This window comes from Leptodactylus fuscus, chromosome 5 (assembly GCF_031893055.1).
Source record: "Leptodactylus fuscus isolate aLepFus1 chromosome 5, aLepFus1.hap2, whole genome shotgun sequence".
NCBI lineage: Eukaryota > Metazoa > Chordata > Amphibia > Anura > Leptodactylidae > Leptodactylus > Leptodactylus fuscus.
The window spans coordinates 90,962,405-91,498,600 of record NC_134269.1 but is presented as its reverse complement, the minus strand read 5'-3'; the positions used below and the strand labels follow the sequence as shown (position 1 = coordinate 91,498,600).

The 536,196-nt window shown below is 41.3% G+C and overlaps 4 protein-coding genes and 1 long non-coding RNA gene across 10 annotated transcripts; 2 read left to right on the top strand and 3 right to left on the bottom strand.

Moving 5' to 3' along the window:
• Nucleotides 1-15,972: 15,972 nt before the first annotated feature.
• On the top strand, nt 15,973-62,419 carry SIN3A (SIN3 transcription regulator family member A). 5 transcript variants are annotated; one of them, XM_075273676.1, is made up of 21 exons: nt 15,973-16,125; nt 29,493-29,706; nt 31,973-32,149; nt 32,299-32,405; nt 33,035-33,314; nt 35,998-36,264; nt 40,722-40,874; nt 41,093-41,251; nt 41,407-41,496; nt 41,776-41,894; nt 43,125-43,335; nt 46,320-46,436; nt 47,624-47,862; nt 48,058-48,241; nt 49,752-50,334; nt 51,171-51,340; nt 52,072-52,245; nt 53,167-53,259; nt 60,052-60,146; nt 60,442-60,640; nt 61,590-62,418. In XM_075273676.1, exons 2-21 carry the CDS (start codon nt 29,527-29,529, stop codon nt 61,818-61,820), a joined length of 3,828 nt encoding a protein of 1,275 aa, XP_075129777.1. In that variant the 5' UTR covers nt 15,973-16,125; nt 29,493-29,526; the 3' UTR covers nt 61,821-62,418. The 5 variants fall into 5 exon arrangements, with proteins under 5 accessions (XP_075129777.1, XP_075129778.1, XP_075129776.1 ...); XM_075273677.1 differs by having other exon boundaries at nt 29,475-29,706; XM_075273675.1 differs by lacking the exon at nt 15,973-16,125 and adding an exon at nt 16,503-17,542 and having other exon boundaries at nt 29,495-29,706; nt 41,410-41,496; nt 61,590-62,419.
• Nucleotides 62,420-76,888: 14,469 nt separating this feature from the next.
• Nucleotides 76,889-95,435, bottom strand: ANXA2 (annexin A2). Its single transcript, XM_075273629.1, has 13 exons — nt 95,346-95,435; nt 88,583-88,641; nt 88,206-88,308; nt 85,136-85,230; nt 84,419-84,532; nt 83,239-83,329; nt 79,865-79,944; nt 79,645-79,704; nt 78,969-79,062; nt 78,732-78,827; nt 78,539-78,597; nt 77,730-77,852; nt 76,889-77,101 (listed from the first exon to the last, which is right to left on the bottom strand). Exons 2-13 carry the CDS (start codon nt 88,628-88,630, stop codon nt 77,042-77,044), a joined length of 1,023 nt encoding a protein of 340 aa, XP_075129730.1. The 5' UTR covers nt 88,631-88,641; nt 95,346-95,435; the 3' UTR covers nt 76,889-77,041.
• A 22,913-nt stretch (nt 95,436-118,348) lies between these two features.
• On the bottom strand, nt 118,349-179,539 carry ICE2 (interactor of little elongation complex ELL subunit 2). The gene is made up of 16 exons (XM_075273685.1): nt 179,457-179,539; nt 174,483-174,587; nt 163,060-163,318; nt 161,508-161,627; nt 160,813-160,947; nt 157,612-157,728; nt 154,945-155,104; nt 153,092-153,246; nt 149,496-149,724; nt 148,308-148,772; nt 143,100-143,269; nt 142,051-142,180; nt 135,578-135,662; nt 133,675-133,725; nt 131,842-132,097; nt 118,349-120,377 (listed from the first exon to the last, which is right to left on the bottom strand). The coding sequence occupies exons 1-16, from the start codon at nt 179,489-179,491 to the stop codon at nt 120,210-120,212; spliced, it is 2,640 nt and encodes an 879-aa protein (XP_075129786.1). The 5' UTR covers nt 179,492-179,539; the 3' UTR covers nt 118,349-120,209.
• An 18,457-nt stretch (nt 179,540-197,996) lies between these two features.
• Nucleotides 197,997-511,761, bottom strand: LOC142203168 (nuclear receptor ROR-alpha). 2 transcript variants are annotated; one of them, XM_075273700.1, is made up of 11 exons: nt 511,491-511,761; nt 312,166-312,195; nt 214,179-214,264; nt 207,827-207,968; nt 205,764-206,159; nt 205,254-205,375; nt 202,588-202,720; nt 201,981-202,088; nt 200,699-200,809; nt 199,849-199,961; nt 197,997-198,772 (listed from the first exon to the last, which is right to left on the bottom strand). In XM_075273700.1, the coding sequence occupies exons 1-11, from the start codon at nt 511,645-511,647 to the stop codon at nt 198,608-198,610; spliced, it is 1,563 nt and encodes a 520-aa protein (XP_075129801.1). In that variant the 5' UTR covers nt 511,648-511,761; the 3' UTR covers nt 197,997-198,607. The 2 variants fall into 2 exon arrangements, with proteins under 2 accessions (XP_075129801.1, XP_075129802.1); XM_075273701.1 differs by lacking the exons at nt 312,166-312,195; nt 511,491-511,761 and adding an exon at nt 242,466-242,569.
• Nucleotides 285,486-286,382, top strand: LOC142204909 (uncharacterized). Its single transcript, XR_012716161.1, has 3 exons — nt 285,486-285,557; nt 285,816-285,858; nt 286,344-286,382. It is a non-coding gene; the product is annotated as an uncharacterized LOC142204909 (long non-coding RNA).
• Nucleotides 511,762-536,196: the final 24,435 nt, after the last annotated feature.

Sequence of the window (536,196 nt, the reverse complement as noted above, 5' to 3'; positions counted from 1 at the left end):
AAACATATAACAATCTTCTCAGCTAAAGTACCATTCCACACTGTGAATTAACTACAAATATATCACATACATGAAAATATAAATGTATTTTACTTCTATATTGTAGTGCTATCAGACCAGTCTAATAGACAAGGCTGTGAAATGTAAAATTCTGAGGCCTAGCCTATATAAAGTAGTGAAGGTGATGGAGACAGGATTTTCTGAATGTGATGAAAGTGACTTCTGATAAAATGACTTGCACTGTTCTGTTTCCAGTGTAGGACAGATTGAAGTGTAGAAGTTATACGTGTATATAAATGTACAGACATTGAATTTTGTTTCCGATTCTATCTATGTGAAATGTAGATGGAAACACAAGTGTATGTGAACTCCTCAACTGGAAGTGGATGATTATAGGGCACAACAATCATTTTCATCATTAAAATACCTGAATAAAAAACTAAAATATAACAGGGGCACATTTACTATTCCTGTTGAAGATTTACAAAGTGCAAACACAGACTAGACAGTTTTTATGTCAGAGTATGCATCTCAGAGACTGATGCTGGATGACAGGTTTGGAGCTTAGTCTTAAGTTTATACCACAGTCAGCCTCCTTTGTTCCGGAATTTTGGCACAGACTGGGACAGAATTACAAAACTGTGTGAAAGAAAACCTGTTTGTTGCCTTTAGTGACCAATTACATTTTAATTTTTATAAGAAATGAGAGCTCTTTTATCATTATTTACTACTAGCAGTACCTGCGACTTCGTCCGCGGAACCCTGACCCTCTGCGCGACCCACCTGTAGCGCCGCGCAGGCTTCTTCCTTTGCCTTGTGTCCACAGCGGCTCCCTTCTCATTTCCCCCCTGGCGCCCGCCAACTCCCTTTTTTCCTACCCACTCCCTCATGTGCTCGCTTCTTTCTCCTACCCTGAGCCCCTTTTCCACCCTAGCCCCGTGTCCCCTTCACTAGGAGCTAGGCCCGAGAGGGCAATAGGGAGTTTGTGGCTTGCTATGCTAAAAAGTGTGTGGGATTGCAGAGCTGGTGGTATGAGTTGTGGTTTTGTGGGGGTCCTGGCAAAAACGTATGTCTGCGATTGTGACGAAAAGTAGCCTATCGTTCAATCCTGCCTAGGAACTATGTTTGTTGAAAATTTGAGCCAAAACGGTTGAGCGGTTTTTGCATGATTGAGGAACAAACATCCAAATATCTAAACATCCAAACATACAAACATCCAAACACACATACTTTCACATTTAGGATGGGCAGCAGAGGGAGTTTTTCTTTCAGATAGTTTCATAAATCTGCCCCCTATAGTTGCAACTTTTTGGTTAGTAAATTCCCCAAGTGTGTTCAGTTCACCATAAAAGAATATTTGTTTCTTGGTAAAGGAAAATTTTGCCTCAACAAAGTAATATATTTAGTATATGAAAAGGTATTTTCTAATTTATATACATTACTTACTATAGTGAAATCCCTGCATGTTTATAGTGTGAGCTACGTACTGTATTTTCTGGATGTATCTTTACTACTGTAAATGATTGTATTCTATATGGAATTACAGCCCTGGAGTGTCTTTTCTCAGAATTCTGTGTCATTTCTTTGTGGTTTCTCCTGAAAATGTATGAATAAATTGACATTTCAGCAGCATCATCGCACATAGGGTGTGTGCCTACACAGTCAGACTGTCATCTCCCTTTCAACGGTATTAAGATATGAAATATGTAGTAGAATGCCCCTTTGCCAAAAGGAATAGTAACTCCCATTTGGCAATTTATTTTTATACATCCAGGATGAATAACCAAGGAAAGACGCAAAAAGCAGAGTTCTAAGAAAACTCCAAAACTGTTATTAAATAAGGAATACAAGTCTTTGCTAAACCAGTGTCAGTAAAGGTAACAGGTTCTCTTTAAGATGTGCTGTGGCTTAAGACTCCTACTCTATTTGTATATTGTACTGCCAGCTTCTCTATACCTCAGTCCATTGTACTACCAGGTCTGTCATGCTGATGGCTTCTAAGTGACAATTACAATGGTGCCAGTTTCTTCATGTTTACTGTTGTGCTGTACAGACATAATGAACAAATAAAGTAGCAACAAACATTCCTCATATAATGCTTTTGGCTGCAGTCACATAGTGGAGATGGCACAACTTATCATATACCAACATAGCAAAGCAGAGTTATGTAAAACCTGACCACACTTTCTTAGATTGCTGACTCTTGCCAAAGTTAGTCTACAAAATGCAATGAATATATAAAAAAAAACAAAAACCTTGAGAGTCTTCAGTAGATGATACCTTTTTTAATGGCTAACTCATAATGATGACAAATTATAACGTTTCGAAGCTCCCGGCTTCTTCTTCAGATATAACTAAAAACAATTTCTCAGGTCAGTGATTTCTGTAGGATGCCATGAACCCATGTGAAAGGTTCATTCCATTCTCCAGAGTGTTAAATAGGGTCATACACTTGTACTCATAAATCCGTCTGTTCTTCTTGGATTTAAAATTCCCTCTTAAAATCAAAATTTTCATGTCATTGGTGATATTATGATCTTCGTTGCAGAAATGTTTTGACACAGGAAGGTCCATTCTTTGTTCTCTAATTGTATGGCGATGTACATTCATTCTCATTCTGAGTTTCTGACCGATCTCTCCAACATACAGATTTTCAGTGGAACATTTGGTGCATATTATTAACCCCTTCCCGACATGCGCCGTAATAGTCCAGCGCATGTCAGGTCTGTAACTATGGCGACCGCCATAGCCGCTGGGTGTCTACTGCTTTAAGCAGTAGACAACCGGCTCTAATGCCTCCGATCGGTCCCCGGACCGATCGGAGGCATTAACCCCTCCGGCGCCGCGGTCAAAGGCGCCGGAGGCGCCATTTTCCCGGCGGCGCATGGGCGCCGCTATTTTGGCCGGGATCGCTGGCTCCTGGAGCATGCTCCAGGGCTGACGTCCCGTTGCCATGACAGCCGGGAGCCTTGTACAGGCTCCCAGGCTTGTCTGCAAATCCTCTCTTTTGCAGGCTGGTCTATGCAGCCTGCAAAAGAAAGGATGCTTTTTTGCAATGCATTGCAATGCATTAGAATTGTAATGCATTGCATTAGTGATCAGACCCCTGGGGTTCAACACCCCTAGGGGGTCTAATAAATGCAAAAAAAAAAAATATATATATAAAAAAAATATAAAAAGAATTAAAAGTTCAAATCACCCCCCTTTCCCTAGAACACATATAAAAGTAGTTAAAAACTGTGAAACATATACATGTTAGGTATCCCCGCGTCCGAAATCGCCCGCTCTACAAATCTATAAAAATATTTTTCCTCTTCGGTAAACGCCGTAGCGGGAAAAATAGTCGAAAGTGCCAAACCGCCGTTTTTTCACTGTTTTGATTCTGATAAAAATTTGAATAAAAAGTGATCAAAGCAATAACATTTCCCGAAAATGGTAGAACTAAAAAGTACACCCGACCCCGCAAAAAAAAGACGCCCTATACATCCCCGTACACTTACGTATAAAAAAGTTACGGCCGTCGGAATATGGCGACTTTTAGAAAAAAAATTTTTTAACACAGTTTTGGAATTTTTTTAGGGGTCAAAATGTAAATAAAACCATATGAATTTGGTATCCCTGGAACTGTACCGAAACACACAATATAGGGGACATGTCATTTTGGCTGCACAGTGAACGCCGTAAAACCAAAGCCCGTAAGAAAGTCGCAGAATTTTTTTCCTGCTTCCCAGTACATTATATAGAATAATTAATGGTAGCATCATGAAGAAAAATTTATCCCGCAAAAATTAAGACCTCATATGGCTCTGGGAGCGGAGAAATAAAAAAGTTATGGGGTTTAGAAGGAGGGGAGTCAAAAACGAAAAACGAAAATCAAAAAATGCCATCGGCGGGAAGGGGTTAAATACACTAAAATCCCAGGTACGTTCACCTGTAACACACCTAATGTAGTGTATTTAATAATATGCACCATAAGTTCCACTGAAAATCTGTATGTTGGAGAGACTCAGAATGAGAATGAGCGCACATCACCATACAATTAGAGAACAAAGAATGGACCTTCCTGTGTCAAAACATTTCTGCAACGAAGATCATAATATCACCAATGACATGGAAATTTTGATTTTAAGAGGTAATTTTAAATCCAAGAAGAACAGACAGATTTATGAGTACAAGTGCATGACCCTATCTAACACTCTTGAGAATGGAATGAACCTTTCACATGGGTTCATGGCATCCTACAGAAATCACTGACGTGAGACAGCCATAAAGCCACTATGAACTGATAAAAACCTGGGAACTGGGGATGTGTTTACGTGTACATACCAATAAGCCTCTCCCCCCCCCCCTCCTAAAATTCTATCCGTAAGTGTCCTGTTGTACATAAACATGCAGCCTTCAGAAATTGTTTTTAGATATATCTGAAGAAGAAGCCGGGAGCTTCGAAACGTTGTAATCTGTCATCATTATGAGATAGCCATTAAAAAAGGTATCATTTGCTGAAGAGTTTGCTCAAGTTTTTTTTTTTTTTTGTTTTTTTTTAATATTTCCTACCCACTGGCTAACACGGTACAAAAACAACATTTTCCTTATACAAAATGCAATGAGTGAACCTGAGAGTATCTACCCATGTGGACAAAATTATTGGTAACTCTTGTTTAATGAAAGATAAACCCACAATGGTCACAGAAATAACTTGAATCTGACAAAAGTAATAATAAGCAAAAATTCTAAAAAAATTAATAAAAGTCAGACATAGCTTTTCACTTCAACATATATATATATATATATATATATATATATATATATATATATACACTCATCGGCCACTTTATTAGGTACACCATGCTAGTAACGGGTTGGACCCCCTTTTGCCTTCAGAACTGCCTCAATTCTTCATGGCATAGATTCAACAAGGTGCTGGAAGCATTCCTCAGAGGTTTTGGTCCATATTGACATGATGGCATCACACAGTTGCCGCAGATTTGTCGGCTGCACATCCATGATGCGAATCTCCCATTCCAGCACATCCCAAAGATGCTCTATTGGATTGAGATCTGGTGACTGTGGAGGCCATTGGAGTACAGTGAACTCATTGTCATGTTCAAGAAACCAGTCTGAGATGATTCCAGCTTTATGACATGGCGCATTATCCTGCTGAAAGTAGCCATCAGATGTTGGGTACATTGTGGTCATAAAGGGATGGACATGGTCAGCAACAATACTCAGGTAGGCTTTGGTGTTGTAACGATGCTCAATTGGTACCAAGGGGCCCAAAGAGTGTCAAGAAAATATTCCCCACACCATGACACCACCACCACCAGCCTGAACCTTTGATACAAGGCAGGATGGATTCATGCTTTCATGTTGTTGACGCCAAATTCTGACCCTACCATCCGAATGTCGCAGCAGAAATCGAGACTCATCAGACCAGGCAACGTTTTTCCAATCTTCAATTGTCCAATTTCGATGAGCTTGTGCAAATTGTAGCCTCAGTTTCCTGTTCTTAGCTGAAAGGAGTGGCACCCGGTGTGGTCTTCTGCTGCTGTAGCCCATCTGCCTCAAAGTTCGACGTACTGTGCGTTCAGAGATGCTCTTCTGGCTACCTTGGTTGTAACGGGTGGCTATTTGAGTCACTGTTGCCTTTCTATCAGCTCGAACCAGTCTGGCCATTCTCCTCTGACCTCTGGCATCAACAACGCATTTCCGCCCACAGAACTGCCGCTCACTGGATGTTTTTTCTTTTTCGGACCATTCTCTGTAAACCCTAGAGATGGTTGTGCGTGAAAATCCCAGTAGATCAGCAGTTTCTGAAATACTCAGACCAGCCCTTCTGGCACCAACAACCATGCCACGTTCAAAGGCACTCAAATCACCTTTCTTCCCCATACTGATGCTCGGTTTGAACTGCAGGAGATTGTCTTGACCATGTCTACATGCCTAAATGCACTGAGTTGCCGCCATGTGATTGGCTGATTAGAAATTAAGTGTTAACGAGCAGTTGGACAGGTGTACCTAATAAAGTGGCCGGTGAGTGTATGTATATATATATATATATATATATATATATATGTTTAAATAAAAGTCATGAAATGCTGGTTCCCTCCTTAACTTAATATTTAGTTGCACCACCTTTTGAGGCAATTGCTGCAATCAAAAGATTCCTGTAACATTCAATGAGACTTCTGCACCTTTCTACAGGTATATGGGCCCACTCCTCATGAGCAAACTGCTCCAGTTGTCTCGGGATTGAAGTGCGCCTTTTCCAGCATGTTTCAGCTCCTTCCAAAGATGCTCAATAGGATTTAGGTCAGGGCTCATAGAGGGCCACTTCAGAATAGTCCAATGTTTTCCTCCTAGCCATTCTTCGGTGTGTTTAGCTGTGTGTTTTGGGTCATTATCCTGTTGCAAGATCCATGACCTGCAACTGAGACCAAGCTTTCTGACACTGGGCAGCACATTTCTCTCTAGAATCCCTTGATAGTCTTGAGATTTCATTGTACCCTGCACAGATTCAAGACACCCTGTGCCAGCAATAGCAAGGCATCCCCAGAACATAACAGAGCCTCCTCCATGTGTCATAGTAGGGACAGTGTTCTTTTCAAGATATGCTTCATTTTTACGTCCGTGAACAGAGAGCTGAAGTGCGTTGCCAAAAAGTTGGATTTTTTTTTGTTTCATCTGTTCATAGGACATTCTCCCAGAAGCTTTGTGGCTTGTCAACTTGTAGTTTGGTTATTATTACTTTTGTCAGATTCAAGTTATTTCTGTGACCATTGTGTGTTTTTCTTTCATTAAATGAGGGGAACGAACAATTTTGTCCACATGTGTATATCTTATAAAACACAGAGATTAGCTTTGTGATAATTCAGTATCTGCAAAGAGATGCATCCATTTGAGGGTTGGGTACCTGGTGCTATTAGAAAGCACAGTAGTATTCCAAGTTTTCCATAACAGCTGTAGCTCATCTAGATTGGACTTATTGCCCTTGCTTTGCAGCATTACCTTCACTATAAATGACAATAAGAGGTGCAATATAAAGTTCCTGGTCCGAAGGCAAAATTTGAACCAGTTCCTCCAACTATAAGGTGTCTTTTCCTCATAGTAGGAAGAGACACCTTATGGATTCCCTTTGGTTCCTGGGCCCAGATGCAACTACATCCTCTGCAACCTCTCAACTAATGCCCTTGATGACCATGCTGCACCTTTCCTTATGGTATGCACCATGCTGGAGTGTATTACACCCACATCTAATAACATGGACCTTCACATTCCTACATAATTCAGCGAAGAGCATTTTAGTAGAAAAGGTTGGTGGCCAACACACTGAAACATGGGCCAAACGTCTTACATCTGTGTAAAAGCCAGCAAGATAAAGGAATGACAGCCCATAATTGACATTTCCTGCTCTATATTCTTAAATCTTACCAGTAAGTATACAGTTTAGTTTACATTGACCTAGTAGGATGTTTACTGTCAATAATACGCATAAACATACTTTTCTATCACTGTTTTAAATAATAAAATCTTATATTTTCAAAAATTAAAGAAATACTACAGAATATTATGAGACAGACATGGAAGGCGTTGTAATATGAGTCGCAAGGGGGTCAGGGAGGTATCGGTTCTTGTTTTATATGTTATTCTAATCCTGTACAGACAATGCCTTTAGTGCGAGTAATGGAGGTATTCTAAACGTGTGGCTGAACATTGCGTGGGCTCGCCTGCTATATCACTGCAATCCGTCTTCTTTAGGACAGCATAGAGGGATACAAGGAGGACAGAGTGTGGAGGGTTTTAGGGTTGTCGGGGGGGGGGGGTGGTACATGAGAGGTGATGATGTAATCCTGTAGTCCACATGAAGGGGAGGATGACTTCTTGATTACATTTGAGATGACGCTGTGCACTGGCGAAGATATGTGATCACATGGGCTCAAAATGTATGGATACAATCGAGCTGGAATAAAACACATTACACCACCAAAATATTGCTGACGAGTTAACGTTATGTCCAAAAAGTGCTACTTTAACCGTCTTCTGATTTTTGTTTTATGGTGAATCATTTCACATTGTATGTGGTTTGTACCAGATTTTGCATAATAATAAAATGATCTCTAAAGAAAATGCTTAAGAAATATTTAGCTGGTACTTCCACCAGACAAAAACCCATTGACAGTGAACACATTAGTGTTAGTATACATATATCCTCCATATTTCACTAGTGCCCGAAGTGAAATCAGAATGAATCAATTCCAGCATATTCATTTTATCAGTCTTATGTTTTCTTGCACAATGTAAGAGTTTGTTTAGTTTTATGTTTAGTAAAAATAGCTGTGCAGTATTCCTGAATCTTTAGAACTAAGTACTGTATGTTATTATGCAATGATACCTGTGAATCGCAAGGCTCCGAGAATGCTCTTGATTTCGGCTATGCAATATTACGTCAGTCTGTTGAAACTGACAAGTCTACTTTTGTTATTTCATCCTTTGAAAAATTGTTGTCGCCTTTCTTCCAAAAAGTAGATTTTTTATATTGTGCCTATATTATCTTCATTGAAATTAATTTTTTATTTGTTTAGTATATAGTGTTTATTGAGTCATTATAATAAAAGTGTATCTGGCTAATATTTTAACATATGTTTAGTTATGGTTTGGCAACTTTGAGTTTGAAATCTTCTGGGTTATATGGTTGGCACACAAGGAACTGTTACTACAACACTTTGGTTTTAACGTAATAGCAGTTATTGGTCATGCACAGTTTTTCTCAAGATATTTGGATATTTTTCCTTTTTTTAAAAAAATGTAGATTGTGAGCCCCATATAGGGATCACAATGTACATTTTTTTTGTTTCCTATCAGTATGTCTTTTTTTTTCTCATAAATTCTTTAATTTTGAACCAATAAAAAGGTGAACAAAAAAACCCCCCACAATACAGGTAACAATATAGGAACCAAAAACTGAGTCCCCAAACAAATTAAAAACAATATGAGGGATGGAACCCATCCCAAGACTGAGATATTAAGGTAAATCTAGTACAAAGGGGGGAAGGAAGAAAAAAGAAGAAGAGAAAAAAACAAAAAAACACAGGGGGTAGGAACAGGACCGAAGGTATTGCACAGCCCATCAGGGTATGACTGCGAGCCCTGGAAAAGAATCTAGGGGGTCCAGGCTTCCATGAAGACCTCTCGGGCATCTCGGAGGGAAGCTGTGAGGTCCTCCATGTTCTGGATATCCTCCACCTTGCGGATCCAGTGGGAAAGAGAAGGAGGATGCAGGCCCTTGCAGTGTTACCAAAGTGCCACAAGGAGGACTTGTGGTAGGTACGAAGTGGAAGCTCCGAAAGGTGGAGCAGATAGAAAGCCGGTGTGAAGGGAAGGGAGGACTGGAAAATCCGGCCGAGTAGTCTGTGAACACCATCCCAAAAATCTCTCAACACTGGGCAACTCCAGAAGATATGCAAGAGTGTTTTTGCCTCCAGACCACAGCACCAACAAGCAGAAGAAGAAGACGAGAAGGACCTGTGCAACTTGGATGGAACAAGGTACCACCTGGTCAACAGTTTGTAACCCGCTTCCTGGTATTTACTAGTATCCGAGCTCTTGTGAGCGAACTTGAGGATCCTGGAGCACTGCGAGTCCGAAAAGGATAAGGCCAGGTCCGACTCCCACTTAGCCAAATAGGAGGGAAGACCAAGAGGAGGTAGAATTCAGAAAGAGAATGCCTGACTAGACCAGAGCAGGTCTTCTCGAAACTGGTGAGAGGCTTATCATAACCACCTGAGTCAGGAAGTGAAGAGAGAAAATGGGAGAGCTGTAGAGCTCGCCATGGGCCCAATGAAGGAAGATTCGGGTTTGAGAGGCGCTCACTATGAGAATGCCAACTGCCTCCAATCCGAAAATGCATGGCCCTCTGTCTGCCCACGTCACGCCACTGCCTAAACGGACCAGGCGAGAGACCCGGGAAGAGCAGCTGACAGACCCGAAGTGTTGGGCCAATGGTAGGATGAGATCTCAGGGATTCTGGGAGGTCAGAGTCCATCCAGGGGAGGCAAACTCCAAAGAGATCCACAGTTTGAAGGGGGAGTGGCGGCACCCAGTATGTCTGTACAATGGGAGGAAATCCATGCAAACACAGGGAGAACATACTAACTCCTTGCAGATAATGTTCCTGGCAGGATTCAAACCCAGGACTCCAGCGCTAACCACTGAGCCACCGTGTTGCCCCGATGTTTGGATATTTTTCACCACTGATGGTGCTAGAGATGATACAGCAAAAGTCTAAGGGAAAGGCAGACTGATCACCACATATAGACGCTGTCAGACATCTTCCCCCCTTGTATGCCCAGCATTAGATGGACAAACCATACACATTTTACGTGTTTGTTAGTAGTTACACATGCAGAAAAGTCTATTTTCTACATCTTATCACATGTCTGGGGTTGAGCGTTATTTTGCTGGTAGAACATACAAAACAGTATAGAGGAGCCACTGCCACAAAAAGGATATATTAAAAAGAAATAAAGTGTAGCCAGAATATACTTTTCTATACTATTTGTATACCTCAAACTCCCTCCCTCCATTTCAATTGTTTGATCTATATAAAAAAAAAAAAACTGTGTAAATTTCTGCTTTAAAACAGATCCTTCCCCTTGTTGAGATCTAAGGGTGACTCTCATAGGTCATAGAGATAAGTTGAAGGTTAAAAGGGTTGTCCAGGCAAAAAATGGACAACCTGTTTAATCTTTAAATGAGCTGTGGGCAGTGAAAAAAAAATCATACCTTTCCACGTTGCTCCAGTGCCTACGAGCATGGTACAGTCTTCTTGGTTCAGCATTAATGTGTGGCGAAATTCCCAGCCACATATGACTGCTGAGGCCTAAGCAAAGGGCAGGCGATGTGACATCACGGGTCCCTTCCTGTGGCCTGCTAAACCACTGATTGGTAGAAGGGATCCGTAACGTCACAGCCAATGAACAATTTCAGAAGATGCCGGAGCAGAAGGACCGGACCGTGCTGGGAGAACACTGGAGCACTGGGGACAGGTGAGTATGATAGTATTAAAAAAAATTTTCACCTCCCCCAGCCTATAAAAAAAATAATTCTATGCCTGTACAACCTCTTTAATATTTATGGATTCCCATGTGTTGAACTTAAAGAGGACCATTTATCACCTCTAAGTCCAGCTCTTTACATCATTTAACACAGGGGTAGGGAACCTTGGCTCTTCAGCTGCTCTGAAACTACAGCTCCCAACATGCTCCATTCACTTCCATGGGAGTTCCAAGAACAGTAGAGCAAGTATGCATGCTGGGAGTTGTAGTTTTGCAACAGCTGGAGAGCCAAGGTTCCCTACCCCTGATTTAATAGACACTACTTCACGGATTCTGGCAGTGTTTTTTTTTTTTTTTCTCTAACCCCCACCACTCCCAAACAATCAATACTGTAAAATTTGCTGCCCGATATGCTATTTAGGGTCTGTACTGTCAGGAGGAGGCAGATAAGGAGTGTGATTCTGAGCACTGACGCTGCCCTTGTGACATTACAGAGCACCCAAACTAACTGTGCTTGTTGATCTGGAATGGTGGGGGCTAGAGAGAAAATTCCAACTGTGCAACAATTATTGGAATGATGCCTATTAACAAATGCTAAGAACATGAAAAGTTGCAGGTGGTGAAAGGTCTTCTTTACGTAGTACTCTATCCCAAGTACTGACAAAAATACTGAATGACAAAAAACTTTAAGCAATGCAGAGGATACATCACCAATATACCATGTACTGCTAAATATGTTTTATTTGTACAGAGTAGATGGTAAATTCATAATTATACGTGCAGCCATCTTTAGTATTCAGAGATATACTTCACAACAGCCATATGGATACAGTAGCCTGTGAAATGGAAATACTCATTGACCTCTATGGAGAGTGTTCTAGGCATGCTCTATGACCTATGCAGAGGTTATAGCAGGGGTAGGGAACCTTCGGCTCTCCAGCTGCTGTGAAACTACAACTCTCAACATGCTCCATTCACTTCCATGAGAGTTCCAAGAACAGCAGAGCAAGTGTGCATGCTGGGAGTTGTAGTTTTGCAACAGCTGGAGAGCCATACGTTCCCTACCCCTGGGTTATAGTGAAGGGAAGAGGGCTGTATCCATAGTCTCTTGCTTATTGTATTATCCCACATTCCTCCACATTGAAATTTAAACATAAAAATCATAGAAATGATTGATGGGCATATTAATGATATGCAAGTTTTAAAAAAAGGAAACAAAATATTCAAAACATTTTTATTCAATTTTGAGTATGGGCAATAAACACAAAGAAATAACTTTGTTCTCCATGGCATGCTATAAATGAGGTTATTAATGGTTCTCTGAAGTATGTTATGCCATGCTGACTGCACTTGGGCACACAATTCAGCAAGATTGGCTGCTGGTGGTTCCTTTTGTAACTGCCAACAATTGATATCCCAGATGTGCTCAGAGACATGCCCAGAGATTCTGCAGGCAACGTCATTGGCAGTGCAGTTTGGCATTGTCCTGTTGAATAACAACTCCTGGCACTCTTTTGAGAAATGTCCGTACCACTGGTTCCACATCCGGTTCAATGCAATGCTAAGCTGTTAGTGTACCTGAAATAAAGAGTAGAGGGGTCCGACTACTGTACATTATGCCACTCTCAGAATAATCCCAGAAGTATGACCAGTGTGACGTTCCTTTGTGAAGACCTCGGTATGACATGGTCCATGTGGAAGCCAATCTCCGGCTATCTCAACAAAGACACAGCTGCCTCTTGCTGTGCACCATGATAGCTTTTGACAAGCAGTGGCATGAGGTCAATGCAACTCCTGTAGCTGGACATCTGACTTCTAGTCCAATGTTATGAAAATACCCTCTGATGGATTGTGTCTAGGGGTTCACTCTCCATGAGGCAACCTGAGGCGATGGCCTCAGGTGGCACCTCATTGATTGAAATGTGGGGCAGCATTTTTTTTTTTTAAATTGACAACTACTTATTGTGTAATTGCAATAGGTCGTGGGCAATAATTTTTACTCACCTTTCAACGCTCCTGCCCAGGTCTCCTTCCGCTGCGTCCATTAGGAGGTGCTGCACTTACGTCACAACAGCTTTTCTGAAACACAGCCATATTTATTCATTGGAAGAATTTCTCTGACCTAAGTGGTGACAATTTTTTCTTTCTATGTATAATGTATTGGTATATAGATATTCAATATCCCTTCAGCGCCAGAAGGGTGGGCCTTAATGCTCAGTGTCATCATTGGGTGGTAAGGAACGTTCCCCCGGTACAATGATATGGATGAGTACTGTAAGAGGGGGTTTCCTTATCACCCAACGATGACGCTAGTCAGTAAAGCCCACCCTTCTGACAGTGGAGAGATATAGGTCCCAAAACTAACTGCACCGATATCTCCAGCAGTGGGGCTTGCACCATTGGCAGCTTTCTAGCTAAATGTAATACTGCAGATGCTAGAGGACATCAAAGGTCCTCTTTAAATATGATTTAGAGAAAAACTACATTTGTGCAACATTCTTACAGGCTTTGTTTTTACGGCATTCATTGTGTAGCCAAAATGACATGTCACCTTTATTCTATGAGACAGTATGATTATAGCAATATCATTTGTGTGTGTGTATATATATATATATATATATATATATATTTACGTTTTACCTCTTAAAAAAGATAAATCCAAAGCTTTGCAAAAATAAAAAAAAGTTTGCATAATGCATCTTAATTGCAGGACTAGATGTACTTTTTATTTGTACCATTTTGGGGGAAGTCTATTGTTTTGATCTTTTTATATAAATTTTTATGTGAGGTGAAACAGTGTAGCAGTCCCAAAATTATCACGGGACACCAAGAGCTGCGGCATCTCAGGAACACTCTCTTGACCTTCTGCATCACCAGCCAATACAGACAGACTGTGAACTCAACAATTAAATGGTATATTCCTTACTGATTTGGGGGGAATAAAGATGCAAATATAAATTACTATTCCCAATGTCGCTCTATTCATATACCTACCGCAACTCACTAGACTATATAGAAACAATCCCTCAATATTCATGGGATTATTTAGTGGACAAAAAGATGCCATAGTCTCCAAGTAAGCGAATAATATTTAGACCATGCACCAAAACACACCAAATGGAGGGACACACAAAGTTATATATTATCCTAAAACCTCAACACAATTCACCTCGTCCACCTTCCCACTTATTTGTCCTCTTCTAATTCACCCTACAAGTTTATTCAAACATTTTCGTAAGATATATTACACTGTGGTTAGGGGCACCTGTAGTTTCATAACAGTCATCTTACTCTAGCACTACCTTAATATATGACTCGGATCTGTTCACTGTCTCTTCCTTAGTCTTTGGACGACCCAGACCTTTTCCCATGATATAAACACCCAGTGGTTTTGAATTTCTTCACCCAACACGAAATGCAGTTTCTATGTAGACCACATTTACCAAATCTATTACAAAAGTTTCACTGTATTGGCACAATAGACTCCATTCTTGCAAATTCCAACATAGGACAAGCTTTCCCTTGCTTCACTGTATAGACATTTCATCTTTGGTCAGCTTTGTCTAATTTTATGCCACTTTTTTGACACACAATGTCAGATCGAAAGTCTGCACCTCTGACTAAGTCAGAGAACCTTGGTCTAAATACAGTTTACTGCCATTATGAATGTGGAGTGAACCCCTTTAGACTGGGAAGACATGGGGTGAGTTTGCAGCATGACAGCCATGGGGGAATTGCTGGCAACTCACCTGTTGCAAGCTACATTAGTAGTATAGTGGATGAGATTGACACTCCCCACTGCAAGACTGCGGCCAGGAGGAGCTGTATGGAGTAAACATAGTAGCAATGATGAGGAAAGTAAAGTACAGCACTAAAGATTGTGTAGAGAATACACATGCGCAGACTCCACTTTTTTTCAACTACTCCTGGTTGCAACCTAGAAAAAAATGGAGGTCTTGGGACTCCCTACTTAGTCCCATGGGTGTCCCAGTGGTCAGACCCCACACATATAACACTTGAATAGTTGATAACTTATTCCTGGAATCTCCCTTTAAGACTTTTACAGAAGAGAAGGTTACTTCTTGGATATCATGCTCAGCACAATGTGGAAGTTTTTGGCGGCCCCTGTACTTCTGGCCATACATGGTAACTATGACCTATATGGCCCAGGCACACTTTCATGGCCGACAAGAACTCTAGTGTTTCCCTTCCTTACCACTTATAAGTATCCAAGTCCCTCCTGGTGACTGCTGGGGCGGTCACTGTCTGGCAGCTCTCCCTGCCATGTTGTGGGGGGGGGGGGAATATAATACAGGGGAGGGTCTGCTCCTCCTGCACTATATGCACAGTCCTGGTGCCCCAGTAGGCTTGGGGTGCACATACGGCTTGGGCATGTAACCCCCGGCTATGGCTGAGCCCTCCCCTCTGTAGCTCCGTCAGTTCTGTTGTCTCCTCCTCCAGTGTCCCCAGAAGCACATCAGGCACAGTCAGCAGCCGGCACGGCTACAGTCACTATGTGGCAGACGAGCTCGGTGCCATACTCAGCGCCTTATACTAGAGCCCCACATTGCACCTGCCCGGCCCCACCACCACAACAACCCTTCTGTTCCCCCAGCCTGCGCTCCTTTCTTATAGCAGGTAAACACCACCCGGAGGCGTGTCTCTCAGGGAGGGGGCGTGTTCTCCGCCGTTCCTCTTCTTCTTGGTAACATTCCACGCCCAGTTCTCCTGGTGACAACCACTAGCCTTAGAAGGGGGCGGTCCATGCTACATGATTGACGCGCAGTGTTGGGCGGGGCTTCTCTTTTCATTCCATTGACGGCCATTTTCCGCTTGCGCCTGCCTCCGGCACGGGGGCGGGGCTTCTTTTGCTGCCTACGCCCACAGCCGCTGAGCGCTTTGTCTCGATAACGTATTGGTTTATGCTTGTGATGGGCGTTTGTAGGTAGCCAATCAGGTGTCGCGCACGGTGGCGCCCTGTGCTGGGTGTCGGAGGCGGGATTTCCCCCGTGACAGAGAGAAACGGGTGGACGTTTACCGGAGACCGGAACCGAGCGGATAATCGTAGCGTGAGGTGAGACAGATTGTGCGGGCCGGTATACAAAGGGGGAGGGGAAGTGAAGGGCGGGTCCAGGACGCGCGGAGAGCTCTGGGCATACTCATGGGGTCTGCAAGGTGGCAAATGCACGGGTGGTAGTGGTGAAGGCGCCGGGGAAGAGGCGCGGGAGACTTGGCCATGCCGGGGTCTGATAGCTGAGGGGACACGACGGCGGACAGCGCGGTGTGAAATGTATTGAAAAAAGGGGGCGGGCGGCGATGATGCTGCTGGCTGCGACGGTGGAGGGGAGCTGAGGCTCACATACTGCCGAGGCCGGGGGACAGCTGCCTGTGCCGGGCCACTTCCGCGGTCCGCACCGTACAGCGGGTGAGCCGGTATTACGGACAGCCCAGTACGTGGTGCAGCACATGGACCGGAGCCGGTGGGTGAGGAGCCCTCCATATGGCGGACACTGGATCCGAGCTGTATGGAGGACATCCCAGCTGTGAGAGCCGCCTCATCCAGCAGCCCGACGTGTCTGTCTAGTAATGCCCTACATAGGGCGCCACATGTACACCCCGCTTGTCATAGTCCGGACCATCCCCCATCGTGCGCCCCGGTGCTGCCAGTGACAGTACATTACTAGCAGTGTATACAGGGACCAGTAAACACTGCCCAGGAGAGCAGTCTTCTGCCCTCGCTTTACGGCAGTATGCACGACCAGGTGGCTTGTAGCATACAGCTGCGCTATGGGAACATTCTCCACCGGGTGACTTAGCACGTTTACTGGATGCCCATATCGGGGAGATCTCCCCACTGAGCCGGTGACCCTCAAGTCACCCTGATGTGCTCGCACAGCGCCCAGAGCCGTCCGATAAGCGGGCATATGACGTTATGTACAAGCCTCTGTAGCTGACATCCAGCCCCGGAGACCTCTGCTAGTATGTGTGCTGGGAGACCGTGCTCTCTCCGTGCAGCCGCGCGGCTACCATAGCCACCACTGCTACTCGCAGGCCTGGGCTCCCTTTTTTACCATGTAAACACGACATAAGGAGGCGTGGCTAGTAAAAGGGGCGTGGTACTTTGAGCTTCTCTCGTACACTGTTGCGGTCCATGCCCAGCTCTGTGCATGGCAACCAATAGCTATGAAAAGGGGCGTGGTCTGGTTCCTGATTGACGTAGGACGGTGGGCGGGATATTCCTTTTCATTCCATTGACGGCCATTTTCCGTTCGCGCTTGCCCGGTAGTGCATGAGTTGGGGGCGTGGTCTGTGTCTCCGCCTTTATTACCTCCCTAGTGGTTTCATCCATGCAGTCGACTGGTTATAGTTTATGATAGACGGTAATCTTTGTCCAATCGGCTTTCGCGGCCAGTTAGAGGGTTCGGAGGTGGGATTTCCCCCTGTGACAGAGAAGAACGGGTGGACGCTTACCGGAGACCAGAACAGAGCGGGTAATCTTGGTGTTAGGTATAATAGATGTAGGCTGAGGTAGTGCTGGCTGTTCATGCACGTGGCGATGCTAGCTGCCTTGGATTATGAGAGAGAGTAGAGGAATCGGTTCTGACCTGTTCCTTGTTGGGGATCGGGCGATGCTGTGTGGGATCGTAGGGCTTGTGTTGGGCTGGGTGATGCTGATTGTGTTGCCGGTACAGTGTGCCGCCTCTCTGCTCTCTAGGGATAGCAGTGTTGTTGCCGGGCTGGTTTGTGCATGGTGGCTTGCTACATGTCCTGGGAAGGGTGTTATGTCCTGACCTCACATAGGGCACACAGCAAGATCTGATCACATAGAGATGCTTCAGGGATCCCTGGTTGTGGATGCTTCAGCTTCATCCACTTGATGCACCTTAAGAGTTAAGGAAATAGGTGCTGAGAAGTGCTGCCAGTCCCTGCACCATACCTGTAGTGTGAGGAGTGTCTGAGCACCGTGCACACCTGAAAGTTTAGCTCTAAGGAGTTCCCAATAAAAGTCCTTGACTTGTTGTTCAGCAGTCTGTATAAACTTTTACCTGTCAGCTTTAGGCCCGGTTCACATGTGCATCCAGGGAGTCCCCGAACGGAAACCTATACGCATTGAGAAGCGGTTACCTTAGGAAACCACACAGACCCCATAGACTATAATGGGATCTGCATGTTTTTCATGGAAACCACACAGACCCCATTATAGTCTATGGGGACTGCAGGTTTCCCAGGTAACAGCTTTTTAATGCGTATAGGTTTCCATTTTGAGGGTCCCCCAAGCATACTGTCCGAATGCAGATGTGAATGGGGCCTTAGACTGGGTCTAGACCTGCTGGAATTCCCACAGATCCATTGCATTTTACTGTTCAATACGTGTGGATGGGTTTCTTAAAACCACACCAAACTAGGAGTCTAAATCCAAGTTATATTGGACTTCACATGTAATGGACGTCTTTTACTGCAGAGTAGTTGTGGATTTGTGTCAGTATTTATCCACCACGTCTTGCTGTATTTACACACATTCATGACAGAAATTTCTGTGATGGTAACATTAATCTGTAGAAAATCATGTGCTTTTCCCAAACCAACCTCTTCAGATGAGAGGAATTAATTTTCAGTCACAGAGGTTTCTGCTGGAATGTCTTGCACGTGTGAATTCTGCCCAGTGCTGTAGTGCCTCACCACTCTTTACCACTGTATACTTGACCAATCTTCTATAAAGCTTATAACCTGTGTAGGCGCCATATTTATTGCCTATATGTCTCTTGTAGGAGTGCTGAAAGGGAAATGTATTATCCAATGGCCAGTAAAATGAGTAGGCCACCAATGCGTTTTATGGAAGAGCCAACTCTGCAGAGGGAGATTTGCTCTGGATATTGGACATCCTTAGAGAGAATATTAACAGCATGAGAATACCGGTTGTCTAGTTGACTAATATTTGGAGGGCCTTAGCTCATGGCTAGAACAAATAGACTGTCCCAGTTATTGCTGCGACACCATCATCAGCATTGGGTTAGGGGTATCCAGACTGAGAGAGCATTGGAGATCCAAGTGTATAGCATGTCAGTTATACCTACAGAAGTGCTCTTATTTTCCATATAGATATAATTGGGGGAGAAGGCCCACTTTCTGTGAAAAATGTTGCGGGAAAAAAACCATGATGTGTTTCTGCAGCATTTTCTGTAGCACTTCGCTATGGTGGGGCCTTAGTTTTAGGCTAAGGCCCCACAGGGTGTTCCACAGCAAAAAAGTGCTGCCGGAAAGACAGTGGCGGCAACACATCAAGGTTATTCCTGCAGCACTTTAGACAGAAAGTTTGCAGAAGTTTCCTCTATGGACTTTCTCTTTCAGTTATGCCTGTGGGGAAACTGCTGGTGTTTCCATAGGTATAATTGACATGCTGCGATGTCCAAAACTTCATGTGTCTTTGAAATCGTGGCGTGTCTGCAGCGCAGTTTTTACTGCAAAGTGGGTATGGGATTCGCTAGAATCCCATCCACTTTGCCCTTATTGTAAAATGCAGCGATTTTTCCCAAGGGATCTCTGCCGTAGTCAAATTGTGGCATTTACGCCACGTGGGGTCCTGGCCTTTAGCTAAATCCCCATGTTGCAGAAATGCATCTTTTTTTGTTGTTGTTGTGGTTTGTTTGAGCCAAAGCCAGGAGCAAAAGGTAGAAGCATAAGAGTATGCTATATATTTCCCATTCGTTTGTAGCGATTTTTGGCTTTGGCTCAAAAAAGCTGCAAAATCTGCAACAAAAAAAAGCTCTCATCTCAGCCTTAAAGGGGTTGTCCCATCACAAGGATCCTATCTATACTGCTGGTTAATGTGGATGTAAGACGTTTCCTAAATACATTGCTTCAGCAAAACTGATTTGTTTGTCCAATATATTACTTTATTCAATTCTTTGTGGCCACAGCCCTGACTTAGCTGCTCATGAGTCAAGTGATGTATCTGCTGCTCTCAGGGGGGAGGGAGGAGGGGCTAAGTGCACGGGAGCAAGCCTGTGTATCTAGCTATTCCTGTGCCTACACCACATGACCTAGCTTACTGTTAGCAGATAGGGGAGAGGAGCTGCTTGCATTTCTTCTGTTCTCCCAGTTATCAGGCTAGCTAATTCAATTGTGTTCATTATGGCAGAGACAGGCAGTCTCTGTATGTAACACAGAATGGAGTTGCTGCTGCCTGTACTTCATAGTCCAATATGGGTGGGCGGAGCTACACATGAATTTGGGGGCGGAGCTAAATGGCAGGTTGCGTGTGAAACCCCGCCTACCAAATGATGCAAGAAACCAGGAAGAAAGAAGATTTTACAGCAGTAAAGACTGATGAGTATATGAGGTGGGAATACCCCTTTAAGCCAGGGCCCCACGTGACTTAAATAAAACTGCGTCATTTTATAGTCCCTGCAAAGTGGATGAGACTATCGAATCCTGTCCATACATTGCAGAAAAGCAGAATTTTCAAAAATCGGTCACGCTTTGTAAGTCGCACCATGTCAATTATACCTATAGAAATGCCGGCTCTTTCCCTATAGGTATAATGGAAACCTCTGTGGACTTTCTGTGAATAGCGCTGCAGTAAAAACTGTGATGTGTTGCTTCTGTGTTTTGGTTTTTTTTTTTTGTTTTTTGTTTTTTTTTTTGCTGCAGCCCACTACATGGGACCTTCGCCCGAGGCCCCATGTTGCGGAAACCCAGTTTTTTTGTTGTTGTTGGAGATTTTGCTGTGGTGGTTTGAGTCAAAGCCAGGATTGTATTGAGCAGAAGGTAGAGGTATAAGAACTTCCTATATATTTCCCATTCCTTTTGTAGCCACTCTTGGCTTTGGCTAAAAAAAAACTGGCAAAATCTGAAACAAAAAAAACTGTTTCTGCAACATTTGGCCTTGACCTCAAGGAGTTTTCTAGGACAACTAAAATCACAGCCTATCCTTAGTGTTAGTCTTACTTTAGGGGGGTAACACACTGTGTACCTGTGATGTGGCTATAGCTGCATCCTGTCCCAGGCCGCCGGTGTTTCTCTTATATAATATTACAAGGTGTGGTTTAGCTGCTACCAACACAGCCTATATTGATATGCAGGTAAAAGTAATAGTCACTGTCTTACACAGAAGTGAAACGCCAGGGACAGGATGCAGCTATACCTACATCCCAAGTACAAGGTATTAGGGTGGTAAAACACTGTGTATCAGTTACCTTTATTATCATCCACTACCAAAAGGTCAAAGCTATATCTGAAACAATATTGTAGATCGGTGTCATGTAAGTGAATAAGCTGTAATATTAGACACGATCACCACCAGTCGTTTAGAGCTGCTGTCTGTCTGGGGTAAATGATGCTAGACCCTCAACAATATGGCCTATCCTAAGCAGTCCCAAAGATCAGGAACCTCCAGCTTACACTCAAAGTACAGTACAAGTATTTTTGTGATATTTCTATGAATGATGCTGCTGCTGTCATCTGTGACGCAAGCACTGAGGTGAACAGGAAAGCACCTGTGCAATGGTGCCATCATTTCTATAAGTCATGTGGGGATATATGTATTCTTGGTTTGGTACCAGCTACAGGAAACTTCTTCCTTTTTGATAGACTTTCCTTCAGAATCATTACCTACTACACCTGGAAACCAGGAGCTGCAACTGGATAAGGCTCACTGTAACCATTTAAATCTGCTATTTCTCTGCTCAAGTAGAAAAGCAAAAGAGTGGATGTTCTGTCCACCGATTTGACATTAGCAGAGATGACTGGTCACTCTACATGTGGAAAGGGAGAAAAGGAAATTTATTTCACATGTATAATAGTGCAGGTACGATAGACGTGCAGTATGACCTCTAGAATTCTTGGTGAAGCTGTTAGCAGCTCTTCCCTTGTGTTTATAGCACATTGTAGAACGAACAATGAACTAGGGTCAGAAAGGTGATAAGGAAAGTGCTCAAAGGCTTTTTTTTTTTTTTTTTTTTACCTAGAGGGAAAATGCCGATAGTTTTGGAAATCGCTACGTGTCCGAGCGTGTATTTTAATACAAAGTGGGGATAGGATTTGCTAGAATGCCATCCACTCTACTGTGACTGTAAAATGCTGCGTTTTTCTTCATGGCGTTTCTGCGACAGGAAAACCGCGACATTCACACCATGTGTTAAATATACCTGTCACATCATTTGTTTGGCAATTTGGGTTAAGCTGTCTGTGAGTCTGTACACATAAGAGGAATAACACTATATCTACTTATGATGTGACCTATAGCAGTGATGGCAAACTTTTTAGAGACCTGCCCAAACTACAACCCAAAACCCACTAAATTATCACAAAGTGCCAACACGTCAATTTAACCTTAATACTGTGCGGATCCACAATTGTGGACAGTTGCAGACCCGCAAAATACAGTCGTGTAAATGGGACTTTACAGAGCTTTCAATTATGCAAACAATCTTGTACTGAAAGGTAAAGGTCTCTGCATTTGGTACTTTAGAACAATTAAAGGGATCCTATCATTTAAACACTTTTTTTTTTCTAGTTGACACGTTGGAATAGCCTTAAGAAAGACTATTCGTCTCCTACCTTTATCAGTCGCCTCCGGCCCGCCATTCGGTAGAAATACCGGTTTTTACCAATATGCAAATGAGTTCTTTTGCAGCACTGGGGTCGTCCCCAATGCTGCCAGAGAACTCTCTCCAGCAACGCCTCCATATTCAACAGCAACCGCGTCTTCTTCTGGCTGGGGTCACCCTCCGCTATTGCGCGCATGCTCAGTACGCTACTGTAGTTCTCCATAGAACTACAGGAGCGTACTGTGCATGTGCGCAAGAGCAGAGTGTGACCCCAGCCGGAAGATGAAGCGGTTGCTGTTGAAGATGGAGGCGTAGCTGGAGAGAGTTCTCTGGCAGCAATGGGGCCTGTCCCCAGTGCTGTGAAAGAACTCATTTGCATACCGGTGAAAGCCGGTATTTCTACTGAATGGTGGGCCGGAGGCGACTGATAAAGGTAGGAGACAAATAGCCTTTCTTAAGGCTATTTCAATGTGTCAGCTAGAAAAAAAAGTGTTTAAATGATAGGATCCCTTTAAAGAGGACCTGTCGTGGTTTGGGGCACAGGCAGTTCTATATACTGCTGGAAAGCCAACAGTACGCTGAATGCAGCGCACTGTCAGCTTTCCCGATCTGTGCCCCGGGTAAAGAGATTTCGGTCCCGGTACCGTAGCTCTTTACAGTCAGAAGGGCGTTCCTGACAATCTGTCAAGAACGTCCTTCTCCACAGCAGCGCCTATCCCGCTGTACAGTGTGAGTGGAGAGGAACGCCCCCTTCCTCTGCTCACAGTGCTTGTCAATAGACAAGTATTAGGAGGGAAGGGGGGGGCGTTCCTCCCCGCTCATACAGTACAGCGCTATAGGCGCTGCTTTGAAGAAGACCGTTCCTGACTGACTGTCAGGAACGCCCTTCTGACTGTAAAGATCTATGGTACCGGGACCGAGAGCTCTTTACCCGGGGCACAGATCGGGAAAGCTGACAGTGCGCTGAATTCAGCGCACTGTCGGATTTTCAGCAGTATATAGAACTGCCTGTGCCCCAAACCATGAAAGGTCCTCTTTAATGTTCACTATTTACATAGCACAGGTCCTGTTTTATAGTGACCCTATAATGTGATTACAGCCTGTACTAATATCATGACTACTATAAAATCATATATCATATAAATAGCGAAGGGGCTCCCAGACAGTACAATCCGTCCCACAGTGCATTTGCACATACAGCTGAAAGAAGTGATCGCTCACTAACGGGGAATTCCTCGTTAGTGAGCGATCAGAGCAATGGCACGCCCTCTCTGGCACATGTGCTATAGATTTGCCATCACGGACCTATAGGGTACAAATCAAATTGCAGAATATATGTGTAGTTTCAAGTTCTATCTGTGTTGGGGAAGACCAGCTACCATACACTGCGCACAGAGAGAAGAGGAGAATCAGTACTTTAATTGTATCTCTCTCACTCAGGAATAGCCGCAGGACATACATAGAGAAGCAAATAATGTACTTTGGCTGTGATAAGCTCCTATTTAGCTGAAGCATCGGCTAGCCATCCATTTACATAGATATCATTGTGGGCTTTATGTGACTTATGACTAAGATATATGATGAGCAGAAATAGTAGTATTCCTCATGAATACAGCTTATCCTGAAAAATCAGAAGGCACAATTAATACACTTAAAGGCTGGGACCCCACGTTGTGAGAACGCAGTTGGTTGATCGTGTTGGAAATACTGTGGCAAAAAAAAACCCCACTGTTCACCTTACCTGCAAAATGGATAGGATTCTGGCTAATCCCACCCACACATTGCAGAAAAAATCACAGCACGCCAGTTAAACATACGGAAATGCTGGTGTTTTGTGACTAAGTATAATAGGGACAGAAAGTCTGCAGAGGAAAACTCTGGACATTTTGTAAAAAAAAAAATGCTGTGGAAGAAACGCTTTGCGTTTCCACAGCCTTCTTTTTTTTTTTTTTTCTGCGACTCACTATGTGGGGCCTTAGCTAAAATGTTTTATTATTTTACGTCATCAAAATTTTTTAGTGTATTATGTGTCTGTGGTATATAGCTGTCATTACAGGGTTGGCATCCACTACTGGATGGATATTGGATGGCAGACTATGCTCCATTCCTTTCATTGGGACCATTGGAGTTAGCTTTGCTCTGATTGGAAAACCCCTTTTAAATTAACTGATTTACATTTAAAAAATTAAGAAAAAATTAGTAAACAAATTTAGTAAATTTTCCTCAGTTTTTTTTTTTTTCAATTTGAACTACGTTTATTTAAAATAGTACAAAAGCAACATTGGTTGCACAAGAACATTGCTTATACCTGTGGGATAGGCCAAGGCCTACATCAAGTTAACTTCATAATAAAATGGCTATAATAGCAGCTGAAACTGAGCCATGGTGCCATGACCCACTGAAATTTATAGAAGTCATGGCTTCCTTCCTCCGGCCTCACACAGATCCGTCTACACAAAGGCTGCAGGACGAATCTGTAAGAAGAAAAGTCATAAAGTGTCAAGGCAGAATTACACCACAGCCCCCATGGAGTATTCTCTTAATAAACTGTTTGGTTGTAGGGAAGAATTGAGCTCACCAGTTTCCTCCATATGGACAAAAGAAGGTGGAGGAGCCATCCATCTTAAAGAAGACCTTTCATCACTTGGGATACATGCGGTTTTATATACTGCTAGAAAGCCGACAGTGTGCTGAATTCTGTGCACTGTCGGCTTTCACGATCTGTGCCCCCGGTGAAGAGCTATCGGTGCCGGTACTGTAGTTCTTCACCGTCAGAAGGGTGTTTCTTACAGTCTGCCAGGAACACCCTTCCTCACAGCTGCGCCTATAGCGCTGTACTGTGAGAGCAGGGAGGAATGGCTCCCCCAGTACTCGTCTATGGACGAGTACTGTGAGGAGAAAGAGGAGGCGTTCCTCACCACTCACAGTACAGCGCTATAGGCGCTACTGTCAGGAGGGGCGATCCTGACTGACTGTCAGGAACGCCCTTATGACAGTCAAGAGCTACTGTACAGGCACCGATAGCGCTTCACTGGGGGCACAGATCGTGAAAGCCGACTGCACTAAATTCAGCGCACTGTCTGCTTTCTAGGCAGTATATAAAACCGCATGTGCCCCAAGTGATGAAAGGACCTCTTTAAAGGGAGTCTGTCAGCACCAAAACATGTTAATAAATCAGCCCTAGTACCTTAAAGTACTCAGGATCAGTGCTATAGTTTGTAGAATGGCTGCTTGATTTTGACAAATAAAGATAACGGCTTTGAATTCCTATATAAGTAAGTTAAGAGTGCATTGTGGTTGTTTTGTGGGTCAGCTGAGCATTGCAGGGAGATCTTCCTCTTGGCCAATACTCCTTTCAGCTACACTGATGTAATCAGAGCAAGAAGATGATCTTGGTGCGATACACAGCCGACCCACAACATACCCTCAATACACTCTTAGCTTTTATAAGAGTAAAAAGCAGTTTTGTCTTATGTCAAAATCAAGCAGCCATTTTACAAACAAACTATAGCTCTGAGCGCTGTAAGGTACTAGCGCTGGTTTGGTGCTAACAAACGAGGACCTTTCATGTCCTCAGGCACATGCAGTTTTAGATACCGCTAGAACGTGCACTGTCGGCTTTCCTGTTATGTGCCCCGTCGGCTTTCCTGTTATGTGTCCCGGGGCTGGAGATATTCTTGCCATTATAACCGCAATAATCTCAGCCCACTGTCAGAAGGGTATTCCTGACAGTCTAGCTGGGCTGTGAGGAATGCCTTCCCTGACAGTACTCGTCCATCCATGCACTGTCAAAGGGGACGTTCCCTACTGCACAGGAATGACACTAAGCTGTGAGGAACGGCTCCCCCCTTAAGACCCATGTTGCTGATGTTTTTTTTTTTGTTTTTTTTTGGGGGGGGGGGGGTTTGGTGCAATTTATATTTCTTTTTTTTTTTTCTGCAGTATTTTGAGCCAAAATGAAGAGTGGTTTGAAGGAAAGGGAAATATTAAGGAAGTTTTTATACTTCTACCTTCTGTTAAATCCAATCCTGGATTTGGCTACTACAGCAAAATCTGCACAAAAAAGGCAGCTTTTCATCAACGTGGAGCCTCAGCCTAATGCTGGCTTTGTACAAGTGGATTCAATCCATGACCTACAGACCAGATGTTGGGACTGAACATTGAGTGAGCGGACCTGGAACCTGGCATCATATTGATATAATGCTAGAAGTCCCTGTTTCCTCACTACTATACTGTATTGTACTGTAATCATGTTAAGAGTAACCTCATATATCACTATGATGCGGGAAGTCTGGGTCCCAGCTCAGTTTTTGGTCCATATCTCATCAAAATTATTAAGATTTTTTTTTTTTTTTTTGGCTGCATATCACTTTCATAGTATGTTCTTTGTAATAAATTTGGTGTAGACTACTCCAGTAGGATTTAAAAAATAATAATTTTTTTCAGACTGAAAAGAAATGACAGTGGTTTTTATAAATGTGGGCCTTCTACTTCATCTAACACTTGAGCGCATGTGTCTGTTGTATTAAATGCACACTATGAATAAAAACTGCCTCTGGTAATAAGGGCTGCAGTGTAGTTTACCACATTTTTTGTTGAATGTATTAAGTGCATAAAGATAAGTAAACTTGTATTATATCTCATAGCCTCTACCAGCACACAGATTTGTCTAGGCTAGATGTGTATTGCATTCTGTATGCTCTTCTGTTTCTCAACCTCAGGTATGGCGAAACATTACTTTCCTCTGGGAAAGTAAACAGAAGGATTTCACACTTCCTACAGTGTGTATTTACCAAAGTGTCACTGAATTAATGTGTGAAGATTTGTGGCGAAGTGCAATACTGCATTTGTTTAGTGTTCGAGAAATCCACAAATTGCAAGTAGTCGACCAAACCTCTACACAAAGCCTCCACCCCAAAAAAGCTCATTACCAGAACTAAATAGAACAATCATTTCTAGTCAGAATACTGTTACACATCTAGGTCTCGGGGCAATGACCGAGCAAGTGTAGCAGCAACTACATACTTCCAAAGTCCCCCCTCACCTATAGCACATGATATGCTCATAAGATTTAGGGCTAGTTCACATGGAGTGTTTTGGCAGCGGATTTTGATGTGGAATCCGCCTCAAAATCCGCTGCCAAAAATAGCTCCCATTGACTTCAATGGGAGCCGCTAGCTTCTTTTTTCTGCTAACTAGTAGCGTAAAATAGAAGCGAGCTGCCCTATCTTGCCACGGATTCCACGGGGCTCCGGCCCATTCATTTGGACCTAATCTGAAGCGGAATGCCGCGACAGGATGCAGCCGCGACAGAATGTGTACATATGGAATTCATGTAACTACGTGTGAACTAGCCCTTATAGTTCAGACTGCAAAATCAAAATATGTAAATGGTTGTTTATTAACCACTTCCGGACCGCCCATAGAGTATAAACGTCCGGGAAGTGGTTGCCTAGTTCTGACAGGAACAATCAGATCGTCCAATCAGATCACAGCAGCTGCACGGAGATCGTGCAGCTACTGAAGCTGGGAGCCGGCTGTAACTTCAGCCAGAGCTCCCAGAGAGATGGCAGGGAAGGTTTATTCCCTTCCCTGCCTTCTCGATCGCTGTGTATACAGCACTCAGTGAGCACTGTATACACTGCTATGGGCGCAGCCATGATGCGGCCGCCCTGTGACCCGGCGGTCACGTGATCCGCCGGTCACGTGATCCACCGGGCTCAGTGTCTTATAAGAGCTGCTGGGTCCTACAGGACCCAGATCAGCTCTGTAAGTCTAAAGAACAGTGTGCAGGAGGCTGGATTCCTCCTGCAACTGAGGCTAAATGTAGCAGCCTCAGTTATAGGGGAAATCAGCCTCCAGTAGAAAAAAAAAATGATCAGATATCCCCAAAGGTCTCTTAAGACCTTATGGGGACACAATCTGGAAAAAGAAAAAAAATGAAAAGAAAATAATTTTAAAAAGAAAGAAAATAATACACTAATAAAACGCTGTTATTAAAGGTTATAGCCCCACCCCCGACAACACTATACAAAATAAAAATTACTGTAATGGAGAGGAAAAACTATTTTATGAAGTTTTTTAGTAGTGCTTTGTGTTATTAAATAAAAAATAAATAAAGTGAAAACTAGACACAATTTCCCTCCTATTATGTTTATATTTTCCCGGATATAAAAAAAATTAAAACACATTCGAAAATAAAAACAACATAGAAATAAAGCCCTATGTGTCCCCGAAAAAAGAAGCAAAAATTAGTTGAATGAGACATACGGGGAAAATGTTACAGCCCTCAAAACTGCGCATACAAAAAACCCTGAAAATGTGTCTGGTCCTGGACCACAAATTAGCCCGGTACTGAAGTGGTTAAAGGGGCTCTATCATTGGAAAAAGTCATTTTTAACTAATCACATCCTTGCATAGCCATTAAAATGTCTATTCCACACCTACCTTTAGTATGTAAATTGCCTCTGTAGTGTTTGAATAAGGCCGTTTTTATGCATATGCTAATTAGCCACGGAGCACAGGAAGTTGTCAGCCAGCTCTCCTCTCCCTGCTGTGTATGAGAGCAGGGAGGAGGTGTCAGCAGCAGCAGCCTGTGCTTTAGATACAGAAGACCGTGCACAGAAAGACTAATTAGCATATGAATAAAAACAGACTTATTCAAAATCTACTGAGGTGCTTTATATACAAAAGGTAGGTGTGGAATAGCCTTTCTAAAGGCTATGCAAGTATGTGATTAGTTAAAAATGACTTTTTCCAATGATGTAGCCCCTTTAAGAGCATCAAATTAGCCAAGGTTTAAGGGAGATATGATTATTGGGATTAACAATAGTTGCATGTCATTCGTGTTCAGCTACCTGTATGTCTCTTACAGTGACTATTATCTCTTCAGAGGGACATCACTGGCACCCGACTATGTTTTCAGGATGAAGCGAAGACTGGATGACCCAGAGCCAGCACCCTATCCACCACAGCCACGGCGCATCACTGAACCATTTGCCCATCAACACCGTGTTCTTGCTCCGGCCCCTCCTGCTTATGAATCGCAGTCTGATGCCATGCAGCCCGCAACGGGCATCCAGTACTCTGTGACACCTGGATATCAGGTAACGCATAATTCTGTATTCATTAGTATGAATGCGCAGCCTAAATATCACAGTTGTCCAATCTATATCTCATGTTTTTGCTAGACAGTTCTCAGGAACCCATTCTCAGAGGCTTTTACCACTAACACTTACTTCAGAGCCGCTATTTAAAGCAACCTTTTAAGAGGCAACCTTAGGGGCCATACATGTCACATTTCTAGCATCTATTTTTTTGTCTTTTTTTTTTTTTTTTTGAGTAAGCTCACAACCATAAACAGAAGTACTTAGCCCACTGAAGAGAAATAAAGTATATGCAGCCCTGCTCCTGAAGCATATAACAAATCCTACCAAAAAAAATGGACCACAAAAAAAAAAATAAAAAAAAAAAATACACAGATCTGTAGAACCGTCAAACACATATCTCCTAGTCAAAGGCTTGCTTTGGTGAAATAACTGTCGGGTGCCTGCCAAGCAGCAGTTCATGATGTGATGAGTATTAGTGTTGAGCGAGTAGTATTCGATCAAATACCTCACCGGCATAGGCATGCGTATAATCCGCCGAACACCAAGGGGTTAAACGCTTCGAATATTCGGCCGATTACACGCATGCCTATGCCAGCGAGGTATTCGATCGAATACTACTTGCTCAACACTAATGAGTATGTAATAGGATTTGGGACAAATTTATGAAGACTTGTTTTTATTGTCAGTCTTCATAACCCCTGAACTGGAGTGTGAGCCTCATTTATGAAGAGGCGAAAACCTTCACACATATTTGCCACGTTCCCGTTTTGTGAAAGTGGAAAAGTAAGGTGCAGAAATGGAGTCTTTTTTTCTTCTTCTTTTTTTTGCACAAAATTCTGATTTGCTCAAAAAATTACCACTTATTTCTATGGGACACGTAGCACCATGGGTTTAGACCTGGCCACTAGGAGACAGACACTAGGGAAATGAAAAGCTAACTGTCTCTCACTGATCTTTTCTGTTGTTCGGACTAGAGATGAGCGAGTACTGTTCGGATCAGCCGATCCAAACAGCACGCTCGCATAGAAATGAATGGACGTAGCCGGCACGTGGGGGGTTAAGCGGCCGGCCGCCGTCAAAGCGCAAGTACCAGGTGTATCCATTCATTTCTATGGAGTGTGCTGTTCGGATCGGCTGATCCGAACAGTACTCGCTCATCTCTAGTTCGGACGCTTTGTTAGTTCTCCCTGAGGACCCTTGCAAAGGCCTGCCTGCTTCCATCTTCCAATAGGTTTGGTCTGAGATTCAGGAGACCTACCAGTTTAAGGGTAGGGCTCTCCGCTTCCATGTAACGGCTCTCTCCAGTTGTTGTATCTCCTCGGGCTGTCAGCATTTTTCTTCTGCTTCTCAAGTCTGTAAGGCTCTCACTGGTCCTCCATCTACTTTCTATGATTTTCACCAGATCCATTCTGTGGACTCTGCCAATGCCAGTTTGAGTTGTAAGTTTTTGCAAGCGGTCTAGCGCTAAAGGTTTGCATGGTCGTGTGTTGTTCCCACCCTCTGGGACTGCTTTAGGACATCCCATGGTGCTATCCCCTTCCCAGTGAAAAAAATGGTATTTTTGTACTTGCCGTAAAATCCTTTTCTCATTGTATTCACTGGGGGACACAGATCCCACCTTTGTTTTTCACCTGCCCGACCTATGTTGGTTCCATGTTTCATTGTGTCTCTCTCCTACTGCTATGATACAAACTGATTCATGCATAGTGCTGTAGCAGGGTATAGCCTGGAGGTGGAGCAGACAGCTTTTTATTCTCCTTCAAGTGGCCAGGTCTATACTCATGGTGCTGTGTCTCACAGTGAATACAACGAGAAAAGGATTTTATAGTGAGTACAAAAATCCAATTTTTTTTTTTTTTATGCCTTGCATACCTGGCTTACAAGGCACAATAAATCTGCCCCACTGACTTTGTTTGCCACCTGTCTAATGCACTACAGCAGTATTATGCATAAAGGAGTCAATCAAATATTCTATAAACCATTTATTATTATATACCATGTAATATTGCTGCTCTTGATTATTGTTTTTTGTTACCATTGGATTTATTTTATCCATCATCAGATCAGTACATTTCGTTTTAATGATATGATAATAAAGACTATTTATATTTTGACATTCTGCGGCCATTTATGTGCTGCATTATTTCTTTGTAAAATTGTTCTTTAAACTTTTAAGGGATAGCCAGCCATTTGCATCAATTACATGGAGTTTCTAAACTTTTCTCCTCATCCGTTTTAATGTTTGTTGTTAATTTCTTCTCAGGTTTCAACAGTGCCTCAAAGTTCTGGCAGCCATGGACAAGCAGCTCTTGCAGCAGTACATGGAGCTCATCATCACAGCAACCCAGTGCCAGGCCATGGGGGTCCTGGGGTTCAAAGCCATCCACATACAACCCCACCAGCTGCACCTGCTCAGGGTCAGCAGTTCCAGAGACTAAAGGTACAAGGAGTTAAAATAGTTACATCATCCACTGAATCTTCTTGATTCCTTTACATTGTATGTGAATTCTTCCCATAGTATATGCTTTATTTGCAACCTTCAGTGGACCTGAAATAGCAGATAAAAGTGTAATTTTAATTTTCTTTCAGGTGGAAGATGCACTTTCTTACCTGGATCAGGTTAAACTGCAATTTGGCAGCCAGCCCCAGGTTTACAATGATTTCCTTGACATTATGAAGGAGTTCAAATCTCAGAGGTAATTTGTTCACCAAACTGCCGTGTTCACTTGCATCATTTTTCAAGGCCATAGTATAAAGCAAGAACCTGCTTTAGGCTAAGGTGTCACGTAGACAAATGCAGGAAAAAAATAAGCAGCGGAAACGCGTCACTTTTTTTTTTTCCATTGAGTTTTTGCAGATTTTTCCTCTGAAGACTTTCTGCCCATATTATATCTATGGAAAACACCAGCATTTCCACAGGTATTATTGACATCCTGCAATTTTCAATAAAGCAGGTGTCTGAAAATACAGCTTTTCTGCTGCAGATTTTTTTTTTTAAAGTGTGGATGGGATTAGCCAGAAACCCATCCACTTTGCATGTACTGTAAAATACTGCATTTTCACAACGTGGAGCCTCAGCCTTATACTTATTTCTACTGCTCTTGCTCTGAATAGTAAGTTGATCACCTCATAACTACTATTAAGTCTGTTTTGTAATTTCCATGTATAATGTGACATTACAGTAGAAATTAAACACATTGTGGATCTCTTCAGGGTGCCACATTTTACAGTTGTAAGGTGTTCAACACTTCCATTATCCAACTGTATCTGAAAAATCTCTAAAGACTATATAGGCTTACTTTTTTTTTTCCCTCATTCTTTCCAGTATTGACACTCCAGGGGTCATCAGTCGGGTTTCCCAGCTGTTCAAAGGCCATCCAGACCTCATAATGGGTTTTAACACATTTTTGCCACCTGGGTATAAAATAGAGGTTCAGACAAATGACTTGGTAAATGTCACAACACCTGGCCAGGTACACCAGATTACAACCCATGGTCTTCAGCCCCCCGTCCCACAGGTTCCTCCGCCTTCACAACCATCCACACAGACTGCTCCTCCTCCAGTGCACCCAACTCCTCCACCAGCCCCAGCAAAAATTAATAAGGTAAGTGCAATATGTGACTTCTAACATATATTGGAAAATGGAGAGAAAAGGTGAATTACAGTGCTAAATTAAAGGCTAGAGTGTTAATGCTGCTCTTCAATTGAGAAATTTCACCTTAAATAATCCGATCATTCTGTGAGACCACTGACCTGTTGTGCAGAACATCGCAGTCACTTCTATCTAGCGCTGTGTTGGAGTTTCACAATTTTTTCATATTTCTGTATGTATATGACATAATACAATGAGTCACATTTTGCTGCCAGGACAAGACTCACACTTAACAAAAGCAAATAAAACCAGAATTAAAAAAATAAAACAATAATATCCTAACCCACACTCTTATTCATGATATTTTGTATAAGGTATTGCAAAACTGGAGACTCGCTACTTATACTAAGGGGAAAAATATTTGCAAGATATATGTTTTTTCTTCTACCTCTTAGTGGAAATAAAGTCCTTCTCTAAATCCACAGAGGAGATTTGTACACCTAATATCTTAACCACATATACACAACCAGTTATTAAAATTTATGATGCTTTAATATGATCTCCTCATCTAAAGTCTATCCCTACTATTCTAGCTGCAGCATGCGTGTAACGCCATGATGTCGTTGGTGTCAGTGTATAACCAAGTATGTCTCCTGTGAAATTGTCTGTTTTCATATACTTTGTCATGTCATACATTGATTTCTGTGATACACTGTTAGTTTTACTTACCGTATATACTTGAACATAAGCCGACTTTTTCAGCACCGTTTTCATGCTGAAAAAGCTCTCCTCGGCTTATACACTAGTCAGGGTCCACAGAGCACAGAAAACTGGAAGGACCCGGAAGGGGGAGGTCCTTTAGTGCTACTGCTCTGTGATTGGCTTGTCATGAGGTCACGTGACTGTGATGTCATCAAAGGTCCTGTAGCCACTGGTATGTAACATCTGCAGATAAGGTTGAGTCTAAATCAGGGGTCTCAAACTTGCGGCCCTCGGGACGAAAGTTTGTGGCCCCCGCGCAGCTCCCTGCATGTCCTGCTATAGTCATCTTTCGGCCGCCACACAGACACTCCTCCAATAGTCAGGTGACGTCTGACGTCACACACAGGTCCTTGAGTCTTAAACTTCAGCAGTACTAGGTTTCCACTGATCACCTGACTATTGGAGGCGTGTCTTAGTGTGCTGGCCGAAAGATGAAGAGATGTAGTACTGAGAGGAATGTGAGGTGGAGTGTGTGTGTGCGTGCGCCAGTAACCTAAGGGCAGAGATGGAGGGGGGGACGTGAACCTGGGGTCACAGATGGAAGGGGGACATGAAAATGGGGGCAGATGAAGGGGGTATCTGAAATTGGGGCAGATGGAGGGGAATATGAAAATGGGGGCAGATGGATGGGACACAAAACTGGGGACATAAAATGGGGCAAATGAAGAGGGATATCAAACTGGGGGAGAAATGGTGGGAGGCGATGAAACTGAGGGTAGATGAAGGGGGGCACTTAAACTGGGGACAACTGGAGGGGGCATTAAACCGTGGGAGTAGCTGGAGGGGGACCTGTCTGCCTCTAGTTGTCCCCAGTTTATTGTCACTGTCCACCTGCCCCTACGGTTTAATGTCTGCTTCTAGCCTCCTGAGTTTAATGTCCCCCTCTAGTTGCCCCCAGTTTAATGTCCCACTTCAGCTGCCATTAATTTATTGCCCCCCTCCAACTACCCCCACTGTTTTATGTCCCCCTCCAGCTGCCCCAGTTTCATGTCCCCTCTAGTTTCCCCAGTTTAAACTGGGGCATCAGGAGAGGGACCTAATACTGTGGGGCAGTTGGAAGGGAACATTATAATGTGGGACATATAGTGTACGGGTGACTGTAGGAGGATTATACTGTGTGGGGGCACATGAAAAATGAATAAGAATAGGTGGAGTCATCATACAATTGGGCGGAGCTAAATTTACTGCGGCGAGCATAGCTTGTGGAAAACCTGATGCGGCCCAGACTCTACCTCCAACGGCCCCCGTGTAAATTGAGTTTGAGACCCTTGGTCTAAATCCTAGTAGCTCCGCCCACACCAGAGTCCGATCACATGGTCATGACGTCATCAGAGGGCCTTTAGCCCACTAGGATTTAGCATCTACCCTGCAGATGAGTGGCCAGGATACATTGTGTCTTATAGAAGATGTCTGTCTATGGAGGAGAGGAAACTACAGTAAAGTGACACACACAGGTACCTTCCTTTGGTTACTCTGCCTATTAATGTCAGGCATTTGGGGTTATTAATTTAGTTTCAGTAACTCCATGTGCCTCACATTAATAGTTAACCCCATCATGTCCCTCATATTAACCCCTGTGTGCCCCATATAAGGGTTACTAATATGTGAGACACATGAGGGTACTAATGAAGGACCTTAATTATGAAGATACCTAATTATTACCTCCATATGTCCCACATATCAGTAACTCTTATGTGAGGCACACAGGGGGTTTATGTGAGGAACATGATGGGTTTAACTGCTATGATCTTCATGGAGTTACTAAGCTGCAATGCACATAACCAGACTTTTTATCTGCAATGGTGGATTCCCCCCTCGAGCTTGGCTTATATTCGTGTCGGCTTATACTCAAGTATACACGGTATGTTCTACATATTTTTCAATTTTACACTTGATATTATTGTTTGCTTTTTTTTTTTTTTTATGTCCACAGCCGGTACCGTCACAGGCACATACACCAACAAATCAACAGAGCACACCAATTCAGTACCCATCTCCTCGTTCTCCACCAGCACAGCCCCATACACCTGGACCGTTGGCGCATGCCACCCCAACAGCTACTGCTGCTACTCCAACCATGCAAAATAACCAGCCAGTGGAATTCAATCATGCCATTAATTATGTGAACAAAATAAAGAACCGCTTCCAGGGCCAGCCTGATATTTACAAAGCCTTCCTTGAGATCCTGCACACCTACCAGGTCAGAATTTGCTGTTTGATTTTTCTCTAAAACGTTAAAGGGGTTGTTCAGGAATTGGAGAAATCTGTGTGGAGGCCTGGGAAGGGGTAAAATAAATAAATGATACTCATCTGTGGTCTGCTGCCAGTGCCAGTTTGGTCTTTTGCTGGTAAACCAATCTCATGTGACTCACCAGTTCCTTGCCAGTGACCATCCCTTGACCTTCACATGGGTCGCCTCAATTCTTCAAACCAGAAAGATTTATATCAATATATAGTAAAGTAGTGTACATTAGTGGTGTAGCAGGGCAGAGAAACTACTTCTCACTCCTAGTTCATGAAGCATATTCTGGTTTCTGAAGATATACATGCTACAAAATTTGTAGACGTTATTGCAGGTTATTTTATTATCTGCGCCTTTTTTAATACTCCGCTGAAAAGCCGCCATATTTAAATACCTGGCATCCACCATACTATTACGGTGTTTTTTAAAAGACTCCACTTTTTAATGCTGTCTGACCTGATGGGCTTTTTAAAGTGCCCAATTACTGGAGTATATTTATGCAAGTCAGCTTGAAAAGGATCTACATGTAGGCCACGCCCCCTTTTTCCCAACTAAAAGTAGTAGTGATGGCAGCATAACATCTGGGGGGGAAAAAAGTGCAAAGAGAAAAAGACCATAATAAAAAGTCTCCAATTTACGGCACCACTAGCTTAATAAATGTGACTCCTAAATGTCTTCTTAAAGTCATTGTAGTCCTCCCCCCTCCCTCACCTCCAGAATTACCTTCTCATTCCTTCGGTTTCTGCCTGACCACTAAAGTTTTGATCACTAGGTCTTTTATGTACTGTATTTAGATGCTGTGGTTGCCATTAATTGTAGCATCTAAGAGATTATCTTCAGTCTTAGCCCTTGTGGGCTGGTGTTGGCTGTATAGCACTGCCAGTACCTGTGCACTAGACTACATCTTATAGAAGTGTAAGTTCAGGGTACTGATAATATAATACTAAGGGGGCGTTCACACTACCGTCAGTGTCCGCTCCTAGTGTTTGCTCAAAATCTGGCACGGACATTAGGAGCGGACACTAGCTGTGTCCGTGACACCTGTCATTTATTCAAATGGACATCGGGTGCGTTCTTTTGCACTCCGTGCCCTTCCTTCCCTGTCCGCAAGTGAAGATGTCCGACTTCTCAAGCGGACTGAAGAACCCTGCATGTCGGGTTTCTCTGTCCGCTTGAGAAGTCGGACATCTTTACATGCAGACAGGGAAGGACGGGCACGGAGTGCAAAAGAACGCACCCGATGTCCATTTCAATAAATGACAGGTGTCACGGACACAGCTAGTGTCCGCTCCTAATGTCCGTGCCAGATTTTGAGCGGACACTACCTGTCGGACACCGACGGTAGTGTGAACGCTCCCTAAGTCACTAAAAAAAACTCTGAACTAAGTATTCGTATAGCTGATGTAGGTGGCCAAAGTCCAGATTCTGTGGATCTTCAAGACTGTTGCAGGGCCCTTGAGTCTCAACTGGCAAAACAAAAACTTGAAGAAAAATTGAAAATGTGCTAAAATGCACTTTGGGTTCTCTTACGTAGTACAATTCTCAGACCATAGCTCAGTATATCACATATCCAGCCATAACCATATATCAAATGTCTTTCCTTGATGTATTGCAATGGCTCTCATCGCAGTTTTCACTTCTCAGGAGCAGAATAGAAAATGTATAAATATATGAACTTGGAGTGAAGTTTAGAAAACAAGCCCCAGAACAAGACTTTCTATTCAGAGCATTGTATAATGTGCAGGGCAGAGTGGAGTTACTGACCTGTGAAATGTGTCAATGGGATGGGCCCCAAGTGAAAACTAATGGCAGACAGACAAGGGTTTAAAACCAGGAGGAAAAAAAAACTGAAAGCATATGCACCTGGACTCAGCAATAATATGCAGGTGGCTACATCATTGTTGCAGAGGAATTGGCATTGTAGTGATGTAGCTGACCACTGTTGTGGAATAGGAGACTGGGGAGCTGAAGCTAAGGCTGCGTTCAACACAGAGTTGTTTGGCTCAGGAATTTGGTCAGGAAACTGACTCAAATTCCTCCTCCTAAAAACGCCTCACCATAGGACTGTATGGTGAGGCTTTTTTTTGCAGGAGGAATTTGAATCTGTTTCCTGACCGAATTCCTGACCAAAAAAACTCTGTGTGAACGGATCACAAAGCGGCAAAGCCTAGGACACGAGTATTCTTTGTTTTGAATTGTTTTAACTCCATTTTGAACCACACATCAGCTTTGTCTGCAACTTCTGTGGGCGACCAGTGGCTCCTTTTTTTTTTTTTTTTAAATATAAGTCAATAGAGACACATTGCAACCATAACTTCTAGGCACAAAAAGTCCAAAATTGCATGGTGTTGTGTAGTAAGAGACAGACAGCAGGACATAGGGTGCATACTCATGTAGTGGTAGCTAATGGTGGCACAGTCACTTTTTCTACCATGTGACCATACCTCCATAGTATTCTTCTACACTGTGCAGAAGCATTCTGGCACTAGGGAACAGGTTAAAAGAAGCAATAATCAGTTACTGTTATTTAAAAGACCAGAGCAACATCCTATGTCCTCCTCTATCCCCTGCTTAGATCTGGAGCACCTTCTAAATACTTGCCAGACAGGAGTGCATGAGTTTCCAATGACCTCACGTGATTCCAGCTACTATTAACCTATTCAGTGCTATTAGGAAGCTGCACACTGGTGTTTTGAATGGCATTAATTGATTACAGTTATAATCAATTACTGTCATTAGAAACACTGGCATGTCGTGGATTTCAGAAACTGCTGAATTTCACCAGCATACCGTTATAGGTTGTACAGTTTGGGTCCAGAAAAAACCTGGATGCATTTTTAACTTCACTCCCACTCTGGGGCCACAAGTAAATTAAGAAAAAAATAACATGAAGCCATATACTAGGTATTGCAATGTCTGTATGGACCTGAACAATGCAACTGTGATGTTGTTTTACCCAAAATCTGAACAGAATAAAAAAAAAAAAAAATACCAGAAATTGTGGGATATTTTTTTCCTCCCATCTGTCTGCCACGGAAAAAAGTGTTATAAGGATAATGCCCGGTTCACACATGCTGATGTGTTCCGTGTGGAAGGAGTCCGCATGAGGACCCCTACGGACGGAATACAAGCACAACTGCAAGCGCTGCGCAGTTCAAGCACACGGGCCCCATAGATTATAATGGGGTCCGTGTGCTTGCCGCACACTGCCCGCATGAATGATTCATGCGGGCAGTGTGCTGCAAGCACACGGACCCCATTATAGTCTATGGGGCCCGTGTGCTTGAACTGCGCAGCGCTTGCAGTTGTGCTTGTATTCCGTCGGGAGGATCCTCATGCGGACTCCTTCCAGATGGAACACATCAGCATGTGTGAACCGGCCCTTAGGCTCTATGTAGCGTAACAGCAAAAAATGGTTTGGGAAAAAAAGCACAGTTTTGCATTTTTTTTTTAATTGTGTCTTCGCAATAAAATTCCTCTGCATACTTTCTGCCCTAATTATACTTATACAGAAAACCCTGGTATTTCCACATGTATAATTGCTGCAATTTTCAAGAACATTAGCAGTTTTGAAAATGCAGCTTTTCTGTTGCTGATTTTTTTTTTTCCTTTCTTTCTGCAGTGTGGCGCTTTGAAGGTACTATAAAAAGCAGCATTTTTTGCTTCGGTGTTTCCACAACAGGGGGCCCCGGCCTAAAAATTGGATTGTTCCTCAAAACAGTATCAATAAAAATTACCAGGTCTTCCCACCACAAAAAAAAAAAGAAAAAAAAAGTGTATCTAAAAATAACGGAATCCGCGTCAAAATCTGCTCAAAAAACTGCCTCCCATTGACTTCAATAGGTTCCTTTTTCCGCAAGCTTTTTTTTTCTTGCTCGCAGAAAAAAGAAGCGACATTCCCTTTCTAGCCGCGGATTCCGCAGTTGAGACGGCCGCGAGCATCTGCGGTGCGACACTCCCTTCCGACTAGGCCCATTCATTTAGGCCTAATCCGAAGCGGAATGCCGCTACTGGATGGCGGTGCATTGCACCGACATCCAGTCGCGGGAGGCGTTTTTTTGAACCAGGTTCCAAAAAACCCTGTTTGAATCCAGCCTTAGAAGAGGCTGGTTACTAAAGGGTTAAGGTAACTAAGAAGGGCAAAATCTAATCAATTAATTGCCCCACCCTAGTTTGGAGTAAATTTAAGCAGTAGTCATCTGTAGCACACACTGCTCTGTTAGGTGTTTTAAGAACTGGGTTCTCTTGTTCATACTGTTGTTATTCATTGCTTCCTTATGGATACCGGGGTCTTGACTGTGGGCACAATGAGTTGTCTCCCATTAATACAAATGGTAACCTGCTTATTTCTTTTTGTCATGGTTTTATATATGACTGTTACACCTGCAGTGGGTAACTTCTGCTTCCTTTTATAGAAGGAACAACGTAATGCCAAGGAAGCAGGGGGGAACTATACACCTGCCCTGACAGAGCAAGAAGTCTATGCCCAGGTCGCTCGGCTTTTTAAGAACCAGGAAGATCTCTTGTCAGAATTTGGTCAGTTCCTGCCTGATGCCAATAGCTCAGTGGTAAGTTGTCTTCAGATCATGGTTTGGAGTTTAATCTCACTGAGTGTAATATTGGTAGGTTGCATACTATATCTGTATGTATTGTTTGGAAAGTTTCAAGAAGGGTTCAAGTTGAGAACAGAATCTCGATTGTGGTGTCTATGTATCAGGCATTTCAGAACTGTTTAATGCGTTTACCTGTAATTTTTTTTTTTTTTTTTTTTTTTTTACTATTAAAGCTTCTTAGCAAAACCACAGCTGAAAAGGTGGAGTCTGTGAGGAATGACCATGGGGGCACTGTGAAAAAACCTCAGATGAACAATAAACAACAGAGGCCCAGCCAAAATGGTTGTCAAATACGTCGACATTCAGGACCTGGAGCCACGCCACCAGTTAAGGTGAAACTAAAGCTTCATTCAGATCAGCGAACCTTAAAATTTGTGTATCTTCTCTAGTTTTAAGACTTCTTATAACAAGCTGATGTTTGTATATAAGATTGGCATTTAAATTGTGTTGTGGCTCTTTGTAGCTGACTTTATTCTCTGTTTAATAGAAGAAACCGAAAATACTTATTCCAAAGGACCAGACCTTGGCTGATGCAAACAAACATGGAGCTGGGGCAGAGTCCCAATTCTTTGATAAGGTGACTATGGATGTGACATACTGTTACATTGTTATTTTATTTTTCCCTTACTTGGTATGTGTATAGTAAGTTATGGCTTCTGAAGGAATGTAGCTGTTATATCTATGAAAAATAATGGTAGTTATGCCATATGTAACATAGAAATGTCTCTTTTTTTTTTCTATGCTGGTTTCAGTATGGTAGTAAAACTGTGAAACATTACTGCAGACTATTTAATATACTTTCTTCAAATGAGTTTCACTTTTTTTTTTTTTTCTTTTATTTCCCTGCCTTTCATAGGTCCGTAAAGCTCTGAGAAGTGCAGAGGCGTATGACAACTTCTTACGATGTCTGGTCATCTTTAATCAGGAGGTCATCTCGCGGTCTGAACTAGTACAGTTGGTCTCTCCTTTTCTTGCGTGAGTCATTCTTTCACATAGTTTTCCATATAAACATAACTTTAATACTGCAATGTCTTAATTGACTTGCTACATATCAGCGTTTCTGCTGCATGTTTTTTTAATTTAAAGCGTAACTAAACTTTCAGACAACTTTTGACTTTTTTTTTTTTTTTTTATTCAAAAGTTTATTGAGCAGAAATAACACAAAATAAACAAGTACGTGAGCGTGAGCTACAAGTGAAAAGAGAGAGCTCAAGCAAGTACATACAGCAAAACGAAAAGCAATGTTGTATATCACATAATTCAGTATGAACTATAAGAAAGTTGCAAAGTTAAGCCTTTCATGACTGACTAAAAATAAAAATGAGGAAGGGAGGCTAGGGAAAGACAGAGGGGCAACAGGCAGGGAAGGGAAATCAGGGATTGGGAGTAACTTTTGACTCTTTGGCAGTATTTGTGTCCATTAATACACTTGTCATATATAATTTTTTTTTTTTTTTTTTTTTTTTTTTGTATCAACAAATTTTACTCTCTTCTCTGTGACCCTGCATTTTAGCACTCTTCCCATTGTTTCTCTATTGAGAGCGGTTTCTGGCTCACTAACTGTTAGTGTATGGACTTTTGGCTGTGTAAAGAGTAGGGGAGGGTCTATCTCAGACCTTCTAAAACTATACAAATTTGGTGTCATATGAAAGGATATTCTTTTCTTTCACATTACACAAATGTGTTATCTATATTTGTAGAGTTATTGTTGATTGAAAACAATAGGGAGTAGGATATTTATATTCAGCTGTAATATATATATATATATATATATATATATATATATATATATATATATATATATATATTCCTAATTCTGACTCTTCACCCAGTGATGTCTAAGGAAATTCTCTCCATTCCAATCTCCTCATATGACTCCAAAATTTAAGTTTGTAATGTTCTATAATGTCCGATATAATTGTTTGATCTGACCCTCCCCTACCTTCATTTTCTTTGTTTTACACAGTGCCGTACTCCATGCACAGTTACTGGGTAAGGGGCAGGAACAGCTTTGATACAACTGTGTTTTGGACTAGAAACTCTGTGCCGGATTCATCAGCCTGAATGCTATGCAGCAAGACTGACATTTAGTATTATAGTTATCTGATTCTAGAGTCCCTGCTATTCCATGAAATACTGCCCCCTACTGTAACCACTAGGATGTTCTTGTCCTTTAATCCTGTGAACAATTTTATTTCTCAACAGCAAGTTTCCTGAGTTGTTCACCTGGTTCAAGAACTTTTTGGGTTACAAGGAGTCTTCACATCTTGAAAGCTTCCCAAAAGAAAGGAATACAGAAGGCATTGCAATGGAAATTGATTATGCCTCATGTAAGCGCTTAGGTTCCAGTTACAGAGCACTGCCCAAAAGCTTCCAGCAGCCCAAATGCACAGGACGAACCCCACTTTGCAAAGAGGTAAATGGAGTACAGTGTGTGTGTGTGTGTGTGTGTATATAATGTGTATGTTTAAAAATAGTTGATTGCAAAAGTTCATGTTCAGTAAGCTTTGGAAATCTGTCCTGTGAACACTGGTCAGTGGAGGGGATTTGAGACAATATTTTAGTATTTGGATGACTTCATATGAGAAACTGCAGAAAATGTTGTTCAGTCACAGCACAGACTTCCATTATATTCTCCCACGTGGCAGGTTCTTTAATACAAAACGAAAAATGTAACAAAATTTAACAATTTGGATACTCAAAAGAAAACTAGGATCGTAAAAAATAAATACGAGAATGTTAAGCTTCTATATCACTGGCACCAAAGGTTGCTGAAAATCTAGAGTGTATTGGGGTAAACATAACTATGTCAGTAAACCTGGTGCTCTCACGCAAAGTCTCAGGGTTGGACACACATGGGATGAACATGCTGCAGAATTTCAGCAGCATATTTTCTTGAAAGCTAGAAAGGCAAAGCCCATCCTAAATCAATTGAATTGTATTTGGTTGGAAGATTCAGCCAAAACCTACAATAATATTTGACATACTACAGGCTTACATCTACAGTGCAGTTCAGTTTGTGCTTTGGGTATTAGTAACAGCATGTGAGTGAATTTGTGGAAATATCATCCACTTCTGCTGCTATACAGTGCTACAGGTTTGCTGCTGTTGACTTGCCTGCTGCGTGTTCTTCCTGTGTGCCCTTGGCTATTAGATCTTCAAATCAGCAAACCACCTGACTCCTGGGAATGGAAGAAGCGCAGCACAATTCGCTGCACATGTGAAGTGCAGGGGAAAAATAGGTGGATTCTGTGTGGTGTGTGTTTTTTGTTTTTTTTTTTTGTTTTGTTTTTTTTTTTCTCCTCCCCCTGGTTGGTGGCGGTGTCCAGTAGCCCAAGGATTTTTGCTGGAAGACAGTTCTGGCGTGCCATGATCATTAAAAGGACACTAAACCCTGAAAACAAGAATAAAAACAGAGCTGTAGGATGTAGTTCACCTCTAGCTATATATCTACAGGATAAACTGCAGCTCTGAGCAGTTCCCATTAAGTTTAATGATGTAGAGGAGTGTTATTGAGTGAAATAGAAGACTATGCAGTGTCAGAGTGTGAATTCTACCAGGAAGTGGGGAGGTTTTTAGTGTCCTTTTCATGGTTTTTATCTAATTTGTACAAGTCGCCCATTTTTGTCAGATTCCTGAAAGGCAAAACTACCTAGCTGTGTCATGACTTAAGTGAACAATTTAATTTTAATAGGTAGCTTTTTGCTTCATCAGCAGTCTGTTCAGCTTTCCTGTGATCCTGAACAGCACATCTGAAAGGAAATGGCACAATTATGTGACAAGTTGCATTCATCTAGATGAGTGTAGTATTCAGTATTCCTGATCACATTTCTCCACATGCTATTCCACCCAGCTTTCCCAGAATCCTAAAACCTAAATCAAACGAGCTTTGGTGTGATTTGTGAATAATTGTGTAAGGGGGTGGGGGGTGTTATATTTAGTATATATCAGTCCTTACTACTGCATTACTTGTTATGTTATCCACCTTATAAGCCTGAACAGGAAATTCTAGTATGCGGTGGAATGATTATAGCACAAGGGGGTTGATTTAGGCAGGTACATATATTATTCCTTGTTATAGCTTCACATGCTATGTTACCCAACTTTTCTAGAAGTCTGAAAAGCAAACATGGCATGCTCTGAATCAAGTACATTTATTTTATATTCTGACTTGTTTTATTATTCAGCAGTCCTGATTACAGCATTACCTAGTATGATACCCAGCTTTCCCAATACTCTTAAGAAGCAAATCTGGCATGGTTTACCATACTATTTAGTTCATTACATATAGCATCAGGATTACAGAGAAGGCTGGTATTATTGTTTGTCAGCTTTCCAAAGCTCCTGAAAGGCAAACTTGCATAATATTGCATTGATGAAAGATGGGAATTATTGAAGCATAACTATACATTTGCCTTTCAGCTGTTTAGGAAAGTTTGGGTGAAGTAGTATTGCTGGCACTAAGACCTGAGTGTATGCTACTGCTGGTACACCTGCTCATTAAAAAAAAAAGACATATGAGGATTGTTTTTGTTTGGACTCTGGGTTTAGTGTTAAGTAGGATGCTGGTATAGTCATAGTTAGATGTGCTGCTGATACTGTTAGGGTATGTCCACACAATCTTTGTGCAGGCTGAAAAAAAAAAAATGCCACTGGAAATGACCTCTTTGAGGAAAAAACTGTTACTGACTCCCATTGAAAAGAATGGGAGGGTTTGCTTTTTTTTTTTTTTTTGTTTTTTTTAAGGCAGATTTCTCCGAAATCGGCCTGCAAAAAAAAAAACTGTGAACATACCCTAACACTATCGATCTTTAGTCTTTTGTTTGCATATCTTTTTACATTGGACTGAGAGATCAAGTGAACCACGGGCAATGAAATACTGGGTGTGGGGTTAGTGGGTACAATAAAATGTAACTTGTAAGACAGCCAGCTTGAATCTACTGACTGGTTCTCTTTGTGAGATTGACAACCAACCTACACACGGTGTCCAGACAGCAGACTCCAATACGGTGCTTAATCCACTCTGTCTTCTGTATTTAGATGCTTCTTGAGGGGCTTGATTGACATGTTGGGGCGACAAAAGTAACTGGGTTCAGAACTCCGCAACGAGGGGGGGAGGGCAAGAAACAAAATTCAAAGTGCCCCAGAGCCTGTGCAGCAACACCTATAACTTGGTGCTGAAAACTGCACAGCCTTGGGGTGGTGAAAGGTCCTCTTTAACTCCACATCTATGATGGACAGAAAAAAGGGAATTGCACAGATAAATGATTAGTCATGTTACATTAATTATATGTTCCAAAAGACAGAAATTTATTTATTTTAGCTTGGGCTTTTAACACTAGTACTAATATATTACTATCCATTGTAAAGACCTAAAGTTATACCTAACTCATTCCACAGGTCCTAAATGATACATGGGTTTCCTTTCCCTCCTGGTCAGAAGATTCAACCTTTGTCAGTTCTAAAAAGACTCAGTATGAAGAACACATTTATCGTTGTGAAGATGAGCGGTTTGAGGTGAGTTGACTGCTATGGTTATCAGGGCTGGGGCAACTCTGGCTTCAAAATAAAATTATACATTTATAATTTTATATTGATATTGTATAATTGTCTAGCTTTTTGCTAGGACTGTGCAATTGATCACGCTAACATTCCACGTCAAAGACTTGTGATTGATCACAATCAAATTCTAGCAACCCCACTCCAGTCTGGTATAGTCTATGTAGGCCTTCTCCTCTCACAGCAAACTATGATCTAACCCTTTCTTCACTGTAGGCAATATTTAGATGGTAGGACAAGGTAGCCTGCATCAAATATCTTACTCGTCAACTCTGTCAGCCCACTGAACTTAAGTGTCTCTTTATTGTGTATGGCAACTTGTGTCCACTAACCAGAGACTTGCAAATTATAAATACAGCATGCAGAGAAAACTGCATAATCTAAGTTTTATAATGGCCAGAAATGGTTTGTTCTCATGTACATACCACAGCTTATCCTGAATAGTGAAATGACAGGTATGCTTTAGCCTAAAACCCCATGTCGCAGAGATGCAGTGTGGGTGTTTTTGGTTGGGGTTGTGTTTGTTTTTTGTTTGTTTTTTTCCAGGTTTGCTGTAGCTTTTTGAGCCAAAGTCAGGAGTGGCTTCAAAAGGAATGGGAGATATAAAGGAAGCACTTAGACGTTTTTCCTTCTGTTAACTGCACTCCAAAGGGTTACCTTTTAAATTTTCCATTCTTTTTCATGTCACTCCAGACTTGGCTAAAAGAAAATCACAGCAAAATCTGCAACAAAAAAAATGCTGAGTTTCTGTAGCCTTAAAGGGGTTTTATGATCACTGGAATTTCTTCAAAACCACTTATATCTGTAATAAAGGTTATTGATGATTGCGTTTTCTTAATTCTGAGATACTCTATTTATGTATCCTTTTACTTTCTATTTAACATCTGTACATGCTGTCATTTGCGGATATTTAGTTTGCTTGTCATCTTTACTTTATATTGTAGAAATTACATTTGTAAAATTTCAATTTTCAAAAATGTTAATCAAAACCATTTATATGATGATGTTGGGGCATATTGGCTATACTGTTTGTGTTAAAGTGCAGCAAATTGACTTTTAATCTTTATGCAACTGTTCTGTGGCCATGTCTACTGGAGCACCCGTTTTTTATCAAGCTTCAGTTATATTTCTTTGGTTTAATACAGCTGGATGTTGTGCTGGAGACCAATTTGGCCACAATCCGTGTTCTGGAGGCTATTCAGAAGAAGCTCTCTCGATTATCTGCAGAGGACCAGGCTAAGTTTCGTTTGGACAACACTTTAGGGGGAACATCAGAAGTTATCCACCGCAAGGCACTGCAAAGGATATATGCTGACAAGGCTGCTGATATAATAGATGGCTTGAAGAAAAACCCAGCTGTCGCCGTCCCTATTGTATTGAAAAGGTGTGTTATTTCAGACTACAGATTACACAGACATGTTCTGTGTGACATATATGTTACTGTTACACATTGCTTTTTGATGTATTGATTTTACGTAAGTTCTAGTCACTTGTCCTGGTTTGTTTTGGTGGGTTTTTTTTTTTTTTTTAAGCTGAGTCTTTTATAGTGCTTCCCCCCCCCCCCTTTTTCTTTATCCAGGCTGAAAATGAAGGAAGAGGAATGGAGGGAAGCCCAGCGAGGCTTCAATAAGATTTGGAGAGAACAGAATGAAAAGTACTACCTGAAATCACTAGACCATCAGGGTATAAACTACAAGCAAATAGACACAAAAGTCCTTCGCTCAAAGAGCCTTCTTAATGAGATTGAAAGCATCTATGATGAGGTTAGCATCTTGCAATCTCAGACTTGCCTAGCACCCTGTTTCCCTGAAAATAAGTGTCTTTTATTATATTTTGGTCCTAAAGATGTGCTTGGTCTTCTTTTCAGATAATGATAATGCTAATGTTTATCTGATTAAAGAGGACCTTTCATGGTTTGGGGCACAGGCAGTTCTATATACTGCTGGAAAGCCGACAGTACGCTGAATTCAGCGCACTGTCAGCTTTCCCGATCTGTGCCCCGGGTAAAGAGATTTCGGTCCCGGTACCGTAGCTCTTTACAGTCAGAAGGGGCGTTCCTGACAATCTGTCAAGAACGTCCTTCTCCACAACAGCGCCTATCCCGCTGTACAGTGTGAGTGGAGAGGTATGAGCGTTCCTCTCCGCTCATACAGTACAGCGCTATAGGCGCTACTTTGAAGAAGACCGTTCCTGACTGACTGTCAGGAACGCCCTTCTGACTGTAAAGGGCTGCGGTACCGGGACCGAGAGCTCTTTACCCGGGGCACAGATCGGGAAAGCTGACAGTGTGTTGAATTCAGATAAGTCCTGATCTGTGCCCGGGTGAAGAGCTAGCGGTCCCGCTACCGTAGCTCTTCACAGTTAGAAAGGCGTTTCTGACACTCTGACAGGACCGTCCTTCTGTACAAGCAGCGCCAATACTGCTGTGCTCCGAGACCGGGGAGGAACGCCCCCTCCTGATAATACTCGTCTATGGACGAGTACTGAGATTAGAGGGAGGGGGCGTTCCACCCCGCTCACACAGTACAGCGCTATTGGTGCTGCATGTACAGACGGATGTTCCTGACAGAGTGTCAAACGCCTTTCTGACTGTAAAGAGCTACAGTACCAGGCCCGCTATCTCTTCACCCGGGGCACAGTTCGGAAAAGCAGACAGTGCGCTGAATTCAGCGCACTGTTGGCTTTCCAGCAGTATATAGCACTGCCTGTGCCCCAAACCATGAAAGGTCCTCTTTAAATAAACAAGATGAGATGTTTGCTGTGCAAAGAACATAGGAAGCATTGCAGCCATTGCTGCCTCCAGGGGAAATGCTGTGTATGGTGGTCGGTGTGCACAGGAAAACCTGCCACTGTGTTGCTCTGCATCCACTGTCCCTGCTGCTGTGGGATGAGCTAGGAGAGTGGATATTCCTGCCGCGGAGGATGCTTAGTGTATGCACAGAAGGCCTCTCCCAGCTCATCCTACACCAGCAGGGACAGTGGCTACAGTACAGCGATGGCGGCAACAGGCTTTCCTGTGCACACTCGGAACACCGTACACAGCATTCCCTGGAGGCTGCTTACTTCTCACGGGTAAGAACTTAATTTAATTGGATAATGCTAATGTTTAGCGAGGGGGTGGGGGGTTGCAACAATGTGACGGTGTAAGCAATGATTGCTAGACCGCTAGGTCTTATTTTCAATGGAGGCCTTATTTATTAACATATAAGAAATTGCAATAGGTCTTATATTCGGAGGATGTCTTTTCATATAATATCTGTATATTTTACACAGAGACAAGAGCAAGCATCAGAAGACAATTCTGGTGTCCCCACAGGACCTCATCTCACACTGACATATGAGGACAAACAAATTTTGGAGGATGCTGCCTCTCTCATTATCCATCATGTGAAGCGACAGACTGGTATACAGAAAGAGGACAAGTACAAAATTAAACAAATAATTTACCATTTTATCCCAGACCTTCTTTTCTCCCAGCGAGGGGAGTTGTCTGATGTGGAAGAGGAGGAGGAGGAAGAGACTGCCGAAACAGAAGATGGGGTCAACAAGAAACACAATGGGGTGGGGGGAGGTGGGGCTAGTAGCCCACCAAAAACTAAGTTGATGTTTGCAAGCACTGCAGCACAGAAGTTCAGGGGTATGGACGATGCCTACAACTTATTTTATGTTAACAATAACTGGTACATTTTCCTGCGACTGCACCAGATACTTTGCTCTCGCCTCTTACGCATTTACAACCAAGCAGAAAAACAAGTGGAAGAAGAGCTGAGGGAAAGGGAGTGGGAAAGAGAAGTACTGGGCCTAAAGAGAGACAAGAACGATAGTCCTGCCATCCAGCTCCGGCTGAAAGAGCCAAGTAAGTGTATTTCTGAATATCTTGAGGGTTGTGGGATGTTGCATTTCTTTCACATGCTATTTCATTGAAATATTAAAAAAAAAAAAAAAAAGATAACTATAGAATTAGGACAGAGGGGCAAATGTACTAATACTGTTTGAAAGTTTCACAGTGCAAGCTTAGATTATATAGTCTTAAATTGTGCCAGATCTATTACAGTGATGGTCTAAGGAAAAATATCTTTGTACCGTGTTAGCCAGTGGATATGAAATCAGAAATTTTTGGAGAAGTCTTCAGTAGTTGATACCTTCATTAATAAAGGTATCAACTACTGAAGACCTCTCCAAGTGATGGTCTAGTCTAATTTAGCACCACCTATTTATTGACTTTATTATAAAAGAAAAAAGTAAAATGCCAAGATTGGTTGCCAAATCAAGTCCCATAATGTAAGCCATCTCACACACACATTTCCTGATACCATGTATGTTGTCAGATAAGTCATGAAGTGTAAAACACAATAAATGAAGGTGCAAAGGCGTGTATGCCTATATTATATATAGAGAATTTTTAAAAAAATTTTGAGCAATTGACACAACTCCGCTTTCCTCTTCATTATCTTTCACACAAAATACATTGATTCCACTGTATTAAATAATCTTTGGAAGCTTATACGTAGGGTTTAGCACAGGTTATCTGCTCATATCAAAGATAAAATGTATGAGCTTGTGCCATGTCTATTAAAGCTTATTCACTCATTTCTTTGTTTACCAGGCTGTATATAGTTTTTATAAATGCTGCTTATTTACTAGTTTCTTTTGTATTTTTGTACTTAAATGTCTGCTTTCTTTCTGCTGCAGTGGATATAGAGGCTGTGGATTATTATCCGGCATTCCTTGACATGGTTCGCAACCTGCTGGACGGGAATATGGATTCGAACCAATATGAAGACTCCCTGCGGGAGATGTTCACCATCCATGCCTTTATTGCTTTTACTATGGACAAGCTGATACAGAGCATAGTCAGGCAGGTGAGTTTTAGCCAGGTGTACCACACTACTTTGTGTTAACACTTCATTTATAATGTAAACTAATTTTTAAAGGATATTAGCCAGCTTCACTCCTTTGTAATGTAGGCTGTGGCTGCACACAGAACGGTCACTTAATGTAATTAAAGAATAAACTGTAAAATCAATCAGTGATGTCCCTGAATAACCTCTCACTAATGTGTTTCTAATATACTGGCACCTAGTGGCAAATATGTAAACTGCAGTATTTAATAAAATAAGACTGGGGGAGAAGTCTAGTGGGGTTTAATTACACATGGTTGACCGCTGCTCCATTCACTTATGTGACTGCTGGGCATCATAGTCTTGAAAGTCTCATAGAGAAAGAGGCTCTGGCTGAGCATGCAGGAGAGCTGCAGGCCTCCAATGATCTAACACTTAGACCCCATCTAAAGGATAAGAGGTTATATGTGTATATAGTGTGGGAAAATCACTTCAGGCCATGCATTTTAGATCAGTATTTCTCTAAAAGAGAAACGATCATTCGGTGGGTGTACAGTTTATTTATGAGTTTGTGTTGTTTTTCGACTGGTGGTTTGTTGGTCAGTGGAAAATAAACTTTTCGGGGGGAAATCGTGTTTAGAAATTTTCTCGAAACTTGTCATGGCAGCAGAAAATACTGTTAATATGTTGGTTCTGACTTTTTTTTTTTTTTTTTGTTTTTGTCCCCCCCCCCTCTCATTTTATATCCAAAGCTCCAGCACATAGTCAGTGATGAAATCTGCGTGCAAGTGACAGATCTCTACCTCTCTGAGAGCAGCTGCAATGCTACAGGGGGTCTCCTGACTACCCAAGCATCCCGCACCCTCGGTGAGGGCAACTACCAGCGAAAAGCTGAACAGCTGATGGCTGACGAGAACTGTTTCAAGGTGAGTTGCCTGTTACCCTGATATTACAAAGTATATTGGCAATATGGTAGAAACTTGTAGTTTTTGGGGGGTTTTTGTTTGGTTTTTTTTCTTTAAAATGAAAACTATTAGAGGTGGTATAAGAAAGAAACTATTTTTTTTAATCTGTTGCCGCCTGTGAGATATGATAGAGATGTATAGAATTTATTTTTTTTTTTTTTTCTTTCTTACCCCTTAAGCACATGTGTACCTATGAAGTATGGCTGCTCTTCTGTCCAATGTTTATAGCGTGTGTAGTATGATTAAATGCACTGTGTACCTGCTCACTTAAGAGAATAAGCACAACTTGTTCAGTATTCTGGTGCTAGAAATGGTGTATAGTGTGTATCACATTTCTGACTTATCCACAGCTTTAATAACAATACCTAGCAATATAGAAATAAAGAACACCTTTTAATTGTCAACCATGCAGTTAGTATACGTAATTTATTTCCTATAGCACAATAGGTTTGTGTTCAGTACTGAATTGATGTTGCATCATAAATGGCACACTACATCCTGGAGTAGTTGGTATGATAGTAGTGTGTAGAAGCTGTCCAGTAAACTGCATACTATGGTGTAGCCATGTGTACATCAGACGTTATCCCATTTTAATTTTACATGGCTACAGCTGACCAAAAAAATTTCACTAATAAAAATAGTATCTAGTCCTTCTAGAGCAGGATTTATGTTATAGATTATAAAAGATCTGCACTGGCAACACCTTTTACATATGGATGTGCGTATTAAACTTGCTCTGTACGAGTTACATGTGATGGTTAGGTGGTCTAGTTTTGTATTTTTAATGAAATGTAGTGATAAGATGTGTAAGTCACAGCTTATAACTAAATTTTATCAGTTATAAAATGTTTCATCCTCTTATCTTTTTATTTCCTTATACAGTTGATATTTTCCCAGAGTTGTGGACAGGTCCATTTAACAATTGAACTGCTGGACACTGAGGAAGAAAACTCAGATGACCCAGCGGAGACCGAGGTAAGCCCTACTCGTTCCTGAGGGGCTCTCGGTTACCGCCACCATAGGCATGACCCCGACCTCCAGGACCTATTGGGGAAAGGGTCACGGGGGGGATGTGTGAAAACACCTAGAAAATCGCCTTCTGAGATCAAATCACAGCCCACCCCGATCAAACAAAACCTGCAGTGTGTTGTACTATTTGACTTTTTTATATACTTGTACAGAATGTTACCAATCTTTGGTTTGTTACAGAATCCAGAGTATACTTTAAATTCCAAAATATATAAAAAAAAAAAAAAAAAAAAAAAATTTGGAGCCAGAATCAAAGTGTAATATAATAAACTTGTTTTAACGATCCAGGGTGACTTAGTGATTTGTTCTGTTTTTGTTTTTTCCGCTCTTTCTCCCATTGAATCTTCCATCATATCATTCTTCTTCACTTTCTTCCTGAATCACTAACCTCAGTAGCACTCTCCTTGTTTCTCTCCTATACTCATGAAGAAGAATAAAGCCCTGTTCTAGTATTATATAAACCAATGTTCAACGCCCTTTGACCGTAGTTTTGGGATGTTTCCTGAATTGAACTTTAAAGGCACTACCATTTTAGAAATCTGTGGTAAATCCACTGAAAATGTCATAAATGTCTTGATAGATCCAGGTCCTATAAGGGTCCTGTGGACCCTTTGATTCGTCTGTTGATGAGTCGCCGTTTATGGTGAAACAGACGTGCGTACACAGCGCTCTCCATTTGCTGCTTTGGGGTTTCTTAATACAGCCAAGCAAACGTATGCTTAATTCTACAGTAAAGGTAAATGGAGAGTCATGCATATGAAGCCATTTACCTCCATTTACAGCAGCTTTATCAGACAAAACAGAGGACCAGAGGAGGGACTTGCATATCTTATGGCATACCTGTAAGAATACCTCATTTAAACCATGCCCAGAGATGCCTTTGTTCCCATGCTATTGAATATTGACCATAGCTAAATTCTATATCAAGTATGATAGTTACTACAGTTGTTCTCAGATACTACTAGCAAACATTAGAGTCTTAAGCTGACAGTGGCAATTGTCTTATAGGACTTTAAAGCTTCTAATATCATACACGCTTATGTGTAAATGTGTCTGGAGGTCCTTACATACGGAGACACTTGAGATAAAGCAATGATCATGAGGGAAAGTATTGGATAGCATGACGTGGCAAATTACAATTGAATAATATATACCTAACTTCACATCCTTCTTAGCAATAAAACCACAGCTAGAAGGCGCATTGTAGCACAAACATTGTGCTATCGTGTGTTGTGGAAGGCTGGTTTTACCCAGGTAGTCAACTTCTACACTCTTTGTGGACATAAACTGACACAGCAAAACTCTTCCAATTTATGGTAAAACCACCAGAATGGAGAATTTTAGGATGTAGTTTGGTTGAATCATGGCTGCTCAACCTGAGACCGTGTTTCCCAGTTCTGATTAGGGCACAGACTTGCACTGATTTTCTGCAAAACTACAGGAAAGTCATGGAAGTTATAAACTGAATGCAGACAGTTCTGAACAAGCTGCAGGCAAGTGTTCTCAAAATGCTATGATCCAACTCTGTGATTTAAACAGGACTTGTCATCTTTCCTGACATGTCTGTTATACTAAATACTTGTGTATTTCATGTAACCATTCTGGAGCATTGTTTCTCATAACTAATGTGTTGAGCTTGTTCCTCTGTTAATCCCTCTGAATGTTTCTGATTAACTTGACATCTGACTTCTATCATTCCTATTGTCAGTGGGGCGTCTCCCTACACAGTCTGATACTGGCAGCACTGATGGGACAGAGCTAGACTGTGCAGGGACACACCCAGCTGGTAACCTTATACAGTTTTATTTTTATTTTTGGTAGGAGTAATTGGGGCATATTCAGATGGATGATTTATTATGCAAGTATTGGCGTATATTTTAAACATGTGGATTGTCCTCCATTCAATGCAAACGTGTAAACAGCATATCTGTAGCAGAAATCAAACAGTCTGCCGTAGGCTTCTTTCACAGGTTCTCTTTGAAATTGTTGAAAAATCTGCAATCTTAACATTATCCTTGAAATGGCACAACATAGACTTCCAAAAAGCTATTCTACGGGCTTAATTTATAATGATGAAATAACTAGAAATGGGTGTTTACTAAAAGATGTTGTCTCTCTATAGGCTAGATTCACACATGCCTTCCTTTAGGCTGAGGCCTCACACTGTGGAAATGCAGATTTATTTATTTATTTATTTATTTTTATTGCAGATTTTGCTGCCTTTTTTGAGCAAAAGTCAAGAGTGGCTACGAAAGGAATGGGAAATATATTGAAAGCTCTTATACTTCTCCCTTCTGCTCAATCCACTCATGGCATTGGCTCAAAAAACCGCAATAAAATCTGCAACAAAAAAAGCTGTTTCTGCAATGTGGGGCCTCAGCTTTAGGATGAAATGCATTCACCATTCAACCAAATGCAGGAGTCTATTCAAAAAGGAAAGTCTTAAAGAGAAGACTCAGCTGTATTTCCTGGCCCAACTGCAGCTTGTCTGAACTTACAGCATCATAGTGAATGTGTCTATTATCCCTTTTGTTCACATTATGCTGTCAGAACATGGCAGTAGAGCAGCAGTGGTTCTGGAACATGTGACTTTGGTGCATGAGTTTAGTTCATTGGAGCTGAGCTCTGGCTGTGAAATGTGGTCCTTGCATGGGCTGTGTAATGGCCTTGAGCCTACTCTTATGGATTCACTCGTGTATTTCACTGAAATGTCCACATGTGATTCTAACCTCAACTTTTTGGATCACCTCCTGGTTACATGTGTCAGCCTAATAGTCGTAGCCAATCTGTGGGCTGCAAAAGTGACGGAAAGCTGGTACTCTATTCTGTTTGAGTAGAGCATTACTTGATAGCTGCATGCAAAACTCCATACTAAAGCTGCTATGTACTCTGAATGTAGCGTTGTTACGCCCTGGAGCAAGCATTTTGACAGTTCAGAATTTTAGAACTGAAATATCCCTTTGAGGGCCATAGCCTAGTCCAGTGATGGCGAACCTATGGCACGCATGCCAGAGTGGGCATGCAGAGCCCTACATGCCGGCATGCGTGCGGTCACCCAAATCGCTCACCAACGGGAAATCCGGTACAGGATTCCCCGTTGATGAGCGATCGCTGCCTTCAGTTGTATGCGCAGATGCACATACAGCTGAAAGCCGTCAGTGTAGGCCGCGGATTGCGCGACCGCGGCCTATACTGACTGCAGACCTCTTCCCCAACGCGGGCACGATGACGTCATCAGCTCCCGCAGTGAAAAGGAGGTGGACGCCGGCGGCTCTTCATGGGTGAGTATGAGAGTGCGTGACTGTGTGTATGATACTGAAGAGCCTATAATATGGGGGGGGGGGGAGGGTATTAAAGAGCATATAATACTGGGATGGTCGTATTAGAAAGCTTAAAATACTTGGGAGGTGTACTAAAGAGTTTATCATACTGGGGGGTGTATTAAAGAGTATATAATACTGAGGGGATACATGAGGGAAAGGAGTGATTTAGAAGTTTTATTTTATTTTTTTAAAGCTTTATTTTTATTGCCCCTTCCCCCTAGGTGGCTTAAACCTGCAATCATTTGATTGCAAGTCCCATAGACAGCAATACAAGTCTACATTGTATTATGTCCTCATCACATGACCATGGACTGTAAATCACATGACCATGGTCAGAGTTTTATCCTCTAGAAGTAACAGAATGAATGACAGCAAGCAGAGATCTAGAAAACCGTGAGGAATTGATACAGAAAGTATATTGGAAAATTGTATATCTTTTTATTGTAAATGTTTGTCAATATTGGTCTGAAAGTGGCCAGCCCCTTTAGGGCTAGTTCACAATGGGGCAAAGGGGCGGATTTTGCCTCAAAATTTGCCCCTTTACTATGGAGCCTTTTGTGAACAGCCAGTTTTTTCGTTTTTTTTTTTTTTTTTCTGCTAGCAGAAAAAAGAAGCGACATGACTTTGCTTCAGGTGTTTTCCGCCTGAAAAAAGCAATAGAAGTGAATGGGAGGTGAAAAACGCGCATTTTTTTTCTGCACTTTTTTTTTTTTTTTGCAAAAAAAAAAAACGCGCAGAATAAAACGCGATGTGGTGTTTGTGGCCCATTCACTTTACAGAAGGGGAAAATAGCCTGGCGGTTTTGACAAAAAAAAAAGTGCAAAAACGCCAAAAAGTGCAGCAAGGTCCAAAAAACGCTTCCTAATTAGGAAGCCTTTTTTTTTTTTCATGACCAAAATGAGCCACACGTAATTTACGTGTGAATTAGTCCTTAAGGAAATCTTATGCATGCTTAATAATGAATACATTTTCGATCCACATAATGTGTATGCTGAGAGTTTTCACCACTTCCCTGCAGTCACTTTCCAAGGTGCTCATGACCATAATAAAACACGGGGGGAAAAAATCCATTAAAGGTTTTTTTGCATCGTTGAAATTCAGAAAATTCCACTTCCTGCAACGTCTCACTTGGATGTACTGTAAAGCAGCAAAATACAGGAGTCACTGAAAACTGGTCTACTTGCCTCTGGTACACCTCCCTTCCTGTTTGACACTAGTAGCTTTTAAGGTGTACCTGTCATGAGGTAGATGGACCCTAGATAGAGCTTCTATATCATGACCACAGTAAAGCCAATGGTTGCTGAGAAGACTCGCACTGCAATTCCTCCGTGTTTGAGTTGGCTGGATTTGCTGTATCGGCTGGCAGAAAAGGCGTCCGGTTAGGATTTGTTCACAAGATACAAATGTCAGCAGAAGAGTTTCACCAGTCATCCACACAATAGGATTACCTCTGAGAGAGTGTCTAGATTTTTGTGTAATATCTGAATAAAATAGGTGTTATTGGTTTCAGTGCAGAGACTCTTCATAATACAATTTATAACTTCACCATTTTATTGAAACCAGTAAAACTCCAAGCCGTTTCCTCCAGCCTTATGGCATCACATAACATTGTCACTTAACGCCTTCTAATTCATTGATATAAAGGATCGTAATTGATAACATGTAGGTCTGTAAAGGTACCGAACTAGATGCCCCCGCTACTATGATCTCCATGTGCCCCAATCTTAGGGAGGCAATGCATTTAATGTTTCATTCACTTTTACAATATGAAGTCTCCCTCATGAGATGTTCAAAACCAAACCAAGAGTGTGTCATTGTATGTGATGAACTGAGGTGGCGGTGAGTAGCAGGGGTCTGAAGTTCATGAGACAGTTTTCACTATATATTGTGCCTAGGGTTGGTTATATACTTCTGGTGTTAGTCAGAGCTTGTTTGACCAATCGCTCTCCCTCTCGGCACCCTCATAGGCACATATGCTCTGAAAACTGCTTCTATCATGGACCGAAAGGATACATTTTGGCATCCAACAGCCCCAATACACATTAGATGGTTTGACAAACTTTAATGTGTGTGTGTGGCCAGTCTTTAACATTGTGCATTATATAACTGGATGTAGCATTGTGTATGCTGTTTAAATCACTGAAAACAATATGGTGGTCAATGATACGCCTAAACAACTCCCCCTTTGCAAATATCAGGGTTTTTTTCCCCATATCGAAGATGGCTTAGGACTCTCTCACCTTCCCAGATGTTTTATCTTCAGTCATGATACATGTTAAATGTTCAGGCAATGATACTAGTAAAGAGCTGTCATATCATCAGACAAGGAAGCCTTGTTTACTATACACCATGTGAATTTGATCTAGCTCCATGTTACTGAGTGGCGGCTACCATGAAATCTTCAGAATAAGAAGCAGCACATTACCTGGAGTCACATGAGCACATCATATCCTTGGAATAGGAGCCAACGTGAAAAGATTTTGGAACCATTAAGTACATCCTGATGTTGTGCAAGGTGTTGTAAACTTTGAGATCCTTACATTTGACTACGTCTGTCACAGACTTAGGGTTGCAAGCCTCAACTTGACAATTGGTGTAGTGATCTCAGTTGTATATCTCTCATGAGGCTGCCATATTGGTTCATTAAAGAGAACATTGCACCACCTCTACCAACTCCTCTGTGCATCATTTAATGTGCGCCTCCACTATCCATGCATCTGGAATTTTGTTTTCTAGCCCCCACTCATCCCAAGCAACACCCAATATGATTATAAGGTCTCAGATGGGTGGTCCTAGGCTGGAGCAGACAGATGGACCACCCACCTTTACACCTATTTAGCATATGCAGAGAGAAAATTTCAGCTAATTTGGAATCAGAGCAGTGGCACCTACTGATAGAAAAGGTCCTCTCGACGGACCAGAGTCAGAAAGGGGCTTGAGTATGCACATGTGTTTAACTGTGCAGTGTCTAGAGTGGTGAATTTTATATATATATATATATATATATATATATATATATATATATATATATATAATTTTTATTTTTCTTAACCCATTAAAAAAAAAAAACTCTTAGTTGCTGTAACACAACCCAAAATCTGTTTTATAGTGGCACTGGAAACCTTGCTAGTACTTTTTTTTTTTTTTTCTCTCTCGATAAAATTGGGTTGTGATTTTGGTTAAAGAAACTGCAACGTATGGGTGTACTGCATTTTTTATTTTGAATGCTGTGATTTTCAAGCTGCACAAAAACACACAATTCAGACTGTCTGGTTTTCAAGCTAGTGTCAGCATCTTAGATTTCCTGCTGCTGCTCCACTGTGCACTTCTCCTCCTATTGTCTGCTTGCCTGTTATGGGTCTTGGCATTCGGGGCTCCGGGACTAATTCTGCACAAATTGTCTTCTTTCTTTAAGCGCTGGTCGGACTATGTGGAAAGATACATGAACTGTGACTCTACTTCCCCAGAGCTGAGAGAGCATCTCGCACAGAAACCTGTTTTCTTACCCAGGTGAGCTCATCATCTGATACCTGTGCCAGCGACACTATCCCTGGTTTTAGTCAATAACCACATTTGCCTTTTCCTGTAGGTTTTTTTCTTGTTTCAGTCTCTACCACCTCTGTTGGGAAGCTATTCCAGTATTCTTATCTTGACATTTAGTCTGACCGCTGAACTCTTGGGCTTTATCTTGTATGAGTTTTTTGCACCTGTTTTTAAGGGTGTGTTTTTCCTCACATGTGAAAATGGGATTTCAAACTTTATAGACTTGTAACGTCAACATTACTAGTCCTTTATTGTCACACAGGAACCTGCGCAGAATCCGGAAGTGCCAGAGAGGCCGCGAACAACAGGAGAAGGAAGGGAATGGGAAGCGGACGCTGGAGAATCTAGAGAGTCTGGACAAACTGCAGTGCAAATTCAAGCTGAACTCTTACAAGATGGTATACGTCATCAAATCTGAGGACTATATGTACCGTCGCACTGCCTTATTGAGGGCACAGCAGGTGTGTATGTATGTAGGCATGATCAGAGCAATGGAATTTTTATTTTTTGTCTTGAATTTTACTACACTCGAACACTAGTGTGAACCTAGCATTTCATACATACATGAAATAACGTGGGGACATATAATGCACTTGAATACCATCTAGAATCATTTGGAAAGTGACCAAGAAACACTAAACCTAGAAATGAATGGAGAGTGGGGACCTGATGATCTCCTTTCTGCAGGATTTTGTACTCCCATTATTTATTTATTTTCAATCATTATACACCTAGTTCCCCAGTATATATGATATAATTCAGCTAGTATTTCCTTTCACATCTGCACCCGCGCTTTAAGCAATCCTGCTGGGTTTCAGTCTTCTGCCCCGAGAAACTGGACAGGAGACGGAAACCCGGCAGTCAGGTTTCAAACCCATTCAAGTGAATGGGTTTGAAAAGTGAACGCCCCTGGACATTTTGTACCTGTCCGTGGCAAAACCGTTTTTTTTTTACCGGACACAGTCGACATGCAGGACTGTGTCCGGTTTAAAAACCCAGTTTCGCCTCGGACAGGTACAAAACGCTCACAGGCGCTCACTTTTCAAACCCATTCACTTGAATGGGTTTGAAAACTGACTGCCAGGTTTCCGGCCCCTGTCCAGTTTCTTGGGGCAGAAGACTGAAACCCAGCTGGATTGCCTAAAGGGCGCAGGTGTGAACCCGCCCATAGTCGTGTGACTTTTTTTGCATGTTAGAGAAACTTTTGTAGGGGTTCTTTAAGTCAGGCACATAATTGTAAGGCGAGACGGAATTGCTGATCTTGTGGGACACAAGGAAGTTTGTTTTAATATTTCATTTTCAGACTGAATGGTATTGAGTGAGAGGATATTTTTTAATGTTTTCTATATTTAGTGTTCCAGTCAGTCTTAAGATCTAACACTGAATCTGTTCCATCACGTTTCCTTTTAGTCCCATGAGCGAGTCAGCAAACGACTGCACCAGCGCTTCCAAACATGGCTGAGCAAGTGGAATTTGGAACATGTGAGCCGGGAGATGGCAGCTGATACCAGAAAGTGGCTGATGGGAGAGGGGGTGGAGGGTATGGTGCCCTGTGCCACCACCCGGGACTCGGAGACCCTACATTTTGTGGATATAAACAAGTACCGAGTAAAATATGGACCAGCTTTTAAAACCCCTTAAGAAGATGGGACATGAAATCATTCCTTTCTGGAGTGACTTGTTTGAAGCTTAAGATCTTTTGTCTAAACCAGCAGGATCATTTACAGAAGCATGGGTGGACCCTTTACCCTCACTTGGAGGGTTTATTAAGCTTTCGAGTTACCGCAAGCCCCTCTGGTAGAAAACTGGGTCTAGTGTTACCGAGAATCTCCTGCCAATCTCCCTACCAGTTAGTCTTAGCAGACCTACTCTCACCCGTGGTATGTAAATACAAGTGTAAATACCGTTAAAGGTTCTCCCATTCATCTCCTGCCCCATCCATTATTTTATAGCAAGCGCCGTCTTAGTTTAACCTTCTGTTATCTATCTTTGTAACATAGTGATTGGGGGGAACATCTGGAAACCACAACCTCCTTTATTACTGTTTCTACCAAAGGGAGTCTATTGAGAGTGTGGTTTATATATAGAGCTACTACAGTATACCTGTCAGATAACTGCCCCGAGACCCTCTGCTGTATCGCGTCAGTGTGAGTGTTATATTTTATCTTTTACTCTTCTGTCCTTTCTTCTGCCCCCTTTTTTTTAAACACTGTAAATAAAGAAAAAGTTTGGTATGACTGTTTTTGATGAGGGGAAAAAAAAATGCAATAACAATTTATTTTCTATTCTTAGTGTTTTGTACTTACAAAATAAGTGAAAAACATCTGCTATAGGGACACAAACATCAGAAAATTGCATATTTTAAAGAGATGTAGAATTATTTTTACTTTTTTGTTGCCTGGCAATATAAAGTGAATTATGAAATATTGCAGTTAATAAATTGACCAACAGATGTCGATTTAAGAAGCTACACCATGCAGACAGGAGCCAAGATGGTACATAAGATTGTGCTGTTTGGTTAATAGGGTTGATGAAGGTGTACGCCAGATACATACTGTACATATATACCAAAACCTACAAGTCTGTGACAGGACAGTAGGTGTTTATTATTGCTGTTAAAAAACTATATCTTTATTTTTCTATTCCCTGATTTCTAAATGAGGCTTTTTGGCAGACCAAATTGTACTAAATGGCACCAGTTAATATCCTGTGTTTGTACTGGGAAGATGGAAGAAAATTCAGGATGAGTCGGAATGGGGGCGAAAAAAAAACCAGGAGTTTTTACAAGGTTTACTGTATGATAAAAATGACACTCTAGCAATACAATACAGTAGCAATATTTGTGTGCGCGTATAATGTGTGTACATTGTATTTTTTGGACCATAAGGGCTAGTTTACACTGGGCACGGAATGGCAGATTTTGATCCTGATTGTGACACGGGAAGCTGTGTCAGAATAGGACCAAAATGCGCCTGTCGTGGCTTCCCGCTCAAGAGTAGGCTCAAATGAATGGGCCTAGGGCGGAGGGGGCTGCTGCGAGGTGAACCCTGGGGCTGAATCAGCCGTGGAATCTGCCTGAAGAAAGGGCAGCTCACTTCTTTTTTCCGTGAGCAGGAACAAACCGCTCACAGAAAAAAGTAAGCTAGCGGTTTAAATAAACCTCTGTTGGGAGGGGGCGAATTCTGACGTAGATTCAGTGCCAAAATCTGCCCCCTCTTGCCCATGTGAACGAGCCGTGAGATGCACCTAGGTTTTTGAGGATGTAAATGGGGGGAAAAAATATTTTGAAGCAAAAAAGTGTTAAACTATAAACCAGCTTTAGTAGTACTATTACTGTGACAGGCCTGGGGGCCTTCATTAGGCTTCCGGCTGTCACAGAAACAGGTCGACTTCTGTGATCTTGCCGTGCAGAAGCCGGCCTGCAACTTGAGAGGTACCCACCGGCCTGGCGGTAGTTTGGGGGGCTTACCAATAGTAATGCCCATGATTAGAGTGGACTCTGATCGCTGGAATTAGTTCTGGGTCTCCGGGTACCATTTTAAGGAACATATGATATTTAAAAAAATGTTTTCCCATTTTTTAGCAAGTAGCAAGAACCAATTTGGGCATTTTGGCTTTGTTCACCCTGTTACAACTCTTATCACATATAATAAATATTTTAGATTTTAAAGAGGACCTTTCATGGTCCGGGGCACAGGCAGTTCTATATACTGCTGGAAAGCCAACAGTGCACTGAATTCAGCGCACTGACGACTTTCCCGACATGTGCCCCGGGTAAAGAGCTATCGGTGCCGGTACCGTAGCGCTTTACAGTCAGAAGGGCGTTCCTGACAGTTGGGTACGTCCTTCTCCACAGCAGTGCCTATTGCACTGTACAGTGTGAGCGGGGAGGAACGCCCCCTCCCTCTGCTCACAGTGTTTGTCCGTAGACAAGTATTATCAGGAGGGGAGGGGGGCGTTCCTCCCCACTCACACTGTACAGCGCGATAGGTGTTGCTGTGCAGAAGGAAGTTCCTGACAGACTGTCAGGAACGTCCTTCTGACTGTAAAGAGCTACGGTACCAGGACTGAAAGCTCTTTACCCGAGGCACAGATCGGGAAAGCTGACAGTGCGCTGAATTCAGAGCACTGTTGGCTTTCCAGCAGTATATAGAACTGCCTGTGCCCAAACCCATGAAAGGTCCTCTTTAAAAGTACAGTCAATCATGTTTATATCATAGATTTGTGCTACATTACAGTCTATGGTAAAATCATTAGGCAGGGTTTACTACAAACCTATCATTGACAGGATTGGAAGCCTTCATAATGCTCCTGGCTGATGTGGAAACCAAACAGCTCCCTCAATCTCGCTGTGTAGGAGCCTTTCAGTTACTGTGAAAGTAATCGCTCAGATGCCATGGTACAGAATTTCAAAGGTTTAACCCCTTTCTGTCACAGCCATTATCAATATTAGTTTTACTCCTTCCAAAAGCAATAACCCAAATGAGAGTTTAATTTTTGTGGGTCAGATTGTACTCTTTGATGGTACAGTTTTACTCTGTACATTTAACTGGAAAGCTGTAAAAACAAATTCAGAATGGGGTGGAATTAGAGGAAAATAGCCTTTGCACAACTTTGTGGATTGGAATGATTACGGAGATGCCAAGTTGAAAAGAAGAAAAAAAAAATATTTTTTTTAATTTTCTTGGAGTTTCCATATTCTTACACCTGTAACTTTTTTTTTTCTTCCTTCAAACCTTTATGGGTGGCAAAACAATGTGTTCTGGTGGGAATTGGGGTGTGATTAGATCTTTTTAAAAAAAAAACAAAAAAAAACTTGTTTTTAGACTAAAGGTCTGATCACTAGTTTAGTACACTGCGTTGCTAACACATTGCAGTCTATTGAGAAATACTATGGTTTTTATTACAGGCGATGTAATGACAAGTCTGGGAGCCTTCAATAGCCTTCACAGTAACAGATTAACAACTCCAAATCTCACTCCTGGGGATGACAATCCACCCCAAAACCCGTTGTCACCAGGAAAATGGATCTTCAGTCATCTTTCACCAAGGCTTTATGAGTGTTCATGTGGGCACTGATGGCAGGCAATGCAGATGCTTCTCTGCTGTATGATACTGTAGAAACCTGGTGGATATGGCGGCAGCCTTATCTAAATACCCGACATCTGCTGTAATAGTATGGCGGGTGTCAGGAAAGGGTTAGAGAGACTCAATATCAAATCAGCCACATTGCCATTAGATAATCCCAGAAGTCTTTAGTCACTGTAATGCTCGATTTGTTCTTTGCACATTTCTAAGGATGGCATTTTTCAGAGAAATGGTGCATTTGTTGGCCTAAAGTTATGATGGCTGCTCCGCATTATGTCCTCTACATTGTACTGTGACTGGTTTGATATTGAGTTTCCTCGAGAGTGTGTTTAATGTCAAGTTAAAAAGAATCTGTGTCACAAAACTTTTACTTGCCGCTTACAAGCTAGAGCTAAGCAGTGACTTTGTCAGCGACTCTTACTTAAAGGTAGTCTATAGAGATGAGCGAGTACTATTAGAAACGGATTTTAAATATGTACAGTGTAGCTTCAGAGGCCTAAGTTACAGAGGAGGGGATGGAGCACAAGCATGAGAGGGGTGGTGGACAGGTATGATGATTGGGGGGTGCTTGTATGTGGAATTGCTTAAGGATGTGACTACTGATGAATTACTTTCTGGTATAATCTATAGACCTCCCAACATAACTGAGGAGCTAAGAGTTGTATAAGCAAACAGGTACAGGTGGGTACATGGGTCATGATTCTGCATTGTCTGCAAAGTGAAGAAAATTCATCAACTTATGTCAGGACAATTTTATAGCCCAGTCTTTAAAAGCTCCAACTAGGGAGTCACACGGTGGCTCAGTGGTTAGCACTGCAACCTTGCAGCACTGGGGTCCTGGTGTTCAAATCCCGCCAAGGGCAAAAAACCATCTACAAGGAGTTTGTATGTTCTTCTCGTGCTTGCATGGATTTCCATCCCATATTCAAAAAAAAAAAAGATCCAACTAGAAGGGATAATCTGCTGGATTCGGGCATTTCTAATCATTCAGAACTTGTGGGAAATGTCACTGTTGGTGGAAATCTTGATATTGGTGATCATAATCTAATCTGATTCTACCTTATTTGTAAAAAAAAAAAAAATTGGGGAAAGGTCAAAATCACTCAATTTTAAACAGGCCAAATTTTCCAGGTTAAGAGCTGCATTTCAGGGTCTAGACCAGGGGTAGGAAACCTTTGGCTCTCCAGCTGCGGTGAAACTACAACTCCCAGCATGCTCCATTCACTTCCATGGGAGTTCCCAGAACAGCAGAGCAAGTGTGCATGCTGGGAGTTGTAGTTTTGCAACAGCTGGAGAGCCATACGTTCCCTACCCCTGGTCTAGACTGAGCCACTGCTGTCAGATAGTGATACAGAAGGGAAGTAGGAGACCTTTAACCCTACATTAAATAAATAGCAAAATGCATACCGATAAATCAATCCCCAACCCAAATATGGCTTTACAGCTATGGTTAAGAGGCAATACGTAATGGAAAAATGGGCATTTGAAAAAATATATAGCTGAAGGTTCAGCTGTAGCCTCTGAGAAGTTACCACTAAAATACATAATCTTCGGTCCTTCATTGGACCAGAACAAATGACATGTGGGCATGAATATTAACATAGCATAAGGAAAGTAAAACAAACCCCCAAAATTCTGTGTAAATGTAAAATAAAAATCCCAAAACCTAGGTCAGCACAGGCAAAGGTGCAGTTTGTCACTATGAATATTTTGCTGTAAAAACTGTACTAAATATGCCTTCCCTGAAAAATTCATGTTGTGAATTTCTCTCCTCTGACTCCATGCCCTGTTCACAATGGCTGATTTTGAGTCTTACGGGAGTGTTTACAGTTTTTTGTGATGAGTTCTCACAAAATATGTGCAAGCTTTGATTTTTCTCAGTTTCTCAAAATTACCATTGATGTTTTGTGGCCCTGGTAGGCCGGATAGATGGCACCAACATGTAGCCCAGTTTAATGTGAGGTTAGACATTCATTACACTGCACAATCATATATATATACAGGCATATTTGTACAAAATCATGTGTAGACACTAGACATGCAGAATTATTTGAGCTGTAGGAGGAAACTCTAGTGTGCACTGGTAATAACAAAAGGATTACCAGCAAGTGTAACTGCCAATATACACTTTCAGAAAACTTGCTCTAGTGCCAAGGTTGGTTAGAGTGTTAAATATTAAAGGGAGTCTATCATTGCAAAAAGTTCTTTTTAGCCTGTGATTGTTCTGGCATCTCAGCAGCTTGCTGGGATGCCATATAATGAGCCTCTTGTTGGCGTTGATGATCCGCCTGCTCCAGCGTTTCAGCTGTTCCAAGATCCTCTTGACTCCTAGCTTGCTCAATCCTTCTCAGCTCTACTTGAGGAGAAGTGTGGTGACTTCTGGCTACCTTCATAGCATTTTTTGAGAATTTTGCTACAAATTAGAAATTGGGAAACTGCTAATTTGGATTTAAGGGGGTTTTCCCATCTCCGTGTGTCTCAGCACGCTGCCTGCAGTGTCTGCTTCTCACTTCCTGTATTTCTCTGCCCTCCTCCTTCTGCCTGAACAGGACACAGAACACTTATGCAGATCAGATAATATGCAGATGCTTGTACAGAATGGACTCAAGGATATCTGTGTGTTTACATAGAGAGATAACAGACCAGGCTTTATCAGTGCAATTAGCTGAACTGTCCTGCTGGCAAGAGCAGTTTAATACTAGTAGAATACATAAATTGATAACCGTAATAAAGCATTGTCATTTACTGGGATAAAAAGTATCCTATGTGTTAATCCAGGTTACAAAATATCTATGTGCCAAATTTCATCCAAATCTGTTCAGCCGTTTTTGCGTGATTGAGTAAGAAACTTACAAAATGTCACATTTATAATATTAGTAGGATGATACCATGTACTATTCTATACAATTAAAATATAAATAAAACCATATAAATTTGGTATCCCCAAAATCGTACCAAAACATAGAATATGGTTGACATGTTGTTTTGGTACGATTCTGGGGATACCAAATTTATATGGTTTTATTTACATTTTAATCCCTTAACAAAAATACTAAACTTTGCAAAAAAAAAAATGTTTTCTTTAAAGTAGCCACAATCTAACACCCATAACATTTTACGTATGTGGATGTTTAGGGCATGTTTTATTGCAGGGCCAGGTCTACTTTTTAGTTTACCATTTTGGGGAATGCTTTTATTCAAATTTCTATCAAGAGGCAAAACAGTGAAAAAAACGGCTGTTCAGCACATTTTTTTTCTTGCTATGGCGTACAGCATACCAGGAAAATAATCGCATAGGTTTGTAGAGCAGGTGTTTTCGGACATAGGGATACCTAATGTGTATCTGTTTGAGTATTTGAGTACTTTTATATTTGTTCTAGGGAAAAAGTGTGTGATTTGAATTTTTTATTTTTCTCCATTTATTAGACCCTCCGGGGGTCTTGATCTTGCATAGCAAATTATTAGCATTTGTATGGCATACAAAATAATGTCAAAAAAAGCCTGGGAGCCTTCAACAGGCTCCTGGCTGTCATGCCAACGTGACGCTGACCCCTGATCTCGCTCAGGATACTGGCGATCCCCAGCAGTATGGCACCTCGTCACTTTACATAGGGCACCTTTTTATGCGGGGCCAGGTGTACTTTTTAGTTAAACTATTTTGGAAATTTCTATTGCTTTGATCACTTTTAATTAAAAATTTTTATCAGAGGTGAAACCGCAAAAAACTTCAATCTGGCGTTCACTGTATGTGAAAAATATTTTTATAAGAAGTTTTTAAACCAGGTGTTTTCAGACACAGGGACATAATGTGTATGTGTTTCACAGTAATTTTTTAGTTTTAAATGTATTCTAGGGAGAGGGGTGGTTTGCTTTTAGTTTTTTTTTTTATGTAACTTGTTTTTATATATAAAATTTTTTGAAAAAAAAAATTCTTTACCATTTTATTAGCCCCCTAAGGGGCTTGAAATGCCAATTGAGTAATTGCAAGTCCCATAGACTGCAATATACTGAGATTCACTACATTACTATTGAGGCTGGTTATAGGTCTTTACAGACCTGGCTTATGTCATAATAGTATGTAAAGTTGGTAAGGGGTTAAATATGGTTCCTGGTCAAGAGCTGAGTGGGCACCCGCCCAGGAATCCACCTGTTGAAAAGGGTAGTCCATGGTGTCCCCTCCATGAGTCAGAGAGGAGAGCCATTGAATTTCAGCCACTCCAATTCTGGTGCCATAATATATATTCGCTGGCTGGCCACACACCCCTGCAAAAGCTGATCACCAGTAGTTTCTAGAAGTGAAGTCAAACTTCTTCATTTTCAGACAACCTGCACAAACTGAAAGCTTGAAAAGTCCATCAACCCCATGAAAAAGGAAGGGAATCCTTGGCTGAGTTTCTGCGCTTCTGCAGTGGATTTTCCCGCAGTTCATTTTAGATATGGCCTACTAGGTGGGGCCGTAGCCTTAATGAGGAATACTTTTTTGCTTTCCTGTCTTCCATGAAACTCAGCTTTTATTTTACCGTTAGGTAGCCATATGATGGCTTCATTTTTTTGATACAAGCTATATGTTTATTGGAACAATTTTGTAGTGAATAAAATACATTTAAAAACTTTTTTTTTTGGGTGGGAGGTGGTAGAAAGAAAATTATATTTAATTTTTGTTGAGTTATTTTTGTGTTTAATTTTTAAATAATTTACCAGGCAGTATAAGTAACATGTAACTGTATTCTGTGAGTCGGTACAATTACAGCGATACCCCATTTATAGTGGGTTCTTTAGAGAGATTTTCTACTTTTGCACAATAAAAAAAAAACAACCTTTCATGACATACATTTGTTTTTTTTTTTTCATCGCCATATTCCAACTTTTTAAATTTTTCTAATGATCAAACTGTAACGGCATATCTTTTGCAGGACAAATTGTAGTTCCCTGTCGTCCTCAACAGCGGCACAATGTGGGGTATTTCTGCCCCTGTGTGCTGGTAGGACAGGCGGATATTTAATTAGCCAATCAAATGCGTGGCAGGCCCTATAAGAGGGCACAAGAACCTCCCCTCTGCGTGTTTTTTTCTGTCCTGTGTGGACAGAGGACAGGTGGGAGGACTTGTGTCCTCTTAGAGAAGCTCAGCAGGATCACTCACCTCCTGAGCGGTTGTTTTCTTCTTGTCACCTTCTGTGCCAAACCTGTTGGTCAGCTACACGGGGAAAAACAAGGGCGCCAAAGCCGCCAAAGCTACAATATCCCGGTGGGTTACCGAGACTATTAGAGTCGCCTATACCGCCCAAGGGCTGTCGGCTCCATCTTTCCTTCATGCCCATTCAACCAGGGCAGTGTCCACTTCACGGGCAGAAAGAAGTGCTTTGTCTGTGGACCAAATATATGCAGCTGCCTCTTGGGCATCTGAATCCACCTTCATTCGGCATTACCGCCTGAAGGACCAAGTGGCAGATTCCACTGCCTTTGCCCAGACCAGTTTAAGTTCGGTCATGGGTTTGTCCCACCCATCTTGGGGACCTGCTTGCTATATCCCCACATTGTGCCGCTGTTGAGGACGACAGGGAACGAGTGATTATGAAGATAATCTTGTTTCCCTTAGTCCTAACAGCGGCACAAGATTTCCCACCCTGGGAATCATATCTTATGTATAAAACTGTATATAAATGTAATGGAGGTACTTTTGTATTTACACGCAGAGGGGAGGTTCTTGTGCCCTCTTATAGGGCCTGCCACGTATTTGATTGGCTAATTAAATATCCGCCTGTCCTACCAGCACACAGGGGCAGAAATACCCCACATTGTGCCGCTGTTAGGACTAAGGGAAACAAGATTATCTTCATAATCACTCGTTTTCAGTCACGCTTTTTGCTGCCCATTCAACTTTTTTAAACTTTTATTCCATGGCATTTACTGTTCAGGTAAAATAACATGAACTTTTTACTTTGTCATTTCAGACACAGCAATGCCAGTTATGCATGGTTTTTGTTTGTTTTTTAATTTTAACCTAATACTATATTAGGTGAAAATGGCAATATTTTGTTTTTGTTTTTTGGGGGGTTTTTTTTATAAACTTTCTTAGAAATACTGTCTAACATATTCTTAAGCATTTTTATTAACCCAATTAGGAGGCTTGATTGATTGATCGATCCTGTGTGTCCGTTTGGCACTAACATCCAATCTATTAGACTCAGTCTCTGGGTAATAATTAAATTAAAATAAATAATAAAAAAAGGGTTGAACTTGATTTTAGTAACTCATCACATAATCCCCATTTACCTTAACTTAGCCTCATGTGCTTCATATTAGGCACATTGGGGTTACTTTCTATTATAAGACACACCCAAGCAATGGCTGGAGGTAAATGGTATAGTGCAGGTAACTGGAACATATTTTACAATTTACTTTAAAAAAATAAAATAAAAGTACCTTTAGTTTTTAAAGGAGTTTCCAGGAAGTATTAAATCATTTACCTGTTTTTGATAGACCAGTGGGGTTTGTAAATGTCATGACCCCAGGAGCAAATGATCTGAGGCATATGTATCTCTATCATCTCTAGCTCTATCTCCATCTTCCCCATGAAAGTCCCAGGCCCATGCTGCACTGCATTAGGACCACCATTCCAGGCCCTTTTAAGATAATCCTTTAATAGTCCCATGGTGGGGAAATTTCAGCATGTTACAGCAGCATAGTAATACAGATACAGGATATTACACAGTAATATATTACAGAAGTAGACACACATATCATGAGAAGAGAAGATGTACTAGGAGTCCATAGCTAAGGAACAGAAGAAGAGAGAAGGAAGACTTCATAGTCATAATCGTTAGTTTTCTGTGCGGGGTGATCTTCGCTTGGTCTGATGTAGATTATACAGCCTGATCGTGGCTGGAAGGAAGGACTTGTGTTAGCAGCACTGTAAGTGACCGTCTGCTTCACCCCAAGTATGAGAAGGAGCGCTAAGTGCCATCAAGGTCTCATACATGGGGTGGGATTTGTTCGCCCTCATGGAGGTCACCACCTGTACTGGGTCCAGGGGGCTCCCCAGGACAGAGCTGGCCCTTCTGATCAGCCTGTCAAGTCTATTTCTGTCCCTGGTTGATATACTGCTCCCCCCGCAGGCCACACCGAAAAAGATAGCTGAAGCAACCACAGAGTTGAAGAAGGCCCTAAGAAATGGCCCCTGGACTCCGAAGGTCCTGACTATCTCAGTACATGTCCCTTGGATCTCCACCGGGGTCGGGGCACTTTTCCGTTTGCTAAAGTCCACCACCATCTCCTTGGTCTTCCCAGCATTAATCCTGAGGTGATTCTGCTGGCACCATCCAACAAAATCCCGGTTTAAGTCTCTGTATTCCCTATCGTCACCATCAGTGATAAGGACTACTATAGCAGAGTTATCAGAGTACTTCTGTAGGTAACAACTGGATGAGTTGTGTCTAAAGTCAGCAGTGTACAGTGTGAAGAGAAATGGGGCGTCCAGACTCCTCTGCCCCTCTACCTCACTCTGCCTTGGTGAAGAAAATTTAGCAGCAACCCCCAGACTCTCCCCATATGCTTCTCTGGGAGCTCAGGACTCTCAATCTCTGATAAATGGACTTGACAAGATGTCTGTTAAGTCGCTTTCCCCACATGCCCAGTTTCCTTGGTCAACTTCCGAAGAAACAGGAATTTCGGTCATTAGTTACAGAGGTTACAAAGATGTACCATGCTGAAATCTCTGCAGTATGGAAAGATTTCCAACACATTGCAACTTGAGTTGATGCCTTAGAAGAGGATCACGATGCAACGAGAGTGTACCTTTCCCAACTACAAACTATTGTTGCCTCCCAGTCCATACTGGTCAGAGACATTCACTGTTATCTTGAGGACATTAATAATCGAGGCACACACAATAACATTAGAATCAAAGGGCTCCCTGAGGCTACGTGTGAAAAAGACCTCCACACTGCACTTGAGGCCATCTTCAACCTTCTCCTGCATGAGCCCCCCTCTCACAAGATGAAACTGGATAGAGCACATAGGGCTTTGTGCCCCAAAGGCACAGGGACAACCCCTAGAGATATTATCTGCTGTGTACATGATTTACCACTGAAAGAGCCAATTATGACCTAGGCAAGATAGAAAAGAGACTTTGATTTTGATGATGCTAAACTCCATAAGGCGGTCATGTGAGCGAAATGTATAGCCTTTGTGACCCAGTTTAAAAAAGACAGAGGGATGCACCCTTAGCGATAAAATTCATCCCCTGCTGTCAAGGGGGAGATAACACTATGACTGCGGACCTGATTGATGTAGGCAATCACTCCTCAACCTCCGTCCTCCTCCTTAGCCTTGATGCAGAAAAGGCTTTTGATCATATTGGTTGGAGGCGTTCAAGGAGATTTTGGGGAAAATTGTTGTGAGTGATTCAAGCATTGCACTCCTCCAACACAGCTGTGGTAAAACTCCCACAATCCTCTTCCGTTTCCTTTCCCATTGAAAATGTGACCAATCAGGGCTGCCCATTCTCTCCCCTTATCTTTGTGCTTTGTATTGAGGGTCAGAGAAGGGATGTTAAAATTTGCTTATCTGCAGGTGCCGCTCTTTTAACCTTCACTAATCTTCATACCTCTTTACCTAATCTAATAGCCACCCTCTGAGACTTCAGCTGCCTAAATGGTATAAGGTCAATCCCACCAAGATAGAGGCCCTCCCCCTAAATATCATCCCCCACCAGTTATTACAGTGCAGTTATTACATAGCAGCTTTGACTTCCAATGGCAGGAATAGTCCCTTAAACATCTGTGGATTCACTTGTCCCCTTAAGGGGGCATGCACACGGAGTAACGCCGGGCGTGTATTACCGCCGTACACGCCGGCGTTACGGCAGACTGCCGAACACTTCCCATTCACTTCAATGGGAGCGCTCGTAACAGCGGCGTTTACGAGCGCTCCCATTGAAGTGAATGGGAAGTGTTCGGAAGTCTGCCGTAACGCCGGCGTGTACGGCTGTAATACACGCCCGGCCTTACTCCGTGTGAATGCCCCCTTATACTCCACATTCTATTCTGTGAATTGCCCAAGGCTTTTCCGTAACCCTAGGTTGTTGTTGGATAAGTGGCACCACTTACAAATCTCCCTGTTTGGGCAGATTGCTGCAGTCAAAATTACTCTACTCTAGAGATGAGCGAGTAGTATTCGATCGAATACCTCCCTGCCATAGGTATCTGTGTAAGTGGCCGAATACCAAGGGGTTAAACGCATCGAATATTCAATGCGCTTAACCCTTGGTGTTCAGTCACTTACACGGATACCTATGGTGGGGAGGTACTCGATCGAATACTACTCGCTCATCTCTACTATGCTCCTAAAGGGGTTTTTTTGTTGTTGTTTTTTTAACCCCCACCCAGTAGCAGTTCCTTGTTTGGACCTCCAAAGGACTATCTTCCAGTTTAGATGGGTACTCTGGTTTCCTCCCACACTCCAAAGACATGCTGATAGGGAATGCAGATTGTGAGCCCTATATTGAACAATGACTGACACTTTCTATAAAAGCTCTGTAGAATACAATGATGCTATACAAGTAAGCAATAAAATAAATAAATAATAAAATTCCAAGCGTCATCATATCCCTAGATCCGTCATACTGGTGGGAAGGGGGGGTTTATCAGCCCCACACCTTCTTCATTACTATTGGCCCACCCATCTGCAATGCATTTCCTTTTGGGCCACATCTCAGGCCTTTACAAAATGGGTGGAGATTGAGAAGCTGTGGCTTGTTCCCGTGCACCCTAATGCTTTCATGTGGGCTCGAGGTCCTCCATAACCCGCTTGAGTTGGAGGGATTGTCACCTTCCATGGTCCATGTTTGAACCAGGGTTGGCCTCTTAAGGGTTGACATTGTTAACCCCTTGACATTGGAGCTCAGGCCCCTTTGAGTACAACACTGCACCTCACTTTACTTTCTAACTATTCCACTCAAAGGGGTTGTCCCATCACAAGGATCCTATCTATATTGCTTGTTAATGTGAATGTAAGACTTTTCCTAAATACATTGCTTCAGCAAAACTGCTTTTTTTGTCCACTATATTACTTTATTCATTTTTTTGTGGCCACAGCCCTGACTTAGCTGCTCATGAGTCAAGTGATGTATCAGCCTGCTCTCAGGGGGGGAGGGAGGAGGGGCTAAGTGCACGGGAGCGAGCCTGGAGGGGGGGGTAGTTTACGCTTTGGGGGAAGGGACCGCCAATACAGGGTTAGACGCCGGCACAGGTGAAGCCAGCAACATCGCTATGCTTCTGCCCTGCATGAAGCCAGCAGCAGCAGAAGTGATGCTGTTATTCTGCTCCGCGGTCACATATGCAAAGCCAAGCGAGATGCCGCCGGCCCTGCATGCGCGCTCATAGACCAGTCTAGCCGTGTCGGGTCTGTATTCGCATTGTGAAGACTAGACTGGTCTATGAGCGCGCACGCAGGGCCGGCGGCATCTCGCCGCTTGGCTTTGCATGTGACCCGACCACCAATGACGCAACAAAGCCGGAAGACAGAAGATTTCACAGAAACGAAGACGGGTAAGTATGCGACGTGGGAATACCCCTTTAAGGTTTCATCTCCTACTGCTTTTCAAAAGCTGTGTCAGGCAGATACGTCCACAAAAGGCCGGATCACTTCGTACTATCACCTCATCGTCCCCTGGGGAGGCTTTTGGAAGAGGGATTTCCTGTGTTCAGTGGAAGATTATTTGGTCGCATGCAGCTAAATCCTCTACATCTCCAAACTGTGCCTCTTTAAACGTTAAACTCCTGATACATTGGTTCCATATGCCAGCTCTATTACACTTCCTAAATCCCAAGATACTTTCAGTCTGCTGGAGATGCAACTTGGCAGTGGGCAAACTCTACCATATATTCTGGGACAGTCTGCTGATAAAATGTTCCTGGGGTCAAGGACATAACCAATAACTTCTTCCTACAGGAAGTTCCCATTGACCCTTTCACCCAACTACTTGACCTCCCGCTGAGACAGATGGGTAAGAAATCCCCTAAACTCATTCTCTACCTCTGTATGGCATCCAAATCCTCATAGCTCTTCAGTGGAATTCTGCTAAAACTGTAAACTTCTTGATGATGTTCCTTTGTCCATGGTGCGCAACATAAAGATCTCTGGAGATGGACTTGGAGCCTTAAGATTGTGGAAAAATATCAACAATTTTGGTTCTGAAGTCCTCAGTTTTCATCTCTTTCTGTTCTCCATGCTTAATGTGGCACACACAGATCAAACATTGAGTCAAGTTTTCTCCTTTTTATCTGCTGTCAGGTGATTTTTATATTGCCCACACCTGTTACTTGCCACAGGTGAACTTGAACGAGCATCACCAGCTTGAAGCAAAGTTATTTACCCATGATTCACACAAAGGAAATAAACATGTGTATCAGAAATATATGTGTAATTGCAATAATTTTCTGGGAAAATTTCAGGAATACCAACACTTACAGCCATGACCGTATGTGGCACTTGCTTATTACAAAGGAATATATAAATGTAGTTCTAAAACTGGTATTTATGAAGTATTTGGACAGATCTAGTTTCTAAAATGGCACCAGTAATAAGCAAGCACATAAAAATAAAGACCACTGGAGACAAAGTACAGAAAAAAAATATATATTTAGACAGCAGAGTTGTATTGGTCATTACACTGGAAAGGAACAGGAGGCAACTCGGGATTACAGGCCACTGGAAGCTCTGTGCAGACTTGAGTAAGGACAAGCAGTAAGGCAGAAGGGAGGATTTGCAGGAGCTCAGTCATCACCACCACATAGGTTTAGCATGGCCCGCTGATAGTCTCCTCTTGTCTCTTGCTGCAATATAAAAAATAGAAATTAAATAAAAAAAATTAAAAAAACAGGATACTATGTGGTACATTAGGGCGAGTTTATTATACCTTGTCTGACACACCAGGCATAAAAAGCGGCATTTTGGGGGGGAAAAAATGTTAGTGACTTTTTTTTTTTGCCCTGTCCTTGCCATTTTCTGTAAAGGGGGGCACAGCAAGGGTGTGACATAAATACGAGTTCAGTCCATGCGTATTCCTTCCTGGCACCACAGTTATGAAAACTGGTATTTTTTACTTCAGTCTTCATAAATCACACCCATTTTATGCATTTACATTAGTCATGACAATATTTTAACTTATTTTTTCATAAAAAAACACTATTGGCAATTAGATTCCATATATTACTGCTCACTAAGCAGACCTGAAAAGCTTCATACTGTGATGTCAGCTGCTATCCAAGAATAAGTTTCCCATCCCATTACTGAATGTATACATGTTTCATTAAAAAAAAAAAAAAAAAAACCCCACAAAAGGTTAAATAAAAAATACAAAATGCATTTGCAACGTCTACTCACATGGAAATTTGTGCACCTCACCCAAAGCCATAAAGTCTAGCATTAAATAATATTGGACAGATGTGTCATCATACTTACACCAATGAAATAAGACAGAGATTTGCCATATTTCTTCTTGAACTCTGCTCTGATTTTCAGCATGTCAACTTCACTTCGGGCAACCATATTACGGATAAGCACCTTATCTTTTGTTCCCTTGCCCTGGTATTAAAATGAAAAAAGTTTTAGAACTGCTGTGTTTATTTACACCTTATCCCCCTCCCAAACAAAAATATGAAGAAACAGATGAATCATACTTGGTTAACGTGCAGAACTCTAGACCTAATGACACCCCTGACTAGTATGTGACTCAAGTTAATAAACTTTTGGGTAGAAATAAAGTAAAGAACGGAGTGGCATTACTGAATGATACACTACAATTACCCCACGTCAGTAGATTTGGGATAACTGCAAGTAAAAGTCACAGCAAAGTCAAAGTTTTCCTAGACACTTGTATATTCTAGAGTACAGTATAGTGCTCTTTATTGTTCTTTGTGCATGTTTGCCAAGTGAACATCTGGTTAGTCTAGTCATATACATGAGCTTGCAGATATCAGAAACGCTAATAAATTACACTGTAAGATTACGATAAGACCCTCATCGTGCCAGATTGCATTAGTATGATAACATATGTGGGATGCCACCATAGCCGAGGCTCAGGACACCATAGCATATTATCTGTTATATTGATAATGAATGAAACATAACAACATAACACTCTATGGTATAGTATAAACTATACTACCATAATATACTAGATATTCAGAAGAATGATATAAGTGTAAGGCTTCATGTAAGTTAAGGAGTTAGAAGTTTGTAAAAAAAAACAAAAAACATATTCATTTTACCTTCATGGAATCGTACAGCCTGTCAGCAAAATACAGTGGCTTGTTCTGAATACATTGCACTATAACAGAAAAACATCAAGGAATACATTAAACAATGCTGAGTAAAGCAATACCTTTACACATAGCAATAACATGTCAGGACACACATGCACAACACTGTGGCAAGAAGGTAAAGTAGATTTGAAACACTTACCCAGATTCAGGAAAGCATTCTCCAGGTCACCCTTCACTTCCTTCCTGATGCTCTCCTGCATATCATATGGACTGTAGCTCTTGTACCTGTCAAATACTGGAACATGGAAAACAATGTACATTTAGCATCCGGAACATCAGGAAGATTCAAAAAGATTCTTGTAAAAGTGGTCCAAGATTGGGCTTGTCTGCAATTAATATTAATAAAAGATATTAAAGTTGCATATGAACCTCATACCTTTCTGTAGGTGTGGAACGCTTCTTTCTGTCATGATTGTAATCCATTTGCCAACATCTGTTCCCTTCCTCTTTACTCCAGCCTCGTACAGCTCCTATGGAACATGGTGTGTGCTGTTAGACGCCATATGCTTCCAATGAAAACTATCTTGTTGTGGCCTCCGTTACATTAAAGCGTGGTAAGCACTATACAGTAAAAAGCTAAATAACATGAATGATGGGAATAAACATGACAAGCAGCTAGTGAGAAACCACAGAGGACACTGGTCACATACACTTGCTTTGTCTTTATGTATATTGTAAAATATGTGTAAATTCAGGCAGACATTGGCACACAGGGATAATGTTACAGGATTTCAACTGCTCTCCAAAAACTATTGTGAAGATTGTTATAAAGTGTATATAGAATATATCCATTCTATTATCCGCCCCTGCTACCTCTTGTGTCACCCCCTCTACCTCATAGATTGTAAGCTCTTGCGAGCAGGGCCATCAGTCCCATTGTGTGAAACGACTTTCTTTGTAATGTATCTCTCTGTCTGTATTTGAACCCTACAAATTGTACAGCGCTGCGGAATATGTTGGCGCTATATAAATAACATTTTTTATTATTATTATTATCATCCCTTTTGTTGAGTGTGAATAAAACAGACGTGTACAGGCATCCATCTACTTACTCGAGCGTCCTGGTCAATCTTTTCATAATCTACTACAGAGCTTTCCTCTTGTCTCCTGCCCTGCAGGAATAAAAAAGAAAAAAATGACCTGGGATTAAATAAGCCCCTATTTCTGTTCTTAGATGAAAAGCGTTATGAAACCATCATGTAATACAACCTTTGCTGAAGTTAACCACAGAAATGAACATGAACAAATGTTGAATTTGTCCTTTTTCCGTACCTTAGCAAGAGCAACCATTAGCTTTCGGAAATCTCCTGATGTGTCAGACACAATGTCTTTTTCTAATTCTGTCTTGTATACTGAGGAAAAAACAAAGTCATTCACTTAGTAAGAATCATAGGAAGCACTGGGCAAAAATAAATACAAAAACAACATTTTAACACTTTATGCTCTTAGGGACTGGATGTCAGTTGTATTTCCAATACCTGCTTATTAGAGATGAGCGAACACTAAAATGTTCGAGGTTCGAAATTCGATTCGAACAGCCGCTCACTGTTCGAGTGTTTGAACGGGTTTCGAACCCCATTATAGTCTATGGGGAACATATACTCGTTAAGGGGGAAACCCAAATCCGTGTCTGGAGGGTCACCAAGTCCACTATGACACCCCAGGAAATAATACCAACACCCTGGGATGACACTGGGACAGCAGGGGAAGCATGTCTGGGGGCATAAAAGTCACTTTATTTCATGGAAATCCCTGTCAGCTTGCGATTTTCGCAAGCTAACTTTTCCCCTTAGGAATGCATTGGACAGCGCTGATTGGCCAGAGTACGGAATTCGACCAATCAGCGCTGGCTCTGCTGGAGGAGGCGGAGTCTAAGATCGCTCCACACCAGTCTCCATTCAGGTCCGACCTTCCGACCTTAGACTCCGCCTCCTCCGGCAGAGCCAGCGCTGATTGGCTGAAGGCTGGCCAATGCATTCCTATGGGTATGCAGAGACTTAGCAGTGCTGAGCCAGTTCTGCTCAATTACACCGTGTGCCGGTCAGCCCATCTGATATAGCAGAGCCGAGTGTGCACACTCGGCTCTGCTACATCAGATGTAGCAGAGCCGAGGGTGCACTGGAACCCCTGTGCAAACTCAGCTCACGCTAATAGAATGCATTGGCCAGCGCTGATTGGCCAATGCATTCTATTAGCCCGATGAAGTAGAGCTGAATGTGTGTGCTTAGCTCAACTACTCCACCGGCGTAGTTGAGCTAAGCACACACATTCAGCTGTACTTCATCGGGCTAATAGAATGCATTGGCCAGCGCTGATTGGCCAGAGTACGGAATTCGACCAATCAGCGCTGGCTCTGCTGGAGGAGGCGGAGTCTAAGATCGCGCCACACCAGTCTCCATTCAGGTCCGACCTTAGACTCCGCCTCCTCCGGCAGAGCCAGCGCTGATTGGCCGAAGGCTGGCCAATGCATTCCTATGGAATGCAGAGACTTAGCAGTGCTGAGCCAGTTCTGCTCAACTACACCGTGTGCCGGTCAGCCCATCAGATGTAGCAGAGCCGAGGGTGCACTAGAACCCTTATGCACACTCTGCTCTGCTACATCAGATGTAGCAGAGCCGAGTGTGCATAAGGGTTCTAGTGCACCCTTGGCTCTGCTACATCTGATGTAGCAGAGCCGAGTGCGCCTAAGGGTTCTAGTGCACCCTCGGCTCTGCTACATCTGATGTAGCAGAGCCGAGTGTGCACACTCGGCTCTGCTATATCAGATGGGCTGACCGGCACACGGTGTAGTTGAGCAGAACTGGCTCAGCACTGCTAAGTCTCTGCATACCCATAGGAATGCATTGGCCAGCCTTCGGCCAATCAGCGCTGGCTCTGCCGGAGGAGGCGGAGTCTAAGGTCGGACCTGAATGGAGACTGGTGTGGAGCGATCTTAGACTCCGCCTCCTCCAGCAGAGCCAGCGCTGATTGGTCGAATTCCGTACTCTGGCCAATCAGCGCTGTCCAATGCATTCCTATGGTAAAAAGTTTATGTCACAAAAATCACAATTACACACCCGATAGAGCCCCAAAAAGTTATTTTTAATAACATTCCTTCCTAAATAAAGGTGATCCCTAGCTATCCCTGCCTGTACAGCTATCCCTGTCTCTTAGTCACAAAGTTCACATTCTCATATGACCCGGATTTGAAATCCACTATTCGTCTAAAATGGAGGTCACCTGATTTCGTCAGCCAATGACTTTTTCCGATTTTTTTCAATGCCTCCGGTGTCGTAGTTCCTGTCCCACCTCCCCTGCGCTGTTATTGGTGCAAAAAAAGCGCCAGGGAAGGTGGGAGGGGAATCAAATTTTTTTGGAGTTTGCCACGTGATGTTCGATTCGAATCGAACACATCGAACAGCCTGATATCCGATCGAACATGTGTTCGATAGAACACTGTTTGCTCATCTCTACTGCTTATGCCACGACCTGGACTTCTAGCATCCTACTCATGTACGATGCTAGGGGTGCCGGCTTTCCTGTAGATCTACTATCCCGTACTTTAATCATATTTTCTGTACAGGGACAGCAGAGACACAGGAAAGAAGGAACTGCTAGGATCAAAGATGACTTCTGTGCTGGGAGTCCAGGTCCCTGTTCAGAGTTCAGTCCAGGAAATACTCCATATCTTAGGAATTTAGAACAGTTTATGGCTTAAAGGGACTTCCCACAGTACACACTTATTCACAATATAAGGAAGACATTTCTGATAGCTTTGGGGCCTGCAGTAGAACAGGGACCTGCAACTTCCCATAAGTGCATGCATGGAGTGATAATGTGTATGCGTGGTCACTGATCCATTCACTTCTACGGACCTGCTAAATATCACTGTCCTGACAGAATACAGATGCGTATAGAGCAGTGGCCAGACTGCAGACAAGCAAATCCTGGTCTATTCCCATGGCAAACTGTGGGGAACTTGTGGGATCTCATAATCATCAAGAGAAAGTGGAAAGACCCTCAGTGTTCAAATATTCAAACCATATCCCGTGGATAAGTGTCTATAATGGAAAATCTAAATTAATACTCAGAGCTATTCTCCATTTCAGCATAAGTATATATCTACAGCAATGTAAATTACAGAATGTTGCAGCAGAATTTGAGGTGAGATCTGATGCAAATGTGCACATTTTGCTGTAAATTTCACCCTATCCATCACAAACAAAGAAATATTCACTGACAAGCTGTGGATATAAAGACTAAAGGTCAATTTGTGAGCAGAATCTGTGCAGATTTCTTCCATAGCATGAGTGAAGTTTCATTAAGTCTCACCCACTTTTTCAGAACTGTAAAAAGCTGCAGATTTAGTCTGCAAAATCTGAAAAGAAAAACGTGCAGTCTCTCCACCACTTAGAGGCAATATTAAAAAACTTATATCTGCTTGTTTTCACACCATAATACTCTGGACATGGAACTGCCAACACTGTACATTTACACCACCGTACCACTAGGAGGCTGCAATACCCCTACAATAACAGGAAGATTGTACAGTATATTACTGCATTGTGTAGAGGAATGTAAGCGCTTACAGAATGCACGTGACTACAGTCAGCCATCTGTCTGGGAAAACTATATGCAGATTTTACACTGATACCACAAATACCTACATTCTTTGTATGCTGCTTGGATTGCATGGAGTTCTTGATTGTCCCGTGAGCAAATAATTTCAATAAGAGTGTCTTCATCTGTACCAAGGCCCTGCAATGAGTATCAGACATTTCAGCCCAGTGCAAATAAGACATATGAGATTTATCATGTAATAATTATTGTACAGTCATTACATGTCCGCACTTTATCACCAATTAGTATAGCACTAAGATTATAGTACCGCTCTCTTATAACACTGTCCACAGACAAATACAAGATTGTCTTTTCAACCTTGTAGCCATCAAGGTGTCTAGACATGCTTGTGTATCATAAAGCACATATACCACCACAAAGCCATTCATTCCATCTTTTCATGTTTGCTGCTCCTCCCTATCAGTGCAAGATGGAAACCATGGTTATGTGCAGTTCTGAATACATGGTTAGCAAAAGTAATGAAACTAAATATTTCCATTGATTCATCCATTGTGAAGGGAAATAGATTAGTTTATGGCAGTGTCTCCCAGCCTTTTCAGGCTTTGGGCACCCCTACCAAATAATTTTACCAAAATACAAAAAAACTAGTTTTGATATGGTTGCAGGTGACAAGAGCATGCAAGACAGTTGGTCACATACCAGATAATAAAACTGTCTATTGAGGGAGAAGTTTCAGCAAATAGACAGTTAAGGTGAAGAATGCAAAGAAGTCAGTAGTGCATTGTACAATCTGTCAGTCATCTGACTACACCATAAGCTCACTAGAATGCTGGGAAACATCACAGTGCTAGACAAACAGAAAATGTTCACTCTGCAAATACAGCTTTTTATTATTTCTGCCAAAAATAATAATAAAAAAAAATTGCTAAAAACTCCTTAAGGGCAAAGCGGCAAGCCCAGGCCTATGCATTATCTGTATATCATATATCGGTTCATGCTCCAAATGCATACTGTTACAGAAGGTCTACTAACTCTTAATGACTTCAGTCCTTAAGCACGTGCATGTACCTCACAGAGGGAAATAGCACATTTTTTTTCCTACTGGAAACAATGATCAGAATGATCAACTACAGCCAGGCAGAACATTTTGCCAGTATATAAGAAATTATTATACAAGTGTTATTATACTATACTATAGCTTGTTCTAATCAGGCTCAACACTTTGATACTATTTAGATAAAAGGAACTAATGTCTACATGACTTGCCTTCATTGAGGATTTCAATTCTGAAGCATCATACTGAGGTGGTGTTTTCATCAGTCCAAGAATCAAAGTCTCAAGATGACCAGAAAGAGCACCTTTCAATGCGGATGGGAGGTCCTGCGGATGTGGAAAAAGAAATGCATAAAATAGTAAGTGTGCATAAAAATTATTTGATACTAATTCTCTATCATTTCAATATGGGATAAATGTCATTGGTGGGGAACTCCCTTTAATTGATTTAAAGAGTCTTATACAGTAGCTTGCAGAAGTATTCATACCCCTTGAACTTTTTCACATTTTGTCACCTTACAACCACAAACTTAAATGTATTTTATTGAGATTTTAAGTGATAGACCAACACAAAGTAGCAGATAATTGTGAAGTGGAATGTAAATTATACATGATTTCCAATATTTTAATCAAATAAAAATCTGAAAAGTGTAATGTGCAAAAGTATTCAGCCCCCCTATATTAATACTTTGTAGAGCTACCTTTCCCTGCAATTACAGCTGCAAGTCTTGTGGGGTATGTCTCTACCAGCTTTACACATCTAGAGACTGACATTTTTACACATTCTTCTTTGCAAAATAGCTCAAGTTCAGCCATATTGGATGGAGAGTGACTATGAACAACAATTTTCATGTCTTGCCACAGATGCTCAATGGGATTTAGGTCTGGATTTTGGGCCATTCTAACACATGAATACTTAATAACAGTTACCTTCTTGGTTCTCCTCTGATAGGCGAATGCTATGTCCTGCCTTTGTTCATTGCTGCGGTTTGTTAAAATGTTGATGATTGTTAGTTCATCGACACCTGAAATATATGGAATGGATAAAGGTATAGATAGAATGATAGACTGTCATTTCTGTTAAACTAAATACTTATATTCTACCATTACACGAAATAGCCATTCTGTTACATCTCCCCTTGTGCCGCTGCATTGTGCAGTTCCTCTGTTCCACCTCGTATTACAATCAGTGCTGACACTGTAGACTTTGACAGGGGGAGTTTTCCATTTTATTACTATTATTCAGGAGTAGAGATGAGCGAATATACTCGATCGAACACCTCGGCCGCAGGGAAGGTGGGAGGGGCAGTAAAAATCCGAAGCCCCGTAAGTGTTTTTGCACCAGGAGCTATGCGGTGGAGGTATTCGATCGAGTATATTCTCTCATCTCTATTCGGGAGGAATAACATAGGTATGGCACAACGGAAACTAAAAGATGCTCAGGAATTCTTAATTTATGAGATTTGGGGGGGGGGGGGTGGAGGGTGATCAAGTATTTACTACTACAGACATGTCAGAAAAGGTAACATGCCACTTTTAGGCTGAGGCCCCACATTGTGGAAATGCAGTGTTTTTTTGTTGCAGATTTTGCTGTGTTTTTTTGAGCCTAAGTCAGGAGTGGATTAAATAGAAGGGAAACTTCTAAGTGCAACATTTATATTTTCCCATTCCTTTTCAAGCCACTCCTGACTTTGGCTCCAAAAAAAAAAAAAAGCAGCATTTCTGCAATGTGGGTCCTTAGCCTTTTTTGTGGATGAGAGAAGACATAAATACATAAATCACCTCCTACTATCCTTTGAAATATTCACCACATCTAAAAATAAAATAGCGCTAGAGTGTCTTCATAAACAGTCTTTTGCTAGGCAGGCGACATGATTCTGCAGGTACGTTCACATTCCTCTTCATATCGTGCCACATCTCTCCATTTGCTTTGAAAATAGGCATTTAGCAGCATGTTTCTGCCATTCAGGCTGATACTTTAATGATATGGGACACATCTAAGCACAATACATCTGTACTAACCATTACCTCATCAGGAAATAGACTGGACATTACTGGCCTTACAGTGTGTCCGAAATTGAAAATAACAGGTCAGCCCACAGACCTCATAGGGTGAAAAACTAATGCATTTTATTTTTAGCCAGAAAAGTGTATGTGAATTATGCATAGTCAGTGCACTCACATGTCTCTGTACAAAGCAAATAAACACAATTATCCCAAGGCAAAAGGATTATTGATCGCAGCAAATCCAGGAACTGCTTCTAATTGGGTTTAACCGTGTAGTCATGTAAGCCAAGCAAGGACAATGGAGCCTGCAATGTAAGCTCTGAGGAGGGGAGGAAAGAAAAATATTTCACAGCCCATTGCTGGGCACACCTCTCCTATTCAAGAATGTTCCATTCCCAAAAAAAACAGCAAAAGTAAAAAGTGCAGCCAAGAGGAAATCTGTCCTGTTTCCTCCATTCCTGAACCTTGTTTAGATTCGCTCAGGTTATTCCTGGCACAGGTACAAAATATGAGTGCAATAAATTAGAAAGACAATTGGTTTTGGATATGGATCTCTTGTGGCTTTTAACAATTGTAACCATTTCCAATTATAGGGAGCACCTGGTATCCAGAGGAAGGAGGAGATGAACGTGGTGGCCGCAAGGTTCAATACACATAAATCATGGACTTTGGGCCAAAGGGAAAAGAGGAAGCTGCAAAGCTTAGAGATCTAGCAGTGATATTCAGTGAAGCATATAGGAATATTATTATTAATGTACATAAAGTGCCACCACATTGCCAAGGACCTTACAATCAAGATTGGTGACAAACACTCAATAAATGAATGATCGAACACACCAAGAGAATAGTGGATCCTGACTATAGGAGCTTACAGTCTAGATCACATAATGCAAGATGAGGACGGAATCATTAAAATGTTGAAACTTAGGTAGGAAACTAGGTAGAGTTTTATCACTGAACAGTCACCACCAGCCCATTCTGGAAATAATATGGGCAACGGTCTTCAGTTTTCTGTCTTCTATAGTACCAGACTGAAAGGTCTAGAGCCCACAAACCCTGTTTGCAGAAATAGCACACAGGTCTCCCAGCAGGAATTTTGAGCCCCCCTTCCTCCCCACTGTATAATATGCTACATGGTATGTAATGCTTCACAGTGGCTCCCACACAGTATAATATGCGCCACAATAGCCCCTGAACAGTATAATGCACCACAGTGACCCTGCACAGTATAAATACACAATTCATATTATACGCTACTATATGCCAGCAGGATTCCCCACCGCCCACTCTACGGAGGTGTCGGCAGCACCTCCTCTTTATGACGCATGCTAGCCAACATCTCTTTGAACCAACTCCAAGCCCCATTACTCTTACCTTTTCTTCCTAGCAGCTCCAGACCTCATCGCCTGACAGCACCTCTTCCTTGTGACGCGTGCCAGTGCAAGCAATGGAGTCCTGGGTCCAGAGCTGCCAGGAGGAACAGGCAAGTATAATGGGGCTGGTGGGCAGGTTCTTTTCAGTGATGCTGCAGGTGCAGATATTGATTAGACTGAGAACCTCAGAAGAAGTGCAGAAAATGTAATATATGTAGGTCACATATTTTACAGTAAAGAAAGTCTCCACTGCGGGCAAATCGCGGCGTTTCTGGTCCGTGGGGCCCCGGCCTTAACATGTATGCAGATTCATTGCACTTTAGGAGTAGTCACATCTGCCATAGCACCCATTTTTACATGTGGCTGTCACCCAGCACCCAACATCCTAAGATAATGGTTCACAGATCATAATATGTGTCTACACTCTAGGTGCACTGAAGGCCTATCAAACTTGATACTCCCATACACTATGGATTGATGGTAAATCGGTTGATCCTGACAAAATTGACATTTGTCTAAGATGAATTAGGAGCAGATAAACCTGTTTCTATATTTCCATAATAACTATTTTTTAACCATTTTGTTTGTCCAGGTAAAGTTTTCTTTTAAAAGGTACCAACCTTTTGTCTTAATGGCAGTTTCCAAGGCTGCGGCATCTTTCTCAGCATCAAAATTTGTAGAAGGCCTCACAGTGCCACAAGTTGGGTGACTGGAACTAGATTGCTGTAATAAATGGGAATTAGAAGTAGGATATATTATCTTTACACTTACAATATGTGTATATAAAAACATGCACACATTGTGAATGCAGAAACTAAAAATAGCATGTAGAGGTTATCTAAAACATGCAGAAAATAATATTGTGCAGAAGACCTAACAGAGTTTCTTTCCACTTTAAAAAAAAAAAAATATTATGGACTTATTCCTAAAGTGGAAATACCAGTATTTGATCTAACTCCATGTTCCACATTAACTCATCCCATATAAATTTACTTACATTTCCTTCCAATTTCAGCTTGCCTAGAATTTCATGGATGCACGCCATAGCTATGGACTCTGAAACACAAAGTAGAATAAACAGTTAATAAGGAAAAAGTACAATCCAATCAGATACAATACAATGATGTAACTTTAAGGGGGCATTCACAAGATGTAACGGGGCATTGGTTCTGAAACGTAAACCCGTGTCAGAATCAGCGCTGCAAAACAGAATCCCATTGTCTTCAATGGGTTCCGTTTAGCGTGCGTAACACATTGAAATCAATGGGCTAAAAAGCCTCCCATTGATTTCACATAGTGTGAATGCCCCCTAAGGCTCCGTTCCATAAACACGTGGGTGTTGTCTTACACATTGAAATCAATGGGAGGCTTTTTAACCCATTGAGTTCAATGTGTAGCGCGTGTAAGATGGCACCCATTGAAGTCAATGGGATTCTGTTTTACAGTGCTCACTCTGACACGTGTTTACCAGTCAGAATGAGCGGCGTGTTACTCCGTAGGAATGGAGCCTAAGACAGATATATTTGAGAATCACTATGCTGTAGATATAATCAAATAATAATGAGCTTTTTGGAGCAATAGCAATGCCCTCAATACTCCACACAGCTCATTTGAACAAAATGGGCCAAACGAAGATGTGAACCAGGCCTAAGGATCCATTCACACAGAGTTTTTCGCCAATGATTTTGGCGAGGAAAAAAATCTCATTCAGGAATTAGGAAATTAGCCAATTCCACATGGATTTTTGCCAATTCCACAGATTTTACGCCTCCCATTGACTGCGTTGGTTTTTGAAGGTGGAATCCGCCTGAAGGAAGCTTTTTTTCCACTGGCAGAAAAGAATCAGCTAGCTGAAAAAAAAAGTTAGCAGAACTCATAGAATTCTATGGATAGGTGTTTTTTCCACGTGGATTCTGACATGGATTCAGCGCCAAAATCCTCGCCAAAAAACTCAGTGTGAATGGACCCTAAAAGAAATGTAAGTAACTTGATTCAAGAATTTGACACATATCTTCAGGGTAAAGGTGCCCATATAACGTAGATCAGGGGTCCCCAACCGCGTACCGGTGGCGAGGAGACAGCAGCAGCTCCACAACACTGACGCTTGGTTGTTGCTCATCAGGATAAGGTGAGCAAAGTGCGGGGTTGAGCCGGGACCTGCTGTATGTCCGGGATTCTAGTACTATGCAGGACATGCAGCGGGTCTTGGCTCCACCCCGCACTCGCCTACCAAACTTTGGGCAACTACATTACACGTCACTTGTCCCTGTGACGTGTAATGTAGCTGTAATGAGGCTGTAGTGAAGTTAATAGCAGCATTAGGAGTGATATCCGTCATCAGTATCCATCTTCGTAACATTGTCTGTCATCAGTAGCCATTTTCATAACCTGCAGTGTCCGTCAGTTTGCACTTTCTCTTGTGTTTTCATATGTACATGATTCTAATCTACACCTCCATGCTTAACCCCGCCCCCACCGGGCCATAGAAAAATTGTCTTGCTGAAACTGGTCCCTGGTGGAAAAAAAGGTTGGGGACCACTGCCGTAGATACCTGTAGGCTGAACTCCTGTATGCCTGACAGTTATCCCCCTACCTGACTCCCCGTTATACACATTGGGCTCTGCTGAACACCCATGTATTCCTATCTGAGACAGAGAAATAAGCAGCTTCCAGACACTGGAGGGAATTCTTCTCACTTGTAAAACAAAAGGATGGGCCATGTTGGAATTTAACAAACCAAACCCTTCTTTATCCTAACAAGTGCTGTCATGGGAGTTGAGACACCACTATAAACAATAGAGGTGTGTTAGGTCTTGCCAAAATCAGCAGGTTCAGCCAACATTTATCTAATCTCATCTAAGGGTCGGTGCACACAGAGTTTTTTTGGCACTGATTTTGACACTGAATCCACCTGATTTTGAGGCGGATTCAGCATCAAAATCTGTGCCAAAAAGCTCTGTGTGCACTGACCCTAAAGGTTGCCAGAAGAACTGTGGTGTATAAAAGGGTCATAGCACAGGTATTGTGAGGTACATCAGAAGCCTCAAAGTGGACTTTATTTTGGAAGACTAGTCAGACCTGTCCCAGTGCTTATGCTTCTGTTATCTGTTATTGCCATAGGTATCACTTCACTTATACATCTGCCCACCTTTCCCAAACATGGACATAATAGGTAAGTTTCAACTGAAGTTTCTCCCCATATGTCGAAGGTCGATAGAATATTCTGTCCAGTTTCAACAAACAAGGACGCTTTACATAAGAAGATGCATCAGCGGAAAACTAGGATAATATGTGGCTGAAACATTGTAAGTCCTGACCCACCCCTCTACTGAAAACCTGCCTCTATCTTAGTAGACTAGATCCAGACATTAACATATCTACATGCATAGTCACTAACCACAATGTGGCAGATTTGCTATATGTTGCACATTTTGGAAAATCTAGTTTTAAATTAAATTTTGCAGACTCATTTAGCTTGGGTGCGGTTTTAAGGAAAATAGATGTGGCTTTGCAGAGAAAGGAGGCATGGCTTGAAGAGGGCATATCAACGCCTCTGCCAAATGTTTGGCTTCTTTAATAGCTGCTGCTCCACTGATTCTGGTGCAGTTGGAATTTTTCCTCTAGCCCCCACCATTCCTGAGCAATCAGTCCTCTTAGTTTTAGTCCAAATATGCTAATTAGGATCTCTATTGTCAAATGGGTGGTCTCAGACTACCAGCTGCTGCCCAGGATTGTCCAGCTGACTGCAGGTGGAGTTGGTGAAAGGTCCTGCTTAAATGCTACAAAATGCAACATGTTGTGCCACAAGTCTCCAGATGCAGCCAATGTATCATTCAGCATCAACCACTGTGAGAAATCTGGTACATTTGCAGCCTGCCTAAAGTTTATTATTAGTAGATGTGGGCCAATATCACTATTGTTTTCATTCATGACAAGGTTTCTCTGCCCTTAGTAATGATTGAAAGCTAACCACACACATTGTTTCACAATCCCGTAGTGTGTAGATTGTGATGTGTTCAGGCAAGTTACTGACAGGGTTAATGTTTGTACACGGTGTTTGATCATATGTGTGAACAACACGCTGAGTTTTACCTTGGGTGTGGTACAGTTATCACTATAGCCTGTTTTACCACATCCAAGCTGGACGAATGTGCTCTTCACTTCAGAGTATAGATGTGATGGAATACATTAGATGGAATATCCCCAGCAGCTTATGTTTAGATCAAGTATAGCTTGAATGATTCATGCGGGCAGTACGCGGCAAGCACATGGAGCCCATTATAGTCTATGGGGTCCGTGTGCTTTTACAGCACAGCGCTTGCAATTGCGTTTGTATTCTATTCGAAGAGATCTCCATGCGGACTCCTTCCGGACGGAATACAAAAGCAGATGTGAACAGGGCATTAGACCACAACAATACCTAAATCCTTCACCTGTTAGAGGATAGGTTCACACAGCAGAAAGTTAAGTAAAATTCCTCTTCATTTTCCGCCGTCGTGTAGCCGATGCAGGGCATAGACATTCCCTTGCTACTTACTGCTGCTGGTTAGGCCCAGATGAACAGGTAGTCTCAAAACACAAAATCTGCAGGACACTGGGAGTTAGATTTGGAGGTAGAAACCACCTCCAAATCCGCGGCAAATTCTTATATGTGAACATCCCCCCAGGTTTCTTTCACACAGCATATGCAGTTGTCATCTGCCATTGGTACTGGGAAAGCCCCTGGCAAGTAGTCTTATGTATCCAAAGTTTCCATTTAGCCACATCATAGTAACAAATGTCCATTTGTACACCTTTTTGCTATATGGAATAGTGTAATCTGTGGCAAATATATATATACACATATTTTTTACGATGGTCACTTTATCTCCGCAGTGGCATATGTCAGAGAGAAGCACCAGTGTCTCCAGCCATCTACCTATGATGGACATTGCAAAACACAGTTTGAAAAAGACCCGAGAAGGCTAAGGACCCACGGGACGTCCCGCAGCAAAAAAGCGCTGCGGGTAAAACCGCGGTGGTAATACATCGTGGAGCACTTTTCTCTCCACGTGATTCGTGCGGACACGACGTGGAAAACACATGGATCCCATTACACTCTATGGGAACTTTGTGGTTTCCATGCTCATTGCTTTTTAATGTGTTCGGTATTCCGTTTGGGGGTCCTGAATGGAATATTGAATGCAGATGTGAACCAGGCCTTAACGTTTTTATGCTCAGGAAACTGCTGTCAGAGGTGTCTGCGGGCAACTTATTCCCTCCTTGCCACTTCAATCACATACACAATCTGTCAAGCGTGCATGTGCATGGGAGTTTGGTGGAATAACTTTCAGTCGAAAGAGTGTCTGGTCACCAGTTAAGGTCAGCCTAAGACTGGGGCTCACAGAAAATGATCTTCAATGTAATAAGTAATGGAAGTCAATGAAAATCTCTGACCCTATGATAACTACTTTATCTCACAAATGATAACATTTATACATGTGTGTGATTTATCAAGTCTATGCTTATGCCATGACCTTATTCTTTAACATAAGACACTTCTCTAAGATATTTCAGTGTCTCAGGAGACTGCAGTCTGTAGGGCCTCATTCACCAGCAGACTATATAGGAGGGTCCCACAGCCTTAGTATTGCAGAGTTATTTGGCTTTTGGTAAAATCCTCCCACTCAGAAGAAGTCACAGCCTGCATCAGGCTCGGTGCCAGTTTTTACTCCACCCAAACCATAAATCATTCTGCCACACCTATCCTCCTAATCCACAGTGCCTTCTCTCTTTCTGCAAGGCCTGGCAAAGTCTGCTAGTTATAGAGGTCTAACAAAGGATCAGAAGACCTATCATTTCTAGATATGAACAAAGCAAACGCATGAGAACGTACTATGAACAACATTGTGATAAATGTTATACACAGGAGCTTAGCAGATGGATGAACGCTACAGACTCTTCAACTGACTATAACCTGCGCCAGAGTAATATACAGGCAAACGGAGGGGTGCATTTACATTATATATATATTTATATGTGTGTGTGTGTATTTAAATTCATTGATAAGCAACTACCAGTCCGGAGAACTAGTGTAACACAGTGTACATACTAGTGAATTATGAATTATGCCACGTGTTTTATCTTTGAGAGGTAGAAGTAAAACTGTTTTAGGCAAAGTTAACAACCCATTCTATAAGAAAGTGCGTCTTCGTAAATGGCATGTATGCAGATCACAATGCAAATATACAGATGCCGGCCATAACAACTGCCCCTCCCCATCCAATATCTACAGACTTGGGGACCCATGCACGGATAAGATGAGAGGGAATGAAGAGGCAAGGCCCATACCTAGGCAAATGCAGATAGGGGTGAAATGTCCAGGATACACCTAGGTAAACACTTCAGTCCCAAACAGGTTGGAATATTTAATATATAACCATGTTGCCCTTGTTGGGGGCAAATCCAAGAATGAATGACTTGTTGGCGCCTGGTACCTAAACTGCAGCTACGCCCCTGTTCGCATGGAACAAGTACCACCACCATTGCTATGACACTGCCAGGAGCTTATTGATCTTCTTACTGTTGGAAACAGCTAGAATCTGATAAAATGTCTCCAGTAATGTTCAATGTGCCATTATATAGCCCTGTACAAAGTACATAGTAAGGATAGAAAGTGAATGAAACCACTCCAGGAAACACAGAGAACCTCGGACAGGTACAGCTTGGGCTTGGACATTCCAGAAACTATATAAATCTAACAACCACAGGACTGTAGAATACTAAATGAATGAATGAATGAATGAATGAATGAATGAATGAATGAATGAATGAATGAATGAAGTTATAGAATGAATGAAGAAAACCTGGGTGTGGAAGGACCATTATGACAATCCCTAGTACTGTAAGCATTAGCTGACTCATGGCAGCCACCCTATGGCACATGATGGTTTACACTTCACCAAATCACATTAATAGCCTCTCAGATAAAGCTTATTACCAGAATATGATCCCTTACAAAAACAGTAAACAGTATAACTACTGCAGTGATCCATACTACAATATACGAAAACCAGTGATCCCTACTACAGTATACGACAACTGCAGAGATCCATGCTACTGTATACAACAACTGCAGTGATCCTTACTACCGTATAAGATAATCATAGTGAACCTTACTACTGTATATGACGACCACAGTGATCCCTATTACAGTATAGGACGACCACAGTGATCCCTATTACAGTATACGACGACTACAGTGATCCCTACTACAGTATAAGACAACTGTAGAGATTCATACTAAAGTATACAACTGCAGTGATCCCTACTACCGTATACGACGACCACAGTGATCCTTACTACCACCGTATAAGACAACCACAGCATGCAGGACAAGACCATCACATAGTCACAAAGTGGATCTAGCTATGGGACATAAAACAGCCATCCTAGGGGCAGGGATTTGCAGAACACTACAGAAGTGGCTGATAACAGTGAGCAGTAGCTTGCACGTATAAGCCCAGTAATGGATGTAAGTTTTAGGTCAATAACCCCTTTGAAGACTAAACCCATTGTCATTCCAGACCTAGTCTACATCACTACTCCATCCTGTGGTGACTTGCTGGGACTTGGATTCTGGTCTCTTTACAGCGCAGCTTTCTCTGTGTATCAGCAGCTGAACTATCCCTCCCAGCATGCCCCGGAGAGTATGGAGTAGTCTGACAAGCTGTGGAGTACTACAATGCCCAGCAGTTCTGTAGCTACGAGCAGAGGATTACCTGAGGCGGGCGCAGCAGGAGCAGGATGAGGCAGGAGCGGCCGCTGACTGGGATGGAGGAGCAGTGAGTGCTGTGTGTCACCCGGGCGTGGCATTTATCGGGCGGCCACGTAGAGTCTGCCCCAGCCCCTCACTACATCCTCTGGTATCCGCCCTGCTACTCCTCACACCTCCCACTACCCGCACAGCACCGCTAGCCGAGCGGCCACCTCCACCACACCTTGTGCCTCACAGTGTCTGTGTATGGAGGAGCTGCGGTGTCCCGTAACTACAGCATAGTACAGTCTGGCCAGTCACTCACTACATGGCACTAACATCGTCTGCAGCAATGGGGCTTATATAATATTATGTGGTGCCAGATATCTGTCTGCTGTACACAAGTCCAGTCTACAAGTCCAGATGTGCAAAATCTCAGGTTTGTGACACTTTAGACACTGGTTGGGACGATTGCCACAATTTTTGCGCCTCCCACAGAACTTTTGTGACAATTGTAAGATTCATTATGAAATCCACACCAGCTACGTATTCCTATGATACAACACCTAGACACAACCTTATGCCCCCACACTATGCGCTTGCAAAGGAAACAATACACTGTACACTTTGCATCACCAACAGTTATACAACATATCATCCATACATATACACAGCTATATACCATTACACAGGGGTTCCCAATGTCTACATAGGGTCTCCATGCATGGCCATCTACGGTCAGTCACCTAAGGTTGCCGAACAAAGGAGGTGGCCATATAGATAAGATGAATGTTGGTCCAACATACCACTTTTGACTAAACTGGCCAACCATCAGATAATGCGATCGCACTCAGTGTTACATCCAGAGCCTCATACTTGAACACAAAATCTGGCGCAATCCATATGGCGGATTTAGATATCATAGACCAGGGTCTGGGACCCACACCAGTCCTGAGCATCTATATATGGTGAATGACCTTAAACAAACAAAATCCCCCTTTATTTGGAGAAATTGTCAATCCATTATCTGGACCCCCACTTATAACACTTTCTTATGTGGCCCCTTGGCCCGTCCTGCTCTCCCAACCATGAAATGTAAAAATTACTGATCGCATCCTTACAATAAAAGTTGGCAATGACAGTTTGGTGGAGTAAGGTAGATATACTGCTGACCTGTGAAACATATTATGAAAAGGCACAACACTAAGCTTCCCGTTATGGTGACTCACATATAATGGCAGATATTGTAACAATGTTGGTTTTACCAGTGTTGACTTTCTGATTACTTATCGTCTGCAGACTGTAAACTATTTCATACAAGTTTATATTGCCTACATGGGTAGAATCTGCAAGGAAATCCATCTGCAACAAATTCTAGAAGACTTTCCATCTGTTTATTTGGACTTCCAGGACCAAGCAATTTTATTTTGTACTTTTTATTGGCAACATACAATTTTTTGTAATACCTTTTATTCATTTTCTTGGCATGGATGGAAATAAACTCCAATTTTGCCAATGTCTTTTGTAATTATTTTTATACCATTTAGGTTAGACAATATAGTTCCAGATTGAGTCTAGAAACTGATTCTAGATTCTGGTGATGCTCAATATATACTGTATATACAGCTTTCTTTGCATATTAGTACTTTTGGAAAATAAAATGTCCTATGAGGGGAAAAAATAAGATTGCCACATTCTTAGACCAATAACTATAATTTTTCCATCCACATAGCTGTATGATGGTTTATGTGTTTGTAGGATGAGTTGTCATTTTTATTTCCACCATTTTGGGGTACATAAAATTGACAAATTTTTATATGACTTTTGTTAATTTGTAATTTTTTTTTTTTTTTTATCAACCTTTATCTAACTTTTTCTTTTTTTTAAGTCCTACTAGGGGACTTGATGCTGCATTAAGGGGATTCAATCATTTGAATCCCATTTTTTATCCCTAACACGTAGGAATAGCCTTAAGAAAGGCTATACCTACCTTTAGATGTCTTCTCTGGGCCGCCATTCCGTAGATACCCTGGTTTTCTTCAGTATGTAAATGAGTTTTCTCGCAGCATTGGGGGTGGTCCCCAGTGCTCAAACAGCACCGGGGGCATCCCCAGTGCTGCAAGTAAAATCTCCAGCACCAACCTCTGTCTTCTTCTGGCACGCCTCCCCGAGATGCCGTTGTCTGTCAGCTTCCTCTGGATTTAAGATTCACGCATGCGCCGACTGAATCTCTTTAAAGGGGCTCTATCAGCAAAATCATGCTGCTAGAACCCCACATATGCGTGAATAGCCTTTAAAAAAGCTATTCAGGCACCGTAAAAGTTATATTAAACTACCCCCCAGTTTTAAAATAATACCCTAAAAAAGAATGTTATCTACTTACGCATCGTGCACGCTGGGCAGGCATTTAGTGTGCGCCGTCTTCTTCTTCCACGCCTCTTCTTCCTCCGATGTCCTCCGGCGCTCGCGGACTGACACTGATATAAAAAAATGGCCTGGGCGCCTGCGCAGTAGCCGTAGTAGAAGCCGCATGCTACTACGCATGCGCCCAGTCCATTTTTTTATATCAGTGTCCGCTCGCGAGCGCCGGAGGAGGACGGGACCCGAGGACATTGGAGGAAGAAGAGGCGTGGATGAAGAAGAAGACGGTGCACCCTGAATGCCCGCCCACAGTGCACGATCCGTAAGTAGATAACATTCTTTTTTAGGGTTTTATTTTAAAACGGGGGGGGGGGGGGGTAGTTTAATATAACATTTATGGTGCCTGAATAGCTTTTTTAAAGGCTATTCACGCATATGTGGGGCTCTATCAGCATGATTTTGCTGATAGAGCCCCTTTAACACAATTGCAAATATAATACTTTAGAATACTTCAACAGGCACTAACAAGCAGTCTGTTAGGTCGTGCCTATAGCAATTTATTCCTCCCTTGGTAAAGAACATGGAGTTTTCTTACAATCTGCACCCTAGTCTAGCCAGCGCCAAACTGGATTAGAGGAACAACTTGTTCAGTGAAAAATATAACTAGAAGTATTCATACTTTTTGAGGCTAGATCAGACCTGGGCAAAGCACGGCCCGCGGGCCATATCCGGCCCTCTGACTGATTCAGACTGGCCCGCACAGCTTGACTAGGGAGGCGTGTCTAGTGAGGCGTGTCTAGGGGGCGTGTCTTAGTGCTGGCAGGACACTGCAAGAAGATGGAAACGTGGTGTGTGTCATAAGGTACTGAGAGGCGAATGTGAGATGCAGGGTGGAGAGTGTGTATGTGTGTCTGTCTGTATGTGTGTGTCCGTGTGTGTCTGTCTGTATGTGTGTGTCTGTCTGTGCGTGTCTATATGTGTGAGTCTGTCTGTGTGTGTCTGTATGTGTCTGTATGTGTGTGTGTCTATATGTCCAGGGGCGTAACTACCATAGAGGCAGCGGAGGCGGCTGCCACAGGGCCCGGGCCATTAGGGGGCCTGGTGATAGCCACTACCGTTGCATTTTTTTTTTTTAATAGGCCGTTATGGGCCCCATTTACTTGCCGATCCTGGCAGGGCCGGGATCGGAAAGTGACACCACGGGCCCCACAAATACTATCATTATACTCGGGGGTCTGCAAAGTATAATGATCGGTGGACCGGGAAAGGTAAGGGAACGTAAAAACACTGTTACTTACCTCTCCACGATCCTGCTAGGCCTCCTTCATACTTGTCTGACGTCACATGAACCCGGCCTGCTTCCCGGGTCATGTGACGTCCGACGTCATTAAAGAAGGACAAGAGCGGCGGCCGACATCATAGGAGCCGGGGGACAGGTAAGCAACTGTTTTTTTTAAATGTTTTTATTCCCCCGGGTCTCCGATTTTTATACTCTGGGGTCTGAACACTAATGGGATGATACTGTGTGCAGGGGACACTATGGGGGATAATACTGTGTGCAGGGTCCACTATTGGGGATAATACTGTGGGCAGGGGCCACTATTGGGGATAATACTGTGGGCAGGGACCCACTATTGGGGATAATACTGTGGGCAGGGGCCACTATTGGGGATAATACTGTGGGCAGGGGCCCACTATTGGGGATAATACTGTGGGCAGGGGCCACTATTGAGGATAATACTGTGGGCAGGGGCCACTAAGGGACATAATACTGTGTGCAGGGCTTACTAGGGGACATAATAGAGTGCAGAGGAGGGGGTCGGTCGAGGTCTTCGGTGTCAGTTGGGGGGGGGGCATGTCAAAAGTTCGCCACGGGGCCCCTCCATTCCTAGTTACGCCACTGTATATGTGTCTGTATGTGTGTGTGTGTGTCTGTGTGTGTGTGTGTCTATATCTGTCTGTATGTGTCTGTCTGTCTGTGTGTTTCAGTAACCTAGGGGCAGAGATGGAAGGGGAATGTTATACTAGGGCAGAGATGGCAGATGGAGGGGAGGCATGAAACTGGGGGAGAGATGGAGGGGGGACATGAAATGGGGCAAATAAAGGGGGATATGAAACTGAGGGAGAAATGGAGGGGGCACATGAAACTGGGGGTAGATGAAGAGGACACTTAAACTGGGGGACATTAAACTGGAGACAACTGGAGGGAGCATTAAACCGTGGAGGAAGCTTGAGGGGGACCTGTCTGCCTCTAGTTGCCCCCAGTTTAATGTCACCCTCCAGCTACCCCTACGGTTTAATGTCTGCTTCTAGCTGCCCAAGTTTAATGTCCCCCTCTAGTTGCCCCCGTTTATTGTCCCACTTTATCTGCCATTAATTTATTGTTCCCCTCCAACTACCCCCACTGCTAATGTCCCCCTCCAGCTGCTCCAGTTTCATGTCCCCTCTAGTTTCCATCAGTTTAAACTGGGGCACCAGGAGAGGGACTTAATACTGTGGGGCAGTTGGAAGGGAACATTATAATGTGGGGGCATATAATGTACGGGTGACTGTAGGAGGATTATACTTTGTGGGGGTACATGGAAAGATGATTGGGAATGGGCGGAGTCAACATAGAATTGGGTGGGGCTAAAATTTCTGTGGCGCGGCCCTCTAGCATAGTTTCAATTTCTTATGCGGCCCCATGGGAAAATTAATTGCCCACCACTGGGCTAGATTCACATATGTGTCTGAGTCGACTCCACCGCAGATTTTGCCAAATATTGTCATAGAGAATATTCCTGCACAGAGGACTTGTCTCTTCTCCAGTTTCAGTATAAAATTGGCAGAAACCCGATGGACACCCATCAGAGCAGAAAAAAAGAATCCATTGAAGTCAATGGGAGGCTTTTTTTCAGCGTTGAATCTGAGGCGGATTTCACACCAAATTCAACATCTTTTTCCTCTATGTGAATCCACCCTTATAGTCTACTGTTTTAGGGGGTGGGCTCTCTGTCACTTGGGTCCCCCAGTGGACTTGAATTGAAGACAGACCAACACAAGTGTCCAGCTAGTCTAAACAATTCTGGTTTTGAAATGGTGAACTGGCAGTGGAAATTTTATTTTCTTGAAATTAAACATATTGTTTCATGAAGGCAGCGTCTTTCTGTGTACCATATATATTTATAAAGTTTGAGGCAGAAAGAGAGTGGTAATGGATGGTAATGGATTGGTGGGGTATCAACTTTTTTTTCTGTGGATTACATTGGATATACTGCTATATTCAAAGACGTTTCAACAGCTCCAAACATTTAAGACTGTATTTGTATCCATATCTAATGTTATATCAGGAGACCCATGATGAACAAAACAGATAGGACACAAGCTAATTTCTGTTTATATGATCGTATAAAAACAGGATCAGGATCCCACCCAATATGATATTTTCCTGCCCTCTGAAGAACCTCAGACCTACTGATCTTTGAACTGTGTTGTTATACAAGTGCCAAAGTGCTGAATTCCTCCATTGTTTCCAGATCTGTTTGTTCTCTGCCTGGGATAGCCCTAAAGCCTTTGTGTCTTCAGACTATAAGAATTTATCTTCAGAGATTTTGTGAGGACATAGTAAAAAAGCAGCTTTATGAGAATACGTAGCTATACATATTAGGCTTGTATTGGGCAAACCTGATGTTCATGTTTTCCATGAGACTGACTCACAACAGCAGACAGGAGATAGGAGGGGATAAGGATTGCACAGATGGATTTCTGGCATTGGCTTTCTCTCATCTTCTATTGCACCACTTTGCTGAGAATGCTTGAGTATAGGGGAGTCAAGCAAGATAGTTGTAGAAAACTAAAGTGTATGGCCTAAAGTGTTCCTCCCATTATAAAACCACTTTTCATAAATGAATAGTACATGTGAATATAAAAAACTTCATATTATATTTTATTAAGAAAATCTGTTTCCTTCTCCACTTATTAGACTGCTGCCCTCCTCCTTATCTTATTCTATGAGTCTGCTTGTTTACATATAAACCATATCTGCTTCCAGAACTCTTTGGAGAGGGGTTGGAGGAGGCTGTTAATTGTTTTACTGCCTCATTCTGTGGAGTGATAGCCTGTTATCTTGAAACATAGCAGTATAAAAAGTGCACAGAGTAGCAGAATGTCACAGCTGCAATTATTTGTAAGTGTTTTCCAGCAGCCTCCTCCTGCCCCCTACCCTCTCTATAGACTCATATGTAAAAAGCAGTTCAGCTTGACAAATGGAGTAGGAATATTTCTTAAATAACATGCATTACAATGTTTGTTATATGCGCATGTACTATGCATTCATGAAAAGTTGTTTTGTATTTGGAGGCAGTCTTTAATCTTTCCTAAATAAGGGAGCGTTCACACTACCATCAGTGTCCGATAGCTAGTGTCCACTGCTAATGTCTGTTCAAAATCTTGCGCGGACATTAGCATCGGACACTAGCTGTGTCCATGACATTTTGCATTGATTTAAATGAACATCGGGTGCGTTCTTTTACTGTCCGTGTCTGTCCTTAACTGTCCATTCCCAAAGATGTCCGACTTTTCAAGCGGACAGCAAAACCCGACCAGGGGTGAACCTACCCCTTTTGCCACCCGAGGCGAACTACAAAAAGCCGCCCCCCCCCCCCGGGAGCGAAGGGGGTGTGGCGGAGCGAAGGGGGCGGGGCTTAGCGCAGTTCGCAGGCAGAGAGCAGGCACGGAGAAGACCTGCTCTCTGCCTGAGCATGAGGGGAGGCTGCTGGAGCAACGCTGCTTCAGTGGCCTCCCCAAACCACCACTCGGCGCTAATCCAGTCCAGGACAGCTTGTCCTGGACTGGCTTAGATAATCAAAAATGCCGCCCTCCCTGAGGCCCTGGCATAGCGCCGCCTGAAGCGCTCGCTTCAGGTCACCTCATGGGAGGTGCGGCGCTGAACCCGTCATGTAGGTTTTTGCTGTCCATTTGAAAAGTCAGACATCTTTGGGAACGAACACTTAAGGACACCCACGGACGGTATAAGAAAGCACCCGATGTCCATTTAAATCAATGCAAAATGTCAGGGGCACAGCTAGTGTCCGATGCTAATGTCCGCACAAGATTTTGAACAGACATTAGCAGCAGACACTAGCTGTCGGACACCGACGGTAGTGTGAACGCTCCCTAAGCCATACTATTATGGCAGATGTCTGGTATTTAAATATGATGACCACCGGGTCTCTGCTGTAATGTGCAGTCACACTGATCACAGGTATTAACCTCCCGAATGTCTCAGTCAGACTTGACTCACCAGCCCCTGAAACAAGATTCATTGACATGACAGCCAAAAGCCCAGGCTTGCCAATCTATGTATTCTACTACTGGGTGCTCTAAGCAGCATGTAATAGAAGTACAACAACATTAAGATGCATTGCAAGACCCCCATGGGGTTTAGAAATAACATTTAAATAAATAAATAAATAAATAAATAAAACTAAAATTTCTAATCACCCCCCATTCCTTTCCCTACAACACATCAAAGGATTATGTAGATAATCTTGTTTCCCTTAGTCCTAACAGCGGCACAATGTGGGGGGTATTTCGTGCCCCTGTGTGCTGGTAGGACAGGCGGAATTTTAATTAGCCATGTATTAATTTCACATGGCTTGTTCCCTTTAAGAGGGCACAGATACCTCCCCCCTATGCGTAAATAACAAGTAATAATACATACATTCCAAAATAAACAACAATAGGGGGGGAATCCTTGTGCCGCTGTTAGGACTAAGGGAAACAAGATTATCTACATAATCCTTTGTTCCCTGTCGTCCCTACCAGCGGCACAATGTGGGGAAATAGCAAGTAATCCCCATAAGGGTGGGAGATTAAACACAAGCAGAATGTAATACAGTACGCCCGAAGGCAGTAGCTTCTGAGCCATACCGATCAAGTCGGTAGTGCTTCACAAAAGTCAATTCTGAAGACCAGGATGCTGCTGCACAAATCTGGTCCAAGGTGAGAGCCTTGACCTCTGCCCAAGAGGTCGATACTGCCCGCGTCGAATGGGCCCTTAGGACGGTCGGCGGAGGTAAGTTCTGACTCACAAACGCCAACTTGATTGCTTCCTTCACCCAGCGAGAGATGGTGGCCTTAGAAGCCTTGCGGCCTTTATGGCCCCCTACATAATTTATTAACAAGTTCTCAGATCTCCTGAAAGCGCGTGTGCGCTGAAGGTAAATCTGCAGGTTCCGGACTAAATCTAGGGTATGCCACTTCTCCTCCTCAGGGGAAGTGGGCACGGGAAAAAAGGTTGGCAAGCAAATGAGCTGACTCATCTTCGCCCTAGAAGAAACTTTCGGCCTGAATCCTGGCAGAAATCTCAACTGAACACGGTCTTCAAAGAAGGCAATGTAAGGAGATTCCGATGAGAGTGCTTGAAGCTCCCCTACCCTTTTTGCCGAGGTGATAGCGAGGAGAAAAGATACCTTATAGGTCAGCCACTTTAGATCCACCTCCTCCAGAGGTTCGAATGGAGCAACACAAAGTGCCGTTAGGACCTTGCTGAGGTCCCATTGGTGGACAGGAGCAGAAACTGCTGGTCTCAGCCTAGTTGCCCCTTTGATAAAGGTGCTCACTAAAGGATCCTGAGACAACCGCCTCCCCAGATAGGCGGACAAAGCGGCTACATGTACCTTCAGGGTAGAAGCTGCAAGCCCTCTGTCTAGGCCGTCCTGAAGGAAATCCAGGATCGCCCTCACAGGGGGATCGGAGGAGTCCACTTCGTGTTCCGTGCACCAAGCCTGGAAAATATTACCGATCCTACGGTAATTCTTATTGGTCGAGGTGGCTCTGGCGCTGGCTAAAGTCCTTAGGACGCCTTGAGACAGTCCTCTATTCCTTAATAGGGACTGGTCAACCTCCAGGCTGTCAGATTGAATCTCCTCAGATCGTGGTGTCTCAGCTCTCCTTGTGTCACCAGATCTGGGAGGGGGGGAAGCCTCCAATACCTGCCTTGACTCATCCACATGAGCTGGGCAAACCAAGTCCTTTTCGGCCAGAACGGGATTATGGCAATTCCCGAGACTTGGTCCTGTCTGATTTTCATCAATACCTTGGGTATGATGGAAACTGGAGGGAAGATGTATATCAGCCTGAACCTCCATGGGATGGACAGGGCATCCACTGCCAAGGCATTGTCCTCCTGGTACAGAGAGCAGAAGGTTTCCACCTTGGCGTTGAGTCGGGTTGCCATGAGGTCGACATCCAGAAGGCCCCATGTTTGGACAATCTGATGGAATATGTCTTGATTGAGAGACCATTCTCCTGATACAGGGATACCCCGACTCAACTGATCCGCTACTATGTTCAGGGAGCCCTTGATGTGAACAGCGGATAGGTGGGTCAGATTCTTCTCTGCCCACGTGAAGATCAAGTTCGCCTCTTTCAGTAGGGCTGGAACCCTGGTGCCGCCCTGTTTGTTCAAGTATATTACCGTCGTCATATTGTCTGACCGGACCTTGACTGCCTTCCCTTCGAGAAAGGGGGCGAAGTACTTCAGCGCCAGATAAACTGCTTTTAGCTCCTTCAGGTTGGAGGTTCCTACCTCTGGATTCCTCCACAGACCCTGGACAGTCCTGCCGTCCAGGTGGGCTCCCCATCCCGAATGGGACGCATCTGTTGTCAACAGGGTCCAACGAGGTTGAACCGAGGACCTTCCGTCTTTCAGGTGTCTCCACCATCTGAGGGAAAGACGGGTACCGGGAGAAAGGCAGATCTTCCTGTGCAGTCCCCGTGGAGATCCGTTCCAGGCTCTCAACACTTCCATCTGAAGGGGACGCAAGTGCCATAAAGCCCAAGGGACCGCCTTGGCTGAAGAAGACATCAGGCCTAGGACCCGCATGGCGGTGCGAATGGTGATCCATCGGGACCTGAGAAGGCCCCGAACCGAAGCTTCTATTTTTGCTCGCCTTGGACGAGATAGGAAAATCTGCATGCTCTGGGAATCCAGAACAAACCCCAGGAATTTCTTCCGGGTGGATGGCACTATATCTGACTTCTCCCAATTGATCAGCCAACCTAACTCCTGGAGGAAGGCGATGGCTATCTGGAGGTGGTGATGGAGAATTGAAGTAGACTGAGCTTTTATAAGCCAGTCGTCGAGGTAGGGAACCACGAAAAGGCCTTGAAGTCTGAGAGCGGCGGCAACTGGTGCGACCATCTTGGTGAATACATACGGAGCTGACGATATGCCGAATGGCAGAGCAGTGAACTGTAGGTGCTCTCTGTGACCAGCCATAAGAACGGCTATACGTAGATATTTCCTGTGTGGCGGGAAGATGGGGATATGTAAGTAGGCATCCTTTAGGTCCAGGGTGACCATGACCTCGTCGCGCAATAGGAAACTGGTTACTGAGTCTATGGACTCCATCCTGAAAGGTTTTTTCTTTATGAAGAGGTTGAGGAACCGAAGATCTATAATCATCCGCCACCCTCCTGTGGACTTTGGAACCAAGAACACGGGTGAATAAACTCCTTGACCCACTTCGGGAGGAGGGACCCTTTCCAGGGCCCCCTTTGAGAGATATTCTGCGACGGAAGCCTCCAGGCAGTCTTGTTGTAGGACTGGTAAGACCCGCGTAGTGATGAAACGATCCACCGGAGGATGGGAGAACTCTATTGCGTATCCTCGCTGAACAACTTGAAGGACCCATGGGTCCAGAATGTGAAGATGCCATGCCACAAGGAAATTCGAAAGGCGCCCTCTTACGGGAGAGCTGGTCACAGAGAGCGGCGTCTCCTCAAAACCCCTTCTTCTTAGGGTCCTCCTTGGGGATCCCGTGACCCGCCCCCTTCGGACGGTATCTGGGGCGTCTCTGGCTTCCCTGTTGAGGCCTGTATTGAGACGTGGAGCCTCGACCCCTAGAAGGGGGAGGCCTTCTTTCTCTGGTTGCTTGTGGTAGTGATCTCCCTCTACCATCAGCCAATCCCTCCATCAGATCGTCCAGCCCTTGGCCGAAAACCTTTCCAGGTTGAAAGGGGAGGGAACACAAAGAAAACTTGGAGGCGACATTAGCCCGCCAAGGTTTGAGCCACAAGGGCCTCCTGGCGGCGGTATTGAGGGCCATGGCCTTGGAAGCCAGCTTCACCTGCTGTCTTGCCGATTCTCTCAGGAAATCCGTAGCGAGACGGATCTCCCCCATGGATGCCAGGATGTCGTCCCTGTTAACCCTGGAGTCGATATCCCGTTCCAGGCGGTCCAGCCGGGCTTGAAGCTTATCAGCTACTTCCGTTGAGGCGATGCCCACCGTCACCTGGGCTGAAGCAGACGAATACGCCTTCTTGAGCGTTGAATCCACTCTCCTATCAAGCAAATCCTGAAGATTTGACCCGTCATCGATGGGCACGACAGTGCGACGGGAAAGCTTAGAGATGGCTAAATCCACCTTGGGTGGCGGACCCCAGCGATCCAGTTGGGAGGGATCAATCGGATATACTGCTTTGAAAGCTCTGGTGGTGACGTAAGCCTTCTCCGGCTGCTTCCATTCTTGTTCCATTAGGCTGGCCATGGAGGCGTCCACTTGGAAAACCCTCCGCTTCCCAGAGGTGGACGCAGAGGCTTCCCCCTCGCCAACCTGGTCCCACGACCGGATGGCCTTCAGCAGTTTATTAGTCTTCTCCCGATGGAAAATTGGTCTGCTGGTAGAGGAGGACTGATCGTCCGATGATATGGACACATCCTCCACCTGGAGGCGCTCCAGGGAGGGCAGTGAAGCAGAACGCCTTTCCACGCGCTGCTTCTTGGTGAGCTGAGCCAGTGAAGTACGGATATCCTTTAAAGAATCATCCTGCAAAAAACACAAGGATACTTAGAAGCCGGGGGGACCCTTCCCCTCTTTGCGGCAACCGTACTCACCATGTACTCCTTGACCCATGCTACCATATCACTGGTAACGGGTTCCTCCCGCAGAGGTCCCCTGCATTGCTGGCAGCGTGACCAGTCATAGCCTAAAGGCAAAACAATGACATTCAGGATACTCCCACCATTGGGAGAATTAGCAGACGAAAAAACCGCACCTACCATCAGGTAGTGGAACATCACAATCAATGCAAGCCAGGTGTCTCCTTTTAGAAGACCTCTTCCGTCTCACTTGATCCCCGGGAGGGGTAGAAGAGGAAGACATGACAAATAGAAACTAGTTTTCAGCGATACCTAAGCATGGAATATGAAACATCAGAGGAGTACATTCAAGGAACCATATGAGGAGACTCACCCAGCTTCTGCAGACCACTTACCAACCTTCAGCAGAGTTTGCAGTAGAATAAATGCAGTTTTGAAGCGGAAACCACAAGCCACAGCGCAGAAACCAGCTAGGGATTAGACTAGCAGGCAATGAGGGATGCAACCTGCCTCCTTTTACAGCCCCATATCCGGAAGGGGCGTGGCCTTAGTCAAAAGAGCTCCGTTCCTTTTGCCCTTCATAAGACTCCTAGCCCTTCAAGTCACGCTCCCCCCTTGAGCCAACTACTTTGGCACGTACCTTAAGCTCCTGAGGACCTCCAGTGTCCAACGCTGCTGTTCGCGTGGTCCCGGAGCGGCGAAAGCCAAAAACCGGAAGTTGCCGGTGTTACATTACCAAACGACCGGCCGGAACCCTCCTACGCAGAGGAAAGGTTCCGCGAAACCGGAAGTTCCCCTCATGGAGCCGCGCGAACACGCCGGCTGGCTGCGCGCGGCTCCGAAGCCCAGCAGGACTGGATGCCGGGGAAAGGTAGAAGGATCGCGTGAGGGAGGTGGGTAAAATAGGTAACCTTAATCTTACCTATTATCTTTGCAGGACCGACACAGATGTCCAAAGGGGCAGAGTGCATCATTGAAGACACCTGAACAGGTCTGAACAGGTAAGCACCTGAAACTTCTTCTTTACTCTTACTCTTTAGGAGGACACAGAGTCCTCCCCACCTGTCCGATCCTTTACACAGGACAGAAAAAAACGCACAGGGGGGAGGTATCTGTGCCCTCTTAAAGGGAACAAGCCATGTGAAATTAATACATGGCTAATTAAAATTCCGCCTGTCCTACCAGCACACAGGGGCACGAAATACCCCCCACATTGTGCCGCTGGTAGGGACGACAGGGAAATAAAATTAAATACATACACATTAGGTGTGCCAGTGTTTGAAAACAGTGTACAAACTTTTAAAAATATTTATCCCATATGGTTAAAAAAAATTCAAAAGAGCAGAACCACAGGTTTTTTTGCTGTTTTGTCTCTCATAAAATTTGTATAAATAGCAACCAAAACAATAGACATTTGCCAAAATAAAAAATACATCTAGCTCCACAAATATGCATCCTTGTACATGGAAATATCACAGAGAGTCACAAAGCTTTTCTCTGATTCAATGCCAGTCTGGATTTTTTTCCTAGTATCCTAGTATAGTGTGCAGAATACTACAATTAAGCCCCCATATGTCTCTGTCAACAGAAAAATAAAGAAGTTATGGATTTTGAAAGATAGGGAGTAAAACCAATGAACCAATGGAGAGATGATCATTTTTTTAAGGATATACAAATCACCCTGTCACAAGGTATAAAATGCTCCACAGTGGCCTCATGCACAGTAAGATACTCCTCAGTGCCCCTACTGATAATTGTGCACAGTAACCCCATACAAAATAATATTCCTCCCAGACCTCCGCAACCTTATATTGCTCCATAGTGGCCCCCACTGTCTAATGCTCCATAGAGGCTCACACAGTATTATATACTTCCAAGAGCTGCCTGCCCCCCCCCAGAGTATAATGCTCCACAGTGGCCCCATATAGTATAATATGCCCCCTCACAGTATAATGCTCCACAGTGGCCCCATATAGTATAATATGCCCCCTCACAGTATAATGCTCCACAGTGGCCCCATATAGTATAATATGCCCCCTCACAGTATAATGCTCCACAGTGGCCCCATATAGTATAATATGCCCCTTCACAGTATAGTGTATAGTGTAAAATGCCACCAAGAACGCCTCCACTATATAATGTTCCACGGTGGCCCCACACAGTGTACTATGGTCTCCAGTGCCTCCACTGTATAATGCTCCACAGTACGGCCGCACAGTGTAATACTTCAATGACTGCAAGCCTCAAGCTGCTTTGTAGAGATAGGTGAACCCAACAACGAGATTTGCTTTGATGAATATCCATGGCGTTTGGGCATCCGGTTAGTTTCAGTGCAATTATTGAGTGGAGGCCCAGGAGAATTGAGTAAAATTAACAAAGTTATACTCACCTTTTCTCACTTCTCCTGGGCATCCTCGCAGTGTCCAGCGTTTTCCCAGCATTCTCTTCTTGCCTTAAGTCTGATGTTATGTTCCCCAGGGTTATAACAACCCAGTGTCATTGCGTTGGCACACCCCATGTGACAGCTGAGGTCCAATCATAGGCACATGAAGAATCCCAAATGTTTCAGGTTTTTGTTAAGCCCGAAACTTTTGGAAAATCCCTATTAATTATTAAGTACTGCACATCAGTGTCAGTAAATACTAATAAAACTGAGAGAGAAGCCTCTTTCTAACTTTGCCATTAGTGTCTCAAAGTTCGGACAAAAGTGTCACAGGCAAGAAGCAGCAGCGCGACCCCTTCATTAATAATTATTGGCTCCTACATCGGTGAATACTAATGAAGAACCTCAGCCCGTACTCTGCTATACTGCAACAAGCAGATTTTGATTGGAACGGGGCCCAGAGATCCATCAAATATCACATTATGCCGGCCCCATTCCATTAGAGATGTGGCTGGACCCCTGACGACAGTACCACCACTACTGCCCTGATCACAGGAACATAACCACTCTAAAGCTGTGGTCATATACGACCACACCATGTGATGATTTGTTCTCGCTTTCACTTTTGGCCCAGGGGCTCCAAATGGTTCATGTATGACGAGATTGGGGAAGCCGTTCAGTTGCTACTTCTGCCCTAGCAAAATTAATTAGTTTTCCTATATGGTGAACGCCATTGTGGAAAAAAAATCTAAATCACTGGTTTTTTTTGCCATTTCACCAACCAGAAAAAAAGTGATCTGAATGTCACACATTCCTCCAACTGGTAGCAATGCTAAACCCGCAATAAAGAGACACCTTATACAGCTCTGTAAGTGGATAGATTAAAAAAAGTTATAGGTGCCACAATATGGTGACACAGGGATATAGGGAATATGTTCCGTTTTATGCATAGTGAATGTTTAAATAAAAAATAAAAAAATAAAAAAAAACTGAGAAAAATGGCAGTTACACTGTTTTCTAGTTTCACCCCATTCTGAATTTTTTTCTGCTTTCCAGTACATTGCAATATTAAATGGTACCATTAGGAAGTATATTGCTATTCAAAATAAATTCTGTATTCATACACCCTAAGGTTGGCCATAGTATGTATATATTCTGTATGGGAAGAGGGGTGTAAGCTTATCTTTCTGGAGAACAAAAGGATTAGGCATGTTGAAATCCAACATACCTGATTCGTCTTTCTCCTCAACATCTGTTAAGGTGAAATTATGTCACCCTTTACACATTAGGTAACTAGTAGAGATGAGCGAACAGTAAAATATTCAATATTTGTTTCGAATAGCTGCTCAATATTCGCCTATTCGAACGAATATCGAATCCCATTATAGTCTATGGGGAAAAATGCTTCGTTTCAGGGGATCCCACCATTCGACTCAGGAGAGTAACCAAGTTCACTATGACACCCCAGTAACTGATGCCAACACCCTGGAATGCAACTGGGACAGCAGGGGAAGCATGTCTGGGGGCATCTAACATGCCCAAGTCACTGTATTACGTCGGGATCCCTGTCAGATTGCGATATGCACGAGCTGACTTTTTCCCATAGGAATGCATTGACCAGCGTTGATTGGCCAGTGTACAGCATTCGGCCAATCAACGCTGGTTCTGCTGGAGGAGGCGGAGTCTAAGATCCGTCCACAGCAGTTTCCATTGTGGTCCGATCTCAGAAGTAGCAGTGCTGACACAGCACTGCTACACGGAGAAGCGGCAGAGCTCAGCACACACAGAGATGCAGCAGAGCTGAGTGTGCAGCATGTTCAAAGCACACTCAGCACTGCTACATCAGATGCAGCTGAGCTGAGTTTGCAGCATGGTTCAATGCACACTCAGCACTGCGGAGATGTAGTAATTCTGGCCGTGCGCTCAGCTTGTCTGCATCTTCGGAGTAGCCGAGCTGAGCGCACGGCCAGCACTGCTTCATCTCCGATGTAGCATCTTTGGAGTAGTCGAGCTGAGCGTGCGGCCAGCACTGCTACGTCGTCATAGGAATGCATTGACCAACGTTGATTGGCCAGTGTATAGCATTCGGCCAATCAACACTGTTAAACTCATCATTCGTCTAAAGTGGAGGTCACTTGATTTTGGCAGCCAATTTCCTTTTCCCAATTTTTTTTTGATGCCTCCGTTGTCATAGTTCCTGTTCCACCTCCCCTGCACAGTTATTGGTGCAAAAAACGCGCCAGGGAAGGTGGGAGGGGATACAAATTTTTTACTGCGTTTGCCTCGTGGTATTTGATTGTAATCGAATACCTTGAACGTTCTGATATTTGATCGAATATGTAATCGATCGAACAATGTTCGCTCATCTCTAGTAACCAGTAACACCCTCAGGTTCAGCTGACACAGATCTACTGTATATAGCCACCTTAAGGAGAAACAATAGAATTAGGACCAGTTAACTTAAAATTATGTAATCATTAATATATATTTATTATAAGACAGAGTTATGGACAGGTTTGCAGATCTCAAAAACAAAAATACCATATGCTAGCACACAGTAAGGAATTCAGCTAGAGCAAGGCGCAGCCTCTTCCTTCAGACATAAGTAGGATGAAGCAATACCTCTTAATTATTCATGTAAGGAGCCAAATCCAGGCAAAGCTGAGCTGTAACAAGGGGCTCCTCCACACCCATATAAACACTGCAAAACAGGGCAGCGGCTTTCTGTGTCTCCTGCAAATGAGCATTTTATTCTCCTGAGTAAAGACGGGTCAAGTTTTACAAAGTAGTTACCTGTTTTACAGGTTAATATGCACAGTATAAATGCATGTAAATGCATAATGTTTTACCTAACAGTAACAAGATTGGTTATACTTTGCTACACCTCCAGAAATGATTTTCATTTTATTGACTTTCCCTTTTTTTAACTTTTTCTTTTCTTGTATAAAGCTAAGGCCCCACGTAGCATCCTGCAGCAAAAAGCGCTGCGAGAAAAACCGCAGTGGCAATGCATCGCAGTTTTTCCTACAGTTCATTTTGTGATGAAGAGACAGATGTACAGCTCATTACAGTCACAGCACAGTAATCAGACATCGGCCCGGTAACGAGCCGTGCGCCTGTGTGTCCATCACATGACCATGGACTGTACATCACATGACCATGGGCTGTAAAGAAGTATCAATGAATGACAACAAGCAGAGATCTAGAAAATTGAGGAATTGACACAGAGAGTTTATTGGAAAATTGGACAACTTTTTATTATACAAATAATACCATTTGTCTCTCAATATTGGTCTGAAAGTGGCCAACCCCTTTAAGTGATTGCCTGTATTCAGTCTCCAAGCACTAGTACTGTGTTGTTCATGTATCAAGCAGAATTATGACGTCTATGCATAGGAAGTTGTTCTGGATCTTGTGTAGTAATGTTTTATCGATTGTAATATATCATTCTGCTCATCTATTTGGGGAGTCGGCATTATGGACATTTATACACTTAAATATTGTGCAGGTCCCCAGTGTTCAGTCATTAGAAAGGAATCCCCCGAGTCACCATATATCTGAGCTTAATTCTAGTCTGTATCATATAGCTGTACTGAGTAGCCATCCACTGGTCGCTCTTGTGTCCCAGCAGGCTGTCGTTACATAGCCTTCATTCACTGGAGGGAGAAATGGCCAGTCTGTGTGAGATTTCTCAGCATAAATATCTGCTTTGTGAGTCATAGGGATATTGAGGGGTGGGGCAGAGAATCCATGGAATTTGATCTGAAAACACACAACTCACCTCTGTACGAAAGCGTGTTTTATGGTGGAGAAAGATCTGGTAAGTATTCAGGGAATGTCAGATACACACTTAACCATTCAAAACACATGAGAATGCCTTATATGAAACTACCGACACTTTTCCTTCATTAGGTAGGGTTCACACAAGGAATTCTGTGTGTTTGTATTCATTTATAAAAAAAATCACAATAAAGCAGCATCAAAGGGGGCATGACCAGTCAAATGCTTTACTAAAACTTTGACAAATCTTTCCCTTAAAATTCTTCTTTCTCCTGAAACACACAATGAAGTCGCTGTATCAGACCTAAGAAGCTCGCTGATAGCTGAATAATCAAGGATCTCAAGCATTTGTCAAAACTTGGCCATGCCATGTTTCATCTAATTTGGAATTTCCTCTAGCTTGTGACATCTCCTTATTCGTTGGCCAGCCATGAACATTGGTTTTTTTTTTCACATCCCTATTATCATATCAAATCGAGGTCACTTTCACACAAATGTATTGTGCTACGTAGTTGGAAGCCAAAACCAAGTATAAAATATGAGTTTTTCTTGGTTTATGTTTCACTTTTATTTTGGAGTGTTCTCCCTCTTATAAACTAGTCTGTGACTAAGACCCTCCTCCTCAAAAATTGTGGACACTTGTCACTTTTTTCACTTCCGACATCTTATTTGGCACTTAAAGTGCCCATACATTTAGTTATCTGTCAGCTTACCTTCTCCCACCCATCCCATGCATATGGAAACTGAGTTTGTCCAAGTGTGCATGTGTTTTCACTGGAAAGATGGGAGAAATCTGCTGTCGGACACTTCTGGCAGGGAAACAAAGGATAAGACTTATCACGCTCCATCCTTCATTTGTCCGCCATCTTTTAGGATAATGTCAGGAGACTGCTATTCCCATTAGATAGTCAGTCACACCAAAATCAGCAGATTTTTCTTTTATGTGTCTGGTGACCTTTACAACCCCACAACAGCGTTGCCCAGGCATTCTTGGATGGAAACTTAGTTTATTACTTATATTGATTTTCTAATACATTGCAGACATGCCTTGCTGACTATATTTACTTCACGTGAATGTGCAAAACACCACTTATATCTATGTCTGAGTTTGGGTGATTCAGCTTATTCATGGCTTAAACACCTTTTCTAAGTTTTTCTTTTTTTATCTGCATGCAAAGCAGAAGGCCTTGACAAAGGTATGTGTGCGAAACAACCATAGGCTCTTTATTGCTCTGCATTGTGGCCAACATACAATAAAGAGAGCATATGAAGGAATGGGTGGGTGTTGTGGCTATGGGGGCTTTCGCACTACCGTGTCAGCAATGTCCGTAGCGATTGTCCATTACAAGATTTTAGTAACGGACACTAGCTGAACTGTTAGAAATCAGTTAAAATTTCCATTCATTTCAATGGGATTTTATCTTGTGTCCATTAGTGTCCGTTTACATCCAAACCATCAGAATTCCATTTTTTTTCAGTGGACAAAAAAATCCTACATGCAGGACTTTTGTGTCCGTTAGAAAATACCAGACAGCAAGTGTCTATTTTTTTTTTTTAACATTGAAGTCTATGGGCAATCGACTTATAACGGACAGTAACTAATAGCCATCGTTTACTGTCTGTCATTTTGTGCCCGTTTTTTCTGCGCATGCTCAGAAAGCAGAAACAAAACAAACAAAAAAAACCAGACAGACCGTCTTTTGTTGTTTCCCCATGTCAACTTGTATGTTTTTTATCTTTGTTAATTAATAAAATATTCTTCTATTTTTATTAGTATCTTTGTTTTGTCTCAATTTGGTTAAAATATAAAAAAACAGACACTAACTAACACTAAGGGCGGGTTCACATCTGCGCCCCGGTCTCCACTTTTAGGTTTCCGTCTTCTGTCGACAGGAGACGGAAACCTGGCAGACAGTGTCTGCCCGTGAGTGTTTTGTGGTCTCCGCGGTGAAAACCGTTTTTTTTTAATCGGACACAAAGTCCTGCATGTCCAACTTCGTGTCTGGTTAAAAAAACCCAAAACCACGGTTTCGCCATGGAGACCACAAAACGCTCACAGGCACTCACGGGCGGACACTTTCCAAACCCATTCAAATGAATGAGCTTGAAAAGTGACTGCCGGTTTCAGTCTCCTGTCCAGTTTCTCTGGCAGAAGACTGGGGCGCAGATGTGAACCCGCCCTAACTGATGCTAGTGTGTCCATTTTTTTTAAATTGATCCATTAAATGGATCGGTTAAAAAAACGGACACATTAACACCAGTTAGTGTCCGTGTTTTATTTTTTTTTTTTTAAACTTTCTTAACGGAATTCAGTGGTAGTGTGAACCCAGCCTATTTCTTTTTACTTGCAGCACATATACCTCATTACTGCTGTCCTTCATATTGCTTGGCTTTATCCACTTTCAGGATATGTTGCTGTAGTATATTACAGAGTTGTTTCCTCTGCATTGTATACAGATTGCTATGCTGGCAGCTCATACTCATTTACCTATTTTGTTATCTCATACTATTGTCAATGACCTTTTTGTTTATTATCTAGCTTGCTCTAATATCAGTTTTTATCTCCTATTACTCCTAACAACAATGTAATTCTTTAATGTTAATGGGGAAACCCTGTCTGTACCCTGAATGTAACTATTGAACCTAACTTTCCATAGCCAACCATTTTCAGACTGCAGACGATCACTGCAGATCTACCTCCACAAAGGCCCAATGACCTCCAGCAAAAGCTGCAGCCAGAGACAGAATTTCCCAGGAGCTGCCACTGATATAATACAAATATAAGAGCTGCTCTCCACTATGGGTAAGAGGTCAACATAGAGGATACAGGAAGGGATTGTCTTATTAAGACATCTGATTCCCAGGCTATCCACGTGTTGAGCTTGGATCAGATATGGCCTTCAGGCATGATACATTTACAATGGGAGGGGTGGCTATATGATTGACAGTCTCAACTCTGTGGCAAGAGTTAGGGTCAGAGAAAAGCCAATATTGCTTGTTACTGGCTTCAGCATTAGAGATGAGCGAACACTGTTTGGATCAGCCGATCCGAACAGCACGCACCCATAAAAATGAATGGAAGCACCTGTGACGCCGGCCGGCGGTAAAGTCAGCGTCACAGGTGCTTCCATTCATTTCTATGGGTGCGTGCTGTTCGGATCGGCTGATCCGAACAGTGTTCGCTCATCTCTATTCAGCATCACAAGGGAGGCAAGGCTCCCTCCTACCATAGGTTCCAGCTTTAAGGTAGTTGTAGGAAACACTCAAATAAGGCTAAAGGCCTTTGCAGATGACTTGCTTTTGGTGATATCATGAACGCAGGAATCCGTTTTCCCTTTTTATCTGCCCTTATCTGAAGATTTCATAAAATTTCAGTTTGCAGTCAATTATACTTACACTACATACAGTCTCAAATGGAAGATGGCGATCCTTGTTCCTATTTAAATTGGCAGATGGTGCTTTCAAATATTTAGGAGTAATGCTCTCTCGTGACCTGACTAGGCTGTATAGCTTGAACATTACCCCATTACGAAGATATTGCATTAGAAATAGAGTCAAAATGATGATTTTTTTTCCCCCTAAAACGCAGTATTACAAGTCCATGCTACCATTGCTAAAAAGCAGGGAGTATCTACATTCCATTAACAAAAGTGTCACTAAGTTCATCTAGCAAAATAAAAAAAACTTAGAATAGAATTATTAAAGTTATACAGATGCAAAAAGAAGGGTGGACTGAATATTCCCTGCACAGAGTATTATATATTTTGTACTAACAGTATTATGGCCTCGCAGCCCAGTATCATATAGTGATTGACTGGATAACAGATAACTCGGTGTACTCTGACCCTGCCATAGACCGCCACTTTTTGCGAACTATGAGCTTGGTCTCCTTCTTACACCCATTGACTCTTCCCAGGGAAATGAAATAATCCACTCTTGACTATGACTGATAAAATATAGAGAGGACTACAGCAAAATCTCCGTCTTATGCTCACAATGCCTTTAACTAATATATAATCCAAGTTTCCAGGAGGGCAGGGGTCTCACCCATTTAGACAGCGCTACAGCTTAGGAATCAGAAATTTAGAGAATTTAAAACAAAACAAGAAATTTAAGAGACATGTGCATATGAAATCCTGGACAGACATGACACAAATGGAGTTCTGAGTTTAACGTTATGCAAGCTCACCATTATATAGGATAAGTCAGGAGACTCCTGGAAGATGAACCCATAGCACACAACCTTGATAAATGCTTTTGCTGGAGAAGGGAGCCCTGTCATTCAGTTAAGATGTTATAGTCCATTCACAAATGGGATTGGAGGCAATCGCCCTTCTCTAGTAGCATAACCACATGGACTAGAGAGCAAGGAGGGCTTACTGATGGCTCATTCTATGATGGCCAATGTTCTAGAAGTGGCCACATACCTAGAATTGCAGTTCAAAACATTGCATAAAGGTTATTCCTTCCCCAAGAGACAGGCACTCATGGGGGGGTGGGGTGGGTGACGTCTATGTCTAACTACCTAAAATGTGGGGGTCTGGAGGTGGACTTATTACAATGTGTATGGAATTGCAAGGTCCTGAGGAGGTTTTGGAGGAAAGTGCAAGACTACATCCAAATAAAACTTCATATACAGTTTTGTTTCACACCTGAATGGGCTTTATTGGGCATATTTACACAGTCAGATACTCAAAGGATAACAAAATATCATAGCAAGGTCCAGAAAAACCATGTTACACACTTGGGCACACACATCCGGGGCACCCTTTATTATTTTGCTCCTTGGGAAAATAAATGTGGTATTCAATATGGATAGATTACATGCCACATGGAATAAAAACTTCATTGAAATGACTTCATTAGCCATAAAACTAGATTTACATGACATCTTTAGATTTACACACTCAACATCTCTGGAGACATTTACACTCTTAAGAGAGGTAGGCTGATCTCCATGGCAACACATTAACAAGAGGATGACACTCAAACTCATGTACATTATGGTTGTTTTATAGGTCATACATGGGATTATCTCATGCTGGAGCTGAACTACTGGGATACAAAAACTTGTACCATAACTACATGTAATATTGGAGGCCAGAATTATTTCTATAAAAACAAAAACAAACAAAAAATAATACAACCTATACATATTAAACAAGCCATCAAAGGGAATATACCAGGGGTCCTCAAACTGCGGCCCGCCAAGCACTTCTGTCTGGCCCTACCGACAACACCGGCAGGCGTGCATTTATAATGAAGCCCCTGGGGAGCCCAGGCCAGGCCATGGAGCGCACTTCACTTTATCTATTGGAGGGCACCGCTCCCGATGTCTGTGCAACCTGCTCTGCCTCCGGCCCACTGTTTTAAAAAGTTTGAGGACCCCTGGAATATACAGTATAAATCAAGAATTTAGTTCTGGAAAAACTACTATTGGCAAAAATTACATTGCCATTTAGGTCTGTTAGGAAGCAATCCAAACATACCTTTGACACCTCGGAATGAAGGTTCATTGTGGACAAAACCAAATGTACAAATTAGACTAAAAGTGAAATACTGCCATCTATATATGCCCATAAGTCTCCGACTACCGGACACTAAGGGGGTGTTGACACTCGCGTACCTGTGTGTCCTGTGTCATTCTGCCGAATTTCCGTCCTAAGCCCTGGAGAAACTGCATAGGGGACGGCTTCCCGGCGGTCAGTTTTACAGGAGGCTCCTGATGAAGCCTTTCTGGCAAAATGTGCGCCAGGCGTGTTAATCCTCTTTCTCAGCTGTGGTGTGCAGAGGTATCTCTCTTGGGTCTATCTATATTGACGTTATGTCTGTGGGTATGTATCAGATATTAACGTTATGATGTTGGAATGCGACATTTTGTCTGTTTGGCTGCATTTTTAGAACTATTTGGCCATAAATATATATATATATATATATATATATATATATATATATATATATATATATATATATATACACACACACATATATATATATATATATATATATATATACACACACATATATATATATATATATATATATATATACACGATGCTACCCAAATTATACTGTGGACATTACTAGGAATCACTTTTGCCCATCTGGTTTTAGGAGGGTGGTGGTATTTGTCCACCTTCCACAGTGTGTCTCTCCTTCGTCTTGTATGCTTTTTATTATTTTGTGATATTCAATAAATATTTTTTCATATTTTATAGTGCTTTTTGTTTGGTCTCAGTTTGTTAGTAGTTACTTATATTTTAGAAGGAATTTTAATAAAGACTTGATATAACCAGTTTGTACAAGACATTAGTCTATTGTAATCCAACAGGGCATCACATTTAAGACTTGTAATGAGAATTCATAAGGTATTATGTATATAGGACATCACAGAATTCCCATTATATTATTCCAAACATTTTAGAAGGTTATGGTCTCTTTGTACAGAAGATCTTGTGTAGCTCATGGGCAAGAAGTTGCATCCACTAAATACACCAGATTCACGTATTTTCTTGCAGCGCAGCTGCAGCTTTCTTGGCCTTCTGCTTTGCTTTCAGCCGATTTAGTCTGTTTCTCCCTTTCTTCTTTGATGGAGTAACATTAGATGCATTGGCAACTGGCAAATCTTTGGCCTTTTCTTGGCAAGGACCTTTTCTTGGTTGACCTGTCTGTAGAACACAATATAAAGAATACACAATTAGACATGGAATTGGTTGATTTTTAATAAAAGATGTAAATATGGTTATAATAATAATAATAACAATAATAAAAATAAACTAGTTACATTTTGCTCGTTTACACAGATACTTGCGTACAACCATCAATAGCAGCTATTTTGGTTCTTACAGTAGTCAGTCAATATACGGGTGTACATCTCTCCTGCTTCCAAGCCTCAAACCTCCAAACTTTCACATACAACCCAGTACACATATGAAAGCGGTGACACAATGTAATAGAGTTACATGTAGCTGTCCTTGTCTATTCACATTTAGAAACCATACAAGTTTCACAGTGCAAGCTCCAGTATACTTTTCAGATGTAGTGCAGTTGTGCCAAGACCGTTCAGGGAACACTACTCCTTATATTGGAGAATGAACTGAATTCTACACCCCATGGTCACCAGGGAAAGATGGCCTTATTTAAAGAGCCTCTATCTCAAGACATCCAATAACCTGCCCTAGACAATTAATTATTATTTTCACAGGATTTCTTGCCAAACCTCTCCAATCCTTCCTTCCAAGGGTGAACAGAACAAGATTGTTTGGCTCACACACAGCCTTGTCATGTTTATTGTCAACTTCATATTACAGTCTAGCTACAGTTTAGATTATTAACACTACATTAACCCGGGCAGATAGTATCAACAGTTATCCAGTAAGATATGCACTGATCAGCCATAACAGTGCCACATGGGATAAGGCTACAACCATAATCAGTACTGCAGCCAAAAGGGCCAATTATAGGGGAAAGCGAATAATCCGTTAAACTTTTTACCTACTTTAATGAAAGCATGACATGTGGTACTTTCCTATAAGAAATGACTAGTGAATTACATAAGCATTGAGTATCTCACGACACTTGCACTTGTTAATGGGGTGGAATATCTTATGCAGCAAGTGAACTGTCAGTTCCCAAAGTTGTTGAGTTAAAAACAAGAAAACGAATTCAGAGCAAGGATCTGGCTAAATAACTAAATTGTCATGGCTAGACAACTTTGGTCTGTGGAGAAACCTTGGGTCCTGGCATTCTTCTGAACATAACTTTGACATGGATCATCTACTTAAATATTGTTAAAGACCAAGTATACATCTTCCAACATGGCCTACTATACTACAGAAAAAGTTCAGGAATGGTTTGTGGAACATAACAAAATGTCACGTTGTTGGTCAAATATGTCAACGTCATGACGAGTAGCTGCTTTTGGATTTTCTTTGATTGTTTATATGAATGATCCCATGATCGATTTGTTGGCACATCATGGCCGTCTAAAATCTAATGTGTATGGGCAGATTTTGGCCTCCAATTCCTCAGATTTCAATTCCATCAGATATCTCAGGGATGTTCCGGAAATACAAGTTCAATCCATTGAGGCCCCACCTTATCATTTATAGTACTTAAGGGATCGGCTGCTAAAGTCTTGGTGCCAAATACCACAGAACGCCTTTAGTGTATGCTCTATAGGACTGACAATGCTGCAAAATTTTGGCGTAAAATTTTAGTGCAAAAAATCTGTAGTAAAGTGGGTCGGAATTTTTAGAAATCTTACCCCCATCCTGTAGAATAGAGGAGGTGGATAATGCAAGGAAGCTGACTTTGTGTTGTAGATTTTAGATCTATGGCATATCAATTGTATGCTGCAGATTTCAGCCTTTGCAATGTTGTGGCTAATCCGTATATTAAGTTCTATTTATCTGCTACATTTCATGACAAATAAAGGATTAAGAGAATAGTGACCACAGAGAGCATGTCATCGCTTACTTTTACAATGGAGAAATGCTGCAGTCTACAGGAAGGTCAGTGTTACCTGGGAAGAAATCTAATCCTATTACACACAAACACATGAGGCTGTGCCACTATTAACCCAGGTGTGTGAGAAGAAGAAAGGCTTCTTTATTCTGCAGCCAGAGATAGGCTGAAACTTGCAGAACTCACATTATGCGCTGCCCCACCTGACAAATCCTGCGCACACCTTCCCCTTGATATAGATAAGAAAAGAGGGGGAAGGAGAGCACAAAAGAGTAAAGTGAATCTCAATCCAAGGGCCTATTCTTTAGAAGACAAATTTAAACGACAGAGAAAATGGAAGACAAAGAAAAAAATAAATAAATTCCTATCTGAATCTCCTCCTTAGATTTGTAAGACTACTTGGTGCAGCCACGCTGCTCTCTGCAATAAGTAACAAAGAGCATTGGGGCAGATTTATTATACCTTGTACTGGCCTTCTCTGATGTACAAGGCATAAAAAGCCACAGTTGTTGAGCAAATCAGTTTTTGTACAAAAAAACCAAAAACACTGACTTTGACTTTTTTGCGCCATCCTTGCCACTTTCTTAAAAGGAGGTGGCCCTGGCACCACAGAAATGAAGACCACTCAATACACTGGTCCTTATAATTCACTTCCACTGTGCCCGCCCCGTGATTAAGTCCCACCTACTAAGTTATCTGATAAAATGTAAAAATGTTTTGCAAAGATCCCATGAATAGTGAGTGCACTGGGAAATATTAGGACTTCATATAACCCTTTTGGCCAGCTGCCAGGATTGCTGTTTTTAGGCCACCTTACCTACCACAAATATGGAATATTGTGGTATTGAAATTATCAAAAAGTTCTATGCATCCCAAAATCGGACAAATAGAACCTTGAACATTGAACTGTGGAATAAAAAAGTACAACACATCCTGCAACCTTCCCCCCCCCCCATAAGACTGTCTAAGAACTAGACACTTTTAAATACATCAACAATATTGTAAACTGTGCCAGATTTTCTAACTGAAAACATGACAATAAAAATTCTGGCGCACTTAACGAATAGTAGCGTGTCCTACACTGTTTAGGGGGCATTCACACTTGCGCCCATGTCCGCCCTGTGTCATTCTGCCAGGTTTCCGTCCTCAGCCTCGAGAAACTGGACAGGGGACGGCTTCCCGGCGGTCAGTTTTAAAACCCATTCATTTGAATGGGTTTTAAAAGAAAACTGCCGGTGTCCATCTGCAGCCTCTTTGCGGGGAAAATGTATTTTTTTGGCCGGATACAAAGTTGGACTTGCAGGACTCTGTGTTCGGGCAAAATAAATGGTTTCCCCAGGAAGCTGTCCCCTGTCCAGTTTCCTGGAGCTGAAGAGAGAAACCCGGCGGAATGACACAGGGCATACACGGGCGCACTACGGCTTCTTAACCTGTCCTAGTCTACAGCTAGAGATCCAAACACAAACATGAAGGAAGCTCAACTTGAAGATATTATCACATGGTTAGTGTCAGTAAATATACCTCTTATTTGACTTTAAGAACATAAGCGGCTGAAGGGTTGTGAAACTGGTTAGACGGCAGCTAAATGAATGAGACTACTACATACAATTTTTTTTAATTTTTTTTGGGTTAAGATTTTTTAGGAGGCGATTTTATTTGAAGGACACTAAAACAAGGTTCACACTGAAGGTTATGTTGCAGTTTGCGGTAGTGGAGTGAGAAAAAAAAAAACTATACCGGAAAGATTTATATCAAACAGGTCACACTGAAAATGCAATCTAATCTGCAGGCATCATGTTAAAGAACAGGAGGAGCTGAGCAAAATGAAATTTTATGGTGAAAGATTCAGTATAATTTGCATTATTTTATTTATTTCTAATTAAACTTCTCCTCATTCTCAGTTGTTCAGTGGGCGGTCCCAGGAATGAAAGGCAGCCATCTCTTTTAGGGTTAGTTCACACGGGAAGTGTATAGGTGGATTTTGGCACCGAGAATGACATGGGGAGCCGCATCACTCTCGGGTCAAAACCCGCCTGCCACGACAGTCGCGGCTTTCCCCTCCGGAGCAGGCTCAAATGAATGGGCCGACTCTGGAAGATGTTGCCGCGAGGCCGCGGAATCCGCCTCAAGAAAGGGCAGCCCGCTTCTTTTTTCTGTGAGCCGCTCACCGAATAAAGTAGCCTGGCGATCTCCATAGACCACCATTGGGAGGGGGGCATATTATGACGTGGATTACGCGCCATAATCTGCCCCCTCTGTGCCCGTGTGAACCAGCCCTAAGAACAATGATTCAGGGAAGGCTGTCAATCACTGACAGGCCCGGCCACTGGACTCCTTAATCCAGAATAAACAGATGTTTGAATTGAAAGAGAAAAACAAGCCATACAAAATTTTTCCTCATGAAACTGTGTATCAATCTGCTCAGATCCCACTGCCCTATAACATACTGACTACAGATTTGACTGCAATATTATGTGGAAGAATACCTTTAATAACTTCATGAAGCTTTTTTTGTTGCATACTGTGCTGCAAGTTTTTTGAGCCAAAGCCGAGAGTGGATTGAGCGGAAGTATAAACATATTATACTCCCCTCACCCCTCCTCCAGCAGAATCTGCAACAAAAAAAAAATCTGCATTTCCACAAATTGAGCCCTCAGCCTAAAGAGGTATTCCCATCTCTAGGATTCTATTTAAAGTTAAGAAGCTTAAAAGGAGTCCTGTCACCGGAACCATATGCAGTGGTCCTGTAACGGACTCAGTTACATGACCAGTGCTGACACAAATGCTCTCCTGCGGGGGCAACACGGTGGCTTAGTGGTTAGCACTGCAGCCTTGCAGCACTGTAGTCCCAGGTTTGAATCCTGCCAAGACAACATATGCAAGGAGTTTGTATGTTGTTCCCGTGTTTGCATGGATTTACTCCAAAGACATACTGATAGGGGAAAATGTACATTGTGAGCCTTATATGGGGCTCAATATAAAAAAAAAAAAAATTCTCTCCTGCACTCCAGTTGGAGCATCCAGCCTATGGAAACACTGCTCACTGGGCTCATACATAAACATTACCTGAGGATTGCCCCTCCATCCTTTTGGGACATGAAACAGGTTGGGAGAAGAAAATAAGGGAAGCTGATAATTTGATAAGAAGATACAGGGAGAGCTCTGTGGACTGGAGTTATTGTGGTACATAGGTGAGAGATAGGGTATAATTACACGAGCCCTTCATCTACAAGTCCCGTTGAGTCTTCAACATCTCTCAGTAGGTCCAGTAAGACCATTCCAATTTATCTAGAGCACGTTTTGTTGTGTGCACTTTATTTGGTGATGTTCTTTGACCGTCTTAAATATTTATTATTAGAATCTATATTATAAGTTACGTTTTATAATTCTTTTGGTCCACATACATACTCAATATCTCAAACTGGTCTGGGTTCCCCAACTATACACCTGCATGCAGAAAGTTAGACAACATGAATTATGACATCTACACTTTAAGGTTATGTACTTCCTTTGATTGATTTCTCAAGTTTTGGCCTGGCAGGATTCTAGGCTTCAAGCATCTATCTGGGATATCTCATGTTTCTCCCACACAAAGCAATTTGGCCTCTTGGCATTTAAATGTACTCGACTGTTTATAATTTAATTAACATCCTGGACCTAATTCACTATCTGCATCCAGTATGTGTATTGTATGTTTCACAAAACACAGAACTATACACAGTATAAAATAAAACTTGTACAGAACTTCATTATATAAATTGGGTTTATGGCTGCAAAGTACAATGGTATAGCCTGTGGACTAATACTGTTTAATGCCCCAGAACTTTACTGTTCAGATGTCATGAGACCCATAACACTCCATTATCAAAAGGGGTACATGACATATATGCGCTATGTCCATAAGCATCCTTAGAATTAATTTACAAGACTATTTCACATTTATTTTAATGGAAAGTCCAATATTAGAGTGTTCAGTGCTCATTTCTTCTACCTCTATTTATAGTAAACTGAATCTGTCATCAGGTTGATGAACTTTCTTTGTTCTAGAGTAGTCATAGGGATGCTGGTTTCAATGGTGTATATTTCATCGGTTAATTTGGTATAGTCTGGCTGTACAAACAGGTTATTCATTTTGCTCTATACACTGAACTTAGAATTCAGGAGCTGCAGACTTTCTGCTCTAGATCACTACCAACCAGCTACGGCCCCTATTGCTTGAGTTTTTTGAGTATTGCTCATATTTTGTCACACTACCTGCAGTTAGGGGCAGAGGCATGCCCTGTCAGGAAAAGAAACTAATACAATCCTGATTCATGAAAATTGAGCTGTAATACAGAATAAGAAAGGCATCTTTGGAAAGTGTAGAACTTACCCTATAAAGTACTGTTATTAGTTTTATACTAATGTACCTGCTGGTGGCCTCCCTTTAAGGCTTGCCTGTAACTTGCACAGTGGTCAATGTTTTCCTGTCTTAGGGCCCATGCACACAGAGTAAACGCGCGCTCATTTTTGCATAATACACATGTAACAAATGTCATTGAAGTCTGATTTTTACACGTGTATTCTTTACACGTGTGTTATGCAAAATGAGCGTGTGTTTACTCCGTGTGCACGGGCCTTTTAAACGAAGTATAGTTGCAGTTGAATTGTACGATATGTTGTTTTGCACTCTGTGTAGTGAATATGAAGGGTTTCTCAAAGTTGTGTCAATACAAAGATGGTACCAGGTACTCCGGACTTTTTGAGAAAGTGAAAAATAATAAGCTTAACAATCCGTGATAATAGTACCCGTGCTAGTACAGCAGTATAGAGTTCATATACAATCATATAGTGTGTGTGTGTATATATATATATATATATATATATACATACATACATACAGTGGGGCAAAAAAGTATTTAGTCAGTCACCAATAGTGCAAGTTCCACCACTTAAAAAGATGAGAGGTGTCTGTAATTTACATCACAGGTAGACCTCAACTATGAGAGACAAAATGAGAAAACAAATCCAGAAAATCACATTGTCTGATTTTGTAAGAATTTATTTGCAAATTATGGTGGAAAATAAGTATTTGGTCAGTAACAAAATTTCATCTCAATACTTTGTTATATATCCTTTGTTGGCAATGACAGAGGTCAAACGTTTTCTGTAAGTCTTCACAAGGTTGGCACACACTGTTGTTGGTATGTTGGCCCATTCCTCCATGCAGATCTCCTCTAGAGCAGTGATGTTTTGGGGCTGTCGCTTGGCAACACGGACTTTCAACTCCCTCCAAAGGTTTTCTATAGGGTTGAGATCTGGAGACTGGCTAGGCCACTCCAGGACCTTGAAATGCTTCTTACAAAGCCACTCCTTCGTTGCCCTGGCGGTGTGCTTTGGATCATTGTCATGTTGAAAGACCCAGCCACGTTTCATCTTCAATGCCCTTGCTGATGGAAGGAGGTTTGCACTCAAAATCTCACCATACATGGCCCCATTCATTCTTTCATGTACCCGGATCAGTCATCCTGGTCCCTTTGCAGAGAAACAGCCCCAAAGCATGATGTTTCCACCCCCATGCTTTACAGTAGGTATGGTGTTTGATGGATGCAACTCAGTATTCTTTTTCCTCCAAACACGAAAAGTTGTGTTTCTACCAAACAGTTCCAGTTTGGTTTCATCAGACCATAGGACATTCTCCCAATACTCTTCTGGATCATCCAAATGCTCTCTAGCAAACTTCAGACGGGCCCGGACATGTACTGGCTTAAGCAGTGGGACACGTCTGGCACTGCAGGATCTGAGTCCCTGGCGGCATAGTGTGTTACTGATGGTAGGCTTTGTTACATTGGTCCCAGCTCTCTGCAGTTCATTCACTAGGTCCCCCCGCGTGCTTCTGGGATTTTTGATCATCGTTTTTGTGATCATTTTGACCCTACGGGGTGAGATTTTGCGTGGAGCCCCAGATTGAGGGAGATTATCAGTGGTCTTGTATGTCTTCCATTTTCTAATTATTGCTCCCACAGTTGATTTCTTCAATCCAAGCTGGTTGCCTATTGCAGATTCAGTCTTCCCAGCCTGGTGCAGGGCTACAATTTTGTTTCTGGTGTCCTTTGACAGCACTTTGGTCTTCACCATAGTGGAGTTTGGAGTCTGACTGTTTGAGGGTGTGCACAGGTGTCTTTTTATACTGATAAGTTTAAACAGGTGCCATTACTACAGGTAATGAGTGGAGGAAAGAGGAGACTCTTAAAGAAGAAGTTACAGGTCTGTGAGAGCCAGAAATCTTGATTGTTTGTAGGTGACCAAATACTTATTTTCCACCATAATTTGCAAAAAAATTCTTACAAAATCAGACAATGTGATTTTCTAGATTTGTTTTCTCATTTTGTCTCTCATAGTTGAGATCTACCTGTGATGTAAATTACAGACGCCTCATCTTTTTAAGTGGTGGAACTTGCACTATTGGTGACTGACTAAATACTTTTTTGCCCCACTGTATCTCACATGAAGATATGATTCAGAAGACAGCACCACGTGCCGCACTATCTTACTACAGCTATCCATATCTATGTCACTGAATGTTGCCAACTATTACCTGGACTGTTGAATCCTGGCATGTCCTTTATATGCGTCTTCCACTTGTAGTATTCGAACTTGCAGAGGCCACAATGGGACATAATACTGTGTGCCGGGGCCACTATGGGACATAATACTGTGTGCAGAGGCCACAATGGGACATAATACTGTGTGCAGGGGCCACTATGGGGCATAATACTGTGTTCAAGGGCCACTATGGGGCATAATACTGTGTGCAGAGGCCACAATGGGGCCTAATACTGTATGCAGGAGCCACAATGGGGCATAATACAGATTTTTTTCCCCCAATTTAAGCACAGATAATCACCTATTGTTAACCACAAATTATTTTTCACTATTTCTTGCAGTTGCAGACCACAAGATCAAAGTACTCTAACGTAAACTGGAAGAAAAAGTGCTCATTTTACTATTTGCTGGTGTAACCCCCTTAAACGGCAATATAGCACATAAAATCTATTCTTCATAACTGGAGCTGAATAGAAAAAAGCATAGCAGGATAGTAACAAAAGGAAGAAAGTACAGTACACGGCTGTCTTGATACTATGCTACATTCTTTCCTCTTTTTATTTCTACTTAGCAACTCGTGGAAGGATCCTCCCAGAATAAAGGTCACGTCCAGATTACATAGGCAGGGGAATCCACTTCTTAAAGTTGTAGTGCTTTTAAGTTTGGAGAATACACAGAAAGCTTTATACTCTTCTTCTTGTTTAAGTAACAGAACATCACAGAAGGCAAGGCTCAGTGTTACAACATATTTTCCTTCTGGCAAAACATTGTAAGGGGATCCAGCACACATTTCGGTGCATTACGGAAAGTGTTTGGAAATTGGCAGAGTTCAGCAGTTCTTGCCTGCAACAATTATCCCAGAGGCTACCATAGTGTATGATCCAAGAATGACATCAAATTCCCTTCTCTGCAAATATTCAACTCCCTCCTCTGCCATGGGAGAGGCCTTCTGACATTTTCCAGAAACAATAAAACCATCCCTGTACTCACAGCTTCCCCACCATTCTCAATGCTCCTGCATTTACGTGTTGTCCTTGTTGCAATTTTTGTAATTTCAGCAAACCCCCTACATTTAATTTAAAAAAAAAAAACAGCAAAAGAGACAACAAAAAAAAAAAAAAACTAAAAAAAGGACAAATCACCTTAAAAGTTAGTCAACTACTATTAAAACCACTTTTATGGAACTTAAATATTACGAGTGGCTTAGTGAATATACCGTTTTTGTGTCAAAGTGCAATCTTACTGCCGAGAAATCAACTTGTAATCCATATACAAATGAGTTGTTCAGTGCGCCTTAGTGTGGCCACGTCCATTAGAGCACCCACTGACTTATTTAGTGCCAAACACTAAATTGACAGGATCAGATATGCACTGACTACAGCAGAAAACAGGTGCACAGACAGACAGAACCACCCCCAGGGTGCTCCAAACAGGGCATTGACTTAGCAGCAAGAGTTGCACTTTGACAAAGAAAAGGTAAGGGGCACAAACTGCCCCTACAACAGTATATAAGGCGGTTTAGAAGAAATTCTGGTTGTGGTAGATTTCCTTTAAGGGAAATGTATAGCAAAGAGTCAACATGAAATGAAGGGTTAATGACTGTTAGACTGATTTCTAGAATTATAACCAGATGTTCTGGGGAGTCAAAAATGTGACAGAACTAAACATTTTAGTGTCTTACTAAGAGATTAGACCTCAACTGCTTTCCAAATGCTCTGTACAGTAATATGGAGTTAGGGGGTCCGCAAGTTCTGACCTACCTCTATTATCCAGGGCAAAGAGCTGCTGCAAACTGTGTCTGTCTATATGTCTGGAGGGCTTCTTCGTAAATGTTACATAGGGATCAATACAACGCCACTGACATGCCATAAATTATTTAAGGAGCCTGTTTTAAAGAAGTCTGTTTTAGCAAACACTAGAATTATCCATGAAATAACAATTGTGGAATATATTTCCTTACAACTCTATGCAGTGCTGTTCCTCTGTTATTTCAGATATACAAATCCAACAGCACAAACAGGGCAGCTGATAATTAAAATCTCCTTGGATTATTGATTCAAGACAAAAAAAAAAAAAAAGACAGAAATCCCCAACATATAGAAAAAGGTTAAAATAAAACTTAACATTTAATTTGTCTGTTAAAATATCACAGCCTATAGGACAATTAAATACCATGTAAATCAGAACAGTCTTACCAGTTCCAGGGGTGGGTGGAATACAATCAATGTAGAGTTATAATTGCAATAAATCAACACAGGAGTCAAAATCCAAAGGCATCGGGGAAGTGAAAGACTAACCTTAAAATTGCTCTACCACCCCAAAAGATTGCCCTAACAAGGGCAGTACCGTTACATGCCCTGAACAATTCTATATACACCTCCGCCTGCCGCGTTTCGTCATCCAATAGCGGGTACTCATCAGGGAATATTGAAGCTTAAACTCAATTGTTACAAAAAGGTGCTATAACCCCAGATACAGGGGAGCTATCCCTCTCACAGTGGTGAAAGACCTCCACCCCAAGTTTATTCTATGACGTGCCCCCTGAGGCCATTTCATCAGGTTGCATTATGGAAAGCGCATCTCTGAGCATGTTGCTATATAATATATCCTATATACTGCCAGTGTAAGACTTTGTAAAGGCACCTGTCTTTTTCAGAGAAGAATGGTAATGCCCAGTTGTCAATTTATTCATTCATTTCAGAACACAGAGATAAAAAGAGATGCTGCAAAATTCTTATAACACAAAGAATACAAGACATTTCAGGAAAGGTGACTGTTGATCTCTAATCTGGGTCTCTGACGAGCAACAGGGATGTAATATGAAAACGCTATGACATTCACTTTCAATACTACTGGTAGGGTGTAAAACCTCATCTGTTTTACTCATATTTTACTATACTGTAATAAAAAAAATTATAGTCCGCTTTATTTCCTGTGCTCAGACACAGCAAGCATTTCCAGAAACATCAATGGCTGGAGCCCTCACCTCCTACTCTGTGGATAATGTCTGCCCCCTGTGTCAGGAATGTGCAGCTGGCTGGCAGCGCTATGAGCACAGGATTTTACTACTTCAAAACTTACTTTGTTTATTCCTGTGTCCTTCTCTGGGGCAGGTGGGAAAGTGCAAGGTGGACGGCCATGTTGAATGTGATACTTCAGCAAAAGATTGGGGTTCAAAGGCACCCAGGGAACAGAGAGTGAGGAAGGCACTTTAGGGGCATTACAGTGGGCATCATGCAGATTATAGACTCCTCTTTTGTGATCTGTGGTACTTTTATAAAGGTAGACAGAGGAGTCTCCAGATACATGACTTAGAAGGTAGGATCCATCTTGGACACTGCATTGGAAAAAAAAGCACAATTTAGAAAAAAATAACATACCGTATTTTTCGGACTATAAGACGCACTAAGGTTTTAGAGGAGGAAAATAGGGAAAAAAAAATTTTAATGAAAAAAAATTGGTGAAATATTTAATAACCTAATAATATAATATTTCACCAATGTAAATAGAACCGGGGGCTTTCGGACACAGGGATACCAAATGTGTATGTGTTTCACAGTAATGTTTTTGTTTTACATGTATTCTAGGGATATGGGGGTGATTTGAACATATCTATCTATCTATCTATCTATCTATCTATCTATCTATCTATCTATCTATTCTATCTAATCTCATCCATGGATGGAAAGAGACACCCTGCAGTGAAGCTATGCAAGAAGAAAAAAAGGGGCGGGCCAGACGGGTGAAGGAGGTGTGGTTTTCTAAGCAAACTTGAAAACACACCTCTTTCACCCATCTGGCTCGTCCCTCCTTCACTGCCTCTCAGATCTTGCTTCTGCAATGAAGCCACACAGGCAGGGGAGTAGGGGCGGGCCAGACGGGTGAAGGAGGCGTGGTTTCAAGCTTGCCGAGAAAACCACGCCTCCTCCTCTTGTTTGGCCCGCCCCTCCTTCCCTGTCTGTGTGGTTTCATTGCAGGAGCCAGATCTGAGAGGCAGTGAAGGAGGGACGAGCCAGACGGGAGAAGGAGGCGTGGTTTTCTCGGCAAGCTTGAAACCACGCTTCCTTCACCTGTCTGGCCCGCCCCTACTTCCCTGCCTCGCATATCTCGCTCCTGCAATTACGCGACACAGACAGGGAAGGAGGGGCAGAGCAGGCAGGCACCGTGCTGCTCTCCATTTGATTCTCATAGACAGGACACAGACGCTGCGCACGCTGTATTCGGACTATAAGACGCACACACATTTTCCTCCCATATTGGGAGGAAAAAAAGTGCGTCTTATAGTCCGAAAAATACGGTAATATGGTGTAGAACATTATAAGGACCAAAATAAAGAATTTTTAGAGCTTTCCTCAGTTTAGTAATAGGATACACATCTAAGTGACAATGCTGGTACTGGTGGCAGGTATACCTGGTCCCAGCAGAAGGTTCTGTATCTTACTGCTGACCCTGGTATTCTGCATTCTATGTAATATATGCATCAGGATTGAATCATTCGCCTAAGTATACCATAAAAGCTTTTCATCTATAACAGTGTTTGATCTATCTACTACAAGTGTGTAAATTAAACCTGATACATGGAGGCTAAACTTCCTGTATGACTAACCAGCTAAACTAGAAACCAGTCAAATACCTTGTTTGCACAGATACGTGTCTCATTCTGCCAAATGCTCATTTCCTCTACATATCTTGCAGTGATGGTTTACATTACAAATGTGCAATATGATAACTCAGATAAAATCAATAGGAGTGCTCAGCGAGGCTGCAATAAACTCTGTGATGGAATTTCAGTTAATGTCCTGCTCCTCGGCTTGTATTCTTCCATGCGGACAATTTACAAATACCTATTGGAAATCCAGTGTGACAGCTTAAAGGGCCCCTATATATATAGTGCCATTAACATCTGGTACTTACCCAGTAACCCACTTTAAGATATGACGAAGAGAGTTGAGGCAGTTTGCAGGCCTGTACAGAAATAAAACAGCACATCAGTACCCAGCACCCAAGAAAGATAGACAGCCATTACAACATCATAGAGGTGGAGGTGTTTCTAGGAAAACAAACAAAGACCCTTACTCGGCTTGGATAATTAAAGATAACATCAAAACCTCTCAATAAGATGGCAAAAGTAATTTTTCATTTTCGTTTTTTTACTTCAAGCTAATTTTAGGCTGGGGCCATACACTTTAGAAAATGTGCATTTTTTTGTTGTTGCAGAGTCAGGAGTGGATTTAGCAGAAGTGTACTCCGTCACACTCTTGCATACACTTTATTTGTAGTCATTCTTCTGTTTGCCCCCTTGTTTTATGAGAGAGAATAAAAAAAAAAATGCTGATAAAAATTATAAAATAGATTATAAAAAATAATTATATTCCCTATAACAGTGATGGCGAACCTTTTAGAGACCGAGTGCCCAAACTGCAACCCAAAACCCACAAAATTTTCGCGGAGTGCCAACACGACAATATAGACTTAATACTATGCGGATCCACAATTGCGGACAGTTACTGACCAAAAATTACAGTCATGTGGGGCTTTACAGAGCTTTCAATAATACAAACAACGTTGTACTGAAATGTAAAGGTCTCGGCATTTGGTACTTTGAACAATTAATTTTCACTATTTACATCGCACAGGATCTGTTTTATAGTTACCGTGTAATATTCTTACATCCTGTACTAATATCACGTCTGCTATAAAACAGATACTGTGTGATATAAATAGTGAGGGGACCCCAGACAGTATTATATGCTCTGTAGTGGGCCCACCACACAATATTATATTCTCCACAGTACCACAGTAGCCCCCCAGTGTTATATGCTCCGCAGTAGGTGTCCCCCCCCCCACAGGATTATATGCTCCACAGTGGCATCCACACACAGTATTGTGTGCTTATAAATAGCCCCCCCCCCAGTATTATATGCTCTTTAGTACACCCCCCAGTATTATAAGCCACCCCAGTATAAGCCCCCCCAGTATTATACACTCCCCCCAGTATTATAAGCCCCCTCAGTATTATACACTCCCCCCAGTATTATACACTCCCCCCAGTATTATACACCCCACCCAGTATTATAAGCCACCCCAGTATAAGCCCCCCCAGTATTATACACTCCCCCCAGTATTATAAGCCCCCTCAGTATTATACACTCCCCCCAGTATTATACACTCCCCCCCAGTATTATACACCCCACCCAGTATTCTAAGCCCCCCCAGTATTATACACTCCCCCCAGTATTATAAGCCCCCTCAGTATTATACACTCCCCCCAGTATTATACACTCCCCCCAGTATTATACACCCCACCCAGTATTATAAGCCCCCCCAGTATTATACACTCCCCCCAGTATCATACACCCCCCCCCCAGTATCATACACCCCACCAAGTATTATAAGCGCTCCCCCCAACATCATATACACAGTGAGCCACTCTCATACTCACCCCTGAAGAGCCGCCGGCATCCACCTTCTTGTCACTGGCGGGGCTGATGATGTCATCGCGCCCGCGTCGGGGCAGAGGTCAAACTCTGCAGCCAGTGTAGGCCGCGGTCGCGCGATCCGCGGCCTACCCTGACAGCTTTCAGCTGTATGTGCATTTGCACATACAACTGAAGGCAGTGATCGCTCATCAACGGGGAATCCTGTACCGGATTCCCTGTTGGTGAGCGATCCGGGCGACCGCACGCGTGCCAGCATGGAGGGCTCTGCGTGCCCTCCCTGGCACGCGTGCCATAGGTTCGCCATCACTGCCCTATAACAACAGTTGTGGATCACGTGGTGAAGCAGTGTCACACAGCAGTGGAATGATCAAACCTACTTGAAGGCATTAATGCTTTCCTTCAGACTTTCAACAGTGATTTCTTCTAGCATGAAGAACTTAGAAGTTACAGCATCGACATGTCCTGTAGGACAAAAGAAAATAAAGTAAGCAAAAACCATAGCACTCAAATATCCCCATTAATATGTCTGTGCAGCACAATGAGGAACAAAAGATGCTAAATACAATAACCATACCTTCCACAATCTGCCTAAATACATACTGTATACAATATAATCTCTGGACATTACCTCATTATTTTATTAACTGGGGGAAAACACCTCAAATCTGAACTTTCAATTCCAAACGTCAGGACTGCACAGAGCAACCAGGTCAGTGTCAGTTTTCTATGCAGGTTAGAAACTATCCTGCCATTGCTATACCCATCCATTTTCCCTGACGTCATCTGGCCTTTGCTCAACTTGTGATTAACAACCTAGCAATTTTTGACTCTCATGGTCTCTGGAATTGGGTTACAATCGTCCTCCATTTGCTAAAAGAATATGAGCAATGAAAAGAATAAAGCAAATGAAAAGACATTACAGAACTTCAATAATGTTTCCTATTCCTAAGGAAATAAATGCACTTACGTAAAATTACACTATATAGAACATAAAATCATCACAAAGAGAGAAAACATCATTATACAAACAAGATGGAAATTGTATCGCAGATAAAGCTTTATACAAAGTCATATAGCAAATTCAGGATATCCGGAAGGGCACTGTATCTGCTGAATAGAAGGTTACAAGACACTGTGGTTTTAGAGATAATAAAATAAAAGCTTTCAAAATTACAAGTTCAAAAGCTAAAAGTTTACAAGGGGTGACATTTACAGAGCATGTTCATTTTCCTTCTAGAAGTTACTGTATACTGGAGTCACTCCTACACAGCTGCTCGGATGACTCAGACTCCGGCTTCAGGAGGGGGAAGCATCTGTGCCAGATCCATTATGGTGAAGCACAATTGCAGACTCACAGCGTTCCTTTCATAATGGCTGCAGACATCAGTCTGCACATTCAGGGCAGTTCATCTTGAGACTTGTACAGAAGACTTTGTTACAGTCTGAAATGTCTACCATATCTTTTGCTGCGGTGCTTCTACTGCATTAGTCTTGTGTAGGTCTTAAATCACTGGACTGTGATAGTTACTATGGTATATTTGCAATAAAGTGCTCTTTAGCTGCATCAACAAGTTTTGGATCTGAACCAGAACCTTTGTTTAAACCAGAAAGACCGGTACAGATCAGAAATGTGTTATTTGTAACAGTTCCATGAAAATATTTTATTGCACCACAATATAAATCTCCACCAAAACAGGACAGAGGACCATGACCACAGTAGCCCTAACCATAGCATAACAAGGTATCCCATCTTTTGCACAACATTGGAAGGCGAGTGCATTTGTAAGGGCTATAAAGCATTCTCTATTCTATATCCTGCTGTGGATTTTATATACTGTGTACTAAATATATACAGAGCACCTAAAAAGCCACAGAAGTGTAATGTATGAATGAGCCACAAGGAGGGGCTTTACTATGGTAACCAGTAAACACAACATACATTACTTTCCAGAAGAGGAAATGTAGTAATGATACAGGATGAGTGAGCGGGTCTGACTCACACAGCTGCTTCAACAATAGCTCTACATGTACCAGGGCATTGGTGCTTGTAATATTCCTCTAATCTCTCACCCGTGTCTCTGTCACGTAGCATACAGAAGCTATGGGCTCCAAGCTGAGACACAATACACTGCCAAGATACACAGCAGCAACCACACCTACCTCCAAAAGTACTAGTCCAAGCAAATTCTGTAAACTAAATGAACTTCCTTATCCACGATTAAATATGTATACAAAACTCTCATCAAATACCCATTTACGGTATGTTGTTACTGTAACTCTTATCATTGTCTTGTTTATTCATTACTAGCCTCTGCCTGCGACTTCGTCTGCGGGTTGTTGGTGTGGCTGATGCGCCTTTATTCAGCAATTGCTGCCGTTGATGGTTTGCCTGCTCAGGCATCTCAGCAGCTCTCAAGCTGTCCTGCTGCTGAACTTGTTCTTTGCGCTGTGCCTGTGATTGTTCCAGTATCTCAGCAGCTCACTGAGATGCCATATAATGAGTGTGTTGTTCATCCACCTGCTCCGGCGTTTCAACAACTGTTAAGCTGGCCTGCCGCTGAACTCGTTTCTCGCACTGTGCCTGTGATTGTTCTGGCATTTCAGCAGCTCACGGAGACACCATATAATGAGTGTGTTGTTGGTGTTGATGATCCGCCTGCTCCGGCGTTTCGACAACGGTTAAGCTGGCCTGCCACTGAACCTCGCGCTGTGCCCGTGACTGTTCCGGTTTATCAGCAATTCGCTGGGAAGCCATATAATGAGCGTATTGTTGGCGTTGATGATCCGCATGCTCCGGCGTTTTGGCAGCTCTCAAGTTGGCGAGCCACTGAACTTGTTTCACACACTGTCCCCGTTATTGTTCCGGCATCTCAGCAGCTCGCTGGGATGCCATATAATGAGTGTGTTGTTGCCGTCGATGATCCCACTCAGGTCCGCTCGAGGAGAATTCTGTTGATTTCTGGCTACCTTCATAGCTCTTGCTGTTTGTGACAAATTAGATTTTCTTTTTCCCGACATGTTTAAAGTTGGCAAACTTGGATTAAAAGGGTTTGCCCATGTCAGTTTGTCAGCACTGCCTGGAGAAAATCAGATGATATGCAAATGCATGTACACAATCCACTGAGGGTTAGTCTGTGTTAGAGATAACAGCACTGGCTTTCTCAGAATCTGAGATAACAGAAGTGTAATAAGTATTCATAACAGCTGTGAAGCCATGTCATTTACCGGGATAACAAGTAGCCTATGTTTTAATCGAGGTTACAAACTATGTGCCAAATTTCATTCAAATCCATTCAGCCGTTTTTGCGTGACTGAGTAACAAACCCACAAACATAAAAACACACAAACTTTCAAATTTATAATATTAATAGGACTCTGCTAGATTTTACATAGAAACCCATTTTCTTCAATTTACATGGATCCCTCTACTTACAGCTCCAAGGCACAGCAACGGAGGCGCCATGTGTGAACTCATATGCTAATTTGGTTTTTGAGATTGTGGGAGAGAAATGTACGCATGCCAGACAAGAGCATCAAAATGGACCATGCCCTATTTTGGGCCTGGTATAATGATGACATTCAGGTGTATGAGTAGAGGAATCCAGTATCAAACAGGCGGAAGAAAATGTAACTTTTATTGCTTCATAATAAAATCATTACAGAATACCCGAGGGTAAATACAGATACAGGGTTTTGCAATGATGGGGGTTTTATAAGGAGAATACCCGAGGGTAAATACAGATACAGGGGTTTTGCAATGATGGGGGTTTTATAAGGAGCAGGTGTAGTATTCCCTGTATGCCATGAAGAAGGAACGATAAAAAGTTCTGAAACGCGTAGCTTTTTCTATGCTTTATCATCTGTATTTACCCTCGGGTATCCTGGAATGATTTTATTATGAAGCAATAAAGTAAAATTTTATTCCGCCTGGTTGACGCTGGATTCCTCTACTCATACACCTGAATGGTCATCGTTGGTTGAAGTCCACCTACATCCGAGCAGGAAGGATCTTAAGATAATGGGGTGAGCTGGATATTTTATACCGATTTTATATTGATGACATGCTCCTGATCTGGCCTGGCACCCACAAGGAATTACCCAAATTTTCTAATTTTTTTTTTTTTAATGTAGATTGTGAGCCCCATACAGGTGTTGATGATCCGCCTGCCCCATACAGGGCTCACAAAGTACATTTTTTCCCTATCAGTATGTCTTTGGAGTATGGGAGGCAAACACGGGAAGAACATACAAACTTCTTGCAAGTGTTGTCCTTGGCAGGATTTGAACCCAGGACTCAAGAGCTGCAAGGCTGTGGTGCTAGCCATTGAGCTACTTTGTTTCCCCAGAATTACCCAAATTTTCTGAACAGTGTAAAGAGGTTTTCCAGGCAGAAAATCTTTTTTTTTTTTTTAAAAAAAAGGTCTGTTAGTGCTAGTAATGGGTTAATAGGTACACCAATATACCTTTAGCAGTGATTGGAGTGATTTCTGTGTGTATCTGCGAGCTGCTGCATCCTCTGCATTTGTTTACATGTATAACTTCCTGATGTGCAGCTTCCTGTGTACCTTCCACACTAGTTCCCTCTCACTCAGCCACTCTCTCACTCCATTCCACCCCCCTCCCTGTCTCCCTACCTAAGCCATTCCAGCCACTACTAGCCCCTCCCCATTCCACTCATTACTAGCCCCACCCACCTTCCCTACGGTAGTCTCCCTAGCTAAGCTATCCCACCCATTACTAGCCCCTTCCACCCTCCCCCTGTTTCCCTACCTAAGCTATTCTGCCCACTACTAGCTCCTCCCTTGTCCCCCTAGCTAAGGAATTCCCCCAAATACAATAAGAGAGGAGGAGCTGTTACCGGACACGAGAATGCTATTAAGTATTGATGGGGATGGGGGGGGGGGGTAATGATGACGTTCCGTTTCGGAAGCGGTGAAACAGAAAGTCACCGGATTATCAGAAAGTGTCCCAGGGATATGGTTAATTAAAGATATAGTTTAGGGGTTAATTCTTATCCTGGACAACTCTTTTAAAGACAACTCTCATTATATAAATCTTATATATAAAGTTAATATCAGTTGCATTGAATTTCTTGATGTACTTTAAAAAAAAAAAAAAAAAAAAAAAAGTGGCTGCTTTTGACAGGGGAGTAACTAGCAAAGCCTGGGCCCTAGAGCAAATTTTTGACTTGAGTCCCTCCTCCCACGACATAGCATCCTCTTTCCCGGCCTCCACACAGTATAATGCCCCAATTACACAAACTATAATGTTGCAACACGTCCTTCAGACAGTATAATATCACACAGCAGCCCCTCCTCACAGTATAATGTCACATAGTGGCCTATCCTAAAAGTATATCACATAGTAGCCCGTGCACACAGTATAATGTCACATAGTGGCCCCTGCATACATTATAATGTCACACAGTGGCCCAGCCTCCGCTTTCCATTCTTTCTACCAGGGGGCCCCAGCGACATTATATGGGATGCACGCATCCCCCTGAAGGGCAGAAGGGGAAGTGAAGGCAGCAGTGAGCAGGAATGGGGTCGATAAGTAAATAGGGCGCATTACCATCTGGGATTACTCCTGCATGTAATGGCCTATTTTTTTTAATTTTTTTTTAAAAAGGCCCCGTGTCAGCTGCTATGGCGGTAATTACACCACTGGTTGTGGGGTTTTACAGACAGTTGTGTACCCTAAAAAACTTCTGTGAATTCATTAATGCATGCTACATCCTCATGTCCTCAACAGTGGATAAAAATCAGCCCATGGTCATATTTGATGACCATGACGAATAGTAATATATGGACCACTACGGAATTAGTACAGATCTAAAAGGCCTCCCCTACCTGGCCAAAAGAGGACCAGGAAAACTTGGGAAGGAGTCAGGCCTAATCACGGCCTAGTCCTGGCTAAAGCCGGGGACTAAATAAGGCGCATGCAGGATCACCCCTGTGGTGATCTTCCACATGGAAGTGGGGCCACTAGCACTCTCGCCACAGATGCGCCAATGGGAACTAGGTGACTGGCGAGGTTCTCAATAGAGGACTGTTCCTGCAGTGGGCCACGACTAATGTGGCGAATATTCTGACAACCCCCTGAACCTGTAAGAGAAAAGAAGTAAAAAAGCAGTGAACCTGCATGCGGTTTGTGTCTGTCTCCTACACACACAAGGCTAAAACTCACTATCATAGTGTCTGAGGAGAGGGTGTAGTCCAGGAGTAGAACCAACACTTTTTAATATTCCTAGTGTCAGCCTCCTAGTGGCCAGACCTATACCCATGTTGCTTTGTCCCTTAATTACATAAATGTATAACTTTTCATTGTACAAATATTGATATTTGTCTCTTGAAATAGGTCTGAAACTGGACAAATCCTTTAACAAAAATTACAGAAATAATTTGGCTTATACCATGTAAACCAGAAAAAAGCCACACTACTAACCTGGCTGCTGTGGCCCCTTCAAATAGTTGATCAGTGGAGACACTGAGAACTGGACCCACCCAGATCAGATAGTAGGATAAGACATTAATAATGCCATTTCGAGAACCCCTTGTCTGACTGCTCTCATGAAGAATCTGTTTCTTTCCAAGTTAGCAGATTCGATTTGCCTCACCTGTACTAAAGAGCTAGATAACCAGTTTGAAAGAATTGTCATTTATAATACCTGCTCCCCTTACAAGCCTGGTAATGGTCCCATCATTCCCTCCATGAGAATTACTCAGTAGCACATAGATTTTTCTTCATGCTGTATACTTAAGATATTTTAATACACAAAATATTATCATTTATTATCTCTAAGACTATCAATGTCATGGATAAGAAGTTGAAATGGGACATTTTAACTCACCAACATACAGCTCACATTGAGAGTGTATAAGGCTTTCAGTCCACAACCGACACCTCTCACTCTCGGTCAGTGCCTCCACGCCATAGCAAGTCTGGTAATCCACTTTGGTCAGCACAAAAACTGGTAATTGCTAATACAGAACAAAAATGGCAATTGAGTAAAAGACAGATACATAAGTAAAGCTATTTTATCAGTATTACTAGGGAAAAAAACTGCACACAGCTGTTCTCAATGCTCGCAGGACCGACCAACCATCTCATGTGTGTGCGGTTGTCATGACTTTCCCCTGACAACACATGTATGAAGAATGGTTTAAAGGGGTTGTCCAGCCTTGGGCAGTCAATGAAGGGTATGGCAGTTGCTGAGAGAATGAAGGATCAGGGTATGTTGGAAGTAGCCTAAGTGCCTCTCCCTACTGAAAACACATACACACTGTCCTTAGCATTCATGTGTATGGCACAAAGTAATTGTAAAAATGAATATATTTTAGTAGAGAAAAATGCCTCTTTTCTAATTTATCAGCTGCCTCTTGTCCACTGATCACTCCCTCTCCATTTACTGCTGATGATTTTCAGTGAAGACATGTCAGCATCTCACAGAAGGATGAGGTTACATATGAAGTTCATGGAAAACAGAGTAGGAGTAGGGCGAGGAGCTGCTGGATTGAGATCAAGGCAAGCAAACACACAAAGACGCTGAACGTGCCTCAAAGTCTCCTCCCACAGCTGAAATAATATCTACATTGCTCATAACTATTATATGATGTCCTCCATGCTGCTACGTATGAGATTGTTCTACAGATAGAGGAGATGTTGCCCTCCTTTATGTGTAGTGCATAGGATACGTCTTAGCAGCTTGTCTCCATCCATCAGCTCAAGGAAACCCAACAATAAGAAACTGGGCGGATGAAAATTCAGAATACAAATCATATAATGGTCAGATATAGTGAGTGTCATTACTGTTGTAAGTACAAGACAGCTCATTTTAAAAAGTCACCTGAAACACCAAAAAAGCCTGATTTTAAAGATGATCTGTAAAAACCAACCAACCTTTTTGACTTTTTTTTTTCCTGATCGAGTCTTTACCATTTGCACAGTACTCTTAACCAGCAGCAGTATATCATCCAGGCTAAAAAGTTTATATGCACAGTTTTCTTCAGGTTCCACAGTAAACTCTGCTGCATCCTCTTGTAAGGCCATGAGATCACTGGAAAGCAGGTCTATAAGAGAACACATTCAAGAATTTACTACTTTAGGTAAACTATCAATGTTGGACAAGATCAAATAAAGTTAATTAAAAAAAAAAAAAAAAAAAAAAAGGATCTCAAAGTCAGGAATAACGTCATTGAACAGGTGGGGTACCATTTGTAATTTGCATTTTTTAAATATCTGTATCCACTTTGCAAAAGACCTTTTGCAAATAGAAGCAGAGGCATTACGTGAAGCTCTTAGGCACTAATGCAAAGTCTGTACCAGGCCTCTGCACCCCTGCATGGCACTACAAATCCTCTGCAAAACCTTGAGCTGTAATATGACACCTATAGAGCTGGATTGTAACTACCTTTCTTGTGAACTTAATTTGTATTATAAATTGTAAAAATTATTAATAAAATCAGAATTTAAAACAAAACAAAACCTATAAAGCTGGATATCGGGTGGGGACCACTGGGAACATTATTACATATCCAATCACTCGCACGCTCGTGTCACCTCCACCCTAAAAACATCTCTGGAACCTTTCCTCACCAGAGATACACTAAAGACCCTTATTGTCTCTCTGATTCATTCTCGCCTTGACTACTGTAACTCCTTACTAATCGGTCTTCCCCTCACTAAACTCCCCCCTCTACAATCTATTCTGAATGCAGCGGCCAGGCTCATCTATCAGGCTAGACGCTACAGCGATGCCTCTGGTCTGTGCCAGTCGCTACATTGGCTGCCCATTCATTATAGAATAAAATATAAAGTTATCACCCTCATCCATAATGCCGCACCTCCATACATTTCCTCCCTCATCTCTGTCTACCGCCCAACCCGTACTCTCCGTTCACTCAATGACCTAAGACCTACATCCTCTATTATCAGAACCTCCCCCGCTCGTATACAAGACTTCTCCCGAGTTGTACCACTTCTCTGGAATGCTCTACCCTGGACAATCAGATTAACTCCCAATTTCTACAGCATCAAGAGTAAACTAAAGACACATCTTATCAGACAGGCCTATCACAATTCCTAATGTAAACCCTTCTGTACCGTCATTAGAATCCCTAAAATTAACTCTCCTCTGTTCCAGCTCCCCCATTACCCTATGTGATATGATGCCATATCTGGCTAACTTTATATGTCCAAGCACCATCTGCACATTAAAGGACACAACTGGTGACAGCTCATACAGTTTTATGTTTGTGTAATGACAGTAACCTCTATTACAAAATTGTCTGACCTCTGTATAAGCAATGCTACCTCCGATGCCGCCCCTGCTATCTCTTGTGTCACCCCCTCTACCTCATAGATTGTAAGCTCTTGTGAGCAGGGCCATCAGTCCCACTGTGCGAAGTGTCTATTTCTTTGTAATGTATCTTTCTTGTCTGTATTTCAACCCTACAAATTGTACAGTGCTGTGGAATATGTTGGCGCTATATAAATAAACTGTATTATTATTAATACTTGTCTGTGGAGATACTAATTATTTGTGGGTCACTTATCTGTGGGACATTATTGCTTGCCTGGAAGCCACATGTGGACATTACTACTTGTCTGGGGGCCCATGGAGGACATGATTGCTTGACTGGGGACCACTGGAGGACATTATTGCTTAAATGGGGACCACTGAAGGACGTTATTGCTTGCCTGGGGGATAATGGAGGACATTATTATGGACAATGTATTACATTATTATTTCTCTGAGGACCACTTGATGACATTGTTACTTGCCTAGGGGGCACTGAAGAACATTATTACTTGTCTGGAGGCCAGTGGAGGACATTACTATTTGTCTGGGAACTACTGGAGACCATTATTACATGCCACTGGGGGGTATAACTACTTGCCTGGGGGCCAGTAGGGAGCATTTTTAGGTGTTTGTGGTCTACTGGAAAGCATATACTGTGTGTTGGGGCACTGGGGAGAATGGTACTATGTGGGGCCTCTAAGGGAGCTTGGTTGTAGTAACAGGTAACTTTTTGTATGTGATGGATGGAAAATATAGGATGGTGCAGATGTGATGCAGTTACAATTTAAGTCAAACTTATGTTCCATCTGTAGTTTCAAAAACTGTTAAAAAAACAAACAGATCAAAACTGTATTTTTTTGCCTTTTGGTAAAAATTATTTGGAAGGGATGCCCCAAGCCTGAAAAGGTTGAGAAATACTAACATAGACTTACTATCAGAAATCAGAAGTGACCTTGCAGTCATATGTAGCATATGTCTATGTAGCATTTTCCACTTCTGGTAGTAAGGATAGCTATCACACTTTTGACATGTACTGATAAACATTTTGTAAAGTAAAAACCTACTTTATACAGGGATTACACACCCTGAATATTAAGTGCAACCCTAAACTGTATATATTTCCTAAAAGCAGACTAAAGTTGTTTTTATAGGGTCTGTACAGTCATGTCCACCTTCATGTAACTTTGTCACAAAAAAAATGCATTAAAGCACATGAAGTCATCAACAATAAAGTTCTGGAAAATTACTTTAAAGAGGACCTTCCACCACCTCCAACATGAAAAGCTCTTTGCATAAATTAATAGTTGCTGCATCACTGATTCTGGTACAGTTGGATTTTTTTTTCTGTAGCCCCCACCGTTCCTGAGCAATCAATGCTATAAGTTTTGGTGTCTGATATGCTATTTAGGCTCTGTACTATCAGAAGTGCGGTGTCATCCAGGAGCAGGCAAGGGTGCGATTCTGGTTGCTTCTGACTAGAACTCTGAGTCATGCCCCCCTGCCTGACACCGCCCTTCTGTCGTTACAGAGCTGAATTAGTACATCAGGCATGAAAATTAACTGCACTTGTTACTTGGGAATGGTGGGGGACTAGAAAATTCCAACTGTGCTGGAATCAGTGGAGGGAGGGCTGTTAACAGATGCTAAGAACTTGAACTGGTGGAGGTGGTGAAAGTTCTTTAAAGTTATAGCAAAACTGCAGAAATATGCCAACCAACTTTTGCATTCAAACATTAGGGCTTAAATAGGTATATGCTTTTCTATCCCCCTGGATTCCATGGAACATATCATACCCAGAGACCACTGTGAAGGATATACTGTGCACAGGCCACTGTGGAGCATATTATACTGTGTAGGGGCCTCTATGGAGCATTATACTGTGCAGAGGCCACTGTGAAATGGAAAAGGAATCTTAGACAGCCTTTAAAAGCTTTCCGCTGCAGCTTGCTTTAAAAACCTTTATTGTCTGAGAGTGGTGAGCTGCAACTTATTTGACATCACAATCCAGATGCTGGTAAATGACAGGGTTCTGATCTTAGATGACCATGTGCTCATCTTGTCACTCATTTTCTGTTACCCCCCCCCCCAAAAAAAAAAAAAAAAAACGCAAACAAACCCAAAAACAATACAGCGATGAGAGAATCTAGGTTTCTCCTCTTCTCACTGCAGCCTGTCAGACTCTCAAGATCTTGCAACAGAACATGACTTTATTGGTACCCATCCTCAGCGATCTGACTTATATGCCTGATGATCTGTGTTGCTAGTTTGCATATATGTAAAATCATACAAAATAGTAATAACTGCTGTTAAACTATGAGATACAGAAATTTCAACCCAGATCCTCAGCCAATGTGAAAAAAAGGAGTCTGGTGGAAGGTCAGATTTTGAATGAAATGTCCCAATCTAATATTTTAACAGTCATAATTACTTCTTTTGGGGATTCTACATATATACCTGATAATTTATGTTGACAATTTGCATACAAGCTTGATATCTATTGATATGTACCAACAAAGTTGTGTTCTATTGCAAGATCTTGGGAGTAAAGTGAACTATTACATATGAAGAGGCTTTGAGACGTTCTTCCCTAACACCTCCACTTACATGATAAGGGTGTGCTGGGAGTAACAGAAATTTGCATGTCTTTAGCTTAGGCTGTATAGCAGTTTGAGAGATTTTTTAAATTTCTTTTGAAACTAGAAATTTGGCTTTAAAGGGATCCTATCAGTCAGACACAATTTTTTTGTAGGTACCATGTCGGAATAGCCTTAAGAAAGGCTATTCGTCTCCTACCTTTCGCCTTCTCCGCGCCGCTGTTCGCCTACAATCCCGGTTCTTGTTGGTATTTAAATGAGTTCTTTCGCAGCACTGGGGGCAGGCCCCAGCGCTCAGACAGCACTGGGGGTGTCCCCAATGCTGCGAGAGAGCTCTCTCCAGCGCCGCCTCCTCTTCTTCAGCAGCGTCATCTTCAGCCTGTTCTTCCGGCGATGGCTTGTAACTTCTAGGCCCTGGGCAGAGCAGACTGCGCATGCCCACAGGCCACGAGAAAATGGCCGCTTGCACAGCATTGTAAGCGGCCATTTTCTCGTGGCCTGTGGGCATGCGCAGTCTGCTCTGCCCAAGGCCTAGAAGTTACAAGCCATCGCTGGAAGAAAAGGCTGAGGATGACGCTGCTGAAGAAGAGGAGGCGGCGCTGGAGAGAGCTGTCTGAGCGCTGGGGCCCGACCCAGTGCTGCAAAAGAACTCATATTTACATACCGACAAGAACCGGTATTGTAGGCGAACGGTGGCGCGGAGAAGACGACGAAAGGTAGGAGACGAATAGCCACAAAAGGTGTCTCTAGCAGCTATACAGCCTGAGATAGAGCCTGTAGTAACAGCAATAAGAGCATATGTATATGCAGTTTCCACTTTGATTGACTATGTATCAGACTATATAACAAAATAGTGATCCTAGTCTTATTTTACATCCAATATTCATAGATTTTTAGATCCTGAAATAGTCATTAGTAACAAGGACATGGCTTAAACGCCCTTGCCTACTGAAGTGCCTCCTTGACAGGATGTATGGGATATGTTCTTGGCAGGAAAAAGGTTAAAACTGTTTTACTATTGGTCTTTTGTGAATTTAAACTGGTCAATTATTCTTCCAATTACAACACAATAAGAACTAAAAATGTGAAATTTTTGTAGTTAATCACAAAATATCCATCACTGATGTTTTGCTCTGGATCCCTTTGAGGGTGACATGAGGGAATGGGACACTGGAGTGAACTGTGGAGTTCAGCTTTAATCATGACACTTACATTTAGTAGTATTGGAGGGACTACCTCCCACCATCCCCGGGGACTCCAGGCATGAACTTGAGAGAGTCTGCTGGTCATTGGGTGGATGTTGTGCTGACTGATTACTTGTCTGTTCCACTTTCTTTGTGCCTGCTTTTAGAAGTTGTGTTTGCATCTTCAAAATCTGACCCAATGGATCAACATCTTTAGTAATCTTCTTAGTAGATTTTTTCTGCCTAGGGGCCTTTGCAGTGTCATTCGCAGAAGGTGTGACTGCCACATTGCTGCACTTGTTCATTTTACAGTCAATATCAATCACAAGTTTGCCATCATCTGAGTCGCTATCAGAGCTGCTGGTGGATTGGATGACAGTAGAAGACAGAGCCCTTGTTCTCAACTGGTTCTTAGTGTTAATGCTTGTATCTGACTCACTTTCGTTGTTCAACTTCTTTTTCTTCACATTGTTGTCTTCATCTGAACTGAGACCTTTATAACGCAAAACATATCAGGCATTGCAAAAAGAAAAGCAGACTACATGTACATGAGAAGTGATCGGGTGTGGCGAAACAACCATAATAAATCCACCCCATTAAAGGTAATCTAAAGCTTCTGCAATTAAAATTCTTTATAAAGTAATAATATGCATTCTGAAACATGTCATTTAATAACAAAAATGTAAACAAATGCAGAAGATACCAGGTGCTCCCAGAAACACCTAGAAATCACCCAAAACACTTCTAAAAAGGTAAATGGGTGCATTTATTAACCCATTAATAGCACTAACACATTTTAAAAAATTGCCTGGAAAACCACTTTAAGAAAAATTTAGGTAGGTTTTATTTCTACTTTGTACCAAAATCCATATAGAATTTTCAAGAAATAAAAAAAAAAAAAAAAAAAAAAGAAAAAAAAGAAAAGAAAAAGATAAGGGAAAGTGGATGTCCTGGAGGCAGTGTAAAGGTAGCCTAAACGCTAGCTTATTTTGTAGTGTAAAATTACACTTGTAAATTTTGCTATCCCATTGACTTCAATGATATTTTACAGGCGTATTTTTAAATGTGTAAAAAAATATCATTGAAGTCAATGGGATAGCAAAATTTACAAGTGTAATTTTACACTACAAAATAAGCTAGCGTTTACTCAGTGTGAATGCACCCTTAAAGTGAGAGACTTGACAAGGTACACAGATATAAGAATCAGGTTTCTTACGAATGTTAGCTGGGTTTGACCTCTTGATGATCTGTTTTTCAATTTTCAATTTGTCTAGCAGAGAATTTTTAATGGAGCACGGCAATGACTCCGGAGACTCAGAATCAGATAAAGCTGGATTTGAGTTTGTATCCTTATCCACAGATCCAAAAGTTTCCAGTTCTGTCACATCGGTGTCAAAATCCTTAACCTGTTGTGGCAAACTCCTACCTGTGCTATGTTCATGAATCTGCAAGCGGAAAAAAAAAAGAAAAAAAAAGAGAAATGAAGGGGCAGTGACACATGGGTTAATATAAAATGAGGAACGCAAGCCATAGCTAACTAACTGACTTACAACAATAAAAATCAAAATAAAATAATGAGGGGAAAGGGGTAGAGATCATACCGACACTAGAAATGCTATAAAACATAATTCATTATATGCAATTAAATATGGTTTTAATAGAATCTTACTTAGAAGTCATAAGTCTGAAGTTACATGTTCAGTTTTAAGTGCACTTTTGAAGGGCTTGTCTGGGCACAGTAAGATACCCCGTATCCACAGGAAAGAGACAGCAACACATGGTTGCCCAAACAGATGCAAATATAGACAGTTTTTTAGCGCTGCGTTTCCGGCCCGTGGGGCCTTAGCCTTAAAGGGGTTGTCCCATCACAAGGGTCCTATCTATACTGCTTGTTAATGTGGATGTAAGACTTTTCCTAAATACACTGCTTCAGCAAAACTGCTTTGTTTGTCCACTATCTTACTTTATTCAATTCATTGTGGCCACAGCCCTGACTTAGCTGCTCATGAGTCAAGTGATGTATCTGCTGCTCTCAGGGGAGGGAGGAGCGCTAAGTGCACGGGAGCAAGCCTGTGTATCTAGCTATTCCTGTGTCTACACCACGTGACCTAGGTCCTGCTATCAGATAGGGGAGAGGAGCTGCTTTCATTTCTTCTGTTCTCCCAGTTATCAGGCTAGCTAATTCAATTGTGTTCATTATGGCAGAGACAGGCAGTCTCTGTATGTAACACAGAATGGAGTTGCTGCTGCCTGTACTTCATAGTCCAATATGGATGGGCGGAGCTACATGCCAATTTAGTGGCGGAGCTAAACGGCAGGTTGCATGTGAAACCCCGCCCACCAAATGATGCAAGAAACCAGGAAGAAAGAAGATTTTACAGCAGTAAAGACTGATGAGTATGTGAGGTGGGAATACCCCTTTAAACATACTTCCATTGCCTGTTGCAATGTCAGTTTTAGCCATTTTGCTTTAACAAATGAATTTGTGAATAACGCTTTAATGTCATAGTTTTTCTTTGTTAGAAAGTCTTTGTCCTAAAAATATGCCCCCTCTGCTGCTGAACAAGCCTGCTTCCTGTCATTGCATTCTGGCAACAACAGATACATGTATATCCTTACACAGCCAGACCCTTTGTCTTTAAAAGGCTAAAGCAGACACCCACAACTTCTAGCCTTGCTGGATTTATTTTATGCAAAAACTTTTTCTGGGGCTGAATAGATATATTCATGAAATACAGCCACATGTACAGTATACAGGACCCACAGAGCCAGATGTTTCCTTTACAAGGAGTGGAGCAGGACTAAATAACTGTACAATAAATGGGAAGTACCAGCTGTATCTTCATTGCACAATATATTGCATAACAAAATATATCCACTAAATCATCTTATTTGTGCTTAGTAAGTGTAAATTCAGAACAGTACTAAATGTAACTCTGTCTACTTTGAGAAAATTCAACCAACCCAAGCTTGGAAAGTCATATTCTCCCTCAAGAAAAAAATTGGACCCATAGTAAATACCAGCAGTGTGAACGATAACAACAATCAAGGCGTTGTCTTTAGGGTTGATTTTAAAATCCGATTTCCGATCATTTTTCATTCAAACCCGATCTCGGTCCCAATTCCAATCTCAATGCAAGTCAATGGGATTTTTTTATTAATCGGAGATCGGATTTTAAAAGCAATCCTATTCACTATACAGCATGGAATCTAAGAATTGTTAGAATCCACGCTGTGTAGTGAATAACTAAGTAGCCAGATGATTTTTTTTTAATCCTCTGGCTACTTAGTCCCCCCGTCATGTCTCCCCGCCCTGTACCCGCCCACACTCTCCTAACCTGGCAGGGAGGGGACAGCGAAGGGAGAAGAAGACTGCAGCTGGAGCAGCAGCGAGGCGAAGAGCAGCGGACCAGCCATCTCTGGAGGTAAGTAGCTACTAGAGATGTTACTTTAGCCTCCCATTAGAATGAATGGAGGCAGCCGGCGCACAGGGGGTTAAGGCTGTGTGCTGGCTGCTTCCATTCATTCCTATAGAACCGCAGCGGAGCCTTCACACTGAGTATACACTATATACTCAGTGTGAAGGCATTGTGGGAAATACTACCGATCTCAATCGCACCTAAAAAGATCGTGTTCGGAATGCCGATCGCGAAATTTTCTCGATTGCAGATCGGAATCCAATTTTTTCCGAACACGATCGCTCAACCCTAGTTGTCTTATGAAGGACACTTATTCCCTATTCAAAGGAGTCTGGGATCTGATGCTATGAAATTGCTAAGCAAAATCACGGATTCTGACTCAATTTTTTTTCCACAGCCCAATTCCTATTCCTTCATAAATGGATGACAACCTTTGTTGGTAACATTAAAAGATCCTTTGAGATTTTGATATTTGCGATACACTATAACTATCACATTAGTGGGATCTAACTCACAGTACCCTAAGAGATCAGGGGGCTGCAGCATTCTAGTAAATGCTATATACTCTTTATTGTTCACCAGGCCCTATTAATCAGCTGACTGGTGGGCACACTGGGAATCATACCACTACCAATTTCATACTGATGGACTAGCCTAAGGATAAATTTTATTGGTCATTACTTGTAAAACCAAGCATATAGAGGAACGTCTTCTTTAAAAAGAACACCGTGGGTCAATACACACTGACGAAAACCAATAGACAATGGTATGACTAGCACAGGGCCAGAGAAAAGATGCATGATAACGGAATTTCGTTTATAATCTAATATTTGATATTAATGACTAGCCTAAGGATAGATCATAAATATGAGATCATGGTGTTCCAACAAAAGATACTCCTCGGCTGTTCGCAACGGCCACTGGCCCTAAACTACACCCTAAACTACTCAGTGAACTTGGGGGAGTTGATGGGCAGTAATGCACTATAGCCTTTTACAGTGTAGGGGACGATCAGCGTCTGGCTCTGTACGCTGTGTATTTTCTATTTTAAGGATAGGTCATATCAAAAGCCCAGAAAATCCCTTTAAAATTTTAACACTACTTTAATTAGAGTCTAAAGAGTCTTCTGACCCAGCAACTAAACTTCTGGTAAGCTTTCATGCCCTCTTGTTTTATACTCAGATTAAGACTCTTACACTGTGCTTTATGTATTCTTCAGGCTATTCCTGGCATCAAAAACAAAATTTGTCAGTCGCAAGATTAGCATAAATTATTGAACATCAAAATAGTATTAACCCATGGCGCAATTATAAGGGATAGAAGGTGGCAAACATGTCTTATGATTTATGAACATGGTCCATAGCAATACAAATGCAGCAGAACATATACTTACATGGTCTAGTAAAACAACTTCCATAGGAATCATTGAATTTTTCACCATGAACGTGCCCAAAACAACCTCATGAAACATTTGGCTTCTCTCTCTTGTGCTCAGCTCTTTTTTGGGAAAAGGGGAATCCATGTATACTACTTTGTACGGTTTACCATCTGGCAGGAGAAACAGCAGTTACTTCAGAGACACAAGTGTTCCCACAAACAGGCCAACTGGTCAATCATAATAAACATGAAAATGAAAAATGTTTCCTAATATAATTTTATTTCCAAAAATAGAAGGAAAAGTAAAAAGATACTCAACGTGACATCCTTTCTTGTTCTATTCATTAAAGGACACTGCAGCATGGGTAGAGACCTGGCCACTAGGAGGCTGACACTAGGAATAGAAAAAGATGTCGGCTCCACCTCTGGGCTATACCCGCCCATGGACTGTATGCTAACCTGCCTGCGGCAGGAACATCAAAAACAAGAGTGGGATTTGTGTCCCCCAATGAATACGAGAAAAGGATATTATTGCGAGTACAAAAATCCCATTTTATCACTTATTTCATGGGAAACTGCACCATGATCTGTCCTAAAGCAATTCCATAGGATGGGAAGTATATGGCCATGTGAACAACTCCGCACACAGCTAGTTGCACAACCTTACGACCCAGGCTGGCATCAGCAGAGGAAGCCTAAAGTGGCAGCCTTTTAGACCTGAGCAGCAGAAGTCTGATGCTGAACAGCACAGGAGGCTTCAACAGCTCTGGTGAAATAAGCAGTCATTTGTAGAGGCGGTAGTTGGTCCTTGAGCCAATAGGTAGCAAACAGAATCCACCAGGAGATGGAAACCTTGGAAACAGTCAGGCCATTACAAGGGCCCTCAAGAAAACTGAACAGCGTCTCCAAACGACCAAAGGGGTCATTGAGAGGCAATTAGACTTGAAATGCCTGGACCACATACAAGCAATGAAGAGAACGCTAACTTGCATGTTTGGGATCTGGACAGAAAGATGGTAAGACAATGTCCTTGTTGCTGTGGAAGGAATAAGCCACATTAGGCAAAAAAGGTGGTGGCAGATGAAGGGGACTTGTCCTTGTAAGAAGAAGAAAAGGAGGCTTCCGGGACGGGGTAGAGACCTTAATTAATGGCCACCACAAAGGCAACCTTCCAGGACATAAGGCGGACAGGGATCTCATGCAGAGGATGGTAGGGAGAAAACACAGAGTGCCACTCCCTGCAGGAAAGTTGTCACTTGAGGCCGGAAGGAGAAAAGCCTTTTGGAAAGGATGGAAAGGGCAGAAATCTGTCCTTTAAGAAAAGAAAAAAACAGACTGGAGAAAAGACAGGATTATGGGGAAGAGAAAAGGAGTATGGATAAAAGTCATTACTCTCACACAGGTATGGTTCTGTGCAAAAATGACCACAGTGCCACACACTGTCATAGATTAGGCAAATTTTGAAAGTTATACTTTTTCTTTATGCCACCTTTGTTTTTCTAAGACTTTAGGATGGGCAATGATTATAAGATCAGTGGAGGATTGACACCTAGCACTCAACGTTTTGGTGAAACTAGTAGTTCCCAGCACAATGGCCAAGCAGCTCCATAAACTTGACTGTTAAGTGTCCATAGCTGCTGCCTGGGCACCAAGAAAAATTCATTATACAAGGGTATCGAGGTAAAAATAATAATGCCACCAAAAACTTCATAAATGACATTAAAAATGTAACGAAATAAAAAACTGAATCAAAAGAACAGAACTGTGCAGGCTTTATATCTATTTCTCACAACCAATTTCTTCTAACTGGCAATATGTACAATTTAATCACACAGCCCCCATTAAATACTGTACTTCAATACATCTTACCTATACCAGTAATAGTCTTTACACACAGAGGAATCTCCCACTGTTCACTGTAACCAGGACCATGGTTATTAAGGAGGGTAAACAAGGTCTGAGAAGTAAGCACGACTTGTGGACAATATTTAGGGGCCAGTTTGGAAATGTTTGGATCAGAGCTCACATTCTGTCAGGAATCAAGAGACACAACATAGGTCAGCAAGTAACAAGTGTTCTCTCACTAGTAAAAGTATACATATAACTCGTATGCTCATTCATCTTATTGAAGGGGGCTACTACACAAAGGTAATTGCTGCTGTCTCTTCAGTGTATACCTGGCATGGCGCTGTACACTGCATCATGGCCATGTCTGGTATTGCAGCTGTATCTGGTTCACGTGTGTGTGAATGAGATGTAGAAGAACGTGACTGGTAGATGAAACATCACTCACCCAGAAGAGGTCGCAGCACTAGCCTGACCGCTGTGCTGTCTTAAGTAAGCTGATCAGTAATAGTGCCAGGAAGTCAGCCCCTCGCCAATATAACACTGATGACCTATTCTAAGGATAGGTCATCAATATTAAAATCTCAGAAGATTCTTTTCAGTTATATTCACACTGTCAATAAATCACTGTAATTTTCTAGATTTCAAATGGTAGAACAGATAATTGGCTAATGTCTACGACTTTTGGAGGCCAGCTGGCTTAGGGAGTCTTACGAGCAACGCTTCCTGGGAAAAGTATATAAATTAGCCATCTATCAGTGGGGAGAAAACTGTCTTTCTAGCGCCACCTATGGCTAGCAACCCAGTAAGACAATGCCTAATAGAGTCTTGAAATAAGACTATGGATTTCAGCCAAACCAGTGTATGAAGAAGATTGACAATTAAACAAAGCTATCCAATTGTGCTGTCTTAAAAAATAATCACTATTGAAGTGGTACTGGTAAGTGTAACAGCTGCTCCCAAGAGCACCTAAAGTGTAACAGCTAGGGTTGAGCCGATCTTGACTTTTCAGGATCGATTTTAAAATCCGATTTCCGATCATTTTTCATTCGAACCCGATTTGGATCCCAATTCCGATCCCAATGCAAGTCAATGGGATTTTTTTATTAATCGGAGATTGGCTTTTAAAAGCAATCCTATTCACTATACAGCATGGAATCTAAGAATTGTTAGAATCCACGCTGTGTAGTGAATCACTAAGTAGCCACAGGATTTTTTTTTAATCCTCTGGCTACTTAGTCCCCCCTGGTGTCCACTTACCTCCAGAGATGGCTGCTCTGCTGTTCTTCGCCTCGCTGCCGGTCCAGCTGCAGTCTTCTTCTCCCTTCGCTGTCCCCTCCCTGCCAGGTTAGGAGAGTGTGGGCGGGTTAGGAGAGTGTGGGTGGGTACTGGGAGGGGAGACGTCACGTCTCCCTGCCCCGTACCCGCCCACACTATCCTAAGCCACAAGCCCCGCCTTCCTAGCTCTTTAAACACTAAGGAGGCGGGGCAGCGAGAACACCAGCGTGGAGCGGCAGCAAGAGGCAGAAAGAGAACACACTGGGCACCGGACCAGCCATCTCTGGAGGTAAGTAGCTACTACAGATGTTTAGTTTAGTCTCCCATTAGAATGAATGGAGGCAGCCAGCATGCAGGGGGTTAAGGCTGTGTGTTGGCTGCTTCCATTCATTCCTATGGACCTGCAGCGGAGCCTTCACACTGAGTATACATCGTACACGGGGGGGGGGGTAGAGCGGCCGGCCGCCGGCAAAGTTGGCGTGCTGGCCGCTTCCATTTATTTCTTTAGGAGCGTACTATTCGAAACGGCAGTTTCGAATAGTGTTCGCTCATCTCTAACTTTTATCTGTTTTGATTTCTGGCATCTACTGCATTTGTTTACTTGGTGTTAGCTTCCTGCTATGTAGTTTCCTGTGTACCTTGCACACTATCTTCCTGTCACTGCTCCCCACCCTCCTCTCTCACTCTGTTACAACCCCCTTCCTGTCTCCCTAGCTAAGTTATCCCGCCCACTAGCATCCACCCCTCCACCCTGTCTCCCTAGCTAAGTTATCCCGCCCACTACTAACCCCCCCCCCCCCCCCATCATCACATCATACTTACCTATCTTCTGCTCCAGGAGACGGCTCCTGCCTTCTCCTTCACTGTGTACAGGCTGGAGCCGATGCGCACACACTGAAAGTACCTGGAAGTAGAGTGCCATCTCTTCCGTGCATGTCTCACAAACATAGTGTCTCCAGCAAGCGCTTGAAGAGAGGAAGAGGAGAGGAGCCGTTCCCGGACAGGAAGGCTTGTAAGTATTGATAGGGTTGGAGTGTGTGGGGGGAAAGAGAGTAATGGTGACATTCCCTTGGATGGAATTTGTTACCCACATGATATGGGTAATAATTTTGGTTTTTTATATACAAGTAAATTAGAAGTTAGGTGGGGGAGGGAGTTTAGTTTAGGGGTTAATTTGTATTTTATCCCAGACAACCCCTTTAATCACTGGTTTTAGAAGTGGTTCCATATAGATAGACATTAAGCCAAAAAGCAAACTGGTGATAGTGAATATATGTTTATTGTTTATTATTCTGAGTATTTTAATTATGATGAATGTCCATAAGACCCCATACATGTAAGTACGGGGGTATAGTATATATAAACATACAAATGCAGCATAATACCAGTAAAGTAGAATAATCACTCACTCACCACATGCACATGATCCGCCTTCTTCATTGGAGGCATCATCTGAGACACCTTTTTATAGGAGATGGGCAGAGGAATAGCATCAGATGGAAAAATCATTTTCACAAATTTCAGAGACCCCTGGAAATATTAAAAGCAGTGTCCCATATTACAAGTTAAAAACAAATGCAGCTAATCATTTATATAAGGTTTTGACCACTTTATCTTTACCTTACCAAATGTACTGTGAAAGTAATGTAATGTAATGTCTTCATTTGTTAAGGAAAAATGTAAGTCCTCTACAGACTACACCATGCCCCAATTATGACCATTGATGGAGGGCCATGTGATCTCACATCCATCAGTGGTCTCTACTAAATTACATTGCACAGGGCTGATATAGGGAGGCTTAGGAAAGTGCAGGTCTTTCTACAGACATGGAAAAATGGTGCATTACCATGTTTGCATTGCCCCTGTTGTTCTAATATTTTCAAGGGCGTCAAAATTTACCATCTAGCAAAAAATATGACTATAAAGAGCTACTTTACTTGTGATTCTAATATTGTAGTTTATTTAGTGAAATGTCCATGTGGTTTGGTGTATGTAGGAGAAACACATTAGAGCTTGTACATCGAGTCACAAATCCAGTGTGCTAAAAACACGGCTCCCCCTAACACACCACTTCCAGGCAGCCAGACACACTCAATCACAATTTCAATTCTAAATGAACAGGTACCAAAACCCAGAAGAGGGGATCAGCCCATTATACTATTCTTTGCGGAAATTTTTTATAACCATCATATGTTGCTTTTTGACTGCTTTGCCGTTATTGTGTGTGTGTGTGTGTGTATATAGATAGATAGATAGATAGATAGATAGATAGATAGATGGATCACAATTTGCTTTTTTTATTTTTTATTTTTAAGTATGTCTTTGTAGAATGGGAGTAAATCCACGCAAACATGGGGAGAACATACAAACTCCTTGCAGATGTTGTTCCTGGCAGGATTCGAACCCAGGACTCCAGCGCTGCAAGGCTGCAGTGCTAACCACTGAGCCACCCTGACTTTTATTATTTTTCTTTGTTATCTCAGACATGTTAAAATGACCATGAACTTCAGGGATTCTACTACAGATACTACAATCAGTCCTTCTGTTCCATAGTACTGTATTCCCTCCTGCTTGTGTTTACATTCCTTACTTACATTCTCCATTCATTGACATTTGTGCTATCGCCGGTCTGACCTCTGATATCATTAAGCCCAATAAAACATCATAGTGCTCGGCATGGTGATGCCATCCTGCTTCACATATATTGATGCTGGCCTCATATGATAGCCACAGCATATGCTATACGCAATTCTTCTCTAGTTTATGTCGATTTGTGGTAAGTTTTTTCCTACTCCTGTCTCCACTCAATTGCTGTCTATTAGTTGGCCTCGGGATCATCAACATCCATCTTATATTAGCCCTGCAATTTGTAATTATTTAGCCAGTGACTGCCAACTAGTTTCAATATTATTAAAAATATTACCTTGTTTTATACTATGTGAATTATAACAGTGTTACATTTGTAGCATCCTTTGATACATGTTTGCTCTCTGGTACAGATTTAATGAATATGCTATAATATAATTTTGTTGATATTATACCTAATTATGAGCTTATATTTTCTATATATAAAATACACTCACCGGCCACTTTATTAGGTACACCATGCTAGTAACGGGTTGGACCCCCTTTTGCCTTCAGAACTGCCTCAATTCTTCGTGGCATAGATTCAACAAGGTGCTGGAAGCATTCCTCAGAGATTTTGGTCCATATTGACATGATGGCATCACACAGTTGCCGCAGATTTGTCGGCTGCATATCCATGATGCGAATCTCCCGTTCCACCACATCCCAAAGATGCTCTATTGGATTGAGATCTGGTGACTGTGGAGGCCATTGGAGTACAGTGAACTCATTGTCATGTTCAAGAAACCAGTCTGAGATGATTCCAGCTTTATGACATGGCATTGCATTATCCTGCTGAAAGTAGCCATCAGATGTTGGGTACATTGTGGTCATAAAGGGATGGACATGGTCAGCAACAATACTCAGGTAGGCTTTGGCATTCCAACGATGCTCAATTGGTACCAAGGGGCCCAAAGAGTGCCAAGAAAATATTCCCCACACCATGACACCACCACCACCAGCCTGAACCGTTGATACAAGGCAGGATGGATTCATGCTTTCATGTTGTTGACGCCAAATTCTGACCCTACCATCCGAATGTCGCAGCAGAAATCGAGACTCATCAGACCAGGCAACGTTTTTCCAATCTTCAATTGTCCAATTTTGATGAGCTTGTGCAAATTGTAGCCTCAGTTTCCTGTTCTTAGCTGAAAGGAGTGGCACCCGGTGTGGTCTTCTGCTGCTGTAGCCCATCTGCCTCAAAGTTCGACGTACTGTGCGTTCAGAGATGCTCTTCTGGCTACCTTGGTTGTAACGGGTGGCTATTTGAGTCACTGTTGCCTTTCTATCAGCTTGAACCAGTCTGGCCATTCTCCTCTGACCTCTGGCATCAACAACGCATTTCCGCCCACAGAACTTCCGCTCACTGGATGTTTTTTCTTTTTCGGACCATTCTCTGTAAACCCTAGAGATAGTTGTGCGTGAAAATCCCAGTAGATCAGCAGTTTCTGAAATACTCAGACCAGCCCTTCTGGCACCAACAACCATGCCACGTTCAAAGGCACTCAAATCACCTTTCTTCCCCATACTGATGCTCGGTTTGAACTGCAGGAGATTGTCTTGACCATGTCTACATGCCTAAATGCACTGAGTTGCCGCCATGTGATTGGTTGATTAGAAATTAAGTGTTAACGAGCAGTTGGACAGGTGTACCTAATAAAGTGGCCGGTGAGTGTATATTGTATGCATCTGGTCTAGTATGGTCCTATGACATCTATAATGTTACGATATACTTTTGTACAGGATTTGTGTATGCTCGCATTTAATTGCAACACAATTTTTTCATATTTTTCATAGCGAAAAAGGCTTCGGAAAGGCCGAAATGTCCTGTTTATGGTCGTTCTGTTTAATTCACAACACATAACAGTGCTCCAACATTAATCTCATATAATACAGTACATATGCATAAACTATGAATTCTCATATACACTTAGTTTGAGTATATATCTTGAACTTGTAAGTAGATAAAGGAGAAAACTTATTTTTTACCTTTTTAAGAAGGCATTTTTCCAGGTTAAAGGTCAAATCTGGGATAAACTTCCCCCCGAGAATGCTGGTGATCTCATAGACAGTATAAAATGGAGGGTAAATCTTAACATAAGTTTGATATGCCTTTATCATCTCCTAGAAGTAACAGAGAAAAAAAAATCATATATAACAGGATTGCATGCAATCATCAGGTTAGACACAACCACACACTGTCAACATCAATCTAATTTCTATGGGTCATTTAGCTGTCACACTTATGACCAGCTTCATCCAGCCCTGAGATTTCAGAAATATTCTCTGGGTTCGAACCATCTGACATTTCTCTTGCACCAAACTTTCCATCAACTGTATGACAAGGAACAAAAATACCACAAGGTGGCTTCGTAGTACTGTGACATTACTGGGTTTTTGAGCACAAGTGTAATTGGCCACATCATCTGAGTACCCCGAATTCCTCCAAGGCTATGTGAAAACACTTAATGGATGCGGAAGCCCTATAGATGTGAACGTGTCACGGAATGTATTTGGATGAAAGTCGTGTGCATGGACCCGAACAGCATGAAGATACATAATGCAGCACTCCAATGATGCTTTCCGAAGACACGTAAGAAGCTGAATGTGCAGATATATGAAAATTCACCCCGACTTACCATCATTGTATTCAAATATTGAAAATGTCAGTACAGGACACTAACCTGAATATAGAGCTCAGCATCTGCACAAAGCATATCATAGTCCTCAGCACAACTCCGGGCAGCATTCTGGAGAAATTTCTGGAACTCTGGAACCTCACTGCTTGCTTTAGATTTTAAGTACTAAATAAAATTAGGTTGTAAAGAAATTTATATCAAATTAAGATGTGACAAAAAATGTGCAAATCCTTACAAATGTAACACAAAAAGTAAGTCTGACATAGTTTGACACAAGGTGCACAAACACAGCAAACTAAAGTTATGATTTCAACTATAATGAATGTTTCTCAGGTGAAATACAACAATTGCTTTAGCCCACCAATGACACTGTGATCTAGACAGAAGCCGACCATACTTAAAATTACTATCCAATAGACTAACAAAAAGACCTTTTTTTCCTATGAAACAGGTTTCATTCATAAATGATCATTTCTTAAAAATAAAGTTCCAAAAACATTCCCAGAAAGACTGTTTGTAGCGATGAGTGAGTACTATTCGAAACTCCCGTTCCAAATAGCACCCACCCATAGGAATGAATGGATGCAGACGGCATGCAGGGGGTTAAGCGGCCGACCGCTGGCAAAGTCTGCGTCCCAGCCGCTTCCATTCATTCTATGGGTGTGTGCTATTCAAAACGTCCGTTTCGAATAGTACTCGCTCATCTCTAAATATTTGACCATAATCTAATGGCTAAATGACTGCAGAGCCAAAGTGGACTAAAACGTGCATGGCTACAAGTGCAAAATGATCTTTCACCACGGATCCTTGGATCACCTTCATCCATTGGATGTTCAACCATCAACCGACGTCTGTCGAATGTGTATGGCCACTTATAGTTCTTGAGTTCACTTGCACATATAACCACTCTATACAATTGTTGGTTGTCTTTACTCTTTTTTTTTTGTAGATTTGAGCCCCATATAGGTATCATAACGCACATGTTTTTTTTTGTTTTTTTTCCTATCAGTATTTCGTTGTAGAATGGGAGGAAATTCACGTAAACACGGGGAGAACATACAAACTCCTTGCAGATGTTGTTCCTGGCAGGATTCGAACCCAGGACTCCAGCGCAGCAAGGCTGCAGTGCTAACCACTGAGCCACCGTGTTGCCCCTGGCTGTCTTACTCTTTATGGACCAGAGGTCCATAAACCAAGATTGCATTCATCAATTTGATTAAAGTAACATAATAGTATTTTAACGATAAAAATAAAAGGATCATTATTGTTACAATTGTATAAGATGGCATAAAAGCAGCAAAGTGTCTGCAACCATATTTTAAAGATTTTGTTTTGCAAGAAATGAAAGAAAGCTATAGCAGTTTTCCCATGTTATTCCCAATATTTATAATAAAAGATACTGAATTTATCAACTATATTACAAAAATGTTTCCCATACCCCAACTAACACAAGAACAAAAAACCCAAACAATGGTTATGCTTTAATAATAAGAGAAAGCAAAATAGGAAAAACATGAACAAATATATAAAAACATTTTTAAAAATGTGCAAAAAAATTGACCTATGCACGATACAACTCATGTAGTTTTTCAATTACCTGGTAATGATTATATTCCTTCACTTGTCCAAAGGAGATATTGGGGTTCTTTTTATTGTGGAATTTGATCATCAGTCTAACGTAGGCATCCTGCTCAAATGGTGTAAGGGAGGAGAAGCGCGGGTAGGGCACGCGAGGCTCGGGAAAAGGCAGAATGTTCTTGGTAGAAGACAAGGCAGCAGGAGGTTGTTTGCCAGGGACAGGCACTTGGGAACCTGAATCCTCTGAATCTTTTTGTGTAGATTCTGTAGGAGCTGATCTGAGAGAATAAGGAAGCATAAAGATGTTTTACTGTACTCTAACATGTTTTTGTAGAGACCAATCCATTTATAGAGGGGATTATGAGGTTGAAATGCTCAGGAGAACAAACTATGGATATCACTAGGTAAACTAATTTCACATGTCCCACTTTCTCCAGACTGGAAGAACTAACTAAAATACCTTGTATATTGAGGTGGCACCCTATGGGCTAGTGGGTCGGCAAACCAGATTTGGTGAAACAACAGGACAATCTCCCTGTTTTGTTTTTAGATGCATTCACTGCTGTTTCCAACAAATACAGAAACGATACCTACATAATCATTCACCACTTGGGAAGCTTTAGAAAAGTTATCCTATGGTTTCTTAATTCAGCACACACAAGCAAAAAAGTCACTTAAACCATGGAGAGATGATAGGACATCAGCAGCACTTAGCACAAGGCGTTTCATAGCTGTCTCTCCACATAGGAGTGAATGTCGGTCAGGGAGACAGAAGCTGGCACATCATATTATCATGGTGGAAAAATAAGCTGACTCAGTGGTGAAGCAGTAGAAACAGATTGAATGCAAATAAATTCCAGTAATAGAAAAACTTTAGAAAATAATAACCTGATGGAAAAGTCAGCATACAGTCATTAATGTGGCTGCTATTGGTCAGTAACAAGTAGCAAGATGGAGGCACATTCCTTATTGACTGTGATCACCAAACACTCTGCGTACATATTATACAGGAAACTGTTTATTGCAAGGTCTAGTCCTCAAAGGTATTTCAAGAAGAAAGAGGTTTAAAGAGGACCTTTCACCACCTCTAATAAGTCCAACATTTTATATGATTTAAAAGCTGCTGCTCCACAGATTTCAGCACAGTTGTAATTTTTTTCTCTAGCATCCTCCATTCCTGAGCAATCAATGCTGTTAGTTTTGGCACCTTATATGCTATTTAGTCTCTGTGCTGTCAGGAGGACGGGGTCAGGCAGGAGCAGACAAGGGGTGTGATTCTGAGCTCTGACACTGGCTGTCTCTGATTGGAGCTCTGAGTTACACCCCCTGCCTGACACCACCCTTCAGACATTAGAGCTTAAACTAGCACATCAGGCACCAAAAATACCTGCATTCAGAACAGTGGGGGGAGCTAGAGGAAACGTTCCAAATGTGCCAGAATCAGTGGAGCAGTATCTATAAACAGATGTTATGAACTAGAATTGGGTGTCTGTCAGCATGAAAATAGGAAAACCAAACTAATGACAGTGCTTTGCAAGGTGCCTTGCAGCTCCACTTTCATGAAAATCAGGATTTTATTATTATGTAAATTAGCTTTAGGGGCATTTCTTCCCCTACCTGGGCTTCGCTCTGCTCTAGATATCTGCTTCTTACTGCAGACAAAGTGTGATAGAATGGGAGAAGTCACTTAAAGGGGTTGTCCCATCACAAGGATCCTATCTATACTGCTTGTTAATGTGAATGTAAGACTTTTCCTAAATACATTGCTTCAGCAAAACTGCTTTGTTTGTCCACTATATTACTTTATTCATTTTTTTTTTTTTTAAACATCCCTTGACTTATCTGGTCATAAGTCAAGTGATGTATCTGCTGCTCTCAGGGGGGAAGGGAGGAGGGGCTAAGTGCACGGGAGCGAGCCTGGAGGGGGGTAGTATACACTTTAGGAGGGGGAAGGGGCCACCAATACAAACCCGGCATCCGCTGTAATAGAGAGGCGGATGCCGGGGAGTGTAGACGCCGGCACAGGTGAAGCCAGCAGCGGCAGGAGCGATGCTGCTATTCCGGAGGGGAGGGGAGGCGGAGGGGCAGAGGAGCGGAATAGCAGCATCGATCCTGCCGCTGCTTGCTTCACCTGTGCCGGCGTCTACACTCCCCGGCATCCGCCTCTCTATTACCGCGGATGCCGGGTCTGTATTACATTGTGAAGGCTGTACGTCCGATGTCTAGCACATTGGCAGCGCACACGCAGGGCCAGCGGCATAGAAGCGACGACTTCTCGCCGTTGGCTTTGCATATGTAACTCCGCCCACCAATGACACAACAAAGCCGGAAGACAGAAGAATTTACTGTAGCGAAGACTGGCGAGTATGCGACGTGGGACAACCCCTTTAAGCAATAGGGGGACAGCTGGTTGTTAGAGACAATTATCTAGAGGAGAAAGTAAATCCCCAACAAGATAACAAATGTCCCCTTATGCCCTTTTCAGCTAATTTGCATAAGAATTACACCCCACTCAAGTTTGAATGGGGTGTTGAACTCACCCTTGATATATTTTGTCTTATAACTTGTTGCAAATCAGCAATAACCCATTATGACTGAACATGGTCTAACAGAGTTCTTTAGTTGAGTCAGGGCTCTCACAGGCAAGCGTTTTGTCTATGCATATCAGTGGCTCTATTCTGGATGTGCATCCTGCCTAGACTACAGGTCTACTGACCTAAACGCAAAACATTAAACAAAAATGAAGCTTTAGATTTGGGTCAGTGGATCAGAGTTAGGGTCTGAGTTGCACATACATAATATTGATGCTCATACGTGAAGACAATATGCTTATCATTTAGAGGACTAAAACGGCCATTATACGTGGCTGGTTTTGAACATCTGAACCCACAATTGGCAAATGTCCAGGCTCAGCTTGGCTTCACTGAAGGTCTCAACCTATCTGTTTATAAGAAGACTCCAGTCAATCAAGCCAAGTGGAAGAAGTCAGAGGGGAGACATGAATTTTTTTTTTCCCTAAGCCCTAGACCGGAAATATTTGTAGCAGACACGTTAAAGAAATGAACACAGGACAGTGAATTCTCTACACCAGATGCCACCAGTTTAGGGTGTTACAGGATTTTATTGAAACGTAGGTTTAATTACTATTTATTACAATAACACTGTTTGTGTAGTCATACATTTTTATGTATTTTATACGTGTGTAACGTTTATAGCTCAATTTGTTTATTTATGGATTTGTAACCTGTTGACACTTTCTTCACACACTTTGTAACTTGTGACACAAGGCTACCTTTCTGGCATTTCTAGCTAGTACGTGAGATATCTGTTTGCAAGTCTGGCACAAAAATATATATTGTTAGTACATTTTATAGTCTTAAATGGGTTGTCCAGGAGTACTGATACTGATGACTCTGGGTTCACACCAGTGCCCGATCTCCATTTCCAGGTTTCACACCAGAAGACGGAAACCTGGAAGACTGTGTCCGGCCGTGAGCGTCGGAGAGCATTTTGTGCTCTCTGCAGCGACACCGTTTTTTTTTTTTTAATCGGACACAAAGTCCTGCATGTCCGACTTTGTGTCCAGTTAAAAAAAATGGTTTCGCTGCGGAGAGCACAAAACGCTCACAGAAGCTCATAGCCGGACACTTTGCAAACCCATTCAAATGAATGGATTTGAAAAATGACTGCGGGTTTCCATCTCCTGTCCAGGTTTGGGCAAGAAACAGAAACCTACAAAACGGAGACCGGATGTGAACAAGCCCTGACCTATCAACGGGATAAGTCCTCAGTATCAGATCAGTTGGGGTTTGACACCTGGATTCTGACAGGTGTTTCAGCTAACGGAAGACATATACTAGGTATAAGGTAAAAATATTGTTCCAGCACTCCCTCTTATAGATAGGGTGCTTGTGAAGGACACTTGGTAGTCACTTCAGAAGTTACAGAATATTTCTATGCCAGGCTCCAAATGAACCCTTATAATATTCACTAATAAAGGTGGGATACACCGAAACATACTGAATATGTGCTATCTTGTATGATTTCTAAGCATTATACTGGGTTGATCCGGTGCTACACAACAATAAAATAAGCTTATCTTTAATTACACTGGGTATATGGTCAGAAGCAGCACTAGTCCTAGCCAAGTGAATGTGACCAGGCAGTTCCAGGCATTACCACTACATTGAACACAGTATACAGCTTCCAGTCCGAAGAGTGCAGCAGAGGTATCTGGAGTCTACCACCACCAATATAGTTTTTAAACCACTTATTTGCTACTGCAGGATTTGTTATTCACATAGTGAACAGACCTTTCTTGACTTAAAGTGCAATCAACATTTATTCCATACAGTCGGTACACTCAGGGGCCACTCCTGCTGAAGCATTCATTTTTAGAGATGAGCGAGTAGTATTCGAAACGGCAGTTTCGAATAGCACGCACCCATAGGAATGGAGCTGGCCGGCACGCAGACGGGCTGACATCCTGCGTCCATTCATTCCTATGGGTGCGTGCTATTCGAAACTGCCGTTTCGAATACTACTTGCTCATCTCTATTCATTTTTAGAGATGAGCGAGTACTGTTCGGATCAGCCGATCCGAACAGCACACTCACATAGAAATGAATGGACGTAGCCGGCATGCGGGGGGTTAAGCGGCCGGCCGCCATCAAAGCGGAAGTACCAGGTGCATCCATTCATTTCAATGCGTGCGTGCTGTTCGGATCGGCTGATCCGAACAGTACTCGCTCATTTCTATTCATTTTCTTTTGTGGCTGACACACTATTCTTAAAACATAAAGACAGATATGTCCCATGGAAAGTGATTTGTAGCAACCATAAAATAAGGTAAAAATGTGAGAAGAAATGGCCTGCCACGCTCCGGTACTACAAAATTACTTCTTTATTTAGTCCATTAAAAACAGATCCACATAGAAGACATCAGAAAAAGATAGAAAAGATACACATGGTGCTGTAAAAATCGCTTACGCGTTTCGGGGGTAAAAAGACCCCCTTAATCATAGCATACAACATATTCAGACTGGACTTCTTTATATAGTCTACTGACCAGTACCCAACTCATTGGGTTTACCTGATTAATCACATTAGTCACAGCTGCAATTGCGTTGTTAGTTTCTGTCTATAATAAAGTTGTGCTGTTCAAAAACATACATGGAGTTTAATAAATACTCGATTTATATCTTAAAAGAACCATAACATTCATGGAGTTTAACAAAGATTTATACCTTGAATCTTTAAATATGTAATAGATTTAAAGATTTGAAGAGTAAATACAACCTGAAAGAGGAAGCGGATAAATACTATTCAACATGTGAACAATTCAATATATTTTTCCGATTAAGAAAAGACTTTTCAATAACTAAACCGGAGGAAATAGCTCCCATATGGATAGAGATAGAAAATAAAGAAGCCAGATCAAAGCTACCTTATGGTTTTATGGTCGATCCATTGATTCTAAACGATAAGCTGCGCAGTCAGACCGGACACATGTATAAATCCATGAATGGATCTGTAACTCCGCCTCCCGGGTCACGTGGCACAAAAGAACCAATCGGCTGCTGTTAAATCAGTTAACATACTGATATAGCGAACGGGGTAAAACCCTCTGACATAGCGGAGTGATATTATAATGGTAAGTTAATATCTCCATCCATATGTGAGTTTGCCAGGAAAGAAAAGGGAGAACACATAGTATGTACATTAATAAATATATGAAAGATCAGTTCTAATGTTTAATCCTTGTGGGGTCCTGCTGTTAAACTTGTGAATGAACCATGCTTCCCTCTTGAACAATAGAGCCTTAGAGTCACCGCCCCTTGTGGATGTATTAACTTTCTCTATTCCAGAAAAACGCAGTGTCTGAATACTGCCGCCATGGTATATGGCGAAATGTCTAGAGACTCCGGACATGTTTGTATTGTCAACTTTATTGCCGTCTCTAATGTGTTCGACAATTCTTGTTTTTACATTACGAGATGTGCATCCAATGTAATCCAATTTGCATTGGATACATTTGACACAATAGACAACATTGGTGGTGTTGCAGTTAATATGGGTTTTGATTTTATGTAAAAAATTTCCTGAAAAGCTGGTTATCTCGTCTCCCTGAATACATAAACTACACACCTTGCACTTAGGGCTTTTACATCTAAAAAACCCAGATTTTAAAGTTTGTTCCGAATTTGATGGTAGATGACTTGGTGAGAGGATATTCCCCAAGGTAGTTGCTTTTTTTGGAACAAAACTAACACCGTTTTTAAGTAACCTTTTTGTGACGTCATCTATTTCAAGGATGGGTAGATTTTTCTTAATAATTGCAGTGATTTTATTAAACTGCGGGCTGTATTTGGTGGAAAAGACAATATTGTCTTTATTTCTTCTAGCATAGTTATCTGCCGAAATTGTTTTTGATAGGTTATTTGTTCCAGATAGCAGTGTATCTCTATCCCTTTTATTGGTTTTCTTAAGTGCTCGGTTGAGCATCCAAGTGGGGTATCCCCTATTTTTGAAACGTTCTATGGTTTCCCTGTTTATCTGATCATAGTCGCTCTGTCTACTACAAGATCTTTTGGTTCTTATCATCTCGCCTATTGGGATACTTTTTATAGTATGATTGGGGTGACAACTGTCAGCTTTGAGGATGGCATTACCCGCAGTTTTTTTCCTATGTAGTCGAGTAATTACTTCACCTGTTTCCACCGAGCCCACCAAAGTGATATCTAGAAAATCAATAGAAGAAAAATTATGTGCAAAAGTAAATTTTAAACCAAATGACTGTAAATGAAGAAAATTAATGAACTCTGGTATGGGCGCTACATCTCCGAGCCAAACGATGAGTATGTCATCGATGTAGCGCCCATACCAGAGCAAATGAGACAAAAAAGGATTGGAATTAGAAAAAATAAATTTCTCCTCCCAATAGGATAGGAGGAGATTAGCCAGCGACGGTGAAAAGGGGGCACCCATCGGTGCTCCCCGAACCTGCAAGTAATATGTGTCTTTAAACATAAAAAAATTGTGAGATAACAGATAAGATGTTACAGATAAAATAAATTCACAGGTGGGCTCGGTGAAAGTGCTATATTTATAAAGGTGAAAAGCAAGTGCCTCGAGAGCTGCAGAATGAACAATATTAGGATAAAGTGCACAGATGTCACAACATAACCAACTACAATTTTTGTCCCAGGTGAAGTCTTTAAAACTTCGTAATACCTCCCTGCTATCCTTGATAAACCCTGTGGTTCTCCCTACGAGGGGCTGTAAAATACCATCCAACCAAATTCCTAATTTTTCATTTAGTGAATTATTACTTGAGATGATAGGTCTCAAAGGGGGCGGTAGTATTTCTTTATGGAGCTTGGGAAGCCCATAAAGAACAGGGGTACTGGGTGTGGGATTAAACAAAAAATCTACTTCCAAGTTGTTAAATAAACCTAAAGATTCCCCCTCCTCCAATAAAGTTTTTAATTCCAAACTAAATTTGTCTGTTGGATTGAAAGTAAGTTGTTTATATGTAGTGACATCTGACAATATTTCAAAACAACCCTTCTCGTAGTCGCTACGATTAAGGACAACTGTTTTTCCCCCCTTATCTGCTCTTTTAATAATTACAGATTCCAGGTTTTTCAATTCATTTAGAGCTGTAATTTCCTTGGGGGTAAGGTTTTTTTTGTTTTTAGATTTACCTCTACTGGTTTCTTTTAAAGATTTGGAGGAAACCTCAAGCAGAGTAACAAGGAACACACATTACAACACGAGAAAAAAACATCTATAAGATCTTTCAATAATGAAAAAACGGAATCTTGTGTAGTAAATCTTTCCTCTATTGAACTGACCGAAGACCAACTAAGTGTATTAGAAAAAGGCCTCAACTTTGCACCATCAAAGGACTTTGATGTGTTCCAAACGATTTTGGATGTCAATAAATTTATACGCACGTTAACAATAAAAAAGCATTTTTTCTCTGTGAATTCTGATCAAAGTAGCAGCGGTGATGTAGTCAACGATTATGTTTTTTCTGATTGTAGTGCATTACCGCTATACCACAAGGTTAAGGAACACGTAGCCACACAAAATTTATTAGATTTAATGTATGATAATCTACCTCAGATAAAAACTACTGAGGATATCAAAGTGAAACGGACCAATATTGGCTTCTACCCCATTCAATCCAGGGGACAAAGCTATTTGTTGTTTCAACAAAAGGTGGAGGATGATTTAAAAACTTTAAAAGAAACCAGTAGAGGTAAATCTAAAAACAAAAAAAACCTTACCCCCAAGGAAATTACAGCTCTAAATGAATTGAAAAACCTGGAATCTGTAATTATTAAAAGAGCAGATAAGGGGGGAAAAACAGTTGTCCTTAATCGTAGCGACTACGAGAAGGGTTGTTTTGAAATATTGTCAGATGTCACTACATATAAACAACTTACTTTCAATCCAACAGACAAATTTAGTTTGGAATTAAAAACTTTATTGGAGGAGGGGGAATCTTTAGGTTTATTTAACAACTTGGAAGTAGATTTTTTGTTTAATCCCACACCCAGTACCCCTGTTCTTTATGGGCTTCCCAAGCTCCATAAAGAAATACTACCGCCCCCTTTGAGACCTATCATCTCAAGTAATAATTCACTAAATGAAAAATTAGGAATTTGGTTGGATGGTATTTTACAGCCCCTCGTAGGGAGAACCACAGGGTTTATCAAGGATAGCAGGGAGGTATTACGAAGTTTTAAAGACTTCACCTGGGACAAAAATTGTAGTTGGTTATGTTGTGACATCTGTGCACTTTATCCTAATATTGTTCATTCTGCAGCTCTCGAGGCACTTGCTTTTCACCTTTATAAATATAGCACTTTCACCGAGCCCACCTGTGAATTTATTTTATCTGTAACATCTTATCTGTTATCTCACAATTTTTTTATGTTTAAAGACACATATTACTTGCAGGTTCGGGGAGCACCGATGGGTGCCCCCTTTTCACCGTCGCTGGCTAATCTCCTCCTATCCTATTGGGAGGAGAAATTTATTTTTTCTAATTCCAATCCTTTTTTGTCTCATTTGCTCTGGTATGGGCGCTACATCGATGACATACTCATCGTTTGGCTCGGAGATGTAGCGCCCATACCAGAGTTCATTAATTTTCTTCATTTACAGTCATTTGGTTTAAAATTTACTTTTGCACATAATTTTTCTTCTATTGATTTTCTAGATATCACTTTGGTGGGCTCGGTGGAAACAGGTGAAGTAATTACTCGACTACATAGGAAAAAAACTGCGGGTAATGCCATCCTCAAAGCTGACAGTTGTCACCCCAATCATACTATAAAAAGTATCCCAATAGGCGAGATGATAAGAACCAAAAGATCTTGTAGTAGACAGAGCGACTATGATCAGATAAACAGGGAAACCATAGAACGTTTCAAAAATAGGGGATACCCCACTTGGATGCTCAACCGAGCACTTAAGAAAACCAATAAAAGGGATAGAGATACACTGCTATCTGGAACAAATAACCTATCAAAAACAATTTCGGCAGATAACTATGCTAGAAGAAATAAAGACAATATTGTCTTTTCCACCAAATACAGCCCGCAGTTTAATAAAATCACTGCAATTATTAAGAAAAATCTACCCATCCTTGAAATAGATGACGTCACAAAAAGGTTACTTAAAAACGGTGTTAGTTTTGTTCCAAAAAAAGCAACTACCTTGGGGAATATCCTCTCACCAAGTCATCTACCATCAAATTCGGAACAAACTTTAAAATCTGGGTTTTTTAGATGTAAAAGCCCTAAGTGCAAGGTGTGTAGTTTATGTATTCAGGGAGACGAGATAACCAGCTTTTCAGGAAATTTTTTACATAAAATCAAAACCCATATTAACTGCAACACCACCAATGTTGTCTATTGTGTCAAATGTATCCAATGCAAATTGGATTACATTGGATGCACATCTCGTAATGTAAAAACAAGAATTGTCGAACACATTAGAGACGGCAATAAAGTTGACAATACAAACATGTCCGGAGTCTCTAGACATTTCGCCATATACCATGGCGGCAGTATTCAGACACTGCGTTTTTCTGGAATAGAGAAAGTTAATACATCCACAAGGGGCGGTGACTCTAAGGCTCTATTGTTCAAGAGGGAAGCATGGTTCATTCACAAGTTTAACAGCAGGACCCCACAAGGATTAAACATTAGAACTGATCTTTCATATATTTATTAATGTACATACTATGTGTTCTCCCTTTTCTTTCCTGGCAAACTCACATATGGATGGAGATATTAACTTACCATTATAATATCACTCCGCTATGTCAGAGGGTTTTACCCCGTTCGCTATATCAGTATGTTAACTGATTTAACAGCAGCCGATTGGTTCTTTTGTGCCACGTGACCCGGGAGGCGGAGTTACAGATCCATTCATGGATTTATACATGTGTCCGGTCTGACTGCGCAGCTTATCGTTTAGAATCAATGGATCGACCATAAAACCATAAGGTAGCTTTGATCTGGCTTCTTTATTTTCTATCTCTATCCATATGGGAGCTATTTCCTCCGGTTTAGTTATTGAAAAGTCTTTTCTTAATCGGAAAAATATATTGAATTGTTCACATGTTGAATAGTATTTATCCGCTTCCTCTTTCAGGTTGTATTTACTCTTCAAATCTTTAAATCTATTACATATTTAAAGATTCAAGGTATAAATCTTTGTTAAACTCCATGAATGTTATGGTTCTTTTAAGATATAAATCGAGTATTTATTAAACTCCATGTATGTTTTTGAACAGCACAACTTTATTATAGACAGAAACTAACAACGCAATTGCAGCTGTGACTAATGTGATTAATCAGGTAAACCCAATGAGTTGGGTACTGGTCAGTAGACTATATAAAGAAGTCCAGTCTGAATATGTTGTATGCTATGATTAAGGGGGTCTTTTTACCCCCGAAACGCGTAAGCGATTTTTACAGCACCATGTGTATCTTTTCTATCTTTTTCTGATGTCTTCTATGTGGATCTGTTTTTAATGGACTAAATAAAGAAGTAATTTTGTAGTACCGGAGCGTGGCAGGCCATTTCTTCTCACATTTTTTCCATTGTGGACGTCCTCGTTGGTCCAGAGGCTGGTCTAGCACCCCGCAACACTACAACTTAGTGGTAAGAAGCAATCAATTTTTCTATTATAAAATAAGGTGTAGGCTACCTTTAAAGGCTTTCCCCACATTTGCAACCAGAGTTAGTCTAAAAACAAGTATGTAGTCTGTAGCTGAGAAATAGAAATGTTTGAAAACATGGATGTACCCTTTAGCTGAGACTTTACCAGGCTATAAAATGTCTAAAATTTTTAAGGCACAAAACAAGCAAAAAAAAATCCAAACATTTTCATTGAGTATAATTAGAAAAAAAAATTACTTGCTGGAGAGAAGCAACAATTCAGCCAGTGTTGGACCTAAGCAATGTTTCTCATAAGACTCATGCGTGAAGAAACAGCTTCTGCCATTGGTAGGCTCAATATCCCTGTGGAAACAAAAAAAAAAAAAAAAAAGACATTGAAAGTTGATGTGACAGGTGTTAGGGGAGCCAAGAGGACGTATCCAGACCAACCTGTAGAGGGCGAGAGCATAGGAAAGAACAGAAAAAACACAAGAACACAGGTTCTACCTAACCAGGACAGCGCACCATGAAGAGGTCCCTAAGTTAACACGGAGGTCAGAATTAGAAGTACATCTCCTATCATCTCATATAACACTTCCTAGCTAATCAATAAATGTATTAAGGCCTGTGCGAAAGGATGTGGCTGTATAAAAAGTCAACAGTCAATTACACCAGTAAGGCTGCCTTCACACAATGTAAACGCGAGCTAATTTTGTCAAAATACATGTGTAAAAATCAGACTCCCACTGACTTCAATGCCATTTTTACACGTGTATTTTGACAAAATCAGCTCGCGTTTACATCGTGTGAGGCAGCCTAACCCCAGAATTTTTGGAATTTTTTAGGGCAATCCTTACCTTTATAGACCATTTGGTTATTATATGGCAAAATAAAGTTGACTAGATTTCTCCATATTGACATGGAGGAAGGGCAGGGTGCCATCCAACACAATGCGATGGTCTTTCTAGCTAAAAATAAGGATTCCCACAAAAAGATATGAAAATGGTATGGACTCATTTCTTCATCTAGGACACTAAATATGCAGCTTTCAGGGGTGGATTGGACAGGAGGTGTACCTATTACATATGATGATAAATCCACAACCTCCATCTATAAATCTTTAGCTACAGGGCAGTCCCAAATCATGTGCCAAAGGTCAGAATACAAAGCAGAACATTGCAGGCACCCAGGATGTTGCAGACTTCCCATTTTATGTAGATATGCAGGGGTCAAATAGCTTTGGTGCAATATATAAACTTGAATCAATTTATTGTTATCGGATGGGGATTCATATTGTGCTGATTCCTGTGGTACTGAATATGTCTCATCAGTAAGAGTAGAATAAGGGTGCACCACTTCAGCAAAGCCGGTACATCTGAATAGGACATCCTGACCTGTATGAGATCTTGGGACTTAAGTACACCAATGAGCGGATAGGTAGAAATGCACACATCCAATGGAGAGAACTCTGTAGACATGGCATGCCTGATCTAAAGGAACCTAAAAAATTGTGCCTGCGGAATACTGAACAGTGTACTCAAGAAATCAAAAAAAGGGAACATGCCCTGATCATACATATGGCCCAAGGACATAACTCAAAACTGCTCCTAACTTCTTGCTTTTGGGAGAGCGTAAAGCTCAGACAAGCCATGGGTTATCCAACAAAGGGGATATAATAAGAACATCAATATAAGCTGTTATGTGCTTAGGCTGTAGCCAGACCTGGTCTACAAGTTTGGACCTCGATCTAATCTATCAATTAGGGTCATAGCTCTGGGAAGCATTCGAAAAGGGTCAGACATGAACAGAAGAAAATGGTCTGTATATAGATCAGATCTGTCCTAAGAATAATAGCAAGAGGCTCTATCACCAATGAAAAAAAGTAACAGAGATAATGGACAACCCTGGCGGATCACCCTATGTGAGAGGAGGTACAGAGACAATGCACCATTTATGGAAAGTGCTGCTCTAGGAGATCGGTATAGAGGTATAATCCATGCAATAAATAAATCCCCAAACCACTTTAGGACCTGGATATAGAAGAGCCATTCAACTGAGTCAAATGCCTTAGTGGCATCCAAAAAACAAGCAGCTAAGATCAGCTCCGATTTGTGATACAACCTGGACCCGGCTAAGGTTACCAGAGTGGACTTACAAGGCATTAAGTCCATTTGAACTGAGTGGATCAAATACTGGATTTGGGGCCACTAAATAACCAGCTAGGGTTTTAGGTCCCAAACATGGCAATATCAGTACCTGCCATACTTATCTACTGTCCTTCGCTTCAGAGGAGTCCTGGAAATAAACATAAAATAGGGACAGTGTTCTAACCCTCAGCTGCATAAAGAGATAACGTTGGTTTCACAAGAATCCCCTATTTTATTTTTTTGTGTAGCAGGTGTTTGGTGTACATTTATTGCAATTTACTTCATTACCTTATTTTACTTCTTTTTAGAAGAAAGCAAGCTCTAAAGTTCTCCCTAGTAACACTCTAACTAAGCTGTTGTCAGGGAGTTTGCATGTTCGGGCTGATTCATAAAGGCCAAAGTTTTCCATGCCATTGTTGATATTCCCAACTCCACTGGAGATTGCACATACCGTAATTTATAAGCGCACAGCTTGACATAAATGAGGTGCATCATTCGGGGTTTGTGCGCTTAAACAGAAATCTCCACCATCTCCTTACTGCAGCAAAACTGGTAATTATGATACATCTGGTGGGGCTGATGATCCTTCCCCTGCCACTCCCAATTGAGAAGTGTCATGACTCTGTGGTGCACAAACCATGACAACTCAGCCCTACTGTGTACTGCCATTAAATACGGATGTAGAAGCTAACAGTATTATCAGTATTATGCCACTTAGAACAGTGGTACTGGTGTCATATGAAAGCAGAGACTTGAAAAACAAATTTGATAGCTTCTATGCACATGACTGTGCGCTTGATTTGTTTTTATAGGTTTAGTGTTTTGTTTTTTTAGCATTAAAGTTTATTGAAATTTTTTAAGGAATTTTTACATAACAAAAAGGGAAAAAAAAGGGGAGGGGGAAGGGGAGCAAAGATAGAAGGGGCACAAATAGAACGAGTCTCTGAAATGGCAAGGATGAGTGAATTTCTGGTGGCATCCATAGGGGCAGCTGGGGAAAAGAAGGCAACAGAAGAGCTCTGGCGCAGCAGAGCCAATATACAAGAAGAACAGAAACTGCAGAACAATCCTGTTTAGTGTTTTTTTTAAAAGGGGCATTCGCATGTCAGGCAATACAAAGCGCTTTCTCTCAACCACAGGCCTGGGAGTTATGGAAAAAGTTGAATGTCACTAATCATACTTGCTTACCTAACTCCTGTTTACCTTCATGGGAGTTAGGGAAACGGCATAGCACAGTAAATTATTATTATTTATTTATATAGCACCAATAATTCCATGGTGCTTTACATTTGGGGGTTACATACAATTTGGGGGTTACATACAATACACAGAATATACAAGTAGATATAATACTAACAATGACCGACTGGCACAGTGGGGTAGAGGGCCCTGCCCGCGAGGGCTTACAATCTATGAGGGAAGGGGGGTAGAGACAGAAGGAGAGGGGGGGAGGCTGTGCAGATGGCAGTGCGGTGATAGTGTTATTGGAGGTTGTAGGCCTTCCTGAATAGGTGAGTCTTCAGGGCCTTCTTGAAGCCTGTGATTGTGGGGGTCAGTCTTATGTGTCTTGGTAAGGAGTTCCAGAGTATGGGGGATGCACAAGAGAAATCTTGGAGACGGTTGTGTGAGGAGTCAATGTGAGCAGAGCGGAGTAGGAGGTCATTGGAGGATCTGAGGTTACGTGTGGGCAGGTAGAGGGAGATGAGGTCAGAGATATATGGAGGGGACAGGTTGTGGATGGCTTTGTATGTTAGCGTTAGTAGCTTGAACTCAATTTGCTGGGCTATAGGTAGCCAGTGGAGGGACTGGCAGAGGGGAGCAAATTATGCTGTTTCATGACTTCTGGAAATAGTGTAGGTCACTGTGCTATGCCGTATGTATATCTCCCATTTACTTCAATGGGAGATACAGAAAAAGTGCTAAATTGCTGCATTCAGTTGTCCCCATAACTCCCAAGCACCTCAAGGTGGAGGAGACAGGGGTATTCCTATCTTAGCCATAAAAGTGTGAGGTGGGAATGCTCCCATGTAGTGAAACGCAGCTAAAAGAATATCTGCAGAAAAAGAGTTTTACTGCACTTTTTTTTCTTAGTTTTTGCAGCACATATTTTCCCTACTAAATACATAGAGTAAGTGCTCATTATTCTGCAGGTAAAACTAACATTCTAAATTTTTCAAAAGTACCGGTAAGCTTTTTTGAAAATACTGCAATGTGTGAATGTCAAACAAACTCTCATTCTTACAAACTCTTCATACTTTGCTGGTACACTAAAATAGTGTTTTGTTCCTCCGCTTTTCCACAGCAGCAGTTTCCAAATATGTCTCTGTTATTCACCTTTGAAGCCCCATTTTCATGTAAATAGCTTATTCCTATGCAAATGAGGGGAAAAGCGTCCTGTGTGTCTTAGCTTGCCTGAGCTTTGCTCTTTTGGTTTCTGCTCTAGATTCCCAAGCTTAGAACTTGCAATGAACTGGGGCTGAGCAATTATCCCACATGAATTTGCTTTACTCAATCATTTTCCATCCATGTCATTCTGTCTCACACAATCGTTGGCTATAAAATATGTCACTCACTACCTGTCAGGGTGGCCAATATGTGAATAACTTAGCCCAAAATTCACTGGCATGGGGTGACTACTAAATAAAGGGTGTGGTATGTAAAAAGGGAGTTTCCTAAAATAGTTGTTCATCATAATCTAAGTAAAATGTTCAATTACTTGTGATTTTATTGCTGGTCATAATCCACCAGCCTTACTATGAACTGTTATAAAACTCTGTTCACACTTGCATAACCTCTTCCCTCTTTCCCTCCATGACATAATAGCACTTTATGCTAGTAAAGAGAAAAAGGAGACAGTAACCATCAGAAGCCTACAGGGGTCCTTACGTAGGTGATAATGGAGCCTGTGCTATGACACATGCAGAATGACTGCCATTATGAGAGGATAGGGGGGATTTCTCTTCCTTGTACTGTCTGACCACAGTCCAGTCGATAACACCGCGCCTATAGTCTGTGCCCCGCACCATTAGTACTGACCCCCACATTCCCCCACGTGCCCCCTCCCCATATAGCCTTCAGCACTTACCACTTCAGCTCTCCAGGCGCCTCCATCCCCCCCATGATTGCGACTGCCACCGCACGTGCGGCTCACAACATCTACGTCATCAGCCCATAACAACCTGCAGCGCGCAGGCGCTGGGCTCGTGTCTTCTGTCTGAGGAGATCCAGCGCCATCTAGGGTTTACTGTGCTAACTGCAAGTGTAAGGAAAATTCCACTTCTCATGATGCTTGTCTTCGGTTTTACAACAGTGCCCAGTTTCTGATGTATAGTCTGTAAATTTTAGATATAGTCTAATATATTATAGACAGAATTCTCTTGGGAATACAAATAAGTTATTTTCTTTCAGAAAAAAAATTGTATTATTTTTCCAGATGTCAAAAAACAAACTAAATAAGAGTTTATAAGATTGGACTGGACGCTTCACAAGAAGCAATAAAACCTGTCATGTTGTGACCTGCTATAAGCTTGTCCATGCTTATTATGCTCTTAATTGACCAATACAATTATAAGTAGTCATACTGTGGAAGTGTCCTAAGGACAGATGGTTACTCTTCCTAGTCATGTAAGTGCATGGTGGCGGAAATAGCTGAGAAAAGCCCAAGTGACCATAATATAGAAGATCCATGAACTCTGGACTGCAAACAAAGGGCAAATAGACAGGGCAAGAAGCTAAAACACAGGGGAAAAAATCTATACGCACAATCGGTAATCAAACAAGCAGCCAGAAGTTGTTACAACTACATAGAGGACTCTATTCTAACATTGCAAGCAGTGAGATATGCAGAATGTTCAGTCCTTTGCACATAGCAAGCAGTGTCTGTAGGTTCTGAGGGGAATCAACTCCATGCATCATGCGAAGACAGAACAAAACCTCATCCTTTTCAGACCTCCGAGTATAATGATCGGAGGGGCCAGGGAAGGTGAGGGAACATAAAAAAAACACTATTACTTACCTCTTCTGTGCTCTGGCATCCTCCAAGCATCTTCTGGCCTATATGGTGATGTCACAGATGTCACGTGGGCCAGGCTAACCTAATTTTGCATCGTGACGCTGGCCTGGCTCACGTGATCTCTGGGTCAACATTGAAGATGTTCACACATTTTTCTGTATGGCCACGTTCCAAGCCGGTGGAATTCTAGGAGTCCGTGCGATAGAGTCCTACTAAAATTCATGTGAGTCTTCTCTTACTTGATCTATTTTTCTTTTTTGCATTGTTGGGCTGTGTTTTTCCTTTCCCATTTTTCCCTCTTTAATATTTATAACATTAAAGATGGCTGAAAGCAGCAGGGAGTGCACTGGAGACAGAGAGAGGTAAGTAACAGTGGTTTTTATGTTGGTTACCTCCTCTGAGCCTCCAATCATTATACTCTGGGGTCTTTTCATAATTGTGCATGGGTGGTCCACTATAGAACATAATACTGTGTGTAGGGGCCACTATGGGGCATAATACTGTGTACAGTGGGTCATAATACTGTGTGCAGGGGCCACTGTGGGGCCTAATATTGTGTGAAGGAGCCACATACTGTGTGCAGGGGTCACTGTGGGTCATAATACTGTGTGCAGGGGCTATTGTGGGGCCTAATACTGTGTGCAGGGGCTATTGTGGGGCCTAATACTGTGTGCAGGGGCTACTGTGGGGCATATTAGCGTGTGCAGGGGCCATGATGGGGCATTATACTTTTTTTTCTTTTTGTAGATTGTGAACCCCATAAAGGACTCACAATGTACATTTTTTCCTATCAGTATGTCTTTGTAGTATGGGAGGAAATCCACGCAAACACGGGGAGAACATACAAACTCCTTGCAGATGTTGTTCCTTGCAGGATTCGAACCCATGACTCCAGCGCTGCAAGGCTGCAATGCTAACCACTGAGCCACGGTGTTGCCCCTGATGGGGCATTATACTGTGTGGAGAGGACACTATGGGACATTATACTGTTTGAAAGGGCCAGTATGACACATTACACCGTCTGGAGGCCACTTTTAGACATAATAGTGCGACAATTTGTTGGGGAGCACAGCCTTTGCCACCACTGTTGCAGGGGGTGTGACTGGGTCTGAAGGGTTACGGGGCCTGCAGCCTCCTTTCCATTAGTTGCCAGCCCAAGGGAGGTGACTACCAATTAAAAAATAATACTTATACTCACCTGTCCTGGGCTCAGAATCCACTCTGGCGCTCTTCCAGCTGGTAAATTAGGTCACGTGCCCCAGACCTCACTGCTGGGGCCTGTGATTGGGCCCCTGCAGTCACATGGGGCATGCTGGCATCATGACCTCTGAGGCCCCAACACAGGCCCCAGCAATGACGTGTGAAGCGTGAGACCTCAGCTGATAGAAGAGGATGCTGCAGACAACACAATTGAGCGAGGATACCCAGGAGAGATGAGGCAACTGGCTGCGGCAGATAGGGAATGTACAAGCTGTATTAGGGACATATATCAGGGTACACCCCAGAGTTAGAGCTTACAAGGCAAAAGACACCAGAAGTGACCCTCCAATCATAGAAGCTACTGGAAAAGCTGATTTACAGAGGTTCTGGCTGTCAGACTTCTGAACATATAATATTAATAGCCTATCCTAAGGACACGCCATCAATATTAGAAAAGTGGATAAATCCTTTAAAGATGTTGTCCAGGAATTGGAGCAACCCTTGTGGCGAAAGGTCTAAATCTAAAATTAAAAATAAATAAAATAAACATACTCACCTGTCCCCAGCACTCCGTTTTCCACCACCAGTGTCCATTGACCAGTGTCAGTCTCTTGCTGGTGCCTTCTTGTTGGCAGTTCTGCACCTCATGGGACCACTGAGACCAATTAGGTACAGGATTTCCAGAAATGAGGCACCGCCATGAGACTGAACAGACACAGGCAGGGGACGACAGGGTGGTTTTTTTTATTTTTTTAATTTTTACACCTTCCTGGCAGCCACAGTGAGTGGTTGCTCCAATTTATGGACAACCTCTTTAAAGGGGTTGTCTGGGCCAAATTTTTATATGGCCACTTAACTAGTCCTCCCATACAGTGACCTCCTTACTGGTCTCCCATAGTGTATGTGGAACAGTGGTGGGGCCACTATATTGTGTGGGGGCAGTGAAGTGACAGGGGCTAACATCCTGGGGGCAGTGGTGAACCTAGCCTTTCTGCTGCCTGAGGTGGATGACAGAAAGGTGCCCCCCCCCCGCCGGACTGAATAGCGGGGGGCTGCTTGTCGTAACATCACAGTGGTGCAGTGCGTAACATTTTGGTGACTTACCGGAGACGTCCTTGACTAATCGCATTTCCCATCTTTTCCCTCTGGACCGCCATGACCACTTCTTCCAGCTGTGATTTGTCTCTGTAAAGTTTGCAACACAGACATCTTTGACTCCTCAGTTTTCCAGGCACCTGGCGCATATTGTCCTCACCTACACAAAGCCCCTTAAAGAGAACCTTTCATGGGTTGGGGCACCTGCTGTTTTATACACCGCTGGAAAGCTTTCACGATCTGTGCCACGTGTAAAAAGCTGTTGGTACCAGTACCGTAGCTCTTCACTGTCAGAAGGGCGTTCCGTCTGTCAGGAACATCCTTCCTCACAGCAGCACCTATAGCGCTGTACTGTGTGAGCGGGGAGGAACGTCCCCCCAGTACTCGTCTATGGACGAGTACTATCAGGAGGAGAAGGAGCTGTTCTCACCGCTCTCGCACTACAGCGCTATAGACAATGCCCCTAATAGTTCCTATATAAACCCCCCCTTGTATTAATGACATGCAGTATTGATATAAGGGCTTTTAGGGGCATTATTAATACGGGGGGGGGGGGGGGTATTTATACAAGAGCTATTGGGGGAATAATTAATACAAGGGGGAAGGGTTGGGATAAGGGGGGAGGGGGAGGGGGGCTTTTGAATGTCTGTCTGGCCCTTCCTTGACCTTGAGGACTGTTTTTTTTTCCCACCCACTTGCAATTCTTGCACTTTAATGGGAGCACTACAGTCTTTAGTTCTCCTATTAACCCCCTAGTGCAAGAATTAAAAGAGAGCAAGTTCTGTGGGGTTTTTTGCACCTCTGAACTAATTTAAAAAAAAAACAAAAACAGTATAGGAGAACCAGTGAACAGGCCACGGTATGGGGGTGAGTAGTGAAAGAGCCACTGTAGGGGGGTGGGGGGCAAGTGAGTTGGCCATTGTATGGGGGGGAATAGTGAATGGGCCACTGTATGGCCCATACAGCAGACCCTTCACTGGTTCCCTCCTATAGCAGTATTGGATGATTACTTACCTGACTGCTCCCTGATCCCACTACTTCTTGCTGAGGGCACGCTGTTGTGGTGTCATGAGCGCCCAGAGCAGAAAGAAGCAGGAGGTGCTAGAGAGCAGGTAGGTAAGTATTAGAGCTTAACGTTTAGGCCATAGGTTCAATGGGGCCTGTGGCCTACAAGCCTGTGGGTTGTAAAGCAGGAAGCCAGTGGCTTTTTAGTCTACTAGTAGCAGAACGGGGTCTACAGTGCCTTTTTTTCCTGATTTTGCGATCTTGTTATTAAAATAGGATTGCAAAACTGGGGAGAAACTGGCTGCATCGCTCACCTCTCCCCGCTCCTGCTTGCGGCTTCTCCTCTTCCTGCTTCAGCCTGGGCTCTGTGCGCTACACATTTTGTTTCAATTATGTAATGTGTGATGCATGGGAGGGCCCCCTGGTCAAGAGCTGGGAGAGCTAAGTGAATAGGGGCCATTACCGCACCTCCACTGCCTATTAAAAAAAGAAGTTGGGGTACAGTCGGCCTCCTATGGGCACAGGGCCCACCGGGGGGATTCACCAGTCCCCCAGTGGACCAGTCCGACCCTGAGTTTATGCCCACATGTATGACACTGTAGTACCGGGATAATGTACTTAATGTCATATGTGGGTATGAACTGATATTTGGTCACAGCCGGGCACAGAAGGGAAGGGGCGCTATTTGGCTTTTGATGCACAAATTTAGACAGTTTGTGTTTTGGACACCATGACACTTTTACAGAGCCCTGAAATGCCTTTAATGTGGAATCCCCTGACATGTGACCTCAATTTGCAAACTACACCCCTGAAGGAATTTATCCAGGGGTACAGTGAGCATATTTAACATATTTAATTTTTTTAGAAATGAATGCAGCTGATGGTGAAAGGTGAAATGGCAATGTTTCATCTTGTATCAGAGACAACTTCTTCAAAAGCTGTTGTGCCCAGGATACCCACTTAGCAGTTTTTGGAGTGTTTATCTCTGCTGTCACAAGCTGGACCCAACATATTGGGTACTGAAATGGCATATCTCTGGAACAATTGAAAATTTAACTTTTCACTATCAGCTGTGATTTAATTTTTTAAATTAAATTAATGCAATGCTCAAGGGTTAAAAATGCTCATTACATCACTTGATAAAACCCTTGAGGGGTGTAGTTTCCAAAGTGGGGTCACATGACTGTTGATTCCACTTTAATGGCCACTCGGCAGCTTTAAAAAAGTGGCATGACGTCCAAAAGCCAAAATAACAGTTGCCCAGACAGCAGTTTATACCCACATATGACATTGTTAAGTACATTATCCAGTGTAATACATGTGGGCATATACTGCTGTTTGGCACACAGAAGGGCGCAGATGTAAAGGAGCGATATGTGCTTTTGGAGTGCAGATCTAGATTGTTGGTTTATGGACACCATGTCATGTTTTCAGATACTCTAAAACTGTTCCTGTTAATGGGTTCACTTCTTGGGGAATTCCAATTTACTGGCACCTCCAAGGCTCTCCAAAAACAACATGGCATCCAGAAAATCCATCTAAATCTATTCTCCAAAAGCTAAAACGCGCAGTACTCAATCCCATCTGAGCCATGCCATCTGCACAAGCAGCAGTTTACACCCACATATGCAACTTTTTTGCATCCAGGATAGCTCATTTAATAGTTTTAAAAGTGCATCTCTGAGGGGCACAACATATTGGGTACCGAAATATCATATTTCTATAAAAATTTTAACTTTGTAGATTAATTTTTGAGAAGCAGTAATGAGCTCAAAATGATAATACCCCTTGAGAAATTCCTTGAGGGGTGTAGATTCTAAAATGGGGTCTTTTTTGAGGGGTTTCCATTGTACTGGTTCTTTAGGGGCTCTGCAAATGCAACATGGCACCTGAAAACTATTCCAGCCACAACTATTCCGCCTTTCAAAAGCCAAATAGCGCTCTTTCCATTCTGAGTCCCACCGTGTTCAGAAGATATTGTGTAATAAACTGTAGTGGTTTTTTTCTTCTTTAACCCCTTGTAAAAATGAAAAATTTGGGGCTAAATTGGGGGGGAAAAAAGTAATTTTTCATTTTTTACATCCCGATGCTAATAAAATCTTTAAACAGCTGTTTAGTCAAAATGATCATCATACCCTTTAATATATTCTATAAGGGGTGTAGTTTCCAAAATGGGGTTAATTTTGGAGGATTTCCATTTTACTGGTATTTTGCAAATATGACATGGCACCTGAAAACTATTCCAGTAAATAGATAGTAGTTAATGTGTATTTATGTATTTGGGTAGAATCACTCTCTGAAAAGCAGAGCATTTCACATTTTATAAATTGTAATTTTGAAAAAAATTTCCATCAAATTTCCTATATTTTTCTTAAATAAATAAATACAAATATATTGATCGGTGTTTACCACTAACATGAAGTACAATGTATCAAAAAAGTTTGAAAATCACTTGTGTAAGTTAAAGCATCTCAGAATTACTGCCATTTAAAGGGATTCTACCATCAAAAAACTTTTTTTTCTTGGTAACACGTCGGAATAGCCTTTAGAAAGGCTATTCCTCTCCTACCTTTGGAACTTGCTCTCCGCCGTGCCGTTCGTTCAAAATACCAGCTTATACCAGTATGCTAATTATTTCTCTCGCAGCGATGGGGGCGGGCCCCAGCGCAGGAAATGCGATGGGGGCGTCCCCATTGCTGCTCGAAAACCGACTCCAGCGCCGCCTCTGTCTTCTTCTGCATCCTCCCCTTCCTTCTTCAGCTTGACGTCGGACGCCTGCGCAGTATGCTATGTTCGGCAAACTTGCAGTATGGCCTCGGGCATGCGCAGTATGTTCGGTGAAGTTTGCCGAACAGAGCGTACTGCCCAGGCGTCCGACGTCAAGCCAAAGAAGGAAGGGGAGGATGCAGAAGAAAACAGAGGCGGCGATGGAGTCGGTTTTCGAGCAGCAATGGGGACGCCCCCATCGCTGCGAGAGAACTAATTAGCATACCGGTACAAACCGGTATTTCGAACGAACGGCGCGGCGGAGATCACTTCCAAAGGTAGGAGATGAATAGCCTGTAGGAGACTCTGTGTACATGAGGTCTTGTTCTGAAGTCTGTAGAATTACGCATGCAGATTGCAATTATACCACAGATAATCTATTGCAGTGAATAGACTGGATATACATGGTAAAGCAGATGCCAGTAATACTCGAGTATATGGGACTCCACTGGTGACTTGTAGAGTTCGCACAATTAAGCAGCAGCATGCGGTTTTCTGCATGTCCGATCCCATATCGAGGATTTGTCCAGATTTCTAGTAGAGGCAGAACAGCACATACTCTCTGCCCAGTGGAATTAGCTGGATAAACATTCATTCTTTGATTGCAGGAGGTGACCTTTGCCAGAAGAAAATTGTGCAAGTTACACAACTAGAGACTACAAACACTTCCTGTAGAAGCTGCTTGATGAGGTTAAAGGAGTTGTTTGGGTCTTATATATTGATGATCTATTCTTAGGTTAGGTCATCAATATGTGATCGGTGGGGGTCTGAAACTCAGGATTCCCAAAGATCACTAGGTTGAAGGGGCCAGAGAGTTTGGGTGAGTGGTGTGGCCTCTTCACTTAACACCAAAACAGTGCAGTACAGATTGTAGGGGTTGTGCTTGGTATTGAGGCTCAGCCCCATTCACTTGGAGAGAAAAGAGCTGCTTCTGTACCATGTGACTGTAAAAATTTGATGTCAGCTACACATAAAAGTGTCACAACCTCTTCAAACAAATGATGTGGTGTGGTGTGGTGTGGGACCCCCCCTCCCCCACTGATTATATATTGCTGACCTATCCTAATAATAGATTATCAATATGTAAGTCCTGAAAAACCCCTTCAACAAAATGCATGCCCATAACAATGGTATCATTAAGTAGCCTTTTTTCTTTTTTAAATTTTTAAAAGTGATCATATCTTGTGAAAGGGAGTCTGTATCCAGGGTGAAGGTTGTTAAACCAAAAACACAATTAGAAATGGCAGGCTCATCTGAATGTACCACTGTTTTCCCCATGAAAATTCATGAATCTGTTGCCAAGATATTCATTTATGTCACAATATACAAATGAACAGTCTGGAGCACCGAGGGCGGCTCCTTTGCTCTATAATGCTCCACAATGCTCTAATACGCTGACACAAACATGAGAGTATCAGGCTTAAAGGGGCTCTATCACTGGGAAAAGTCATTTTTAACTAAGCACATACATGCATAGTCTTTAGAAATGCTATTCCACACCTACCTTTTGTATGTAAATTGCCTCAGTGGTTTTTGAATGAGCCCACTTTTATTCATATGCTAATTAGCTTCCAGCCAGCACAGGAAGTTCCCATCAGCCTCCTTTCTGCTATTCTCTCCTGTGTGTGCGCAAGCAGGAAGTCATCAGCAGCAGCCTGTGCTGTATACATAGATAGGAAACAATAGGCTCTCCGCAGCAATGAGGGAGGGCCCCAGCGCTGAAAGGCCGATGAGCGCATCCCCATTGCTGCCCGAGAGCTCTTTCCTGCGCCGCCTCCTTCTTCTGCAGCAACTCCGCCTCTTCTGGCTTCTCTTGCTCTTGTAGTTCTATACAGGAGCATAGAGAGGCCACCCCAAAATGGCCGCCTCCTGTATTGAACTGCAAGAGCGGCTACCTCAAAATGGCCACCGGCCGGCTCCTGTATTGAACTGCAAGAGTGGCTACCCCAAAATGGCCGCCAGCCGGCTCCTGTATTGAACTGCAAGAGCGGCTACCCCAAAATGGCCGCCGGCTGGCTCCTGTATTGCACTGCAAGAGCGGCTACCCAGCGGCCATTTTTGGGTAGCCGCTCTTGCAGTTCAGCCGGCCGGCGGCCATTTTGGGGTAGCCTCTCTATGCTCCTGTATAGAACTACAAGAGCAAGAGAAGCCAGAAGAGGCGGAGTTGCTACAGAACAAGGAGGCGGCGCAGGAAAGAGCTCTCGGGCAGCAATGGGGATGTGCTCATCGGCCTTTCAGCGCTGGGGCCCTCCCTCATTGCTACAGAGAGCTCATTTGCATACCGGTTAAAACCGGTATTTCTACGGAACGGTGCGGTGGAGACCACGTCTAAAGGTAGGAGACAAATAGCCTTTCTTAAGGCTATTCCGACGTGGTAATTAGAAAAAAAAAAGTAGTTTAATGGTAGAATCCCTTTAAGGCTTAGTCCTACAGTACTCACTTCCATCTCCTCCCTTTACAACTCTATATTAGAAAAAAAATATTAGAATGGATGAAAGAGCGTATTGCTGCAGGTTCACACATTTCTTAGGTTGTTGGTGTCTAATACCAATTTATTTCTATTCTAAATAAAGGGTGTATACACACCAGTATTACACTGTGATATTAGTAAACTGCATATAGGCCATTGTAATGTTACATTTTTGGTCTGATATGCTGCAAACATTGTCTGTCCTGTTGGTGCAGTGGTTAGCACTGTAGCCTTGCAGTGTTGGAGTACAAGGTTCAAACTAAGGACAACATAAGTGTAGAGTTTGTATGTTCTTCCTGTGTTTGCATGGGTTTCCTCTAAAGACATACTGATGTAGATCGTGAGCCCTATATGAGACATTGATTGTCAATGTCTGTAAAGCACTATTGAATATGTTGTTGCTATACAAGAAGATAAAATAACAATTTTCAGAATATTCACAGAAAGAAGAGGCATGACAAAACAAGACAGACGCTCATGAGAATTAGCTCCTGATTAAATTTATTGCAGAATAATTTACAGTTTGATTGTATTTAGAGAAGAATACCCTGGACTCAGTGTCTGATACAGATACCAGCCAGATAGGTGCAGAGTTTTGTTATATATATATATTTATAAATATATATTTATGTATATATTTATATAGTCAGCCAAAAATGAACAGACCCAAAAAACTGGGATCTTAATTTTGATCACAAAATATGTACCATAAGCTAGCACCACACAAGAAAAACACAAAGAATTAACAGATCAGGCTCCGTCAAGCCTATAACAGAGAGTATACCTAAATGTCATTTAACAGCATATAGTGATATTAATACCCTCTTTATCTGCCATGAATGCCTGCAAAGGTTAGCAAACATCTTACAGAAAGCGAGTCAAACAAAGATATAGTGTCACTGAGTAGAAACATATAATGTGTAGATACAAAGAGCCTGTATATTGCCAGAGTACAGATTGCATGTATAGTCATTGGACTGTATGATTATTAGGCCTCTATTTCCAGCACACAAAAGTTTTGCTTTAACTTAATTAAAATATATGCGAAGATCTTTGCTATTCCGTATACTCTTTGTATGAAAAGTTGTATTTAATATTAGTCTAACTCTGTAATAGAAAAATTCCACAAACCTGGCCTAGCATTTGGTCAATTCACTCCTCGGTGGGTGGATTACAATTAGCTGTGCTATGGTCAGTAGTTCACTTAGTTTATGTAACTGCTTACACTAAAAATCAGGCAAAGAACACATTTTATTCAAGTATAAATTTATGTAATATGGTATTATGGAACAAGAAAAGTGCGTCACTTGTAGCTTGGTTGGTTTGGATTAGTCTCAAAGGGCAAGTTTCCTGTTTATCTTTGGGGTCCATCATCTGAGACCCCCACCGACTGCACTAATGAAGTGACTGAGGTGCACTTCTCAGTCTTGTGTGTCTGTAGTATATCTCTGAGATGTCCATGTCTCAAAGCTATGGTGCTCTTATTAAAATGTATGCAACTACAATGCACATTTCAATGAGAGCATCATAGACAGTGCAAAGAAGGATAAAACTATTGGAGTAATGCTGAAAAGATGCAATATTTGGTAGAGCTCAGCAGCCCCTTCCTTATTATGAAATGAGGGGTTCTCAGCTCAACTCCCAGTAATCAAGTCTTCCATCTCAAGGATGAAGCAGAAGATAATATGGATGAACCTATACTATAAGCACTTGGCCAGTCCCGTTATTTCATGATCTGAGAGGCTTTCCTATATGTTCTACAGATCCAGAAAAGTTAATGTTTGGATTTTCTAGAAATAAGTAACTCAATTTCCATAGTATTGATTCACAATTAGTGAATTAATTTAGTTTAAAAAAAAAAAAAAAAAAAAGATGGCCTAGTAACAAATGGCTAGACCCTGGTGAAACAGATCAGTGGCCACTTCTAAGGTAATGGCTAAAGATTCTTGGGTGATGAATTTGGCAATTAGTTTGGTTGTGTTTAACCATTACCATGTAGGAAACAGGCAATGATTTATCTTTTGCCAGCAGTATTGTTTCCTTAATATGTAATGGTTCAATAGTGTGAACACAACCCTAAGTGATCTAGAAATACTGTAGGCGCCAGAAACAGCGCATGCATTAAACCACAAGAGAGAGGGAACATCTCTGAAATACCATTGGGCCTGACATATAGAACTTTAGAATCTCTGACCCAGGTCAATAGAAATTCTACTGTAGTAGTATTGAGAATATTCAGGTGGTAGGAAACACGTTTCTCTTCCCTCATCATGCTACTAGTTCTTAGAAACTATAACATTTCCAGCAAGGTTTATTGGATAGCTTACATTTGGTCCTGAATACTGCTAGGGTAGAGAGGTTGACTCAAAATGTATAAAAAAAAATAATGTTTTGTGTACATTATTAAAGTTTAGCCTAAAAATGATCAATTACCATATTTGTCACCAATGCCTTAAACAATATTGTCTGTAATCATCTGTCCAGTTTCCGAAAAACAATATAAAAATAAAATACACTAGTTTTTCACAAGACTAAAACCATCTAAGACATAACAAAATTTCATATTGACACACAAAGCAGAAGAGATTTGAACATGCCAGTGTATTTTCAAGAGATAAAGACAATGTAGGTTTATTGGAGTCACTGACGGGTAATAGGTTCTAATGTAGGTTTATTGCTTCGACATTCAGTTATTTATGGCTGGATAACCTCTCAGAGTGGATTTCTTGTATCCGTATTTATATATTGATATACTTGTAGACAGAAAATGGGTCTCGATGCAGAAACAAGGAACAAAAAAAACCAAAAACAGAATAAACAGCTGAGCAATAAAATCAAACTATCTACAATGTTAACACTGCTATTTCTCAATGTGTTTCAGTGGCTTTATGTGAGGGTGCTACATTCCAGTCAGAACAGGGAGATTAAACCAAAGGGAATCTGTCACTGCCATATTGGAATCCTCTCTGCATGTTGCGTGTCTTATAAACTAAGCCAGAAATATTCAGATTGCTTCCACATTTGAGGGCAAGGTCTGAGCTATCACTACTGCAACCTGATCCTCAAGATTTAACTAAATATTGTACTCGACATTAAAAGTCATCTTCCAGGACTATAACATTTATGACCTATTCTTAGGATAAGTCATTAATATGTTGTCGGGGGGTCCGATTATTGGCACCCTCGCTGATCAGCGGTTTGAAGAAGTCATGGAGTTTGGGCAGTCACCACTTGCTCTTCTCAGGCCAGTGATATCACATCCATTGGTCATACAATATAGCTATGCTGAAGCTTAGTCCTGCTCAAATGAATGGGACTGAGCTGTAGCACCAATATATGACACTGTGCAGTGATCAGAACCCTTCAAACAGTTCATCGATAGGGGTGTTGGTTGTCAGGCCCCCACCACTCTGATATTAAAGATCTATATCATGTCAGTTCTGGAAATCCCCCTTTATGCCATCCACTTCAACCCTATAATCTTAGGAATTGAAGGGAGAGTCCAGCTCAAGGACCATCACAAATGTTATCTGATAATATATACATGACAGAGCAGACAATGGATCTGGATATATTATGACATTTTATGGAATATTTGATGCTGTTGTTACACTTGCTATGTAGCTAGTTTACCCTATTGATGTGCATGAACATCTGAGCAAAGATCAAGTTTAGACAACACTTCCATATGGCCTGAAAAAACAAAGGGAATAATAATAAAAAAAAATCTAAATCTTTAGGAAAATCTGCAGTTTTTTGATATTATAATAGCAGATTCCAGCCATACCAGAATTGAATAGCACTGTAACATGGATCTATAATAGCCAATCTGTAGGCTATCCAGGCATGATAGGAAATCCAATGACAAACAGCAATAGAAATAAAAGCATGTACACACATGCAGACAGATGCTTCTATGTTTGGATGATACAAGCTGAAAGTCTACAATCCTAAAAGGATGATAAAGAAAATTTCTATATAGCAAGTAAACATACAACATCAAATATTATGTAGTCTTTGTTGTCATCCAATGATGCAGAAAGAGTATTTGTAATTGTCATGTATTTGTTATCATATTTACCTAATAGAAGAGGCCAAATAACAGGTTGGGGGACTGCTAAAGATATTTCATGACTACAAGGTATTGCTAATGTAGAGCCGGCAGTTACCACACCGACTCCACCTTGTTTGCATTACCGTGCCCACCCAACATAACATGTATCCTACATACATTTATGTGAGGTTGAGCAGGTGCTGGGTAATATGACAATGGAGTCTGCTGATGTAACTTTATATTATACCATCAAAAGATCCCACAGCTTACAGAAGGATCTGTCCAGATAACAATTGTATGGGCAGCTTTACAGTGTATTTAAAACAATCCAAATAGCATCCCCTCTAAATATGTATTTACACTTCGGAATTTGATAGAGAATGCCCTATGGCACCAAATGACATAAATAATAGTAGTCTATGTAAAGCCAGCCACATAAAATCAAGAGCTATCATTACCGCCTATACACTATACATTAGCTATGGTGGACCAGGCTTCTAGTTTAGCTTGTTTCCTATAGTTTATGTAGCTCTGCAGATCATCTCTTTAGATAGAATCTAAACATTAGCTGAAACGAAATAGAAAATCTTTACATTGACACTGTCGAAGTGTACGCCTACATCCATCTGGACAACATCCAGGGTAGAACTTTCAACGGTGTAATGAAGGATAACCAACATTTTTCCCTTTACAAAAAAATAAGTTTAATTGCAGGATCACGACTGCCCTTTTCTGGCATCTTCTCCAATGTGACAGCCTAGCGAGATGGATGAGTAATTCCCTGAGGGAGCAAGGTGTATTTATATATTTTACATATTCTATATACATATTGCACATTAGAAGGAATGGGGAAAAGTGCAAACAAAATGGTACGTAATAAACAATTACAGAAAGAGTCATGGAATGTCCGAAAGCAAAAAAACAATTCATAAAACAGGGAATAATGCAAAATGTATATGCCACAATCCATAGCAAGGATGAGTAGACTCCTGAGTGGGCAGTATTCAAGTGCTCCGTCATCTCAGACCTTCACCTACAAAATGTAGGAGGCTACCCTTGTTCAAGGGATATTGCTTTAATACCTGTCATTGTTAAAGGTTCTGGCTGGATATTATACATGTGAAATCTTATTAAATATTTGTGTATTAACATATATAAAAACATATAACTGTAGTTGGGGATAATGGACGTTAAACAAGCAGTTTAGTTTCCCTCCATAATTCTGACACTCAGCTATTACAAGATGGCATAATGCTCTTCTCCCTAATGATATTCATTTAGGACAGTGGCCCAGTACCGTGGGCTTCACTATCACCAGTGAATACTACTAGTAAGAAACTATTTAGGCATATGTAAAATGGGTCGATAGAATTTTTCATATTATCAAGTGCCTGTAGAATGTCAGAGCTGGTATGGAAACTCTTGGTCACTATCGGTTTTCCTTGTGGAAAACCATCTGCTGTAGGGAATCTTACAGACAAGCTCCATTGGAAAAATGCAAATTACACTCTCACTCTCTATACTTTCACCCTATAAGTCAATGTTTGACCCATTAAAGAGCCCTGAAACATGACTAGGGATTTTACACAAACTGGAGATAGATATGGACAGCTGTTTTGGAGGTTTGCCCCTCACTAATACAGAACAGGGTAGTGTTTGGACATGTGAGATACCTATGATACAATTCTTGGGAATATTGGTTCTTCTTCCACATTGTGCAGAAAGCCTTACAAGACGATGCTTGTCTAACAAGTGAGCATAAAGGATATCTGTACATGCAGTTTTTATAATCTTATGTCCATACTATCTATATGCCTCCTGTGTGAACACTCTGCTAAACTGTCTAGATAAGATTCCATACCGGTATTCTTAAGTTTTGGCCACTAATCTTTACACTCAGTCCTTGTATTTATTGCGGCATATCCATCACAGCACATTAACCAAAACATTAACACTATTAGAACAAGATCTGAATACAGCTAAGTGACATTTTGGCTATGGCACATTTAAGAAACTTAAACATTTTTTTTTTTTGCTAGTTTTTTTTGCATTTTTTTTTTTACCAGAGACAGTTCTTGAAAATACAAATTTTAACTTTTGAATGTTTTTTTTCCTTATAAAATTTTTTTTACAATAATTGTTTAGTTTGTAACTTTTTTTCACATTACAAAAAAATCTGTTTATCATCATGACCGCTAAACAAATCACATTTTTATTGCAGGAATAGTTCAAGTGCCTTTAAATATTTATACAAGGGTTAAAAAAATAGACTTTTTTTTTAATTATTATGCTTTCTAAAGTGGTCCAGGCTTTGTATTAAATATTGTAATATTATCCCATCCCCACTTTAATTATACGCATCTTAACACTTAAAGCAGCCAGAACACACACACAGACACACAACTGCAAACTGGAAATGGACATTGCTGTTTGGGATTGTACAATCAATACTGAAGCCAACAGCCATTGCATCCAGTTAGTGTCACTGTGTCACAAAGCAAGGATACTAAACTAGGTGGTTATAATACCATAAGGGTGATAGCAAGGTTTGGACCCAAAAAAAATAGATGCTGGTGCACTGCTGTGGTCAAAATAAATGGTTTTCTTTAAATGAAAACCATGTTTTTCAGCTTCACATAATACATGCTTTGCTAAAATTTTACTGGGCTGTGACAGCGCATATAAAAAGTTCTCCTAACTGCAGCACAGACAGTGTAAAAAGTTGCAATATTTGGTTCATGGGAAAATTTAAGATCTATGTGACATGCCCTGTGCATAAATAAGCTGTGACGTCACCTATTGTCAGTAGTGAATGTGGGTCACTGATGTTATCCACGAAGGGGTATCTTATATTGTAATCTTGACTGTGATGTAAATGAGGTGCAAAGAAAGCTCCTACAAAATTGTCAAGTGTAAGGATATTATTAGGCTTAGTTCCCATAGTGAAAATTGCAGGATATAGATAATGACATGGAAAGTTAATAATAAAATCAATAAAAAAAATTCTTAAAAAATATGTTCAATATAAAAAAAAGACTTAAAAGAAGTCATTCTCTAGTGACACATTCCTTTTAAAGTTCATAAGGCATAATAATGCCAGCTCACAACGTAACATGAAAATGGGAGCAAGAAGGGTAGGTGATCTCTGAAGGTTTGCCATATTATTTACTTTATGTATATACTATATGTAAGGGCTGCCTCAATATAATAAAAATGGATATTGGCCGATCCTGTCAAAATTGATAGTTAGCTCAGGCAATATTTATGTAATGTGTAAGGCCAGCTTTAGAAACATGATTTTCATGTTCACCTGAATGTCTAGAACTGGTTAAACTTCTGCTGTGTGATATCTTGTCACAGAAGGCAACAGAAACCAAAGGAAAGTAATTGAAAAATGTTTTCATTAATTTTTCATAGTTTTTTTTGTTATTTTCTGTGATAAGATATCACACTGCAACAGATTACCGAGTTGTAGAAGTTCAGGTTAACTCTGCTACATCTGTATCTATGGATTTGACCAAATTATCAACTTACACCAGATTTATGGTCTGAAATATAAATGTGTAAAGCTAGCTTAAAGGGATATTTCCATCTGGGACATTTATAGCATATCCACAGGGATGTTCATCTACCCAGAGAATATGGTTCTATTGGCCTCATCTTCCGGCCAAAGTGAGCAGAGGATTGGCCGTGTATACATGTCTCTATCTGTTCAAATCTATGAGAAATCAGAAGACCAGAGAAGCCTGGCTATTTCTGGAAGCCGCATAGAAGCAAACAGGGAGCGTTGCCCATGCGCACCCACCTGTCTGTTCACTAGAGTGGCTGGGTAACATCTGTTCTGTTGTCAGAAATACCCCTTTAAATCATGGTTGAAACACCATCACTTCTCCCAGTTTGCCATGCAGAATTTAATAGTGACTTAAGCTTTATATAACAGTGTCAACAGCTGCATTGTATTACACCAGAGGGCTTTTTAATGCAATTTAGCAGCATAACAAAGTATCATAATGCTGTTTTGCAATTCATGTGGATCTAGTGAATGCAAGGAGTGGGCAAAGTTATTAGTAAGAACCTGATGTGATTAATTCCCAAGTGTAGTGCCAACACTAACTGGGCATTAGAATCTATCATTGTCAAGTTAATTATCTTATTGCAAGGTACAGACTTGATATATTTTGTGGCCTCTAACACTGGATATTCCATATTTCATGTACTACAATAATTTTTTTTTTTTCTATCTAAATCCATATTTTTCCATAAATGTTTTGGTGACGTTCTAGTAAGGATCATAGAGTCCAGGGTTTTTACATGCATCTCCTTACCGATCAGTTTAGACTGATGCAAAAATGTATTAAATTGATCGCATATTCCATCAAATTTGCCAAAAATAATAGCATTCTATGCTATTTTTCTTGTATAATAAGGAAAACCGTGGTGGTGCCCGATTCATGACAAGGCCTGTGCCTTATCAGGGACCATCAAGTCCGGCATATAACACGCCAGTCTTGATGAATCTGCCCATTATATATTACAAAATGGCTGTGAATTAAGGTGAAAATTATGAAAACTTTATAGTGGGATTTGTATGTGTGAAATATAAAAAGAATTGCCGGAATTTGCATGGTGTCGCTTACCTCTTTCCTCACATTACATTGATGTGAAATTGCTACCATAGGGTGGACTATGTTCTTTTTTTCTGTGGTAACCACAGAAATTTTAGTGGCAATAAAACTGAAAAGTTATAACTGATAAAAACATTTTACAAGAGTTGGGTCCTGTAACGGTATTGCAAAGTGACAATGCGACATGTGGAATAAATGGCAGATGTGCTTTGTCCATCCAATTGCAGTGTTATTCAACAATTGTTCCTTTATGTATTCAAACACCTGGCTGGTTACACATCCCATTGTCATAACACAGGGCCGTATTAAAAACCCTGTAGGTACCATCTTTATGGGAATCGTAAACAGTTTATTTGGACCAGCCTTTCCCTAAACTAATCCCTCAAAAAAACAGCAGCAGTAACCGCTCCTACACACTCCCAAAAATCTATTGCTTTTTCACTAAGTCTCGATTTCCTGATGTGCACACGAAAATACAAATTAAAAAGAAAGATAAGAGAGAAACAAACAACAACAAAAACACAATTCACTAAACAAGGGGAGAAGAGCAGTAGGAATTAGTAAAAAGGTGCAAAACAAAAAAGTGCCATATTGAAACAGACCAGAAGAAGCCTACATCCGGCCCTTACACTTAAACAAGATCTCTTTAGCCATATAAATGTTCATGCCCAAGTACCCTGTAATACATATATTATATATAAATATTACTTTGCTTGTATTGCTAGAGACCTCAGAAGTCTCATGGTTAAAAATGCAGGTGTGGTTCTCTTACCAGCCTGCCTTGTGATTGGTCCTTAAACTCTCTCCAAAACATCCTGTAAACAATATCCCTGGGGTGTGAGAGGTCAAGGACAAATGTCTCTGCATGTCACCCCTCTCCCTCTCCTCCAGTACCCAGATTTGCGTAAAGTGTCTTGGTTCCTCTTTCTCATGTTCACATACACGAGTGTGTGCACGACTATATTCTCATGAAACGGTTGTGTATTCCAGATGTCAACCGTAGACTCCTCTATCCCTCCAGTTGCATGGCTGGCTCGTATTCAGAGGTAAAAAGTTCCTTGTAGAGGGGAGGGAAGTGATGTCTCACAATGTCTGGATATATTGCTTTAAACGCCATGAGTTTCTCTGCGTGACGCCCACACAACGCACGCAGGGTGGAGACTTTGCATATTAACTGGAGAAAAAAAAAAAAAAAAGAACAAAGCTTTTATTATACAAGAAACAATATCAACCCCTGGAGTTTAATTATACAAAACCATAAACATACCAAACAACATAAATAGCCTAATTACTTTCTTCTGCAGGTTAGCTTTATATTACCCATGCTGGCATACTGCGTCCATTATCAGCTTATTAGAAGCTTTGCTCTCAGATGTTATTTGCAGTAAGTGCCCACAGAGTAAATGTACATAATGCTACAAGTATGAACTACACGCAACCATAAAGGAAGCAAAGTTGGCCAAAAAAAATCAACTGCATATTACATCATTCATTCTAGGATAGGTCATTAATATAAGATCGTGAGGGTCTTAGTCTTCATAACCCCATCAAGCAGCAGTTTTAATGGGCTTCAGCAGTCTGTTGAGTGCTGCATCCCTTTCATTGTTTTTGCGGCACAGCTACATGTTAGAAGTAGCGGCTGTGCCTAGTATTAAGCTGGAGTAGCTTTACAAAGTACACACTAGTACTAAAAGTATGGGGCGCTGCCTAATAAACAAAGCAGAGACACAGTGCTTGCCAGATAGCTATATGAGGAAGTGTAAATGGCTAAGTCAGACCGCTGTGAGCTAGACTCCCACTCATCTATAATATTGTTGACCCCACCTAAGAATAGGTCTTCAGTTTTGCATTTTAGGTAACCCATTTAAGTTCATTTTAGTTCACTCATGAGAGCCAACTGGCTGGTAACCATTGCCTAACAACAGCTATATTGTGTGCCACATGAGGGGCCAATCGAGGTCTCGGTTCACACTGGTATCATAACTTCCCTTTTTACTGGACAAATGACACTCCTGAAAGATCTATTATGATCTGTTCCAATCATGACACCAATGTGAACCAGTCTGATTAAATTAGAAGCAGGAATAGATTTGGACACACCTCATGAGCACAAGGGAACTAGGGCTCCACATACATAAACCCAAAAAGGCCACATCACAGCCATGACATATGGTCATATGGTACAGACTCCATGATACTTCCATTTGATTCAAGGCATAGTAACAGGGATCATAAATCGTGCCGGCTCACCTTTGTTAGGATTCCATCCTCACGATGGTTCTTTTGAAGAACATGCTGCAATGTGAGCTGGATCTTCTGCTGGAGTTTCTCAATCTTCAACTTCTCCTGCAGCCATGAGCGATCTGTTCATAAAAATATTACATGGCCAGCATTAGGAGTTTTGTCTATATGCTATTAATCTTTAAGTTATTATAACTACTATTTATTGCTATTTGTCATAACAATGAACAAACGTGGTCTCCATAGAACAGCAAAAGAGAACAGAATCTGCTCATCACTTAGGTCAAATAGGCATTTAACCTCTATACTTCTAACAGATACGTACATTAGAGCACCTGGAAAATCGGATGCCAAATTGCTGAACACCACAAATTTTCCTAATGTATATACCAGATGTACAGCCAACTGTATATACATGCATTTGTCGCCCATTAGCCCACTTTTACAGCGATTCTTATTTATTATGCTGGATGTTCATGGTACATATGATAATTATGTGGATCTCATGGTACCTTTTGACTTTAATATTAGTTAGTGTGTACATATACATAGTAAAGTTTATTGCAGTGCAGCGTGTTCATGCATCACCATGATATGATCAATGTACTGCATCTGCTAGTTGTCATTGCCCACAGAGAAAGCAGGTCTTAGCGGAAGCGTTCCACAGTGGCTTCTAACCACATAATAACCTGTATACTCTCATGGGGCTTGTAGACAAATAATTTTAACACAATATTATTTACATGTTATAGTTTTATTTTATTCCTCAAGCAGGCTTAGCCTTTAAAAAATATGCTAGTCCATATCCTGTTTCATTCAAGAACGCTATACACCTACCACAAGGATACTTCACACTTACCTCCTGACATGAGCACAAAGGCAGAGAATAGAGCAATTTCATCCTCTGTCAAGTGCAACGAACATAGACTCTTTCCGAACTCAAACACAAAGCTCATAAAGTCTTCACAACCTGCAGAGAAGAGCGATTACAAACAATAAGATGATGAGTTATATAAGACACACTTCATATTAAACAGTACTTATGTCATTACTTAGGTCCTCTTCTCAGATTTATTTTATTTCTCTTACTTATATAGAACCAGCATATTCCACAGCAGTTCTGCAGTCATTGTCATCACAATAAAATATTTGACAAAACACATGACAGAAAAAGTTGGAGAAACTCGCCTATTTGGTGGCACTGGACAAATGATGTCACAGGAAAGAAGGATCAGGTATCCTAAGATGCCTAGTCCTTCATTCTGCTGGCAAACAAGTCACTGCCACAGTTGTCTGACAGCAGTTTTCTCTTCTCTTCATTAAAATCACAAGCATGTTCAGTCAAACCAAGTGGACATATGTATGGGAAAGGCAGGAGATGTAGCTGTCAACTCATAGCCGTTATCCAATCATGATTTAAAATGTCTGGCTCCCATACCTATCGACCCCAAACCTTTGGTACAGAGATAACCTTATTGTCATTAACTGGACAATATATTTGGCTGATATTCAAATGTGTACCTAACAAGCAAATGCCAGTCACAACTACCTACAACAGACTGTGGACACGGAATCAATTTCTGCACATCAGACACTGGGCACTGAATCATCCCCAATCACACGCTGTATATCCTAAGCATATCGGGGGTTGAGTAGCAGGTGCAGTATATGTATTACTTTAGAGTGATGTATGCAGTATTAACTAGTTCATATGCTACAGTAGGTCGGTCTACAGTTCGGCAGCTAACATGCCATTACTATATGGAAGTCTCTTCCATCGTCTACTATGAGGAGAAGATTGGGGATCCTGGGTTCAAATCCAACCAAGGCCAACATCTGCATGGAACTTGTATGGTCTCCCTATGTTTGCGTGGGTTTCCTTCGAGTACTCTGGTTTCCTCCCACATTTCAAAAATATACTTATGGATAAATTGGCTTCTTGTAAACAATGGATCTTAGTGGTATTGGGGATAAGTGCCTGTACAGCAGCAACTGACTCCAATAACTCTATAACCCTGTGCTTGGAGTCCCTTGTGGGAGAAATGTGCATTACAAATGTTTGTCATTGTCAACATATCATCATTATGGAAGGTGGACTCTATGAATATAAATATTACATTATCTAGCTACAAAACTCTTACCTAAAGATTTGAAGACCTCTATGCCTGCATATTTGCCATCAAAATAGACCGTGTTGTTCTGTGAATCAAAGGCACGACACATTCTGATGAAAACAACTTCCAATGAACCTGGAATAGCAAATAGAAATATATTATTACTCATTATATTTGTCATATTCAAAGCAGTATGTTCCATTGAATAATGTAGATGGAAAGAATGTATTCATTTTAATATATGCATTAAAAGGGGACAAAATACACTAGTCAAATCTGAACATGCAGACAGGCATCTCCCATCATAATAACTAGATTGCTTTTGTATATTTCTTGGGATAAGATCGTGCCCAGCACAAACAAATATCTACAAGAAGCCAAAGTTTAGAGATGCTTATATATGACGGTCCAGGTTTAACAAGGCAGACTTTCTTATATTAGTGTATGTACTAAATGGTGTGGGTGCTAGTGGGTGATGCTGAACAGAAAAAAAATGGACTTAAAAGAGAATATCTGGGCTTTTATAACCAGTTCTATGACTATTCTTAGGTTAAGCACCCATTTATAAAGGGCTATGCAACACATCTTTATAAAGATAATTTAAATATAATATTTTCTCCTGCATATAACCAACCTGCTTTCAGCAGCACTATCTGGTCGTTCTGACACAGCTCCATGAATCCATCAATGCGTTTGGCAAATTCAACCACATACTGTATGGCCTCTGTGATTTTTACTGCACAAAGCTGCCACATAACTTCCCGCTGCTGTAAAGGGAGACACAAAGCAAGGCTCAATAGATTTCATAATGTATGTGCCCTATATAAAGGGCTAAAGTTCTATAAGGATGGTGTAATGTTATTCTTATTCCAATAGGGGGCATCAGTGTCCTACAAACACAAGCCACAAGCTAAAATTATGCTTCAATACATTTGGGACTGAGGGTATTATTATTCAGTACGGAGTAGTAAGGACAAAAAAGTCAGAGACAGAAAGATATAAATCTACTACAAGGCAATAAAAATCTTACAAATAAGTCTAATGTGTGGTCCAACCACTCTTACTGCTCTACAAATATGGGGTAGTCCCTTCATGGAGAATCCTATTTTTGAATCGGAGTATGTACTATATGCAAAATGAGCTACTGTATTTTAGATGTGTCAGGAGGTAATGCACAGTGTACATTAATAGCTATACCGCTACATGGTAAAGATAGAAAATCTTTATTTAAACATAAATCATAACATTTATAGATAAAAAGAAGTAAAATAGTGAAAGGTCATCTGAAAAAAAGGTGCTGAAGCTGTAATGTGTCAAAACAGTTACATAGTATACCAAACAATAAGAACTACAGTACATATAAGCTCTGCTAGGCACATACATACAATATTAGTGCAAGAATGCAATAAGAAGCATATTGTGTATTAACACTTATAGACCACAGACATCTACCCCAAAGCACGTTTTGCTAATACGCTACTTGTGTCACCCAGAAGACGGTTACATTACAGCCTCAGCACCTTTTTTTGTATTGTGACCTTTCAGCATTTCACTTCTTTATTATCCATACATTTTATGGTTAAAGATTGAATAAAGATTTGTATATTTACCATGGATTGTCTGCGTCATTTTCAGCAGTATGTTCATAGCTTTTACACAAAATAACTTTAATAGTTAAATTATTTTCTTGTTTGTATACTTAGTACTATTGTCAATAGGTAATGCACAATGCTCCAAACCTAGGAAGAATGATCAGAGTAATATGGAGCATATGAGCACCGGCCTACCCATTTCTGAGAGAGATCTGTTGGGGTAGAGAACACCAGCAGATCACTTTGCCCTTACCTGGTTACTAATGCAGCTCCGGGGACCTGTTCTTGCATACAAAATGTGTGCATCTTCTATACTACTCCAGGAACCTTCGCTATGGTACCGTGGGAATCGGGGGCAGAATAGAAGATGTACATATTCTGTGTACAAGAACAGTTCCTGGGGGTTGCAATAGTAAGTAGATAATACGAAATAATGGAATTGTAATTATAGTAACAGTATGTGGAGGAGGGGGGCTATTACACATGGGGGCACTACTTGGGCTCTATTACATTAATAGTGGCACCCACAGTTAATAATAGCCTCCCCCACACACACACGTAATGGTATTAACTGGGGGGCACTATTACTGTACTAGAACCCTAGAATTCCCCCCTACAGAAAATAGTTACACACACACACACACACACACACGTACGTAATATTACCTGTGGGGGGGCACTACTAAGGTAATAGTGCCCTCACAACAGTTAATTGAAGTCTCCCCCCGCACAGGTAATGTAATTAATTGTGGGGTGGGCACTATAACTGTAATAGTGCCCACTCCCAACAGGTAATAGCTCCCCCTTCCCCACACACAGGTATTACTAGGGCCATATTACAGTAATAGTGCTCCCCAGTTAATAATATTACCTCTGTGTGTGTGTGTGTGTGGGGGGGGAGGATTATTACTTGTGTGTATGTGGAGGGTATTATTGCAGTTACAGCACCCCCTAAGTGATAGTCCCCCCCTACCCCCCACCTATACTTTATTAATGTAGATCTCTCTATATCACCCCTAAGTACGTGAGGACCCCTTCTCCTCCCACACTTTTATTAAAAGAACTGTCCATACCATCAATAATCTATGTATGCTATGGAGAGATCTTCCTTAATCGCCCTCCTCTTTCTTGAAGATAACAATATCACAGGTTATGGACACGTTGATCTAGGGTTTTTATACTGACTGCCAGATTGGAGTCAGGAAGAAATTTTTTACCCTGAAATGAGGCAATTGGCACGAGCCTCATGAGGTTTTTTGCCTACTTCTGGATCAACACTGTAGGGGATTGTAGGGTTATAGGTTAGACTTGATGGACTAATGTCTTCATCAAACCTCATCTACTATGTAACTATGTTAATATAGTATAGGGAACTCTATAAATGTAATAATTTAATATGCACTTTATTATGTTTCTTTATGAGCCGACCAATTGCCCCAACCCTGCCCCATCACCAAAAATCGCGCCCCAAAATCGCGCCATGGGAAAATTGGCTTGCATGAAAGTGGTCCTTGGTACAAAAAAGGTTGGGCACCAATGCCCTATTATCTCTCTTTTTAATTCTACCCTTGGTGTGGGCTTAAAAATATTTAAGTCTCGTGTAGCCTCCTACCCTGCTTACAATTAGCATTTCTCCACTACCATTATACTTAGAGCGATCCTATACAGGACATTCCCTTTGCACACAGTAACTCTCTCTCATACCCACCTTGCTCTGGTAACTTTCAATCTCTTCTTGCAGAAAGGTCTGCCATGTGATCTGCTGCAGCTCCTCACGCAAATACTGGCAGGTTTCCATGTGAGACTTAGAGATGTTCTGAGCAAGATGTTCTGACAACGACAAAAAAAAGGCGTGAGAACATCTAAATGACAGGCACGACTTCCTCTAAACTGTGACCTTTGGAAGAAAGGGTTTAATGTCACAGTGACTTACTGCATGGACGTTTGTCAGAGAACACGTCCTATTAGAAATTTACATGATTTATGAGCAATATATTTATTATAGTTTATGTTTACTTTATATGATAAATATTGATCAAAACAGGCAAAAACAAATGGAATTTGATTCTATATGTAACCCAAACCCTACTTAAGCCCAGCGATCAAGTAAAGCTTTACACAACAGGCCGTTTTCAAAAAGGACATCTTGCTCCTTACATGCGGATTTAGGATTATAACAAAGCAGAGGCGGAAGAAAGGAGTATACATTTTAACTTACCAAGTTCTGCCATAGATACTGTTGGGGAAGTTTCTCCATTAGTGAATGAACAGTAGGGAAAGAAGGATGATGGTGGAGTGTAGTCACAGAGAGGTTCTGGTTTAATGCCATTGACGTCCAAGCCTGACTGATCTGGGGATGGCTGGATATCTAGATAAAAGCTGCTCACTGCTGACTCATTCTTGCCTTCGTCTGGTGTGTGCTCTTCCATGTATCCCCCTAGATCATCCCGTAGCTCTGTCAGCCCATTAGAAGTCAGGCCATATCCCACAGGAGTTAGTGGTTCTGCCTCCCCTGGCTGCTGCTGGTGGTCTCGCTGCTGTTGCATGCGATGTTTCTGCACCTCGGCATATAAGCTATCCCTCTGCTTCTTGGACATGCGGCCAAACTTTACAGCTATAGAAAAGTATAAAAAAACAATCAGAATGAATAGGCTATTGCTGGCATATAGAAACTCATTTCAGTCTACAATGCTTGTGGATGGAGAGCACACATTTAATTTCATCATGAGGTGTGAGACCTCTAGAAGTTCTGCAAACAATGTACAATAATAATTAACAGTCATTTAACAAATACTAACACAAGTAGAGCAGGATGATTGACCCCCTTCTGGCCATGAGGAGCACTGCTAAGGTCAACGAAGCTTAAATCAATGTCAAATATTGTCAGATTGCCTGTTCCATATTTTTTCTTTCCTGTTATATTTGTATAGTGTCAACATGTTTAGTAGTGCTACATGCCCAAAGGGTTTACTCATTTGTTTCTATCCCCATTGTGGCTCACAATGTAGCATTAGTCTGTCAGGGATCCCTACACATATACTCTGGGGAAGCCAATTAACCTATCAGTATGTTTTTGAAGTAGGGGGGCAATCTGGAGTACCCAGAGGAAACCCAAGAATGCACAGGGACAACATACAAACTCTATGCAGATGCTGTCCTTATTAGATTAAATCTAAAGAGTCCAAAGTTGCTAAATCATGATGGTAACAACTGAGGCAGCCACTTTTTGAAAATTGGGGGACAATTATCATGTGGTATATTTCAATCCTGCTGGAAACAGCGTTACCACTATTTCTGAAAAATGTTGCATGATGTTAATACACATATTGGGGCAGATTTATTAAGACTGCTGTATTGTACACCAGTCTTAATAAAGACTCCAACTAGTGCAGGGAACCAGTGATTCGATGGAAATTTCCATTGTATTTCCATTGTATTTTTAAAAAGTCACAATTTATAAGTAAATTAGCCAAGCAGCTAACATGCAACAAAAAAGCTGAGTTTCTGCAAAGTGGGGCCTTAGCCTAAGTGCTTTCTATATATTTCCTAATCCTGGGCCACCAAGCAATTTGCATGTGCACTGAAACTCCATCAACATGGTATTTCAGCTCACTTGAATGGAACTGAGCTGTGATCAGGCCATGTGATTAACACAACATTACATAGCCTGTGAAGTGTAACAGCTTCAACAAACTAATCCAAGGGGTGCTGGCTGTTGGACGCCACAGATCTTCAATTGAAGACCTACCTTAAAGAAGACTTTTCACCCCCTCCAGCTTAAGCCCTGCTCCAGTGATTCTGGCAGAGTTGGAATTTTTTCTCTAGTCCCCACCATTCCTGAACAATCAGTGCCTCATATGCTACTTAGGCTCAGTACTGTCAGGAGGACGGTGTCAGGCAGAAGCATGCCAGGGGTGTGATTCTGAGCTCTGACACTGTCCATCTCTGATTGGAGCTCTGAATAACATCCCTTTTCCTGCTCCTGCCTCTTGACAGTACAGAGTCTAAGTAGCATATCTGGCACCATAACTGACATGTAGTTTTGTCACATCTTTTGCCCAGAATCCAGATTGTGTGCGCGCAGTGGCATTTATTAAACGTACAGCCTAGGCTTACCTAATTTAATGTGGGCTTAAAAGTGAGACACCCCTTGATCTTTAGCTCAAGAAATTCATCAAACTCCCCTAACTACAAAAAAGTAGGCAAAAACTACTCCATTAATAAAAATGACACTCAAGTCTGATTGTTTGAAGCGATTAATATATTACTACTGTCACCTACCATCACGTGACATGCCCACAGCAAGGCATTTCTGCAGCCGACAGTGTTGACAACGATTCCTGCTTGTCCTGTCGATCAAACAATTCTTCTGCCGTGGACACGAATATGTGGCGTTGCTCTGTTGGCTTCGTCTGAAGAAACCCTGAAAGGAAAAGCAAAACTATAAGCTATCTATCTATCTATCTATCTATCTATCTATCTATCTATCTATCTATCTATCTATCCAAGTTGCAGATATAAACTTATATACTTTGCACCTGTTGTGCAGTTTACTCATGAGAAATCAGCGAGTCGGTTCTTGGAGATATCCTGCCCCCATGTCTGTCCAATCCCCCAGCATCCGTCTGAATACACAAGGCATGGATAAACCAGGCCTCCCTGCAGTCTTCTGACAATCCCTGCCTAATGAATAGACTTCTTCAATTCATTACCATATCCACTTCCACTCCTGTATACACATATGTCTTAATTAGCTGCTCATTGGCTGTTTAATTACAAGAAAGCAGCTGCCAGCTGCCAGGCCTCTCTGTACCAGCGGCCATGCTGAGAAGTCTCCGCTCCGGTGGGTGACAAGGAGACTCTCTGAAAGCTCTGTGATTTATGGCTGGCTGTGGCAGAATCCTCTGGCTCATTAATCTCTCAAATAGGACCGGCAATTAAAACGTAGGTCTTTTTGACGGGTTTCTTCATCTTTACCAACCATGAGGACTAGTCCCAATCTCAATGGTTTCAGACATAGCCAGTTCAAGACAAGAGGTTTTTGGATATACATCATCCGTGTCAGCTTGAGTTTCATGTAAATATGCACATGTCAAGTAAGAGCGACAAGTTGAGGGTCAGGGGTAATCCATTTACATAACAATTTAATACCCATGCACATAGCTAATGCTTAAACGGAATATCTTCTCTCAATGGTTTTTATCTGTTTTGGATCATTATGGCATCCTTAAAGGGGTTACCATGAACATAAACCGATTAATTTGTAGACAATGAAATGGTGACAATCTTTTGTCTTGATCAGTTACCAATGGATACAACTATAAATGCCAAAACTTTCTATGACTTTGAACATGTCAGAAATTCAGCCATGACTTCCTTATTGTGGCCAAGTTATCATGCAGGGACACTACATGGATCAGAAGATAACTCGGCCACAATAAGGAAATCATGGCTGGGTTTCTGAGAAGTTCCATACCATAGAAAGTCCTTGAGTTCATAGTTGAATCCATTGGCAACTGATGAAGGCAAAAGACTGTCAGGACTAAGGATTTAAAAAAAAAAAAAATCTTTAAAATTACTTAGATTTTCAAAAATGTTCACATTTTATTTCTCTACAAATCTGAATATGGTTATTTTTGTGGGAAAATCCTTTTAAAGTCCTTAGGATCAAAAAAAGCTAATTCTAGAAAATATTTTGCCATTAGTCAAATACAGATCCTCCATTTCCATTTTCCTCAAAGAACTTGTACAAAATTGTAAAACAGTCTCCATGACTAGAACTCAGAGTGTACCTCTTAAGTACTAAGGAGCACATCTGACCGAAAATTGCTGATCGCAGCGGTAACCGCACTTTGCAAATGGGCAAAACCATCAGATCTGTAGGAAAGATAAATGATCTGCCCACACTATAAAATGAATGATCCGAGTCCCATAATTATTATGATAGCAGCCTGGACATAGTGACTAGATGGGAAAGACAGCTTTTTCCAGTAAAACTGTTCCCATCGTAGCAAAATATCTGTGCAATTGCCCAAATCAATAGATCACCCACATAATGAATTACTGGGAAATGGGCCTCATCTGATCCAAATCTAATGTGTAAACTGGGCCTTATACAGTATAACCGTACTGTAATAAAACTGACTATATGCTGGATCTACAGGTGTCACTGTTGTAACCGCTATGCACAAAGCTTGTGAATGACACAAGAACTGCTCATCTCCAGCACAAATGATAGATGTAGGTTAAATGAGCAAGCTACTCTCTTATTACAGGGGACTCAATAACAATGTACGTAACATATAGTTATATATCTGTTTTACATAAGACACGGAAGTGGCTTCCTGGCTCATAAAGCATAAAGTAACTTACATGTTACATGGACCTGATCAGTATTCATTTACCTCTGTAAAAATAGTTCTCATGGGTCTGCTGTCACACTTTCCTTTTTCATCGTATAGGGTAAGTAATATCTGAAGACAGTACTGCTGACACATCTTCCTACACGTCTGCATGGGATTGGCAGATATGTGCACTTCTAATCTCGCTCTTTCATTCTGATGTAGGCTCTGGTCAGAGAGCACGGCTGCCTTTCTGATGGTAGGGCGAGATGTGTGGGCAGATGATGTGACACAGGACTTCCTCTATAAGCCACCACAGCAGGACAGTGAAGACAAATCTCATAGATTAGTCTGTCCAGACTGCAGTTAGCTTTCAAGGTAGAGGTGTTATGTTTGTGTTAAATATAACCAAATGTATTCTACACACAGTTTATCCTTGTCCTCATAACAAGGCAGGGTAACCTAGTGATCAGCCACAGATATAGTCTGTCTGCTGTACATCAGACACCATACCCAATGACAATGCTTACTCGCAGACCTTTTCAATTTATAAGGAAATTTATATATATATATATATATATATATATATATATATATATAATTCTGTGCTACATAAACAAGAAAGGAAGGGGTGCTAAAGAATTGAAATAAATTTTACAAAATTGGCCAGACATATACATTATGAACACCACTTCTTGGCCGAGCCCTCCAACAAAAGCATAAAATGACACATATAGTTATGAAAGCTCTATGAACAGTTATATGTGTTTTGCTGGGAAGCTTTAGGTCACACAAACAAGACCTAGCAGTAAACCAATACAGAACAAGGTTTGTCTGTTCTCAGTCCAACACTAACTTCAGAGTTTTAAACAGACTCTGAAAACATGTCGGCACAAGAAATTTTCTTCAGGAACTTTATGGATTGAAAGCATATCACCATACTGAACAGTATTCTTGTGAGTAATGCACTTCCTCTGTGAATCCGCAGTCCGTCTTAGCAGACTTCGGCTACTGGGTCCATGTTTGAACAGCAGGGAAGGGGCAGTAATTCATATCTGTCTACCGCCTCTGCCTCCATGGACCCATTAGTTTACTTCAATATGGCCAGGCCGCAAAACGAACAAGAATAGGAACTGCCCTAATTTTTTTCCCTAGTTCAAAACCCCATACATGGGACTGTGATAATACATGGGCATGTGTATTGTGCCATAGAGTCTAATGAGTGAGTGTGCTAGCCTTAAAAATCATGGTATGACACAGTCATGTGCACAAAGCCTAAGACTTTAAGAAGAGGGGAATGTCTGTTTAGAAAGAAGGGAATGAGGAGGAAAAACACTCGATAAGTGGAGAAAGATGCATTTCTCTCATGATGTAAATTTATATTACCTTTTTTACTGTTATGGGGATACTAATGTCCATGTTTTTATATGTTATTATGTTTATTTAATCATCATTATGGTTAGTAATAATAACAAGGTCTAGTATCAGTAATACGATTTTTAAAATTGTATTTATATTTCTTTTAATTTAATTTTACAACTTTTTATATTATTTTTAAACTATAATAAATTAAATATTTTATACTTTAGTAGATAATACAGTATAGATGTATAATGATAACTGCAGTACCTAAAATATATCACGGCAGAACCTTAAGGGGCTTGCCTAGGCTTCAAGCTGCTACTATAAAGAGATGAATTGCCATGACACGGGTCACCTTCACATCAAGGGAGTCTGCTCCTTTATTGACACACTACAATTAATAGTGATCAATGTGTATAAATGGTTAAAAGTCAGGATCACTTCATTACTAAACAGAATAAGAAATGTCATCAACATATTGAGTGAAAGCATTTCTGAGTCCTTTATGAACTCCTTGGATTTACCTTACACATCACCTGGTCATGTACAGGCCGACGGCAGGACGTCTACTATTTCATATATGTGCCCAATATACATGACAGTAAATTATTTGTGTATGAAGTCCTCCCTCATATAAAGAGAGCTGCTTTCAATCAAACAAAAGATTAGGAAATGATTAATGTCACAGATGCCCCTGCCCTAGCCGAAATGACAGATAAGCAGATGGCAACGCACAGCAACACATTTATGTTTGTGCTACAGAGATTATCGGTTCCAGCTAAACTCTGTAACAGGTTGGAAAACAGAGAGCCGTCTGAAAAAGGGCAGAAAACTGCAGAAGCCGTCACCCATAATGTCAGCGATGTGCTAAACTACCAATGACTTATTAGACAGGCAGGAAACCAGACAGTGTCAGAAATGAAGCAGTGGTGCGTCATGCATACTATAATATTTTAAGCATCTTTTACAGTTTCAGTTTGTAAAACTAGAAGCCTAAAGAGGTACAGCATGAGCCCATCCAGGTCTCTGGGTGTAATATTACAGATTTATACCTTATACACCTGTAATAATGCTGTATGTGTGCGCTTACGTTCTTAGTAAATACCCGTCACCCATTACATAAATAAAATTCTTTAAATTTTGGGAAAATATCTTTCAAGGATCTGATAATGTGCATTGTGATCCTTCACACATGGATGTGGATTTGTGAATGAAGCCTTAATGTAGATATGGTTAGAAAACTGGAAAATATTCTATTTGAAAAGCCAAAAAAAGCTGTGATCAGATGTTGCAGTCATTTCACGGCATTTGAAGTTATACTATGCCCAAAGTGCTGTGAGTTTCTAAAACTATGTAGCTTGTATATCAATTTAGCAAAAATTTGTGTCAAAAACACTGTGCACTTTCTGTGAAAAGAGCTGCGGGAAAAACGTTATACATTTCTGCCGTGTTTTTCACACAGCACTTTTTGGCTGCTGCATGGGGCCTTTGTCTTAAAGAGTTTTATCCTCAAATGTTGTCCCATAAATGGAAGTGAGGACAGAGTAACTTTCCAGATTCTTGAAACTGACTTATGGCAGATGTGGAGATGCAGGTGAGTACTCTATGTCCTATATTGCTGGTGGGCAGAGGCACCCATTTAGTCTCTATTTAGGCAACTCAACTCATAGAAGGACACCGTCTGGACATGATCTGCACCCCTTCACCCTATTCACACTCTATAAGCCTATTTAAAGTCAGAAACAGGATGAATATATGTTATAAAATGTCGCCCAAAGAAAAGAATCAGGACAAGGTCTCATTTTCTGAGACCCATCAATGTGTTACGGTCTTGCCTTCTGTCACACTTGTCTCATTTTCATGATTCAGATATGTCCAGTAAAATTATTTTAACCAACTATCAGACAGTCCAGAAATTCAGACCATTCTCAGCAGTAAACTGCATACTGTTTCATGCAGCCTGTGGATGAGACTTATTAAAGGCTAGGACAACACAGCAACATATATTGTGTGTTATATAAAACGTGTCACAGACAAATTGTGCAACTCGAACAGTTGTGCATCTTAGCTGCGACTTACTGTTGAATGACTTTTTTAAAAGCAGTGATTTGATTGTAAAATTAGGTAAGTCACAGAACAATGTGAACGATGACCAAAGTCCAACAGTATTGGATATTTTGTGGCTATTATGTGGCGGTCTCACAAATTTGCAGGTCACTACACATCATCATGGACAATCATTAGATGCGACATGTTTGCAGCTTTTTTCAACGGACATTATTTACCCTGTACCCCTAGTTCTAATATTTATAACCTGCAGGAGTGTCAGGACAGTAGCTCGGGTAGGTGCACACAACCAAATTTCACTCGGTCCATATGTTAGCCAGATTTACCTGGGAGCAGGACTCCTAGCATCCTAGTTATCTTTGATGGAAGGAGTCCCTAACTCCCAGCAGCATACTGTCCCATACCAATTACAGTACGGGACAGTATGTTGCTAGGAGGGAGGGGATTGGGATACGGGTGAAACTTGGTCATGTTCAGCTACCCTTAAAGTCAAAAATATGCCCATAGCAGTTGTGTTTGTCTTATCTCCTCCCCCAGAGCTTTTGGTTTGGCACAGTACCAGGAGAAGCCACTTAAACACAGAAGAAAGCACTGATCAGAAAAGAAAAAATTGATAAATCTAATCCATAATCCAGAATTAAGAGTTAGCAATATGTACTGTTATCATCATGTCAATAGTACTTTGTAGATTTGCAGCTATTGAATAAGTTGAATCACTTTTCCATAACTTTACCTGGTCATAAATCTTACTCTATACCCAAATAAACACATCAGAAGCTCAGCCAATGACTTGTTCTATAGCTGCTCGAATTTATGGTATACTTGAAATGAAGACAGCGTTTCCGCTCTGTCACACACTGTACCTTACAACCCTCGCAGGTGATGACCCCGTAATGGATCCCTGATGATTTGTCTCCACAGATTTTGCACGGAATTATTTCGATTTGAGCTGCAGAATGAGAGGAGAGAGCAGAGTTAATTACCTTCCATTTTAATAGATGTACAAGATGAACCCATACTAAATATTCCAGGCTGCGATGTGCGCCCGCTCCCCCCCTTAGGGCTCCCATCTAAAATTATAGTTGCTCATTATCAAAAGGCTTTTGGGTAATTAAAATGGGTCAGATGAGGTGCCAAAAGACCTAGAACATATACATCTATGCATAAATATACAGATTAACCATGTGGTAATTCAAGATTTTTCATTGGCTCATATGAGGAAAAAAAGAAACCTTGATGTTCCCCATCAAAAAACGTTTACATTTGATATGAATTAGTATTTGCTTCCTCAAAAATAAAGTTAAACAATACAATCCAAAATCATACATAGAACAGTCAACTTGTCCTAGAAGGTAAATGTGGTAATTCGCAACTAGTGGTCACCATGTTTAGAGTGTGTTTATAAGAAACCCACAGCATATTAATAGAGGTTCTAGTATAAATGACTTGAGATGAGTTTCTGGAGTAAGAAGCACAATACACTCGGACAGGACTCCTTGGAGATATAGTGAGAGTCCTCATAACCTCTCCCACACACAGTGATTGACAAACTTCTGTATACACACACAGATACAGGGAGACATGTCAATCACTGTCTGTGGGTGGGGTTATCAGGACTCTCACTGTCTCAGGACTCTCACTGTCTCAGGACTCTCACTGTCTCAGGACTCTCACTGTCTCAGGACTCTCACTGTCTCAGGACTCTCACTGTCTCAGGACTCTCACTGTCTCAGGACTCTCACTGTCTCAGGACTCTCACTGTCTCAGGACTCTCACTGTCAGAGTTTACTCTGCTTCACTCCTGCTCCAAATCATATAAACCAATATTACAAAGAGTTTGGCTTTTCTCCCTCTATCATATCCAGTTTCAGATAAGGCATCAGAAATCATCTGACAGGTTCACTTTAAATCTCCATCCTCAACTTGTTTCACTAAGTGTTACATATTGTCAAGTGGATAGAAACACTTCCAAAGGATATGTTTGCCTATGCATATAACAGGGACTGAGTAGAACATTGCCGCTATTGTCTATTGTTGACAAAGGTAACAAGAAATTCAAGCTTTAACAAATCTCAGCTGACTCGGAGAATGACAGCAGGTGAAGGAGAACCGCACTTCTTCAGGACATGACTACTCAAACAAGAGAGCATATAGTACATGCCTAATCGATCTCTGATACCTGCATACTGGAGAGGAGGGGATATATTTCATACTATATATACATATATTCAGGATGTCTTATCATATCTAATAGCCTAGTCCCAGTAGACCCCATTTGTGGCCAGTGATCAATCATGTACATGACTTCGTCACAGTGAAAATGTATGATGTGTTAGCAGTCACAGTGCTCTGTGTGATCACATCTACAAGCTGATGATGAATAAGCTCTTTACTGTGATACTGAGTATCTTCACACCGATATTAATCACATTGCTCTCTAAGATGATGCACAGTTATACTGGTAATGAAGATATCCATTTGTATAATGATCCAGAACAGGAGAACACACTACATAACACGGCTGCTGCCCCACATAAAATAATGGTGCAAGGTATACTCCTAATGATAAATGCACGTGGCTACAAGCTGAATATACTGAGCCGTAAGACAATGCGCTGCCTGTACTGTACAGAGATCGGGAACTCAAATTACCTCGTGGCATTGGATACTGTGCAAATGGACAGCGAACAACGGATTTCATTACTAATACACAAATGATTCATTATTACACATTACTACTCTTCTAGAACCCTATCGCCTTTATCGCTATAGCAGGAACTGAAACCTTGTATGCCAATGCCATGCATAAGGGTGAACAAAGATCTTCACTTTCAGACAAATCATATCCTGCAAGCAAGTAAAACAGTGCAGAAACACAGAGCAAACATATCCCGTATCATCCTGTGTCCAGGGCACGTGCATTCTGCAAAACTCCACTGACTGTTGGACCAGCGTAAAAGAGACTTCAAAGGAAATGGTTGGTTGTGGATGGTGACAAACATATTTGCATTGATTTTATATTGTGAGAGAATATTATATAAATGTGAAAAATGACTTGGCCTTTGTACATTTACTAAGAGCTTGTACTACATGAAAGGGAACCCGTCAAGTGTTTTTCCCACCATAAACATCATCATGTGCAGGATGAAGTAATGACATGTCCATTGTTGACCCTTGGTAATCTTTCTGTTATAGCAAAGTGAAGTTATAAACTAACAAAAAGTCACATACAAATTAACCTAAGGCCGGGTTCACACGGAGTATTGTGGCTCGTCATTTGGTACGTACACGCCGCGGGATCTTTTGCGGGCCGTATACGCTCCCATTGTTTTCAATGGGAGCCGGTACCGTACACACGGCGCTATTTTGCGGCCATGATTTTGCGGTGGCCGCAAAATAGCGCCGCGTGTACGGTACCGGCTCCCATTGAAAACAATGGGAGCGTATACGGCCCGCAAAAGATCCCGCGGTGTGTACATACCAAATGACGAGCCACAATACTCCGTGTGAACCCGGCCTAAGTAGTCATGCTGTCCCATTGCTAGCCACAGCCTGGTCATAAGGATATCCCCTCACAGTCTCCTCACTCCTTGATGTCACAAGAAAGATGTCAATGTCCACAGGTGATCAACAAGTGGACAGTGTGACAAAGCTGAAGTTGCTCCCTGCCCTCCGTGACTACTAGGTATCACTAATGTCATATAACATGATCCTAAAGTCCTCTCACACTTGGACACCTTCAACCGCATGACTGAGTCACTGGGGGAAATTTATTAAGACGCATTTCCCTGCCCATCCTTGTCCTGGCCTGAAATGCAATTCATTTATTAAAGGGTTCATACCTTTTAAAGGGGTTTTCCAGGACTTATTAATTTATGACCTATTCTTAGATGTGCCCAGCCAATGAGAGCCATTTGTTAGATGTAACAAGTAAAAAAAAAAAAAGTACCACGCTTTCTACCTTTTTAATGAAACTGCAGTGGATAATAATATATCTTGCCCTTTATGTAGGATGATAAGCAGAATGAACGTTTTTTTTATTCAACAATAGATACCAGCAGAACATCCAAAAAATCCTTAGATGCTGGCCTATAGAGGACTAAAGATGTGTCTGAAGCCCGATGTTGCAAAAATGCAGTGTTTGGCTGTGGCACAAAACCACTGCGCTTTACAGTACCAGCAAAGTGAATGAGATTCTAGCTAATCCCAAACACACATTGCAGAATAAAAAAAAATAATAAATAAATAAAAAAAAATAAAAAAAAATCAGCTCATGTTTTTGAAAATCGCAGCAGGTCATGGAGTTTTCCCTATAGGATATGCCAGAAGCACTGAGTGGTGTGGGAGAGCTTAGACTTATGCTCCCCTGCCTGAATCAGCACAAGATCCTCCTACTTGACAGTACAGAGCCTAATTGGCATATCAGACACTAAAAATAATCCTTATTAAAAGGAATAAGGCAAAGGTCCTTATAAAGGAATTTATCCTAATTTTCTATATGTATGGCTAACTTAACACTGATACAAACACAGAGGAATGACCATAGCCCATAGCTGATGAGCAGGTACAGATGAAGAAAGGACAATACTAGTATTCAAGCTGATTTCTTATCATGAAACACAACACAGATCCCCATCAGATCAGAGGGATACCTAAGAGATTAATGTGAACACGTCACGTTGAGTCACGCTGCACCTTATAATCAGAATGGAATATATTAATTACATGCTACACCTAATCATCCAAAATATTTCTTCTCTTCTAGTGTTTATGCAGCAGAGCGGCAATAATAATACTTCAGTCTTATACTAAATGTATCATAGTCACGAACAGCATTCAGGCTACATCTCAAGGATTTATATACTATCCCACAAATATCTAGTGGAATTTTATTTGCTACTCTTTCCTGTCCAGCATCTGTAAATGCCTGTAACTGTATGGCCATTTATTTCTGGATTTTCTCAGGTTGGACTGACTGCTCTTAGTAGTGTAAATACAGTATTATATGTCCTAGAGTCACTCGAAAGGAGTATGAGCTGAATATATTGGTTGTGTGGCATTCGTGATGTGTTAAAGAATAGAACATGCTCTATTTTTATATGGATCACATTATCGGTTGAAATGAGTGCGTCTGTAAAAGAGGGAAAAAAAGGGATGTCGCCCGGAGCCCACACAAATCTGTTAAATATGCGGTCAAGTCTTGACTTGGTTGTGTGAATAAAGCCTATAAACTACAGATATGGAAATACTAAAGCCTCACGTAGCGGACTGCAGCAGAAAAGCGTTGCAGGAAAAACCGCAGCGGCAAAGCATTGCGGTTTTGCCTGTTGCGCTTCTCACAGAAAGTCAGACATTCTGCATCCATTATACCTATAGAGAATCCACTGGCACTTCCATAAGCATAATTGACATGTCAGGATTCTAGAACCACAAACGGTTTTGGAAATCGCAGTGCTTCCACTGAGCATATTTTTATGCAGCTTGTGGTTGGGATTCACGAGAGACGGTAAAACGGTGCAATTTAAACCACGTCCAAACCGCAGTGTTTACGCCACTTGGGCCAACCCGCCATACCTGGTTTTCCTGTTAAGCTGAGGTATCTTAAGGGGTTATTCAGAGAGTCTTATTTTACTTGCTTTCTCTGGAGGAGAAGGGACCTGGGGACCAGGTGCTAGATCCAATCACATGACCCTGGGCTGAAACCAGCCTGGAATTTCCAGGTAAAGTGTCATAACCCCCCCCCCCCCCCCCCCGAGAAAGTATATAGAATAAGACTCCCTGGAGAACCCCTTTAAACAGACACCCATTGTATATTAAACAGTTTTTGCAAGTATTCTTTGAATTTAAGAGGGTGTAAACTGGTTAATGGTTAAAAAAGTTATGCAAGAATTACAACTTATAGCCTATCCTGGCTGATAGCTGGGGTCTTACTACTGATCCTAAGGTCTTATGTTCCTAGTTTGAAAGGAGCAGCCATCATGAACGCATGCTACCACTCCATTCAATGTGTATGGGAGTGAGGAAGACAGTCAAGTCAATCGGCAATCCACATTAGTCCCACATAAATGGAAGAGAAGCGGCAACACAGAGTGTGATTGTTACCTGTAAAAGCCTTTAAACTTCAGTACAAGGACAGACACACTCACAGACATTGATTTGCCAGGTACAGGAGTAAAAGGTCTGTGGCTTTCCAGTGGGCACTAAAGTCCCCTTGTTCTGCCGATAAGTATCAGTAAGTGAGAAAAACCGCCATAAATCATACAGGGATAGCTTATCCTAAAGATTCTTTAAAGGGATTTTATTAGCAAAAATATATTATATATTGATAACGTAGCCGAAGGATTGGGCATAAATATCAGATCTTGTGGCGAGTCCCACATCTGTTCACCCTCATTGATCAGTAGTTTTCAGAAACTGATACACAGAGAATGGAGCAGGAAGCAGACAGCTCAATTCTCTGTAAAGTAGTCAGACCAGGTTACTGCAGATTAGCTCCCATTCAACCACTATACAGAAAATAGCACTGTCTGCTTCCTGCTCCATTCTCTGCATATCAGCTGCCATGAGAGTTGATCAATGGATAGGCTGAGTGTTGGACCCCTTAGAATCTGATGACTTATTGTCAGGATAGTTTAATTTCAATAATTTTGGCTTGGAAACCCCTTTTCAGGTTCTCACCACTTGTAAGGTTTCTGCCAGTCAGTCAATAGTACTGTTTACATTTTGTAGATCTAAAGCAGAGATCAGGTGATGGAGAGAAAATGTAAAAGAATAAAGCATATCAGAAAGTTGTAAACCTTTTTGCTATTGTCTAAACTTTATTCATGGGTTAACCCATTGAAGCATTTCATTTTTTTTAGATAAAGGGAACAGATCCCTAGGCTTTCATTTATACTAACATGCATTTTTGGTACTTTCCTTGCAGGCTGTGATATAGACATACTGGTATGAAAGATCTAGGTAGTACCCTGTCAGGATCTTCTCCTTCTACTACATATTATATAGGTTCTTCAGGTTCTCTTTATGTATTCTTACTTTTTCTAGTCTTTCTTTCTCTGTAAATGTTTTGTTGCACCTAATGTAAGCAACAGCCTATACATAATTATATAGTTAAAAAGGTATGGAAATGTACAAAAGGCTTTTATTTCGGCAACATTAGTTACTTTCTAATGTAAGTAAAATGCCTCTATCAGCTGGTCTCAAATTTAGTCACAAACCCATTCTCCTGGTATTTATGTCCTGCCTGGGTGACCTCCTGTAAATAGTCACTAACTTTTCTAACATATGTTGAATCAATAGCCCATCCCATGCTGATAATAATTATACGTTACTCTCATTGCATATTATAGTGCTGCGGCATATGTTGTACTATAGATAAAAAGTAATAATAATAATCATCATAATGCTATTTTATCATTGAAAGATAATTTTAAAAAGTCTACCACAAGAGGGCTCTTGTCTTTCAAATTTGCTGTTCTCACCCTGTTACTAAGCAGATTCCAAGTGGTCAGGCTGTTCCTGCACATTATCGCCAGGAGTAGCATGACAATGAATTCCCAATCACTGCCCTATGTAGGCCATGGGGTTGGAAGACAAACAGTAAGTCACTTGTTTGCCATTGACAATAGTGCAAACTAAGTGAATGAAAACGCTCATCATCACTATAACATAAGAAATTAATCAACTTGCTATATCATCATTTGCTGCTTGTTGCAGGCAATATCTCTACCTATGTGTACAGACCCATATGCTTAAAACCTGGTCATCCCCTGTGTCTTTGATGTATAGGACCTCACAGATCATGTGCCTCTTCTCTTCAGTGATTCTTGACTCTCCCATTCACATACTGGGTAGCAAATAATGAAGAGTCAATGAGTTAAAGAGTAGCAGAGCATGCAGGAAGTAGTTACAGCACTATCTTACAAAATGTAATAGAGGGGCAAACAGGCAACTGTACAAAGAGGCAATGTCTGTAAGAGGGAACACAAATCCAAATCACAGTAGCTGTTTGGCACTTTGGCAATTCCACCCACAGCAAGCTCTGGCGGCATCAACACAAAGATGCGACACAGACCTGGGCAAGGTGATGAAAAGGAAAAAATAAAATTCCTTTTGATCAGTGACTGCATCACCTGGTAAACATTCAGACACATTTAGGTACTTTTTTGTTTGTTTTATAAGGCTAGAAAACCCCTTTAATGAATAATCAATAATAATGTAGGTTGGATCAGTGTGTTTTTTCTAACATTACCAGCTATGTAACTATGTATTAGTTTGCGCTCTGAAGCTGGATTTGATCCAGGCAGATTAAATCTGGACATTATTTTACCTTATTTCTAGCACAGTTTAAATTCAATAATCTTTATTAATATTCTGAAACTAATATTAGAAAAAAATCATACTCTATGTGCAGCCCAAGCTGAGTTCCATCCATCAATAGAAAATATGAATAATATTCTAAAATTGAATCCAATGCTCTACGATGGTAATATAGCTCAGTGCACAGAAGCTTACTGAATTAACTGGGCAACTAAATTATTTTAGAAGTAGTCAATGCTAATTATGACCAAACATAGCACAGTATGTCGAAACCGAGTCACAGCTTAGACCAATCAGAGGCTTACTGGTTGGAATCCAAGAATAATATAATTAACAATCATGGAAAAAAAAGTTTATTACAATTAGCTATGTTAAGCCTTGTGTGCCAGGCAAACAGGTAAGTTTGCTGACTCTACCCACTGCCTACTGTCACACCCATATTTTGCTTAAGTAACTGCTTTCCATATAATAAAGTCAGAGTTACATAGACTATAATTACAATTGCATAAGGATAATATGTATCAGACACAATGTAACAGGAAAGAGAAACATGCTCAGACTAGCTTACATTCTAGAGCTATAATAAATCTATTGATGGATCTACCTACTTAAAAGTACAAACTAAGCCTTGTTCCACAAGACATATGCGCTCCATTTCCCCTCCGTACTTGTTTTTACAAAAATAGTATTGAACAGCAGTAAAGAAAAGTGGGAGAACCTCTGAGAATGGTTGCCCATCTCCTCCGAGCCCTGTCTGGACAGACGGAGAGCATATTCTAACACATTAAATAGACAAACAGTATAAAAGGACATATAAGATTGTACACAGATCCTAAACGACATTCTCCCATAATAAACACATCTCACTTTATGGCTTCACTCAGAACGAAGGCAATGATAACAATCAGCAAGTATATTAATAATTAATGTCTATACACTGATAAATATACTCCAGGGTAAATTCACCACATTAAATAGCAGCCCAGAGCCCTGAAACTAATTATACTAATGCAATAAATTATTCTTTATATCTGATGTGTGCAGGACGGTAAAGTTCGATTAACCTTCAACATTCGCTGGTAATAGTATGAGGATGTATTATGAAGGTTCAGATTATGGCTAAAATAATCCACCGTTTTTGAGAATTGATCAAAAACCTTTAGCTAGTTCTCATATCTTTCATTCCCAAGATGATATTGAGCAAGTCGATGATTAACAAATGCCATTAATAATGAAAAAATGTCCACCAAATTAATATTACAGATATGGATTCAGACAGTGACCCCATATGAATGCTGAACAAAATGTAATGGGGAAATAACAGAACCACGAATACCCCATCAAAGACGGTATATAATATGTTTATTATTATTCATAAAGCACATATCAATCAGCCTTGCAGTGCTGGAGTACTGGGTTTGAATCCTGCCAGGAACAACATCTGCAAGGGGTTTGTATGTTCTCCCCATGTTTGCATGGATTTCCTCCCATTCTACAAAGACATACTGATAGGGGAAAAAAGTGCATTGTGATCCCTATATGGGGCTCACAATCTACATTAAAAATAATAATAATAATTTTGGAAAGTTCTCCTGTGCCATAAGTAAAGACACTAGTGGTAAAATATACTTTGCAGCATTCAGGAGGTCAAAATAATGTCTCTATTAAATACATGTCCAGCAAGGAATTTCCATCTACAGGTCCTAAGAAGTCAGAGATATTACAAGAAGTTAAATCACAGAACATATACATAGTACAGTAAAATAATCTGGCATACACGAACATGATAAGTGTCAGATTACCAAATATTATAGAGGGTAAAAGAAGCCGAGAAATCTACATAAATTTCACTTTTAAGGATAGAGTACATCCAGCAATCATCTCAAAATAGATTGTCCAAAAATAGTATGTTACTGTAATATGTTTCTATAAGTCTTATAAATGGTTATTTCATCTTAGCCCTGTACTTCTGCTCCTGGAAGATTCCAAATGATCTTTTGTTTCTGGTAGTTTTGTATAGGAAACTAATTCCTGGATTATCAGATGTAGGACCAAAGAATTTTACTGCAGATTAAATTTTATTATTACTATTAATTATTATTATTATTATTATTATTATTATTTATTTTATTTTTTTTATAAATTAAGACTAAGTGATGTGCAAAAGCTTTAGGCAGGTTTCTGGCACAGTAAGAATGCTTTCAAAAATATAAGAGTTAATAGTTTATTTACTAATTTATACTACAGTAGGACAATGACCCAAAATATACAGCCATGTCTTAAGAACTATGTTCAGTGTAAAGAAGAATAAGGAGTCCTGGAAATGATGAAAGGGCCCCCATGGCCCTGATCTCAACATCATGGATACCGAGAAAGAGAAACAAACCGTACAGAGTGCCAATAGTGTAATACAGTATGGTTAAGAATAAATATGATGGATAGCTAGCAATTGAATGCTCACCTTATAAGGTTGTGGCAAGTCCACAACCACTCTTTAGGCATGTAAGTTGGGATGGGTTTCCCAATGGACCTCTCAAAAGTTTATTCAAGTTGGACCAGCGCTCCATCGCCTCATTTTGTGCAATAATCTGGACTCAACGTCATTGAGTCTGTCTAGGATTACATGAAGTACAAGTGTACATAGAAGAACTGATGATGGTTTTGAAGGAAAAGGGCTGTCACACCAAATATGGACTGGATTTCTGGATTTAGATTTCTCCTATGCGTATTCTCTTAATTTGTTTTTGTCCAACAAAATTATTAACACTTCTAATTTTGAAAGTATTTTTTCCACACTTAACTAAAACCTTTGCAAACTAGTATGAGTGTGTGTATATATAATGTGCTATATATACACATACATAGTTAATGCATGTATATACATGGAGGCACGAATACACTTAACATTTTTTGTTTCTCTAAGACATTTTTTGCTATAAGTAATACATTCGGAGCATTTTACATTGAGGTGGTTGATATCCCATTCACTGTCCATGGTGCTGACACAGAATTTGAATAATCCCACCTTGCACCTGACATTCCTGTATTAGACATTACTTGTATTCCCCATTATAGAATAATTATGGAGCTTCTTTATTATTCATACTGAAAAAGTATAAATAAAATGACAAGTGGGTGTCACCAGTTGTAGGGGGTCCATGCTCACTGTTGATAGTACCCAATCAGTGCTGTAAGTGTAAGACACAAGGGGAATGGTAACATCTAGTGGACTATGTACTCATACATTATTATTATTATTATTATTATTATTATTATTTATTTCTATAGCACCATTAATTCCATGGTGCTTTACATTTGGGGGTTACATACAATACACAAAATATACAGGTACATATCATACTAACAGTGATCGGCTGGCACAGTGGGGTAGAGGGCCCTGCCCGCGAGGGCTTACAATCTATGAGGGAAGGGGGGTACATCTCTAGCACAACACAGTGATAGAAGAAAAGAGGTTCCAGATGTGTTTTGTTTTTGTTTTTTTTATGGAAAATACAAAGATTTACTAAAACAGACAAGTTAGAAGCGGTGATACATTCCCTTTAAAGAAAACATATCACTATGTTTTACCCATCACAAACTGAATATGATAGAAAACATTGATTCCAAATATGCAGTTTTTATCTTGGAACTCACTGAGATTCCCCCAGTCAGCCAGCAAATACCGCTAGCTTACGAGTCCTAGGTAGGAATCAGAATATGGTGCATGGAAATGCCGGTGAGCATGTTGAGAAAATTTCCACCTATCCAACCATTATAGCAGGTTATGAGGGTAAAATAAAGTGGCAGATTCCCTTTAAAGAACAATGTCTCCTAAGATCATAATAAAATCACTAATAAAACAGCTCTGGAGTCATGTTCTTGTGCCAATATGTTTAGAATTCTACTCCGCTGTTTCTTACCCATTTCAGGGCAATCTGGGTGGCAACAAATGTGACCACCATGAAAAATCCCACAGACTGGGACAACTATTTTTGGCAGATTCTTATATAGCACACTGGTCTGTTTATATATCATGGTAAATGACTATAGATATACATTTGAGGATTATGGAGAAGCCATACACGCTGCCAGTCAATACAGACGCTATAACTAAGAAATGGTTAAATAGGCTTTAATCTTGGCATTTGCTGTTGATTTGTTTTTAAATGGACTCAGGTCTGCCAGTTTAGTCTAGTATGTCACTGGTACTGATCGGTCAACATTGCAGAGGTCCATTATGTAATATTTAAGGCTGTTTGTCTTTGAGACAATAAGCTTACCAGCATTCACAATAATGGCAATGATACATGTATGCTGCCCTACAGAAATGTCATTAAGAGCACCAAGTATGTCATATAATACAAATGGCACATGAGATATAATGTGCAGGAAGAGACAGCATAAGATCTTCGCTGCCCACAAATAATACACAAATGCCCAGTTTAGCTCATGAACACTAATCCTTTCAGCTATCCCTGATGAGATTACAAGTCTATACATCACAATTTGGGCTTGTCTGACATATTATACAAAGTAGTGATAATAATTAGAGATTATACATTGAAAATCTATTCATTTTATCATAAATATATTTTTCATTCCCACAACACTTTACTATCTCATTCTGAACAGTTCAGTATACAGCAAATAAAATGATCAAATCTCCATCTTTTACCACTAAACCTAGCATTGGATAAGAAAAGTAAACTTGCCCCATGTAGGGTTCTCTGTATAATCCGGAAGCAATCTTGTAGAAATATTGCAAAGCACACAAGAGTTAAAGAGGTTTTATATTGGGGATAAAATATTTCTGATTTATCTTTAGAATATGTCATGAAAGGGAACCTGTCTCTTAAAAATGTAGTGCAGTCTGCAGGCAGGATGTTATAGAGCAGGAGGAGTTCAGCAGATTGATGGGAAAATCAGGTTTGTGAGAAATTATTCGGTATAACTTGTAAAACATTTATACATTGAAATCTCTGCTCTTTCCATGTTGAGAAGTCAAGTGGGTGTTCCCATCAGTGCCTAACAGCTTCCCCCCTATGACTGTGTATACAATAATAGTTGTCAATCACTGATAGGACCACCTCCTTGACGTCTCAGCATACAAGCATCAGAAATTTCATAAAATTAATAACAACTCCTCCTGCTCTACATCATGGTGTCTGCAGACAGAACCGCATTTTCCATGTGATAGGTTCCCCTTAATATCTGATCAGTAGGGGTCTGACAACTAGCATCCCCACAGATCAGCTGTATGAAGTTACTGTAGTCTTTTGGTTAAGCTATGCGGCCTTCTCATTGAATACCAAGCACAGTGCTGTACATTGTATAGCTATTGAGCTAGGTATTACAGTTCATTTCAGCCTCATTCACGTTTATGGGACTAAGCCGTTTACATGCCATGTGATGAATGAAGTTGACACCACTGGACTGTGACGCACAAGCAGTGCTCACCCAAGATGCTGATCTGTGAGGGTCCCAGGTCTCAGATCCCCATTGATCAAATATTGAATATTGTTCAGCAGTGGAAAGTTTTTTGGCCAAGGCCTCAAACAATAGAAAAAGAATAACACTCACCTCACTGATCTGGTCGGTGAGTGGAGAAGTGAGTATTGCTTCTTTTATTTATTTTTTTTAAGCCATTTATTGCCAACATTTGTACCAACTGGACAACCTCTTTAAATGATAAAAAAAGACCTTTCTCTATAGAGATGCAGTGTTGTGTAACACCATCCCACCTTAAAAGTAGCAACAAACAGGCAAAGTTTTATTAAAAAAGAAACAAAAATGCAAAGACTTGTTACCGAATTTCATAGTACAAAATGTTGGACATACTCGGTCTAAGAAAACAAAATGCAAACATTCACTTTAGGACTGGACATAATTCCAAGTCCTAGGGAGATCATAAGGTGCAATATGTTTCTGCAGAAATATGGTTTACAACCCCTTTGGGCACTGTAGTCACAGCCATTACAAGTTGTCATCTAACATCTGCTTTTGTGAATGCAACAAAAATAATTCAGAAACAGCTGCTTTTACAAGAGGACTGCTAAGGGACTTACATTTCATAGTAGGGTCCATCTGTACAATTTTCCTAGTGGTCAGAAGAAAGTGACAGTATTTATATTCTTTAATGAATAAACACTAAAAGGTTATAAAAAAAAAATACTAGAACATCAGATAACCATATAACTAACCAAACAAAAAGAGTAAACATACTAGAACATCAAATAACCAAACAAGTAACCAAACAAAAAAGATTAAACATACTAGAACATCAGATAACTATATGCCCAAACACAGCTTGGTAGCATACAATGGCATGTCTTAAAGTTCCTAGACCCTATTCCAAGTCTGTAAACGGATACCAAAGCCATAAGAATCTGGCTATTTGACCATGACCTCTGCTTGCCATATAAAGTTAAAAAAAAATAAAAAAAAAATCAATAGCCATCCTCCTTTTTACATAGGAATTATACATGAAGGTGTGATACCTTAATACCAATGTAATGCGTAAGATGGTGTATAAGTACAAAGGGTGTGTATGAATTTATTAAGCTGTGTGTACTGTACACATAATTATAAGGATGGTATACTAAACAGGTAGAAGCCACTTACATAACTGCATTATTCCTGGCAGTTCATCACAACCACATTATATCCCAAACACATTCAGACAAGACAAGCTTGCAATTTAGTGAAACTCGTAGGTGAAAACACAAGCTGTGCAAGACCTTTCCGCTGTCCTCTAAATGTTCTCTAAAATAAGTTCTTGAATTTAACAGCAGTGAAAATTACATTGTAAAGGTTAGGCTGGATCCAATTCATTACCAGTTTTTTCCCATTATCTCCTTTTCCATCTATTAGTATTGTCTTATTTCCTTTAATATGATCTTTTCTGTTATTTATATAGCGCCAACATATCCTACAGCTCTGTACACAGTTTGTAACCAGCACATGAATTGGAGTTCTGCACCAATGTCCTAAAATTCGTAGTTAAGAGGGAAACAGAAAAGACAATTCCTATTTCCGCAAAGTTTTAGTTCAGGGGATTTGACTTGTGTTTGTGTTGTGTTGACTTGCACTCCATGATCTTAGGGGGGTCCTCTAGGATTTTGAAAAATAGCCTAAGAGCAGTAAACAGCATGAAATGTATAAAAACGCATACTTACCAAATCCTACACCTAGTGGTGCCATTTGGCTGCTGCAGTTACAGGAATGAATATATGTAATGCAACTGCTGTAGGACTGATGGAGACAACCAGAGCAGCAGTGCTGGAGCAGCAGGGAATATGGGGTGAGGTTTTTACGTAATACCCTTTGCTGCTCTTAGGCAACTTTCTGAAAATCTTAGACAAAACCCTTTCATTGTGTCAGTTATCACATACTATAGGTGCAATCATAGTGACCATTTATAAACAGGAACTAATGTTATGATCCAACATTTTAAGTCTGATAAAAGTAAAAATACATAAAAACCAAACGGCACACACAGAATAAAAATGGGCAATATATGATAATTTAATTATACACAGATCTTTCAACAATACAATATATAGATGAGTCTGGAACAGGTTATTTTTGCTGATTGTTGGTGGTTCTAACAGGGACACAAGTCCCATGAAGGTGATGTCAAGAAGAAGGAGTTTTCCTTGGGATATGTCATCATTATCAGATCAGTAGGGGTCTACTAACTGGCACCCCTACACATCAGCCACTGGCAGTGGAACACACACTAAAAATATAACCAGAAGGAGACAACTGGGTTCTGTGTAGTGGCCAAGCCCAGACACCGCAGCTCAGCTCCTATTATACTGAATGCCGGTTGATCGGCAGTAACTTGGCCTGTAACCCCAATAATATGATATTGATAACAATCCAACATATAGGTCATCATCAATATCATTATCTCTGGCCTTTTATAAAGCAATCCTTAACAAATGTGCCTATCACTTTTGTTAGCAGCAGGAGGGATCTTCCAGCACTCATACAGGGCTGATAATTCCTCTCGGGTGTCCTATGAATCTGTCCACAGATGACAGGTCACTTCTTTACAACTCCAGAACACATGTAGTTATAATAAATGAAAATAAGGGCCCTGTTACACAGCCTGATGCTTGGGCAGGACAACAGGAGATCAATAATATAGCAATTTTACTGGCACATACAGTTTCATTGGTTGTCAGAAACACAACCCTGTTTATACAGGAAATGTGCTATTGACAATCTTGCAATCCATGTCATACAAGAATCACTTGGGCCCATCAGAGTGACAGCCGCTGCTGGTTAGTGGCTCTGTGTCATATCTCATAGAAGGGGTCCTGCCCTTATAGAGCATGATATCGATTTCACTATTCTGCATATTCAATACATTTTGGGATTTTCCAATTGTGAATTGTTGAATCACTATAATTTATAAGACAGAAAGACAGACAGACAGGAATTCAGAGCAGCACTGAGTACAAGCTGGGTACTGGGTACAAGCCTCAGCATCAGGCCTACATAATCCCATAGAAATAAACAAAAATAGGCAGCACTCCAAACGCTTCAGTGAAACAGATTCATTTAAAAAAAAAAAACAACCAAACAATGGTCCACACAATATAGGAGTCCTATGTTTTGAAGACTTTTTGGAATAAATCCGTCTGTTTTTAACTAAAGTGTATGGAGTGCTGCCTTAATTTTGTTTAAATAGGTTTATATGTGAATGGATTTAAATCAATTTTTGTATGGGCGTATAGTGGTGGTGGGGTCATACTAAATTATATACCTTGGGATTTGAGCCAAGATGTTCTAAATACCCCAGAAATGGCCCCAGAAAGTCCCAGAGACTATAACTGCAGCCTTCTGTACTCAGTGAGACTGCATTCCTGTTATTATATTTCAGGATTTGGGAATCTACTTTTAATTTTGCGAGCCCACATGTCTAAACATGTCCCTGGTACTGTATCTTTGGTTCTCCTTTATCTGTATATTTCTTGCCAAAGGAATTGTGCTAGGGTGTGTAGAATTGGATCCCATTGTATACATGCAAATAACTTACATCTACAGTATTAAAATTAAATGCCACCCGGAAGGTTTATTCATATTGTAAAGCTTTTGCTCATTTTAAATGCCATCTTGCTTCATCTTTCATGAGATATAACATATGCTGTTAGAAGCAGGGCAACTTCCTTAAGGCTTCCATTCACTTCAATGGGGGCTACGCGGCAGTACCAACACCAAGCCATTATACAGGAGCTGGAGTTAACTGTTTAAAGGGGCTGTCCAGTTTCAGACCCCTATAACCTGCAACTAACAGTTTTGGTAGAAGCGACCCCCTAATGCTTTTGTTCTCAGAGGAGATAAGCTATTGCCAAAGAAGCTCGCACTTGCTTTCTCCCCATTGAGTACACATGCAAGCTTGGCCGTGTCAAGTATGCAAGAGTAAGGGGGTCAGGAGGAATGGCTTTCGGCTGAATGGACATTTGGCCAATAGCTACTGAAACTGTAAGGTCAGTTTTACTCTCACTAGTCCTAATCTCCTTTCAGTGTTGATCAAATTGAATTATTAAAAGATTTTGCCTTTATTGAAAAATGTAGTTTTCATGCATTTATAGTCTGGAATCATATGAAGTCATTTGTGACTTTTTTTTAAGACAGAGTAAAGGAGAATTTTCATTCATAATTTTCCTTCTGTGTTTCGTCCCGTAAATGTTCACGAAAACAGTGTGATTCTAGTCAAAAACTGGTATTGGATTGGAAGAGTAGAAGCCTTTTCTTTATACTTATATTTTACTCTTATGTGCGATCTACTTATGATTGTGGCAATAACAAATTTCAGGAAAAATCATGTCAAAATTGCAGTGTGTGGGGAAGGCCTCGAAGGGAAGCATCCATAAGTAAAGCTATTCATATACATATATAAAGAAATACTCAGAATGAGCTATACAGAACAATAAGTTGTGTTATGCTGGCAGTCAGATAACACATACCCAGAAGCATGTAAGGACGGTTATGCAGCTGAGAGTGTCCTTGAAATATACCTGAAAAGGCAAATTTACTTCAAGGCAAAAATAAATGCAAATAATTCCAAGATGAGAAACATTTATGTTATGTGAGAAACCATTTTCATCAGAATTGAGGCTTTTAGAGCTGTAGGGGTAAGAGTAAGGCCTTGTTCATATTTGGGACAAAGTTTACGCAGTTTTAATGTTTTTTTTTTTATTATTATTATTATTATTATTTCCTGCTCAGTCTGTATCTAAAAGAATTGAGTTTTACATTTCCTCCATATAGAAACGGATTTGTGGTCTGGGTGAAATGGTGCAATAAAACCTACATCAAAACTGGTCCTAAAGAAGGTTGAAAGCTTGTTGTCTCACTGGAAAATGTTGAATACTATTATCTTGGCAGGCTTACATCAACCTGCGTTGTAATAACATTCCAGGATGAGCAAATTCCTCCTACCAATTATAATGGGCACATACACACACCCTAGCAATCTCCATACTGTTTGCATTTATTGTATACCATTGGCCTCCCGATATAAGTTCTGTCGAGTCTTTGTACTTAGAAGTTGGTTACTTTACATCATCTCTATTTTTATTTATAAAGTCATTACCATCATTTAATACATTTTTTTTTAAGCACATGACAAATGAGGGTCCACTCCGACACTAGAAAAACTTTTCCTCCATCCCCCATGCTGGTCAAAACAGCCAAAGAGTAAAGAAGTGACAGAGAAAAATCGACATGTTCTAAAGTCCTTGCAGGGCTTTCATTAGAAGCGTAAGGAAAAATTCTGTTTGCTGTAATACTCTTGTATCTCAACAACTTGACCATATTTTTTAATTAAAAAAAACAACAATTAAAGTTCAGGTTTATATGGAAAAAAAACAACCTAAGAGTTTAAAGATGGCTGTCTACGCATACCATCCATTGTGCTCTTTCAGTTTCTAAAAGGGTGAGTGAAGCTGAGCTCAGGGATATATAGGTTTATATGAATTAGATCAGGATTTCTAAGTAAAAAGGAGAATTAATGCTGGCTGAACTCCTAGGAGAGACAGAGACCCTGGTACCTTTATGCACACAGGCTGTTTAAGTCTTCCCCACAGCTTTCCCCCCTTTCAGCATGTGAACACAGAAGACTGTCAACCATCCTGAGTTTGGGCGGGGTTATCAGGACTTTCACTGTCTTCCCTAGGAGTCCTGTCATCATTTACTCTGAAATCCTGCTCCAAATCATATAAACCTATATATCACAGAGCTCAGCTTGTCTCCGTCTATCATTTCCAGCTCTCAGACAGGCAGCAGAAATCGCCCTACAGATTCACTTTAAGCACATATTGTTCAGCTTGAAGGAAATCAGAAGCGAGCCATTAACTGTGTAAAAAACACTTCATAGACCTCAGAAGACCGTGGTGCAGCTCTGTCTATGTAGTGTATTGTTGGCCCACAGACCAAGTACCGTCTAATCATTTATCTTCTGTTAATACTTAAGTATCCGGATTTTACATGATTGAAGATCATACAACAAGTAAGTTGTCAGACTGTCATAATGTTCTTAATGGCTCTGGTATACTACGGCTTCTGCTAGTTAAACTAGTAATTTGCAACTTTCATAACCTAGTAGTAGTTTCCATTGCCCTTCTACTATTCTGTGGTTGTATTATACCACACAAAACATAAAACATCCATTATGGCTTGGATAGAAAATAAATTGACTCTACTGGCTGCAACCACTGGGCAAACTTGAAATGCTGGCTTGATTTACCGATAGGCAGTGGCCATCCTAATGGAGGTAGGAGCATGGCTGTCACAAAAGTGTAATGAAAAGATGGATGGTCACCTAGAATTCCTTTTTCACTACCATCGCCTGTGCAATGTATTATCGCACAGCTGCTCAAGGGTTCTGGAAGGTGCGACAAGTGTTTGCCTCTATGTTCAACAGAATTTTCCAGATTCATCGTGAATTAAAATAGAGGTTAGAAATGCTCTTAAAACCCCTCATTTACAACTAACCGAGACAATATCCATGTATAGTTTGTCAGGTTCCCTATGTCCAATGTTTGCTTAGCTGCTGTCTAAAAATGTAAATTAAAGGGGTCTTCACTGCAGCCAATCACTTGCCACATGTCACTTGTCTTGTGTTGACAAGTCATCACTAGTATAGGACTGGGTAGCAAAGGAAAAGGAACAGCACAGGATAAGTGAGCTAAGTATGGACAGTTGTTTCTCACCTTTATACAGCATTATGAGCATGTTTAAAGTATTTCTTGGCTGAATGATCCCTTTAAATTGTGAACCCCGTGGAGTCAGAGACTGGTATAAGCACAACCTCTATACGGCACCATAGAATACATTGGTGCTATTTAAGTAATGGATTATGACAAAATACATCAGCACCACAGAAAAATATGAGAAGAGATGATAAAGGCCTTAGGGGACTACACCAGAAAAACTTGTAGTTTTCCAGGAAGAGTGCAATATAATACATGGTATCTTGGAGGGGTATTCCTGCCAATATGGACATGTTTACATTTGTAGACAATTTTGCAAAAATGAATAATTATTAATAATTTTTCAGATTCTTAAAGTTTTTCTCTAACATTCTTAGGGCTGACAGTCTTTTGCCTTGATCAGTTGCCAATGGATACAACCATGGATACAGGAGTTTTCTACAGTCAGAAACCCACCATGATTTCCTTATTCCCTACAGAGAAGATAAGGAAAGTCAGAAGACAAGGAAATAATGGCTGGGTTACTGACAAGTGCCAGACCATAGAAAACGTCTTCATTAATAGTCATATCCACTGGCAACTGATCAAAATGATTAGAGAAAATATTTAAAACTCTGCAACTTTTTAATTATTTATATTTATACAATGATTGAACTTTTAACAGTCTACAGATGTATATATGGTTATGTTCATGGGATACAAAAGTATGTGCCATATAGATTGGATACAATATATAGATTACAAATGTATGTGCCATATGGATTGGATACAATATAGATTACTGCATGTCTCCATGTGCCATAGTCAGTAGTGGGTTTACTGAGACACATAATACATTTATTATTGGATAACTGTAGTAAAACCAGAGCAGAAGTGATTTGTGCAGAATAAAGTAACTTTCCATATTAATATTCATTTCCACTAAATATAGGCCTTTCATCATAATCCCCTTCTCTTAATTTCTGTATGAATCCAAATAATTAGAGCATAGCAAATAGAAACCACGGAGCAAACATGTAAAGAGATGGCGACTGCTCTGCATAAGTCAGGACCGATAGCCACCACGGATACAAAGATTTCTGCTTTTGCATGTCATGTATAAACAATATGTTGCAAATTACGATTCAGATTAATTCTCTGGATGATCTTAAAGAGGTACGACGCCACCCTCTCTGCAACACCACATTTCTCAAATTGTTGCCAAGAGACTTGGTAGCTTAAGGACATTTGTTTTAGGTTTGCCCTCTGTCTTCTAAAGGCATCTGCAAAATTTCAGTTTACCAAGGACACCAATGACTGGTACAAAACCAAGTAACTAATAAAGTACTGGTGTTCAATGTGTAATTCAGTGTTTAGTAATCCTTTCAGATCTTTAGTTATTAAAGATAAGCAGTGATTGTTCAGGCCTTGCCTCTGTACACATAGATGGTCTACCCAGTAACCACCCAGGAACCTATGGTTCCATTTTCAAGAAACACCCGCACAAAAACATGACTTGCTCCAGAGAGTGGGCAGAGGTGGAAAAATATGACCTGGCACACGATGTTAAACCTCAATGTCACGTAGTCCTACTTCCTGCCATTCTAGAACCTCCCAATTCAATGTCATGTATTTCTATGACATCTTAACATACTCCTAACATATACATTACTTATATATCTTATGGAGCTTATGGGTCTGCTGTCATTGATCCTGCAGTTTCATCTCTCCATGCCTTATTATAGAGAGAATGTACAACTAGTATTGCAAGTCCTGACAATAACATAGAGAAAAGACAGAAATAGAAATAGTGGTGAATACCCATCGAGTCATATCTGACACACTTTATATCATGACTTGTCCTGAAAACTTGCTGACGCACATCACCTCAGGCGAATGCCCAACATGTAACAGTCTGGTACCTACGATACCAACCAAGCAGTAAATCACTTACATAGTCTTAGACTACAAGCTGCTACAATGGACACAAGCAGTAAATGTCTTTCAAGGCAATTCACTTGTTAGCAGAGATCAAACAAAGAATCCTAAAATGTTTAACTGTCTGCAAATATATTGAATTCTTTGAAATTCAGGGTAAAGGTTATCAGGAAATGTTATCCATTTTTGGTTCAAAAACAGTATCTGTTGCGTTGATGCAGTGTCCAACTATCATATATAAAAGCACTTGGAAGAGAACAAAGTGCTTTTCTTCAAGACATGTCTACCAAAACTGAATGTACACGGTTTCTAAGTCTGAATGTACACTCATCTCATTCAACCCATTTTGGACCATGAAGTGTGACGTTTTGGGCATATTTAGAAGATGACAGTCTGCCCATGGACATTTGATGACAGTGGGTGGTATGGGCCAGGGTCACAACTGCTGTTTAACAATAAGGGGCAACTCTAATGTTCCAATGGCCAAATACTGAACATGTACTACTTGGGGAAAGACGCTAAACAGAGATCTGCTTTTGTATTATGCCCTATATTATTCTAAGATAACACAATATTATAATATTATAAGACAATGCAAAAGCGTATGCTTATTTTTAACATGTGTTTCTTAACTCAATACATCCAAGCACGTAAATACATTATAACTGACCTAAGTAATGCTATTGAGAAGCCTTTACACGTGAGACTAGAATATGTTTATATCAAGTTTAGCACCACCTTGTCAATGGTCTATTTAACATAATATACAATATTATAATGCGATAAGAGTTTGGCTATACAGTCTAAAATGATAAGGTTATATCATTTACGCCAGTCACAAAGCTTTAAGGTATGGGATATGCAACATTTTCCACTAAAGCAGTCATGTTTGCCATATACATGTTACCTTAATGGGCACAAGGTCACCCACAAACATATTATGAAATAATTACAAATTATCAGGAGTTACTGCATATTTAGGATGCAAATGTATATAGTCCATTACATTTAACTACATCAACGATCATCTAAAATCTATTAAATCTATAATAATTCTGCGTTTTATACATTCCAGTAAAATGACTACAATGATATTTTATGTTAATCTATGAAAGCATTCAATTGATGACCACTTGTTGACATAGTAATAAAGTCCATCTACTGACCAATGGCAGGTCACCACCCAAAATAGTAACACCCACCACTTTGCCTCGCAGCGATTTTAACAGCGTCTTCTAATGTGAACATAAATGTAACCAGTGATGATGATGATGACGACAACATAAATTATCTATATGTTACAACTTAAGAAAACAGTGAAGTTCTTGCAACAAAAATTATAGTCAAATAAATATAAATCTGATACAAGGCACTTTTGACGATCCTGAATAGAACACCAAATATCATACGGTCTGCATGTTTAGTTACCTATTAGATATTTTTATGTGAAAAATTTTGGAATATATCTGATGAAATATATCATCTATGTATTGGATAAAAGAATAAATCTGATATGAAAATAAAATCCCCCCTTCTTTTGAATACTATGAAATTATTGTAAGAAAACATATAATGAACTTTTATTGATTGCTATCCATACAAGTCAACCAACACAATAGTAGCATAATATTACATAGTATCACTTGTCTAAGATAAGTCTGACTTTTGAGTAAAGGTCCCAGGAACATCTGTGCTCTAAATGTAATAGAATTTTGGCTTTTGCATATAAGAAATTTATAGATTTGTACTAATTCTTATATATTATCTTGCCCAATACAGGAAGCACAGGTCCCACAAAATAATGATGAGTATAGAAAACTTTAGAACATTACCAATCTAGTCCAAGTAAGTCTTAGTCACTAAAGAAGTAACACGCAATATTACAAGATATATAAGAAATACTTCCCAAAAATATATTACTTTTTACATGTGATTCATGTGATCAATGGCCTCTATATACAGCAACATCGCCAACACTGAAAGGTATAAATGAGAACAGAAGTATTTATATTAAATACTACCAGTTACCAAAAACTTTATATTATAGTACCTTAATACAGACGCTACCGAGTTTGTCTTTTTTTTTTTTAAATCCAATTTGACAATTTTTCCAATGATAAATGATACTACACTAAAGACAACAGTAAAAAATAAAGTAAATAAAATTAAGACTGAGGCCACTTGGGCTGACTCATAGTTATTAAAATTGTGGTGAAGATTCTGGCACAGGCGTAGGTCTCTAAGTGTTATATCTAGTATTTAGTAGTTTTAGTAAGTGGTCGCCAAAGTCACATGAATCTCCAAATTGAGCCACAGTGCTAAATGGTTTCCACAGCTTAACCACAGAAATGGGCATCACTTTTACTTTTGTACTTTGATAGAAATCAACATATGGTTTTACGTGCCAATAGCAAATTTGTGTAATAGATAGCTGGTTCCTGGTAGTTGGCATGTTTATTAAGTTGTGACTCAGTTTTTAGCTTTTGTGAATATGATGTCCTCAATTTATGATATTGAGAAACCATATATAGAATTTCAGATTTCAACCATTATAGCAATATACATTAGTGTACAGGATCATACTGGGCGATAATCAAAAGGTACCTGCATCTATGAGCTTCAATGGTTTAATGCTGTTTTTTTCTTATTATTTTACATATAGAGCATATATGTACGTGTAGTTCCTTGAACACAGACAGGTTGGACAAGAGAAACAAGTGGTTCTTGCTTTTGGCAAAGTATCTTCACAATGCTACCTCCAACAACCCTACTGTATGTAGAATATTCTCCAGTGTCCTCAGGCTGAGGCCCAAACATTCACCACATCTTGTCATTGGAGAATGCAGAATCCAGATATACAAAGGCTTACATGTACAAGTCAATGCACACAACGCAGCACACAAATGTAGAAAAGTTCAGTGTTTCAGGTATATTATATATGAGCTTGTCAAGTATGGCAAAGGTCTGCTGTAATGCTAAGTTGAGTTTATTATTCACAACAAAACTAAGTTTCACATACATAAGAGAACTGTGTTTGTCATATGTACTACATATGTAGTAGAGCCGAGTTTGTAAGTCAACACTCGTAGTCATTTTCCTAACGTCTGTTTCCGTTTTTACACAAAACAATAAGAAGCCCAACTGCATAATATTAACAGTGGCATTTAGGACAATGCACATGTTACTCAGCCCCAGGGTAAAAAATTCTGTTTGGGTAGATTTCTATGAAAATGAGGTACAGATCAAATAGTCAAATAGTAATTGTTACTGTATAATTGGTTGCTAGTTCCTTTTTAAGCCACATAATACTTTAATTTACACTGACATCAATTACATACAGATGATACAGATGCATAGCGGTTTATAATATAACCACAATATGATGATTGTATGACATGTCACATTACCGTGACCGAATTCTGCATAACGTATGTGAAGAAAGGGACCTAAATGTACAGTGCACAGGACATTAGAGGACAGATACTTTAGACAAACGTAAAAAGCGTAACCAGCATCTACCTTCACAGATGTAGTAGAGCTGAATTTATCATTAAACGCTGGGGAGGGGGGCTTCTCAATAGAAAACCGAATTAGAAACAATAAATCAGGGGTACCTGCAAGTCCTATAAAAGGCAAACATATCGCCCTGAAATATCACAGAATAAAAGACTCTGCTCTACTTTATCTGTATTATGGGAAACATAGTAGACAATTCCAGAAAAGTTGTCACATTACACGAATGATAAAACTGACAACTCTTCTCCACCATAACATCTCAAGAGCTCACACTAAAAGTGATAAGGAATATAAATCAGGAACTTCTCACATATTATCAGCACAAAGACTGTGGTAACTTTTAGACCAAAGAGCTTACACTCCATTACCGCTAAAAAAAGCCATAAATAATTAGATACAAGCAGCTGACTGAAAACACTTCAACAATGGGGACTGTTACATCATGAATGAAGTGTACAGCAAATACCAGGCAATGCATATGGCATTACATACAATAACAAAAAGATGTATGCTACCATTGCCACTCCGTCATTAAAGTGACCAAATAGGAACAAAGTAAATAATAACAACTGAAGATGGAGTCCTATGACAAAACATAAAATACAAAAGTATTACAGCTAGTGGTGAGAAACTACCTAGTTTCAATGTCTTCATATTATCAAATTCGGTATTACATCATGCCGCGAGCAATCGCTACGCAATACCCCTTCATACACCTAAATATTATGTAGATACTCTAAAACTTCATATACTAGGCCTAGACTCTCACAAATAGGATTCGCCATCACTGTCAATGGCCCAAACTTGGAAGAAGAAGCAAAGCTCAGCTTTACCCCAGTAACTAAATGGTTCCTTAAGCGCAATGCGAAGGCCTCTTCTGTTGAGCTGACATATTTCCAACCTGACATCAAGATACTATAGGAATGGGTTAAGGTGTCATATAAAAACACAATGCAAAAATCTCAAAATCTTCTTCCCATATGATAATTATTTGGTATTAGGTAAGATCTGCCATTACAAGATGTTATACAACCATGCACGATATACATGTGTACCAACCAGCCATAACATTAAAACCAGTTGCCTAATACATGGCTACACAGAACCATACAAACAAAGAGCAATCCTTGCCACCTTTCTATTATAGTCAGAATTAACATTTTCTTAATTACTTTAGCTCTTCTTTGAGATTGGACTGGACAGTCAATGAATGTCAATGAAGCTTGAGCAACCATGATACTGTAGTTGGTGTTACAGTTGTCCTTCCTTGGACCGCTTTTAGAAGGTACTAACCACTTCACACTAGGAATATCCTATAAGATCTGCCTTTTTGGAGCTTTGCCCTGGTCGTCTAGACATGGCAGTCTGGTCCTGCTCAGATCCTTATTCAGGACCATTTTATTCTGCTTCCAGCAAATCAACTTCAAGAAGATATATATATATACACACATACATACATATATATATATATATATATATATATATATATATATATATATATATATACACATAATTATATAAAACGTTTTATATATATATATATATATATATATATATAAAATTAAGTACACCACACACAGATGGGTGAGTTGCAACCTGACCTTTCTCAAGGTTACTCAGGAAACTTCTGATACACTTCACACAAACTAATGCACCTTAAATGTACAATGTCATATAATTTTATGAAATATAAAAAATGATGACTACAGAATTAGTGTAAAGTCATGGATTGGTAGGAGAGGAAACACAGACCCTTATCTTGAACTGCTGTGTTACTAGTTTGTTGCTGTTGTAGTTCTTATATTATCTATTCTTATCTTGTAGTTCTTATACTAACATTTAACTCTATAAAGCAACAATATAAGGACCAGAGACTATTCTGCAGGCTTTCTTTCACAATTGACGCCTTTCATGCCATATCCAGAGTACCTGTTGCTTTACGTACATTTTAGAATAGCCCACTCTGTAGATTGTAGAACTGTATATCTAATATTCTACAAAGACAACGAGCGCCTGCAATGAAGATTTGATGTGGAATGAGTTAATATGGACGTCAGAGCATACAAGAGAACCCATTAAGTCATTACGACATCTATAATTATACGGCCCATTGGTAATAATGGCAGTTATGTATAAACACAGACGCAGAGACAAAACCACAAATCTCTCCGACTCGGATGCACTAATAGGCCAATGGCCTAAACCTCACCTAAATCCTGAGCAGCTCTAGCAGAGCTGCAAGTTTCTATGCCTGAAACAAATTGCTTCTTTTTGACGGGAACACCGAATTCCACTCCATCAGCACTTTTAGTTTATCTATGCTAACAATTTTCCTGTGGCTTTGAGGGCTGGCACACAATACCACCAGCAGAAGTCATTACATATTAGTGGCCAGGCTTGTGATTTCAGACACCAGGCTGATAATAGTGATGGAACTACAGGGGTATATGTGAAATCTGTTCTATGCACACACATATTACATATGGAGAAGCACCGTGGCCAGGTTTATCACCTGCTCTAGGCTTGTGCAGTGATCTACAATAGACACATGTAGTGCAGTCACATAAACCGCCTGTATGACAGCTATATAATAACATGAGTCCATGCCAATGGTACTGAAGGAAAGTAGAAACCACTATAGAAGGTTATATAATGCGCATGTGACATCAGAATAATACTAAAGCCATAGCCACAATGTACACAAGTATATACAGTATATAGGGGTTCTGGAGGGTCCACAGACAATTCTCTAAACTTCTTGCCAGTGATTTCATTGAAGGGCATTACATTACCCTGAAGTGGCTGATAACATAAAGCAACAGCCTGCACTGATAGTTTACTCCACACGTTCCCTGCTCTGGACTGTCATCCCTACACTTCCTGCTCTACATGCCACCTCAACATTGGCAGCCAGAAGATCCTGGTCCTGGCACCCGCCTCTGGTGCCCGTCTCTGTCACCTTGTCAGAAGGCACTCCCCCGGACAGTCAAGATCGCAAGTTGAGCGCAGATTTCCTCGTTCCACTGGCTTGCCAAGAGCGATGCCAGGCCGCTTTATCTCTAACCCGGTGCCAGCTCCGTCCGCCTCCGTGAGAGCTGAGCATATGCCCTGCCTTACTTTAGAAGAGTGCCAGTGTGCCCCGCTCCCCCTGCTCTGCCGGTAGCAATGTCTCACCTTTCATGGCCGCGATCACATAATACATGGTCACCGTGCTGTGCCCCGGAGCCCCCCGCACACTCCACCGCTCTCAAATGCCAGCTCCGCTCTGCCGCATCCCCCGCCCGCTGCTGCCATATGAGAGTCCATGTGACCCGCTCCGAACACGCCCCCAAATCTGACAGCGGGCACCGCCCACCTCTCCAGCCCTAGCCAATGAATGTCGGGGGTGCCGCCAGTAGAGCCCGCCCACTATAGAGCGCACCCGCCTTACACGTGGCTGGCTGGTGACAGCGGCGAGAACTGAGGGGAGAGAGAGAGGGGCAGGTGGGCGGCTGCTGGCAGCGGAGACAGGTGTATGCCCGGTGTGCCCTGCAGCCTCAGCATGCCTCAGTATTAGGGACCCACTCCGCACTGCCAGGAGGAGCAGTCACTCAGCGGGCAGAGGGGTAACCTGACCCCAGGAGCCCCAATGAAGAGCTGTAACAGGGCCATATATAAGAGTCCCAAATCTATGAGTGTCCTGATCACCCTGCACCCTCCACATCCGTGCCCTTGCCAGGGACATAACATATTATGGGTTCCACAGCAATGATGTCACCAGTGGGCTGCCAACTATCTGCCCCAGTGGCTGCACTATAAATATAAATAGATGCTGTATGTTTGAACATCAATCAGTGCTAGGATTTACACATTGATGACCTGTCCTTAGAGGTGGTGGCAGTCTGACATTTCATTGAAGAGACTGAGACACTCAGGTGTGAACTGTGGCCTCATCATAGAATACCAACCAGTACGTCATATTGCTATTGCAGCTCAGTCCCTTTCACTTGAATATGACTGAGCTGCTGCTTTAGCTTGTGAGCAATGAACATGAAGTCAATCAGCACAGTATTCATGAGCACCATGGCCTCTACAATCAGTGGATCGAGGGGCTCACATGTTTCAGCCCCCCATGATTACATATAAATAGTTATTATAGTATAATGATCCCAATAAGTAAGTCAGGAAACCACATTAATGTATTCATACATGTCAGGGAGGATAACATAGAAATGGCATAGCACAGCTTTGTAATAAAAGTGAATGAATTATGTCATATAGAGTACAGTTATTTACATATACAGACAAATGAAGGATGGTGACAGGACCTGTGTAAGTGTCTGCGCTCTCTGCTTTGATCCAAAAGTGTCTTATCAGCTGCCGACAAGAGGCCTTTCTCATGTTCTTTCTCTCTTAGTTACATAAACAGGGTCTTGCAGGCTCCAACGTCACCCATTAGGCTCTGACCACATCTCACTATATGAACACCAAGCCTTAGTGCCTGCTGACCAGACTGAGGACAATTGACAGTCTATATGGCCATCAATGTGACATATTTGTATTTTTACTGTATAGGAAACCTCAGAATACCACACTTCTCTATACAGTAGACAACTACACGGTATAGTTTTGTTTGTCACTGCAGCCAAAGGTTAACATATGGCTATACAGTGGTATCCTTTGGGGAATACATACACATTAATAGTGCCAGACTATTTCCTGATACACACATATTACCCTGCCCAGTATAGCCACAGAAAAGATTCAAAGAGCCCTCATAATGTCATATATTATGCATAGAAATAGAAATATTGCTATAAATCCATGCAGTTCTTTCCAACTTTGTAACCACTCGAATACAAATAGAAAAACTCGTGGTTTGCAAAGGAGTCTTATCAGTCTTATAAACAATGTAAAATATGCCTCAATTGGAAAAAAATAATCTGACCCCAATGTATCACTGCCAACCCAGTGCTGGCTCTCTGGTTTGAGTATATGTGGACCTTGCAGCCAATGACTGAGTGAAGCATTGGAGCTAGTTGATAGGATGCCAATAGTACGGCACATGGTTGCCACTGGTTGACTGAAGCAGTCACTTGCTGTCTATATATAGAGACCAGGAAGGTTGTCAGAGAGGCAGCAATGGATAGTCAGGGGGATGCTTTCTTATTGTATGCCATTTGCAACTTTTTTAAAATAAGATAGATTATAATAAAATGGATTCATTATTTACTATTTATTTTGCTTACTTACGGTATATGGCCCTTAAATACAATTAAAGAACATTGGAAGTTATTTTAGACTAAGGGCTAGTTCACACGTGAACTGCCCACGCGGGTTTTGACACAGAGAGAGACGCGGCGAGCCGACATAGGAGGGAGCTGCCGGGGGCGGAAGCCGGGTGGCTGAGCCTGCGCGGCTTCCGCCTGAAGAAAGGACATGTCCTTTCTTTTCTCCGCTAGCAGCAGCCCGCCGCTAGCGGAGAACAGAAGCCCGGCGGTCTCCATAAACCACCATTATAAGGGGAGGTTTTGGACGCGAAATCCGCTGTCAAAAACCTCCCCTTATACTCACGTGTGAACTAGCCCTAAGGCCCCATGTAGCGGGCCACAGCAAAAAAAGCTCTGTGGGAAAAACCGCCGCAGAAACACATTTTGTTTTTTTTCCCCACAGTGCATTTCAGTTTTCTACTTCAATTATACCTACAGTACAGACCAAAAGATTGGACACACCTTCTCATTCAAAGAGTTTTCTGTATTTTCATGACTATGGAAAGTGTAGATTCACACTGAAGGCATCAAAACTACGAATTAACACGTGGAATTATATACTTAACAAAAAGTGCGAAACAACTGAAAATATGTCTTCCCCTTCTCTTCTCTTGTGTGTTGTCCTTCAATAAAGCTTCAGGCCAGTTATTCTCACTCCCCTACAACCCAGCTTTCGCATTCCCCCACGCCTTCACTAGCCTGATGCTTTGTTGATTGTATATTTTGTTCTGATAGTTAAAGTGTGTTTGTGTAGCATGTGGTGTTGTGTATAGTATAGTATATAGTATAGGTTAGCCTGTACTCTGCAGTTAGCCTGTGCTCTGCAGTTGTTAATTCACCTCCAACGCCTGCACAGTGCAGGCGGATCGTTGGCTTCAGAGCACAAAGCAGCGCTGGGACTATAGCGCGCACCGGCAGAATCAGTTAAGAAGGATGGGCCGTTCCGCAGGAGGAAGACTGGTAGGAAGTGAGTTAAGTATATAATGGGGGGGTCGGGGGTTCAGCTGAGTAGGCAGGAAAGGTCTAGTAGTGGGAAGGATAGCTAGAGAGACAGGGAGGGGCTGCATGGGAGGGAGGGAGGAAGGGAGAAAAGAAGGGGGGAGTGAGGTGAGAGGGAGCTACTGTGGAAGTTACATAGCAGGAAGCTGAACTAAACAAATCCACTAGATACCAGGAGCTCCCAGGGACACCCATAAATCACTCAGAACACTGTTAAAGGTATATGGGTGCATTTATTAACCCATTAATTGCACTAAAAGACCTTTTTTTTAAAAAAAAAACAACACATTTTTCTGCCCTGGAAAACCCCTTTAACCCCTTACTGAACTTACACATCTCTGGGAAATTGTCTTTAAGTCCCTGACTATATTTGTTAAGCTTTATATACGGGCATTACTCCATGTATACAAAACCCTATAAGTAAAAGATGCTTGACTGACTCTACCGGTTTATGGTTGAGTACCTACAGTATTAGTTACACTCGATCCCAGGCAGCTGCTTCCATGCAGAGAAGTCTTCACTCAAGAGAGCAATATACTGTAGAAATGTTCCTTTGACTACACTAACTTGTATTCATAAGGTGCACTGCGTACATTGTATATAGCACGCAATTGTTAGCTGACAGAGGTTGATATTTATACTGCCTGCTATATGTAATTGTATCCAGTATGGAATCATCAGACCTCTGCACAGCTATACTTGGCACTTGTTTGACTGCTCTCTGTTATTGAAGACCTGTCAATACCATATTTATAATGGTTTACTGCAATCACAAATTTAAAGTCACTTTTTGAAAAATTTTCATGGCATCACTGTATTCTGACGCCTATAAACTTTTTTACTGTACGGATCACATAGATATGTCAGGGCTCTTTATTTGTAAAGCAATTTGTAATATTTATTGGTACCAATGTTTGGTATGCAAGATTTTTTCATCACTTTTTATTGTTATTTTTTGGGGAAAGCAAAGTGATCATAATATGTTAATTTGCGCATTGTAATATATTTTATTACGGCGTTCACCATATGGGATAAATAATGCTGATTTTGGATATTGGAGACTTATACACACATGGGAATATCTAACATCTTTGTTTATTTATTTTTTGTTTACATTATGTATTTTTTAAATATAAAGGTGGTTTTTTTTAAAGGTGAGTTCACATAGAGGAAAATGAAGAGGAATTCTCTGAATGGGCCTAAACAGGAGGGAGTCTCGAGCTGCAGACCCATTGAAAACAATAGGAGGTGGATTTCGGGAGGAATCTGCTCTGGATTTGGGGGCAAAATTCACCCGCAATTCCTCAGCAAATTCCTCCGTGTGAACACACCCAAACTTTTTATTGTTTGTTTATTATTGTGTGTTTTAAACTATGTGTGCGTGTTTTGGGAAGGGGGGGGATTACTCGTCCCATATGGGGACTTGAAGCCGGGATCTCGGATCTCCTGTGCAATGTACTGCAATACATTCAATACTTAGTATAGAAGAACATCGCACATTATTTCCTATGGGAACTGTGTAAAAGTTGCCTTCCTCTTTTTTGCCATGGCAATGAGTCAGAACCCGCAAAGTTATTGTGGAGTCCAAGGGGCGATGGAGGGTTGATTCTACCCCCAGATCCTCTGGATGCTGTGATCGTTCCTGATAATGTCATCCAGGGGTTAATCCACTGGAGTCAGAATATTCTGACTCCAGTGGCTGGTCCCGGCCCTCGGCTATCTAACAGCTAGTTTCTCTGCCCATGACATTATGGCACCGTACTATTACGGAGCTGAGCCGTAATAGTACACTCAGCGTGATGTAGTAGTACAGCACACAACGGGTAGGACTTGAAGGGGTTATCCGATTTATAGAATAGGCCATCAATATCATATCTGCAGGGCTTCTATGGGGCAGTTCTGCAGTACATACACTCGCCACTAAAGTTTATACGGCAAGTGAGCAGCACAGCTCTTCCATGCTGTCTCGGTACAGGTGATCTGTGAGGGTCCTGGATATTGAACCCCCGCAAATAAACACTGCTGTAGCTCAACGCTGCCTGCCACCGATATCTGTAGAAATCAAAGTTTGAAGTGGTCAAGGTTCACCGAGATTGATTTGCTTTAGGGACTCCAACGCATGCTCCTGATCTACAGAGCTTGTCAACGGACACATCTTGGCAGACCCCCGACCTCTTCAGACTTTGATTTCTGCAGATAAATATGAGAGGTGGTGGTATGTTACAGAGGATCGGGACCCTAAACCCCAGTTACTTAATAGCATCCTGGTGGTTTCCTTATTGTTTTTCTTTTTTTGTTGATAAAGGGTCTGTTCACATGGAGTTTTTTAAGTATAATCAAATTTTATTAAGGGTTTTTATAAACAAGGGAGTAGGGAATCAACAAAAGACAGTGAACAAGGCACGCAGGCCTCTTAGAATGGTAGCGGGTACACATGGAGTTTTTTGCAGGCGGATTTTGAGGCGGAATCCGCCTCAAAATCCGCCTGTACAAAAAAACGCCTCCCATTCATTTCAATGGGAGTTTCTAGCATTTTTTTTTCTCTAGCGATTTTTTTCAGCTAGTAGAAAAAAAAGTGACATGACCTATCTTCACGCGGATTCTGCCTGGAAAAACCCATCAAAGTCAATGGGAGGCAGAAAAAATGCAATGCGGTTTTTTGTCACGGTTTTTGATGCATTTCTTACACGTTTTTTGCAAATACCACTATCGCTTTTTTAAAGAGAAGTTTCCAGGTCCATACAGTATGCTGGAGCAAAAAAACCAAAAAACTAAAAATGCCTCAAAAAACGCATCATGTAAAAAACTGTGTCAAAAATCCATTTCCTAATTCCTGAAGCAGATTTTTTCAGCTTGCAAAAAACTCTGTGTGAACATACCCATACAGTGGAGAAAATGTAAGAAGAAATGGCCTGCCACGCTCCGGTACTACAAAATTACTTCTTTATTTAGTCCATTAAAAACAGATCCACATAGAAGACATCAGAAAAAGATAGAAAAGATACACATGGTGCTGTAAAAATCGCTTACGCGTTTCGGGGGTAAAAAGACCCCCTTAATCATAGCATACAACATATTCAGACTGGACTTCTTTATATAGTCTACTGACCAGTACCCAACTCATTGGGTTTACCTGATTAATCACATTAGTCACAGCTGCAATTGCGTTGTTAGTTTCTGTCTATAATAAAGTTGTGCTGTTCAAAAACATACATGGAGTTTAATAAATACTCGATTTATATCTTAAAAGAACCATAACATTCATGGAGTTTAACAAAGATTTATACCTTGAATCTTTAAATATGTAAAAGATTTGAAAGATTTGAAAAGTAAATACAGACCGAAAGAAGAAGCGGATAAATACTATTCAACATGTGAACAATTGAATATAATTCCGATTAAGAAGAGACTTTTCAATAACTAAACCGGAGGAAATAAGAGGCTGGTCTAGCACCCCGCAACACTACAACTTAGTGGTAAGAAGCAATCAATTTTTCTATTATTGATTTTCATACCCATACAGTGCAAGGGATTGTGTTGTGTTACTTTTTTTTTTTTTATCAGTAATTGAAAACGCAAAGGAGTAACATCTGTATTTTTAGATTAAACGACTCATTTTGTCGGGCTAAAGGGACCATGACAACAGCAGTACTCCTAATTTTCCACTTGATATTGCAATGATTATTACCCTGCAGATACTATCAAGCAGTGCAATAGAGAAAAAGCTGGGCAGATCAAGTGCTAACTTTAATGGGAGTTTGTCACTAGAACTCAGCATATCAACTCAGCCACAGGGAGTCTGTCAGTAATAAATGTGTAATAAATCTAAACACAGTACCTTGTAATGCTGTTTAAACACTATCCAAAAATATCAAGAAAAAGTAAGAGAAAGCTCACCAATTCCTGAGACAATCACTTCAAGGTGCACGACCCATGCTTCTGGACTCCTGGAAGCTACTGTTGCCAATCACTGAAAAAAAGATAGATAGGTCTGCAGCTCTTGAGTGTTCTTAAAATTTCACTTTTAATTCATATTTCGTTTAAAAACAGACAGCAGACATACAAAAACCATCGTGAAAAAAGTAAGAAAAGTGTGACTAAAAAGCGAGGCGTTTCGGGGCTTCAAAGCCCCTTACTCATAGCGTAGTAGTAATACCTACTTACTTTTTTCACAATGGTTTTTATATGTCTGTTGTCTGTTTTTAAATGAAATATGAATTAAAAGTGAAATTTTAAGAACACTGAAGCGCTGCGGACCTATCTATCTTTTTTTGGTACTTTCCAAAAATGTCTTTCTTATGCATCAATGCTGCTTCTTTTTCTGTTTTAATAGGTTCAAACTTGGTGAAAAGTGCATTCGGGCATTGCTTACCCTTCTATGGTTCCAGATGCAGCCTTACATCATCAGGCATGGACATTACAGTTAGTACTGCGCCTTCCAGAAGTAATGCACAGGATGAGAGCAGTGGAGGAGAGCTGTGCGGGGAGGGGGGGGGGGGGGGGGGTTTGAAGCTGGGTGGCATTTTGGAGAGTTAATATATAGGGAGCGACATCTGGGGAAGATAAGTAAAGCTTTTCTCATCTAAGGATAAAACAACGTTTTTTTGGAAAATGGAGCTACATTGATGCATAAGAAAGGCAAATTTGGAAAACAGCGCTACAGGGTACTGTGTTTACTTTTACGTGTAGTATAAAGCTAAATTGGGGTAAGTACCAAGTGTCTCTTACGTAGATTTATTTATACTTAGAATAATATAACAGAATTTGCCACTTGAGTTCTGAAGATTTGTTCTCTTTCAGTAGCAAAGTAAAATGGAATCAATATCACTTTTTTTCATATCAAAAATGTATTTTGACAAAACATAAACTCTTAATGGTAGATCTTGGGTATGTACAAATTAGCTGATATTTTATATTCCCTTCTATCTTCCCTTTACTTCTTGCTCACCTACTGAATGTAAATGAGCAAAAAATGACTACAGGATCAAACTACACAGAATTTTTCTGTAGTCTGTTACCATGGAGACACATTGGTCTGTATAACAACTGTAGTAACAATGCAATAGATTAACAATCAAGAGTATTTTCTTACGATGCTTCACTTTTCATTTCCTATGCATCAGAGCAATAAAAAATGGTCACAAAGTTGTACATAGCCTTTAAGTCCATTGCATGATTCAACAGCTTAGTAAATCAAGATCCGCGTGTTCCTTCAATATAACATATATGATCAGAGTAGTAAGTTCCTCAGTGTTATGCTGATCCTGAGTTGTGGATGTTAGGTATGTTCTCCCTCTTTGCAGACAGTCTAAAGGACACAGCTTTGGCTGGCAGATAACTGTCCCTGCAGACAGGACGACAATACACCTTCAAGCTGCTTTGTCCTTGTCACAAGGTCACCTATTCCCCTCTTTTTATAATAGCCATTAATCCCTTTACTGCATACATGTTGTCACCTTCATAGAGGAGCAGCACGGACACTGGCATCTCCACTGACACCTGTCATCAAGGTGTGATAGAGAGCAACAAGGTTACAAAGGCCTTTTTTCACAAGGAAGGAAATAATGCCTGCGGCAGCAGTGGTGTTACAGCCTGGTCCTGTAAGATACGTGATGGGAAATATGTTCCTGAAGGTCTACGGCTTCTATTCATCTCTATAATAACATCTTCCAATTACTTAAATTAAAATTAAGTTAATAATGTACATAGACATCTTCCATGCCTAAACACTGTATGTTTTATTGGGCCATCATACTATTCCTAAGATCTTTATTTACAGTCATTTTACTCTTAAAAAACCACAAAAGACAAAGAGGGATATTTATTAACCCTGCGTGTCAGAACTCTGGCATCAAAGAGCTGCAAAGTATAGTTTTGAAAATTTTTATTTCTGCAAAACAGTTGTGCCTGTTCATGTGTATATCAGTTATTCCACTTATATAAGGTGAGGGTTGGGCCGATGTACGGCAGATTTATCAAATTACTGTATTGAAATATAGACAAAAATTGTTGCTGTCTCATTCTAGAAAGCGGGTGAAGTACGGGGTTAGGCAGGGAGGTATGGATGATTTGAAATAACAGTTACACACTCATTTTTCAACAAAACTCAAATTTAATTTTTTCAATGTGTAGCTTGGATGATGCCATTATAAATATCATCAGTCATGTTTTCCAACATTGTTTCTGCAAATCTGAATCGTCTTCCGTAGTTGCTTTGCTGCAACTGTTGGACAACCATCAGCTTATAGGGATGAAAATGCAGGTCCAAGTGTGAAATCCGGCAAACTGATAGAATCTCAAAGAACCTGTTCGTTGAAAGTTATTCACCCACTTCATTATCGTGTCAAATTTCAGAACACAATCATGACAACCAACGTTGAAATGATTCTAGAAACGTCTCTGTGTTTGAATGAGAGAACGTCCCATTTCAATAAAGGTGTTTACATGAACACACCATGCTCTATCAACCACATCTCCATTGCTACTAAAATGGCAGCTCCTGACGAGCAGATACCCCCACTCTTTATCCACCAACGTTATCCCCACCTCGTGTGGTGCCCCGTTCAAATCATTCATAACCCCCTGCCTAACCCTGTAGAATGCGGAGCAGTCAGAAGTGTTAAGGGCCTATTACACACAGGGGTGAACCATTTGTTTCTTCCGCCTAAAGCGGACGTCAGAAAGCTGCCCCCCCCCCCCGAGGAGAGGGCGGGTCCGAGTGGAAGGGGGCAGGCCTAGCAGAGGGGGAGGGGCCTAGCGGAGCGAGCGTCTTAACAGGCAGAGAGCAGGCATGGAGAAGACCTGCTCTCTGCCTGAGCGTGAGGGGCGGCCGCTGGAGCAGTGCTGCTCCAGCGACCTCCCCAATCCACTGCTCAGTGACGGTGACCCTAAGCCAGTCCAGGACAGCTTGTCCTGGACTGGCTTAGGTCAGCAAAAATGCCGCCCTCCCATGGGGCCGCCCGAAGCGGTCGCTTCAGGTCGCCTCATGGGAGGTGCGGCACTGATTACACAGACTGATATTCAGGGCTATTATCATCAACGAGCGCTCAATGAGCATCACATTTTCTTCTGCTGTGTTTTTCATTGCATTTTTGCTGAGTTTTTCTCTGCAGATTTTCTCTAAAATGGGAGCAGAAAAAAATGTGATGCATTTCCACTGCGGTCTTTTCTGCAGCACTTTTTGGCTGTGGCTTTACATGTGGCCATAGCCTGAAAGGTTTGTTCGCTGATTGCAATTTGTTAGGCACTGCCTTAAATTACATCTATGACAGGTTGTTTCACTGTTGGAAATTCCAGTGATCAGCTAAAATCTGGGGGGGTGGGGGGTGACCCAGCAGCATAAGGCCACATTTAACAGATTTAACTCATAAATATAATGTCACACATAATATGTTTCTTCAAGTGACTCTCACATAACATAATGTCCTCCCAAGTGGCCCTCACATAATATAATGTCCTCCCAAGTGGCCCTCACATAATATAATGTCCTCCCAAGTGGCCCTCACATAATATAATGTCCTCCCAAGTGGCCCTCATATAATGTCTCTTCAAGTGGCCCTCATATAATGTCTCTTCAAGTGGCCCTCACATAATATAATGTCTCTTCAAGTGGCCCTCACATAATATAATTTCTTATGCTTTGTGTTCCACAGTTCAACTTTATCTGTATCCTAAGGATCTAGAGAGAATTGAAATTGGCACCTGCTGCATGGAACAGCAGGGAAGACCCGAAATGTGGGACTATTCTGCTCAATCCTGGTTGGCAGAGTTGCAACTCCCACTACCCTAGGACTTGGTGTATGTACAGTGTTTACCCTATTGTAAATATGGCCCTACAGCAGCAAGGGTTAATCACCAGGCTAGCATACATATCAAGGGGATGTCATGCTAATATACAATTTCGTACAGAGACAGGGACGGAGAGTGAAAGAGAGGGATTTTCTTTGTCGTTGCTCTTTGCTGTGGATACTTGATCAAAATGTTGAATGAACTACCATCCACCAGCTCTGAATACCCTTATTGGTCATCTGAAAATAAAGGTCCAAAGACAGACATCCCTGTAAGCTTTGTAAATGAGTAAAAGATGATAGATACCATCATCTGTATCGTATATCTATATGAATATCCACATGCAGAACCCATAAATTACCTGAACATATGACACTTCAGCATGATGATATTTTTATATTTGGCTTTTAGGGACAAGATCTCACTGCAGATTTCCATTGGAGATTCCATTGCAGAGACAGCCAAAAATCAGCAGAGGAAAAGGCCTGCAAGGAGGACCTTTTTCTCCGCCACTTTTAGTTTTGAAAACGCCACACTAGTGGTTACACACAGAGACTGGCAAACTCCATTGACAACAATCAAGTCTCCATGTGTAATCGTTGTTATAGCGGTCAGGATCTAGAGCCCGGCACTAGTATGAACCTAGCATTAGTAGACCATTCCAGGATATCATTCACTTGTTGCCACCTTTATAGAGTTAAATAGTTATTTGTAAAGCACCTTTGCAAATGGTCTTGATAAAAAGTTCTATTTTCCATTATATGTTTGCAGCAAGCATGCAGAGCTATGTGTACCAATGTTGCTACTGCCACAAGCTAACAGGCTATAAAGAAAGATACACATCAAAATCTGTGACCAGAGGTACACAATATTTTTTGGCTGAGAATTCATCCTAATTTTTCATTGTTGCCACTTTCACTTTTCTGGGTAGACAAAGATGACCAGGTTACACTATGCTAATAGCCTTTACTTATGCAAACACTACTTCATCATCATTGGCCACCACAAAACAAGTGGCATTTTCAAGGTATACAGACCACACAAAAATCCGATAATTATGTAGAGCTGGCACAGAGCCCATTACACTGCTGCCTGGGTGGAGGAGCAGGATAATTCAGAGAAAGCAGCAGCTCATTATTTCAGTATAAGAAAGGCAGGGACGACCTTTCTGAGCGAACAGGAAATTCCCATGGAGATTTGGGAGATCTGGTAGAGCCATGTGTAAGAAAGACCTCCCAGTGAGAATGATCGATGGGGGTTGTCCAACTTTCTCATCTCAGGTACCTCTGAAATTATATATAGGGCATCTCTGCAGGGCGGCAGATCCAGGGAATCACTGACATTATAAGTGTTCTAACAACTGTGAAAGAATGAGCATCTCTGTCTGGTACTAACATGTAGACATAGCGACTAGTAACCAATATGTGCTATATGTGATAAATGAATGTCCTGTACCCATAGCACCTGCATCTTCACAATTATACTAATGCAAGGATCTCTCTTACATATATTTTATATCTGTTCCTGTGTAAAGCAGGTCCTAGTAATTATATACCCTGATCATCAATACTCAAGAAGTTTAATCTCTTTATATACCAAGTCCTGAACTAGAAAATGGAAGGCCCATGTTAGTGGAAATATGGATTTTGCCTCCATCTATCTGAGCATAATTCGCAATGATTTCAAGATACACCAGGAAGTGTTCAAACTATTGCGTTTTTGGAAATGGCAGCATGTCAATTATCCCTACAGAAACACCAGCAGTTTCCCTACAGGTGTAATAGAAGCAGAAAGTCATCAGAGGAAAACTCTGAAAACTTTCTTTGAAAAACACCGCGGGAGAAGATGCATTTCAGCTGTGGTTTTTCCCGCAGTGCTTTTTCGAAGCAGCTCACTATGTGGGGCCATAAACTTAAGGAGCTAAGTGAGGGTTAAAGGATAAACGGGTTAAAGGATAGGTGATAAGTTTCTGATCAGTCAGTCTGACAACTGAGAACCCCCTCTTACCACAAGAATGGGGATCTTATGTCACCCTATAATGATCATAGGGGGCGCCAGTGATCAGACCCCACTACTTAGATACTTAGCAATTATTCTGTGGATAGGTGATAAGTTTAAAACATATTACAATGCCTTAGTATTTCTTATTCTGATGTTATATGATATATAAGGCTTCACCAGAATCAGTGGTATAACTAGGAATGGCGGGGCCCCATGGCGAACTTTTGAAATGCCCCCCCCCCCGACCGACTCCAATGCCGAAGACCTCGACCGGCCCCCTTATATTATGCCCCATAGTGGCCCCTTCACACAGTATTATCCCCCATAGTGGCCCCTGCACACAGTGTTATGTACCATAGTGGCCCCTGAACACAGTATTATGTCCTTTAGTGGCCCCTGCACACAGTATTATGTCCTATAGTGGCCCTGCAGACAGTATTATCCCCAATAGTGGCCCCTGCACACAGTATTATGTCCCATAGTGGCCCCTGCACACAGTATTATGTCCTATAGTGGCCCTGCAGACAGTATTATCCCCAATAGTGGCTCCTGCACACAGTATTATATCCCTTAATGACCCCTGCACACCGTATTATACCCAATAGTGGCCCCTGCACACAGTATTAGGTCCCATAGTGGTCCTGCACACAGTATTATGTCCTATAGTGGCCCTGCAGACAGTATTATCCCCAATAGTGGCTCCTGCACACAGTATTATCCCCCACAGTGGCCTCTGCACACAGTATTATCCCCCATAGTGGCCCCTGCACACAGTATTATCCCCCATAGTGGCTCCTGCACACAGTATTATCCCCCATAGTGGCTCCTGCACACAGTATTATGTCCCACTGTGGATACCCATAAACAATTATTATACTCTGGGGTCTTTTCAGACCCCAGAGTATAATAATCAGAGACCTAGGGGGAGAAAAACATAAAAAAAACCCCTCTGTTACTCACCTATCTCCCGTCTCCTACGCTGTCGGCCTCTGAAGTAGTCGATCTTCAATGACGTCAGACGTCACATGACCCGGGATACAGGCTGGGGTCATGAGATGTCAGACGACTAGGCCGAAGTCTGCACGGATCGTGGAGAGGTAAGTAGCAGTGTTTTTTATGTTTCTTACCTCTCCCGGTCCGCCAATCATGATACTCAGGGGTCCTCCCGAGTATAATGATAGCAGAGGTAGCGGCTGTCACCGGGCCCCTAATGTCTCGGGCCCTGTGGCAGCTGCCTCTGCTGCTATGGCGGTAGTTACGCCACTGACCAGACTATAGTAGCCTTATATACTGTCTATTCTCTTCAGGGTAATATCAGGCATGATTCTATGATTCTATGAATCATTCTGCAGATAATATTGGAATCTCTCCAGTTTTACAGATGATTATTCAGACAAGAATATTCCATCAGGCAATTGGTCACAATATCATGTCCTGACATATTAAAAGTAGATGAAACTCAAAGTACAGATTTTAAGGTATGTAGTAAATTGTTGTCTAAATTTACAGGACTAAAATCCTTTCCAAACATTTGAAAGTGACGTTTTTTCCAGCAACTACATGAATTTCTTCAAGTCCCCTTCAAATGAATGCAACATGGCGAGAACTTTCTGCAACAAATATGCCAGATGTGGCCATAACCTAACAGAACTAAATGAACCACTTTATAAACATTATCCTCATTACAATATATTTTTTTAATAAATAAATCCCTTATGTCAGTCCTGCTTGGCCGTGTCATCTGCAGACATTTAAAAGTGCAAAAAGTGCACTTTTCTTTAAAAGAAAAAATTGCAAATGTCTCAAAGGCATGAAAAGAAAGGAAAAGACATAAAGGAAAGGATTACTGAACCAAAATGCAATTTGCTGTGTATAACATTATGTATTATAATATACATTTACAGTGTAAATATAAATCTTAGTCTGAATTCACACGGAGTAAACTGGCGTGCAATCTGGCAAGTATACACGTGTCAGAGTTTGCGCGCTCAAAAAAGCTCCCATTGATTTCAATGGGGATTACGATCATATAACGCAAAAAACCTACGTCAGGTTTTTCTGTCCGCTTGAAAAGTCGGACATCTTTACATGCAGACAGTGAAGGAAGGGCACAGAGTGAAAAAGAACGCACTCGATCGCCATTTAAATGAATGACAAGTGTCACGGACACAGCTAGTGTCTGCTCCTAATGTCCGTGCGAGATTTTGAACGGACACTAGGAGCGGACACTACCTGTCGGACACAGATAGTAGTGTGAACGCCCCCTTAAGGGTAAGGCCCCACGTAGCGAGCCACATCCAAAAAACGATGTGGAAAATACGCATAGCGTTTTTCTCCTGCAGACTTTCTGTGCCTGTTATACTGATACAGAAAACGCCAGCATTTCCATAGTATGATTGCCATACTACGATTTAGAAAAATGCAAAACTTTTTGAAATTGCAGCATGTCCACTGTGGATATTTTACTGCAATGTGTGGATGGGATTAGTTAGAATCCCATCAACTTTGCAGGTACTGTATAACGCTGTGGCCAAATCACAGCATTTTCACAGCTTGAGACCCCAGCCTAAAGGAGTTTTCCCACCAAAGCAAGTTATTCCCTATCCATAGAATAACTTGCAGATTAGTGGGTGTCCAACCACTCAGACCCCAAATGTTCAGGGATCTTTTGTCCTTCATTCAGAATGGGGGACAAAAGCTTCCCGTTTTCCTGGTTGAACATTTTGATGCCCAATGATTTACAAGTTATCCCCTATCCAAATATTTATGTGATTTACATGTCTCTTTTATTTATTTAATTTTGTTAATTGACAAAAAATAACTTAACACTTTTTTCACACTTGTATTTTTGCTCTGCAGCATTTTTTTCCACACCTGTCAAAAACTTTTGCACAGTAATATATATATCATTCTCATATACGCAGAGGTAGCACAGAACCTTGGCAATGTGCCAATAAGAAATGTGACCAGGGCTACTGTAGATAACAAGAGTCTGCTTTTCTTCCTGTGCCATGCTTGCTCACTTCAATAGAGATGAGTTGAAATATCAGATACAAATTTCACAAATTTCATCAAGTCTTCCTGTCTTCTTCAAAGATATACTGTATATATATATATATATATATATATATATATATATATATATATACACACCTGTATATATATATATATATATACACACTGTATATATAAATATATGCTATGCACATCAGGTCAAAGTCTTTAAAATTCTGTTCTATTGCATAACATCCTATTTCTATATTTATGTTTCTAGAAAACATTTCTTGTCATCCTGATCCCAAATTACTTCCAGTTTTCTCAAACACAGATATAACTATATACAATGGTTGAATACTATTTTTATGACGCCAAAGAATACTCCACGTTCCATGTTTACATTTGGTTAGATCCACCCAATGTATGGACAGATGTACTGTATACAAGTGTATTGCAATGCAGTTACATATGTGTCCCATTGAATATAATAAAGGATGTATACAGTAATATCAAGAGGTGCAACCAGCTGCACTTTCCAATACAGTTTGAACAATGGGATACAATTCCATTCTGATGTGTCTTGGTAAAACTTTAAGTTACATGCTTTTGGCATAAATTTGCATGCTAAAGGTGTTATCCATGAATTACAAGTTTCTGCAAGGAGGCTGGAGAAGTTAAAAAACAAACAAACAAAAAGAACCCCCATACCTGTCCCTGTGCCCTGTTCTGCCCCAATGTGGTGTGGTCCAGCGGCTCCCCAGGGCTTGTTCTGAAAAAAGTCCTTGCTGCATGTGACCTCCAAGGCCAATCAGCGGCCTAAGGAAAGGAAGTGAGACGTATGTGAGTGACGTCCCGGATTCTTTCCTTAGTCAACTGAAGCCCATTAGTGTGCCACAAAATTAAGAGTAAAGTAAAGATGCTCTCCTCTAAAAACTGTAATGTGTAGTATAATGTTACTCAATAACTTACTGGCAGCTTTATTGGGGAGTTATATCCTCCCCTCTGAACCACAGACCTCTTTCTGCCCCTTTGTACACTATGATCAACCAGGTTTGCTACTAGTTAGACAGTGTAAACATAGGCTGAAATTTAGTCTGAAAATGCACCAGATTTATCACAGTGACTAATGCTAAAGGATGCCTGGTGCATCCTTTAGTTTGTCTAATCTAAGTTTATGTTATTAAGTCTATTAATTAAGTCTATTAGTTGACTTATTTTAAGACAGAATTTTATGACAAAATTTTGGCCCATTTTTCGCATTTAAGCCACATCTCTGTTCATGAGAAGCCATGTCCACATGTCTAGCAAGTCACAAAAAGTTGAGCATACTACATGCACAAAGATGTGTTAAGCAGGGGCAACATGGTGACACACTGGTTAGCACTGAACCCTTGCAGAGCTTGAGTCCTGGGTTCGAATCCTGCCAAGGACAAAACATCTGCAAGGAGTTTGTATGTTCTCCCCGTGTTTTTGTGGATTTCCTCCCATACTCCAAAGTCATACTGATAAGGAAAAATGTACATTGTGAGCCCTATATGGGGTTCCGGAGGGTAGGATATAACTTAAAAATAAAGCTGCATGGGATGGTGCAAGCAGGAGATGGTAGGGGTCTGAGTGGCAATTACAATGTGGTAGATTCTCTCTATAGCCAAACATACCAATTTCTGAAGGACCAGCCAACTATCTAATGTGTCATGTGTAACTGACTAAAGGATCATGCTGCTGGATTTTAGCATGCCTGATCTGTTTGTACTGGGATATCAGTCACAGCCAGTGATATCTTGCAGAGGTGCATTTATATAGGAAAAGGGGTCTGGGGGAAAAGCCATTTAGTACCATACCTAGCTTATACATCACAAAAGAAGACAAATCAAGGAGTCTAATAATATTATTTTATATGGGATATTTTCTGTGCTATATAAACGTCACCACATTCAGAGAAGTAAATTCTAGGAGAGTCCATACCTGGGTATACTGGCAGTGTAATTGTTTTATCAGTGGCTGTCTGTATCTGCCTGAATCACTCTACTGGCACACATCCAGTACGTTGGAATGGAGACAGGGTGTAACTGAGTACATATCTTATGTAAGGGACTCTTAAAACGACTGGCAGTGGAACGTAACTTTTACACAGACAGATCTGTGTGACTTGCCTGCACGGACCTACTCCTCAGGAACATAAGAAGTCACTCAGAGAACCAGAAAGAGGGCACGTGGCAACAGTCAGAAAACAAATACAGCTCCACTGCATCAGTCAAAGCGTATTGTTACCAGCTAATATGATCTCCAGATTGCATTGCACAATAGGAATATGAAATGAGTAATATTCCCATGGTGCTCCTCTACTGCATATCTTTTAACCCCTTCATCATCTTACAGAAATATGCAGTAACCAGTAGTAAAGAAAGGTGTGAGATAAATTATCAATGAATCTTATCCAGAAGAGACAGAAAAAGGCAAATCCTGGTTATTATTAACTCATCTGGTATGTAAACTGTTAATGGCGAGAACACAAAACAAAGTGCAGAGAAGACGCCCTGTTTAGGGAAGGGTGTAGGTTCTACAAACACACATCATTATTTAATTCTTATCAGTCCTGATGAAATTTGTGGGCTACAATTAGAATTTAAATATATGATGAAAGCCTTGTTCACAAGCACTGGCAAAGATATTACTATACTATAATACATACTTGAGACATGACAAATTGTCTACTGTTACAAAACGCATGGCAAAAGCTGTGTAAGGTCTCAGCCCTGCATTGCGGAAACGCAGCTTTTTTTGTTGCAGATTTTGTTGCTCCAAAAGGAATGAGAAATATATAGGAAGTTCTTATACTTCTATTTTCTGCTCAAAAAACCACAGCAAAATCAACAGGAAAGGCATGTTTGGACTGTGCAGATGTCACCCTACAAGGTACAGTCTTTAGTCTGATACTGATTTTCCTGCTGACTCCTCTCTCATCGTGCACTCCTCTTTGCTATTCTTTCCTATGTGTGTGTACAGCAAGGCTGCTGGTGATGACTTATCTCCCTGCTTGCACACACAGATAGGAGAGAATAGCAGAGAGGGTGCACTACAAGACTTCCTGTGCTCTCTGGAAGCTAATTAGCATATGAATCAAAAAATGGTCTAATTCAAAAACTACTGAGGTGATATACATACAAAAGGTAGGTGTGGAATAGCCTTTCTAAAGACTATGCAAGTATGTGCTTAGTTAAAAATGACTTTTCCCAATGATAGAGCCCCTTTAAGCTAAAAACTGTAGTGGACTGGTAAAAAAAAAAATTAAGAAATATAGCGCCTGTCTTCTATTCTTTCACTCCAGAGGCATAGCTAGCGGATGGAAGAGGTTGGGGGCAGGGGCCCCGGGAGTCCGCTAACTTTTTATCTTTATTGACATCTCCAAGACAACAATACAATTGAAATAAGAGGTAAAGCTGGAAAAACAGGTTCCTGCTCTACCATTCTGTAACCTGAAGGCCACAGGCCTTTGGGAATTTGGGGCCTTCAGGTGTCCTGGCAATCGCTAAAGATGTCAGCATCCTGACACAGCGCACGATGATGTCACCACATTGCGTCTCTTGAGCCAAGGGGCCAATAACAATATAAGGGGGTATTATTAATATAAATTATATAAATTGTTGATTTAAAGGGTTTGTCCAGGAATTTCAGAAGGCATCAAAGGCACAGCGTGCGCTGGACAGGACAGACCCTTTAAGCACTGCAGTCCTGTGAGAACATATCCGAACATCTGGGCTGCCGGAAACAAATTATGTAACATCTAATTGTTTTGATATGGGATATGAACTATCTGAGCATTTCTTCTGATAGGCATATCCATAGTGAACTATGAGAAAATACTAGAATTCCAGTGTGAGTCATTTAATAGATATCTGATATTGTTCAAAAGCAAGATATGAAATGTAAAAAGTCACAGGGGAAAGTCACAGATATTTTAGCAAAGTGACTTCCTCTTTATAGTCTTTATTAGGGATGAGCGAGTAGTATTCGATCAAATGCCTCCCCGCCATAGATTTCCGTGTAAGCGTCCGAACACCAAGTGGTTAAACGCATCGAATATTCGATGCGCTTAACCCCTTGGTGTTCGGCCGCTTACACGGAAACATATGGCGGGGAGGTATTCTATTGAATACTACTCGCTCATCTTTATAGAACCTGATGCAGCTCTAAGAGTATGTTCACATGTCAACATTACTACATTGGTTGTAATAATTTGTACTACAAAATCATTTTATGGGTCAGTGCACAAAGAGTTTTTTAGCGTTGATTTTGATGCTGAATCTACCTCAAAATCAGCCTCCAAAAAAAGCCTCCCAATAGAGTTCTATAGTTTTTTTTCCAGCTTTCTGCATCAGGTAAAAAACTGCATTTCCGCAATGTGGGGCTTTAGCTTAACTCACCTTCCCTGGGCCCAGGCACTGGCCTTCGTCCTCTTCAGCCAACATTTGGCCTCCTGAATGACGTCAGGGAGCTGTGATTGGACTGCAATGGGCACATGCTGTGAGACACAGGCATCACAATGTCGCATGATTCACATGATATCTGAAGGCCGCAAAAACGTCTGAAGAGGACAAGGACCAGAACACATGGGAGTTTGAGTAACACTGATTTTTATGTTTACTCACTTGAGCCTCTGCTAATTATCAAAAAATAACCAAAAGTGACCATCATTCTGGATTCTCTTCAGACCCCAGAGCATAAAAGAAGTTCCGGTGTGGGCGTTTTCAGTCCAAATGAAACTGCAGGTAAAAGCTTACGAATACTGTAATAACTGAACCAAAATAACCTACGTGCGCAAAACCACGTCAGTTATCCAGATTGATGGCCGGTTTTGGTTATTATTCGATTTGTTGTCCAGCGGCACCGTATATTCAGAAATTCTCTACTATATAACTTGGCTCCCAAAGTAAAGCTTGGCTTTTAGTATGATCTGCGTTTATTTCTGCTATCTATGAGTGATCACTTTGTTTCTAGCAGACAAAAGCTGTCGTATTTATAGTAGTGCAGTTATGCTATTTGTTGTTACCCTTCTGCTGTTTTGTTGTAACATGTTAGCTTTGTTATATGCCAACACAAACTTTCAAATGCAATAAAATATCTTCCTCTGTTTACCAGGTAATACAGTGGAGAGAATTTATTAACCCATCTACCCAATTTACTGGCGTAGATGCGTGAAAAAGGAGATGGAACCCTCTATCTTAGGTTAGGTTCACATTAGCGGTCGGTTCTCCATCGTTTGAGTCCGCATGGGAAGACAGAAGACGAAGAGGTTGCCTGTGGAAACCTGCGGAACCCATAGACTATAGCTGATTTTCCTCTCAGTTTCTGCCAGTTTTAGGTTGAGTTCACACGGGGTATTTTGGTCAGGTTTTTGAGGCCGAATCCGCTTGAAAATCCTGACCAAAAACGATCAATGGGAGCTGGACAGTTCCCTGTTCCGGCTCCCAAAAAAAAGAAGCGACATGCTCATTCTTCAGGCGGATTTGCATCGCGAATCCGCCTGAAGAAACTTCGGACTAGGCTCATTCATTTGGGCCTAATCCGGGTCAGAGTGCTGCGACTGGATGCTGATGCACTGTATTGGCATCCAGTCGTGACTACCCATACAGTATTTTGGACCGGAACCTGAGCAGCCTACGCGTCAAATTCCGGTCCAAAATACCCCGTCTGAACCCGGCCTTATACTGAAACCAGTCCTCCTTGAAGGACATTTCTCTCCACCTATTTTATGCAGAATCTATGGCATAATCTCCAACGCAGATGTGAACCTACCCTGAGCATATCGTATCGGCAGTTCTGTGTTAGTTAGGACTTCTGTAGGAGGAAATGATATAAAGGGCAGACTAGATGGGCCGTGTTTTTTTTCTGCATTCAATATTCAATGTTTCTGTGTTTCTAATAATTCAGGTGCATTGTGGACCAGCCAGCCACTTGAATCCCATAGAGCTTACGAATATTTACAGTTGGGATCACATCATGAAATCTCACGTTATCTGGATCAAAGGTGTACCAGGTTACTGTGTTTGATAGACAATGAACCTGTTAAAAAGAGACACAATTCTAATGGCGAAGGTTATATTAAAGTGTGCTTCATATTTTCATTAAGTCACAATGTAAATGACTCAGGAGAAATGGACAGGTAATTTGGATGGCTGCAACATTCCTTCACTTATGTGTCATCCTTCCCAAACTGGGCCAATGTGGACAAGCAGCTGTGAGCTGGTTAAGCTGGTTAATCTTTAGCGATGCCATAGTTGTTGCTGAATCTATGTCAGGAAATATTTCAGCAGTAGGCATGGAAAAAAACACAAGTTAAGGTTTACCTGACTGTGAGATTGGATCTTACAAATAATTTGCCTTTTTATATTATTTCTAGCCCGTATCAGAACTTTCTATCTGGAAATCAAATGACAATTGTGGTCCCTTTGTATGGATAGACTCAGCTTTGTATGGCTACACACAGGGTCCACATGGAGATCTTGGCTAAAGACAACACATGAACAAAGACTGCACTATTTGTGCTACATTACAGCCTGATGAAAGTGAATGAAGTTGTGTTGCGACTCACAGGTTGTCACAACTATGACACTACAATTGCCAAAAATTCAAACTTGTGGACTTTCTTCTGTCTTGTGTTGTGGTCATGGAAACCTGTGAGACCCTGCGCAATTGTATTATGCTATGATGGTAGTGCGAATACTGGGCGCGTAATGGTAGTAGCCCTAACCTTATTGCATCTATACAGACTCTTATATTCAAGCATTTTAACCCCTTCCTGACATCTGCCATAGTAGTACGGCGCATACTGGGTGTTTAAATATGGCGGTTGCCCGAAAGCCGCCGGGTTTCTATTGTTTTATACAGTAGACATTAATGCTTCCGGCGCTTCGGTCAAAGCTGACCGTGGCACCATTTTCCCGGCAGCGCTGGGCGCCGCCATTTTCCTTGTGATCGCCGGCATCCAGAGTAAGCTCCAGCGCCGGCGTCACATTGCTATGACAGCTGGGAGCCTTGTGAAGCCTCCCCGGCCTGTCATTCTATTACTTCTATTACAGGCTATGCTAGATAGCCTGAAATAGAAGCGCCAGTATTTTGCAATGCATTAGCATTGCAATGCATTGCATTAGTGATCAGACCCCCTGGGGTTCAAGACCCCCTAGGGGGTCTAACAAATGCAAAAAAAAAGTTTTAAAAAAGTAAAAAAAAATATTAAAAAAATAAAAAATATTAAAAGTTCAAATCACCCCCCTTTCCCTAGAACACATATAAAAGTGCTTAAATACTGTGAAACGCGTACATGTTAGGTATCCCTGTGTCCGAAATCGCCCGCTCTACAAATCTATAAAAATATTTTTCCTCTATGGTAAACACCGTAGCAGGAAAAAGAATCAAAAGTGCCAAACCAACGTTTTTTCACAGCAGTAAGGGGTTAAAGCACCAATATTTTTAAAAAACTATAACATGTTTCCAAGGGTATTTTTAGTGGTATTTTGTCTTTTTTTTGGCACTGTTCAATTCTATAGAGAAAACTCTGTGGAAAAATCCAAATTTGACAATAGACTTTAATTTACAGTTTATTGCAGAGCCTTTGGAAGAGAAAAAAATATCAACAAAATAGCTGTATGTAAGACGAGCCTTACACTAGGTTTACGCTAGCGTTCGGGTATCTGTTCTTCGGGTCCGCTCGCTTGCAAGACTTTTCTCTCCACATTTTTCAAGTGGATTCGGGGACGGAAACCCTGAATGGAGATCGAGCACATAATGCCATAATGGACATGCTTTTCTGCAGCTTTTATTCCTGCAAAGTGTGGATGAGAGTAAATGAAAACTCATTCAGTCTCCTGGTACTGCATCTCCCCAGTCGCCAAAAACACTGTGGTTCCGCAACGCACCATGAATTTTATGTGTGTTTTTTTTTTTTTTTTTTTTTTTACAAGCATTTTCAGGGTGGTGCCGAAATCCAACATGGTTGTTAAAATCCAACATACTGCACCCTTCTCTTTCCCAACATCTTGGATTGGGAGTCCCCATTTACATACAATGGTAATGTGTAAGGCCAATTTTATGTTTTCAGTTTCATGCCCTTGACAACCTGATGTGAAAGGCGACCTGAGAAAACAGATATGAGAGGAAGCAGCGATGATGTGAACAGAGGCATATCAGACAGCACTATGAAGATCTTTAATCACACTTCACATATACTTATAGACTTTGCTGGCACTTCGCCTATACAGAGGGCATGACAGATTAGATTTTATATAGCAAGCAATCACGAAACATATGCCTTATTAGACAAGTGTGATACCCAATTCTTCAATCCCGTATCAAGCTGCAGAGGTATGCATTTGTGGATGAAAAATAGCTGCAGTACCAGGAACAATGCACTAGACATTTTACTTAAATACATCTGGGAAAAAGGTGCAGATAATAGGGGGAGTCATTGCTAGTTAATTATTCACGCACATTAGGAGATAGCTGCCTTCTTGTTTATATCACTATTAAACATCAAAAAGAGTCCTGGGAGGAAAAAACAGGGAAATTTTTAGGAGGTGCGAAAACAGTCAGAGAGATATTCTTAGCTGGTTATGCAGCCGGCGCATTTATCTGTTACATAATGTACTTTCCAAACCGGTCTAACCAGATACAATTAATATGTTTATTGTTACATTACCAAACTTACCTACCTGCCCCTTTGTTATTTTATGCAGGGATCCCATGAGGATTTAAAAGCTTATTTTAAGCAGTACCTTTATACAGTATTTAACTGACATTCATTTTGCTTGCCTTGCAGGAAATTTCAACAGTGTGAGACTGAGGCTACAGGCCACCATGACTATTCAAGCAAAAAGGCATTGAGAAGAACAAACACTGCTGGTGACCCTTCCTGATGTGACAGAAATAAACGTCTGGTCTAGGAACCCTGGACTTTTTTTGTCTGTGTTTGTTTATTTTGCAGTTTTTAGGAAATAGAGGTATACAGATATGTAAGATGTATTTGATGATCGCAGAAGCATATATTTATGTACTGTTATACACACACCTATAGCGGAAGTAAACGGTGATGAGTAAGGCTACAGATAATCAGCACCATAGAAAATGCTTTTTTTGTAACATTTAGAAGAAATTTGCATTATATGTGATCTATTGAGAGTCGAGAAGCACTGCAATGACTAATACCATTGTAAAGCCGTGGTATGACGAAAGCAAACTGTAGGCAGATGATAAAGCAGCCAACATTAGACAATGGGGCACATCTACTGACGCAATTAGTTTTCACAATTCTGGTATTGGTACACTGAAAAAGAATGGAGTCCATGCTGAATCCCATATTTATTAAACCACTCAACACTTTTCCTGATGTCATTTTGTGTATTTACTGTAACAGTAACACACTATACTGTTACTTGAGGGAATCCAAAAAAAAGAGCCCAAAGCAATAAGAAAGTTTAATTAGGAGACATGCATACAGCCGTGTGCGTGTCACAGTGACTGAACGGCACCTGGATGACATCTGTGCGCTGTCTGTACCTCCATGGACCCATTCATTGAGGCCGGTTAGCATGGGCTGCAAAATGGCCAGGAACAGGACCTGCCCTCAATTTTTATCATGACCCCATACACTGGACCGTGAAAATACACAGTCATGTGTATGGAGACATAGAAATGAATGGCTCTATATGCTATCCTGGTTCATCCTGAAGAGCACACTAACCCATTCATTTCAATGGGCCCATGCACACAACTGTGTTTTGTACAGGTTTGTGTGCAGGCTGTGAGTACATGTCACAAAACTCAGCATGTCCTATTCGGCACAGTGTTTGCGGCACAGGCTAGCCCATCGAAATGTATGGGACACAGAAAACAACGGCTGTCCTTATTCGTGGAACAATTATCTAACTACCTATGTTTGGGTTTTTTTCTGCAGATCTGAAAATACGGATGACACACTGATGCACTACGGAACGTTTTGCAAACATATGGCGCTGATGACACATGGACCACAAAAACTGAACACTGATCCATATTTTACAGACTGCAAATTACACACAGTCTTGTACAAGATGCCTAAATGTGGGAAAGGCTACACTTGGACCAGGCTACAAGAATGGTTACTTGGGGACAACCGCGGACCCATAGACTATAATGGGGTTCACTGAGTGTCCATCGGGTTTATGTCATTTTTATACTAACACCTAACCCCTCCTCAATAACGTCCAGTCGGAACTGAGTCCGACTGGACGTTTTAACCCTTTCGATTGCGCTGTGAAACATCACGGCGCGATCAAAAGGAATCTGCCGACAATTTAATCCGATCGGCACCCCCCGCGGCGAGATCGGGGGGTGCTGATATCAGTAAAAGGCAACCTGGGGTCTGGCCAGTGACCCCAGGCACCCGGAGCCCCCACATACCTGGTTGATCCTGCCGGTGAGAAGAGGAAGTGAGCGATGTCGCTTACTTCCTCTGTAGCTTGCAGGACACTGAATGCTCTGTCTTGCAAGCTACAATGCAAAATCAGTTGATGCTTTCACCAAAGCATCAACTGATTTAAGTGTCCTAAATGGACACATGAAAAAGTAAAAAAAAAAAAGTGAAAAAATAAAATAAAGTGTATGAAAATTTTGGTACTATTCCGTTATCGGGCCAGCAGCAGCGCATTTCAGCACCAGCTTTCGGGACAGCAGTTCAGTTCAGCAGCGGGAATTACAATGACATCCGAGGACTGCTGGCCCGATGCTTGTGCCCAGTAGCCAGTACATCAATGACCCCCCCTCCATCTCCTCCTCCTTCCAGTGCTGCCCCCCAGCTCTCCTTACATCTACCCCGTACCCTCTCCCCGCCACATGACTAAGCCGATGCTGGCCCGATGATAGAGGCCGTGCTTGTGTGTAGTAGGCAGTACATCGATCGATGCCCTCATCCTCCTCTTCCTTCCAGTGCTGCCCCCCAGCTCTTCTTACATCTGCCCCGTACCCTCTCCCTGTAATAGGCCTCACCGTAAATCTGGAGCAATGAATGCTACTAGATAGCCGCCGGACGCTGCAGAAAGTTTGTCCCTCCGGCTCGCTGTAGCTCACCGTTCCTATAGTCGGCGTGTTTCTTGTCAGGGCCTGGATTGAGCCCCGGTGTCTTTCCTTTCGGTCTCGGTACTAGCGCTGAGGTGAGGCCTAGTCGTGTGGCGGGGAGAGGGTACGGGGAAGATGTAAGGAGAGCTGGGGGGCAGCACTGGCAGGAGGAGAAGGATGGGGGAGGGGGGTCATCGATGTACTGGTTACTGGGCACAAGCATCGGGCCAGCAGTCCTCGGATGTCATTGTAATTCCCGCTGCTGAACTGCTGTCCCGAAAGCTGCTGCTGAACTGCGCTGCTGCTGGCCCGATAACGGAATAGTACCAAAATTTTTTATAAAATTATAAAGCCCAAAAATCTCTTTTTTTCTATAGAAAATGAATTATATAAAAAAGCACTAAAAATTAATAAAAACAATGCATAATTGGTATTGCCGCATCCGTAACAATCTGTACAATAAAACTGAAATAACATTTAATGTACACGGTGAACGTCTGAAAAAAAAAAATGGAAAAAACTCGCCGGAAGTAATGATTTTTCGCCATCTAACCTTACAAAATATGCTATAAAAAGTGATCAAATAGTCATATGCACCCCACAACAGTTCCAATAAAAAGCCCACATTGTCTCACAAAAAATAAGCCCTCAACCAACACAGTCAACCGAAAAATAAAAATGTTACGCCTCTCAGAAGATGGCGATGCAAAAAACATTGATTTATGTCCCCAAATGTGTTTTTGTTCTGCAGAATTAGTATTGCATAAAAAAATAACATATATGAGGTATCGCCGTAACCGTACTGACCCGCACAATAAAGGTCACATGTTACTTATACTGTACGCTGCACTGCGAAAAATTAAAAAGGTAAAACTCAATACCAGCAAGAAAGATAATAAAATGTATTCAATAAGTTGTAGGCACCCAAAGATGGTGTCATTACAAAATACATCTCATCCTGAAAACAACATGCCCTTATATGGCCACGTCACCAGAAAAATAAAGAAATTATAGCATCTAGCAATGTGAAGACAGAAATCCGCAAAATCACCAAATTATTTAATATACAACTGGCTGTGGCAGGAAGGGAATATATAAGCTATGCGAGCGAATATCAGGGGACACCCCATATTTACAGCTTATGAGGGAACAGACACCAAAAGTGACCCCCAAAGTGACCCCCAGAGTGACTCCCCCAATCATAGGAGCTCCTGGGACATAGTAGGGAATGTGGTGTTTGCAAGGTCCGCACAGCTTATATATTCCCTCTTCGCCATACACTGTGCAGTCACATCCGGGATACTAATACTCACTACACCCCCTGATAAATTCTTTGAGGGGTGCAGTTTTCAAAATGGGGTCACTCCTTTGGAGAATCCACTTTTCTGGTACCTTACAGGCTCTACAAACATGACATGGCGTCCAAATATCAAACATCCAAATCTGTACTCCAAAAGCCGCATCGCGCTCCTTCCCTTTTGCGCCCTGCTGTGTGCCCAAACTGCAGTCTATGACACATGTATGACACTGGTATACCCAGAATAACGTATGTAATGTCATATGTGGTATAAACTGATATTAGGGCACAGCCGGACACAGAAGGGAGAAGGATTATTGGGTTTTTGGAGCCCAGACGGTTTGGTTTTTGAATGCCACAACACTTTTGCAGAGCTGAAACGCCAGTAAAGTGGAATCCCCTGATATGAGACCTTATTTTGGAAACTACACCCCTGAAGGATTTATCCAGGGGTACAGAGAGGATTTTTAACCCCCAAGTGTTGCTATAACTTATTATCCATAAATGAATACAAAGCTGATTGTGAGAGGTGAAAATGACCATTTTTCCAGGAATATGTCATGTCAGTGCGTAATATGTTGTGCCAGCCTTGTATCAGAGATGAATGCTCTAAAAGCTGTTGTTCCCGGGATACCCGCTTACCAGTTTTTGGAGTGTCTCTGCTGACATAAGATGGGCACAACATGTTGCGCACTGAAATGGTGAATCTCTGGATAATTTTCATTTTTAACTTCTCATTATCAGTTGCGATTTCATTTCTGGAAACTAAATAAATGCAACACTCAAGGGTTAAAAATGCTCGCTATGCCACTTGATAAATCCCATCAGTGGGGTAGTGTCCAAAATGGGGCGAAATGTCTGCGGATTCCACTTTATTGGCAACTAGCTGGTACCCGCGACTTCGTCTGCGGTGATTGTAGCAGTGGGTATATAGAGGCGCGGGTAAGGTTTTCGTACTGTGTATAAGGTATGGGATATGAAATGTAAGTTTGTATCTTGTTTTTGCTTTAATTATGAGAATACGTGAGACTTTTGTGTTGAAGTTACTTTGTATTTGGGCTGCTATATAATACGGTGTTGTGAGAAACTTTACACAGTGACTTTGGGACAGAAGTATTTGAAGTTAACCCTTTCCCGCCGATGGCATTTTTTAATTTTCGTTTTTGACTCCCCTCCTTCTAAACCCCATAACTTTTTTATTTCTCCGCTCCCAGAGCCATATGAGGTCTTAATTTTTCCTGGGACAAATTTTTCTTCATGATGCCACCATTATTTATTCTATATAATGTACTGGGAAGCAGGGAAAAAATTCTGAATGGGGTGGTTTTGACGAAAAAATGCATTTCTGCGACTTTCTTACGGGCTTTGGTTTTACAGCGTTCACTGTGCAACCAAAATGACATGTCCCCTATATTCTGTGTTTCGGTACGATTCCAGGGATACCAAATTTATATGGTTTTATTTACATTTTGACCCCTTAAAAAAATCCAAAACTGTGTTAAAATTTTTTTTTTTGAAAAGTCGTCATATTCCGACAGCCATAACTTTTTTATACGTCCGTGTACGGGGATGTATAGGGCGTCTTTTTTTGCGGGGTCGGGTGTACTTTTTAGTTCTACCATTTTTGGGAATTGCTTTTGCTTTGATGACTTTTTATTCAAATTTTTATCAGAATCAAAACAGTGAAAAAACGGCGGTTTGGCACTTTTGACCATTTTTCCCGCTACGGCGTTTACCGAACAGGAAAAATATTTGTATAGCTTTTTAGAGTGGGCGATTTCGGACACGGGGATACCTAACATGTATGTGTTTCACAGTTTTTAACTACTTTTATATGTGTTCTAGGGAAAGGGGGGTGATTTGAATTTTTAATCCTTTTTATTTCTTTTTATATTTTTTTTACTTTTTTTTTTTTTTTTTTTTGCATTTATTAGACCTCCTAGGGGTATTGACATGGGTGGGTGGTGTCGCGGATTGTCAGAGCGGTGGGGGTTGGCAAACATGGCTGCTCCAGAGCGTTAAAGAGACCCTCCTGGAGTATCGTTAAGGTGAGGGGCAAAGTGGTAAAGTATATGTATATGTGATTGTGTGGGGTTAGGGGCGAGGCTGTAGAGGGCAATATGAATTTTGTGGCTTGCTATGGTCCAAAGTGTGTGAGATTGCAGAGATGGTGGTGTGAGTTTGGGTTTTGTGAGGGTCCTGGCACAAACGTATGTGCGCTATTGTGACGAAAAGTAGCCTATTGCGCAATCGGGTGTATTAACTATGTTTGTGGAAACTTTCAGCCAAATCGGTCGAGCGGGTTTTGCGTGATTGACTAACAAACATCCGAACATGCAAACCCACAAACATCCAAACTCACAAACTTTCACATTTATAATATTAATAGGATTCAGAGGCTTTGCAAAAGTGGCATGACGTCCAAAAACCAAACTGTGCTCCAAAAACCAAAATAGCGCTCCTTCCCTTCTGTGCCCAAACAGCAATTTCTACCCACATATGGCATTAAGTACGATATAAATTATAATACCCCTTGATTCATTCCTTGACAGGTGTAGTTTCTAAAATGGGGTCACTTTTGAGGGGTTTCCATTGTATTGATACTTTAGGGTATCAGCAAATGCGACATGGCACCAGAAAACTATTCCAGCAACATCTGCTTTCCAAAAGCCAAATAGCGCTCTTTCCATTCTGAGCCCCACCATGTACCCATACAGCAGATTATGGCCACATATGGGGTATTGCCGTGTTAAGAAGAAATTGTGTAACAAACTGTGGGGGGCTTTTAATTCTTTAACTACTTGCAAAATTAAAAATATGGCGCTAAATGGATGATTAATTGGAAAAAAAGTAATTTTTCATTTTTATGTCCCATTGTTAATAAAATATGTGAAATAGCTGTGAGGCCAAAATGCTCACCAAACCCCTAGATAAATTCTATGAGGGGTGTAGTTTCCAAAATGGGGTCACTTTTAGGGGGTTTCCACTTTATTGGTACTTTAGGGGCTCTGCAAATGCAACATGGGACCTGAAAAATATTTCAGCAAAATCTGCCCTTCAAAAGCCAAATAGCGCTCTGTCAATTCTGAGGCCCCCCATGTACCCATCCAGCAGATTATGACCCCATATGGGGCATTTCTGTGTTCAGGAGAAATTGTGTAACGAACTTTACGAGCTTTTTCTCCTTTATCCTCTTGTGAAAATGAAAAATTTGGGGCTAAATTGACAGTTTGTTGGAAAAAAAGAAAATTTTCATTTTCATTTCCCAATGTTAATAAAATCTTTGAAACAGCTGTAGGGTCAAAATGCTCACTATAGATTTTCGGGGGCGTGGCCTAACTGTCGAGGCGAAAGGACGTGCGCTTCTGGAGCTCCAGATTCATCGGCACGAAATCTGATTTCATCTGCCTCTACAGTGCCACCATCCACTGGACCTTCTTCAAGGGACCTTTCCCCCAACCTCCCAGCGTGACTGGCTAGAGACATTCTCTCTTCTTGAGGCTCCGATCTGCTGTGGAGAGCCTGCGGCCTACCACGCATCCCGGCCGCCCGGCGCTCACCTACTTCTAACTTCCGCTGCAAGCGCGAACGCCGCACCGGACCTGCAGAGAGACTCACCTGCCTACGTTGCTTGACTCCGATTCCTCCGGACATTCGGACGAAGACTCCGCATCTTGTTCTCCTGCTGCCTTTCAGGCGCCCCGGGCTCACCTGACGGCATCGCCGCATCAGCTCACTTCCGGTCCCGCGGCCCTGCAGTGCACACACCCAGACGCCTCTCAGCTGCTGCGGAGGAGATAGAAAGCTGCCGCATCCCTTCTACTGGCTGTGCCTGAACTCCGGTGCTGACTTCAAGAAGCGGAGGGGAGCACACGCAAAAAGGGAGATAAGTAAAGCAGTCTTTTTTTTTTTTTTTTTTTAACCCCTGCAGTTCTCTGCCCTCATCGCCCATTCTCAACTCCCCTCCCCCCCCTCCCCTTCCTCCTCTGGCACCATCTGCATACTGGGACCTCCGCACCTTCCCATAGCTCCAGCCATCATTCCCACAGACACCGGACTCTGGCTGCCAGGCAGTAGAGTGCAGAGCTTTTACACAACCACCAGGGAAGCTCCTCATACTGCCTGGCTCCCCCTCCCCCCCCCACCACCCTTCCCTGGCTCTCCCTCCAACTGAACCTATTACCCCTCCACAGACTTCCTCAACCGCCTCAGACTTTGCACAATAGACTGTCTCTTCTGCGGCCTACTACTACTTTACAGTAGCTCTTGCGTACCTTTTCAAGTTTGTCTCTGGCCACTTGCTCATTACCCCTCATGAGCCTGTAATCACCGCCCTAGGACCCTGTTCCACACCTATTTAGCTATCTACCCCCCCTCCCAGATATGGTCAAAATCGGGAAGGATAGACCCTCAGATCCTAAGTTACAACAGAAAACGCCTGTTTCCCCGACTAACATGCAGAAGTTCTTGAAGAAGCAAAACCCTGCACGTCCGGTCCCATCTCATAAACATCAGCACAGTGATTGCTCTTCTCAGGGTGCCGGGGCCCCAGACTCTGAGGAGGAATCCTTCAACATGGACTCTGATTCTACAGTCATAACCCAAGGTTTCCTTAAAGAGGCTCTCTCCCATGCGCTTGTCCCGGTGCTTTCCGAGATAGCCGAACTCAGAGCAGATATGAAAGCACTGGGGAAGAGAGTAGACTCCCTGGAATCGAAACAGGCGAAGACTCAGAAAACCACTTCTGCCATGACAGCCACGCTTGACTCCCACACGGAGCATTTTAATAAAACGTATCTGTTACTGGAGGACTTGGAAAACCGTAACAGACGTAAGAATGTCCGTATAAGGGGACTCCCTGAAACGTTTTTGCCGGACTCTTTATCTGAAGTAGCGAGGTCACTTTTCAGAATGTTGCTTGGAGAGGAGAAGGCAAAGTCTATCCTAATTGAGAGAATACATAGAGCAATTCGCCCACGCCCGGATGGCAATGATCCGCCGAGAGATGTTATATGCAGCCTTTTATCCTCCGCTCACGCCTCTGAGATTCTCCGAGCAGCCAGAGACAAAAAGGACTTGTCACATGCTGGCACCCCTGTACAAATCTACCAAGACCTCGCTCCTGCCACGCTGCAAAAACGCCGCCTGATGCGCCCGCTACTGGATGTTCTGAAGGCGCATAACCTTCCATATGCCTGGCTGTTCCCTTTTGGACTCTCGTTCACCAAAAGTGGTAGAAGATACAACGTCTTTACTCCCAGGGACCTGGACCAAGTTTGGGAAGTGCTCAACATTCCTCCTGTGCCGGTTCCGTCCTGGTTGCCGATCCCGCGGGATCCAGACCCGACCTCCGTTCTGCCCCTGTTGGACCCTCCGCGCACTCCAGGTCGTCTCCGGTCCCCGAGGTCCAGGAAGCAGCTTATGCGTGGCCTGGACTCTAATTGACCACGTACATCACGGTTTGCCTTTACCTGTTTTGTGAACTGTATATGCCTCATAGCCTAATTTCGGTTTCACTCCAGACTGGGAATAACTCCCTCTAAGCTTTGGTTTATGCATTTATTTCTATGCACCTTTCATGTCTGGGTGATGTTGATATTGTGTTATCTTACCCCGATGATGACTGATATTTTCCTGTTTTCTATACTATTGCAATACTAGTGTAGTGTTTTGCTTATATACGCATGGTGTGGACACACCAGCGTCCATTTTGGTATTTATCTGTTTCCTTTTCCCTCTGGAGATCTCTATAGATCTGAGTTACCCTGATTTTGCTTAGTTGGCTGTAGCTACCTTAGGTGGCATAGTTTGATAGTTTCCTTTTGACTACGTTTAGCTAAGTTACGTAGATTGTATTATTCTTAACCTATTGTCTCACTGTTGTTGTGATTACACTTATTGTCTTGTTCCTCCTCGCTTACCCCACTTCCTCTCCCTCTCCCCACTTATACTCACCTCTCCTTGTCCTACTGCTCTTTCCCCTCTCCTAGGTGCCTTGCAAACACAACGCTGCAGAATGCTTTCCTCACAAACATCTGCATCTGTTAAAATCCAATGTGTGACTCTGAACGCCAATGGCCTTAATTCCCCAAACAAAAGGCACCACATTATGTATCTGCTCAGGAGATGGAAGGCAAACGTAGTCTTCCTCCAGGAGACGCATTTCAAGGGTTTAAAGGTCCCCAAATTTCCTGGTAAATCCTTCAATCAGTGTTTCCACAGTACTCACCCGAATTCAGCGTCAAAAGGAGTGTCCATTCTGATTGACCCTTCCACGCCGTTCATCCTCAAAGCGAAGTATGCTGACTCTGAAGGCCGTGCGTTGTTCGTTAAAGGCAGCATAGCCTCAGTGCCGTACACCTTCGCATCCCTTTATGCCCCGAACAAAAACCAGACGTCCTGGCTTATCCGAACCTTACATTCTCTCAGCTTATTCACAGAAGGACAGCTGGTGGTAGGTGGAGACCTTAATGTTGCGTTGAACCATGTATTAGATACTTCCTCTCCAAAGTCGCTTCTATCGCAGAGGTCTATCAGCGCGATCCACAGGGCACTCCAAGAGCTTAACTTGGTAGACTCCTGGCGTATGCTACACCCTACTGGGCGGGATTACACCTTTTACTCTAGCACGGCGGGGACTTACCACAGGATAGACTACTTGCTTATCTCAAAAGATTTGCTTCCCCTCTCCTCAGACGCCAGAATTGGTCCGATAACAGTGACTGACCATTCTGCGGTTCTCCTTTCGCTTCAACTCCGACAGATTTCTAAGGGACAGTGGACATGGCGTCTAAACGAATCCTTACTAGATACTCAGAAGAATGTAGATTTCTTGGAGGAACACCTGAGAGAATATTTTCAAAGCAACGTGACCCCAGATGTCTCCCCGCCATTAGTCTGGGAGGCACACAAAGCCTACATCAGAGGCGTACTTATCTCTCTAGCTGCGAGAGTGAAGAGAGAGAAGCAAGCGGAAATAGACTCTCTCCTTGCCAATATAGCAAGACTAGAACGCATTCATAAGAGAACTAAGGCGGAAGCGGCGCTCTCGGACCTGCTGAGTCTCAGAGAGGCCCTCTTGAACATACTCAATATGAGAGCGGCCAAACACCACCTCCATTTTCGAAAATTGCTCTATGCCCACGGGAACAAAGGCAGCCGTCTCATGTCATCGCTTCTCCACATGGCTAAACAGAAAACCTACATCCCCAGCATCATGACCGATCAAGGCCTTTCCACCGCTGATACGCCTGAAATAGCGAAGGAATTCGTTAAGTTTTATTCCAATCTTTACAACCTAGCAGACCATGAAGTTCCGTATACGGAGCTGGAGCAGCAGAACCTGATCAGAGAATTCTTAGACTCCCTGGCCCTGCCTGAACTGTCTCCAGACGCGGTGTCATCACTCTTAGACCCGGTCTCGCACGAAGAACTGTCTGACGTTCTTAACAGCTTCCCCGCAGGAAAGAGCCCAGGACCTGATGGCCTGCCGCTGTTATACTACAAGAAGTTCAAGTCCACCCTGATTCCACACTTGGCCAAAATGTGTAATGCGCTGCTTTCTGGGGATTTCCTCCCAACTCAAACGCTTGAAGCCCACATAACTCTCATTCCCAAAGAAGGAAGAGACTGCACCCTCTGTGGCAACTATAGGCCAATTTCCCTCCTAAACTTGGACTTGAAAATCTGGGCCAAGCTACTTGCCTTAAGAATGAAGCCATTAGTCCCAGACTTGGTTGATCCTGAGCAGTCCGGTTTTGTAGCAGGAAGAGAGGGCAGGGACAACACGAGGCGCTTACTTCCGCTGATACATAAGGCCAGAAAAGACAACCTCCCCCTTATACTCCTGGGCGTAGATGCGGAAAAGGCCTTTGACAGGGTCTCCTGGGCCTTCATGAAAGAGACGCTGCTCCGATTCCAGTTTCCGCCGCCCTTTGTTGATGCGATTTTGACTCTCTATAAGTCTCCTTACGCCAGACTTAAGGTCAACGGGACACTATCGGAAGCATTCCAGATTCGCAACGGGACCAGACAGGGATGCCCACTCTCACCGACCTTATTCATTCTGGTCCTCGAAACACTCCTTCAGAGAGTTCGCCAAGACTTGTCTGTTTTGGGTATCCGAACTGGAGAGGTCACCACCTCAGCAACCGCTTTTGCAGATGATGTCTTATTTGTCATCTCTAATCCGGAAGAAGCCTTGCCACGCATCATGGAGATCTTACGGGTCTATGGGAGAGTCTCGGGATACAAAGCCAACCTAGAGAAATCTGAGATTTTAAACGTTTCGCTCCCGAAGCACCGTGTTTCCCTCCTTCAAGCTAGCACACCATTTCAATGGACCACCACCTCGATCAAATACTTAGGCATTCGTCTCACTCCAGCCATCGAAGATTTATTTGCGGCGAACTTCCAGCCTCTCCTTAAATCTCTCAAAGCTGACTTAGACTCTTACCAGCACCTGCCACTCTCCTGGTTTGGCAGGAAAGCACTCATACAGACTTATCTTCTGCCGAAAATCGTCTACAAGCTGTCCATGCTCCCCATCTACGTCCCGAAAGACTTCTTCGCTGCAGTCCGCTCCTTGATCACTAAGTTCATCTGGCGTCGCAAGGCGCCTAGAATAGCATGGTCGTTGTTGGTGAAGCCTAAAACGCAAGGCGGGATTGGCCTCCCGGATGTCAGCCTTTATTATAAAGCGATCCAACTCGGATGGTGGTCACATCTGCTGTTCCCGATCTCCACTAGCACAGCTTGTCTTTCTCCTTCACTGATCAGAGACCTGTGGCTACCCCACAAGAGGAAACCGCACCCGGACTCCCTTAATCCACTTTTTAAGGGAGCTGTGGAAACTTGGCGTACCCTTGGGCCAGAACTAGCCTCGGGCCCTTCGCCATTACTACCAGTCACCCTCCTCCCAGCCTTATTCGGGGATCCTGTGAGACAGTATGCCTCGGCGTGGACTACCCTTCGAGATCTTCGACTTAGGGATTTGTGGGATGACGAAGCAAAGGAGCTGATTACTGACCCGGCACGCTTCCAGCAATTGTCACGATTGTCTTTTCCCCACAAGGAACACATCCGATTTTTTCTCCTACAGCTGAAAGAGACCCCGGACCTGAGAATACACCTGTCCGCTTTTGAGAAAGTCTTAGTCTCGCGAACTAGGATGTTACGAAAGGTCTCTTCCATGCTTCACAGATTTGTCTCACCCCCAGCAACTTACAAGCCGGCTTACATCACTTCCTGGGAGATGGACTTGGACATGAAGTTTTCACCTGAAGAAATTGCGCATATCTTGAAGTTCTCACACGGTGCGTCCACGTGCGTCCGTATGCAAGAAAATCATTTCAAGATCCTCTCGAGGTGGTACAAAACGCCTGAATGGATGGCTAGGCGTGGACTCAGCGATAACCCCCATTGCTGGAGGTGCTCCCAACAGGTCGGCACGTATCTACACTTGTGGTGGTCTTGCCCAGCTGTCGCGGATTATTGGTCGGAGGTGACTGACCGCATTAGAACTGTCCTTGAGGCACCCTTTGACCTTACGCCTGCGACACTGTTCTTGGCTCACCCGAATCCCACCTATAAACCTGAAAAAGATAAGCTTGTCACACTACTGCTTGCTGCGGCCAAACTCCTGATTCCAAGGTACTGGCTGCAAACCGCGACGCCTCCCTTGTCGCTTTGGGAAAACACTGTAAACGAGATCTCGAGGTTGGAAGAACTGCTCAGCTGGTCTCGAAGGACACATGACAAATATGTCAAGATTTGGAAGCCATGGCATGATTACTGGAAAACAACACACCCCATCTGCGGTTGATATACCCTGAAATGACTGGACTTGTAGGTTTGTCCGCAACCTGATCCCTTTTGTTTCGGCACCTACCTCCCCCTCCTCCCCCTCCTCTCCTCCTCCTACTCTCTCTCTTTACTTCGCATGAGCGCTTACACAGTAGGATTATCTAGACTGAATCTTCCTAGGTTTACAGTTGATAGTTATGTATCTTAGGTTTGCATTACTTAGCTTTTCGCATGTTGCTGTATACAATGTATGTCATATGCGCTTTGCATGTGTTGTTAGCTATCGATGTTCCACCCTGTTCCCCCCTCCCCTTTTCTTTTTTCTGTATCCCCATAAAAATTTTTGAAAAAACCAATAAAACTTCTTGAATTAAAAAAAAAAAAATGCTCACTATACCCTTTGATATATTCTGTGGGGGGTGTAGTTTCCAAAATGGGTTCACTTTTAGGGGGTTTCCACTGTATTGGTACTCTAGGGGCTCTGCTAATGAGACATGGCACCTAAAAATTATTCCAGCAAAATCTGCCATCCAAAAGTAAAATAGCACTCCTTCCATTCTGAGCCCCTCCATGTTCCCATACAGCAGATTATGGCCACACATGGGGTATTGCCGTGTTCAGGAGAAATTGTGTAACAAACTGTAGTGGACTTTTACTCCTTTAACTCCTTGTGAAAATGAAAACTTTGGGGATAAAGTGACATTTTAGTAATTTTTCATTTACACATTCCAATGTTAGTAAAATCTGTGAAACAACTGTAGGGTCAAAATGCTCACTATACCCCTTGATGAATTCTGTGAGGGGTGTAGATTCTAAAATGGGAGTCACTTTCAGGGGGTTTCCATTGTTTTGGTATTCTAAGGGCAATTTAAATGAGACATGGTGCATGAAAATTATTCCAGTAAAATCTGCTGTTCAAACACCCAGTGTCGCTCCTTCCCTTCCATGCACTGCTGTGTGCCCAAAAATCAGTTTACACCCACATGTGGGGTATTTCTGTGCACGAGAGAAATTGCATAACAAAATGTGAGATGCATTTTCTCCTTTAACCCTTTGTGAATGTGTTAATTTTAGGTCTAAATGAATGCATTAGTGGAAAAAAAAAATTAAATGTCTAAACATGTCTAAACATGCCAAATGCTGTTTTGAATAATTTGAGCGGTGTAGTTTTGAAAATGGGGTGATTTATGGGGGTTTCTATTATACAGGCCTTTATAATTTCAGAAATGAAGGGGTCCCTAAAAAATTAGTTTGGGGAATTTTCTTGTAAATCTGGAAAATCGCTGTTACACTTATAAGCCTTGTAACATCCAAAATAAACTAAAAAACAAGAAAAGATGACGCCGATATAAAGCAGAGATATGGGAGATAATATTTATTCATGTATTTGGATGGTAAGACTATCTGCCTGAAAAGCAGAGAATTTCACATTTTGAAAATTGCAATTTTTTCCAAATTTCCATCAAATTTCCTAGTTTTTTTTTTTATATATAAATACAAAAATATTGATTAGTGTTTACCACGAACATGAAGTATAATGTGTTACGAAAAAACAATCTCAAAATCACTTGTGTAAGTTAAAGCGTCTCAAAGTTATTGCCATTTAAAGTGACACATGTCAGTTTTGAAAAAAGAGCCCTGGTCCTTAACGCACTTCTGGGCCTGGTCCTTAACCGGTTAAAGGGGTTGTCCCATCACAAGGATCCTATCTATACTGTTTGTTAATGTGGATGTAAGACTTTTCCTAAATACACTGCTTCAGCAAAACTGCTTTGTTTGTCCACTATCTTACTTTATTCAATTCATTGTTGACACAGCCCTTGACTTATCTGCTCAAAAGTCAAGTGATGTATCTGCCTGCTCTCAGGGGGGAGGGAGGAGGGGCTAAGTGCAGGGAGCGAGCCTGTGTATCTAGCTATTCCTGTGTCTACACCACGTGACCTAGCTTCCTGCTTTCAGATAGGGGAGAGGAGCTGCTTTCATTTCTTCTGTTCTCCCAGTTATCAGCTTAGCTAATTCAATTGTGTTCATTATGGCAGAGACAGGCAGTCTCTGTATGTAACACAGAATGGAGTTGCTGCTGCCTGTACTTCATAGTCCAATTTGGGGGCGGGGCTAAACAGCAGGTTGCATGTGAAACCCCCGCCCACCAAACGATGCAAGAGACCAGGAAGAAAGAAGATTTTACAGCAGTGAAGATTGGTGAGTATGCGACGTGGGAATACCCCTTTAAGCTCTGCTACATCTGGCCATTTGGATTATAGGGGTGTTCTTTTGTCAGTGTGTGAGCAGTTTCTATGTTACAAAGGGCTGAATGGATGTTGCTGAAATGTGCCAAAGTTCGATCAGAATGCTCCCTCGTCTTGGCTCTGCTACATCTCTGCATATGCATAGGATACCCAGCTGTATGTACAGTGTTTGCATATGAAGAGCCTACAGAGGTGTGCTACAGCGCTACGTAAGCTCTGCTACATCGGGAAATTGTGATTACAGGGGTTTTTGTTATGTGACTGTCTGAGCAGCTTCTGTGTTACAAAGGGCTGAACGGATGTTGCTGAAATGTGCCAAAGTTCTCCCCCATCAGAGGCACAACAACACATTCCCCGTCGTACTCACTGAAACTCTACACCCGATATACTCCTCTTGCCCACACACATCCTGCATGTTCTGTAATCTCCTGCTCTTCCATGAGACTCCATTTTCATCAGCTTTCACACTGTCCAGCTTCATCCTATATAGCTCCGCCCACAAAATAGCGTGTAGCTCAGCCCACTGCCTAGCATGATCCTATCCTAGAATGGCTCAAGGACCTGTGATGATGTCATCACAGGTCCTTTAGTGTTGTGTGAACCTACATTCCTTCACTGCAGTCGTGTAGTGATGTAATTTACTGGGATAAAAAGTAGCCTCTGTTTTAATCAGGGTATTTCATGCAAATCCGTTCAGCCGTTTTTGCGTGATTGAGGAACAAACATCCAAACATCCAAACCCACAAACTTTCACATTTATAATATTAGTAGGATAGGATAGGATAGGATAGTAGGATTAGTAGGATAGGATAGGATTTCATAGTTTGCTTGCCTTTTTTTTTTTGCAAATGTAATATGCTTTATGTACGGTATTTTTGATGGCATTTTATAAAATGCGTCTTCCCTGGCATTTTTAAGTCTGATAAAAAAGGCTATGGGAAACACACATTTTACAGTGCGCTATAAACTTCTAAGTAATAATTGGTTAAAAAAAGTCATCTTTTGCTTGTTTTGTAACATGCATTGTATGGAATTTTAGACCAGTAATATCTGGAAAAAAAAACTAAAAACAGCCTAACAGCTAGATCTGCAGTCTAACCTTGAAGATGAGGTCCTCAAGGGCCAAAAGGAACCTCTACTATAAAGCTGATATAGACAAATTCCTCCATCAGGCCGTGCACTAGTGATGCGTGTTCTCTTATAAATTAAACTTGCAGATTGTCCTTGCTAAGTAAATAAGGAAAACTTTCCAGCAGTATGTATGACAAACCTTTATTCACTAGCTGTGTGAAATGAATATTTCTTGCCAAGCTAGGACAAAAGAAGAGCGTGTGTCCAAACTGTTGTTTCACAACCTGCACTAGTCTGGCACTCGTTGGCATTTGGCATCTTTTTCCTTATTGACTCTGAGAACAAAACAGGCAATCAGCGAGTAGTTAAAGTGTACAGCGCTCTTCCTTCTAGTTTGCATATTCTTAGGATGTTCCTTGTACATTCTTACTAAATGCCTTAGATGCTATCCAATATTGGAGAGGCCAAGAATATTACGTACTGCTTCCATGGTGTGGCCACATAGGAGCAATGAAATATGCTACTGAGATTACACAATACTGCCAGTGACATCCACTTTTTATTGAAAGTATTATGAATAAGATACAACTTATAAAAAGTTACATCTGAGTTGTAACTGCTGAACATAAAATGTATTTGGTTAAAAAGTACTTATTTCATCCACATGAAGGAGGCTATGCTGGGGGTGTCCACCGGATATGGGCACATAAAATGGTGGGCCTGCCTAAAAATTCTGCAATTCTGGCCTCCAAATACTTTCTTTAGTAACAAAAATGTTAAATATTAATGGGTCCATACTGTTCTACTCATTCTTCCAAATGAAATAGAGGAAAGTGACACATCTACTCATCTCTCTTCCTCTAGCTGATGCCAAAGTTTTGATCTCACTACTCTGGAGAATCTCAACATGACTCTTCACATTGCCTAACTAAAGGGAAACAAGGTTTCCTGAAACCTCTATTACTTCTAACAAAGTTAGGTTCCTTGTCACATGCTTTGAAACTCTGGCACATCGCCCCACCATATTTTTTAGCCAACACTGTCACTGGACTGTAACAAAAACAACAAAAGTAAAATAAATGGGTTAAAACTTGGAGGAGTTGGTTCCATGTGCCCTATTTTATATAGAGATTCAACCCTCTAGGATCCACTAATAGTTTTCATTATGTGCTATTTTTTTTGTATTTGGCCAACGCTTATTCACATCAATAGTCTACTAATGATGTGCAAGGTCAATTGGGTTTTGGGGTTGCAGTCCACTGTTATTTATAGAGGAACGGCCTTGAGATATGACCAAAATCAATTGGCCTTCAGCGATGCTCTTTATATCTCTGCCCCCCCCCCCTCCAAAACAAAAACAAAAAACAAAAACAAAACAAAACAAAAAACTGTGTGCTTGAAATGATATGCTAGGAATTATAGCATACAGTCTTGTGCTGCTCATTTTATTGACTGGGAAACATCTCAAGAACACGCAGATTAGATTGTATCTCTGCTGCGGATGCCAACTTGGAATCAAACAGAGAAGATATTGTTGATTCCACTGAAGATTGTGATAAACTCTGTTTTGACTGTTTTAAATTAAAGGGGATGTCCAGCCACCATCATATTTTTAGAAACTGCTTAGGATGCTATAAAAGTAATAAAATAAGTAATATTCACCTTATTGTTACTCCAAGAACTTTTATTCCAGTGCTCCAGCAATGACATTTTGATACAATTTGTGACCATTTCAGCCAGTCACTGGTTGTGTCATCACAACTGAAGCCACCACTGCAGCCAGTCACTAAATGTGCCATCACAACTGAGATCACGGCTGTAACCAGTCACTAGTTGTGTCACCACAACTGAGGTCACCACTGCAGCCAGTCAATAGTTGTGTCATCACAACTGAGGTCACTGCTGCAGTCAGTCACTAGTTGTGTCATCACAACTGAGGTCACTGCTGCAGTCAGTCACTAGTTGTGTCATCGCAACTGAGGTCACCACTGCAGCCAGTCAATAGTTGTGTCATCACAACTGAGGTCACTGCTGCAGCCAGTCACTAGTTGTGTCATCACAACTGAGGTTACCACCACTGCAGCCAGTCACTAGTTGTGTCATCGCAACTGAGGTCACTGCTGCAACCAATCACTAGTTGTGTCATCACAACTGAGGTTACCACCACTGCAGCCAATCACTGTTTGTGTCACCACAACTGAGGTCACCACTGCAGCCCGTCAATAGTTGTGTCATCACAACTGAGATCACCGCTGTAACCAGTCACTAGTTGTGTCATCACAACTGAGGTCACTGCTGCAGCCAGTCACTAGTTGTGTCATCGCAACTGAGGTCACTGCTGCAGCCAGTCACTATTTGTGTCAGCTCAACTGAGGTCACCACTGCAGCCCATCAATAGTTGTGTCATCACAACTGAGGTTACCACCACTGCAGCCAGTCACTAGTTTTGTCATCACAACTCAGGTCATCACCAATACAGCCAGTCGCTAGTTGTGTCATCACAACTGAGGTCACCGTTGCAGCAATCACATGTTCTTGTCAAGAGAGTAAACATGGACCGACAAGCAACCTGGCAAGCATCAGAACAGGAGTGTCATAGTGCCAGGGATTTGGTAAAGTGTATATTACTTCTTTTATTATATAGTGTTAGTGTGTTAATGTTTTTAGGCACCAGCAGGAGTATACAGTATATTAACACAATGTGCGTTGAATTAAATAAACCTTACTCTACATGTGAATTAATGTATTGGAAACTTAATAGATCATAACGCCCATGTGAATAAGCCTGAGGATCTATATTTATATTACTTCATATGTAAAATGGCTGATGGACTGGGAAGTGATAAAATATAGGATTTATATGTTAGTGAAGACGAAAAATAAGATATTTATGTATTGCACTAATCAGCATGGGATGAAGCAGGGGGTGAACTAAAGAAATGGTAAGTTCTGTTACCCTGACAAGACTACTTGCTGGTAACGTCCATACAACAATACCTACGATTCAGCATGTCTGTTTACTGTCAACATGCATCACTAGTGTTAAAGGTTCCCATTATAACACTTAGTTGTATTGAAATCAACAGTATCTGTTACCAGGGCCACGTCAGCACCTGGGGAACCCAGGAAGATGCCAGGGCCCCCTACGCTCATGGGGGCCCACTGTTCAGCTGAAAACTGAAAATATCAGTTTTATTAATAAAACAGCTATATAATCAATCTCTTCCCTTGCTATAACTTGCTATTGACTGTCTGGAATTACCTATCTGGTACGTTTCCCTCTCTGATCACTCTCTGTTATCTTCTCCAAGTGATATACAATACTTCTGGAACTGACCTATACAGCCCCTGCACAGCTGGTATGTGAGTGGCCACACATAAGTAATAGATGAGCAGTGAAAGTTTTATACATGTTCATTTGCAGTTTTTTGCCCTGGGACCAGTTTTTTGTACCTCAGCCTTGTTCCCCATCTGCATCTAATATTAGTCCAATGTAAAAACATTAAAAGATAACCTCAACAGACCCCAGTATAAGCCAATGGTATCTGTGGGTAAAGTTGTGTCTGCCATGAGAGAAAGCTGACATTATGTCTTGGTTTGCTTTTTTAACAGAAGCCACCGGATAGTTGTGAATGGATCCACACAGTGTGTTTTTTACATTTTGTTAAAGGGGCTCTATCATTGGCAAATGTCACTCTTAGATAAGCACATCCTTGCATAGGCTTTAGAAATGCTATTCCACACCTACCTTTGGTATGTAAATTGCCTCCGTAGAGTTTGAATAAGTCCGTTTATATTCATATGCTAATGAGCTTAGACTGTGCACCGGAAGTATTTCTGTGCACTGTCTGCTCTATGTGTATGCACTTCAGAGGCTGCTGTGCTGATGACTCATCTCTGCTGTGCATACACGTAGAGCAGACAGTGCACACTGATACTTCTGGTGCACGATCTAAGCTTATTAGCATATGAATATAAACTGACTTATTCAATATCTACTGAGGCAATTTACATACTAAAGGTAGGTGTGAAATAGCCTTTCTAAAGCCTATGCAAGGATGTGATTATCTAAGAGTGACATTTCCCAATGCCCCTTTAAAAACTTTTTTCTGTCTTGTTTATTATTTTAAATCGAAGATAAAGTCCAAGCAGGACAAACAGATATTTTCTGTATAAATCCCAGCACTCCCCGGATTTAATGGATTGTACTATTACTGATAGGGGGCCCATAGACACTCCATCACCCAAGGCATAGAGCTGGCCCTGTCTGCCACGTTTTTGGTACAATCAGACAAAACCTAGAGAGAATACCATTTGCTGCATTTTGCCATCCAGTCTTTATTTTCCCCACCATCTGCCAGTGTCAAAGTGCCTTTCTGCCTTCATGTTTAGCCTGTCCAAACATGATGAAACATCTTAAGAAGATTCTGACACCACCAATTTGCTATGGTAGCTAAACACTGCATTACATAATATAATCCATCAAAAACATAGGTTTAAAGGACATACAGTATAGGAATGTGAAAATAAGAAGGAGCTGGTCAACTCAGGAAATGTCTCTTCTTGACCCTTGTGTTAGAATGGCAATATTCACATGGATACCGTTTCACTATGATCAGCCGAGGTTTTACGTGGCGTCCAAATCCTCTAATGGAATTTTCAGTAATGAAGTATAATGACAGGATACAGTTTAGGCTCATCTTCTCTTCTGCTAAAAAGTTTCATTAAGAGAATAGTTACTACATATTAATGAAATTGTGTAGTCGACCATATAAATGTCCCTGCCTTTGTTAACACGGCTCTGTTTCAGGTGTCCTCGAGAAATATCTGCAGGTCTTACAATGGTCTTGCTTCAATGAGACTAAAGCAACTTAGACCCGAATGACGGAGAGCCCATCCACTAAAATAGCATAGACTATAATACAGTCCAAGGGAGTGTCCATTGGGTTGCTGCTGTTTTTATACTCCGTTCAGGACTTTTTTCTCAGCCGATTTTTGGCAGAATTTAGAACAGAGTCTACTATGGAGACTCCGATGCATGTGAACCTAAACTTGCAGGTTTTTACATAGGGTCAATGTCAAGCCCCAGCTTTAGGATGAACATTTTACTTAGCATGTAGATAAGATTTCCTACTGTTGTACAATGCAGTGAAATAGTCACATCACATCCATGTGGACAAACAGCGTACTCTAAAACTATGTTGACCATGTTAGGAGATTGAACCTGATGGGGGGAATTTATTATTTGTATATTTTTGCTCCGTTTTAACTTCTTTTCTCTGAGGTGTATTGCCAATAATTCACTAATCAGGTGCAAGCACGTAATAAATCTTGTACAAATTCACTGCTGTCAGATATTTTGGATTTTTATGTTGCCCATGTACTGGCGTGCAGTTGTGTAATTCATACCCACATGTGACCCATATGGTATATCAGGAGGACTCATAGCTTCTTAGAAAAAACTGGAAATTTAATAAGGTCTTCATGAAAACTAGATATAGGAATAATCTACAAAATAATCGATGTGACAATCAATGATAAGGCTTACATAATTGATGTTCTGTTCAGAAATCAGGGACTCCAGCCAACCTTCTCTGTATGCATCAGTGCCTTGTCCTCTGTGTAAGCATATCATGTTCAGAAACGTGAACACACAAAATAAAAGTGATCCCTCAACAGCAATAGCAACCTACATGTGTGATCATTTATATCAATAATGTCTTAAAAACTTTAGGATATTTTTGTCACTATATATGGATAACTCCAATACGGCTTCTAGCCACGACAAACTCTTGCGTTTCAAGGTAGAAGTAGATGTCAGCATTTGTATCTATGGGTCTCATTCACTTGGATATTGTAACTCATGATGTTAAACAGTCTACCACCTTGTACTAACCATAGATAATTGGCCCACCAAGTTGTAAAGCAAAATACATAGAGAGAGAATATTCCTTTGTTATACTTGTAGACTCTTGAGATTTGTGACAAGATACAAGTGAAGGGATCATAAATATGCCTTTGGTGCACTCAGCTCCTGGAGCATTGCTTCGGCTAGTCTCACCGCTCCAACCTCATGACAGCACTGCCCCTTGCAATGGGATTTCATCCTCCCACTGCATATTGTATCCTGGCCTATGAAGCAGAGAAGTGAGTATACATTGCTTCTCTTCTTCTATGTGCTGGCATGAGATGTGAAGGGTAACACCAACCGGAGTGATGCCCCGGTCGCTGTGGTGCGCGCTGAATGCACCAAAGGCCTACTTACCATAATTCTTCAAAAATATGACGCCTCAAATCTCAAGAGCCTACAAGCTTAACAAAAGCATATTCTTTTTTCAGTGTATTTTGCTCTATTCTAAATGCTTAGGATAAGGGGTAAACTCCCTGTAAAAAAAACTTGCATCATAAAATGTTACAAAACGTAAGTCATGTTCACTTTCTCTGAGAAAAAAGCAAAGTGAGGAGCCTTGTGTAAAAGCCATCAGAAAAAGACAAAAAATAGATGACAAATCTGACTACAATGGGCAGAATTAGAAGAAAATAGGAACAAACACATGATAAATCTGGCATACAACAAAATGTAAAACAAGGGTAGAATTAGAAGAAAATAGGCATCTTCAATGTTATTTCAGATCATTCCATGCCCCATCACAAAGGAGAAGGTACACAGGAACAAGTACAAGGAGGTGCACATAAGCCTTGTATGACATAAGACAAGGCAGGAAATTTAAGAACATGAAAAGCTTGTGTTTGTTTTTGCTGTCTATTTTTAATTAACCACTTTCTGGCTGCTGTATTGTGTCTCATGTCCAGTCAACACAAGTTACGTAAGTTGCAGTCACATGGAATAACCATGTTTGAAGCAGGTGTAGACACAACATATCCAAAGCTGTTACAGTAAGTGTACCCATGTGATAGAAAACATTTCAGCAGGCCACCTATCACCCGACTGTTCTATACAAAGCTTAATTTGAGCAAAGTGCACCAAAAATGGAAACAAACACCAGCTGCCTGTGTCTTCATTTGGGATACTATGGCAACCTATGGTATCATTAGGAAATGACAGTACAAGTGCAAAACAAACCAGGATCACTTGAAAGTGCTGGTGCAGAGATCAAGACCCACATATTGAGATGATGCATAGCGTCTATCTGGTGTGAAACTATTTAGCACCTTTCTGGTCTACACTAGCTGTTTGGTCAGGTGTGCGTCAACAACAACTCTTTTTGTGGTTTGTCGTGCATCTTAATCTCAGCAGCAATGCTCTTCAAGGTTCCTGGTTTGTTTTTGCACTTCCACAAATCACTTTCTTCTAATTTGGCAGCACCTTTGGAGCAGCAGAAAAGATTATATGTATTATTATTATGAAAAATGTTATTTATACCATTAAAATCAGTAAAGTAAAAGGAATTAAAGAACTGTCGGACTGGTACACATCTGCGTTTACACTGTGCTTTTCAGAGTAAGAACTGTAGTTTTCTTAATTAAACTAATGGTAGTGCATTTCACTATGCATTTCAGCTGTAAACTAATAGACATTAAAGCGAAAACCTTTGGATTACAGGCATAGTAAAATGTGATGTGCTACTTAGCTGAGATACGTAGTAAGATGTGCTACTAAACTGAGATACATAGTATAATGTGCTACTTAGCTGAGATACATAGTATAATGTGCTACGTAGCTGAGATACATAGTATAATGTGCCACTTAGCTGAGATACATAGTATAATGTGCTACGTAGCTGAGATACATAGTATAATGTGCTATGTAGCTGAGATACATAGTATAATGTGCTACTTAGCTGAGATACATAGTATAATGTGCTACGTACCTGAGATACATAGTATAATGTGCCACTTAGCTGAGATACATAGTATAATGTGCTACGTAGCTGAGATACATATTATAATGTGCTACTTAGCTGAGATACATAGTATAATGTGCTATGTAGCTGAGATACATGGTATAATGTGCTACTTAGCTGAGATACATGGTATAATGTGCTACTTAGCTGAAATACATAGTATAATGCGCTACTTAGCTGAGATACATAGTATAATGTGCTACGTACCTGAGATACATAGTATAATGTGCCACTTAGCTGAGATACATAGTATAACGTGCTACGTAGCTGAGATACATAGTATAATGTGCTACTTAGCTGAGATACATAGTATAATGTGCTATGTAGCTGAGATACATGGTATAATGTGCTACTTAGCTGAGATACATGGTATAATGTGCTACTTAGCTGAAATACATAGTATAATGTGCTACATAGCTGAGATACATAGTATAATGTGCTACTTAGCTGAGATACATAGTATAATGTGCTATGTAGCTGAGATACATAGTATAATGCGCTACTTAGCTGAGATACATAGTATAATGTGCTACTTAGCTGAGATACATGGTATAATGTGCTATGTAGCTGAGATACATAGTATAATGTGCTACGTAGCTGAGATACATAGTATAATGTGCTACTTAGCTGAGATACATAGTATAATGTGCTATGTAGCTGAGATACATAGTATAATGTGCTACGTACCTGAGATACATAGTATAATGTGCCACTTAGCTGAGATACATAGTATAATGTGCTACGTAGCTGAGATACATGTATAATGTGCTACTTAGCTGAGATACATAGTATAATGTGCTACTTAGCTGAGATACATGGTATAATGTGCTATGTAGCTGAGATACATAGTATAATGTGCTACGTAGCTGAGATACATAGTATAATGTGCTACTTAGCTGAGATACATAGTATAATGTGCTATGTAGCTGAGATACATAGTATAATGTGCTACGTACCTGAGATACATAGTATAATGTGCCACTTAGCTGAGATACATAGTATAATGTGCTACGTACCTGAGATACATAGTATAATGTGCCACTTAGCTGAGATACATAGTATAATGTGCTACGTAGCTGAGATACATAGTATAATGTGCTACTTAGCTGAGATACATAGTATAATGTGCTATGTAGCTGAGATACATGGTATAATGTGCTACTTAGCTGAGATACATGGTATAATGTGCTACTTAGCTGAAATACATAGTATAATGCGCTACTTAGCTGAGATACATAGTATAATGTGCTACTTAGCTGAGATACATGGTATAATGTGCTATGTAGCTGAGATACATAGTATAATGTGCTACTTAGCTGAGATACATAGTATAATGTGCTACTTAGCTGAGATACATAGTATAATGTGCTACGTAGCTGAGGTACATAGTATAATGTGCCACTTAGCTGAGATACATAGTATAATGTGCTACGTAGCTGAGATACATAGTATAATGTGCTACTTAGCTGAGATACATGGTATAATGTGCTACTTAGCTGAGATACATGGTATAATGTGCTACTTAGCTGAGATACATAGTATAATGTGCTACTTAGCTGAGAAACATAGTATAATGTGCTACTTAGCTGAGATACATAGTATAATGTGCTACTTAGCTGAGATACATAGTATAATGTGCTATGTAGCTGAGATACATAGTATAATGTGCTACATAGCTGAGATACATAGTATAATGTGCTACTTAGCTGAGATACATAGTATAATGTGCTACGTAGCTGAGATACATAGTATAATGTGCTACTTAGCTGAGATACATAGTATAATGTGCTATGTAGCTGAGATACATAGTATAATGTGCTATGTAGCTGAGATACATAGTATAATGTGCTACTTAGCTGAGATACATAGTATAATGTGCTACTTATTACTTCAATGAAAAAAAGCATGCAGCTATTAATTAAGAATCACAGTGTAAACTCAGCCTTAAATCGGACAGTTTTTGGGAACAAACATTATTATTAATGTTCCTGATCATTGATCTGATAACCAAGCTATGTAATAGGACCCTAAGTGTTAAAGGGGTTATCATAGATGATTTAGTCAGGGGGAGCTATGATCAGCAATTGACCAGCTATGACAAGATGTCACACATATATACAGTATGAATAATCATCCAGATGTTACAGGGCTCAAATCCAACAGAATGGGAGCAACTCTTATAGACAGGGGCTAATAGAGGGATTTCTGCATTGCCCATACAGTGGGATATGTGATTGAACCATATGTATTCTGCATCTATTACTATACTTATGCAGATCTGGAGTTACAAGACTCTTGACAGGACAAAATACTGTATCACATGTAAATACACACATGCTAAAATGTTAATAACAAATTTCAATTTTGAGACTGGAAATCTGACCATAGAAAACCATTGCAAAAGAAACGATGTAGAAAGTTAATAAATGTATCCCCTGATACTGTACACACTGTTCATTCTGTGAGAAGCCGTAAAGTGCAGATTATTAAAGTCCCCTCAGGATATCATTCTTAATAGGATGGGAAATTTCAGCCCTCAGGATAGACAAAGGATGTTTACTGTGTGAATAAACTAAAGATATTCTTCTTGAATATAACCAATAGAATGTACGTACAAATATCTGGTTATAGCACTGAGTTATATAACTGTGTAATGGGGTATAGGTATACCTCATATCCGGGGTACAAATAAATACTAACATAAATTGGAAGAAATGTATCTATGGTATCATACAGTGATACAATAAGAGCAATCTATTCATATTCACTATATATTGCATACAGTTTGAAATTTGCTTTCAATCTGGAAGGACACCATAGGGCATACTTAATCTGCAAGCACCATGTTAAAGGCCAGAAGGAACAGAGTCAATTGATAAGGATAACAGGAATGAGCAATGAGTGCAGATGTGAACCCAGCCTTAGTCATTGGTAACATCTACAGTACAATGCCTCTTGGGCAAAAAGTAACCACGATCGAATAAAAGATATTTCTATACTATATGCATATTATTGGTAGAATTATCACAGACAGTTAAAAGCAATTAAAACATCTATAAATATGATGGAGGAGAGAGGCTTATATCACAAATACACCTATCAATAAATTATATAATCAATAGTCCAAGTGAATATACAAAACAATGTAACATGCTGTATATTTACATGCTAAACTGCCACTTTATCCACTTATTAGGCTCTTTTCATTCTCTTATCTCTTTCTTATACTGAGAAGAACAGACATTGGCAGATGCAGTTGCAGCTAAAAGAAAGTTTACTACTTCATCCCAAGTGCTTTATTCATATCTCAAGTTTTACCACATGGTATGCTATAGCTGCACTGTCTCTTACTATCTTAGCCATTGTCTTCCTGCAGACCTCTCCTCCACCTCTACCACCAGTACACTCCATCCATATCAGTCCCTCTCTTCTTCCCTCTCCCATGTACAGCTCTCACACACTTTTCACACTCTGTAATCATCCTTTTATTTCTTTTAGCAGTGACACCAAACAGAAGCGCCCACATAAATCCCTGAACCACCTTCTGTCTCTGTCCATTCTGCTCCTCCTAGCTGCTGGGGACATCTCTCCTCACCCCGGCCCTCCTTCCTTCACTAACTCTTCTCCCTGCACACATAGAAGGCCTACAAACCTCATCAATATTTACTGTGTTCCTTCTCCTCATCTCTCCCCTGTCTCTTTTAACTGCTCTCTCTGGAACGCCCGCTCAGTGTGTAACAAACTAGAATATATCAATGACTTATTCCTTAGTAAATCCCTCGGCCTGCTCGCCCTTACTGAAACTTGGATCCAGCAGTCAGATACGGCCTCCCTTGCTGCTCTGTCTCATGGTGGCCTACAATTCTCACATACCTCTAGGCCTGACAACAGGCAGGGTGGTGGGGTAGGCTTACTCCTATCACCACAGTGCATTTTTCAGTCCATTCCCCCGGTCCCCTCACTCACATTCTCCTCATTTGAAGTCCATGCTATCAGACTTTTCCGCCCACTCTCCTTACGTGTAGCCATGATCTACCGTCCACCTGGCTCACCCTATCAATTTTTGGACCACTTTGCCTCTTGGCTTCCCCACTTCTTATCCAGTGAAATTCCTACCCTTATTATGGGTGACCTTAACATCCCTATTGACACCCCTCACTCCCCAGCTGCCTAACAGTTTCTCTCATTAACCACTTCTCTTGGTCTCTCACAATGTTCTTCTTCTGCTACACATGTAGATGGAAACACGATTGATCTTGTCTTCCATCGACTCCTCACAGTTTCTAAACTTACTAACTCTTCTCTGCCGCTCTCTGATCATAACCTTCTGTCTCTCACCATCAGTGCCCTCTCCCCTTCACAAGATGCCCCTACCCATCACACATATAGGAATTTGCGTGCTATTGACACCAAGCACCTTTCAGATACTCTACAGTCCTCTCTGTCCCCCATCTCCTCAATCTCCTGTCCAAATCTGCCCACCGGTCACTATAATGAAACCCTTAAAAATGCATTGGATGAGGTTGCTCCCCCCTCCACTCGTAAAGTCCCACATAGGAGGCAGCAGCCCTGGCACATGCCACAGACACGATTTCTTCAGCGCTGCTCTAGGTGTGCCGAACGTCTCTGGAGAAAATCACGCTCACCTGCAGACTTCCTCCACTTCAAGTTCATGCTTAAAACATATAGTTCTGCCCTTCATCTAGCCAACCAAGACTATTTCATCTCTTCTCTCTCCAGCAACCCTAAAAGGCTTTTTGAAACCTTTCACTCCTTACTCACACCCAAGGTGCAGACGCCATTCACAGACCTTAGTGCTGATGACCTGGCCACGTATTTCCATGCTAAAATTGATAAGATCCGTCAGGAAATAACTGCCCAAGCCCCAAGTGGCATTGATTCCCACACCTACCATAGTACTGATACCCTCATCAATTGCACCTCAGACTGTCCATTCTCATCTTTTGAAGCTGTTACAGAAGAGGAAGTCTCCCAGCTACTTTCTTCATCTCGCCCTACAACCTGCAGTAGTGACCCCTTCCCCTCACACCTTCTCCAATCTCTGTCGCCTGCTGTCACCACTCACCTTACTAAAATATTTAACCTCTCTCTCTCTTCTGGAATCTTCCCATCCTCCTTCAAGCATGCTGTTATAACTCCGCTATTGAAAAAACCCTCCCTGGACCCGTCCTGTGCTGCTAACTATCGACCTGTCTCTAACCTCCCCTTCATCTCTAAACTCTTGGAACGCCTGGTCTATTCTCGTTTAATCCGCTATCTCTCTGCTAACTCTCTGCTTGACCCCTTACAATCTGGTTTCCGCACTCTGCACTCTACTGAAACGGCTCTCAGAAAAGTCTCCAATGATCTCCTGGCGGCTAAATCCAATGGCGATTTCTCTCTTCTTATTCTTCTGGACCTCTCTGCAGCTTTTGACACTGTTGACCATCATCTCCTCCTCACTATGCTCCGCTCAGTCGGCCTCAATGACACTGCGCTCTCCTGGTTCTCCTCTTATCTCTCAGACCGCACTTTCAGCGTATCATTTGCGGGCTCTGTTTCCTCCCCTCTTTCCCTTGCTGTTGGGGTTCCTCAGGGCTCGGTCCTAGGCCCCCTGCTCTTTTCTCTCTACACAGCCCCCATTGGACAAACCATCGCCAGATTTGGCTTCAGGTACCATCTTTATGCTGATGACATCCAATTATACACATCTTCCCATGACATCACCCCTGCACTCATACAGAACACCAGTGACTGTCTCTCTGCTGTCTCTAATATCATGTTCTCGCTCTATCTGAAACTAAATCTCTCTAAGACTGAACTACTACTGTTTCCACCATCTAACAGATCTGTCCCTGATATATTCATTGCAGTCTCAGGCCTTACTATAACTCCTAGGCAGCAGGCCCGCTGCCTCGGGGTCATGTTTGACGCAGACCTTTCTTTCACCCCTCATATTGAATCACTCGCACGTTCATGTCACCTCCACCTCAAAAATATCTCCAGAATACGTCCTTTCCTTACCAGAGATACACTAAAGACACTTATTGTCTCTCTGATTCATTCTCGCCTTGACTACTGTAACTCCTTACTAATCGGTCTTCCCCTCACTAAACTCTCCCCTCTACAATCTATTCTGAATGCAGCGGCCAGGCTCATCTACCAGGCTAGACGCTACAGCGATGCCTCTGGTCTGTGCCAGTCGCTACATTGGCTGCCCATTCAATATAGAATAAAATATAAAGTTATCACCCTCATCCACAAGGCTCTCCATAATGCCGCACCTCCCTACATTTCCTCCCTCATCTCTGTCTACCACCCAACCCGTGTTCTCCGCTCACTCAATGACCTAACACTTACATCCTCTATTATCAGAACCTCCCACGCTCGTATACAAGACTTCTCCCGAGCTGCACCACTTCTCTGGAATGCTCTACCCCGGACAATCAGATTAACTCCCAATTTCTACAGTTTCAAACGCAAACTAAAGATGCATTTTTTCAGACAGGCCTATCACAATTCCTAATGCAAACCCTTCTTGATGCCTTTTCAACCTAACATATTTGTCCATGCTCTATCCACATGTTAAAGGACACTACTAGTGACGGCCCATAAAGCTTTGTTTGTGTAATGGCTGCAACCTCTATTACAAAATTGTCTGAACACTGTATAAGCAATGCCGCCCCTCCTACCTCTTGTGTCATCCCCTCTACCTCATAGATTGTAAGCTCTTGTGAGCAGGGCCCTCAGTCCCATTGTGTGAAATGACGTTCTTTGTTTTGTATCTGTCTGTATCTGAACCCTACAAATTGTACAGCGCTGCGGAATATGTTGGCGCTATATAAATAAAATTTATTATTATTATTATTATTATTATTATTATATCTCACAGTACAGTAATGTCCTATGTGCTGAATTCTGTGTGAATGAGAAAGAGTTGTCTATGGAGAATATCGTAGACATTAGTCTCTACCCTTTAGCTCAGGGAAAAATGAGAAATAGAGGCAGAGCCTGCCGAGGGGAAAACTGTTAAAATTCTAAATAAAAGTTATATAATACCCAGAAGTAGCATTATTCCTTATGTACACACAACTTATCCTGGAAAGCTATCTGAAAGTTGAAATACACTTTAACTATCGAATTTTTATTGAATAAATCAGAAAAATACCAGAAAAATTATACCAAAATTTAAAAAGGATCTGTCACTATGTGTAACATCTCCATTTTCTTACCTCACCTTGTGCTTGCTGCTGCATAGATCCAAGAATTGTCTTCTTTTTTTTCTATAGTCCCCTCTATTATTTAGACATGGCCCTATTAATATGCGTGTGCTGTATATAAGTACAGAATTAATCACCAACTGGGCAGCAACCTAGGTTCTTCTCTGATGGACAGAGCCTCCACCAGACTCGGTGCACAACAATGTTATTGTGCCATGGCCTCTAGCATAATCTCCACATTCTTCCAGTAAGTGTTATCTCATAAAATTACGTCACTGTGAATGGAATGGGTAGTGGTAGAGCTCTAATGGAGAAGAACCAAGTTTCTTGCCTAGTTGGTGAATAACTGTGTATTTGAATACAATGCATGCATATTTAATTGGGACCATATCTAAGAGTTGGGCTATCGAAAAAAGAAAAACATTCTACAATCTGTGGAATAGCAAGAACATGGCGAGGAAAGAAAATAGAGATGTTAGATATAGTGACAGATCCTTAAATCAATAAAACCCAGCCTGAATAATGTACAAGAAAATACTGCAATAAACCCACAATAGAAAATTCATGTGTACTGCACCAAAGCTACCAACATCCACCATAGTCCCTGACAAGCTTTATAGTCTCCTCTAGAAGAACTAAGGTGGGAAGCTAAAGAGTTAAATGAATAAATTATGTTATACTGAATCATCTCTCACAAACCTATATTTCAATCTGCTCAGCTTATCTTGCTCTATATCACACCGTCTGCAATGTAGATACCATGTTCAACAGTAAAAGTTTTAATAACTCCAACTTGCTCTCCAATTGACCCGGATCACAGGATCACCGGTACATGGTTATTGTTGACCCACTAAGTTATTAACATTTTGATAAATGCATAGACAACATAAGGAAGCATAGTCTCCTCCAGAACATTTTAGTACATTGCTCCATATACTTCATGTCAATTAGCTTTAGACCGCAGAAGCTCGGACATCTCATAGCAATCTTTGTCATTAAGCACAAGAAGCCCATGCCTAAGGGTACCCTTTAGGAAAGGGTGACAGGTCTCAGGTTCAGGGCTGTATTACAGCTCATGTCATGTGGTAGGAGATAGTGTATTAGTATCCATGATGTATTTATATGCATGTTATCTTACTGTGTAATAACAGAAGAACATGGAGGGTGACAGATCCTAAAACTGTTCTCGAAAACATTGCATACATCTCAAGTGCGCTGATGCTGGGGCTACCAAATTCGCTTACAAATGTTATAGGTTTGTTGTTTTTTTTTTAATTGAAAAAATCCAAAACTCACTAGTTCCCATAATCTTCTCTCTAGTTCACTAAATGTGACAGACTTCTGTATCATCATCGGTTACATCATCTGACATGAGCCCTGGGCATCACATACTGAAATCCAGTTACGGTAATTCAGACTCTGTTCTCATAAATCTATCTGTGGCAGGCACTTTAAAGGGAGTCGGTCATCAGAATGCAGCAGATCAACATGGCCCTGCAGATAGATAGGTTAGGGTCAACATAATTAAATGGTGTTTTTGGACTGGCTTAGATAATCAAAAATGCCACCCTCCCTGGGGTCCTGACATAGCGCCGCCTGAAGCGCTCGCTTCAGGTCGCGTCATGGGAGGTGCGGCGCTGTTTTTTCCCCTTGTGTATTGGTGCTGCCATTGCCAAGATATCATTGGTGCCTGCATTGCCAATATGTTTTGTCAATATGAAAATGAGCTCTTTGGAGCAATGAGAGTGATGCTGCTTACTTCTTTGGACCAAAGAATGGATTTCATTCAGGTGACCATAACTTATCTATCTGTGGGGCTGGGTTGATAAAATGAGTTCTTGTCACAGACCACCATTAAGGGGGCATCTAAGGTAAAGCAGTTAAGGGGCATCATTGGCAGATAACAAGTCATCTATAGATGTATCAGTAGCATACAGTATGTTTAGCATCAATCTAAGGGCATCTAAAGTACTCATGGAAATATGTTAATCATCGTAAGTATGAGGCACATCAATAGAAAAAACTAAATATAAAAAATAATATCCTTTTTCCAGTTACTTTTCTTATTCTTGTCATTCTTATTTCATTTAATCACAACCACCAATTGAGATTGATAGAACGGTGTAGTTAGGCCTTAGGGAATATGATCCTAGTGACAGTTTAATATATGTAATGTAATACAAATAACCTCTCCTGGATGATCCAACCATTGAATCCTTCAAGCCATAGGAATTTTTTGATTTTCTGTTTTTGACACCCCAACAGTTTTTGATTTTTTTTTGTTCCCAGAGCTATATGAGGGATTAATGTTTGCAGGTCAAATTGTACATCATAATGGTACCATTTAATATTCCATAAAATGTACTGGGAAGCTGGAAAAAAAAAATTCAGAATGGAATTGGAGAAAAACTGCACTTGTGCGATTTTCTTATGGGCTTTGCTTTTACAGTGTTCGCTAGGTAGCCAAGATAACATGTCACTTGTTTTCTATGGGTCAATACAATTTCAGGGATGCCAAATTTGTATAGTTGTTTTGTTTTATTTTAACCTCTTAAAAAATTCTAAAACTGCAACAAAAAAAAAACCAAAACATTTTTTGGAGTGTAACTGTTTTATATTCATGTGTATGGATAAGGCATCTTTTTTTGGGGGAATTTCTATTGCACAAGATCAAGATCTGCACCAATTACACAGGAATAAGACCTGTTCTATATTTTGCAGCCCAGGCTTTTGGCCCGCACATGTGACCATGTAATTCACGGTCATGTATACAGCCCATAGAAATGAATGGGTCAGTGTGCTATCCGTGAAATACATAGATAGCACACTGATCATGGCCACGGTTGTCTGCAAGTGGCTAAGGGCTAGTTCACACGGTGCAAAATGGTCAGGATTTTGATGTGGAATCCGCATCAAAATCCTGCTGCCTCCCATTAAAATCAATGGGAGCCAGTCATTTCATTTTTACGCGAGCAATGGGAACCGGTCACTTCATTTTTCCTCGAGCGGTTGGTTTCCGTTCGTGGAAAAAAAGAAGCGAGCTGCCCTTTCTTCAGTCGAATTCCGCAGCTGATTCATCTGTGGCGTCCACCTTGCGTCACCACCCTCTGGACTAGGCCCATTCATTTGGGCCTAATCCGGAGCGGAAAGCTGCGACGGAATGTGTTCATGCGGAACTCCGTGTGAACTAGCCCTAAGGCTAAGGCCCACTGTTGCGAAATGCAGTGTTTTTCATGGTTTCAGAAATGTAGCAGAAAAAAAAGCTGTGTTTTCAAGTACTAGCAAATTGAGTGAGATTCTGGTTACTCTCATCCATTCATCTGCGCTAAAAAATAGTTGGAAAAACTGTATTTTCAAAAAGGATTTATTTATTTTAAAACACAGCATGACAATTTTTGCTGTGGAATAATCATTGATGTGAACTGGGTCTAACCAGGCATTGACTGTGACCAGGCTGCAGCTCCTCTATATTTGTAACACTGCAGATAATAACAAATTTACTATTGTGGTTACAACTAGACACTGGCGTAAGCGTGGTGCATCTTGAAACATCTAGTTTGGGCTAAATAAATTTTGATACTCTAGACATGTAGGTCATTGTCAGGAAATGGGGATGTGGCTGGATCAAAGTATGATAACATATAAAGGTAGACTAAATGGTCTAAAGATTCATTGGTTTAGAAAAGAATTAATAATTGCCAATATATTAAAAATATTCTGCACCTCCCATAAAAAATAAAAACTTCACATGGATCCTCATGTAAAATACCTCTGTGAAGACTAGATTTACTGATAGTTAGTGTAAACTTAGGTCGGGGCCTCATGGGCTGGAAACACCGTGATTTGCCTGAGGCGGAAACGCCACGGGAAAAATAGCGGCGTTTTACAGTATCTGCAGAGCAGATGGGATTCATGCGAATCCCATGCCCACTTTGCTTTTCAAACCGCAGTGCGGACATGCAGCATTTTCCAAAACCGGCACAGTTTTCAAATCGCAGCATGTCAATTATATCTACGGCTTTCCCATAGATATAATGGTAACAGAAAGTCCGTGGAGGAAAACTCTGTGAACTTTCTATTCAAAGCGCTGCAGGAAGAACCGCGATGCATTCCCGCCGTGGTCCCGCAGCGCTTTAGCTTTGCACATCGTCCCGTGGGGCCTTAGCCTAAGACTGAAAATAACACCAGATTTATCCTATTGACTGATGCTAAGGGCTAGTTCACACGGGGACAAGGAGGCGGATTTTGACAGCGGATTTCGCCTCAAAATCCGCCTCCATAGAATGGTGGTCTATGGAGACTGCTAGCTTTCTTTTTTCTGCTAGCAGTTTTTTGCCGCTAGAAGAAAAAACAAGCGACAGGCGTTTTCCGCCTGAAAAAAGCAATAGAAGTGAATGGGAGGCAAAAACGCGTCGAAAAAAAAGTGATGCATTTTTTGCGTCCATTTACTTTAGGGGAGGGAAAAGCGCCTGGCATTTTTTGAAGCTCCAAACGCTCCTAAAAAGGCTACAAGGTCCAAAAACCGCCTCCTAATTAGGAAGCAGTTTTTTTCCGGACCAAAATAAGCCACACGTAATTTACGTGTGAACTAGCCCTAAGAGTCAGAACATTATCTGAATCATACAGAAAACATTCAAGTTCCAGATATGTCCCAATTCAGATGTCTTTGTTTATCTGTTAGGTTAGACAGCAGCAATAAACTCTTGAACCACACCTTATCTTTACCACACTTAGAAGTGTAATATTAGTACAAAAGAGCTCCAGGTAGAAGTATACAATATGGCTTCAGGGGCAGTGAGAAAATGACAGGAAGTGGCCACAAACAGGATCTCAAACCATGTCACCTCACCACAACGCTTGTGCAACCAATAGGTAGGGTGGGAGACAGAAACGTTGCTAAAGACAGAAGTTTTCTTACAGCTACCCTGGGTAAATACAGACAAAATGGGCTAAAACATTGGTAAACAAGTCAGATAAAGGATATTAAATGGAAATCTGGGAAATTTAACTTGCCTTGTCTGACCAAGGTTTTGGCACTATGCAAAGTTATCTTGTCTTGGTGTGATAATTAAGGTTATATTCACATGAACGTGAACCTCATCTTTGTGTCAGAGGGCTGCACTCATATCCATGCCTTTATATGAAACTATTCACAAATCCACAGTAACGGTCCATTAAAAAATAGAATATTACCTATTTTTGTCAGCTTTCATGTATCCCTCAGTATACTCAGATCTATGAGTGTTTGTGTATATAGCTATTATAGTGTGAATGATTCAGTTATAGAAGATATGGAACTACTAATACATCCGCTATCCACTAGGGAATTGTTCACTGAGAGCTCCATGTCCAAGTGGTGGTCAAGAGACACATTAAATTAAAAAAGGGTACATTGTAAACTTGGAGCAATAATTATCAATTTGCAAACATTGCAGATATTTTACTGTAATTAGATTTATGGTATTATATTATACATCCAAATTGGCACTGCTATACTGAGGGCTTCCATGGAGAGCCACACATATGGGGTTTGTGAGTGACTTGTGGCTGCCGAACTACTGGTTGGTGACCAATGCACAAGGGATAGTTGTCAGGTCGGTGGAACACTTGGTCTATGCTATACGTTGTTCAAACAGCTCAGTTTCGTTGCCTGAGTATTCTTTTCTTTACACAAAAAGAGAAGAAGAAAATAAAAAAGAATAGGTTTATGTTTTTAGGATCCAGTCTTGGTTTTGAACAATAACTATATTTTTATTTTTTCTTAAAACATCTGCTATCTATTATTTCTCCAACAGCTGCTTCTTTATATGTCAATAACCATCATAATACACAAAGAAAATATTAAGTGATTATGTAAGTCTCGCCACAGCACCAAACCAAACAAGATGGCAACTTAGGACTTGAGTTTGTCGAAACCTCAGCCCTTTTTCAGGTGGAGTTTACTGGACAAGCCTCATTTGCTGGGTTGTTTTTGAAAATCTGGGACAGTGGCTAAATCTCAAAGTCAGAACCCTCACAATTTGCCTTCCATCTCCATTGGTTGGGTTTTCAAAACCTCATCCCCAATGTAGCAAAAACTCTGTATGGAAATAAGAGCATGCAGATTTTCATATCCGCAGCATGTTCAATTGTGCTGAGGAAACGCTGCACATTTCCATCGCAAATCCATGGTCATATCTGTAAAAAATGTGGCTATTGTCGATTTGCTGTGGATTCACTGCAAAATCAACAACTGATTAAATCTGACATGAATGTACCTAGCATAAAGCTGAGATCACACACCACAGTCATAGAAAATTTGTGGTCAAACTTGAGCAATGTTGTGGAAAAATGATGTAGTATTGCCACAGCTCTATGCAATCGGCAGAAAAAAAGCATGTTGTTCACTGGGATCTGTTCATTTCACCGTCTAACACATTGTAGGTACTAACTTGGCCAACACTAGCATACAATGCAAGCTGCCCTATTCCTTCCCTACCTACCTAGTACTCTCATACTAACGTCAACGTGTTATAGTACAAGGTATGGAAGCAACTCTGTTTTTCTCGTATACAGCTGAAATTTACCTGGACTCTAGCAATGAACCAAAAGGTGAGTTCGTCCCAATTATTAGAAGAACATAGTATTTCTTTTTAACCTTTGTGTTGCCTGAAGAATTAAGAATCCCCTCAAATTGGCACAGCCGCTTGCAAGATATCGCACTTCCTTCTCAAGGACAACCAAGGGAGAACTCGCAGCTTTATTATAGAATCATTTTTAATAAGCCTTTTTAAAGCCGCTGAGAGAAAGGGAAAGTAATTTGGCAGTTGGAAAAAGCTCCGTGAGGGATCCCAAGGCTGCCCAGTTAAGACATTTATGAAGCAATACTTTTGGGACCTCCACTGCTATTTTCCTGGGCCTCAGGGGGGGATGGAAGTACGAAGCTTAGATTCAGAAAGTACTCTGGAGGGATCTGATTATTTCTGCTTGCTATTAGCCACACTCCATGTGAGCTGAAATTACACGGGCAGGGAATTATTACCCAGCCTGTCTAGCAATACCTAATCTAGAATACCAGTTATAGTCCAAGATGGCAAGAACAGGAAGGAAGAGCTTCCCATATAGAAATAATGTGATAGTAAATGAGAAAAGCCCCACAATTAGAAAGACACAGACCAATATGCATCTATGATATATTTATGATAATGCATAATTTCTGGATTATTACAAGGCCACAAAGGAAATAAGGGTAAAGGTCCAGCTCAGATATCCCATACATCTCACTGCACGGAGAAACGCCAGATCAGCGTCTTACACATTCCTGTACAAACAAATGGCACCAGCATGCCATGACTAAGAGTTTGTTGTAAACCTGAAACAAGTAAGCAAGTCTTGCTGGTGTCATGTCTGATCTAGATTTCATGTGATCGATTAAAATTGAAGTTCCTTTTAGGGAAGTCTGGAGCCTTTGTTCATTTACAAGACCATTCGCCTTGTATTGTCTATGTCGCTATTGGTAGACATAGACAATAAATAATAAACTTCAATTAGTGAAGTCAACTGGTATTACCATGATCAGGGGCAGATAAAGACTGCCCTGTGCACTGGGCTGCATGAAGATTGTGGAAAGTTTTTAGGGGTTTTTAATTGGGCTGATTATGGTCTGAATGAGTATTTATAGGAATTGTCATTCTCAATCAATTCCCAATGTTGGTTTGGGTTTACACATTGTGAATGCAATGTGCACCTGGGAAGCTGCCAAATCCAGGGATCAGATGAGTATAGGTAAAGGCAATTTTATTCTTATTGGCAACAGGAGGGGCATCACTGAGAAATAGCAGCAGGACCTATCACTATAGGAGTAGGCATGAACTGCTCACAATATGATGTTGTGTGAATTTACAGATGCGTGTAAGATCCTATTACCAACGTAGGATACTTCTAAGAGGCAAACACAAGTTGGGAAAAGATTTAGGTGATCATGTGCCACCAGGAGCCTCAGACAGCACCCCAAAATGTCATAATATGATGCACTTCTGTTCCATATTCCCTAATTCCAGTGCACTTTCCCTTCTGCCATACATTCATTTTTATTCTGTAGAGTGTAAAAAACTGAGCGTATACAAGGCCCCATTGATGCAGGTTTACTAGGTGCAAGCCAGGATATCGCCCCTCAGGAATAAAAGGTCTCTGGGTTACGTGAGCATATTTACATAGATTGTGGAGTACAATTAAAATCACATTTTATGGTAACTTTATAAGGCCAAAACTTCACCGCTCTCCCGCGGGGCTAGAGACATGATGATGATGATGATGACGATGAAATCAAATACCTAGCAGTAAGCAATGGTGCAATAGGAAAGTAGTGGTCTAAATCATTAAGTGTGAATAAGGAGATTCTACGGCCACTTTAGTATTCCCATTCTTCAGCTGGCTGGGAAGCAGTGGAGCCCCGATGTTGCATGGATCCTCCTCAACCTCTCCTCCATAATGTTCTAGCTACGTGATAAAGGTAATGTGGCACAGCTGCTGGAGACATCACTAAGCCCTGACCCTTATTAAAACTTCCATAAGAGGGGGGAGCCCTTACAAAGTTCCTGTGTATAGTAGACCCTGATAATCTTTGTATAATTCACAGTTTGGTTTTGTTTGTGTTCTCAATTGACAAGTCAGGTATTGTTAGTTAGCATTTTTGGTACACAGATCTTCTGACGGAAGGACAAGAACCTAAGGTGGTTGGGTTGTTTATCGTTTCCTGGTTAGGGATCGGTGTTAGGCGGATTCACACCTGCATGTCCAACTTTGTGTGCGGTTAAAAAAAACGGTTTCACCGCAGAGAGGCAGAAGACGCACACGGGCGGTCACTTTGCAAACCCATTCCAGTGAATGGGTTTGAAAACTGGCCACCAGGTTTAAGTTCCCTGTCCAGGGCAGAAGATGGAAACCCACCGGATTGGCTAAACCAGAGACTGGGCGCAGGTGTGAGCCCGCCCTTATGTTGTTTGTACTCCCTAGGTCTTTGGTTTTTTTTTTTGCGGGTCTTTATAAATAAAGAATTTATAAAAATAAAAAGAACCTAAGGTGGTCACATAGGAGGAAACTACAGCTTTTAAAGCACCAACCACTGCTATGATATTGTGCCCTTTGTACAAATGTTCACAGTGAGCCTAATAAATGAACCTTAGCATTATAATACTCTTATCTGCTATATTTTAGCTTTCTCCTCAAAGTGAGTATGTGAATATCTTCTCTGGCCGAGTCAGTTTAGTTTGGATGCCACAGCTCCTTTATTGTATTTCCGTCACAACAAAACACTTGTCCATGCCACTGTGTCTAGTATGGTAGCTCACTGTATAGCCAAAGGGGCTCGACGACTTTGTGATATATATTAGTGATGGTCCTAATGTTTGGATCTCAAATGATCAGATATTGATTGCAAATCTAATTGATAGCAACACATATGGGAAACTTCATTTTAATTTGTGCCACACACGTTAAACTGGAAGAATTTAAGATTCTGGGAACACAACAAGGATTTTTTTGTCAGGGGAACAGAAGGGATGTGTGAGGGTTAGTTCACACGCAAATACGCGTGTGCGGTGCAGTGCATGGCATCCCGTCGCAGCTTTACACTCCGGATTAGGCCAAAATGAATGGGCCTAGTCCGGAAGGGGCTGTCACGAGACGGACACCACGGCTGATTCAGCCACAGAATCCGCCTGAATAAAAGGGCAGCTCATTTCTTTTTTCCGCTAGTGGCAACATGCCACTGGTGGAAAAAAGAACAATAGCGGTCTACATAGACCACCATTTTGAGGGGGCGGATTATGATGTGGATTCCGTGCCAAAATTCGTCCCCTCTTGCCCTGTGTGAACGGGGCCTTAGGGTTTGTGATATTATACCAGTAGTTATTGGTTTAAGACCAAAAAAGACCAATACAAAATAGAAGTCTCCATTTTATTGGAAGTCAAGAAGCACACGGAGAACTAGCATGAGGGCACATATTTTAGTAGCTTAGCCGCAGTGTTTTGCACAAGCTGCAGTAGTGATAGATTATTTTCTGTTAGACAAATGGCATATTGCAGTACTTTAGACAGAAAGAGGCAAATGCATGCATACATTTTGGTAGACCTTCTGGAAAATAAGGAGATTGGTCAAAAACTACATAAAGAATACAAAAAATAACAAATGGCATTAAAGTACCTAGTTGTAATTCAGCCCTTAACATTTGAAAAACAAAAGATATGTGATGGTCAGAAGGAGAATAATGTTGTTTTAATATACTCACAAAAAATTACACTGGACATTTGTCTAATTTTCCATTTTGCAGGTTAAAAGGAGTGAAGTTGAACCCCTTGAGTCAGTTCTTTGCCTAGTGACCTATCTGAGCAGGCAGCATTCAGAATACTTGCACATACATATTGTCAGGTGAAATAACAGAGATGGCAGGTCATGTCACAAGGGAGTTCCTCAAGGTCAGAAAGATTGGGCCTTGTTATGGATATTTGAGTCAAAAAAGTCATACAGGCCATGATTTTGCGATCCATACTATTATGGATAAAGCATAATTCATGCTGCAAATTTGCTCTAGATTTTTGGAAACAATAATAGTGAAGCTAATAGAAAGTGATAGCTGATCATGGAGATATGAGCACTTTCATATTGATGGGGGGATTATTCTCAGTATTTTTGGGGTATCAGCTGTCAGATCCTCCCCACTCAGAAAGTAATTGCATATCCTAGTGGCTGTGTATTAGCACTGATCATACCTATGATGATATAAATATCAGTTGATGATATTGCACATTTTCCTCTTGCCTATACAATAATGCCCGGTTCACATTAGCATTTGGCTTCTGTCCGGAAGGAGTCCGCATGAGGACCCCCCCCCCTCTACGGAATACCAATACAACTGCAAGCGCTGTGCAGTTAAGCACACGGACCCCTAGACTATAATGGGGTCCGTGTGCTTGCCGAGCACTGTCCGCACAAATCTCATGCAGGCAGTGTGTGGCAAGCACACGGACCCCATTATAGTCTATGGGGTCCATGTGCTTGAACTGCACGGCACTTGCAGTTGCGTTGTTAATCCTTGGGGGGGGGGGTCCTCATGCAGACGCCTTCCGGATGGAAGATAAATGCTAATGTGAACCGACCCTAAGCACTTCTGATGAGCATGCCTATGTACAGAATATGGGGAACGCCTTAGATGCAATAATAGGTGTATAAATATGAGTGTCATCTAAGTTACAGTTTTTGTTCTAGTTTTACTGAGGACTGTGTAATAACTTATATAGGGAGTCATAGTGTAGTGGGATCTGGTTGCAGCATACAGTACTATAGAAACCATTGGTGTTTCTGTGGGTATAATTGACATGCTGTGTGTTCGCACCATGGTTTTTACCTTAAAGTGGGCATAAGATTCACTAGAATACCATCTACTTTGCCATTACCGTAAAATGCTGCGATTTGCAGTCTTTCAAGCAGTAACATGACCACGGTCCTGTGTTTAAATCCTACTTGTATGTTGTCTTGTACACTGTATACATTGTTTTCTTCCCTCTTCCCTCCTTGATATACAAACATCACATGTCTCTTATCTCTACTGCTTTCAGGCTCTTTTCCCTACTTCTGTGCCCCTCTCTGCCATATGCGGGACAATAAATAATGCATAGTGGGAAGAGTAGAGCAGTGGAAACAGAGAGTAATATCCGCAGTACCTTACACATGGTATTAGAGGGGCATGCAGGCAGCTGTAAACAAATGTCATTTCAGTGACAAGGTGGAGAAGTCATTGAAACTGTGTTTTGGTGATTTCATTCACTGCAAGCCCTAGCAACATCAAAACTAAGGTGCATCATAGAGGTGCAAGTTCGTATATATGCATCCTTATTATTATTGGACTAAGCAACACAAATGCCCTACATGCCAAAAGCCAGGTATAGGATACATATTATTTTGTAACAATCCTCCAAAGTAAGGTAAGGAACACTACATATTGTTGGCCTTGATTGGGAAATCCATTTAGCATAAGCTTAAAAAGAACATTTTTAGGGCAAAATGATTAAATTACACCAATTATAATTATACAAATAGCCTCCCTACTTATATGCAACAAATGGTCATATAGAGTTACATCTTTAGACCATGCATGTCATAGCTTGTTCTACTAGAACCCCAAGAAAAATACACACAAAATTAGTATAAAACTAATACATTTTATTAATGCCACCATTAAAAAAAAGTGTGATACAAATAACATAAGACACATAAATAGGGGGGACATAATAGCCAAATACCAAAAATTACCTAACCATAGGTGGCTGAGACTGTAACACTGAGGGGTAAATATAATGCATTATAATACAACACACTATAGTCATAGGTGCGGTTCTACTCCATAGGCGTTATGTTATATCACTGAGGTGGGATTTTTTCCTACTACTTATATCTGGTATTTGTGTCTGGTTGTATGGCAGTCTGTTATGGGCCATGGTATTACTTGCCCATTGGTATTATGACTTGAGATACCCTTGGCCGTGCAGCTATATATATTACATCCAGGCACCTATGGCTATAGTGTGTTGTATTATAATGCATTATATTTACCCCTCAGTGTTATAGTCCCAGCCACGTATGGTTAGGTAATTTTTGGTATTTGGCTATTATGTCCCCCCTATTTATGTGTCTTATGTTATTTGTATCACACTTTTTTTTAATTGTGTCGTTAATAAAATTTATTAGTTTTATACTAATTTTGTGTGCATTTTTCTTAGGGAGCATTCACACGGCGTAACGTCCCGCGAGATTTGGCACGTGTACGCCGCGTGACCCTTTGCGTGCCGTACACACTCCCATTCATTTCAATGGGAGCGGGGAGCGTATGCGCCGCGCTAGTTTGCGGCCGTGAATAAATGCACGGCCGCAAACTAGCGCGGCACATACGCTCCCCGCTCCCATTGAAATGAATGGGAGCGTGTACGGCGCGCAAAGGGTCACGCGGCGTACACGTGCCATATCTCGCGGGACGTTACGCCGTGTGAATACTCCCTTAGTATTTTGGTTAGTTTATTACACACAATAGCATGCTATTTTGTTTTTTTGGTTTGTTAGAACCCCAAGACTTAAAGGGATTTTACAGCTGTATATAAATAATATATCCATGATCTCAAGAAACCAGCCCCTGGTCCCAGTGCTGGGTAGTTAGAAAAATATATATTTGTAATGGTTTCTGATTGTATATTAGGTCTCATTTGCATTACTTACATGTATGAGTCTTCTTGGTTATGGACAGACCTGGTAAAAAGGAAAAAAAGAAGTCAGAATAAAGAATCTTATTTATCAAAATATATTATGCAGAAAGCACTACATATAATTTATGAGGAGGACAGAAACAGAATTCCCAGATTAAGTCAAAGCTTGTTGAAACAACTGCCCAAAACTGCAGTGACACATGGTCTTCAAGACAGGTGGAGAGAAGGCAACCAATCTTTTAGGACGTAAGGAAATTTGCTACAGAACAAATCTGATCCCCTTCAGGTGATCTCCTCAACATGGTCTTTTGGGGAAATTTCACAGTATGCATACTGTATAACAAAATTGAGATTATAGGGGCCACACAGTGGCTCAGTGGTTAGCACTGCAGCCTTGCAGTGCTGGAGTCCTGGTGTTCAAATCCCGCCAAGGGCAAAAAAACATCTGCAAGGAGTTTGTATGTTCTCCCCGTGTTTGCATGGATTTCCATCCCATATTCCAAAAAAGACATACTGATAGGGAAAAATGTACATTGTGAGCTCTATGTGGGGCTCACAATCTACATTTAAAAAAAAAAAAAATTTAGATTATGATCAAGGGGTTTACCTATGAGAGCAACTTATCCTCTATCCCGATGAGCAAGGGGTCTTACCACCCATTCAAATGGGAGTACGAGGGAACCTATTCTTGAGATTTGTGAGGGTCTAATTACTGGGATCCCGATCTGTGGGTAAGTTGCTATCAAAGGAATAAACCCTTCTGATAAACCACAATTTGATGGAATGGTGTATGTTTCTATGTACTGGTCAATACAGGTTTAAGTGGTGGGGAGGGGGGCTTGTAAGGGTCCATGCATCACCTCTGAAGTGAAGGTTTTTTTCCTTTTAGAATGAGCTTGAAACAGTTTCAGTTCCTGTTCAATAGCCTCTCTCTATCTCATAATTATTATTGTTAATAATACTGAGAATTCTAGCAATGTTTAGTTACATAGGGCCACCCTGTCATCAACAAAATTTCACTTCATATTACAAATTCTTAGAACCAGTTTCACCCATATTTGCTGTTTATCCAAGTCAATGAACACCCTCTTTTGTTCAGCATGACTAGAGTGAAGGTTTTGGGCACAGGGATTGTTTTCTCCTGTTTGATATGTCCATAGATATCCACAGACAATGATAAAAAACAATGAATATAGCTCAGCTTCCAAAAAGTTGGCAACACCTGAGAATGCAAACAGGAACATTGCAAGATTCTGGAAACAAAGGGATGATGCCAAAAGCTGCTCCAAGGCAAGAACACAGCAACTGGTACAATGAATGTCCTTGTGTAGGACAATGGGACCATTAATGATAATCATCGTCCGTTACTTCAAGTGCTTTGAGTAATTTTAGAGTTTGGTTTCACAAATTGTTAATGGAGTTGTAATGTTCACTAAGACACATAAATCATGGGTTGGGGGCAAGGACAAGGGAAGATCGATGAATACAACTTTACCAATGTAATGTGTTAGTCCTCTGTCTGCTAAGCAGTGCTATACCTGTTGACATAATTTCGCTCATAAGAGCTACATTAAAATATATGTACATTTCCATACTGAAATAAAACTGATTTGGATACACCGGTAAGTCAATGAATTTTATCTCAGATGTTGGAGCATGAATCTTAGCCCAGTAGGTATATTCTATAATTCATCTTTTAGTAATTGTGTTTCTTTCCTGTATTTTCAGCCACAAAGTAAGGAGTGGATTTAACAGAAGGGAAACATCTAAGAGCTTGCCACATGTCATTACTGAATCCCATGTGTGACATGCCTCTCCTTTCACATGTCGAAAAAAGAACAGCATTATTGAAATTGGTGGGGATTCCAGTGGTTGGGCCCCCAATCTTTTTGTTCTTGGAGAGATAAGCTACTACCTAGGCTGGTAATACGGTACATTACCTGACAGCTAACCCTCTGAAGTTCCCCGTACACATGCACACTTAGCGTGGCTGTATGTATTTCTAATAAGAAGCGTGAAGTAAGACACCAATGGAAGCAGCTTATTTCCCCTAAGAATAAAAACATCAGGCGCTATCCTTCTTTCACTCAACATCTTCTATCTGGGGAACATAAGGAGGCCTCATACAATTTAGATGGATGGCCATTTCCACTGAAATTAAGTGGCACCTTAACTTAGGACTGTAGAAATTCTACACAGTGGAATTCCTCTTTTGTAAGTTCTTATGTAAGCCGTCTAAAAGCAAGTGTCCTTCTTCTCGTATACAATTACTGTATATCAAGCTGGACTGCTAAACTACACCGCACCAGCTGCTGTAAGCCTCTCAGTCTACAACAGTATGTGCTGATTCCATATTATCTACAGTATTATAGTAGAAGTAAGATGGTATGAAATGAGACAATAGGTCAAGATATAAGAGACAGCTAGAACAGGTAGAGTTTATTTCTACTAATTCCTAAGAATTCCTCTACTTATAATTGTAAAACTTGCCCAACTCTTGTAAGTGATCGCAAACATTTGTGGTTTCTTTAGTGCAGTGCTCTATAAATATCAGTGATCCTTTATAAAAAAAAAAACAAAAAAAAAAAAAACGCTACTTAGTGAATATGGGCCATTTCCATTCTCTCCCTGGCAAAGGTCTTGCTATCATTATAAACTGAGAGGCTTTCCTGTAAGCCATCACTTTATAGCATTCTTAAGTATGACAGTAAAATATGACCGCTAGCAGGCCTGTCACCCTCTACATGAGCTCTGTCCCCCTCCCTCCATGTGACTTTCAGGCGTGCAGAATCTCCTTCAGCCATTGCGTTCCATTAATGGGAACAATTCATTTAACCTGTGCTAGATATATAGTCAAACATCACTATAATGTATATAGCATTCAATGAAGAGCGATTAATCGTGTTCTTCAGTCCTGATTGATGCGGAGAAGGGGTTCCACGGACATACGTGTTTAAAGTACTTTCCATACAAAGTCCCTTCCAGGAAATTAGAACCATTTAAAGAAAGGCGTAAAGTTAACCCTACAAAGTAAGACCATGCTGATTTACCATTGACAATACCTGAATATTCAGATGACTATATAATATAATATTCCCGGATATTTTGACTGATGTGAATAAATAGGCCCCAAGTTGCAGAAATGCAATACGTTTTGTTTTAGATTTTGCAGAGTTTTTTGAGCCAAAGTCAGCAGTGGACTTAACAGAAGAGACTCGTCTAAGAGCCTCCTTTACATTTTCCATTCCTTTTCAAGCCACTCTTGACTTTGGATTAAGAAAACGTAGCAAAATCTGCAACAAAAAACGCCGCTAATGGGAGGCTTTTTTTTCAGCGCTGAAACTCCACACCAAATTCCTCACCATTTTCCTCTGTGTGAATGGACCCTTAGCTGTGAACATCCACATTTAGCAAAGACTGTCCAGCATTCATGTACCTCTGTTAAGTAAAATCATCACCGGAAGGAATTACTATATCTGTTTTCTCTATAGGATAAAGGTGTTGTTATTGAAGGGGAAACTGATCATCTTTGAACAGTTTGTGAGTAGTTTACCACTAAAAATAAGACTTTTGCAGCAAAAATCTTTAAGTCCTCATGCTGCGAAAACACAGTATTTTTACTGCTGTGGAAACGCGCCTGAAAACAAATACTGTGTTTTACAGTACCTGCAAAGTGAATGGGATTCTGGCTAATCCCATCCACACATTACAAAAAAAAAAATTCAGCTACGGAAAAGCTGCATTTTCAGAAAAGCCCATGTGTTTGAAAATCGCAGCATGTTATACCTGTGGAAATGTTCACTCTGAAAAAAACACAGCAAAAATGGATTGTATTTTGCTCCCCAGCATTCTTCATTGAGTTTTGCTGTGCTTTTTTTCTTACACTATTAAATCTGTAGGGAAAATACTTGCAATTCTGCTGCTATAACTGAATGCACAAAATACAGCTTTTCCACAGCTCTTTTGGATGAGCAAACATGGTAAAAATATCTAACAATAGTAAAAACGCATAGTACACAGAGAGGGGAAACAATATCCAATGTTACATGAGAGAGTGCTGAGACTGTACATATATAATCATCCTTAACGTCCCTAATGGTATAAAGTGATATATAGGGGAGTAAATGCTGTCAATAAATATTAGGGTAAGTTATAAATACATCTAGCCATATGAAAACCTAAATATGTAAAAAAAAGTTCCAAATTGCAACCAATTTAGCAAAGGGAACATAATTAAGAAGAAAAACATAAGAAGTAAGAAAGAAGTTATTTTTTATGTCGCCTTTATCTGTGATTTTTTTTTTAAATACACAATTCCATTTGTGTGAATCGCAGTACATTTTGTTCTATATGCATATTTGGACACAGACATAATGGAAGAGATCCCTCGGAGCTTCTGCAAGAAAACACAGGTGCAGATATATTCCCTTCTGTGTAAAGGTTTTTTTTTAAATTAAAAATAAAACAGAAAACTGAAGCTCGGACCATTGTTTAGACTTTTATAAGACGCAGCCATCCTTCACCCCAGCTGTATTAACATACACAGTAAGACTCTTCTTGTGGTTTGCAATAATCATGAATAGCCGTGAGCTCTATGGAATATACAGCAAGCCCATTACCTCTAGGTTATAGAAAGTGAGCAGGGAAGGTCTGGCTCCCTTTACAGCCCTGGGCTATGACCCAAATAATCTTTTTATACTAAAACACTGGTTACAGTAATATGTGTTGGCAGGAACCTAAGCAGAACAACAACCGTCTCAATATGATAGAGTATGATAAAGCACAGGAGGAACCTGTGCTTCAAGATTTAATGGCCTCTACTCCATACTCCATTTTTGGACACACATTTTTAAAGAACTTACTATAAGCAGCTGCAAACAACTTTACGTATGGCCAGTAAAAAAGCTAGAAAAGCTCTTAGGGCACTCGGAGAGCTAAGCAGAAAAGAAAGCACAAAGAAAGGGAAATTATCTCCATTCTACCTGTTGGCATATACCATATGGAAGAGGGGGCATACACAGTAAATAAATGGCTTAAACTGCTGATTTTGGTGGGACTGGTGTAGCTTCTGATTTCAATAAGGCCTAAATCTTCACTGACTGCAGATGTCTGGGGAATGAAGGGTTAGGATTTTTACATGCCCAATCCATTTCTTCTTCAGGATGGCCCCCCACGTGGTGTAAACGGCGCATAAAAAATGTGGCTTTTTACAGTCCCTGCAAAGTGGGACTCTAATGAATCCCATCCACCATTGCAGGAAAATATGCACACTAGACATGCTGTAATTTCCAAAACTGTCGCGTTTTTGGAAATTGCAGCATGTCCGTAATAACTATGGGAATGCTGGCGGTCTCCCTATAGGTATAATTGAAGCAGAAAATCCACAGAGGCTCACTATGTGGGGCCTTAGCCTAAGACAGGTAAGCCACCATCTGAGATGTGTAGCAGTGACTTACTCCCCTCTCCCCAATGAAAATACATGTACCCTCAGTTAAAGGGATTCTATCATTAGAATCCCTTTTTCAGATAGCATCATGTCAGAATAGCCTTAAGAAAGGCTATTTGTCTTCTACCTTTATATTTCTGTTCCACGCCGCTATTTCGTTGAAATACCGTTTTTGAGATTTTGAGTCTCCAGACAGCACAGGAGGAGTACCCACTGTGTTCAAACAGCACAGGAGGTGTCCCCTGTGCTGCATGAAAACTCTCCAGCCAAACTTCCATCTTCTACAGCTGCACCTCTCCACCTTATCCTTCGTGTAGTCTTCTTCTGGCAAGCCTGCATTCAGAATCTAAATTCCACGCATGCGCAGTCGGCTCTGCCATCAGGCTTCGGGCAGAGCTGACTGCGCATGTCTGTTCGGCCATTTTACTGTGGCTGCTTACAGGAACAGTATGCTCTGCACAGTAAAATGGCCGAACAGACATGTGCAGTCAGCTCTTCCCAAAGCCCGATGGCCGGAAAAAGACTACACAAAGGACGCAGAAGAGAGGCGCGGCTGTAGAAGATGGAGGCATTGCTGCAGAGTCTTCAGGCAGCATAGGGGGCGCCTCCTGTTCTGTCTGGAGACTCATTTGCATACCAGTAAAAAACAGTATTTCAATGGAACAGTGGCGCGGAGCAGAAATGTAAAGGTAGGGGACGAATAGTCTTTCTTATGGCTATTCCGATGCGATACTATCTGAATAAAGCAATCTAATGATAGAATACTTTTAATTTACTGTGTATGAGTATTTGGGGGAAATTTGTGTGGCAAACTTGTGTCTGGAGTGGTAATAAAACTCACAGAGAAGTCTGAAGGGCCATGCTTATAACCTTTTATTGATTTACAACATTATGGAGCATATTATTGAGCACCAGTCTTCATAACTGTGGCAGAAGACCTGCCGCCTGATTTCTTAAGAGGCGACGGCTCCTCCACTAACTTGTGCACCTGTGCTGGCATAGAATTCACTGACCATTGTAAATGGCTGTCAATGATATTAAATCTTCCAGCACTCCCATGCCACTTTCATGAAAGTAGTGAGGGAGGCACAAAATCGCCAATTGTGACAATTATTGTAATGTAATTACGGCAGATATCTGATGTAAGGTAAACAAGAAACATGCCCCTAAAAACCCGAATAAATAAAATTTGAGGACTTTGGCTATAACAAACAAGGTTGTCAGAATTGCTCATTATTTCTGCCACATTTTGTTATTCTTCTTTTCGCCTATAATATAGAGAAGATACATTTAAGGTGATAGTTTTGCGCTGTTTCTCCTGAATTCCCTGGCTCACTGTGTTTTGTGACAGAAATAAATCATTACCCATGTGAGATTAGAATCTAATATCGGGTAATTACGTGACCTTGTCCAGAAAGGCAAATACTTGATTACTGAAATTAGGCTGAAAGCCCTTGATACCTTATGCCAGCCTGCTTAATGTAAATGTGTACACCAGATAGGACTGTACCATAAGGTCTTGATATTGAAAGTAGCAGGAGAAAAAAAAATAATCAGCATATTTCGAAGTTTACCACATCTTACCACTTTGTTTGAAGATGATATCTGAAGATGCAATGTGGGGCTTGGCAATAAGGGTGAAGACACCCAATGTGGTGCTGGCCAAATGTCGGAATGTGTTCTTAGTGTTTTCACTTATGCCCGGTTCACACTAGCTTATGTGTTCCGTCCGGAAGGAGTCCACATGAGGACCCCCTTGGACGGAATACAAGCGCAACTGCAAGTGCTGTGCAGTTAAAGCACACGGACCCCACAGACTATAATGGGGTCTGTGTGCTTGCCGCGCACTGCCCACATGAATAATTCGTGCAGACACTGCGCAGCAAGAACACGGACCCCGTTATAGTCTATGGGGTCCGTACGCTTTAACTGCACAGCGCTTGCAGATACGCTTGTATTCTGTGTGGGGGATCCTCATGCGGACTCCTTCCCGACGGAATACATAAGCTAGTGTGAACCGACCCTTACAAGAAAAATTTGCACAGTCCATGTGTATTGGTTTGAGATGGAGTCCCCAGGAAATACTGTTGTCACTAGGCTAGCTGCCACAATCAGTCCTCAGCCATGGCTATATACAGGCTATACTGTATGTGTATTTGCTGGACTCAATGTGACTAGAGAATTTTGTAATTATGTTATTACCACAGTGAACATGGTCTTTGGTGCCAATATTCTGTATTCCCCAATGGGGTGTATCTTGGGCTATGTAGATGACATACCAATCAGCAAACCTTTTAATATAGATGTAGCCAGTTTACTATATATTGCCCAAAAAAGTATTACTGAACATTGGTTGGATACTCAAATCCCTACACACGGGGAATTTATAGATCAATTTAACTGGTTGCTGGGCATGGAAAAAAATGTTTATTGAAAACGTGGGCCATTAGTCAGTTTGATAAGCTATGGGCACCCTGGCTAGAGTCCTCGGGCTTGGCTTCGAGGAAGTTAATTAGATATAGACTGGGGCTGCAGTAATTTTATAATGGGTCCCCACTGGAAGGAAGGCGGTGGTGTGAGTCGCTTGTGCTGCATAATCTTTATCCTGGATTGGCAGCTACAGAACAAGACAGATGGGTCTACCAGGCGAAGCTTTGTTTTACCTGGATTACTTAACCCCTTTGTCTCCTAGGTTTTGACACAACATAATACAGAGAAACGTTTCTATATATGGACATTAAGGACTTTACTTCAAATCAATACACTAAGTTAACTTGGGGTTGGGATTTGGATGGAGAGTTTTGCTTGAAAACCCTGAATTACTAAAGTAACTGCTGTGCCATGTGGTCAAAATAGATAGCAGTCATTCCTATTTATATACTTATGTTACTTATATAGCACCAACATAATCTAAGGCATTGTGCAGAAATTGTCATCATTCATATCAGTCTCTGTCCCCAGTGAGACTCACAGCGAAATTTCTCTATCTCAGGCACACAAGGGTGAAATTCACAAGAAGGCAATTAACCTATTAGATTGGATTCACATGGCTATAATACATCCATATTATACTGACTGCAAATCCCATGTCAGCTGCTGGTCTAACGGCAGCATCATAGGGATCTATCTAATATTTCTACTTAGGTCTACTATATCTCAAACACTATCTGGAATGTACTTTAGTGCTAACTTTGCACTAAGTTGAAAACTTCGACAATGTTAGTTTATCTGTCTCATAGTTTTGCACAGTGCAATAGTCAGTAATTCAACTTTTAGCAAGCAATGTATCTTTCGTCCACTATACAGCACCAGTGCTGAAGACTGTTTCTGGGTTTAAAGTCAAGATTTTTACTTGCACAATGCATTATGCTATTTCACACAATGGTATCTGGTAAAAAAATAATATCCACTACACAATAGTCTTTTTTTAAAATCAGCAATATAAGTGAATTGATTGCTTCTTACCACTAAGTTTTAGTGCTTCGGGGTGCTAGACCAGCCTCTGGACCAACGAGGACGTCCGAAATGGGAAGAGTATAAGAAGAAATGGTCTGCCACGTTCCGAGACTACAAAATTGTTTCTTTATTTAGTCCATTAAAAACAGATCCACATATAAGACATTAGAAAAAGATAGAAAAAACACACATAGTGCTATAAAAATCGCTTACGCGTTTCGGGGGTAAAGGGACCCCCTTAATTATAGCATACAACATATTCAGACTGGACTCCTTTATATGGTTTACTAACTGGCACCCAACTCATTGGGTTGCCTTCATTAATCACATTAGTCACAGCTGTAGTTCCATTGTTCGCTTCTGTCTATGATAAAGTTGTGTTATTCAAACCCATTCATGGAGTTGATATATACGGGAGATGGTAACCATATAATACCGAGTCCATTCATTATAGAGACCATAATACAGCCAAAATATTTCAAAAAGCTTTAAATGTTTGAAGAGATTCAGGGACAAGTACATACCGTTCAAAAATACAATATGAAACATGTAAATACATTTACACGTATAACCGATTGTTAGATATAATCCTGGTTTCATGGAAGCATCTCAATAACCAGAAAAAAGTGATAACTTATATATACAAACAAAATAGGGGAGCTAAATCAAAAGACTACCTTTATGGATCTGTAGCCGATCCGTCAATGCTTGTAGATTGACTCCGCTGTGAGGCCGAATATACATATGAATATATGAATGAATCTAAAACTCCACCTCTCAGGTCACGTGGTACAAATGGACCAATTGACTGCTGTTAAATCAGTTAACATCTTTATGTAGCAAGCAGAGCAAAGACATCCGGACACAACAGAACGACGCCACAGTGATGAACCAGTACCTCCGCTTCCACATACACAGAAACAGCACTATACCCCACAAGCAAACAAGAACAAGCAAAATCAATGAGACAAATACGACCATATACAATATTGTCGACGATTAATCTGAATAAATAGAATACCTTTCCATTCTTAAAAGTTATTTAACAGCAGTCAATTTTATAGCACTGTGTTTTTTCTATCTTTTTCTAATGTCTTATATGTGGATCTGTTTTTAATGGACTAAATAAAGAAACAATTTTGTAGTCTCGGAACGTGGCAGACCATTTCTTCTTATAGTCTTTTTTAACATAGAAGCCTTTGGGCGATATATGTCCTCCATCACAGGCCTGTGCCAGAAGTATGTGTTGGGAGTTACCGGTCTGATGGAAGGCTTGATGTGTCCCTAACTTTGTTTTCAGACCCTATTCCTCTTTTTCGATAATTACCGACCTCCTCTCCAAGCACCACAAATATTAGCAGAAAAGGTGACACTGGAAATTAGTCCACGTTACACTGAGCGGACTCTCTAAGCAGTTTATCACAGTAAATGCCTACACATCCCAGACTATCACCTATTGGGGATTTACACCATTTCTTTGGGGTCCGTGCTCACACATCCTCTACATGGTTTTGTGGTTTTAATTAATTGTTACAATTTCTCTGAGACAGAAAACTTTTGTCTTTTATGTTGTGGGACAAATGAAACATGATGTTTTAACTTAGAGAAATGGCGAGAGTTACACTTCGCTTTATGACCCTCTAAAGCTTTCTTTTCATGTTTGGTAGTCCTTGTAAAGCTTCTACCATGTGGTGATATAGTATGCTCTAGGTGATCGCAGCTGGAGAATGGCCCTCTTTAGTGTACTACAGGCACACCACACATCACTTCGCCTAGCTCTTTGCTCTCTCTGTAAATATATTCAGATACAAAGTTCCTACAAAATATAACACTAACAGCACATTGAAATTACTAAAGTAATTGGTTTACTATGAGGTCCCTATGGATATCAGTCATTCCTATTTAGATATTTATGTTGCTTATATAGCACCAACACAATCTTTGGCATTGTACAGGATTTACTATCACTCATATCAGTCTCTGTCCCCAGTGAGATTCACAATGTTATTTCTCTATCTCAGGCAAAGCAGGATAAAAGTCATAAGAAGCCAATTAACTTGTTAGGCTGCATTCACATGGCTATAATACATCCATATTATACTGACTGCAAACCCCATCTTAGCTGCTGGTCTAATGGCCCCAACTAGCAACAGCATAAGGTTTGGTCATTTCTGGCAACAGCCTTCGTTCGACTCTGCCTCGGAAAAGTCATCTTGAACTACTTAAGTACTTAGGAGAGCCAAAGCCTTACTGATGTATAACTGAAATACCAAGATCCAATTTTTATTGTCCGGAAAACCCAAGCCCTCAAATTACATTAGTTTTTTCAGTTCTTTAGTTTACCCTTATATTCTTATACATGGATCAGGGGCATAAGTTTAGGGCATGTAAGAGGAACCCATTAAATATCTCTACAGTATATTTGGGAGGCCCGGTACAAATGTTGCATTTGGACCCAGAACTCTGATATGGTTTTATCTTTCCAAGACAAAAATTCTTTTTGCGGACAGAAATTTTGCCTTATGTATGAGTAGCAACTAGAAATACATCAAATTTCTTACATTTTACAGGTCATAATCGCCATATCTTGTCCAGATAAATGCCAGGCTCCCCATGCTGCACTCTTTCATATTTTCCACAGGGCACAATGTCCTTTTAATGCTCCAAGAGTATAATGTCCTCACACATAGTGATCTCACAAAGTGTAATGCTCTGGAATCCACAGAGTATACTATCCCCTTTGTGGTTCCCATGCAGTTTAATGCTCATTATTATCATACCCAGTATAATGTCCTCTTTACTGACCTCCCCCCCCCCACAGTATAATGCTCGCTTTACTGTCCACCTCAGTATAATGCCCCTTTACTTAATCCTACACAATATAATGTCACCTTTAGTGGTCCCACACAGTATAATGCCCCTTTTTTAGCCCCTCACAATATAATTCTCCACTTTACTGGTCCCATACAGTATAACACCTCTTTACTGACCCCCAAACATTATTATACTCCTTTTACTGGCCCCCCCACACTGTATAATGCCACTTTAACTGGCCCCCAGACAGTATAAGTCCTACTTTAATAGTCCCCAAACAGTGGCAATGAGCAGCTATCTACTGGAATATTCCAATAGGTAGCAGGCTCTACTCCCCAATCTTAGATCCTCCACAGGGTCACCTCTCGTTTGGCTCAAGCCTGCCACCGCATATTATGTCTGGATGCTGAACAACCTAAGGATGTCCCATGTAGCATCTGGACATAATGTGTGGTCCATTGCCATGCCCAGGAAGGACCCTTCTGGAGGATCGGGGACTGGTGAGTATAATATCACCCAATACCTATTAGAACAATCCAATAGGTAATAATTAATTACACAAAAAAAATGGCAAACTTGTTTGTTGGGGACAAATATTTGCTGGGATTGAGCTTTAATAGCAGGATTAGTTTTGGCACATTTGGGGCTACGTTTTTATTTAACTGTCTAAGGGTGGGTTCACACCTGCGCCTGGTCTCCGCTTTGTGGGTTTCCGTCTTCAGCTGAGAAACTGGACAGGAGATGGAAACCCAGCAGTCAGTGTCCACCTGTGGGTGTCTTCTGGTCTCCGCGGCGAAACCGTTTTTTTTTTTTTTTTTTAACCGGACATAAAGTCCTGCATGTCCGAGTTTGTGTCTGGTTAAAAAAAATGGTTTTGCCATGAAGAGGCAGAAGATGCTCACAGGCAGACGTTTTTCAAATCCATTCAAGTGAATGGGTTTGAAAACTGACTGCAGGTTTCTGTCTCCTGTCCAGTTTCTCGGGCAGAAGACGGAAACCTGCAAAGTGGAGACCCCGGGCGCAGGTGTGAACCCCCCCTAACTGACTTTTTTTGAAAAATGACAGCTGTGTTATGAGTAGTTGCTATGGGCAACAATGACAGCTTTTTGATTTGACAATTTCATATACACTCATCGGCCACTTTATTAGGTACACCTGTCCAACTGCTCGTTAACACTCAATTTCTAATCAGCCAATCACATGGCGGCAACTCAGTGCATTTAGGCATGTAGACATGGTCAAGACAATCTCCTGCAGTTCAAACCGAGCATCAGTATGGGGAAGAAAGGTGATTTGAGTGCCTTTGAACGTGGCATGGTTGTTGGTGCCAGAAGGGCTGGTCTGAGTATTTCAGAAACTGCTGATCTACTGGGATTTTCACGCACAACCATCTCTAGGGTTTACAGAGAATGGTCCGAAAAAGAAAAAACATCCAGTGAGCGGCAGTTCTGTGGGCGGAAATGCGTTGTTGATGCCAGAGGTCAGAGGAGAATGGCCAGACTGGTTCGAGCTGATAGAAAGGCAACAGTGACTCAAATAGCCACCTGTTACAACCAAGGTAGCCAGAAGAGCATCTCTGAACGCACAGTACGTCGAACTTTGAGGCAGATGGGCTACAGCAGCAGAAGACCACACCGGGTGCCACTCCTTTCAGCTAAGAACAGGAAACTGAGGCTACAATTTGCACAAGCTCATCGAAATTGGACAATTGAAGATTGGAAAAACGTTGCCTGGTCTGATGAGTCTCGATTTCTGCTGCGACATTCGGATGGTAGGGTCAGAATTTGGCGTCAACAACATGAAAGCATGGATCCATCCTGCCTTGTATCAACGGTTCAGGCTGGTGGTGGTGGTGTCATGGTGTGGGGAATATTTTCTTGGCACTCTTTGGGCCCCTTGGTACCAATTGAGCATCGTTGCAACGCCAAAGCCTACCTGAGTATTGTTGCTGACCATGTCCATCCCTTTATGACCACAATGTACCCAACATCTGATGGCTACTTTCAGCAGGATAATGCGCCATGTCATAAAGCTGGAATCATCTCAGACTGGTTTCTTGAACATGACAATGAGTTCACTGTACTCCAATGGCCTCCACAGTCACCAGATCTCAATCCAATAGAGCATCTTTGGGATGTGCTGGAATGGGAGATTCGCATCATGGATGTGCAGCCGACAAATCTGCGGCAACTGTGTGATGCCATCATGTCAATATGAACCAAAATCTCTGAGGAATGCTTCCAGCACCTTGTTGAATCTATGCCACGAAGAATTGAGGCAGTTCTGAAGGCAAAAGGGGGTTCAACCCGTTACTAGCATGGTGTACCTAATAAAGTGGCCAGTGAGTGTATATATAGGTATATGTTTCTCTGAAAGCAGAAGAATATATAATACTTTCTACATGTGGTGCTTGTGGTCTACAATACACAGCTAGGGACAATGACATTGTTTAGTAACTGTACTTTACATTCTAAATATTCCCTGGTCATGAAGTGGTTACACTGAAGATAAGTGCAGTCTAAATAACACATAGGGTTAACTGCTTAAAACCCATTCTAAATGGAAAATGTGATATATTAATTGTGTTTCAGTTCATCCCCCGAGGGGAGCAGAGAAATTATCAAGGAGGGATAGGGAGGAAATTAAACAGTAGAGGAGCAAGTAAAAGGGCATTTATAAAAAGGGAGCGATCCTCTGTAGGAACGTACTAATTATACAGGTAACTTTACTAGGAAACTTTTACAGAAACTTCAATGTTTCAGTCGCGGGGGATCCCAAATCTGTGATGAATGTTGGATAAAGAAGAAATGTTGCATAAACTATGATGTTGCCAATGATGTGATGGTAATTAATATATATGTATAATATAAGGGCGGCCGTCTAAAAATGTACAAGTCATGACCATTAGGAACAGTAAATATAAAACTATGACTCTGCTTCACAGTATCATTAGTGACTATATAAAGGAAATACAAAAATAGCACTCCACTAACAAAAATAATAATAAACGTCATTTAGTCCCAGCAATTGACATTGCCTGCCATCTAATAGTCTTTAATAGCTTCTCTGTTTCACACTCGCCACTTTTTTAGACTGTGGGCAGAGCAGGTCATGAATCTGAGTGAAATTTGGTCAACCAGGGTGGGGACAACCCAGTCCACCAAATTTACTGTAGCTCACATCAGAAAACTGGCATGAGTTATACCACAAAACAATAGCAGTCCGTGGCTGCTGTAGATCTGTGACCTGGAGCATATACATGCACTAGAATTACTAAGTGTCTCTTAGTAACTTTAGCAGGCGCCTAGCAATGTATGAATTAAGACTGGCATAAGAATCACCAGTTTTAATAAAAATGAAAATGAAATTAATGGTCTATCCTAATCTTTAAAGACAAGGCCACATGTTGCAGAAACATAGCTAAAACAGCTGTGGAAAAACACGCACCTAAAACACAGAGAAAAACATTGCAGAAAAATAACACATTTGTACATGTGTTTTTCATTGTGTTTTTCCCCAACATTTCTGCAATGGTTAACAATGCTGTGCGGCCTTTCCTTAACATGTCTTCCAGCAGATGTGGTTGAGAAATCTAAAGTAAGGGAAGTTAAGCATGCCTGGGATAAGCACGTCTATTCTAAGATAAAAAGGAAATAATACAAGGGCAGACTAGATGAACCATGTAGTCTTCCTCTGCCATCAGTCTTCTATGGTCCTATATTGCAGTACCACCTCTCTTTACTGTTCATTTATATATTTGTACATTATAATCAGATCACTGTGTACCATCTTATTTCCAAACTGAATAATACCAATTGTAACAACATATTTCTGTACTCAAATCTACCCATTTTATCAACAGGTATTCCCATCTCTGTATTTATGTCTATATACACGGGATATGCATAAATACCTGAAAGATGTAAATCCCACCTCTGAGACCCATACTTATCTTGAGAATCTTGTTGGGAGTTAAGGAAATAGCCAACGCTAACTGCTCAGCTATTTCTATAACATCCCGTACAAGGGAATGTAGAGATGCATTCATTGCCCCTTGCCATTCACTTTTCTGTAAACTATAATTTTTATTGAAAATTATACAAATTATATAACAACTAAGAAGGAAACAGAAATGGAACAAGGAAACATAGGCATAACGCCACAACATGTGGTCAGAACACCGATTTGGTGTAGGAACAACTAAAGACAAGTATATACAAGAAAAAAATTTGCAAATAATACAAACAAAGCGGGGGGTAGGACAACAAAGAAAAGAGAGAGGGAGGGAGGGAAGTATGGGGGTGGGAAGGAATTTAAGACCTTGTAAAACACAGTACGCATCCCAAGATGACCACACCACACGGCTTTGGAAGCCTCCACTGTGTGATGCAGGGAGGCAGTCAGGTGCTGCATACTGCACACATCCTTTATTGGGCAATCTCCGAGCCTGTAAGGTGGGGAGGTCTGACTCTGGTGGAGAGCAATGAGTGTTTTGGCAACAGTGCGCATATGCAAAATAGTCTGGAGGTCTTCCTGCCTAAATGTCTGGGAGGGAGATTAAGCAAATAGATGTGGGGGTATAAGGGAACACCCTGTAAACAAAAAGAGCATCAATAAGGGAAATGACCTCCAACCAGAAGGGACGAATCTATGATCAATCCTATAAGATGTAACACAGCATACACATCCTGGTCTGGCAATGCCAGCAAAGAGAGGGGATACTAGGGTTGAGGGAATGTGGTGTGGTACCAGTGCATAAATAATTTGTACAGGTACTGGCTCAGCATACTCTTTCAAATGCTGTAGGGACCGAAACTTTCAGAGTTCTGAACTGGGAATCTACAAAGCGGACTATTTGCTGGTAGTGGAACTACTCGGAAGCAGGCAAGTGTAGCACAGATGTGAAATAGTCAAAAGGCCTAAGATCCAAAGTTGACGGGTCAACCAAATCTGCAACATGAAAGAGAGCTAGCTTACTCCAGGGCTTCACAATAGTGGTTGAGAGTCCCCCCAGGAGGACCGAATTGTACAGGCAAGAAATCATGGAAGAACGCGGTGAAGCTAGGGGGAAAATTTAGGGAAGGTTATCCAAATAGCGTACGTGAAGCAGATGGGCCCAAGGAGGGGGGCGGAAGAAAGGGGGAAGGAACGGGACCACAAAAATGCATTAGAGTGAGCTGGTGCTAACCAGAGCTTCTTAATCTCAACCCACTTCATGTAATCCTGTAGTGCAGCCCAAAACAAAATACAGCGTAAGTTTGCTGCCCAATAGTAATGCAAAATATGTGGGACCGCTAACTCCCCTTCACTCTTGCCTGACAACATTACGTTTACCATTCCAAATAAACTGGAAAATTGATTTTTGGGGGGAGCAAAGTTTAGACCTAGGCACCGCAACTGGAAGTGTATCAAAGAAATAGAGGAAGGCCATTTTGACTGCCGTGAGGCATGAGAGAAATATGGAGAGGGCGGCACTTATCTAGGAGGGAGTAGGGGCTCACAAAATAGGCAAAGGATAATTGACCGAGTAGAGGGAGGAATATGAGGGAGACAGCTGAATACCCAAATAACAGAGGGAGCGCTCACTCAAGTCAAAGTTAGACCTAAGCAGCTGTAGTGTAGAGCTAGGAATGTTAAGGGGTAACGCCTCTATCTTGGTGGGGTTAACCTTATAACCCTCAGAGATCACCATATTTCTTCAGCACTTGGAGGAGGCTACAAAGGGACGTATGGGGCTTAGTAAGGGACAGAAGACCATCATCCGCAAACAGGCCGTTCTTAAAGTCCCTATCTTGGACCACCACGCCAGTGATATCAGAATTAGACTGAATCTAGGAGGCCAAGGGTTTGATACACAGAGAAAAGATGAGTGACGATAGAGGACAGCCCTGACATGTTCCACTATGGATGGGGAATGGGGATGAGAGCAAGATAGGGAGATGAACCATAGCTGAGGGTCGAGAGTATAATGTTCTAGTCGCCATTAAGAAGGCTTCAGAGAACTCGAATTTTTCAAGTGCAGCAATCATATCAAGGTATACCAATCAAGGTGGTCAAAAGCCTTTTCAGCATCCAGGCTCAGGAGGAGGTTGGGGAAGGCGGAGTGGTTGGCCACATCTATTAGATGCACAGTCCTTCTGGTGTTGTCTCCCCCTTGACGACAAGGGCCGAAACCCACCTGGTCTTTATGGATAAGAGACAGAAGTCAAGCGTTAAGCCTGTTAGCTAGAATTTTGGTGAAAATTTTCTATCGGTGTTCAAGAGAGCAATGCGGCTGTAATTAGAACATTCCTGTTGATCCTTACAGGGATAAGGGACTAGGATAATATGAGAGTGAAGCATGGATTGAGGAATAGGAGATCCATCCAGGAAGGAGTTAAAGCGGCAGCACATATGTGGGAGAAAGTCAGATTGAGAAGTTTTGTAGTATAAGTAGGTGAACCCATCCGGGCCTGGTGCCTTGCCATTATGGAGACCATAATTGGGGCATTTAAGGAATCATGCTGAAGTCGGAAGCTTAGGAAGAGGGCAAGAGTCAAGAAAAAAACACTGGAGGGGCAGGGTCCTGAGAGGCAGGGTCAGAACCTAAACGAGGGGGAAGATTATGCTATTCATTTTTGGGAATGCACAGGGCCCTGTTCTTCGAATACATATGGAGGTCCCTGCATCTCTTAGCTGTTTATGGTATAAACACTTCTCTCAAGTTGAGCGATATATAGGTATCTGCAGACGAAGCACTGGTTTTGATTACTAGCTATGATGCACTCTACAAATTGTCCTCCTTTGAATCCATTTGTCTCAACTCCCCTAACTCTAAGGGAATCATCAGCCTGCTTTCCTCTCATCTCAACAAACATGAATTCCACATTTCCCAGAAATATATACTTAGATGAGAGTCCCATTTGGATCAGTCTAGAGAGAAGACTAACTTTGTTTCCCCTTGCTCAATTAACACCTTGAATTAACAGGTTGCATATACTTATAAAGAGCTTATGCGCTGGTACTTAGTCCTAGGTCAATTAGCTAAGGCCATCCTAGGATTTTCCCCCTTACGTTTCCATGATTGCGGACAACAAGCAATGTATTATATGGTGAAAATAATCTAAGTTGTTCTGGTTCTGGTCGAGGGTGTATGAGTGTGTATGAACTATGTATTTCTGCCTTTCATGTTCAACTCTGAAATAACCCATGGGAAGCCCTCCTACACCTTTAGATAGCCCAGTTCCTCCCCTGTCAATTTAGATTCTTATCCCTGGTGTTCCAGACAATAGCAGACATCTGTGAGAAATCCTGTCCCCTTTAGGAAAACAAAATCCCAACTAGCTAGCCTTTTAATTTATGACAAACCCACCATTATCCTGATGGACACCCATGACAGGTTTCTGAAAAATCTGGTCCCCCTGAATTGCTTATGCACATCCAAAAGCAGGAAATCCTTTGACCCTTGTACACCCACTTCACCTCGTTCTGTTCTGACCCTTCCTCTCTTGTCTCTCTTTCCTACTTTTTTTTTACCTGACTAATTGTTTCTATTGCAAAACGCAATATAAGAAAATAAAATCTTAATCTGCACATATCACAGCCGTAAGTACTTATGTTTTATAGTAAATGCGCCTTGTTTTTGGATTTTTCCATTGTCTTACAAAATTACTTTTCTAGTGATTACAGCCATAAAATAACTATGACTGAATGGCAAGAGATAGTTAATGCAGATATGTCTGATCCATTCATTTTTCATGAGTATTTTACAGCTCAATATATTGCTCAAGCTCTGAAAAATTTTATTATTCCCTTTCATGCTGAATCTCCTCTGAGAGCACTGCAGAGATTAACCAGAGGCGGCAACCCTCTGCTCAGTAACATACATTGCTCTGTCATACATATAGTACACCACACAGCCACATGCACTACTCCATGTATAGAGCCGGACCACCCAATGTGACTTTTACTTTCAAGCATAATTCTATGGTCAGAGTCTAGAGATGAGCGAACAGTGTTCTATCGAACACATGTTCGATCGGATATCAGGGTGTTCGCCATGTTCGAATCGAATCGAACACCACGTGGTAAAGTGCGCCAAAATTCGATTCCCCTCCCACCTTCCCTGGCGCCTTTTTTGCACCAATAACAGCGCAGGGGAGGTGGGACAGGAACTACGACACCGGGGGCATTGAAAAAAATTGGAAAAAGTCATTGGCTGCCGAAATCAGGTGACCTCCATTTTAGACGAATAGTGGATTTCAAATCCGGGTCATATGAGAATGTGAACTTTGTGACTATGAGACAGGGATAGCTGTACAGGCAGGGATAGCTAGGGATAACCTTTATTTAGGGGGGAATGTTATTAAAAATAACTTTTTGGGGCTCTATCGGGTGTGTAATTGTGATTTTTGTGAGATAAACTTTTTCCCATAGGGATGCATTGGCCAGCGCTGATTGGCCGAATTCCGTACTCTGGCCAATCAGTGCTGGCCAATGCATTCTATTAGCTTGATGAAGCAGAGTGTGCACAAGGGTTCAAGCGCACCCTCGGCTCTGATGTAGCAGAGCCGAGGGTGCACAAGGGTTCAAGTGCACCCTCGGCTCTCCTACATCAGAGCCGAGGGTGCGCTTGAACCCTTGTGCAGCCTCGGCTCTGCTACATCAGAGCCGAGGGTGCGCTTGAACCCTTGTGCACACTCTGCTTCATCAAGCTAATAGAATGCATTGGCCAGCGCTGATTGGCCAATGTATTCTATTAGCCTGATGAAGTAGAGCTGAATGTGTGTGCTAAGCACACACATTCAGCTCTACTTCATCGGGCTAATAGAATGCATTGGCCAGCGCTGATTGGCCAGAGTACGGAACTCGACCAATCAGCGCTGGCTCTGCTGGAGGAGGCGGAGTCTAAGATCGCTCCACACCAGTCTCCATTCAGGTCCGACCTTAGACTCCGCCTCCTCCGGCAGAGCCAGCGCTGATTGGCCGAAGGCTGGCCAATGCATTCCTATGCGAATGCAGACTTAGCAGTGCTGAGTCAGTTTTGCTCAACTACACATCTGATGCACACTCGGCACTGCTACATCAGATGTAGCAATCTGATGTAGCAGAGCCGAGGGTGCACTAGAACCCCTGTGCAAACTCAGTTCACGCTAATAGAATGCATTGGCCAGCGCTGATTGGCCAATGCATTCTATTAGCCCGATGAAGTAGAGCTGAATGTGTGTGCTAAGCACACACATTCAGCACTGCTTCATCACGCCAATACAATGCATTAGCCAGTGCTGATTGGCCAGAGTACGGAATTCGGCCAATCAGCGCTGGCTCTGCTGGAGGAGGCGGAGTCTAAGGTCGGACCTGAATGGAGACTGGTGTGGAGCGATCTTAGACTCCGCCTCCTCCAGCAGAGCCAGCGCTGATTGGCCGAATTCCGTACTCTGGCCAATGCATTCTATTAGCCCGATGAAGTAGAGCTGAATGTGTGTGCTAAGCACACACATTCAGCACTGCTTCATCACGCCAATACAATGCATTAGCCAGTGCTGATTGGCCAGAGTACGGAATTCGGCCAATCAGCGCTGGCTCTGCTGGAGGAGGCGGAGTCTAAGGTCGGACCTGAATGGAGACTGGTGTGGAGCGATCTTAGACTCCGCCTCCTCCAGCAGAGCCAGCGCTGATTGGCCGAATTCCGTACTCTGGCCAATCAGCACTGGCTAATGCATTGTATTGGCGTGATGAAGCAGTGCTGAATGTGTGTGCTTAGCACACACATTCAGCTCTACTTCATCGGGCTAATAGAATGCATTGGCCAGCGCTGATTGGCCGAATTCCGTACTCTGGCCAATCAGTGCTGGCCAATGCATTCTATTAGCTTGATGAAGCAGAGTGTGCACAAGGGTTCAAGCGCACCCTCGGCTCTGATGTAGCAGAGCCGAGGCTGCACAAGGGTTCAAGCGCACCCTCGGCTCTGATGTAGGAGAGCCGAGGGTGCACTTGAACCCTTGTGCACCCTCAGCTCTGCTACATCAGAGCCGAGGGTGCGCTTGAACCCTTGTGCACACTCTGCTTCATCAAGCTAATAGAATGCATTGGCCAGCGCTGATTGGCCAATGTATTCTATTAGCCTGATGAAGTAGAGCTGAATGTGTGTGCTAAGCACACACATTCAGCTCTACTTCATCGGGCTAATAGAATGCATTGGCCAGCGCTGATTGGCCAGAGTACGGAACTCGACCAATCAGCGCTGGCTCTGCTGGAGGAGGCGGAGTCTAAGATCGCTCCACACCAGTCTCCATTCAGGTCCGACCTTAGACTCCGCCTCCTCCAGCAGAGCCAGCGCTGATTGGCCGAATTCCGTACTCTGGCCAATCAGCACTGGCTAATGCATTGTATTGGCGTGATGAAGCAGTGCTGAATGTGTGTGCTTAGCACACACATTCAGCTCTACTTCATCGGGCTAATAGAATGCATTGGCCAGCGCTGATTGGCCGAATTCCGTACTCTGGCCAATCAGCACTGGCTAATGCATTGTATTGGCGTGATGAAGCCGTGCTGAATGTGTGTGCTTAGCACACACATTCAGCTCTACTTCATCGGGCTAATAGAATGCATTGGCCAATCAGCGCTGGCCAATGCATTCTATTAGCGTGAACTGAGTTTGCACAGGGGTTCTAGTGCACCCTCGGCTCTGCTACATCAGATTGCTACATCTGATGTAGCAGTGCCGAGTGTGCATCAGATGTGTAGTTGAGCAAAACTGACTCAGCACTGCTAAGTCTGCATTCGCATAGGAATGCATTGGCCAGCCTTCGGCCAATCAGCGCTGGCTCTGCCGGAGGAGGCGGAGTCTAAGGTCGGACCTGAATGGAGACTGGTGTGGAGCGATCTTAGACTCCGCCTCCTCCAGCAGAGCCAGCGCTGATTGGTCGAGTTCCTCTCGAGTTACTCTGGCCAATCAGCACTGGCCAATGCATTTCTATGGGGAAAAGTTAGCTTGCGAAAATCGCAAACTGACAGGGATTTCCATGAAATAAAGTGACTTTTATGCCCCCAGACATGCTTCCCCTGCTGTCCCAGTGTCATTCCAGGGTGTTGGTATCATTTCCTGGGGTGTCATAGTGGACTTGGTGACCCTCCAGACACGAATTTGGGTTTCCCCCTTAACGAGTTTATGTTCCCCATAGACTATAATGGGGTTCGAAACCCATTCGAACACTCGAACAGTGAGCGGCTGTTCGAATCGAATTTCGAACCTCGAACATTTTAGTGTTCGCTCATCTCTATCAGAGTCACTAACACCAGGTGGTAGGTTACCCACAGTAATACTTGCTGATCAGTAGCTTATCAAATTAAGCTGCCTGCCATAAATCAACACCATCACTAAAATGTCACTGTTAATTGGGGAGATAAAATGTACCTTTTAATAGAGACCCTATAAAATTGGGATGGCACTGATCATACTGCAGTGACAAGTCTATGTGTTCCAAACCTTGGGCTATACACCCCGGGTCACTGCTTTGATGCCTCGATGATTTTTGCACAAAAGTTTTTTCTCCAAAAATGTACACCTATTTAATGCTTTGTATGCCAGAAAACTGAAATAAAAGACATGTTAAGTCAACCCCATGCTTTACAAGTGCAATCCCACTGATCTAAATGTGTCTGGTAATGAGAAATTAAAGGATGTGTCCATCTTAACAGCAACACATTTCTATGAAAATTAAAGCAACTTTGCAATAGATCTTGATAGAATTTCCTTTCATTTTGTTTCTACAGCTCTTATGTACCCAATATATCTCTATAGTAACAGACAACAAATATACCCTGAGAGTCGTGAAGACACAATCAGACTACCCGGAGTGTGTTGTCTGTTACTGTGGAGATACACAGGACACCTAGGCAAAAAACCATAGAAATGTCTTATCTGGGTACTATTATCAGGGCCGGCGTTAGGGGGGACGCAAACTGGGCAATTGCCCAGGGCCCCAGCCCTTGCAGGGGCCCCCTGTCGGTGCAATACTTTCCCTATTAATATAGGGAAAGTATATGTCAGAAGGATGTGTGGCTGCGGCATCAGCTAATATATTGCAGCCAGCGCTGGAGCTGCAGCTATTGCTAGAGGACTCTCCACTCAGCGCTCTCAGGAGGCTTCACCCCCCCCCCCCCTTCTCTGGCTGTCCTCTTCCCACCAATGAGAGGGTGAGGAGAGCGCAGGAAGCGGTGCTTATAGTTATACAGAGGATGGACCCTGCCTTGATCCTGCCATCTGCATAGTGCATAGAAGAGAAAGAGGAGAGCACAGCTCAGCAAAGTGAAAGTTAAAAAATGAAAACACCAGGTACTTGCTGGAGTAGTAATATCAGGCATTTGGGGTGATTAATTTAGTTTTAGGAACTCCATGTGCCTCACATTAATGACAATTAACCCCCTCATGTCCCTCACATTAACCCTTGTATGCTTCACATAAGGGTTACTAGTATGTGAGATATATGGGGGTACTAATAATGAAGATACCTTAATATTGCCTCCATATGTCTCACTATTATAATGTTGTTTGATGTGTTAGTGAATGTTTTATTGTTATATATCCTAGAAAATGTGTTTGTGAATTCAGACATATTCTCTCTTAGCTTTACTGCAACCGAGCATAAAAACATATCCTCTGCTGAATTTGATACTGCAAAGACACAGGAAAATACATGTGCCTGACATGACCTCCCCACACAATTTTCTTAGTTTAGATATGAAGATGTAAAAATGAAATACTATATTTTAGATTCATTAGTTGCAAAGACCTAACTGACACTGTGAACTTTTGGTTCTGCGTCAAAATAAAGTTTAATAAACAGTTTATTAAACTTTTAGTTGGCAAATAAAATGTATTTAGCTGCCCTGGAAATCATCTGCTGTATTCTTTATAGTTGCCAACACTGGCTGGCATATTGCCATGAAAATTGTTACTATTAAGGAGTCTCATGACTTTCAATCTGCTGTCTATCTGCTCTGATTTTGTATCTACCTATGTTTCCATCTGTATCTACCACAAACTGTATTATTTTGGTTACAGTAGCAGAATAGACATAGTGGATTTATTGCTTTATGTACTGTGAGAGTGTGAACCTAGACAGTGACCAAAAACAGGGCTGAAAAGGACCTTGCTACACCCATACCTGGGAAAGGGGCCCAACTCCAAAGAGAGTGCACACAGTGGGAGAGTGCTGCTGGTGACCTGCAGGGGCAGGTGCACTGTGGACCAGTTGGACTGTCTGTCTCAAGAGGACTGGATTACAGAAGGGCCTTGGTTAAGCTCAGTGTAGTTGGCACCCAGCGCCACCAACACCTCTGTTAAGTCCAGGAAACTGCTACCTTTGATGCTTAAACTACCCCCATTTGTCACAGTACAGATATTTTTGTATGTTATGTGTTTTATCATGTGCTGAAAGGAGGTCTGCCAGAATCTCTTGTACACCACATATATGATGTGGCCCCATAAGCTGCAGCACACTTCTTACTTTTTATGTTAGGGGCCAGGATGGGACAATGGCTGCTGGCAGATGTGGACACCAAACTGATAATTAATATACAGATAAAAGTTGTTTTTCTGTGCAGTAAGATTGCACTTTAACAGAAAAAAGTGATGTTCACCTCCTTGTGTGCTGGTGGCAGAGTATCAGTGCTCAACCAATAACTAATGGATGCAAACACAATCCAAATATATATATATATATATATATATATATATATATATATATATATATATATATATATCTGCAGAGTCTATTAAAGCGGGTATGATAGCACACTATTCAGAATTGTGGTCACTTCTATATTAACTGCATAGGAAGTGCTTGTGGCCTAGAATTGCTAGTAAGGCCAAGTTTTTGCTATGGTGATTTAGTCATGGTTTGGATTTTTCTCTGTTTAGATCTTTTTACCCTCATATTACCATCTTAGTACATTTATTTGTGGTGAATAAACAGCAATTTCAGAGTCACTGTTTGTTATTATTTAATATTACTCAGACATATTTCTGGATACTATACATTTTCTACTTATACTATATACCATATATGCACTTACAACAATATAATATTGCTAAAAATTAGGAAGTGAGCAACATGTACTATACATATTGCTGTTTATATCAAGCATGTATACAACATTTATCAAGAGATAAGGGCAATAGACCAGAGATTAATGACTGTATTACCAATAAGTGCCAGAGGTCAAGAGCCACATATAGCACTAGGTAATAGATATAATGGAGCAAATGGTATGTATCATTGAATTAGCACACTAGATGCCACTACCTGACAGAACATGTGTACTATATCCCCTTGAAGATAAAGCGGTTTTCTGTTTGTGTTTTCATGTTTTACTCGCCATCTCCCAAAAGCCATAACTTTTTACATTTTCTATTCCTCGTGTGAGGGCTTATTTTTTGCAAGGCAGATTGTAGTTTATAATGGCTTCATTTAATATTTCGGTACAATGTGCTGGGAAGCTGGCAAAAAAATCTTAATGGGATGAAATTGGAAAAAAACACAATTGTCCATTTTCTTACAGGTTTTATATTTAGGATGTCCATTGTGCATTAAAAATTGTGTTACCTTTATTCTTCAGGTTGGAACAATCACAGTGTGACTAATTCTATATCATTGTTTAATACATTTACAAAAATTCTAAATTTTGAAGAAGAAAAAAATGTCATTGAGTCACCATATTTTGACACCCGTAACTTTTTACCTTTCAGTGTTCGGAGTTGTGTACGGCATCATTTTTGCAGGGCAATAAGCAGTAGTGCTCTAGGTCTCACACACGGTTTTCAACCTTTGCAATGCAAAGGATGAAAGCTACAGAAGACCAACGACAAACCACTCAAGGGCCCACACGAAACCTCAAAACCTGGAGGTGGCTTTGAACCCAGCATATCCATGCATTACATGTATTGACACAATGTAATTCTTTGTTTCTCCTGAGGTGGCACTGTAGAGAAATTGAAGATATGCTGATAGATTCCCCTGCTAATTACACCCTATAACGGGTGGTAATCCAACTTTAGATAAGCTTCATTTTTGTGGGCTCTCCTAGAAAAAAAAAGATTTCCAAAGCAGACACTGTACTTCATTAATATGTATATATATATATTTTTTTACCAGATATGCTATTTCCTAGCACTATTTTAGTTAGGTTCTCTTACTGAAATGACATTAATAGTCCAATCTCCTCTTTACTCTTGTATAAAGGAGTTAAGATGATGGCGGTATTATTTAACTAGCTACAGAAATCACTACGTCTTGTTGAAGACTTCCACAATTGCTTAGAAGCCATACTGGAACTTGTAGGTTGGCGACAGAAAGCCACAGATTGCCTATTTCTGGTCTAGACACTGAGGTCACAGTAGTAAATGTAGCCAACCAAACTGCTCTGGTCAGCGAAATGAGTTCTCCTCAATGGACCACAGCCTTTCATGGTCCGATCACTTTCTATTTTATTTGGAAAGCTGCTAGTGAGCATTTTCGAGCCATGTCAAATAGCAGTTAACACTGAGTACAGCTGCGTTTCCATTCACATTTTGCATGGTATAAATCACGCTATGAGGTGAGAGAGACAACTCTTGCAAAATCCTCCCCTTCGCTCGAAGCATTAAAATCCCATACTTTCTCTGTGCATGCGAGATGAAGGTTTCCTGTTGCACGAAAAAACCTCAAGCAGAGTATGTATTTACCTGCTTCTGGTTTCCTGAGCCCTGCCAAGTATATTTCTTTCTTCACATGCATTGGGGATGACAAGAACAACAGTATCACTGGGTCTGACATCATACGCTTTGATCTGAAAATAATGTTTCACACCCTGCACAGAGTTAACCCATTGATAACTCTTCCCCAAGTATGATAAACTGATTTGATATCAGTATCTTGGAGGCTTAAAGTGGACATGTCACCAAGTACAAAATGCTTAGTGACATCCCTTATTTTATTGTCTTTGTGCCGCTTAACAATTTGACATTTTTTTAGGTTTTAAAATGGAGCAGTGCAGGGATCTAGGTGGACTAATGGAGGGATGTCTTAGCCTGGGAGATTTAATATAGCTCACACCAAAAATCTGGTGTCAGTTATACCTGAAATCTTCACTAATTCCTGATAAATGTAGGTTTCAATTCTGGTGCATGGAACTTAAAACTGAGTACCAGAGCCTTTTAATGATTGTAGCGGATCCTGTATTCTTGTGCTCGATGTGGTGGTTTTAATAAATTCTTCTGGGAAGAATTTATTAACACTGGTGTTTCCTACAACAGTCTTAGTTCATTTCCTCACTGGTGACTCTTAATAATTCTGCTGCATCTTGTGAGACCCTATGTACTAAAAATGACATCTATAAGTTGTAGACTGGAGCAGATTTCGGGAAAAACTTATGGTCCCACCCTGATTTCTGCCATGTTCTACGCACTTTTCTAAAAAATTTGTGAGCAAGTCAGAAAATGGTGAATTTTTGCTGCATTTTTGGCATAAACTGATTTGCACCAAAAATGCATCACTTTTCTTATGCTTATTTTACTAAATTCCTTCTATTGTCACATTCTCTAGAGAACCCCTTTTTATTCATAATTTACAGTACATAGACATTCCATTAATCTAGGTTGATATTTGCAATGCTGTATTTTTCCTGTGATGGAGACTACTGGATAACTGCAGGAAATTCTCCATAGTGAATACCTACTTATAAGCGAACCTTTCACCACCTACAAGTTCAGCTCTTTACATCATTTAATAACTGATTCTGATAAAGTTGGATTTTTTTTATCTAGCCCCTATTGTTCTGGAGCAATCAGTGCTAATAGTTTTAGTGCCTGATATGCTATTTAGGCTCTGTATTGCCAGGAGGGAGGGGATAGACAGGAGCAGCCAAGGGGTGTGATTCTGAGCTTTGAGACTGGATGCCTCTGATTGGAGCTCTGAATCACACCGTGCTGCCTGATACCGCCCTTCTGCCAGTACAGAGCTTAAATAGGACACCAGGCACCAAAACCAACTGTGCTTGTTGCTCAGGAATGGTGGGGCTAAACAGAAAGTTTGAACTGCACTGGAATCAGCATCTATTAAAGAAGTTATCCAAATTCCAAAAATTATCTCCAAAAACATCCACAGCAGTGCTAAATCCTCATTGTTTTCTTGTGCAGCCTTTTCTGAATCTATGAACAAACTACATTTCTCATAATGCATCTGTCTGCTCTCCCATCCAATGAAATGACAGGTAATAAATCACTTCCACATCTGAGGTCACATGATGTTGTGATGTTTCGGTGGGATACTCTCCCCTGAGAGCAGCAAACACAGAGAGTGAGAGCAGGAAGATGAATCATGGGAAATAGAATCATAAAGCCAATAAAAGGCAAGTTTAGATACTGTAGCTGTCACCCAAACATTCATTCAGTGGTATGCTTCTAGAGCAGTGCATACGCCACATGGAGACATTATTGTAATTATGTAGTGTGGTATTCCCAGTGGCGTAACTAAGAATGGCGCGGTCCCATGGTGAACTTTTGACATGGCCCCCTGCCGATCGACTGACCCCAGCCAAAGACCCCTGAAGTGGCCCCTGCACTCAGTATTATGCCCCATAGTGGCCCCTGAACTCAGTATTAGGTCCCTTAGTGGCCCCTTCACACAATATTATGCCCCATTGTGGACATCAACAATTATTATACTCTGGGGTCTTTGCACATGAGCAGGGGCTTGCCTCCTCATGCATCATGATGCAAGACCCCAGAGTATAATAATGGCATGTCATGTGGCAGTCATGTGGAGTCAGGGACGTCACACAAGTAGGCCTGAAACCTGCCTGGAGCCAGGAGTGATGAGTAACACTATTTTTTATGTTCCCTCACCTCCCCTCCTTCGATCATTAAACTCGGGGGTCTGAAAAGATCCCAGAGTATAATCTTAATGTTTGTGAGGCCCACGGCCTCACTTATCGATCCCGGCTCCTGTTTACAGTGGCCTCTGCAGAAAGAGAAGTGCTGGCGGCCGTGATCAGGAGCCAGGATCGGTAAGGAAATACTGTTAACTGTTGGAGTTACTCCAAGTAACGGTCTATTAGAAAAAAAAAAAAAGCAGCGGTAGCGGCTGCCACTGGGCCACCTGATGTCCCGGGCCCTGTGGCAGCCGCTACCGTTGTTACGCCCCTAAGTATTCAATATTTCACACTTTTAATCTAATAACTTTTTTTTGAGTCAAAGCCACATATTTTCCTTTACCCTTCTAGCCACTCTTGGCTAAAAGACACATCTTTTCAGACAAGCCTATCACAATTTCTAATGTAAACCCTTAACCCTCCCCTGTCCCCACTCTCACATTTCCCCACATGATATGAGGCCATCTCAGGATAACTTTATAGGTCCAAGCTCCATCCACATGTTAAAGGACAGGACTGGTGACGGCTCATACAGTTTTATGTTTCTGTAATGACAGTCACCTCTATTACAAAATTGTCTGAATACTGTATAAGCAATGCTGCCCCTGCTACCTCTTGTGTCACCCCCTCTACCTCATAGATTGTAAACTCTTGCGAGCAGGGCCCTCAGTCCCATTGTGTGAAATGACTTTCTTTGTAATGTATCTTTCTGTCTGTATTTGAACCCTACAAATTATACAACGCTGCAGAATATGTTGGCGCTATATAAATAACATTTATTATTATTATTATTGGCTCAAAAAATTGCAGCAAAGGCTGTGTTTCCATAACGTGGGGCCCTAGCCTTACGCCGGGGCCCCACTGGTATAAAAGCCGCACATTGCGGAAAAATACGTGCAGCTGAAACAAAGAATTGAATTTGACGAGAACGTGATGAGAATGACATTAAGTTGATGATTCAAGTCTGTAAAACTGACTCGCAAATCAAATTTCATTGCTCCTCATTTCTGAAACTCTCTGCCCACTTAGGATAAGATCTATATTGTTATAGTATAAGACAACATTTCCTGTAGCACCGCATATATTTGTATGTTAGCTAGTGCCTATGGTCATGTTTTTCTATAAGAATGTAGTGGGAGAGTGAACTTTGCATCACTGATTTCAGATATAGAGAAGTGAAAACTAAAAGTTCACAATCATCTCTTATGAGGCTTACAGTACAGAGGGAACCTAAAAATCTTAGGCTCCATTCAGATCACGTTTTTTACATCTGTTTAGCAAATCCATTTAAAGCCAGGGCCCCACATAGCATAAACGTGGCATTTTACAGCACCTGCAAAGTAGATGGGATTCTGCATAATCTCACCCACACATTGCAAAAAAATAACTGCAGAAGAAAGGCTGCAAGTCATTTATACCTACGGAAATGCTGGCGGAAGGTATAATTGAAGTAGAAAGTCTTTCTGTGCAAAATGTTGCAGGAAAAAACGGAATGTATTGCTGCTGCTGCGTTTTTTTCCATAGCGCTTTTTTGTTGTGTCCCACTAAGTAGGGCCTTAGCCTTAGGCTGTATTCACACTGAGTAACGCTGGCGTTTTTTGTGCTTATTTTTGCACATAGTGCCGCGTTAACGCCGCGTAGCGCCGCGTTAACGCCGCGCTATTTTGCGGTGGCGTTGCCCGGCGTTAACGCGGCGCTATGTGCAAAAATAAGCACAAAAAACGCCAGCGTTACTCAGTGTGAATACAGCCTTAAAAGGTATTTTCTGGCTAAAATTATTGTGCCCTATTACCAATCAATGTAAGATTGACATGGTCACCATCTTTTCTACTCATGTTCAACGACAGTAAAGCTCAGGCCAGACATAGCAAAACAGCAAAAAATAACAGTGGAAATAAATCGCAGTGGGAGGGCATTGGAAGAAAATGCTGCAAAAACGCTTGTACTTTTCACTGCTTTACCACCACATTTTTCATTTTGTACCCTTGACCTTCCAAAAACAAGTATGGGGGATAAAGCAACATTGCTGCGAGTAAAATTAACATGCTGTGTTTTACTGTAGCATTTATGTCGGTGAAATTATTTTTGCTGGGACTGTATAATGCAGCGTTATTTCTGCTGCGTTTCCATAAGTCTCTACAATGTGTGGCCCCATCCTGAAATGGCTGGAGCAGGAATATAAGCAACATATAAGCAACCTGTACAGCCCTACAAGTGGTAAATAGGTACGGGGCTTACTGTCACCTTAAAAGGAAGAAAAACAGTGATTCCTATTGTCTATTACACTGCATGTAAGGGACTGAGCTAATGAATTTCACGGCTCTCAATTACGGGTGGATTGCAATCCACTGGAGAAATTGGCTTATTAGTGGGGGATTTGCTGGAGAGGGAGGTGCTCTATGGTGAGACTATATAATGTTTTTACGCTTGGGTCCTCTGTTTTGTGTGATGTCTCCTGGGATGGAGACTGATAAAGCAGTAAATATAAAAAGACTAACAGATCAAAGTACTGTAGAGTTTGCTGCATTTCCTATAAAGATATTTCATGCCCAACTGTTGTTTGCAAAGGAAAACAAAAAGTTGCCCAGAAACTTTTGCTAATAAGGGAGAGGTGAACGTAAAGCACCAAATGTGTACAAATTAAGCAAAATGAATAATTTCATTAGATTGACATTTCTGTCTTTTTTCAGAGTGATTGTGTCAATATTTTTGATACTCGATAACTCCTCATGTGGATTGCTCCCATAATCGCACCCCGTGTATTCCTCCTATTGCCTCAGCTTAACATGCAAACACTCCTCCCTGTCCTTCCTTGCTTTCCGCTCCTCCCTATAACTAAACCGGAAGAAAATTAGCATGAAAGAAATGAATAAATATTTTCCATACCCAGAATCCTGCGCGCTCAGAACATTGTGTCAGCTTCATTTCTGGAATTCACATGCAGCAGAGAGATTACATAATGTCGTCTGCATTTATAGAACTGGGAAAGGATCAGAGCAGTTCACACAAACCTTTCCCTCTCCCCTTCTGCTCCCTTGTGTCTCTTCTGAATGTACTACACAACTGGGTCACTAGAACAGTGCGAGAGGGGACCACATATGAAGGAAACAGAATAATTAACCCATACTTACTAATGTAATATGACTTCAAGCTTCATATGTACAATGCAGGGGACATATATAATCCATACACTACCTGGATTGCATGCATGTAGCATTGCTTTGGGCATGTAATTGGTAATAATTCGGTCTTAATTTATACACAATTTGTAAAATGTTTTACTGGACCAAGCTGGAAAGTTACGTATGTGATTTTATATATATATATATATATATATATATATATATATATATATATATATATATATGAAGAGCTCAACGGAAAAATGGCCTAAGTCCACATTTTGTCATATTTCAAATTATTACCTAGAAAGCTTCTTTGTACCTCGTTCTATGCATTGGGTTTACAAGGCACCTAGGATTAATGACCTAAGTCCATATATTTCAATGCAGAAGAATTTACATTCAATGGAATAATGGTCTAAGTCCAATACAAACTTACTTACTTCACTCTCGTTGGTCATTTCTTCATTGAAATCGTGACTTCCGGTCTGTTGTTTATATTAGTGTAAAAACTTTGTCTTATTGTTTAAAAGGCTCTAAATCGACTTTTGCACATATTTAGCGCCGAAAAGGGAGGCAGGTAATTATTCTTCTTCATCGTTTAATAATAGTAGTAATTAATTAATAATATTAAATAAATAATATTTATACATGAAGCTGCAATTTTTTTAATAAATAATACAATTTATGATTAGGATTAACGGTGTTCATTAGCTGATTACATTGGATAGATATATTCCACAATAATGCCCGTTTGCTTTAGGCTAAAACTTTAAATTTCGTTTTTCTCACAATATTGATTTTTGGACTTAGGCCATTTTTCCGTTGAGCTCTTTGTAAAATGTTTTACTGGACCAAGCTGGAAAGTTACGTATGTGATTATATATATATATATATATATATATATATATATATATATATATATATATATATAATTTATATTCTAATAGTCAGGATGACTGTACATATGATTGTGTACATATATATAGGTCACTCAAAAACCTGATAATCTGGTCTTTCAGTAATCTATGCTACATTTATAATCAGATACAAACCCTTTCGAGTGAAATGCAGTGATCTTCTATTGAGCAATGTTTTTTGCTTACAAGTTGGTATCAATAGGATGGTGACATATGTTTATTGTCTACTATGACACATCTGACAATTTAGCAATTTCCTGTGACATTTGTATTTTTCCATGCTAAACACCTTCAACCATGTGCCACACATGGACAGATATTGTATCATGAGATATTGTATCAGTCCTCATAGGGGAACATTCATTAGACAGTGTTAGGCCCCAGTGTTTTTTGCTGCAGATTTTGCTGCGGTTTTTTGAGTCAAAGTCAGGAATAGCTTGAAAAGGAATGGAAAATATACAGGAAGTTCTTTGGCTCAAAAAGGCAGCAAAACGGATCACAAATTAGGCTGGATTCACATCTGCGTTGGAGTCCAGGTTTCTGGGGGTAACCAAGTTTTAAGCGGACAGGATCTGTCTTTTGGAACCTGAGGACCTGAATGACGGAGACTCGAATACTAGTGTGAACCTAGCATCAGCCGCTAAAGAGTATCTCCATATATAAAAATTGTACAATTTGTAAAAATTATTAATAAATTGTACAAGTGAATATAAGAAACTTTATATGTTTTATATCTTATTCAAGAAAAAATATTTTTTTCTCCATTGATCAAGATAAGTTCATTCTATCAATACATTGTAAATGTTACCTGTTAACCAAGCTTTATAGCATCTTTTAAATCTCATATGGCAAAAACATACTCTTCTAAGGAAAGCCTTGAAGACCACCTTGGTGAGCACCACTCCTGACATGTCTGTTTTAGCAAATAATTACTCTTTCCCATTAAAGAACAATTATGGATCATCTTTTTTTGTAAGAGTGGAGAGTTGCTCTAGAGTGGGGAGAAATGCAATTCTGCCATTGCCTTTTGGGATCTGTTCTTACTACATTCACTGTGCAGTAAACATGACATGTTCAAGGGGTTCATCAGGTAGGGTTTTAATACCTACTTCCCCTGAGTTCTATTGCAGAAGAACCAAGGGATTCCATGTTGGTTTCCGACCCCAGGTCACATGAGGAGATCACAACCCCATAGTTGTTCCTTTCCCCGTATTCACTGCTAACTACCGGTATTGGGGGGCTGTCTAAAGACTATTCCAAAAGTAAAAGAGGTATCTGAACAAGGAAGAGGAAAGAGGAGGAAGAGAAACTCAGGGGCCGGGTGCTGGTTCCGACCACTTGACCCGGAGTCAGAACCAGCCTGGAAATCCATAAGTCAATAGAACTTGGAGAAGGGAAGCATTGATACCCTCCCTGGAAAACTCAAATAACTTGGTAAATTTTTTAAATAAAATTGCTTTGTGTTCCCATATTCTGACACTGAAAACTCTTTTTTTCTGTTGACAGAGGTCTATGAGGGTTTGTTTTTTTGTGGACCAGCTGTAGTTCATATATTTACCATTGTAGTATACAATTGATTTAGTGTATGTTTTGTATTTCATTAGTTTTTGTGGGAAGATGACCAAAAGACAGTGATTTCATCATTTTAAGTTCTCTCTCTCTCTCTCTCTCTCTCTCTATAACCGCTCATATACTGTAGTCATATCTAAAGGGTTAACCGTAAAATACAACCAGCACATGGTAGATATGAGGCGAGCACTGCTGCCATAAAATGGCATTAATAACGTAAGAGTTAAATATCTATATTCTCCAAAGCTAGCTAAGTCTCAGCTTCTGTTTTCCTCTAATTAATCACCTTATTTGTCGTCTTTGAAGAAGGAGCCAAAATTACCAATATATGTGCTCTGTCAGCTATAACCTGAACTGGGAATATTCTCACTCTGACAGGCTATGAGATGCCAAGTGTGTCTCTTCTATCCATTGCATTAAGATTATACATACTACACCAAGTATATTTCTCCTTCACCGCAATATTGGCAGCAATTTATAAGGCTAAATGCACACGTAGCAAAACGCAGGTTAAAAAAGCAGCACAAACATAGTAAAAAGACAGAGATAACACGATCTTAACTGTTTTTCCATTAGGTTTAGCATTTTTGCCTCCCCCTATAAGTCTGTGGGAAAACGCAGCGTCTTTGTAGGTAAAATTTATATGCTGCATTTTTAAAAAATAGATGCAAATTCAAAAACACTGGATTTTCCCCTTTTTTTTAAAAAAAAGTTTTGCAGTGTGGGAATGATATTAAATAAAATCTCATTCACTATTCTTTCATGGGTTTGGGCACAGGCAGTTCTATATACTGCTGGAAAGCCGACAGTGCGCTGAATTCAGCGCAATGTCGGCTTTCCCGATCTGTGCCCCGGGTAAAGAGCTATCGGTGCCGGTACTGTAGCTCTTTACAGTCAGAAGGGCATTCCTGACAGTCTGTCAGGAACGTCCTTCTCCACAGCAGAGCCTATAGTGTTGTGCTGTGTGAGCGGGAAGGAACGCCCCCTCCTTCTCCTGATAGTGCTCATCTAAGGACTAGTATTGTGAGCAGAGGGAGGGGGCGTTCCTCCCCACTCACACTGTACAGTGCGATAGGCGCTGCTGTGGAGAAGGACGTTCCTGACTGACTGTCAGGAACGCCCTTCTGACTGTAAAGCGCTACGGTACCGGTACCGATAGCTCTTTACCTGGGCACAGATCGGGAAAGCCGACAGTGCACTGAATTCAGCGTACTGTTGGCTTTCCAGCAGTATATAGAATTGCCTGTGCCCCAAACCAGGAAAGGTCCTCTTTAATAAACCCGTAATCGGTTACCTTCATTCTAGATTTTGCTTTTAAAAAGAACCCATCACCATTGGTGACATACTTGTTTTCTAAAAGCTTATATTCATTATGAAATATCAATGCTAGTTAATTTTTTTCTCATAACTCTGTGTTATCCTGCTGCCCTTGTACTCACCCTGAAAATTTATATATAAATTGACAACTTTCAAAGGAGTGCGCTCTAACACTGTCTGGCACTAGCAACATTTATTGACTAGTAAAAAGGGACGTTCACACTACCACTATAAATATCTGTTGCTGTCCTGGGACATTAACTCTTAAGGGATGCAGACATTATTTATTTCATGTTTTCTTTTTTTTTTTTCAAATATTCCAAAAGCCATAGCTTTCTCATGTTCCCATTTACATAGTCATATGAGGGCTTGATTATTGCCTGACAATTTGTACTTCAAAATGGTACAATTTATTAATCTGTACATTGTACTGGGAAATAGGAAAAAATCCGAATGAGGTGGAATTGAAAAAAAAAAGTAGTACCATCATATTCTTATGGGTTTTGTTTTCATGACTTCCACTGTGCGGTAAAAATACTCAGTTACTTTATTCTCTGCTCCGGTATGATCACGGTGAAACCACATTTAGATGTTTTTTTCATGATTAAATAAGTTTAGATGTTACGGCAGTCTTTGTGTCATAAATAAATTTTATAATATACTTTATTAAAGGGATTCTATAATTCAGAAAATGCTTTTTTAGCTAAACATATGCCTGAAAACGTTCTCCAGGGCCTCTGAGCACCCCCCCGTGGAATAACTCAGAAACGCCCCTCCATTGCTTGTACTCTGTAGGCCCTCCTCCTCCAGACATCCTGTACAGCCCTGTCTTCTCCATTCCTGCTCCTCTGTTGAAATCTCGGGCATGCGCATGTCCGAGCACCATTTTGTTGTTGTTCGCTATAGAACTAAGCATACTGCCCAGGGTGCTCCGTGAGCCTCATTTACATATACAATTTCTTCGTTTTTACAAGAAACCATGAGGTCATTTTCAGGACTTGGGGCAGCACGTGAATAGCCTTTTTAAAAGAATACAGGTGTAAAAATAAGACCCCATTGACTTCAATGTCATTTTTTACAAGTGTAAAAAATGTGGCACGTCTTTTGGCGCATTTTTTAAACGTGTAAAAAATGTCATTGAAGTCAATGGGAGTCTTATTTTTACGCGTGTATTCTTTACACGTGTATTTTGCCAAAATGAGCGCGCATTTACTCTGTTTGAATGGACCCTTTCATTGATGACCAGACAGAAGCTGTACTGTACTCTTTTGGACATGTGTCAGTAGGCAGTGGAAGAGTAGGGAAGATAAATCTATGAAATGTATGTATACGAATGCCCGAAGTCTTACTAACAAGATGGAGGAACTAGAAGTGATGATGATGGAAGACAATTATGACATGGTGGGGGTAAGTGAGACATGGCTGGACTCTAGCTATGACTGGGCTGTAAATATACAAGGGTACAGTATGTTTAGAAAGGAGCGTACAAATAAGAAAGGGGGAGGGGTTTGCTTATACGTAAAAACCGGCCTTAAGCCAGTCCTGCGTGAGGACATCTGGGAGGAAAATGATTATGTGGAGTCCTTATGGGTGGAGATTACGGGAGGAACAAAAAATAATAATAAAATACTGATAGGGGTTTGTTATAAATCTCCAAATATAATGGAAGAAGCTGAAAATGTACTAATAAAACAAATAGATGAGGCTGCAAAGCATAATAAAGTTATTATTATGGGGGATTTCAACTACCCAGATATCAACTGGGAGGCAGAAACCTGCAGATCCAACAAAGGGAACAGGTTCTTGTCAGTAATAAAAGACAATTACCTATCGCAACTAGTGCAGGACCCAACAAGAGGCGAGGCACTTTTAGACCTAATTTTAACAAATGAACCTGACACACTATCAAAAGTGGAGGTTGGGGGGCATCTGGGTAATAGTGACCATAACATAATAAGTTTTCTTGTACACATTAAGAAGACGTTCATTAGAGGGGGTACAAAAACACTAAACTTCAGGAAGGCAAATTTTAACCAGCTGAGAGAGGAGCTTAGCAGCATAAACTGGGACAATGTCCTCAACGTGACGGGAACACAAACTAAATGGGACATCTTCAAAAATATACTAAATAAGACCACTAGAAAACACATACCCTATGGGAATAAGCGGGCCAGAAATCATACAAAACCAATATGGCTAACTAAAACAGTACAGAATGCAATGAGGGGTAAAAATGAAGCATTTAAAGTACTAAAACAAGAAAGTAGCGACACAGCATTAAAAAACTATAAGGAGAAAAATTAATTGTGCAAAAGACAAATAAAGGAGGTGAAGATTGAAGCTGAGAGAAAAATTGCCAAGGAAAGTAAAAGTAATCCAAAATTATTCTTCAATTACATAAATAATAAGAGAATAAAAACTGACAATGTGGGCACTCTCAAAAATAATCTGGGTGTAATGGTGGAGGAGGATGAGGAAAAAGCACAAGTATTAAATGCCTTCTTCTCTACAGTGTTTACACAAGAAAATCCATTGGCCAACAACATGATTAGGGGTAATGTTAACTCTCAATTAAATGTCACCTGCTTAACCCAGGAAGAAGTGCAGCGCCGCCTGCAAAACACTAAAATAGAGAAATCGCCCGGTCCAGATGGTATACACCCCCGAGTTCTGAGGGAATTAAGCATGGTCATAGATAGACCCTTGTATCTAATATTTAAGGATTCAGTAATGACTGGGTCTGTTCCACAGGATTGGTGAATAGCAAATGTGGTGCCAATTTTCAAAAAACGGGTGTAAAAGGGAACCTGGAAACTATAGGCCAGTAAGTTTAACTTCTGTGGTGGGAAAGATATTTGAGGGCTTTCTAAGAGATGTTATCCTGGAGTATCTTAATGTAAATAATCTTATAACACCAAATCAGCATGGGTTTATGAGGAATCGGTCCTGTCAGACTAATCTGATCAGCTTCTATGAGGAGGTAAGTTCAAGACTGGACATGGGTAATGCAGTAGACGTGGTTTACCTGGACTTTTCAAAGGCTTTTGATACTGTTCCACATAAACGGTTGGTATGCAAAATGAGATTGCTGGGACTGGGGGAAAACATATGCATTTGGCTTAGCAACTGGCTCACTGATAGGAAACAGAGAGTACTTGTTAATGATAAATATTCAGACTGGGCCACAGTCACCAGTGGGGTGCCGCAGGGGTCAGTATTAGGTCCTCTCCTGTTTAATATCTTTATTAATGACCTGGTAGAGGGTTTACAAAGCAGGGTGTCTATATTTGCAGATGATACTAAACTTTGTAGGGTAATTAATAATGAGGAGGATAGTAGAATATTACAAGGGGATCTAAGGAAACTGGAAGCATGGGCGGAGACTTGGCAAATGAAGTTTAATGTTGACAAATGTAAAGTAATGCACTTTGGGCGACGTAATAAAATGTATGACTATGTACTAAATAGTAAATTACTGGGTAAGACTGCCAATGAAAAAGACTTAGGGATTTTGGTGGACAGCAAGCTTACCTTTAAGGACCAGTGTCAGGCAGCTGCTGCCAAGGCAAATAAAATTATGGGATGCATCAAAAGAGGTCTAGATTCTCATGACAAGGACATAGTTATGCCTCTATACAAATCACTGGTACGGCCACACTTAGAATATTGTGCACAATTTTGGGCCCCGATATACAAGAAAGACATAAGTGAACTTGAAAAAGTGCAAAGACGGGCAACCAAAATGATTAGGGGAATGGGTGGACTGGAGTACAACGATAGATTAACAAACTTGGGGTTATTCAGTTTAGAGAAAAGACGTCTATGGGGAGATCTAATAACAATGTACAAATACATGAAGGGACAATACAAAGAACTTTCTAAGGATCTTTTTACTCCTAGGCCAGTGACAGTGACAAGAGGACACCCTCTACGTCTGGAGGAGAGAAGGTTTCACCAGAAACATAGAAGGGGATTCTTCACAGTAAGAACAACGAGGCTCTGGAACTCTCTGCCCCAGGAAATAGTGATGGCAGATTCACTGAACAAGTTCAAAGTGGGCCTGGATGCCTTTCTTGAAGAGAAAAATATAATGGGTTATGGTCTCTAGATTGTAAGGACACGTTGATCCAGGGTTTTATACTGACTGCCAGATTTGGATTCGGGAAGGAATTTTTTTCCCCTGAAATAGGGCAATTGGCATGAGCCTCACGGGGTTTTTTGCCTTCCCCTAGATCAACACTGTAGGGATTGTAGGGTTATAGGTTGGACTTGATGGACTCATGTCTTTATCCAACCTCATCTACTATGTAACTATGTAACTATGTGTCACTAACAGATCTTTACAAGAATGACATGCACATATCTACAGATTTTGAAGACCGGATAATTGTGATGGTTCTACTAGGAAGCTTTATTTAAAATAACCATACTTTAAAAGTTACTCTAAAATGCAGAAAGCTAATGCCTCACATAGCAAAAAAGTGCTGCAGGAAAAACTGCGGTGGAAACGCATTGTGGTTTTTACTGCAGCACTTTTCACAGAAAGTCCATCCACAGAAGTTTCCTCTGCGGACATTCTGCTTCAATTATACCTATAGGGAAACCGACTGTGTTTCCGTAAGTATAATTGACATGCTCTGAGTTCTAAAATTGTATCTAGAATCCCACCCACTTTGCAGAGACTGTAAAACGCTGCGGTTTTTCCACCAGGGCCAAATCTCTGTCTGCGCCTTGTATCACTGTTATTTACATACAGTGAATCTGTGAGTAAAATACAGTTCCCATGATTGATCCTCCTTCTCTCACTCTGTTTTCCCCTTCCTTATCCATTCTCTCCTGCAATGAAATCACAGGTAATAAATAACTTCCACATCTAAAGTCACATGCTGCTGTGATGTATCATTTGCAAGTTCCCTCCCTCTCCCCAAGTGAGGAGCAAAGACATAGAATGAAAGCAGGCAGATGCATCATGGGAAATGTAGTTTGTCCACAGATTCACTGCATGTAAATAATATTGATACAAGCGAGTATGATTTTTAAAAAAATATTTTTTCACTGCCCCCAGCTGATTTAAATGTGAAAATTGTTGTCCATTTTTGCTTGGACAACACCTTTAAAAGAAACATACAAAACATTGTCAAACAATTAATTATATCTGCAATAGATCTTCATTATTAAAAATATAACAGAATCAAGATGTGTGCTCACCTATTTCCCCATAGTGTGAAATACTTTCTTCATATCTCCAAATGTAAAACACCAATTAATCCTACTAATATTATAAGTGTGAAAGTTTGTGTGTTAGGATGTTTGTGAGTTTGGATGTTTGTTCCTCAATCACGCTAAAACGCCTGGACGGATTTGCGTGCAATTTTCCACAAACATAGTTTTCCCTTAGGATTGAGTCACAGGCTACTTTTGGTGCCACTAAACAACATGGCTTCCTAGCAGGAGACTCACAAAAGCAGGACTCCTAGCCCCAGCTATAGACTCACACACACTGCCTCGCATTTCCTGCCTCAACCTGCCTGCACACTCCTTACTGTCACCTCAGGAGTAGCACTCACTCTACTCACTCACATTTACATATCGCTTTCCACTATATAACACATCACATTGTCTGTATCACAACATACACAATACAACACATCACATTGTCTGACACAATACAACACATCACATTGTCTGTATCACGACATACACAATACAACACATCACATTGTCTGACACAGTACAACACATCACATTGTCTGTATCACGACATACACAATACAACACATCACATTGTCTGACACAATACAACACATCACATTGTCTGTATCACGACATACACAATACAACACATCACATTGTCTGTATCACGACATACACAATACAACACATCACATTGTCTGTATCACGACATACACAATACAACACATCACATCACATTTGTTATCCCACCAAACTTTTTAAAGCACTTTTACAGTTTCACACGTCTGTGTCCGCCCAATTCTCAAATCACCGCAGACGAAGTCGCGGGTAAAAGCTAGTGGTGCTATATAAATAAACAATAATAATAATAATAATAATAATAATAATAATAATAATAATAATAATAATAATAATAATAATAATATGGTTGCCATAGTAATGACCAACAGCAGTTGTGAGATTGTGGGTACATATTGTCCTTCCCTCCTACTGCTGCCTGGTTTCTCTTTCACTTTTACTTGCTTCTTCCTACTGAGCATGTGCTAGAGCAGTGTATGGAGCTCACACAGAAGTGGGGGGGGTGGCAGACTAGCCAGGGCCAACCAGACTGCAATGCACAAAGTAGATTTCCTTGCATTGCTAGCTTTAACACACATTTTTGAGTTTGTTTTTTAATTGGTAGGATAACCTTTTAAGGTGTAAACTAGAAGATATAGTCTAATGTCATCATTTTCAAAGGACTACTTCCCTAGTATCTCTATGTAACCACATGCAAGCCTGAATAATCCTCGCTGACACCTATGCCTTAAACTTCCTCCTAATCCTGCGCACCCTTCAATCGGACCTGCACCGCTGGGGTACTAAAGGGTTTTCAGGGCTGGGTCTCATCAACCTCATAAAAATGAACCCCCTCCACAGACTCCTATATCTTTTTCAGACAGTACCTATTGCTTTTCCAAGGGAATTTCTTTTCGTCATCCAAAAAATCCTCTCCAAAATTACTGAATAGCCAAATTTATTAAATAGCCAGACACGCAATGATCAGACCCAAATATAGAAGAGGACTAGCAGTTCCAGATTGTACCTACTACTACCAGGCTGCGGTCACCACATGCATTCTGGATTAATATCATTCTGCCCTCACCATACGCAGGGTCGCCCTAGAGAGATCTTTAAACCCACTCCTTCTTATGTCCCTGCTGTTGGACAAAGCTCTATTTTCTTTCTCTACCTAGCCCAAAATATCCTAGGCGCTTGCCATAGATACTGCACCGTCTCCCAATTTTTTACAAGCGATGGACCACTGACTCCTATCTGTTATTTTAAATATGATTTTTATTGAAAAGAAGAAAAATTTTACAATATAAAAGAAATACAGTTACAAACATAAGAAAAACCAGCAGAAGTCCAATCAATAGAACGGAGATTACAAGTTGGAACTTCGGATTACAACCCAAATGCAGGGAAAACACAGACATGACCAAATAAACAAAGATCAAAGGGCCAGATGCACAAACGCTACTAAGACACCAATTCTACGAGAGGATAAGAAGGAGAAAAGGATCCACAAAACAAGACGATGAGAGGTAGAAACTCGGAAAGAGAGTGAAGAGGGGAACATAGCCAAAGAGGCACAGGAAAGGAATAGTGAAAAGAAAGAATAAGAGAAACAAGATAGAGACGAAAGAGAACAAGAAAACCAAACAAACAAAACAATAACATAAACAACATACCTGAACACAATACTGAAGAAACACGAGATACAGCAAAAAAAAGAAAATGAAGCCACCTGGGGTAACAGCACAGTAAATAGATAGTGATCTAAGGGGTCCCCATGGGGGCAGCCTGAGGCCGAAGAGAAGGAGCTCTCTTATTAGACTCCACATATGAGATCCAAAGGGACCACTGGGAACGGAATTTGGCATAAGTATGATTTTTATTGGACAACAGACGTTCCAGGGTGCACGCTAAGTCCACATGATGAAATAATTCAGCTACGGTTAAACAAAGAGCAGACTTCCATTGACGAGCGATTATGGCCCAAGCTGCTAGCACAATCTGCCCCAAAACGACCTGCATCTCTGAGGGAAAACTACCAACATCTAAGAAGCATAGGGCAAGACCAGGGGAAGGACTAATATCAAAACCGGCTATGGTGGACATGAAGTGAAATACCGCTGTCCAGAAGGCTCGAATCGGAGGACACTCCCACCACAAATGCAAGAAGGAACCTACTTGGCCGCATCCCCTCCAGCAGAGTCTGGAACAAGAAGAATCAATGTGCGCCAATTGGGTTGGGGTCCTATACCAACGCAGCATAATTTTCAAGGCCGTTTCCCAATGAGCCGCCCCCCTAGAGACACGTTTAACAAACCCAGCTGCAGCATACCATTCCGACAGAGGGATGGTTCTGGCAAGATCCGCTTCCCAACGGAGCAGGTGAAGAGGCACTGACTCCCATCTGGAGCAACCCAGACTTTCCCACAGCCCTCCAATTCACCTTCCTTGTCTGCTCCACCACTCAGCCCCCTCAGCCACTTTAGATCTAGTGGGACAGTCCTGCATTTTGGGATGCTGTTCTGGGTGGCAGGCAGTGATTTCAATTGTCATTAGGACACAGGTAGAGGTTGAATACAATAGTATAGCTCCATACTTTTCATGCTTCAGCTGATGTGTATGCAGCAGGGAAGTGCAATAAGCACCGAGCCGCAGACATCATTACAGCCAGAGCCTGCGAATGAGCCTAGAGTATTTTTTTTTTTTTTTTTTTTGGGGGGGGGGGGGGGGGGGTTGTGTGGGGGTTGGGTTGAGGGGGCTAATTATGGTTATGGAAAAATTAAATTATGTAGGGCTCACTTAAAAAAGTTCAAACAGGGCTCCCTAATATATTAACCCAGCCCTGCAGATAGCAGTCATCTTTTGTTCACCACAATGTACCGTTCTCAACCACCTGCAACTACACACCTTTAAAATCCGAGACCCTTATTGCCTGCTTCTTTTATCTTTTTACAGATAAGAGTAATATTTGTGCTGACTTCTAAATTCTTGAAGCCCCTCATCACATAAGCGTGAGACCACAAACACCTCCCATCAGTCGTACGCAACACATTATCCCCTGCTAGGCCTGTTTCCTTTGGTTAACACACTTAGCTGTCCTATCTATACCAGTAAGCAAAACTATTGCATAATATGTTGGTAAATTTAGCAGGTTAGAGTCCCGATTACTCAGAATAAAATAACAGTTTGTATAAAGTTGACTAAATATAGATCTAAATATCATATCTGCCTTTCTTAAAATTACCATCCCCGGTCTAATGCACAATCATATTAGCTACAGACTGAAGATCATTAAAGTCAATTACCATCACGTACAAGTCCTTAGAAAATGAAAGACAATGTACAATACATGTTTGCACTCCAGATGAGTAAGCCTATAAATACGGTTGTAATAAAATACGGTATTCTTTTTCTTTCCAGATATGTATTGTTAATTGCATAGCCAAGCATGACGTGGGCCTTACATATAAATATACATATATGTATGTACATGTAGATATATAGTCTTGTATCAGAAATGTCTTGCTAAGATGCAACAGTATTTTAATGTGCTGTGTGCAAAGCACTGTAGCTGATTATTGGGGCGCTGCATTAACATGAGAAGTTTTACATGTGCAATGTGATGATGATGATGATGATGATTAGAGGGTGAAGATTAGTTACAGAGATCAGCATAACACGGATTATGCTGATCCTTATAGACAGAGAGATGGAGGAGGGGCGTTATCTCTGCTAGTGAAAATTTTTATGTGAACTACGTCTGGCAAAATATAAATAGCACAACAAGAACAAACCTCTGCAGAGTATGCCAACCGAGGAGAAACAAAGACCTTACAGAATAAGAAAGCCACAAACTAGTATTGCTTCTCATGTGTATTAAAGCATAACAATAATAACACAGTAAACAATATGTCCCACTCAAAAACTGCAAATATTAATTGTCCTTTACTGTCATGTCTGTTAATATTACATTTAGGGCCCATTCACACGGGCACAGAGGGGGCGGATTATGGTGCGGAATCCACGTCATAATCTGCGCCCTCACAATGGTGGTCTATGGAGACTGCTCGCGATCTTTTTTCCGTTAGCGGCATGTTGCCGCTAGCGGAAAAAAGAAGCGAGCTGCCCTTTCTTCAGGCGGATTACGCAGCTCGCTCAGCCGCAGCGTCCGCCTCGCGGCAGCAACCTCCGGAGTTGGCCCATTAATTTGAGCCCACCCCGGAGGGAAAAGCCGTGACTGTCGGAAACGGCGACAGTTGTGGCAGGCTGATTTTGTCCCGAGAGTGATGCGGCTCCCTACGTTATTCACAGTGCCAAAATTCGCCCTTCCGCTCCCAGTGTGAACGAAGCCTTAGGAATATCTGAGTACCAGATCCTTTGGGATAACTCCCACACGTTTCCAGAATCAGAATTCTTATGTAAAAGTTACATTCTTCCCTGCTTAATTTCTTAATGGTTCCCAGGTTTCCCCATAATCAGCATTCTTATGTAAAAGTTACATTTTTTACCTGCTCAATTTCTTCTAGTGATCTACCTAGGAAGTGCCAGTATATACCATAGTACTAGCATTCTATTCATAGAATAACTGCCGCTACATTCTTATAGAAAAACATGACCATAGGCACTAGCTAACATACAAATATATGCGGTGCTACAGGAAATGTTATCTTATACTATAACAATATAGATCTTATCCTAAGTGGGCAGAGAGTTTCAGAAATGAGGAGCAATGAAATTTTGTATACGAATCAGTTTTACAGACTTGAATCATCAATACATTGTTAATGTCATTCTCATCACAGTCACCTTCAACTCTCCAGTGTTAGACACATTTTCTCTTTCTAAAACATAACTGTCAAGTGGTGTTTTTCCAGAGTCTACCAAAGACTTGCAATTCTTGACGTGTGCAAAATAATAATAATTCATGGCTGTGGTGGGCTGGATGGCTGCAGCAGTAACATGGTGGCATCAGAAGATTATACAAAGACCAGCAGGCAACCAAGCAGTGCAGAAAAGGGTGCAAGCAGGGATTGGTAACGGGAATAGGAATTATTTTTACATTTTACATCATTACATCATCAAAGCTGATTTTTAAAAAAAATTAAACAGCTTGATAAGTTCTTTTAGGTTAAAGGTCAATGGAAACTTTTTGAGCAAACTTTTCCCATTTCAAAACTGGAGTGAAAACGTACAGTAGTGAAAAACCCTCCGTGCACTCCTGTGGCGTGCAACTAACTCTTACGGGGTAACATTGAGGGAGGATGTGCAATTTATGAATTAAGAAAAAAAAAACATTGCGTTGCCTTAAATTTTTTTGTACACCCAACCAGACATTGGGGGAGAGTTATCAAGCAAAATGTGCCAGAATTTTGGCTGACATGTTATACTTTCTTTTACCCTTTGATAAATTCCTTGAGGGAACTAGTTTTCAAAATGGGGATATTGGGGGGGGGGGGGATTCCACCTTTTTGGCACTTCAGGGGCTCTGCAAATGCAACATAGGGCCTGAAACAGATTATAGCAAAAACTGCCCTCCAAAATTCCAATAGCGCTCTTTCCTTTCTTTAGCCTATTGTGTGTCCATACAGCAGTTTACATCCTTGTGGGATAATTTCATACTCAGAAGAAATTGCATAATAGATTGTGCAATGTATTTTCTCCTTTAACCCCTTGTGAATGCGTAAATTCTAGAGCTAAATGAATATATTAGTACCAGAAGTTGAAAAGTGTAAATTTCACTTCCATTTTGTTTTAATTGCTGTGAAATGCTTAGAGGGTAAATTACCTCCCTTAGGCTAAGGCCTTACACTTTTTACAGAAAGTCTGCAGAGTTTTCCTCTGTGGACTTTCTGCTTCCATTATACCTATAGGGATACCACCAACGCTTTCGTAGGTAAAATTGACATGCTGCGATTATATTTCTGCAATGTAGAGATGGGATACTCTAGAATCCCATCCACTTTACAGTGACTATAAAATTCAGCGAAATACCGCATTTCCACCGCGTTTTGAACTCTTTCATGAGTGCAGTTTTGAGAATGGGATGATTTAAGGGGGTTTCTATTAGAGGCCTTTTTTATGGCCCCTTCAGGACTGAACTGGTCTCTTGAAAAATGTGTTTTGGAAATTTTCTTTAAAATTTGGAAACTTACTGCTTGACTTGTAAGCCTTATAATATCTGAAAAAAATAAGGGGCTATTACAGTTTGATAGCAACATAAAGCAGAGATATGGCAGATTATATTTATGAAGTAATTTGGCTAGTATGACTCTCTATATGAAATGCATGCAATTTCAAAGTTTGAAAACAGAATTTTTTTTCCAAATGTTCACCATATTTTTTCATTATAAAGGACAAAACATATCAACTAAAATTTACCACTGATATAAAGTATCGAAAAAAAAAACACACGAAAAAACGAAAAAAACCAGTCTCAGAATCATTTTGATAACTTAAAGTGTCTCAAAGTTACTACCACATAAAGTGTCACGTCGGTGAAAAATGAAGCCTGATCCTTAAAGTGCTTCTGGCCTGAGTCTCCAAAGGTTAAACACTATTCATACATTTGTTTAGCTTGTGGATAATGCGGCTTTATCTGTTCCCTACTCCTTGCTAATCTACCAAATGTATGTATTAGACAAAAGGAAGGCATTGTGACTTGAGAACCAGACTACACGAGGGTTTCTTCTTGTCTGTAACCATGGAGACACACAGGCCTCTATAGAACATATCAAGAAAAAAAATAGATAAAATAGAACATTTTAATAAATATTCTTCGCAGAGTTGCTTCATTTTCCGTGTTGGATGCCTTGAAGCAATTAAAACATTTGATGCAATAGTAGATATAGGCTTTAAAAATGATATGACAGATTTTAGTCATGCCTCTCTTTCTAGAAACTTTGCCACTTGGTGACAGAATTCTGGTGCTTTTTGCTTAATACTGTAACTCTTTCTCAGTCTGAGGGCAGGTTCACACCTGCGCCCGATGCATACCTCCCAACCGTCCCGATTTCCGCGGGACAGTCACGATTTGGGTGACATGTCCCGCGGTCCCGGTTGGAGGGAGGTATGTCCCGATTTCAACTCAGATCTGCGTCCAGAGGACGCAGATCTGAGTTGAACACATATGCGGCTGAAGCAAGGAGCCGACACAGGTCAGCTCCTCGCTTCGCCGCTGCGCGCCTCTCTCCCTGACACATATGCAGCTGAAGCGAGGAGCTGACCTGTGTCAGCTCCTCGCTTCGCCGTTGCCGCCGGTCTCGCTGACACATATGCGGCTGAAGCGAGGAGCTGACCTCAGCTCCTCGCTTCAGCCGCATATGTGTCAGCGAGACCGGCGGCAGCGGGGAAGCGAGGAGCTGACCTGTGTCAGCTCCTCGCTTCAGCCACATATGTGTCAGCGAGACGGGCGGCAGCGGGGAAGCGAGGAGCTGACCTGTGTCAGCTCCTCGCTTCAGCTGCATGTCTCAGCGAGAGAGGCGCGCAGAGAGCGGAGAGGGAGTGGAGGAGAAGGTAAGTTTAATGTGGAGGTGGAACGTGAAACTGGGGGCAGATGAAGGAGAGGACGGCATGACACTGGGGACAGAGATGGAGAGGACGGCATGACACTGGGAGCAGAGATGGAGAGGACGGCATGACACTGGGGACAGAGATGGGAGAGGACGGCATGACACTGGGGGCAGATGAAGGAGAGGACGGCATGACACTGGGGGCAGATGAAGGAGAGGACGGCATGAAACTGGGGACAGAGATGGAGAGGACGGCATGACACTGGGGGTAGATGAAGGAGGGGACGGCATGACACTGGGGGCAGAGATGGAGAGGACGGCATGACACTGGGGGCAGAGATGGAGAGGATGGCATGACACTGGGGGCAGAGATGTGGGGACATGAATCTGGGGGCAGAGATGGAAGGGGGACATGAAACTGGGGGCAGATGAAGGGTGTATATGAAACTGGGGGAGAGATAGAGGGGGGACATATAATTTACGGGTGACTGTAGGAGGATTATACTGTGTGCGGGCACATGAAAAATTAACGAGTGGGCGGAGTCAACACAATAGTGGGCGGTGCTAAATTTTCTGTCCCTCTTTCAGTTCTTCAAAAGTTGGGAGGTATGCCGATGTCCATTTTCAGGTTTCCGTCTTCTGCTGACAGAAGATGGAAACCTGGCAGACCATGCCCGGCAATGAGCGCCTGTGAGCGTTTTGTTCTCTCCGCGGTGAAACCGTTTTTTTTTTTTTTACTGGACACAAAGTCCTGCATGTCCGACTTTTGTGTCCAGTTAAAAAAAACGGTTTAGCCGCGGAGAGCACAAAATGCTGTCAGGCGCTCATGGCCGGACACTTTCCAAACCCATTCAAATGAATGAGTTTCAAAAATGACTGCAGGTTTCCATCTCCTGTCCAGTTTCGGGCAGGAAACAAAAACCTGCAAAACAGAGACCAGGGTGCAGATGTGAACGAGCCCTTATTATAATTTGGGCTCAGTTGTACAGTTCACCTTTTAGATTGTTTATTTTTGTTATTCTGTGACTCAGGAGCTCTTGCTCCCAACAAACTTAGTGGCCCAAAATGGTTGGTCCAGTCCTGTAAGGGTGGCCAATAATGGTCCAGTCCTGTAAGGGTTTTTTTTCCCCGTAGATTGTGAGCCCCACATAGAGCTCACAATGTACATTTTTCCCTATTAGTATGTCTTTGGAATATGGGATGGAAATCCATGCAAGCACGGGGAGAACATACAAACTCCTTGCAGATGGTTTTTTTGCCCTTGGCGGGATTTGTATACCAGGACTCCAGCGCTGCAAGGCTGCAGTGCTAACCACTGAGCCACCGTGTGGCCCCTCAGTCCTGTAAGGGTTTGACAATTTCTATTAGAATGTTTAGGCCCCACATTGCGGAAACACAGCTTTTTTGTTGCAGATTTTGCTGAGCCAAAGTCAAGAATGGCTACAAAAAGAAAGTGAAATATTCAGGAAACTCTTCTACTTCTACCTTCTGCTCAATCCACTGCTGACTTTAGCCAAAAAAACCGCAGCAAAATCTGCAACAAAAATGCTGCATATCCGCAACATGGTGCTTCAGCTATAGGGGTGTATATACCTGTCCAGTGCAGACACTGACTACTTACAGGACTGACAAAAACTTCTTTAAAAAAATTGACTGTGTGATGAAAGCCTAAATGCAGTATGATTTTCAGAGATTTCAGTTCAGGACCACAACAACAAATGCTACGGAAAGAAAACTCAGACTTGATGTAGTAAAGAAAATATGTACAGCAATAACAAATAACTTCATGGAAATACTCGTTTTGCCTATTAGATAATGCTTTGCGAACTAAAAGCTATTTTAGTCATCTAGATTAATGGAATTGAACATTTAGGAAGTAATTCAACCAAATAATCAGCCGTTTTGTGTGAAATAAGTAGGCGACCTGATTTACTGTGACGTCAGCTGGAAGCCTCAAACTTTCCCAGCTCCAGGTATGAGTAAGCACTCATGTCATAACTAATCTGTCTAGAGAAAGGGGTTGACAGAGAGAATTCCCTTGCTCTCTCACTTCGCGACATCCTTTGTTGCCAGACCACAATTTTTTGTGCACCGACAAAAGATAACGTATAACGTATTGTAAGTTCACAGGCTCCTGTGTGAGTCACAGTGTCCTAAAATAATGAATACAAAATTACCATCAAAAAGGTGAGGGTAAATCTAATGTAAAACCACAATGACTTTACAAGTTTCTGAAAATGTAGCAAAACATATATGCAAAATACATTTCTTAAGTTTCAGAATTGTTATTCGTACACTGGCATTTTTGGAGGTCCCATGAACTCAAAAAGGTCACACATAGAGGTACAGTAGAGAATCAATAGCAATAAAATATTTTCCTATGAATATGTACTTTATAGGCTCTTTTTTAGTGAACACAGGTGAACAGAATGAGTAATTTTCCATATATACCCTAAAGTCTGAACTATTTCCAAAGCATCACTGTTACATAACTCATAGAAATATTCCTGAAAACACAGCCACTTATCCAAGTGTTACTTTTTTTTTTTTGCAAGATAAGTTAATGGAGACTGCTGGAAATACAGATAATGTCTTAAAAAAAAAAAAAAAAAAAAAAGTTTGTACGATTTTCAACTTCCAGTCTTCTTCCACTAAGATTTCTTTCCCTAGGCTGAGAAGAGATCTTTTATTATATTGTTACTGTACAACTGGATTTTGAGTGCATGCACCCTTCATTGTCCTATGATACGTCATATCATATGTGCTACACTGTAACTGATAGCCTTCTCTGTGTCACTGATTAGGACCGCCCACTGGACTTCTATGCCCAGAATGAACAAAGTTTAATTTTATAGCCTCTGCTCCTAAAGTCAGTGGCGTAACAATCGTGACCAGGCCCAGAGGGGTACGGAGCACGCGGCCAGCTGGAAATGGTCAGGGCCCCGCTATCATGATAGTGGTCAGGGAAGGGGGGGCAACACGGTGATTTAGTGCTTAGCACTGTAGCCATGCAGTGCTGGAGTCCTGGTTCAAATCCTGCCAAGGACAAAACAACTGTAAGGAGTTTGTATGTTCTCCCTGTGTTTGCATGGATTTCCTCCCATACGCCAAAGACATACTGATAGGAAAAAATGTACATTGTGAGCCCTATATGCATCTGGAGAGCATAATACTGTGTGGGGGCTGCTGTGGAGCACATAATACTGTCCCACTATTGTTTACATGCCAGTACTGCACTGCTCACTCACCGTATTCCTGATAACTGCAGTTATGGGTACTAAAGTTGTATCCCTTTCAAGTATCAGAGTTATCGCCTCAGTACCTGTAAGTGCCACTATCAAGATTTTTCTCTAAAGAGGGGGCCTTGCAGACTTTAGTTATGCCACTGCCTAAAGTGATATATAAATATATTGTAAAGTACTTACCTAAAGCAGCATTTTCTGCAACTACTGGTAAGTTCTTTGCCTATTTTCATAGATAGACCTGATTTTATTTTACAAACTGAATATCAAGTCATAAGCCATTAGGATGCCCTGGGTGAAATGTTTTACAAAATAAGGACACTTAATAGAATAGTATGTTGTGCCATTGGTGTGGAGGTGGTTCCTAGAACATACATTAAATGACCCAACTAGAAGATCATGAGCCCTCCTTTGGCCTTCAGAACCACAGCAATTTGTCATGGAATAGACACGTCATCCACAGGTATCACAAGACCCATGATGTGCCATGGAAACATTCCATCAAACACGATTACTCCACCTCTAACAGCCTGAACTATTGATATCTGACAGGAAGGGTTCAACAATTCATGCTGCTTGTGCCAAATTCTGACTTTCACATCAGTATGGTGCAATGGCTATCAGGTGCAGACAGAGACAGTAAGGCTAAACACCCATGTTGCAGAACTGCTCCGTTTTGGGCTGCAGTGCTGCATTTTACAGTAGCAGAAAAGTGAATGAGATTTGGTTTACTCTCATCCATTGCAGAAAAAAAAAAAACAAACATTTTCAAATATGCAGCATAGGAATTTTAGCTGCAGAAACACAATAGATTTAGGATAAGACCCCACATAGCCGTAACGCATCACAGTTTTTCTTGCAGCACTTTTTGCAGAAAAAAATTTCCTATTTACCTATAAATTTCCAATTATACCTATAGCAAAACTGATGCTTCCATAGATATAATTGACATGATGCAATTTCCAAAACCGCAAAGACGGTATATGTATTTTACCGCACTGTGGGGATGGGATTCTCTACAGATTCTCTGGGCTCTTCCAGGATTCCAACAGATGACCTGAAAAAAATCAACTCCCTTTCTAGAGAGTTACCTCATGGTTTGTAGTTTGTTATCATGTTATCAAATCTAGAAACGTAGAAATTATTTTAAGATTATTAGTATAATAAGTACTTACTTCACTGCTCCCGTGCCCTGCTCTGTGTACATCGCTGTGACGTGTCATGTGCGCCCAGAGCAGAAAGGAGCAGGGGAGCAGAGAGTAAGGCTGGGCTGGAAACGCAGCCAGAAAAATAGCAGCGTTATAAAGTATCAACAAAATGGCGCGGTTTTGGAAATCGGAGCGTGTTAATTATATTTACGGAAACGCTGGCGGCTTTCCCGTAGATATAATGGTAACAGAAAGTCAGCGTAGGAAAACTCTGCGAACTTTCTGTTCAAAGCGATGCGAGAAGAACAACGATGCGGTCCGACTGCGTTTTTTTCCACAGCGCTTTAGAGCTGCGGAACGTCCCATGGGGCCTTAGCCTAAGTCTTCTCTGGTCCTTGTACACCTGCAAAGAATAACATGTTGTTTTAGGCTGGGGGAAAAAAAAATGTGGCGTTTTACATTTGTCCATTCTAGTGAATCCCATCACCACGTTATTGAAACATATGTGCAGCAAACATGCTAAGTTTTCCAAAGTCTTTTTTTTGTAAATTTTTAAATCATAGCATGTAAATTATACCTACACCAGCAGTTTCCCTACAGGAAACCTCTGCGGACTTTCTGTGAAAAGTGCTGCAGAAAAAATTTTTTGCTGTGGGAAGCTACATGGGGCATTAGCCTTTCCGCCGCAGCCATTTTTAGATTTTCGTTTATTAAACCCCACCTTCTAAACCATCTACTTTTCTAAGTGGAGTGACACTTTAACACATGGCAATAAATAGAATCTGCATTAGAGGATGTCACTGACCATCCCCCTGATGTGACAGCATTAATTGTACCCCAGAAGGAATGAATTAATCAACTCACCGTGTTGACTCGCAAACAGTTAAAATGTGTAACTACCCTAATTGAGAAATGATTTTTAATAAGCTTGGCACAGCAACATCTTTCCCTTAGTAGAAGGAACAATGGTATCTTGTGGCAGTTCATTACCAATTCCTTTTGTTGCCTGAGTTGTTTTAAGACTGTGAAATTAGTGCTGGCAGAGAGTAGGGAGAAGGGACTCCTCGGAGGAATCGCAGCCACTTAAAACAAATCAAGGCCCAGACATACTAAATTGTGCTATCTTATAAAACAAGGCAAATATGATCATATTCTGAGGACATAGCTCCGAAATTCCTAGTGGAATACTATGTTTGATATAAAAAAGCACTTCTGTACAGATAGGAACATCGTATCATATGAACTATCTTCTCACATTCTTAAATATATGATAGGGATAACAACATATAGGTTCTAAACCTTCCAGATGACCTGGAAAAACCTCCTGGACCTCCAGAAGTGAAGCCTGACTGTTCAGAGTTTCTTGTGAGCCCATTGTAAACTTAAAGCATACCTGTCCTGTAATTTATTTATTTCTTTAGGAACAGCAGTTGTGTGTGTACATGAGGAGAACCCTATTTTTTGTCACTTTGACTTACATTCTGCACTTTTTTTCCACTGCAGACTTTATCTGTAGTTTGCAGTTCTCTCTGAGCTGGTGGGTGGAGACTAGCTGCCATATACGTCACAAACTAGGTAGCAGAGACTATGTTCTATAACTGCCTTTCACTCAGGAATGGCACCGTGATAATGCAGGACATATATAGAGGACTACTGACTTGTACTAATGTGCATAAAGTGACTTGGCTGTGATAGAAGGCTCCGATTCAGCTCCTGTAACTTACCTCCTACTCAATAGACTTCTATAGACAGGTATAAGGGCTCGTTCACATCTGCGCCCGGTCTCCATTCATGCAGGTTTCCGTTTCCTGCACAAAACTGAGCAGGAGACGGAAACCTGCAGGACTCTTTCATGCCCATTCATTTGAATGGGTTTGAAAGATGTCCGGCTGTGAGCGCCGGTGACCGTTTTATGCTCTCCGCCGCGAAATCGTTTTTTTAAAATCGGACACAGAGTGGGACATGCAGTACTCTGCGTCCGATTTTAAAAAAAACGGTTTCGCAGCGGAGAGCATAAAACGCTCACCGGTGCTCACGGCCGGACCCGCTCTGACAGCTTTTCGTCTTCTGCATGCAGAAGACAGAAAGCTGAGAACGGAGTCCGGGTGCTATTGTGAACCTAGTGTCATCTGAGTCATGTGACCTGCTGTCGGCCTTCAGAGGGGATATAGCAGAATTTTCAGAGTGAAAGATAGTTTAGTAGAAGGAAGCCAGAGCAGGGAAACAGCCTGATATAAGCAGAAAGAGGTATTTCTCTCTGTTAATATATAGTACAAAATTTCTAATAATCACATGTACTATTGACTTATGCAAATTAATACAGCTCTGCACTACCTCCAATCTGTACATAGCCATAATGGGACTTCCATAGACTTCTATGGAGCTCTAATATGCCTAGTATACTTCTGATCCTATGCATATGATTCCAATGCAGCATTACAGAGCTATAGTGTGCAGAATACAGGAGTATCGACAGCTTCCTAGTATGGAGTTGGATGCATTTTAGGGGATTAAGGGAATGAAAGGAAAACATGAATTTGATGCAACAGGTCAAAGAAAAGAGAATCTTACAATAGCCTTGCTGATGGAAAAAGGCTGACACTTAAATCTCGATGTTTGGTGTCATCCCATGTAGTCTAAATTCCCATCTCTTAGGTATGCGTTTCAATGTTGCTAGATAAATATTAAATATGTTTATATAGTACATGCCAATGAATTTCTTCCATGTCAATATACTTAACCCTTAGTAGAAAAAGAGTTAATTTCTCTTACATGTCCTCTGCTGTAAAATACTAATAACAATAGCCATTTTAACAAGGCCAGGAATGGTTTCATTCCATCAATTACCTTCTAAAGCAGAACACGCCAGAGGGTTCCACTGTAAGGTACATGATGAAGGAATAATATCAAGCTAATTAGTAAAAGGGAAAAAAGGAGATACACAAGGATATTTTGGTCTCAGTGAATAACGCAGTCCACGCTCTCTATTATATATTTCCAGCCCAGCAAAGATGGATTAGAAGAAATGTCCCCAGCCTGCAGTGTACATCATTACACGGCCAACACTGAGTGAATCCCTACCCCGAGTCCCCCAGGGGAGCTTGTAAAAATGGTTCTGCCCTTCCCCCTCATCTTTCCTGATTTATACTGTACCAAAGAATGCCGCCCTTTGGAAGAATAATCTTTGGCAGCTGTAATGTGGGTGAAGATATAGACGAAGTGTAAGGGCCTCTCGCACCCGGCTTCTCTGGATATTGATGGACCTCTCACCAAGGAGCGAGGAGCAGGATCTAAACTATCTATAACCTGAGGCGCATCATCTCTAGAGAAGAAAGTACAGCTCCTCGGACTGTCCAGAGATAAATCTGTGTAGAGAACTGGGCCTGGTGCTCCAGGGAGTCACGTGTTAGGCAAAGAAAGACAAAGTCAGAGCTAAGAAAGCTATGAGAGACAATGGGGCAAGAGCAGCGTATCAGGGGGCTAGAACAAAGAATGAAGACAAGGACTAAGAAAATGAATCATCTTATTGATAGACACACAATGTGACAGGAAAGCACATGATACCATAACAATGTTTCAGGACACCCATAAAAGCCAAGCCATGGTCTTGATTCCACTTTACATGAATATGAGTGCACTCGCTTAAAGCAGTATTGAATATCTAATACCTATACAGATATAAATAAAAAAAAAAAATCCATATTATATATCTTTGCTACTTAGACCAGATGTCAAGTAAGTGATTCTCTAAATAACCTCAAACTATAAAGCAAAATAGCTGCTTAGTACTTTGGGCATGTTATGATGGCGGCATATTGACTGTAAATTACTGTATATCTGTCAAGTCAAAGCGCGGAAAGCTAAACTGTATTCAACAAGGAAAAAACTTAGAATATTATAAGAAAAATGTGCACTTCAAGGCAAATACTAACTTAGAAATAATTCCACATTCCCATCAGGGGTGTTGCTATAGGGGGAGAATAGGTTGCAATCGCTCCCTCCCCCCGCCACACACACATATCATTGGCTCATGGTAGGTGAGAGTCCTGTTACAGAATTTACACAGGGAAACAGGAACTATAGCTAAAAACTTAATAATGGGTTCAGCACTGTAAAAGAAGGAAGGACAGTCACATGGTCAGACAAATGCAATAATGTCCTTATAGTATGGAAAACTGAATAAGAAAGTTACATAGATGGAGACATCATATAAACTTGTGCAGGTGCAAACGTTCTTTAAGTCATGAAGTTATGCTCTAGTCATCTTCAGGTGAATGATATTTAATACTCGCTTACATCTTCCATTAGGTTATTGTTTGTGGACCTCTGCATGTTAAATACTACATGTGAATATTGTAGATGTGGCCCCATGGTGAGACCACTGATATATACTGCAGCTCTGAGATGGCTTCCAAGTATCTTAGACTTTTTCTTACAATATAAGAGAGAGCAGACCACCTATGTAACATGCTCGGTACCCAGCACCTCAGCCAACAGTTTGGCTTTCTATAAGCAATGACATATTTCATGTCAGCTTTCAATAGAAATAGTTATATAAGTTTACATTTCATATAACTTAATAAGCATTAATAAGTCTGCTTTAATATCCGGGGAGGTTTTTTTAGTAAGGCTAGATTTACGTCTGCGTGGGAGTCTCCATCGAAAATCGGCAGAGAGAAAAGTCCTGAATGGAGAATTTTTCTCTCCATCAGTTTCAATATAAAGACTACGGAAACCGAACGGACACCCGGCAGACCCCATTATTGTCTATGTAGTCCGTTGGTGACCACTGTTTAAGCGGAGGGTCTCTCAGTCATTTGTGTCCCCTGGTGAACTCAAATGGTTGATTGCTCATCTCCAGTGTGGACCTAGACTAATACAACACCATGGATGTATATAATGAAACAATAAGACAATCGCTAGTTTTAAGACAACATCCCATACAGTAGCAGGCGCACACTTATCAAGTTCATAACACATTCTGTGTTGGCTATAATGGCTGATGTAAATAGTAGGCCATAAAAAGTTTATACTTCTGCACTGGACTCACCACTTCCCTGAAAAAGGGGGCATGGCAAGAGTGGGCAGGGGCTGACCCTTTGGCTGCCAGAAATTTGTCTTAATAATGTGGGAAATGTACGTTTGAGCTGATGTACAGTTGTTTTTCATCCTGATGAGTTATCCATAGGATAGGTCATCACTATGTGATGAATGGTGGTCCAACACCTGGATCCTGCACTGACAAGCTGATCCAGTTGTCTCTGGGTGCTGGAAGCTACAGGGAAGGACGGGGTCAGAAGCAGCTTTGCTGTTATTCATGCATTAGGATCCAAGTTCCTGTATCTTCAAGCTACCACTATATGGTGGACAGAGTCTGCAGCTCTGCTCCAATTACTTGAATAGGAGCAGAGCTGCTTCTGCATCCACCACAACTGTCTGGTCTTAGAACCCCAACCAATTAGATATTGATGACGTGCTATAGATAGGTCATCAGTATGAAAAATGACTAGCAGACCAGAAAACCTCTTTAAGGCCGGGGCCCGTCGCTATGATTTTGCAGCAGCATTTTACAGTACCTACAAAGTGGATGGGATTCTGGTTAATCTAAGATATCAGCAGCGGACTCGCTATGATGTCAAAAAACTGTTTTGTTTTTCTAAATCGTAGCATGTCAGTTATACCTATAGAAATACTGGCGTTTTGCGTATAGGCATAGTTAAAACAGAAAGTCCACAGACTTTTCCTTCATGTGAAAAGTGCTGCAGGATGCATTTCTAGTGCAGTTTTTGGCTGTGGCTCGCTATGTGTGGCTGTAGCCTAAGACTGTCACCTCCACTTTGTGGAAATGCACAGTTGATTTTGCACCAAAAATTTGGACTGTAAAGCCGTGGCGTTTTACAGTCGCTGCACATTCCAGTCTATTGATTCCAATCCACACATCGCAGAAAATTACGTGCACTGGAAAAGCTGGGATTTCCAAAATGTTTGCGTTTTTGGAAATCACAGCAAGTCAATTATACATACGGCAACGCTGACAGTTTTACTATAGGTATAATGGAAGCAGAAAGTCTGCAGGAAACCTCTGTGTACTTTCTGCAAAAAGCGCTGCAGCCAGCTCCGGGCCTTAGCCTCAGGCTTTTTATACCCTGTACACAACCTTTCTGCAAACGTGTGTGTGTGTCAAAGGTGGGGCTTAGCTGGGAGAGGCCCACAGTTTCACTATACTGTGCGCCAAATTTACTAAATTAGGGGCATCTCCACTCCTGCCCATAAACTAACTGTTCGTGTGAACCTCTTCAGTTGGTGAATGCAAATACTTCTGGAAACATAAGATAAAATATGTTTATAGAGAAGTAAACCCCTGATCTTGGTGAGTTAGACCAAGTTAACATCACATTGTATATATTTCTGTGTTGCTGGGAAAGCTCCTAATGTAAATGCTGAACATATCCGCAGGGTTACCTTCATTTGACAGAGGTCAAAAGATAGTCCACTGGGCCAGAATCAGTTAGTATATTGCAAAATAAAGTTATTACATAGAGATATATAGCGCTAGAAAAGTGCAATCCAGCTGCATTTTTAGAATAGTATAGTATTTAGTTACAACTTTCATTGCAATCTTCCATCTAAGTTATACATGGGGAGCTTTCCTGGCATACTGTATACATAAAATGGACTGCCATAGTGTGAGGTCTTTAGGAGGACAATGAGTACAGTAGAAGTCTGATTTCTTTTTCTTCCATCTAAATTCATAGTTACCTTTATTTTAGTCTGTTGATAGAATTTCCACACTATTGAATGTAATATTGCTAACTGGGATCTGTGCCTTTAAACATATCATATTATATGAAAGCCCTTATGTAGTATAATAAAAGAAATAAATCAAAAACTCTTTGAATATCCCTTTATTTCAGCAAGAAAGATGTTATATAAGTGCACAAAGCAGATGGATACATAAACTGTGACAAAGGAAACATAAAATAATAATAACAACAACAATATAAAGCACAGAGAATGAAAACACATAAAATTATATGTTATCTGGAGGCAATTTAACCATAATTCTGAATTCTGTTCTCCTACATGAAGTTTTTATATTAACCACTAGAAGGCAGTGTGTGTAATGTTCTCTATGGCTTCTGTTAGGTGTGAATTAGTTTTCATCTCTATGTTAGTTCCCGAGGGTCTCCATGGGATTTAGTGTAGTTATGCTGTAAAATCTCTAATAACAGCTTGGAACTGTAGTAAGGTTCACACCAAATCTTATATGCAAAATTAAACCTAGCTCAAATGTGTGATTCAGTGTCATACACAATCATTAACCCTTAAATTCTGAATGCTGGTAATGTGAAAATCTAATAGCTGTACATGTTACAATAAGGTGTACCAAACCGTTATATTTCAGTTTATGAAACATGTAAAGGTTGTTAATAAAAAATAGTGAATGGTGGCCATATAAGGGCTGAAACTTAAAAACCATGTGAACAATATGAACTTAACATCCAGGTGACCCTACTGCAATACGTAAGATTTTATAAAAAGCAATTTCCTACAGTTTGTCCTCTCACAATGGCTCCTTTTATTTCACACGGACAAGTGCCTTTATTTTGTAAATTATAGCTCTTTAAGGCTGAGGCCCCACATTGTGGAAACGCAACTTTTTTGCTGCATTTTTTGGAGCTAAAGCCAGGAGTGGATTGAGCAGAAGATAAAAGTATAAGGGCTCGTTCACACGAGGGCTGGTGGGGCGGATTTTGGCACCGAGGGTGATGCGGGGAGCCGAAACCGGAGGTTGCTGCCGCCAGGCGGAAGCTGCGGCTCGGCGAGCTGCGACTTCCGCCTGAAGAAAGGGCAGCTCACTTCTTTTTTCCGCTATCGGCAACATGCCGATAGCGGAAAAAAGAACGCTAGTGGTCTCCATAGACCACCATTGTATGGAAGCGAATTTTGAGGTGAAATCCGCTGTCAAAATCCGCCTCCTTGCCCCCGTGTGAACTAGCCCTAAGACGATTCCTATATAGTTTCCATTGATTTTGTAGCCATCCTTTTAGTTGGCTAAAAAAACCTGCAGCAAAATCTGCGTTTCCACAATGTGGGGCTTCAGCCTTTATACAGTATGATTTAATTTATGTACTCCACATACAAAAGTTGGAAAATCTTAAAGTCTACCTCTAATTTAAAATAATTACTTTTCCTACATGAGAAGCACAGGTGAATATAAGAAGCTTTGTAAGATTGCTTAAAGAAATCAGGTCCTTACTAGGCTGCTCCTCACTATCTCCTTATCAGCCTGTTTTCTTACATAGAATCCATATTGGATCTGTATCACACTCACACACAGAGCTCTATGGAGAAGGGAGGAGGAGGGTGTTAATTGTTTTATTGTTTCAATCTATGCTCTAGTACCCTCTAATTTTGAAACATAGCAGTGTTGAAAGATCTACCTGGCTCACAGAGAACTATCTTTAATAGCAGCAGTTATTAGTGTGTTATTGTGGCATGCTTCATCACATACAGTGCTACAGAGTTGTTGTACACTAGAAGCATTGCTTCTGCAGAATACTGTGTCACATGAAGCACACAATATATACAGCATACGATAGCACACAGCTTTGCCGTATGCATGAGGCCTTTATGTTTCTGTACTTATCTATTGTCCCCTTCTCCATTAAAGGTGTATTCCCATCTTCCTGTCTAATAAATTGTGTGCATATCACTAGGATACGCCATTACATTATGCTCGGGACCTCCACCAGTTCTGGGAATTAAGGTGCTCCAGTGAGAATGAAAGGAGCTATGTAGGAAGAAACAAAGCTTACCTGTTCATTTCCTGCACTGAAGAACCTTTTTACTAATATATATAATATGCAAGTCTCCCTAATCCCGAATGACTACATTTGCAGATCCAAATGGGGCTCTCTGCCCCCTGCATTTTGTGACATCACCAACTTCGCTGTTTTTGGTCGCACGTGTAAGCTTTATCTCTCCCTGAAGAACAGCTTCAGGCTAAGGCCCCACATTGTAGGAAATCCATCCATGGAAATGCACTGCTGTGTTTCAGGGCTTTTCCCAAAAAGTCCTTCAAGTATACCTACAGGGAAACTGCCAGCGCTTCCGTAGGTATAACTGTCATGCTGTGATTTCCAAAAACATTTGGAAACAGCAGCATTTCAGCTGCACATATTTTTCTGCAATGTATAGATGGGATTTGCTAGAATTGCAGGGAATTGCACTTTGCAGGGACTGGTGTTTACGCCACTTGGGGCCTTGGCCTCAAGCACTGTGTTCCTTCGCTTATCTTCCATGCATAGTGGAATACCCCTTTACCTACCAGATGAGCATCCTTAAAGCACTATGGAAGGAAACCAGCAAAATTCTGAATTTATATTTGGATGTGACCTGTGCAACAATGTAAGTGTAAGTCAAAATTATAGTGGTAGATACAGTACGTGGGATATAGTATGTCCAAATTTATAGAGACATAGGAGCAGATTTATTAAGACTGGTGTTTTGTACGCCAGTTTAAATAAAGGATGCAACTGATGCAAGGTGTTGCTGCAAGCCTCTTGAATTGTCAAGAGGCTCTTTCCTCTTAATAAGTTTCACGCACACAGATCCACCACAATGGTGTGAGATCTAATGAATATGACTGGCTGAGGCATCCCCGACCTGGCCTGTCCCTTCCTGCTCTCCACCTCACCCGCATTTGTGGATAGTAGCAAGCAAGGTAAAGAAAGGGGAATGTAGTGCATCTTCAAAATAAGAAATGGCCTTGCGACAAACCTATCATATCACCAATCAATATCACCAATCTATGCCATAAAACAAACATAGGCTAACACCCCAAAGGATGATATGCGCTGCGGGTTCTTTCCGCAGCGCTTTGAACAGAAAGTTCACTGAGTTCTTCTCCGCAGACTTTCTGTTACCATTATATCTACGAGAAAGTCACCGGCGTTTTTGTAGATATAATTGACACGCTGCAATTTTCAAAACTGCACTGGTTTTGGAAATCGCAGCATCTCTGCGCTGAAATTTGAAATGAGTGGGCATAGGATTCACATGAATCCCATCCACTTTACAGATACTGTAAAACGCTGCGATTTTTCCTGCAACGTTTCAGCCACAGGGAAAGCGCCAGCGTTTTCGGCCCATAGGGCCCCAGCTATAGATGAGATGATAAATTCCCCCATAGTATGTTAAAGAAGACCTTTGACCACCTGGGCACATGCGGTGTAATACACCGCTAGAAAGCCGACAGTGCGCTGCATTCAGCGCACTATCAGCTTTCACGTTCTGTATCCCCGAAGAGCTATCGGTGCCAGTACGTAGCTCTTCACTGTCAAAAGGGTGTTTCTGACTGTAAGAGGGGGCATTTCTTACTGCCCAGTGATGATGCTGAGTGGTGAGGAATGCCCCCCAGTACTCGTCTATGGATGAGTACTATCAGGAGAGGAGGAGGCGTTCCTCCCCGCTCTCACAGTACAGCTCTATAGGCGCTGCTGTGAGGAAGGGTGACCCTGACTGACTGTCAGAAATGCCCTTCTGACAGTGAAGAGCTACAGTACTGGCACCGATAGATCTTCACTGGGGGCACAGAACAGGAAAGTGCACTAATAGTGCACTGAATTCAGCGCAATGTCGGCTATCTACTGATGTATTATACCGCATGTGCCCCAGGAGGTGAAAGGTCCTCTTTAAGCATTACATTGTTCCGGATACTGGTACCTACTATGTTTTACCTCTGAATACACAACCTCAAACTATGATACTAGATATCATCACCCTTTGAAGATGGAAGACTTTGTGAACCTTGAAGATGGAAGACCCTTTAATTTCTTGGATTATGTTTAATATTTATCCCGTTTCATTATTAGCATTTACAATCATTTCATTCACTTGTATATGCCTTTAATCCTATTACTTTTAATGCACCCTTATTTGTGGTATTTTCTCCCTTATATCGTCTATCTAACCTTTGATGTAAGAGCTATTCAGTAATAAGACATACTCGGTGGGCCCTTTGCTATGAGATCTTGCTTTTATACACAAGCACGCAATCTATGTGCAGAAAAAGTCTCCATTTTAAGCGCCCTGTGTCAACATCAGTACTTTTCTGTCCCCCCGGCCTGGAGCTGTCACAGTGCAGGGATGTATAAATCATGTTTAGGATATTCCCCTGACAATGACACTAAAAAAAGCCTTTTTCCTAAAGTAGTGGGTTACCTGTCAGCTGAACCCAGCAGGTAACATGACAAATTACAGCCAATAAAACAACATTTTTCAAATACTGACACCAACCTCTAATTTATCTCTTCAATAAATGGGCTGCGGTGCGACGGGGTAACGGATGTATCTGCAGGCACTTATTAACAAACTGCAAATGAATTTGCATTATTAATTTTTAATGAAATAACTTCTTTTCGGGGTTGGCAGTTTCTTTATCAGCAGTCGGGATTCTGCAGCATTATTTATTAAAAATATTCAATTTATTTTTAATGTTGTGTTTTAATTGTTTGTTGAAATGGCAAATAAAGGGAGGGAGTAAATCATCTTTTGGAAAGCAAAATATTTAAAGGGGATGCAACAAAAAAAACCCTGTTTTCTAAAATTTGATATACCACATTCTATTTTTATTGCTCTTTACTGAGCGCTGTATTTTTAATAGTTGTATAGCACTGACTGTGAGCATTTGTCTACCCTGTACATGGATGGTTTGTATTTAAAACGCATAAATAGCACATTTCCCGAAGACACAACTAAAGGGGCGCAGTCTTGCTTTTGTATCACAGTCTAATACTGCTTAGAATAATCCTTTCGAGGAGATGATAAATCAGTACAAAAGACACTACAGAGGGTAAGAGGCCACGTGACCAATTCTTGTAATCTGTCATCAATGGGACCAGCCAGATGCTGCTCTGCCAGATAATATGGATTATCAGACGGTTATAGAAATGTAAATAAAACTCACTTGTTAGGATAGACAACATTTAGGAAGAAAGCCCAAAGCTAAGTGTTAACATAACACATGTTACTATGATGGTCCATTTAAGTGTGTTGGATCTGACACAAATTTCAACCCATGTCTGAAACTTATCTGATGACAATAGACATCCCATGAATGTGAATGGGTTTCCACAACTTTGTTCATATGCTTTAAACAAATGTTCACAGGAATTTTGGTCTCCACAGCAAAAAATCCACCAAGGAAATCTGTAGTATGCTTCTTATTTCATCTGATTCTGCACAGAAAAGCCAAGGATTAACCCCATCAAATTTCAATTGTGGTTAATCCTCTTGCGGATCTGCTGCTTACCTAATACACGTCCATGGCACAAGCATGGCAGAAATCTGAGTACAAATACACACTGGATTTAATATTGATATGTAAACATTCCCTGTTGTATATTCAATGGAATTTTCTAATCAGTTTTTTGCCTTTGGTTTTGTAAAATACCACATTATTTATATCAATAAGTGCCAGATTATCAGACTTTCTGGATTACTGGAAAATAATCTCTCTGTAGCTGTAGATTTTTAAGTAGCACTCACTTAATTGTTCTAAATTTTCCCTACAATTCTGTAAATGTGGCGCCTAATGTTTACATTCACCACCCAAACTCTTGACTGCAGATGTTAACATTTCATCCTCTTCCTCCTCTTTCCTGGCTCTATACCTTATTCTTACTGTACTCTCTGCAGAGCAGTCTGAATCATTTATGCTAGACAGTCATATCACAATACCATCTCACTGAATACAGCTCATACAACTACGATTATTCTGTGATCACAGTCTCTCAAAATCTGTAGAGAGGCCACTGGTAACACAGGGTTAAAGTAGAGATGGTGTCTTATTTCTAAATAAATGATCAAACTATCCACAAAGACTTGCAAGTGTATTCCATGTTCTTCCACAGGTAAACTTGGATGCAAGGTGGTGTTAACAATTCTGCGTCTGCCAAAAGTCTTGATAATTTTACCAGATATGGTGTTAACACAATGACAACAAGACTCTATTGACTGTATAAAGTTTCGAAGTGACTACATTTGAAGATTGTTCTTAAACTTAAAATATTAAACCATGAACATACTGCCATGTGAGCAAAACAAATATGTCCAAACACATTGGAATGGCAATATTTCTACCAATCTTAAAGGGTCAAAATCCTGCTCAAAAAATCGCCTCCTATTGAAATCAATGGGAGCTGGTCATTTCCTTTTTACGCAAGTGTTTTCTTCCTGCTCGTGGAAAAAAGAAACGAGCTGCCCTTTCTTCAGGCGGATCCCGTGGCTGAATCAGCCACAGACGTCCGCCTCGCGACACCACCCTCCGGACTAGGCCCATTTATTTGTGCCTAATCCGGAGCAGAAAGCCACGACGGGATGCCAGTGCACTGCACCAGCGTCCCGTCGCGGTGGCCGTGACTGAATGTGTACAAGCAGAACCCCGTGTGAACTAGCCCTAAGATTCCATTTTTACCAGGAATAAAACATATGACTCCAATGTTGTGCCCCCTACCTCCACTCCCACTGCAAAATCTTCAGCATTATCCTTACTCTATTTTTGCCTATTGAGTGGGGATGTCTGACTCCACTGCCACATTGTAAATTGTACAACAATGCAAGTATGTTTGTATCTATCTACCTGTCATTGGCTTCAGAGGGTGAAAACTTCAGGCACCCAAACTATCTTGGTCATTAACCACTCATTCAACAGTGACAGATTTCTTGCGCCTAGACATGACTGTGTTATCTAGTATATCCAGATTCTATGTATACTCCATATTAGCCAAGCAAGCAATGGGATTAGAGATGAGCGAGTACTGTTCAGATCAGCCGATCCGAACAGCACGCTCGCATAGAAATGAATGGACGTAGCCGGCATGCGGGGGGTTAAGCGGCCGGCGTCAAAGCGGAAGTACCAGGTGCATCCATTCATTTCTATGGAGCGTGCTGTTCGGATCGGCTGATCCGAACAGTACTTGCTCATCTCTAAATGGGATGCCTGTGTGAATTCCTAGCTGGCATAAAGATATGAGAATTTAGTTTATTTATTGGGAACCCTAAACCAAGTTGGCATCTTCTAGTGGACACTTTTACAGACTCTAACAACACTGTGTTTAACCATGTGTGATACCATATGGTTTGCTTGACGTAACCTCTTCAATGAAATGAATCAGCAGCAAGTTATTGTCTTAGTGCAGGTAGATGAAGTATGTGATTCCAGTGTGGAAATAGATGCCTTGTTCTTGTAATATGTACTAACAGTGTCATTGCACTGGGGGACCTTTTTCCATGGTCTTATCCTGTACATGTTGTCAGCTTGAAGAAGTAATTGGCTATCCCTATAGAAGAGGACAAGGGGTTTGTGGTCCCCAAGCTAAAGAAGCTGAGTGACATATCATGTAATTATCTGACCGGGTACAGTGCAATTTCATCCAAATCACCCAAAATCAACCCAAACAAAATATTCCAGGAGAACTAAAAATGACTTCTTTTATTTTATAATATGCCCAGTTTCTAATCCACGTTTTCCTTGTTGGACAATCCCATATTTTAGAAAGATAGATGTGTAATAGATGAGAAATATATCGATAGATAGATAGATAGATAGATAGATAGATAGATAGTATGCTGTATAGTACTAGATGAATTCACTGAAAGCTGCTGAAAAAAAACAGGCAGAAGTTCTTTGGAACAATGCTAGTTATAAAAAGAAAGATCTAATGTAATTTAATACTTATTTAAAGACAGAAATGATAAGTGATCTTTAAATTCATCTGAAGCTTTAGAAAGGATGTCTATGAATACTGGTGGAAATAAAGGCAAAACTGAGCGGTATGTGGTGGGCTGAAAAGGTCACACAGCGCATACATCTGGAATAGCACAAAGATACATAGATCAGTATCACAGGCTACAAAGATCTTGTATTCTAATCTGAACTCCTATCTAGAAGGAAATAAGTTGAACAAAAAGATCTCCTGGGAGCAGCATAAGATATATGAATATTTGTAAGAACCAGAGCAGTGGGAATCCAACTCCTGAGGGAAGGGATTAAAGTGCTGCACTGGCTGTCATGGGGAAACTTACAAACCGGCCATATAAGAGACATCACGCAGCCACTGTCCCAAAGGGTTCCTCCTTTCTAGCTACACATCACTTAATGATCAAGGAGAAATAAATGTCAAAATAAAACTCGGCTATCTCTTTCACAAATGTGTATTGAGATGATTCCAGGACTGTGGTTGTACATCAGATGGCTGACAAAGAGCACTCAGTGTGATAATAAGATTTACAGAAAGATTCCAGAAGTAAAAATAGGTCCTATTCTTGCTAAAATGAACCATCTTGGTTGCAAGAAATATTTCAGATACAGCCATATTTGCCATATGGTGGTCTACATTTGGAAACATAATAATCTCAGCAGGATCCTTTTTGGTTTGGTGCAATAAAGTGCATATGATATTGATGTTTCAGAATAGATTTTTTTGTACAACATGTACGAGAATCTTTTTCAATCTTTATGGTTATTCAACTTATATTTACCTACTTGTTCATACTAGTTTATGTTTTCATTTCGGCGATATAAATTATAATTTTTACATCCTTTATATGATTTGATAGTACTGAAGGACTACAACAGTGCAACTCACAAAAACTTGTTGTTCATATATATATATATATATATATATATATATATATATATATATATATATATTTGTTCCATATCACAGCAAGGGACTATTGATGGGAGTGTGACGACAGCTCGGCATTTGGTATAACAAATGTATAAATGTCATTGTTCAGTGGACAAGTGGATGTAACTTTGGTTAACAATGGCTACCTGGTGTCATGGTATAGTTTCACCAAATAAAATAGCCAACTATGCCAACCATCAGCAGTGACCAAAGAAAAGAAGTTCAGTAAGTATTGAAATGTTATTGAAGTGTTGTTAGTGGAAGTGATATGTGTGTAGTGTTGACAATGAAGTGAAATTGTCAACTAATCCCATCACTGTCTGCAAATTCAGATGAATGAACATTATAATTAAATTACTTAAGTGATTACATATTGATAATATTATGGGGTGTAAACACCTCCTGTAAACTTCTGATGTATGTAAACTTCATTGTGTCACACAATTGTCTTGGTGCTTGTAAAATGTTGTCAACTGATCTAAACACAAAGTAGCCATTGCCGTGTTGCTACAGCAGGCATTGCAGGTGAGCTGATCTTCTCTCTGGCTCGCTTGCTCCCTCAGAGTACTGGAATATTCTAATTATATCCCAAATGCAGCTTCTTTGTTCTGTACAAGGTGTCTCCTTACCGCATCTCCTTGTCTGGAGAGAACAGACTCGTACAGACAGGACGATGTGACCTAGCAAGGCTGGTCTAAAACACAGATCTGTAACAGCTTGTAAAACTGATTTCACCTTTAATTCTTTTCCCTAGGAGAAGCTGAAATATTGCACTACAAAGATGCATGTAGGATGCCCAAATGGTCATTTTATGATTTTCTTTAGTAGGTTCTGTTAGTTCTGTTAGTCATTTTAGTTCATAACTTAATGTATTCAATTTTTAAAATTGTTAAAATGTCTGGTTCTATTTTCAGTACTTTTTTGGTAAAATATATCAATATATTCCTACATCAGAGGAAAATTAAATGGGTTGTCTCATCAGTGGCTGCGGTAATATTGCATTCATATGAATAGCCATCCTTGTGACCGTCAAATTGGGAGTTGTTTGTGCAGAGTGGACTTCTTTTCTGGCTTATATAATGCCTAGGACTTATGAACATGGGTTGTTTCCAATGAAACAGCCTTAAAGGGAGTCTATCATTGGGATTTTACATTTTTAACTAAGCCTATCTTCATATAGAAAATCCCACGGTGTCCAGAACACAGTAAACTCAGAAATTAAGGAAAACTTAACTTGTAATAGGTGAACATCAACGTTTCATATTAAACAGGACAAAGTGATGTCTGGCTTATGCATTTTGGAGATACGCCCCTTAATCATAGACTTCATAAAGCCTTTAGAAAGGTTATTTTAGACATTTGTTTCCTGATCATTGTAACCATTTTATTGTTATGTAAATCAGTCTTCTGGGATCACAGGGGGCTCTCCCCAGTGCTCCAAACATATCTGCGTCATCAGACTGGACCTGCATCACCACAGTGCTTGCTGTTTACTCATTCTCCTCTTCTTTCCTTCCTTATACCATTGGCGCAAATGAAATCGTACGCTCGACCACTTCAGCTTCGGGCCTGAGCGTACATCACATGTTCCGTACGCCATTGTGCACTTCTTCTTAGACAAGCTCCTGCTCAGTACACTAACGGACCAGGAAGCAAAGAAGAGAAGCAGTGAACAGCAAGCAAGAAGGGGGCAGCGGTGCAGGTCCAGGATGATGACATGGGTGTGCTCAGAGCAAAAGGGGAATGCCCCCTATGCTCCAAGAAGAACGATTTGCATAAGAAGATAAGTTTTTCGTGAAATTGGCTGCAACGATCAGAAAACAATAGGTATGTCTATAATATCCTTTCTAAAGGCTACATGAAGATAGTTTTAGTTAAAAATGTAAAATTCCAATGATAGACACCGTTTAAATTCTTAGATTACATTACGTTTTTCCACAATGTGTGGATGGGATTTGCTAGAATTCCATCCACTTTGCAAAAACTGTAAAACACTGTGGGTTTTTTTCCCATCGCGTTTCCGCCACTGCCAAACCATAGCAATTACAACACATGGGGCAACTTCAACCATGAAGTTGCATTAATGTAAATACAGTTTTAGGGTATTGTAAAAAAAAGTGTGTAAAATGACTGATGATAGCAATGATTTTTTTTTTTACTTGAACCAAAGAAATGTACAATATAATGTAAAATGTTCATTAAATAAGTTTAAATACATACCATTGAATTATCATTATAGATGGGTACTTTATTAAATAATCTAACGACACATACTCTAGTAGGAAACCTCAGTGACCATTCCAGCTCTCTTAATCTATGTGGGAAACATCCTTTTATGTAAAGGTTACTACATTTTTTTGTTGTCAGTCATATCAGATGCCCTACAGGAGAGGTCCTGCCCCAAGAGGCATGACTGTCAAAAAGCAGCAATGTCTCTGTTAAGAAGGATACCCCTAGGAGATGGTGAGGAACCTCACCTAGTGACCAATTAAAAGAAGATACATGTCACCTCTACCTACCATGAGCACAACTGGGCATTGTTATTCTGCAAAAGTGTGAGTGTAACAAAGATATTAAGGCCACAGCAAGTTGGTTGTCATGCAGTCAGTGACTTCAAAGAAAATTTTCTTGCAGGATAAACCATTCGAGACATGCTGCATAGAAACACAGTGAGAAATGTAGGAAGCGACTGTAAAATAACAGAAGTAATTGTCATTGATCTCATATGTATTTCAGCCAATCAAAACACCTATTACTTTACAGTCACTTGTCTTCACGTTATATAAAAGAAATATTGCTGCCTTCAGCCATCACAAATGTCTACACAGTCCACCCCCTTCTCCCTTACAAAAACCAACTGGCCATCAGTCACTGCATGTACCCCAGAGCTGTCACATAGGCTTACATAACCACATCTAATTTGTATGTTCACTTTAAAGGGGCTCTATCATTGGGAAAAGTCATTTTTAACTAATCACATCCTTGAATAGCCTTTAGAAATGCTATTCCACACCTACCTTTAGTATGTAAATTGCCTCAGTGGTTTTTGAATGAGCCTGTTTTATTCATATGCTAATGAGCCTCCAGCCAGCACAGGAAGTTCCCAGCAGCACTTTTCCCCCTACGCCCAAACAGCAGCACAAGATGGGGTATTCCTGCCCCTGTGTACTGTTAGGACAGGTGGAACTTGATTTAGGAAAACCTGCACTCGCAGGGGGTTGGACCCGATGGCCCTTGAGGTCCCTTCCAACTCTACCAAAAAAGAAAAAAAAAAAAAAAAAAGAAAACTTTTAATAAACTAACAAGTTCCCTCCCATAAAAGGCCCAGGAGACCTCCCCCTCCCTGTGTTTTTTTCTGTCCTGTTACCAGGACAGGTGGAGGGAGAGGTCTCCTTTCCTCTCCCACAATTTAAAAATTTTTGTTTGATTTTCCTAGGTTCCCCCCCCCCCCTTTGGTCTTACCTGGGGTAGGGGGATCCTTTTGTGGTGCGCTCCGCTCTTTTTCTGCTCCCCCGCCGCCCGGGTAATGATGCTCCGGCGGCCGGGGGGGAGTGGGGCGATGCGGCGCATCTTTGTTGTTCTGCGGGCACTACTGTCTGTGCCGGCGGTCTTCCGGCCCGCCGCGCTTCCCCCGCCGCCTGGATGTGGAGATGCTCCGGCGGCCGGGGGAAGAGGAACCTTGCGTAGTTCACCGCGCATGCGCGGGGGGACTTGCTTTGCGCATGCGCGGCCTTGCCGGCTCGCGCATGCGCACTTCAGGGCACTCTGTATCTGCGCCCGGGGCCTTCTTAGGAAGGGCTTTTCAGGGGGACATAGTTCCCCCCCTGCCTCAGTCTGTGGCCATATTAGGCTGGGGGGGTTTTGGTAATCCCCAGCCTTGGTAGGAGGCAAGAGAGATGGAGAGGGCGGAGCTAACATAACTCCGCCCCCCTTCCCTTATTTAGCTCTGGTCTGCCCAGTGTAGGTTGCCTGTCAGCTCTAGCTTGCAGGTTCCTACTGTTCCTGGGCAACCAGAACCAGAAGGTAGAATTCCCTTACGTTTGGAGATTTCTGAACTAAAACCAAGGTGATGTATGCCCCCTGGTGGGGCCTGAGGGTAGAAGCTTGAAGGTAAGAGGAATAATGAGCAATGTGTTTCTCTTTAGATGTCATCTTCCTCCTCTGTTGCTGAGAATCCTAGGAGGAAAGCTTCCAGCAAACGCCGTCACCTAGCCTGTATTAAGTGTGAGGTGCCTTTACCGGACGGCTACGCCTACCAGTGTTGTCGCGGGTGCCAAGGTCCCCCTTCAGAAGACACTTCGGTCCGTGACGTGGTTGGTTGGGTGAGAGAGTTTGTTGAGGAGTCGATGAGAGAGATGAAGGTCTCAATCTCTCAGCTATCTAAGAGACCGCGTATGGAGTCATCGCCCCCTTCTCTTCCACCGATGGAGGCGCTGCAAATTTTGGATGAGGTTTCCTCAGAAAAGGACAACCTGGACCCAACTAAGCCGGTCTTCTCGGTGGATAAGATGCCCAAGCTGCTTAAGGTGTTACGGGCCAAGGAGATAGAGGAGGCTACTGAGGAAACTCCATCTACCTCCCTCAGATCTTTTAGGGCCAACTCTGACATGGTCAAGAGGTTTGAAGCTGAATGGAGGTTCCCTGAGCGTCCATTTAATGCTTCTAGGCGCTTTAGGGCGCTCTTTCCCTTGGCCGAGGCCCAGTCCAGCTCCTGGGGCCCCCCGGCCAAGGTCGACATAGCGGTCTCCAAATTATCTAAATGCACCGTAGTGCCAGCGGAGGATGGCTCTAACCTCCAGGATGTGATGGATCGCAGGGCGGAGGGGTCCCTGAGGCGTATTTACGCCTCCTCTTCAGCGCAAGCCTCGGTGGGCATCGCGGCTAGTGAGGTAGTCGCTAAACTGCGGTCGGAGGTCTCAAATCTGGAGAGGGACATCGACTCCGGTGTCCATCAGGACGATCTGTTAAAGGCTATGACAACCATTAGCCTCATGTCCGACTACCTCTCTGAGACCGCTTTCTATCAGGTCAAGCTGGCAGCGAGAACCATGGCATTGTCTACTGCTGCGAGGCGCCCCCTCTGGCTCAAGCCCTGGAAGGCAGATAACGCCTCAAAATTCAATTTATGCGCCCTGCCCTTTGAGCCAGGCAGGCTATTTGGGAGTGAACTTGACCGGATAATGGAGGGTTTGGCCGATTCAAAAGGTAAGAACCTGCCTCAGTCAACAGGATCCAGGCAATGATCCTTTCGTGGCTACACCCCCGCGAGAGGCATGTCAAGAGGCCAATTTCGAGGGCGTCCCTCTGGCCCAAGAGGCGGTCGAGGTTCCTCCCGTGGTGGTGGGAAAAGATCCACCTTCTGACTATCACGATTCCCTTGCCTGCAGGGCCAAGGTGGGGGGTCGTCTTTCCTTACATCTAGCCGCCTGGCACCACTATATCCAAGACCCATGGGTTCTCCAGTTGATACGGGATGGCTACAAGATAGGCTTCCTTTTCCCCCCTCCAGACAGATACAGGAGGACCCGCCCTCTTCAGGGCACCAAGCAACTTCATCTTCAGAGATCCGTGCAGGAATATGTGGACAAGGCTGCATTGGAACCAGTCCCTTTAGACGAACAAGGGCAAGGTCTCCCTCCCTGATGAAGGTGACCAACCTGATATTCTCCTGGGCGGAGAAGAACTTGTCCCGACTGTCAGCAGTGCATATCAAAGGCCACCTCAACGTCCTGGCAGACCAACTAAGCAGGGGACTAGTAATAACAGCCGAATGGTCTCTGTCTCCGGAAATTTTCCAACAGCTCACCAGGATGTGGGGTCTCCCCGAGGTGGATCTGATGGCCACCCAAAACAACGCCAAGGTGACGATTCTGCTCCCTGTATCGGGATGGCAATCCCTTGGCGATCGATGCCCTGTCAATACCCTGGAGCTTCAAACTAGCATACGTTTTCCCTCCGATTCCAATGATTCCCAGGGTGTTGGCAAAACTCAGGCAGGACCAGACATCGGCCATTGTCATTATGCCGTTCTGGCCGAAAAGGGCATGGTTTACCCACCTCATGTTAATGAGTCGAGGGACCTACTGGAGGCTTCCGTGTGTCCAAAACCTGGTAACTCTAAACAGTCAGCTCTGCCAGGATCTGGACAGGTTCAACCTCACTGCCTGGAGGTTGACCGCACCGTACGTGGAGACAGAGGATTGTCCCAGGCCGTCTTGAGGACATTGGCCCACTCTAGAGCGGATTCAACCAATCGCAGTTACCAGAGGATTGCTCAGGTATTTAAGGATTGGGGGGCCAGGAGACAGTGTGATACATCATCCATTGAATCAGTCCTGGAGTTCTTACAGGAAGGGTTGGACAAAGGATTGTCCCCAGCCACCTTGAGAGTGCATGTCTCGGCACTATCCGCTCTATTGGGGACTAGATTGTCTCAGAATCCTCTCATAAGGCAATTCCAGAAAGGGGCCTCTAAGCTCCGACCCCTGGTACAGCCCCCGGCCCCCCAATGGGACTTAGCCGCGGTCCTACAAGGGCTATGTGGCCCTCCATTTGAGCCCTTAACAGAGGTGGAGTTCAAATACCTCTCATGGAAAGTAACCTTTTTGCTGGCAATCACATCTGCCAAGCGAGTAGGAGAGCTCCAGGCCTTGGCGGCATCAGAGCCACACACAACCTTTTTTACAGACAGAATCCAGCTCAGGTTTATTCAAGGCTTTCTGCCTAAGGTTCCATCAGTAAAAAACATAAACCAGACGATAACCTTACCTACCTTCTTCCCCTCTCCTTCCTCGGAGTGGGAGGAGAAGATGCACAGTTTGGATCTTGTGCGAACACTGCGGATATACCTGGACCGGACAGGCCCATTCCGCAGGTCAGAAAACCTACTTGTCTATTTCTTCGGTCACAACAGGGGTAAGAAGGCGTCCAAAGCTACTCTGTCAAGGTGGATCAGAGAAGCCATCTCAGCGGGCCCTTCAAACACAGGGGCTGCCGGTCCCAGAATTTTTGCGAGCCCACGCTACGAGGGCGGTAGCTGCATCCTGGGCAGAGAGGCAGTCCCTCTCAGTAGACCAGATCTGTGCGGCTGCATCTTGGTCTTCCCACTTGACTTTCGCCAGGCACTATAGATTGGACTGGCATACCTCCAAGGCGAAGTCCTTTGGTTACTCAATCCTGACCTCTACTTGTCAGGATCGCCCTCCCTAGAAGGGGTATTACTTGTTAAATCCCCATCTTGTGCTGCTGTTTGGGCGTAGGGGGAATGGAAGATTATGTAGATAATCTGTTTTCCCTTAGCCCAAACAGCAGCACAAAGCTCCCTCCCTTGGCTTGTTAAATTATATACGGTTTTTATGCTGTATGGTACTTGGAGACTAAAACAGGGAGGGGGAGGTCTCCTGGGCCTTTTATGGGAGGGAACTTGTTAGTTTATTAAAAGTTCCACCTGTCCTAACAGTACACAGGGGCAGGAATACCCCATCTTGTGCTGCTGTTTGGGCTAAGGGAAAACAGATTATCTACATAATCTTTCAGTCTCTCCTATTATCTCCTATGTGTTTTTGCAAACAGTAAACAAGAAGTCATCAGCAGCAGCCTGTGCTGTATACACCCATAGGAAACAATAGCAAAGAGGGTGCACGATGGCGCACCGAGTCTAATTAGCATATGAATAAAAAAACACTGAGGCAATTTACATACTAAAGGTAGGTATGGAATAGCCTTTCTAAAGCCTATGCAAGGATGTGATTAGTTAAAAATGACTTTTCCCAATGATAGAGCCCCTTTCAAGGGAGTCTGTCATATCCCAAATGCCTCCAAAATGGTGCTGTGTACGGGCCTGTAATAGGAACAAAAAAAAAATCAATATCTATGGCTATAAACTGATGCAGCAAAAATGTATGTATTGATATGCAAATTAGCTGTCTGCAGGCAACCACAAGTACTCAGGCTCTCCTCTGGAATCACTGCCCAAATGGCAGGGTTGGGGCCATTGGGTGGCTCATAAGAAAATACAATAAAATATAATAAAATATTTTATTATTACATATATTTAGATTATTACATTTACATTTTTACCTAAACTTAAAGGAGATCTCTCTCCATATCATGTATCACTTATTTGTGGTAGGGACAGCTCTCTTAACAAAAGTATGGGTACAGTTATAGGCCGTACTACCTATGCTTTATTAAGGGAGCTCTCTCCATACCCAAACCTTAGTTTATGCCCTAGTAGCATCCTCCACATAAGTAATGTTATTACCTGTTTGGGGGCACTATTACTGTAATTGTGCCCCCACAGGTAATAGCCCCAACCCCCCCTCAGCTAATGTTATTATATTGTGTTGCACTATAACTGTAATAGTATCTTAATAGTTCCCCCCCATAGGCAATGTACTTAACTCTGGGGTGGAGCACAATAACTATAATAGTGCCCCTCCACAGGTAATAGTCTCCACCACAAACATGCACACACACGTAATGTTATTAAATGTGTTGGGCCCCAATAGTGACCCCCCCCAAGCAATGTATTTAACTTTGGGGTGCCGCACGATAAATGTAATAGTGCCCTCCCAGGTAACAGTCTCCACACATACACTGATAATGCTATTAACTTTGTGTGTGGGAAAACACCAGGGGCGTAACTACCGTGGTAGCAGCAGTAGCAGCTGCCACAGGGCCCGGGCCATTAGGGGGCCCGGTGACAGCCGCTACCGCTGCGGTTTTTTGGGTTTTTTTTAAGTCCGTTACAGGCCCTATTCACTTGACGATCCTGGCTGGGCCGGGATCGGCAAGTGACACTGCGGGCCCCACAGAGGCTATCATTATACTCGGGGGTCTTTGCAGACCCCCGAGTATAATGATCGGCGGACCGGAGAGGTAAGGTAACATAAAAAACAGTGTTACTTACCTCTCCACGATCCTGCCAGGCCTCCGTCATTCGTGTCTGACGTCACATGACCCAGGCCAGCTTCCCGGGTCATGTGACGTCTGACGTCATTAAAGCTGGACCAGAGCGGCAGCCGACAGGAACAGGTAAGCAACTATCTCTGTTCTTTTAATGGTTTTAATCCCCCGGGTCTCCGATTATTATACTCTGGGGTCTTTTCAGACCCCAGAGTATAATAAATGTTTATAGGTGTCCACAGTGGGACATATGGGGACACTATAGGGGTTAATACTGTGTGCAGGGGACACTATGTGGGTTAATACTGTGTGTGCATTGGACACTATAGGGGTTAATACTGTGTGCAGGGGACACTATAGGGGTTAATACTGTGTGTAGGGGACACTATAGGGGTTAATACTGTGTGTGCATTGGACACTATAGGGGTTAATAATACTGTGTGCATTGGACACTATAGGGGTTAATACTGTGTGTGCATTGGACACTATAGGGGTTAATACTGTGTGTGCAGGGGACACTATAGGGGTTAATACTGTGTGTGCAGGGGACACTATAGGGGTTAATACTGTGTGCATTGGACACTATAGGGGTTAATACTGTGTGTGCAGGGGACACTATTGGGGATAATACTGTGTGCAGAGGCCACTAATGGACATAATACTGTGTGCAGGGCTTACTAAGGGACATAATAGAGTGCGGAGGAGGGGGTCAGTCGAGGTCTTCGGCATCGGTTTGGGGAGTTCGCCACGGGGCCCCGCCATTCCTAGTTACGCCACTGGAAAACACTATCACCATAATAGCGGCCTAATAGTGCCCCTCCCATGGGTAATGGTCCCCTCCATCCCCTCATACTGTTACTATAATTACAATAACACTTACATTGTTACTAATGCAGCTTTGGGTCCTGTTTTTGCACACAGGATGTGTGCATCTTCTATTCTTCAACCTGGCCCAGCAGCACCATAACAAAGGTTTTGGGAGCAGAATACAAGAAGCACACATTCTGTGCAACAGCGGGTCCCAGGAGCGGCATTAACACACTGATAAGTGATCGGCTGGTGTAAACTAAAGAGGTCCCCAATGACTGGGCCATCCCGGTATCAAGTGGTCCATGCCGGGTACTGTTCCACGGCCTGGTCAATGGGGACCTATGTTGTAGCCCACAAGTCCTACATTCTGTCCTGCTCAGATGGACAAAGCAGCATGTGGTGTACAATATATGTATATGTGAACTGTATTACAATTCCTAGTTATTTTTTAAATGCGATGTCAAGTACTTTGGCATCAAAAACAACAAATGTATTGGAGGTATGATACCATTATTGGATAAATAAAATAAAAATCTGGTTAGCCAATAAAAGTTTCATAACTTTTGTTTTGACTTTTTTGACATAAAAGTATATAACATGACAGTATTTTTACACAAAAACACAGCATAGTTGTACAGATAATGCACCTCCCTACATTTCCTCCCTCATCTCTGTCTGCCGCCCAAACCGTGTTCTCCGTTCACTCAATGACCTAACACATCCTCTATTATCAGAACCTCCCACGCTCGTATACAAGACTTCTCCCAAGTTGCACCACTTCTCTGGAATGCTCTACTCCGGACAATCATATCAACTCCCAATTTCTACAGTTTCAAACGCAAACTAAAGACACATCTTTTCAGACAGGCCTATCACAATTTCTAACGTAAACCCTTCCGTACTATAATTAGAATCCCCAAAATTTAACCTTCCTCTGTCCCCGCTCCCACATTATCCCACATGATATGATGTCTTTTCAGGCTAACTTTATTTGTCCAAGCTCCATCCACATGTTACAGGACACCACTAGTGACGACTCATAAAGTTTTGTTCGTGTAAGACAGTCACCTCTATTACAGAATTATCTGACCACTGTATAAGCAATGCCGCCCCTGCTACCTCTTGTGTCACCCCCTCTACCTCATAGATTGTAAGCTCTTGCGAGCAGGGCCCTCAGTCCCATTGTGTGAGATGACGTTCTTTGTTATGTATCTGTCTATATTTGAACCCTACAAATTGTACAGTGCTGCGGAATATGGCGCTATATAAATAACATTTATTAGATTTATTATTAATTCAATATAACAATAATTAATATAGACTTGGTATGTGGCTACAATACACCCACATACATAATATACAGTTGCTTAATGATGAGAAGAAGCGCTGTTCCCATTCAGAGAGCTATGCGCAGATCTGTATTGCTCTTTCTCTCCTCGTCCCACATCATTCTTTTTTTTTTTTTATGTAGATTGTGAGCCCCATCTAAGCCCCATCTTTTTTCCCTGTTGGTATGTCTTTGGGGTATGGGAGGAAATTGACGCAAACACAGGGAGAACATACAAACTCCTTGCAGATGTTTTGTCCTTGACAGGATTCAAACCCAGGACCTCCAGCACTGCTAGACTGCAGTGCTAACCACTGAGCCACCATGTTGTCCCCTGGTCATATCAGTGCAGGTCAGGAGAGAGGACAGTTCACCTTCTGCACCACAGCTCACAGCTATCCCAATCCCTGCCTCCATAATCACAATGGTCGGGAGAAACTACCCATCCCCTGGCTACTGCCCTTTGCCCTTTGGTATTAATAAATGACTATAGTGGGAGCAGAGATTGATAATTCTCCCTGTTGCCTTCACGACTTCTATGCAGGCAGCAGGGATGACTACCAATAATATGTAGTAATGTATTTATGCTAAAGAGCAGTAGTCAGGAGGTAAGTATTTCTTTTGACCCTTATATAGTGGTGGGGGGCACTAATGCCCCATTATGGCCACCCACATAGTGTAATGCTCTGTAGTGTCCCCCACACGCAGTATGATGTTCCATTAGTGCCCCCTGCACAGTTTAATGACCCTCGCGCACAGTATATTGCTCTTTAATGCCACCCACAGCATAATGCAACATTAGTACCCCATACATAGTATAATGCTCCCATACAGTATGATACCACATTAGTGATCTCCACACAGTATGTTGCTCCTTAGTGCCCCCCAAATAGTATAAAGCCCTATTAAAGTACCCCACACAGTATAATTGCTCATTAGTGTGTCCACACGGTATAATACTCTTTAATGCCTCCATACACAGTCTAATGCCCTGTAATACTGTGTGGAGGCACCAGTAGGACATTTTACCATGTGGAGGGCACAACCATCTAAGTGTGTGTGTGTGTGTGTGTACACCTTAATTCTTATCCAGTAGCCCACTTTATCTTTCCTAGCATCCCAGTTAGTGACATTGACCCTTCTACTACCTTCGACCACCAGGGAAGGTTAAATTGATATGAAATATATTTTTCCTTATTATTGCTGAAACCTTAAATGTGTCTTATAGTCAGAAACGTCTTATCGGCTTAAAAATACAATATATGATTTATGGGTATTTTATACTGGATTCTACAAACTACATACTGTACACTCCATATTGACAGAAGAGTTTTCATTTGTGTGGATAGAGCTGGATGATCCTGCCATTATTACTGTGTTCTTTACAGTCATCTGCTGTATTCAAACAACTTGATCTCATTGCATTCTAGACCTTGATATGCACTTATCTTTATGTCTTAGTATCCTCACACAAGATGCTATACTTCAGGTTCCCATCTTATATACTAGGACAAGAGCTCCTCCTAATGGCCAGTAGAGTAAAATGAAATGTGTATCAAACTTTGGAAGATTTCGAATCATTCTTAACCAATGTCAGGAATATAAGAATTGTAGTAAAAAGCAGGGTCATGTGCAAATTTATATTCCATAGGTTTTAAGACACATCAGCAGTCAGCCACCCACACAATCACTTCATCTCTTTCACTAGATTTGTGATAAATGGTAGACCATGTTTATACTTGGTAGTGATAGAGCATAGAGCTACACCTCTCACATGCCACAAAACCACATGATGATACATATGCTTATAAGTATTCTTCAAGAAGTAGTTCTAAGAAATGCAGCTAGAACTGTTTTTATTAAAAACCACAGTCACACATATAAAAATATCTGCAGGTGCAACTGCTGCGGTATTGGTCCCATCTTTAAGTCAATAGGGCAAGAGATGCTCTGAAAATTGCATTGTCTAATTTATGATCTCTGATTGCTGCTGAATGCCAGACCATAGAAACAAGGTTTGGCTTGATGCTGGTTTTAGAAAACTTAAAAGACTAACTCTACCAGAATCTGCAAAAAATCTAATAAGGGTGCATTCACACTGAGTAAACGCTAGCTTATTCTGAACGTAAAACACGTTCAGAATAAGCGGCGTCTAAAGCAGCTCCATTCATTTCTATGGGAGCGGGGATACGAGCGCTCCCCATAGAAATGAATGGGCTGCTTCTTTCACTCCGTGCAGTCCCATTGAAGTGAATGGGGAGTGCCGGCGTATACGGCAAGCTCTGCTCATGCCGGAGCGTACACGCCGGCACTTCCCATTCACTTCAATGGGACTGCACGGAGTGAAAGAAGCAGCCCATTCATTTCTATGGGGAGCGCTCGTATCCCCGCTCCCATAGAAATGAATGGAGCTGCTTTAGACGCCGCTTATTCTGAACGTGTTTTACGTTCAGAATAAGCTAGCGTTTACTCAGTGTGAATGCACCCTAAAATTCAAAAGTGACTGCAATTACCCCTAATATCCATCTACTACCAATGTCACATCCTTAGGGGTCCAGGAAGCTAAGACTTTGGCGGGGACAACATTACTGTTAACTATCCCATAAGCATTACTAACTTTAAACAAACTTTGAAGAAATGTACTGTATAGTACATGCAAATATAAAAAATGTGGCAATATATCTGATCAAAGAAAAATTCTCATATCCTCATCTATTTAGTTTTTTTCCTTACCCCCCCCTTCTACTTTGATGTTCCCTCTGAAATCTGTGCATAATCTGTCCTGCTAGACCAAGATGGACTGAAGTCTACTGTGGTTTCAGATTACAACTTTACAACCAAGAGGCAATGGAGGAGATATAAAAGGTACTAAGTGAGAGAAGAGACACAAGAAAATATAGGCTTGTGGAGAAAAACAGGACATTTCTATCTTAACCCAAGTAGTTTATTCACATCAGTACAGATCAGCAGTGACATACAGTATATGACCCCCTGCTGATTATGAGTGAGAATTAAATAACCGGTTTCTTGTCTACTATCTGTGTGCAAGGGAATGGAAGATACAGTATGAGAGCAGCTAGTCTCCATCTAGTTATATACCATATACACACTTTACTGTTGATTTATATAAAGTTAAAGTTGTAAAGTTAGATATGTACTTAGCTGACCAGTTGACAGTGCAGAGTATTACATAGAGAGAAAACAAAACAACTTGCACCACCATTGTTAAAGGGGCTCTATCACTGGGAAAAGTCATTTTTAGATAAGCACATCCTTGCATAGCCTTTAGAAAGGCTATTTCACACCTACCTTTTAAATGGACTCAGTAGATTTTGAATAAGTCAGTTTTTCTGCATATGCTAATGAGCTTCGACTGTGCATCGGAAGTGTCACTGTGCACTATCTGCTCTGTGCTGATGACTCAACTCTGCTATACATACACATAAAACAGACGGTGATCACAGATGCTTCCGATGTCGAAGCTCATTAGCATATGAATAAAAACAGACTTATTCAAATACTATTGACGCTAGGTTCACACTAGCGTTCAGCAGTCCGTTCTGTGGTTTCCGTCTTCTGCATGCAGAAGACGGAAACCTGTCAGATCGGTCTGGTCATGAATGGATACGGTCAAATGAATGGGTTTGAAAGAGTCCTGCAGGTTTCAGTCTCCTGCCTGTTTTGTGCAGGAAATGGAAACCTGCAGAACGGAGACCGGGCGCAGATGTGAACGAGCCCTGAGGCGATTTACATACAAAAGGTACATGTGGAATAGCCTTTCTAAATGCTATGCAAGGATGTGCTTATCTATAAAAGACTTTTCCCAATGATAGAGCCCCTTTGATGTCCATTGCTGTCTTCTGTCACAACTGTTGAAGAGAACGAGCACTAATATAAATAACATGATGGACACTATCTTCCCTCATGTTTGTTTACTTTTGTAACAGAAGAAAATGTAATAACATAAAACCTTGGTATAAAATCTGTCTACAAGAATCCTCAACATTGGCCATTATATGAGATAAGCATTCAATTATTATATATTGGTTTATCAGTTTATATAATAAGCAAATGATTCAAGTAGTAATAATAATTATGATAGTAATAATACCTGTAAATGATTATTTCTAAAAGTGACCTTCTTGCCCATAAAACTGCGGAAATAAGTATGAAATCTAACACAGAAAGGATGTCTGAAAGCCTGATTTTTGTAATATACAGATCAATATACTTTTAATTTACTTCTTCATTCACAGAATGTAAATGTAGCTTTTAAAATATTTTCATATGAAGAATTTAGATTCTTATAAGGCATGTTTTATATTTTTGTCTTTGACAATGAACTTCACCTCTAATCTAAATAAAAATATATACATATACAATTTTAATGAGGTTTTTCTGCATGTATAAGATCCATGGAATATCCTATATTATATGATCATATATACAGTATCCTCTTGTAGTAGACATAGAGATGGACTTCCATAGAAAGGATCACAACAGATCCCACATTAATGCTCCATTTGACTCCATTTTGCTGACAATACAGTTCCTATATTGGGGGGGCCACACGGTGGCTCAGTGGTTAGCACTGCAGCCCTGCAGTGCTGGAGTCCCGGTGCTCAAATTCCCACAAAGGGCAAAAAAACATCTGCAAGGAGTTTGTATGTTCTCCCCATGTTTGCATGGATTTCCATCCCATATTCCAAAAACATACTGATAGGGAAAAAAATGTACATTGTGAGCTCTATGTGGAGCTCACAATCTACATTAGAAAAAAAAAAAAAATACAGTTCCTATATTGATGAGGGATCAGCATAGGTTCAGCAACAAGGTTGTTACCAACCAGGTCTGAGCTCTTTCTCCATCCAAGGGCCCCATAACAGCTACTATAGTATTATAATTATTATGGTATTGTAGCATCTACCTCAAATGTTTGCATTGTCCCATAGTAAAGCCATTTCAGCTGATCAAGGAGTCTGACGCTCAGATAGGGACAGGTCATCAATACTAAAATCCCAGAAAACCTTTAAGCTAAGTTCCCACCTAGGAAATCATCAAAGAACAATTCAGAAATATATGCATTGCGCATTACATTTTTGCTGCATTTTTTCTTCCACTGTTAAATCTATAGGGAAAATGCTCACAATTCCATGAAAAAATTTTTTGTTTTGTTTTGTTTTGTTTTTAACACAATGTGTGGGTGAGATTAATTAAATTTTGTTCACTTTGCTGAAACTATAAGGTCGAGGCCCCACCAGTCTGAAATACCGTTATTTGACTGTGGCAGAAACATTTCTAGCAAATCCCATGCCCACTTTGCAGTAAAAAGCATGGTGTGGACATGCTGCTATTTCCAAAACTAATGCGGTTTTGGAAATCGCAGCATGTCAATTATACCTACGAAAACAGCGGCTGTTTCCCCATAGGTATAATTATAACAGAAAGTCTGCGGAGGAAAACTCCACAAACTTTCTGTTTAAAGTGCTGCAAGAAGAAATGCAATGCGTTGTCGGCACGTTTTTACCCGCAGTGCTTTTTTGTTACAGGACATCCCGTGGGGTCTTAGCCTAAAACTAGAGATGAGCGAACACTATTCGAAACAGCCATTTCGAATAGCACGCTACCATAGAAATAAATGGAAGCGGCCGGCACGCAGACTTTGCCGGCGGGCGGCTGCTTAACCCCCCGTGTGCCGGGTACGTCCATTCATTTCTATGAGAGCGTGCTATTCGAAACGGCTGTTTCGAATAGTATTCGCTCATCTCTACCTAAGACACAATTTTTTTTTTTCCACTTTGTTTTTGCAGCAGCCAAAAATCCTGTGTTTCCACAACGTGGGGGTCGTAGCCTAAGTCTAACACCCCACATAGTGAAATGAAGCTAAAACATGCTGCGGAAAAAAGGTGAAGTGAAACGTATTGCATTTTTTTTTTCTACTAGCAAAAAAAGGAACCCACTGAAGTCAATGGGAGGCTTTTTTTTTTATCAGCGCTGAATCTGACGATGATTCCACACCAAATTCAGTGCCATTTTCCTCTGGGTGGATGCACCCTAAGGCTATATTTCTCATTCCTTTTGTAGCCACTCCTGGCTTTTGCTTAAAAAAAACATAGCAAAATCTGCAACAAAAAAGCTGCGTTTCTGAAACATGAGGCCTCAGCTTAAAGGAGTTATCCCACAACAAACATTTATTACTGAACCACAGGAAACCCCATTTTGGTGTCGTCTGAATGGGACAATGGTAGGACTGAGCAAAATAACTGAAAGTCATCTCAGTTAATGGATATGAACTTGCTTTGAATGGATTATTTCAGTTGTTTTACATCCATGCTATCCTGTCTCCCTCTGCCATCGGCGTAGTCTATAGGACTGACGGATATAGCCCAGATACTATATCTCCATCAGTTCTACAGACTTTGAATGTAGCGGTAGAGTTCAGATGCGAGCACCATTCTAATCAAACTCTGGAATAGAGGCTTGAGGCCCCTGTTTTAGTGATCATAGGGATCAGACTGTCGGGGCCTTCAGTGATCAAACATTTATCATCTATCCTGCGGATAAGTGACAAAGGTTTGTTGTTAGATATCCCCTTTAAGATCTTCACAGTGTATCTGTGTTGTTGAATTAAACAGACACGTGGAAGTTTTACTTAGCAGCAGAGTCTTGTGAGGAGAGAATGAATTGTGCTGGATAATGCAATTCAAGAAAATTACAGAATGTTCTGTGTGAAGAAGGTGTGGCATATAGATGTGAAGGCTCTCATGATGCCAACATCTGTGTGCCTACAGGGCCTGTTTGTAGAAATCTAGATTGTATGCCAGCAGTTGTGGTAGGTATAGACATGAAAATAAAAACTGTCTGGGAAAAGAGCCATTATGCTAAAAACAAATGGAAGGGAAGAACATTGTTTGCCAGAGTTTCTATAAATATATATATTGTTGGGCATTTGGATATGATACATACCATTGTGAATTCAATTTACATTCATGTTTTATGCCGATACAGTTCCTATGTTTTGCTACATGAGAACGTGATGCTGGGAAGCTACTGCATGTGACACAGACAACGTACTAGAAGTCTAGAGGCATATGACTGTGTCCCCTGATCTTTCTCTGCACAGGACGACATCTGCTTTCTATTTATTAGGTATTGTTCTTGGCTGTCACATTTTTACTGTTCCGTTCTGATCTCTCAGCAAATATTTGGACAATGGGACTGTTTAAGAGAAGAAGTTGGGGGTGTTGGAGTTGCAAATCATGACAGGGTTCATCGTGAAAACACCACATAAAACCATATTTTTGGTTCATTCAAAAACTGTATCTCGGGGTAAAGAAGTCTTCTGTTCCAGCTACTTTTCTGTGCTAAAACAAAGGTGTAATACCTGAGCAGTTCATAGTGCATAGTGAAAACAAACCCAGGGCAGCTTCTTAACCCAGGCACCCATGTACAGTACCGTTGACCTATTGTGCAGTATCTAGTATCTGTCAACTGTGAAAACTAAGGCACTAGTACCAGTTGTAAGAAGAGATCAATGTCATGAATAGGAGATTCTATCAGTTAGTGACTTCCATAGTAAAAAAAAATTCCAGATTAACAATGAAATTGCTTTTGGTGTAGCTCAGTATTGTCTGTGCTACGCTTCATGAGTTGATAAAAGGATTAAAGGGATTCTATCATTAGAATCCCTTTTTCTAAAAATACCACGTCGGAATAGCCTTTAGGAAGGCTATTCTTCTCCTACCTTTGTTATTTTAATCTACACCGTGGTTCCTGAGAAATTTCTTATTTCTTTCTTATGAAAATGAGTCTTCAGAAAGCACCAGGGGAATTCCACCTGGGCTCAGAAAGCAGGGGGGTGTCCCCTGTGCTCCCCAAAGACTCTCCAGGAACGCCTCTGTCTTCTGCCAACGCCTCTCCTGCAAGTCATCAGCTGGCAGAGCTGACTGCGCATGTCCGTTCGGCCCTTTTTTTGTGGCCGAATGGACATTCGTGTAAGAGGTCACAGGAAAATGGCCGAACGGACGTGCACAGTTGGCTCTCCCGGCTGATGATGCGACTGATGACACGGAGGAGAGGAGTTGGCAGAAAAAGACAGAGGCATCACTGGAGAGCCTTCTGGGAGCACAGGAGACGGCCCCTGTGCTTTCTGAGTGCAGGGGGAATGCCCCCTGTTCTTTCTGAAGGCTCAAGTGCATAAGGAAGAAATAATAAATTTCTCAGGAACAGTGGCATGGATCAGTATAACAAAGGTAGGATAAGAATATCCTTTCTAAAGGCTATTCCAATGTATTTGTAGAAAAAGGGATTCTAATGATAGAATCCCTTTAAATAAATTATTACCCATAATCAAGTATAACTGCAGAACTGTGTGCTATAGGTGACTGTCTGAGCTGGCAGAATTCATAGTCTTTTATGTTTCATGTTTCACTTATGTAGCCCATTCTGTATCTATGAAAACACCCTTGATACCGCAAATGGTCTACATGATTATATACGGAAAGTGGTAGACCTTGACAATCTGAATTCTCAGGGGCTTTATTGAAAGAGGCTATCCCACATACAGTATACTGATTGACTTATATAGCTCCATAGCTCCCAAGTCTTGCATAGTGTACACAAGGTATAGCTTAAACTAGTAAAGGTTTTTTGACCAATTCACCAGATAAATAACTTTCATTTTATTTGGGTAGAGATGCCTTTAAGAATACCCTTAGTCACATTGTTACATGCTTAGCTGAAAAAGTGGGAAGCCCATCAAGTTTAAAAGATACCTGAGTTTTGCTCATAAGTTGAAATATCTGCAGGGTCGTTCTGGGCAATCTGCTCGCTGTCTGTATAAGCTTTCAGACATGTTGTCCTATTTTTTTTTCTACTGTTAATAGCCTTATTGTGACTGCAGCACATTTTGTATTTCTCTCTGAGGCAGGGTGTGTGTACAATACAAAGCAGTCTTCCCCCTCTCCCCATTATCCATTATTATTACTACTGGTTTCTTTACATGTATTATTCTCCCAGAATTAACTATAAAATAACAAATAAATAGCTAAGAAAACCCCAAGTGAATATAATATAGGAGATCCAGAGACAGTACACTCTCGAATCTAGTTTATGATGAAGATAAAACACAGACATTAAAAAGTTGCTTGCTATTTACAGTCCTATGAAAAAGTTTGGGCACCCCTATTAATCTTAATCATTTTTAGTTCTAAATATTTTGGTGTTTGCAACAGCCATTTCAGTTTGATATATCTAATAACTGATGGACACAGTAATATTTCAGGATTGAAATGAGGTTTATTGTACTAACAGAAAATGTGCAAGATGCATTAAACCAAACTTTGACCGGTGCAAAAGTATGGGCACCCTTATCATTTTATTGATTTGAATACTCCTAACTACTTTTTATTGACTTACTGAAGCACAAAATTGGTTTTGGAACCTCAGTGAGCTTTGAACTTCATAGCCAGGTGTATCCAATCATGAGAGAAGGTATTTAAGGTGGCCAATTGCAAGTTGTTCTCCTATTTGAATCTCCTCTGAAGAGTGGCATCATGGGCTACTCAAAACAACTCTCAAATGATCTGAAAACAAAGATTGTTCAACATAGTTGTTCAGGGGAAGGATACAAAAAGTTGTCTCAGAGATTTAACCTGTCAGTTTCCACTGTGAGGAACATAGTAAGGAAATGGAAGACCACAGGGACAGTTCTTGTTAAGCCCAGAAGTGTCAGGCCAAGAAAAATATCAGAAAGGCAGAGAAGAAGAATGGTGAGAACAGTCAAGGACAATCCAAAGACCACCTCTAAAGAGCTGCAGCATCATTTTGCTGCAGATGGTGTCACTGTGCATCGGTAACAATACAGCACACTTTGCACAAGGAGAAGCTGTATGGGAGAGTGATGAGAAAGACGGTATGCAAAAGCAGATTTGGACAAGCCAGCTTCATCTTGGAAGAAGGTCCTGTGGACTGATGAAACAAAGATTGAGCTGTTTGGTCATACAAAAAGGCGTTATGCATGGCGTCCAAAAAAAACAGCATTCCAAGAAAAACACTTGCTACCCACTGTAAAATTTGGTGGAGGTTCCATCATGCTTTGGGGCTGTGTGGCCAATGCCGGCACCAGGAATCTTGTTAAAGTTGAGGGTCACATGGATTCCACTCAGTATCATCAGATTCTTGCGAATAATGTTCAAGAATCAGTGATGAAGTTGAAGTTACGCCGGGGATGGATATTTCAGCAAGACAATAATTCAAAACACCGCTGCAAATCCATTCAGGAATTCATGCAGAGGAACAATTCCAATGTTCTGGAATGGCCATTCCAGTCCCCAGACCTGAATATCATTGAACATCAGTGGGATGATTTGAAGCGGGCTGTCCATGCTCGGCGACCATCAAACTTACCTGAACTTGAATTGTTTTGTAAAGAGGAATGCTCCAAAATCCCTTCATCCAGGAACTGATTAAAAGCTACAGGAAGGGACCAGAGGCTGTTATCTTTGCAAAAGGAGGATCTACTAAATATTAATGTCACTTTTCTGTTGAGGTGCCCATACTTTTGCACCGGTCAAATTTTGGTTTCATGCATACTGCACATTTTCTGTTAGTACAATAAACCTCATTTCATTCCTGAAATATTACTGTGTCCATCAGTTATTAGATCTATCAAACTGAAATGGCTGCTGCAAACACCAAAATATTTAGAACTAAAAATGATTAAGATTAATAGGGGTGCCCAAACTTTTTCATAGGACTGTATGTCTACTATACCAAAAAGTGCATTACATTATGGTCGAAAATCATATGCTCTGTTACAATGAGACTAAGGTTGTCTGAGAAGGTAATAACTATTTATCCATCTATACTTACATATCCCAGTTGATTCAGATCAAAGCAAAAACCAATGCTGAATGACAGTGCCAAAAAGAGAAGAAAATCTATCTTGATCCCTGTTGATAACTGGAAAGATCCCTGGATTAACTTTTATGATAGTATCTCTGAAGCAAATATCAGAGATTGAAGGAACTGCCTGACAACAGAGAGTAATAGAACTAACTGTTTAAATCTCACACTGTTGCTGAGAGATCAGAGATAGATCCTGGACACTCAAATGTCTTCACAACACCAGCCACAAAGCCAGATGGACTTGTGCTGAATTTGGTGCCCAAGCTGCCACCACAGAAACTGGTCTAAAAATTAAATACACCATAAACTGAAGTCTAACGAGAACCCATGAGAAGTTCACAAGGCAGATCAAAACCAGGGATATTAATATGAAGTAAATAATCAGTCCAAGAGGTAACATCAGAGCCAAAATCAGATGACAAGCCAAAGGTCAATAATAGAGCAGTCCAGCGCAAACAATCAGGGTATGAAAGTCAACCAAATAGCAGGCACCTGGATGGGAAGGAAGAGGGTTTAAATATTCCTTTTCAGCTCCTAATTGGATCAACCTAGGAGAGCCCTGAACACTGCAGAAGCTTCACAGGTTGGCTTGGTAACCTTAACGTAACAGCAACTAAAGATTCTTGACATCAACACTTTACATTAAAAGTGCTTTCCCTTCTCAAGCATTGATAGAATACCCACTCACAGACTGTATGCTATGCATGTCTAAGATATGTTGTTCTTGGGCGTGCACTATCCTGAAAATGGGAGATGGTACCCTTGTCGTGCACCCTCTGTGAATGTAGAGATGGCTGCCACTCTAAGCCCATATCTATAGGAGTTCTGAAAACACCTAAGTAATTGAATTTGTCAGTTTTCTTGTAACTGCGAGCTGTGGCCACGTGTTCTCTGTGGGGTCTTATCACGTTGATTTTTCTCGGAGGTAGCTGATAGAAGATCTTACTCAAGAGCAGACAGACAGTAAGACTAATTGTGTAATAAACTATAATAACAATGTGTTACTTCATGTCCCTTTCTTGTGTTGAAAGTGACCTCCCCACAGATATTGCTGTACACATGGAAATTGAAGGTTTGTTGAGCCAAATAGATGTTCTTTGCTGTCACCTTGTATATTAAGTGGCATTCATAAAATTTTCACCCCAAGGCGACAGATACAAAGTGCAATGTTACTCAGATTTATCTGGCAAAGAACAATTCCTTTCATCCCAAATCAACGACAGAAACCCGGGACTTGTTTAATGGCCGCCCACTCCACTTGGATTTAGATTACAAGGCTTTACATGTAAGAATTTGAAACGAGAAGTATTAACCTTTCACTCAAAGGTTCTCACAGACGGTCTGGAAGAACAGAGTGATCCCTGGAGTGACGCTTCTGTCGGAGAATACTTCAAAGGCCTGAGTTTGCCGTCTGTCTCTGCCGGTAGGAGAGAAGATGGTCTGATCTTTCAGATTGAACTGAAAGAGGAGGGAGAAGGGGAGAGCACCCTTCATAATACATGATTCTATCTCTAACGCTATTTCACTTCCCACAATCCATTTCACATCTCAGTTTCGGCATCACGGTTGACTGATCATCACCTCTTACTGATGAACATGCTACTGGTTTATATGAGGAAGGAAAAAATAATATGGCGTTAATAACATGATCACAAAATCAGTTTTTTTGCAATTTTACACCTAAACCAAAAGGTAACATATACTCATTTAGGAGTCTAGGTTGGGCCAATGCGGCAGATTTACTATTAATCAATGCCAGTTTTCTGGCATTAACCCCTTAGCGACCCTTGACGTAACTGTACGTCATGGGTCGCATGGGGATGTATGGAGCGAGCTCACACGCTGAGCTCGCTCCATACACGGCAGATGCCGGCTGTATAATACAGCCAGGACCTGCCACTAACAGCAGCGGTCGGTGCCCGAGCCGATCGCTGCTGTTAACCCTTTACACACTGCGGTCAAACGTGACCGCAGTGTGTAAACGGCGCCGGCGGCATGGGCGCCGCCATGTTTCGCCGATCGCCGCCCTCCTGAACGTCACAAGAGGGCGGTGATCGGTTGCTATGACAGCCGGAAGCCTATTGAAGGCTTCCAGGCTTGTCTCTGCAATAGATCTATTAGACGATGCCAGAGGCATCGTCTAATAGAAGTGCTGCGATTTTCCTATTCACTGCAATACTGTAGTATTGCAGTGAATAGTATGAGCGATCAGACTCCCTAGGTTTCAAGGTACCTAAGGGGTCTGATCATAAATGTAACAGAAGAAAAAAAAAAGTTTTTAAAAGTATTAAAAAAATAAAAAAAATATAAAAGTTCAAATCACCCCCCTTTCCCTAGATCAGCTATAAAAGTAATTAAAGAACATTAAACATAAACATATTAGGTATCCCTGCGCTCCAAAATGCCTGAACTATTAGAATATTAAAACATTTATCCCGTACTGCGAACGGCGTAGCGGCAAAAAAAATAAAAACAGCCAAAAAGCGTTTTTTTTCAACACTTTGCCTCCTATAATAAATTGAATAAAAAGTGATCAAACCATCGGATCTTTCCCCAAATGGTATCAATAGAAACGTCATCTTGTCCCGCATAAAAAGACACCACAACCAGCTCCATACATGGAAATATGAAAAAGTTACAGGTGTTAGAACATGATGACACAAATTTTTTTTTCTATTTTGCAAAGTTTATCATTTTTTTAAAAGTATCAAAAAATTTCAAATACTATATAAATTTGGTATCACCGCGTTTGTACTGACACGTAGAACACAGGTAACATGTCATTTGTACCAAACAGTGAATGCTGTAAAAATTAAACCCATAAGAAAATGGCGCAAATGCATTTTTTCTCCAATTGCGCCTTATTCTGAATTTTTTCCAGCTTCCCAGTACATTGCACAGCATATTGAATGGGACCATTACAAAGTACAATTTGTCCCGCAAACAATAAGCTATCATGTGACTCTGTGAACTGAAAAATGAAAAAGTTATGGCTCTTGAAATGTGAGGAGGGAAAAACGAAAATGCGAAACCAAAAAATGGCCTGGTCCTTAAGGGGTTAAAAAGTTGCAAACCTCAAACTGGCATTTTTTGCTCCACCCATGACATTTCGTGAAAAGGTAGTGTGGGAACCACATAAATGATACTGTATTATTATTATTATTTATTTATATAGCACCATTAATTCCATGATGCTTCACATTTGGGGGTTACATACAGTACACAGAATATACAGGTAGATATAATACTAACAATGACCGACTGGCACAGTGGGGTAGAGGGCCCTGCCCGCGAGGGCTTACAATCTATGAGGGTAGGGGGTAGAGACAGAAGGAGAGGGGGGAGGCTGTGCAGATGGCAGTGCGGTGATAGTGTTATTGGAGGTTGTAGGCTGATATTCCTGAATAGGCTGTTGTTCCTGAATAGGTGAGTCTTCAGGGCCTTCTTGAAGCCTGTGATTGTGGGGGTCAGTCTTATGTGTCGTGGTAAGGAGTTCCAGAGTATGGGGGATCTACTCCAGCTATGAGTTGGCAGATATTTCCCTCCAGATGTATGGCTTGGTGGAGGATACCCTTTGCTTATTAGGTGATGTGGGCCTCATCATAAATGAGGAACAACCTCCGTCAGCGCAAGTGATATGAAGACTACCCCAGTGCGTAAAAACAGTGAGCATTTAACCTGGCTTCACCTCACCAGAGGCAGGTATGGTTTGGAATTGGCTGCATGTGGTTAGTAGGATGTCATGGTAGGCAGGAAAATTAAGTGAACTGAGAAGTAAGGGCATATTCACACAGCAATTTTCAGAAATTCCTGCAACTGTTAAATCTGTTCCATGTTCCATATATCTCAATAGGTTGTCAAATAGTCAATAGTCAAATTTTAGAATATATGTCAAAAAATAAAAGAATCGCTATTCAACTCACCGATCCTTACCACTCCTGTTACGATGCTTTCAGTGTTAAGGGGTCTTTCTACAGACGCCACACATATAGCATTTACTACTACTAATGATCAAAAAACATTTGGAAGCATTATCTACCTTCTAATACTGAGGGCCTATCCTTGGGATAGGTCAACAATAATAGATCTAGGAGGGTCTTACAGCCAGGACCTGCACATCAGCTGCTCTGGAACAGCGTGGCACCTTGTAAAGTTTACATGCCAGGAGCCATGCTGCTTACTTGCTGTACAAAGTGCAGCAGCAGCTTTAGGTACTGTAGCGCTGCCCCCATTAAAATCTAAAACTAAACTAAACATTCAGACTCAAAAATCTTCATAATTGTTAACTTTTTTAATTGATTTTTTTTTCCAAAAACAAGCACATATATTCGGGATATTATGTAATTTTCATTAGAAGATAGTAACAATGTATACAAATTGCAACACTTTAAATGTGCAACAATGACAGAAATATGCTGATAGAAATCATTTATCATAGCTTCATTTATGAAATCCTCAAGTATCAGGGTCTGTTCACACAGAGGTTTTCGCACACTCATTTTGGTAAATTCTTGCTGCTCCCTCCCACTGGAGAAAATTAATTAAGACTGGCATTCTGCACATCAGTCTTAATCCATTCCCCCACTGGCGCTAAATGCACCTGAATTATTAAGATGCTCCAACCTCTTAATAATTCAGCCTCACTCCCGAGCTCCAGAATGGAAATCTATGCCAGTCAGGATCTGGCATAGATTTCCTATATAATTCATGCCAGTTCTTTGGAATCAGTAATAAAAAATGTGTTGGGCTATGCGTTCCTGGCATGGCCTACCTTGGTCTCCACCCTCAGTACACTTTTGTAAAAGGTGGTAAGCAGGGCACAGAAAGAGGGTAGTGGCTTATCTTTGGTGCAGAGAAAGGGCTTTATGCCAAATATGTGCCCCAACTATTGCACCAGGTTTCTACAGAGCTGAGAAAAGTTGATTTTTCCTTTAAAGCAAAATTCTATCCCAGTAAAGTATCTGCATGTATAAAATGAAACTCAATAACATTTCTTGTATGTGAACAGGCCTTTAATTGTGTGAAATGTGTGTGACAGCCCAGCCTTAGGTTTTGTTCTCCCAATAAAATATCATGTATGCTAGCTCCTGTACTTATCCACACATATTGTTTAGCTCAGTGATGTACTTCATTGATTGTGTGCTAGAACCAGGAGTAGGTCAAAACACAGAATAAGTACAAATCTTATCATTGTGGAGACTGCACTCCTGGTTTTGGCTCACAAATACTGATGCAAACTCTGAAGTGTGAATAAGACCTAATGCATACCGCCCGACCGTCCTGATTTCCACGGGACACTCACGCTTTCCTGCCCCTGTCCCAACGTACCGCGCAGCTCCCTACATGCCCCGCTATGTCTCTTTAATGATTTACTGATCAATCATTCCTCCGATCACTGCCTGCTCTTATAACAGATAAGAGGATGCGGTGATCGGAGGAACGCTTTACTATGGTCCAAGGACCATGTGTGACATCACAGGGTCACGAGACTAGGTGTGCGTGTCAGTGTCCTGTGCAGTGAAGAGAGAAGAGATCTGTGTAAGGTACTGAGAAGGGAGGGGGAAGGGGAGATCTGAGATGCAGGATGGAGAAAGAGTGTCTGTGTGTCTGTCTGTGTGTGTGTCTGTCTGTGTGTCTTTGTCATTATACTGGGGGCAGAGATGGAGGGGGGGACATGAAACTGGGTGCAGATAAAGGGGGCACTTAAACTGGGGGATAACTGGAGGGAGCATTAAACCGTGGGAGGAGCTGGAGGGGGACCTGTCTGCCTCTAGTTGCCCCCAGTTTAATGTCACCCTCCAGCTACCCCTACAGTTTAATGTCTGCTTCTAGTTGCCTACCGTTTAATGTCCCACTTCATCTGCCATTTATTTATTGCCCCCTCCAACTACCCCCATTGCTAATGTCCCAATCCAGCTGACACAGTTTCATGTTTAAACTAGGGCACCAGGAGAGGGACATAATACTGTGGGGCAGTTGGGAGGGGGACATTACAATGTGGAGACATATAATGTACGGGTGACTGTAGGAGGATTATACTGTGTTGGGGGACATGAAAAATGAAAGAGAATGGGCGGAGTCAACATTAAAGTGGGCGGGGCTAAATTTGATGCAGCGCACTATGCGCTCTGCACATTTTGTCCCTCTTTCTGTTTTTCAAAAGTTGGGAGGTATGCACACAAATGAATATGTGTTTAGTTTAACCTTTGTGTTGTAAAGAGCCTTAATATGATACACTCAGTGTAATACTGCACTACTATATCCTCCATATGCTTCCAATTTCATGCAGACGCTATTCCTGCTGGATTTTATATGATTTGTGACATGCACCATTTTGATAAATGGTCAGTATACTAAGCACTGTAGACTTGTCTGGAACATTTACTTTTTATGCTCCAAAAAAGGGAAGCTTTACTTAATCAAACTGTATTACAAGTGACGATTTCCACGATTAGATTGCAAGCTTTTCTGTCAATAGCAATTATCTATGCACATGGCTGCACATATGTGAAAAGAAGCATTCATCTAAAATCTTCTGTAACTAAACGGGCCTGCAAGGTAGTCCTTCTGGCAGCAGCAGGATTAGAGAGGAGATAGTACAATCCCTATTCCCTGTTTTCACTGATACACAGACAGATTGTACTGTTTGATTTGATCCTTGCAGTGTCTGGGATACCAGGCTGTTCATTTCCTGCATATGCCTTGTTCAGTGAAACAGCAAAACTGCCAAGAACTGAGAGCCAAGTGAGAAACTCAAGTCGCTAATGAGATGGGGCCTGGCGGCAGCACGTCCTCTCTTTCACATATATGCCTCTTCTCTTCCAATCTCAACAGATCTTTTAGCTACTTTCTTCATATTTGTAAAATACTAAGACTTGTGATTTCATTCCTTCTATCTTTTCGCATCCTCATCACATCTCAAACTCTCATATTTATCTGTTGACATATTGTCATGACTGGTCAGACTGCAGGCTGCAACAAGAAGCTGTTCTGTCAAATGAAAGATAAAACCCAGGAAACTAGGCAAACTTCTACTGGGACTTGCTTTGCTTTAAAGGGGTTGTCCAGTTCCAGGAAATAAATGTTATTATTTGTATAATAAAAAGTTGTACAATTTCCCAATTTACTTTCTGTACCCATTCCTCGCAGTTTTCTAGACCTCTGCTTGCTGAGATTCATTGTTTACTTCTATGGTCATGTGATGGACAGTCCATGGTCATGTGATGGACAGTCCATGATCATATGATGCACAGTTAATGGTCATGTGATGCACACACAGGTGTATAGTTTGTTACAGTCACAGTTCAGATGTCTATCTGCCTGGTAACAATCCGTGCACCTCCATGACCATCACATGATCATGGACTCACTTTTTTCCACTGTAAGTTAAAAAAGAATGACATCAAGCATAAATCTAGAAAACTGAAGAACTGATATGGAAAATATATTGATAAATTGTAAAAGTATATTATACAAACAATAATTTTCATTTGCTAAAACTGGACAACCCCTTTACCTTAGGGAGTGTTCACACTTGCACAGCTGTTCATCCATTGTGATTCTGCCGAAATTGCAGGAAAATCAGCTTGGGGATGGTTTGCATACGGCCAATTTAAAAACCCATTGATTTCATTGCGTTTTAAATTAAACCACCGGTGTCCGTATGCAGCCTCTCCGCCGTGAAACAGTTTTTTTTTTGCACAGACTCAAAGTTGGACATACTGGATTTTGGGTTTTTAAACTGACCGCCGGCAAGCCATCCTTATGCAGTTTAGGGGATTTAGGCGGAATCATGGCAGGCGGACAGCGGCGCAAGTGTGAACGTCCTCTTACTCTGAGGTGATGTGTTTCCTGAGACGCCACTAATGGAATCCTAATCCGCATAAAAAAGTGGTTACCTTAGGAAACCCGTGTACCCCATAGTCTATAATGGGGTTCATGTGGTTTCCACTCTGTTTCCACCTGAAAAGGGTGAAAAATGCAGAGAGAAAAGCGCTGCTCTTACTATAAAGAAGCCCTGCTTATAACTATGGTAAAACCCTTCTTCTTCTAGACACAGGGGATGCCCCTTGTCACAGTTACAGGCCTTAGTGCAACCACTCATTGGAAAGATCTCTGTACTGTCCATTCATATGTTTTTATATTGTAATTAGTTTTCCTGCAAGATGTCTTTTTCCAAATTGAACAACCCCATGTTTGAGAAAATCCCCCCATTACCTCAATTATCTTGGCTGCTCTTCTTTGTACCTGTTCTAGTTCAGCCATGTTTTTCTTATATACAGGAGCCCAAAATTGTACACAGTATTCCACATGTGTTCTGACCAGTGATTTGTATAAAGGCAAAACTATGTTCTTGTCATCAGCATCTATTCCTCTCTCAATGCAATCTAATATTTTAGAGTATTTGCCTTGGCAGCAGCAGCCTGGCACTGGTTGCTGAAATTGAGTTTGTTTGAACAACATGTTCACTCTGAACTATCCTCCTATCTCTCGTCCAATGTACTCTTGACAGATTGCAGTCAGTTTTCAGAACCCAGAGACTGCACTAACCAAAGTCACGAATGACCTACTAACTGCCAAAGCCAAGCCTCACTACTCTGTTCTCTTTCTCCTTGACCTCTGCTTTGCCTTTGAAACAGTCAACCATTCTTTCTTGTTAGAAACTTTCTCATCCTTTGGCGTCCCTTTCTTGGATCTCCTGAAATCTCCCAAACCTTACATTTAGCATTTCCCACTTGTATACCATCTCCTCACCGTGCCTTTTTTCTGTAGGTGTCCCCTAAGGCTCTGTCCTAGGACCCCTCCTGTTCTACATCTACACCCTTGGCCCTGGACAAATCATAGAATCTCATGGTTTTCAATCCTATTGCTATATCAAAGACACTCAAATATATTACCACTCTGTTGTCAAGAGTTCCAGAGGGTCTAACAGCCACAGTCTTCTTTCTCTCCTCCTGCTTTATCAAACTCAACATGGAGAAAACAGAGTTTGTCATATTTGCCCCACCTCACAACGCCTCTCTACCTGACCCATCTATTAAAGTTAGTGGGACCACACTTAACCCAATCCCACAGGCCCTCTGCCTTGGGATAACCTTTGACTCTGACCTATCCTTCAAGCCACACATCTAAACCCTCAACACCTCCTGCAGCCTCCAACTGAAGAATATTTATCAAATCCGCTCTTTCCTCACCCCTCAAACTACAAAGATGCTAGTCCACACCTTTATAATCTCCTGCTTACACTACTGTAACACCCTTTTATATGGCCTCCCAGCAAATGCCCTTGCTCCCCCCTCCAGTCCACCTTAAAATGTGGCATTTGTTTATTCCACCTCTCCCACCCCCCCTCCATTCTTCATCGGCCGTTCCCCTCTGTCAATCCCTTCACTGGCTAGCCGTCGCCCAGCAAATAGAGTTCAAAATGTTAATGCTGACATATAAAGCCATCCGCAAACTGTCTCCTCCATACATCTCTGCCCTAATCGTGACCTCCAATCCTCTTAACACCTTCTACTCTGCCCTGTTCTTATCCCCACTTCACACAACTATCTCCAAAACTTTTCCTGTGCATCCCCCATACTCTGGAACTCACTACCATGACACCTAAGACTAACCCTCACAATCACAAGCTTCAAGAAGACTCTGAAGACTCACCTATTGAGGAAGGCCTACAACCTCCAGTAACACAGTAGTGTCACCACACCACCATCTGAACAGTCTCTACCCTCACCTTCTGTCTCTATCCCTCTTCCATCATAGATTGTAAGTCCTTGCGGGTAGGGCCCTCTATCCCACTGTGCCAGTCGGTCATTGTTAGTATTACATCTGTTTGTATATTTTGTGTACCAGATGCAAACCCTCAAATGTAAAGCCCCATGGAATTAATGCAATAATGTACAGCACCATGGAATTAATAGTGCTATATAAATAAACAATAATAATAATGATACTGTCAACCAATATCTCCAAGTCATGAGTTATCAGATACCATATTTGCATACTTTTACCACATTTTACTCCAGAGTTACATCTTATCTGTTGTGTGGCACATTTATTAACTTTTTGCTCCACAACTTCACATAATGCACATGAATTTGAAGAAGCAGAGTGAAAAGTAGATGTGGCTTCTAACATAGCCAGGATTTAGACACATTTATGAAATGCAACTTTTAAAAAAGTCACAGAAGCTATTGCATACAAGAAAAAAATCTCTACTCCATGCAGACCATGGCATAGAAGAAGAGAGTTTAGAAAGGCTTTTCATTCCTAGACTATAGTACCAAGTTCATTACGAGGTGCACAGCTCAATAAATTTGACTCATCTTGGGCTATTTTTCAAGGAGTTTTACGATCGCAAATGTATTTTTTTATACTGATGACCTCTCCATATGATAAATCATCAGTATGTAACCTATGGGGGTCTGACACCTGGACCACACACAGATCAGCTGTTCCAGCAGCCTCCAGGAGCTAGTCCAGTGGGCAAGGAAGCATGTACAGGTTGTTTCTATTCAAGTAACAGGAGTGGTGCTGCAACACCTGGAGACACATATAGTGGACAGAGCTGTTGTGTTGCTCTTATTACTTGAATAAAAGCAGCCTGCACGTGCATCCCTTCACTGCGCCAGCCTACGGCACCTGGAGGCTGTCATAGGAGCTGATCTGTGTGGGGACTGGGTGCTGGACCACAACAAATCCCATGCTAATGAGGTATTTTGTGGATAGATCATCAGTTTGAAAACTCCATGTGTGACCAACATAAAAATATTACTGATAACATATCAGTCCTGTTGCTTTCTATAAGTCACATATACTTTCCACGCCATTTTTAAAATTACACCACAAAAGTTCTGGAAAACACATAATAAGTTCTGTACAAAGTATCAGAATTTTAGACAGTATAAAAATAAATGGCAGGGGTGTTTGTTGTGACAGATTTATCAAAAGAGGCAAATGCAGTCATACATCTGTCACAGCATAGGTCAATACATGCTAAAATGCTAAAGTGGCTATAATGAATCCAAGTTTGATGAATTCTGGCCATGGACTTTTGCTTTTACATTGTAGGGCTCTGGAAATAGTGTTAATTACGATACTGATAAGATAATACAGTATATTATCCATAATTCAACATGCCTCACTACCTAGATCAAAACTGAACACTTTGTCCATTCATTATCTGTACCCCATAATAGATTATCTATACTGCAAACAATGAAGGCATGATCGCCAGTGTCTAAACACACTCTAATGTTTGTTCATAGAAGCTTTGGATCTCATACCATTGTATATCTGAATCATTTCCCCTTCCACATAAAAGCCAATTTAATAAAAACTAGTACACAGATATAAGACAGGTTGTAATGACTGCTCCATCCTCATTCCTATTGTTAATTTAAGACTAAACGTACCTTGAAAAAAATGGTCGAAACTAAAATGGTAACAGACTGGAAATAATCTGTTCACTCCACACAATGAAGAACCACATGGTTTACCAATATAATTGTGCATCATTGCTATAGTCTTCATCTCTTCCTACAGATACCCATCATTTCTACCACAGTGGACTGCACTGGTTTGTTTTTGTATCTAAATATGTCTTATTTTGTAGGATGTACAGCTTTAATGGTCAAATGCCACAAAATGTATGTATTTGGATAAACTAAATTGGTGAATGGAGTGCTAAAGGGGTATTTCCACAATCCAAATTGTTATTTTTCACCTATTCTGAGAATAAGTTATAATTGTCTTATCACTGGGGGCCTAGATCCTTAAGGTGATCTCCTGTAAGTTTTGGGTGAATAGAAGTCCATGTGTTGTATTTCCTGTACATGTGTTGTATTTTCAGTCTTCTCTGAACACTACATTCTGCCTTGTTTGACTGAGGAGTTATTCTGGCTTGGCTATTATTCCCAGATTATGCCCTTAGATTTCTTTGAAAGCCATACATGAATCTATAGGGAGCTACCTTTCCATAGGTGGCACTAAGAGCAAATTCCTCATTTTCACCAATGATGTCTTCTTTACATATACCTTACCCAGAATTAGCAGGGCGTGCATGGTCCAATAAGTCCCTGTACTGTCTCTTTAATGTGACATAGTACCCTTTCGGAGCAATATCTTTTTCCATTGTGTCCCTCGGTATATATATAATATGCAGTATGAACTTAAAGTGTTTGTCCAGTGATTACTTATTAATTCTCATCTCATCTAATCATCTATATATGGATATGTATATCAGCCTTCAAGTGCACTGGGGGAGGGTTTGGTTTGCCTATATACATCCATGATGCAGGCAGAGGCATTCATGCCTAAAGGACTAACACTGGTTGGCAATTTTAGATGGAGGCCATAGTACTTGCAGATGTCTGTATGCAAATTTGGCAAACTGGGCCTACCTTGATGCACTTGTGGATATCTTTGCATATCCATCAAAAGATGGTCGATCTATGCGTTGGTTCATCGGCCTGTAACCCAAATCAGACTCCTAGCCTCAGGACATTGTCTGTAGCCCTGAAGAGGACTGTAAAAGTCAGTAAAGCTGAGCATATATAAAACAGAGCCCGGTAGGAGGTAAGGTCTCTTTATTAGTAGATATAAAGCAAGACATAGTAGCAGACCCCATTTTCCCATTCCCAGTGTCCTGCATACACCTTTATAACATTTCTTCCTCCGCTCTAAATAAGCCGCTATTTCCAAGTCTCTCATTTAAATTATTAAATTGATCCTTATAGCAAATCTTATCCTCAGTCATGGAGAAAGTGGAAACCTTTTTGTAGAGACTGCAGAAATTGTGAGTTCAGAGTAACTTCAATGTTAAGCAGTACACTGAGTGATGAAAATAAATCTGCTTTTATCAAAATGCCAGCCGTCTTGACTGTAATATATTCTAGTTTAATAAGCAAGCAGTGTCCCCTGCCTGCACCGACAGGTACTCACAATCTAAAAAGTGCCAATTTAGGGAAAAAATAATAGGCACTGCTCCCTGGGAGATGATATAAAGTTTAACATTTACATGCTGCAAAACACCTCAGATCTAGAATTTTCTCGCTACAGATAAACTGAACGCTGATATTCATGTAAAATTATAGAAACCTGTTCTGGACAAAATTATTTGCTCTAAATATCATCACCCAAAGTCTGAGATATTGAATAAACATGTATCATTGTCCTTTCATCCCAGTGATAGTAGGAGAGAAAATATTTGATCAGATTCCAAGCATCTTTATCATGCATGCTAATATATTGACTCTCTGGTGTAATATTAGAACATTCACGTAACAATACACAAAACCATGTACAGAAAGCAAACATAAGGTTATAATAAGGAGAGCAAGGCTTCTGTGGACAGTCAGTAGCATCTGCATGTTGTCGGGGGGACTAACAGGCACATGGGTATATCAATCATGAAAGGCAGATGGTCCTTTCTCTCCTGAAATCCTGACAGCAAGGACTAGTGAGAGCCAGAGTCCATTACTAAGATATATATATATATATATATATATATATATTAATATGGGACATGCAGCAACATAATCTGATTTGCATGAAACAATATGCAGGGCACAGGAGGCCACACACACACACTTCTCTCTAGCTAGCTATACTATACGTGTTGTACTGTACTTTACTACTCTTCTGCTTTATTTTCTCAGTATAGGTGTCTGAGGTTTAGTATGATTAACACTTTACACTCTCCGATATCACTTAATTTGCACTAAAACACTTTATCATAAAAGCTAGGATCTGAAAATTACCATACAAGCACAACACTGTATTCCTTCCTCACTTAAAGGGAACTTGTCACATGAAAATGTAGTCTAGTTTGCAGGCATCAAGCTATAGAATAGGAGGAGCTGAGTAGGTTGATATATACTCATTTAGGCTAGGATCATACTAGCATTCAGTCTCCATTTGGGGATACTGTTCCCCATTCTGCTTGAAAAATGCAGACTATCAGTGCTCAGTTTGTCAATGCAAATGCACTGGACAGGGGCCTGAACCAGCCCCTGACATCCTGATCGGGCCCCTGACCAATTCTTCTGCATTGGGGAAATAAGGACTGACAGTCAAGGCTCGGGGCCCACCGGGGGATTCCCCAGTTCCCCAGTGGGCCAGTCCAACCCTGGTTATTCAGGCATATCTCTGCTCTATTCTGTGTTTAGTAGTCATGTAGGCAATCTTATTGACAGCTAACTTTGTGCACACACTCATACAGGAGAAGTGGGCAGTCACTAAGTAGAACCGCCTACTGGACTCCTAAGCAGATAGAGCAGAGATCTGAATGTTATCCTGAATCTTTTCCCACAAAACTATATAACACTCTGCTCAGCTCCTCTTCCCTGTGTAAAATGATGTGGTGCATTTTCATGGAGACTGTTACCTTTTCACAATTTGATTTATTCTCTATAATGAATCATTGCGTTATATGGGTTTACCTGCACAATCCCAACATGATATTGAGCCAAATAACAACTTTATCAGCTCCACTAACGCTCTGCTACATATACATAGAACAATTCCTGTATAAGGGGGCATTCACACGGAGGAAAGTGGTGCTGATTCTGGCACGATAACTCACGCAAAAATCAGCGCTGAAAAAAAGACTCCCATTGATTTCAATGGATTCAGTGCAGAAAACGGAACCCATTGAAGTAAATGGGATCCTTTTTTCAACGCTGATTCTTACGCGAGTTATCGTGCCAGAATCAGCACCACTTTCCTCTGTGTGAATGCCCCCTAACATATACTAACCAGTAGACAGGAGATTCTCCAAAATTAATCCTATTACTCTGAAAAATATATTTGTGTGTGTGCATTCTGCTAAAATTTCTAATTTGTTTTGATTTCCCAGCATTTACTGTAAACTCCATGCTTTTCCCATTCCTTGAATTGGTTGTAGTGGTGGACAAAGTAGTGGATCTCTGTGTAGGAATACTATATGGGTCCCTTATTATTCCCATTGTTATTCTATATGTATGCCCATGACTCCAAAAGCGGTCACACAGATCATAGAATAATATCAATCAGAGACAGCATAGTGAATGCCATATTGCCTAGTATAAGGAAATACTATAGTGAATTCCCCCCTATGGACTTGCAGGATTTACAATAGTACAGTTTATGATGCATTACTATAGATATTATGCAATACAGTAGATGTAATATAAGTTTAACAGTTCCTCTGTGTCACTTTAGAGCGATTTCGCACTGTCTTGGCATTTCTTAGTGTACTTAGTGTTTCTGCGTTATTATGTTACAGGTCTTCATTTCAAACTGCATTTGAAATTGTGGAATTAATTGTATATGAAAATCCATTTTACTTCTCTGGGTAGCTGTGCTGCAGCATAAAGATTCACATTCACAGAGAACTTCTCTACAGAACATGTGTAACAGGATAGGACGGGACACTTCTATTTTTAGGGTTGTCCTAAGGGGATTTTGGCACTAGGAAAATGACGCTGTGAGCAACTAGTTAAACGTGAGGCTTTTCTGGCGGGCACCTTGGAGCAGAGAGATAATTATACCCACTGCAACTTCTAATAATGGGATTACATAATGGCAGACCAGGTCAAAAACACATATACTTTTTAATAGCTGCTAACCTTTTCCAGGATTTTAAGGGACATAGAAATGTCACAGCGGGTAATCATTTTTCTTCACTGGCTTAAACTCAATTTAAAATATCTACCTTATTTACATCTTGTTCAGATGATGTCTGCAGAAATCCTGAATATCCGCTGGACCAACACAGCCTCACTCTTCCAATGCAACTATCCCCTTGTTAGCAAAGATGATTACAGCTATATTAACAATAAATTGGACCCTATTCTCCCATCTCATCAGTCCTCCGGCACGCTTCCAACTTTCCCCATTTATGATTATTCCAGCAGCCAAGCTCATGCCCTACAATACAGTCTTTTAATGAATTAATGGATAAAGGAAGTGTATGTGCAACAGGCTATGCCAGTTTCAGATGCATTATTAAAGGGAACCTACCACATGGAAAATGCAGTATAATCTTCTGGCTGCATGTCACTGAACTGGAGGAGCTGAGCAGATTGCTATATATTTTTATGGGAAAAAATTCAGTATAACCTGTCAAATATACATTTATATCTCTACTTATTCTGGGCTTAGAAACAGTCGTTTAGTCATGGGGAGGTCCTATCAGTAACTGACAGATGTTCCTGTATGCATGTAAAGGCTTATCAATCACTAGCATAGCATGAGCAGAGATATAAATGAACAAATGACAATCTGTACTGTGTGGAGGCTACTACGGGACATTATAATACATAGAGGACGGCTATGGGACATTATACTACATGGAGGACTGCTATGGGACATTATACTACATTGAGGACTGCTATGGGACATTATACTACATGGAGGACTGCTATGGGACATTATACTACATTGAGGACTGCTATGGGACATTATACTACATGGAGGACTGCTATGGGACATTATACTACATTGATGACTGCTATGGGACATTATACTACATGAAGGACAGCTATGGAACATTATACTATATGGAGGACTTCTATTGAACATTATACTACATGAAGGACAGCTATGGAACATTATACTACATGAAGGACTGCTATGGGACATTATACTACATGGAGGACTGCTATGGAACATTATACTACATGAAGGACAGCTACGGAACATTATACTACATGAAGGACTGCTATGGGACATTATACTACATGGAGGACTGCTATGGAACATTATACTACATGGAGGACTGCTAAGGGACATTCTACTACATGAAGGACTGCTATGGAACATTATACTACATTGAGGACTGCTATGGGACATTATACTACATAGAGGACTGCTATGGGACATTATACTACATTGAGGACTGCTATGGGACATTATACTACATGGAGGACTGCTATGGGACATTATACTACATTGATGATTGCTATGGGACATTATACTACATGAAGGACAGCTATGGAACATTATACTATATGGAGGACTGCTATGGGACATTATACTACATGAAGGACAGCTATGGAACATTATACTGCATTGAGGACTGCTATGGGACATTATACTACATGGAGGACTGCTATGGGACATTATACTACATTGAGGACTGCTATGGGACATTATACTACATGGAGGACTGCTATGGGACATTATACTACATTGAGGACTGCTATGGGACATTATACTACATGGAGGACTGCTATGGGACATTATACTACATTGATGACTGCTATGGGACATTATACTACATGAAGGACAGCTATGGAACATTATACTATATGGAGGACTGCTATTGAACATTATACTACATGAAGAACAGCTATGGAACATTATACTACATGAAGGACTGCTATGGGACATTATACTACATGGAGGACTGCTATTGAACATTATACTACATGGAGGACTGCTATGGGACATTATACTACATAGAGGACTGCTATGGGACATTATACTACATTGAGGACTGCTATGGGACATTATACTACATGGATGACTGCTATGGAACATTATACTACATGGAGGACTGCTAAGGGACATTCTACTACATGAAGGACAGCTATGGAACATTATACTACATGGAGGACTGCTAAGGGACATTATACTACATAGAGGACTGCTATGGGACATTATACTACATGGAGGACTGCTATGGGACATTATACTACATAGAGGACTGCTATGGGACATTATACTACATTGAGGACTGCTATGGGACATTATACTACATGAAGGACTGCTATGGGACATTATACTACATGGAGGACTGCTATGGGACATTATACTACATGGAGGACTGCTATGGGACATTATACTACATGAAGGACAGCTATGGGACATTATACTACATGGAGGACTGCTAAGGGACATTATACTACATAGAGGACTGCTATGGGACATTATACTACATGGAGGACTGCTATGGGACATTATACTACATAGAGGACTGCTATGGGACATTATACTACATTGAGGACTGCTATGGGACATTATACTACATGAAGGACTGCTATGGGACATTATACTACATGGAGGACTGCTATGGGACATTATACTACATGGAGGACTGCTATGGGACATTATACTACATGAAGGACAGCTATGGGACATTATACTACATGGAGGACTGCTATGGGACATTATACTACATGAAGGACAGCTATGGGGCATTACACTGCATGGAGGACTGCTATGGGACATTATACTACATGGAGGACTGCTAAGGGACTTTATCACATTATCTCCTCATCTATCACATGCAGATCGGATTGCATTTTCCATCTGATAGGTTCACTTTAAACTTTTATTTGGCAAAGTTGTACATTGGAGATATTTCCCTCCCCATACCCTTATAAAAATACCTGTAACAAACTAGTAAGAAAACGGAATTCACTATAAATTGATAAATTTACTTGATCTGTCCAATTGTATGAGGTATTTCCATGTAACTGTACCTGACACTAGGTTCCCCCACTTGGGGACCCCATGAACGGCAACCTATTCCGCTTAAGATAGGGTTACCCACAGAACCCATAGACTACAATGTGGACCGCCAGGTTTCCAATGGATTTCTGCCCATGTTGTTCTATTACTTTTATTAACTTCAGTTAATAAGTATGGACTAGAGGGGTATTCTCAACTGACATATTTTAAAATGGAAAGATGGCCGCACACACAGATTCCTCAATTCATGTCCATGAGCAGGCTGCTTCAGCTATTTTGGTATCTCCTGTATATCTGAATGTGGAGACCTGCGCATGTACATTTTTTTCTGCATTTTAAGTTGCTAGAAGATGGGGATGGAAAGACACCCTTTCTCGAAATAGATGTAGGCGCCATATAGTCATAGCTGCAGATTTATCAATAGGAAAATAAAAGATGACATATAATATATTACTATATTAGCATGTATGACTACAAACACAACATATGCTCTGACCTTGAAGTATATGACTGTAGTTTGGTACATTATAGTTTTCCATTTAAGTCTTCATCTTCTTTGTAATTATAGAATCTAGTCTAGAAGCCAATTTTACATAAAAGGACAAAATAAACTTGCGGATACCTACATCCTAATTTTATATCATTACGTTCAGGCTGCTGTCCAAAAGAGCAGTGCCCCTCTACTCTACCTCTCATCTGACCTCTCCTGTCATTCCTTCTGCTTGTTGCCATATACCTAGCATAGGCAAAGTTCTTACACCAACATGTAAAACTCCAAATAATCTGGCCCCTCTGTGCATCTCAATACTATTCTTCATACACAAGCCCAAATGCAATTAGAGCATATGCCCTCTCTTCTTATTGACCCCTCAGTATGTTTCATACTGACAACCATACTCATGATGTACTATTAATATATATATATATATATATATATACTTACCACTGGCAGGACTTAATATACCATTTCCACACCCTGTGCAGCAGCACAGGTGCCCAGTGGGTAAGGAGGGCCCATAAATATATCTATTGTCCATTGTCTATTCTATTGTCTACTAGAATTTCATGTCTCACAATTATTAGTGGAATATTGGGGAGACATAAAAGGGACATCTATGATAAATTACTGGAGAATATATTCCATATGTGTATATATATATATCCTATTAATATTATAAATGTGAAAGTTTGTGGGTTTGTGACTTTGGATGTTCGGATGTTTGTTCCTCAATCACGCAAAACCCACTCGACCGATTTGGCTGAAATTTTCCACAAACATAGTTAATACACCCGATTGCGCAATAGGCTACTTTTTGTCACAATAGCGCACATACGTTTGTGCCAGGACCCCCACAAAACCCAAACTCACACCACCATCTCTGCAATCTCACACACTTTGGACCATAGCAAGCCCCAAAATTCCTAATGCCCTCTGCAGCCTCGCCCCTAACCCCACACAATCACATATACTTTACCACTTTGCCCCTCACCTTAACGATACTCCAGGAGGCACTCTATAACGCTCCGGAGCAGCCATGTTTGCCGACCCCCACCGCTCTGACAATCCGCGACACCGCCCACCCATGTCAATACCCCTAGGCGGTCTAATAAATGCAAAAAAAAAAGGTTCAAAAACAGTGAAAAAAAAAATAAAAACAAATAAAAAGGATTAAAAATTCAAATCACCCCCCTTTCCCTAGAACACATATAAAAGTAGTTAAAAACTGTGAAACATACATGTTAGGTATCCCCGCGTCCGAAATCACCCGCTCTACAAAGCTATACAAATATTTTTCCTGTTCGGTAAACACCGTAGCGGGAAAAATGGTCAAAAGTGCCAAACCGCCATTTTTTCACTGTTTTGATTCTGATACAAATTTGAATACAAAGTGATCAAAGCAATAACATTTCCCAAAAATGGTAGAACTACAAAGTACACCCGACCCCGCAAAAAAAGACGCCCTATACATCCCCATACACGCACGTATAAAAAAGTTACGCCTGTCGGAATATGGCGACTTTTCAAAAAAAAATTTTTTAACAGAGTTTTGGATTTTTTTAAGGGGTCAAAATGTAAATAAAACCATATAAATTTGGTATCCCCGGAATCGTAACGAAACACAGAATACAGGGGGCAGGTCATTGTGGCTGCACAGTGAACGCCGTAAAACCAAAGCCCGTAAGAAAGTCACAGAAATGCATTTTTTCTTCAAATTCAACCCCATTCTGAATTTTTTCCCTGCTTCCCAGTACATTATATAGAATAAATAATGGCGGCATCAGGAAGAAAAATTTGTCCCAGAAAAATTAAGACCTCCTATGACTCTGGGAGCGGAGAAATAAAAAAGTTATGGGGTTTAGAGGGAGGGGAGTCAAAAACGAAAAACCAAAATCAAAAAAGCCCATCGGCAGGAAAGGGTTAACTTCAAATACTTCTGTCCCAAAGTCACTATGTAAAGTTTCTCACAACACCGTATAGCAGCTCAAATACAAAGTAACTGCAACACAAAAGTCTCACGTATTCTCTGAATTACAGCAAAAACAAGATACAAACTTACATTTCATATCCCATACCATATACACAGTACGAAAACCTTACCCACACCTCTATATACCCACTTCTACAATCACCGCAGACGAAGTCGCGGGTACCAGCTAGTATATATATATTTCCAACATGTAATCCTCTACAGTCTGTGTGCACTCTTGCTTTCTTGTATATCAGACTGTACAGTACTACGGATTACTTTCTAGTTTCTGAAACTGGATTGAAGAGGGACAATGAAATAGGCTTTGTAAAAAGTAGATAGCTCTTTAGACACATCTTCAACTCAAGCATTCATTTGGGCACGGCTTCATGAACACCATATCAGACAGGATGAGACCTGCCTGGTGGAGTGCCCTAACTTTGGAAAAACACAACTAGCGAGTACAACAATAAATAAAAGTACATTATTGCTTTAGTGATATTACATTAGTACAAAGGACACATTATACATTGCTGTAGCTCAGGGCTCAGCTACTAACACCAACCTCCACTGCTTTGCTTTTCTATTCTACATATTCAGGTCCAAAGTCCTGTGCTGTGTCATTTCTAATAAACATGGTCCAAGATCTGTTTTTCTGAATAGACATACGTGATGATATTCTGATTGCCCGCAGTCACCACTAGAAGGCGCTCTATAATGTAGAGTTACAGTATATTTTATTCTAGGTGGCATTTATATGGTTATAACAAATCACTGACTACAGGGGTTAATCTGTTTCTGATAGAAAAGATAAAAAAGCTGCAAATGTTAATATATATATATATATATATATATATATATATAATACAATATATATATACACTCACCGGCCACTTTATTAGGTACACCTGTCCAACTGCTCGTTAACACTTAATTTCTAATCAGCCAATCACATGGCGGCAACTCAGTGCATTTAGGCATGTAGACAAGGTCAAGACAATCTCCTGCAGTTCAAACCGAGCATCAGCATGGGGAAGAAAGGTGATTTGAGTGCCTTTGAACGTGGCATGGTTGTTGGTGCCAGAAGGGCTGGTCTGAGTATTTCAGAAACTGCTGATCTACTGGGATTTTCACGCACAACCATCTCTAGGGTTTACAGAGAATGGTCTGAAAAAGAAAAAACATCCAGTGAGCGGCAGTTCTGTGGGTGGAAATGCGTTGTTGATGCCAGAGGTCAGAGGAGAATGGCCAGACTGGTTCGAGCTGATAGAAAGGCAACAGTGACTCAAATAGCCATCCGTTACAACCAAGGTAGCCAGAAGAGCATCTCTGAACGCACAGTACGTCGAACTTTGAGGCAGATGGGCTACAGCAGCAGAAGACCACACCGGGTGCCACTCCTTTCAGCTAAGAACAGGAAACTGAGGCTACAATTTGCACAAGCTCATCGAAATTGGACAATTGAAGATTGGAAAAACGTTGCCTGGTCTGATGAGTCTCGATTTCTGCTGCGACATTCGGATGGTAGGGTCAGAATTTGGTGTCAACAACATGAAAGCATGGATCCATCCTGCCTTGTATCAACAGTTCAGGCTGGTGGTGGTGGTGTCATGGTGTGGGGAATATTTTCTTGGCACTCTTTGGGCCCCTTGGTACCAATTGAGCATCGTTGCAACGCCAAAGCCTACCTGAGTATTGTTGCTGACCATGTCCATCCCTTTATGACCACAATGTACCCAACATCTGATGGCTACTTTCAGCAGGATAATGCGCCATGTCATAAAGCTGGAATCATCTCAGACTGGTTTCTTGAACATGACAATGAGTTCACTGTACTCCAATGGCCTCCACAGTCACCAGATCTCAATCCAATAGAGCATCTTTGGGATGTGGTGGAACGGGAGATTCGCATCATGGATGTGCAGCCGACAAATCTGCGGCAACTGTGTGATGCCATCATGTCAATATGGACCAAAATCTCTGAGGAATGCTTCCAGCACCTTGTTGAATCTATGTCACGAAGAATTGAGGCAGTTCTGAAGGCAAAAGGGGGTCCAACCCGTTACTAGCATGGTGTGCCTAATAAAGTGGCCGGTGAGTGTATATATATATATATATATATATATATATATATATATTATATATAAAATCCCTTGCTGATTCACTGGAGATGATCCCACAGTTGATAATGTGTCATACCAGTATGTGACTACTACAACCAATCACTGGCCTTATTGTTTTGGCATGATGACCGTAGTATGGCATGCATGTCATCACTGATGTCACTGACTGGCTACAGCGGCCACATGATGCCAGATTGTGAACACAGATAACAGGGACTGCAATGGAGCTAGACTGAATAGGTAAAAAGTTCCTTTATATTTTTTTATTATAACATTTGCGTACTTAATATTTCTTTTGTTTCATATATTAAGACTAGTGCAGACAAGTGGAGACGTTGTTCAGAACCATCAGATCATGTCTGCCAGTCTTGAAAAAAAATAGTGAATATAATCTGACTATATCTGACTATGGGCATTATAGAAACCAATAAACATGTATACATAAAATATTTTTTCTATTGTAATTCATTGTTCTATGTGATGATGACTGGAAGACAAGCAAGGCATCCCTGCTGCTATGCCGTGCTGAACACCAATCCAACAAGTACAGCAAACTTACACTGTGGATTGGAAACTGAAAGTATGCAATTGTTTGGTTTCTATGGACGACTGCTCCACTTTTTCTAGACACTAGTTTTATGACACACGGAGTGTAAGTCCCACACGCCAGAAATAACCTGAAGGATACATGATTGTTAAATGGCTTTGCAAATGTCAAGAACTATGAATGAAACACTATTACATATTCAGCACAGGCAAGAGCTTCATAAACACGTTGACTTCATGCTGTTTATGACGCACAGATCTCCTCATCTAGTCTCACAGACAGACACACAGTAAGCCCTGGACTGTCAAGCCAGTGAATTAGTGGTGACCACAGGAGGTCACCATTGTTACATAAACACTGCATTGTTGTCCGTGCATTTTATTTGTAAAGCACAGTACATTCACTATTCAAGACAGAGAGGATTACTTATCGCCAAGAGTATAATCAGATTTTTTCAGGGCAAGTCAATAATAGGTTGTTGAAATATGAATTTAAAGCAATTTTGTATACTGCAGAAATACTATAGTGGCTACAGCATTAATATACTTTCATTACTCTGAAGACAAAGCAGCAAAGTCCCATTCCTAATACATAAGGCCTGGTTCACATCTGCGTTCAGTATTCCGATCGATGAGTCCACATGGGGACCCCCTCCCTGAACGGAATACCGAATGCATTGACAAGTGGTGGGCTTATGAAAACACATGGAGCTTATGAAAGCACATGTCATGTGGAGAAAAAAGTACTTCATGAACTACTTTTCTCTCCGCATGACTCTTGCGGACACCGCACGGAAAATACACAGGCCCCCATTATAGTCTATGGGGTCCGTGTCTCTTTCTTGGAGGGTCCTGACTTTAAAGGGGATCAGTCACCTATTCTAACTTATTGGGCTTGATGCACATGACCGAGGTGCAAAACAGCTATGAAAAATGTCAATTTTTCACACAGCCATGTTGCACCCAAAGGGCATCTGTATTCTTAGATCACCCGTACACTTCAGTGTATGGAGGATAGGATATGACCTATATTATGATGGTCCGTGTCAAAGGACCGTCAAAATAACGGTCATGTGAATAGTTCCCATTCACTGACAGTGAAATTAATGCTGCCGTGTGACTAGCTCATATGAATCTGGCGTTAGACTTGGTAGGGACTTGTTTCTAGAAGTAAGTCCAGAGGAATGACACAAGATGTTCCTAAATTGTTATTTCATGAGGATTCCATGTATTTACTAGAGCAGACAAGTCAGGAGGTGACAAATCCACTTTAACTCTAAATGTCCCTGTCCCTTCTTGCTACTTATATTTCCTTTTGTTTGAAATAAGTAGAAGGACACCGTAAAGCCGTGTTCACATGCAGAAAATTTGTCACTGATTTTTGGTGCAACAAAACTCTGCAACAATATATAGAATAACTAATATGTGGAGATGGGTCTCATCAGATTCTTTTGTTGATGTGTTACAGATTTGCATTATGGATTTTATTATTGCAGCACATGCAGATTTGCCACAGATGTGCTGCAGATTTATGGTAAAATCTGTTGCAGAGAAACTGCTTAATGTGGATGTAGCCTAAGCCATCCAAACTATTGAGAGGTACAAATGTGATCAATGTTAACTTGACAACCACAAACATAGTTAAAGACTTTAGTTTGTCATGAGAGCAATTCAATACAATAACTATCATAACAGCCTAGCAAAATCTTTGACAGGCTGCAATCCACAACACAACCACTGGGTGGCCAAACCACTGCTAGCCACACATACTCTCATATAACACATCAAAATCTAGCAGAATTAGCCAACCATACTCATGGTCAAGTGTGTTTGTCAAGTAGAAAAATCCTCACTTTTACAATACAAAGGATAATCCTATAATGTTCCCGCCCTCCAGCAGCTGTGGTAGAAAACAAAAAGTGTCTGACCATATTTAGCATTGTATAAGTCCACCATTAGGACTTTTCTCAATTATAAGAAAACTAGCCTCTGCCTATCGGAAGCCATATAATGAGCGTGTTTTTGTTGTCGATGCTCCGGCGTTTCGGCAGCTGTGAAGCTGTCCTGCTGCTGAACTTGTTCCTTGCACCGTGCAAGTGATTGTTCCGGCATCTCAGCAGCCTGCTGGGACGCCATATAATGAGTGTGTTGTTGGTGTCGATGATCCCCCTCAGCTCCGCTTGAGGAGAACTCTGGCTACCTTCATAGCTCTCGTTGTTTTACAATTTTGCGATAAATTAGATTTTCTTTTTTTGTTTAAAATTGGCAAACTGCCATTTTGGATTAAAGCTGTTTTCCCATCCAGTGTGTCAGCATGTTGCCTGGAGCAGAGCAGATAATATGCAAATGCATGCACACAATGAACTGAGGGTTATCTGAGTGTTTACACAAAGAGATAACAGACCTGGCTTTATCAGAACCTGAGATAAGCTGCTGCAGGAGCAGTGTAATATAGTATGTGAACATAAATTCATAACAGTCGTGAAGCCATGTCATTTTTCCCGGGATAAAAAGTAGTTTTAATCGAGGTTACAAACTATCTATCTGCCAAATTTCATTCAAATCCTTTCAGCCGTTTTTGCGTGATTGACTAACAAACATTTATAATATTAGTAGGATATGATGTCTAATGGTAGACTAAAATGGCACTGAATATGGGCAAATACACACTTTTTATTTCCAACTACAGTTACAACAATATTTTTTTCAGTTTCTGGATTGTCTACAGCATGTTCGAATTTCGATCTGCTAGCCACCACCTTCAATAGTGGTCCAGTCATGGGGGCGGGAGGGAAGACTTAGATTAGGAAATGTGGTAGACATTCTTAACCCCTTCCCGCCGATGGCATTTTTTGATTTTCGTTTTTCGTTTTTGACTCCCCTCCTTCTAAACCCCATAACTTTTTTATTTCTCCGCTCCCAGAGTCATATGAGGTCTTAATTTTTGCGGGACAATTTTTTCTTCATGATGCCACCATTAATTATTCTATATAATGTACTGGGAAGCAGGAAAAAAATTCAGAATGGGGTGGATTTGAAGAAAAAATGCATTTCTGCGACTTTCTTACGGGCTTTGGTTTTACGGCGTTCACTGTGCAGCCAAAATGACATGTCCCCTATATTCTGTGTTTCGGTACAGTTCCAGGGATACCAAATTTATATGGTTTTATTTACATTTTGACCCCTAAAAAAAATTCCAAAACGGTGTTAAAAATTTTTTTTTCGAAAAGTCGCCATATTCCAACGGCCGTAACTTTTTTATACATAGGTGTACGGGGATGCATAGGGCGTCTTTTTTTGCAGGGCCGGGTGTACTTTTTAGTTCTACCATTTTCGGGAAATGTTATTGCTTTGATCACTTTTTATTCAAATTTTTATCAGAATTAAAACAGTGAAAAAACGGCGGTTTGGCACTTTTGACTATTTTTCCTGCTACGGCGTTTACCGAACAGGAAAAATATTTGTATAGATTTCTAGAGCGGGCGATTTTGGACGCGGGGTTACCTAACATGTATATGTTTCACAGTTTTTAACTACTTTTATATGTATTCTAGGGAAAGGGGGGTGATTTGAACTTTTAATACTTTTTATATTTTTTTATATTTTTTTTTACTTTTTTTTTATTTATTTTTTTTGCATTTATTAGACCCCCTAGGGGTGTTGAACCCCAGGGGGTCTGATCACTAATGCAATGCATTACAATGCTAATGCATTGCAATGCATTGCAAAAAAGCATCATCTCTTTTGCAGGCTGTATACACCAGCCTGCAAAAGAGAGAATTTGCAGACCGGCTGGGAGCCTTTAATAAGGCTCCAGGCTGTCATGGCAACGGGGGGTCGGTCCTGGAGCATGCTCCAGGAGCCGGCGATCCCTGCCAAAATGGCGGCGCCCATGCGCCGCCGGGAAAATGGCGTCTCCGGCGCCTTTGACAGCAGCGCCGGAGGGGTTAATGCCTCCGATCGGTCCGGGGACCGATCGGAGGCATTAAAGCCGGTTGTCTACTGCTTAAAGCAGTAGACACCCGGCGGCTATGACGGCCGCCCGGCTCCCGGGCGGTCGCCATAGTTACAGACCCGACACGCGCCGTACTATTACGGCGCATGTCGGGAAGGGGTTAAAGAGATCTGTTTTAACGAAAGGATACACTTAAAGCTGTAGAAGTTGGGTGTTGATCAAAATGTTCGAATCAGAGCATTCCAGAGAAGTGGTGCAACTCAGGAGAGACAGAAGTTCTGATGATATCCTCTGAGGATGTTAGTTTTATGTCATTGGCCGAACAGAAAGCATGAGTTGGGCGGAAGATGGATTGCGGAGGAAATGGAGGTGCAGTGCCAAGGAGAACTTTCTGGATGATAAGCTTATGTTGTATTCTATAGTAAATAGGCAGTCAGTACAGACCAGAGGCATCAGTGTAGCATTTAGACTGAAGAGTCTGACTGCCCCATTCAGAATAGACTGTAGAGAGGAGTTTAGCAAGGGTCATACCAATTAGAAGTGGGTAGAAGGGGGTTACAGTAGCCAAGTTTAGAGTGAATCAGGGCAACAGTAAGGGTTTTAGAGGTTTCCATGATAAGGAAAGAGTGGCTTCGGGAGATATTTTTGAGATGCAGGTGACATGGGCATGCAAGTGACTGAAGGGGTAAAAGAAAAGACTGAGTTAACAGGATCCTATCATACAAACACTTTTTTTTCTGAGTAACACGTCGGAATAGCCTTAAGAAAGGCTATTCTTCTCCTACCTTTCATTGTCTTCTCCGCGCCGCCATTCTGTAGGAATCCCGGTTTTTGTTGGTATGCAAATGAGTTCTCTTGCAGCACTGGGGGCGGTCCCCAGCGCTCAAAAAGCACTGGAGGTTTCCCCAATGCTGCGAGAGAACTCTTTCCAGCGCCGCCTCCATCTTCTTCAGCAATGTCCTCTTCATCCTCTTCTTCCGGTGCAGGTTTCAGACTTCTAGGGCCCGGGCCTCAGGCAGAGAAGACTGCGTATGCCCACAGTCCACGAGAAAATGAACGCTTACAATACTGTGTAAGCGGCCATTTTCATGTGGCCTGTGGGCATGCGCAGTCTGCTCTGCCCGAGGCCCCATAGCCAGCTTTTGACTACACGCCAGCCCCTGGGAAATAAGAAAGTACACCCCCGTGCCACTTTACTGGCTTCCACACAGTATGATACACGCCTTACTGCCCAGAGTTAATTGCTGCATAGAGCCTTTATGGTAGTATTATTTATACACTGTATTGGTCTGTTTTATACAGAAATGAATTAGCAAATTTAGGCTGATAATGTTGTTAACGGTTTAAGTTTCATCATCATTATGCAGGTTCGTGGGTATGGCTTAAATATATAGAAAATTACTATACTGTTCCTGTACTGTACAGAGGTATCAATTTGAGGAAAGTATTATTTTTGCAGGGCACAGTGATGTTCTGCTGAATAGCTTAGTAGTACACCATGTGGCAGTATTATTTAAACATTTTATGACATTTTTTGAGTACAGATAGTATCATGGTTGACCAAAAAAAAAACCCTGAGTATCATCTGTTTAGTATTTTTTTTGTCATGGCATCTACTTTTTTTTTATTACATTTTAAACCAGTAGGCTAAAGCCGTACCTCTAACTAGAAGAAAAAGGCCAAAATAAAACCACAGCTATGAAATCAGAACTACAACTGAGAGCGAAATATGTTGGACTGCGCCAATTGTAAATGACCAATTTCAGATTTATTTATAACAATAAGTATACAATTCTTTCAAGACTCATGAAAACCTGTAACCCTCCGATGACAACACATTTCATTCTGCAGTTTATCTCTGAAGAAACAACTGTAGAGCCATTACAGATTCGACACCTGACAAATGGAAATCATTTCTTGGCACATGATATTGTTCAGTATAAAGCATTTTGTATAAAAGGTTAACAACACAGCAATTCTATCAAGGATTGTGTCATACATTTACTGAAGATGGCAGAAGGAGGACTAAATTACATGGGCAGGATCAGTCATTTTTATATTAATATTTTTTACTATCAGAGAGTTGGAATATGCTATGAGCATACGCTATTTACCATCACAAAGATTAGTCCACTGGATGTCACACTGGAAATAAGATTTGGTGCCAACAAATGCTGTGGAGTTTAATAATTAAGGCTCAACATATACAAGGTTTGCTGATCCAAGACGATAGTTCAAGTGAGATATTCAGCAAAAGAAAATGGTATGGGGAGATACCGGTGTGTATATATATATATATATATATATATATATATATATATATATATATATATATATATATATATATATATATATATATATATATATACTGTGCTGACTGATTCACACTTAGGCTTCCATTCATGGACAGCCAGACATTTAGCCAATCAATTCTTTACCTAACAGATACATAGATATAAGGGTCTAATACCAGCTGCAGGAAACATTGTTATTGCATTAACTACTTCACTATTTGCACTGTCTACCCAAAAAATGTCTATATGCTTTCTTGGCTCATAAAAAAAAAACAGTTAGACCCATGTTGAAATGACAATGGCTGACAAGTGGGCAAAATGACCAGATCAACCTTTTATCCCATAGACTTACAGGCCTAAAGCACCTAATGACAACCTCAAGGGGTGCACATGCATCTCTGTATTATCTGCATTCCAAAAAAATGGATTTGAAGCATTGTCATCATGCAATATGCTAATATATTTTGTACACTACTAACAACCTTCCTAATTCATTGTACTCACAAATATAGTTTTCACATTCTAAACACTGTGGATAAGCAGTCTCTCCCAGTGATCAGGAAATAGGAAAAGTGTCCCCAAAAAACCTTGTGGATTGAGTTGTGGTGTGAATGTTTGGTTAACAATTTGTTTAGCTCTATGGGATTTCTGGGACAATGATTTCCCATAGAAGTCAGTAGGCCAAAAACCCCACTGCTCTATTCACATGGGGCACTTGTAGACCCCCATTCTCCTGATGCCACTTTACTCCTAAGGCCCATGAGGCTGATGGCACATCAAAATCAGCAGCAGATTCTGCTCCAGATCAAAGCAGGATGCTGAAAAAGTAAGCGTCCTGCTCAATCTTGCCACGGATTCCATTTTGGATTCAGTTGTAGAGTCTGCGATGCTGAACTCTCTGGTAATTAGGATCAATCTGAGACTAATTAGCTTTGGAAAGCCAAAAATCTGCTTTAACTTATCAGTACAGGGAGCCAGTGGGAAGGAAATGAAGAGGACTCTCGGGCTCATGTCCACTTCCAATTCCTCTTCATTTTCTGCTGTAGAAATTATGCAGTTTAATAGCTGAAATGCTGCCTGCAATATGAAGCCATCACAAATCTGTTTCTGTGCTAGCCTTACCTGTCCCCACTGATAGCAGCTGTAACATTATATACAATGCTAGCTCTTCTGTATAGATGGTGAACATGGAGGGTATGCCTAGAGAAACCTCTACGTATCCTGCAGGTAGAGGAGTAACTTGAAGCTCCTTGGCCCCAATACAAAATCTGTAAAGTGACCCCTACCTAACTTTACAATAGTGGTATATTTATGCTGTACATTATATAGTATGCATTAACCACAGAAATTAATAGGGTATACAGTCCTATGAAAAAGTTTGGGCACCCCTATTAATCTTAATCATTTTTAGTTCTAAATATTTTGGTGTTTGCAACAGCCATTTCAGTTTGATATATCTAATAACTGATGGACACAGTAATATTTCAGGATTGAAATGAGGTTTATTGTACTAACAGAAAATGCGCAATATGCATTAAACCAAAATTTGACCGGTGCAAAAGTATGGGCACCCTTATCATTTTATTGTTTTGAATACTCCTAACTACTTTTTACTGACTTACTGAAGCACAAAATTGGTTTTGTAACCTCAGTGAGCTTTGAACTTCATAGCCAGGTGTATCCAATCATGAGAAAAGGTATTTAAGGTGGCCAATTGCAAGTTGTTCTACTATTTGAATCTCCTCTGAAGAGTGGCATCATGGGCTACTCAAAACAACTCTCAAATGATCTGAAAACAAAGATTGTTCAACATAGTTGTTCAACGGAAGGATACAAAAAGCTGTCTCAGAGATTTAACCTGTCAGTTTCCACTGTGAGGAACATAGTAAGGAAATGGAAGACCACAGGGACAGTTCTTGTTAAGCCCAGAAGTGGCAGGCCAAGAAAAATATCAGAAAGGCAGAGAAGAAGAATGGTGAGAACAGTCAAGGACAATCCACAGACCACCTCCAAAGAGCTGCAGCATCATCTTGCTGCAGATGGTGTCACTGTGCATCGGTCAACTATACAGCGCACTTTGCACAAATAGAAGCTGTATGGGAGAGTGATGAGAAAGAAGCCGTTTCTGCACGTACGCCACAAATAGAGTTGCCTGAGGTATGAAAAAGCACATTTGGACAAGGCAGCTTCATTTTGGAAACAAAAATTGAGTTGTTTGGTTATAAAAAAAGGCATTATGCATGGCGTCCAAAAAGAAACAGCATTCCAAGAAAAACACATGCTACCCACTGTAAAATTTGGTGGAGGTTCCATCATGCTTTGGGGCTGTGTGGCCAATGCCGGCATCGGGAATCTTGTTAAAGTTGAGGGTCGCATGGATTCCACTCAGTATCAGCAGATTCTTGAGAATAATGTTCAAGAATCAGTGACGAAGTTGAAGTTACGCCGGGGATGGATATTTCAGCAAGACAATGATCCAAAACACCGCTCCAAATCCTCAGGCATTCATGCAGAGGAACAATTACAATGTTCTGGAATGGCCATCCCAGTCCCCAGACCTGAATATCATTGAACATCTGTGGGATGATTTGAAGCGGGCTGTCCATGCTCGGCGACCATCTAACTTAACTGAACTTGAATTGTTTGTCCAAAATACCTTTATCCAGGATCCAGGAACTGATTAAAAGCTACAGGAAGCGACTAGAGGCTGTTATCTTTGCAAAAGGAGGATGTACTAAATATTAATGTCACTTTTCTGTTGAGGTGCCCATACTTTTGCACCGGTCAAATTTTGGTTTAATGCATATTGCGCATTTTCTGTTAGTACAATAAACCTCATTTCAATCCTTAAATATTACTGTGTCCATCAGTTATTAGATATATCAAACTGAAATGGCTGTTGCAAATACCAAAATATTTAGAACTAAAAATGATTAAGATTAATAGGGGTGCCCAAACTTTTTCATAGGACTGTATATGTATTGGTGTTTGAGTAATATTTTTGTATACATGAACTGGTGTTTGGTTCAAGCTTCCAATGCCATGCAATTTGTGGTTTGGGAGAGTATGAGGGGTTGGGACTCCATGTACCATGATGGGTCTCCACTAGAGATGAGAGAGTACTATTCGAAACTCCAGTTTCGAATAGCACGCACCCATAGGAATGAATGGACGTAGCCAGCACGCAGGGGGTTAAGCGGCCAGCCGCCGGCAAAGTCAGCGTGCCAGCCGCTTGCATTCATTCCTATGGGTGCGTGATATTCGAAATGGCCGTTTCGAATAGCACTCACTCATCTATTGTCTCCACAGATCACTATTGTAAGCACAAGGTGAAGCTTTTTAAATATTTTAAAATATTTTTGATCAATAAAAATTTTATATAGTGTTTATATATGAGGTCTTACTTCACCATTATACATATTTATCCTGCTGATAATAAGGTCCATCAGGCACCATTGGTGTCCACCATGTGATGAATGTAGCACTACTGTCATTTTGGTGTTTTTTGCCAATGACAGAACATAACAATGGATATTCACATCAGAAATGTGATCAGAGCCTTATAGAGCATTTCTCTGTACACATTTATACTGTAGGTGCCTCAAACAATGTCACTCAGCACTTTTCGTAGCTTCTATTCATTTTAATGAAGAGTGACAGTGCATGAACATCCTAATCTCCATAAGGATTGATCTGTATATCTTTCCAGACTCATATACTTTAAAATCATTATGTTATGCTTCCTGTGTTTCTATTTTAATGTACATAGTGTAGAAAATTGTAGTAAAATTCCAGATGATGTGTTTTATCGGGATAGTCATGTGAAAGACCAATATCAATTTACAGGAACCTTTTTTGCAGTTATTAGGCTTCATAACATGTTGTTAAAGAGTCAGGTATTTTTCGTAACAGTGATAGATAGCTCTTTTCCTTAAATGAACCTAGTATTAGTTCAAGAGCTTAAGTGTATGTTCACACGGCTGAATTTGAGACAAATTCAAAATATGACTTCCATTTATTTAATTGAGAAGCAGATACTGTTTTTTTGCAAAAATAAGCACCATGCTCAGTTCCCAGGTGGATTTTCACCTGATAACTCCTATTGAAGTGAATGAGAGGTGGGAAGAATATTGTTAGACTGGTGCAGAATTTGCAAGTGGAAAAATTCAGGTTCAAATTCCTGAAGGTGAATTTTGTAGCTAGTAAAAGTAAGCTGTGTAAACATACCCTAAAGGCTATGGACACCTTGGCATTGAATAAAATGATTTGTGATTATCGTAAGGGGAACCTTTAGTCTTACCTTGCACTAAGTCTCAATCTTCATTCATTCTCAGACAAACATACTCCTAGTTATAGAACAATCCCAAAAAAGCAGAGAAACCCACTCTTATTTAAATCAAAAATGAAATCAGCCAAAATAAATTTAGTATTTTATTGGCAAATACAACGCGATTCAAAGTTACATTAAAAATATAACAGTGATAGAGAAACAAAAAAGGGAGCGACAATAAATAACAATTAATAATAGCAAGTTCATGAAAAGTCAAATAATAAAAAAAATATTACAATTCATTGATCCAAATCATGTACATAATCAGGTATAAAGAGAATATTTTATATAATAAACCTGTAATGCATAATTCATTTAAATAATAAGACAACATCATGATGTATATAAGTAATCCAAAGTGAATACAGTAGTCCATGATTGCAACAACAGCAAGCCAAGTAAAGGTAATATTACAAACCAAAGACTATTAATATTACACACCCTATATCATGTTAGGTGCACAATGCAGTGTAATATTAACATATTTTCCCCAAATGGATGTTAGATAGAACTACTTTACATGTATAAATGCACCATCTATATCAACCCATATAATACATACAGGAGTACACATGAAGTAAATCAATTACACATGTACCCTGGGTTTGCTGCGACCTCCACCTCCAGCCCCAACATGCGTTTCACCCCTGCTTCCTCAGTGGGTTGTATACAGGTTTACTATATGACATTATCTTTTCATACCTGATTGTATACAGTACATGATTTGGATCAATGAATTGTAATACTATTTGTATATTATTTGACTGTTCCTTGGTGTTATTGCAATCTCTGCCCCCCCTTTTTTTTCTTTATCGCTATTATATTTTTAATATAACTTTTAATTATGTTGTACTTGCTAATAAATTTGATAAAGGGATTCTATCATTAAAATCAATTTTTTTCTCGATGACACGTCGGAATAGCCTTAAGAAAGGCTATTCTTCTCCTATTTTTAGATGTCTTCTCCGAGCCGCCGTTCAGTATAAATCCCGGTTTTCGTTGGTATGCAAATGAGTTATCTCACAGCACTGGGGGCAGGCCCCAGCGTTCAAACAGCATTGGGGGCGTCCCCAATGTTGCGAGAGAACTCTCCAGCGATGCCTCCATCTTCTTCAGGAACGGCCTCTTCATGTTCCGGCACTGGCGGTCAAACTTCTAGGCCTCGGGCAGAGCCGACTGCGCATACCCACAGGCCACAAGAAAATGGCCGCTTACTCACGGTGTAAGTGGCCATTTTTCTTGTGTGCCGTGGGCATGCGCAGTCGGCTCTGCCCAAGGCCTAGAAGTTTGTCCGCCAGCGCCGGAAGAGGACATTTCTGAAGAAGATGGAGGCGTCGCTGGAGAGTTCTCTCGCAACATTGGGAACACCCCTGTGCTGTTTGAGCACTGGGGACCGTACCCAGTGCTGTGAGAGAACTCATTTGCATACCAACGAAAACCGGGATTTATACTGAACGGCGGTGCGGAGAAGACATCTAAAGGTAGGAGAAGAATAGCCTTAAGAAAGGCTATTCCTACGTGTTAAAAAGAAAAATTTTGATTTTAATGGTTGAATCCCTTTAAATTATTTTGGCTGATTTAATTTGATTTAAATAAGAGTGGGTTGCTCTCCTTTTTTGGGGTTGTTCTGTATATTTTGGAGTTTCATGTTGAATGGTTGATGGTGTAAAGGAAGAATATAGGTTGATTACTCCTAGTTATAGCCCTTTTGAATGTGTATGGTCATGTTTATCTATGTGTTAGGATGGGGTCCCGCAGGCTTCCCTTCCAGCGCATAGCGCCACCTGCGGGCCAATCCAAACCTAGCCCTCGGCGTTGTGCAGTGTCTGGAGTCTAAGTCCAGCTTTCGGCCCACTGAGCATGCTCAGACATTTTGGGGCCGCTCAGAGGCTAAGTCCCATTTTTGCCATACTGAGCATGATCGGTGACGTCTTGCCACCGCCCCTGTTGGGCGGGGACTAGCCTTTATATAGTGTGAGCCGACGCCCAGTGCTCACACTTTGACTGGAAAATACCTTGAGACAGGAAGTTAGGGCTAGGTTCCTGTGAATGGTAGGAGCTGTCTAGGGACCAAGTTAGGATTCCTTGGCTCTGCCAGTGGGAATTAGTAAAGCCTATTCACTGTCTAATTGCATTGCAGCTCCTAGCAGGTTAAGGAGTTCTTTGTGTTACTGACCAGGAGTGAAGTTAACCCCTGGCAGTCTTGATTGTGAGCAGAGTGAAGCAGATGCTAGGGCCTGGTTCCTCTGCTGTAATTAGCAGGTGCTTCTTGCAAGGCTTCATTTGGCATCACTCAAACTGCTATACACAGGTACGCTTTCCCAGTGAAGTTAACTGAGAGAGTCTCTTGCAGGCTGTTCACATTCGTGCCGCACAGCATCACTGCCAGTGCAGTTTAATTGGTGGTTCATATTCAGGCATACGGCTGCCCATCTGGGCTTGTGGACCTCGCTGCACTGTTCTGCAGTTGTTCTGGGGTTCTGGTTGTGTTAATTATTATTTTTATATATACACACAGAACCGTAACACTATGTATTACATGTTAGATGTGAGGAGGGGCATATTAGAAACTTAAAGCGTCCTCCTAAAAAATCTAAAAGTGGCCCCATGTTATAGGTGGGTTAAATTGCCAAAAGTTCAGCCAATTCGGCCCCTGAAGCTACTGTAGTGGACAGAGAGTGTATGCAGCACTGCTTCTATACAAGTAACAGGGGTGGAGTTGGAGTTTAGGCCATTTGTATCAGTGTTGGCACCGTTATTTGAATAGGAGCAGAGTTGTTTCTGCTCCCTATCCATTCTGAAGTTCAGAGGCTACTGAAACTGTGTGGGGTATGGATGCAGGGCCGGCTCCAGGTTTTTATGGGCCCTTGGGCGACAGAGCCTCAATGGGCCCCCTTGTAAAGGAGGCGGGGGAGTCGAAACACTGTGCGTCGCAGATGAAGCGAGTGACATCATGCAGGAGTGTGGCGTCACCAACGCCATACCTCCCAATTTGTAAAGAGAAGAAAGAGGAGCAAAATGTGCAGTGCGCTCTGCGGCAAATTTGGCTCCACCCACTTTTGTTGATTCCACCCATTCTCATTCATTTATCATGTGCTCCCACACAGTACAATCCTCCTACAGTCACCCGTAAATTATATGCCCCCCCTCCATCTCTCCCCCAGTTTCATATACACCCTTCCTTTGCCCCCAGTTTCATGTCCCCCCCTCCATCTCTGTCCCCAGTTTCATCATGTTCTCCCCATTCATCTGCCCAGTTTCATGTCCCCCGTCTCTGCCCCAGTTTCATGCTGTTCTCTCCCCACCCCCTTCATCTTCCCCAGTGTCATGCTGTTCCACCCCTCCCCTTCATTTGCCCCCTCAGTTTCATTGGGCCCCCTCCATCTCTGTCCCCAGTTTCATGCCGTTCTCTCCCCACCCCCTTCATCTGCCCCAGTGTCATGCCGTTCCCCCCTCCCCTTCATTTGTCCCCCAGTTTCATTGGGCCCCCTCCATCTCTGTCCCCAGTTTCATGCCGTTCTCTCCCCACCCCCTTCATCTTCCCCAGTGTCATGCCGTTCCCCCCCTCGCCTTCATTTGCCCCCCAGTTTCATGGGCCCCCTTCATTATGTTCCACCTTAATATTTAATACAAAACAAACACACTCACCTTCTTCACTCACCTTCCATCGTTCCCCCGACGCTCCTCTCTCCCCTCTCTCACTCCAGTCACATACGCGATTAAAGCAGGAGCTGTGAGTTCAGCTCCTGCTTAGCTGCGGCCCGGCTTGCGTGTGTAAGCGTGATGTGATGACGTCATCGCGCCTACACACACAAGCTGTGCCGGAGCTTTAAAGCAGGAGCTGAACTCACAGTTCCTGCTTTAATCGCGTATGTATTCCAGCTCATCGGCGGACGGACGCCGATGAGCTGAAATCGTGACAGGCAAGTGCCGGGGGGCCCCTAGAGGCTCTGTGCGGCCGGCCCTGTATGGATGTCAGACCCCCACAAATCAGTTACTGATGACCTATTCACAGATGACCTATCATAAACTATGCCTTCGGGATCAGAAAACCCCTTTAAACTTTGCACCTCCTGTTAGAGTTCATTTGAAATTCGAAGTTCCAGATGTGTGATTTTCTATTGTCCAGGTGTGAAAGAGTAGAAAATAGGGTGTGATCTTCACTACCTGTGATTTGTAATATAGGTGTTACACTTAATTATTAATTCTTAATATGATAATTGCCTATGGGGATGTAAGTCCAGGTCAGTAAAATCTCAGTGTGGTTTCAGTGCAGTGGCCACAATGAAGATGCTTAAATGCTGTATTATTACTATTATTCACTTAGAAGGTAATGTTAACAAATTTGTGAGAAAAATCCATGACAAAGCTAAGAATAATATTTCCCATAGTACACCTAATCATATTGTGGGAAATATCATCATCCTTGAAATCTGTATATGGCCCCACTCAGTCTGTGCAACATACAGGATATCTGTACAGACTCAGGAGTCACTTACTTGTCTAAATTCAATGTTTTGTTCAGTTGGCACATCTAGAAATGGATCTTACAAACGTTACAGTACAATGAAAAGCCCATTTATTCTTTAAGTACAGGAAGTCTAAATAATATAGATATCCCAAAGAATGTATTTCACATCTTCAAGCTCCCCTTCCTCTCCACTTCAGGAAAACTCACCAGAGATTAGCTCTTGAGGTGAAAGTGTCTCTAAGCAATGGTATGAAGGTTGAAGTTGTTAAAGAAGAAAGGTCAGAATTACAAAGAAATATCACTGACCTCTACTGATAACAGTTTGAAACCCCAGCAAAACTCTGTATATAGAGTATAAACAATAAGGATTAGTAGTAGGTAGCACTGAGGATCCAATGTGTTATTAAAATGAACAGTCTACAAGGAATCTTCCTTACGTATATGGCCAATCTGCCCCTGCATGTGACAGGTTTGTGTACTAATTTCCCCTTCTACAGTTCATGGGGGATCTCTTAAGGTGACAGACACTAATTCTGAGAAGCATGTGATTTCCCCCTTCCTGTCCCTGCAGAGTCTGCCAAGGTTTCTTTTCTCTCCCTGCATGCTGATACACAGCTTATTTGATCTCTTCTCAATTTCCCTTAAAGTGTCTTTCTGAGTGATCTTGTGATCAGCCTGTGTGATCTGTTCTGCCTGAAGATATAAATGTTCTAATTTTTTTTCTGCCATCGGATTTTTTTCATACAAATCTCTATACCTGCTCTTATTTTTGACTCTAAGAAAAGGGAATGTGAGAAAAGAGAGAGACAACACTGCCAGGAGCAGAGCACTGTTGAATTTACCGTATTTTTCGGACTATAAGACGCACCCAGGTTTTAGAGGAGGAAAATAGGGAAAAGAAATTTTGAAGCAAAAACTGATAAAATATTTAATATATGGGAGTTGTAGTTTTGCAACAGCTGCAAGGCCACATTGACAGGTGACCCTGCAGCTGTACGGGGATGCATAGAGTGTTTTTTTTTTGCGGGTCCAGAAGTACTTTTTAGTTATACCATTTTGGGGAATATCTATTGCTTAGATCACCTTTTATTGAAAAAAAACCCGGTGGTTTATTATATATGATTTTCTACTTTTATATATATATTCTAGGGACAGGAGGTGATTTATAACTTTTATTTATTTCATATTTTTATTATATATTTTTAAAGCTTTTTTTTTTTTTTTTTTAAACTATTTTATTCCCCCCCCTGGGGCTTGAACCTGCGGTCACTTGATTGCAAGTCTCATAGACGGCAATACAACTGTATTGCCGTCTATGGGACATTCTGTGTATTAGTATTACGGCTGGTCATAGACCCAGCCGCAATACTAATATAGCAGTGACAGGCCTGGGAGCCTCATTAGGCTCCCGGCTGTCACCCGAACAGGTCGGCTCTTGCGATACCGCCGTGCAGGAGCCGGCCTGCAACTTTACAGGTACGGGGCCGGTGGGGACCGGCCCCGGGGGAGAAGAGGCCGCTGATACAGACTGCAGACCCGGCATCCGCTGTACTAGAGAGGCGGATGCCGGGGAGGGATAGACGCCGGGGCCTGAGACATCGCTGCCCTGCCCTGCATGAAGCCAGCGGCGGGGGGACGGAGGAGCTGCTGCTGGCTTCATGCAGGGCAGAGGAGCGCAGCGATGTCGCAGGCCCCGGCACCTGTAATGGCGTCTATCACTTGCCGGCTTCCGTCTCTCTAGTACAGCGGATGCCAGGCGCCACATTCGGCCTATAAGACGCACCCTTCTTTTCCCCCCAAATTTTGGGGAAAAAAAGTGCGTCTTATAGTCCGAAAAATACGGTATGTCATAGGATGGACAGCTATGGAGAGGAGTTGTACAGGCTTTACAGTAGCAAAATTGTAGGACACTTTGATTGAAGGTTGTTTATGAAATTGATTTATTTTTGAAATGAAAAAGTAATGCAAACTGTTCAGTAAAAATATGAAGCATTCAGCAACATCTTTTAGAGTAAACATTTTACAATATTGCATATACAGTAGTTACTATTGTTTGTGAGTTACTAAACACCTTTCTGATATCCGCTGTAGTACAGAGGTTGCCAGGTCTTTAAAGATGATGGCTGCTTTGAAGCAGAATGGCTGCCATAGCCACCAGGTCTTCAATGTATTGTGCAGTAGAGACTCCAAGCTAATAGCCATGATCAAGAGTTCACACAACAAGACTGCGAGAGCTGTGCTATTCCTATGACAGTCGGGATCCTAATGAAGGCTCCCAAACCTGTCACAGTAATAAAGCTATTAAGCTACATAGCAAAAGTCCCATAGACTGCAATAAAGTTGTATTGCAGCCTATGTGACATGCACTCCAAAAATTGCAGATTAAAAGCCCCTCGAAGGAGGGCTAATAAAATAGCTAAAAAAAAAAATAATAATAATATATGAACAATCACGGGCACAGTGCGAGAAACGAGTTTAGCAGCAGGCCAGCTTGACAGCTGCCGAAGCAGGCGGATCATCAACGCCAGCAACACGCTCATTATATGGCGTCCCAGCAAGCTGCTGAGATGCTGGAACAATCACAGGCATGGCGTGAGGAACAAGGTCAGCAACAGGACAGCTTAATAGCTGCCAAGACGCCAGAGCAGGCAAAATATCAACAGCAGCAATTTGCTGAATAAAGGTGTGTCATCGACGTCAACAACATGCAGACGAAGTCGCGGGCATATATATATAATCTCAAATCACTCCCCTTCCCCTTGCTTTGGAATAAGCAAAACAAACATAAACATATTATGCATCCACGCATCTGACAATACCTGGTCTTCAAACATATAAAAATATTTTCCTCATACAGCAAACGCTGTACTGGGGGAAAAAGAAATCAAAAGAGCCAAGAAGCCATTTTTCACCATTTTGCTTCCCAAAAAAGATTGGTTAAAAAAACAACATCAAAACATCAGACATTCTCCAAAATGGTATAACTAAAAAGTACATATGGCCATGCAAAAAAGATGCCTTGTGCATCCCCGTACACAGAAGTATAAAAAAAAGTTTCAGGTTTCAGCATATGGCGACTCCAAGAAAAACATTTTGGGGATGTTTTTAAGGGGTTAAATGGTAGATAAAACTATATAAATTTGCTATCCCCAGAATTGTACTGATCCATGTAATTTTGGCTGCACAGTGAATGTTGTATAGAGAAGCCTGGAAGAAAGTCGCAAAAATGCAGTTTTTCTGCAATTCCATCCCATTCTAAATTTCTTTCCTGCTTGGAATAATAACTGGTACCAATATGAAGTTCAATTTGTTCCACAAACATTAAGTCTTCATATGGCTCTGTAAGTGAAAAAATAAAAAAGTTCTGAGAAGTCACTTTCAGAAATGGGAAGATTGGCCTTAGAATTTTTTGGCCGCAGAGCCACCAAAAGCATTAATATGGTCCTGGTAATTAGTAGAATAATATGACACATTAAGAACTTTAGTGGAACGTTTGTCCATATTTTCCCTCTTGTCTTCAAGAATACTTTACATTCCTAGTATGGACATGTTGGAAGCAGATAGATTACTAAGGAATTGCCCAATGTCTTTGTTTCAATTTTACTGGACAAACTTCCATTACCCATTAACATAATGGAAATGTGACATCAATTGAAATGCCCTACTACATAAGTGATGGCATTGAGTAAGAGGTCTTCAAATGGATGTATATTTAATAGGCTCAGTATATATCATATTGTGGATTGTTTCCATGCAAGATGCGTCCTGTTATTGACAAGACAGAAAAAAACCTTTCAAACTACATTTTTCTATCACAAAAACAGGAACCATTTTTTTTCCTTCAATGGAAGACCATGGCAACATAAGGTGATATAGGAATAATATAGATGTACATGATATAAGAATATATGATATATATGGAAAAATTTCAATTGTATATTATATATTCAGGCCCTGCACTACAAACGTATTTCATCAATGACACTTACAAAGTCATCTAACTATACTCCCTTCAGCCATTCTGATACCTTAATTATCTTCATGCCATCCTGTCCAGGCGCCAAATTGGCAATATGAACCAGCAGATTCAAGTAGACCTTGTCCGATTTAAATGCACATCCTGTACAGCTATACCAAGGTTACCAACTCAAAGTATCACAAAAAGTATGGTATCCATATCACAGATAAATTGTGCATAAATTATGTATCTTTGAAGATTGTTCATACGCAGATGGAATCCTGATCTGATGTGCGTTTCATCTCCTTATATACTCCATTTTATATGTTGTAAAAACTGGAAGAGCTATACAGAGTATATAAGTATCATTTAATGAGGCTGATTTCTTCTCAACTCCAAAGCTTTAGCTACAAAGGGCTGCATTATATTTTTTAATTTGCAATTTTTTTTCCCTTACATCCATGTGAAATGATAATGTCAGACATGAATAGAGCACACGGGCTAAAAAGAGAGAGCGAAAGAGAGATTGTGTGATTCAGGATGCTGAAAAGAGTAGAGCTTGCCGTTCACAGGACGTTGTGCTTTGACAAGCTGACAGTCGGAATATTTTTTCAGAACTCGTTCTTTCATTTATAATTCATCCTGTTGGAAAGGCTTTAATGCTTTTCTTACCAAGTTGCAATGCAGTTTCAGCAAATATAAAGCACTTAGCCATAGTACATTGTCACTCATTAAATGTTACCTGCTTTCCTTGCCTTATAAAAGCACCGATACTCAACAATTTCTATGGTATATAGAATATCCAGGCGCAAAGAATATTAGCTAATTCTTCTTCTGTTGGGTTTCCATTTGGCTACTTTTGGAAAATATTGTGTTAATAATTCATATGTAAGGGTCATCATGTCAATGGCAAAAATAAAACCTCTGAAAGGTACAGGGTGGTTTATATCATGAAGGTGACTTCAAATATGGTAGCCAAAAAAATCTATGACCCTTAAAGAGGAGCTTTCATGTCCTCAGGCATACGTGGTTTTATATACTGCTAGAAAGACGACATTCAGTGAATTCTGCGCACTGTTAGCTTTCCAGTTGTGTGCTCCAGGGGAAGAGATATCGGTGCATTTACCAATAGCTCTTCACTGTCAGAAGGGCGTTCCTGACAATCTAAATGGAAACGCCCCTCCTGACAGTACTATGTGTAGCGCTATACTGTGAGGGGGCATTCCTAACGTCCAGCCATGACCTCCTCCTCCTGACAGTATTCGTCCATAGACTAGTAATAGGGGGTGTTCCTCTCCGCTCAGCGTCATGGCTGGGCAACCACAACCACTCTGACCTGAATCACATGGCTGGAAACAGAAAATACCCAGGTACTTCCTGCAGGGTTTAATTACAACTTATTTTCACCCTTGTTTAGAGGAATTTAGTCATTTCATTCATTGCATACATGCATAGTTTGCTTTAAAGGGAATTTTTCAGCAGAAAATGACGTATTGTTTACATTTAGTTTTTATATTAAACATATTTCTTAAGTATTTTGGTAAAATTTTCATTAATTCAATTAATTTCATCATTTCTAACTATATGCTTATACTTCTGTTTCTAGTAGCCAATTCACTTATCACTGATGATAATAGCTATCATGGACAGTGGGCCCTTAAGTTTCAATATTAATTGGTTGTACTTGCTATGATGGTGACAGGAGCTTTTTCAGGGTCCTGAAAAGTATATGCAGTCCACCTGAAAATAACATGGAGCTTTTCTCACCAGGTGACCCATGGCGCAGTTATAGAGACATACAGAACATCTAGTACTACAGTATACGGTAGAGTGGTGCTAGTTGTCATCCAGTCACTGCATAAACTTTACCAATACCAGTGAAATAACCAGACTGATTTGTTGGAACCCCCAGCCAAGCACTGGATGTAGAGTCTGGTTTCAAGTTACAATGGTCCAGAGAAGATCATTGTATGTGTAAAATATTGTATCCTGGGACCATTGTGATTTAAGGGACCGCTTGGATATGTAGATAAATCACAGAATCCACCAGTATCAATAGGTAATTGTACTCATTATGTACTCCCCTCTCTGCACAATAATAAGTAGTAACACGAAAAAAAAAACAATCTAAGATAAAAATTTGATTTTATTGGTACATTTCTCATGACACTTGCTCTTTAAGTAGATTATGTGAACAATCTATGTCATTATCCCTATCCATAAAAGATCCAGCTCTATGTAAACATTGCAGTTGCAGGTCACTTTTCTTACTATATAATATTTATATATATAATGTCATGTCTAGTGATCATGTGACCTAGTCATGTCACGGCTTCAGACAGTGGCTCTAGCACTGTATACATATACTGCTACAGCTCTTAGTCACTGAGCCACTTGCGGACTGGAACATGGCATGTCCGTAGAAAGAAGTTTCCTACTCAAATGGAATTCTCAATGCCTTGTAGAGAGACTACTAGTACGGCAATCTCTGTAAAGACCAGCTGTGTTCATATAAAGCTATTAAGAGAATGTTCTTTCCAAACAGGAGCCTACTCAGCACTTGTGGTAAAGCATAACCACACATTGAATGGAGGACTCGCTGGCTGAGCCATCTCTTATCCTGTATGATATTACTAGAAACAATATTCTAGGGTGAGTTTAACCACTGAAACAATTCATACTTTTTCATGCTCCATTACTTCCACGCTTCCTCCCCATTTACCTATTACAGTACTTATACGGTGTTATTTTATTGTTTCATTTTCTTTATACTGAAAACAGATGATCAACATATGGTAATGTTCTCCTCCTAATTCCCTCCAGTTTTGTTCCAATTACAATACACTGGGCTGAATTAACTTTAGTAAGGTTAATTCAGTTATAAGTGGTAAAAACAGAAGCAGAACATTATCCCATGGCTTGTGCTGTTAGGTGTGTTATTCTTATCGCCACGACATGCCCAGAAAGTTCAAGTCTTTACGTGAGCCTTAGAAAGCCTTTGCTGAGGCTGATGATGTTACATAACTAGAATAATCTCATCTGGCCTCTTCAGTGATGGTATTCTAGGAGCGCTACTTATCCTTTTACTCTCAATGAGACAGTAAGCCATTTTAGTACAGTAGGTAATTTATACTGGCCCACAACCAACACATTTTTCTTATCATTTATTTAATGTACCATTTCTCGTATTGGATTAGAACCAATGTAACTAAATGAGCATTATTTTATCTTTAATGCATAGATCGAAACTGTGACATTCTTCAAAGAATTTACCAGCTATTTGCCAAGGACTCCCCAAAACTGTATACTGCAATATTCTAAAGAAGCTTCTTTTTATGCATAAAATAGTGTATATGTATGTAACTCTCCCTGTTTCTGACTAAAAAGTTGGACTTGTGTGTCTATGCCACCCCACCTAGCAACCTCAGACCCTGACAATACTTGCGTTGAACCATTGTGCCTTCCACAATGATGAGTGCACCCAGATGGCTGATGACACGTGCCTTCTGTGATTGGTTATTTAACGTTGATGTCAAAAGTAGGCAGTGGTCACATTAATATGACTGGACTGTGTGTATAGATAGATAGATAGATAGATAGATAGATAGATAGATATGCCTGGCATACAGTTTATTTACAATCTTGTATTTTATGATTATAATAATTTATTTAACTCTATACACACAAGCTTAGAAAATAATTGTCACATTGTATTATGTCTTAAGCTGTTGTCTCTATCTTTATCTCTAGTACATATTCATTAAAAAGTGCAAAATACGATCTGCTGAAAACATTTGCATTTCTGATCAGCCGTAGGACACTTGTTTAAAAAGAACGTTAATATCTTGTGACAATTTTTCACGGTATGTGCCAAGGAAATCAGTAAGTATTCTACACATAACAACAGACCTGGTCTTAATGCAGAAATACACGAGATGTGAAGCTGCTCTGTCACCAAACCATCCCACTGCTGATACTTATCTCATTTAAATGCTGATGTGTCAGGATGAAAACAGGCTGGAGGCAAAATCAAAGACGCGACCCCACAGATTGCACATATAAGAAGAAAGTCTATGGGGAAATGGGAAAGTTTATTGAACAACATAAATCAGTATGAGATTGGGGAATTAAATTGGACGGATATAATGGAAAAGCATATGTCTTAATATTATGGATTTAAAGTGAATGTTCACCTTATCTTCTATATTAGGGGACGGGAGCAATTCCCTAATATACTCCTATTACCAGAAACAGAAAAATAACCAAAAGCTCCACAGTCAGAATACTAAACTTTTCTTGTACTTTTTATGTGACTTCTACCTTTGTACCCTCTATACCTATTAAAGAATTGCGATAACTGCTAGAATCCTCAGTGATCAGCCGTAATCCAGCTAAAGCTTGGCAAACAGTATTAAATTTACCATAAAATATCCCTTCTGGGGAAATTTGGCATTACACTAGTACCAATTAAATCAGTGAGTTGTCCATCAAAAGCACAGAAACGTTGAGTTCTCCAAAGCAATATGCTCTTTGTAATCACTCTCTGGTTGGGCTCAAAGGTTGGGGCTTTGAAAGGGGCACTGCTACCCCAAGATTAATGCTAATTCACTAATAAAGCATTCTAAAAGGAGATTTCTAAATTTTAAATCATATCTCACTAAGCAAATACGTACTGTATGTACTGTAAAGAACACAAGTAGAAATTGTTCATAATGAATATTAATGGTCAGTCTGTAATTTAGTTAGGTGGTGCTTCCTTAAAACTATGTTTAACTATCTTCCTATTTAGCTCTAGAGGGTTCTGGCTGTGGCTCTGTGTCTTCTTCCTGACTATGCTATTGCTCACTACTCCCCCTCCCCTTGCCATAGACTTCTACTGGCAGCTGTAATCTGACATTACTCTAGCAAATTGAAATTCAGCAGGGGCCACACGGTGGCTCAGTGGTTAGCACTGCAGCCTTGCAGCGCTGGAGTCCTGGTGTTCAAATCCCGCCAAGGGCATTAAACCATCTGCATGGAGTTTGCATGTTCTCCCCGTGTTTGCATGGATTTCCATCCCATATTCCAAAAAGACATACTGATAGGGAAAAATGTACATTGTGAGCTCTATGTGGGGCTCACAATCTACATTTAAAAAAAAAAAAAAAAAAAATTGAAATTCAGCAAAGATTTCAGTATGGAAGAGATGGCGAGTATGGGAGATGCAGAAAAGAGCCATGTGGAAAGAGACGCAGTTATGTTAAGATATGTTACAAAGAAACTCATATTCATGTGTACTGTTGATTTACACCAAGTTTGTTGAAAATAGAGAATATATTAGGTGAATGGTTTGGCAGGATAAATTGCGATCATGCAGTTGTTATCTCACAGGAAAATCTAGATGTGTTCTCTAAGGTTATGATAGATGTGTATAATTCCAGAAAAGTAACTGCCACTCTCTTGTTGGTATTTCACTACTATGAATGTTACAATATCAAATTATACATATTTTATTAATTGCAGTCTTTGAATCAGACATTAAACAGTGCTTGATATAGGTAAGATGCCTTGTAGCCTGTCATTTCAGAATGAAAGGATGGACTAGATTTTTTATTTTACTGTATACCTGTCACTGAGTTATTATGTCACCCTACAGCTTCTAGAACATACGTCTTTTTTTGTTTGCCACCTAACAAAACATGGAGACCTAACATATTTCTCCAATAAGCCTACAGTTCCTTTGTGCTTCTGCATTGTTGGAGCTGAGAGAATAACAAATTGACAAGCGTCCTTTATAGAGAGGCAGACAAAAGAAACGGCTAGAAGAGTGTCTAAACCTTTTGGCTGGTTCCCTGGAGCTTGAAATTTTTTAGCTGAATCTTTACTGTCTCTTCCATTCACAGAACACGTACTGGAGGGTCTGGCGTCATCCATACTTACGCAACATTAATGAATATCTCCAGCTTATAGTATTAGAGCCCAACATGTCTTTAAGTAAAGAGTTCACACAAACTATAAACAAGTAGCACATAACAATGGCAAAAACACGTCATCTTTTCCCATGACGTTTAAGAAAATCAATTCCAGCTAGTCTACAATGGTCCTGGAACAAAAGCGGGAACAGTTCAGTGATTAGACAGTTACATTTTACGGAGACAATCTTACTGAAAAGACTGCCCATGGTTAGTTTACTTGGGTGATTCTATACTTAAAGGGCAAGTTTACTTTTAGACAAGTTGGAGCCAATAGGTAGCTAGACATATTGTCATCATGCACACTTGCTCTAACTCCCATAGAAGTGAACAAAGATGTATGACGAAATCTCCATTCATTCTCCGCTTAGATGCAGCCCCCAACAACTATCTTACCATTCTAAAGATACAGTGGTACTTGAAAGTTTGTGAACCCTTCACAATGTTCTACGTTTCTTCATATATTTGACATAAAACTATTTCAGATATTTTTCAACAAACAGCCAAATCAAGTAAATAAATAAAAGATGATTAGATTTGGTAATTTATTGGTAGAATAAAATAATCCCATATCACATTTTTGTGAGTGGCCCTCACAACCCCTGATAATTGATGATTAGTCTTGCACATCAAGTTGGAATTTTATTCCGTTCCGGTATAGAAAACAGTTTAATATATATAAGCAGAAAATATAAAATAAGTACTTATACGCTTTATGCTAAATTCACTGCTGATTTTGGTTGAAAAAAACCCAAACAAACAGCAAAATCTTTTCTGCAACACAGTGCCTTAGCCTAATTCTGTTATGTTGGTGGCTTTCCCCCATGAACTGCTCTCCTCACGTCCTTCCACAACATTTCTATTGGATTAGGATCCGACTTTTCAAGCGGACAGCAAAAACATACATGTCAGGTTTTGCTGTCCGCTTGAAAAGTCGGACATCTTTGGGAACGGACAATTAAGGACAGAAACGGACTGTAAAAGAACGCACCCGATGTCCATTTAAATCGATACAAAATGTCACGGACACAGCTAGTGTCCGCTGCTAATGTCCGCACAAGATTTTGAATGGACATTAGCAGCGGACACTACCTGTCGGACACCGATGGTAGTGTGAACGCCCCCTAAAAGGAGCCCCCGCCAAGTATTGAGGGCATTTACTGGCCAGACTTTTCATTTGACCAACATTTCTGTGATAAGTAATTTTTTTACAGTTGATCTTATATAATATTCTAATTTTCTGAAATAATGACTTTTGGGTTTTCTTTGGCTGTAAGCCATAAGCATCAACATCTAGCGATTTATATATCTATGCTACTGAAACACTTATTATGAAAAGTAAACAATGTATAACTATGCAGGTTACGGCAATCTATTTCCTTACATTTTTAAGGTTGAGGCGCCATGTTGCAGAAACACAGCTTTTTTTTTGTTGCCGTTTTTTGAGCCAAAGCCAAGAATGGTGACAAGAGGAATGGGGAATATATAAAAAAGAACTGATACTTCTACCTGGTGCTCAATCCATTCCTGGCTATGGTTCAAAAAAATACATCAAAATCTGCAACAAAAAAAGCTGTGTTTCTGCAACATGGGGCCTCAGACTTAGAGAAATATAGATAATTTCATGACTAAAGCGCTGCAGTATATCACAGTGGTAGTCAGTGGTTGTATTATTTTCTTCTAAACTACATTGTCTGTGTGTATGTTCCTTTAATGGCAATGGAAAATAAAAAAATACTGCCTAGGTACTCTAAATTTCCTGCACAAAAGATGTGTTTGCACTTGCGAGGTGGCCGAACATTATTAAGAAAGCATATGAAATCCTATTAAGCAAAATGAAGACAAGACAAAAATGAGGCAGTCATAACTCACTGACTCATCACATCATAGGACTAGACAAACAACTCATATTTTAGTCATATATTGCATAATATAACTAGTGAACTGTCATAAAAGACAGCCATCAAGATATAAAGGCGGCAGCGCAAAAGGAAGGTAATACACAACATTCCTGTACCTAACAAAGGAAAATGGATAAGGACAAAGTAGAAAACACAAAAAATAGAGTTAAGAATATAGTAAATATTACAATAAATACTATCATATTAATAATACAATGATAATAACAATGATACCTATTAATAAGTGTGCATTGCATATAAACACATGCATACAAAATGCATTTTACCAAATAAAAATATAAAACTAATCTTAAGTTTGTCTAAAAGGTCTTAAATGGTCACTAACTTTTCAGACAGCTCCTTTAATAGAAGATGTGATTCTGTACCAAAATGCAATGCACTTTATTTAAAAATGCTGCACTTTTCAGCCTGATAATGCTTTCTAAAGATGCTGTCACTAGATGTCCATTTTCTAGCTAATCTGCTCTTCACTCCCTGTTACTAGGAACGTTCTGCTCTTAGTTACCTTCAAAATCAAGACGTGTTCACAGTGGGTGGAGGGAGGAGGGGCTGGTCTACATTGTAATCTGTATGGGACAAAGCGGTAATTACATAACATGGCCACTATAAAACAGTGTTCGATGTAATAGCGCAGAGAGTTTCAGAACCCCACTGATCTCTTCTGAAGACCTATCCTGTGAATAGGTCATAAACATAAACTAGACATCTCATTTAATTTTTCCAGTGCTAGTGATGTAGGAGAACTAAACATATATTACCAGCATTCCCCACATATTACAGCTAATGTCTGGGGGTCACAGCAGGGGAAATCTGTGTGATCTGTTGACCCTACTGACAAATAGGCGATGTTCAAAGTGGAGAATCTCTTCAACTAGTCAAACACTGAAACAACCAAACTGATGTATGAATACGTGCAAACCATTTCATTACAAAAATGAAATAAATTAAAGATTTCTATTTCCCTTTGGTCAGACAAATGCAGTTCTACATTTAAGGTCACTGGTACCAGGATATACAGCAAATTGTAGTATTTGTTCTACAAATAGGGCTATTAAAATATGGGTTCAGAAGGATACCTTTTGCATTGCGCTATAGCTGGGATTCACCTCTCCAGGAACATAGCTATGGCAGGTGCAGAGGTGTCAATTTCTATTGGATCCTACAACCTGAGTTGGCCCAAAGACTTCAACCACAACATAAGAATACACTGGTAATATAGCCAGCACAAGGTATGAGTGGGTGCCATTACAGATTTTGCTCTAGTACTTCGATGCTTTAAGTTACACCTGCCCCTCTGTTATTATCCTGAGATCCCTGCCATCTCTGTAAGGTTCCATGATCTGCGTAAAGCAGTGCCTTATAATACCTTTCTGTTCTTGAGACTCAGTCAGCATAATATCAGTTCTGCAACTTTCTATGATCCAATCAGACATGATTATGATGTGGTTAATGCAATGTTCTTCATTCTGTACTCCAAAGATCAGAACAGTGATTTCCATTGTATAGTAATTAGTGAAAAGACTTAGTAATATAATGTGATCACCAGGATAGACTGTACACAGAATTTACACATTGCCGTGTTATGTAGCCTATTTAGTTTCTTTTGTATTCAGGCTCAAATTGGACTACTGCATTTTATATCTAAGTATATCATACATAATAAAAGTATATACTTTTCAGAAGTATTTAACAAGATCCTGCATCTTATACAAATTATTCAGACGTTCAAAAAAGAAGTTCCAGCATATAATTAAACTATACATAGAGCTATGCAAATATCCTCCTTAAAGGGGCTCTATCATCAAAATTATGCCCTATGAGCCCCACATATGCCTAAATAGCCTTTAAAAAAGCTATTCAGGCACCGCTAATGGTATTTTAAAAGCCCCCCCCCCCCCCCCCGTTTTAAAAGAATACCCTAAAAACCAATATGCAAATCATACTTACCGTGCACGGGGGGCAGTTCGTGCACTGGTAGACGTCATCTTCGGACCCGCCTTCCTCTGGTGTCTTCTTCCAGCGACGTCCTCCGGGGCTCTTTCTTCCACGCCTTCATCTTCTTTTCTTCCGGCGGGTTGTGTTTAAATCCCGCACGTCCACAGTAGCGCATGCTCCGGCGCCAATTTTGTCAATGAAAGTTCGCGACCGTACTGCGCATGCGCAGTAGGCTCACGTAGTTCTAAGGAGTACTGTACTGAGCATGCTCAGTATGCTCAGTTCCCCTTATAACTACGACAAACATGGCACTGGAGCGTGCACAGTAGCACTCCGGAGGGAGCGCTACTGCGCATGCGCGGAATTTCAACACAATCCGCCGGAGGAAAAGAAGATGAAGGCGTGGGAGAAAGAGCCCAGGAGGATGTCACTCGAAGAAAACACCAAAGGAAGGTGGGACTGTAGATGTCCACCAGTGCACGAACCGCCCACCATGCATGGGTAAGTATGATTTGAATATTAGTTTTTAGGGTATTAGTTTAAAATGGGGGGGCTTTTAAAATACCATTAGTGGTGCCTGAATAGCCTTTTTAAAGGCTATTCAGGCATATGTGGGGCTCATAGGGCATAATTTTGATGACAGAGCCCCTTTAAGACTGAGGCGAAACACAGCAAAAAAATGCTGGAGAAAAAAATGCTTCGCATTTTTTTTCCGTAATGTTTTTCATTGCATTTTCACTTAGTTTTCCTCTGTAGACTTTCTGCCCCTATTATATCTATACGGAAAACACCAGCGTTTCTGCAGGTATAATTGACATGCTGCCATTTTTTTAAAGGCAGCTTTTCCGATGCTAATCCCATCCACTTAGAAAGTACAGTAAAACAATGCGTTTTCACAACATGAGGCTTCGACCTAAAGGAGTTTCCTGGGCTAAGAATACTGTTGTCCCTCAAGTAACAATATTAGTTGGTTCTGGAACGATCAATGTAATTTGAGACCATACAAAATCACAAAAATAAAAAAAGAAGACTAAAGGAAAATAATAACAAAATCATACAGAGAGCAAATAATTACACAAAAAGTCAGAAATATCTGCTGGAAACTGTACATTACTTTCTATGATGGCGATATGACCTTTGTAGAGTCCCAAAAAGTATAGACAGTGTACCCAAAAATAGCATCGAGCCATATCAGGTGTCCAAAGGAACAGCTAATCCTGGCACAGGTAGAAAGTCCAAGCTGTCCGTATTGGAAACTCCAAACAATCATTGTATGAAAAGCTTTTAGGTTTTACCTTACACTGAAAATGCACAATAAACATCAGGTGTAAACACGGCCTAACTTTACCCCACTTTTTAGGTAGGCCCAATAGTCTGAGAACAGTAGACTGCATTGTTCTTCCAATACCTCAGTACCTGGAAACCAGCTGTGTGTTATGTCATTGATAGATCTGGTGTAAATGGATTGAATGCTTAATAATGTCTCCCAGTGGCCCTCAGAAAACTAATAATGTTCCCCATTGGCCCCACACTGTAGTTGTGCTTTAGAAATAAAACCACCACTTACCCATCCTCAGTCCCAGAAGCTCTGAGGTCTTCCCGCTTCTCTGCAGGTGAATACAGCAAGTCTTCAGCAGCCATCACTAGTTGATGCCTGAGTAATAGAGCAGGGGACTAAACCCTTCCTGCTGCACCATTATATTTGACTACAACATGTAGTTTAAAGTGGACGTGTGGCTATCTCCCCACTGGATTATTATGGCACCCCATTTGGGAATCACTGTTCTCGGCCCCTTACTAACAAATGTGTGGTGTTGCACGTTTTAACCCCGTTTTTATCCATGCCATTTCACTGCCCCTATATGTGTCCTCACCCCTTTAAGACATTGGGTGAGATTTATCAGTCCCCCTACACCTGTTTTCTGGCATAGAGATATGATATTATGGTGCATGGCCCTTTCTTGCACCACCTGGGCGCCACAACCCCCATTCTGTGTCTTGCTCACTTCATTTGTGGGTGGAGCTGAGTGAGTCGCGGCTGCTTCAGCATGGCGTGTATTATAACTTACCCCAGTTCTCTAGCCTGATTATAATACAATCTACGCCAGTTTCTAACAAGGGCGGAGCTTCTTCTTAAATCACTCGAGCCCTGTGCTAGTTGGGGCCTTTATTAAGACTGGGACATTGGCGTACTGCAACTGATAAAAACATGGTGTTTTTAATTTGAAAAAGTACCATGTGAACTCAGCCTTATTTCACAAACTTTAATTGAATAAAGCATATATAAAGAGAGGTTTTTTTCATGAGACAAACCTTTAAGAAATAGCTGAAGTGACAGAAGAAGACAATGGAGGAATTTGAATTTACAGGTAAATCTTTCATTTACAGGATGAAATGGTCTTAAAAGATTTTTAGAACACAAAAGCTATATAGCTTCCATTACTGGCAGAATATCTTGGGTACAGCATTAGCAGGTTGCTTTCTGTGGTTGGAGAAAGCTCCTTTTCACCTGTTATACAATAACCTGTACATTTCTATAATAAGTGGCTTTATGCATTTTGTTTAGATTTCACAAATGAACTGTAACAGATTAATCCTCAATAGAATTTTTAGTGCAAGTCCTTTTCACATTTCTCTTCAGTGGCTGCATGCGACGTGTAGCTCTCAGTAGGCAGCACATTACACTGTTATTGTGAATGTGGCCTGCAGATTTATCACTTGCAGCATGTGCTGCATTTATCTATAATCCAGCGAGCGGTCCAGATGGTAATGGAATTGCTGCAAATGTAGGGAGCTTCTTGTGATGTTACAAGTACCTGCTGATCGCATGAGTTTCCACCGCAGGATTCTTTTACTCATATTATTTTCTACGTTGTACATGAAATGTGCATGCACAGCAGAGTTACAGATACTGAACAAATACCCAAAATAAAATCACATGCTAAAGACAAAAAAAGGCATAAAAGTATAATAATGTATTGGTAATTAACCAGGCTGTAACCAATAATTAAACATTCTTTGGGACTGTTATTTTTTGTCTCAATTCATTGGGGCTATGATGTTAGAAAGTGAAAACGGGAAAAGTGATTATTAAGCAGATGTATGGCTGGAAAGTGGGACATCAATATCATTCCCTCTGGTAGGCACTGCTATCCAACACTACTCATGGACTCTCATGAACTTTATCATTTTAGCAGCATGCTTTTATCTCAATACCCCAGATTCCAAGTAATTATGTTATTTGATAATGGAATATCCTAAGATATTCTCAAGCCAAGAACAGTTAGGCTCCATAAACACAAACATGTGCTTAGCATAATGACCCATTATTCCCGATGGCCCCATACATACACCCGTGTATTATCATGGGTCTGTGTAGGGGCCGTAGGCTGCTTTGTGGCCCCGGCTCACTGCTGGAATGAATGGGTCTGTGAAAGGCAGACATGGCTCAAGGATATCATCCATGTGTTGTCCAGGCCATTTTATCACGGACCAGTCAATGTCTGTATGCATTTAGCTTGACACAGTCTGAAAAGGCACCAGATTATCACAGTGGCAGATACATGCATTATGAATCTTTTTATCTTTTATATTTTTTAGTTGGCTTATTTTAAACCAACACACAACCACGTCTTAAGTCAAAAGATTTTAGCCCAAACTTCATGCACCAAGATGCTCCGAAGACGCACCAAGTTGAGCCACATGTATGCCAGTGTCTAGTCGTAACCATTTGGTCTCAGTTGTAATTGCTCTATAAATTATTAAGCAGTTGCTAATATACAATACATATGCAATTAAAAAAAGGTGATGGGATTAGAGCCCTACTGTAGGCCTTATGCATGATGCCATATTATAGCTTTGGATTGTACAAACCTGTTTTAGAGATATGAACAACTTCTTGGATCTGACAAAAATAAAAATTTGCCATGATCCAGAACGGCATTCAATGGAGTTGTTATAGCAGCACATCATAACATATAAGGTCTTGACATCTATGCTGTAGCAATATATATATATTTATATTTATTTATTTTTCCATATGGAGGTCACTTCTTGTTTACTATTAGTCTACTACTTCTCTGGGGGTGGCTTTATGTTCTGCTGACTGAAAACCAAATTCCAAAATAAAGTGAGATCCTAAAGACAACAAATCACATAAAAGTAGAATAATGTATTGGTAATTACATTATCAATGGGATTATGGGATTAACGGTAATTGCACATAAAATCATTATTTAAAAACTGGTTTTACAGACAGATTCTCTTGATATTAGTTAATGCAATGGGTTATACATGATGCTTATGTGTTAATAAAAAATTGGACATGGATTCCTGATTTGGTGGGAGAACAAAGAAGATCAGAAGATCTTGATGTCCACTCTTGCCTTTTTCGTCTCTAGGATACCTTCTCATAAGGTCAGATGGTATCCACAGACGTTTGTAGGGGAAGTCCTGCAAATGTCTACAGTTGGAAATATTACAATGCAATGAATGACACAAAATATGGGACACAAGAACCCAACTAATGATAGTGAAGTAAACACAACTGCAGCACAATGGTTGGCAGAAATCCAAACCCGTTGGATTTTAATGCGGCCACATTTACTATCATTTGCTCACACCTTTTTAAATGTCTTTCAGGAAATGTGTACCTACTGTAATATGGGGCAGTGCCCTTCTAGGGAGCCACTTTATTGGGGTTGTCCAGGATAATCATTTTTTTACAAGGCTTAAGCTGGTGAGGCCACCAATTGTTCAGGAAAGGTGGGGACTTCTGTCAAAACAAGATCCCAGAGCAGCACCGTTGAGTATGGGTTTTTTCTTGTTTGTTTTATTTTTTACCTTCCATGGCACCCTTGCAAAAAAATTATTAGACAACTCCTTTAAAACCAAGAGTCACATCCAGTACAACTCTCAGCAATACTGCACTGCTCATAATTCATTGGTTTTAATATTAACATACTTTCTATGATAGAAGTAAAGATCGTTGCCGCTAGAGGGTGGACAGCTTCCTACTTAGATTGTGGGTAAATGTTGAAGCTAATGAACTTTATAGCTAGCGATTACTGGTGGATAGTTCGAGAGATGTCAGGGAAATGCAATATGCTGATATATTGGTGGCCTTTAGTGACCCAAAGCTCTTCTTGCTCAGAGAACATCGACTGTCTTTGCTCACCACTGCTGTAGCTGCAAATCTGCAAACAGATAAATACATTTAATTCTAGCAGAGGGGAACCCTTTAATCCAAGGCTGGATAAACCCCAAAAGCCAAGTAGTCAGTCTTCCTATAAAACTTTTCTATAAATATCTATGAAAATTCTTACTGTTTTAATACTAAATAAGTCAGTGTTGGGTCACGTTCACACCTGGCCTAAAGTCTACTCAATTTTTCCATCTCTGTTTATCTAGAGCATCGGTATCAAATACAAACATTGAAGGGGTATTCCAGTTTTTATTAGAATAGGATATCATACAATGATCTAATATACATTTATTTAATTTTCTGCATACATTTATTATACCAGAGTAGACCCCTTTCTGTCCAGTGGAATAGTATAGTCCATGAAACGATCCTATGTAATGCATCATTGTGTGAGTCATCGGACACATCATGCAAATCCCTTAGTGTTTAGGCTTGCAGACATGTATTTGGTTGGCACACACAACTAAATTGGATGAAAGGAGGATGTGCTGCCCCTCAATATAGTACTATTAACCTGTTTGCTGGACAATTAACTGGATGCCAGGGGTCAAATAACCTGTGTGAGGGTCACATGACTGGCAATGGATGTATTTCCCAGGACCATTTTTTTCCCTATGATAGTTTCACACTACCGTTATTTATTTCACAGCTAAGTATTCACAGGATGAGAGCAATGGACATTAAATGGCTGATGCAGACAGAGCCCACTTCGCTGGGTGTCCATCTACATCCATCTCAATGTAAAAAAAATGACAAAAAGTTTTCTCTATCATGTTTTTTACTTTTTATGGCTGAAGAAAAAGTCCAAAAAGGAAGTCTACGCACTCTGATGCGAAATCCAAACTATTATTAGTGCGTGTTTAGTTATGGTCCATGAGGTGCATCATCTCTAAGAGCCCACACACACAAGCCTAATACTGTGACACCACAGTTCAGTGGAGCCATACACACCATAATGCCCATAAATGTGCTCAGGGTCCATAAAACTATAGCATGGCCTCTAGAGAACAGCTTGATCCATGAAATTGTGCACTGTATAGAAGAGCCAAAATGCCCACCTCTGTGTGCATAATTCCTATGGCTGGGGCTTCACACTGACATTCTGGTGCACCAGATCCAATTGGAAACAATTGCTGTCCAGAAGAAAATATTGCACCCGTTTTTATGCAAATCACATGCAAACAGTATAGCAACTAGAATCCACAAAAGACCTGCATATATTCCAAGAGCTAAGAGATTCTTGAAGCAAAAAACTTTAATTCCATCACAGCAATACAGTATATTTCATTCCACAGTTCACAAAGCTGAAGCTACACTGCTGACACCTGTGATATATTCAGTTATGTAAAAATAATGTATACAATTTCATTATTGACAACAATTATGTAACGGAAGTGCAAAGACAATGTGATTTAGCAACTGTGTTAATCCGCTGCTGCAGCTGAGGGGTTAATTGGCATCAGGCAGCGTCTGCGAGGTCTGTGCTCCTGCATCCCTCGAGGGGGTTTGTACCAAACTGGCGCTCAATCTATTTTTAATCTGCTGGCTCTCTGAGCGAGCAGATATTTTGAGGAAGCCATGTGTAAAGCTAGACTTGGATTGTGCAGGGTCTTAATGACACATTTAATGGGTCAGTACCATGTACTAACCTAATGACTGTGGCTTGTTTAATGGGTTAAAGGCCAGTCACCCAAAGACGTCTAATGGTAACGAAGCATTTGCTATGTTTGCCTCACTTCCCTGGCAGCTACAGCAGCAGAACAGAGCTATACCTTAGTTTGTCTCCGATAGAGTTAATGTGCCAGTGCAACAAATCAAAAAAGAGAAAGCGTGAGTAGCGATATCCTGGCAGACATTTTTTTTAGCCCACCAGGATTTTTGAAGGGCATTTCGTCCAATCCCAGTACCTCACTGACAGAGATAAACTACCTCTCCGCAAACCACAGGGACCGACAGCCTGCATACGAGAACACAAAGCCAAGAGCTATTAATTAACAGTTAAAGACAGCAAACTCATTTCAGACGACAACAGAAATATCAAAGTGTTTCTGATTTTAGGGCCAGAGTCCGGGAGCTTTTAATGGAGACCTTTCCGGAATTGATAAATGGAGAGCCAGAAACAATGGACAAATAAATTCACATTTACAGGCTGTACAAAGAAAAGTTTGACAGCCGTGAAAAATGTGTGTATCGTCCACTCAAGACATATTTTTGACCTTTTCGAATTTCAATGTTTTATTTTCTAACTCAGCTAGAATCAAATATAGGGACATTTCTAATAAAGTGTGTTTCCCAATGTAACAGATGAAGAGGCAGCCATAGTAGTCAGGTACGGTACAATGAGATAGACTGACTCAATACTCTGCATTGAACGTCCGCATGAAACGCTTTGCTTCCAGTCTCTGTTTTTAACCAAGCCATTCTTGTAATATAACATGGTCATCTCACCCTATTAATTATAGATTGAAATATCTTCTTTGGTCTCTTAGCATCTGCTAGGTATCAGGAGGCCAGTAACCTGTGCATATACCAGAAAGACCCTTACTTAAAGGGCATCAACTGAGTTTCCAGTCCATGGATCCTGCCTTCTATTGCATACAGGGCACGTTGGACTATTATTTTGTTTTACAGGCTATGCTTTTGTTTTTATCAAGATTCTGTCCTCATCTAGCATCATCTAACCATGGCCCAAAGTGCAGCTAAAATGAATACTTGAAAATGTAGCGATTACTGAGCAACCAATAGAGAAAACTAGCACAAAGCAAAAGTGGACTGAGAGCAGGAGTCTTGTTAGTTGCTAGGATTCATCTAGCAATTGATAAAAGGCACATGGTAGACAATGAATGTGTTTTGGAGAATAGCAGTCTATTTTGTCTTTTCATGTCACTGCCATATAATATTATTACTACTATGCCTTTGTAACCATCACGTATCCCTAATCAGTGCACAACTTCCGTTCTGCATGGCAGCGCAGAATATTACCCCTATTATGCCCTTCACTGGGCACTTAGTGTTGATTACATTTGTACCCCTTTAGATCATTTGGAGGAGCTGAATCATCAATATCAAGTGGAGGAAATCTTGATTTTAATGACATCTTGATTGAGCAGAACATTATGCTCCTCGCAGGTAGCATGTCCTTTAAAGGGGTTGTACAGCATAAAAAACATGGCTGTTTTGTTTCAAAAACAGTGCCATAACAGTTCACAGGTTGTGCGAGGAACTGCAGCTTATCCATATTTAACTCAACAGAGCTGTGCTACAATACCACCCACAGCATATGGACAGGGATGCCAGTGTGTTTGGACTTCAGCTATGTTTTTATGATGCTGGAGAACTCCTTTAATAAAGCTTATGCTCTGTCCATATCATGTCAGAGTCTTCTCTCTAAGGACAAGGATGCATTATATGTTGTGTATTCACCATGCTGTGACTACATGTTTACATGTATACATGGGGGAGTATTACTGTCGCATGTCTCTAAAAGGGTCTTATTATAGATTACATTGCACCCCTGGTATTATAAAAAGATATGCCGATGCATAGTAGCCTGGTGTGTGCTAAAAACACTCTTTTGTCTGATACATGATATGCTATTGATAGGCTGAGCATAATGTAAAATACATATATATATTTTTTTAATGTAGATTGTGAGCCCCATATAGGGATCATAATGTACTTTTTTTCCCTATCAGTATGTCTTTTGTAGAATGGGAGGAAATCCATGCAAACACAGGGAAAACATACAAACTCCTTGCAGATGTTGTTCCTGGCAGGATTCGAACTCAGGACTCCAGCACTGCAAGGCTGCAGTGCTAACCGCTGAGCTATCATGTTTCCCCAATGTAAAATATATTTGACTGCGGCATTTTTCTGCTAGAGCAACCTAGATGGCAAGGTATAAAATCCGACTGTGTACAGGAGATATTGCTACTCTATTCATAAAGTGACTGCACAGTCATGAGCTTGTAATGATATTTTATAAGTCAGTATCTCTGAGAAGAAGTGCTTGCCTTTATTGTTTCTCAGATATTACTCACTGACAACTTTCTAGTATAGCTCCAATATGATAGAGCTGTGATCCATTACCACAGCCTAGATACAGTGCCTAAAGGGAGTGTAAGGTAGTCTAAGACACACCTCTGCTTCCTTTACTGGTCCAGGCAGCTACTTCCTCCCCTGTTTGGCTCCGCCTCCCCAGATTGGCTGCTTTCTATATACACAAGTCCACCACAGGCTCAGCAGAAAAGTCAGTGCAAGGAGAGTTGCTTTTCAGTACAAGGGCAGATTGACAGTAAAGTACAAAATATGAAATTGGCAGTGTGAACAAGGGTATCAGGAAACTGCCACAGATAATGTATACAGAGACATATAAACCATTGCAAGGGGTAGCCTGAAATCTCACTGTAACCACAGTATTACCTCATGTGAACCTTATAGCCTTTGATCTCATCTCATAACCCAAATATACAAAAGAAGGATATTAGATGTAAAACTAGGGTCCAAAGACTATGAAAAACCTTCCTACAAAGTAACAGAGGTGTCACAGTGTCCAGATTCAGATAGAAACCTACTATAGAGTCACTGACAACTCTCTGACGCAGGCACTTTTAGCAGGTAATGCGCCTTTAAGCAGCTCTTCTCCTCCTCCCAGTCTGCCCTGCCTTGCCTTTTCTACGAGCGCCACATGAAAGACAGTAACTACTGTTATGTAACGCCAGCTCGCTGATCCAAAAGGCTGCAGGTTAGAAGCACAGCCGGCTCCAGCAGCCAAGTAAGAATGCTAGCGATTGTGGGTAGAGGATTACTAAGTAGTGCTAAACAGCCCTGGGATGTTACCTCTGCTCAGGGTACGGTGACGTTCCTAAATGAGTACAAATGAGTTAATCGCTAGCTCCGATTTCTGAATGAGTCACCTGTGCTGACACAACGCTGGGTAACAACTCACACAGAAAATAAACATGCTATGAACTCAGTCTATGTCACAGGCTATACTAAACCTTAAGATCTGCAATTCACATTTCCAAAGATAGAAGAGCTTTTCAGTCCCTGCTTTGGAGGCAGTCATCAACATTTGCTAAGTTTTGCCACGAAAGAGGATGCACAAATCCCAGAGGTTAAGGGATTGTTCTTAATAGGGGGTAGGGTATGGGGTTCGTTGCTATCCTAAAAAGTCACAGAAATATGTTTAATGCATTTAATAAAACAATGAAGGAGGATCAATTACTCTAGGAGTCTTTATCATAGCACATTATACTACAACATATAGTATATTCAACACAATATTCAATGCTGATAAAAACATGGGAGGAAAAAACAACAACGGGAACATATATCTATTTTAAAATATATTTTTGGAAAGAAAAAAAAGCACAGATAAGATATGGACCCATACAGATTTTCTTTTAGAATTTTAGACCTACAAATTGTCATCTCATTTTGCCCACAGAAAGGGGAACTGAGCCCAACCTGAGGTGGAGATGTTCTACAAGCCTCATGGGTGCTATAAATTTACCCTTGTGTTCACTGTATTATTAGAAAGCTGCCATGCATTCAGTACCTGAACTCTCCGGGGTATTAAACAATTAAAAAGACAAACAAATAATTGACTCTTTTCTCATTTGCAATCCAATTTGCGTAAATCTGCTTCAGCAGTGGCCTAAATGGATATATCTAAGAAGAGAGAATTTGGAATCAGAAAGTTCTTCATTGGATATGGATATTGAGAACACAGGATTCTCCACTGCAACTAACCACCAAAAACTAAGATGGGATCATATTGTCTGGGAGCAATATTATGTTTATATAAAAGGGGCAGAAAACCAGAATTCAACAGAAAATGAAATAAATCTTTGGCAATACTACATGAACAGAGTGATAGCTGGAGGCTCACCAATTTAGATTACAATCCATCTCAAGGTATCAGCACCTTGGGGATCACTGGATTGGACCGCATCATCTACCTCTCCCTGCCAATTCATAAAACCAGGGGGCAGAACATATAATTGTAGTGGTGTCATAAGTCAAACATCCAATATGTTTCTTTACTCTGGCTAGAAATATTTAATCACAAGCATGTCGGGTCTTTGGACTCTTCAATGACATAGACTGTTATTCATACTACACTGGCCCACATTTACTAGAAGTGTAAACTTGTGCTAGGTTCACACTAGAGTTTGCGTCCTTGGGGTCCAAAAAAATGGAAACTCTATCTGCTTAAAAAATGGTTACACGTAGAAACTAGAGATGAGTGAGTACTGTTCGGATCAGCCGATCCGAACAGCACGCTCCATAGAAATGAATGGATGCACCTGGTACTTCCGCTTTGACAGCGGCCGGCCGCTTAACCCCCCGTGTGCCGGCTACGTCCATTCATTTCTATGCGAGCGTGCTGTTCGGATTGTCTGATCCGAACAGTACTCGCTCATCTCTAGTAGAAACCCATGGACCCCAAAGACTATAATGCAGGACTTTTTCTCCTCAATTTGGGGGACAGGGTCTCATACTGAAGCTCGAATGATAGTGTGAACCTAACATTATAAAGGCAGTCTGAAAATGATCCAGGATTTATCACAGTCGATGATGGTGAATGACAAAACTGATACATCTAATGCAAGCCTATTCCCATTACAATCCCAGTTTCAAAAAAGTTGGGATTCTGTGTAAATTGTAAATAAAATAAGAATGCAATAATGCAATAATTTGGAAATCTCATATAACCATGTTTTACTCACAGTAGAACATAGAACACATATCAGAAGTTGGAAGTTAGACATTTTATATTTCATATGAAAAAATTAACTCATTTATAAATTGATGGCTGAAAAAGAAGTCACAAACCTGTTGGGACTGGTGTAACAAATGACTGGAAAACTACACTCACCGGCCACTTTATTAGGTACACCATGCTAGTAACGGGTTGGACCCCCTTTTGCCTTCAGAACTGCCTCAATTCTTCGTGGCATAGATTCAACAAGGTGCTGGAAGCATTCCTCAGAGGTTTTGGTCCATATTGACATGATGGCATCACACAGTTGCCGCAGATTTGTCGGCTGCACATCCATGATGCGAATCTCCCGTTCCACCACATCCCAAAGATGCTCTATTGGATTGAGATCTGGTGACTGTGGAGGCCATTGGAGTACAGTGAACTCATTGTCATGTTCAAGAAACCAGTCTGAGATGATTCCAGCTTTATGACATGGCGCATTATCCTGCTGAAAGTAGCCATCAGATGTTGGGGACATTGTGGTCAGAAAGGGATGGACATGGTCAGCAACAATACTCAGGTAGGCTTTGGCGTTGCAACGATGCTCAATTGGTACCAAGGGGCCCAAAGAGTGCCAAGAAAATATTCCCCACACCATGACACCACCACCACCAGCCTGAACCGTTGATACAAGGCAGGATGAATCCATGCTTTCATGTTGTTGACGCCAAATTCTGACCCTACCATCCGAATGTCGCAGCAGAAATCGAGACTCATCAGATCAGGCAACGTTTTTCCAATCTTCAATTGTCCAATTTCGATGAGCTTGTGCAAATTGTAGCCTCAGTTTCCTGTTCTTAGCTGAAAGGAGTGGCACCCGGTGTGGTCTTCTGCTGCTGTAGCCCATCTGCCTCAAAGTACTGTGCGTTCAGAGATGCTCTTCTGGCTACCTTGGTTGTAACGGGTGGCTATTTGAGTCACTGTTGCCTTTCTATCAGCTCGAACCAGTCTGGCCATTCTCCTCTGACCTCTGGCATCAACAACGCATTTCCGCCCACAGAACTTCCGCTCACTGGATGTTTTTTCTTTTTCGGACCATTCTCTGTAAACCCTAGAGATGGTTGTGCGTGAAAATCCCAGTAGATCAGCAGTTTCTGAAATACTCAGACCAGCCCTTCTGGCACCAACAACCATGCCACGTTCAAAGGCACTCAAATCACCTTTCTTCCCCATACTGATGCTCGGTTTGAACTGCAGGAGATTGTCTTGACCATGTCTACATGCCTAAATGCACTGAGTTGCCGCCATGTGATTGGCTGATTAGAAATTAAGTGTTAACGAGCAGTTGGACAGGTGTACCTAATAAAGTGGCCGGTGAGTGTAAGTGATACTAATGAAGAACAGCTGGAGCATGTTAGAGAGGCAGAGTCGCCCAACAGCAAAGATGCTCTGAGATTCACAAACGTGAAAAATTGCATCTAAAGATTGGGAAACAATTTCAGTATGATGTTCCTCACTGTAAAATTGCAAAACCCGACGGTTGTGATTGGATGCTCATGATCTATGGACCCTCAGGTGGCATTGCAACAGGTATGAAACAGTAATAAAAACCTGAAAAAAAGACAAGCCGGATTACTCACCTGGTGCCCAGACAAATGAGGCCTAGCAATAGAACAACTTCCAGCACTCCAATCTTCATATTTTATTGTAGTTTTATTGAAAAAACCATGTAGTCCCAGCATGGTGGATACACAACATATAATGTATCCTTGTCCTCTGACTCATTTCTGGTGCTGAGGCGCTAAATCACTAAGATGTAACTAACATGTAACCATATATAAGACACAAACATGAAATGGACCATAAATATGTATAGAAATAAAACAAAACAGCGTGATAACATAAAATATATAATCACAAAAGCAGTCTCGATTTATTAACCCTTTCCATGCCAAAGAAAGAATGAGTGGAGACCTTTCACCCATGCACCTCTCTAAACTGTCTGAAAATACTAGATATGATATGATAGGATTGATAGCACCTGCTCTCTAACTCATAATACAGCCGATGTATATCTAATGACACAAAGTACATTCTATATTCTAAACAAAGTGGTATTTGCAGCTAATAAAATTTCTAATGTGATACAATTTTAATAATTCCAAATATACCAATTCTCATGAATTTTGGGGACAGAGTGGAAGAATGGACAACCGAATCGTGCACAAAAATTCCTAATCAAATCAAACCCCTAGAGCCAAGCTGTCTTGTAAAAAATGTTTTAAATCATTAAGCAAAGAACAGTAGGATCAGAATTAATATACTGATAAGGTGAAACATCTTTTCCTTCAACTTAATATACAGGGCACTATTGAATAATATCACCACCCCATCCTTGACAGCAATACTAATGGTTATATCCTCATTTTCCTGTAAAGTATATATTGCTTTATGCAAGCTAGAAGATTTATTATCAACAAAACCATAATCAGTGTGCATAAAAAGGTCAACCAAATCCTTCTGGAAGAGAACGTGGAACCTGTCCAGGATAGGCAGACCAGAATGTATGGGGTAAAAGGAGGCATTACAGGTATTAAACAACATCGCCATAATTGCAGAAGTGTCCTATACAAGTATTTCATTTACAAACATCAAATTCTCCCTCTCCTGTGCCCTGGAAAAAAAATTCTCTTAATCATTAATACGCTGGCAAATCGATAAACAACCAAAATAGTTCAATATAAATCAAAATGATTGATATGTTGTTGACTCACGTTGGATATAATCCGTGTGTATCTGTTTATCAAACGTCTTTTTTTAATATAGATTTAGGAGTGTTTCATCCATGGCCACCTCAATTATAAACCTTGCTATTCTTGTAACCAATTGTTCCCTTGTTACCTTGGCGATCAAAACTTTAATTCCATTATATTATTTTTCAAATTTTTCAAATGTCCAAATCTCGATAGTTCCAAAATAAAGTGTATTGCTGGGGACTGACCTGGACTCTTATATGTCCTGTTTAATACTATACAGGCATTCCTGTTCATAAGATAATATAAACTCCATAAACTGGATGGAACATTGAAATAAAATATTGTTCTATTTGTGTACAAAATTTTGGGAATATATGGTAGTTGATCCTCAAACCTCGTGGAAAACGGTAATGAAAATCACTGCCTGGGCTCAGGAATACTTCCAGAAATCATTGCCTGTGAACACAGTGCCATTCAATCCACAAATGCAAGTTAAAGCTTTATCTTTCAAAGAAGAAGCCATAAATCAACACATTCCAATACAATCCAGAAACTGACACCACAAGTCCATTATAAACAGCACAATGCAAAATAGATATACATGTGTAACCACTTTATCCTCAAATTGCACCATATTACCTGCTGCATAGTTGCTATACCACCCATACCTAGAAAATTTAGAGGCTAAGTCAATACTTTGAATTTTTTGTCAAGTTACTCAAACCATTCTTGAACAGTTTTTGCAGTGTGGCAAGGAAGGTATCCAGCTTATATAGTCCACTGTCATTGGAGTATAGCTTTGCCATGAAGAAGTACTGTATACTTGGTCTGCAGTGTAGGTGGTACTTTTCAGAGTACTATAACATCTTTATGAATTCCATGAGCTAAGGTTTCCCAGCAGAACATTATTAACCAGTGCCTGACATTGTCTCCACCAGCTTGGCTTCTTCCTATAGAGTATCTTTGTGGCAACTTTTCCCTAGGTACACCATTTATACACACCATCCATATGACATAAAAGTGCATGTGATTTTTCAGATAAGACCACTTTTTCACATTTCTCCATGTTCCAATTAGTAGTTTTAATGCTATTGTTGATCAATGTATAGCATATGATATGTACAGTTTTAATCTTAGTCAGATGTCACATTAGTCAGTCTTTAACCATGCAAACTGAAAAGAATGGAGGTGTTCTGACTTCAACACATTTTAGCAAACATTACCCCGGAATACATATGCCAACACAGAAACACATACTGTTAGGAATGCATAATGTCAGCGGAGCAAGAGAAAGTTATGGTGAAGATGTGTGTGCCCAAAATAGACGTGTTTATAGCTTGGAAATAAGTGAGTATTATTATACAGGAGCCTCAGTAACCGTAACAAAACGGAAATCTTCTATCTAAAGGGATATACAGCACATGGTATGCTGGTATATGTAGTACACTTTACCAGATCTTTGGCAGTCACTTAGAATCTTTTTACAGGGACAGAAGAACTTTACACCACAGAAGCCATTTATGTGTTGGACTACACCGTGAATAACCCATAGGATCTATTTACAGCATAATCCCCCTGAAGCTCAACAGAACTAGACCTTTCTGTCATTCAGATCCTCTATTTTTCTAGGAACAGGATGGCATTGTGACCTGAACTGACCACTTCTTGCTTTTGTGGTAGAAATCTTGTATACTTCCGCCCATTAATCTCTAGGAAAGTGTCCTCATGTGCCTTAACTAGTAGGATTTATACATCCTCTTTAGTTTGTGCTGCCATGAGGACCCTTGCTAGTACTACTATTACCAACTAAAGATTTTCTGTTGTTAGGGTTTATTCACATGACCACGAAAAACGGACATGTGGGAGGAATTTTAGCAACAGCCATCACATGTCCGTTTGGTGAACAAATTGAATCCGAATCCGTAAAAATGGCCACCCCTTGGGTGCAAGACACCTGTTTTGCACCTCAGTCGTGTGCATCTAGCCTTAACCCAAACTTCTGCAACTGGTTAAACTGCTGTAGTATGATATATTATCCCAGTAAACAACTAAACAACAATGAAAACTCATTGGGAAAAAAACAGCAATTTTCAATAGCTTTTCACAGTTTTTTATTTGTCGTCTGTGAGCAGTTTAACCAATTGCCGCTTGAGTTATCTCATCTGTTCATCGTGTGGATTTATCACCAGTGAAACTCGTACAAATAGGGCATTATCCGATAATGGAACTGATATTGAGGTGAGTCCATAAACTTCTACAAACATAGTAACCAAATACAAACTTGTAAAAGCTGTAATGCTCTAAGACATGAAAATCTTGAAGGTCCCATGATTCCAATTGATATTGTGCCTGACCTTTTTAGTTGAGCTGTTCCACATAACACTCCCCAGAACACCTAAGAGTTTGCCAATTGTATCCAGTGGGCAAATATATCAAACAGTTCTCCGCCACATGTTTGTATTATATAAACCTGTGGCGTAAGAGCAGAAACACTGAGAAATAAATTGCTTAGCTGCTTTAACTTTCTACTTTCGTAAAACCCTACAGCACCAATAATACTCTGGGAGCCATATGGAGCAAACAAAATGTGTTTATGTCACTCTTCTGTATGGCTGACAAAATTCATTCTACCTTTGCTGAATCCTTAGCTTGGTAATACAGTTTGTGATTCTGCAGCCAATATCAGACAGAATACTCTACACTAACGTTTGTGACAGTAAGATCATAAAGAGAGTCTATCAGGTCCTAAATGCCTCTCAAAGCAATAAATGTGCAATGTAGGGGCCTTGAATAGGAGCATAAACATACCTTTATGGCCACAAGGTGATGAAGTAAGTTAATCATCTTTTTATGGACATGCAAACCAGCTTGCAAGTGCACCAGGGGCGGAGCCTAATTAAAAGATTTGAAGTTATTAAGATTGATTATTAACCTCAATGAGGGATCAAATTATATCTTAATCTCATAGATACTTATAAAGAAGTGAGAATGAAGCTGCAGATAAAACCAGAGAGACATACAAAGAGACACCACTGCTGCAGTTTCTAGTAAGTGTTCTACTATCTTAGCCCAACAGCAGCATTGCAATGTTTCTTCTTAATAATTTTGTCCATGCAGAAGCTATTTATATATATGAGTTTCCACCCCCTTCTTGGTTGTCCTCATGAAAAAATGATTAGCCTGCAAAACTAAAAAAGAACAGAGGATACAAGTCATATATAATGAGATACATATACACATATCAGCTTATCCTAAAGAGTCACCTGTAACCACAGTGACACTTTAAGGGTCCATTCACACTGAGTTTTTTAGCTCTGATTTTGATGCTGAATCTGCGTCAGAATCCATGTGGAAAAAAAGGCTCCCATTGACTTCAATGGGTTCCTTTTTCCGTTAGCAGAAAAAGGAAACCATTGAAGTCAATGGGAGGCATTTTTTTCAGCGCTGATTCTGACGCGGATTCAGTGTCAAAATCAGCGCCAAAAAACTCAGTGTAAATGGACCCTAATAGATTTCATTCTTTTGCTCTGCACATTTTGTGATTACTCCTTCATCATACAGAAGACGCACCAACGTGTTTTATTAGATCTTTTGCACAATGCTCCATTTTTAATAAATCAGTACAAAAGTTGTTCAAAAATCATATACAAAAAACACATTGATAATTTGTGGTACACCGCTAAGAATACTTCTGGAGTAGCAAGAGGGGAACATGAAATGGAGCAAATAGGTGGAGTTTGGAATAGAATGCGAATGTGACAGGCTAAGGGTTGGTTCACATCTGCGTTGGTATTCCATCCGGGGGAGTCCGCATGGCCCCCCCTCCCCCCGAATGGAATACCAAACGCAATTGCTGTGCAGTAAAAGCACACGGACCCCATAGACTATAATGGGGTCCGTGTGCTTGCCACCAGATCTCTGCACAGAACATGCGGACAGGAAAGTAGTTCACAATCTACTTTTCTGCCTGCATGATTTGTGCGGGCAGCGTGCGGCAATCACACGGACCCCATTATAGATTATGAGGTCCTTGTGCTTTTACTGCACAGCGCTTGCAATTGCGTTTGGTATTCTGTTCAGGGGGGCCTCATGTGGACTTCCCCGGATGGAATACTAACGCAGATGTGAACAGGGCATAAGCTGCATTTGGACTAGTCATATATACATGAGAAACCTATAGTATGGCATGTACGTCAAATAGTATTTTTTAACCTAAAATATTGTGTAAGGTTTGCACACCGATCTTTATGTCAGTGTTTCATTTCAGATTGGATATTGTATTGAGAAGATTTTAATTCCTGAGGAACAACATAAAATGCAAGCAACTATCCTGGCAGCAAAAACACTCAGTATCTGGTAACAAATACTTGGATAGGAGACTGTTGTTCAATACACAACACACTGACATCAGTTCAGCTCTGAAAGCTTTCCACTAACAGCACAGAAGAGCCAGAAAACTCCAACGCTGTCATAATTAGCTACTGGAAAAATATTCCATTTCTGCTACATGAAGCTGTCATGTGCTGTCATATAAACATATGTTGTGTGGGACAAGCGGGTGGCCTCACATTCAGCCACCAGAACATTAGGATTCAAATTTTTAGGCCTGGTTTAAGAATGATGAAAAAGTAAATCGATTTCTCATGCCCATTAGAACTGGGGAGCCCCAGTCTTGTGTATACCTCCTGTTATGTATTATGAATTGAGCTTGCAGAAAATACTATATCAGCACCATATTAACCCTCAATGTCTGAGGTAGTTTGGGCATAAAGAAATAGGTTTTCGATTGTTATGTATGTACTAATAGTTGGAGATTGCTACCAATCCAAAAAATTCTCTTTGAGCCAAACAGATATTATTATTATTATTATTATTATTATTATTATTATTGTTTATATAGTACCATTAATTCCATGGTGCTTTACATTTGGGAGTTACATACAGTACACAAAATATACAGGTAGATATAATACTAACAGTGACCGACTGGCACAGCGGGGTAGAGGGCCCTGCCCATGAGAGCTTACAATCTATGAGGGAAGGGAGGTAGAGACAGAAGGAGAGGGGGAGACTGTACAGATGGTGGTGTGGTGATAGTGTTATTGGAGGTTGTAGGCCTTCCTGAATAGGTGAGTCTTCAGGGCCTTCTTGAAGCCTGTGATTGTGGGGATCAGTCTTATGTGTCTTGGTAAGGAGTTCCAGAGTATGGGGGATGCACGGGAGAAATCTTGGAGACGGTTGTTTGAGTAGTCGATGAGAGCAGAGCGGAGTAGGAGGTCATTGGAGGATCTGAGGTTACGTGTGAGCAGGTAGAGATTAGTTCAGAGACATATGGAGGGGACAGGTTGTGGATCGATTTGTATGTTAATGTTAGTAGCTTGAACTCAATTTGCTGGGCTATGGGTAGCCAGTGGAGGGACTGGCAGAGGGGAACAGCCGATGAGGATCGGGGGGTGAGGTGGATTAAGCGAGCACCACAGTTTAGGGTGGACTGGAGGGGGGTGAGGGTGTTAGCTGGGAGTCCATGGAGAAGGGTGTTGCAATAGTCTAAGTGGGAGATTATGAGAGCCTGGACAAGCATCTTGGTAGTTTCCGAGGTGAGGAAGGAGCGGATTCGGTGGATGTTCTTGAGCTGGAGGCGACAGGAGGTGTTGAGGGTTTGAATATGTGACTTAAACGATAGGTCAGAGTCCAAGGTTACCCCAAGGCATCGGGCCTGTGGGACAAGGGTAAGTGGGGTTCCGTTAACTTTGATAGATGGGTCGGGTGGAGGGGCCATACAGGATGGGGTGAAAATGATAAACTCCGTTTTCTCCATGTTGAGTTTGAGAAAGCAGGAGGAGAGGAAGTAGGCTATGGCCGCTAAACAATCTGGAACTCTGGCCAGTAGGGAGGTAAAGTCTGGTCCAGAGATGTAGATTTGGGTGTCGTCGGCATAACAGTGGTACTGGAAACCATGAGATTCTATGAGTTGGCCCAGGCCAAGGGTGTAGATGGAGAACAGGAGGGGTCCTAGGACAGAGCCTTGGGGGACACCTACAGAGAGTAGGCACGGTGAGGTGGTGTGTGAGTAGGAGACGCTGAATGTGTGGTCAGTGAGGTATGAGGAGATACAGGAAAGGGTCAGGTCTGAGATGCTCAGGGATGAGAGAATTTTTAACAGGAAGGAGTAGTGTGTCAAAGGCAGAGGAGAGGTCAAGGAGGAGGAGGACAGAGTAATGGCGCTTTGCTTTGGCGGTTAGCAGGTCATTAGTGACTTTTTTTAGGGCAGTTTCAGTGGAGTGACGGGGTCTGAAGCCTGACTGTATTCTGTCAAAGAGCAGGTTGGACGAGAGAGAATCCGAGTGGACATGTTGCTCAAGTAGTTTTGAGGCGTACGGGAGCAGTGAGATGGGACGATAGTTGGCTGGGGAGGACGGGTCAAGGGACAATTTCTTAAGTATAGGTGTGACAGTGGCATGTTTGATGGCGGAGGGGAAGGATCCATTGGCTAGGGATAGGTTGGAGAGATGGGTTAGGGCTGGAGTAATGACTTCAGTGAGCTTGAGGATGAGATGTGACTGGATCAGGTCAAGCGCGCAGGAGGTGAGGTGGGATTTGGAGATTAGGGAGGAGAGTTTTTCATCAGTGATGGAGGAGAAACAAGTCAAGGATGGGGAGCAGCGAATAGTTGGGTAGAGGGGTTGTCGGGGGAGTAGGGTGAGACTGTCTCTGATGGTGTCAATTTTAGTTTTAAAGTAAGAGGCGAAGTCGTCAGCTGAGATAAGTGACATCGGTGGGGGGGCAGGAGGACGGAGGAGGGAGTTGAAGGTGGAGAATAGCTGTTTGGGGTTGCGAGAGAGTGCAGATATGAGTGTGGTGAAGTAGACCTGCTTTGCGGAGGTGAGGGCATTCTTAAATGTAAGAACTCTTTCTTTGTAACTGAGGAAATCCTCCTGGGAGTGGCTTTTCTTCCAGAGGCATTCTGCAACCCACGAGGCACGTCTCAGTTTTTTAGTCAGGTCGGTGTGCCAGGGTTGTCTATTGATCGGTCGGGCTCTGGTGTTTGTGTAGGGATCAACAAAGTCAAGGGCTGAGGTAATGGTGGTATTATAGAAGGCAGCAGTGGCATCTGTATCCTGGAGTGAGGATATGTCAGCGAGTGGTAGAAGAGAGTCTGAGAGGGTGCAGGTGTCAAGGCGGTTGAGGTTCCTACGGGGGTGTGGTGGTTTAGAGATTGGGGGGTCTATTGGAGAGGAGAGGGCAGAGAATGTCAGCAGGTTGTGAGACGGAGAGTTAGAGAGGCTGCATATGGAGCAGAGGCGGGTGAAAACTGTGAGAAAAAGAGAGATTTGGATTATTTAGCTCATAGAGGATTGTCTAAATGGGATACAACTAAAGCAAAATGTATGGGCTGTAAATTGTGTTCTAAGATTAACAACGTTACTGATGTACATAATACACGTAGGAAACAAGGAGCATTAGCCGTAAATGTCTTTCAAGACATACAGCTGGGAATGTGACATGTAGATGCTGCAAATGGTTGTTCGTTGCGGTCGAAAACAGTTTGGGTATGCTGGAAATTTCAAACCAACTACCCCCCAAAATAATAGTTTCTTACACAATCAGCAGCTCCTTGGCCAATCATCAGCCAACTATCACAAACTCTCCGCTGAAGATGAGATCATACATAGAAACTATCCCATCAGCAATCAGATGGTCAGCAATATAATATTGGGTTAAGGAGACCATAGCCATTAGACAAAACTAGGCTGAATTTTTGAAAAACCAATGAAAGAACAATCATCTTGTGTTTACAGATGTAGTTGTATACAGTTTAGTCTATACTGTCTGACTGGCCATACATGTTCAGTAACTCTGGGGAAGGATCTTTCTGAGAACACTTTCAAGTTAAAACTGTTCATAGGCAAACAATATTTTGTAAGAATAGAAGATCATTCATCTAGTGGATGAAAATTTCAAGCATGGCTGGCTTCCTTCCAGATGATGATGGGGTGTCATCATTTGGCTAAAGTGAGCCTTCAATATCAGAGTTAATTCAACAAACATTCATTTAGATTGGAATCATATTTATCAACTGTATCCTCATAGTAGCCCCTCATGCAGGATATTGTACCTCAGTGGCCCCTCCATGCAGTCTAATGTCCTTGAGTGGCCCTACATGAATAAAATCCCACATACATAAGGATTTAGAATAGGGATTTGCCGAACCCCCTTTTTTCTGTGGTTCAGCCAGACCCTCAGAGTATAATTAGAATAGGCTGATGTGATTCATGTGATAGCCTGACATCATCATGGTAGGTTGGAGGAGCGCGGGGAAAAACACCGGAGACCAGGAAAGGTAAGTACCCCTGTATTTATGCTTCATTACCTCATCGTGGCCTCTGCTAATTATACTCTGAGGGTCCAAAGAAGAACCCAACAAAATACCATTAGAGGAGAGACTCTCACCACAGTGTGTACCCATGGGAACAGTTGGTCTTACCCCCATATTATGCCTGTATATATTTAAAAATATATTTGTATATGGGCATACTATAAAAAGTTTTATCAAATCATTGTAATTTGTATTAAGTGGACATATTTATTTGCGGCCATATATCAAAGCTTTAGTTATACTTCCAACAAACAGAAGCAGCCTTGGGTTCAAATATTAGTATTCAACTATAGTCTTGCCTAGGGCTCCATTCAGTCATTCTCCATCTCTGCATGAGCCTATTGCTGTATATAGTCAGCATAAAATACCATTGTACCATACAGCTACATTTTTGCTTTCCTACAGACAGCTCCATATCAACCTGCAAGTCCAGTATATTTCACAAAATCGAGTAAATTTGTATGAAACTAGGCATGGAAAACCACATAGGAAGAGCGGTGCATTCTTGTAGTCTTGTTGTGCACAAATGTCTATAACACAGCTAGCAATGTGTGAAAGTTATCATCAAATGTTATACCAATACAGGGTAGCAAAGACAGTAAACTATTAAGTCACAGTTAATATACTGTATATGGTAGTTATATGAATACTGAAGTACCACGGTCATAGCTACATCCACTAGTGACCATTTCTAGGTGACATGGACGATTAAAGGGGTACACCGTGTTTCCCAATCATGTAAGGAAATGTCAGGGGATGTGATGACGCTGGAAAGCAGACATGATGTTACACTGGTGAGTGCTTTTCTCAAGGCCATAATGCCAGTTTAAATCCAGCTTTCCCTCCTAATCTTCTTAGCAGCCAGCAGAGACAGGCTGTGTAATTTTGCAGCGTGAAGATAAGAAATATCCCCCGCCCGTCAGATTAGCACGGGAGGCGTGCTAAGGAAGGATATAATGAACTTCAAGCTAATAAAAACCACTTATACATATATCATCTGTGAAACGCCAAAGTATGTATGATGCATGTTATGCAGTCAGTCTACCAAATAAGATGAGGAGCAGTAGGGAAGTCTACAAGCACCTGATGTATAATGGCATGTAGACATCTGCTGTACATCCTTGTGTATGGTCCTATTCAGGGCTGGATCTTTGGTGGATAAAAAATATTGGAGACAAATTTATAGAAGGGAATGGAAGCCCATCCTGTTGGCTTAGATTTTGCTATCAACATACTATAGATTAACGTTCATAGTATACAACAGAATGTTATACAGTATATTGTTTAGCTAAGCTAAAGTCTTAGTATAAAATCGCAACGGAGACCTTTATATGTCAGATTTATCTGTATTAGAAGCCTATTAGATACATGGCACAAGCTTAATAGACTCTGAATGCAAATAGTAATTTTAGCCTCCTTGTATTTGGAGACTCATCAGTATTCCATTGTATTTAATCATTATGGAGTCCTTCATGTTTCCTAATGAACAATCTCGTCTCCTTTCGAAGCAGCAGCCCAAATATGTTTAGGTCATGCTTTCCAACAGACACTATTAGCAGTCCAAACCATCTTATTACATTGGAGAAACACTGGTGGTGAATATTCATATCCACACTAAAAATTTAGGAAAGTGGCTAGTGGTCTTCAGTACTGGAGTGCGGATTTCCAGGGATTGAATTATTTTTGCAGCTTGTTGGTTTGATAGTAAGGGAACTGACGGGGGATTTGTAGGCACATACAGTACTACAATAACACATGGAACATAAATCAAGTCATCGTCAAATCAAGGGTAACCACTAGTCAACTCTCCGAGCCAATATGGGCATATGCATGGCAATAGACAAAAGCTTTCTGCAGTCAAGCTTTTCACTATTCCAAAGACTCAGTACAATGACAGACATTGAACATAACACTTTCACAGTGTGAAAACACTGCAGATGTAGTTTGTTCACGTTTATTGTGGTGTGGGGGATATTAGTTAATTCCATACAAATTTACTCTTGCAAATAATTCTAAACCATTAATATAAATTAAGAAATGTAAATCAGTCACACAAAATAACAAAATTTATATTGCTGAAAAAAAATGTAAGTTAAGTGAAGTGAAGCATTTATAGAAATCTGTAGGACATTTGCTATTTGGAAAGTACAGGCAGGCATCTTATATAATGCAGTTGCCATATAAGTCCATTATATGCCAGGCACTAAATACAAATACTATATATTGCACATATCCTATTACACTATAAGTTATATGCTGCATTGTTTTTACTGTATGTGTTTGTGTTTGCAATAATTTATACAGGTTCATGGAAATTATGGTTCTATACACCTTCTAGTACAGTGATGGCAAACCTTTCAGAGAATGCGTGCCCAAACTGCACCGAAAAACCCACTAAATTATCACAAAGTGCCAACACGGCAATTTAACCTTAATACTGCGTGGATCCACAATTGCAGACGAACCCACAATATATGGTTGTGTGAATGGGGCTTACACTATGTGATATAAATACTGCTCTACAGTGGGCTCCACACAGTACAATCTGCTCAACAGTGGCCCTCCATAGTACAATCTGATGCAAAATGGCCCCAACACAATATAATCTGTTCCATTGATGGGTGCCCACAGAGAGAGCTCTGAGTGCCACCTCTGGTACACGTGTCATAGGTTCGCCACCAGGGTTCTGGTGTGATCCCGACTGTATTTACATTATATACTAGTCTTCACCAACTCTCAATTGAAATGGTATATAAATGTTTAATATATGCAGCACTCCTTTGGGCTCGTTCAGACAAGCAGCTTACTAGCACTGAGCACAAGCTTGCTCATGCGATGTTCCTTTTGGATCTCAGTTTAACACTCTCCTGTCACGCAGGCATCAATTCATGATTATTATTTATATACCTGCATGCTGCTCCTGGTTAAACATTGAGATAAAGACGTCCTAATGCATTTTCTATATTGATAGTGATAATCTTAATTTACACCTAAGACAAAGCATAACCTGCCCAGTTCTGCCATGTCCAAGAAAATGTCCTTGTTTCTGCATTCATCATGTATCTCAAGGGGCTTCTTAGCTTTCTTAGATTCATGTAAAGTCAAGAAACCAGCTATATTAAATTGGTAGACGGTAGCTATAGGGAGGAATGGAAGGAGTTCTTAAGAGATAAATAATGTACAGAATGTGCTTAGTAGTGCAGTAGGGAATTTGAGGTTATGTAACAAGTGTAATTAAATGGGGCTGGAAGGTGGAGAGATTTTATAGGCGTACCTTACTATGTGGAAAGAAATACACTGTCTTCCAAACCACACACATTGGTTGAAATTTACATCACGGGTGATCTTGTGGGCCTAGTTGTATTGCAACAGTGTAATCTGAAGGCCCTGGGTACCAATAATTCAACTGAACCCTCAACCTAACTGTAGCCATATGTCTAAAAAAGCAACTTAATTTAGATATGTAGATAAGAACTTGCATTGCTGGAGTTCTGGGTTTGAATCCTGCCAAGTACAGTATCTGCAAGAAGTTTGTGTGGGAGTACTCTGGTTTCTTCCCACACTCCAGAAACATACTGAATGTAGATTGAGAGCCCTATATGGGACAGTGACTGACAATGTCTGTAAAGCGCTGCTGCATATGATGGTGCTTATAAGTATGCATAATAAATAAATAATTTGGTAATTGACCTTCTTCTATATGATCACTATGGATCACCTCTTTCCCTGGAGCCCCAGGCAGCATAGGAGTCTGCAATCTACGTAGCTTGGTCTACTTTTGTAGGTTCCCAGTCACACACAAACTGCCGTATATATAGAGGACAAATATGGAGGAACTGGTCTTTGATCATAAGATTCTCAAGGCCCTCAAAGGTGGTAACAGAATGTCTGTTGATCCATTGTCGGAAGGTAGTCAACAAGCTGCCCACAACATCTGCATAGCTGCTTGTGGGGTTCCACCATATATTCTGGAACTTTTTTTGGTACACTGCTGGGATAAGGTTGCACTTTTTGATTAGGGCCTCCTTAATGGCATCATAGTCCCATCCAACTCAGGTGGCAGGTCAGCCAAAACTTCCAGGGCTATGCTCTTTAACCCTGGAGTTAAATACTTTGTCCACTGCTCACAGGGCAAATGATGTTGCCATCAGGTTTTTTAAAACTCTCGCAGAAAAACCCCATACAAGTCCCCATCTTCCACAATAACAGGGAAGTTCTTCAAATGAGGCCTCCATATATGGAGATCCTGAGCAGGTCTGGTGAGAGCTGCTACTCCACTGCAGCCAGGTCACCTCTAGATGGAACTCTCTCTAAGCTTGGCATTCTGCTGCTTCCCCCTCCATCTGGCGTTTCGTCGCCACAGCCTGTTGTTCTGCGGCCATAGCCTGATGTTCTGGCCTTCTTTCTCAGCTTATAGATACTGGAGGATCAGCTGTGGGTGCTATTTATGGCTATTTGCAAATAAAAGTCCATTCCCCAAAAAAAGGCTAGGGCTTCTCTTCCTTCCAGGAGAAGTTACCTCTAGGACAGAGTCAACTGCTGGATTTTCTGGAGCAGAGATGGTTTTTTAACCCCAGCACTTCAAGATGTTGCGCCAAGTCCTGCTCAACCAGTGCAGAGATTATCACATTTTTTGGTCTTGTCAGCTGTTTCGATATCTCTCTGCTCACAGAGATGGATGATAGCCTCCTCGCTCTGTTTTGTGTAAGGTTGCCATGTCTGATAGCAGCCTTTCCCAAATGAACGACAGGAGAGAGAAATGGAGAAGGGAAACTGCAAGTATGTCTTAAATTAAGCACTGAGTTAGTGTGTGCATAACTAGTCTAATCCTCTCAAGGGTTAAACCAGTCCTTAAGTGAAAGGGCTAATCTTGAAACTTAATATTCTATTAATAGAAAAAATAAAATTATCCCACTGATTGCCACCAATTTGTCACATACAGGTCGTCCTAGCACGTGACATAGGTGCGGCTATTAAACGTACAACTCACTTCACTCAGGTTGCGTAAATCCTACCCCAACACAGTCCACGCACCTCAAATACACACTGACACCATGGTGTTGATTTGATTGATTTGACAGACTCAGCAGAAATAGCACTAACCTATACACACATCTCTCCAACGGTCAGACACAAACACGTATCAAAAAGGTAATGGGTTCATACAGCAACACAAAGTAACCTTAAATGTAACAATTTAGTACATGAAAGATTCAGTGCTAAATTATAAAGAGAAGAAAAATAACAGATGACATGGAAAGTCTTTGTTTCCAGGAAGCTTGGAGGATCTCTTCTCATGGAATTGGACACATCCAGATTTGTTAGCTGACTTGCACAGATACGACATCAGCTGTAAGGGCTAGTTCACACGGGGGGCAAAGAGGTAGATTTTGACAGCGGATTTCACCTCAAAATCTGCCTCCATACAATGGTGGTCTATGGAGACTGCTAGCTTTTGTTTTTCTGCTAGCAATTTTTCGCTGCTAGTAGAAAAAAAGAAGCGACATGACCTTTCTTCAGGCGGATTCCGCCTCAGGAAAGCAATAGAATTGAATGGGAGGCGAAAAATGCCTAGCGTTTTTTTTACAATCCATTCACTTTAGGGGAGGGGAAAACTGCCTGCCGTTTTCTGGAGAAGTTTTTACCAAAAACTGCTCCAGAAAATGCCTCAAGGCCAAAAAACCACTTCCTAATTAGGAAGCGGTTTTTTTGGGACCAAAATAAGCCAGGCGGTTTTTACTTGTGAACTAGCCCTAAGGTATCATAGCCTCTAATGACTTGGGCTTAGCCACACCTCCCTGCCAATGTGTCCTCCCTCCTCCTATTCCCTGAGGTGGGAAATCAACAATTCAACTACACCTGGAAAAGATGAATGTTCTATCTCTGCCTTGTAGAATTGTGTCTCTGCATGGCTGACAAGGCGGCTGTTAACCAATGAAAACGGTCATCTGGTCCTGGTAGGTACATTGATAACACCTTTAGTAAACATTATATATATATATATATATATATATATATATATATATATATATATATATATCTTTGAATAATGTGATTCAGAAATAAAACATATACAAATAAGCTTCTTTCATCACAAGTCCTGTCCTTTTATAACTCAAATACATGATGTTTAGTAAATTCTCTTTAATCTGTGTACAAACCAGACTACATGTCAGATTTATATTAGCCTTTCATTTAGCTTGCATTACTAACTTTTTTGCCTATAGGTTCATATACATTTATTAATACTGTTGGAAATACAAATTAAATTTCCATTACAGAGAGATTATAAAAATCTAAATTGTATTTTTAAAGGTGTCACTTGTTCATCAGTTCTTATTCTCTGTAAAAACACTTGATTCTTACAGCATTTCTTACGACATTGAACTGTTTCACTTGCACCATCTTTTGACACTTCTGCCTTAAAGTACATTTCCAGATACACATTTAGAATACCATTAAATACCCTACTTTAGATGAGACACAGCACCTGTTCTGACCCACACGAAAACCTATCACACAGCCAGACAGTACCCTGCTCTGCACTAAGAGACAAAAACCTCAAGACATCTGTTTGCAGATCGGACTCTCTTCCTCTTGGAGGGATTATTCTGGATTCGCTCATATTCCCAGATTATGCCTTAGATTTCTTTGAAAACCAAGCATTAATCTATAGGGATCTCCCTTCCAAAAGGAGGATCCAGGGCAGGTACCTTGTGCTGCAATATGGTATTATGTGTGCAGTACTTTATGTAGCGAGGCCCTGACTTCACAACAGATTGGTGACGTCTGAGTCAAAAAAGTTGTAGAAGCCTTGCAGATAGATAAACAGATAAATAGATCAATAGGCTTTGCTTACAATACGTACAATACATGTGTGATAAATATTTTACAGCAATGTAATTGGACCGCATATTTCTTTCCATAATCACTGTAAAATCTTTTATTGCCAAATGTGACAACACCCTTCTACCTTTCATCAACATTTGGATTAGTAAGGCTTTAGAGAAGCTGGAATATTAGGTAGCATTGGATATTTCTCTAAGCAATACCTGGCATGACTTAACCAATATATGAAATATCTTATGTTGGTTATAATTCTTGTGGGATTCAAGTATAATATTATGTTAATGGGTTTTTTGGAGTTAACAGATATTGATGACCAATCCTTAGGATAGAAAGTTCTCAGGGATGCAACACCAGGCACCCACATTGATCAGCAGCCACAGTTGCTGGAACTAGTACAGAGAAGTAACTGGAAGCTCTTTTCCCTATTTAGTGGCTGGGCCTGGTTACTGCAGCTCAATTCCCATTGAAGTGAATGGGAGATGAACTGCTACCGAATCACCACCACCAACTGATATTGATGATCTATCTTAAGGGTATATCACTAACATCTCTTAACCCAGAAAACCACTTTAATTTAGTATTTGATTTTTCTTTTAATTTCTTTTTTTTACACTCTAATTGCACATTGACATCTTCATAATGTTTTTCATTTAGTACCGCTTCCATATCTTACTTCTCTACAATCACATGCACCTTTTTATTTGAACATTTTAAATTTAATATACATATTTCATCTACATAAAACTGTATACTTTAAATACTTTAAATAACCTAAAGGAGTTTTTGGGCCCTAAATCGATTTTTTTACACTGACAAACCATCAACAGAATAGACCATCAGCACGTGATTTCTGGGGGATCTGAGAACTAGACCCCAAACAGATCAGATCTTGTAACAACCTCCAGGTACCAGAAGCTGCTAGTGGACAGGCAGTGTCAATACTATTCAAGTAATAGGCAACGGTGCTGCAGTTCCCTGGAACCTTTCTTATACAGTGGATGGGGCCCACACAAGCTGTCTGTCCACTAGCTGCTTACAGTACCTGGAGGCTACTGCAACAGCTGATCTGTGTGGGCTCCTGGAGTCAGAACTCACAGGTCACATACTGATGATGACTTATGTCATACTCATAGGTCATGACTATGAAAAGTAAATGGAAATCTCCCTCTGATATTATATTTATCCATAGATTAAACCTCTAGTTTAGAACTATGTTCACAATTGTGCAGGATTAAGTCTCTGTTCACATCACATTTAAGGCCTCTTTGTGCCATATGGGACGTATCTGTTAACTGGAAGCCATAGCGTGGAATTTGTCATAGTGGCCCAATATATATATATATATATATATATATATATATATATATATATATATGAAACAGTTGCATTTTATGCCTCTTTTGGGTTGACGTAACTTTGCAAGCAGAAGAACTAAGCACACTGTATACTATGGATACAACGTAAGAATTGCCTAAGAGCTCAAAAGACCTGCTGAATTCTGGAAAGTGTCAGGGCTCGTTCACATCTGCACCCGGTCTCCGTTAATACAGGTTTCCGTTTCCTGCACAAAACAGAGCAGGGGACGGAAAGCTGCAGGACTCTTTCAAACCCATTCAATTGAATGGGTTTGAAAGGTGTCCGGCCGCGTTTTATGCTCTCCGCCGCAAAACTGTTTTTTTTAAACCAGACACAGAGTCGGACATGCAGTACTCTGTGTCCGGTTTAAAAAAAAAACGGTTTCGCGACGGAGAGCACAAAACGCTCACCACCGCTCACGGCCGGACCCGGTCTGACAGCTTTCCATCTTATGCATGCAGAAGATGGAAAGCTCAGAACGGACTCCGGGCGCTAGTGTGAAGCCAGCGTCATTCAGTTAACCAATGGCAGTGGATGTGCTGAACAATCCCTGTTGGCAGATGTTTGGGCAAGATCCACCAGTTTCCATATATATGAGATCAGACCAAGCACATGCCTCCAACCATCTTAATGTCCACTGTACGAGCCCAGTTAAGATGTTAAAGATGTATCTGTTAACAACTTATCAATTGTTTGCAATGACAATTGCCAGAATAGTTACTAAGTCTATTAATTGTCGGAGAAGCTGTGAACATCACAAAATATCGTATATTTACAAAGTTACTCCGCTCATTTGTAGTCTCTAACTGTATAAACACGAACATTGTATTCAATGGTGATCACATGGTTTAGAGTTATTTTACACTGAAGTTTTTTCTTCTTTTTAATTAGATGAATTACGTTGGACAAAAATAGAAATGTGTTAAATGGGTTTTTAACTTTTACAACTTTTTAATGCACTGTCCTACATATTATCTTTTCTGTAGAATTTAATCACCACCTTTCATATCTTTTACAGAATAATTCCATTTCTACAACAAAAGCATTTAATAATATACAGCATATGTTTTCAAAGCTTTCCCATAGGCAGTGTTAAAAAGATGAAATGTTGAAAAGCAAAAATAGTCCAGGATCTGCCGAATTAAGTACTATTTAAAGCAGCGTTTTGCAACTCCACCTAGCACATATATTTTCTTATGTCTATCTGTGTTATTTTATTTTTTCATAAGTAAAGAATATAACTCATAGTGATCAAATGTTGTAAATTACAGTAAAACCTCTCTAAAACAAAATCAACCAGATTTACTCCATACATAGTGCATACTGGCCATATTTTGGAGATGGCCACCCCTAGAAGAACATATTTTAATGCAATGTTGGGTGGTTGATTCAAAAAGGATTCACTATATTTAGCATGCATACAGATTCCTAAAAGTCTGTTTAAGAGAAAGGTTTTCACGGAGATCCTAGCTTTTACAATATCACATATGTACATGTATCCTGAGTTGCATCTCACATGTGAAATAGAGCAGGCTCTGGTTTTTTAGCTCTGCCATATGGTTATTCTTTAGCAGAAATGCTGCAGTCCAGTGAGTTCAGTGCAGAAAATACACAGCAAAATGAGCATATTAAGCATGAAGCAAATTCTACACATTTGCAGTGAAATCTGGTACTGTACATGCGGACTTTACCGTTCTGGTTTGACTAGTTATTAGGAAATTGCTTTGATGATAATTTCCCAGTAGCTGCTGGAAACCCTGGAGAAAGGGGCACAAGAGACAGTGAGCCCTAAGCTGAAGTCCCCACTGTCCCTTCCTCTTGCTGGTCCTATCCTAGGTAATAGGTGGCAACCTGGAGACGACCCCTTCCTATATACGTGAAACACAAAATGCAGACAAGACAAACAACAACAAAGGGAGGTCAGCTAGCCAGGGTTCGGTAACGGTCGAGCAATGCAGTGCCAAATCGAAGTCCAAAAGAATAGTCAATAGGAAAAGCCAAGGACAGGATTAAGAATACAAGTAACAAAATAGCAAGAGAAAACGCCAGCAAGCACGAGGCAATAACAGGAACCAGTGTGAATGTGAGCCAAGACTAAATAGGGGAGGATGAACCCGCCCTGGACCTGACAGGAAGGCAGGCTGTCAATCACAGGGCAAGACCACATTAATCACTTCATGAACAGAGGCAAACAAGGGAAGAAGACGGGTGTGGTGGAAATTCAATCACAGAACTAGAGCCGTGTTCACACAGTGCAACCAAAAACTTTAAGCAAGGAACCAAACTGCACACGCCTCCTGCACCGCCGCATGCGAGCAGAGGGTGGTGCAGCGACCCAAACAGGCAGAGACATTACACTAGTATTACCTGGATTAAGAAACAGAAACATGGACAATTCTTTTAAATGGGTATTTCAATTCCTTGTTATAGATGAGCTATACTCAGGGTAGGTCACCATAAGTGATAAGTGTGGGTCCATGGACAGAGGGCGTAAAAGGGCACAGCGCTTGTACGAGCGCCATTACCCTATCACTGTTTACATTGCACACATCTGTTTTATAGTGCCTGTGCAATATAATTACACCCTGTTCGCATCTATAGGACAAGGCTGTAATTATATTGTGCGCGGTGTAAAAAGTGACAAGGTCCCAGAACTCTCACAAGTGCCACGGTCCTTTCGAACCCACTGTCCATGGAACCACACAGTTCTCCTACTGATGACCTACCCTAAGGATAGGTCATCAATAGTAAGGAACTGGAAAACTCCTTAAGAGGTTATCACTCGAAGGGATATGCACTCCAGCCTGATGACAGCAGTTAGAGAAAAACTGATAACCCAACTGCTGTCTCCCTTGCAAAGACCAGCAGCAGCAGAGATCTACCCTCACCTTTTCTACCCAAAGTGTTGAGTACAGTGAGCTCACTAGTCAGCAGAGATGAATGCCGATCTCTGCTGCCGGTGGTGTATTGTCTTTGCAAGTGAGATAGCTGTTGAGTCAATCTTTCCTCAACTGCTGCCATGATGCTTCAGGACCCAATGCTGTTTTCATCTCCTGCATCTACTATTGTTACACCCCTAATCTCAACCCTGTTCATAACTGATAAACAAAAAAAAAAAAAGAGAAAGAGCAGCACCGAGCCGTATCTAGTGTAGTATTTCTGGTGAGAGACAACCCATTGTTAGTGCATAAGACTCTCACCTGAAGGAGTTGTGAGGAGTTCACAACTACTTATAGCGCCTAGGAACCAATCAAAAGGGGTTCCCTCCCTGGGTGGAAAGTAGCAGCAGATTTTCCCGTCACCGGTGGTGAGAACAATCAATACAAGGACCAAAAGAACGATCTGCGCTCCACCCGTCCAATAGATTTCAATTGTTTATTAGTTCGGACACACAACGCCTTTCAGGCATATGATGAACTGGGGTTGCTGCTGTGGATGACTGGATGCATAGCATCTACGGGATGTGTAGTAAAAATATGATGTGAACCTAGCCTTATTCTGAAGGGTTACCTGGACTGAACGGTCTGCTATTAATAGACCCCTGGTCTAATTTAACATACATAAATAATGGCTACAACATGAACTAATAGCTTGTTCTCTGCTCATAACACATTGTCCTCCTGTTTCTTCTCGTCTTACTTGCCGTCTATACCTATACCCACTACTAAATTACAAAGGTTTTTGGACAAGAGGCTTTATATATACAAGAAGACATTGTGAAAAATGCTTTTCTTAAAAATTGGACCTACAGTATTGAAGAGAACTTGAACATTCTTGTATTTGCTCCCTAGAAACTCCCCCATGCCCTTCTTTCTCAAAATCCCTTTCTTCCTAACACCATATAATCCTTATCTCTCCCCTCTTTCACCATCTGTTGTTTATATCAAATATTATATGTGAAAATCCAAAAAGGACAAATGAACAAAAAGATCAATCTTCCTTGAAATCTGCCAGTCTGATGTACATGATGATACTGTAAATCATGGTTAATTATCATGTGTTGGAGGTGTAGCACCCTCCTCACCTAAGGCCCTTTTCACACAGTGACTCATGTACATTTGAGCGTCTGCCACTTAATGTAAGCTTCAACCATTTGTAAGTGCGTGCATATATTGCTGTATACATCTGCCTATGTCCCCTATTGAATAAATAACATGATTTTCCTTTTTATATGACCCTTTTTTATATTGTAAAGTGGAGTCACCTATGCTTTTCAATATCGCTATAACAAATGGTGTATGAAAGTCAAAAGGCAATTCTTCTGCCCAACTCCATCCCATTAGCTACTCAGGTGCCTGCATTGACCATGAAGATATGGTATTCTTATTCTTCTACAAGGTCCAGGATCAGGTCTGGAATATTACTCTGTCCTAGGTGGGCCAGTCAGTCAGTGGGCCATTCACCACGGGTCCATATATGTGACAATAATTTTTTTCTCATTAATCAGCTTCTCTTCATCCCAGACAGTCATTGCAATGGGTCCTAACACTAGACCTAATGGTGACTATTAAGAAGTAAGGATCTATTCTGGGAAGGGTCTGTTTGAATAGTCACCTAAGAAGAGACCAGTCAAAAGGTTATACAGGTTCAACTTCCCTGAAACTGGTCCAGTTTTACTTTGGTATACGACTGTTAGCATAACTCCACTTGGAGGTTTTTAGGTGACCTCGACTATTCCTTCCCAGTTTCAGCCCTGGTACACATTTATGTTCCAGCTTAAACCCCATCGCAAAGAAGACATGAAAAGGAAAAAAAGCAACACAATCAGAGAAGGCATCACAAATGAGCCATCAGAATTATAGTGGAGCTGTCTTCTTCCCCTCTTGACTTGTCTGTTTTAGTAAATCATAATATCACCCATGAAGTATCAATTGTGGAGCACCTTCATTTGGAACACTGTATTGGAGTGGTTTTATGGCATTTCTCCTGGAAGTGTATGAATAAGGCCTAGTCCACACAGAGATTTTGTTTTGTAAATCAAGTAAGTGATTTTACTTATGAAGTTATAGCTGCATACAAAGCAATGCAATGAGTTACATATAGTCTTATGGACTGCACTCTAACTGTAGGTGATACTACTGGTTAGATTGGTGCAAGCAAACACTTTTCTGACCGAAAAAGAGAGTGTCCATCTGTAGCTGAATGGGTAATTTGGTGTTTCAATGTTGCACATTTATTGTCCTTATTATATTGATGGTGTTCTCTACATATGTAAGGGCGAGGTAGATTGTGTGATCAAATAAAGCAAAACTTGCTGCAGTGCAAATTGTGCATCACCATTGGTTCAAGGTAGGGGTGGCAGAGTTTTTACAGCATTTTACTTCCAGTTCTGCCCTGTACAGGATTAAAGGTATACAACACTAAATATTTAAAGGGATTTTCTATTATTTTGAGAAATTTGATTGTGAGATTATCATGTTCTAAAAAAAATCTCCCGATAATTTTCCCTCCCTTCTAGAATCACCAGCTCTGATATTCCCCCAATTCTGCAGGAATGATGACACTTACTTATGTTCGTGTGACTGCTGCTTACTGGACTCTGGTCATGGCAGGACCACCAGGGAGCACTGCAGCAGTTGCTCTGGAGTGGCAGGGGATTTACTAGGTGAATACTGGTTACACTATATTTTAGACCATTACCTGTTTGTACAGAAATTTTTTAAAATCCTGGAAATACTCTATCAGTAATAGCTATATAAATAATTATTAATATCAATAAAGTGGAAATCAAGCAAACCTAGAGAGATCCCTTTGACAACAGAGAGGCAGCCTCCATATGTGCAATCACTCTCCAAATATGACAGATACTCTCTATTTGCCTATATAGATATAAGAAATATGACTAAATTACTATATTTCTGATATTCACCTGATCAAAATGATTCACCTTTCTCACGACATGAAATTCCAACATGTGACAAATGGAGCTCAGAAGTGGCAATAGCAGCAACCTCGGGGTTGCAATTTGACTCTATCCATTTACATTAGACCAATTCAGCAATCTTTGGCTGTGCAATGGGATTCACCATGTAGCCTTAATAGATTGTCCCAATTGAGATACAGTCCTATGAAAAAGTTTGGGCACCCCTATTAATCTTAATCATTTTTAGTTCTAAATATTTTGGTGTTTGCAACAGCCATTTCAGTTTGATATATCTAATAACTGATGGACACAGTAATATTTCAGGATTGTAATGAGGTTTATTGTACTAACAGAAAATGCGCAATATGCATTAAACCAAAATTTGACCGGTGCAAAAGTATGGGCACCTCAACAGAAAAGTGACATTAATATTTAGTACATCCTCCTTTTGCAAAGATAACGGCCTCTAGTCGCTTCCTGTAGCTTTTATTTTTTTTTTATTTTTTATGTAGATTGTGAGCCCCACATAGAGCTCACAATGTACATTTTTCCCTATCAGTATGTTTTTTTTTTGGAATATGGGATGGAAATCCATGCAAACACGGGGAGAACATACAAACTCCTTGCAGATGTTTTTTTTTGCCCTTGGTGGGATTTGAACACCAGGGCCCAGCGCTGCAAGGCTGCAGTGCTAACCACTGAGCCACCGTGTGGCCCCTGTAGCTTTTAATCAGTTCCTGGATCCTGGATGAAGGTATTTTGGACCATTTCTTTCTACAAAACAATTCAAGTTCAGTTAAGTTTGATGGTCGCCGAACATGGACAGCCCGCTCTCAAATGATCTGAAAACAAAGATTGTTCAACATAGTTGTTCAGGGGAAGGATACAGAAAGTTGTCTCAGAGATTTAACCTGTCAGTTTCCACTGTGAGGAACATAGTAAGGAAATGGAAGACCACAGGGACAGTTCTTGTTAAGCCCAGAAGTGGCAGGCCAAGAAAAATATCAGAAAGGCAGAGAAGAAGAATGGTGAGAACAGTCAAGGACAATCCACAGACCACCTCCAAAGAGCTGCAGCATCATCTTGCTGCAGATGGTGTCACTGTGCATCGGTAACTATACAGCGCACTTTGCACAAATAGAAGCTGTATGGGAGAGTGATGAGAAAGAAGCCGTTTCTGCACGTACGCCACAAATAGAGTTGCCTGAGGTATGAAAAAGCACATTTGGACAAGGCATCTTCATTTTGGAAACAAAAATTGAGTTGTTTGGTTATAAAAAAAAAGGCGTTATGCATGGCGTCCAAAAAGAAACAGCATTCCAAGAAAAACACATGCTACCTACTGTAAAATTTGGTGGAGGTTCCATCATGCTTTGGGGCTGTGTGGCCAATGCCGGCATCGGGAATCTTGTTAAAGTTGAGGGTCGCATGGATTCCACTCAGTATCAGCAGATTCTTGAGAATAATGTTCAAGAATCAGTGACGAAGTTGAAGTTACGCCGGGGATGGATATTTCAGCAAGACAATGATCCAAAACACCGCTCCAAATCAACTCAGGCATTCATGCAGAGGAACAATTACAATGTTCTGGAATGGCCATCCCAGTCCCCAGACCTGAATATCATTGAACATCTGTGGGATGATTTGAAGCGGGCTGTCCATGCTCGGCGACCATCAAACTTAACTGAACTTGAATTGTTTGTCCAAAATACCTTTATCCAGGATCCAGGAACTGATTAAAAGCTACAGGAAGCGACTAGAGGCTGTTATCTTTGCAAAAGGAGGATCTACTAAATATTAATGCCACTTTTCTGTTGAGGTGCCCATACTTTTGCACCGGTCAAATTTTGGTTTAATGCATATTGCACATTTTCTGTTAGTACAATAAACCTCATTTCAATCCTGAAATATTACTGTGTCCATCAGTTATTAGATATATCAAACTGAAATGGCTGTTGCAAATACCAAAATATTTAGAACTAAAAATGATTAAGATTAATAGGGGTGCCCAAACTTTTTCATAGGACTGTATATAGATTATATCCACACGAGATGCAGCTCTTCTTGGAAGTCCCACAGAAGTAAATGGAGGAAGCCACGTATGCACTCAGTATAGCCACAAAACAGGGGTTGGGTCTCATACTCGAGACAGATGCAAGTCCCATAGATAAAGAGTAGAATAGCAGTTTACGTGCTCAGTCTGTTGCTTTCACCAGCAATTTATACACAAGGCAGTCAGGCATGTAGTGAATTTACATAATATGCAGGGGCAACAGTGGAATGCATCACAAATGGGTAAAGTGAACAACAGGGAAATATGTTTATGTGATAAAGGTATATGAATACTTTTTGAATGCACAATCGTTGCACAAGACCAGATATAAATGATGTTTAGGTCACCAATATTGTATGTATACAAATTACTGAGCCAGATGCAGACAGCTTTGGACTCTGCATAGTGGCTGTACCATGCTGTTGCATCTCAGCTCCTATTCATCTGACTGTGAACAAACCCCTTTAATACAAAAATGAAATATGGCTATGTCAATACCCACATATATGAGGATGTGGATGCAGAGGGTATGGTAGGTCCCTAATAAATAGACAGGTATAGATAGATAGATAGATAGATAGATAGATAGATAGATAGATAGGGTCCCCTATTGTCTCCAGTTACAAGTCCTATTTACACTGGTCAGTTCCATCACACAGCAGACAATAACACATCACTCTGCATACTATGCTATTCTTCCCATCATATATTCTGAATGTAAACTTACATTTATCATAAATATCATATCTTAGCCTACTACCACTGCCTTATTCATTGTTACATTTTTTCTCTTCAAAAAATGTTTTTCTATGGATGCAAATGTGCTGTAATATAAAGAAATAGAACAACAAAAAGCAACTATGTTAGGTAAATACACTAGAAAAGCTGCTCCAATCTTAGGCGAATAATAATCACGGCAGAACTAAAGTATTCATATACATTCAAGCAATCTCTTACTTCTCTGTAGACATGTTTTAGTAAAGATACTTCAATAGATATATAGTGAATGACAGCTGAGCAGACTTAAGGAGGTATTCCCATCTCATCTCAACTGTGCTGTTTCCATAGCTTCTGATTTGTGGTTCGCTCGGCTGTGCTAATATACACTATAACACTCATTCACTTCTAGGGGAGTTATGCACACAGCATGCACAATAAGTTCAGATATTTCCATATTTTGGCCAATCCTAGCAGCATGCCATGCGGATTCCATTTCAGCCAAAAAGAGTTGAAATGGGAATATCCTTTTAAATAGGTTGTCCATGATAACTATTTTTTTGTTTTTTAAATTAGGCCAGTGGAGGTGAGAAAAAATATAAAACATAGTCACCTGTCTGAGCGCTTCTTAGCGTGGTCTGTGGCTGCAGCTCCAATGTTTTCTTGCAGTGGAAGTCCTCGCCAGCTGTGAGGTCCCGGGTCCCTTTCCTTAAGCCGCTGATTGGCCTCAGTGGTCATGTACAGTGGGGACTTCCTCCAGGAGAAAGCAGGACAGGACTGCATTGGGAGGCACCGGAGCATCGGGGACAGCTGAGTATGTTTTTTCTTCTTTTTTTTTTCCTCCCCGGCCTAATTTTAAATCATCAAATTCTATCAATATAGCTGTATGAGGGCTATTCATTGTGGGACAAGTTTTATTTTTAATGGTACGATTTGGGTATGTATGATCTATTAGTTAGCGTTTATAAATTCTTAAGGCGAAAGGAATACAAGAAAATGTAGCAGTTTATCAATTTTTGGGTTTTATTTTGTACGTTTTGTGTTTTACAAGATTCAGCATGAGATCTAAATGAGTCCGTTTCATTACAACAAAACCAATCTTCATCTCTAAACTGCTGGAACGCTTGGTCTATTCTTATCTAATTTGTTATCTCTCTACTAACTCTCTTATGGACCACTTATGATCAGATTTTCGTGCACTACACTTTACAGAAATGGCCCTTGCAAAAGTCTCCAATAATCTCCTGACAACTAAATATACAGGCAACTATACTCTTCATATTCTTTTGGCGCTCTCAACAGCTTTTGACACTATAGACCGCCAATGTCTCCTTAGTATGTTCCACTCTACTGGTCTCAAGGACACTGCTTTTCTATTATTCAATGATGCTACTGATCAGGAGTAATGTTAACTCTCAATTAAATGTCACCTGTATAACCCCACCTTCAAAACACTAAAATAGAGAAATTGCCAGGTCCAGATGGAATACACCCCCGAGTTCTTAGGAAAATTAAGCATGGTGATAGATAGAACCTTATATCTAATATTTAAGGATTCAGTAATGACTTGGTCTGTTCCACATGATTGACAAATAGCAAATGTGGTGCCAATATTCAAAAATGGCTCTAAAAGTGAACCTGGAAACTATAGGCCAGTTTGACTTCTGTGGTCGGTAAGATACCATGCTTGCATTGTTTTAAAAAAAACTGAACAGAAACAGGTACATTTTTTAAAAGGGATTCTATCATTGGTGTCAGTGGTTTTGAGATAAAGACATTCCTGGATAGCTTTTAAAAAGGCTATTCTACTACTACCTTATTTTTTTAAATTCTCCCCGCCATTTCGTTGTAATTCTGGTTAATTACTTTATGTAAATAAGCCCACTAAGCACCCTGCGCATTCCCCGGGCCTGCGAGCACCCGCCACATCATACCTTTATTCACGCCCCTCCATTGCTTGTGCCCCATCTGACCCTCCTCCTCCTGGAAGTTCTTCCTGCCAGATTGTGCTGCTGCACTTAAATTCTTGGGCATGTGCAATTGTGCTCCATTCAGAGCGATACTGCGCATGCCCAAGTGCCATTTTGTTGTATCTTGGTATATAACTCAGCTAATTGCTCAGTATGCTGTTCTATAGTGAGCTACACCAAAATAGCGCTTGGACTCGTGTTACTGCGCATGCCCGAGCTACAACAAAATGGCACTCAGGCATGCGCAGTACCGCTCTCAACGGAGCGCAACTGCGCATGCCTGAGAATTCAAATCCAGCAGCGCGATCTGGCCAGTAGTACATCTAGGGAGGAGGAGGGTCAGGCAGGGCACAAACAATGGAGGGGCGTGAATAAAGGTATGACGTGGGGGGGGGGGGTGCTCACAGGCCCTGGGGAGTGGTGGGCTCTCGGTGGGCTCATTTACATAAAGTAATTAACCAGGATTACAACGGACAGTGGGGAGAATCGGAAAAAAGAAGGTAGTAGTAGAATAGCCTTTTTAAAGGCTATCCAGGAATATCTTTATCTCAAAACCACTGACACCAATGATAGAATCTCTTTAAAAAAAAGTATCTGTTTCTGTTCAGTTCTTTTTAAACAATGAAAGCATGGTATTTTTGTTGGAGAATAAAAAATGACAGCGACGTGTAAGATTTTTTTAATACACATTGAAGCATATGCAAAACAGAAGCCCTTTTGTTGGTATTGTTTGCAATATTTTAGCATTATCATTTCAAGGGATCAGCTAACTGGATGATAAAAATGTCGCATGAACTCACAGTTCTGTACAAAATAGCTCCATAATACAGACGTCTGCACAAGGCCTTCAGTTTTCAATTTGGTTTTCAAGACTGGTGACAGCAAGTGAGGACATAAGCTATAAGATAAAATATTAGCCTCTAAATAAATACACAATAGATCCAAGTCCATTGTAAAATAAAGACATAAAATGTTCAATGTCTGTCCCAAACATTTAGCTAAGCAAGGTAGTGTTAGCATCTGTCTACCTAGTGTTAAAGTATGAATATATTGGGATTTATCATTCACAACACTTCACTGAATGTGTCACCGTTCCCTGTCAGTGGTGGGAAATATAAGATTTTAATTGTATCTGCCACTGCTGAGGAGTTCTGGTTGATCCCAGAGACTAGTGCTGTCTTCTAGCCTGCTATAAGTATGAAAGAGAATGTGTATATACCGTATGTTGATGGCTGTGTATCCTAATCCCTTTTATACCCTGCTACATCTGTATCTATATAGTCTTAATAGCTATAGGATTAGGGTAAAGAAGTTTTGTCAGACGAACCACATTTGAAAAACAGTAGAAAAAAGTATATGATTCCAAGGCGCATCCTGAAGGAGAGGCTGAGTTATTTAAGGCAATCACATGATACAATGTGATACACAGAGCCGGCTTTGAAGGATGAATGTATGGAACAGGGAAGATGGCAGAGACCAGAACTATTATCATCTGCGCTCCTGCACATTACATTTATTTAATGCCAGGGAGGAAGTCATTGCGTGTGCCCATCAAATGTGCATGAGTTTTGTAATAGTTTTACAAATTCACTTTCTGTACTGTGTATGCTGAAGAAATGTTCTATATTATTCAACTACATAAACATATAGGCAAGTGCCTGGACGCTTATAGCATATGCATTCATAAACGTACAGATAAACATATAACCAAATACAAGTATGTACAGTATATATATATATATATATATATATATATATATATATATATATATATACACACACACACAGTACACAGACATACTCTCTTTCATAGTGGATTTATTTATATACATTAGTCTATTTGCTGCTAATCCGTCTCCCTCTTCTGTAGCTGTCTTCCTCATTCCCTCCCTTTTTCCTCCTCCCCCTCCCATCTCTATCTCTCCTGCTTTCTCTCTCCTCCTGTCTCTCTCTCCCCTCCTGAACCTGGTTACATAACAGACCAGCTTTTCCAAATCCTGCATTTCAGTCACCCAAATCCCTCTGGCTTAAATTCTCCCCCTGCAGAAAGAGAATCAGCCAGGAATCTCAGCAGAATGCCGCTTGCTGAATTCCCTCTCAAACATTGCCCATATTAAATCTCTTCTTTAGTGCAGTCTGTAGCCCCTCATATTGCATCAGCCATCTTTAAAACTGTAGAACTGTTAATATAGCAGGACCCATTGTACAGGTGCCCTTACTGCTGGTCACTATACAGACTGTGCTGTTGTCCTTCTTTGTAGTTCAATTGAAGGTTTATTTCAAGAATTCGAGGAAATGTAGCTTGGAAAACAGTGTAAAACAGATGCATTGTCTGCGAGCCGGAGAGTTCACAGAATCAGTAATATCTCAGAGCAGCGACAGAATATTCTCCAAATACAAGTGACTACTGTACAATTCTGCAATAGAGAGAACTTCTCTATTCTGACATTATATGAATGCATGGCTGCTGTTTCACGTCACGGTAGCGGCCTTTGCACACGTGCTAATGTTTACTCTGCATGACAGATGGAGTCCATCATTCCGTATGCTTAATTATCTAGCTGCAATAAGATCTTGTGTCTAATTCCAAGATATTTATGTGCACTGTGCTGAATGGAGGAAGAATCATACGCAGAGGTATTTCCATCTTTTACGTTGCAAAAACAAGATTGAAAGGCCAACAGAGAGTTGAAATGTAAACCAGTGAATTTATCCTTCATTCATGGACAAAAGGTAAGTATCCAAACATTAAGTGGAGACCACTTATTCCATACTTAGAGCAAATAATACGGCCTGCTACACTATACAGATTTATCATTTCCTTCAAAACCTCAACAAGGCTCCGTGAGAGTTTCAGTGAACTAGAATATGTTCACATATTTCAGGGACTGGTGCACACATTTTTGTGACCGAGGGTCTTTTCCATACATCTAACTGTTTCTACATCATGAACATGGCTTTATAAAATAGTTAGATGTACACTTGTATATACTGTACTTGTACAGCCCACTATGTAAGGTCAGCCTCACATGGCTATATTTAAATTGTGAACCAGAATCCATTCCTATTAATACTCTATACCGCTGTTCTCTAACGCTAGGTTCACACCTGCGTTCGGGTCTCCATGCCAGAAGACGGAAACCACAGACCGGGTCCGGCCGTGAGCGGCGGTGAGCGTTTTATGCTCTCCGCCGCGAAACCAATTTTTTTAAACCGGACACAGAGTACTGCATGTCCGACTCTGTGTCCGGATAAAAAAAAACGGTTTCGCAGCGGAGAGCATAAAACGCTCACTGCCGCTCACAGCCAGACAGCTTTCAAACGCATTCAAATGAATGGGTATGAAAGAGTCCTGCAGGTTTCCGTATCCTGGCTCTGTTTTGTGCAGGAAACGGAAACCTGCAGAACGGAGACCGGCGCAGATGTGAACGAACCCATATCTGTTTTTTCCAGTCTGTTTTTAAAATATACAACATGCTCAGCGGATCAGTATTCCATCAGTATTGGATCAGTATTTCTTATTGATATTTACATTCACTGATAATATTTTCTATTGGGCAAAAAAATAAAACCTGATTCATTTTTACCTAAGAGTAGGTTCACACTGCCTTTATTATTAGACAGCTGCAGGCAGAGCCCCTTTATATGACGGATTGCAGCAACAGACTGTAATAACAATAGTGAGAAGATAGCCTAACAGATAATAAATGAATGAATGCAAATATCAATTAAATACTTCCGCAAAGCATCCTGTTTCATTATACGCCCATATTCCAGATTTATACAAATCATAGGGTAAATGTGCTTCAACATAATGCCCATCACAAGTGGCCAACAATTTCTTACATGGATGACCGGGTTGGATAACTGGGTTTGCAAGAGTCTTTGCATACTGTAACTTAGTGCTTCTATGCCTGCTCTGGCTCCTAGTAAAGGGTCCTGTGTGGAGGGCCATGCTTTATGATGTCTGCATGCCCCAATAGGGATTATGGACAGGGTTTGTTTTTATGAGGCAACTTAAGTTGGGGCCACAAGGGCAGTTTTTTTGTTGCAGATTTTTCTGAGTTTTTTTGAGCCAAAGTCAAGAATGGCTACAAAAGGAATGAGAAATATATAGGAAGCTCTTATACTTCTGTCTTCCACTCCTGGCTTTGGCTAAAAAAAAAAACACTGCAACAAAAAAAAACCTGTGTTTCTACAATGTGGAGCTTTAGCCTAAAGGATGAAAGTTCTACTAATCTGCTCCACTTTGCCCCAGTTGTAAGCTGCATTTACACACAGAAGATTTTGTTGCAGAAATGTACTCCTTTAATTTGGAGTTTTGTCAGCAGGGACATGAATTTCTGCAAACACTCTGAATGGAACTAATTTTCAGATGCAGAATTTTCTGCAGCAAAAACTGCAGTATGGGAAGACACCCTAAGGCTGAGGCCCTAAGGCTGAGGCCCCACACTGCAGAAACACAACTTTATTTGTTGCAGAGTTTGGTGCGGTTTTTTGAGCCAAAGCCAGGAGTGGATTGAGCAGAAGGTAGAAGTATAAGAACTTCCTATATATTTCCCAATTCGTAGCCATTCTTGTCTTTGGCTCAAAAAAACGCAGCAAAATCTACGTTTCCGCAATGTGGGGCCACAGCCTAAGACCAAAAAATGCTGCGGAAAAAAAAAAAACGCTGCGGAAATGCATTGCATTTTTTTCAGCATTTTTCACAGAAAGTCTGCAGACTTTCTGCCCCTATCATACCTACAGTATACAGAAAACTCTAGTGTTTCTGTAAGTATAATTGACATGCTGTGACTTTAAAAAAGCTCGTATTTTTTAAATTGGGATTAGCAAGTACTGCAATATGTAGCGGTTTTTTTCCGGAGCGTTTTTGCAGCTTAGAGCCTAAAAGGCATCATGTAGTTTTAAGAAACTAAGGAATCACTGTCTAAATGAAAGTTGTGACACTATTTTAATGTACTTTGTGGCTTTACAATTTATACCATTCTTCACCAATTTAAAGATCTCTGCGGCCCACAGCAAACTGATGCTTTTATTCTTAAAGAAGACCTTTCACCACCTCCAACAATTCCAGCTCTTTACATCACTTAATAAGCGTTGATCCACTGATTCTAATACAGTTGGAATCTTTTCTGTTGCCCCCACTGTTCCCGAGCATTCATTGCTGTTAGTTTTGGTGCCTGCTATGCTATGTAGGCTCTGTACTGTCAGGAGGGGGATGTCAGACAGGAGCAGGGAAGGGGCGTGATTCTGACATTATAGAGCTTAAATAGCACATCAGGCACCAAAACTAACTGCGCTTGTTGCACAGGAATGGGGGAGATTAGAGAGAAAATTCCAACTGTGCTGGAATCAGTGGTGTGGTGCCTATTAACACATGTTAAGAACTTCTTGGTGAAGGTGGTGAAAAGTTTCTTTAACATGCAGAGGCTTCCAACTTGTCCTGGTCATGTTCTGCTCACAGAAATTCAGAGTTTATTAAAAAAAAGCAAACTCATAGGGTTGATTGACACTTGGTAAATTTGCAGTCCAGATTTGAAAACCACAGCATGTCATTTCTCTGCAGACTTCCCCCTCTGCAATATATAGTGTGAAATTTACAGCAAATCTACAGCAAAGTCCACAACATGATCCACATGCAAAAAATATGAATTTTGCTGCAGATTCCTGGCAATCTCCATGCTGGAAAATCTGCAGCATAAATTTTGTCTTTTCCCCTTATACAAGATGATGCAATGAGCTGTGTACCTGTACACAGCTCATTTACTTGGACATGATCAGGGCAGATTTATTGCCTTTGGGCGTAAATAAAACCCATCCACTAACACAGGCAAAGATCTTGAAAATGGTGGGTGACTGAAATTCTATTAAACAGTTGCAGTAAATGGGACTAAGCTGCAATGCCGAGCACTGTCCCTATGCATTGTAGGGCGCTATGCTTCATATATTCAATGAACAGATTGCAGCATTCAAACCTCCACCGGCCTGGAATTCATGACCTATCCTATGGATAGGGCAACAATATGCAATGGCTAGAAAACATCTCGCTTGAACTCTTACTACAAAATCCAAGTCGAGTAAAAGTTTCTAGCAACCATTTAGTTAATTCATTAAGAGTCAAGTCAAAGTTAGTTAGAGGTATATGAAATGGTAAAATATTTAATATATGGGAGTTGTAGTTTTGCAACAGCTGCAAGGCCACATTGACAGGTGACCCTGCAGCTGTACGGGGACGCATAGAGTGTTTTTTTTGCAGGGCCAGAAGTACTTTTTAGTTATACCATTTTGGGGAATATCTATTGCTTAGATCACCTTGTATTGAAAAAAAACCCGGTGGTTTATGACATATGATTTTCTACTTTTATATATATATTCTAGGGACAGGAGGTGATTTAGAACTTTTATTTATTTTATATTTTTATTATATATTTTTAAAGCTTTTTTTTTTTTTTTTTTTTTTTTTTTACTATTTTATTCCCCCCCGGGGGCTTGAACCTGCGGTCACTTGATTGCAAGTCCCATAGACGGCAATACAACTGTATTGCCGTCTATGGGACATGCTGTCTATTAGTATTACGGCTGGTCATAGACCCAGCCGCAATACTAATATAGCAGTGACAGGCCCGGGAGCCTCATTAGGCTCCCGGCTGTCACCCGAACAGGTCGGCTCCTGCGATATCGCCGCGCAGGAGCCGGCCTGCAACTTTACAGGTACGGGGCCGGTGGGGACCGGCCCCGGGGGAGAAGGGGCCACCGATACTGACCCGGCATCCGCTGTACTAGAAAGGCGGATGCCAGCACGGGATAGACGCCGGGGCCTGAGACATCGCTGCGCTCCTCTGCCCTGCATGAAGCCAGCGGCGGGGGGACGGAGGAGCGGAATAGCATCACTCCTCCCGCTGCTGGCTTCATGCAGGGCAGAGGAGCGCAGCGATGTCTCAGGCCCCGGCACCTGTGCCGGCGTCTATCCCTTGCCGGCATTCGCCTCTCTATTACGGCGGGTGCCAGACGCCACATTCAGACTATAAGACGCACCCTTCTTTTCCCCCCAAATTTTGGGGAAAAAAAGTGCGTCTTATAGTCCGAAAAATACGGTATATATATTTTACCAATCGTAATAAAATCACATTACACTGAACAGTACTAATATGATATGTCATATTAATTCATAACTGCCTTTGGTTCGGTCCCAATGCATTGCCATCTATAATATCCCAATGAAATCAGATTTCATGAATACATTCTGTTCCATTTGTACATGTGTAACCATGCTCATTCGCTTACACAGTGTATGTCTTGGAGTGCGTGCACTAACATAAACCGTATAGACACACTCATAATAAATATGCAGGATGAATGGGTTAAGCATCATATTTTTTCCTTTTGCCACGAGAAGACAAGCGTTCTCTGAAAGCTGGAGCTGATTTATACATTATTTATAAGAATAATTAAACTTGCAGGCTTATTTTCCCACTATGCATGGCACATCCCTTCAACTATTCTTTCTAGACTGGAAAGACATATCTGAAACAACAGAGAGGGGTGAATATACTTCTACACCAGAGGATGGCACAAAGCTGAAAACATCATTTGTAAGCCAGAAAACATATTTATTAAAGAGCAGGGGGGACAACTATTTATTGTGGCTACATTATTAGTCACAGATTCACTTAACACGTCCAGTCTGTCCTTATATAATTGGCGCTGTATATGGCAGACCCTAAATCGCAGATGGTCTTACACATTAGCCATATATTATAATGTCACTACTTATTTAGCTACAGACATGAGGGTTTATAGGAGTATGGCAATAGTGTCAAAACCATCTTTCTAATAATGAGAGAAAGCAATTTGCATGAAAAAGAGTGTATGTGAGTCACAGGTATACTAAGTGAGGTGTGGGAGGGTATTTGATTAAAACACTGATGCAAAGGTTAAAGCAAGTAGTATGTGCTGGCACTGGCGTACCACGCTACAAAGCCTACACACATAACTGACTGTAACTTATGTAATGATTTATTATACAAGCCATTCTGACTACTTATACAAGCGTGGAAAGAGGACACGTCATATCATATGTAGCAAAACCAGCAGGCAAACTATCCCTGTCCCCACAACCTATTGGGCCTACAGAAAGCTTTACAATATTTTACCACAGCTGTCCTGCTTATTCATGTAGACATACTCTTGCTATAAAAAATGTATAAGATGTCAATATTTTACACAGACCAACACTATTACTGCCACCGGTGGAAATCAACGGAGGAATATATTCCCCTATTAAAATGACCAAATCATTCTGCCAGGATTATGAACACTATAAAATGTTACTCACCGTCTGATATTTCTTCTACAAGGATGCGATACCTCACAATTCTCTTACGCTAAGGCTTACATAGTAAAAAGCAGCAAAAAAAACACACTGCTGGAAAAAATACACCGCATTGCATGCATCTTTATCTCTGCAGCTAAACATGGTACGTTTTTCAAAAATGCACACATTATTTTTAAAAGTAGATTTTTTTTCTCATAATGTGTGGATCAAAATAACCAGAATCTCATTTACTTTGCTGGTACTGTAAAGCCTATTTAGTGAATGAGGATATCCTTAGATGACCATCCTTAGGGTAGCTCATCACTTAAAGATTGACAGGGGTCCACAAGCAATCACCAAACACAATGCCATACATTTGTGCAGGGGCTGTGCCCAATATTGCACCTCAACCCATTCAATTGAATGGGACTGAACTGTGACCGTTATGTGACATGGCCTGTGAAGCGGACATGGTACTAAGGGAGTGACATTGCAGCTTCAACCAGCTGATCCATGGGTGTTGCAGTTGTCAGACTCCAAAGATCTTCAATTGATGACCTATCCTGGAAAACCTCTTGAGGCTAAAGTCCGCAGCAAAAAAGTGCTTTTGACAGAAAGTCCACAGAGGTTTTCTCTGCTGTCTGCTTCCATTATTACTATAGGGAAACCGCTTTTGTACCTATAGTTGACATGCTGTGATTTCCACGTGTGGCCCCGGCCTTAGATAGAAACAGAGCTGATTCTGTCACCTTCCTTCACTTTAGCATGGGGGTCCAAAGCCCGCCAGATTAGCTGATCAGTGTGAGGTCAAAGTGGTGGACCCCCCACTGATCAGATACTGAGAAGTGGTCACTTGGTGTGCTTGGAGCTTTGAGCCTCAAAGGCTCCTTATAGCTCTGAAAAGGCATTGCCACATGCCTTCTTCCTACAAGTTGTATATTTTGTGCAACAAGTATGAATTAGGTTTGCAAAGAAATGGTTGAAACTGCCCGGCTGTATAATCCTCCAGTTTGGACAGACACATGAGTGGACACATTTAATGAGATCTAGCCATTCAGCTTCTTAGGCTAAGCAATTCCCATAATAATTATTCTACTTATTATTATATATTAATACTGCAGCACTAATACATTATATAATCGGTTATTGTAGTGCAGACAGTGGCCATCTTGTTAGGATATCAGACCAGTTGTAATGTTAAAATCCTAAAACTGAACTTGCCTAATAGGTAGAACTAGTCCTTATAAGTAGAGGAGAATCTTACGCAGCACATTATCAGATATGTTTGTCCATAGTGACTGCAACGATGTCTTGTTTTATCAACTCCACTTCTCCCTTCAGGTTGTCCACCCTTTATGTTCACCAGACAGCGAACACAACAGAAATACGCCTCACATTGTGTAAAGTATCTTTGAAATACACAAGGGAAAAGGGCATCCGACAATGAACGTAAGTGACGAAGGTCATCAATGAAAAATGACAGAACATTATGCGTATGTTTGTCCTTTGCAGAATGTCCATGTCAATGTCTTCTTTACTGCTCCTGCCTCACCTGGGGCCTGTTAATCCATTCACTACCAGTGAATGGCACAAAGCCAGTTAACAAAATGGAAGAATCAGCGGATTTTTTTTTTAAGGAGTCAGATAAAATGTACATCCCTCATATTTAATATAAAGAACTTCCAAAACTTTTGTGGCAACTCTCATTTATACTGTTCATTGGTCATGTTGTCCCTAAAATCTGTCTGGCCCTAAATGAAGATAGGTGGAGTCATTAGAGATTAAACATTACAGGGATACTCATATACTAACATGGCTTTAACCACTGTCAAGAGGTAATCTTTTTACATGTGTATACAGCATACTGGTACTAGATCTAGAAACCTCCTGACCAAAAACCATTCCTATAGTTCATTTGCGCCTAACACAGTGGGGGTCGTAATTTAGCCATGGTTAATGATCTATGAGAAGTGAAAAGTCAACAACCCAATGGCAATGACAAACATTTATAATGTGCTTTTCTCACATGGCTGATGTACAGGTACTCATCCCCAACACCCATGTGAGATTGGGTAGACATGACACCCCTATGGCTCTAGAGAAGTGCTTGACAAGTTTGTAGTGTGTGTGATATTTGTACAGAGCAACATAAAATAACATTTGCACATGTTGAAATTTAGGAAGGTATTGTGGGTGGTGTTTATAGTTTCCACCCAATGAATACATTGTAGGTGCTATTGACAGGGGAAGGGGTACATATGCTATTCTTCCACCCAGGCCTTCAGCTGTCAACGTCTTTTTTTGGGCATTGATCATATCGTCATCTTTAGTTCCGGGCAATAACACAGACAACAATGAATATTAGATCTGTAGCAGAATTGTTTAATAATATTGTTTGCTTTACAGGACCATGTACAGTTCTCTCCTGATACTCCCGGTATGGCTAATAGGATGGAGATATAGTAGGATGCATAGTTTCTTCTGCTTTGCGATAAAGTTTACAGCAAAATTTTCCTTTTAAGCTAACAGCACATGAAAGTACTAGACAAGTTAGATAAGTGTAAGTTCACACTACTGTTATCTAATGTCCGTTGCTCTTATCCGTCACAGATGCAGACTGAGCTCCTTTCGTCAGGTATTCGTCTGTATTCACCCCAATGTAAAAAAAAAAATATGGAAGCTTTCTTAGATCATAGTTTTTACTTTTCTGACAAGAAAAAAGTCCTGCATGAAGGATGCAAAAGTAAACACACGAGAGAAGACAGCGTCCACCATGTTGCTTACGTTAGAGTCGATGGTAACGGACACAGATGGAGGGGGCTCTGTTTATGTCTGTTACTCTGTTACAGTTAAAGTCCATTCCTGTCATCCTGTGTTGGATTACAGCAATGGACAGCCGTTACGCACTAAGACCAGTAGACCGCATAGACTATAATGCGTCCATGGAGTGTCTACATGAAGTGGCAAAGAAAAAAGTCCTTTGTGCAGGACTTTCCTCTCCACTGATTCTCGGAGGTTTCTGCGATGGAGTCTCCAATTATTGTAACCTCATAAGCTTTGAAAACCCCTTTAACCACCATCGTCACGATGGCTTCCAAATTACTGAGAGTTTTATCTCTAGTGTCACTATATCTAAACTTAGACTTTGCTTTTTCATAATATTGTAAAAAATACCCCTTGAACATTACTTACTGAGGACCTTTCATCTCTCTTGACACATTTGTTTTAATGAATGCTCACATTCCCCATGAAATAATTCTGGTTCATCTTTTCTTGTAAGTGTGTTGTACCGCTCCTCTATTATTCCTCCAAAAATATATGTTACCAGTTAGGGGGGTTGTCCCTACATACTCTCATTGTCCAATAAGTTCTAGACTGTATAGGGATACACTCTCTTCACAACATGAATGGTAATGCCCAGTTGTTAAATTATTCAGAAAGTTCAGGAGGAATAACAGGAACGGTGAGAAAAGTTGCTCTTGAATTGTTATTTTCTGAAGTATTGTGTGAAACAGACATGTTGGGAAAGGTGAATGGGCCTCTTTAGTGATAAACAGTTTAGGCCTCTGAGTTGTAATAACTAAGTTTGGGCCCTCCTGAAATACCGAAATATTACAGTATAAAACAATATCTCCTTCCACAATGCTGCCCATTCTTCCCAGCTCTCTATGCAGATATCACGTGTAATCTTTAGTCCAAATAAAAACTGCTCCAACAGGAAATATGTCATCTATAAAGCATATAAAATATTGTACTGCTTCCAACACCTTCCAAACTTACAAGTTATTTCGAGGCGAGAAACTAGTTTTACTTTGTAAATTCCCACTTAACATTCTGCTCAATCTCACCAGTACAATGTGGAAGAAATAAAAGGCTGTACTTAGTTATCATACACTCACACTTCTCATCTAGATTCCCGCTTTGCTCACTTAAACTGAGAAGACTGGGATCAATACCTTAGATGACCATGTCCTTAAACAATCATCTTACATATAAAGTGTACCAATACGAGATTAATATATGTTTTATTTTGTCCCAGCACGTAACGTACACACCTATAGATCCTGATCTAATCTCCTTTAATAACACTACATATAATTATCATATAAATGTAATTACATAACACACAGCACTTACTACTTAAAACATAATAAACCCTTCTCACACTACTATAATCAAAGGCGAAGTAGCACTCAGAGTCATACAGGGTTAACCCTTAATCCCTTCAGGAGAAAAGAATAATAATAATAATGAAAAACTGAACAGCTAGCCACACAGAAAGGGAGAGATAATACTGGTGTAAATTAACCCTTCCCAGTCTAAATCAAAATACATACTTTCCTGCGCCATCTGGAATCTGCGCGGTTAGCCAATATCAATCTAAGGCATTAGATGCTAACACCAAGTAGGCTCCAATAGGTTGCTAGTCTTTCCAGCACTGAAGGAGTTACTGTCATTCTATAGCTGGCGACTAAAACTGAAAGTAGTCGTACTGTACCTGACCCCCATGCAGCTTTGTAATGACTTTACTGTAAGGAAAAGCAACGTGATGGAGCAGTGGAAGAGGAATCAGGAGGAGTGGTACCCAGGTCAAACCAAACCCCCATTAACATTATTGCATCTGTCAGTGGAAATCATTGCAATGCAAACTTTTGTGTACTTTGACCAAATGCTGCACATACTGGAAACAATGACACTGAACGCAGGGCTACATGACGGCTTCAGAACTGAAGAGGTTAATTAACACCCCTCCTTCCAACAAAAAAAGCTGTCAAAGTTTTCCAAGGCTGCTCTGCTGTCTTTGCTCACTATCCTCCCATCCCTGCTTCTATCTCCCTCCATGAATGTGTAATGAAAACCTCAGATAGCTTCTGCCACATCTCAGTGCCCCTCTTGACAACCCCCACTGGTTTGGAGATGGTACCTCTGTTGGTGGTGGTTATAGGGTAGCTGTGTCTTCCTGCAGCTCCTGTATGATCCCCTCTTCTTGCAGGTTCCTGGGGGTCTCTGGGCTGGGGGGCTGGCTTGCTGATTTCTGTTTCCAATGCCGGATCAGGACTAGCAGGAGAACAAGGATCCATTATTCCCCCCAGAAGAATGATGTAGTAGGATCTTGAGGATCAGGATCCCCCCCAATGTTAGATATTGCTGGGAGGAGGCTCATAGACTCCCTCTGTCTCTGTGTCAATGCAACTCTATGGTAAGGAAAGGAAGGAGGGAGAGAGACACAGGGAAAGCGTGTGATATAAGAACACTTACCACATGTGGCCACTGACAGCGCTAGAGGGAAGCGAAGAGAACTGCTGGGATTTATTATGGGAAGAACACATGTATACACAGACTGTTTAAATGTCTATGTATTGGGATACCATATATCACTGACACCTAATACAAAATTATATATCGATGAGTAGTCATCATGTGGGCACATCGCTTACTTACGTCTAAAACCAGAAAAGTTCTTCAATTTCTTCCTTTTCTTAAGTTCATAACATTGCCATTCCCTTGCTTTTTCATATAGGTGATCATAGAAACTGCAAATCTACCTAGTTATATAGTAATATCTGCATTAACGCACATCTAGGCAGATGCTGTAAAAGATATGTGACAACCCAAGTGGAACGGTCATGGCTACTACAATTGCCACCCAACTTTCCCTGAAACAGATGTAACTTGTAATATTGTTACTGTAATGTTTTTAAGAATGTGACAATAAGACACAACTCAAAGCCATGTTTATGTAGGATTAACTCTATTTAAGACTACTATCTAAAATTGCATTGAAAGTTTTTTTAGGGGGTTGCTCTTCCCAAAATAGATGGCCAGTATACATGATGGATGGTGGAACTGGAAATCTGGCTCAGGTGATTTGATCTGGATGAGAGATGATCTTCTCAATGAGATGCTCTATTGGATAGGTGGTACTGTAAACATTCTATAAGTCTATAGACATTAAGAAGACTACCAATATATAAATAGGCAAATAGATAGATGTAGATTAGATAAATATCAACTAGATGAATAAATAGAAAGATAGATAGATGATCACCTCTGATCTTCATCCTCACCCTTGAACCCTTTCTCCATTATCTTTGCTGTAATCAGGGTGTTTGTGGAACATTAGGTGGCAACATAAGAGGACAACCAGTTGTCTTCCATGTCTTATCCTCCGGTTACCCTTCCTAACCTCTTATCAGAACTTTCTCAATACACCTCCAAAAATAAACCTGCAAAAATTGTTTATTAAATGTTTCCATGTCTTCTACTCTAGCAACTCCAGTGGAAGAATCCATCTCGCTGGAATACTTGGGAATTCAATTGACCCACTGACCTATGGCTTATAGCTGGCTAATTTCATCCACTGCTTGCTGTGGTTAAAGCAGACGTAAAGGGGTTTTCCAACCCCAAATTGTTGTTACTCTATTTTTAAAATTAATGTTCACATTTTTACAAGGGGCCTTTTTGCTAAAATGTCCCCATTTTCAGGAATCCCCATTCTTGGGAATTTGGCCTTCTCAATAGGTTTGGAAGATGGTATAATTTGTTAGCCACATAGATGGACTGTTTATAATGCATCCAATAGCCTGTGTCTATATAGAGAAGGAGAGTTGGTAACGTCCTTCTATCCCTGACAAAGGAAGCCAAAGACTTAAGGAACATGAGCTGCATCTCGGAAACCTGTAGTGATGTCACTTGAATACCAGTGCTTTTCAACCAGTGCTTCTAGTGACATTTTGCTAATTTTTGGGGTGGACATATGTGATCAGTTATAGTAATGTACTCGAACATTGTGGTAATAATGATGCATATTTAACTTTAATGCAAATATACTGTAAACAAAGTTTATCTTGACCTGTAGCATGAATTTATAAAAAATATCAATTAAAGAATACTTACACTTTAACCTTAGAATGTAGAAAAATATCAAACCTATCTTCAGTGGACATGGGACTTCCTTAGTAGGTGGAGCAGAGTAAGGTGGGAACAGACCTTCACAGTTTATCACATGTAAGATTTTTCTCCAGTTCGATGGAGTAGGGTTCATTTCCAGTCCATGTTCTTTTTTGGTCCACTCTCTGTTGCCTCTTATTAACCGTGTCACTTCTGACACCAGTGAAACACATACTAAGATTGGTATAAAAAATGAACTTTGTTAGAGATTAGATAGCCTTTACGGCTAGCTTTGCTGCCAATGAAGCACCAAAGCAGCAACATAAAACTGAAAGTCTGTTTAGATTTATTCTGCTCTTTTTATAGAATGATCAGCAAACTTTGTTCTTTTATTTATTAACAACAAAGAAGGCAGCTATTTTTATATCAAACAGATGGGTGTCATTTACAGAAACACAGTCTGATCTGCACTTGTACAGTACAAGTCACTGGATGACTATGTAACAATTGCGTTCAATCAGTGATGCTACTCTGTGTATAAATAGGATAAAATTGTGTATTTTATTTCTGAAGTAAAAGAGCTCATGTATAAACAGTGTGGGTGGTGGGAAATGTTGTAATTCATCCTTTAAAGTAGGCACATGTACATGAACCAAGAGCATAAAAACAGTCTGATACATATTGTGCCTTGCTATGTATTACATAGTTATACAATACACTTGAAAAACTACAGAATTATTTCCATACATATGTTGCGTCAGGACTAGAAAAGGTAAAGTTTAAAGAGGATCTTTCACGTCCTCGGGCACATGCAGTAATACACCGCTAGAAAGCTAACAGTACGCTGATTTCAGCGCACTATCGGCTTTCCTGTTCTGTTCTACCACTGAAGAGCTATCGGTGCCGTTAACGTAGCTCTTCAGTGTCAGAAGGGCGTTTCTGACAGTTTGTCAAGAACGCCCCTCCTCACAGTAGTGTCTATTGTGCTGTACGGTGAGAGGCGGCATTCCTTAATGTCCAGCCATGACGCTGAGCGGTGAGGAATGCCCCCCAGTACTAGTCTATGGACAAGTACTGTCAGGAGTAGGGGGACAGAACAGACTGTCAGAAATGCCCTTCTGACACTGAAGAGATACGGTAATGGCACCGATAGCGCGTCAGCAGGGGCACAGAACGAGAAAGCAGATTCAGCACACTGTCGGCTTTCTAGTGGTGTATTACACCACATGTGCCCGAGGACGTAAAAGGTCCTCTTTAAGGCAGTGGCCCCTCATCACAGCTTTTTTTGTTGCAGATTTTGCTGTGGTTTTTGAACCAAACCCAGTAGTGGCTACAAAGGGAATCCTATCCTATCCTATTAATATTATAAATTTGTTCCTCAATCACGCACAAATGGCTAAACGGATTGGAATTAAATTCGGCACATAGCTAGATTGTAACCTCAAATAAAATATAGGCTACTTTTTATCCCAGTAAATGACATAGCTTCACGACTGTTATGAATTTTTGTTCACATACTATATTATACTGCTCTTATCTCAGCTTCTGAGAAAGCCAGGGCTATCTCTCTGTGTAAACACACACTAACCCTCAGTGTTCATGCATTTGCATATTATCTGATCTGCTCCAGGCAGTGCTGAAAAACTGACATGTGCAAAAACTTTTAATCCACATTGGCAGTTTGACAATTTTCAACATGCCTGGAAAAAGAAAATCAAATTTGTCGCAAACAACGAAAGTTATGAAGGTAGCCAGAAGTCACAGAGTTCTCCTCAAGCAGAGCTCAGGGAGATCATCAACGCCAACAACACGCTCATTTTATGGTGTCCCAGTGAGATGCTGAGATACCGGAACAATCACGGGCATAGCTCGAGGAATGAGTTCAGTGGCAGGCCAGCTTGACAGCTCCCGAAACGCTGGAGCAGACGGATCATCAACACTAACAACACGCTCATTGTACGACGTTCCTGCGAGCTGCTGAGATTCCGGAACAATCACAGGCACAGTGCAAGAAACAAGTTCACGGGCAGGCCAGCTTGAGAGCTGCCAAAATGCCGGAGCATGCAGATAATCAACACGCTAATTATATGGCATCCCAGCGAGCTGCTGAGATACCGGAACAATCACGGGCACAGCGCGAGGAACAGGTTCATCAGCAGGCCAGCTTGACAGCTGTCGAAACGCTGGAGCAAGCGGATCATCAACACCAAAAACATGCTCATTATATGGCGTCCCAGTGAGCTACTGAGATGCCAGTACAATCACAGGCACGGCATGAGGAACAATTTCAGAAGCAGGACAGCTTGAAAGGTGCCGAAATGACAGAGAAGGCAAACCATCGATGGCAGTAATTTGCTGAATATAGGCGGATCATCGACACCAACAACCCACAGACGGAGTCGCGAGCAGAGGCTAGTGGGAAATATAAAGAAAGCTCTTATAGTTTGTATTTCTGCTCAACCCACTCCTGGCTTTGGCACAAAAAAAAACGGAGCAAAATCTGCAACCAAAAAAGCAGCTTTTGCAGAACATGGGGCCTTAGTCTAAGGAGTCCTGCAACTATAAAGCAATGCAGGAAAAACTGTGGTGGCAACACTATCTTTAGTACCTGGGTTTCTGTGTGAAGTGTCTGGTGAAATCTGGCAATCATCCAGCAGTAGGCCCGAACTTATCTTAAAAACAAGCGATGAGAACTGAAGTGGCAGGTTTTATGTGAGTTTAGCATGCAAACAGTATTTAAACATACACACATGGACAAAATTGTTGGTACCCCTCATTTAATGAAAGAAAAACCCACAATGGTCACAGAAATAACTTGAATCTGACAACTGGAATTTGCCAGACTACTACAAACTACAAAACGTCTGAGAGAATGTCATATGGACAGATGAAACAAAAATTTTTGGCAAGGCACATCAGCTCTATGTTCGCAGATGGAAAAATGAAGTATATCTTGAAAAGAACACTGTCCCTTCTGTGAAACATGGAGGAGGCTCTGTTATTTTTTGGGGCTGCTTTGCTATTTCTGGCACAGGGTGTCTTGAATCTGTGCAGGGTACAATGAAATCTCAAGGCTATCAAGGGATTCTAGAGAGAAATGTGTTACCCAGTGCCAGAAAGCTTGGTCTCAGTCGCAGGTAATGGGTCTTGCAACAGGATAATGACCCAAAACACACAGTTAGGGTGCATGCACACTGAGTAACGCCGGGTGTGTATGAGAGCCGTACACGCCGGCATTACAGCAGACTGCCGAACACTTCCCATTCACTTCAATGGGAGCGCTCGTAACAGCGGCGTTTACGAGCGCTCCCATTGAAGTGAATGGGAAGTGTTCGGCAGCCCTGCTGTAACGCCGGCGTGTACGGCTCTCATACATGCCCGGCGTTACGTAGTGTGCATGCATCCCTAAACACACCGAAGAATGGCTAAGAGGAAAACATTGGACTGTTCTGAAGTGGCCTTCTATGAGCCCTGACCTAAATCCTATTGAGCCTCTGTGGAAGGAGCTGAAACATGCTGGAAAAGGCGCCCTTCAATCCCGAGACAACTGGAACAGTTTGTTCATGAGGAGTGGGCCCATATACCTGTAGAGTCTTATTGACAGTTACAGTAATCGTTTGATTGCAGAGATTGCCTCAACAGGTTGTGTCAAGCCTGTGTCATGAGTCTTATTTCTAAAAACAATTCTATTGTGGCATGGTTGAATGTCCAACTTTCATTTGTTAATTTTCATAAAATTTTTATTTATTATTACTTTTGTCAGATTCAAGTTATTTCTGTGACCATTGTGGGTTTTTCTTTCATTAGATGGGGGGTACCAACAATTTTGTCCACGCGTGTACACGCTAACGTTCTATTCTAAGTCTATAGGATTGATGGAGATAGTCCAGTGTTATACTCAGCTATGTCTCACACTCCCATAGACTTTGACGAATTAACCTGAAACAATTTATTTGTAGATTTAATTGTCGGCAATGTTTATTAAGGGTTACATACATATAATAATAATTTAAACTTTAATTAAACAATTTAATTCAACAAATCAAAGTTACCACAAACCACTAAATTATATCAGCATAGTCCATTGAAAATATACCAAGTCCACCCAGCATTGGATGGGTGACCAATTCCCAATAATGAAACATTGCAACTTAAAAGGGGGTGGTTGGGTGAGGGCTCCGGTTCAACAGCTCTTTCAGGAAAAACTACCTGACCACAGTGAATCTCCTTCCTTTAAACTTGAATTTTCCTGCCGTTGTACTTCAACTGCCAATCGGCATTGCCCTTGGAGGAGTCTACCTGGTGATAGAAGTTTTTCGATTTGAGATAGGCCATCTTTGTGGACACAGACGGGGAAATCTTCTGGTATTTAGCAACTATACAACTGAGAAGAGAAAAGGGAAGAACAACCCAAAAAAACACCAAACCCCTCCCTTCCCCCCCAAAGAATACTCACCTAGCCTCATTCTCTCAGGCCTGCAGCCTCCTCCAGCTGTAATGATGTCTATGGCTCAACGCTCATTGTGCTTCCCTGTCAGAGACATCACCAGCCAAATCTGAATAATTGTATTCAACCTCTATCTGTGTTCTAAGGAAGACAGTAGGGCAAGAACAGGAGCTAAGCCATAAACGGGGGTTGTGATTTTGCCCAACAAATACTTTCTATATTGAAAGGTTATACAGTTTTCCAGTATACTTTCTTTATCACTTCCTCCCACTTGTGAAGATCTTTCCTTTCCCTCTTTTAATGGGAACCACAAGTACCTAACAATGCAAACCTTTAACATATACCAAAAACCTTATGAAATAAGAGATATCAACACAAAAATCTCTTTGGTGGAAGATAGTTGGCCACGGTGTTTATTAAAGTAATCATAACAAGCAATTGAATAAAATAATCATAAATTAATCAAAATAAATAATTAAATAAATTCAATAATCATTGAATATTCAATAAATTCATCAATAAAAATCCAATAAATTAATCAATTAATATTAAAAGAGTCCTATCAGCATAGCTGGTAGACTAACCCCCTACAACACCATGACAATGCAAATTCTATACTTAAAACAAAGGGCGGGAGGGGGCTTTTATTATTATTATTATTATTATTATTATTGTTTATTTATATAGCACCATTAATTCCATGGTTCTTTACATTTGGGGACTTGATTGAAGATCCTCACAGACTGGCCACGAAAACAGCTGACTAGCCGATATTTATATTCAAAATTTCCGCTACAAGCGGGTGCTAAGCCAATCAGATGATGACACGTAGAATCAGCTAATAGACGCTCCACCCACATCGAAGCTTCCAGAAGCGATTCCTCTAAACAGCTGTGACCTGCAGATGACCCGAACCCTAACTGAGGTAAGTGAAAAGGTGAGAATTACTACAAAAGGTGGGAATTATGAATAAGAAGGGCATCTCAGGAGACAAAATGAGTATTAATAACCAATATAATAACCTAGGTACTGTGAAGCCATGAGTCCCCCAAGCAAGGCTGCTCTGGTGGTCCCTATCATTGTTTACTTCCAGTGCATGAAAATTTGTTTCCATTTGTGAATCTGTTGTATATTCTCAGAGACAAAATTTAAAAAAATATCTCCAGAAAACAAAATACGCATTGCATCAAATAAAGTGAATTTTGTGACTTTATTTACTTGTTACTTTAGTTGCTTGGTTTTGCTCGCATTAGTGAAGAAATGCATCTATAGTGACTGTCCATAATCTGAAACCATTATAATTTGCTGGTTTGTGAAGTGTTATTATTAAAGGCCATTTACCAACTGGATAAAGTGTGAAGGCAATAATGTGCCTATTTGTATGCCAAGCACAAACATAAGGGCGCACCTCCCTAAAACATTGTGAAGTGCATCAGTGCCCATGACACCATTTCTAGAAATGGACAGCCTACAATTGGAAAATACAGTTACATGGAAAGTGCAACTTTTATGTTATCACCAAAACAAAAAATGATTCAAGCTATAAAGTCCCATGAAAAATCTTGCTGAAGGGGTTAACCAAGAAATGTGTGGTGTACATGGACTACAATAAAATGCTTTCTATAAAGTGGATGAGGACTGGTTGCTGACTTTTATTTCCTCTGGTTTTAAGTTTATGGCCCGTGAAAAATCTTATCTCAGAACTTGACCTGAAACTCCATGAATGAATATACCTGCAACCACTGAAGAGTCCATATTTATGAAAGACATATACCATATTTAACCTTAATAAAGGGGTGGGGCTAAACAATTTTCAATGGCTTAAAAAATTATTATAGATTACCAATTTTTCACACAGCCATAACCTGGTAAGGGCCCGTTTACATGGGCACAGAGGGGGTGGATTATGGCGCGGAATCCACGTCATAATCCGCCCCCTCACAATGGTGGTCTATGGATACCGCTAGATTTCTTTTTTCCGCTAGCGGCATATTGCCGCTAGCAGAAAAAAGAAGCGAGCTGCCCTTTCTTCGCGGCAGCACCCTCCGGACTAGGCCCATACATTTCACTACTCCCGCGTCAAAATCAGGACCAAAATACGCTATTCCGCTCCCATGTGAACTAAGGGTAACAGTGTATTTAGTCCACCAAATGTATTGTCATGCATTGTCATAATAAAATTGGCGCAATTTTAGATTTCTTACCACTAATCCACAATTATATGAACATTCTTCAGGTAGCTGTTTACTAGAGATAAAAGTATTTCATGTTCATGATACCCAATGTACGGACATATCAACATGTCCATAGTCTTAAGACACAGTGCCTACATCCCTATGCTTACTAGAGATTAGTGAACCGCTCCAGCACAAATATTTCAAAAAGTTTGGAGAAATATAATTCTAATATAATATATTAAGAAAACAGAGGAAAAAGATAATGCAAGTAGTCCTCATGATAGGCTACAGCCAATAATAGGGACTATAAGTCAAAGGTTACTGTTGACTCATAGGAAGAATATGCAAATCTGTCTCCCAAGATGTAAACAGGGAGACAGTGCCTCTGTTATTCTGCCCTCTATAGCAAGCACCCTGAACAACATGCCCGACTTCCCAGAAGCCTTTACTGCATAATGCGGGGTTATAACCAAATCAATTTCTCAGCTACGGACGGCACCATTTCTGTCTCTTTGGACTTCATCAGCGCAGCCTAGAGAGAACTGATTTGGTTTAAGTGAGAGGCTGAAAGACCAGATTGTGGGGATAACGTCTTTCCTCATAGGCATAGTAAAAAGACCTGGCAGAAAGAGATGTTGTCCATTACAGAGGAGAGATTAGGAAGCTATATCTGGACTGACAAAGATAGAATAATACATAGATTAATAATACAGTTCAGCCACTACCTACTGGATAGTTCCAACAGGTCGCAACCAATATTTGACTAACTCATCGATGAATAAATGTGATAGGGTGAATATTGTAATCCTATGTCAAGTAACTACACGTCACTTTCGCCCTAGCTTTACAGTTGATGTTCACAATATGGTTTCCAATCACTGTTCTTATTAAACTACTTTCCCATGCAGAAGAATGACCTGAAGCTCACTGCAAACTATACATGTGTTACATACAGTTTGCACTGCAAATTTGCTCTTTGTAGTTCACCCTTTGTATAGCAGATTTGGTGTAATGCCATATGCTGCAGATTTTTAAATCCATTTCATTCTATCAAATCCGTCCTGTTTTTTTAAAAATGAGTTTTCTCCATTGTACTGTATTTTGTTAAGGACTGCCCCACACCAAATACACCACATTTGTATGGTTTTATTATTGATTATTCACAGTTATGGAAAAATAGAACAATTGGTAACATCTATGTATTTATCTGTTGCCATCTCAGTTTTCAGTAAGTGGTTATTTCAAGTCTGGATAGTCCCAATATTTCTCTTTACAAAACCTGCTTGAAGTGGAAAAGCAATACTGACTTTTGCTTTTGTCACACAATCCTCCATCTGCAGGTATGATTGTGACATTCAGCCAATGTATTACAGAAATAATACCAGCTGACTAATTCTTTCCTAAGAAGGTGTTGAAAATTTGGAGAAGTCTAGTCATTGTCCTGTTGTAGGACATCCAAGCAACATCCAAGAGGTGTGGCACGGCATTGGAAAGAAACAGATAGCCTTCCTTCTTCATTTAAATGGAACCTGTTATCAAGGTTTGCCTCTATAAATTCTTCCCACCACAATATATGACTTAAAAAGACATATTAAACTAATATCCACTAATCTCCAATAGAGTTGCATGCCTTAGAAAATCAATGCTACAAGTATAGTACTGTGCACAGGATAGGAATTTTTCTAACATTGTTTCTGAAAGTATGTGACATGCACCCTTTAATATCCCAAACAGTAAGATGTCCCTTTTGTGCCTCCTGCTCAGAATGATGTGACCTTAGTGCATCCCACACAGTATGATTCCCTCTTAGTGCCCCTACACAGTATAATACCCCTTAGTTCCACCACAGTATTATGTCCCTTAGTGTCTCATCATAAATTATTTTCGTTGCTCTCCTCACACAGTATGAAGTCCCCTAGGTCACTGCACACAGTATAATTTCGTCTTATTGCCCCCCACTTAGTATAATATCACTTGGTTTCCCTACTCAGTAAATGCCCACTTAGTGGCTACACACCATGTAATAGTCGTGTGATACTGCCTTAGTGCACCGACACAGTGTAATGCCCATTTAGTGCCCCCACAGTCCATTGGAGGACCAAAAGAATAGTGTCTGGGGTTTTTTTTAACTGAAACTGCCAGATAAAAAAGTCGGGCTTCTATTTGGCAATTTCCGATGGACACTGCAACAGAGTCTCCCTGAACATAAACTCCAATGCAGATGTGAGCCCAGCCTTAACCTGTTCCCTCCATGTAGTCTGCAGGTCTCTTCTGCTATGTGGTTTTTAGCTCAACATAGCAGGCATGATGATGTCTTGAAAATGCATATATGATTAAAATCAGAACATGGATCCAGCCGAAGAGGGGAGGGTCCTAGATCTCAAACCCTAAGATTCAGTGATATCTCACTCTCATTTCTTGATACATGTTCCTTCTTGCCCCAGTACCTGGTATCTGGAGAAACTTTTCATTCTGAATTGTAACTGTGATCAATTCAGGAACATGCAAGCTATGCTGCTAACATTAGACAGTCACTTATTTTCACATTAGAGGACTTTTTCTAGCTTTTCGATAAATTGTAACATAGGTATCAATGACATGGTTACACACAGCCTAATACTAACTGCTATGCCGAGAGGTCTATAGATATAGATCTTATTAGGAACTCTATCCTTTCAGAAAAGTCTGCTAATGACATTCTGTAAGTAAACTTTTCCATACCAGGAGAAAAAGGCATATTCCCTTGCCCATATTCAATGACCTACAGGAAACTGCGAAATACCTTGTAACAGATTATTTTTGTTGCCCACTGTTAGACAAGAACCTGTTAGTCTGGTTCCTTTACAGATGGCACAAACACACTGCCAGTTAAAAAGCCTGGGTATTCTTGTATGCCATGGGTATGTAGCAAACCCCACGTATCAGAGTTCAGTCGTCCTTACAATATTAATTGGTTCCAAGACGACCATTGTAAAATGATACCATGGTAATCTGAGATTTTTACTCTATGAACAACTTGTAACTGATTTCCCAAAAAATGCAAAATGGCAGCAAAAATATGGAAAAAAAAAATCAGAAATTAGAAAAGAAATTTCAACTAATAAATAATATAAATTACTTTCTGTAATAGTGACAGGAGCTTATTCATGGTCTTGAAAAGTATATACAGTGTACCTGATATATAAAAGGAAGCGCTCATCCTCACACAAGTAAGGAGAAGCATAGAACATGTAGTACTGATACTAAGAGGGGCTTCTCTAATTTTTTCCGACTTGGGCCTCACAAGGAAATAAATGCTACGACACTACCAGAGTGCCAAATAAATGCTACTCTGCTGTATACGTGATAGCCCCCCCACTGATATCCAAATACATAGCGCAGCACACGTAATATCCGAATACTTGTAGCAACACCAAATACCGTATTGCAGCACAATACATCACCTGCAGCACCAAATACCTTCCACAGGTGATACCTGCCAATAGAGCCAAACACCACATGCTGCACAACATCCAGGGGTGAATCTAGCCTCTCTGCTACCTGAGTCGAACAATAAAAAGGCACCCCTCCACAAAAAAAAATTGAAAAAGATATGCACATGGTACACAACAACTTTTTTTTGGTCCGAACTCAGTATACAGTCTCCCTTTTGTATCCCACACACCCCTTTTTTTGGCCCTCACCAGTATATGACCCCATTTTTTGTCCCCCCAATATATGACCTCCATTTTTGGGCCCTCCCCCAATATATGACCCCCTTTTTAGGCCCTCTACAGTATATACACTTTGTACAGCAACATCTTTCAGTGTCATAACGTCAGTGCTGCGCCGCCCAGAGGCAGCAGCAGAGGTGACCTGCACAGGAGCATGGATGGATAAAAAGTATTGGCCGCTATATATTGCAATAAAACAATAAGAAGCTGATTAGAAAAACAAATACCGCCCCCAGGTTATTCCATGAGGCATTACCTATGGAAGGTGCATCCCTGACAATATCTCACCCTAAAAGTGTCAAAAAAATGCTACCACACAGTACAGAATATCTCCACAGTAGTGCAGAACACCACAGTACAGCAACAGTGGTAGAAGCAATGCCCCCCAACTATTCCCTCACCTCATGGCGGATACAGTCTCCCAATTTCCACCTCTAGTCCATTGGCAGCTGCATTCTCCTTATATTAAAACTTCAAATTTGCAGCAGTTTTTCCCCAGTTGCAAAACTCCCACATTGCCAGGAGCATGCCCACAACAGAGATCCTCCAACCTATGATACCAGTCTACGAGGCCTCTGCCTCCGGATTAGAGCATTCAGCCTGCAGACTGACATTCTTGGTGATGATGTTAGCTGTACTTGGGATAGTGAGTAGGGATGAGCGAGTACTGTTCGGATCAGCCGATCCGAACAGCACGCATGCATTGAAATGAATGGACGTAGCTGGCATGCGGGGGGTTAAGCTGCCGGCCGGCGTGAAAGCGGAAGTACCAGGTGCATCCATTCATTTCAATGCGTGCGTGCTGTTCGGATCGGCTGATCCGAACAGTACTCGCTCATCTCTAATAGTGAGGGATGACAATTTTTGTAAAGCGCTATAGAATATCTTGGTGCTAAAGAAGCACAAAATAAATAAGTAAAGTCCTATGCCTGGACCACAAAGAGTGGACATGCTGCTGAACTACTAAGAGAAGGCGGCTTTTGCTGCAGTAAACCTGCAATACAATTATGTTGATGTTTTAGTATCAGCGTGAGAATGATATCTGTGGAACATTATATCTGCTCTACAACTGCTGGGAGTAAGCTAACTGCTGAGATTACTGCAACTAACCCCAACAGGCAAAATTACAAGCGGGGCCCCAAATACTTTTGTACCTACAACATAGTCACATTCTGTTCATTCCATGTGCTGCATCGCTGGTCACTGGTACTTATAGGGGCCTTTAAAGGGCTTGTTTCACCTTTATCTCTAAAGAGCAAATGCACAAAGAAGCACAAGGTGTAAGTCTTTCCCTGCACACAAATACAGAGTTATATGGACCACTAAACCAGGACTAAATATTGTCATGTCAGCAGCTTACTGCCAGCTTCCCCTATGACATCAGTGTATAATTCACAAATAGCTGCTTTGACTGTATAATGTTCCTGTCATAGCGCCAACCACTTCACTACTATCAGAGTTCCCTCCATTACCCATGTGGAGAACACAGCCAGCCCCCTTTTATTTGAAAATGATCCCCTCATAATGCCAGCCAGCAACCTCTTCCTGCAGCTTGCTCCAATGAGCCATGTTCTACTTACCTGTGAGTGCCAGTATCAATCTAGTGCACTGCTAGACAATCTAGTTTAAAGGGAAAATGTATCTTGAGGTTAATTTTTAACTCCTTCTCGCCATTTTTCCATTTTTGTTTTTTATTCCCTGCCTTCAGAGTGGCATAACTTTTTTATTCATATACTCACAGATCTGTATGAGAGCTTATTTTTTGGGGACAAATTGTACTTTGTAATGGTACAAGTTAAAATACTATACAATATATTGGGAAACTGGGAAAAAAAAGTCCGCATTTACGTGACTTTCATACAGTCTTTGCTTTTTCAGCGCTCATTGTGCAGCTAATGCATTGCAATGCAAAATTCTTTTCTAAAAGTCCTATTACAGGCTGTCTAGAGACCTTAAACAGTTATAAGTCTGGGAGCCTTCAACAGTCAGGGAAATGGATCGCCATTCCAACCCAAAATGGTGGCACCAATGTACATCTAGGAAATGCTGAATCGGTCATCTTTGACTGAAGCTTTAGGCTGGGGCCCCACGTTGCGGAAATTCAGCTTTTTTTTTTGAAGATTTTGCTGCAGTTTTTTGAGCCAAAGCCAGGAGTGAATTGAGCAGAAGGTAGAAGTATAGGAACTTTTTATATATTTCCCATTCCTTTTGTAGCCATTCTTGGCTTTGCCTCAAAAAACCGCAACAAAATCTGCAACAAAAAAAGCTATGTTTCTGCAACGTGGGGCCTCAGTCGTAGGGGGGATAAATGCTCCCAGTCAGTGCGGAAACTCATCACACTGTATAATACAATGGAGACCTGGTGGCTATGGAATTGAGTGGCTGCCATATTTAAAGGGGCTGTATCACTGGAAAAAGTCATTTTTATCTAATCACATCCTTGCATAGGCTTTAGAAAGTCTATTCCACACTTACCTTTAGTATGTAGATTGCCTCAGTGGTTTCTGAATAAGTCTGTTTTTATTCATAAGCTAATGAGCCTCCAGCCAGCTCAGGAAGTTCCCAGCAGCCTCCTCTCTCCCCTTATCTTCTATGTGTGTGAGGCAAACAGGAAGCGAGTCATCAGGCAGCAGCAGAAGTCTCCCATAGAAAACAGCAGAGAGAGGTGTGCACCATCTATCCTGCACTAGTCTAATTAGCATATGAATATAAACGGATTTATTCAGAAACCACTGAAGCAATCTACATACAAAAGGTAGGTGTGAAATAGACTTTCTAAAGGCTATGCAAAGGTGTGATTAGTTAAAAATGACTTTTCCTAGTGATAGAGCCCCTTTAAGTATCCAACATCCTCCATAACAGTTAGGCAGATGTCAGGAAAGGGTTAAAATCCATTTCGGTGGAGTTTGCACTGCCATAATTTGCATCAAATTTATCAATATTAATATAAAGTACTAATCTACAATACTGAACTATTAAAATATTGAACCATTGATATATCATAAATGTCTAATATAAGGAAACACCTTAGAAAGATATTAAATTATAGGATTTAATTACCTTTTAAGCCTTTTTAAAATTTAGTGGTTATGGCTGCATTAGGTACACCATGTGGCTGCAGTCTTACCTCTACAACAGATATCAAAAGGATTTTCTAGTTTATTTCAGAATAAACTACTAGTGTATTATATTTGCCATTGAATTTCAAAGAAAATTGGCTATCGTTCTTACATGAAATCACAGTACTATTGTGCTATAATCACATTGTATTGTACAATCCAAGACACTAGGTATATATTTTTTTGCCAACAGAAGTCTGTATAACAGTATGGATATAACTATTACAATGATATGTGTCTTTCATTGGGCTATTGTGATCACCCTATGTACAGTACATAAGAGGCTGCGGAGGAGTTTGACAGTTGTACTTGTGCTACTAGAACTGTTTGCACAATATTGCACAGGAATAAAACTGAACAGTGCTGCCTTGTATAAAATATTATGTATATAGCACCCATGTGTGAAGGAGTTTACATACATAGTACAACAAGTACAATAAATACCAAACCAACAAGATGACTAATCTGATAGCAGAAGCAAGGGCATAACTAGCAAAAACTGGGCCCCATAACAAACTTTTGACTTGGGCACCCCACCCCCAAAGGGCATAGAGCACCCTTTCTAGCTAGCTGCCACATGTTATAACACATTTACACACTATAGTGTCCCAAAGTGGCCTCCAGACGGTATAATATCTCATAGTGGCCCCTCCACAAAGTATAATGCTCCATAGCAGCCCCTCCACACAGCATAATATTCTATAGCGGCATCTTCGCACAGTATAATATCCTATAGTGGCCTCCATATGGTATAATGTACCACAGTGGTGTTCGCTGCAATTATTGCAAAAATTTCAGGTTCGGTAGATGACTCACAATCCATGAACTATTATTATACTCTGGGGTATAATGATCAGAGGCTCAGGGAAGGTGACAAACATAGAAAAACAGTGCTACTCACTTTCCGTGGACTCCGATGCAACTGCCTGCTATCTTTGGCCCTCCTTAATATCGTCAAAGACATAGGTTGTCATTATACAGAGTAACACCAGCCTGACCCACATCACATCTCTGACATTATTAAAGAGGACTGAAGACAGCATGGATTTGCACTGGACCCTTGAAGAGGCGAGTAACACTGGGTTTTTTTAATGTTTGTCACCTCCCTTGGGTCTTCATTTATTATACTCTGGAGTTCGAAAAGACCCCATATTATAACAGCAGCAGTTTCAGATCAGAATGAAACCGCCGAATCTTGCGAGGTTCGCCCAACAAATACTCTTGCTGCGGGCCCACGGTCTTACTTAATGATCTCCACTTTTGCCCACAGCCGTCTCTGCTTCCCAGGGAGCCCTGTGCATCACATATCATGTCTCAGTAAGTGGTAATGGCCTTTTGTTTTAATAAATAAAAAAATAAGGTTGTGGGCTCTGTAGCTGCTATGGTGGTAGGTCCTCTACTGAGTAAAAGTAAGATAGAGAATTCTGCCTGCAATTTGTATTGGTGGACAATCCCTGTGTAACATGCATGGAATGATGGATCCAAGCACACACAACCAGTTAAGTTTAATAGTTTTACTGGCAGAACTTCAGGTACACCAGACATTATATAAATACCAAGGAATAGGGAAATGTAGTCTCTACAGGCGAGATTCCCTCAATGTTCCCTTTCCTGCAGGCTTCTTTAAAGGGATTTTCCTCACCAGTTTGGCTGCTGTCTCTTCTTCTTACTTCTTGTATTATGATTATCATAAATCTAATATAAATGTAGATCAAATATGCACAATAAATGTATATTACATTACCAAGGTTTAGACAATGGCCTTGCAGTAACTCACTGTTACCTGTATGTTTACATAGAGATATAATGGACACTGTCCAAACCTTTATCAGCAATCTGTGATTAACTGAGCTGATTGTCTGTACTGCAGAGCAGTGAGCAATGAGTCACTTCATCTGACCTAATAGAAGAGATAAGAGGTCAGGTACCATGACAACGATATGTATACAATGGGAGGAATAATTTCACATAGCAGGCAAGCTAAACAGCATTGCTAAAGCAATGTATTTAGAAAAACTCTTGAATTTACATAAGGTAGTATCCTTGAGATTGGATGACCTCTTTAAAGTAGTATGCCTCCTCTGGCTTCATGGGAAGCTCATCTGTCATCTTCCTCTCTGACGGCACACTATTATGTGAACAAACTGCTATTTTCCTCTTTACGCACAATCTTTTCCACCATCATCAGTAAAGTTACTGCCTCCTAGTGGGCTGACTATACCTGCATGCATTGATATTACAGCTCCCAGCCAACAATTCATAGTCAAAGCATGTGTCATGACCTTATTTTTGTATATGTTGGTGTAGGTGTCAGCTGGGGATTTGATCCGGGCTCCTGTGTTCTGCTGGTGGTTTCTTTGCCACTGGACCATCGTTTTTGGTATTTGGCGTCAGTCCTCTGAGCATACTTGAGGTTCCAGGAATCAAACCTCAGGTGTTAAGGATTGCCATCAACCTATGGGAGGATTCTGGGGCCTTTATCAGGAAGAGGGAAGCGCCAATAGTTGCTGGTTTTTGTGGTCCCAACCTAAAATTTGTGGCCCTGGGAGGAGGAGTGTTTTGCTTGTGCTGTAACTGACTTGAAAGGAGTTTGAGTGATAGTTTGTGTGTGAGTTTGGTTTTTCCCTCCACACTTCTACTCTGCCCTGTCCTTCATGTCTGTTTGTTTGGCACCATCTGGTTGTTAGAGGTGGGTTCCAGTTTATTTTGCCCCAGTCTTGTGTTTACCCTTTCCTCACCTCTCCACTGTCCCTCTCCTCATTTCTCTTGTTTTGTATTGTGTTGTGCTGCATGTCCGTTGTCCTGCACCTCCCGTCCTGTTTGTCTGTCTGCAGCTGCACCTTTATTTCTGCAGAGGTCACCACCTTAGAATCCCCAGTCCCTAGCGCTCTTGCAGCTCTTGTCCTATCTGTCTGTTAGGTCTTCGTGCTAGAGAGCCAGGAGTTGTCGGGGCCAAGGCTAGCTTGGGGACAGCTGACCACCACCCGTAGGCAGGGCCTAGCTAGCCACCGTAGTGCCAGGGATAGTCTCCTTCCCCTGTTTCCTTAGCGGTGCAATCTGCAGCCAGGAATCTGTGTCTGGACTTTGACACGAATGTGACAGCATGATCTTACAATGGTAACAACTAGGGTTTGTAAACCTTTATCCTTTTCATAACCGTATGTGAAGATTTTTTTTTTTTCTTAAATTATTATTATTACACAGCAATTTATGCATATCTGCAATTACTTACTAGGTATTATATTGTCTGCAGTTATCTCAGTCTTGCACTTACTAAGTATTTTCCAAGCCTGTAATCTTATGATATAAGATTTGCCATCTAGTGGCCAAAGTATATATACTTTAAAAAAGATAAAAGAGTACATGTGTAACATTAATCTTAGCAATTAATCAAATGGTCTAGTCTAGAGATGAGCAAACAGTGTTCTATCGAACTCATGTTCGATCGGATATTAGACTGTTCGGCATGATCGAATCGAACACCGCGTGGTAAAGTGCGCCATTACTCGATTCCCCTCCCACCTTCCCTGGCGCCTTTTTTGCTCCAATAACAGCGCAGGGTAGGTGGGACAGGAACTACGACACCGGTGACGTTGAAAAAAGTAGGCAAAACCCATTGGCTGCCGAAAACATGTGACCTCTAATTTAAAAGAACAGCGACGCCCAGCTTCGCGTCATTCTGAGCTTGCAATTCACCGGGGACGGAGGTTTCCGTCCAGTTAGCTAGGGCTTAGATTCTGGGTAGGCAGGGACAGGCTAGGATAGGAAGGAGAAGACAACCAACAGCTCTTATAAGAGCTAAATTCCAGGGAGAAGCTTGTCAGTGTAACGTGGCACTGACGGGCTCAATCGCCGCAACCCAGCTTTCCCAGGATCCTGAATGGAATACACTGACAGTGTATTCCCGTATACCCCATATATACACCCCAAATCCCCGTTCCAACGGTGTGCCCCCCCACCTTCACCCCAGAAATACCCTGCAAGTCCCCTAGCAATAGAATTGGGGCTATATACACCCACTATTTTTGCTACTGCCATATAGTGCCATTGTCTGACTGGGAATTCAAAGAATATATTGGGGTTATAAATACCCAAATTTCTTGCTACTGGTATATAGTGCCATTGTCTGACTGGGAATTCAAAGAATATATTGGGGTTACAAATACCCTCATTTCTTGCTACTGGTATATAGTGCCATTGTCTGACTGGGAATTCAAAGAATATATTGGGGTTACAAATACCCTCATTTCTTGCTACTGGTATATAGTGCCATTGTCTGACTGGGAATTCAAAGAATATATTGGGGTTATAAATACCCTCATTTCTTGCTACTGGTATATAGTGCCATTGTCTGACTGGGAATTCAAAGAATATATTGGGGTTATAAATACCCTCATTTCTTGCTACTGGTATATAGTGCCATTGTCTGACTGGTAATTCAAAGAATATATTGGGGTTACAAATACCCTCATTTCTTGCTACTGCCATATAGTGCCAGTTTCTGACTGGTAATTCAAAGAATATATTGGGGTTACGTGCACCCACAATTTTTGCTACTGGTATATAGTGCCATTGTCTGACTGGGAATTCAAAGAATATATTGGGGTTACAAATACCCTCATTTCTTGCTACTGCCATATAGTGCCAGTTTCTGACTGGTAATTCAAAGAATATATTGGGGTTACGTGCACCCACAATTTTTGCTACTGGTATATAGTGCCATTGTCTGACTGGGAATTCAAAGAATATATTGGGGTTACAAATACCCTCATTTCTTGCTACTGCCATATAGTGCCAGTTTCTGACTGGTAATTCAAAGAATATATTGGGGTTACGTGCACCCACAATTTTTGCTACTGGTATATAGTGCCATTGTCTGACTGGGAATTCAAAGAATATATTGGGGTTACAAATACCCTCATTTCTTGCTACTGCCATATAGTGCCAGTTTCTGACTGGTAAGTCAAAGAATATATTGGGGTTACGTGCACCCACAATTTTTGCTACTGGTATATAGTGCCATTGTCTGACTGGGAATTCAAAGAATATATTGGGGTTACAAATACCCTCATTTCTTGCTACTGCCATATAGTGCCAGTTTCTGACTGGTAATTCAAAGAATATATTGGGGTTACGTGCACCCACAATTTTTGCTACTGGTATATAGTGCCATTGTCTGACTGGGAATTCAAAGAATATATTGGGGTTACAAATACCCTCATTTCTTGCTACTGCCATATAGTGCCAGTTTCTGACTGGTAATTCAAAGAATATATTGGGGTTATAAATACCCTCATTTCTTGCTACTGCCATATAGTGCCAGTTTCTGACTGGTAATTCAAAGAATATATTGGGGTTACGTGCACCCAAAATTTTTGCTACTGGTATATAGTGCCATTGTCTGACTGGGAATTCAAAGAATATATTGGGGTTACAAATACCCTCATTTCTTGCTACTGCCATATAGTGCCAGTTTCTGACTGGTAATTCAAAGAATATATTGGGGTTACGTGCACCCAAAATTTTTGCTACTGGTATATAGTGCCATTGTCTGACTGGGAATTCAAAGAATATATTGGGGTTACAAATACCCTCATTTCTTGCTACTGCCATATAGTGCCAGTTTCTAACTGGGAATTCAAAATGCGCAAGGCTCCCGGAAAGGGACGTGGACGAGGCCGTGGGCGAGGTCGGGGGAATGGTTCTGGGGAGCAAGGTAGCAGTGAAGCCACAGGGCGTCCCGTGCCTACTCCTGTGGGGCAGCAAGCATTGCGCCACTCCACAGTGCCAGGGTTGCTTGCCACATTAACTAAACTGCAGGGTACAAACCTTAGTAGGCCCGAGAACCAGGAACAGGTCTTGCAATGGCTGTCAGAGAACGCTTACAGCACATTGTCCAGCAGCCAGTCAGACTCTGCCTCCTCTCCTCCTATTACCCAACAGTCTTGTCCTCCTTCCTCCCAAAATTCCCAAGCTTCACAGAACAATAACCCCAACTGTCCCTGCTCCCCAGAGCTGTTCTCCGCTCCTTTCATTGTCCCTCAACCTGCCTCTCCACGTCACGATTCCACGAACCTAACAGAGGAGCATCTGTGTCCAGATGCTCAAACACTAGAGTCTCCTCCATCTTCGTTCGATTTGGTGGTGGATGACCAGCAACCCACCCTCATCGACGATGATGTGACGCAGTTGCCGTCAGGGCATCCAGTTGACCGGCGCATTGTGCGGGAGGAGGAGATGAGACAGGAGTTGGAAGAGGAAGTGGTGGATGATGAGGACACTGACCCGACCTGGACAGGGGGGATGTCAAGCGGGGAAAGTAGTGTGGATGTTGAGGCAGGTGCAGCACCAAAAAGGGTAGCTAGAGGCAGAGGCAGAGGTTAGCAGCTTAGGCGAAGCCAGGCCACACCCGGAATCTCCCAAGATGTTCCAGTTCGTACCCAGCCCCGAAAAACTCCCACCTCGAGGGCACGTTTCTTGAAGGTGTGGAGTTTTTTCAAGGAATGCGCTGAGGACAGATATAGTGTTGTCTGCACAATTTGCCTCTCGAAATTGATTAGGGGCTCTGAGAAGAGCAACCTGTCCACCACTTCAATGCGCCGTCATTTGGAATCCAAGCACTGGAATCAGTGGCAGGCAGCAACGGCAGGACAAAGGCCGCCTGCCGTTCACGCCACTGCCACTGCCACTGCTGACTGTGCTGGCGATGCACTCCAGAGGACGAGCCAGGACACCACTTCATCTGCCTCCGCCACTTTGTTGACTTCTTCCTCATCCTCCCCTGTTCCTGTCTTATCTCCTTCTCCTGCACCATCAAAGGTACCATCAGACGCTTCTTTACAACAACCCACCATCTCTCAGACATTGGAGTGGCGGCAGAAATACACTGCTAATCACCCACACGCGCAAGCCTTGAACGCCAACATCGCTAAACTGCTGGCCCAGGAGATGTTGGCGTTCCGGCTTGTTGAAACTCCCGCCTTCCTGGACCTGATGGCAACTGCGGCACCTCGCTATGCCGTCCCTAGCCGTCACTACTTCTCCTGGTGTGCCGTCCCCGCCTTGCACCAGCACGTGTCACTCAACATCAGGCGGGCCCTTAGTTCCGCGCTTTGCACAAAGGTCCACTTGACCACCGACGCGTGGACAAGTGCATACGGACAGGGACGCTACATTTCACTGACGGCACACTGGGTGAATGTAGTTGAGGCTGGGACTGCTTCCCAAACTGGCCCAGTGTACCTCGTCTCCCCGCCTAACATTCCTGGCAGGGACACGAGAAGAACACCCCCCTCCTCCTCCTCCTCCACCGCCTCCTCCTCCGCCACCGCCTCCTCCTCCGCTGTTAGATTGACCCCAGCTACGAGTTGGAAACGTTGCAGCACTGGCGTTGGTAGATGTCAGCAGGCTGTACTGAAGCTGATCAGCTTGGGGGACAGACAGCACACTGCCTCCGAGGTGAGGGATGCCCTCCTCGATGAGACGGCAATATGGTTTGAGCCGCTGCACCTGGGCCCAGGCATGGTCGTTTGTGATAACGGCCGGAACCTGGTAGCAGCTCTGGAGCTTGCCGGACTCCAACATGTTCCATGCCTGGCCCACGTCTTCAACCTAGTGGTGCAACGTTTCCTAAAGAGCTACCCCAATGTTCCAGAGCTACTGGTGAAAGTGCGGCGCATGTGCGCCCACTTTCACAAGTCGACAGTAGCCGCTGCTAGCTTAAAATCTCTCCAGCAACGCCTGCATGTGCCACAACACCGGCTTTTGTGCGACGTCCCCACACGCTGGAACTCAACGTTTCAGATGTTGAATAGAGTGGTTGAGCAGCAGAGACCTTTGATGGAATACCAGCTACAAAACCCTAGGGTGCCACAAAGTCAGCTGCCTCAGTTTCACATCCATGAGTGGCCATGGATGAGAGACCTTTGTGACATCCTACGGGTCTTTGAGGAGTCCACAAGGAGGGTGAGCTCTGAGGATGCGATGGTGAGCCTTACAATCCCGCTCTTGTGTGTTCTGAGAGAATCCCTGATTGACATCAGGGATAACTCAGATCACACAGAGGAGTTAGGGATAGCATCCGATCCGTCACAGCTGGAGAGTAGGTCCACACATCTGTCCGCTTCATCGCGTTTAATGGAGGAGGAGGAGGAGGAGGAGTAGGAAGAAGAAGAGTTGTCCGATGATGTGATGGTGATACAGGAGGCTTCCGGGCAACTTCGAATCGTCCCATTGTTGCAGCGCGGATGGGTAGACATGGAGGATGAGGAGGAAATGGAGATTGAACTTTCCGGTGGGGCCAGAGGAGTCATGCCAACTAACACTGTGGCAGACATGGTTGAGTTCATGTTGGGGTGCGTTACAACCGACAAGCGTATTGTCAAAATCATGGAGGACAACCAGTACTGGATCTTTGCTATCCTTGACCCCCCATAAAAAAACAACATCTCGTCTTTTATTCCGGTAGAGGGGAGGGCCAATCGCATCAATGGTTGCCACAGGCAATTGGTGCAGAATATGATGGAGATGTTTCCAGCATGTGACGTTGGCGGCAGGGAGGGCAGTTCCTCCAGTAGGCAACCAAGTTCTCACCGGTCCACACAAACGAGGGGCACACTGTCTAAGGTCTGGGACACCTTGATGGCACCCCCTCGCCAAAGTGCCGCCACGGAGGGTCCTAGTGTCACCAGGCGTGAGAAGTATAGGCGCATGTTGCGGGAATACCTTTCCGACCACAGCCCTGTCCTCTCTGACCCCTCTGCGCCCTACACGTATTGGGTGTCGAAGTTGGACCTGTGGCTTGAACTTGCCCTATATGCCTTGGAGGTGCTGTCCTGTCCTGCCGCCAGCGTCCTATCTGAGAGGGTGTTCAGTGCAGCCGGTGGCATCATCACTGACAAGCGCACCCGTCTGTCAGCTGAGAGTGCCGACCGGCTCACTTTGATAAAAATGAACCACCACTGGATAGAGCCTTCATTTTTGTGCCCACCTGTGTAAAGCACCCCAACATGAAACTCCATGTCTGTACTCAACCTCTCCAATTCCTCCGCATCCTCATACTCATCCACCATAAGCGTTGCACAATTCTGCTAATACTAGGCTCCCTCCACCCTGATTTCCCCCAACTCTGCTGGTTAGAGGCTCCCTCCACCCTGATTTCCACCAACTCTGCTGGTTAGAGGCTCCCTCCACCCTGCTTTCCCACAACTCTGCTGGTTAGAGGCTCCCTCCACCCTGCTTTCCCACAACTCTGCTGGTTAGAGGCTCCCTCCACCCTGATTTC

What these genes read in the sequence shown, in the direction of transcription:
- SIN3A (XM_075273673.1), top strand. Translation starts at nt 17,422, where the DNA reads ATGATAGACGGTAATCTTTGTCCAATCGGCTTTCGCGGCCAGTTAGAG. An exon ending in CGGAGACCAGAACAGAGCGG is followed by an intron (nt 17,543 to 29,494) that starts GTAATCTTGGTG and finishes ATCTCTTCAGAG; the next exon opens with GGACATCACTGGCACCCGAC. An exon ending in CTGATGCCAATAGCTCAGTG is followed by an intron (nt 40,875 to 41,092) that starts GTAAGTTGTCTT and finishes TTACTATTAAAG; the next exon opens with CTTCTTAGCAAAACCACAGC.
- LOC142203168 (XM_075273700.1), bottom strand. Translation starts at nt 511,647, where the DNA reads ATGGATCCTTGTTCTCCTGCTAGTCCTGATCCGGCATTGGAAACAGAA. An exon ending in AGAGGTCTTCAAATCTTTAG is followed by an intron (nt 200,810 to 201,980) that starts GTAAGAGTTTTG and finishes TCTTCTCTGCAG; the next exon opens with GTTGTGAAGACTTTATGAGC. An exon ending in AGGATGGAATCCTAACAAAG is followed by an intron (nt 198,773 to 199,848) that starts GTGAGCCGGCAC and finishes TTTTTTCTCCAG; the next exon opens with TTAATATGCAAAGTCTCCAC.
- ANXA2 (XM_075273629.1), bottom strand. Translation starts at nt 88,630, where the DNA reads ATGGCGTGCATCCATGAAATTCTAGGCAAGCTGAAATTGGAAGGAAAT. An exon ending in AATTGAAATCCTCAATGAAG is followed by an intron (nt 83,330 to 84,418) that starts GCAAGTCATGTA and finishes TACTCATTGCAG; the next exon opens with GGCCTTGGTACAGATGAAGA. An exon ending in AGATTGACCAGGACGCTCGA is followed by an intron (nt 79,063 to 79,644) that starts GTAAGTAGATGG and finishes CATGTTCCATAG; the next exon opens with GAGCTGTACGAGGCTGGAGT.
- ICE2 (XM_075273685.1), bottom strand. Translation starts at nt 179,491, where the DNA reads ATGGGGGGGATGGAGGCGCCTGGAGAGCTGAAGTG. An exon ending in AAGTTGTTTTACTAGACCAT is followed by an intron (nt 149,725 to 153,091) that starts GTAAGTATATGT and finishes TTCCGCTTGCAG; the next exon opens with ATTCATGAACATAGCACAGG. An exon ending in GTCAAACCCAGCTAACATTC is followed by an intron (nt 148,773 to 149,495) that starts GTAAGAAACCTG and finishes TGCGTTATAAAG; the next exon opens with GTCTCAGTTCAGATGAAGAC.